The sequence below is a fragment of the Podarcis cretensis genome (genome assembly GCF_951804945.1).
Source record: "Podarcis cretensis genome assembly, chromosome: 5".
Lineage (NCBI taxonomy): Eukaryota > Metazoa > Chordata > Lepidosauria > Squamata > Lacertidae > Podarcis > Podarcis cretensis.
In genome coordinates this window covers 66,841,264-67,407,306 of record NC_137174.1, presented here as the reverse complement: position 1 = coordinate 67,407,306, position 566,043 = coordinate 66,841,264, and the positions used below count along the sequence as shown (strand labels likewise).

Below are 566,043 nucleotides of genomic sequence, written 5' to 3'. Positions count from 1 at the left end.
TAATATACCATGCTGATTCCTGACTGAGATGAGGTGAGTTTGTCCATCACTACGTAGCACATATAAACATGGGAGCTCATGCCTCATGGCAATTCCTCCAGTGGAGACACGCATGACAGTTTTGTCCAATTGCAATTCCGTTGATTTAGGTATGAGCTCTTTTTGGAGAAAGGGTAGTCAGACTCAACCCCTTTCTTGCCATTTGGGATGAAATTTCACGCCTGGGGTACATTGATCAATGGCTACTAGCCATGATGGCGATGTTCTACCTCCACTGTCAGAGGCTGTCAGCCTCTGAATTCCAGTTGCTGGGAATCACAGATAGAAAGACTGCTTTTGCACCCGTCTCACTTGCTGGCTTCCCATAGGCATCTGGTTAGCCAACGGTAACAGCAGGATGTTGGGCTACATGTTTTTTGTCCTGATCTAGCAGGCTCTTCTTACATTCATACAGCTGTTTCTTCTGAGAAGTAGTTGATTCTGATTTTATGTACCAAATATTTTCTCACTTCAGTCTTTGCCCCCCAAAAGTTGGAATTAAATATTTCCAGGAAGTGCTGTACAGCAGTTAGTACATTACATACAATCACCATGCCCAAGAACCATCACTTGACTCCCACAATTTTCTGGGTTAATAGAGTTGCAGGCTGATTTTTCCCCCTGTAGGTGATTCACATTGAAACGAGAGCTAAATTTCAACTAGATTACACTAGAATCCCAGAAGTGGCTTTTATGTTGTGTGAAAGCTCAAATATAATGCGAAAATTAACAGGGAAATGTTAGGGAAACAGAATAAACTGCCTTGTGAAAGAAGCCAAAGTATTATTTTATTATATATATATATATATATATATATATATATATATATATATTTCACTCTTGACTTTTGGCTGGTCCTCCTTCCTGGTTCGCCCTTTGGTCCTGATTTGCTCTTCAGTCCTGGCTTGCCTCATGGCTCCAGGCTCACCGCAGACTGGTGCCAGCAGCCCAGCCCTGGCACATCCCAAGGGGACAGGGAAGATCCCACGAGACGGCACTGATGTACAAATAGGAACAACTTTCTCTTCTGCTGACATGGAGATATCTGAGTCAAACTTTAGACAAGCTGTATTGTTTGACTAGAGGAAAGATAATTGTAGCTTATGCTAAAGGCCACAGGGAACTGGAAGGATTGAGGTTGGAAACACAAATATAAACAGGAGTGCTTTTAGAGCAGAGGAATTCTTGGCCATGAGAATAGTTCCACTGAAACAACACAAAAAATATCAACCAGGGAAAAGAACCAATTTTGAAGCCTATTGTACGCAAGGATCAGCAATCCTCTTCCGATGACCTTCTGTCTGCTTCCATCAAAAACCTTATGAGATGACATTTTATCATGTATATATATAGGACCCCCATCTTCAGGCTATGGGATTTGCCACTGCAATAACAAGAAAAATTCTTAAGAACCAAAAATGTTATGGAATGCCAATGAAGCAAATATAGCATTTTACTAGTTTCACAAAGCACTTGAGGCTGCCTGACTTACTCTGAGGAAAAGCCAGTATTTCAGCTGGCTAGGCAACAGCCACACAGCACAGTGATGAATGTCATGCTGATGGAAGGATCTCCATTCCTGAAACTAACAGACCATGGAATTACTATCCAACCTCACAACCATCCTATAAACTGGGAGGGGGGCTAGCCCATAGTTCAGAGGCATGGATCAGTTGAAGTTACCCCCCTCCCCATTTTCTAAATAAATGCTGAGTTTTCAAGGCTATTTCACCAAAATGGGACTATTGAAAAACAAGAAAGAGATACAGCAACGACATATTCATGTGAGCCCCAAGGTTTGCTGATGTGGGTGGGGGGACATCTTCAAGGGGTGGAATCTAAAGGGGCAGAGGTTCTCAAAAACATCCCAGTGAGGACTGAACATGATCAGTGCACAGAGAAAATTGAGCTCACATCTGCACAAAATTTTCACTCTTATACTACTTTACCAGTCATGCCTTTCCCAAAGGAATCACGGGAACTGTAGTTTAAGGGTGCTGACCTCACAGAGCCACACTTCCTAGCATCCTTAACGCACTAAAATTCTCAGGATTTCCCACAACCATTAAAGTGGCATAAGAGTGCTTTAAAGAGAGTCCTGGGAGCAGTGGCGTAGCGTGGGGGGTGCAGGGGGGGCCGGCCGCACCGGACACAACATCTGGGGGTTAGGGTTAGGGGGTGCAAATCCACGGGTTAGGGGGCGCAAATTACTTGCCTTGCCCCGGGTGCTGACAACCCACGCTACGCCACTGCCTGGGAGACCTGCTGGCCGTTTCCTACCTGGCCTGGGAGGACAGGGCCTTGATTGACTCCAGGTACAAAAAGCTGAGGCAGCTGAACAGAATTTTGGGCTAGGCATTAACTGTTTTTAATTGGTGTGGGCTTGTTGTTGTTGTTGCTGCTTTTTATTGAGGGACGAAAGATGTTTCTGGGAGGAGAGCAAGTGAGGAGAACTGCCCCCACACAATCACAGTATAAAGAAATGCAAGTTGGTTCAAAAAAATATCTTAATTTCACACACTTGTGGGATCTGAACTAGTGGTGAGTGACCATTTTATCTTTTACATATCTTATGGCCTTTTTTGCATGTTATGGCAAGCTATAGTCATTCTGTATAAATTATGGTTTACCACAACAAGCAGTGTGCTGGTGAGGGCTGTTCCATTGCACCTGCTGCCAGGCTGGCTTAGCATTATGCATAAACCAGCAGTCCTGGTTTGCTTCCCTCAACCAAACCACAAGTAGTTAGCCAAGAACGTTGGATTCTGCTTGTGGTTTGTTTGGGAGATAAACCACCAGGCCTGGTTCACACAAAATGCTAAGTCAGGCACTCCGTGGTTTGTTTTGTGGCTAAGCAAATGGAGGAGCAAGACAGGCATGACTGAATGGTATCTACCAGCACCCCGCACGTTGTCAATAAACTACAGTTTATACCAGACTATAGCTTACTGTGATGTGCAAACCAGGCCACTGCATCTCAATGGCTCTCTGGAAGCAACAAAGGATGAGTAAACCTCCTCAGAATTCTGCCTACATTTTCTCTCTTACATTATTATACTGCCCATCTGAATTATTGAGAAGGTCACCAGAATCGATGTGATAGTTCCACCTACTGCTTATAATTCTCTACAACATCACCATGAGGCCACAACATAAAATGTTTTGTTTTCAATGCATAATTGTCCTCTAGAGTAGAAATTGATTCAAGTGGCTGTTAGTATGATTACAAAATCAAACCAATTCCCTTGAAACCTAGTGACTGTGCACTTAACAATATTGACTATCTACATTTAATGGTGTAAAAGGAGCTATGTGGCCAATAACCTCTGGAAAAAATCACCATGGAACCAGAATTTAATTGCCTAATGATTTCTATTATATTTATGAAACTTCAATGCAGTAATCGAAGGAGTCATCATATAGGGAACATTTCTGAACACTGGTGACCTAAGTCTTTAATTTTAATTTATCTCAACTGAACACTGTAGAAGTAGAATTTAATTGTCTAATGATTTTCACTGTGTTCATGATAATTTAATGTGGCAGTCTTAGGATTCGTATTATAGGAGAACGTCCCTGAACAAAAAAAGGACACCTAGTTGTTTTATTTGTTATGGAGGGTTTTGCCAAACCCAGTTCTGCAGCCCAAACAACACTTCTGCTGTAATATTGTTACATATATTTTCCATCTTACTACACTTTTACTGTTCCCACCATCTGAGCTGTTTTTAGGGTTGTGCTGCAAAACGAATGTATAGTTTCTGTGTCCAGGCTTCCATGCCCTTTGATTGAGATACTCCTCACCCATGATGAAAATTGAAGGGTGCACCAGCCCATTGTACAGGAAGAATCTATATGCATGGCAAACACCAAACCCAAGATCTACCGGTATATCTCAATAGTATCACCTTAACCAGTATATGCCCACTCCAATGCCTTGATCTGTGGAGCAACACTTTTACCAGTGCCACATAATATTTGTCCTGCCACTGTGAAAAATCAATCTTTTAGCATGACAGCATCTATTCTCCGAACTCAAAATGTTCTGTTTAGATAAGCCTACCCAGACATTATTACTTATTGCCCGTTGATTGATTATAAATGTTATATTGATTTTAAATATCATGGGTTATATATCCAGCAAAGTCAACCTATTTGCATAATGATTTTGGCTTGTGCAACAAAAATTCTCCCCTCTCTCTCCTCAGCCTGCATGCCCTTTAGTTCTGTTCTGAGTCCCCCACCCCCCAATTCCCCAGAGCAGATTCTGACTTTATATATCAAACGTTTTCTTGCTTCAGCCTTTGTCCGGGGGGGGGGGGGGGGTTACAGGGAGCACAGAGAGAAAAATTTAATAAATAAGGGCGTGGGAAGTTCCATTGTGCATGTGAAAGTCTTTGTGCAGACAAGACAACTTCATTAAGTACAATCCAACATAATGCATTTTAATATTTTATTGTGTTTTCAAGCCAGCTTGGGAACAAATATGTGTTGATGCAGGGCTGTAGTCTGGTGAAACTGTTGCAGTGTCAGGCTAGAACCTGGGAGACCAGGGTTTGAATCCCCAACCAGCCTTGAAGCTGACTGAGTGACCTTGGGCCAGTCACTGCCTCACAGCCTAACCTACCTCACAGGGTTCTTGTGAGGATGAAATGCACATCACCTTGTGCTCCTTGGAGAAATGGGTGGGATATAAATGCAAGAAATAAATAAGCTTAATAAAGTGACTACAAGTAACTACGTAGTAGCATTTTTTGAAACAACAACAACACTTAATGGACATAACTGGTGGAAGTTAATTGTTAAAGGATTGGGGGAGGGAGTTAATATATATTTTAGCCTTGGGAAGCAGTCATTTAAAAATCAACAAATGCCTTGTGAAATATTTTTCAAATGATAAAGAAAAATGTTTTCAATTATATTTCAGTCATTAAATAATTTCAAATGATTTGTCACTGCCCTAGGTGCCTTTTTGCTTGGACATTAAAATGTTTAAATAAAAAACTCCTGTGCCACCCACTCAAATTCCAACATGACTGAAATGTCCTGGGGATGTTGCATGGGAGTCAGCTCCCTGTGATTTTAACTGTGAGGAACAAAGTATACAGGCAAATATTTTTCACTGGAGACTGAGAGCAATTCACATTGTAAAGACCTGCATTAAACATGGGAGGTCTGGCATTACGTTTTTTTCTCAGATCCCTGTGCAAAAAAATAAAAACAAAAGTTTCACTGCACTCACCATATCCCCTAGCAAACTCTTAACACATAATCCCCTCTCCATCGTTCAACAAGGGTGGCCTTGATAGGATCTAAAAGAATTTCAAGGTGTGTGCTGTGGGTTTGCATCTAAGAAAATAGAAAACAGATTGTCTTGCCACTGACTCCAGGTTCCCCTGCTTCAGTCCTGAATGTTGTATTGTGCAACTTAACGATTTCTCATCTGCTGGTTTCAATCAAGTACAGATTGTATTTGAATATGACTCTGACTAGCAGTCCTCACTTGATGTGCTGCGCATCAAATCTCAATTATTTTAATATTAGAACCTGCCTTCAATCCTATGATTGATAGTGGAATAAGCATTTTGAAGCTCGAAATCATGCAAGCATGTGGCTGTTCAAATTTAGTACTACTGCTCAACTCTGGTCTGTCCAAATCCTTGCAGAATTCAGGAAGGGAAAGGCTGGCATGTGATGGCTTTACATATTGGTAATTTAAACACATCTGTTTCATACTACATATAAATATATTAGCAAGCGCCCAAATAAATGCACGACTAGATCCACACAACTAAGGCAGCTATGGGCTTGTGTTTCTTGGATAGCAGGTCTATCATGGAAGTTTTAGAGCAGTGCTACTCAAAATGGTGGTCAATGGACTGGTGCTGGTCCACAAGCCATTGGCTACAAAGATGCTCACTATCAGACAAGAGCAGAACAGTAACAGGAAACTTCTGGCTCCATCTTGTGATTTAATATAGTGACATTATCCACATAGCATTCCTACACTGCATTGCAAATTACCAAATTTTTTGCTCCATAAGACACACCTAGTTTTTAGAGGAGGAAAGGGGGAAAGCCCCGTTTTGAGGGGGATCAGCTCACAGTTGTGCAGCTTCTTTTGCAAAAGGGAAAAGCCTTGTTTCTTTAGGAAAGGAAAGGGAGCCATTTCTACAGTTTCCAGACAGATAATCTAACCAGCCAGTCACATGTCACTGGGGAAACAAACAGCCTCCGTCTGCAGAACATTCAGCAATGGAGGCCTGGGCAAGGGGGCGGGGCCAGAAAGGGAGCCAGCAATCGACAACACATTCGCTCCAAAAGATGCACAGACATTTCCCCTTACTGTTTAGGAGGAAAAAAGTGTGTCTTATGGAGTGAAAAATACGGTACTTTTGAACTTGCGAGGAGTTCCAAAAACGGTTTGTGATATAAAACAGGAAAGCAGGAGCAAGCATTTTAAATCTCAGGGGCGTGACAGTTGGGATGCCAGCCATTTTACAAGACAGAATTTGTCAATAAAGAAGGTTCTGCAACATGAGGTGCTCTGTGCTAGAGATGCGAGCATCTGTGACCCACCCACCCAGTGTTGTTGGATTCCAGCTCCCATCAGCCCCAGCAGACATGGGCACTGGTTAGGGATGGTGGGAGCAAAGAAGTCCAGCAACACCTGGAGGGAAACAACTTCTACATGGGCACTTGATACTTGCTAATAAGTTGCTATTTTGTGTTGCACTAACCTTTCAATTGTCTACTACTGTGGATTAACTACCCAGAAGAATTCTTAGTTAAAAAGTGTACGCTGCTCCATTTTGAAATAAAACTAATTGTGCCAAATTTCAGTCCCCAAATAATATCTTGATAATAGTGATAGAAAAAACCTCAATTTGTTTTTTAATTATGTATTTATTTAACAAAATTGATATACTGCTTGACTGTAAGAAAACCTCGATTTACAAAATCATAAAACAAAACATCAAAATTCTCCATAAAAGCCTGTTAAAAAAATCAAAGGATGATTAAAATTAGCAGTAGACACTGTTCAACTATTTTCCTCCCTTGTCTGAAACCTTAGACCCATTTCTACTCCTAAAACTTGACTCCTCATCCTTACCCTGTTGCTATCTAGATGCAAGTCCTGCCTCCTTTCTTTTTAATGTATTAAAGAGGCATTTGGGGAAAACAATCCACTCTCAGCTTACTGTGTGCGCGTGAACTTCTGTAACGGGCTTTGATTTCACCCCTGCCTGAAATACACACCCTTAGCTGTTGAACTGTCTCTGTGGGCCTTCCTTGCATAGCTAGGAAAGTTTACTGCAGCAGCAGGAGGAGGAGAGAATGTGAGCAGCTTGCACCAAATGGGCCAGATTACTTTTTATAAGGTTTTCTTCCCAAGACTCTCAACTGTTGTTCTGAAAGGAACGGAAGACTTTATGAAGCAAGAATTTTGAGTGTGAAGGGCTCTAAGGAGCGGGACGCTGTTTTTCTTTCTTTCATGTTTATTTGCATGGAAACAAGGATATCTTCGCATAAGGAAAATAAAGTCCTTTCAGTAACAAGTGGGATTTGCAACGAAAATGGTTCTACTGTGGAATGTTCCTGCTCAGGATTCCAGTTACTCTCTTCCATTCACCCTCCCCTTGTTTTCTGTTTAATAATAATTTAATAATATTTTTATTATTTATACACTGCCCTTCCTCCCCCCAACCCACAAAGCCCTCCAAGGCCTCCTTTGGTACTTTGGCAAACCTTGGAAGTTCCTATAAGTCTGCCGCTCCTTTCCTCTCATGGTGGTGCCATTTTGGCTATACAGTGGTACCTTGGTTTGTGAACTTAATCCGTTCCGGAAGTCCGTTCTTAAACCAAAGTGTTCTGAAACCAAGGCGTCTTTTCCCATAGCGGCGGGGGACTCGATTTACAAATGGAACACACTTCAACAGGAAGCGAAACTACTTCTTATTCCAAGGCAAAGTTCACAAACCAAAACAACTACTTCTGTGTTTACAGCATTCTTAATCCCAGTTGTTCATAAACTAAACTGTTCTTAAACCAAGGTACCACTGTATAAGCATTGTCACTCACACTCTGAACATTGGACATAGAGGGAATGAACATGATGCTGAAACCAGTAGTGAACCAACAACAGCAAATAGTTGGATTCTTAACAAAAGGACATTGGGGGGTGGGACATGGAAGAAATTTACAGAACAAATTAAGGTGGGGCAAAAGCAAACAGACCTATTTAGAAAAGGAGGCATTCCCATCAGAGTAAAAAAAAATGCAACACATTGATACTGAGGGAGACTTTTCTTCCAACATCTAAGGACTTAGCTACATTAGTAAAGAAAAAAAAACCACATTTTATATGTGTTATAACACTGTGACACCAGATGACGCTGTGGAGTCCTGTCTTTTGCCAACTTTTTTTGATGTGTCTAGATCCAGCCTTAGTGGAACCTAGGAATGAAAGCCAAGTGCTAAGAAAGGTGTAGAGGGATTTTTGACCTATCTTAACTGGTCATCTCAATCACCATCTCTACAAGCAAACCAGTTTTGATCTGAATTGAGAGAAAAACAACAACCTTGCTATATTTTAAGCTTGTAATGTGTGCACAACCTTTCCCCCTCACATCAATTCCATTACCACACCATTCCATGGCGAAGAAAACAAATGAGCACCCAAATCTGTGGAAACAAAGCATGTTATTCTGAAACAGCAAATTTGCAATTCAGTAATATATTCTGGGGACGCGGGTGGCGCTGTAGGTAAAAGCCTCAGCACCTAGGGCTTGCCGATCGAAAGGTCGGCGGTTCGAATCCCCGCGGCGGGGTGCGCTCCCGTCGTTCGGTCCCAGCGCTTGCCAACCTAGCAGTTTGAAAGCAACCCCCGGGTGCAAGTAGATAAATAGGGACCGCTTACCAGCGGGAAGGTAAGCGGCGTTTCCGTGTGCGGCTCTGGCTCGCCAGAGCAGCGATGTCACGCTGGCCACGTGACCCGGAAGTGTCTCCGGACAGCGCTGGCCCCCGGCCTCTTGAGTGAGATGGGCGCACAACCCCAGAGTCTGTCAAGACTGGCCCGTACGGGCAGGGGTACCTTTACCTTAATATATTCTGAGTGTAGAATGTCTCTGTTCTTGGCATAGAATATGGACTTTCTTGTTGGAACATATAAACGGCACTCCACACATAGAACTCCACAGAGATCCACTTATTAATGTTCCACACACGTATTGATGCTGACTTTGCCTCTTTCCACAGCTGCATTGAATATCCCATTGCACTGTACATAAGCGACTTAGAAAGCATTAAGAATGATTTAGTTGTCGATGACAGTGTTCTAAATAGTAAAAAAAGCATTTTAATGCTGAATTACTGTGAGAACATACTAGTGCTTTTCCACGCTAGTGGTAATTGCAACATACTGCCCTGATATGTGGGAAACATTCAAACTATTCTTGTAACACCCTGTTACTTCAGCGATACGGCCTCAAGAACAAATATTTCAAGGATGGCAGCTTCAGTCATTACAATGCACAGTAACAATTGCACCACCAATACATCAGCAATGATACTACTGCAAGAGTAAAACTACTACATGTGTGAAAAGAATCTGGTTTTTCAAAAATCAGGACTTGCAGAGAGTGCCAGCTACCCACTGTAGCTCATGAATGACAGCACTAACATTCAAGCCAGCTTTTCTCATATAGTCTAATAATAACAGGAAGCAAAGTCTGTTGGGGAAATATATGAACAAAGATGTGTTGTCAATGTACATGGTACCCTCAGCTTTACCCTTGAACATGTGCAATTAATTTGGTGGTAGCTGGCCAGACTTGCTAGCTGAGATCCACCTTATGGAGGGGGAAAATAAGACAATCTTCTACCCAAAGCTGCCTCATGAGTTTTAAACAGGAGTGTGGGACCTTTGGCTGTCCAGATGTTGCCAGACCACAATTCCCATCACCCCTAATTATTGGCCATGCTGGCTAGAGATTATGGGAGCTGGAGTCCAATAACATCTGGAGGGCCACAAATTCCATATCCCTGGCTTAAGAGATGAATTCAGGATCCCCACCTTGAAATTCAATATGCAGTTAGTTACATTTCTATCCAACTCCTGTGTTATCCTTATACACAATGTCATTCTCACAACTACCCTGTGAAGTAGGTTGGGCTGAGAGATAGTGATTGGCCCAAGGTCACATAGTTGAGCTGCATAGATGAATGATTTGAACCAGGATCTTTTTGCTCCTAATCCAACATACTGACCACCAAACCACATTGGCTCGCCTAACAATGGTCCAAGGTGTTTCTAACTTGTCAGGGAACTGACATCAGAGCCAGAAGTGGAGGCAGGGCTCCCAAGCGATGCCGGAGAAGGGGCAAGCAGGGAGAGAGGGAACTGGGGAAGGAAATCAGCGTAACACCAGGGATAAAGGGGGGCGGTCGGGGGAATCGGAGAGGGGTCTCCAGGACTCTTCGCTGGAGACCAGCGGGGAGAGCACTGGTCCTCCTCTGCCCACACCCACCCTGCGCAGAAGACTTCCACGCAGGGAAAGTAGACGAAGACTTGGCGTCAAAGAGCTTTTGTGCTGGAAGAAGTTTAAGAAACGCCCACTGACGGATTCTGCTAGCAACTGAACAGCCACGAAGTGAAGGGCTGTCCAGGCAGGAAAGATTTGACCAGGCTAACTAGCCAGGCAGGGTAGCAACTCACGCACGAGCAACCCCATACATTCATTACATAACTATAGGTCTAAGAATGCTTGTTTCCAAAGATTTGGCGTAGTGGTTAGTTAGAGTGTTGTCCTAGGCCCTGGGAGACCAGGGTTCAAATCTCCACTTTGCCATGAAGATGACCTTGGCACTGTCACAATCTCTCAGGCCAACCTTCCTTACAGGATTGTTGTGAACAGAAAAAGTGGAGGGCGAGAACCATGTACACCACTTTGGAGGGTAGATGAGATATATGTGTTTGTTCAACAACATAGGGCTTTATTATGAGCTTAATCATGAAAACAAATCAGGCCAAAGTAAAGCAGATTTCTTTTTCAGGTTATCTGGTGCCGCACAGTTGAGACCTAGGGTGTCTAAAATTATTTTTGTTTGACTTTCATAAATTGGTTTACATGGAGACAACCCTCAATCTACTGAACTAGGCTAGCAAGTGTGTTTAGGATTCCAGTATTTAATTGCTAATCATATTCCACCATCCTGGCTCAGCTTGCTCCTCAAATCCCAGAGTATCTAAACTTGTTTCTTCTTCACTTCATTTATAATCATATTACATGGGAACATAGGAAGCTACTATGTGTTGAGTTAGAGCACCGGTCCATCTAGCCCTGTCAGTCCATCATCTACAATGATTGCCAGTGGTTCTCTGGGGTATCAGATGGCAGACATTCCCAGTCCTATCTGGAGTTGCCAGGGATTGAAACTGGGACTTCTCTACGTAAAGTGATCATCCACCTCTGACCTACCTCCCCAAAGGATATTCAACCATTTCAACTCAGTTCACTCTGTTCCTGTTACCTTGTATCATGCAGTCCAGATGTGTGTGCGTGCACGTACATACACACACACAAACCATTATTTTAATGGGTCTTTTTCTGAGAATAACTTGAATATCAGCCATAATTTGGATCTTAGAAAGTGGAAGCATAAATGCATACTCTGAGATAGTGCTGCAGGGAACATTCCAGAAGAGGGCACCAAAGAGTAGTGTCAGGCACAAACATGGTGTCATTTGTCTTGCTTTCTGAGAGTATCCTATGGCCTTGAACAACAACGCTTGGGTAAAAACAAAATGTATATATCCAGAGGCAAAAAAATGAACCACACATGTGTGAGCAAGGAATAAGCTAAATGCCATGTTCTAAGGAAACAGATAATTCTTATCAGAATTCAAGAACACAGAACTGTGTGCACCTGCCCCACCCAAAGGGGGCACATGTAGGGAAGAGGATTGCCTCAGACTTCATTGGGGGTTGTGGTCTCAACCAGCTACATCTCAGAAACTGAAAGAGAAGACATGTTTGAAGGGACTACTGCATATGGCTGTAGGACATCAGAAGTCCCTGAGCTGTTAATCTACTCAAATATCATGGAAAAAGCAAAGTTTTACCTCATCCATGTGGCACAGTGCTCACCAGCTACAGTCCAGCACTCCCTACCCTACCCAATAGAGCCTAGTTCCATTCAGGGGCTTGATGAGCATGTCTAGGTCACTAGGTTTTCTGAAACTATATAAGAACTGAAACTCAGCTATTGAAATTCGCACTTCCCTGAATTTTGCAGGCCCCTTTTCCAGCCATGTAACATTGAGAAAAATGCATACTGTACACTAAGACAAAGTGTGCTTAAGAATCCATACATTTGTAAAAATAACACAAATAAATAAACACAATGCATTATGTTGGGGAAAAATTGCTTTGTAAAGTTGTGTATATTCGGCAAAATCAAATACTAAAATGTATATATCTGGTGAATTTTGCATTAAAATGCTGATGAATTTTTGCGAGGACTGAAAAATTCTCACACTGATCTGGAAATGTGAAGGAATGAACTTAAGGCTGGAAAAATGAGAAAGTGAGAGAAACTGTAACTGACCAATTCCCCCATCCCTACATACATGGGAGATTCCATGGGGAGGGGGGGGAATCCATGTGAGAGAACCAAAATATTCAGAACAGGAATTAATGGCCAGTTTTCGTAGACTGAGTTATACCAAGTTTTGTTATCTCTAAATAATTCTCAGTATTTCAAAAATGCATTGGTAATGCCATATCCTGTAACTTTCTTTTACATACTCAAATATATATTTTGCTTTTCTGTGGAAAACTATGGCTACAACTCTAGGTTGGGACCCTTGCAGGAGCTCACTCACAATATACCATAATACAATTATTTCATGCTATCACTACAATCACAGAGAATTTGAGGATCCATTATCTCCCCACATATTTCAGTGCTTAGTCACAAGGCAAGTTCCCCTCCACACTTGCAGGGGAACAAACGTTAGCTTTTGGAAGACTGAATTCTTCAGCCCCATGTGTTACTGTGACTTTAGATGAGATGCAATCTCTGCAAATGTCCAACTAAGTCTGGAAGCATCACCTATGGATTCTGTAGTCTGTAAGTAATATAAAGGATTCTTAGCTCTTAAGTCGTATGAAACATTGCACAGCGCACTTGCTGAAAGCCAAAGATGTGCAGTTTGTTTAGGAATCTTGCAACTGGAACCATAAATTAAAAATATACAGCTAAGCAGGAAGGTAGGAATTGTAAATGCTATAAATAAAAATGAAAGTAAGTAAAAATAGCATTGAATGCAAAAGTTCTGTCTAATATCAGTGTCTTGTAAATAACATTCGGCTCAATTTTTCAATCAGGGTTTTATTAGATCAGATCTGAGTTTGGGTTCAGACGGGTTAAGTGGCTTGTCAAGGAAACCACTCACATTTCATCCTGCCTCTTTGTCAGGAAGCAAGATGTCCAGGAAAGTCTCCATAAGAAAGATTACCTTTGGAGGAGAGTACTGGAGACTTTTGGGACGCAGGTGGCGCTGTGGGTTAAAGCCTCAGCGCCTAGGACTTGCCGATCGAAAGGTCGGCGGTTCGAATCCCTGCGGCGGGGTGCGCTCCCGCTGCTCGGTCCCAGCGCCTGCCAACCTAGCAGTTCGAAAGCACCTCCGGGTGCAAGTAGATAAATAGGGACCGCTTACCAGCGGGAAGGTAAACGGCGTTTCCGTGTGCGGCTCTGGCTCTGGCTCTGGCTCTGGCCAGAGCAGCGATGTCACGCTGGCCACGTGACCCGGAAGTGTCTCCGGACAGCGCTGGCCCCTGGCCTCTTAAGTGAGATGGGCGCACAACCCCAGAGTCTGTCAAGACTGGCCCGTACGGGCAGGGGTACCTTTACCTTTACCTTTACCTTTACTGGAGACTTTGGTGATTTTTGTACTGATCTGCTTATTTTCAAATACAGTGGTACCTCGGGTTAAGAACTTAATTTGTTCCGGAGGTCCGTACTTAACCTGAAGACCATGCTGCTGCTACATGTGCCATGAGCAGTCGTAGCAGAACACAATAACTCAAAAAAGTTGGCATGAAAGTATAACTCAAAAAAGTTGGCATGAAACTAGTCTGAGAAATCCTGGAATACAGGATCAGAACTAGCAGTATCAACACAACTGGAGGGTGAGCACTGGGAGCATTGCAAGGGGGCAGGAAATGACAATACCAGTTAACAACAACAAAAACTGGATTGGCCCCTGACAAAACTAGTTTAAGCCTATCAGGTTGCCATGACCATCCAAGTCTGTTGAGGCTATCTGACTACACTGGTTACTGGTATATTCCCTCTTTGCCTCCAGGCTGTGGCAAAGCCTAAAGCACAGGGGGGAACCATTTTTCTTCCTGAAGCCTTCAAGGTGATTTGTCGAGGGACACACATCAGCAGTGGGCAATGTCCAATGAAATGGTTCTGCTAGCATTAGGTGTTTTAGCTGCACAGTGGAACTTCCTCGCCCTCTCCTCTCCCTGCACGTTCCCTTGATTGCCCTGAAAATCTGCTCCAGAGGATTGGGGTCACCCAAAGAACAGATTTAGGGGTCACAAAGGGAGAGGAGAGGGTGTTCCATTTTGCAGCTAAAACTCCTTGTGCTAATGCAACAGTTTCAGCAGATAGCGTCCAGTGGGTGCAGTCTAGAGTCTGCAGTGCATGGGGCCAGTTCCTTTCTCTCCTTCTCCCTTCCTTTCTTCACAACAGATTGCCAAGGGAGAGATACATAGCTCTTGCCAAAAGTTGGAACTGATCACTTGCAGCGGGCTCCCCCCGCTCCTTTGCTCTATCTGTTTCAGAATTCCCTCCAATGTTCCTCACCTCCCTCTCCCCTCTCCCCCACCCCTCCCGGCTTCCCCCACCTGCATGAAATTAAGCCAAGGGCCACACACAGGCCTTGGGCCACAGGTTGTGCACCCCTGGCCTAGAGAGAGAACCACATCTCAGTTTCACATGACATAATGGCACGGCAGGGGCACCATGACAACGCCGCAAAGAGAAGGCAGCCCGTATTCTTTAATCCTTTCCTCCAAATATGACATCATGTCTTTACAAGTCCACTTGATTGACATAAGAAGAGAGCTGTAGTCAGCTCAAACAACTTGTAGAATTGCTGCAGTTCTTGTCCAAATTTGTCTCTGGCTTCCAGTGTCCTCTGTCAATGACACTATGGTGAGCCGATACATACAAAACCACAAGGGAAGTGACCACTTTACCTCTGGACATGAATTCTTTACCCAAGTCTTATCCAACAGCTTTTCAGAGAGACAGCCTGGCTCCTGGTTTCCCAGAGGAGCTCACACCCATCTAATACTTAATGGCTTATTATGACTTTTAAAAGCTCTGTTAGACTCACCAAATCCAGCCCATTAACTTGCTGAATTCTCCTCTTCCCAAAGCAGGATGTAGTCTAGCAAATATTTGCATTTAACTGTTCAATTCTTATATGGTTTATTGTGATTTTTAAGGCTGTGTGAGGTTCACCAAAGACAACCCACTAACTCATTGAGGTCTCTTCTTCCCAAAGCAGGAAGCAGTCCTGCAAATATTTGCATTTAACAATTCGAAGCGCAAGCTTTGTCATAATGGCCACAAATGCAACAATTACCGCAAGACCTCCTCAACTCCAATTCTTCTCCCTGCACATCTGGTTGGATCAGCGACTACTGCCTGGAGCATAGGCCATAGCATCATACTCCCCAGGCCATATTTACTACGCAGCAGCATATCAGTATCAGGCTTAACTCTTTCCTTAGAGCTCCTTTGCACTATGTCAGATTTTCCTAACCTTGTGCCTTCCAGATGTTCTGAGCTACAACTCCCATCAGCCCCAACCAGCCTGGCCACTTTTCAGGGATGAGGGGAGTTGCAGGCCTGGAGGACACCAGGTTGGGGATACTTGCTCTATATAGTTGAGTTGGGGCAGGGGTTGGCTGTGTGCTAAGACCCTTCTAATCTGTGGATTCAGCAGATGTTAAAATCAAGCATTCAAATTCACAGAATAGCCAGGCTAGCTTCCTGGTGAGGTAATGGACCATCAAAGTAACAAAGGAAGGAGCTCAGTGTGAGACAGCAAATGGGTGGGGGCTCCATCCCTCAACTCGCGGGTACTTAGAAAGACAAAGTTTCTGAGCATGTTTCCAAGCACAATTCAAAGTGTTGGTGCTGACCTTTAAAGCCCTAAATGGCCTCGGCCCAGTATACCTGAAAGAGCTTCTCCACCCCCATCGTTCAGCCTGGACACTGAGGTCCAGCTTCGAGAGCCTTCTGGGGGTTCCCTCACTGTGAGAAGTGAGGTTACAGGGAACTAGGCAGAGGGCCTTCTCGGTAGTGGCGCCCACCCTGTGGAACGCCCTCCCACCAGATGTCAAGGAAATAAACAACAGACTTTTAGAAGACGTCTGAAGGCAGCCCTGTTTAGGGAAGTTTTTGATGTTTGATGTTTTATCGTGTTTTTAATATTCTATTGGGAGCTGTCCGGAGTGGCTGGGGAAACCCAGCCAGATTGGGGGGGGGTATAAGTAAGTAAGTAAGTAAGAATAATAAAGTCAGAGTTGAGAGGGAAGGAGCTTCATTCAGGCTGTAGGCTGAAGCCTGCGAGGCAGAACAATGCTTGATTCTTGCTTGAATCCAAGGCTGCAGCTGTGGGCAAAGCAAGGCCCTCTTGCGGTGTTAATGCTGTGAACCCCTTCACCATAGGCCCAGGTTGTATATATGTGTAAGTAAACCATATATCATAAAGACACCACCATCTCCCTTGTACCTCATTCCAAAGGAACCACAAACCACGCATATGTGCCTGGAACCCCTGGAATCTCGAACAGCTCAAAGATTGTGGCAGTGCGCAACCATGTTATAGACCTTTACTGAAACAATTTTATGCAAAATATATACAAAGGCTGCTTGGGGGTAGGGTTAAATGATATTTTGTTATTCAAGATGCGTCCTGCAGCTTTGCACATGGTTCTTTTGTGTGTATTGTTTGGGGCAACCAACAGATCTGCCAGGATTACAGTCCAATCCTATACATCCCTCTCCAGAAGCAAGTTTCTTTGTGTTGGGCAGGACTTACTCCCAGGTACAGGATTTTATTATTATTTTATTATTTATTGAATTTATGTTGTTGTTGTTTAGTCGTTTAGTCGTGTCCGACTCTTCGTGACCCCATGGACCAGAGCATGCCAGGCACTCCTGTCTGCCACTGCCTCCCACAGTTTGGTCAGACTCATGTTGGTAGCTTCGAGAACACCATCCAACCATCTCATCCTCTGTCATCCCCTTCTCCTTGTGCCCTCCATCGTTCCCAACATCAGGGTCTTTTCCAGGGAGTCTTCTCTTCTCATGAGATGGCCAAAGTATTGGAGCCTCAGCTTCATGATCTGTCCTTCCAGTGAGCACTCAGGGATTGAATTTATATACCACCCTATACCCAGAGGTCTCAGGGCCTTGGGTTGCAGTCCTGTGCATGCTTCCCAGAGGGGACTTACTAAACATGTATAGGATTGCCCTGTTAAAAGGGTTAAGCTCATATTCAATGGAGTTGCTTCTAATGTGTTCCCCGGTTGATGATCATGATTAAACAAAAAGCCACAAGGGTTGCTTCCAGACTTCTATTGATCATCCTGATTCATTTGCACAATGCTTGCAGGGATGTTAGACAATGGTGGATATTTATTAAGCATTCAAAACAAAAAAAATTCCTTCCAGTAGCACCTTAAAGACCAACTAAGTTAGTTCTTGGTATGAGCTTTCGTGTGCATGCACACTTCTTCAGATACACTGAAACAGAAGTTTCCAGACCCTTCTATATAGTGAGAAGGTGGGGAGGGGTATTACTCAGAAGGGTGGTGGGAATGGGTGATTGGCAGATAGCTGTGATGAGCCTGTTGACGACTCTTAACGACTGCAATAGGTCTTACAGGAAAAAGCAAGGGGTGAGAAGGTGAAAAATGGCTTAGTCATGTATAATGAGATAAGAATCCAAGGTCTTTGTTCAGACCAGGACTCTCCATGGTTTTAAGTTTGGTGATAAGTTGCAATGCAGCAGCTTCTCTTTCCAGTCTATTTCTGAAATTCCTTTGTAGTAAAACAGCTACTTTGAGATCTTGTATAGAATGTCCTGGGAGATTGAAGTGTTCTCCTACTGGTTTCTCTGTCTTGTGATTCCTGATGTCTGATTTATGTCCGTTTATTCTTTGGCGTAAGGTCTGGCCTGTTTGTCCAATATAGAGAGCTGAAGGACACTGTTGGCATTTGATTGCATACACAATGTTAGACGATGAGCAATTAAATAGTCCCGAGATGGTATGTGTGATGTTGTTGGGGCCAGTAATGGTGTTGTCCGGGTGTATGTGGCAGCAAAGTTGGCATCTGGGTTTATTGCAGGCTCTGGTGCCAGTGTCCGTGTTAGGTCTGGTTGTAGTATTATTGTGGGTTAGGAGTTGTTTAAGATTGGGTGGCTGTCTGTAGGCAATGAAAGGTCTTCCTCCCAGAGCTTGAGAAAGAGAACTGTCATTGTCCAGGAGAGGTTGTAGATCTCTGATGATGCGTTGTACTGTTTTAACTTGGGAGCTGTATGTGATGACTAGAGGTGTTCTGTTATTTTCTTTTTTTTTTTTTTTACTTGCTGCAAGACAGACCCAAAAAAGAAAATAACAGAACACCTCTAGTCATCACATACAGCTCCCAAGTTAAAACAGTACAACGCATCATCAGAGATCTACAACCTCTCCTGGACAATGACAGTTCTCTTTCTCAAGCTCTGGGAGGAAGACCTTTCATTGCCTACAGACAGCCACCCAATCTTAAACAACTCCTAACCCACAATAATACTACAACCAGACCTAACACGGACACTGGCACCAGAGCCTGCAATAAACCCAGATGCCAACTTTGCTGCCACATACACCCGGACAACACCATTACTGGCCCCAACAACATCACACATACCATCTCGGGACTATTTAATTGCTCATCGTCTAACATTGTGTATGCAATCAAATGCCAACAGTGTCCTTCAGCTCTCTATATTGGACAAACAGGCCAGACCTTACGCCAAAGAATAAACGGACATAAATCAGACATCAGGAATCACAAGACAGAGAAACCAGTAGGAGAACACTTCAATCTCCCAGGACATTCTATACAAGATCTCAAAGTAGCTGTTTTACTACAAAGGAATTTCAGAAATAGACTGGAAAGAGAAGCTGCTGCATTGCAACTTATCACCAAACTTAAAACCATGGAGAGTCCTGGTCTGAACAAAGACCTTGGATTCTTATCTCATTATACATGACTAAGCCATTTTTCACCTTCTCACCCCTTGCTTTTTCCTGTAAGACCTATTGCAGTCGTTAAGAGTCGTCAACAGGCTCATCACAGCTATCTGCCAATCACCCATTCCCACCACCCTTCTGAGTAATACCCCTCCCCACCTTCTCACTATATAGAAGGGTCTGGAAACTTCTGTTTCAGTGTATCTGAAGAAGTGTGCATGCACACGAAAGCTCATACCAAGAACTAACTTAGTTGGTCTTTAAGGTGCTACTGGAAGGAATTTTTTTTGTTTTGACTATGGCAGACCAACACGGCTACCTATCTGTAACTGGTATTAAGCATTCAGTCTGATTGCCAGCTTCAGATTTGGGTAGCAATTTTCCTGCTCCCCCATCTTCCACCACAGCTTGTATGTAGATACAGCAGTGGCCCTTGCACTCCAGCAAGCCTTGCCAGGAGCAGCTGGTGCCTGTTAGGTAGGGTTGCCATATTTCAAAATGGCCTGCAAAGCTGTTGAGCTTTTTTAAGAAAGACCCACCAAAATTGTTGAGCTATTTTGGGGAAACCTCCCCCCAAAATAGTGATTTTGGAGTTGTTTCTACTGCTTTTTCCATCGCATTGCCATACAGCTGGGCTCCCCTTGACATTTTGCCGATTTGGCAAAAATCTCCCCTGATGCCATTTTTATACCTGAATTTTCCTGATGTGTGGCAAGCCTATTTTAGGGCACCCTAAAAAGTTAGAACCAGAACTCTGAAATTGGGCTCAGAGATACACCAGCAGCCAGTGCAACTGATACAATAATGGTGTTACAGTGCCCAGCTACCTCGCCCCAAAATCAAGACTCTGGGGGCCACATTTGGAACCAGCTGAAGTTTCCAGGCCATTTTATTAGGATCATCACTAAAAAGCACACTGGGGATATTCAAAGAGTTATCCTCACCTACAAGGCCATCTTAAGCATATCTGGCGCCGTGGTGCAAATATCTCTCTGCCCCCCCCCCCCCCGGTTCCCAGAGTTGTCAACCTTTTTTAAGTGGGGTGGGGGGACTTCGGTCCGGCTCATTTACATTGTGTGCTCAGCGCTGCACATAAGTAAGAGGTGCCTGGATTGCAGCCCAGATGGCCTTCCATGCAGCCTCCTTCTAAGGGCCCGGTGCCCCTTACCTGCCCCCGTCCAGGGAGCTCTGCGTGACAGGAGGGCCAGCAAGCAGATCAAGTGGCTTGCCAGCTGTCCCATCCTTGCACGGTGCCAGGATTGCACAGGGCACTTCCATACTCCGCTCGCAGACTCCACAGTGAGGCACACAGGCAGCGACGTGGCCAGAGAGGGGTGGAAGAGACGCTCCCACCCCATCCCACGCCCGCCCCCAGTTACACCTGCCAGACACCCAGGCAGCCCTGGCAGGAGGGGACGCAAAAGGGCTTCCCTGAGCCGGACGCAGAGCACTCCGATGGGCAGCTGAGAGGAGAGGAGTGGGCTGCCCCAGAGTTGGGGAGGGAGCGTGCCATGACTCTCCTTCCTGGACACTCAGCCTGTGGCGTCCTCCGAAATATGGCGCCCTGGTGCCCCGCACCGCTAACGTCTATGGGTAAGACTCCCCTGCTTACCTACCAATAGACTCTCATGCGCTCTCTCTGTAAAGCGATCCACCGAAATCACGCCAAGCAGCATTGCAACAACAATGTTAAAAATGCAGGGGAGGCAGGCGTGATTACGGCAAAGGGAGAGAGGGTAAGGTGGTGTCAAAATCCAGTAGTTATACAGTCTTCATATCAAAGGCAGATTCCAGGCAGTGATACAGTGGAAGAGCATTTTGCTGTTGCAGGCTGCCCGCAGGCTCTAATAATATTTTAAGTATGTTGCCCTTGGTTTTAGTTTCATGGATAATTTTAGAAAGCATATGTCTGGGTCTTTCATTTCCACACTAGCACTGCTGGTAACATGTGTCCAACAATATCTGACTCTTTCCTGGCCAAATTTTCTCATCATCATTACTGACACCCAATACCTTTGCTCAAATGTTGGTTACTACTTTTAGGGACGGGAAACCTACTGTGCTTTGCATGACACCTACAGTTCTTCCAGTGCAAACCGACAAGAATAGAAGCAGGGAGTGTTCATGCAGGATGCATTGCGTACAGTAGGTCTGACTCTTTGCCATTCCCATCCGCAATGAAATACTGTCTCTGATCCTAACAAGCTGGGCTTTCAGGCTGTTGGAAAAGTAAGCTGAAAACTAAACAAATATATGGTCCTCAGAAAAATCTACCCAACGAACCAAAGCTACATGGGATAACGACGAACCCTAGGAGATGTCAAATCCATTGCCAGATTGTCTCATAGCGAGTCCTTCTTAATATTCCCTAATTATTAATCAAGTCATATTTATTTAAACTAGGGGCTTGTTTCCTGTATCCTGCTGTCTATCCTAGAGTGAAGTCATAAGGCTGACATTGACCACACTTCCATGGCAACAGACAGCAGGGCTGTACACAATGGTTATGCTTTCCAGTCCGTAGGAAAGGTGGTTTTGGAAAACAAGCACTCTTTCTTTCTTTCTTTCTTTCTTTCTTTCTTTCTTTCTTTCTTTCTTTCCTAGCAGGCATATCTAATAACTAGGGAGAAAAAGGCAAACATACATGAACATTACAAGGAAAGTTGAGTTCTTGCTTTCGGCAGTTTTGACACATACATTTCTACCTTTGAACTGCCTTTACAAAAATAACACTTATTCAGCTATACTGCAATGTAACCCTTGGATGAATTGGGCCATTTATTTCTAGCACAGATAAGAAAAGTTCAAATATTATTTTAAGAGGTTTTGTCTGGAATGCTCTAGCCCGCTTTAGGTTGCCCATGTTCAAGAAGGAGGGGTTTAAAATGAAACCAAGGCAAAAATGTGCAGCTAAATTCACTGGAGATTTATCCAGTCTTGCAACAACAGATGTACAAACCAATCTTATGCAAGTTTTCACTTCAAAGGAGGTCATGGGACTGTCTCCAAAGTAGGGAGTGGTTTTTCTCCCTGTCATAAAACTAGAACTTGGGATCATTCGGTGAAGCCAAATGCTGTAAGGTTTTGGGAGAGGCAAAAGAAGGTACTTATTCACACAGCACATTGTTAAACTGTGGGATTGGAAGAGGTTATCATGGCCACCAACCTGCGTGCCTTTAAAAGAGGATTTGACAGATTTGTGGAGGATAAGTCTCTCAGTTGCTGCTAACCATGATGGTTGGTTTCTGCCATCACCATTGGATTAGGCTGCATTTTTAAAAATTAGGCTGCATTTTAAAGAGGACATTTTATTTTAATTTTTTTTGTACAGATATTTCCATGCTACTCGTCAAGGGTAAGACCTTCACAAAGCAGCTTAGGATGCATCAAACCAATATAAAAATATTGAAAACAATTAAAACTCAGGGAAAAGAAAACAGATGTCCACTTAAGAGATGGAAACTTTAAAGAGCCCAGAGATACAGAATGCATCATAAAACAGTAACAGAACCAAAAGATGAAAAAGAAAAGCCTTCAATGCAGATGAAATATAAATAAACATGAAGTTAACTTGGGGGGCAGTGACTTCCATAGACAGGATGTCACCAGAGAAAATGCTCTCACACATTGCTCCAAAGGTACCTGAGATGATAAAGGCATATTCACCTGAAGGTTACATCATTTGATCGTGACAGATGGGCAAATTCGCCTGGAAAGAGACGGTCCCTACACATAAAATGTGTGTGAGCAGCACCTTGAAGCAGAATCATAGAATTGAAAGGGACCACAAGGATCATGTAGTTCAGCCTCCTGCAATGCAGGAATCTGTCCCAACATGGGGCTTGAACCCACGACCGTGAGTTTAAGAGTCTCATGCTCTACCGACTGAGCTATTGAACTTGGATATTGATATTGAACTTGGAATGTGCTCATATATTAAGAGCTGGACACGCAGCGTCCACCCTAGATTTATTCTTTGCCTTTTCAGAGTGGGGTTTTTTTTTAAAATAACAACTGTCCATGTGCAGTTCTTCAAGTGAAGAGGCTTAGAATTAAAAACCACCCACAACTGGTTCTAGAGCCCTTTGAGAAAGGACTGAGTGGTCCTGTGGAATGGTTTTGAACTGGAGCACTTGGAAGAGCTTGAACTGATGCCTTAAAAAGGGCTAACTTTCAGAATGGTAGCTGGGTGGTCCGCAAGCTCTGAAAGAAGCTCAGATGCCCCGGCTTCCAGAGCTGCCAGAGTGCTCTGAAACCAGCCAAGGGATTTTCAAAAAGCAGCTGCCGGATTAATACTGCGATATTCCACTTAGTAGTCACCTGTTCTGCAATGCACATATTGCTGCCTGCTGTAAGTGAATGGAAGGATCTTCGGACTTTGGCTCCAGCTGTGAAGCTCAGCGCCCAGTTGGTAATGAAGGGTGCTGGGAATTGTAGCTCTGTGAGAAGCTCTCCTCATCATTCTCAGCACCCTACAGTTCCCAGGATTCTTTGGGGGAAGCCATGATTCTTAAAGTGATATAAGACTGCTTTAAATGTATAGTATTGACTGTAGCCTATTTCATAACAGCTTCCAGGAAGAGCAAACATTGCTCTTCATCTCTATCTAGCTATCTTTCTATCAGTCTGACTTTCTATATATCTATCATTTACTACCTAGGCACATGCAAGCCACCCTTTACACTACTTTTATTAAACTTTTTGGGGAGATATTGGGGAAAGATTATAAACATCACCTCCATAGCAGATGACATTGTGGAGTTGAGGCACTTAACTGACCTCTCAGCAGGTGTGTTGCTGCTTCCTGGGAGGGAGAGGGATGTGGCAGTGGTGCAAAGCTGCAGAGATAGTGCAGGATAGTGCACACCCCGGAAACAGTCTCTTTCAGCTTCTGCCTTCTGGAAGAAGGTACAGGGTTATAAAGACTAGGACTAGCCACCTAAGAAACAGTTTCTATCCAAATGTGATTTTGGTTTTAAATGCAGTGTAAGGTAGTTTCTATGTGAGTATATTGTATTCAATTATGGGGTATCAGAGTTTTTAGGGGCTAACTAGGTTGGGATAGCAGTCTTGTTGGTTTTTGAATGTCTAATCTAGATTTTTTTTTTCAATTTCGTTGTTCTGTATGGGAAAATGAAAATAAAGATTATCTTATTGTATTGTACCGTATCATAAAATACATTGGCAGGAGAACCACCAGATTCGCTCAGCTGGTGCATTTACACCACAAATGTGCATAATCTTATGAAGCTAAATGCAGAGTGGACAGGAAATGATAGCAGCTCTTTTAAAAAAAATGTTTGCCTGTTGTAATTTGGTGAGAATCAAGGAACAGCGGCCAGCATTGGAAAGCCAGCAGGGACTTGAGCAGCAGAACAGAATCGAGGACAAGGGTCATAAGTGGTTCTATCTGTAGTCCCTATGACCCCTGAACATAAAATGCCAATTAAAACCACTTCTGGGACTTGAAGTTGTATTCAACATTAGTCATAATCAAGGGTTTTTTTCCAACTTAGTTCCAGCACCTCTCAGGTGGGCGCTATTGCCATTCTAAGAGAACGAGGGAGCTGTTCGTGGTGAGTTCTGGCATCTCTTTTTCTAGAAAAACAGCTCTGGTCATAGTTGAAGTAGACCCACTGAAATGAATGAACACGACTACTTGTGGGTTCTGAATTTCAGTGGGTCTACCCTAACTTAGATACAACCCAGGGAATGCTCATTGTCAAGAAGGAAAGCTGAGAACAGAATGAAGTTAATTCATCCTGACAATACCAAAGTGAGCAATTGTTAAAGTGTAGCAAAATGACTAGAACTGGAAATATACAATTTTGGGTATGCATTTGCTAAGGGTCAAAGGTTTCATTGGGTGGAATTATATGTAAAGCCAGAAAGCCCATTTTTGTGCAGCTTTGCTGTGCTTTCCCCCAAGATATAAGACACAGGATTTCAGAGATAAACTACTCCCCAGGATGAAATTGGCAGAATGGGATGCAGCAGGCCACCTGCCGTGTAAAAACCAGGTGCATTAGGAAATGCGGGCTTCTCTTTTTCCTGCATAATGAATATTTACCAGGGAATCCATTTCTGTCAGGCTTTTATTACCAGGGAAAATTGGTTTAAACTTCATACCTGACTGAAATCCTGTCTATAGTCTGAGGACATGACAGTGTTAACATTAAGGCACAGATCATGAAAGGGTATGTGAGATTCATGTCTAGGCAGAAAAAAACCTCTATAAGCTATGCCAAATCCTGGGAATTGACTCAGGGGTGAGATCATACACTGAGTTATTCGCATAATAATTGCAGACATCTTGAACATGTGAAATTGCTATTGCTCGTTATCATATGGCTGTTGCTATATTATCTTAGTTTTTGCCTCAAAATCTAACATTTTGGCAACCAGCCATATACCCTAGTTTCATTTCCCACTGTTCTCTTAAGCTCTTTTCTTCATTAAAAACATACTGGAAGGTGTATGTGTGCATCTCTGACACACACACACACACGCCAGGAAGAATGTCATGATAATGGAAGAATTGCCCCCACAAAACTGAGAGATTCTATTAAGAGTTTTATCTGGTCCAGTTTCTCACATGGAAATACATTTTATTGTGTCTATATTTTCTTTTAAAGGTAAAGGTAAAGGGACTCCTGACCATTAGGATGACTCTGGGGTTGCAGTGCTCATCTAGCTTTAGTGGCCAAGGGAGCCGGCGTACAGCTTCCGGGTCATGTGGCCAGCATGACTAAGCCGCTTCTGGCAAACCAAAGCAGCACACAGAAATGCAGTTTACCTTCCCGCCAGAGCGGTATCTATTTATCTACTTGCACTTTGATATGCTTTCGAACTGCTAGGTTGGCAGGAGCAGGGACTGAGCAACGGGAGCTCACCCCCTCGTGGGGATTCGAACCGCTGACATTCTGATTGGCAATCCCTAGGTTCTGTGGTTTAACCTACAGTGCCACCCGCGTCCCACATTTTCTTTTAGTTAGAGATTATTCCACACCCAAGATCTGCAGGGATGTGCAGGGTTTGGAAGATGCTGCTGTCTAGCTGAGATGGCTGAGCCTGCACTAAGCTGAGGCTATACCAGGCATTCTGGGGGTAGGAGTGGGGTAGGGACAGGGTAAGAGGAGACTTAGGCTTTTCCAAACTCACACAACCTAGTAACCCAACAGAAGATATACTGGCAGAAAGAGTGACATGAGTCAGGCTGTATTTTAAAAGCTTATTTTTCCTCAGGCTCAGCCAATAGCAGCCCCACTCAGGAGTGTGGAATTATGGGGCAAGTTACACCAGCATAATTTACCCCAGAGTAAATTATGCAGGCTTTCTATAGTTTGGGCAGCTCCGTTAGTCTGTTCCTCCTCACCTGTATCCACTCTTGATACACTATTTATATATGTCACCTCACTCCTAATTTTTGCAGGTCTTTCTAGGGTCATCAAGTTACATAAAAATGGTTCGTTCTTGAAATCATCCTTCCTTGATTAGTTCTCTTTCTATCCCCCCCCCCCCCAAGTGGAAGTCACACAGGGGACCTAACTAAGCATAGCTTTCTGGGTTAGAGGATATGGGAGTTATATGATTTTAAAATACTTTTCTGGTCCAATACTCCATCATAAGCACTTTGTTTTTCCCTTTCAAAGAGTTGCTTTGTGGGTAGTTTTTAGTCATTATGGCCAACTGAAACCATCATGCCTCTTCCCACATCAGTCACTTTCAGCTGAATTCAGGAGAACTTGTGAAATATTAAATACATTCATCTACTTAACCTCACATTTTACACTGTTGAGCTTGAATCCCATTTCTGATATTCCTGTTTACATTGCAATCCAATTAACCTGCAGTTTAGCAAAGTTTGATTTAATTTTTAAACATTGGACCGAGTCACTTATTATTAGTTTCCAGGCAAACAGCAGAATTTCAAACAGATAATTGGTAATCCACCAATACACTGAGCAATGGTCAATCTGATTAACAAAGTTAACAGGGTTTCTTTAAGATCATTCATACCTGGCATATTATTTTCAAGGGATCAGTTACACAATTTTGCCCAACGCAATTGGGATTTTATGTACGTAAGTCATGTTTGTGCCGCATTTTTTGATTTTGTGGTTTCATGATTTTTTAACAGTTTTATTGTGCAACACTTTGATTTTTTTTTTAATGAGCTTGAGGTTTATAAATACTCTTGTAAATAATAAATATATAATAAACATTTGGATGTGCCATTTCTGCTTGGGACAATTGGGGCCAGAGGGGGTAAAACCTGTACATGCAGCAGACAGGGAGAGCTCTCCTCCACATGAAAGGCCTGCTGTGGGTGGAAGAATCATCCAGTCTGGTCCTCTTGATGTTGGGCTAAAGTTTCTGCAAGATTCCTTTGGAGTTTCTGATTCATAGGAGATGAAGAAGCAGCCGCCATGAAAGTCTACTATGCCCAGCTGTAATGATCTCAAGGGTCATGCTTACAGATAGTGGAATGCGCTTACAAATAATTGTGGCCAGGTTTGCAATCTTCGGCACCAAATATTTAAGTTGGCTTTTAGCCAAGGTAACTTGTACATAACTTTGCATGGCCAGGGCAGGGGACTTGGGAGAAAGGCCGTCCATTCCCAATCTGAAGATGAGGGGGAAAGTGGCAAAACTCTGCATACGTTTCAACTTCCCATTCTTCAGATCTGAATGCAACTGTATCTGCTTAACCTCGGTAGCTGAAGGTCTCTGAGAGAGCTAAGATGAGTCTTGCTGTTTTATCACAAAAGTGTTCTTTGAAGTTTGTCTTTGGTCCGTGCTTCCAGGTGGTTACCTGTGAAATATAGGTAGCTGTAATGGGCTTCAGGGACCAAGAAAGTGTGCAAATAACCTGGCTTTACTATCCCTATCTGGCATTGGGGATTCAGCATCTGCCGCTTTTTGTGTTAAATATTCTGCAAGCACTCAATTTCAAGGTACATGAATGCTGACATCCAGTCCCATGCTTCTAAAATAATGGGAAAGAAATATATTGTTCCACAGTAGCTTCCAATGGCCAAGAGATAAAGAGTTTCCAGTATTGTTTTTTCTACAAAAATATCACCAGTGTTCCTTAGGGAATAACAACATTGCAAGATGCTCCATCATTAAGGTCACAGAGATCAGCACAGACATGTCAAATGTGGAAATTGATGTTGATTATTTACTTAGTCTAGAAATTTTCAGGTTAGACACATAAAGGGTGTGAGACTTTTGAAGTCTACCATGCTTGCAAATGTATGTTGGGCTGCTCCATCAAACAGTGTTTGTATTAAGCTGCTTGCTACCTCTCTATAAACACTTTTGACTGATGTATCAGAAGATCAGACTTGTTACAGAATTATTTTATAAGAACTTCTGCATACAGTGGTACCTCAGGTTAAGAACTTAATTCGTTCCGGAGGTCCGTTCTTAACCTGAAACTGTTCTTAACCTGAGGTACCACTTTAGCTAATGGGGCCTCCCGCTGCCGCCGCGCTGCTGCTGTTTGATTTCTGTTCTCATCCTGAAGCAAAGTTCTTAACCCAAGGTACTATTTCTGGGTTGGCGGAGTCTGTAACCTGAAGCATCTGTATCCTGAAGCGTCTGTAACCCGAGTTACCACTGTATAGGCACTGGGGATCCACACACCACTTTCTAAGTGCACCATTATGAAGAAGAGGCAACAATAGCTACTGTATATGTACTGATGGCTTTGATTCCTAGCACAATCTTGAGCATGTTTCATCAAGTTCAATGAGGCTTGCTTCCAGGGATGTGTGAATTGGATTTGAGCCTCAATTTGGCACTGAACAGAACAAGCTAAAAAGAGTTTGGAAAAACCCTACTGTCTTCTTCAATTGCTTTGAAATAGTGGATGTCAAAAGTATGCATCTTGGAAGAAAAGAAAGTATTTCCCCTCTTCCTACAAGTACATAAGCATAGCTAGTTATTAATATGTGGCATTCCAACTCATGTCTATGTAACACTGTATATTTCATGGTATCTGGAACAAAAGCAACTTGGAAGATGTTGCTCACATCTGCAATTCATCTGCAGTAGCCTTTCCTCTACAATGAAGAACATGAGATAAGGTGCAAATCGACTAGAATTACTGGGTTAGGGCACCTTGTCTGTTCTGGATTGCTTTATCAGGACCAAAAGAATTGTGGGTGAGCTAGTTCTCCTGAAGTTGCCTTGTGCGGGAATGGCAGCTCAGTGGAAGAGCATCTCCTTTGAATGCAAGAGGTCCTAGGTTGACTCCTCAGCATCTCCTGGCAGGGTAGGAAGAGTCCTGTCTGAAATCTTGGAGAATCATGGCCAGTCAGTGTAGAGAATAGCGAGCTAGTTGGACCAATGGTCTGAATCTGTGTAAGGCAACTTCCTATGTACTTCCATAACCTAAGAGTAATGGGTGCATTTCCATTCCCGTCGTCCTTATGGAAGGCCGTACCAGCAAAATCTTATGATGAGGAAATAGACAGCTTCTGAATGACAAGCATGCTAGAGCATAATTAAAGTAGGATAATTACAGATCAGCCACATTTATTTATTTAGAGAATTTATTACCTGCTCTTCAGCATTTGGTCCCATGCTGGGTGACAACAATGTAATTAAATAATGTCAAACAACACAGTTCCAAAACAAAATCAAAACAATTGGATCCATCCAATGCTGCATGGTGCAATGACTTTAACTCGTGACAGAGAGTGTTCCAGTGTCCCCAGACACCCCCAAAATCTTCTCTAGAGGATCCCCCAACCTTTTGGAGCCGATTTTAGGGGTGTGCAGGAGATATGTCCATTATGGAAGTGGAAGCCTGTTGTGCACGTGGAATGACAGCATTGGATACCACTCATGTATTCAGGTCTATTCAGACACAATGGGACTTACTCCTAGCTAAGTACGGTAGATATAGGGCTGCAGCCTGAATCAGGCAGCTGGAAGGGAAATGATGTAAGGGGAAAACACAAACACATCATGGAATGATGCAAGATTCTTAGCACTACTGAGTAGAAGAAGCAAGACGAAAGTTCTGGTGTCTGGAATGGCTTCTTGCGAAAAAATGTTGCATTTCACACAGAAAGTTATCCATCAACGAGGCTTATTCATTTCTATCACTTATGATGTCCCTGAGACTGGAACAACAAGATTGTTGGTAGTAAAAGCTCTGCAGAAAGGACTGGGAATTAATAGCTCCCCCACTCCTTGGTGTTCAAATGTCAGTGGTCATCTCAAGTGGTATCATAAACATGGGCCATTACATCCCAAATCATCATGTGTAAATAAAGTCAAGGTTTGTTCTTCCGCTGAGCACCCTATGAATTAGCCTGGTTTTCTCATGGCTTCCCATCCACAAATTATCAAAAGGTGCCTGCAACCATTCCCTATTCAAATATTGACATTTCCTAAATCATTCTATTGATCTTTCCTGCCAGGTTGGCAGTATGTAAGGGATGCAATGTGCTATTAATTTAATGGATAGTTCTGGTAAATGTCAAGATTTTTAATGGCATATACTATTTTATTAAAAATGCTAATAGCCTCGTGATAACGGAGTACACCAAGTGGGATTTAAGTTAAAAGGGCAACATTGGACCTTTCGTTTGCCCAGCTGCTCTGCTCTGATGCAGAGTCCAAAGACGCAATGCTTGAATAGTAATAAACTGGGTTGTATGTGCTCATGTTTCTAGCTGATGGATCATGTGGAATGCTCCAAAAGGGGCCCAATATGTATTTGGTTAAAGACTTCTGGGACAATGCTAGGGGGGTTATCCTGTGAACAGGATTATCTGTGAAGCAAAAAATGCAAGCTATGAAGGTGGAGGGGAGAATGAAATAAATTTGGATAACATGCTGGCATATTTCAATGCTGTTGTAGCTATAGTTATATTGCATAAGTAATTTTTCCCTGCATGTATGGGGCTGGGATGGGGCAGGAGGTGAGGGGGAGATGTAGAGGGCTGCAGTAAAAGGGCATTTATAGAAAACTCCTCTTGAAATATTTTCTTTCCAATGGCTACATTTCTTAAGTTACAACATGCTTGGTTCAGAGACCTGGACATTCTTCACCATTTTGCCACAATTATGTATCCATAGCTCCAGAAAAACCTCAAGGTCTCCAAGTTTTCTTTAACTCCACTGTTTTCGGAAAATGAGATTGATACTTTTTGAGTTGAAGCTGCTGATTCCTGGCTGATGATGGCCCTCTCCCACTCATTCCAGCAAAGTCACAACAGAATTGGTTAAAACAAGGACTGGTCAACAGCTGATGGATAGGGACCTAGAGGATCTATGGTGGACAATCCTACTAACACTGCCACCATTTGGATTTTGCTTGATTAGTTTTTGAAATATGCAAAAAGGAGAATTCTGGCACTGAAAGGAAAAGGCGTTATCCAATGCAAAGTGGCAAGAAGCTCCATTATGACAATAACTGAGTAGAACAAAGGAATTCCAGCAGCTGCATAAACAACAACAACAACAGAAGAAGAAGAACAATTGGAAGCCTGCAGGCACCCAATTGGTCACTGTGAGGACAGGATCCTGGATTAAATGTGCCATTTACCTGATCCAGCAGGTTCTTCTTATGTTGAATGTATATGTGAAACTAGAAGTCTTCTTAAGTGTCTGGGTTGGGGCTGAATACAGTGGAAACAAAGAGCTAAAGGGCAGGAGGTGACTACCAGGAGAAATAAGTAGAGGAAGAGAGAGAAAAGTACATTTGGAACAAAGACAACACTTCCTAAATTGGTCCCCTTTTCTAAAACACCTGGGAGGCTTGCAATCAACCAAGTTTTACTGCGGAATACTTTCATTAAAGTATACAGCATTATCCCAAAGGATGTGGTTTGTGGACTGCATCCTTAGGCCACAGTTCTTTTGGAATGTGCCATTGCCTTACATTTTCTGATCCTAAGCACACACAGAAAAATCCCCAAGGTTTTAATCTGGAACCCATTTAGTTTTGTGTTCTTTTAATAACACCAATTGGACCTAGTGCTGTCACTGATCCACCACTTGGAGCCTTCCCCTACAGCAGCCCATTAGCAGTGATCTGCCACTTGCATCTTAGAGATGTTTGAGATATTCCACATGCGTTCTGACGATATTCGTAATTAAACAAACATCAGTAACAGGAGCCAATATTCAATTTGATTTACAGAGTATGTAGGAAAGCCTTACTCTTCTTGGCAGGAAGATGATTGTTGGATTAGTCTGTGGTTCATCTACTTAAACATAATCTATGAATTACAATTGCAGGCAAATAGTTCTTTCACCAGAGTATGATGACATCCCAGGGAGTGTTCCAATGGGTCAGGCAAGGGCTCAGACAAAGAAAGCTCAATGTTTTAGCTCGCCTGGTTTCATTACGATGATGGCATTCACTCTCCTGCTCCTAAAATTAATGTTTTGAAATGCAATGCTAAAGACCAGCTTTCTGAAAGACTATTTTAAAGCCTACCTTTCATTCAGTTTTTCAGAATGTGAACAAGAAAAGGCTGAGTGCATCCTTTTTTTGGGGGGGGGGGGTCCCATGGCTAAGCTACACTAACTCTAGTAGGATTCTCCCAAGATAAGAGGCAAAATGGGACTGCTGTGGGAGGTGGGTCATTGAAGAAATAAAGATGAGGTGGGAGAATACATAAAGCTAAAGCATAAAGTCATGTGCACCAGAGCAGAAGCACCAAGAAACATGGGTAAAGGTGGGAGCAAGTGAGGGGGAAAGACCAAGCTGCTAGCTATCAATGAGAGAAATTGAATGAGGAGCTTCCATCTCTAGGAACTAGCCAGGATTTAGACTGGGAAGCTCCTGGGTAGAAGGCAAAGTTTCCAGTGAGCAACTAAACTGGAATTACCTTGGGATAAGGAAGAGTGGACAAAGAGGTCAATTGCCTTATGTAAGGCAAGACTCACCTACTCTGAAATAGGTAGGTAGTCGTGTTGGTCTGCCATAGCCAAAACAAAATTAAAAAAATCCTTCCAGTAGCACCTTAGAGACCAACTGGTAAGTTTGTTATTGGTATGAGCTTTCGTGTACATGCACACTTCTTCAGATACCTGAATCTGAAGAAGGAGTCTGGTATCTGAAGAAGTGTATATGCACACAAAAGCTCATAGCAATAACAAACTTAGTTGGTCTCTAAGGTGCTACTGGAAGGATTTTTTTAAATATTTTGTTTCGACTACTCTGAAATGCAGAAGCATTAGAATATATCTGGTCAGGATGAATGCAGGATGAATGTTCATTGCTGTGTAACTCCCCCACAAACAAAACAGAGTGAATGCTCAGTGAAGAAGAGATAGTATCTAACCTCCATGTAAGCTTTGTGCCAGCAAAGCAGGATGAATGTAAGGACATCTGGATGAGCCCTAGCTCAGTATGTCTGTACCCTAGTACAGTCGTGAACCTGTAGTCCAGATCAGGCCAGCATGGCTGTTTGAAGTGGCCCATTAGCCCCCATCATGAGAGTCATGACAGAGGTAGGACCTAGTGCTTTTTTCCTAATAAAAAAATGTTCAGGGGTACTCTCATTCCATCTGAGACTCAGGAAACACCATGCCAGGAAATGAGGCCACCATCGGAGGTAGCAACAGAACTGACGATTCACTGTGCTGTTCAATGGAACTGACAATTCACCACGCTACAGAAGAAACTAATTTTATTTCTTTATTTATTTCTTTATTTTTAGTTTCTTCTCTTGTTAGATTCACAAAATGTATAGGGGTATGCGTACCCCTGCGTACCCCCAGAAAGAAAGCACTGGTAGGATCTATTGGGGAGCAAGATCTACTGGAGAGCAGGTGGCAACCCTCAGGTTTGCTATCTCTCTCTCTCTCTCTCTCTCTCTCTCTAGTGCTCAGAGAGGTTAAACTTAATGCCCTATAGCATTAAGCTTTTCAGAAAATGAGACTTAAACATGAATTGCTAGGCAGTAGTTGATGAGAGTCTTCTTAATGGTGCTGATGTTGTCTCACATACTTATCCTGAAAGAGCAGGTGATGAAGCATACATCACGGGAGAAAAACTTCATCTTACTTTTATGGAATTGTCCCTGATTTACTGTCACATGTGTGGAAGGATTAGGAGGCCTTTCATCTTGATTTATTCTGTTCTGCTGGCCTGCTGGAAATCTGGCAGAGCTTTGTTAACCTCCATTAGTTCCCTGCCTACAAGGGATGCTTAGGGCTTATAATGTTGCTTTTTTTGTATTTTGGGGGGAAAGCTAAGCCTGCATAAAGGTGGTGTTTGTTGCCTAATTAATACTGCACCCAAGCATAAGATTAAAATGCAAACATTTGAAATCTCTAAGTAATTCAGTTTTAATTGCATTTTTCCAGGTGCCTTTGGCCATCTTCTCTTGAATAGAGAAGAGAACACAATGGCTAAGTTTGGATGATCATACTTTGACTTAATAAACTGAGTTGAGAACAGTTTATTAACCCTTTCTGTGCTCACTTCACTGTGTGCTGGAATGACATTTTGAAGCCTCTTATTAACCATAGCTTCTCCCTTCACCTGAACCCAGAAACTATGGTTAGTAGATTTGGAACAAGCCAGATTCTTAAGCTACAGTTTGAAGTTGGTTTAAGATCCTGGCTTGTTCCAAAAGCCATTAACCATAGTTTCTGGGTTCAGATGAAATGAGAAGCTATGTTTAGAAGCTTACTGGCTTGATGGCTTATGCCACAAAGGGAGAAGGGCCTACATGCATGGGCAAAAACCTTGTTGATGTCTCTGCCTATTAAACAGAGACAATTGTATAAATGCAGCTGATGAATAGTGACACTGGAAAATGATGCGCAAGTTCTGTTCTTGCACATGTAGTAAGTCTGTTGCAGCCTGTATGATAGGATTGCAAGAAGAACCTTAGTCTAACTTACTTGAAATCCAGGTTCCAGATGCAAATGCAGGCTCTTTTTCTGAACTGTTCTGTGGTGTAGTTATGCAAAAAAAAAATTGTTATGAGGAAGTTTGATATTGTGGGCAGAGGGGAGAGAAGCCTCAATAAAGCCAGGAGATTGTAAATGAGACTCTGTGCCAATGTTTTTGGCAGGTCGCTGTCCAATTTACAGTTACAAAGAAGCCAGCTTTCTGTCAAAGTGCGAGCTCTTGCATTCTTCCCACACCCCCTTGCCTTTCTTTTTTAAGGGATGAATTCCTACTTGTCTTTCATACACTTCCCCAAGAGTCTTCCTTTTCACTGAACACCATGTTCAGCATCTAAGCTGTTCTGCTTTTGTTTGTTTTCTGCATTTGGGGAACATTTAACCAGAAAGAATGTTGCTTCTCCATTTCGCAAACACTTCAAAAAGGGGAGAACAGAAGCCTGAATAATTTCAGGAAGGATATAAACTCTCGGCTGGACCACTTTGCATCCAAGACTGGCGAAGTGGAGAAAGAAAAACAAGCCGCAAAGCAAACAAAATACACCCTGGAGTTTCTGTATTTCTATGGCCAAAGAATACTGGATTTCAGTGGCTCTTAGCTATATGAAGAAGCCCCCTGATGAGTACGCACAGCCTCCCTCCTTCTACCACCACTGGAGCTAAATCAAAAGCACACACATACTCTCCCCCCATCCCAATGAAGAGAGAAGCATTTCCTCTGCTGCAGGCTCAAGGGTGCATATGGCATTACCTTTTTCATAGAGACACAGGACACCATAGAAAGGAAATATAAAATCCATGGTTTCCCAGTTTGCAGGTGGAAGGCTATTATTTGTCATTCTGTAAGATCTTTCTCCACTCACATAACATAGTAACAGGAGGATCAGCAGAAGACTTTTAATAAGCTAGGCACAGCAGTGTAGCTGCAAGGAGATTTAATGTGTGCATTGAATAATTGAGAACTGGAATTGGCACACATTTAATCTATGCCTCAATCATTGTCGATCTCATTTAGATAGGAGTTAACATTATACACAAGTGTTTGTTTTATGAACGACAAATATATCTTTGACAACACATAACATAAACCATGGTGTGCTTTTAAAACCCTGCAATAGTACAAATATTGATGATCTAGGGTGTGCAGCCACCCAAGTTCAGGGAGCAAGGGAAAGGATAGTGAAATGAACAGCAAAGATTTGGGCTTACACTTAGTAGATATGAGTTACACTGAGGCTACATCTGCATGTTGTATTTAAAGCACTCTTACATGATTTTAAGTCATGGCTTCCCTCAGAGAAACCTGGGAACTTTTATTTGTTAAGGGTGCTGAGAGTTGTAAGGAAATGCCTATTCCCCTCACAGGGCTATAATTCTCAAACTCTGGGAACTGTGGCTCTGTGAAAAGAATAGGGTTCTCCTAACACCCCTTAGCATCCTTAACTGTTCCCAGGAATCGTTGGGAGAAGCCATTGGTGACACTCAACTAAGTTTTTCTCAGAGTAGGCTTATTGAAATCATGGACCTAACCTAGTCATGTTAATTAATTTCAGTGGGTCTCCTCTGAGGAAAGCTTAGTTAAATACCTGCCCGTGACTGTTAATGTGGTATAATAATGAGTGCAGATGAGGCCTAATTCAGGGCTCTTGGCTAGATTGGGAGGTAGCACTTTCAATCAGTGATCCCACTAAGCAATAATTTATTCCAAAAATATTTAGTCCATTTCTCTGTCACTTCCCTAACCCAAGAAGTCATGTTTTTAAAGTGTATTTGTTGTTCCAGAGTGCTTTAATCCACTTTAATGGTGCAAACCTAAATTTCCACTATGTAACTGAATACCTCCCACAAAGTACTGATAGAGTTTTCCTCACTGTCAGTTCAACTGCTTCCTTTCACATCTCGAACAACAAATCAGTATATGGGTTGGGAGCATAAACTTATAGTGGGTAAGGAATTCTAGCCATTTTTTTCAAAGTAAATAATTAGTGCAATCAGAGCATGCTCCAGTTCCTATAGAAGTGGAAACTCCCCTCCCTTCTCATGACTACCTTCATATGAGGGAAAGGGGGGGGGTGAGCTTCTTACCCTCATTCTTTCATCAAGATCTTGTTGCTGTTCTAGCATCTTGTCCATCACATATTGGGGCTGAACTTGTGCAACAGAGAACAGGCTATACTCAAGCAGGCTTCCCATAGAATTAGAACCTTGATGATATTTGAAAGGCCCAGGCCTCCGGCATCCGATGGGATCGGATGGACATCAGAGCACAGCCAGATTCGGACACTCACTGAGGGAAATCACTGAGCTGAAACACTGAGCGAAATCACTAAACAGAACCCAATTCAGAGCTGACCGTACTGGCTAGAGCACTGAGTTCCATCCATCGCATCAGAACCATGGCTTTACTCGTGACTCTACTGCCATTTGCCCCAGCCTCTGAATAATGGGATTACTACCTCGTTCAGTTCGCCTGCTACCTAAATTTACCCAGGCCTAAATATACCCAAGTACAGAAGGTTCCTTAGCTGTTTTGGACTACACTTCTCAAGCCAGACTGATGATTGGGCAGATGGGGAGTTTTAGTCCAAAGCAGTTGGAGGGCACCAGGTTGGGGAACATTAGATAAGTTGTATGGGGTTTAGAGGTCAATGTTCTTCTTCTCTGAGTATGGAATTGTATTCATACTGAACAAGGATAGTTACCTCCTCTCCCCCTTCACACACACGCCCAATTTCATTTTTTAATGTTTCATTCCATTGGTTATACTGATGTCAAAATATGAATTAATTAGGTCCTCTGCTTTGAACTTTGAATGTTTTTTGTTTTGCTTCATATTCTTAAATTGAGCCACTGAGCTTCTGGGAAATTCAATCTGCTTCTAGTATGGGAGCCAACGAAACCACCAATACCATATGGTAACAGTCAGATGGAGATTGTTATGACATGATCTCATCTTGAATATTTCTTCTTGATGTCTGTGTGTCAGCAAGGAGACAATACAGTAAGGAAAAGAAGGGTGGGGATCATCCAGCATTAACATTCTTTTCTCGTTTTAAACCCTTTCTACTCAGCGGTGCTCCAACATTAAGTGTACCAAGACTTCACTTATGGGAACAAATCTGGAAGACAATGAGTCTACTTTTTTGTATATTTTTATCAGCCTTGGCTGATCAGGGGTAGGGAACCTCAGGCCTAGGGACCAAATGCAGCCCTCAAGCCCTCCCTCTCTTGGCCTCAGAATTCTTCCCAAGCCATGCCCTCTGCTCTCAGGCCGCACCCCTCATTGGCCCTTCTCCACTCTTTTTTTTTTTTTTTAACCTGGCTGATTTTGTTAATGCCTCGTTTGTCTGGATGGGGGACACAGAAGGTTATGTGAGTGTATGTATAAAGTATCCAACTGTACAAAGTTAACATCTGCATTCATTGTTCCACCCACCTTTGTCTCTGGCCCTGTCTACTACTGGCATGTGACCCCTGGAAGTTTCCAGATGGAAATGTGGCCCTTGGGCTGGAAAATGTTCCCGCTCCCTGAAGCAGATGGCAGGAACAGGCTACCTAGACGTAATGGCAGCCATTTTGACCTTTCTCCAGTTAATCTACCCTCCTCTGTCTTTCCCATCTCACCAGTTCTCCCAGTGGTGAACACTCCAGAAGTGCAATGTGTACCCAGCATCCATTTTCTTTCAATGATCTTCCTAGCACAGGGGAACGTGCCAAGCTTGTCCTGCCAGTTTGACCCTGTCTCTTTTTACACTCACATGGTTGAGGTGTCCTTCAGACTACTCCCCCACCCCACCCCCTGCATCCCATTACAATGCAAATACAGCCCGCAAAATAACTTTTATGGATTGGTAGAATAGACAGAAATGCATGTTTGCCTTTGGCGGTAGTATGCTCAAAGGACAGTAGCCTTGCGAGGTTTCCCCTTCCCCTTGAAATGTTATTTATCAATTAATCCAGCGCAGAAATACTTATCATTATATTTTACGTCAGGCAGAGAAATTCCTTTAAATTATTCCCTTCAGTATATAAGAAAAAGTGTTATCAATAACCCAATCCTCAACACATTCATTTATGTAATTCCACTGTGTTGTATCTAACAGTTCTTCTCTGCTCATGGAAAACTCTTTGATCCAGGAGATAATTCTGTTAAGGGAAAGGGGGAGATTTTCCTTGACTTCTTATTCCATCTGCCCTTCCACCAGTCTGTTTCAAAAGGTTGAAGGACCCTTTGGAATAGCAAAGGGAAGCAGGGACTTCAGGAGAAAGGGGAAATTGCAAAAATGCCTCCCACTCTTTTCCATTCCTATGGGCCTCTGCTGGACCAAAGAGATTTCTGTGGGTAGTGAATCACAAATGGATGCAATGCTGTGAGTTCAGTGTTACTGAATTGATGCTACATTCCTATGCGTATTTCTCTTGTAGAAACTTTTTCTTAAAGCAGTGGGATTTTTAAGTAAATATATTTAGGACTGGGATACTGGTGTCTCTAATTTCATTTTCTTCTCCAGCAAACTCTTCCCTGTAGCCTGCTGACTTGAGGTATCAACATTTCCATTACCAGAAGTTCCCAAACTTTTCAACACATTCAGCACACATTCATTCTTTCCCATAAGAACATAGTTTACCAAATGCAATGCTACATGAGTTGGAATTCTTTTTTTTTTATATAAATATTTATTGAGATTTTTTAAGTACAAAATGCAAAAATAATAAACAATATGACATGTATCATAACATATTTTCAAAGCTTCTTTGGACTCCCTCACGTCTCCCGCTCCCACTTACATCATTGTAAACTTTTTCCAGCAATTTATCATCTTGTTTACATTCTTAAGTCTCGTTCATTTAATTTAGTCTAATAATTCTCCAAAAGGTTTATATTTTCCTCAATCTCACTTATCATCCAGATTACATCTAATTTAGTGGTGCTCAATTATTTATGGTCTGGCATCCTTCTTAACATTCAACCAAATTACAGTATTTTTGTAAATAAGTCCTAAACTTCTTCCAGTCTTCTTCAACCCTCTCCTCTCCCAGGTCTCGGATTCTGTCGGTCATCTCAGCCAATTCCATATAGTCTATCAGTTGCATCTGCCATTCTTCCAGTGTGGGTAGATCTCGAGTTTTCCAGTGCTTGGCGATGAGTATCCTTGCTGCTGTTGTTGCATACAGGAAAAAAGTTCTGTCCTTCTTTATCACCCTCTGGCCGACAATACCCAGGAGAAAGGCCTCTGGTTTCTTGGGGAAAGTATACTTAAATACCTTTTTTAACTCATTATATATCATTTCCCAGAAGGCCTTCACTCTAGGGTACGTCCACCAGAGGTGAAAGAATGTTCCTTCATTCCCTTTACATTTCCAGCATTTGTTATCAGACAAATGGTATATTTTGGCAAGTTTAGCTGGGGTCATGTACCATCTATATATCATTTTCATTACATTTTCCTTCAAAGCATTACATGCAGTGAAGTTCAACCCAGTGGTCCACAACCTTTCCCAGTCCTCGAACATGATATTATACCCAATGTCCTGTGCCCACTTTATCATAGCCGATTTAACCATTTCATCTTGTGTGTTCCATTTTAACAGCAAGTTATACATTCTTGAAAGTACCTTAGTCTTAGGTTCTAGCAGTTCTGATTCCAATTTCGATTTCTCCACCTGGAACCCTAACTTTTTATCATTTTTGAAAACTTCTTTAATCTGAGCGTAGTGTAACCAGTCTCGCACTTTATCCTTCATTTTCTCCAAACTCTGCAATTTCCAATTGTCTCCATCTTTTTCTAAAATTTCCCAATATTTTGGCCATTTGGCCTCCATATTGGGTCTTTTTCGGGCCTTAGCTTCCAGAGGTGATAGCCACCTTGGAGTTTTGTTTTCCAATAAGTCTTTATATTTTGTCCAGACATTGAACACTGCTTTTCTGACAATATGGTTTTTAAAGGCCTTATTGATTTTAACCTTATCATACCATAAGTATGCATGCCAACCAAAAGCATTGTTAAAACCTTCCAAATCCAATACATCAGTGTCTTCGAGAAGTAGCCAATCTTTTAGCCAGCAGAAAGCTGTGGCCTCATAATACAACTTTAAGTCCGGCAGGGCAAAGCCCCCTCTCTCTTTCGCATCGGTTAATATCTTAAACTTAATTCTGGGCTTTTTGCCCTGCCAGACAAACTTAGAGATATCTCTCTGCCACTTCCGGAAGCACTCCGTCTTGTCCACAATCTGTAGTGTTTGAAACAAAAACAACATTTTTGGCAATACATTCATCTTAATAGCAGCAATTCGGCCTAACAAAGAAAGTTTCAATTTTGTCCAACTATCTAAGTCTCTCTTAATTTCTGACCAACATTTTTCATAATTATTCTTAAATAGACTCAGATTTTTTGCTGTTATGTTTACCCCTAGGTACTTTACTTTTTTAACCACATTTAATTCTGTCTCTCTCTGAAACCGTTCTGACTCTGTATCTGTCAAATTTTTCCCCAATACCTTGGTTTTCTGTTTGTTTAGTTTAAATCCCGCCACCCGACCAAAGTCTTGGATCAATTGTAGTACTCTTTTCGTACTAGATTCTGGCTCCTGCAGGGTCAAAACTAGGTCATCTGCAAAAGCTTTGAGTTTATATTGTTTCGCTCCGACCTAAATTCCTTCCACCAACCGGTCCCCTCTAATCATATTCAGGAGCACTTCCAGAACCGAAATAAATAGCAAAGGGGAAATAGGGCAGCCTTGTCGTGTTCCTTTTTCAATTTTAAACTCTTCTGTAACCACATTGTTAACTATCAATTTAGCCTTTTGTTCTGAATATATTGCATCAATCCCATTCTCAAAACCCCGTCCCACTCCCATTTCTTTAAAATTTCCCTTCATAAATTTCCAGGAGATATTGTCAAAGGCCTTCTCCGCGTCTATAAAAATTAACACTGCTTTTGTATTTATGTCTGTTTGCAAAAGTTCCAAAATGTCAATAATGTTCCTTGTGTTAGCAAACAAGTGTCTACCTGGGAGAAAGCCCGCCTGGTCCTTATGAATTACCTCGTTTAAAACTTTTTAAAATCTACTTGCCAAAATGTCTGCAAATATTTTGTAATCCACGTTTAAAAGAGAGATGGGACGATAGTTCTTAAGTTGTGTCTTTTCAGCTTCCGATTTTGGTATCAATGTGATGAAGGCTTCTTTCCACGATTCTGGCGCCCTCCTCCCCTCCATAATTTCATTGCTAACCTCCATCAGTGGTTGTATCAGATAGTCTTTTAATGTCTTATAATACTTGGAGGTCAGCCCATCTGGTCCTGGAGATTTGCCCAATTTCATATTCTGAATGGCTTGTTCAATCTCTTGTCGTGTTATTTTACAGTTCAGGATTGATCTATTTTCTTGTGACAATTTTGGTAATCCATTTTTTTTCCAAAAATTGTTTAATCTCAATCTCATCTTGCGGCCCTTGGGTATATAATTTTTTGAAATATCTCTGGAAGCACTTTCTAATATCCACAGGCTTCTGAATGTTTCTTCCTTCAATCTCTAAATTTGTAACTGTATTTAGTTTTTGTCTCCTCTTCAACTGCCAAGCTAGCAGTTTTCCACATTTATTCGCCGATTCAAAAGTTTTTTGTTTCATTAATTTAATCTTCCACTCTATTTCCTGGTTTATCAATTTAGAATATTGTGCTTGATGAAGTTTAATTTCTCTCAGCATCGGCTGTGACTTCGGGTTTGATCTTAGCTTCTTTTCTAATTCTTTAATTTTCTCCAAGATTTTATCTTTCCTCTCATTTTGTGTCCTTTTCTTTACAGCATTCTGTTGTATGAAGAACCCCCTCATCACTGCCTTGCTTGCGTCCCAGATGGTTCTTTTTTCCACCGTAGTGTTCATGTTTATCTCAAAATAATCCTTTAGGGCTTTTTGGGCCTTCTTAATAATCTCCTGATCTCTAAACAAATTGTCATTCATCTTCCATCTAAAGGAGCCGGTTGGTATTAGTGTCATGTCCATCTTTACTGCATTATGGTCGGAGCAGGTCTTTGGGCAGATTTCCACCTTTTTGACCTTGGGTGCCAGACCTCTAGATATCCATATTTGGTCGATTCTTGTCCAAGTCAGTTGGGCTTCAGAGAAAAATGTTCCCCCTCTTCCCAAGGGGTTCTTTGTCCTCCAAATATCAATCAAATCCATATTGTCTGTCATTTCAAAAAAGGTCTTTGGTAGTCTGCCATCTTTTGTAACATTTTGGCTTTGTGACTTATCCATGTTGGTTAATACGACCCCGTTCATATCTCCCATCAAAATGATGTTGTTGTAGTCCAGATAATCCAGCATGGTCTCACGCAACTTCTTGTAAAATTCCGATTTCCCCTCATTTGGCGCATAGATTCCTAATATCAGAAGTTTCTCTCCTTGATGTTGTATCTCAATTGCCAAAATTCTTCCATGTTCGTCTTTAAATAGGAATTTGGGTGACAGGCTCTCTTTTGCATATATGACCACACCTCTCTTCTTTACTCTGTCCGAAGATATAAATTCCTGGCCCAGTCTTTTGTTTATTAACACTTTTCTGTGGAGCCTAGTCACATGTGTTTCTTGCAGGCAAATAATGTCCAATTGTTCTTTTTTTAGTATATGAAATATTTTCCTCCTTTTTTCCGGGATGTTACAGCCATTTATATTCCAGCTCAGAAGTTGCAGAGACATCCTGAAATAATCTGGTTATTTTTCCAGGGGTGGTATCTTATTCACTGGTTCTTCAGGTTCCAAGGGTGCCGGTACCGCTGGTGCTCCAGGCCCAAAGGGTAGTTCAATTCCTTTTTGAAGGTCCTCTCCGTATGTGGTCAGAAATTTGTCTCTATCTTCCAGTGTTCTAATTTTAACCTTCTTCCCTCTGAAGGTGAAGGATAGTCCTTGGCGAAATTCCCACCTAAAGATAATTGAATTGCTCCTAAGCAGTTTAACCAATTCAAGATAGGCAGATCTAAGGTCCAACAGTTGTTTAGGGATATCTTTGTAAATTTCAATTCTTCTATCCAAAATGTCCAGTGACTTTTCGTAATGTAAGCCCAAAATCTTATCCCTTTCCTCCTTTGATCTCAATGTTATCAAACAGTCTCTGGGCTTTTCTTTCTTTACAAGTCTTCCAAGCCTGAAAGCAGACACAATTTTAAAGTCCTTTTCCTCTAAATTCCAGGACTTGGAAAATTCTTTAGTCAGAAGCTCAGCTAAGTTGCCTTCTTCCACTTCTGGTATCGACCTTATCCTTATGTTACTCTCCCGGTTCCGCAGTTCTATCATAGATAGATAGGTCTGATGTTCACCTACTTGTTTGCAGAGTGGTCTTACCTCTTGTTCTAAATTTTCTAATTTTTGACTAGTGTCCTCAGCCAATTTCCGATTTTCTACTGTGGCCTCCGTCAACTGCCCAATTGCCTGTGCGTTCTGTGATACTTGTCCAGTTAATCTATTTAGACATTCTGTGTTTTGATCAATTTTGGCTGTTTGTTCATCGGCTTTCTTGTCCAGAGATTCCACTCTCTTGTCCAGAGATTCCAATTTTTCATAGATTTTCTCTAGAATAGAAGCAGTTGCTCCTGAGGCCATGTCTTCCAATTGTAGCTGTTCAGTTTCTCCCTCTCCTGCCCTTGGCAAAGAAGCAGCTTCTTCCTCTGAAGGCAAAGTAGGTACAGATGATCTACGTGTCTGCGAGACTGAGGTTAAAGTTGTCAAAGTTGCTTGTCTAGTTCTTCCCCTCCTTCTTGCGCCACTCATCCCAGAGTTATCTAAAAGTCAAGGTCAAGCTGAGTTGTTCCCATGAGAAAGCAGCGGCCCAGAGAAAAACAGTCAAACAGGAGGTCGGGGAAAAGGAAAGTGAAATGATGTCACTGCTGTAAGTCCCAAATCCTCTAGGGGGAGCCTGAAGTGTCTTAAGGGAAGAATCCAATTCTAGTAAATTTACTAAAATCAAATTTAATGTCCAAGAACCTTCAATAGCAGGTTTTAATCAGAGTTAGTATTAACAGCCACATTGTTTCAGACAGTGCATACTGGTACTTCAAATGATGTTTCAAAGTAACAAGTCCAAACCCCCTCAGATTGTTGCAAGTTCTAATACACAATAACCAGATCTGCAGAACTGACAGCTCAAGTTGCTCAGGCAGCTCCAGCACCTGGGTTTCTCATTCAGGTTGTAGTTCCAATAGAAGAAAGGTATCACAGTACAAATAAAAATCAGAGAATCAAATGCTTAAAGTCCTTATTTTGTTTAAGGAAAAGTTCAGTGGGTGCTCAGATCAGTTAGGCTAAAGATTCTTTTTACGCCTCCACTCCTCCAGCTCTTTGCTTTGAAGTTCAGTAAACAGCGGAAGACGGACTTCCTGTTTTGCGTCGCTCCGCTTTCAGCCAAATTCAATAATTTAGTCTCAAATTTTTTAAAGTCCTTCTTTACTCACGGGTTGTTACTTTTCCGAATCAAAAGTTCCCAGGAAAAGAGGTCAGCGCTCACCGGCAGCAGCAGCGCGGCTTCACTCCTTAGATTGCGAAACGACTCACAGCGCCGCTACCCCCTCCACGTTCCGGAGCCCCTTACGGGTTCCTTCAGCGTTTCGGGAGCCGCTTCTGGCGCCCGCCGAGTCTCAAGACCACAGGCTCTTGCTGCCTGTGGGTTTCCGATGTGGGTCTCCGCTTCGCCGTAGCGGACGACCCAGATTCCACGGAGCTTCCTCCTCACGAAAGGAAGAGGACCGCCATTGCCATTCGCACCGCCTCCGGAAGTCCCCGCCTCCAGAAGTCCCCGCCTCCGGAATTCTATTAATACGCATCACCAAAACTTTACTGAAATCTACATTAGCTGTACAGCTTAGAAGTAACATGATTTACAAGCAGAAGACAAATGAACTCAAAACCAGTTAATATATGCTAAGATATGCTGCTTTTCCATAGTTTTCTTTAGGCTCCTCCATATGATCTGTTTATCGGACAATCATCCTGGTTTGTTTGCACATAGCTTATGTTGAGGTTCAACCATGTCCAAACTTCACTGAATAGTTATCCTTTCTTCATCTCACATTTTCCTATCAGTTTCTTAACTGCAAAATGCACTTTAAAAAATTAAAATAATAATAAAGTGGACTTTGTGTGTCAGGGTGACAGAGCACTTCAATCTACTTTAAGCACTCAAACCAACTTTTCTGATATGTGCTTGAATGTTGACTGTCTGGAGGCAACCTATGCCTCTGCAAAGAATACACACTTTTCATTTGGTGCATCAGTCATAACTTGCTCTGAGTAGTGGTGTAGTAGAGCCAGAGTTAGTTTGCGGGGGGTGGGGGCACACAGCAGCAGTTTTCAGATCAAGGAAAATTGATGTAGTATGCCAGAGCATGAGAGTATGTGGGTTCTCTTCACTCTGGAAAGTGAATGAGGTGATAACCATCTACAAAGGAGACCTGGTAACTATACCATAGCTTGCAGATACCCACCTCACAATGGTACAAAGGCTTTCTTTGAGATGGTGCCTACCTTGTGGAATGATTTCCTTCTGGAGATCAGGTGGACACCAACAGCTGGGTGCTTCCAACAGCAATTAAGAACAAGCATGCTTCATCACCCAACATACCTCTTCACGCAAGCCAAATTCCAAAATGGTTAACCACAACACCACCCTTTGCCAGTTCATTAATCTATGACTGTTAATTGATCTATGAAACTGGTGTTAAGATGTACTATTGCATCATATACATTCAATGAGCAAAAAACCCCTGCCAGTTTAAGCTCAGAATTAAGGGTCATGTTGGCTCAAATGCCACAAAGCTGGAAAATGTGAAGGTTAGGCTAATGCTTTACCAGATGTAAAGCATGTTGTGCAATGTAAAGGATGTTGTGCAATGTCACAAACCGTGCTTGCTTACAACTTATGGGCCCGCACTGTTCTTTCAGGTGAATCAGGCCCAAATCCAGATGGTGAGGATAATAGCACCTGGAACCAGCAGAGATGGTCCACGTTGTCCTAGTCCTATATTGCTTTATGAAGTATCTGAGTCTTCCTTGCTAGAGATATTCTTCTGTGGGTTGCCTCATGCCTGTTTGTAGCTTATAGTTTTCCACACTTTAACTTACCGTGTCTTGTCAACAGTTGTTCCAGATAGGTTTGAAAACTTTAAGAAATCTCATCAGGCAAATCTCATATGCCATGTTTACAGTTATTAGCCAAATAAATGCTGTTTGAGGCTCCCTAACGTTAGAACCTGGTGTGGTTTTTTTGCTCCTCACCTTAGCTATAGGAGCTCCTATATTAATGGATCAAAACAGCTGCCTGCATTTTTGGACTCTTTGGGAGCGTGGCTAAAGGGGCTGTCATGAAAAAATCCTGTTCTTCAAAATGTCCCACTAAGTTACTATCTCAGAGATTCACAGAATTATATACTGGGGCAGACTCCTGCATCTATCCAGCACCCAGTTTATCAGGGGTGAAAGGCCATGGCTACCTGTCTTGCAAGAAGACAGATAACTTCATTCCAAATGAGATTCTCCCAACTGAGATTATGTGTGTTATGTCCCTATGCGACTTTTAGCTGATCAAGTTTTGATTCCCTGGTAGGATTGGTTCTGCTAGACACAAACTAACTGATTTTATTTTATTTTTTACAGTGCTATTAGAAAATGATGGATGGCCCATAGACTGAGCCTTTGGCCATGGGCAGTGAAATTCCAGGTTTTCACTGAATGAAGATGAGAGCTCCCACAATGAAGACTCCTAGGGAACTGAAAAAGCAAATGTTTTTCTACTAGGTTAGAGAGGATTTCCAACATATGTCAAAACCACCCTTAACAGCTTTATTTGTTGCCACTCTGCTCCTGAAGATTTCCATTCTATTGGAAATGTTGGCACTTTTAATAAAGTATACCCTGTCATCCCAAAGCTCTGTGCTATTGAACACAATGCCAGAGGACCATTTAAAGGAACATCACCACTACAGCTTAGATACTGAAGCCAAGTGACTGGCAACAGCAGCAGCAGAAAGCTCTAAGACCGGTCAGTGCAACCTCACAAAATGGGAGAGGAACAAAACAGGGGCTGAAAAACAGGATAATAAATATTAATGTGTCAGTCACGTGTTGCTGTTTTCCTGCCCAGAGACAGATAGGAAGGACTTTGCCATAGCTATAGTTTAGATTAGGATTGACTGAGTGGTGCAAAGACCCGGCTGCCCAGGGAACAAGTTTGTCAGAAATCCCTCCTCGAGCCTCTGTAAATTCATAGACCCATAAAAGGGGGGAGGGGACAGGAAAGGGTGTGTGGCTCTGAGAGGAGAGGAGATTTTTCAAAAAGTGTCTGACATTCTCCTTGGGAGGGCACTGGCTGGCAGTGAAGGAGCACCAGGGACTGCCAACTCACATGCAACCTCCCACTCACAAGTAGACCAATAACTCCAGGTTTAGAGATGCATACCATGTCATCTCTTTTAGGCCTAGACCCAAAGCTTTTGTGCTGACACTCCTGAGGACCAGTTGTAGCTTTACCCCAACCCTCTCACAGCATCACAGGCTGTCCATCAGCTATCAACCCAGAGGACCCCTCAAGTACATTTCGGAGCACAATTCAAAGTGTTGGTGCTGACCTTTAAAGCACTAAATGGCTTTGGTCCTGTATATCTGAAGGAACATCTCCACCCCCATCATTCAGCCCGGACACTGTGATCCAGTGCCAAGGGCTTTCCGGCGGTTCCCTCACTGTGAGAAGTGAGTTTACAGAGAACCAAGCAGAGGGCCTTCTCTGTAGTGGTGCCTGCCCTGTGAATGCCCTCCCAACAGATGTCAAGGCAATAAGCAACTATCTTACTTTTAAAAGACATCTGAAGGCAGCCCTGTTTAGGGAAGTTTTTTAATGTTTAATGCTGTATGGTGTTTTTAATATCCAGTTGGAAGCTGCCCAGAGTGGCTGGGGAAACCCAGCCAGATGGGCAGGGTATAAATAAATGATGATGATGATGATGATGATGATGATGATGATGATGATTAGTAGTAGTAGTAGTAGTAGTAAAACCCTAGTACTGAACCCAGGGGGCTCTGCCTGCTCTCCAAGATCCCCAACCTATAGGGTTCTGGTTCATTTTCTGAGGACTCAATAGTCTGGCATCAGGTCAGGGCTATGCATGACATCTACATGCAGCATAATAACACTGGGTGCTTTGTAGTGGAAATGGAAATGTTGGCAATGCCAATGCAGGCTCTTTCCCCTCTCCTCAGCTTGGGCTGAACTTAGCCTTGCGTGGTCTAAGGGCCCATCCACACTCCTGTTTCTCCTGTGATTTCTAGGCACAGATCCAAGAGGTTTTTCTTTCATTCTGCAGCTTTCCTCTGGAAAACCTGCCGCTTACCACCAAATCAGAACAGACATCAATTGGGATGAATGGAAAAAAACAGAGGATGAAAGGAGGTGAGGACGAGTGCTAAGTTGCTGTGCCAGTGGGGAAAATGGTGGCAGAGGGGGAGCAGATCCAACCACACTGCAGATGCTGCTCTTTACTTTACTTGCATTTGTTCTTCAAATCAGGAAGGGGCGCAATCAATAAGGTCCGACTAGAAAAAAAGAACCAGCATCTGCTACTGCGGTATCTTTTGTTCACTGCATGCAGTTTTCTCAATATGCTACTGTGAGTTCCACATTTTAAAAATAAACGGAATTGAATGTAATCTCTCGAAGGCCTGCTTGTGCTGTCAGCAGCTAATTAACTTTATCTCTTGCAGCGAGACAGGCAACAACAGGTCTGCATTATAGGCTGGAAACTTAGCCCACTCAATTCCTTGTCAACACTTTGCAAAACCTCACACGAGGCCTGACAACTTTGTCCTTCAATTAATTCAAAAGCAAAGAGCAGGCAGGCTGTGCGTATTGTGCTGGAACTGTTCCTAGGCGAAGGCATAGAGGGCAATAGAAGTGGAGCAAAGACAACCCAATTTTCCACCTTCCAATCTTTCATAACATCTTTAAAAAAACTTATTTTTAGTACTCAATACTCTGTGTTTAATAACAGCTTCACGTTATAAGCAAATAGGGATGCCCAGTGTATATAATATGATACAAACACACACACACAAACCAGAAAAAAATGTCACATTGAAATAAATGAACTAACATAGGAGCTAGTGTTGAACTTTTAAGAACATCCCAGCTGTGGAACCAAATGCATTTCTTAAGAGGCAGTAGTGCATAATATGTGGTGTGATAAGAATCTATAGGATCTTAGCTTCAACTGGCTAATTTATTTTTTTTAATTCTTTTTATTTCTACCATTTTGTCTAGATAATGAATAAGCCAAACAGAAGGTTTGCACATTTCAGTGACTTCTCTGAGATATTGCATAGCTTAGCTATTAGTTTCCCACTGTAAATACCAAACCAATCAGTCTTATCTAGATTGATCTTATAAGTAATTGCAATAGACACAGACACTTCTGGTTGCAAAAGAACTAAGACAATAGCCCTCTTCATGTGTTACTTGAGTGGCAGAGTATCGCACAATGGCAGGGTAGCAGAGCCTCATATTTGGCATTACAGGCCCTGTCTAGGCCAAGGGTAGTAGTCAACTAAGTTTCACTCACTGTAGACCCATTGAAATTAATAGCGCTAACTTAGTCATACCCATTAATTTCAGTGGGTCTACTTGGAGTAAAATGTAGTTGAATACTAGCCCCAGTCTTTATGTCTACCTCCTGAAAGTATCCGAAAATGTCAGTCTGCTCATTTTTGCAGAAGATTAACAGTGCCAATTTCCTGCCAACCTAGCAGTTCAAAAGCACGTCAAAGTGCAAGTAGATAAATAGTTACCGCTCCAGCAGGAAGGTAAATGGCATTTCCGTGCGCTGCTCTGGTTTGCCATGCTGGCCACATGACCCGGAAGCTGTACGTCAGTTCCCTTGGCCAACAAAGCGAGATGAGCGCCGAAACCCCAGAGTCGGTCACGACTGGACCTAACGGTCAGGGGTCCCTTTACCTTTACCTTTAACAGTGCTGCAAACTGGGGTGGGTGTGACTTGCTTCTAGGTAAACATATGGTTGCACTATTAGTTCCAGATTATAGCTTCCTGTGTACTATTGTGCTATCTGTAGCCGACCTTCGCTACACCCCCCCCCCCCGTCTCGCCCAACTTTCAAGCAGTTTTGTCTCTCAAATGTATGCTGGTAGTCAATTCTCTTTTCAAGATATGCATCCTCCTCAACAATCTCTTCTTCTTTTACTCCTGTTCCATTAATGTATCATCTATGGTACAGCCAATGTTTGTATCGGGCAATTGCTTAATTCTTTCCTCTTAACATATTTTCAAATTTTGGTGCTTCTCTCAATTTTCCTCTTTTATTAATTTGATTTATTATTTTGTTTCATTCAGAGTTTTCTATCTTGCCCATCTGGTGGAAAGGCACCACTTAGTGTGGTTTATAAACATTTAAAATTAGTTTTGTAAAACAACATAAAATCCTAAAAACAACAATATTAAACCAATTAATAGCATCTCATTATTGTGATCCCCTGGGTGAGGAACACAGTTCTATACCTCTGCAAGAGAGATGTGTGTTAGATGCAAAGGAAGCACACAAACAAATGCTTAGAGAATAACACTTTATCAGTAAAATTTTATCTGTAAAATTTTCACATATAAACATAGCTGATGCCAAGCTATATAACCAAGCTTGGACACATCACATCTTGTCTCTAAAGAGTTTCTCCCTCTAAAATTAAATATCACCCAACACTCAACTACATTAATTTAGCAGCATTAGCACAATAAATTACATTCAGTTCCAGGGATATTTCATACCCAAAATATATTTTATAGTACTTGAAGTCAAAGACCAAGCACTCTGATGTGATAGATTGCACAGTGTCTTAAAGAAATTAGTTATTCAAAAATTATTGCACATAGAGTCAGAGCATTCCACTATTTTTAATTTAGCAGTATTTGCATAGTTGATTACACTCAGATCCCACAAGGGATTGCCATTGCCTGGGTTTTAGCACTCCACTATATTAATCTAGCTCCCTTTAACTAATTGATCAAACTCTGTATGTCTCCCAGTTCAAAAGTTATTGAACTATATCCAGGGCCAAAGTTTGCACATTTCACATTTTGTAACCGGGAGGGCTTTGAGCCAAATTGCTACAGTCTCAAATTCCTTAAAGCCAAGGCATAACAGATAAAGTTGGAGTGAGGGGATTGAATTGCATACACCTGGAGAGTCCCAAAGAACTACATGGAAAAGAAATATTGTTGAACAAAAGCACAGATCCACATCCACAATGAGGAGGATTCCAATTATTGATTTGCCTCCACCCACAGAACTTGTTCCTAAACGATGTTCAACTCATCACAACTATAAACATTGTATGGTGATCTAATGCAGAGATAATGAAAGAGAAAAATGTCTTTAAGCTCAGCTCAAGGAAGCAAAAAAGGAAGGAAGACAGAAGGAAAGAAAGAAGAGACAGCAACAGTCCATTGGCTCTGTTTCCATCTCTACCCAATGACTGCTGATGTCCTTAATGGTTCTCCCTTTGTAGGATGCTTAGATGCACCAGTGCTGCGGCCATTGGGCACTGAAGGTAAATTGCTTGCATGTGGAAATGCAAGTAAATGTGCAGACTGTAGACTGTTGAACTAAGGAAAAGCACAGTCCTCTGTGACCAAGAGAAGCGAGAAACAAACAAACAAAATTTGTGCAATAACATCACACAATGCACAATTAATTGATGGGATTTGCTGCCACAAAACATAGAGGTAGTTGCTGGACTGGATGGCTTTAGAAGGGGATTAGATGGGGGATCTTAAATTTGTGGCACTCCAAGTGTTGTTGGACTCCAACTCCCACCAAACTCAACTAGCATTACCAATGGTCAAAGATGATGCAAGCTGGGAGTTCAAACACCTTGAAGGCTACAGGTTCTCCATCGCTGGATTACATAAAATCATGGATTTCATATTAGTCATGATCAGAAACTTCCAGGTATAGAGGTGTTGTACCTCTGAATTCCTGTTGCTGAGGGACAAACTGAGCCTGCACGCCCTGCTTCTAGATTTCCCCGAAGCCTCCAGATGGTCTGCACTGGAAACAAGTTCTGGACTAGATGAATGCTTAGTTGGATCCAGCACAACTCTTCTTACGTTCTTAAGCTTCGGATTTCTTGACTAGAGATAGAAGAAGGCACCATTTCCTGTTCCAACCTGTATTCATTGCATGCAGCAGTGCACCATTCTGCTGCAGTTCATCTTTTGCCAAAACCTATGTTGTGCATCTCGCTGTCCACTGTGGGGAAATTCTGTAAATTCTGTTGTCATTACGTTATTCCACCCCACTCATTTCAATGCAGATGGGATGGGGGGAAATGTAATTAATTACTTGTTGTTTGTGGACTGAAAGCAACAGTGAACACTGATCATATTCACTGGATTGGTTTCCATTTGAGACATGGAACAAATAAGCAAACATTGGCAATTTCCATTCCCTCTTCTCCAGCGTCCCTATTCCTGACAGACACGTCCTCCATCTCAGCTAGGAAACCCTGCATTCTGTTTAGCCGGGTAATCAGGTCTGAGCTTGGATAATAGCCTCTTAAATCAACTTGAAGATTCCCACACTGGATAGCTTGCAATCTAGGGAGTACGAAGGCAGCGCTCCAAGGCAATTCACCTCAGCATAACAAGAAAATGTGACCCAAGAGGTGTATATCACATGTACTTCCTTAGTGCAATCCTTGAGCATTTGGAGCAGGGAGTATTATACAACAATGACTTCAGAACCCAATAGCCAAAAGAACAACCTCAAATACCTTGGTTCTCCACAGTGAAAACTGCAAGGATTCAAATGAAACATAACAGAGCCTGCATTTCTATCTGAGCTTATTAGCCATGAAATGAAGTTTCATTGGTAACCAAGAGGTCTGGCAAATGGCTTGAAAGGGGTCTCTCTTTCTGCTACACGCAATGACATTTTCTCGTCACCTTCTCAATATTTCTGCTTTGGTCCTCGGTTAAATGAAAGCCAAAATCTGGCAGTTTACCACCTGCTGCACTGGCAGCTTAATGTACCGTAGAGCGAAGGGAAAGATTTATTCATCCTGAAAGAGTCGCTTGTGGAGTAGCACCCTTCAAAACGGACCACTTTAATTTTTTTTAAAAAGAGATTTAATACTTTTGTGCCTATGTTTAGTGCATGCACACAAAAATTAATATGGTAGCAGGGGTATTCAGGATGCAATCTCTCACAACCGCTCAGAAGAGGGAACCAAATTAATCCAACCATTTAAGTGCTAAAATCTAAGCAAACGAAGAACCCTGAGCAAAATAAAGCAAGGGAAGTTTTATAAACATTATTCTGTTTGCCCAAACTCCTGCCTTTATTTAAAGGAACTTTCGTGTTGCAAGTTGTGGGTATTTAGAGGAGAAATGAGCTGTGAGAATACAAGGCAGTGAAAAAGGTTTACCCCCTTTCTAAAAAGACACTAATTGACAGTGGTCAGGTTTGGAATACCAATAAGGTTGCTTTCTCCTAATGAAAAAGCCAGCAATAGTGTGAAGCAGAGACCCAACAACAACAAATAGTTATTGCTTCAGACACTGTGCTTGCTCCTGCACTAGTTTGAGCTAGAGATAAATGAGTTGCTGAAAAGCATCGTTGAAATGGTTTAGCTACAAAGGGACAAGAAGATCTGAGTGATTTTCCCTAATAGTGCAAGGCAATATTTTGTGTATCCAAATGTATCACCAGTGCATGCGGAATGGTACTTACACACAGATTAAACCATTTTGCATACTACTTACTGAGACACACCAGTTTTTTTAAAAGCCCAAATCTCATTAACTCAGAATATCTTAATGCTCAGATCTTTTTTGCAGAAAGGGTCCAAATAACACAGAACTATACCTACATTTCTATCTGAGCTTATTAGCCATGAAATTACAGTCTGACCGGGGACTAATGAGTCTTGCAAAATAGACTCTTATTTCAAAATATAAGTGGCTTGTACTTTTCACTTTCCCCACATTCATCAAGCACGCTATAAAGGGCTGTATCCAATGCTGGTGCAATAGACTTCTGTGCACACAATGCAGTTCTGTCCCCTTTACCCCACTTCCCGGCACATCCTCAAAATGAGCTCCAGAGAGTTGGGGGAGCCTCCCAAGCAGATTTTGGGGGGAGGCACAAGAGGAGAGGAATGAGAAATTCCATTGGGCCAGTGGAACTCTGCTGACATATCTATGGATACAATGCCAAATAAAAAATAATAATTTACATGAAATGGGGCATCCTCAGCAAACTGGTTTAATATACCAATTTACAGTGGTACCTCAGGTTAAGAACTTAATTCATTCTGAAGGTCCATTCTTAACCTGGAACCGTTCTTAACCTGAGGTAGCACTTTAGCTAATGGGGCCTCCTGTTGCCGCCACGGCGCAATTTCTGTTCTCATCCTGAGGTAAAGTTCTTAACCCGAGGTACTATTTTTGGGTTAGAGGAGTCTGTAACCTGAAGCGTCTGTAACCTGAGGTACCACTGTATGTTCAAATCAGTTCACAAGAAAAGTTAGCAAATTTCCAATATATAAGTACAAGAGAAGTATTTATCTTTTGATGGCTAATGTACATTACTTCACATTAGTAAGCTCATGCACTTTACAGTTAGTTTATGTTTTTCCATACAATAAGGACATTTTGTCAAAAAATATCCTTATTTAGCTAACACGCTTTGTCAGTATCTAATCCAAATCACTAAGAAATCGGTATCAGAAAAGACGTCCATATTGAAATGGGACAATTTAAGCCAATGACATTCAGCGTGTATCAAAGCAGCATTACACTGAGGCAATAAAACCATACAAATGTGGATCTCAATCAACATGAGAGCAGGAGAAAACATGTTCACAGGAAAATATGCTTTTCTGTCACCTGCACACACCCACACACCCACATACATGGTCCATGAGAAAGAAGTTGTCCAGTACTCAAAAACTGTGACTGTACCAGTGACCATGAGTCATTTTCCTCTTTTTCAGGTGATGGGGCTGGGGACTCCCAACCAGAAGAGGAAGGTCATGTAGGGCTAGCCCTGAAAATACTGCTAGTGGATGAGATTGTGGGGCTACTGTCTCTTCAGCCTGAGGATGTGGCTATGCCATCCTCAGACCTGGAGGACTCCACTGCAGATGACCCAATGAGATCTGAGGCTCCCACATTTTGTTGCAGTAGAAGAATATTGGAGAGGGCTGGGCCCTTTTAATTAAATAAGTACCTGCCAGCTTTCAAGGGCTAACCATCAGGATGAATCAGCTGCTGCTACTACATAAATGGTTTTAAATGTTTTAATCACTTTTAATTTGCAGCACTTTAAATGGTGGTTGTTGTTTTTTATAATATTATATTATTTCATTATTTTATTTTTGCTTGGGGTGGGACAAGCACTGAGTCAGCACTATTGTTCCTTGTTTTGTTTTGTTTTGTTTTGTTCTGTTTTGTTTTATTATTATTATTATTCTGTTAAATTATTATATAGTTTGTATTTTGCCTTTTAAGGGGAAGGGTCATGGCTGCCTGGGAGTGGGCCTCAGCCAATAGATTGGGTGGGGCAGGTTCCACAGGGGGAGATGCATTGGGACACCCGATCTCAGTGATCACGGGCAGGAGGAGGAGTTATGCTAAGACCAGACCATGTCATTACTGAGGAGGCAGGTTTAGTCATTGTTTGAGGACTATCCCTGCCTCCAGGTCTGGTCCTGACCGGAAGGATACAGTAATCAGCAAGGGAAACCCACATGACCTGAAAGTGTTGCTGTGCAATGCCAGGTCAATGATGAATAAAACCACTGCCATCCACGACCTGATTGTGGATGGAGGATTTGACCTGGCATGTGTGACAGAGACCTGGTTGGATGAGGCAGATGGGCCTGTCCTTGCCGCTGCCTGCCCACCAGGTTTCTCTTACGCACAGCAACCCAGGTCATGTGGGCAGGAAGGGGGGGTTGCAGTGATTTTTAGGAAGTCATTAGTCTGCACCAGGCGTCCTATTGGGAAGACCCAGTTTTCTGAGTGCATGTTCTGGAAGTTGGGCAATAGGGGCAGTACAGGATTCCTACTGGTGTACCGACCTCCCCGCTGCACCAAGGATTCCCTGCCCGAGCTGCTTCAGGTCGTGGCGGATATGCTCCTGGAGACACCTAGCTTGGTTGTCCTGGGGGATTTTAACATCCATGCCGACACAACCTTACAAGGGGCCGCTCGGGACTTCGTGGAAAGCATGGCCTCCATGGGGCTGTCCCTGAATAAGTCTGGCCCAACTCATAGCCACGGACATGCCTTAGACTTGGTGTTTACCTCTACGGATGTTGGTGATCTGACATTAACTAAAAGCGAAACAAAAGAAGTGCCATGGTCAGATCACTTCCTGGTGCAACTGGACTTCTCCGCAACCCTTCCCCTCCGCAGGGAGGTGGGACCGATTCGGATGGTCCGCCCCCGCCACTTAATGGATCCAATTGGCTTCCAGAGAGTGGTAGGGGATGCTTTATCCCAAGTTGATGGCCTTTCAGCTGATTCCCTGGTGGCACGCTGGAATGCGGAGTTAACCAGGGCTATTGACTGTCTGGCTCCGAAGCGCCCTCTCCGATTGCATGGAGCCCGGACAGCCCCGTGGTTTTCCCCGGAGCTGAGGGTGATGAAACAATCGTTGAGACGGCTAGAGCGCCGGTGGCAGAAAACTCATTCTGAATCAGACCGGACACGGGTTAGAGCTCAACGTCGAGCCTACCAAGTGGCAATGGCGACGGCGAAGAGGGCCTTCTTCGCCGCCTCCATTGCATCTGCAGAAAACAGCAGCAGGAGACTTTTTCAGGTGGTTCGCAGTTTATCGGAACCACCTGCACCACCGGGGCCTGGTAGGGATCTCCTGCAATGCTTTTGCAAAGTTTTTTGCAGATAAAATCGCTCAGATTCAGAAGGAGGTAGACTCCACAGTGGGAGCAGGGCCAGGGCGGGAGAGTGCTAGAGTTCTGTCTGGTCCTGTTATATGGGATCAATTCCAATCTGTTACCTCCGAGGATGTGGACAGGCTGCTTGGACGAGTGAAACCGACCACCTGTCTCCTTGATCCTTGCCCATCCTGGCTGATAAAAGCGAGCCGGGAAGGGCTGGGCGATGGGCTTTGCCTTCCCAGACCCGCTGAAAGAGGCGGTCATTAAACCGCTTCTTAAAAAAACATCTTTAGACCCGGCCAATTTGGCCAACTATCGCCCAGTCTCAAATCTGCCATTCTTGGGCAAGGTGATTGAGCGGGTGGTTGCTGAACAACTCCAAGCACGCCTGGAGGAAACGGACCATTTGGATCCCTTCCAATCAGGATTCAGGCCTCACCATGGGACTGAAACTGCCTTGGTCGCGCTGGTTGATGATCTCCGGCGGGCTAGGGACAAAGGTGAGAGCTGTTTCCTAGTTCTGCTGGATCTCTCAGCGGCCTTTGACACCATCGACCATAACATCCTTCTGGACCGTCTAGAGGGGCTGGGAGCTGGGGGCACTGTTATACAGTGGTTTCGCTCCTTCCTCCTGGGCCGTGTTCAGAAAGTGGTGGTGGGGGATGAGTGTTCAGACCCTTGGGCCCTCACTTGTGGGGTACCTCAGGGTTCCGTCCTCTCCCCCATGCTTTTTAACATCTATATGAAGCTGCTGGGAGAGATCATCAGGGGGTTTGGACTGGGTGTTCATCAGTATGCAGATGACACCCAGCTCTACCTCTCCTTTAAATCAGAACCAGTGAAGGCGGTGAAGGTCCTGTGTGAGTGCCTGGAGGCGGTTGGAGGTTGGATGGCGTCTAACAGATTGAGGTTGAATCCTGACAAGACAGAAGTACTGTTTTTGGGGGACAGGAGGCGGGCAGGTGTGGAGGATTCCCTGGTCCTGAATGGCGTAACTGTGTCCCTGAAGGACCAGGTGCGCAGCCTGGGAGTCATTTTGGACTCACAGCTGTCCATGGAGGCGCAGGTTAACTCTGTGTCCAGGGCAGCTGTCTACCAGCTCCACCTGGTACGCAGGCTAAGACCCTACCTCCCCACGGACTGTCTCGCCAGAGTGGTGCATGCTCTGGTTATCTCACGCTTGGACTACTGCAACGCGCTCTACGTGGGGCTACCTTTGAAGGTGACCCGGAAACTGCAATTAATCCAGAATGCGGCAGCTAGACTGGTGACTGGGAGTGGCCGCCGGGACCACATAACACCGGTTCTGAGAGATCTGCACTGGCTCCCAGTACGTTTCCGAGCACGATTCAAAGTGTTGGTGCTGACCTTTAAAGCCCTAAACGGCCTCGGTCCTGTATACCTGAAGGAGCATCTCCACCCCCATCGTTCAGCCCGGACACTGAGATCCAGCGCCGAGGGCCTTCTGGCGGTTCCCTCATTGCGAGAAGTGAGGCTACAGGGAACCAGACAGAAGGCCTTCTCGGTAGTGGCGCCCGCCCTGTGGAATGCCCTCCCATCAGATGTCAAAGAGATAAAGAATTACCTGACATTCAGAAGACATCTTAAGGCAGCCCTGTTCAGGGAAGTTTTTAATATGTAATGCTGTACTGTTTTTAACACTGATTGGGAGCCGCCCAGAGTGGCTGGGGAAACTCAGCCAGATGGGCGGGGTATAAATAATAAATTATTATTATTATTATTATTATTATTATTATTATTATTATTATTATATTATTATAAGACTTGTAAAGCAAGAAACTCTGTGTTCCTAGAGCACAGTCTGAGCCTTGCATCCAGCCTGAGCCCTGCTCCACCTTGCCCCCAGTCTGTCTGAACCCTGCTTTGCCTTGTACCAAGCTGAACAATATAACACAACACAATGGCCAATAACAATGGCACTAAACATTATTTATAGAGTAATACAAATGATCAGAAATTTCAACCAAAGTCTCTAAATCCTCTTCACCAGTTGCAGTAGAATAATTCAAAAGTTTGATATATACATAATCTGTCACCAAATATCACCAGAACAGAGTTTCCGGATAACCAATCTGTTTCGTTCAATGCTTCATCAGCCAATCTTGATCAATTCTTCATCAGCCAGGCTTGTAAGAATTAATATGAGAAGGATGCAGTTCAATTTCTTAACAAGCCAATCTTAGGTAAAGGGTCCCCTGACCATTAGGTCCAGTCGTGGCTGACTCTGGGGTTGCGGCGCTCATCTCACTTTATTGGTACAGCATCTGGGTCATGTGGCCAGCATGACTAAGCCACTTCTGGTGAACCAGAGCAGCGCATGGAAACGCCGTTTACCTTCCCGCCGGAGCGGTACCTATTTATCTACTTGCACTTGACGTGCTTTCAAATTGCTAGGTGGGCAGGATCAGGGACCGAGTAATGGGAGCTCACCCCATCATGGGGATTCGAACCGCCAACCTTCTGATCAGCAAGTCCTAGGCTCTGTGGTTTAACCCACAGCGCCACCTGCGTCCCCAAGCCAATCTTACATGTAAGCAAATATAAACACTGTAGAAAATATGCTCTGGATTAGTGTTCATATGATACTGCAGAACAGGCTCAGCAACTCATCTCTCACCTGGACCACGTTACCTGCTAGCACTCAGCCTCTCACCTAGGACCATAGGAGCCAACTCCTAGAAGCCGAGGTTCCTTCAGCCCCCCCCCCCAAAAGAAATTTGAGGGAGCTGCCTCCCCAAAGTTGATGGGCATTGCCATTCAAATGGTGTGTGTGTGTGCTGTGTCATGTGATTATGCAGGGTGGGGCTTACCTGCCCCCACCCAATACTTTTCCTCAAGTTGGCATCCCTGCCTAGGACATCCTCCATACTAGACTCCTCTCCCTTTCATCAGATAATCCCAAAACCTACACCACCAGTTCTTCCCAGGCAGGGCTCCGTCCCCTCAGACCAGACGGAAATAAACCAGACAGAGAAGCATGAACCCATATCTTGCAGAACTCATACCTAGATGGCTTTCCCCACTTGCTGTGCATTCCCTAATTTTTATTTTGCTTCCATGTTTCTATCTTGGGTCTTACTGACAGCAGACATTGATTAAGTCAGGACTATTTTAATTAATTAATCAGTTAAATCCAAAGTCCAGCAGTCCTGTGCAATAAATATTATTTTACTTTCTGTTTCAAAGATCTGCAAGGTGGGTTGAGCTTTGGCAAGTAAAATGGCAATTTATAGTTGTGAATATCCAGCTTGGAAAAGCTGGTCATTGTCCATCAGTGCAATCTGGGCTAATAAAAAAATGAATATGTCTATATGTGGGGCACTAATGAGATTAGCCCTGATTTCATCCAGGGACAAGGAAGGAGCACAAATAGACTCCAGAACAGAGCTAGCCAATGTGATTCCCTCCAAATGTTGCTGCACTCCAGCTCCCATCAATGCCAGCAAGCATAGATGATGGTCAGGGATGATGGGAGTGGAATTCAATAATATCTGGAGGGCAACACATTTGCTAGTCCTGCGCCAGAACAGTGTGGTTACAGGATTGTGGTCTCTTGTGCCTGAAACTGCCTATCTGTTCTTTTCCACCTGCCAACTTTCTCTCTCTCTCTCTCTCTCTGTCTCTCTCTCTCTCTCTCTCTTGTTTCTCTGCATGATCTCACAGTCCTCCCTCCTAACTCCTCTGCCTCATTCTGTGTTTATTTACCCATCCTAGTACAGAATGGAATTTCATAGGGGCAAGAAAGGACAATAAACCACACCGCTGCCGTCTTAGACCTTTGCTCCAGGTCTCTTTGACTGCCCCTCCTTCAACATCTTTCAAATATTCTTTTGCCAACAAAATAAAAACAAAGTCGAAGGAATTTTGTTCATTTCCCCACCACCACCTGGAGTTTTGGAGAAGGTTCTCTCTTTCAGTCCCTTTGAGCTGCGTGCCACATGGCAAGTCTTGGGTCAGCTGATCACATGGGTGACAACCGGCCTATAAAAATATATTCATGGGGAGTAGAATGTAATCTTTGACCTGAAACCCATACACTCTTTCCCTCCCCTGTTGTGACAAATTCATTTTAATTTTTTTTTGCCAAGCAAAGAAGTGTTTTCCATCAAGGAGAAAACAAGCAAAATCACAGCAGCAAAGAGCCAAGGTTGGCTAGTTTAGCCTTGCAAGAAATAACTCTGCATGAATTTACACCCCGTAGCTCAAAAAAATAACATACTTTGAATAGCAGTCCTATACATGCCTACTCAGCAGTAAACTCCACTGAATTCAATTGGATTTATTCCCAGGTACGTGTGTACAGGATTGTGTCCTTAAATATCTGGGAGAAGAGAGATATGGTAAGCAAGGAAATGACTAAAACACAACATGAGCCATTGTCATGCAACGTTGTTACAGAGGCGCCAGATTGCGAGGCTGATGAGGGGGAAAGTTGTGCACATTACATCATGAGCGCAGCAATGTCAGAAATCAGGAAGAACTGGGGTGGAGCCCAACGTGGCAGCTGCACAGTTTCAATGGCTGATCACTTCTCCTCCTCCTGGCAACACCACCAGCAAGAAGCTGCTTTGACTCCTCTTCCCCTCCACAGTAGCAAGAAGAAGAGAAGGAGCTGGCCACTAGACCGCACCATGCTTGGCTCCATGCTTCACCTCCGTGCTGTTAGGACATTGTTGGGGCTCAGCCCTATCCCCCCCCAAATGGTGGGGGCTAAAAGGGCTCACCCCCCAGGAGCTGGCGCCCCTTCATTGTAATAACAACTGGGAGCAGCACAAAGTAATTTGCTGCATGAGGCAGAGGACCAGTTGTTGACTACAGATGCAAAAAGACATTGTTTCCCATTCCATTGTCTTATGTGTCACATGCTGCATTGTTTCTATTCCAACGCAGTTCATCTTCTGCCAAAAGCTATGTTATTTGTCTTGCTTTCTGCTTTGCTGAAATTGCATAAAGTATGTAATTAATTACATAACTTAAGTAAGCTAGTCATTATGTCATTCCAGCCCAGTCATTTCAATGCAAAGGAAAAGCAAACAATGAGTGAAAGAAACAACAAAAACATAGAGTCATACCTCATGTTACGTTTGCTTCATGATACGTTTTTTCAGGTTGCGTCCCGTGGTGACCCAAAAGTACCGGAAAGGGTTACTTCCGGGTTTCACTGCTCGCGCATGCGCACAAGTGCTAAATCACACTTCGTGCATGCGCACAAGTGCCAAATCGTGCTGCGCATCTGCGCAGATATGGCACTTCAGGTTGCAGGCTTTTCATGTTGCGAACGGGCCTCCGGAACGGATCCCTTTCACAACCAGAGGTACCACTGTACTGAAAACATTTCCAGTACAGATGCAGACTGGGAAAGGTGTATCCTTAAAAGAATTGTTGGGAGACAAGAGCCTTCCGTGGGCACTGTGGAAGCTGCTGTAAGTGTTCCTCTTGCCAATAAATATCAGATGTGTGCCTTCAAACCCAGGAGCTTTTCTCGTTCTTTTGCTGGCACGAGCTCCATTCTGCACAGTCAGTCAGTCCATTCATGCCAGCAAAGCATGCGGAACTTCAAGAATATGCTAGTGAGACATTGTCCATAAATAGTGGATGGAAATTGGAAGTTTATGCAGTTAAGCTATACAACAATTGCCCTCTGGGTCAAAGCACTGGGCATATTTATTTATTACATTTATATCCTGCTGAGGATCTCAAGGGCAAATGCATGGTTCCCCCTTGCCCAAACACAGACATAGACATATTTTATCCACATAACAACTCTCTGAGGTGGAGGGGTTTGCCTAAGCTTACCTGGTGAGTTTCAAGGCTGGATGGAGATTTGAACCTGGATTTCCTCAGTCCAAATCTGGAACTCTAACCACTACCCAACACTTGCTCTTGTTGAATTGCAGACTGAAATACTGATGGATTGGGTTTCCATCTGGCATTCTGCCTTCCCCTCGTGTTTGGGACCCATTTGGTCTCATGCCAGAGACTGGACTTGCCCTGGGTGTGGATGGGCCTTCCTCAGCTCCATCACAGGATCCCAATTTATTGCCCCTAGACTGAACCTGACTCAGGGGTCCTCCTGGCTATAATAGGAGGATGCTTAGCAACAGTGACCCAACTGATGGAGAGCTAGCGTAGTAGTGGCTCTGCCCCACCCAGTAAATTGCTCTTGATATCTGCAGGTAGAGGATACTGTTCACAGGACAGGAGCTGCAGAGCCGTTTGCCATTAGTATTCCTTAGAGTTCTGTGATTTGACAGAATGCAAGTCGTTCAACCAAAATGTGAACGCAACAAAGAGCTGATACAAGGGTGGAATTCATTTGCATCCTATGCAGAGTAGACCCATTGAAATTTATGAACTTAAGTTAGTCACGCCTATTAACTTCAATAGTTCTTCTCGACATCGGTCTGGCTTTGAATACCACCCTGGGTATTTATCTATTTGCACCACCAGTGCAAGAAGATAAATAGGTACCGCTACAGCAGGAAGATATACGGCGTTTCCATGTGCTCTGGCACTCATCACAGTCCTCCATGTGCCAGTAGCGGTTTTGTCATGCTGGTCACATGACCTGGAAAACTAACTGTGGACAAACACCAACTCCCTTGGCCTGAAAAGCAAGATGAGCACCGCAACCCCATAGTCACCTTTGACTGGACTTAACCATCCAGGAGTCCTTTACCTTTGTCGTCTTCTTTTTTTAACCACCCTGGGCTACCTTTAACACAGATTCGTTTTCCATCGTTCAAAGAATTCTGGGCACTGAAGTTTATTTAGTGTTTCTGGGAATTGTAACTCTGTGAGGGCTAAACTACACTGCCCAGAATTCTTTGAGGGGGGAAATGTGCTTTAAAGGTATAGCATCTATGCAATCTGAGTCTTTTACAGCTGTGCTGTGGTCACTTATGCATCTGTTTGGGAGTAACAAGCCCAGGCAGCATGTCAAATCCTGTTAAACTCCCAAACAACTGTTGCTATCTTAGAAAACAACACAATAGAAGGATGTTTATTTCTTATACTATGTAGAGTTGTCTATGAGCATGCATGGATGTGTGCCAGGAAGCAACATACTTAATAGTAACACACATATACCTACAGTTTCAGAGGCAGCATGTCAATTTCAGTTTCTCATTCCTCCACTTTTCTTTCTCATGAAAACCCACCAGCATTTTAATGTGAATTTCTCTTAATATATACATTTTATGCTATTTCCCTAATATTTTTTGCAAGCAATTTCCCCCAGTAAAAGGCATTTTTGTACAGTATCTTATTCTTGCTAATATAAAAATTTCAACACATGCTTTCCCCAAATACACACACATTTTGGTTGGGGGAAACAGCACTGTGAAATACCAGAAGTGCAAATTTTGCAGGATAGCTGCGTTTCGGTTCCTGTATCATTTGTGCGAATTAGGGGGTTTTGCATGAAAATCTGAAGCAAAGCAGCCGTTCCCCCCAATTTCTACTTCTGATTCCTAGCTGCTAGAGAGCAACAACTAGAAGGCCTATTTGCCTTCCACTCTGCTTGTGAGCTTCCCAGATTCATCTCGCTGACCACTCTGGGAAACAGGATGCAGGAATACCTGGACCTTTGGTCTGATCTAGTAGGGACCTTATGTATGTACACATTTCCCTTCCACCAGACCTGCAGCTAGGAGTTCAGGTGCAGCAGTAATAACCTACCCATCTCCACCACACCACTATCCTTTACAAAAAGGTGTCTTGTCATCCGGCTAGGATTGAGAAAGCCTCAAGAAAGCTGGGCTCATTTTGGCAAACTGCTGTTCAATGGGTGGAGAAGGGAGAGTCCAAACCCTACTGGGTTCATGCATGACCGTACTTTTCCATGTATAAGACTAGTTTCTTTTATTCAAAAATCATGTTAAAAATTGGGGGTCGTCTTATACATGGGTAGTGCATTGTGGGGACGTGGGATTGGTTGCTGCCGCAAGTCAGATATTGTTATTGGTGGCTGCGGCAAGGGCTGGTGTTGACTGGCTGTCGCTGTGGCAATTGCGCATGCGATTTGCGGTTTTTGTCGACGAGGGGACAGTCTTGCATGTGAGCGATTGCTGGCAATCCCCCCCCCAAAAAAGCTCAGCAACTATGGGTAATCCTCCCCCCACAAAGCTGAACAACTATGGGCAATCTCTCCCCCCCCCCCATTTTCTTAATTTTTAGTCCCCCAAAATAGTGTGTGTCTTATACATGGGGGTGTGTTATACACGGAAAAATACAGTAAGTAAGAAGTTCATGGCTCTTTGGATCCTGGAGGTATTCTTTTCATGAAGTTCACCTAGAAGTGAACTCAAAACTTTCACAAATGACTCATAGGTCTTAATATAGTACCCAAGGTCTGTTTTATTTGTTGCAATTCAAAGAAGTATTCTGCTTTTTTTTTATTAAAAAAAGCAGATTTATCTGTAACATTGTCATGCTCTGCTGATGGGACTTATCTGCACATGTGCAACATTCTTCTTTTGGGGATGGTGGTGGGAACCTCTAACTGAACTACCCTCCTCGTTCCTTGCTTAGCTTTTAAAGATTTGCCTGTTCTGGTCTTCTGCCAAGATGCCTTTTATCAGTTTTACATTCAAAGCCTTTTTCTCTGAAAAATTATTCTTTGGATCCCCTGGTTCCTCCGTGTCAATTTGCTCTCTCGGGTTTGCTTTCTACCTTATTTAACTTTGAAGTTATTTCTTTGATTTGCCTCCTCTAGGGAAGAAATTTTATGTCTGATCATATCCCTATCAATTAGAATTTTAAACATCTCATTCATCAGATGTTCTCTCTTCCCCCCTCCTCTTCCCCTGAGAACAAAGAGGAGGCTACTGGAACTGTTAGGTTTAAGAAGTTCCTTCCCAGAACTAAACACACACACACACACACACACACACACACACACACACACACCTCACTCAAACTGGGGGTAAAACCCCAAGAGCAAACCACTTGCTTATTGAGCAATCACCCTTGGAATGAACACTTTGCTCCAAATGAGAGCCAGCCTATCATGGTACAGTCATACCTCGGGTTACAGATGCTTCAGGTTGTGTTTTTTTGGTTACGGACCGCCGAAACCCAGAAGTACCGGAATGGGTTAATTCTGGGTTTTGCCAGTCGTGCATGCGCCGAAGCACCGAATCACAACCCGTGGTTGCAAATGCTACAGGTTGCAAACGTGCATCCCACATGGATCACGTTTGCAACCCGAGTGCCCACTGTATCACACATACCTGCACCTGCCAGCAGGGGCGGAGGAAGGGGGGCAGTGGGGCTGGGCTGCCCCGGGTGTCACCACTGAGGAGTGCCTGGCGGCTCTCGCCGCAGGGCCTGCAGTGTGCCCGAGCCACGTGTCTCTCCTGGGAGTGACGCAGTGGCTTGGGTGCCCGCAGGCTCCTCGCTGCCCCAAACAGTCCACCCAGCTGAGCGGGAGGAGGCAGGCCGACTCCTCGGAGGCCCTGCGGAGCATCCTGCCCTGACTCGTCCCGCCCCGTAGGCAGCTGGCCCAGCCCCTGGGCTCAGGGCACGCGCGCCACCCCAGGCGCCTGTTCGGCTTGCTCTGCCGCTGCCTGCCAGGAGAATGAACGCTTTGTGAGATACAGCTCTGTGTGAGCCGGTTTATGTCAGGACTGGCTCATGCCAGTGTCCCTGGGAATCTCAGTAACACTAGGACTCGTGGACATGCCATTAAACTGAATGCTGGGAGATGTGGGATGCATAAAAGAAAGTACCTTTTTGCGCAGAACATGGTTAAACTGTGGAACTCGCTCCCACAGGGGCCAGTGGTGCTCACCAGCTTGAGAAAAACACAAAACACTGGCTTAAAAAGAGGATTGGACAGATTCATGCAGATAACGCTATTGGTGGCTACTGGAAGAAGAAGAGTTTGGATTTGATATCCCGCCTTTCACTCCCTTTAAGGAGTCTCAAAGCGGCTAACATTCTCCTTTCCCTTCCTCCCCCACAACAAACACTCTGTGAGGTGAGTGGGGCTGAGAGACTTCAAAGAAGTGTGACTAGCCCAAGGTCACCCAGCAGCTGCATATGGAGGAGCGGAGATGCGAACCCGGTTCCCCAGATTACGAGACTACTGCTCTTAACCACTACACCACACTGGCTCTCCAGCCCTCGACTAGCCATGAGGGCTATGTTCTGCCTCCATGGTCAGGGATTGCAATGCTTCTGAACACCAGTAGCTGGAAACCATGGGATGGGAGAGTGTTCTTGTGCTTGTGAGTTTCCCATGGGCATCTGGTTGGCCATTGCGAAAACAGGATGCTGAATTAGGTAGGCCACCAGCCTGATCTAGAAAGCTCTGCTTAGGTTCTTCATAGCATTCTAGCTACCCTCTCCACTGCACTGGTCTTAAAAGCTTGCATGTTATGCCCTGCTCCTCTAATAAAAAATTGTGGCCTGTTTATTCCCAGCTGTTAGTGCTCACCCCTTTATTGCCTTTTCCCTGGAAGCCCAGTTAATTTGATTTTCCACAAGTATCCCCTGTTCCCAAGCAAATCCCACTGTACATTAAAATATCTGCTCAGATTCCTGGTGTATTATTTCACAAGGCTCAATCTGAAACTGGATTGAATTACTGTATCGTGCTCTACATCTTAAAACCATCCAGAAACTGTTGCTAGTGTAGAATGATGTAGCTAAGCTGCTGACCGAGGCTAGGTTTCTAGAGCATGCTTCTCTTTTCCATCAATTCCGTCAATTCTACTGGCTATTGGCACATTCCCAGATGTGATTCAAAGTGAGGGTTATTGCCTTTCACTCCCTAAATGATTGATTCCTGGTGGCATCGGATATAGAAGATTATTCTTCCGATATCCTGGTTCTAAGGTCATCTGAAATATGTTATTGGTGCAAACGCATGAAAGTTCCTTTGTTGCAGCAATCACTTGTAGAACTCCATACTATAGGGTGTTCATACTGCCCTATCTTTATTTATTTATCAGATTTATATCACACCCTTCCTCACAGAGGAGACCAGGTGATGCACAAGTGATAAAACAATAAAAACATCTTTAAAACAATTTCAGTACAGGGGCAGACTGGGAAAGATCTCAACTTAAAAGGTTTGTGGAAAGAGGAAGGAAATGGCATCTGTCTAATATTCAAGCGGAGGGAATATCTGAAATTTCTTTCCTTTATAAGAATCTATATAATTTGTTGTGGTTTTATCCACCACTTTTGTTGGAATCTGTTGGGGTGGAGCGATTGTTGGTGAGAAGCTTGTTTCTGTAAGCTGCCTAACTGTGATGCATGCATGTTCTTAACAATTAAATTGTTCTCTTTAGGTGAACAATCCACCATCTTCCTCAGCAGGTTGATCCAATGGGTATTTGTTACTTTTCTTTTTGAAATTGGTCCTTCTTTCTGTTTCCAATATGTTCAGTAGTGAAAGGCTTACACATGCAAGGGTCTGTTTGCTATCCTGAGTGATTACTTCAGAACAGAAAATGACTACTTCATGTAAGAGACACAGGTGTCTTTCACATGTTTCAAGTAAAAAAGAAAAAATAAGAACACTCTAACCCAAAAATCCTTTGGCTCTTTTGCATTCCTGTTGAAAATTCAGTTAACAACTTTGGCTCAAGTCCATATGTCAAATTTGTAGCCGGAAGCCAATCTTTTTAAGAGACAAGATTTAAATCCTCAAAGAAAGGATTTATAATGAAAACAGTGACACGCCCCTCAAGTACAACATTGCCAGCATAGGCTGATGCCGCTTAGAAAATGAAAAAATAGCTGTATATGGGACAGTGTATGTTAATTACTCTTAAACCAGTTAGTATATTATGCCTGGCAAAACATTGAGAATTCTTGCTTTTCTCTTAGAAGATAATGGTGTTTTAGGGTTCTCTCTCTCTCTCTCTCTTTCTCTTTAAAGGGAGGGGGAGTAGGAATAGAAATTAAACAAAGAAAAGATTAGACACTATAATGATTTCATGGTTTAAGATCCCTTTGCAAGAAACAACCTAATTAAATTTCTGACATCATCAGTTTTGTTAGTAAATAGTAACCATGGATGCAGAGAAGACTTGCATCTCATTACACCCTGCATAGGGTTTCAGGGCTGGAGATGTTAGTCCTGGCATGGAAAGCTGGGAACAAAGGGAACAGGATGGGGCACAGATTTTTCCTCCCTGAGCCAAAATATGGTACTGTTAAGCATAGCTGTAAATCATTAAGTGAAGTACTGCACAATATATTTCTTTAGTCATAGTAAATGACACTGAGACATGGGCAAAAGCCAGTTGAAGAGAAAGGAAGAAGTATTCTTACAAGAATCCTACCCAGAAAGATACCATTCTGAATATTCAGTAATATCTAAAATGCAAGTGTCTCCAGACTTGGTGTGATTTATGAATCTGCACATTATTATTTTTCTCCCAAATCTCAGTAACAGCCCAATCCAGCTGTGCATATAATATTGTACACCTGTTGGAAAGTGTAAAAAACCCTTTCCAGATCTATTTGGTTAACCGCTAAGAGCAAGGCAGGGTTTGGAAAATGTGGATTAGCATGCAGGTGGCAGATACGAGGAGATGAGAAACAGAGTTCCTTGCATTTCTCGAGGCAATGCCCCAGACTAGTCTCTGCTGCTCATTCACCGCTCTTCGTCTCCACTCCTTACATTCTGTGCAAATGCAATGCCTTTGCCTATTTGTTCCTTTGTTATTTTGCCTGTTTGGTTAAAAAGTGGAAATGAAGCCTGGAAAGGGAAGATGACAAATAGCACAAATGTGCTCAGGGGGACATAATGCTTGCCTGCCCCAAAATGGCATGCTCTTCCGGGAACCATTGCTAGTGTTATGCCCATGCCCTGAAGGTCCCACCTTCGGGAACAAGACATTTCTCCTGTAGGTTAAGAGCAGTAGAAGAGGAGAAACCCACTTTCCACTATGGCAAGGACCCACCTGCATGGGACATTGGCAGTTTAAACATAAGCTGTCCCAATCAAGTTGTAATTGGTTTTGATCATTTAAAGGTTTCGTTTTATGCTTTTGCAAACCGCTTAGAGGTTTTTCGTACGATCAAGCAGTATATAAATTTTGTTAAAATGAATAAACATGTGGAAAGACTAATAATAATAATAAGCAAAGGTGTTCTGCAGGTAAGGAAAGCAGAGCTCTCCTGAATCCCCACAGCCCCTTTCCCCAAAAAGTTTTATCTCCAGCCAGGGGTGTATAGTGGAGGCTGACTGTACAGCTCCTGGACTCCCTCTGCCCCCAGCAGAAGTGATGATTTCATCTGCCTAAATGCCAGGGTGATTGATTGACTTTCCTTTCTGTGGCAAGTGAATGAGGTGATAATGAGGCTTTCCTGTTTGTGACAGATTGGCATAAAGGAATTCAGAGAATGATTGAAAGAATCAAGCAGAGGCTGGATGCATCTTCCTCTGATGGGGTTTCTACTATGCTCTAGAGAAGCTTAAGTGGCGATACTTCTTTGCTTCTCTGTTGATGGTGGAGCTTCTCCAGTCGAAGCCAACAGTCAGGCTGCGCTGGGAAGAGGGACACACTTGCCCAGCCCACACCCCCTTCAGCATGATGAATCTCTGTGTTTGTACATGCTAATATTTGCAAAACCCTTGCTGAACTGCTTTGTGATTTGATTTATATTTACTGTACTATTATTAGGGACGCAGGTGGCACTGTGGGTTAAAGCCTCAGCGCCTAGGGCTTGCCGATCAAAAGGTCGGCGGTTCGAATCCCTGCGGCGGGGTGCGCTCCCGCTGCTCGGTCCCAGCGCCTGCCAACCTAGCAGTTCGAAAGCACCTCCGGGTGCAAGTAGATAAATAGGGACCGCTTACCGGCGGGAAGGTAAACGGCGTTTCCGTGTGCGGCTCTGGCTCGCCAGAGCAGCGATGTCACGCTGGCCACGTGACCCGGAAGTGTCTCCGGACAGCGCTGGCCCCTGGCCTCTTAAGTGAGATGGGCGCACAACCCCAGAGTCTGTCAAGACTGGCCCGTACGGGCAGGGGTACCTTTACCTTTTACCTTACTATTATTCACCAGGTTCGTGATTTGCTTTGATGTTTATCCCTTCTCTGGAATTTATTTTAATGAAGTGGGCTAATCACCTTCCAAAACAACTACTCTATTCCAAACGTAAAAATGGAAAGCATAATGTTGGCAGTCAACAAAAGAAGTTTAAAGGCTGTCTCAAGGCAAATCTTAAAAAATGTAGTATAAACACCAGCAATTGGGAAACACTGGCCTGCGAGCGCTCCAACTGGAAAACTGCCTTTACCAAAGGTCTCATGGACTTTGAAGAAGCTTGAACCCAGGACAAAAGAGGAAGAGGAAGTGCTAAGAGGAAGACACACTTGGCAAACCCTCACCATAATCAACTCCCACCCAGAAACCTATGTCCCTACTATGAAAGGACGTGTGGATCCAGAACTGGCCTCCACAGTCACTTACAGACTCACTGTTAAAACCGTGTTTATGGAAGACAATCTTACTCGGCTACAGGTGATCACTAAAGAAGAAGAAGAGAAGAAATAAATTGCCCCCTATGCTGGCACAATTCCTGCACTGCAGTGGGTTGGACTAGATGATTCTTGGGATCTCATCCAAATTTACGATTCTATGACTCTCCTAAATTCATATTATGGTAGACATTTCTTGGATCCCCATCATGTGTCTGGTTCAGCATACGATCCCGGATCATGAGTACTGTGTAAGCATAAGACTTTCCCGGTGAGAAATCATGTGGCAACCCCATAAATAACCGTCAGCAATATCTATAGGAGTCCAAAAAGTCATACATTATAGAATCAATGCAGAAACCCTTTTAAATTGTAGTCCACCAGTAAAATCTCTGTGGTGTGTATTTGATTAATATTTCTGTTTAATATATTAGAGTCATTAGTTTTCCCCATGAATCAAGACAGTGATAATATTTGAAAGGTAAGATATGATTTAAAATAAGAGGTATCAAAATTGTACTCGTAAGACAATTTTTAATATATTTGTTTCGCTAGGGCTTGGGGGCAGGGAAGGAGATACATCTCTTAATGTGAATACGCCAGGGAAGCAGAGGAGGATAAACTGAAACTTACTATCAGTTGGTGCCTAATAGACACTGATATGTATGTTCTGGTGACATCTTAAGTGTGAAGTGTTTAATAGTAAATGTGTACCTATGGCATATTAATTTTGCTGTGGTTGTTATGTGTTATGTGTTCTATAGAAGGAGAGAGAGTGTGGCACATAGAGTGGTGCAGACTTCTCCAGATATTTTCGATTTCCTCTCCCATCATCCTTGACCCCATTGGTCATGCTGGCTGATAGGAGTCAAAGTCCCACACCTGTTCTTCCTCTCTGCCAGTGGTTATTCCTTTAAAAATACATTTTTAGGGTCCGTTCAACATTGCTGAAATGCTTAATTATTTAAAGAAAATTACCACCCCACTTTTCAGTCCCCCACAAAGGCTACCAAAGATGGCTTCCAGAATAGAAACACAAAAAATAAATCACTGAAATGGTAGCATGAAAGGAGCATAAAACAACTCAATCAGTTTTTTAAAAATGTTGGCACTGCAGATTTAAAACAGATTGAAAGATTGGGGAAATAATACGGATACCCCCCTCCCCCCGTCTAGTTTATGGCCTGGACAATCCACTAAGGCATTCTAAACATATTCCCTTAATTAATTGACTTGTTTATTAAACATTTATTTCATAAGGATTCTTCATTTTCATGAAAGGATTACATGTAGGCTTAATGGGGGTGTTGCATTATCCCGCTGTCAGCATAAACAATTACTTTTATAGAGAACCCTCAGAATATATATTTTTATGATCATTGTCTGCTTGGGAAAACTGCATATGTTTAATAGAGAAAATGTTATTTGGTATCTAGTCCCCATTGATAGGCACTTTAATACAGCCTTCGATCAAAAAGATGAACAAATACTTTCAGACAGACCCTGGGATTACAGTTAATCATCCTCTCTACATTGGCTGCACTTACGTCTCTGCTGGGAAGAGCATAATTTTAGGAGAATCTCCCATTTAGAAGGTGGGATTCACTTAATGTGGGGTGCATCAGCTAAATCCTTGCACAAGGACTTCTATTTGTGCAGTGGGACTCCCGGGGGAGGGCGGGTGAACCCACAGAACAGCATGGAGGGGGGGAGAGAGAAGATGGATTGTTCCATCTGGCAAGCTGAAAAGCTTGTGTAGATTGAATAATTGGAAAAGCCTGCCGTTGAATTCTACCCATAGTCGTCGTCGTCCCCCACCCAAACCAACTGCTAATTAATAAAAGTAAACCTGCAGTTGACGCAGTATTTGGAAAGGAAAATAACAAATCTCCTTTCACAGAAGATGACGACAATGCTCTTAATGGGGCATTGAAGGGTCCCTTCAAAGTAATAAAAAACTGAGGTTTGTTTTGTTCCTAGCCAAACTGGATCCTGTTCCCCACACCCATGGTGACACTACAAGGGGGTCTGAGCCTCCCCATATGTCAGAGCTCCAAACTTTTCCCTCTCTTACTCAATTTGCTACATTTCTCTGTGCTCCTGGCCCCTCGAAGCCATGATAGCAACGTGGTCTTGGGACGCAGGTGTATATTTGTGTGTATGGTTCTTTTCACTAAAATATTCACTCACAAAACTGTTTTACAATACTTTATCAATAGTTCAAAATACACCTTAGTGGCTTCAGGGCAAAGATATGATCATGGGCAAAGATCTTGGTGTCCCCTCTCCCCAGGCTATCACCTACAAACAAAAAACACAGGTGTTATTTCCTTCTTTTCAGTTTTCCAATGCGCATGCTTGTGCATGCAGACATGCTATACCCGCCCTGCCCCTGTGGCAAATTTATTATTTTTCCAGAATATGTAAAATACAAGAGGATAAAACTCCAGTTGTTTCTGTGGCTGGTTTCCCCCCAAGTGGCATAATGTCTACGCTTGGCTATATGTGAGCCAGAGGTAGGTAGGGACCTGACACTGGGAAGGGTTGTGAAAGTACATGAGAGAGAGAATGGTCTTAGATAACGGCTAGATGTATCATAAGTAGGACTATCCAGAATCTTGGCCTTTGATAAAGAATCAGCAACCTCTTTTCCTTCAGATGAATGAAATTCAGAAGCATGTATGAGTCATCCTTTTTAAGTATATCAACTTTCTTTCCATTGCCAGAAAAATATGGCTAACTGCACTGCATTTTCCCTAGTGTTCTTGAAATAAAGTTATATTCATAAATTCTGTCAAAGAAAGAGACACGCAGGCAATGGGATATACCAGGCAATTGAACAGGAATTGAGATGTCTATATAAGAAATATGTTACTGCTCTTTCCAAATGGCAAGGGGGGAGGGAGGCAAGTTCCCCTTTGTAGCTGCGGTTTCAGGAAATAACTTCTCTTGTCTTCGGGATTATAATGAAATTGTGTCAGGTTAATGTTGGAGACCATAACAAATGACCATCTTGCATATCAACAAAGCAGGGCCAATACTCTTTTTTAAAAAAAATGTCAACGTGCCACAGCTCTAATTTTTACTCTTCATTCAACTATCAGAGGAAAGTTGTTTCCTGTTTCTTAGCCCATCTGCAGTGCTGAAAGACACTGATCTGTGTCCCAGTATATCCATACTTGCATGCCTTTTATACAACCAAGAGAGGGACATGGGTGGCACTGTGGTCTAAACCACCGGGCCTCTTGGCTTGCCGATCGTAAGGTCAGCAGTTCAAATCCCCACGATGGGGTGATCTCCTGTTGCTCTGTCCCAGCTCCTGCCAACCTAGCAATTCAAAAGTGCAAGTAGACAAATAGGTACCATTGCAGTGGGAAGGTAAATGGTGTTTCCATGCGCTCTGGCTTCTGTCACAGTATTCCGTTGTGCCAGAGGCAGTTTAGTCATGCTGGCTACATGACTGGGAAAAACTGTCTGTGGACAAACGCCGGCTTCCTTGGCCTGTAAGTAGAGACAAGCACTTCACCCCATAGTCGAATTCGACTGGACTTAACCATCCAGGGGTTTAAAGGCAATTCTAAAAAAATGTAGTATAAACACCAACAACTGGGAAACACTGGCCTGTGAGTGCTCCAGTTGGAGAACAGCATCTACCAAAGGTGTCATGGACTTTGAAGACACTCAAACTCAGAATGCAAGGGAGAAACATGCTAAGAGGAAGGCACACTTGGCAAATCCACACCGTGATCAACTCCCACCCGGGAACCAATGTCCCCACTGTGGAAGGACGTGTGGGTTCAGAATTGGCCTCCACAGTCACTCACGGACTCATTGTTAAAATCTGTGTTTATGGAAGACAATCTTACTCGGCTACGAGTGATCACCAAAGAAGACCTTTACCTTATACAACCAAGATACTAGATGTTAATTTCTTTCAGTGCAAACAAATTCTAAGTTAAGTTTGTTGGTGTTCTAACACAGTGTCAGAGAGCCTCACACATTAGTGGTGAATAGTTTAATTTTATTTTACTTACTTTTACAAAACAAAAACTGCCCTTCTGGGCACAAAACCCACAAGCCGGTATACAGACGATAACAAGATAAACCTAAGAACCACCCAATTAAAACTACACTGCGCCCCCTTAAACTGTGCAATAACAATTAGTCAAAGCACATCAAATCCTCAAAATTGGATTAAAACTTAAAATGTCTTAAGAGTTCTCTTAAAACCCAACACTGATAGTCTGCCAGTCTGTCAGTCTGTCTCTCATTGCACTGCATTGTGATATAATGTCTTGTGTTTGTACCCGATCCTAGCATGAAAGCTCAGTGTGAGTTAATAGCAAAATCCAAAACATATACATCATTGTTTTCAGAATTTAAACATGCACACTAAGTGCAGGATAGCAAGATCAACATACTCCCAGTAGAAATACCCAATGCCAACCCAACATTTTTAAAATCAACAACCACACCTTAAACCATTTCAAACTTCTCCCTTATCTGTTACATATGGAGGGAAGATCCCACCCAAGTTACTTCATATTCCTCTTCTTGGCCTGAGAAGAAGAGTTTGGTACCAGAGGGATAAGGCTTCATATGAGCTTCAGAACTTGTTGGACCAAACTGTTGATTTGGAGTTGTCTACCTGCCTGACTTGGTCACCTCTTCATGCCTTGTGACATGACAGGCCATTAAGCATAGCACAAGCCATACACCATTCTGAACATGGCCACTATAGCTTCTGATGCCCTTCTACAGCAGATTCCCATATGAGGAGAGCATGAGAAAGGACCACAACAGATTTGAGATGGTGTTCAGCTGCTTTTGGGGTAATCCTAGTCCTGATTGGTCAAATACAGGCATGCCCAACTTTGAAGAGACTGTGATCTACTCCCACTATTAAAAAAATGGCAGTGATCTACCAAAGTGATCTACCAAAGTTGTTGAGCTTTTTTGAGGGAGCCACGGTTGTTGAGTTTGAGGTGGGGACAGGATCCCACAATTGGGTGCAATCGACCAAGGACCCACCACTATCGGCCAGTAAATCGCGATCGACCTGTTGGACATCCCTGATCTTATATTTTTGACTGGTTTGTTCGCTGCCTCTGCCATTTGTCGAAAATGCTAATTTCCCCCATAACATTATATTTCAAAAACATCTGTGCATTTCACATATTAGTCTTGTAATTTTCAGCCATACACAAATCTTCTAAGTGTTTTTCAAATAGAACCTGAATCTGAAAAAAAAAACATTGAACAGTTTGATCTCAGTCGGTAGAGCATGAGACTTTTAATCTCAGGGTTGTGGGTTGGAGCCCCATATTGGGCAAAAGATTCTTGCACTGCAGGGGGTTGGACTGGATGACCCTTGTGATCCCTCCCAGCTATACAATTCGATAATTCTATTAACTAAACACTGACCGCCCTGCCTGCTACCCAGCTGCTTTTAGGGTCAGTGCCTACTCTCTCCCCAGACTCCTTAACCCTTATCAGCAAAAATAATTAGATACAGAAATTATCAACTACCGTATTTTTCTGTGTATAAGACTAGGTTTCTTTCCTAAAAAATAATGTCGAAAATTAGGGGGTGTCTTATGCACAGTGCCATCTCCCCCCATTTTCTTAAATCTGAGTCCCCAGAATTGGGGGGCGTCTTATACATTTCCGTCTTATAGGCGGAAAAATACGGTAGTTCCTTATTCTGTCCATACAGGTTTGCTATGCATGATTATTATTTTTTAAACCATATTTTTTATTAAAGATTTCTTGGCTTACAAAAGTATGTGCAATGTCTATTTTTTCAAGTTACATTTTTCTACAGATCAGTTTCATTTTTTGAGACATTAGTGTTACCTTAGGAAGAAAAGGTGGGTGGGGTCGGGGTCGGGTGGCAATGCTTCTATTCTACTTAATGTATGTGTGGGGTTTTGTGTCATCGTCGCTTGTGCAGGTTCTCTTTCCCATTCGCTTGTGTCCCTTTGGTGGTGAGAGAGGTTGGGGTTGGCCTAGGGTGTGGTTGTCTGTTTGTGATTGGCTGTGGGTGAACTTTGTTTTCATGTGTGAGTGGGGTGGGTGGGTGTTTTCGAATCAGGTTAGCCATCTTGATTCGTGTGCTGTTGGCGGATTCTTGCCGTTGTCTCGCTGGGCTGTATATGTGATACAGGGGAGCTGCTATGCATAATTATGAACAGACTAGCAACAAAGAAGGGTTTCTGTTTTATTTTATATATTTTTGCACCTTTGATATGGTAAAGACTTGATTTGAGCAGAGGGAGAATTTGGCAAGTAGCTCTGAGGGTCCTTCTGGATTAGCATTATTTGGAAGCTGAGTATTTTCCTTCTCCTAGGCTGAAACACATACACACAGATTTATTTATTTAAAAAGTGAGTGGACAAGCAGCAGCAGAGCTATCCCACACACCAAGGCTAATTGCCCTCTCTGTTATGCACAGATGCAATATTGTGCTAAAAGGAGACTTAAGGGAGTATCATGAAAAGGCGGAGAATGCAGCTGTGACTTTCCTTGGCTGGATTTATGGAAAGGCTTTTGGTTACATGTGTGTGCCTCTATTTGGGCGGGAGGGGGGGAGCACACACATACAAAGACAGTGAATTTTGCTTTTATTTTCTCTATCCAATCAAAAACAGTACTGCATTGTTCTTATCCTCTCCCCTCCCCGCCCCCCATAGAACCAGAGTGAATTTTCCAAAATATAGTTCAGAGTTTGGGGAAAGGATTGATCTAAATAAATGCTTAGGATCTCTTCCCCACCCCCCAAATTCGTTTAATCTAGAAAAAAATACGTTTTATTGCATAAATTCCTCTGATATTGTAAGCCTCTTTGAGGCTGGTTTCCCAAGGAAAAAGTGGACACAAATAAACTGTGACAATGGTGAGGAAGTAACCATATTTTTCCATTAATAATATTCAAATTTCAATGTGTGGGTTTTTCACAACAAATCTTGAACCCTACAGATACATTTTGTACTGCAGTAATAAACTGCTAATCCTCACCTATGACCTCTGTAAAGCTGTTGACCTTCTGACTAACACTGCAAGCTAAGGAGGAATGATAAACAACTGGGACAGTATAATTAAGACAAAACCAGGATTCATCATGTGGGAGAATGACATTAACATAAACCATCCCATGGTAACAAGAGCTATTTGAAAATCCAGTAGCATCACTTAGAAGTACAGCAGGCAATTAGTTTTAATTAAGTTCAAATTCTGACACATGGTTTTAAAATCCTTCTTTTTCAGTGCCCCCATAAACAAAAAACAAAAAATAGATCATTTTGTTCTGCCAAGCAAAAAACAATGACACAGTTCTTGCCACAACTCTTAAACTGCCTCTGTAAACAACAACCCACAAAAATAATTTGAATGTGTGAATTTGTTTGAATGCAGCAGACATTACACTAGCATAAATATTCCCTCAAACAAAATTACAAGCCAAACCTGTCTCATTTCATCTTTGGAAAGATACACAGATGAGGTATTTCTTGGGTGGAGGGGGGTGGAGGGGAATAATCACTCTTGCAAAAATGTGCACTTCAAAGAACTATCTCAGACCGTATAGAACAGTAATCATTTATGCATTTAAAGCGAGGGCCTTTAGCTTGGTGGTAGAGAGCGTGCTTCCTGATTCAACCCTAATATCTGTGGGTAGGGTAGCAAAAGTCTTCAACAAGTGTTGGATATATGTTTTCTTCTCTCCTTGAATGCACCAGAAGAAGTGGAAGACCTGCCTTGTATTTCTTTGCAGAGAATCTGCCATACAGTAGCTCCTGGATAAAAAAGACAATTGCCGCTGAGTATAGCCATTTATAGGGACGTGGGTGGCACTGTGGGTTAAACCACAGAGCCTAGGGCTTGCTGATTAGAAGGTCGCAGTTCAAATCTCCGTGACGGGGTGAGCTCCCGTTGCTCAGTCTCTGCTCCTGCCAACCTAGCAGTTCGAAATCACGTCAAAGTGCAAGTAGATAAATAGATACCGCTCCGACGGGAAGGTAAACGGCGTTTCCGTGTACTGCTCTGGTTCACCAGAAGCAGCTTAGTCATGCTGGCCACATGACCTGGAAGCTGTCTGCGGACAAACGCTGGCTCCCTCGGCCTACAGAGCGAGATGAGCACACAACCCCAGAGTCGTCCGCAAATGGACCTAACGGTCAGGGGTCCCTTTACCTTTACCTTTATCACCATCTATATTTCAGCTTTCGTCTTCTTCTCCTTCTTCTCCTTCTTCTCCTTCTTCTGCGCTAACCTGTCGCCGAGTAAGATTGTCTTCCATAAACACGGTTTTAAGAATGAGTCCATTAGTGACTGTGGATGTCAATTCTGGACCCGCACGTCCTTCCACAGTGGGGACATTGGTTCCTGGGTGGGAGTTGACCACGGTGTGCATTTGCCAAGCGTGCCTTCCTCCTAGCACATTTCTCCCTCGCGTCCTGAGTTCGAGTGTCTTCAAAGCCCATGACACCTTTGGTAAAGGCTGGTCTCCAACTGAAGCACTCACAGGTCAGTGTTTCCCAATTGTTGGTGTTTATACTACATTTTTTTTTAGATTTGCCTTGATACAGTCTTTAAACCTGTTTTGTTGACCACCAGCATTACGCTTTCGATTTTTAAGTTCGGAACAGAGTAGTTGCTTTGGAAGATGATCATCAGGCACCCGCACAACATGACCAGTCCAACGAAGTTGATGTTGAAGAATCATTGCTTCAACACTGGTGATCTTTGCTTCTTCCAGTACACTGATATTAGTTCGCCTGTCTTCAGCTTTATCTCTCACCAACACTAGCTATTCATTTTAGAGTTGGTTGATATGGAGGAATTGGCAGGGGAAGCTAGTCACAGCCCGCAGATAAGACATCATCACCTGCTAATCTTTGGAGATCAAGTTACTGTTAAGGGCAAAGCCAAGAGCTAGTGGGAGGGGGGGGGAATAACACCAAGAGTGACTTCCCACATGCTGTTTTGGGCTTTACACTTATCAAAGTTTCCCCTGACTTTCCACTACTAAAGAAAATAGTGATGGAGCAAAGAGCCCAATTCTGTCCCATTTCAGTCTTACTGGCACTGAGTCAGAGGTCAATTCCATTCCTTTATGAGTGGATGGCTGGAGGGGGGAGAGGAGGAGGAGGAGGAAGAGAAGCATGAAAAACCCACATTCAAATTGCACACACTTTTAAAGTGTTTTTCAACACATTCATCCATGAAATACACATTATGTGCACACCTTTTCTGTAAAATATGCTCATTGATGTGCATGTTCTGCCCACCAGAACTACACTGAAAAATCATAGACGTATACAATCCGATTGAGAGTTGGGTTCTGATCTGCAAGCAGGTTCAAGAGTGTTGGATTGGGTTGATCTGCTGTGAAAAGTGGACCAGATTAATTCCTCCCCCACCTATATCTGAAAACAGCATCTATGAAGAAGCATACCATGTCTATTTTTGATAATATGCCTTCCTGCACTTAGGTTTTCACTGGTGCTAAATGTGTGTGTGCTTAAAAACCACAAAACCTTTGCTTATGTGTCTCTCTGTATGTGGCAAGGAACACATCAAACAACCAAATAGAATGTTGAAAGTTACTTTTACAATACAGTCTTATGCATGCTACTCAGAAGAAAGCCCTACTGAGTTTAATAGCCATTATTTCCAGGTAACTGTATGCAGAAGTGTAACTTTCTAATGCCATCCTATGCATATTTACTCAGAAATAAGTCCTAATGTGTTGCATGGTACTTACTTCCAGGAAACTGTTCTTAGACTGTGTAGACATACATTTAAAGCACTTGACTTCTCCCAAAGAATCCTGGGAACTTGTTTCTTTAAGGATGCCTGAAATTGTAGCTCTGTGAGGGGTAAACTATTGTTCTCAGAATTATTTGGGAGGAATAATGTACTTTAAATGTATTGTGCATACTGTGTACACAGCCTCAGTCTGGCAAAGCAATTTTAAATACAGTTGATATTCAGACAATTTTAGAGATGTTAGATAGACCAGTGTTTCCCAACCTTGGGCCTCCAGCTGTTTTTGAACTACAATTCCCATCATCCGTGACCACTGGTCTTGCTAGCTAGGGATGATGGGAGCTGTAGTCCAAAAACAGCTGGAGGCCCAAGGTTGGGAAACACTGAGATAGACAATATTCAAGTTTCGTGTAAGAAATGGCTAGCCAATTCATGACAAAGACATTCCCATATTTAATGGGAAATCTTCCAGGGATTTATTTAATATTTGAGATGACTGACCAATTTCCATTCAACAGCTTGAAGATGCTTATTTAATATTGGGAAAGATTAATGGGAAGTCTGGAAATGATGACAAGCTGAGAGAAAAGGCAGCTTCCAAAACCAGCACTCTTTACACCTCTTGGTACTGCATTTCACTTAATACAAACTAATGGGCAGTTGGGGAAAACTCTTGAAGTGATTCAAGAACCAGGTGAGACATTTGGTGGAGGTCCTTAGCCAGATGCTTCATTAGCAGTCTTCCAGGCTCAGCTGAAGAAAGGAGCTCAGTACGCAAAAAGTAGAAGAATGTATAAGTTGGAGAAGAGAGAGTGTATGTAAACCAGGGTTTCCCAAATTGGATCTCCAGCTCTTTTTGGACTACAGCTCCCATCATCCCTAGCTAACAGGACCAGTGGTCAGAGGTGATGGGAATTGTAGTCCAAAAACAGCTGGAGATCCAAGTTTGGGAAACCCTGGCGGAGATTGATATGTGCCAGTAGCAGGGAAAGAAGGAAGTAGAGAAGCCACTTGTGAGTCATGAAGAAAGATGTTGTCCTGCAAATGTTATCAACTGGCTTTTTCTTCCATGTTGCTAAAGGGACAGTGTCCTTTACCTGCCCAAGGGAAAGTTAAAGTTGTTCAGCAGAATCCCTGATTTCGACCTTGTGTGGAAATGAATGAGGTTTCAACCCCAACAATGAGTTTCAAAGCTTCACTGCGGAAGAGTCTGAAAACTAGTTACATATAAACATTACTAAATTATGAAATAACAAAGCAATGCATCACACTCATGTAGCAGGCAGTGTGGTCCATTCCTTTAAGTCATTTAACGCAGTCTGGAACTTCTCTCTCTCTCTCTTTTATGCTGGGAGCTCCTTCTCCCAACATGCTGAGCTGGTGAACTCTCTGCTGGGTTCCCACAACACAGAAATGTGGATTTCTCAGGTATGAGCTTCCTGCTGACGATAGCTGCTTGGGTTTACTGTATTAGCTATGGTAAAAGCTCCTGTTTCATGTAAACTTCTTTTTACAAGAATTATAAATGCAGTGCATTCAAACACAGCATTTTATGTATATTAAACTTTAATATAGTCAGCTAGCTTAGGGGTGGGCAACATTGGCCACACCCAGCTCTGTTCTCCAATTCAGCTGACCATATCACCAAAAAAGAGGAAACACATAACAAAAATTGAAGTCAAAACAGGAAACCGATTTGCATAAAACTTGCATGGGCTACACATGTAGGTTCAAATAATTTCTATAATTTAAATAGCAATGCACTGCTTCTCACAAACTGACTTGTGTTGATTTGCAACTTCAAAGTTCCTCCTCTTATTTCTCCAGTTTTGCCAACTCTTCCTTTTTAGGGTTCTTTACCTTTAAATCAGGTTGTAAAGTGGGAAATATGGCTCCCCTAAGAGGAAGGACCAGGCCTGGGTTAGAGATTCTATGATTCTATAGGAGTGCTCTGATGGTGTTTCCTGCTTGGCAGGGGGTTGGACTCGATGGCCCTTGTGGTCTCTTCCAACTCTATGATTCTATGAGAGACAGGTCAGAACTTTATTACTTCCTACATAGGCAATAGGGTAGCCTGGTGAAAAAGAGGACAGGTCTCCTGCACCTTTAACAGTGGTGAAGAAAAAGTCATTTTAGCAGGTTTAGCTTGTCACCTAATGAGCAGGGACTTATGTGTTAACTCAGTTGCAGGTGCCCGCATGGGAAACAACTGAAGAAAACAGATTGCAGGAACTATGATAGCAGGCTGGCCTCTATCTTCAAAGACCTCTTAGCATCTTAGACAGTTATTATTATACTGCATTACCAGGTATGTTTTTAAAATATTGTTATTACTATTGCTACCATTTATATTAGTTGCTTTTTTCATAAAGGTGAATTTACTGTGCTGTTCTAAAAGTTCAAGGGTTTTTCCCCCCAATCTGAAAAAAAGGGTAGAATTCAAAGTTGCACTGTTGCAAATGTTGTCTGCACAAACGTATCGGCTTTCTAGACAGAATGGTTCCCCTCCCACCATGCTGTTCTAGAGATTCTCCTATCCCAACAAACCTTTTTTTTTGGGGGGGGGACCTCTGTGTGTGGTTTCTTCAGGCATGTCATGTTAGGTGAATCATGTCCATACTGGGTCATTTGCCGAGAGAGAGAGGAAAAATTAAGCCAACTCCATCCATATTAACCATGGACAAGCCCAAAATACACAGCAAAAGTACCAACCAACCAAAAACAGAACTGCAGGGGTGGGGAGAGAGGAAAGAAGAACCAGCACTTGGAATATGCCATTTTCTGTAGCCCAGATGTGGACCACAGATGAGAAGTCTTCACTCCAATATGCTTTCCTGGTTGCCTTGTTAGTAGCCAGCCAGCAACAAGTCAATTAATGGAAGGCCAAGGCTAGACTATGAACAGATCTCAGAGCCAAACCGTGGCAGCTGCACCACCCCTTAGCTTCCTCCATCTGCTGCCTCCCCACACTCCTGCGTATCAGACACAATAAGGTGCCTCCACCATGTTCAATACTGAGGAACTTTGTTTTAATGCTACACTAAGGTTACCAGTCACGGGTGGCGCTGTTGGTTAAACCACAGAGCCTAGGACTTGCCAATCAGAAGGTTGGCGGTTCGAATCCCCACGACGGGATGAGCTCCCGTTGCTTGGTCCCTGCTCCTGCCAACCTAGCAGTTCAAAAGCACGTCAAAGTGCAAGTAGATAAATAGGTACCGCTCCAACGGGAAGGTAAACGGTGTTTCCGTGCACTGCTCTGGTTTCACCAGAAGCGGCTTAGTCATGCTGGCCACATGACCTGGAAGCTGTACGCCGGCTCCCTTGGCCAATAAAGCAAGATGAGTGCCGCAATCCCAGAGTCGGTTATGACTGGACCTAATGCTCAGGGGTCCCTTTACCCCTTTACCTTTAAGGTTACCAGATTTTTTTTCAAATAATCCAGGGACACTTTTTTTAGAAAAGAGAAAAAAGTTATTATTAAGAAGTAATCTCTTCTGTGGTCTCCTCTGTCGCGCAGCCTTCCTCTGGGCCCTGGCCTGCTCTCTTGGAGTGCTAACTGCCATGGAGTTGGCTTGGGCCAGGCCTGGGCTCAGCCGCATGTCCTTGCCTTCCTGTTGCTCTCCTACGTCTCTTTCTCAGCGGCGGCAGCAGTCGTGCAGCAAGATCGGGGCTCCCCTTTTTTCTCTCCTTCCTCTTTCTCTCTCTTCCTTCTCCTTCTCCTCTCCTCCTTCTCCCTGCATTAGCTCCAGGGTTTTCCTGGTCCCGGGGCACCGCTGGGCAGTCGGCCAGGTGATCTCACTCCCGGCTTGATTTGGGTCACGGGGGGGGTACATGTGTGTGTGTGTCAGTAGTTCCCCCAGTTGACGTGCTGGGTGTCCCCAGTTCCCCCTCAGCAGTGGCAGTGGCAGTTTCAGCAGCCTGCAGTCAGCCTGGTAGAGCTGTTGGCTCTGGCTGACTTCGAATGCACTGCTCGCTGCCGTGATGCCCACCATTTTGCCTTGCCGGACGTCCCCATATGATGTGTCTTGTGGCGTTGAACCAATCACACAACATTATTTCCCTACTAATAAATCTACAACACTATAACTCCAGGCACATTAAATGAAATCCGGGGACATTCCGGGGACGGATTTTGTCCAGGAACAAATTTGTAAATCCGGGGACTGTCCCCGGGAAACGGGGACATCTGGTAACCATATGCTACACCCTCTATTCTATTGAAAGTGTTGCAAATGAGTATGAATCCCTCCTGTTTAAGATAGCAAGTGGCTGTGGATTTTGGTCATTTCAGGGAGTGGATGGTTGCACATCAGATGGAGAGGGCAAGCCTGAAAAGAGTGCAGCTGCTGAGATGGCTGGAAATGTTAATTGGAGGTTGCGAGCATCACTGGTGAATTGTAATATATTAATGGACTTGGAGAAAACACTGTAGATGTAACAAATGAATAAACTTCAAAGGTGATTATCAAGCCAGTAGCAGGAGGAATGGATGAGGTATATGTAGCTTGCTAGGAACACTTTAGCCTCTGTTGTGAATATTGGGGTTGCTGAATCCAAACAAACTAGTTGACAGAGCTATAATTTCTGCCAGCAATAGATCTAAACTGGATTTTTGTGCTTTAGAAGCCACAGCATATGTGATGGGCTTTCTGGTGCATGAGGCATTTTGGCTACATTGTGGCACTCATGCACAGATCTACTGCACTAGTGCACTTCAGGCACTTTTAGAGACAATCGATGAAGATGATGCACAGCCCATTCCAAATTAAAACTCTGGATTTTTCTGTTTCCTGGTAAAAGCAAAAATGTTCCAGTTTTCTGTTCAGACAAAAATGCAAAAAAATCTCTAGCCCTTCAAGTATACACTGCCAACATTTCAAATTGACTGCAGTGTGAGAAATCAATTTCCAGACCAATGCAATTTAAAACTGTATTTACCTTCAGAGATGGTGATAGCATAGCAAGGTACTTGGGCATGTTCCAGAGGTTAACCCTTTGCATGCCATTTTGTCAGAAACTCTGGCTTTCAGATGCCTGAAACGCATAATGATGTTGATGTGACAAATATGTCTCTCCACGTGTGCCTTACAGCAGAAGTGGCCTGGATTTTGTTTTAAACTGGTTATAATATTGTGTTTTTAATTATTGTAACCTGCCCTGGGACCTTAAGCAACTCGCATTGGCAAGCATTGCTAATGGTTAGGCGGATTGGAGTTGTAATCTGACCACATCTCCACCCCTATGTTAGAAGGAACACAGACTGGCCAGCTAAGATGTGTAGACATGCCTGCTTTTTGTATGGCAAACGTGTTTGTGGACATATAGTGAATGAAGCAATGCAAGAAGCAAAAGGCTCACTAAATTAAATAAGAGAACCGGCCATTGACTATTAACGATAACTAGCTGAATGGTGTTTCTAGAATAAAGTACCCTTTAAAGCAAGTCATTATTCATTAAGTGAATTATTCAGCAGACCCATGCATCCTGCTAGCTCTCCTCTGACAGAATTCCAATTGAAATTAGTGCACACTGTCTGAATAAAGTATGTAGGAATGGGAAGTATTCCCAATGAAGTTACTGTGTACATGTTGCAAATAAGAGCTATAGTTTGGCTTGTACTCAGTGTAATTGAGCCAAACTGGGAGTTACAGGCAGCATATGCTTAACATTTCCACCCTTTTAAAGGTTGTGATCAGTGGTGAATGAGTGGAGAATGCCCCCCTTATACTTTCCATAATTACTACTACTACTACTACTACTACTAGTACTACTACAGTGGTACCTCGGGTTACAGACTCCGCTAACCCAGAAATAATACCTCAGATTAAGAACTTTGCTTCAGGATGAGAACAGAAATCATGCTCAGGCAGCGCAGCAGCAGGAGGAGGCCCCATTAGCTAAAGTGTTGCTTCAGGTTAAGAACAGTTTCAGGTTAAGAATGGACCTCCAAAACGAATTAAGTCCTTAACCCAAGGTAGCACTGTATCTCAAATTCAACTACTTCTAGCTGTTTTTCTCTGTAGGGTAGAAATCACATGCAACTCTCCCTTGGGGGAGAGGATGATTTTGAATAGATAAATGGCAAAGAAAGGGTCAGAAAAAGGAGGTTGACCCCCTTCTCTTTGTTATTGATGTATTTGTTGCATCTTCTGTGACCAGGCTATAATAGAAAACATAATAAAACATAATTTAAAGAAGAAAAGAATCTCTGTTTCCCCTGCTTTATAATCTGGATTATAACCCATTGAGGTTTTCTTTCTTTCTTTCTTTCTTTCTTTCTTTCTTTCTTTCTTTCTTTCTTTCTTTCTTTCTTTCTTTCTTTCACTACCATGCATCTATTTGTAATGTATAGTTTGCTTCATCCTATTTGTCCTAATTCAGAATTGGCTCTACTTCCCTTCCCCCTGCTCTGTCCCTGCTCCTCCCTTGCCCTGCAGTTCATAGAAATGTCCAATTGGAAGGGACCATGAGCGTCATCTAGCCTAATTCCTTGCAAGCTGACGTGGTGTGATCACTGCTTGTTATGTTAAAGTCACAAATATTCTTTATATTCCCCTGTTCACCTTTTGTATTCCCTATAGTGTTTCAGTGGCCTGATTTGCACATAACTCTAAGCATGGTTAATATTAACCATGGTTAAAGCTGAGGCATCTGGCAGATGATCACTTAAACCTTAAACCTGAAAACAAAAACAACTATTTCAAAAACATGACTACGTCAAACAATCACCAACACTTGGTTGTTAATGCTAGGTTTACAGATATCTCCCTGCTGTGAATACAAACACAACCTTGGCCCACCCTGTCTGTCAGCATCAGCTGCAGGAATAAAGATCTGGATCGATCCCAGATTCTGTGCAAATATTGGGATTTTGAATTCAAAAGTTTTCAACCCATCAGTACTCACTTTCACAGTTGTTAGACTTATTGGTGCAACAATAACAAATAGATCCCAGATGTTGTCAGGTTTGCATTTGATCAGTGGATTTTAGAGTTTAGAATTAGCACTGGAAGTCCCAGTCCCACATTTTGGAAAGTGAGCAGCATAAATAAAAGCAGCTGAAAAGTTGATTTAAAAAGGAGAAGCAGTTGGGTATATGCTGGGGTGTGGACAGACCGACCTTCAATTTGACACCCTGAAACCTGAGGGGTGTGTCAGAGGGGCATCGCCTTGCTGCCAAGGCACAAATACCTTAAAAATAAAACAAATAGTGCTCTGAAGCCAATATTCATTTACTTGTTTTTCTAACATAGCTGTTTTCATGAAAACAAAGAACTAAGGTACTTTCTTCCCTACCCAGATTTTGTTTTATTTGACTAAAATGAGTAAAAAGAAGACTAAAATTTTAATGTAAGCATGGCACTTAAATAGTAGTTCCATATATATATATTACTGCTAGTCTTTAAAGAAAAAATGCAGATAGTTTTGATTGCAGTTATGGGGATTTTCAAAGGTAAAATTGGCTGCAGGTGGGCACTTCATTGCTGTTTGAGGTCCGAACATATTGAATCTTAAACGTTTTAAAAATCAGATCTAATGACAGATGAAATTGACAAAGCCAGGTGTCTTTTATTTTTTATTTTTTTAAGACCACAAGTATGCAGGACTCCATAAAACCTAGTCTCTGTTGTACTGTTGCTTTGGTTTCTTCAAAAGAGCTATTTCAACAAATGTAGAAAACCACCTGATGCTGCATTTCTGGTTTTTTGTTCTCTGTTTGCTAAGCTCCTTTCCTGATTTCTACCCTCACCCATGAACACCACTGCTCTCTTGTAGCCACCTGACACTAAAAATCCTAGGCCATTATTGTGCTTGAGGAAGGCCAGTCTTGTGAAATCCCACATGGAGGGGGGCAACCAGCAGAGGGCCCTTCTTGGCGCATGCTAACATGGCACACACCCATTTCCAACCCAGCAAAACACTGCATTTTCAAAATATAAAATCTCAAATCTTTTCATATTGCTCATACAAATACCTCCATTGATGACAGGCAGCCAATAGATAAAATTCAATGCAAGGCTTGTTAACGTCTCATTGAACTTAAATTACGATGCCCTGTTATGCCCCATACAATATTGTCATACAATGCAATACAAATTAAGTATTAGAAGCAATAAAAATGCAATTAAAAGTCAACACAAACATTTAATAGGATGGATGTGCCAGCTCCTATTTTCAACCACAAACCCGCAGATATGCTGTGGACCATTTGAATGAAGCTCACAGACCACTGGTGGTCAACACCCCAGGTCTACAATCTCTGTCATTAGATATAGACTGGTTCTATGTACTAACTTGTTTTCTCCTCGTTTTCAGATAATATTTTCAAATGCCTATTTATTAAAGTTCTATAGGAGGCTACAAAGTTCAAACAATAACTAGAAAAATAGGGTGCCAAGTAGAAGACAGGGCTCCTTCCCCTTTAACAGTTGGAAGAGGAATTTTTTCAACAGGTGTGGCTCACCTCACAAGCTACACCTGTTGAAAATATCCCCTATTCTTGTTTATATTCCAAAAATGCACATATGCTGTATATATTCTAAAAATATTGGTGACATGCCTTTTTTTAATTACTTTTCTTGTCTGTTTAGCCCTAGATACATTTTACAACCTGTTTTACACTTGAGCAGCTAATCCAATTATGTTTGCAAAACTCCTCCTGCATTCCAGCACAAGATGGTTATAAACTGCAGACTTGGGAAGGAACTGCCCCACTCCCTGTTTCTTGTCTCTTCTCCCCCACCTTTTTGTTTTACATCCTACCAGATGTTAGAAGCTGGATCAGTATTCTGGAACAATTTCAATTGTCTTAGTAAGGGCATCACCTTATTCTGGATTTTGGAGCTCTTCCTCCTCCCCACCCACTAAAGTGACTAGCATGACAGCCTATGCCAGAGTTCCTCAACTTCGGCCCTCCAGATGTTTTGAAACTACAATTCCCATCATCCCTGACCACTGGTCCTGCTAGCTAGGGATCATGGGAGTTGTAGGCCAAAAACATCTGGAGGGCCGAGGTTGAGGAAGCCTGGCCTATGCTATTAGAGATGCAGGAGGTCTGTCTTCCCCTTACACCTAGCTATTCTAATAACTAACAGAAGAAGAAATTACCAAGTACCAAAAATACATATCATGTAGCACTTTTAGGTTAAAATCCTATATGTGTATCAGGGAGTAGTTTGCAGTGAACTCTATGGGACTTACTGCTGAGTACATACCCTCCAACATTTCTCCAATGAAAATAGGGACGTCTCATTCCATAATGATAATTTTACTATTTATAACCCCACACATCTTACTAGGTTTCCCCAACCACTCTGGGCAGCTTCCAACATATATAAAAACATAATAAAATAAACATTTTTTAAAAAAACTTCCCTATGCAGGATTGCCTTCAGATGGCTTGTGGGTCGGATAACTCCATACCCTCCAACATTTCTCCAGTGAAAATAGGGACATCCTAAGGAAAAGCGGGACATTCTGGGAACAAATCAGAAAGCAGGATGGCTTCTCTAAATCAGGGCTGTCCCTGGAAAATAGGGACGCTTGAAGTGTCTGTGAGTAGTCATGCCCAGGACTGCACCATTAAAGCCACTTTCAGTGCCCTCTCTAGATAATCGTATATGGCATCCCTTTTAAAGTATGATTAGCAGCTCTGAGCTTATTGAGGGCCACATTTAAATAACAGTTAACTACTCTTTTTTTTTTTTTTTTTTTTTGCAAAATGTTAAGAATGTAAAGCCAGCTGAATCATGAAGGCTTAATAAAAGTGCAGATAACTTATTTGGCCACTGTAAATACTTGACTGGTGGTGTTAATGACTATAAATAGGAGTCACTCAATCATGTGCTTTATTGGTGTATCATTTTAGGCGCAGGACTGTGTTTTATAACTAGAGGCTTATAGACAACCTCACACTACAACCGGTACAGAAATAGATTTCATGGCCAGCAGGACTTAATTATGATGTTTCACTTGGTGGGAACTGACAATAAATGCACTACAAGGTTTACATGACTGAGAGGAACTGACATTACTAATATTCCTTTGCTACTACAGGTGGTAGTTATTTCTTGGAGACAATGGATTTTTTATATATATATATAAAAGCAGTCATCTTACACTGTTGATGTTTTGCCAGGAAATTGATTGGCCTGTGTGTTTCGAGAAGCTGAAGGCATCTAATGGGCAGATGTATCAACATGGGCCAAGAAAGGGTGGTCATGTATCTTACCTGAGAGTGGGCAGCCCTGTATTTGAAGGAACCCTCTCCTTGAGCCTTCCCCAGATGTTCTGCAATACAGCATTTATCACCTCTACCCACTAAATATTATCCAGAGGGAGGTGTTTCTTGTGACAGGGCTCCTTTTGTAATAGCAGCGGTGCATGTCCTTCCCTCCCCACTTTGCTGCTCTTGTTGCCACAGGAAGTGGAACCGGCCATCGTTTTGTGTCCTTCACAATGTCGCAGTCATTCTGAGACACTGTGACAGCCACCACAAAACAATGGTGGGTAATATTTGGCCACATGGTTCTCCCTTTTGTGGGTTGTGGAAGGTAAACTATCCTGGGATTTTGATTTGATGAAAGGTGGTTTCAAAGTTGAACAAATAAATAAAGAGTAAAAAATAATAATCAGGAAACCCTGGAGGAATTTTGGCCTTTACCAGCTGTTTCTGGTGGGAGGGCAAAAATTCTTCCACTGATGGCAAATACCCTGGTGCTAAGCATCAGTAAACATTACTGGGATGAGAGACAGATCAGATAAGGCTGTTTCTACAGGAGTTTGCTGTGCACACTGAACTTATGATATGAGCTATTTTGTTTGTCTTTCTGTTTCTTCTCTCAGATATCTTTCCAGAAGCCTCTCATAGCTCCAACACCAGCAGTAGCATGGCTTCATACAGAGACTTAGTGTTTGCTTATTTTTCACCTCTCAGAGTTTGAACCAAGAAATAGCAGCCGAGCCCTTTGAACATTGGAATTACCTAGCCAATAGTTTTATTATGAAATCCCAGAACATGCTCACTACGTGGCCTTCTCATGTCCAGGGCAACAAGAGAGACAGTCAAACCTATTCTCTGCTTATCAGTACTGCTTCCCTGAGGCACATTTGCATTTATACAAAGAGTTTTCAATCACAGCTGAGTTTACATAGACAAGCTGGGGAGCATAGAATTTGCAGACAGAGATAGAATTGTTCAAAAATCAGAACATCACTACGGCTTATAGAGCTGTGTTCCCATAGCCTTGCAGCAGCATGCTGAAATTAGGGCATGCAATGGATTCTCTGAGTCTGGAGGTGAAAATTGACCTGGTCATGAATCATTTCCAGGGTGGCTCTACAGTTGGGTGGAGTGAGTTGGCTGCCTCAGGTGGCAAATGCTGGAAGGGGTGGTGAGTTATCAGAAACAGAGCTGTGTGCTTTATTCAAGCTGTCCCATGCCACCTAAACTAGCTTGGTGTCCTTGAAGAATGCTGTCCCATCACCAGTGGTGGAGCATATGCCCGCGCTGCCCAGGGTGGGCACACTGCTGAAGGGAGCGGGGGCGTAGGGCATGGAGGGAGCCACGCGCACCCACCGATCCTGCTTCCTTCCTCTCCCCTTCCCTTTGCCCTCCATTATTTACTTGCCTGCCTCCTTCCCATCCTCTTCTCTGCCTGCCTGCCTGCCTGCCTGCCTGGCTTTTTGTATGTGGAATGGGAGGGGGTGCCATTCTCCCTGTTCAGGCAGCCCTGTTCAGGGAAGTTTTTAACGTGTGATATTTTACTGTATTTTTGGTTTCTATGGAAGCCACCCAGAGTGGCTGGGGGGGCCCAGCCAGATGGGCGGGGTATAAATAATAAATTATTATTATTATTATTATTATTATTATTATTATTATTATTATTTCACCTCAGGCAGTGAAATGCATTAGGTTGGCCCTGCTTGTCTCCCCCTAACTGGTCACAACCAATTCTACAATTCTATGATTCTCTGCTACATTCTTGTTTACATTCTTAAAAAAAAAAAGTATATTGTATATATTCTAAAAATATTGATGAGATGCACCCCCTTTTTAATACCTTTTTGGTCCATTTAGCCCTAGATACATTTTACAACCTGTTTTACACTTGAGCAGCTAATCCAATTATGTTTGCAAAACTCCTCCTGCATTCCAGCACAAGATGGTTATAAACTGCAGACTTGGGAAGGAACTGCCCCACTCCCTGCTTCTTGTCTCTTCTTCCCCACCTTTTTGTTTTACATCCTACCAGATGTTAGAAGCTGAATCAGTATTCTGGAACATTTTCACTGGTCTTAGTAAGGGCATCACCTTATTCTGGATTTTGAAGCTCTTCCTCCACCCACTAAATGGACTAGCATGACAGCCTGTGCTTTTTGTTTATTATCTGTAGACCATGGCATGGTTATGTTCAAGAAAGACCATGGAAATTGCTGTTTCTTAGGACTATTTCTGATTCTGAACAATTCTAGCATAATTTCATCAGGGTCAGATGCTGTGCTGGCTAGGGCTGATGGGAGTTGTAGTCCAACAGCATCTGAGGGGCACCAGGTTGGTGGTGGCTGCTTTGTTGTTAAAAAGCAGCTGTTTTGCTGCTTTCTGGTACTGTACTGAAAATAATGACAGGAGCTGAGCCCTGCTTCAAATTAAGCTCTGCATATGATTGGTGTGCACTGAAGTTTTTTCTTCCTCCATCCCGCCCCCTGCCCGTCTTAATAGATGCACATATGGCAGAAATTCAACATGTGAAGCTTTTTTCATCACTACTTCAGCTCAGGAAAAGATACACCTGTTGAATTATGCCTCTTGAGCAGCTGTTAAAAGGCACATGATCTTTGCTAAAAATAAAAAGGTGGCAACCCTAATGGAGTGTTTGGGTGTGTGCATAAGGCAGCAATATTACGCCTGCTGATGTGGGGGTAAGTTCCAGAGAATACAGTGAGTCATATTTCTGAGTAAGCATGGAAATGTAGGATTTTTCAGAGTTAGAAGGGACCTTGTCCAGCTCCCTGCTCAGCGCATGAATCTTGCAACATGGAAGATGCAGCTACTACTTATGATCAGAGTTAGCATGCCTCTGAATACCAGTAACTGGAGAACAATGGGGAGGGGAGAAACTTTTGCTCTCCTGTCCTGTTGTGGGCTTCCCATAGGCATCTGCTTGTCACCAAGGGAAACGCGATTCTGGATTAAATAGGGCGTTGGTCTGATCTAGCTGCCCTGTCAGTTATTCTGTTCGGAAGTGCAGTTGCATGGAAGCATTTGCTTTCTTCAGCGATGTCTCCCTGAAGAACGTGTCTCGTGGACACGGACTTAATAATCTGCCAGGTTTGTTTTCATTCTTTCTTGCTTTCTTTGACAACAGCTTTCCTTACATATATTGACATCACTGGAGCTTTTCCAGGCACGGAGAGAAAGGATCTCTTTTGCAAATCAAGCTGCTGTTACAACCCACAGAAGCCGGTGTGACACCCAAGCCGTTTCAAAGCCGAAGACGGCACACGTGCATAAACTTGACGCAACCTCCCACGGCGTGATTTAGGTATTTTCTTCGAAAAGTCACGCATGTGCACGTAACTGGGTCGCACTTTTCAAAAATCGGATCCCCCGCGGTATATAATTTGATGCTGGGACTTCCGTTCACGGGCTACGGCTCACAGCTAGTGCCAAGCAAAGGCTGTCCCGCAGTCCTTGGAAAAGTTCCCTGGCACCCAACTATATAAACCTCTCTCCCCCCCCCCGCACCCCACCCCTGCGTTACAGCAGAGTGTTGTTCCTCGGCGACTTTGCACGCACGGGATCTTGCCGCGTCAGTGTGCGGCTTTAAAGGAGATTTCCTCAAGGTTTTTTTCCCCCTCTCTCTCCTTAAAGTGGGGATTATTTATTTATTTAAAGGAGCCTAATTATAGCAACAAGCCAATGAGCGAGATCTGCCTCTCCCCCTTTTCACAGACATACCCTACTGTGCGAGGAGGGCTGGGCCGCCAGGACCACAACCACCTCCCGCCAGACGCGTTCATTGGCGGTAGAGCCGCTTGGAGGACGAAGAGGAGGAGGAGGGCACGTTTCGAACGCTAGCGTTTTCCCCGGGCTGGACCGCCTTTGCGAGCGTTCCACGGTTCGAACGCCGAGTGGGGAAAGGAAAGGGAAACCCCCACGTTCGCAGGCTCTCAACGTTCGGAGGCTGGAACGTTGCCGCTCTCCGCGTTCGGCAGGCAGCGTGCAGCGCACCGTCTCCAGCGGGGCTCCTTCCTTTTAAATCTCACTCCACCGCCCACCCGCCTCCCTCAACTCGCAACTTTGCCCAGTGCAACTTTGCTCATAGCTTGCTCGGCGGCGGCGGTGCCACCCATTTCCACCCGATTCCTTTTCTCCCCACACCGCGCGCGTCCACCCAGTGTTGGTTCCGATTGACTTTTTCTGGGGACGTGCTGGGCGTCCCTGGCTTATCTCCGTCCCTGGTGGGGAATGTGGAAATGGCCGGTGACAGGAGCCCTGGGGTCTTCTTGTGCCGGCGACGCTTCGGGCTCCTGCTGCTGGCGACGGCGGCGGCCGGGCTGTGCGGCGGGGTCTCCGGAGTCAAGAATCCCAGCTGCCACGAAGTGAGGACGGCGTTTCAGATCCGCCAGATCGGCCCCCTCAAGCTGGTGCCCGATGTTCCCACAGCCGGTCAGTAGCCACACATGCACCCCGTTCTCTCCCCCTTTAGACCAGCGGTCTCCCAAGGCTTCCCCGTGGGGGTGGGGGTTGTGACGCGCTTAACCCCGGTTCCTTGCCCTGCTTAGGGCACCTGGGAATGGTTTACAAGAGCCGCCTTTTGACAGAGCAGGGCGGCTCGGAAAGAGGTGCTAGAGCGAGTGGGGGAAGCCGAAGGAGTTGAAATGAACGCGGCGGCAGCTGAAGGAGCGGTCAATGGGCCGTGGGCAGAATGGCCCCCGGGGCTGCTCCAAGCGTCTACTGCAACTTGGTTTGCTCAGGCAGAGCTGTTGCCCGGACCCATTGCTTAGAGAGGAGGTCGTAGCATTTCCCTGGAAATTCTTCTGATTCCCCCCACTTTGACCCTGGAGGTTGTGGGTGGTGGGGACTGGGGGCTCTTGGTGACCCGTCTGTTGGGCGCACACCCCTCCAACACAATCCTCGTACTGATAAGAACATGAGGGCAAGCAGGTGGACAGAGGTGGCTGGCTGATTGCTGGTGGGAGGGGCAGGATTGAGAGCTGTGGCACGGCAGAGAGAGAGAGACTGAGAGAGTGAGAGTGCAGGTGTGTGTCTCCAAGAACCTTGAGAACTGTAGTTTGTATGGGTGTTGGGAATTATAGCACAGTGGGGGGTCAGCTACAGTTCCCATGATTTTTGGATGGGTGGGTGGATGTGCTTTAAATGTAGGGTATGCACACAACCCAGGGGTAAAGGTAAAGGACCCCTGACAGTTAAGTCCAGTCGCGAACGACTCTGGGGTTGCGGTGCTCATCTCGCTTTACTGGCTGAGGGAGCCGACGTTTGTCCACAGACAGTTTTCCCGGGTCATGTGGCCAGCATGACTAAGCCACTTCTGGCGAAACCAGAGCATCATTTGGAAACGCCATTTACTTTCCCGCTGGAGTGGTATCTATTTATCTACTTGCACTTGACGTGTTTTTGAACTGCTAGGTTGGCAGGAGCAGGGACCGAGCAATGGGAGCTCACCCCATCACGGGGATTTAAACCGCCGACCTTCCGATCGGCAAGCCCTAGGCTCAGTGGTTTAGAGTCCAGTGTTTCCCAACCTTGGGTCTCCAGCTGTTTTTGGACTACAGTTCCCATCATCCCTGACCACTGGTCTTGCTAGCTAGGGATGATGGGAGTTGTAGTCCAAAAACAGCTGCAGACCCAAGGTTGGAAATACTGGTTTAGACCACAGCACCACTCGCATCTGTACAAGAGAGTAAAAGCAGGGAATTTGTGCAATGTGCCTCATTTTTTGCTTGTTTAATTCTGGGTGTTTGTGTGCAGTGGTGGGGTTTGGATACCACAAGTTGAGTCCTCACCGCTGTGCTACCAAGTGGAGGCAGTGACTCACTCACTTACTCTGGATGACCCTGCTAGGCTCCATCCTTCCCACCCCGTTGCCCAAGGAGAGAGAAAGTTCTAAGTTAAGCCTCCAAGGGAGACAGCAGGCTGGTGAAAAGAAGTAGTGCATTGCTGCTCTTTGCAACCATCATTTGCCCTGTCTTCTCCACTGTGCTGCTCCTGCATGGTTGGATGAGGCAAGCAATGGCTTCAAGAACTAACTGCCACCTGCCTCCCTCTCTGGGAGCCTCTTACCTGCTTCCTTGTTAGTGGCAGCCTGCTAGGGAAGGTTGTGCACTGGTGAGTGGACAGGAGAACCAGGCAGATGTTTCTTGCATGAGGACCCAACTTCTCGCTTGCTGTGGCAGGTGGGCAGGGGTTAGGCCTGCCTGTGCCACCTTAGAGAGAGGGTGACCCAGTGGGCGTGAGGCTTTTCATCGAATTGGAAGGAGCCCAAAGAGCCATTTAACTCAACTCCCCAGCAATGTATCAGTCCAGCCCTACCCAGAGAAATGAGTGGAGACAGTAGCTGCTCCTGCAAGGCCTACACCTCCCCACCATGGATCCTGGAAGAGAGAGGGTAAGTGGGCCAAGGCTGGGCCCAGTGCCACTTCTTCTGGCTCACCTGCATTTCCTGACCGGGGTGGCAGAGCTTCCAAAGTGAGTTGGTGGGTGAATGATTGCAGCCAGAGATGAATGCTCCATGCAGCCACCACTCACTTTTGTCTACTTTGGAGTCGGGGCAGAGGAGTGGCCGTTCCATTGCACCACTTTCCTTTTAAGTCTGAATGAGATGGGATGGTTTGTGTGGCACAGAGCGGACCCTGCCAAGCCTTTTGGGGGCTGCTAGCTTTCAGACCGGCTGGTCCATCCAGTGGCCCCTTCTGTGGCTCTGTGCCATGGGCTGCTGCCCCAAATGTGCAGGCCAACAAAGCCTTCATTGGTGCTTCAGCTGAGATTCCTACATCGCAGGGGGTTGGACTAGATGACCCTCGGGTCCCTTCCAGCTCTATAATTCCATGAACGCTGCCTGTTCAGAGCAGCACCCTGGAAATGCTGGCTTGCTGTTGTATTGAGTTCTAAATGTACAGCAACACAGGGCTTCCCTGTATTTGGCCCTATGGGAATGTAGGCAAGGCTTAGGCAGGAAACCCCCAATCCCCTTAGCTGCTGTGTTGTATAAGGCTACCGGGGAGCACAATTTGGCTAAAATGTGTGTGTTGGGCGGAGGATGTTGTAGGGCATGCTGTGTTGTAGGGCATGCTGATTTCATTAAAACCGGCCCCCCCGCACTTCCCTCCAATAATTTGAGTATTGTCCAGAACTCACAGAAATGAAAAATAGTCTTCCTGTAAATCAGGTTAATGGGAGGGAGGGTGACTCAAGCCAGAGGCACAATAGCAGTCTAACTGAATATGTACCCCGTCTGTCTGCTCCCTGTTCTGTACTTCCTAGGAACTTAATATAGCTCCTATTGTAGCCAAGCACTGCGCTGGTCAGTCTCTGTGCCCAGAGCCAGGTTATTAGCAAATCTCTTCACCAGGCATAGAAAAAGGAATCTATTGCAGCCGCAAATTAGATTGCCGGGATCATTTGGTCCAAGAAAAGAGAGAGAGAGAGAGAGAGAGAGAGAGAGAGAGAGAGAATATCTCTCCTAACAGGCAGTTTAGAAACTGCAGATGCAAAAGATCTCTAGGTGCAAGCCTACCAAGTTCTTGGAGCTACGCCAAGAAAGAATTTAACCCAGACCACTTTGTTGCAAGACTCATGCAAAGTGGAAAAAATTTTATAGCATCAGTTTTAGTTCGGTCACAGGTGGACCACAATAAAGCACATTTTGCAGGGAAGTCAAAAGGAAACTTTTCTTGTAATTAAAAGTAGCAGCTCTGCCTTTCACTACAGTAATTGTCTGTACATATATCAAACATATATTAGTGGGACGCAGGTGGCGCTGTGGGTTAAAGCCTCAGCGCCTAGGGCTTGCCGATCGAAAGGTCGGCGGTTCGAATCCCTGTGGCGGGGTGCACTCCCACTGCTCGGTCCCAGCGCCTGCCAACCTAGCAGTTCGAAAGCACCTCCGGGTGCAAGTAGATAAATAGGGACCGCTTACTAGCGGGAAGGTAAATGGCATTTCCGTGTGCGGCTCTGGCTCTGGCTCTGGCCAGAGCAGCGATGTCACGCTGGCCACGTGACCCGGAAGTGTCTCCGGACAGCGCTGGCCCCTGGCCTCTTAAGTGAGATGGGCGCACAACCCCAGAGTCTGTCAAGACTGGCCCGTACGGGCAGGGGTACCTTTACCTTTACCTTTATATCAAACACAGCTTTTGCTGAAATTGATACTGCGTCATGTACTATTCATTAGTGTATTATTCCCTCTCTTCTTAAATTTATTTTATGGGAGTGGAATCTGAAGACAGGAATGGCCTCCCCCATTCCATCCCAAAGTTTCTTATATGAAAGAACTTTTTAATACTTCAATTAACAGTGACCCTGGGGAAGTTTTGCTTCCCTCCCCTGGCCCCCTTCATATCGCAGGTGTTGCTTTCTTCAGCAGAGACTGGACAATATGTTGCATGGTACTTTATTCCACCAATGCAAAGGGGTAGTCAGCTTACTGTAGGATTGCACTGTTCCTGGACATGAGATAGGTGGTAGTTTTGGGGTCACTCTCGCATAAATATGGTGCAGAAAGCATGAACTGGACTAGATGCAGCCCAATGCAGAAGCGAGGGGGATGGAGATAGCTTCTAAATATGTGTGCATGGCACACTCACTCTCACACATGCATGCACAGTCCCTCACAGAATGGTGGGACATGGTTTCCAGAGTGAGAGAATAGGACTGCATGGTAAAGCTATCTATGCCACCCAAGTTCCATTGTTTTCAATTAAGCTTTCTCCCAGGTGAGTGAGTATAGGATTGCAGCCCTACTGTCATATCCTTTTCGTTTTGTAGGATTGCATAAGCCCTTCATGCTCGAGTACTTCTGTGCAGTGCTCAAAATCTTTTAAATGGTCTGATAGTGACTAGAGGGGAAGGGGAATGCTCTTCACTGAGATGTCATAAGTACTATCCAATAGGTACCTGTGACACTCCTGCAACCAACTTTTTATGCTGGGCTCACTAGTGGGGTCATGGAAGGCTGCCTTTTCTCAAAATGTTATTGTCCGAATGTTCATAAGATGTATTCTCCACCCCACCCAAATTGCTCTAGTTCAGGAAGTCATTAAGGTGTTCGACACATGATTAAAATACTCACTTTGCCTCTTCTACTCTGAAGCATCTGTTGCTTGCTATTGTCTTGGGCTGGATATATTGACTTGAGCAGACCATTTGTCTTCTGTGGCAACTTCTTACCTAAGAGCCTTGAAATTTAGTGACAATTAGATATTTATTCTGATAGAATTGTGGAAACGTTTCTGTCTTCTCAAGCATGTTGAGGGGGAGGCAACCAGAGCAAAGGGGCAAATTTGCAGTCTGTTGCTGTTAATGTTATGTGTGCTGAGACTCTTTTAGCTGCACTGTTTTAGTGTTGTTAGCCGCCCTGAGCCCGGCTTCGGCTGGGGAGGGCGGGATATAGATAAAATTATTTATTATTATTATTATTATTATTATTATTATTATTATTATTATTATTCTGATCAGCGCCTGTACACCTGTGCCTTGGATAATGTCAACCAACACACTGTGGTGCTGTAATGAGACTTCTACTTCAGCTTGCTGGAAGTTGATGTCCTGATATCCAATATCAAGTTTGCTTGCTGGACTTGTGTGAATCATTATCTCTGAGTCTAACCCTCATGCCAAATGATGCAAGTGATCAATGACTAGATTTCTCCACATTTCAAGTTTTTCAATTTAAAGCAGTCATGACAGGAGGCTTCAAGTTGGATTGAAGTATTTGTATTCGGGGAGTGGTGGTAGTGTTGGGGGCAGGGGATTGTTTTAAGCTTTCCTTCCTTGCGGTATTCCTGAACAAAATTCGACCCTCCCTGGCTGCTATTTGACCCATGGATGGTGGGGAAATACAGGTACCTGTAGCTCTGCGTGGACCTCCTGACAACAGTGAGGTGAATGGTACAGGGAGCAAAGGGTTAAGCCAGGGGTTGGTAAAAATTTTTTGCTGCAGACAGGTCCACTGTCCCTCAGACCTTGTGGCGGACCAGAGAAGGGGCACCGGGAGGGGGGGTGGAGCTGGAAGAAGAGGCGAGGGGGGCAAGTAGTCCTCGCCCCAGCCCCAGCCACTGCACTCACCTTCCCTGGGGCTGCCACCATCACCACCCTCACCGCTGCTGCTGCTTCTCGTAGATAGGCAGAGCAAGCTCGTTCGCTCCGCTCTCTGGCCCACAGGAGCACCAGGGTGGCAGCAGCGATGGCGGAGGGAAGATGAGTGGTGCGAAAGGGCTGGCTCCGGAGAAGGGCTGCTTAAAATGGCGCTCAGCCAGCTCAGCCTAGCCCCCTTCCTCCTCTAGGCAGGGCGGGGAGAAACCAGGAAGAGGGGGGCGGAATGGAATGGCGCAGGGAGGGAAATGGCACAGCCTGAACGAACAGAATCCCCACGCCGATCCACGGACAGTCCGCGGGGTGGATCCTGAAGACTATTGGGCCTGATCCAGCCTGCGGACCTTAGTTTGCCGATTCCTGGGTTAAGGAGAGAACCCTATCACTGCTTCAAAGTTTTGTTGGTTTTTTTTTTTTTAAGAAAAGACACTGTGAGATGCAATTGTGTCTCTCCCGTGTAATTTTGGTCTTTTCCTTTAAAAGGCTGAAATAGTGCTTTGTGCTCCTTGGAGAGAATAAGATACATTAAGCACAGTGCTGGAAACATGAGGTGGACATCTTGAGGGGAGTGCTAATGCATATCTTTGACCTCTTGTTCTGCCTCCATCTCTCCAGTAAATACAAAAATTGTGGCTTTGTACATCCTTTTTCCTTTTGTTGATCTTGCTGGACAAGATGCAACTGAGAGCCCCAAAAACCAATTAATGTTAGTCTTTTTTGTTCCCTAATGCAACCTCTTTCATTGTGTTATATTGGTCTTCTATTTGCATGTTGTCTGTTTTGTGCTTGCCTATGTTGAACAACAAGTGTCACCACCCAAAGTCTTATTTTTTTTAAAAAGTTTTTATTTACACATTTCAAGTTTATATAGTTCATTAATTTTACAATCAATTTAACATTTCAGAGTTTGACTTCCTTCCCCCTCTTTTTGTTGTTCCTTCAAAAAAATTTTTAAAAATATCTTCTGCATATCCCAATTCATTAATATGGTCATTTCATTATGTACTTTAAATATATACTCTTATGAAACTGCAGGTTATTACAATAATCCTGCCAATGTTTTTATCTGTTTGCAATTTATCTGTGTATATATTCATTAAGCCATTTCCATTCTTTTATAAAATGTTTGTTATCTTGATTTCTTATTCTTCTGGTAAGTTTCGCCGTTTCTGCATATGCCATAAGTTTTTGTATCCATTCTTCCTTTGCTGGGACTTCTGCTTCTTTCCACCCAAAGTCTTGGCATTTTTGTTTTCTTTTTTTCTTTCATAAAATGTATACACTGCTTGATTGTGAAAAACAAAAAACACACTTCAAAACAGTTTACAAAAATATAGCACAATAAAATCCAGAGGAATTTTACAACCCTACCTTAAAACATACAAAATATAAAATACTAAAACAGATTAAAATTACCCCAGCATCTGGGTAGGCTCATCTAAACAATGATGCTTTTAACGGGCGCTGAAAAGAGTAAAGTGAAAGTGCCGGCTTGAGCTCAAAAGGCAGGGAGTTACAAAGTGTAGGTACTGCCACACTAAATGACCAATTTCTTTCAGATGCCAGAATGGGTATTATGCGGCAGCTGAAGTAGCGCCAATTCTGCCGATCAAAGTGGTCAAGTGAGCACATGGTGGGGTAAAGTAATCTCATGAACTGGTCCCCAGTTGTTGAGGGCTTTATATACAAATAGTAACACCTTGAACCTGGCCCAGTGGCAAATCGACAACCAGGGCAGACCTCTAAGCACAGGTGTTATATGCTGACAAGGCCTCACACCTGTCAGCAATCACGCTGCAGCATTCTGCACTAACTGCAGCTTCCGGATCAAGTGCAAAGGAAGGCCTACATAGAGTTCATTGCAGTAATCCAGTCTTAAAGTAACCAACACAGACCAGGCTTTCCCGATCCAGGAACGGGCATAGTTGCCAAACCAGTCACAGTTGATAAAAGGCACTTCTGGCCACTGAGGCTACCTGACCAATTTCTCATTGCATTTTAAGCTACTAATATGTACATAGCATAACTTCCATTGAACTGAGTGGGCTTACTTCTGAGCAGACACGCATAGGATTGCACTTTTAGTGTTTTTGTCAAAGTGTCTCATAGGGATTCTTAAATGCTGTAATAAAAAGTATGCAGGGCTAGAATGCTGCTTTTATAGTATGTCTTGAGTTATTTTTCCTTTCCCCCACTTTTTTTGTCTTGTTTCTGGCAGCATTGTTGTAGGCATTTAGTTTATATATTAGCCCTTTTATGATGCCAATCATGTCTCAGCCCGGGAATACGTGATGACACAATGCCTTTGAGCATACGCAGAGTGCATATGCCGGACAGACATCAGCCAGCCCCACAAGCTCGGGGGACAGCAAGGAGGCGCAGTGCCGCCATCCCGCTGTTCCTCGACCTGGTTCGGTTTCCCCGACCTGGTTTTGGGGGGGAATTAAAGAAAAAAAAATTCCCCTTTATTCCCCCCCCCCAAAAAAAACTAGGTGCATCCTATGGGATGGAGCGTAATGTGGGACGAAAAATACGGTACTTCTCTCTACCTCCCACTGCTCCCTGACTTAAGAAGTTGGCCGTTTGTCCCTCAAAACATGATACTGTAACTGCCCTTGATTGCATTATCTACTTCTGTTGCCAAGCCCATGTTGCTTCTCCTTAACTTTGCAGCACAACAAATACACAGCCTTTCCTCTCTGCCTCTTCTGCAAAAACTCTGGTTCATGCCCTCTTCATCTCTTGCCCTGACTACTGCGTGATGCCCCCCCCCCATCTTTCTCTAGCTTTCTGCTGTCAAAACCATACACCTCTCTGATAACTCTGACCATATGACACCTCTCTTGAAATCTCTGTTCTCACTTCTCATCTCCTAATGCATCCAGCACTCCTTGTCCTTCCTTTCAAAGGCCTCTGAAACCATGTCATATTTATCTGTTCTCATATCCCAGTACATTTCTCTGCTGACCTCCACTCCTTCAGCTCTTCCCTCCTCAGCTGTCCAAAGGACTCTGACCTTTTGTGGCTCCTTTGGCTTGGCCCTACCCGCTAGAACACACACACACACACACACACACACACACACACACACACTTGCCTAATGCCGTTTGTGTTACGTGCTTCCAATCCCTCTTTAAAACCCACATTTTCCATGGAGCCTTTTATTGTCCAGAGGTGACTAACTGGGACCCTGCAGATGTTGCTGGACTGTAACTCCTACCATCTCTGGCTATTGACCATGCTGGCTGGGGGAAGGGCCATAGGGTATCAGCTTCAGGGGCAATAAGTACCAAATTGAATCCTTAGTGCCTCCAGTTGTAAGACAGAGTCCTGTACTCCTTCCGATGAGTTCAGTAACATCTGCAGGACCAGAGGAGTGCCACCCTAAAATAATAATAATAATAATAATAATAATAATAATAATAATAATAATAATAATAATTTATTATTTATACCCCGCCCATCTGGCTGAGTTTCCCCAGCCACTCTGGGCGGCTTCCAATCAAGTGTTAAAAAAATTACAGCATTACATATTAAAAACTTCCCTAAACAGGGCTGCCTTCAGATGTCTTTTAAAGAGAAGATAGCTGCTTATTTCCTTCATATCTGAAGGGAGGGCATTCCACTGGGTGGGCGCCACTACCAAGAAGGCCCTCTGCCTGGTTCCCAGTAACCTCACTTCTCGCAATGAGGGAACCGCCAGAAGGCCCTCGGCGCTGGATCTCAGTGTGCAGGCTGAATGATGGGGGTGGAGACGCTCCTTCAGGTATACAGGGCCAAGGCCGTTTAGGGCTTTAAAGGTCAGCACCAACACTTTGAATTGTGCTCGGAAACGTACTGGGAGCCAATGCAGATCTCTCAGGACCGGTGTATGTGGTCCCGGCGGCCACTCCCAGTCACCAGGGTTTCAGCCTGCATACCAGGTGGAGCTGGGAGACAGCCGCCCTGGACACATAATTAACCTGCACCTCCATGGACAGCTGTGAGTCCAAAATGTCATAGTGCCTCCAATATGTACTTACACCTGTGCAAATGCATAGACAGCAAATGTGGCTTCCCTATTTACTCTCACCCCCCAAAAATCCCCATTTCTCTTTTTGTCTCCTCTGTGTCACATTATAGTCTTTTGGGCAGAAACATGTCCTCTTGTGCTCTGTAAAGCCTGTTGGTGGCACTACATGAATTGATGGTGATGATCACAGTTGCTGTTTTCAGTCTCCAAAAATTAATGTGCAAAAAGAAGTCTTTCTTTCTTTCCCCCCCAAATGGAGACCAAGATGTGTGCTGCTTCCTTTGGCAGATGAATATCAGTCAGGAGCCAGCTTTCCTACTCGCTTCTCTTCCTGTCTGCCACTTCACAATTCTTTTGGATGGCGCTCATGAAATAAGTCCCCATATGCTCCAGACCCCCCAGCATAAAAGGACCCACCTACTGTGGCTTTCTGTTTTGCAGAAGCTGGAGAGACAGCAGAACTCTGAATTACGCTAGGCTTTTAAAAACCACTATAGAGTGTCACGTTTTTCTTGTGGTTACAGAAACAAAGGAACTCTTAGTAGGTTATTGGAGGTGGGGAGGGGAGAATCCATTTGTTTCTGTTTTGCTGCACTGCTCCAAATATTGTAGACAAAACACTGGAAAATAAGGGCTGTGTTCTGAAGGCAGAGGTGGGAGTGTGCTTGCTAAGCCTCCCTTAACCTGGTCTCCCTAACTCTATTTTTTAAAAATAATAATAATAATAATAATCAGGCATTGTCCCTTATTATGGATGCGCTTATGGCTGAGTCCGCCATGTACCACAGTGGTCAGCCTTTATGGCTGTGGTGGAATTTGGAACCTGTTTGAGGGTTATCTGTGATGGTGGCTGGATTAGTGCTCTGTGAAGTTTGTGGTGTGAAGCATGGGCTGAATTAGGGTAGCCAGGTGAAAAAGCAGGTCAAATATATGCACCTTTAATAGCTGTGTCGAAGAAGGAATGCCATCAGGCATAGCTGGCATGACAAGCTAGACGTGCTCGGATTTCCTCTTCTGCACAACTTATCTGGTTCACAAGCTACTGTTCTTTGTTCACCTTTTTGCACACAAAAACCCGATTCTGCTCTGCGGGTATTTGATCTTCCACCCTTTTCTGGGTACAGCCATGGTGCAAGCGGGAACCTATCCGTGAACCTTTTCAGCAGTTATGGTTGGCCAGTCTTCCATGGTATACAAAATGTTGAGGCTTTCCAGAGGAATCTTGTTTTCTTCCTGCCTCGTTAGAGGCATGCTAGCTCCCTTGAAAATAACAAGCTTCTTTCCCAGAAAACAACAAATAGCTACAGATGTGAAAAGTTAATATGCTTTTAAACTTTGGCTGACATGCTCTTTAATTAAGGATAGGAAGGAATGTACAAAAAGGTGATACTGATCCTCAGCACTGCGCATTAAGTGTTTCCCAGGCTCTTAATATTTGTTAGGCAGCCGTGCCTTTTATCCTATGCCTTCTTAATTGAGTATGAAACCCTTTCTGTAAGTTTTTAATTTGGTGTTGGTAGTGGGGTTTCCCCCTTGCTATGAAGCATGTATGAATCTTATATTGATAGACCAGGTCAAGAAACTGATGGAAACTTCCCTGCCTTTGGCCTGATCTAGCAGGGTCTTCCTTACATTTTTAAGCAGTTTCTCAAATCCCAATAGGAGTCTTCAGGAGTATATATGAATTTTATCTTGATGGGCTGCATAAAGAAATCAAAAGTATATATTGATTAAAACATGAAAGCGCCTGCATCTTCCTAACTGCACCTACGGATTTATTAAAGGTTCAATGTGATAGGTGCCTGTATGCTTTTTCATCTGTGGGGTGGATGTGGGATTTTGTCTGTGGGGAGAGGAAGAGCTAAGTAGTTCCACCACTGCCAATAGAAGCAGTCAGCGGCAGCTTTTGTTTTTTTTGGTGTGTTTTTTAAAAGATGCATGTGGGATGACTGGCACGCATCTGCCTTGTAACATTTAGGTTGGCCCTCAGTCAAGAAATGATGGGAAGACAACTGAAGGACATAATGACAAGGCCACGCCATTAACTTAGCAACAAATGTGGTACACAAACTTCCTATTGATTTCACAAGAGTTTAAACGGGGCCCATTGTTTTCAAACTGAAAGCTCATGCTGTAAACATTTCCCTGCAAATATGGCAACATTAATATGCTCACGCAGCAAGAAGCTTGTTGCGAGGAGAAATTGAGGGTGGGTAAAATAGAAAACAGTACGCACAGTTCTTCCCTCCCACAGCAATGCGGGTGGGGGTGGGGAATAGCAGAGAAGTAAAAGGGAATAAATCTTATGACAAATGAAGGTGCTCAGTAGGGGGTGAAATGATGTTATAAGAATCAGAGAATCTGCAGAAAATAGAGCACTGCCTTGGAAAAATCTGATATGCATATTTGCAGGCCTGCCTGGAACTTGTCTTGTGCTAATCTTTTTTTGTTTTTAAATTATTTTTTAATATCTCAAAGCTGTGTAGAGTCAGGAGCCAGATCTTCAGCTGGAATAAGCCAATTATGTCTAATAACCTTCACATTCTTTCCTTTGGAGAGATGAGGATATTGGACTGTATAATGCACCTACTGTATTCTGATGCTTGGAGAAGGGTGGCCAGAATGTGAAATGTTGCAGGTCCATTTATTTGGAAATGTTCTGTTCTTATTGATAACATTCTTAATAAGATGCATATTCATCTATATAAAAGCAAAGGTGAGGGAACCTGTGGTCTTTCAGATGTTGTTGAACTCCAACTCAGTCCCAGTCAGCATTGCAAGTGGTTGTGGGCAATTGGAGTAGCAATACAATAACATCTGGAGGGCCACAGGTTCCCCTCCCTGATAGGTCCAAATGGTCCCATGTGATCTTGATCCTATGGAGCTACAGAATTGCCTCTCTCTCAAAATGTGCCTAGTTATGCTGAGAGCATATTAAGGGCCTGTGGCTCTGGGCTAGAAGTTGGTGAGGATGCAAATGGCAGCTGTTTTTAAGGGTGTCTGGGCAAACGAATGTTATGTATTCCAAATGCCTTTGATGTAAATTAAAATGAAGGTTAGTTTAACATTCAGTTTTCCAGATCTCAGGAACTGGCTTGAAGGTTCGGGGTTTAGACACATTCTTGGAATCTCCAGGTAGTGGCAGATTTTGGGCTCTCAAATTTCCATGGTACCCTGTGTGACTTTACAATTGGCACCCCTGCCTCTTGTGCTCCATTCAATACCATTGTTGTGGTGCCCCCTTTGGTGCCAGCACCCAGTGCAGCCAAACAGGTCACACAAACCCAAGACTGCCTCTGCTCCCGAGTAGAATCTCGAGTTGAAGAGCATGAATCAAGGAGATGGGCTTTGCCATTCACTCTATGCTTTATCCATGTTCATCAGGGCACCAAGCACAGTCAGCATGTTTTTCTGATTGGCCAGCGCCACTCTGCTCCCTTCTTCCAGTCTCCACCCTCTGGTTCCACTACATAACATGCCTTAGCTTTCAGACTGAATATTATACAATGTCTATCTTTCTCCAGGAGAAGGGCAACCGCTGGGTACAACACTCTGTTTACTGTATCTTGGGGTCTGAGCATTCAGAGCAGGCCTGGCCCAAGCTATTAGGCAGAGTGAGACAACCAGCTCAAGAAGCAGAGACCGGAGGTAGAGGGCCCCCAAGCCATTCTCTTCCCTTGAAGAAATGTGTGCAATATGGCCCTTAAGCTTACCAGCTTCCCTCCAGCTGCTGGAGAACAAGATTCTGTCCACAGAATCCAATTGCCAGTCCAGTCACCTTCTGTATGTGGAATGGAGAGGGGGAGTCATCTTGTCTGCCTCAGGCTTGGGTTCAGAAGCATTCAGGTCTAGCAACTGCATCACAATTCAGGAACCACGGGTTTAAAATCCCTGTGTTTTCAGGATTACAGGTTCAAAATGCCTGCTCCACTCTGAAACTCTCTGGGTGGTGCTGATTTATGATACAATATGATAATCTTTATTGTCATTGTCCCATACAGAACAACGAAATTGACATTCAAAAACCAACAAGCCTGCTATCCCAGCTATCTCAGCCTGGTTAACCCCCTAAAAACTCTGATACCCCATAATTAAATACAATATACTTAAATGAGGCTCTTGGGTGATGTGCCTCACAGGATATTTATGAGGCTAAAATGGCTGTTGGGAGGAAATAAATTCTCAGTTCAGAATGCTTACCTTTGTGTTAAACACAGTGTACCAAGTGAGCAATATTTTTCCAACCGATATGTTAGAAAGTTCATTTTTTATCAGTTTTTTTTAATGTAGGTGCCTTGCATTAACATCTGGACAGCACATTTGCAAATCTAACTTTGCTGGCTGATAAATGAGAGTGTGAGTTAATTGCAGTCTGTGCACCACAGATAGTTCAGATCTGATGATTTAGCTACGTAAACTGAGGTCATTAATAAACAATAGGGTATATTTTATATTATGATGCTACTTCTTATTTATAGATTTTTTTCCCCCCTGTTGGATTCAGAAATTGAATGGCTCATACTGTTGCCTGTGCTTAACTCAAAACTCCTGTGGAGAAGGGAAGTCTTTTGTCTTGGGAAGCTGGATCTCCTATTTGTTCTGTTCTGTTGGTGCAGAAGTTGTTGTGGGCCATATGTTTGTATTCCCCACCCCACCCCGGTAGTGCACTAATACGAATATGGTGAGTGAAAATTGGTTTTTGCAGGGAAGGTATAATTAACATGTAGCAATACTGATATGCTGGGGTGACATGGATTTTATTGATATGTCCAGAGCCTGGACACAATACTTGGTGGGTGAGATTATTTACTCAGATGCTATAAAGGCTGGATAAAGACTTTTTAAAAGAAAGCCCCAGGGTACCACTTGCAGATAAGGCAAGAGACAACAGCAGGAGTTCTGGGAGGATAGCATGATAATTTTTTAAGCGAATCTTCAAAGAAATGGCACAATTTTTTTCAGTCACTTAGAAAGCTTCTAAATTATGACTTATTTTTATTTTAAAAATCAACTCCCCCCCCCCACAGCACATGTATCCATAGCATAGTACACAAAGCCTTTTGAATTAAGATACCTTGAATTACGGTAACTGATACAAATCATCCTAAATTTCAGTTTATCTAATATTTGTCGTCATCTCCCCTATTGTAACTTCCTCCTTGTATTATCTCTGAGCTGCGCTGGATTTTGGCTGAGCAGACTCTCTGTGGTTTGTCTATCAAATCTTCTTATTTCTATAGAACGTTTCATATGCTTGATTGTCCTACTTAGCTCTTTTTAAAAATGAAAAGTATATTTTATAGAGATGAGGCACTTTCTCTGCACAGCAGCATTCTGTCAAAGTTATAATTCTGTCATATAGGCCAGATGTGCTGTGCACTTACTTTTGCTATCTCTGGAAAAACCTTTATTCCATCAGGACAAGCGATTAAAACTTTTATCTTCTGAACTATGATTTAAATTCAGGTGTCTCTGACATTTAATCTCGATTGCTCATCAATAAGGCAAGGGCCTTGGAATTCAGGCTTATGTCATGAGTGTATAATGTAAGTCTAGTTGCCCCAAATCTCTTGATTGAAAAATTCATTGAATCTGCTATACTTACCTGGTGAGTCTTGGGTAATGGGATATCTGATCGATTAACACTGCTTGGATGTTCCTCAGCAATAACTGGCCTTTGGTAGATAAATGGCCCAATTCTTGACAGCTACTCTTCAGAACATCACCATGAAACAGAGTTACAGTGGTACCTCAGGTTAAGTACTTAATTCGTTCCGGAGGTCCGTACTTAACATGAAACTGTTCTTAACCTGAAGCACTACTTAAGCTAATGGGGCCTCCTGCTGCTGCCGTACCGCCAGAGCCCGATTTCTGTTCTCATCCTGAAGCAAAGTTCTTAACCTGAAGCACTATTTCTGAGTTAGCGGAGTCTGTAACCTGAAGGGTATGTAACCTGAAGCGTATGTAACCAGAGGTACCACTGTATTCTGAAGGTGCAGGGACTGACTTACCTACAACAACATTGTATACTGTGATATATTTGTCAAGGATTAAGATTTGTGGGGAAAGCCTGAACTTTATGACTGGGATCAAGGTAAAGTTAGTTGCATTTAGTTCCCATGGAAGTTAAGAAAACTAGCCTCATTAATTTCTATGAGATTCAATTCAGCTAATCTGGATCCAACACCTTGCTCTGGAACTGATGGAAGGGTTTCGGGTTTTTAGGACTAAACTATGCATGGTGTTCGAATCCCCACGGTGGGGTGAGCTCCCGTCGTTCGGTCCCAGCTCCTGCCCACCTAGCAGTTCGAAAGCACCCCTAAGTGCAAGTAGATAAATAGGTACCGCTTTATAGCGGGAAGGTAAACGGCGTTTCCATGTGCTGCACTGGTGCTGGCTCGCCAGAGCAGCTTCGTCACGCTGGCCACATGACCCGGAAGTGTCTCCGGACAGCGCTGGCTCCCGGCCTCTTAAGTGAGATGGGCGCACAACCCTAGAGTCGGACACGACTGGCCCGTACGGGCAGGGGTACCTTTACCTTTACCTTTATGCATGGTGTGGAGACAGTGAACTCACTGATAGGTTTTACTGATGGCCTTCTCATTTTCATTGGCTGATGATTGATTCTTTCACTTGAAAACAAATCCTCCAAAGGCTGCTAGACTGTCACCAAAATTTCATGAAAGTCAACTGTTTACCTATGAGGTTACAAGGAATGTTTTTCTAGTACAATGGTACCGTGGCTCTTGAACTTAATCCATTCCGGGAGTCTGTTCGACTCCTGAAACTGTTCAAAAACCAAGGCACTGCTTCTGATTGGCTGCAGGAGCTTCCTGCAGTCAAGTGGAAGCCATGTTGGACGTTCGGCTTCCTAAAAACGTTCGCAAACCAGAACACTTACTCACTTTTTTCCGGGTTTGCGGTGTTTGGGAGCTGATTTGTTCGGGAGCCAAGCTGTTTGAGAACCAAGGTACCACTGTAAGTGGCAACAATAATCATCCTAATTAGATCATTCTGTAAAGCACTTTATAGTTATTATCCTTTTTTAAAACGTAATTTGATTCTCAAGTTCTGTGAAACCTTAAGGAAATTTGTCAATCTCTTCTTGGTGTGCTAATTTTTAAGTCGGGGTTAAGAGTCAATAGACTCTTTTGCTTTAATAAGCAATCACTTCCGCTCTGCTCCTCCCCTGGCACGAGCAGGTAAGCAAACCAGGAAGGGGATGGCATAAGAGTCAAGTGCATACTGTAAATTTAGGTTTGTACAATTCAAGTGGATTAAAGCACTCTGTCACCTTAGTATAACAAATCTATTTTAAGAAAGGATCAGACTTCTTGTGGTTTGGAAAGGGACTGGGAAATATATTGAAAAGTGTGGGATGAGTGAATGATTAATGGGACACTAGACAAGCAAAGCAGGATGAACGCTTTTTGTCATATAATGGCTCCACAAACAAATAGAAACAAATGCTCAACAAAGGCAGGATATAATCTATCTTCCATGTAAGCTTTGTGCAAGCAAATGCAGATGAAGGCTCAGTAAATAGAATGTCTGGAGGAGCCCTTACTGTTACATCTCAACCTGTGATCATGTTTTGCTTCTCTCTACCAAGCCAGGCTCACTAGCCAGCCTTAAACTATGGCTTGTTGTTGGTTTACACATGTTGGTTTGTTAGGGCAAAACAAATAGCAACTCTGTGTTCAGAAGCAATGCTAAGATATCTTCTTCCTGTCTTGTTTTACTAGTTCAGACCATGGGAGGAGCAGAGCTGGAGCAGTAGCACAACGTGCATTAGTACGCAGTTCATGCATGATATGGTTTACTAAGCTAAAGTTCTTGTCTTATGCAAATATGGCTACTTTCTACAAAGCCACTACAGGAAGGACTCACATGATGATGGAAGGTTACCAGGGTGGCCTGGCAAAGTCAAGGGAGTGGAAGAATTTAGAGATATTTACCAAGTGAATTTTAATACATGCCATTGTTTTCTGCTCCCAGAATAGTAGCTTTGAGGTGTGTGTGTGTGTGTGTGTGTATACACATATACACACATATACATATATACACATATACATAGAGGAGTATTTAGATCTGGAAAATTGCCTGGGGGAAAAAAATAAATCCTATTTCCTAGTGCCATTTCTTTGACCGAAATTAGTCCTTGGTGGCTACTTTTTATGTTTTGCTTTTTAACCTTTAGGAGACCTGATCACAGATCCCTCACCTCACAAGTCAGTTTTGGCTCTGAGTGTCCGGAAAGACATGATGCTATCTTAGCACCAGATGTTTAGAGAATCTGTATAGCAGCAGCCCAGCGCTTGATCATCGTTACAACACTTGACTGGGCTGCATACGAACCATACATTTAAAGCACATCGAAAGTATCCCCCCAAACTCAGGGAAATGTATTTTGTTAAGGATGCTGGGAATTGTAAGACGTAAACTACAGCTTCCAGGATTATTTGATAGGAGGAATGTGCTTTCAATGTATGGTGCGTACACAGCCTGCATTACCAAATCTGCACCGTAAAGTACAGGTGCTGCTAAATTCCTGTTTAAGCAACCCTACCTTTCATTGCTGTCTATCAGGATTTGCCTACCCTAGTCTTTCTCTGGTCTTTTGACTACAACATTCTTAGAATCAAAGTATTCACTCTGGTTTTTCCTCCATACTGGAGGAAAGTATATAGGACTTATTCCTAGTGCGGAGATTTCTCCTCTGTCTTCTTCTGAACATAAGTCTCCAACCTGGGACTATCTGTCTACTTTAATGGCTTCTCTTGTGTGCTGTCCATTTTTATACATTTGCATGGATAGAATTACCAGCAACAGATGGAGACCTCCAGGTCCCTGTCTTCATGTTTCAGCAAAATAACGCAGGGCCAGTGATTCATGAGCAATGGATGGGGCAGGTGAGTAGGAGCAGATTCTGCTCAGAATTTTAAATAGAAGCAGAAATGAAACAAAGTAAACCAGAACGAAACATTTTCTTTTACTACTTAGACCAACAAAAGCATCTTATGTGAAAAATGAAGAACGTGAATATTTACTAGTAGATTAACATTATAATTACGAACCTGAGAGAGTGGGTTTGCATTACATTCAGCTGAAAATAATTCATTGTCACCACACCTTAAGCCCTCATCTTAAGCAGTTGCCAATGAATTAATAAATTGTGGAAGAGGACTGAGGGAGGAGGGCTGAGGTTTTGAACAAGACATAGGTGAGATACCCTGAAACCTGGTGGGCATATAAACAGCTGAACATCTGCCAGGAGAAACTGGGAATGGAATGAAAGGGAGGACAACTAGGTTCACACCAGCAACTCCTGCCCATCTGTAAGTACTCTTCTGCCACTGTGGAAGTTTCCCTGATTCCACAAATTTGAGGGCTGAGGAGTGAGATTTTGACCCAAATGTGGGCAAGATATATCAGGACCTCGCCTATAAAAGTTGAGGAGCCCCCAAGGTGCAGAGACCTCCATTGCCACCACTAGAGGAACTTTGGCAGGCCCCTTTGGCAACTAGCAAAGCAGTGACTCGGCTTAGCTAAGAGGCTGGAAGGAGCAGCTGTACTCTATAAGGAAAATTAAGAAAAAAGACAAATTGCAACACAGTTTGAGCGCTAGGTAGCTAAATGAATTGAGCCATATATAGTAATATGTTTATGATAAGAACACACAGGCAGGATTGCTTGGCTTAATTTGGCAACTGAACCAATTATCGTGAAACTAATTCAAAACTGAATCAAGTGAAGAATTAAATCGTGATTATTGAAGAAATACATAAGTTGATTTACCTAATGAATTTTGGCAATGTAATGACTTGTAAGAACTTTGATTGGAATAAATTATGTTGATGGGGATACAAATTATAATTGGATTGAACTGAAATGGATGGTGGGTGGATTTGAAGGATGAACTATCTAATAAATGCATATGATGCAGAAAATTTAATGACTATGAGATATTTGAGAATTAATTGAGATAGTGGTAGCAAAAGTTCAAGCATAAGGTAGAGATAAGTACTGTGGGTGAGAGTGTCCTAATAAGAAAAATATACCTGGTTTATAAGAGAAAAGTGCTTACAATAATAACACACACATATATGATATGTATGAAGCCCCTAAATGTGAATGGAGTATCAGGGAAAACGAATTAAAATAACAGAATATAGGTCCTTGGAACGCTAAAGGGCAAGAAAGAGAAGTTCCAAATGGGGTCACCAGAGACAAATGGGGTCACAATAGACAATAATCATAAGCTGTACACAAAAGAAGTGACCCTTCTGGAAGAAAGAGTATAAGAAGGACAAAATTTAAAGGACAGAAAATTAGAAATTTGGATTGCTGTTAAAGATAAAACTCAGAATGTTTTTATATCTGAATTGGATTAAAAAAGGGAAATCATATTAAAATATAAGAACAATTAGAAGTGATGGCTAATAAAACTTTAGGGTGGGAGAAAAAGGTGGAATAATTGACAATAGAATAGAAACATACATTAATAAAATGGCAAATATGGAAAAAGCACAAACAGAATTAGAAAATATACCTAGAGAATCATAAACAAGGAATATAGAGTATTAGAGATAGATGTAGAAATGAATACAGCTAAGTATGAGGAAATAACCCATGAACTAAGAAAGAATAATTTGCAATTTTGAGGGCTTCTAGAGGGGATCAGGATAGATAGTTTTGTGACATCGTTAGAAGAGCACCTGTCAAATTATATTCAATTGGATAGATAGAGTACCACTGATACAGAAGCTTCCTTCCAAGTTATAGAGAACACTTGGAAGAAGAGTATAGCCCCTGCTTGTTTGGAATGGATTGAAAAAACTTGGTCTATTGTCACTGTGGTCAAATTAACATACAGTGGAACCTCGTTGAGCATCTGGGATCCGTTCCGGAGCCCTGTACGCGGTACTATAGGAGAGTGCAACTAAATATGTCAAACAGATTTCTGAATAAATGAGAAGGCTTTTTTAGGGATGTTTTGGGACAAGTGTAACTATCATATTCAGCCTTTTTTATTTGCTGTAGTTTGTTGTATGAGATATGTATTAATCTAGTCTAAGATTAAAATAAAACAAGTTGCAGAAGAGAAAAACCAGTAACTCTTTCATCTAGCAGCAACTGGTGATCTTAGGCTCAGATCAAGTAGGTATTTTGTTGCCTATTACTAGAGCACTTATCTGGAAAACCTGTGACTGTGGCAGGTTGCAAGGATAAGATTACAGTGCTTTGTTCCAGATGATAAAGGGCAGCTTTGAAGAGATGGATCCTTAGAACTATTTTTAAGTTGTATATCAGGGAAGCAATCCAAAGGGTTATGCACCTTTAGAGTACTTTTTAAAAAAAGAAGAAAAGCTAAGCACTTCTGTCCAATACAGGGGAGGCAATTGGACTCCACAACAAAGTTTTGGGATAAACAATATCATTGTCACAATAAGATCCAATGGTTCTGATCATGTTTTGCCGGAATGGGGAACCTGTGTGCGTTCCAGGTGTTGCTGGCCCTTCTTCACTGACAATTGGCCATTCTGGCTGGGGCTGATGGGAGTTGGAGAAACATCTGGAGTGCCACACATTTCCCACCCCATTCATATTGGCTATGAATGTTGCTTTACTGAAGATCTTAGTGATAGAACGATATGGGTTTTGCATGCTGTTTTTAGTCTTCCTTCCTGGATTTATTTTCCTACAGTTGTGCTTCATGGATAAACATACATCTGTCGAAGATAACTGGAAATGCTATTTATCCAGAAATTCCTATCTTCTCCTTTCCGCTTGCTGTGGTACAATAAGACTCTCTGGCTCTTTGGTAACATAATGGATTTTTATTCAAAGTCAGTGCTAATAAGGCATTGCTTTGATGGTTGCACTGTAAATTAGTAAAGTTAATTGAAAATAGGAGGAACTTTTTATTATTAATCATTTAGAACTGGCATAAGATCATGGTGGTGCAAAGCCACGGGTAAAATGTATCAATGCTTTATTTTTGAAAATGATCCTTTCCAAGATAAGTTATGAACAAATATACAGAATTCAGTTTTATCCAGTTGCTCTTATTTCATGAATGTATGAAAGAGAGCAGAGGAGGCTAATTTTCAGACTGAAGTCCTGATTCCCCCTCACTCCCAAAGATCCCACCAGTTTCGGTGATGATGACAAAATGGGTGAGGGGGAATAGACAGGATACTGGGTTCAGTAGAGCCCAGACCTTGATGGAGATGCAAGTAGTGCCCTCTCTGGCCACCAGAGGAATCTGATGAGTGGAGAAGGGATGAGAAGTCTCCTCAGCTGATTTGTATGGATCAACCAAGAGAGGGGAGCTGTGCCCTTCGTGTGTGTGTGTGTGTGTGTGTGTGTTTGTTTGCGGGTGCCTGAGAAAATATGGGGTGGCCACACCTACCACCAGCATGCAACCCTTGGAGGATGGCCATGGGTGAGTGTGGTTCTTGGGCCACACTCCAAGAACCACACTCACCCTGCTACTCCTGATAAAGAGCTATGTGGTGGTTAATGCTTTGGTACATTTATTATATCAGTTTTCAGCCTAGTGTGTGGCTTTATAGGGGCAAAACAAAATTAAAATTGACTTGTCAACAGCCAAATCTCTGGTGGTAAAAAGAATTTGTGCCCAGTTCCTCAGTCTTTCTGTTTCTGTGTGATAGTGGTCTGCTTTCCTGCTCAAGTTCAGTTATGGAAAACTGAATTTTGATCTAAGGAATGTGAGTTCAGACCTTATCTCTGCCCTGCATCCAAGATTATGGACAGGGACTATATCACGGGACCAGCTGCCTTCAAGCAGCATGGAAGCTGCTTCCCATGTTGAACTAGTCATATCTAATGGGAATTCATCGTGTGGGTGGGTTGATTGAAATTCTAACTTATCATACACAGTTGCCAGCCCTGTATAATAATTTATAAAAGATAGAATGCATGAAGCAACCCTGTGTAGAGCACAGGGTGGATATGTGTCACACTTTATGGAGCCCAGTCCTGTAACTGAAGGGACAAAAGTGGCTTTGACATTTCCCATCAACAGCACCTGGACAGGGGACTGAGCAAATCCTGGCCACAGCCCTCCTCCACTATGATGAGATGTATTGTATTTCTATTTAAATTATAGTAATTATTGTGTTTCCTCTTTGGTGATCTGCAACTGGTCCAGGTCTCAAAGACTGCATATGCTCTTTCAAACCATTTAATTCCCAGAACATGGACCTACGTTCATTCCATATTTCTCTCCCAAGAATTGATTTTCAAAGGATCTCCACATGGCACTAGAAAGGATAGCAAACTCCACACCTCCCAAGGAACGGTACTGATGTGGAATATTCCCATATCAAACCACTCCTGCCTCTTCACAACTTTCCCCTGGTCCTAAGTGCTTAAGATCCCAAAGCAAGGTGGGCTACAGATGTGGGACATAATATTGATTTAAACTTAATGGGAACAGCTATGGACGAACACCCTGAAATTCATGGCATGCTATACTTTAAAGGAAAATCATCTGAAGATGGTTCACAGGTGGTACTCAACACCAAATACGTTGGCAAAGATGTTGAAATCGCAGAGTGATAAATGCTGGAAGTGTGGAAAAAAACACAGTAGGAACATTTTACCATATGTGGTGGTCCTGCAGTGTGATGAAAGAATACAGTGGTACCTCGGGTTACAGACACTTCAAGTTACAGACTCCACTAACCCAGAAGTAGTACCTTGGGTTAAGAACTTTGTTTCAGGATGAGAACAGAAATTGTGCAGCGGCGGCACGGAGGCAGTGGGAGGCCCCATTAGTTAAAGCGGTACCTCAGGTTAAGAACAGTTTCAGGTTAAGAGCGAACCTCTGGAACAAATTAAGTTCTTAACCCGAGGTCCCACTGTATTGGGAAACAATTTATAATGAGCTTAAAAAAACGTTTAAAAGATCTTTCCCTAAAAGCCCAGAGATATTCCTCCTGAATGCCACTACCGCTGCTCAGATTTTACTGGTACAAAGTGGAAAGTGGATGCTGTTTCAACAAAAGATGAGCAGCATCATAAATTGTTGGAATATGTGGAATTAGTAGCTATGACTAATAGAAATAGAGATGACAGAAAACTTAAGGGAGAATGGAAGTTACATATAGAATATATGAAAAATCATAACAAGATAATTAACCTAGCAGGATGTGAGCAGTTCAGCAGTGTACGTTATAACAAGAGGTAAAAAGAGGAAGAATGGAAAAAATTAGAGAAACAAGAAGATGTGGTTAGGAAGGGATTAGATCAGAAATCATGGAAGGAGTCGAAGGGAAGTACATAAGCAGATTTATTTGTTTGGTTTTGATTGTATTAGTATACCTGCTCTGAGACCCCACAGCTAATTCTCCCCTGGCCTCCTCGCTGGCCCAAGTAGGACTAATTCAGCCAGCCAGCCCTGGCGATAATCTAATGCTTATTAGATGGATTTCCGCTAAATTGATTTCTGAACTTTGAATTTTATTGTTATTCATGTTTTTATACTGTATTTTATGCTGCTTTTACAATTAAGTGTTTTGAATTTGTTGTTAGCTGCCCTGAGTCTGGTTTTTGAACCGGGAAGGGTGGAGTATAAATTATTATTATTATTATTATTATTATTATTATTATTATTATTATTATTATATGTAGAAGGTATTATGTATGTAGTTTATCAGCAGAGAACGTGTAATAGAAAAGCAAAGAAATAAATGATAATAAAAAGATCCCAAAGCAAAGGCATAAGAAGCTCCTTGTGCAAGTACACCTTAACACCTGGATGCTGATGTCACCCCTTCTGGCATCAGGCAACAAAGTAAAGCACAGATTCTTCAAGGTGAAAGTGACGACATGTTCTAATCACTGTCTGTCTTTAACATTGTTTGGACAGCTTCCAAAAGGAATCCCGATGTTCTCTCCATGCATTGAAGCGAATGGTCAGCTACGAAACCCCACACCCGCACATCAGCACAGTGCTAATCCAGATATTACAGCCCACCCTCTCCTCATCTCAGTGTTTCATTCTATTTGTGAGTGAAGCTATGTATCTTAAAATGGTGCCAAGGGTTAGAAATAGGACCTCTGTGACTTGCTCTTGGATGGCTTTAGCTGCCTAGGTAGCATGTCACATGGAATTGTTCTGCTGTAAGCCTTTGCTGGTTCTCTTTAGAAGCTGGAAGAGTTTGCTAGCTTTGGTTGTTAAAGCATGAGGGAAAAGAAAGGTAGGACAAGTTAATTTTATAGTCATTCCAACTCTGGATGGAGGTGAACAGCCTTTGCTACCATCCCCACGAGCCCTGCCTGTCTAACTCACCTTTCTGTTTTCCATGATGCCCGACCAGATGTCTCTAGGAAGCCTCATAAGCAAGGCATGAAGACAATAACCCTCTCTTGCTGTTATTCCCTGGTGATTGGTATTCAGAGACAAGTTGTTTCTGATCCTGGAGATAGCATGTATCCATAATGACTGGTAGCCATTGATCTACTTATTCTCCATGACTGTAATCCCATTGTAAAGCCATCTAAACTAGTGGCTGTCACTGCAACTTGTCGCAGTAAATACCACAAGTTAACTATGTGCTGTGTACTTCCTTCTGTTGGTCCTGAATCTTCTGCCAGTCAGTTTTATTGTGGGTTATAGAGGTAATATGACTGTGAGAAGTAACACCAGGTTTCCACAACAGTAGATTTTTATTCATTTAAAGAGGTTTCAACTTATCAGAAGTCACGTGTGCTACCAGTCAAACTTTCACAAGTTTTACTGAAATGCAAGAGAGCCTGGTTTAGTTTTGTGGTAAACGCAGGAGTTCTTTGAGGACATCACATGCCATTAACCTTTGTGTTGTATAACACCAACCAGCGAGTGAGCATTTATCAAATAATATCTGGCCAAGCAGCAACACTGCAAACTTGGTTTATATGTAGCACAAGTGCTTCCCATCTGGCACATCTAAGTTAAATAAAAATGGCATCTATTTTGCTGCTTCTGGGAGGAGATCACTTTTCAGTGGTGGTGCCAAATTAATTTTATTTAGTCTATTTAGATGTTTCTTTGTTTTTCCTGTGGAAAATTCACAGAGCAGATTACCCAGCCAGACTTGTGGTAAAGCTACAATACAATGATATGCCATGTCTCTTTGCAGATGACAGTGGTAGAATTATTTTTCCAAATTCTAATTTAAGATTTTCGGAGATACATGCGATGTACTTTGGTTACTCCAGTAATGCCTCAGTCAGACACCTACCTAAAGGAATGGTCAGACTTTGGTTTGGTCTTATGTATTTTTATTAATATTTCCCCCCTGGCTCCTGTCCCAACTCCTTTTGTACAATTTTGTTCCACAAATGTATTTTGAGAATCCATTTTGCTTATTCTTTTGGGAGAATACAAGTAAAAGTCTTTCCTTGGAGTCCAGAATCTATCAAAGACTTGACAGAAAGTAAGAGATAATTTCTAAATTGGACCGTATTGGTTGGTCATGGTAGCTTTGTTCAGAAAATGACTTAAGCCGGATAGTTCAGCATATCTCTAAACATTAGTGTTTAAATGTATTCATTATACTAACAAGAGCCCTATTCATGCAGGGTATAGTCTCCCCATTCATTATGCATGCATAATTCCCATTAATGCTGGTGGGGCTAAGTGTGCATACCAAAGCAAGAAGAAAGCTTGTGTTTACACACCCATGTTTGCACTAAGTGCACTTTCTAAAGTCCACCCAAGAAGCCGATCAAATTTCCTTATTTTTAGTCCATTTCCATGGGAACAAATGGTGATGCATGATAAATTTTGACCTGCATAAACAGAGCTATTGGCTGTGGCAGTCAAAACATTTCAATATGACTGAACATCCCATTCCTTTTCAACATCCCACTCCCTTCAGGAATTTGTGTATTTTTAGGATTTAGGAGGCTGGAGGTTATCCAATCACACAAGCTATGCTAACAATAGCATTGTACTGTCAACCTTTAAACATACCATTCCAGATTGGTATTGCTCAATTCAGATATGATATCTATAGGTGCTGCCGCTTCCCTGTGTTGTGAAGAGTTAGCAAACATATTTCTGGCTTCATGGTGAAAACTGCTGCAAGTGCTGTTTGTGTGATGAAACTTACCTCTTCATATATGTTTAATTCCTCTTCACCTGGAGCATCCACATAGGCCAGCCTTAGCCCAGTTGCTGGTGTGGATGTATTTACTATGACAACAAATTAGAAAGAACATTCTATGTGTTTTAGAGAACTACAGTGGAGATAATTCATCCCAAGGCTGATATCCAGATGATGCTCATTCCCTGTAGGATGGAGCTGGGGACAAGATCTCACCATAAGCACATAAGCAAAGCCCTGCTGAGTCAGATGTAGGGATGGAAAGAAATTTGGTTAGGATTTTAATGCTAGCTGGTTCGCACTTTCTGACGCAATAAACGATTTTTTTTTTTAAAAAAAACAGCTATTCTTAGAAATTGACACTTCTCCAGGTTTTGTGCTGCAATTTTCCAACCAAACAACATGCAAAAATATTAGGGGGTAAGGTGCTTAAAAAGGCATATGTTGGAGAAAATATAAAATGCATTATATTAGGGGAAATTGCTTGCAAAAATGCGAATTTTAGGAGAAATTTACACTGAAACACTGACACATTTTCATGAGGACTTTTTAAAATTACAGACTGATGCAGAAGTGTGCAATACTGAACTTAAGACAGGGAAAATGAGAAATTTGACAACTGACCAATTAGCCCACCACACGTCAGACTAGTGTTTGTGTATGTGTGTAATCCTGATATGAAAATATTATTTCATCAAGACTGGGCTATTTATTTTGTGGGGGGGGGGCATCATAGTGTATAGAGGTGAGGGTGGACACAGATGAAGAAACTATACATTCCAGCAAAACTGCACCATTAACAGCTTGAGATTTTGGCTTGAAATAAGTAGGCAGGGCAAAAGGGGGTGGGGGCTGCACAAACCAGGTGGTGACTTGGGGGGAACAGTCAAATTGGTTGAGAAGATTAGGGAGAGTTTCTGAGTGGGTGGTGGTGCAGCATACTTTGTACAGTGGTACCTCGGGTTACATACGCTTCAGGTTACATAAAAAGGTAAAGGGACCCCAGACCATTAGGTCCAGTCGTGGCCGACTCTGAGGTTGTGCCGCTCATCTCACTTTACTGGCCGAGGGAGCCGGCATACAGCTTCCGGGTCATGTGGCCAGCATGACTAAGCCGCTTCTGGCGAACCAGAGCAGCGCATGGAAACACCTTTTACCTTCCCGCCGGAGCGGTACCTATTTTTCTACTTGCACTTTGACGTGCTTTCGAACTGCTAGGTTGCCAGGAGCAGGGACTGAGCAACGGGAGCTCACCCCGTCATGGGGATTCGAACCACCGACCTTCTGCTCAGCAAGCCCTAGGCTCTGTGGTTTAACCCACAGCGCCACCCACGTCCCTCAGGTTACATACGCTTCAGGTAACAACCTCCGCTAACCCAGAAATAGTACCTCGGGTTAAAAACTTTGCTTCAGGATGAGAACAGAAATCGTGCTCCAGCGGTGTGGCGGCAGCAGGAGATCCCATTAGCTAAAGTGGTGCTTCAGGTTAAGAACAGTTTCAGGTTAAGAATGGACCTCCAGAACGAATCACGGTAAGTACTTAACCCGAGGTACCACTGTATAGTCAATGGATCTGCTCTCATTAGCTGTCATTACTCTCCCTGTTGAATGTCCTGATCATAGCATCATTTTGGGGCATTCTGGGGAAAACATTAGTAACCTCTACTTCCCCGCAGAATGCTTCCAGGGTGAGGCTACATCCACATGCATTCTGGGGAACAGCAGCCACCAAGAGAGTACAACAGTGTCCATTGAAGTTTGTCTGTCCAACTTACTTAACCCCCACCCTCCAATTTCTCCAGTGGAAAACTAGGAGAAGTTTAGATACATTCCTATCTATATATTGCACAGAGGTATTGCATATAAAAGTGTAAAGTTGTTATGTGTTAGGTCTAAATTCAGATACTAGAGTCCTGACTGTTTTATAGACCACTAACACAGGGACAATTTAAAGGCTGGTGCTTGTATGTGCCAAAATACAGCCAGGTTATGGAACTCTTCAGCACTGATGTCATGACTTTGTAGACCTTCATGGGATTTATGGCCTGCTTCTGTTGTAAAGGTTAGAAAAGAAATAGTGTTTGCCTAGGAATCTTGCGCATTTCAGAAGATAAAGTGCTATGACACTATCCAAGGCCAGCAGTTTTGTTGATATCATTTAGTTTTCTCTCAAATCATCCAACCTCATACAAAAATGCACAGGGGCCTTGACAGGGTTATTTTGCTGCTGAAAGGGCTCATTCTTTTCTTATCTTTTGCCACCCTTCCATGTAGCTTCCAGTTGGGTTTGCCCTGTGAATAGCCCTTCCTTTTTGTTTTCTGTAAACCTGACGCAGGATGTGCAAGTATCTGTGTGAAATGCAAGCTGGGTTTTTTGTTATTTTTTTTGGGGGGGGGGTTGTAATTACTCGGGGCTTATCCTCACTTCTGGCACAGTCCGTGCTTTAAATCTGAGAGCCCTCCCCTTTTTTTTGCTCTGGAGCTTTCCCCACGGAAACCCGCTCTTTAAAGCTCAATGAAAGCAAACAGAAATCTGTGGAAACCCAAATTGATGTTTGCTCCAGCTGAGTGCTAAGGAGCAGGTTTTCATGGGGAAAGATCCAGAGTAAAAACAACAACAACATGCTTGCTTTTGAGCTCGGACTCATGCATGGAAACCGTGGGGTGAAAGGTAAGTGTGGATAAACCCTCAATCTGACCTCCTCCAATTGAGCACATCTTCATATCCACCAACATTTAGGGTCCTAAAAACCAGGACATGAGTCTTCCCTCCTGTGTGGGTCATGTGAACTACATGAGATCACTGAGTCCTAAAAATGCTCTTTTTCTTGGCTGGGCTTGCACGGCACCCAGAAACCATGAGTTTGGGGGCACTGCATGAGATCACTGCCTCCCCTAAGTGGTTTTTTTCAGGGTGGAAAACACTTTGGGGGGGGGGGAGATCTCAGCATGAAATCATGGTGCCCAAAATGGCCACTGTGCTCTTGTAACAAGATGTCCTTAAAATGCAATCCCAAGGCCCACTGATGTCAGGATTGCCATTGAGCGATCCATTACGTGTACGTAGACACACAGAGCCAGCCAAGGCCTTTGCAACGGTCCTTTTATTCTATATAATATAAATTTCAACAAAGAGCTAACTTAAAAATCAATTGAGAGTGTGACCTCATTCCTATACAGAATAGCTTTCTATGAAGGGCATCATAACAATCTTCATTTTTAGCCTCCTTAGCCATGAATAAAACAAGGCACTTCTTTTGTGCAGGGGAAACCAAGTCAATGAGAACATGATCAGTCCTGCCTGGAAGCTGCTGAAGACCTCAATAAATTGTGGCCTTAAGCTCAAACACTTGCTGTGAGACTATAAAGCTACACAGCAGCAGCAAGCAGAGTTGAGTGTGCTAATCTCTTTTCTCTTTTCCTACTCCTGCCTTCTCCATCACTTGCTTTGACATGGAAAGAGGCTGTGTGAAGCAGGGTACCTACTTGTGAAGGGCAACAATGTTATTTAGAACCTGAATTACGCTGGGTTTACAGTGGGGGCACTTTCATGAGTAAAGGTGGCCCCCATTTTACATAGTCGCCCACCGTGAATTGGATAGGAATGCAGTGGGCAGAACTTCACACGCTCATTCACACTCTGCGAAGATCTTTCAAATAGGGCTATAGCTACTCAGCCCTGAAGGCAATATGTTATGCAACTGAGACATGGTATCCAGGAATACTTCTTGGGCTAATCCCTGAGTGAAATTTATAGCTTTCTTTGTCATTACAACTAATCTGTGGATGGCAATGGGCGGTTTTCATAGCTGGAAACACGATGTAGGACGGGATTGATTTTAGTCCAATTCATTAAATACCATTTTCATTTCTTTATTTTAAAATATTTTCAGCCCACCTTTCTGAAGAGTGCTTGGCCATCCATGGTGTTTTAGTGTTGTATTTACAAAATATCAATGGAACAAAATAACCCTGAAACCTTAATTCTCCTGCTAAGGTAAAAACCAATAAACTTAACTCAGCCAGCCAGATAAATCACTTTTCACACCATGAGCAACCTGCAGCCAAAGCCAGAGGACGTGAATCAATAATAGGCTCGTAGGAAATGCCTTTAAAGCTTTCTGAAAAGCTGGAAAGCATGGCAGCCTGCTGCAGATCTGCTCGGAGGGAATGCTTTACGTTTTCCTTTACCTGAAGTCATCACAGAAGGGCCATCTCCTCCCTTGCAGCCACCATTCTCACTGATCTAGGAGCTGGACAAACAAGGAGGCCTTTTGTTGCATATCCCAGTGTGCAGGCAGGCTGATATGGGTGCAGGGGGTCCATCAAACAGCTTAGGCTGAAACCATTTTAAGGCTTAAATGAGGCCACTTCTCCATGAGTACAGCTGGTGTGTCTCAGGGCAATTCCCATCATTTCTGTAGTAGCCTGAACTTACCACTGTGAGCAGTAGAAACCAGTTAACATTCTCCTCTAGAGTCTGTGGATTTCTGTGTTTTGGTTAAAAGAGGAAAATTTTAGGTTCTGGTAAAATAGGAGAATTCCCTGGATACCTAGATCCAGGTTTGGGGCAAGCACTCTTTGGTGACAAAACTCCAGCAGAGACTTAAAATCGCAAAATATGCAGCAAAGTAAAACATGGAAATATATAGGCTGTTAGACCTATACCCTCTTGCTTCCAAAGTTCCCTGCTTCCCTTAGAATAGGAAATGTACCGTATATATTTATTTCAAACAATAACCAGTTGAAGTATAGGGGGGAAAACCCACAAGTTCAGTATGTTAAAAAATGGCTTACTTACAAACTCTTCAAAGATCAGATTCATGTGCTTTTCCATACAGCAGCAAGAAAAGTCTGGCAGTATAATTTAGGTTCCAAAATGGTAATTTTTTCTAAATGATTCATATAGAAACACAAAGATGGCTTGCTTAAGCCATGTGGTCTAAGTCTGGACATCCAGCTGAGACTTCCTTACTGGTAGGGTTCACATGGAGAACAAAGAATTTGGTGACCCTTTCTTCCAAGGTGAAGAGGAGTGACCTAGCTAAACCTGGCAGGACAGTTTACTCTATGGTCTTAACCCCTTCATGCTTTAATTAGGGTTAAGCATGTTGGTTATATGAGGCTTGATAGCCCACAAAATCCTTATTAATAAATGTGTCTCTGGGAAAACTCTGGGAGCATCCTATGCAGACAAAATGTATCACATGAATTAGCTCTTAAATACTGATGCATAAGGAGGGGCAAAAGAAGGAATCGTGTTGTAGGCAAAACTGCACAAGAAACCCAAGCAAAATCTCTGCTGTTGACAAAGGAAACAACTGTATTTTTGCAGCATTAAAATATTGTTTCTTTAATTTACTTGGCACAGCTAGTACTACAGGGACTACAACAAGACGACAACAAGAATATTGACAAATCAATGGAAGTGTCAAATTCCAGCCTAGCTTCTTGCTAAATCAGACAAAAATGTGACTCAAGAGAAGCAGAACCGCCTACATTTCCCATGGAAGCATAATAAATCTCCATCCTTGATAATTTTTAAGGGCAACCCTAAAGCAGTGGGATTCAGTTTCATCTCCCCAGCGGAGGGAAACATACTGATTCTGGAACGACATACTGTGGAATTTCTGGATGGCAGCAAAGATATGGAGCTAGTCTATACGGATGGCTGAGCATATGGCACAACTGAAACCTTAATTTGTTTGTAAATTTTGTAGCCTCCAAATACGACAGAGCCAGGCTCAATCCCCAGCCGCTCGATAGAATCCCTCTGGGGCAGAATTGTACATCTGGCTCTCTTAGGTGCATATATTGTTCTACCGCTGGCATCTTCAGTTAGAAATATGATATTGTATGGCATTGTTGGGAAAGACTTTTGCCTAAGACGGTAGAAAGCCACAATGTTGTTGTTTAATCGTGTCCGACTCTTCATGACCCCATGGACCAGAGCACGCCAGGCACTCCTGTTTTCCACTGCCTCCCGCAGTTTGGTCAAACTCATGCTGGTAGCTTTGAAAACACTGCCCAACCATCTCGTCCTCTGTCGTCCCCTTCTCCTTGTGCCCTCCATCTTTCCCAACATCAGGGTCTTTTCCATTGAGTCTTCTCTTCTCATGAGGCGGCCAAAGTATTGGAGTCTCAGCTTCAGGATCTGTCCTTCCAGTGAGCACTCAGGGCTGATTTCCTTCAGAATGGATAGGTTTGATCTTCTTGCAGTCCACGGGACTCTCAAGAGTCTCCTCCAGCACCATAATTCAAAAGCATCAATTGTTCGGCAATCAGCCTTCTTTATGGTCCAGCTCTCACTTCCATACATCACTACTGGGAGAACCATAGCTTTAAATATACGGACCTTTGTTGGCAAAGTGATGTCTCTGCTTTTTAAGATGCTGTGTAGGTTTGTCATTGCTTTTCTCCCCAGAAGCAGGTGTCTTTTAATTTTGTGGCTGCTGGCATAAGGCAGGAGTGGTGAATCTCCAACCCTCCTGTTAACATTTACTCTTCCATGTACCCACTCATGCAAAATTTAGACAGTAAGATCATTGGAGCAGAGATCTGTCTCACAGTATTTTCTGAATGTCTCAATGCACATGGAACTTAGTTGTGTAAATATTTACAATATCTCCTTGTATCATTGCTTGTTGTCATGGGCTTTGAAGACACTCGAACTCAGGACACAAGGGAGAAACATGCAAAGAGGAAGGCACGCTTGGCAAATTCACACCGTGATCACCTCCTGCCTGGAAACCAATGTCCCCACTGTGGAAGGACTTGTGGATCCAGAATTGGCCTCCACAGTCACTTACGGACTCATTGTTAAAACCGTGTTTATGGAAGACAATCTTACTCGGCTACGAGTGATCACCAAAGAAAGAAGAAGAAGAAAGTACTCAAGGAGAAGGGGAAAAACCCTTCCCTCTTCTTTCTAACCTTTTAAATCTTACAATGTTAACATATTCCCCTTCATTCAACTCTTTCTAGGCTAAGCATACCCACTTCTTACATTCTTTCTCTGTGTGATTTGCTGTCGAACTTTTAGCATCTCCGTAACTTTCCAGCTGAATCCTTTCTATCAGAGTTTGAGAAGGATGTAAGTTGGAAATGAAAATAAATGCATACCAGTAGCACTGAGTGATCTTTCAAAGTCTTACTTATGTAATGTTAACTGTGGCTACAGCTGAAACTTGGCCTTGGGCCATGACATCATATTGTTGACTCATGTTCAGTTTACTATCCATTAGAATTTCCTAAACACTTATAGGGAATGCTACAGTATACCCAGATATATTTTTCTTTTTTCTTTCTTTTCTTTTTTCAAAGATCTTTATTGAAACTTAACATATAAACATAATAACCAAAATTCCCAATGATTCCCTCACATAAAATATAATATCTAAATTACAACAGCTGCATAATTATACACTTAATTTTAAAACCCACCACCCACCCTCTACTTCCCTCCACAGCAATTCAACTTCTTTATATTTCTTTCTACCTTTTTTCCCTTGCATTCTATAATAAATTATTTTTGTTAAATTCTGATTTTTCCTTCTTTCTTTGTTATCGCTGTTTTGTTATCGTTTACATTTTTAATCTAAGCCTATTAGCATGTTATATTTAGAACAATATTTTGACATATAATCTTCAAAATACTTCCACTCCATTCTTAACTTTTGATTTTGCCAATTCTATATACTCACTTAATTTACAAACCAGTTAACGCCAGATATATTTTTCTTGTTTAAGAAACGCTTCACTTTCTTCTCTGCTAGCTCCTGTTTTTTGCCCATTGCAGCTGAGAGGAGGGAGTTGTTAAAGGAGGCCCAACATTTTTCTGAGTGTGCAGTCCTAGTGGCAGCCTCCCCACCTTATGCCTGAACTGCTGAAATGGATCTCCTGCTCCATGGTTCCCCTTCCTGCTGCTTCTCCTAGGTCCTGGATACAGTAGGTCCGAGTTGGGAAGGCGCGGAGTCACCATTGCTTACCATTATCCCACCATGCCCAGGAAGAGCTGATAAAGGATCTTGACTGAAACCATAGAGAGCTGTAACCAGTCAGCACAGAGAATACTGCACTAGCTTAAATGCAGTGCTTTTTTCTGGGGGGGGGGGGATGCAGGGGTACGCATACCCCTAAACATTTTGTTAATCTAAGTTTGGCCTCATTGAGGGGCAGTGTTTCAATATGAGTAGGAAAATGAGAGTACACCTAAACATTTTTTATGGAAAAAAAGTACCACTTAAATTATTTCAGTTTCATTTACACACTTTCCTGTGTTCTTCCTCCTCCTTGAAAGGGCCATGAGGCCTTGGTTCTTTTTCTGTTACAGGGCATAAGGCTTCACCATGTGTGCTTATAATTATCCAGTAAACTTTAACTTGATTTCCTGGGGAATTCTTGTTGTCTGTCTGATCTGCGACTATTGGGGAATAGAATTATTTATAACTCTGAAGTTCCACTATGATTTTTTATGTGGTGTGACTCAAAGATTGTAATATCATTTTTCAGTGGTATTTCCAATAAAATTGTATTATTATTTTTTAAAAAAATACTGCATGCATTAGGTTGGGGTTTTTTTTAAAAAAAAAATTCAAACAAGTTCCATATTGAGTGGCTTTGCATCCCAGCTGTGGCTGACTTTGGTTATCTGACTTCAACATCGTTGTGTGTTTTGAGATTCTGTGTGGAATCCGTTGCCTCATGAAATGAGTGTCTGCCTGAGGGAAGATTACTATTGTCAAGTTTCTTCTTCAGGTTAGCAGGACTGCTATTTGGATAGTTTCATTGGGCCCTATAAAGGGGGCATTCAAGAAGGTGGGTCATTAAATGGCACTGACCCATCAGCCTGGGAAGCTGGCGTGCAGATGCACCCTCTGAAATCTGGTACGCATTTCTCTGGTGCTGCAATGCAGTGTGCCCTTAAGTTGCCACACTGTCTGAGCTCTTACTCTCTCTCCCCCCCCCCCGCCATGCCTATTTGATGGGGGTATGCTTTGCATTAAGATCAGCTAGCGTGAATTTTTTTTAATGCTCTCTTTAGAGTTATTTAAGATTTTGGGACTGTACAAAGCTGCATTAACTATTCTCAGCAGCCAAAGTTGAGTACCAAAACCTAGATTAGGGTGGTGTGGGTTTCTTTTTTTGGTAATTAAAAGATTCCATCCCAAAACTAGTATTGAGAAAAATGAAATTTCTGAGCTCACAGTATGATGCTCATACCAACATAAAGGCTTCCTAGTGAGACTGCGACTTGCTTTATATTTTGCTTTAAATACTTTGTGTTCTGCATGGTGTTCTTTTGGCTTTCAGAGGATTTGTGCTGTTTCTATTTAGGAACAATCTTTGCAGCTTTTTGGCCCTGGAGCTGCAGACATTCTCTTCAACCGTCTGTCTGTTTGTTCAGAAAACTAATGGGGCAAAGAATCTTGGCCACCAATGGCTGCTAAGGTCTCTGTGGCTGTTTCTTCTGTTTTGCTATGAAGATGAATCATTTTCCTGAAGATAAATATTTTCATCAAACCCAGTGTATGATTTGTAGGTAATAACACCTGCAGAAATCCCAAGCCAAAATTATAGAATGGGCATAGACAGGGGGTTTGAATATAAGCTTTTAACCGGGGACATATAGTGATTTCTGAAGCAGGAAAATATATATCATTAACCCTGCTCATATCATATGTGGATATGGATTTAAGATTCTGTGCCAGAAATAGGCCTCTTTTGTCAAGCTAGTAACTTCACTTATGAAAAAAGTAACATAGATAGAAACCTAGGAGCCAACTCCTAGTTGCTGAGGTCCTTTTGGCCCCCCAATAAAATAATTGACCCCCCCAAAAAAGTTTATGGGCATTGCCATTCAAATGGTGTGTGCGCATCATGTATTGTGATCAATTATGCAGAGTTGGGCTTATATGCCCCCCCCCAATATTTTATTCAAGTTGGTACCACTGGGCAGAAAAAGAACTAGGCTCTAAACTGCAGCAATTGTTGGTAGGATTTCTTCCTAGGCTTCTGTTTTGAAGAAGAATGAACAGACTGAACAGCTCCCAGGTATACATATTTGTAAGATGTGGTGCTAAGTATTCAGGCGAAACTAGTGAGCTGATCCCATTCTTCTCAGACATGCAGATGCAGCCTCTGGTGTTTCTGCAAAAGTGGCAGTCCTTGACTTGACTGTAGCACATTTTGGCTGTGTGGAGGTTATTGTGCCACTGTACTAAGGGGCAGGCAGCTCATTCTGTCCATTCACCCCTTCTGTAGGCCAGTTCACAACTCCTGTATCTGTCTGTCTTTCTGTCTATCTATCTATTTATCTATCTATCATCTAATTAATTTTTTAACATATCATTTTCAACAGTAATTAAACATACTTTTACATCTTATTCAATTTTTTTGACTTCCATCAATCCTGTCTGAAAAATTTCCAATCCAATCTCTTAGCATGCATTTCTTATCTGCCCTATTGCATTTCAAACTCATAACCAATATCTCTATTTTTTTCTGCTTTGTAACACTTCATATATTTCTCCTTACAAAACTTCTTGTAATCCTACTAGTGTAATTTGTTGATTACAGTTGCTTTTCAAAAAAATTCACAACTCCTGTATCTTCAAAGGCATTCCAAAAGCCATGGAAATTGGGTTAATTTCAGTGCATACGAAAGTCAACAGAGGCTGAGTTTGCCAGGCCTGAAATTATGTGTACAACTCACATGCACACACTCAACACATGTTGCAGACCAATTAATACACAGCTCAAAGGACTATTGCTTTTGCCTTGATAGTAAAGAGGACACACAGGGAGCTTCAGGATGCTTGCTATTTTCAGGAGGGATTCAGTAGCATCCCAACAAAGTGTGGAATAACGGTTTCTTGATACAGCATCATCTAGCCTCCTCTCCTCTAAGCAAACCACAATGAAAGCTGATTAAATTGCCAAAGTAATCTAATCTTATTGCAAGCAAAGCAGGATGGATGCTCGATCAACAGGTTGTTGGGATGCACCCACAAATGATGTGCCTGAATTAGGGTCCTTTTTGAACAGAGGCTGCAGTACATGTAATTCTGGATATGATGGCGTTTCCTTAATTTAGTTGATGCAGTCAGACGCTGAGCCCTTGAAGTGTACAGAAAGGCTGGACATTTTACTTCTTATGAGCTGCATCACTTTGCTTGTTAGAAATATCTTTGGCGCTGTTTGTTGATGCTCTCACTGAGGATGTTTGTTTTTAATTTACTCTTTTCTTGCAACAGATTCCAACTTACAGATCTGCCAGCACAAAGTGCAAACATGTTGCACTAGAAAGATGGAAGAAAGCTATCAAGCAGCAGTTCGGAGAGAAAGGATGGAGAACATCCAGACTCTAAATTTTGAACTGAAATATATGATTGTCGGTCACATCACAGCTTTTCAAGGTAGGAATATTAAGAAAACTGTGAAGCAACTTCTTCCCTGTGCCAATAAATGCATAAGAACATGCTTGCTGGCTCGACCGATGGACCATCTAGTCAGGCAGCCACCTTCCAGTCACAGCCAGCCACATGTTTCTAGGAAGCTTACAATCAGGGTATGAAAGCAACACTGTGATGCTGTGTCTATATAATAACTAATATTAGAGTAATATGTGTTAAATGTAGGTAAGTATAATACAGTCATAGCTTGGTTCTTGAATGCCTTGGTACTCGTACGTTTTGGCTCCCGAACGCCAAAAACCCAGAAGTAAGTGTTCCAGTTTTCGAACGTTTTTCGGAAACCGAATGTCCAACATGGCTTCTGTTTGAGTGCAGGAATCTCCTGCAGCCAATCGGAAGCTGCACCTTGGTTTTCAAATGTTTCGGAAGTTGAACGGACTTCCAAAACATTCTTGCAAAATTCAAGAACCAAGGTATGTGTGTCCTTGGGATGTTAGACATGAGTGGCGATTGGGTAAAATTTTGAAAAGGAGTTTGAATACTGGTGGGAGACAGTTGAGAGGGTCAGTTGAGAGTTATGAGCCATTGGGGTTGGGGAAAGAATGTGTTTGGACGGTGGCAGGGTTAGCTGGATAGAGTAGGGTCAGCATTGTTCTTAGTCATTGTTTATATGAACCAAAGTAACTAAGAAGAAAGTGCAAAACTAAAGCCATATGTTTCTGTACTCTGAGTGATAATACAGTGGTACCTTGGTTCTCAAACTTAATCTGTTCCGGAAGTCCGTTCTAAAACCAAAGCGTTCCAAAACCAAGGCACACTTGCCCATAGAAAGTAATGCAAAATGGATTAATCCATTCCAGACTTTTAAAAACAACCCCTAAAAGAGACATTTAACATGAATTTTACTATCTAACGAGACCATTGATCCATGAAATAAAAGCAATAATCAATGTACTGTACTATAAAATAAATAAGGCAGTATTGTAGATGATAAAAATTAAAATTAGTTTTTTTTCTTACCTGCACTGATGATAGTCATTGTTTGGATGGGGGGCTTTTATCCATTTCCGCAGTCACACAATCAATCAATCAATCAATCAATCAGTAGCTGAACTGGGTTCCACACAGCCACAAAAACAAATTAACCAAAAAAGCCTCAAAAATGCAAAATAAATAGCAAAAACAAAAGCACCAAACTTAATCCGTTCCGGAAGTCCGTTTGACTTGTGAAATGTTTGAAAACCAAGGCGCAGCTTCTGTTTGGTGCAGGCGCCCCAGAAACAATAGTCGACAGCCGCATCAGCCGTTCAGCTTCTGAAAAGCATTCGAAAACTAAAACACTTACTTCCAGGTTTTTGGCGTTTGAGAATCAAGGTACCACTGTAAAACCTTTTATTATTTCTACTTTAATATATTGTTATGATATGATATGATATGATATGATATGATATGATATGATATATAATATGATATGATATATGATATATGATATATGATATATGATATATGATATATGATATATGATATGATATGATGATATGATATGATGATATGATATGATATGATATAATATGATTAATATAATATAATATAATATAATATAATATAATATAATATAATAATATAGTAATGTTATACCGTGCACACATGCCTCCTGGCTGGCTACAATTGCGGTGGGAAGATATTCAGGTACATAGTATCTGTAGTGGCAGCAGAACCAATGGGAGTTTAGAGAAATCTACCAGAAACCTGGCTCAGGGCAGTATACCTTATAGAAATAGAAGGTGGTAGAGGCAAGTTGTGGTGAATATGAGGGTGGTGCCAGGAACTTAATTCCCATTCAGTTTACCTGGCAGTTATGGAAACTTTTTTCAGGTGTAGTTCCAAGATTTATCAACTGCTTCAGTTAACTTCACTAAACCAAACCAAATTATTGCAAGCACTGGCATTATGACACATGCCGGACTGTTGATTTTTGGACAGAAGTGCATCCAGATATGAGCTGCACCAATCTGCCCAAAACAGGAGGCGTGGGAAGCAGGATCTTAGAGAACCATTTTCAAGGAGTCATTCCTTTTAATGTGCTCTCGTACTCATTGCCTATTGACATTAGGCACACACCTTCACTTTACTGTTTTGGGTACCTGATGAGCTAAAATCATGTCTGTTTCATCAAGCCTATCCAGACGCATGATAATAGTTTTAAGTATTTTGTTTTTAAATGTTTTGTTTGTGTTATCTTGGTTTTTAATGATGGTTATATATATATATATTGTGTGTGTTCATTTTAGCCATTTTTAAAAAAATAATTGGATTTGTACACCTCTTTTTCTACATAAACTAATAGGGCATCATTGCTCACCTCCCCCCCTCCGGCCCGATTTGCGCAAATATGTGTTCTAATATTTCCTTACCAATACTGGAAATTAAGAAATGCTGGTGTGAAGCTATGTAAGGAAGACGGACATGATTGAGGCAACAGCTCCCTCTGTCCTGTTTTTCTCCAGCGTTAATAGTATATTTTATCATGGAATTTCTATTTGGATGGCAGAAATGTGCTTTTGCTGTTGGATACTGTGACAGGAGAAAGGGTGGGGGAGCAATTTGTTCTATTTCACAGTCTTGAAGGAAAAGGCCTTAGTATCCCACACGGTTTTGAAAATCTGGCACCAAGTCACATTTGAGCCCTCTGCTGTGCCGAAGGGGAAATATGGAGCCATTGTTGAATGACAGTGAGTTATTCAAGTGATCTTTCAGCATCATTATAGAATAAAGCAAAGGTCAGAATAGATTAACCTGTCAGGCCCTGAGGTCAGCCAAGCCGCTTTATTGCTTGACTGAGTGAAATCAGTCATTAGACATTTCAAAGTAGCTTGGATTTACAAGCGTTTTCCAGAAATGGCTACCTAAATTATTGTATTGTGAGTGGTTATAAACTTGCTTTGTCCACCTTAGGTGAGAACACGCCAGAATTTTCAGCTTTGGCCTCTTAAAAGCCTCAAAGGCTCATTTGTTCGTTTGGGTTTGTGTGAGGTTTCAAAAGGCTCTCTAAATCTTTTCTTCAGATGACACTGTATAAACATTCTGTTGCTCAAGCAGGGGCGCCTTTCGGATTTTTTTATCCTGAAATAGTTTTCCCTGCATTGAGTTTGGTTTATTGTTGCATGGTATCATTATAAAACATTAAAGGCTGCATGCCTCAGACTGGTCAGAGGACATAAGCTTCATTCACTTTTTTCATTAGACTTCTGCTGCTTGGAACCATTGAAGAATGGGCTGAATATCAAATCAGTCAATTCGAAATCTGAACAATATGCAATATTTTCAGGAAGAAATGAGCCACTCTTTGATTTCTTTCTTTTCTTTTTGGCTTCTAACATTCTATAGATACAAATATTCTCATTAAAAGTAATGTTCTACTGCAGCACTTTTTAAAAACGAAACAAAACCTGCCAAATTTGTGCAGTGTTGTTTTATGGTCTTCAGTTGGATAATATATCACTTTATAAAATGCAGCCTGGTAGATTTATTTCTTTATATAGAAATTTTCTGTCCCACCCAGCACACCATTCAAGAATTAAAAATCACCGTTTCCTAAAATGCAGCCAGGAGTTCAGTACCTGCCCCATACCTGATGCCACATATGATTTTGTGGTTTAGGGGAAATGGCCTTGTGGACTGAGTGGAGAGGCCTGGCAGGCAGAATTTAGCCCGTGGATAGTGGTTCTCTAACCCTGCCTTAAAAACTCAAATAATCATAGTACCCCAAAGACCATCTTAAAAAGCATGACTGTGAATTTAAATACAAGCAACAACAAAGCCCTGTTGTCCACCAGGCAAGCCTGGTCTGATCTGGTCAAGCGAGAGTGAGCAGTGGGACTGGCTCATCCAAAGACATGGCAAGAGATCTGCAACAGGAAGACACAACCACTGGGTGCCAAGGGGAATATGATAGTTTCAGTGGATACTTCCCACCCATTTGATGTCAGTCCAACAAAGTCCAGGCCAGAATATCTTTGGACAGAGGCAGCTCCTTGATTTATTTTTTTAATGATTTGGAAAGTGACAGTTCCTTTAGCGATGAACTGTGTGCTCTTGGCAACTTGTGTTTTGTGTCCTTGATGCATGTTGTTATTAACTTCCTTGGGCCGTGTACTCACCATACATTTAAAGCATGTGACTTCTCCCAAAGGAGCACAGGAACTATAGTTTCTTAAGGGTGAGCTACAGTTCCCAGGATCCTTTGTGCTTTAAATGTATTGTGTATATGTGGTTCAAGCACAAGGAGATTAAATGAGCTGGCTAAAGAGCCCAATAATGAAATCTCTCAATGGGTTAAATGGTCAAAACAATCTGCCCTGTGTAAGATAGCTAAGCCTGCACAGTGTGCATCCAAAAATAAAGCTGAAACATTGCCCAAGATTACAGAATTCTGAAGGCAAGCATTAATTTGACATTGGGATTTCCACTGGTGCATAACCTTGGCTTAATTTGGCTGCTGCTTTTGAATCCAATCTGAGCTCTGTGCTCAGCATCTTGAGAATTCCATTTTAAATAAACAAAGAAGTGGATATCCTCCTCTCTGTGGGATGGCTCAATCCTGTGTAATTAATCGTGGTGGACCAATAGGTTGATTCTTGCAATGCTTTTCTGTCCTGCTGAAGTGAATGAAAGGTACTGCTCTAAGGACTGTGCTGTAAGAGTGTTAATTGAAAGACTTGCGTACCGGCTTAAAAACCTTAAAGGAAAGTGCAATTGCCAGCCGACCTCTATTAAAATAGTTTGACATAATACTTTTCTTAGAAAAACGCGGACTTACAAACACCTTTTTTAATACTTTCACCTATAAGGACTTAGTTTTTAAGCTATATTTTGGAGGTTATTTCAATAGTCTTGCCATTAGGGCTGAAATGGGATAATTTTAACAGCTGCCAGATTCGCATATAATGATTAGTATATAAGGCTACATTAAATTCATCACATCTGCACATAGATATTGTTGTTCTTGGCACCCTGCCCATTTCATACATGTGGTTAGGCTTAGTGCTGCCGCCGAATTCTCTGTTTTAATAAAAAGATTTGCAATATTAGCAAACCATTGCTGGGGCACACACTTAATAAATCAGTTGCATTCTAAAAATATTTTTAGTTTTGACTTGCTTTGACTAGTTGCTGTGTCAACTGCCTTTAACAGTGAAGGGTGCTCTGCTTGCTGATGTACACCTCTTGATACAGGCAAGAGGACTTATGCCAGCAACAACATTCCTCCCATCTATTTGGGTTTGTTATCAATATCATCGAAACAGCAGTTGTATATTACTAGCAACGGCAGCCTATCTAGCAGGTTTTTTCTTAATAATAATAAAAAAATACAGTATTCCCCCAGTTCAGAAACTCCAAGTCATTGCAAGGTGAGCAAAACCACCCTGTGAGCTTTCAGCTTTCAGCTCAGCTTGCGATGGCTCATTGCCAGCCCCCCATCCTTCTCTGCTCCCAGTTTCCCTCCCCTTCTTCCCTTCCAGTCACCAAGTCACAAAGGAGGGGGGTGGGGTGGGAACAGCAGCAGGAAAGGCTGGTGAAATTTGTCCTAAATTCCAATGCTTCTCATCTGCAATGAAGAGGCAGGAGCATACCGGGAGGCTCAATTGTCAAGGGAAGAGCTGAAATGTGACAAGTGGTGCTGTTTTTTTAAAAAAGAAAACTCTGATTCCAAGTTTCTTTAAAGTCTTTAATGGGAAACATAGATTTTCACTGGGAAGTCCTGCTCCTATAAGTGGCACCACTTCACAATGCCAGAGGTGCATGTTAATATTGTCAGAACTCGAGTCAAAAGAAGAACCCGTATTCCTTTTTGCTTAAGGGATGCTATTTCATTTATTCAGTTTGGGAGTCCCCTCTAGTTTCCACTCACTTGCCTGATTGCCTTGGATAGGATTTATGAAGGGAAGGACTCTTCCTTATAATAATTTGTGGATTATTATTATTATTATTACTACTACTACTACTTATTTGCCACTACTTGTTTGACACAAGGCATTTATGAACTGCTCTTTCTGCCTCCTCTTCAGCTGAAAAGCCTTCTGCTCCTTTAAGAGCAATTGTGCCTTAGCTGTGTAGAATGAACGCGGCTTTTCTTGTACAGTCATATCTTGGATCCCGGACACCTTGGTACTCGGACGTTTTGGCTCCAGCAAACCCGGAAGTGAGTGGTTTGCGAACGTTCTTTGGAGCTTCCTGCAGCCAATCAGAAGCTGCGCTTTGGTTTCTGAACATTTTGGAAGTCGAACGGACTTCCAAGGTTAGGGTTAGGGCAGCATTGGGCGACACTGCACCAACCTCACGGGTGGCACCTGACTGAAACATGCCCCTCAGTCCCGCTTGCTGTCTTCCCTCCTGAGGGAAATTCCCAAGAACAAAGTAAATCTCTATTCTTGATGGGTTCAAATGGCACACATGTGAGCGGCAAAGCTTTACTCTCACACTTACACCGTTGATATTTCTTCCCATTGAAACAAACAATTTGTAAGTGTGAGAGTAAAGCTTTGCCGCTCACAGAAACTAAAGAGAAGTCTTCCCTCCAAACGCTTTGAATGAAGTGGTAACAGGTGCTGCGTGCAAAACGAGAGAGAGAGAGAGAGAGGGGGAGGGAGCTGGCTCTACTCCTGTCATTTTTACGCTGAGGGTAATTTAAGGTAATGAGAATCCAAATACTGGTAATTTATTCATTCTGCTGCCGTTTTCTCTAGGGATATGCAGGACATGGTTCTTTGAAACCTATCCCAGGCTTCAGTTGGTGAATTAACAGGTATTAGGGGATGTGAAGAAATGGTTTGTTTTAAACTCAACTGTTTGAGACAAATTGGATTTTGATTTGATTTGGAGCATTTCTCTTCTGGTTCATTTGTTCTTAAAGGACAGAGGAATTATAAGCTTCCTAGTGATGATGATTGAACTGGTGTGGTATGAAACACACAATGCCTGAAACAATTTCTGAGCTTCTTGCAAGCCTAAGCCAGACCCTACTTATAATTCTGGATTTTTCTTCTTTCCTATTTGGTGGAGTAAAGAGCGATGTAGCCCTGTCACAGAATCCTTGTCATTTCTCTGACAAGCAAGGAAATGAATTGTTGGCACTGCTTGCTAGTGCTTCATATTGTTCTGATTCCTCCACACAGTCCTCCAGATTGCACCAAGAGGAGCAGATGGAGTGTGTGTCTGTGTGTGAATGCACACTTCACTCTAACAATTGAAGGAATTCCACTGGTGAATGATTCCTGACAGTATCCTAGTCTGTCATTGGCCAGCCATGACTTCAAATGAGTGCCAGCAAACAGGCGTCCCTCTATTCAGAAGGCTGAGATGTTGTAGTTCACGGCATAAACAGACTTGTCAGGTAGGAAAATAAATCAATATATTAAAAAAGCAAAAGTATGAGTAACCAGAGATTCCCTGCTTGCCTCTTCAGTAGATCACATTGTATTCCACCCCACACAATATCCTTCTACTAGAATTGCTACGTACTGATATCGTGAGCCCACAGCATATGACGGCTGTCCCTTACCACAAACATTATAATTGCTGAATGTTTCTTAGTTTTAAAAGCAATTTTGTCAACACTATTTCTGCTTCCCCAGGAATGGTCTAGCTAAGTGGTTTTTCCACTGACCACACGTTCACAGCACTTTGGTTTAACAATCAAGCCCTTTTCACAGGGAACTCGGAGAATTGTAGTTCTGTGAGGGAAATAGGGGTCTCCTATCAAAGCTCAACACCCTTAACAAATGTTTCCCAGAATTATTTGGGGGAAAACTAATGGTTTCTCATCATCCTGGGGAAAATGGACAAGTGGGGTGCCAAAGGGTTCTGTTCTGGGCCCATTGTTATTCAGTGTTTTTATAAACGACTTGGATGAAGGAATTGAGGGGGATGTTCATCAGAACTGCAGATGACACTAAACTGGGAGGGATTGCTAATGCCAGAGAAGACAGAATCATGATTCAAGATGACCTTAACACATTGGAGAACTGGGCCCAAACTAACAAAATGAATTTCAGTGGGGACAAATGTAAGATACTACACTTAGGCAGGAAGAACCAGATGCACAAATATAAGATGGGGGGGACACTTGGCTTACTAGCACTACATGTGAAAAGGATCAAGGGGATTCAGACATAAGCAGGGTTTGTTCTTATGAATCAAGGAAAGCCTGGACAAAATAAGTTTTTACAATACATCTGAAGCTGTTTTACGTACAACAGGGTGGAGAGCATTCCATAATAAAGGAGGAAAAGCAGAAAATATCCATTTTGGGGGTCACCTTCCTGTGATATTCTGTAGGGTGCAGTTCCATGAGTAGAATTTTGTCAGATAATCTAAGTGATCTTAAAGGTTTATACAGAGGCAGGTAACCTCATCCCGATTATGCTCGTACAAACAACTTCAGAAAAATGTCTGGGATATACAGGGGAAGGTTTGATTAGCAATGTTGATTTGCAGTGACGTGCTGAAAGCCACACAGGCTTTGATTGAAAGTATCCATCCCAGTTTGTAGTTAATTACAAAATGAGGTTCAAGCACAGTCCTGTGAATGGATTCAATCCAAAATCAATGAGCTATTTAAAAGCCGAGAGATCTCAGCTGTGGTTTCTATTACTTGCTGTGTGATGATTGAGAGGTAAAACTGCTGTTTCAAAATAGGTTGTCATGATTCCTAAATGCTAGGTCTCTCGCTCAGAGAATTGGTTACAGCCTGCCTTTTCGCATGTGTAATCCTACTAAGTATAGCTCTTCTCCATATTGACTTATTGAGCATAAGTCTGGCCTGTGGCCTTTGGCACAAATGCTTCCTCACATAGAGATTGCAATTGCTGAGCCCTCTCCAGCTTAATTTTGAATTAGCTTAGTCTCTATAAATTTTCTCAGGGAGCATTTAGGGAAAAGTTGAGTGTCCTTTAAAGTTGATACTTGTCCACGGATGTGCCTTGCTTTATTGGCCCTTGTGCCACCTTTGCTGTGAGGCTTGGAAATTCAACTGCCACTCCTCTTCTAAAGTAAAAAAACACACATTGGAACAGACAAAGCTTGAGATATGGGTGGGGGACAACTGCCACAAAATCCTATGCAAGACTGTTTTTTCCTTGGAAGGCCCATAGCTCAGTCCCAGAGCAGATGATTTGCATGCAGATGGTCTGCAGTTCAATCCCTGCTATCTCTAGATAGTGCTGGACTCCTGTCTGAAACTCTAGAGAGTTGCTGCGAAACAGTGTAAACCAGGTGTGGCCAATGGAGCACCCTTCAGATTTTGCTGAACCCCCTTCAGCCCCAGCCAACATTGACAATATTTAGGAATGGTGGCATTTGTGGTCCCAACAACAATGGAAGAGAATCGTATCCATTACTCCTGATGCAGAACCCAGCTCGGTGGACAACTGGTATGGCTCTGTATAAAGCAACTACCTGTTTCTAATTGAGAAAACAGTGGTACCTCAGGTTACAAACACCTCGGGTTACAGACTCTGCTAACCCGGAAGTAGTACCTCGGGTTAAGAACTTTACCTCAGGATGAGAACAGAAATCACGTGCCAGCGGTGTGGTGGCAGCAGGAAGCCCCATTAGCTACAGTGGTACCTCAGGTTAAGAACAGGTTAAGAACGGACCTCCGGAAAGAATTAAATTCATAACCAGAGGTACCACTGTATTGACCCCCAAAAGGAGAAGTAATTAATATATCAAATGTGGAAAAAGACTAATAATATCTTCATGTGTTGCCTGGATGTTTATTTTGAACTTTTGTTTCCCTGAAATATTGAAACGGGAGTGTAGAAGATTATTATAAATGAACCATAACTGAGAGAGGTGGATTGAGCTGTGTTGTGACGTTCTGAAGCAGATGTTGAAAATGGACTTACATCTGGCTTGGAAGCTCAGTGTGATTAGCAGGCTTCTAGAAAGACTGTGTTTGTGCCCTAAGGGTGCTTGCAGGTGTGGAATCCAGGAGCAAAAATGTTGGCAGCCTATGCGTATTTCTGCAGTTGTGTTAGATACTATGCTTGAAGATAAAAAAAATTAATTAGTGAATTACTTGTCAGCAACTTACTAAAAATGTTTTGGTTTTTTAGGTATCTAATTTTAAACCAAGCATCTAAGCTGCATTCAGTTCTCCTTTTACTTTATTATACCCTTCAGTATCTCTTTCCAATGTTGGAAAAGACTCCGGTGGGTTCTCCTAGCACCTGGAGACTGGAGATTGGGGAGCAGGCAAAGGGTGAAGAAGCTTCCAAGATGATTTGTCTTTCCACCTGAGGAGCATGACCCAGGGAAGAATTGTCTCGTCTGCTTCTTCTTTTTCATCCATCTCTTTCTTACTCTACTCTGGGATGGAGAGGGTTAAGGTTTGGTTATGTGGGAAGGATATCTAGGATATACTAAAACTTCATTCCAGTGAACTGATACATCAGTTTAATGAATCACGTTAGGAAATAATGTAATTCTGATATACTGGGCAATATCACTAAAGGGAAAGAGTGGAGGGCTCTTGCAATAAATGAGTTTCTCTAGAATCTTTGTAGAATTTGGCAGACCTGTTACAATTCCTTAGACTGAAGTCTATCATTTTGCTTTTTTGTTTATATTTGCTTGTTTGTCGACTCCTGCATATTGTTATGGGTGTGCATAATACATAGGAAGTTTATATATAAAACCAAACTCTGATTAGAATAAAAGACACCATCCAGGCAAAACTAGCCACTTTAAACTCTCATTCACTGGTCTGTGCATGCTTAATTCTGCCACTGAAATCCATTTTTGAACTGCTTAACTTTGGTTTAGTTGTGCCCAAGCTTTTAAAGGAGCAGTAAACTGAATTAGCTTAAAATAAAATAAAAAACCTCAGCTCTTATTACAGTATTCCCCAACCACATTAATTATTTTTTTTAAAAAAAAAATCTGATTGTTTTAGTTTCATTATCTTATCATCCCTACTATAAATCCTTGTTGGTATAACTCCAAACAATGCATTTGGACACTTATGCTTTGCTAGTATTCCCTAAACTCTGTATTTTGATGGAACAAGCTTGATCTATCTCTGTAAATTAAACCCTTTACTTCAGCTGCCTATCAAATTGGGGTTTTTTGTCTAGCTTTTCCTGAAGTTCTGACCTCTTTAATATCTTCAACATGTAGAAATAAAGAGAATTCTTAAGATACGCCAAGCAGCATTAGTAAATGTTAGTATTCCTTTATGAACAAATGGCCTGTTAAGCTTCTGCTTCGGTCTGCAACCTGAGCACACTTGACCTCGGAACGCCTAAAATGATATCAGCTATCCTCCTGGCTATGCAAATAAGATTATTTTGGGGTTGCTATGAAATGCAGTTCATTGACAGAAGGCTCATGTGCGGTTTGCCGAGGTTTAAATTAAGAATGACCTTTCCATATTAATCAGGATAGAAATCCTTGATCCAAAAGTCAAGCAGTGTGCTCCATCTCTTCATATTGCTCTACTGAGCTTACTACGGGTGTTTCCCCAAGTTCCTATACTAGGGATTAGAGGGGAGGGGAAGCAGTAGTTTTAAGATGCAGAAATAACAGATTTAGCTCTGTTGCTGGTAGCACTTTGTAATTGCAAAATGTTATTGTGGTCGCAGGCCTATCAAAAGCATGGACTTCAATTTCACGACAATTTCCTGTTGTTAATATTGTTTCATTTTACAATCAGTCTCTAAAACAAAATACACAAATTAAGAGCTAGAGCTGTCTATACTTTGAGTAAGGTAGATTACTGCAAGATAGATTACTGAAAGTATGTTGGCCATGGAAGCCACAGATTCTTCAGAGCTTATAGCACCATGGAAATCACACCATGTTTTACAGAAGTTGCAAACATGTAAATATAAAGTGATCATCTAATTACATCATAAGGCAAGATGTGGTATTTTTGAACAGACATTCCTGCATGTTTTCGTTTGTTTTGAGAAAAACCCAAATAGTCCTGTGGCTCAGATGAGACTGGTAACACTGGGAGAGGAGCTTCAACCCTTTCCTGTGACATTTTCCTGATTTAAATCACCCTCTCCTGTTACCAGCTTCGCTACACATATACTCATGAATTAATATTTTACGTGTGTTCAAAGAACTGACCCTTCGGGGAACTTTACTGGAGACCATTGTGTGCCACAGAGGTTACTGCAGTGGACAAGAAAGAAAGAAAGAAAGAAAGAAAGAAAGAAAGAAAATTTCCTCATATACTTGAATCACACAATGCACTATGATTTAAGGTATTGATTTGCACAAAATAGTTGGCAATGAGTAAAATAGCTTTGCAGGTTGATGCAGCAACACAGAAACAAAATGGAGCAGGATGGTTAGTTCAGTGACAGATTTAGGGTGGCACAACCGGTTTGGTTGCACTGGGCATGGAGTCTTGGAGGTGCCACAACTATTGTGTCAAATGGAAGGCAAGAGGCGTGTGCGTCAAATTTTGGTGTCACAGAAATCTGAAACCCCAAGGTTAGTTGCTGCATGTTCCTTCATGAGCATATGTCAGTGTTTCCCCAATGGGTCTTCTGTTACCATTTGTGCATTCCAGCTTCCCAGTTTTTCAAAGGCACTCAGTTGCTCCCAGGGTCCATACACATTGCATTATCTGCAGTGTCATGGACTTGGCTGAAAAAATATGTATGGGAAAGGCACTGCCAATGTAGAAATTGATAGAAAAGAAGGCCACTAAGATGAGTTGCTATCCCTATCCTTCATACAGTACAATTCAGTTTGATTTCACAAAAATGGGTCCATTACAACATGCTTCTCCCTTAACAGTGTTCTGTTCCTAGACTTTTGTGTTTTTAAAATAAAAAAACAACTGAAGAGGCAGCCCAAATATTCACATAATTGTAGACTCATTTTATACTCCAGGGACTTTATCATCTTTAAGATGCTAAACAACTTCCTAGAGATGAAAGCCTGACTTCCACAATTTTGTGAAGCAGATATGTGGCATAAATCATGCTCAAAGGGGGCATTATATGATCACTGGCTTTCCTAAGTGACCACATTGCAAACCTAATATGGATTCTTAAATGTGAAAGAAGACCTCATTAAATCGTAATTGCATTCATCTAATTGGTTATAACTCTGTGGATGCCATCCCATTATTTCCCAGTTACATAGTTCACTGCAAGCTGCCTGCTGGCCAGTCCATTTCATCTGTGGTTGAGTCGCATCACTTAACTTGTCAAACTACCTATTTTGGCTGACTGGCAGAATTCTAAAGAGCGATTTTTAGTTGAGTCTTCCTTGCCACAAAAATAAAAAGAATTTATGCAAACTAAAAATAAGAAAGTGCTCTTTATGCAGACGTAGTAGCCCAATATTAACGGGCTATAGCTCAGCAGAAGAGCACAAGATCTCAAGTTCCCCAGCACTCCTGATAGGGCTGGAAGAAAATCCTGTTAGATGAAAAGCTAGAGAGCTTTGCTGGCAATTGTGAGCTAGATGACCAATGAGGTTTTTTTTTTTAAGGTATCTTGAAAGTTTTCAACCTTCCCAAATTTCTCTCCCCCCCCCCCATTTTTACTGATTACTGAAACCCATTTTGTTTCTCTTAAAATTTCTTGGATTGTTTGTCCATGTTAGAACATCCAATTTTGCTTCAAAAATTGCTTTAGGTGAAACTTGCTATGGCAGTTAAGGGATGCATGAACCCACCATGAATAATGGTGGCTTGTCTGCAGCATTTGAAGCCATGGGCTCCTTCAGCCACTTAAGCTTAGTATATTTTCCACAAAGGAAGATTTCATATTTCTTTTAACAGATATTGGTACCTCAGCAAAAGGGGAAAAAAAAGAAGAAGAAAAAGAGGCACAATAGAAACAAAACTTTATAAAATATATGCCATTTGTAAAAATAGATAAAGTATACTTAAGGTATACCCTCAAGTGTATTATTGACCTTGTCTTCACATCCAACAGAAAGATGGATAATTGGTAAATTTGGTTAGGACTTTATTATTTTCATGAAATTGCAGCCTGTCCCCTCCAGCCATTTCTAGATGCACCATTTAATGCAGAAGATTATTGTTGTTGTTGGCTAGCTCAATAAAAGTAGCCATAGGTAATGAACTAAGCATTGAAGGGCTGGTGTGGGTGGATGCCATTACTTCTCACTTCACTGACACAATTTAATATGTTGCAAAATAAATAGATGAATGTGTTTGTCAGGCTTTTACAACCTCCTCCTCCCCCACCCTCACATTTAGTTCTAATGTAGAAGCTTGAGGGTTTTTTTTTTTAAAAAAAAAAGCAAAGCCAAAAAAATTTCTTTCTTTTAATACTTCTTTTTTGGAAAATTAAGCAGAGAATTTAATTATCTTTCCACCTCTGCTTTACAGACACAAAGTTATGGGATTTCTTTAAGGTAAATGGGGAATAGAAAACATTTCACTGGAAATATTGGACGCAAAAGAAAGGCACAGGTTTTGCCTGCCTTCCAGCTGTGAAATAACTGACATAGGTCACATTGACATCACATATTTAAAGCATGTTACACCACTTTAAAAGGCATGGCTTTCCCCAAAGAATCCTGGGAGCCATAGTTTAAGGGTGCTAGGGATTCTCACTATGAAGGTTCTCTGTGCTGGTGGTGTAGTTCATCACAATACAATAAAAAGTACAAACTAATCTAAAGCAAGGACGCAGGTGGCGCTGTGGGTTAAAGCCTCAGCGCCTAGGGCTTGCCGATCGAAAGGTCGGCGGTTCGAATCCCTGCGGCGGGGTGCGCTCCCGCTGCTCGGTCCCAGCGCCTGCCAACCTAGCAGTTCGAAAGCACCTCCGGGTGCAAGTAAATAGGGACCGCTTACCAGCGGGAAGGTAAACGGCGTTTCCGTGTGCTGTGCTGGCTCGCCAGATGCAGCTTTGTCACGCTGGCCACGTGACCCAGAAGTGTCTCCGGACAGCGCTGGCCCCCGGCCTCTTAAGTGAGATGGGCGCACAACCCCAGAGTCTGTCAAGACTGGCCCGTACGGGCAGGGGTACCTTTACCTTTACCTTTAATCTAAAGCAATAAACTAAAGAAAGAAGAGACAGAAACAGAAACCACAAAATCCTCTCTTACCACTAATCTAAACTTACATCCCCTACAGAGGAAGGTGTGTCCCCTTCCAGCTCTCACATGGGCTCATATCTGTTCACATTCTTCTAACAAGTCTCAGTACCTTTAATAAACTGCAGTTCCCAAGATTCTTTGGGGGGAGCTATGGCTGTTAAAGGATTATATGATCTATGAAGAGCTCAGATGCTTTCATATTCTCATTCATACATTTTCTTTGTTTTGTCCCCCCCCCAAAAAAAAGCAGAAATGTTTTCACACACACAAACACACACAGTGCCGAAAGATGCTTGCAACATTTCAAACACTACTAAAACAGTTTCATAACATTGCAAAACAATAACATCATAATAATAATTTCATAATGACATTACAAAACAAAAATATAATACTGTAACATACAAAAACCACAATTCAATACTATAAGTGTAACACGATTACTTAAGCAACATGCAGCATCCATTCACATTAGACCTACAAACACCCCTTCTATGATGATGCTCACGTGCTGCTCATCCAGCAACGTCTCATTCTCCACACTTTTATTTCACAGAATTGTGGGAAATCATTGTTGGAAACTGGCCATTATTCATTCTGCCAGGTTATGTAATAGGGCAGAGAGATGTTCTGCAGGAGTGGGTACCTGAGGCCTTAAGATGCTGCTGGGTTGCAGCTCCCATCACCACAGGTCATTGACCAGGCTTGCTATAGTCCAACAAAATCTGGAGAATCAGAGGTTTTTTGTCCCTGATGTAAGGGAGCCCTTATAAACTTCCAATTATTGTCTTAAGATATGTGGAACTGTTTAGTGGCTACACTTCAACTTTACAAGTTGCATTCTGCATACTTGTAACAAAAAAATTTAACATAATGGCTACCGATAAAACAATCCAAATGTCTTGACCCAGAAGGAAGGTGTGTAATATCAGCGAAGCTTCTTCCTGCATTAGCAGGCACAGAACTGAGTTGAACATTTTGGAGAATAAGAAAACCTCTTGAGATTATCCTGCTTTCTAAAACCCCATCAGCCCTATTTAAGTGTGCTCCTCATGAGTGGATCAGGGGGGAACAAGAGTAGCAAGCTTCACCCTCCTGTGTTTCAATCCCTGCCACCCTCCATAAGTTGGAGGGCGAAGCCTGGAGCATGGATCCTCATAGAGTCCTGCGAAACCCTGCTTCTAAATCAGGGCTGGGGGGACCTTTGGCCCTCTAGAAGTTGCTGTACTGCAACTCCCAACATCCCATAGTGTGCTTGCTAGAGCTGATGGGTGTTGTAGTTCATCAACCTTTGGGAGGGCCAAAGGTTCCCCACATCTGTTCTAAATCACATGGGGGATATCCCCAAGGAGAAGAGGTTCCCCATTTCAGATTTCAGCCATTGCTTCGAGCCTTTTTTGAAGATGAGGGACCATAGATCTGCTACTTGGTGGAGGAAGTCCAAGAGCTAGTCAGTTACTTTTTTGGCAGGATTACTTCCTTGGCTGCAGCTGGTGTAAGAACTGATGAGAAAGAAAATGGCATTTTTGTTGTTTAGTCGTGTCCGACTCTTCATGACCCCATGGACCAGATCACGCCAGGCACTTCTGTCTTCCACTGCCTCCCGCAGTTTGGTCAAACTTATGTTGGTAGCTTCGAGAACACTGCCATCCCGCCTCTGTCGTCCCCTTCTTCTTGTGCTCTCAATCTTTCCCAGCATCAGGGTCTTTTCCAGGGACTCTTCTCATGAGGTGGCCAAAGTAGTGAAGCCTCAGCTTCAGGATCTGTCCTTCCAGTGAGCACTCAGGGCTGATTTCCTTCAGAATGGATAGGTTTGAGCTTCTTGCAGTCCACAGGATATAAAGCTTAATTTGGGACAGGAATACCACGGAGTGAGCAAGATTCCTAGAAAAACTCAAAGCCTTGAATATATTCAAGATTAAGTTGGAAAATAAATAAGATCATTTGTTGTGGGGGGTGGGTGGGTTATAGCTCATAATGACTATAGGAGTGTTAAAAATGTTGATATTTAAATCATAACCTTATAAAAAATTGTTAGCAGAAAGCTTGCTTTCTTGCATCACATTAAACATTTTTAGCAATAATTACTGCAGGGACATCCATGGCTCCTCCCAGCTATAGTTAAATGGCACCCCTGCCAAATAATAAGATTATTTTATATACTTCCCAACAATAAGCTAGAAGAACTTTAAGTTAATGAATTGTACTGCTTCAATTTATTTGATTACATAATTAGACAAAAGTGTCTGAGTATAATTCCATGTTTTCGTTTAAAGTGCTCTTACCTTGCTCTTCAGCCAAAGGAGGTTTCAAGAGAGGCTTATAAAGATCAGTGATAAGACAAAACAAAATGTTTATTAGTGTGAACCTGAAAGAGAATTACCTTAAAACAATACTCCAGTGGCACTTAACTCTACATTAGTTGATTTTTGGGGCTGGAACATGCATTGTTGGAAGTGCAACAGAATTTAATACATATTTTATGTTGTGAACCACCCTGTTTTCGTAATATGAAGGGCAGCATACATATTTAATAAATAATAAAAACAATATCTTTTGAATTCATTAAAAATGCATTCTGGACAGAAGTATTTAATATACAAATAAGTGCAGACTGTGATATTTCAAGAAATTCTAAAATAGTTCTTTTAATACTTCTCTTTTGCCAATTAACACTACAGGTTCTTTAAAGGCTCTTTGGTACTCAATATATGAGGGAAAGTATATTTTTATTTGAACAGAATAGGAAAACCTCCTCAAACAGCAACAAAAAAACGCCTCAAACAGTAAACCTTCATACACAGTAATAAAAACCCTCTGAGGGCCTTCTGGCAGATCGCTCCCTGCGAAAAGTGAGGTTACAGGGAACCAGGCAGAGGGCCTTCTCTGTAGTGGTGCCCGCCCTGTGGAATGCCCTCCCATCAGATGTCAAGGAAATAAGCAACTACCTGACTTTTAGAAAACATTTGAAGGCAGCCCTGTTTAGGGAAGTTTTTAATGTTTTATCGCTTTATTATTAATAATAATATTCTGTTGGGAGTTGCCCAGAGTGGCAGGGCATAAATAAATTATTATTATTATTATTATTATTATTAGCCACTAATTTAGATGGCTTTAAAGGGAAGACAGGGGAGGGTAAGACAATTGCATACAATATGAAAGCAAGAGATATTGGCTGGGCACAGGCATTATGAACTTCTTCTTTTTCTTCTTCTTCTTCTTCTTCTTCTTCTTCTTCTTCTTCTTCCATTAAAAAAATAAAATAAAATGTTATGGCATTGATTTATACATTCACCAATTCACCTCCAGGGATCTTCTATATTGTTTTGCACAGGAGAATAGGTGTTTGCATGCATGTAAGCATTTTCTGGGTATTGTTTCTGCATCTGCACAAAATGGCACAAAACAAGCACAAAACTTTGGCATCAGTTCAAAGGGGATCAGACAATGTTGGATTTGGGGGTGTTAACTTGTAACTCCAGTTTGCTGTGTGAATTATTCAGTTTGGGGTGCGACACAAAATGTGGGATTCACATAAAACAAGCAGAAAACTTTGGTATCAGTTTGAAGGGGATCCAAAATGTCGGGCTTACACGTTAATGAACCTGGTGCAGAAACTTCAGCATTTTCAGAAAATCTTATACTTTCTGGTACTCCTGGTGCTTTGCATAGAGTTGGTTTATTCCTTTCTCATATAAGTTGACATGAACATCAGTAGAATGATGCTTCTTGCTCTGCTTCTGTTCGTGGTTTTGGAACCCTTAATGGCTCCAATTGAAGCAAATAATGAAACCAACAGAAGACAGATAGATAACAGACAGCAAAGCAGCTTTGAAGGCTGTTGTTTAATGTGCTTTTCATCTCTGATGAGGGCCATTATTTTAGCACTGATGGAACCTATAAAGACATTGCCATGAACTGAAAGTATAATAAATGTTTAAAACCAGAAAGCCCAACCAGTTCCCATTTGGGACTGTAGTTTGGAAATAAAAGAGTAGGGCATTTATCTTGTTGAGTAAAGCAGATCAGAAATGCAAGCCCTGACCTGGTCTGGGTGTGGATTGACAATAAGGGGAAACAAGTATTTGTCTTTCCTTGGGACAAAGGGAAGAAGTGCTTCATGTTGTCTGTATCTTGTTCATCCTGCACATTAAAAATAGGGAGCAGGCTGCAACTGTTCTGACAATCTTACCCATTAAGAGGTTTCATTATTCTGATATTTGATTCACACATTTAAGCTACAGATGCTTGGGCTGTATACACACCATACCTTTAAAGCACAGAACTTCCAGTGAAGAATCCTGCAAACTGTAGCTTGCCCTTTAAGGGCTACAATTCCCAGCACCTTAACAAACTATGGTTCCTAGGATTTTTCGGGTGAAATCATGTGCTTTTAAATGTGCTTTCAGCATATGGTGTCTCCTCTATATGAGCAATTCAAGATACGTGCTTGAATGATGAAACATGGGTCTGCAACAATTTTTTCAGTGGCAGTTTTCTCCATTGTAGCAATCATAGTACTTTCTGTTAACAATGTCCAGGATTCATCAGGCCTTACACAGTGGTAAGACTTAAATCAGTGTACATCAACTGAAGTAAGTGAGGTTAACTGTTCTTGACCCTGTTTTGAACTGTAACTAGTCTCTGTGGCAATTCCTAAAGACACCCTCCTCCACCTGCCCCCTTCATCACCATTGTTGCCATCACTGTGTTGAGCATAGACTCTGCAGTGGGAACAATCTTCATGAATGTTTAGGATAACCAGCTTCATGTAACCTGCATGCTTGAGTCTAATTAATTCATGAATACCATAGAGTAAGCTGTCCTGCCAGGCTGAGCTATGTCCACTTCACCTCACCTTGTGAGGAATTAGGTAATCAAACACTAGACCAGAGGGACCAATGATTCCCCCCCCCCAGCATTACAAAATAACTTTAAGAAATTTGAGGTAGAACTTTTTAAACGTCTACTGGTTTGGCCTTTCTTTTTTTAAACGATGCATCTTTGGGCTGCCAAATGGAACAAGATGCTAAATGTCAAGTGTGTGAATCACAGTTAGTTCAACTCCAAATATGACAATATGCTAGAGAAGCCTCTTCCTGGCAATTTGCCATTTTGCCCACAAAAACTAGATTCCCAAGGAGGATTATTTCCACAGACATGGGGGCTGAAGAAATTAAAGGCACATTGACGTTAAATGGCAAATGCAGCACAATTTACTGCCTCTTTTAAATTCATCCATACTTTTGTAAGTTTACAAATTTTTATTTACATAAAATTATCAAATGCAGATGACAGAAGCAAAAATACAGTGGTACCTTGGTTAAAGAACAGTCCGGTTTAAGAACGGTTTGGTTTACAAACTCCGCAAAACCGGAAATTGTGTCTTGGTTTGAGAACTTTACCTTGGTCCAAGAATGGAATCCAAACGGTGGAAGGGCACCGGCAGCAGGAGGCCTTATTAGGAGAAGCGTGCCTCAGTTTATGAAGGGTTTTGGTTTAAGATCGGACTTTTGGAATGGATTAAGTTCGTAAACGGAGGTACCACTGTAAAAAAACAACAACTTGAGCCAGACTGGATCAGTCAGTCTGAGTTTTTGATGCTATCTACTTTAGTTTGGGACGTGGGTGGTGCTGTGGGTTAAACCACAGAGCCTAGGGCTTGCCGATCAGAAGGTCGGCGGTTTGAATCCCCGCGACAGGGTGAGCGCCCGTTGCTCGGTCCCTGCTCCTGCCCACCTAGCAGTTCAAAAGCACATCAAAGTGCAAGTAGATAAATAGGTACTGCTCCGGTGGGAGGGTAAACAGCGTTTCCATGCACTGCTCTGGTTCACCAGAAGCGGCTTAGTCATGCTGGCCACATGACCCGGAAGCTGTAAAGCGAGATGAGCGCCACAACCCCAGAGTCGTCCACGACTGGACCTAATGGTCAGGGGTCCCTTTACCTTTACCTTACTTTAGTTTACCCTTTCATTTTACATCACAACTAACAATCGTTGAGTAACAATTTCTCTTGATCTTGTCAGTTTCCAGTATTGACCCAGCTCACATATACTGCTGAGCCCAACTGTGGCGTTGTGCAGATGAGAAAAGGTGCAGGTTCTTAAAGTGAAGGTTGCAGCTGCTGCACTCCTTTCCTGCTGCTTCAGCATTCTGCAGAGCTATGCCATGGTTTAGCCTGGCATTACAGTGGTACCTCAGGTTAAGTACTTAATTTGTTCCGGAGGTCCATTCTTAACCTGAAACTGTTCTTAACCTGAAGCACCACTTTAGCTAATGGGGCCTCCCGCTGCTGCTGCGCTGCCAGAGCACAATTTTTGTTCTCATCTTGAAGCAAAGCTTTTAACCCGAGGTACTATTTCTGGGTTAGCGGAGTCTGTAACCTGAAGCGTATGTAACCTGAAGCATATGTAACCCGAGGTACCACTGTATATCCAAACCTGAGCTCATGGTTTGTCTTACTTCAGACAAACTACAAGCTGTATCCAAGGTTTTTTCTTCGTTTATTCATTGTGCTTTGGGCGAGATGAACAATGAACCTGAGTTTAGCCCAGATAATGCAGAAGCAGTAGGACCAAGGCAACTCACATTTTCACAAAGCTACGGTTTGGTTTATTGTTATATGTGAAATGGGCCATGGTATAAACAGAATCTACAAAACTCTGCTTTGTCTCAATGTTACCAGCACAAAGATAATTATAATAGGTAAATTTGTTATGTTAATTTTTGATGTCTTTGGCCATTTTGTGACAGTACTAGTATATAATGATGGAAGTTGAGAGGTTCTCCATACTTCCAACAACGAAATCCAAGCTGCTGTTAGCATATGATACAAGACCCTCTCACCATATGGTCTCTTCTTACTTTTTCTTTCAAACATCCCCAAGAGTATAGTTAGAGGATTGACTTGAATTTCATATCCTATAAGATATTTAGCACATAGTTAAATATCTCTTCAATAATCCTTAACATACCTACCACCCCACTATATGTGAGCAAATGTATCCCTAGCACTTCCATGTCTCTGGCAAATAGTCAAAGTGTTTGCAACTTTTATTCTGGGTATCATATACAACAGGCACGTCCACCTTCCAAGAGACTGCAATCTACTTCCACTATAAAAAAAACCTGGCAGTGTTCTACTCATTGAATTGACCAGAGTTGTTGAGCTTTTTTGTGGGGAGGATGAGCCAAAGTTGTTGAGGGTTTTTTTGGGGGGGGGATCAGGGTCCTGTGATCGACCAGGGGCACCCCAAGATTGACTGGTGGATCACAATCGACCTGTTGGACATCCCTGATATACAACACCTGTGTTTGTGTTTACCAAATTCTTTAGAGGCTACATCTATTATATGTCTAGTACATTATTTACATATGTATGGCCATTGATACTTTATAGATCAACACATTCTGCCTACTGAGGTTCATACATGCAGGTCCCGCTATTGGAATGCTCATTATCTGAAATCTCACTTATCTGAACACAAAGAATTTTACCTACGGTAAACCTCGCTACAAAAAGGTCTGATTCAAATATCTGAACAGCCGGAGTTTGCCCACTTTCTTCCTTGTTTATGTTTTGCTGGTTGGCAACAGCCATTTCAGGCAGAAACCATGGAGGGAAGGAGATTGAATGAATTGGTTTTTCATATGTTTGGCTTTTGCTGTTTGGCTGCATCAGTTTCAGACAGAAAGCATGGAGAAAGAAAGCATAGGGAATAATGCATAATGGGCGGATGATTTCCCATTATGTTGGGAAAGTGGGACCTGCATGTAATCTTAACCTGGAGCACTTGCACAGGTAGAATTTTGAGGATCTAAAGACTTTATTTATTTATTTATTTATTTATTTATTTTCTTTACAAGTGCAGCATTCACCACACAATTCCAGGGGGGTAGGTTACACATAAAATCAACTCAATGCGAAATATGAAAAGTCAGATTACCGTAAACATTACCCAAAATATAAATGTATAGCTGCTGATATAACCAGTAACAATGGGCATTTCTGAACATTGACCAAAGGCCTTTCAGTTGGTAGCAATAGGTGAACGATGTTGGTGTCAGATGCATCTCATAAAGGTGGTTTTTCCAAAGGTATGGGGCCACCACTGAGAAAGCCCTATCCCTTGCCATTGCACCACATACTTGCCCTGGTAATGGGAAATCCCAATGTGTCGGTGCTTGTTACATTTTATTTAGTAAGGAAGATAAAATGTTAAGAAAAATTAAGCAAAAGCAACTTTAAATTAGTTTGGGAATGCCAACTTTATACTTCTCTTATCTTCTTTTTTTCTTCTCACTCCTGTATCTTAATATCAGGTACAGATGATATTCAGTGGTCAGAAGATCAGCATGATGGTTATCTGCTCGGAAAAAAAGCTTCATCTGCTGGTGTTATTTTTTCAGTAAAAAGGTTTTCCATTTTCTTTCAAAAAGAATTCCAACCTATAAAGAAAAGAAAGGAGAAACTACTTATCTAAGTCTGATGATAGTTATCAGTTCAAAATTAGGTAGTGAATGTCAAAGATAAAAGAGGTTTAGAAATGGGTAGACTTGAAAGAAGTCAGAAATTGCAAGGGTTGTTCCTAAAACCCATCATTTTTTAGTAGAGTAGATTATTATACTTTGTTGTGAATTGGGAGCATTTTGATTAAGTTTTATGGAGTTACACCTCATGGAAGTTAGAGAAGAGTGAAGCAGATAATAATTTATTCCTGGAAGGCTGACATAAATCTTAACTTAAGACTCCTAGCTGTAGCTAAACCTGTTAATTTCCTTGCCATCACTTGCAGCAGTAGATGGTTTTATCTAACTTTATAATCTGTCTGAACAAAATAGTCCTTGGGCCATACAGTTTATCAGAATGCTCTTCTGTGGGTTTTAAAGAAAAAGTTTGTTCTAAAGCTTTATGCCTTTTCATTTGCATTCATTTTCAATCCTGTTTTGTATTTTTTAAATACTTAAACGGTAATGTTTTTGTCTGGCCAATATGCCATGCGCTAAGAGATACAGGTCTAGTGGTTAGAGCAGGGGTCTGCAAACTTTTCCGCCAGTGGGCCGGATTGCCTATGCACGAGAGCACCTGTGTGCATGTGCACACACCCGCCACTCTTTCCCTGCTGGCTTTTGGAGCCATGGGCGGGGGGAGGAGGTGGCTGTGGCTTCCTACTGGAAGCTGTGGCTGCATCCCGGAAGTCAGTCCCCACGCAGAGCTAAACCCAAATGCTGCGCCGGTTTAGCTCCGTGTGGGGACTGACCAAGCAGGTCTTTAATGACCCCCTTGGGCCTTATCCGACCCACAGGTCATAGTTTGCCGACCCCTGGGTTAGACCAGGATCCAAGAGACACTGGGAGGATCTAGACACATCAAAAAAGTGTCTCAGGAAAATACATGGTAAACCTCAAAGTGGGAAATCATGTTGGCAAAAGACAAAGCTCCACAGTGTCATCTGGTGTCACAGTGCTATAACACATATAAAATGCTTTTTCTTTACTAATGTAGTTGAGTCCTCAGGTTGCAATTCCTCATCTTTCAGCCTGACCTAGTCCACAGGTTTTATGTGTCACTATAAAGGATCAAATGAGGGTGGGTAAAAAATTTCTTTTGGGAGAAAAGCGATGACAAACCTAGACAGCATCTTGAAAAGCAAAGACATCACCTTGCCAACAAAGGTCCATATAGTTAAAGCTATGGTTTTCCCAGTAGTGATGTATGGAAGTGACAGCTGGACCATAAAGAAGGCTGATCACCAAAAAATTGATGCTTTTGAATTATGGTGCTGGAGGAGACTCTTGAGAGTCCCATGGACTGCAAGAAGATCAAACCTTTCCATTCTGAAGGAAATCAGCCCTGAGTGCTCACTGGAAGGACAGATCCTGAAGCTGAGACTCCAATACTTTGGCCGCCTCATGAGAAGAGAAGACTCAATGGAAAAGACCCTGATGTTGGGAAAGATGGAGGGCACAAGGAGAAGGGGACAGCAGAGGACGAGATGGTTGGACAGTGTTCTCGAAGCTACCAGCATGAGTTTGACCAAACTGCGGGAGGCAGTGGAAGACAGAAGTGCCTGGTGTGCTCTGGTCCATGGGGTCACGAAGAGTCGGACACGACTAAACGACTAAACAACAACAACAAACAAATCACTCAGGCCACCTTGAGCTCCTTGGAAGAAAGGAAAGTGAACAAATACTGAGTCATTATGCAGTGCTGCCTCAACGTCTGTGGCAGCTTAGGTGGGATTACACTTACAAATATTAATGAGCAAGTTTACTTTAGTTGCAATGATAATTATTCAAAACAGTACAGCAGACCACAGAAGAGAGAAATGCATAAGAAACTAATTTAAGACATTAACTCTGCTATAGTGCCTGAACTCAGAGAAAAGTAGTCAATATCTTCAGTCCAGTTACTATATACTTAATAATTTTATTTTTATGCCGCTTTTCCACAGTTTAAGTCATGCTCAAGGTGGCTTACTACATAAAGAAAATAAATAACTACAGCATAAGTAAAAAGGTAAAGGGACCCCTGACCATTAGGTCCAGCCGTGGCCGACTCCGGGGTTGCGGTGCTCATCTCGCTTTATTGGCCGAGGGAGCTGGCGTACAGCCTCCAGGTCATGTGGCCAGCATGACTAAGCCGCTTCTGGCGAACCAGAGCAGCGCACGGAAACGCCGTTTACCTTCCTGCTGTTGCAGTACCTATTTATCTACTTGCACTTTGACATGCTTTCGAACTGCTAGGTTGGCAGGAGCAGGGACCGAGCAACGGGAGCTCACCCCATCGCGGGGATTCGAACCGCCAACCTTCTGATCAGCAAGTCCTAGGCTCTGTGGTTTAACCCACACTGCCACCCGCGTCCCTTGTCACAGCATAAGTAGTCATAGGCAATAAATAAGACATTTAAAATACACAACCAAACTGAACAATTTCCACATAAATCGCAAGATCTAAAATAAAGATACTAGAAACCTACAGCAAAAACCACAACAAAGCCTCCCCAATACCCCGAACCCAAGTGTCCATTCAGCAGCCCCAGCTTTTGTAGCTGGAGTCAGTCAGAGCTCCACCCTTCCAGGCCAGTTCCAAAAGGCCTGCAAGGCAGGGAGCAGGTCTTCCAGGACTCACAGTCAATATACTTTAATCCACTACCAAGCCAGATACTTCAGAGTTTCTTCTTTGCAAATGGCTTTAGTCCCAAGGCAATGGTTCATCTACAGCCAATTTTACAATTAGAAAACTATAATCTTTGAGAATTCTTAGAGAACAGATGAGGTCCCTGTGGACTGGAGGTCTGCAAATGTTGTTCCTATCTTCAAAAAGTGGGGAAACGATGTCTCAGGTATCTATTGGCTGGTCACCTTGACATCTATACCAGAAAGGTCCTAGAACAGATAATTAAACAGTTGGTCTGTGAGCACCTTGAAAAGGATGATCAGGTCTATGTTGTGCCAGGAAGTGGGGAGGAGCAGTTCTTCCCCCCCCCATTGCAGTCCTGATAAAAGTCCCTCTGAAACTACTTTCAGCCCTAGGAGGAAATAACCATTGGTGTTACGTTGTGCGTTGACATAGCAGACGACACAGCGATTTCTCCAAAGCAGCTCTTTATTTTGTAAGCTGGAACAGAACTAACTGAGGAGCTCAGTCAGCCTGCTTATATAGAGCTCCAGAACAATGTAACTGTTGCAACGTTCTAAAACTATCCAATCACTGAATGTCACTTTTCGATCCTTCATTTGCATACAAAACTATCCAATCACTGAACGTCACTTTTCGATCCTTCATTTGCATAACTATCTACAGTATCCCCCTGCTGGCCCAGCGTGAGAACTTCAGTACATAACCATTGGGATTATTTCGGCAAGCGGCTGGTCTCAGAAGGTAGTGATGTTGCTCCAGCCCTTGTCATGAACTTCATCTTTGCCACATTCATTTTCTCTTATCCACATGCCCGATGATTGAAATTAAGTTTCAGAAATGGCCTTTCGGGGGGGGGGGGTTGCGTGAAAACCTTTTGCCGTTATTTGCACATGGTTTATCTTGGTTATGACTTAAAATCTAGAGTGTGGCTACTGATCTGTGCTCTTGCTAATGAAATTATATCTGTATTTGCTTAAATGTTTGTGTCTTACACTGTAAATGTCGAGGCCCCTGCTGGAATGCTGATTCTGACCTTTTTTCATAGGATGCAGATTTCCAGCATTTGGAGGGAGTCATGCAGGTTTCCTCCCTGTGCTCACTGCGGAGGTGTAATCAAGATGAGCAACAGGTAGCTTTATATGGCTGCTCAAACTCTTAAAAAAATCCTTGCTCAATATATCTGCGATTGACGTGAATAAAGCTTGCATTAACTTTCCCTAGAGAGAAAACCAGTTTGGAACCTGGCAGTACTAGTATCTTAAGTTGCCTTTCTTCCCAACTTTCCCCCTTGTTCCTCGCCTTTAAACATAGGCCTTTAACATTTCAACTGGCACAGCTTTCTCCAGGAAGAATATTCAGTACTTTGGAATTTTTGCCTATAATTCAGTTATTAAAGACCCGGCACATTTGATCATCTCACCAGACTGAAAGAATTCTTTAACAAATCATGTCAACACCATCACAAAAAGGGAATATATAGACGAAAATGTGGCCTGTGGAGGTGGACATCTTTTCCCCACCAAAAATGCCTGTGGAAATGATGCTACTTGATGACATGGCATTTTTCTCAGGAGCATACAGTCCAGGAGAGCATCTGGAGCAGTTCTGCTGCCATGTCAAGGAACGGCAAGGCTTTTTTATAGCTACAAAAAGAAAGCAACAACCTCAGCCACCTTGTAAGGTATCAGGATGTAGAGGAAAGGGATGGAAGTGGGAAGAAATTTGGTATAGCGATGGTTGCTGTTATTATTTTTTTTTAAAAAAATAAACCACTCTTCATCTAAATGGGTTCCTGGACCGTGTACAATAATAAAAATAGAATAGACAAGAGTAACACTAGTGGCTAAGAAGGGACATGGGTGGCGCTGTGGTCTAAACCACTGAGCCTCATGGGCTTGCCAATCAGAAGGTCGGTGGTTCGAATCCCTGTGATGGGGTGAGCTCCTGTTGCTCGGTCCCAGCTCCTGCCAACATAGCAGTTCGAAAGCACGTCAAAGTGCAAGTAGATAAATAGGTACTGCTCCGGCAGGAAGGTAAACGGCGTTTCCGTGTGCTGCTCTGGTTTCGCCAGAAGCGGCTTAGTCATGCTGGCCACATGACTTGGAAAAACTGTCTGCGGACAAACATTGGCTCCCACAGCCAGTAAAGCGAGATGAGCGCCGCAACCCCAGAGTTGTCTGAGACTGGATTTAACTGTCAGGGGTCCTTTACCTTTATCTTTACCTTTAGTGGCTAAGAAGCTGTAAAGGAAGAGTTAAATCTTTCCCCTGCCATAAACTTAATAGGAGACCTTAGGCAAGCTCCTCTTTCTCTGACTCAGTCCTCCTGCCTGCAGTATGGGAGATAATTTGACTGTACCTTACAGAGTTGTAAGGATTATAACTAGATTATGCATATAAATCACTTTGAACACTAGAAAGTCCTGCAAACATCTTTGTCTTTATAGCTCTTGCTGTTATTAAAAGTTTCATCCAATACTGAACATTTGTCATCTTGGCTCCTGTCACTTGATTTGTCTAGATCCATTTTATCAACTTCTTGGTTGCAACAGTTACACTTATACACACCATTAAATATTTCATAATGAGTAATTTAATAATTTTTTTGTTCTTTAAATTGTGACTTGTACAGAATAAATGTGCTGTTGCTTATTTAAAAGTTACTATATACCACTTAAAATCTCTTAAGTGGTAATGTTAAAAGTACACAGTATATTTATAAATGATTACCATGTAACAGCTCTCCCTTTAAACTTCTTAAGTTCATCAGTATGTTCCATGTGCCGAGTAGGACTTAATAGTGCATTTGTCAAGAACTTCAGCCTTTCTCTAAGTAATTGTTCAGAACTGTTGGACATCCCTTTTTTTTTTTTTTTACTTTTGCTTTGATATGAATTGGTAGAGTTGGTACTGTCTTTAACAGCCTATGGTAAAGGTTCTTGGTCTTTAACTGTAGACTGATCTGTACTCACTAAGGGGTGATTAGCCTTATCTCTATCCTTGCCATTAAAGCCTTCAGGCTACTATATGAAAATCAGAGGAGCTGACCAGGGAGGTTTTCTCCCCTTCTGTTCAATTGCCCTTGAACCAGTATTGGATTCACTGAACTCTCCTCTCGAACCCTTTTATTTCCTGCTAAAATCATTCTGTTTCCTCCCTCTATGGAGAACAACACTTACTGCAGTAATATCTCAGTTTGAAAGGTTTCCATTATTATGCCAGAATTACAGATTAATATAATTAAAGAATCTAGCTAGGTCATTGCTGGCAGCACTCGGGAGGAAATCAGTGTCTCGTTGCAGTTTGGAACTTGAAAGTTCATTATCCTTTACAGTAATGAGAGGCAAATATCATTTAGCAGCTCATTACCAAGATAAATACAACATGCGACTGCATATTTTAATGCACCTTCAAAATCCAAATGTAAAATGTCAGAAGTTACGGAAATTCTCATTTTAAGGGGATGCCATTTGTAGATACGAAACCCTAATTACTAATTTTCTGACCAGTCTTATTACTTATTTAAGCCCATCCATATTAGATACTTCCATCTACTCTGACTCCATCGCCATTGTTCTGTAGTGAATATCTCTTTTTTATTATTTTTTTATCTCTCACTAAAGAAACCTCTTACAGACTTTATCATCATAACAACAGTGTGATCATTTCAGAGCCTGCCTTTATTTACTCTCGTTTTACTGGGACTATTCCTGAGACTTTAGCTGCATCCTGACACCACTTCCCAAAAATTTAGAAAGTGAAGCTTTCTCTGGCATGATAAACAGGTGGAAAAACCTTCAGCTTGCTTGATTTCTGCATGCCTGGTCTGTTATTAAAGGCAGATGAGTGGAGCTGTAGGCACCACTGGCAGTTCTGTTCCTGGAGTCAATAGCAGCTGCAGGAGGGGAGAGATGCAGACCAGGACGGTGGAGAGCAAAGGGTTAAATTCCACCCTCCCCAGTAATACTGGTTCTGATCAATGACCCACACAATTTATTTGTGAAGGTGGGGGGATGCATAATTGCCAACTGAATGCTTAATGCAAAGTGTAGCATAGCCCTCAGTGTATTTAAGTAGGTCCATCTTATTTAAATTTGTATTTAAAACACAGAATGAGATAGCATGGAACGACATGGGCAGTTGCTTTGCAGTGAATGCTTAAAAAAATACCCTCATCAGTTCTCAAAGCCAGCCCTGCAGTTTCACATGAACTGGGCACGACTGTAGCCTTGGCTTCCCTGCATTTCCACATGGTTTCAGGAGAAAGGGGAGCACGCGGCTAACTATTCATTCAGAATTTCTGCACTGCTTTTCCAAATGCAGTGCCAAGTAGAATTACAGATAGAATAAGATTAAAAACAGCCCATGGAATATACATAGGAAAACTTTTTTCTTTTTTAAGCCATAGAGTTGGCTCTCTGGTCTCGCATGGGGAACTTTTAAGCAACAACCAGACAGTAAAAAGTTATAGAATACCACACACAGAAAGACAAGTAGGGATGGAGGACAGATCCCTCATATGTGACATGAAACAGATTTCATTTATGGTGACAAAAAAAGATTTTACAGTTTATTTTAAGTTTATTGTTTGGTTCAGCGAATTTGATGTGCAGTAAAACAGAAAACTTAATATATATTGGAATGCAAAAAGAAAAAATTGTGACAGGGCTAATTAGCCACATACCTTACTTTAGAATCTTTATCCTAGTACTAATAATATTGCGGGTGAAAGAAAGTGTGTGTGTGGTGCTTGCACTAAGGAGTTACAGCTTACTAAAATACCCCATTCAGAAATGTTTTTTCACTTAGTTGTAGATAAAAATGCCCCACTACCGGCCCTGTTAAGTATTCATCCAATTAATAACTCCCATTCAGAGTGAGGGTAGGTAGCATTGCCCTTACCCTCAATTGGCCTTGTGACATCCTCATATAGGTAAATCTTTATTGGCTAGGTAGAGTTGCGAAGAAGCATATTTGGGTGTGGCCAAAGCTTCATTTCTTTAATAATAATAATAATAATAATAATAATAATAATAATAATTTATTATTTATACCCAGCCCATCTGGCTGGGTTTCCCCCAGCCACTCTGGGCGGCTTCCAACAAAACACTAAAATACAATAACCTTTTAAACATTAAAAGCTTCCCTAAACAGGGCTGCCTTCAGATGTCTTCTAAAAGTTTGGTAGTTATTTTTCTCTTTGACATCTGGTGGGAAGGCATTCCACAAGGCGGGTGCCACTACCAAGAAAGCCCTCTGCCTGGTTCCCTGTAACTTGGCTTCCTGCACTCTGGGCGGCTTCCAACAAAGATGAAAAATACACTAAAATGTCACATATTAAAAACTTCCCTGAACAGGGCTGCCTTCAGATGTCTTCTGAATGTCAGGTAGTTGTTTATCGCTTTGACATCTGATGGGAGGGCGTTCCACAGGGCGGGCGCCACTACCGAGAAGGCCCTCTGCCTGGTTCCCTGTAACTTGGCCTCTCGCAGTGAGGGAACTGCCAGAAGGCCCTTGGTGCTGGACCTCAGTGTCTGGGCAGAACAATGGAGGTGGAGACGCTCATTCAGGTATACTGGACCGAGGCCGTTTAGGGCTTTAAAGGTCAGCACCAACACTTTGAATTGTGCTTGGAAACGTGCTGGGAGCCAGTGTAGGTCTTTCAAGACCGGTGTTATATGGTCTCGGTGGCCTCTCCCAGTCACCAGTCTAGCTGCCACATTCTGGATTAATTGTAGTTTCCAGGTCACCTTCAAAGGTAGCCCCACGTAGAGCGCATTGCAGTAGTCCAAACGAGAGATAACTAGAGCATGCAGCACTCTGGCGAGACAGTTTGTGGGCAGGTAGGGTCTCAGCCTGCGTACCAGATGGAGCTGATAAACAGCTGCCCTGGACACAGAATTGACCTGCGCCTCCATGGACAGCTGTGAATCCAGAATGACTCCCAGGCTGCGCACCTGGTCCTTCAGGGGCACAGTTACCCCATTCAGGACCAGGGAGTCCTCCACACCTGCCCGTCTCCTGTCCCCGCAAAACAGTACTTCTGTCTTGTCAGGATTCAACCTCAGTCTGTTTTGGCTTTGTGATGCTGTCCAAATGTCAGATCAAATCAGCTGTATGTTGATGTCATCCACTGTTAATGCTAGATGTGATCAGGCCACTCCTGGGGTTCCAGGGCCTCATCACTAGTGTCTTCTGTCAGCCATGGCTGTGTTTCCTTTATTTTAATTTTTCTCTTATTTTAATTTTAGGAGAAATTTGCACTAAAATGCTAATGAATTCTTATGAGTACTTGAAAAATGATAACAATTTTCTACATTGCCACAGAATGATGTGGAAATGTTGAGAACAGAGCTAGTCAGAAGTAAACAAACCTATTTTACATGGGACTTACTCAGTAAGCTTGCATAGGATTGCTACAGTTGTTGGCTTCCGTATGTCTCGGGAAACCATGGGTGATAATGGGAGAGTGAACCTTAAGTTGGTGTTCCTAGAAACATAGTACTGTATGCGGTGGTTGGACCTACATTTTTGGAGCCCTGAAACTTGAACTGTTGTGGGGGTCCCTTCGCATCCAAAAATGAGATCTAGGTAGCCACTGTTATCTTCTTCAGTGATGTTTACAACAAGCTTTATTACATCAGTGCTACTGATTCTCAGACTTTGGGATTGTTGAAAGATATACAACGAAAAGTTGATGAATTTGAGTTGTGCGACTCAAATTGGGTTCTACAGACCCATTTTTTTAAAAAAGCAACATGAACTAAAGTCGCTTCTGGGGCCCCTCTGGGATTAGAGACCCTGACGTCTAAGGTTCATTAGTTCTATATTATTGATGCTTTTGAGTTATGGTGCTGGAGGAGACTCTTGAGAGTCCCATGGACTGCAAGAAGATCAAACCTATCCATTCTTAAGGAAATCAGCTCTGAGTGCTCACTGAAAGGACAGATCCTGAAGCTGAGACTCCAATACTTTGGCCACCTCATGAGAAGAGAAGACTCCCTGGAAAAGACTCTAATGTTGGGAAAGATGGAGGGCCCAAGGCGAAGGGGACGGCAGAGGACGAGATGGTTGGACAGTGTTCTCGAAGCTACCAGCATGAGTTTGACCAAACTGCGGGAAGCAGTGGAAGACAGGAGTGCCTGGCGTGCTCTGGTCCATGGGGTCACGAAGAGGCGGACACAACTAAATGACTAAACAACAACAACAACAACAACAACAACAACAACAAGTTCTATATTAGATCCAGGCCTGACTGCATGGAGTTGGAAGGACCCCATGGCTCATCTATTCCCTTGCAGTGCACGAATAACTGCTATTCAACAAAGTTATACTCAGAGCAGGCCTATTAAAATGAATGAATCTAACTTAGTAACGTCCATTAATATAAGTGGGCCTACTCTTGAGCAAAACCTGAATACTACCCTTGCAGCATATCTGCTGAATTAAGTAGGACTTGGCTCAGGTAAGCGGGTATAAGATTGCAGCCCCAGAGATGTTTCGCTTTCTGAGAACCGCAAACCTATGTTGAAGACCAGGGCTCTAAATTATGGAAGCTGGTGTATGGGAAATACATACACGTTCAAGTCTTAATGACCCATATGGCTCATTGTCATAATAATGAAAAGCTTTACGTTATAAAAAGTTACAATGAGGGAGAGGACATATCTACCGTGATCCCTGAGCAAAAGCGTAGGTGTGATTAAATGCAGCCCAAGTTTCATAACTCTCAGAGCTGTGGGACTAGCAAGTCATGCTTGGCTGTGAGAGATTCATGGCTTCCAACATGATTAAGTTATGGGTCAGCAAATCAGTAATTATAGATGAATTGTTTAAAGACGTTGATAAACAGGCTCTGTCAGTTCTTCCTGCATGTGCTACTTCTCAAATGGGAGCAAGTACTGCTAGATTAATGGGCCGTTCCTTACGTGGAAAGGTGTTTGAGGCTTAGCAGAGATTATCAGCCACCGTGTACAATTGCATTTGGGAAGGGCACTGTCATTAAAATGATGACTTCTACCGTTGTCGCTTATTTTATCGATCCGGGCACGAGAAGGAAACATCCGTTCCTCATGCAGACATGAACATTTTTAGATAGCAAGACTTGGCATGCATTTTTCATGGTTCGAGACTGACTGTGTTTAACAGCTTTTCTCAACTTGTTCCGGTTGCAAAAGAGCCATAACGAACAGTTCATTAATCACTCGTTTTAAACACAGCTGCCATTTCTCACCTGTGTATTCTCTTTTCAGAATTAGCAGAGATGACATTCATTGAAAATCCAACATAGGGGGTGTGGGGAACCTATTTTTTTTTTTTTTTGCTTGAGAGATGCATTCTGTTCTGGGCAATCCTCTGGGGACCGCATGCCAGTGGTGGGAGGGGCCAGAGGTAAAAGCAACAGATGTTGCTAACAGGAGGCTAATTTCCTCTCAGATCTTTCTCTATTCTGTATGTAAGTATGCACAAGGCATTATTAGAGTTCCAGGGCACATTCCAGTTAGGCAAAAAACAAACAAACAAACAAACAAACAAAAACCACCTCAAGGAGAGTGCAAGGTGGGTTCAGTTCTCTGTGTGAGGAGAGTTTCATTTCTCTGATGAAAATAGGGATGTCCTATTCAATAATAATAATAATAATAATAAATTATTATTATTTTTATTATTTATACCCCACCCATCTGACTGGGTTGCCCTAGCCACTCTGGGTAGCTTCCAACATGTATAAAAACAGAATAAAACATTAAACATTAAAAAAATTCCCCATACAGGGCTGCCTTCAGATGACTTCAAAAAAGTTGTATACATGGCTCGAGGGCCACATAACTCCATATCCTCCAACATTTTTTCGATGAAAATAGGGACGTCCTAAGGAAAAGCGGGCCGTTCTGGGACCAAATCAGAAACTGGGATGGCTTCTGTAAATCCAGTACTATCCCTTGAAAATAGGGACACTAAGAGGGTCTGTGCATAATCTGCTACAAATATGAAAGACCATGTCTAGTCTAAGTCATCCAGTGAGCTTAATGGCTGAGGGAGGATTTGAACCTTCATCTCCCAGATCCAGACCTCTACACTACCCTGGCTTTGGGCTCATGGAGCAGACCAATTATCCCCAGCAATGTGAGCTTCTCTTAGTAGGTTTTAGCTGACACAGAATTCAGCGCCGACTTAGATGCCTCATAATTCTTTTTGAATTCTTTTGCAGCCTATGTCTCCTTTGGAAGTTACAGTTCCATACTCCTGGCAGTTAGCCCCAAAATGGCCTGGGGCACACAGGTGTGTAACAACAACTTAAAGTTCAGGTGTGAGGCACACATCTGTCAAAGTGCTGCAGACTTTCTCCAGAGTTCACACACCTTATGCTTGTGTCTGATCTTTTGCGAAGTATGTCTACATACACGCAGACACACAGATCTGTGGGACTTTGTCTCTGATTTCCAATAAGCTAGAGGCTAGCCTGATTCACGTAGGAACCGTGAACCACCAACTTAAAGGAACAGAACTTCAGTTTCCAAGAAATTATGTGTAGGATCAAACAAGATAGGATTTAATGCTAATGCTACAACATTTGCACAACTTAATCCTGCACTCCGTGGCTTGCCATATAATTGCACTGGCTCTCTTCACAAACATTGAATTAGCATCACCGTTTAGAGTGCACTTCATATGGTAGCTTTCCAAAAGTGCACTTCAAGTATTTGAACAGTAGGAAAAATAGTGTTTTCTCCCTTTATGAAAGGGCATAGTGTTATATGCTCAATATTTCATTTCTGAGTAGAGGCACGACATGGAAATGATCAGAACAGCAGGAAAAAGTCTAGGGAAAATGTAAAAGGGTATGAAGACATAAGAATGCATTGGAACTGTGTGGCATTTGTGCTCGGCCCCAGTAGTTGCTATTACTGAATCTATATTTCTTCAAGATCTTCAATATGTTCCAGCCCTTTATCACCCCTTCTCTTTTTTATGTAAAAAATTCTGTCCTTGTAGCTGTTCACAGATTTTTTGTCTTCAGTGATTTTCGGTTTAGGCTGGTTGTTCTGCTTGCTTCTTCCCCCTCATTTCTTGAATCAATTATATATTTTGACGTCTTCTCTGAGCCTATCTGATTTACTGCAATATATTCACAAAAGGCCAAGTTTTGAAGCAGCATTTGGAAAAAGAAGACAAGAAGAAGTGGTAGATTCTCAAAACAAACAAGATGCTGTTCAATTCCGATTCCTATTTGCTTCCTCATAGGAATTTATTGAATTTCTATCTTGCCCTTCCTTCTGAAGGAGCCCAAGGCGTTATGCTAGCATTTTATTATTCTGAGTTGTTAGCATTGCCATTCATTTTTCTGGTTTTCAGTTGGTTCCTCAAAGTCTCTAGAAGCTAAATCTCTATGTGTGGTGAGTAGATGGATTTTATTTCTAGTATAGAAGCATGAATGTGAAGGTTCCTGTCAGTCTCCATGCTGGTGAGGATCCCTTTGAGCTGTTGATAACACGAATACAGAATATGACAGACAATGGGAACTAGACATGTTTATGAAGGATAAGCCTGTCAATGGCTACACCCAATAAATACATCCAATCTTTTACTCTGGAGTCATGATGTGACATGGCAAAAACTGGAAGGGGAATATGCAATGAGGCAAGAGCCTGAATGTGTGGTGTATACTAGCCATGTTGGGAACGAGGATGCTAGACTATTGGTCTGACATTCACAGAATGGCTTTTACATTAAGAGCCTTTACTAATTTGTAATAGGTATGGGGGCTTGATGAGAGTCTTTGGTATGGGAAAATGCTCCCTGTTTGTAGCTCTATGTAATCTAATGGACACTTTTATTTAACCTGCCTCTTGTCTTACCATGAATTGGTCCCTGGATTACGCTGACATTTTTTTCCTGGCACTACAGACTAATATGGTTTCTTGTACTTCTTGTTCCTTCGATTAGATTTTTGATCTGATCCTCCCCTCCTGAGTTGCCATGCACTCAGCCAAACCCAGCAAGAATTAAATGAAAAGGAAACTGAGTTCTGAAGCCCTGTGCAGTATATATCTTGAGGGTGTCCTCCCAGGTCTGTATTCACTTAGTGCAAACAGTTGAACAAAATAATCCACAGAAGAAAGGACACACACACACACACACACACACACACACACACTCTTCAGGTTTTTTAGGGTGAAAGATTTCCCAGATTTGAGCAATCCATATGCTCCTGTGGCGTTGCACAGCAAGTACTGTAAGGTGAATTACGGGTGTCTGTAGAACTCCTGCAGTCTAAGAGGTCTGTAGTGCTGTGTGAATGATGTTAAAACACTGGCTGTTTTATGCAGTATATATTTATGAAGCAGGCCCACTCATTTAGTCAACCTGTCACTGTCAAAATTAAAAGAGGTGCTGATATTATAGCACCTTCTGCTGCATTTGTGAATGGCGTAGCCCAGCTTGCTTGGTTAATCCAGTCTGTTCTAATAATTAATAGAAAAGATTATGCCACCAGCTTAGACCAACAATGTCTAAGCTGGTTGCTTTTGTCAACTTTGACCACTTCTTCTCCTGCTGGGAGCCCTGCTGCCTAATCCCAACTTCATGTGTACTGACATCACTTATGTGTTTCTTTATAAAAAATATTTATAGACTGTGGGTTTGCAAGGCGGTGTCCAACAAATTTTCAAGTACAATAAAACATGAAATACCATGCAAACAGTGCAGAATAACCATAAAGATGATAGGCTCATTTTGGGAATAGTTTTAAAAACTACCTAGGCCTGGCAGGATAAAAAAAAAAAAGTCACCAAGAGATGCCTGAAATTCATAGCAAGGATGCCTGCTGAATCTCTGATGGACGAATATTCCACAGCATGGGATGAGCAATGTTAAATGCTCAACTTCTAGGTGAATCCATTTGGGCTTCTGAAACCTCCAGAATTCAGCCTTTCTCAACCTGTGGGTCCTCAGATGTTGTTGGACTACAACTTCCATCACCCCTCGCTAGCAAGGCCAGAGCTCAGGGATGATGGGAGTTGTAGTCCAACAACATATGGGGACCTACAAGTTGAGAACTGCTGCTACAGGTGGTTTTATTCTTTGGTTTGGGATGATGAAGATGATGAAGAAGATGCTTTTGAATCCACCCATCTGACTGGGTTGCCCCAGCCACTCTAGGCTGTTGGGATATAAGGGGACTCATTGATAAGGGGAAACAGACCTGCCACACACTTGGAGTGGAGCCTGAAAATAGCCAGACTTGGCATGCAGAAGCTTCACTCCCTGTCATCTCCTGTTAAAAGAAGCAGCTAATGCGAGAGACCTTTACTGGAGATCCCAGAGGGCAGCTGCCATTCTGTGTACGAGACTGTGTGAGACTGGGAAAATATTCCAGCCTCTTGCAAGGCAACTTTGTATGCCCCTATGGTAACTCAGCAGAGCCAATCCACACCATACACCTGAAGCATAATGATGCCACCTTAAGCAGTCATGGTTTCCACAAATATTTCTGGGAGCTGTAGTTTGTTAAGGGCACTGGGAGTTCTTGGGAGGTCCCTCTCCCTATGTCCCTCATGGAGCCACAAATGCCAGAGTTCTCCATGAAGAGGGATTGATTGTTAGATCACTCCAGGAATTGTAGCTCTGGGAGCTATCTAGAGGTCTCTGAACAACTCACAGCGCCCTTAACAAACTACAGCTGCCAGAATACTTTGGAGGAAGCCATGACTGTTTGAAGTGGGATCACAGTGCTTTTACTCTATGGTGTGAATGTGGTCACTGTGTCATAATTATAATGGTAGCCATTGGTGTCTTATGTTATTCTCTGTCATTTTAGTTTAGGCTGTGCTCCTTTTGTACTGACATTTTAATGGGTTTTAGAAATGTATATTTGTGTATTTTAATATGTTGCACACTTAACCAGGTGATGAAGAGCAGCGTAGAAGCAGATAAGTAAGAAAATGAAGTGTTACATCATCCCATTACTGGGGCCTAGCTGAATGATGGTTTCTTTCACAGGCAGGGGATTAAGATTAGTGAACAACTGTGTCCTGAAAGCCAAATGGAGTCATAAAAAATACATCCACAACTCAATGTAGAGATCTGAGTGATTAGTATTAAAATCAAGTGAATGATAGTAAAATCTGACACATGTGCTTTTTATGATTGGGTTTCATCTTTAATGCCTTAAGAGGCAAGGAGTGCTGTAGTGTATGGGGGTGGGGGATGGTGAGGTGTGTGATCTATGTGCTGGCAGATGTGAGCATGCTCAGAATAATTTAACGTACTGATAAGACCTTGGGCTGAGGATGAAACCTGCATGAGTTAGAAAAAGACCTTGATGTCTGTAATACACTCTGCTTTATTTGCACTTTGAGTGTATTGAGTACATTGTAACTCGTACTCTAATTAATACATGTCTTTTAGCTGCTTTGCTACACAACTACTTCTAAGGAGCTGTTTAATGCATACCATAAACCCTCCTTGCATTTCTCTTTGATGGAGATTTGCAGCATGCAGACAAATTAACTTTAAGCCTTTTGTGCTTCTCTGTTTGGGACTTGGAGATTTTTTCCTCCCTACCCAGAAGTCTATCTTCTACATCTCTGCCAACTTTTTTCACATTTCTAAGAGACAGTTGGGTTTAATTTGTCACAATATAGGGAGAGTTACCATTGTCTTTATTATTTTATTTTGGAAGCAGTATTGAAGATTATAATCTTCAGTTTCTCTGTGAGAGGTTTTATTAATTTAGGGCAGCTTACAGTTTACTTGTGAAGAAAAGAAGAAATGAATACTTCGTATGCATTTCAGATATAGTTTATTACACTGCTATCTCATGCAAGGCATAGAAGCACCGGCAATCAATTACTGCAAGAACTTTCAGTACAGTGGTACCTCAGGTTAAGAACTTAATTCGTTCTGGAGGTCTATTCTTAACCTGAAACTGTTCTTAACCTGAGGTTCCACTTTAGCTAAAGGGGCCTGCCACTGCGCCACTGCCGCATGATTTCTGTTCTCATCCTGAAGCAAAGTTCTTAACCTGAGGTACTATTTCTGGGCTAGCGGAGTCTGGAACCTGAAGCATCTGTAACCTGAAGCGTCTGTACCACTGTAATTACCTTTGTTCCTTAGTTCCCTCCCCTCCACTGATCATATAATTGCTTTCCTGTCTGTCTTGGGACCACACGAGACATTGCCTTCCATTGCTTAATAATATTTTGTCCACCGCAAGGGTGGTGCCCCCATTTCAGCTGTGAGGTGGGCTCAGTGTCCCACTTACTGCTTTCAATTGCATCAACGTTTGGTGCTTAGCCCTTGTTGTTTGATGTGAAGCCATCACATGGGGTCTCTTGGGTTTCCAGAGATGTGGCCTCTGGCATGTTGAGTAGGCTATGCTGCTTGTCTATAGAGGGTTGAAGTGGTAGGTGGACAAAGTGGACAAAGCACTCAAGAGGGACATAAATATGGCTTTATATTGCTTTTTCAGAAATAATAAAGGTGCTTCTCTCTCAATAATAATAGTAATAATTTATTTATATCCCACCCATCCGGCTGGGTTTCCTCAGCCACTCTGGGCAGCTCCCAACAGATTAAAAACAGAATAAAATATCAAACATTAAAAACGTCTGCCTTCAGATGTCTTCTAAAAGTCAGATCGTTGTTTATTTCCTTGACATTTGATGGAAGGACATTCCACAGGGAGGGTGCAACCACCAAGAAGGCCTTCTGCCTGGTTCCCTGTAACCTCACACTTCGCAGGGAGGGAACCACCAGAAGGCCCTCAGTGCTGGATCTCAGTGTCCGGGCTGAATGATGGGGGTGGAGACACTCCTTCAGGTATATTGGGCCGAGGCCATTTAGGGCTTTAAAGGTCAGCACCAACACTTTGAATTGTGCTTGGAAACGTATTGGGAGCTTGAGCTTTTGAAACACACACACACACACAAACACACACACCCCAACAACAACAACTTGGAGGTATTACAAGAAATATTATGTCCATGTTCAAAGAGCATCTTAAAAAGCAGAGACATCACCTCGCCAACAAAGGTCCGTATAGTTAAAGCTATGGTTTTCCCAGTAGTGATGTATGGAAGTGAGAGCTGGACCAAAAAGAAGGCTGATGGCCAAAAAATTGATGCTTTTGAATTATGGTGCTGGAGGAGACTCTTGAGAGCCCCATGGACTGCACGAATATCAAACCTATCCATTCTTAAGGAAATCAGTCCTGAGTGCTCACTGGAAGCACAGATCCTGAAGCTGAGGCTCCAATACTTTGGCCACCTCATGAGAAGAGAAGACTCCCTGGAAAAGACCCTGATGTTGGGAAAGATTGAGGGCACAAGGAGAAGGGGACGACAGAGGAAGAGATGGTTGGACAGTGTTCTCGAAGCTACCAGCATGAGTGTGACCAAACTGCAGGAGGCAGTGGAAGATAGGAGTGCCTGGCGTGGGGTCACGAAGAGTCGGACACAACTAAACGATTAAACAACAAAAAAGTACCCCTGGGTGGTTAAGTCCAGTCAAACTTGACTATGGGTTGCGATGCTCATCTCACTTCAGGCCAAGAGAGCCAGTGTTTGTCCACAGACAGCTTTCCATGTCATGTGGCCAGCATGACTGAACAGCTTCTGGCAGAACAGGACACCGTGATGTGTGCCAGAGCCCACAGACACGCCGTTTACCTTCCCACCGCAGTGGTACATATTTATCTACTTGCACTGGCATGCTTTCAAACTGCTAGGTTGGCAGGAGCAGGGACAGAGCAATGGGAGCTCACCCCGTCACGGAGACTTGAACCGCTGACCTTCCGATTGCCAAGAGGCTCAGTCATTTATACCACAGCAAAGCAGCCCTTGCCCTGTGGAACATTCTCCCCACTGAAGATTTTCCTGTATCAGAGAAGTGCTTCCAACATGTATGGGTGCTTTTTAAGACTGTATCAAATAAAGCATTTTGAATCCTCCTTTTTTATATACAGAAGGACTTGAAATAATTGCCTCTTGTGAAGGCACCCATTAAAACAAAGTCCACAATTTCAGTGTGTTTCTAACTGAGGTTAGAAAGCACTTCTCTTTGCTTTCTTGCCTGTTTTGCATTGTGGCATGGTTCCCAAATTCATGTTTAATTTGTGTTATTGACACATAGGGGCTGATCTGTGCTGTTGAAGGATAAAGGCTAACTGTGCTGTAATCCTAAGCATACTTACTGGAAAGTAATTTCCATTGAAATAAATGGATCCTACACCTGAGGTAATAATTCAGGACTGAAGGACCAGACACTACTGGCGTAAGCAATCAGCATCTTTCTTACACACTTTTATTTAGAAGAGATTGATTATTAAGCAAACATTGCTGGGTTACAAGAGTATTTGATTTTCAGAGGTGATGTGAATGGTTGTTGATGAAAATAAATAAGTGGAGGAAAATTGGGTGCTAGATTTAACCGTGAAGCTTTGCTCTGTGTTTATCTGTGTGTGCCTTTGCTAGCTTGAATGAGATTGTAGTGAAAATGAAGTATCAAGCTGTTGTTATGTAGATTCCCCCTTAAACACTTACTGCTGGGATTATTGTTTGCTTTTACTAATAAAGTGTATAACATGCCTTATGTTGTCTTATGTTGCAGCTTTTGTTTTTGTTCTTTTGCCTTATGTTGCAGCTAAAGATTGCCCTCTGGAGTGTTGCAGCTTAGTATAACTGCCGCTCTTTTTCTTCCTATAAAATTATGAAAACCCTTCACATCTCTTTTACCTACAGTAGATCTGTTGTATTTCAATATGAGTCTGATAGTCAAACCATACCTCCCCAGTCATCTCTGAACAGAAAATGGTGAAGAGTTACTCATACCAGAATTGTGTTTTAATTGAAAATATTGGACATTAAAGGGGGGGGGAATGGAGAGACATAATTTTTGTAGTAGAGATTGCTCTAGACCTTGATGACATGAGCGATGAAATAGGCAAGGCAAAGCAACAGAAAGAAACTGGAAGGTGGAGTAGCATGAGGACTGGACTGAAATACAAGACCAGATTGATTCAGAGCTTGGCTGAGACAGGCCCAGAGAGGCCTCTGAAAACAAGGAACAGGGGGATATACTGATATTTTCTTCTGACAAGATCAGCTGTAGGGATAATCCATTGACTTATTCAGAAAGCCTCTGGTACTGAGAGCCATGGAGGATTGGTAACTGCATTTTGGTCCAGATAACCTGATTCTTTCTAGGTTAGTACCGTATTTTTTGCCCTATAGGATGCACTTTTTGTGACGAAACTGTGATAAGATCTTAATTGGCACTGGCTGGCTAATTACTTTATGGCCCCAATTAGCCCCAGCATAATGCGGTCCGGCACGCTTCCCAGCCAAGCTGCTCTCAGACCTTCTTCTCCTCCGGTTTCGCCTTGCAGAGTAAAAACACAGCGGATCAAAACCGTTGCAGTCTGCTTCAGATCCAAACACACCAAGCACTGTGTATGTCCAAATTCATCAGTTCTTTATTGCAGCAAATATTTACAGCTCAGCATTTCTCAGATTCTCCTGGACTGCTAGCATTCATGGCGTCCTTCTCTCTCAGAGACACAGAGAGAACAACAAGTAGAGCTCCTCCCTCCTTCCAATCACGTCAGAATGGGAGGCACACTCAGAACAAAATTAACCCAGTAAGTTCTGAACCCCAACACCCCCTCTTGTCGAGCATTCTGACAAGACCTGTGGATGTACCTTAGCAAACCTCTGTGAGATCAATCCCTTCCCCAATGCCTTGCGCCCTCTCCTGGCGTTCCTGTCAGGCATCTGTGGAACATCCTCACAACTCTCAGATTCGCACTGTGCGAAACTTACCCACGCACCTGTGGCCTGATACCTTTCAGGTGGAATTCCCTTCGTTGTGCGACTGGACCTCCTGGGCACAAACTCAGGCACTTCCTCTGACTCACTGTGGTCAGCAGGTGTGCCCTTTGCATCCTGGGATTCCCCCTCTGACTTAACGCGTCTTCGAACCCTTGGAATTACCCTCACAGGAGAACTAGGCTCACTCTTGGGCTCTCTTTTTACAACTTGTGGAGATGCCCCATCCTGCTCCTGACTTTGGTCAGTGAGCTGATCGTCATCAGCAGACTCAGCCCCTGGCTCTCCTTCCTCCTCATCAGAACCTTCCTGCTCTGAATCAGAAAGACATTCTGAAAGAATATCGCGTCTGGCAGGGGTCTTTGACCTTTCCTCCTGCTTACAGAACTCAGCGTGTTTACTGATCAGCAGCTTACTCTGATCACCTGACGGGTACGCAAACCTCCATGCACGAGCCGTTGGCTCATACCCACAGAAGATCATTTTCTGGAACTTGGGTTCACCTGGCCCTCGCAAAGCTTCAGGCACCGGCAGCGAGGCCGTTGATCCGAACTCACGGAGGAAGTGAACCTGTGGTTTCCTCCCGTGAAGCATGAAAAACGGTGTGTCTCCTACCACTGAATTGTAGGACCGATTCCAGGTGAAGCTCACATATTTAACTGCCTCCATCCAAAACTTTGGAGGTAACCCAGAATCTGACAGCATCACCTGTGCAGCCTTAACCAGAGCCTCACTTCTTAGCTCTGCCACCCCCCTCTGTTGAGGAGAAGTAACTGTGTGACTTATCCCTTTCTTGTGGAAGAACTTCTGCAAAGCAGACCCAGTAAACTGTGAACCTCTGTCACTAGCAATTTCCCTGACTCTGGTGGAGAACCTTAGTTCCACCTCCTCAATCCAACGTCTAATCAGCTGTGCTGTATCTTCCTTGGATTTGAGACCATGTGTCCAGGTGTTCTGCGAAAAATCATCCTGCAGTGTCAGCAGAAACCTGGCCCCTCCCAAACTTGGTTCCTTCATGGGACCCAACAGATCTATGTGCACAAGATCAAAAGGTTTTGTGGTTACCCTCTCCACCCTGGGGTAACTGCACCCTCTTACCCTTGCCTGTCTGCAAGCCTGACAATCTAGGACTCTTGCACATTCCTCAATTCTACAGCCTTTGGAAACCTCAGGTAGCACCTGTAGTTCTTCAAGACAAGCATGAGCTGTCTTCTTATGCCACGCACAAGAACATGAAACATGAGTGGGAACTGTAGCACGCAGGGCTTGTGCTTTCTCAACCTTCCCCTCACCCTCCAGAGACGTTTTAAGAATGAAGAGATCATTCTGCCCCTTTGCAACTCTGACCAGTTGCTTCCCTCCTTTGGAGATTGTACAAACATCGTGTTCAAAGCAAACCTTAAACCCCTTTTTCAACAAATAAGGCACAGATAAAATACAGTGTTGCACTCCTGGCACAATGCAAACTTCCATCTGCTCCTGCAAAACAGAAAAAAATACATTTGCAATGTTAGTCACATTTTTCTTTTCCCCACTTGCAAACTGAACAGTTTTTCCAGCCGGAATTGCCTTGCAATTCCACATCTCGACTGCAGGGGTCTCTGAGATCAGGTTGCAGTTAGCTCCTGAGTCGATTAAAAAACGAAAATTAGTGTGTCTCTCAGAGTTGTTCTCAAACAAAACCATACTGGCAGCCAGCTGATAAGCTTCCTCTTCGCGTTTAGCACGTCCGCTCTGCTCAGCTCCACGTCTGGCTGCCTTGCCAGACTGGTTGCCATGGAAACCTGGCTGGTTCCCGTGGGAAGTGACCTTGGCAACATCCTGCCTTGCCTCTCTGCTCCGGTGGGGGCAGTTGCGACGCAGATGTTCAGTCGAATTACAGATGTAACAACGACGAACGGAAAAAGCCTGGACCGTGTATTCCGCTGGCTTGGCTCCGCCCTTACACCCAGAGCCCCCGGTGCCAGCTTTGCCCTCTCTGTGGCGGCGCTCTTCTTCATCTGATAAGCGTCCTGTGACGTAATTCAAAGTCAGCGTTTGGGGATCCATCGATTCCAGAGTTAGACACAGATTATCATAACTCTTGTCCAGAGAGCTGAGCAAAATGTACACTTTCAGCTCCTCTGAGAAGTTGACTTGTAACAGTCTCAGCTGGTTAAACACAGCCAGCATATCAGTTACATGCTTCCTGATGCTATCCCCAGGACGTAACTTCATCTCAAACAAGCGTCTGGTGGTGTGTATTTTTGCCCCAGCCGTGGTTCTGTGGTGCACCCTTTCCAACGCTTGGTAGGCCTCACATGCATTCTCCAGCCCCTCTACCAAAGGCAGCTGTGAGCCATCCACACTAAGCACAATAGCTCCCAGGGCTTTGTGGTTTTTTCTCTGTGAAGCACGAGCATCTGCAATTTCTGCAGCTGAAGCTCCTGCCGCTGGTGTGGGTAGTGGAGGTCCCTGAACAGCCTCCCACAGCCCCTTCGCTACCAGCCATGCCTTCAGCCTTCTGCTCCACTCTTGCCAATTTTTTCCGTCCAATTTTTCAAACGGGACTACAAATGACTCATGGCTGTCTGCCATTTTCTCCTCTTCCCCGGGGCCCCAGCTGTACTCACGTTTCACCAGTCAGCCCTCCGGCACCCGATTCTTCAGCTGCTCTCTGCTCTTAGCAACTCTTGCCTCTCTGCAGCAGGCAGAACACAGAACGCAGACCTCCGCTTCGTCTAGCGTCCTCCCAGCTCTTCAAAGCTGACTTCAAAGCTCACCGGCAGACTCTCAGCAACAGTTTTATTAGCGGTAATTAGGTCTCCCATAACCTGTGACGAAACTGTGATAAGATCTTAATTGGCACTGGCTGGCTAATTACTTTATGGCCCCAATTAGCCCCAGCATAATGCGGTCCGGCACGCTTCCCAGCCAAGCTGCTCTCAGACCTTCTTCTCCTCCGGTTTCGCCTTGCAGAGTAAAAACACAGCGGATCAAAACCGTTGCAGTCTGCTTCAGATCCAAACACACCAAGCACTGTGTATGTCCAAATTCATCAGTTCTTTATTGCAGCAAATATTTACAGCTCAGCATTTCTCAGATTCTCCTGGACTGCTAGCATTCATGGCGTCCTTCTCTCTCAGAGACACAGAGAGAACAACAAGTAGAGCTCCTCCCTCCTTCCAATCACGTCAGAATGGGAGGCACACTCAGAACAAAATTAACCCAGTAAGTTCTGAACCCCAACACTTTTTCCCCTCCAAAAATGAAGGGGAAATCTGTGTGCGTCCTATGGGGCGAATGCAGGCTTTCACTGAAGCTTGGAGAGCGAGAGGGGTTGGTGCGCACCGACCCCTCTCGCTCTCCAGGCTTAAGCAAGCTATGAGCAAGCCTGGAGAGCCCGGGGGAGTTACCGCAGTGCTCCCTAGGCTGCGGATAGCAGCCTGCTGCCTGGTACGCGGGGCACCCTGAAGCAGAGCGCCTCGCCGCCGGGCAGATATCCGCATCGGGATAGCGGATCAGGCAGCCCCACAAGCTCGGGAGACAGTGGGGAGGTGCATCGCTGCCATCCCGCTCTTCCTCGATCTGGTTTTGATTCCCCGACCTGGTTTTTTTTTTTTTGGGGGGGGGAAATAAAGGAAAACATTTTTTCCTTTATTTCCCCCCCAAAAAACTAGGTGCATCATATGGGCCGGTGCGTCCTATGGGACGAAAAATACGGTACTTTATGGGTATAGTAGATTATTCTTTGTTCAGTAAAAGAGAGTAAGGAAATCTATGAATCCCCAAAAAAATTCTTTCCAGCTACATTAAAATAGCATATATATATATATTTTAAAAGTGGCAGCTCTTAATTATATGCAGCATTGGTGGAATCCTTCACAGCCTGAGGACATCCACACTGTGCTCATTTATACACAGAGCTCACTTACATGCAGGAAATCACACAGTAGTTCCCACCTGTAGAATTTAACGTACGTGTGTGTGTGTGTGTGTGTGTGTGTGTGTATTCATGCAAATTTTGTTTGTATAAGTGATTTTAAAACTTCCTGTTGCTTCTTCCCAAGAAATACAGACCTGTTGCAGACCTGTTGCAAACCACTTGCAAAGGGTTAATGGCTTTGTGATTGTTTAGTGTGAGTGCTTGTAAAAGCTTATAGTGAGCAGTGAAAAAGCGCCTGTTATTTCCCCCTCCCTCCCCCTCCCACATTTCAATAGCTTACACTGGTCAACAACAAATTTGTTGTCTGCATTTTTTCAGCTGATTTAGGACGAATCTGATGTGCTCAATCCAAAAATCACATTGGTTTTGCTCAATCAGGTCAAGTTTTTGAGCTATGGCCACATATCGGTTTTTTACGTTTTTGTTCACATGTACGCTTGTGTGGAGCATTTTAGAAGAAGTTGGTGGGGGTAAAATGCCATGTTGATTAATTGTTTTGATTGGAAATGATTATTTTAATGACAAGAAGTATTCAGGTCCGATAGTTCTGTGTGATTATGTTGAAAAGGGAACAGTTTGAAGTCATAAAACCTCGAAATCTTCCATAAATTGGTGCTCAGCATTACACGAAGAAGGACTGGCTTGTGCGGGAGGAATTGGTGCCTTGCAGAAAAAGGAACGTCATCAACGACCCTCTGGTGGACAGAGACAAAATACTCTTCCCACCGCTGCACATCAAGCTCGGCTTAATCAAGCAGTTCACCAAGGCTGTGGACAAGGATGGTGACTGCTTCACTTACTTGTGCCAGGCTTTTCCAGGATTGACCATGGAGAAGTTGAAAGCTGGCATCTTTGACGGTCCTCAGATCCATCAGCTCATCAGAGATCCAGAGTTCGGAAACTCAGTGAACGAAGTGGAACTGGAAGCGTGGAAGGCATTTGTTCTGATAGTGAAGAACTTTCTTGGCAACAATAAGGCCAGAAGCTATGCAGAACTTGTCAACAACATGCTGACTGCTTTCAGAAACCTGGGATCCAATATGAGCGTCAAGATGCACTACCTATTTTCACATATGGAGTGGTTTCCTGAGAACCTGGGTTCAATGAGTGACGAGCAGGGGGAGAGATTCCATCAGGACATGAAAGAGATGGAGACCAGGTATCAGGGTCGCTGGGATGCAGTCATGATGGCTGACTACTGTTGGACTCTGAAGAGATACCTCCCTGCCACTGAGCATTCCAGGAGTTCCAAGAAATGGAAGTTCAAGCCCCGAAGTTTGAAAAATGGTGAAGCAACATGCAATTTACCTGTACTTACCTTTATCAATGTCCACCATTCAGTTTACAGTAATCAATGTTTCTATCAGATAATCAATATATGTTGTTGGAAAAACATTTTTTTCTCTTAAAAACATATTTAGGATGATATGTGTTGACAAAAATCAGCTGATAATGCCACAAAAATGTAATCGATTTTGTCACAAGATCTGATTTTTTTAAAATCAACATAGCACAAAAACCTGACCTGATGGAGAGAAACGGATGCCATTTCCTGATTCAGCAGTGCAAAAATACCCTAAATCAGTTGTAGAAATCCAGACAACATTCAAAAAGTAAAAAATTGTTGCCCAGTGTTATGCATGTGGCTCTCATATAGGAATTCCGTATTGGAGCTCAATATCATGTTCACATGCTCAAGAGTGCTAAGGGCCTCTCTAGAATTCAAAAGGTAGTGACACAGAATCGCCCCATCACAGAGTGTGCAGTGAATAGCTACAGGGTCTCAAAGCCTCTTGATTTCCAAATAACTAAGCAGTTGAAGTTACTTCCTGACCCAATTACAATGTTCAACCTCAAACCTTCTATGCACAGTCCTTCTGCTCCCTATTTTTGTGCAGTATACATGCAGATGCTTAGCTGCTGCACCGTGGAGCTAATTTTGTTATTTGTGGGCTGCTTTAAGCTATTTGAAGAAGGTGGAATCGTGCTAGCAACTTGGTATAAATATATCCCTATGAGCAAGGAACAAGACTGTAACCTTGCAATTTGGATAGGGCATGGTTGACATACCCTAACCCCCACCCAAAAAAGAAATGGGAAGAGGTATCCATACTCTTCTCAGCCAAGTGGTGCCATAAAAGTCTATCATAGGAGTCGACTCCATAGCACACAACATCAAAGAAGAATATTGTGTTTCATCTTTATACTAGATGTGCTCGTATTGCTGATTTGTGAGTTGAATGGGAGGGTTTGTACAGTATTCTATTTTTATTATTTTCGGAACTGCTGTTGTGTAAGTCATCCTGAGTGTTGCTCATAAAGCAGCTTAAACACATTTAAAATAAAATAAAGTATTAGGAGAGTTAGGGGTTTTTTACAGACTGGGCTAAAGTAATGAAAAGCAGGTAGTTGATTACTGACTGAGTAGCTTTTCAATAGGAATTTAGAACAATCCAGACCATTCTTTGTTCTGTAGATATACCGTAACTATGCAGCGACGTGGGTGGCGCTGTGGCTTAAACCACTGAGCCTAGGCTTGCCGATCAGGAGGTCGGCAGTTTGAATCCCCGCGACAGGGTGAGCTCCCGTTGCTCGGTCCCTGCTCCTGCCAACCTAGCAGTTCGAAAGCATGTCAAAGTGCAAGTAGATAAATAGGTACCGCTCCGGCTTGAAGGTAAACGTCGTTTCCGTGCACTGCTCTGGTTTGCCAAAAGCGGCTTAGTCATGCTGGCCACATGACCCAGAAGCTGACCCAGAAGCTCGCTTCGGCAGCACATATACTAAAACAGAAGCTGTACGCTGGCTCCCTCGGCCAATAAAGCAAGATTAGTGCTGCAACCCCAGAGTCGTCCGCGACTGGACTGGTCAGGGGTCCCTTTACCTTTACCTTTATGCAGGGAACATATATGGGATTGGGAACGGAATTCATTTGGTCCACTTTTCACAGCGGGCTGACCCAAACTGATACCCAAGTAGATGTGATACCCAGTTCTCTGCATTTTTGGTGTTCTGCACCATTTATATAAAAGATGCACATGAATGTGCTTTTACTGGAGAATGAATTAAAAAGTGTGCATTTGTACATGAAACATGCCCACAGACAATGGAATGGAACAGAACAACTCATGGCTGAGTGCTAGTGAGAGCTAAATAGGATGATTTCAGTCGCTCAACCCAGCCAAGCATGTATCACCTTCTCTCCCCCCCCCCACGCAACCCCCCCCCATTAATATAAGCGAGACCTATGCCAACCCAGCTGACTCTTCTAGTTTGGGAACAGATTAATCAACAAATTCCCTATTTTTTGTTACAAGTATCAGCAGATTAATTTAGGTATTGATTAATGTTTCCTGTGGGGTAGATGCTTCCACAGACTCCCAACCAGGGGTGCCAGCTTGAATAAAATATTGGAGGAGGCAGGTAAGCCCAGCCCCATATAATCGATCACAAGATGCAGTGCACATATGCCATTTGAGTGACAATGTACATAAACTTTGCGGTGGGGTGGGGGCTCAAATGTTTTATTGGGAAGGCAAAGGGACCTCGGCCTTTAGGAGGTGGCTCCTATGCTTCCAACATTGTTGTATCCTTAAATATATCTCCAAGAATATAATGGTGAATTATGATCATAATCACAATGATAATTTATTATTTATACCTCATTCATCTAGCTGGGTTTCCCCAGCCCCTCTGGGCGTCTCCCAACAGAAAATTAAAAGCACAATAAAACGTCAAACGTTAAAAACTTCCCTAAACGGGGCTGCCTTCAGGTGTCTTCTAAAAGTCAGGTAGTTGTTTATTTCCTTGACATCTGATGGGAGGACGTTCCACAGGGCGGGCGCCACTACCAAGAAGGCCCTCTGCCTGGTTCATGCCACTTCTGCAGCTGAAACTAACCTGGGATAGATCCAGCACTGCTATTCTACTGGCATAGCAGACTTTGGCTTTCGCAACAGAACTTCCCTGTCTTCTCCTCCCCGCTGCAGTTTTCATGCAAAAGAAGAGCAGCTACTAAATTAAAAAGAAATTATTTCTTGCCACATACAATATATAACAAACAAAGAACATTTTTTCATACCCTTCACCTAGATACAATCATCAAATTACCTATTCATATTACATATCCGTCATTATAAGACTTTCTTTCTGTCTCAAAACATTGAAAACCCAGCTTTTGTTTGTGTGAGTAATAAGTTCTTTCTACTGCCCTCAATAAAGAGAGTTCCAATTGCCACAAAGGTATCTTGTTGTTCTCTTCCTCCCTTTTAGTTCTCAGATTATTAGTTTTTGCTATCAAGGGAGATATCCAAACTTTCCCCATCCATTCATATTTTGCTGGTACAATGCAAAGACATAAATTTCATGAACAGAATAGCCTCTTATTTATTTATTGTTTAATGTATATAAGCAGCCCATCAGTATTTCCTGTGCAATCTACAAATAAGTAGGGATGGGTGAATCAATTAATTAATTTTGGTTTCTTTCAGTTTCTTATTTCCCCCCTATATAAATCTGCTTCTCCACACTTCCATATGAGTTTGCATTGCAGCAGGAACGAGTCTTTTAAGTGTGAAGTTTTCTTAATATGCATATTCTTGTCTACAATCTTCCCTATTAAACACAATTTTGCAAATAATTTCCCCTAATACCATGCATATCACTTTTAGTAATAAATGTGTTTGTATGCATAATTTACCCCAGAATAAGTGTTTTTGCATACATGACTTGGTTGGAGAACTGCATTGTCAGATTCAGAGAGAGGTGTGAATATTAAAGGATGGCAGCGTCTCAGTTTGCAGATGGTCTTGGAAGCTGTGAATTAGGTAGATTTGTCTTTAAATGTGAACTGAGTCAAATTTAGCTCCCAACCCTACAAACAAGTCAATAGTAAAACACAATAAATAATAATTAAAACCAAAATCTGTAAAAAGAGGGCAGGGACTTTTTTGCCGCAGAGATGACATAAAACAGTTTATCTTTCTGAGGAGGGTATTTCATAGCTAAGGTGCCACTACCGAAAAGGTTCTCTATGTTGTAGTGTGGAATATGTGAGGGGAATATGATGTTCTCCCCCCCCCCCATAATGTTTATTGAGTTTCTTACACATATAACACATACTGTAAAACAAATGAAACAAAAATAAAAAAGAACAAGAAATAAATAAAAAATACAGCAAATAACAACAAAAATATAAACAATACAAATTGATTAATTAGTTAAACTTCCAACATCATAAACATATTGCTTGAATTCCTCTAATCCTTCCCATCTGAATTTCCTTGTAATTGGATGTAGCAGTTTTCCAATATCATTATTCAAAACCAATATTCTAATTGTAATCAAATTTATTAACTTTTCTTAACATTATAGATCTCATTTATTTAATTAAGGGGAATATGATGTTCTTTCCCAACATTCTGGCTTCTGAAAAACAATGTATGGATACTGTGACACTCTGATTCTTAGTTATGAAGATTATTGAACAAACCTGAGGAACGTACTATCCTTCAGCTGAATCTGCTTTGCGAGGCTTTTGGGGGTAAATAGAAATGGTCAGTCTAGCAAGTTGTAGGTTATTCATCATCTGAATACGACTCTTCTCCACTGCTGGGTTTGTAATGCAGTGTTATATGCACTTGACCCTGAACTTGCACAAGCAGAGCAGACTTGCCACAGCTATGGAATATACCCAGAGAGTAATGTTGGCAGGTCTGGGTTTGCTTTCTCAGGTGTGTTCCAGTTATATGCATTACAACATCCAAATGGAGCGTAGCAGGGCTGTCTCGTTAAATATCTGTTGGGGTGAGGAATTTTGGATGATATTATACCAGCATGAACATTGCGCTGAAAATAATGGAGAAAACCAGACACGCACATTTTGTGAAGCTCTTAAAAATGCTGATCCGCTCTAAAACCAAATTAATTAAGGCAAATTAATGGTTTTTTGCCAGTGTTTTCCCAAGTCACTTATAGGTAAAGGTAAAGGTACCCCTGCCCGTACGGGCCAGTCGTGTCCAACTCTAGGGTTGTGCGCCCATCTCACTCAAGAGGCCGGGGGCCAGCGCTGTCTGAAGACACTTCCAGGTCACGTGGCCAGCGTGACGAAGCTGCTCTGGCAAGCCAGCACTTATCTTTACTGTTTATTCACTTATCCCAATGGAACATGCTTCCAACTAAATACACCAAGTGTTACAACTGTAGAAGTCAACTGGACTATTAAAGTGTTTGAAGCTGGAGGTTTCCACCTTCTTGTAGTCACAAGGGTTAGATAGCAAAAGTGTATATTGAAGCAATATATGTAAATGCATTAAGGGAGCAATCCAAACCCAAGAGCTACTGGGATGAGTGGAGTTTGGAATAGGCAGGCTTCTGGCTGAGTCTTCTGCTGTTTTCCCTCTGCCAGACTTGGAAAGGTTCAGTTGGCAGTAGTCTGTCTCTACAGTAATGGAGTTTGGTGATAAGCTAAACCAGCATCGTTTACCCTGGCATAAGTTTGCTGGCCTCCTCTGGTTTGGCATGCACTGAAGGGTCAAGCTTCAATAAGGAGGACAACAGTGGATGTTGACTGAGAGTGATTAATGCTTTATTGAACACTAACACATTGCTGATCAGAGAGACTTCTACAGTACCTGTGTTTTCCTGCAGCTACATACCTATATCCTGGTATAATTGCCCTTGTTTCTTTGGCTCATTTGTTTATTCAGCCCATTTCCCTGCTTTGCTTCAAGTACATGTACTTGTTGACATGTATCTTTAAGGGAAATTAATCAAAATAATGTGTTGTTGTTTTCTTTTTAAACAAGCCTGATATTTTTGGACTATATCCAGATGTATTCAAGCCCATTGAATCACTGCCCATTCATCATAACTCCTGTGAAGAGCATGAAGGTAGGGATAGTCAGTGCATGAAGGACAGAACAGGATCATGCCTGATTGTTTTGCTCACAGCCCCACACCTTGACCGAACCTTCTGCACAGTTTACATGCCTACAATCTGCGTTCACCTGTGTGTGTGTGTGAGTGTGCTCTCTCTCTCTCTCTTTGTGCTGTTTCTACCCTGCAAAATGTTTGTATATTCATAGACCTCATGTGAAAGCCCCAATCAATGTGCTGAGGTCTGTCTAGATCAGTTTGTAGTGTGGGTCCAGTGGGTGTGATCCTTCTAGGCTGTGATTACAGTGGCTTTTCAGAAAGTGTGCTACTCTTTCGATTAAGGGTTTTCTATAAAGCCTATATTCAGAACCGACCTGATGATGAACAAAGCTGGAGCAGAGTATAATGATGAAACCATTTTCCCGCCTTGGGTGTCTGCCTCTGTGTGGCATATGTAAAAATGAAATCCAGTCCAGAGTGAAGGGTGAGATAATGGACACGGTGCCATTTTGACTACTGTTGCTGCTGCTTCAGGTGAAAAAAAGGAGTCTCAATGCTGGCTCCACCTGCAAGAGTGCTGGAGACTTAGAAATTTCTCTGAATCACACTGTTATAATTCTTAGCAAGCCAAAGCAGGAAATAATGAAGAACATATATTTTTGATTGATTTAGAGCTAAAAGGCTTGTGTGTGCTTCTCTTTTGTGTGATTGCTGTGACCAGTAACAGTTTACCTACCCATTCCTAGGTACATAGTTCTCAAATCTCCCTGGACTGTATCCAACATTCTTTGAATGAGGGTGTGTTTCAGTGTTGCACAACAGAGAAATACAACACAACAGTTACAAGTAGACAAAACTCATCGTGTAGCAGACCATGCAATCTACTAGCCACCTGCTTCTGCATTCTCTTACCCAGTAACATTTTGCTGGTGCAAAACAATTCATACCTGCAGTATGTGAAGTATTTTCCATTCACTTGCCTTTATAGTTGTGCTTACTAGGTGATTCTTGTAGCCTCTCATTTATGGCATTGCATATGAGGCTGCCTTTGAAAACAGTCTGGAAATGGCAGTTAAGGCACAGAGTAGTGGCTGGGACTGAGCAGATTATGTCAGTACTTTATCATGCGCAGTGGCTCCTAGTCAGTTCCTGAGCCCAATTTTGACAGAGGATCCTTGAGTTTACCTTAACAAGAACAGGTATCAAAAAGCACAGGTTAGACATAGATGGCAGCATGCTATTTGGCACAACTGTTTTGACCTATTCTCATTTTTGTAACAATTGGATTAGATTTCCAAATGTTATGCTTGCTTTTAACCTAAACAGCAGCAAGAGAGAGTTCATTTTCTCAAGTGCACTGTAAGCCAGATAAAAAAAATATCCCATTCTTGTTGAGGTTTCCATTCACTTATATCAGTGGTTGGATCAGGGCCTTGCTTGGAATAAAAAACAATGGAAACAGAATGAACAAATCCCTGGTGGTGGTGGAAATCTTTTAATGGTGTTGGTTTGGCCTGCTACAAAGCAAGCAATGGGAAGGAAAGGGTGGTATGTTGAAACTACAGTCGTACCTTGGATCTCAAAAGCTCCTGCAGCCAATCAGAAGCCACACTTCGGTTTCTGAACGTTTTGGAAGTCGAACGGACTTCCGGAACGGATTCCGTTTGACTTCCAAGGTATGACTGTAGTGGCCTTGAAAGTGTCAGGAATACAGTTCCTATTAGCCCACTCTGAACCACAAGAGACAACACTGAGCCTTTTTGGCCTACTATTTTGATGAAATTAGAAACATAGCAACCGTGGAAATTGCCCCATTCAGTACTTGGCTGACACAGTGAGTGATGATCCTTTCCCTCTCCATGCAGTTGGGAGGTGGAATCTTGGCATACTGGGCACTTGGTGTTTTGCTTTCCAAGCCAGCTGGCAGTCCTGAGTTAGACGGCTCTCAATTCTGGGGGGGCCCACAGAATTGCCTTATTGCTGCTCTCTACAGAAAAGATGGGATTCTTCAGATTTTGCTTGTTGATAAATGTGCACTTACTCCCCTTTTTTATAAGCTGTTGAGAGTTTTATAGAAAAAAGAATAACTGTCGTCCTCGGCCACATTTGTTTTCCCCGCCCCCCAATTCTCAGACAGATTTCAAAAGTATCTGGATATTGTGCATTGACAAAATAAACAGAACACAGAGAGGGAGGCCTTATTAAGTTCAGAGCCTTCTTTTGTTATTACTTTTCCTCTTAGAGTTTGGGAACGGGTCAGTGATGGACCACCTAACCAATTCAGCTGGAAATCATGAAATGGTTCATGACCTCCTGGAACAAGCTTATTACTTTCCTTACTGCCAGTTGAACTCTATAATCAAAGGGTCAAGCAGTGTGTCTCCAGAGACTTTCATCTGCTTGCTGCTCTGTTAATGAAAAGGTTCCCAGAAGTCTTTAGAAAGCCTTGCATCTCCGCAAGATCATATTCCTCTATTGCTATATCTTGATGGGACCGGGGGGCGGGGAGAGAGAGAGAGAATAAAATAATTCCTTTTTCAAACTCAACCCATGCCTTTCCCCTTTCCTAATAGCTTGCAACCCACTTGAGACATGTAAATGAAATACTTTGCCCCCAAGTTACTGCCAACTGGAGAATGTCACTCTGCCAGAAAATAATATGAATATGTAATGCAGATTCATGACAGAGGCCGGCTTGGCACGAATTAGGCAGTCCTATGGCACTGCATTGGAGAAGCATTCTTCATCCCTGTTGCTCCTGTTACCCACATGCAACTGTAACAAAACATAGCCCTCTGCATCCATCGTTACTGCCATTCTGTGAAGTGGGCAGCGGAGAGCAGTTTGTAGTGCATCTGGAAAACCCAATGATCTCTCTCCTAGCTCAAATGTGTGTGATCTGCAATCTGTTTTCAGCTGCAACATTCTGCCAACATTAAATGCCCCCTGCACAACAGTGGCATCTGTTCCACACTGCTATTAATATCTGGCAGCGTGTGTAGTTGTCCTTCCTTCCTTCTTTCTTTCTTTCTTTCTTTCTTTCTTTCTTTCTTTTCCTTTATCCGCAGCTTTTAGTTGCCCGAAGGTAGCACAAGCAAATTTTTGGCATCTGGGATTTTCTGCTTTGGGTACTTGGAGCATTTCCCATCATGATATTTGTTCACGACGGAGTGAATGTGTTGTACTTCATTCATGTGTTGCCTGTGTCTTTTGCCCACAAATGGCTGAGTCAAATCAATCTCCACTCCTGTTTTCTGAAGACGCAGTTAAAACTGTACTTGCTCATATCCAGAAATGGCTTAATAAAGCTTGTATACTGTGTTGGTGAAATACTGCCATCACTTATACCTTATTAAATCTTACTGATTTCAAAGAGAACTGCATTAGCTACTGGATATGGGATTACAGTAAATATGCATTGGGGGAGGGAGGGGTATCCAGTTATGATAAACCGCCTTTGCTGGAAAAAAAAATGCCACCTTGATCAATTTACAATGCCATCTTGATTGACTGAGATTGTGTGTACATGGATGCATTAATATATTGCATATTTTGTATTTTATTCTCAAGGGTTCACTGCCTGGAGAACTCTTGCTGAAGGATGGTCTCCAAATATAATAAATAATAATAAATATTGGTTCATTTATTCATTCAAACTTCCACTTATCAGGATTCCCATTCAAAATTAGGGGGAAATGGTTCTCTAGGAAAGCAGGAAGATTTGCAAAATGTCATTTTTTCCAATTTGTTCTCTATACAAAGTATAGCATGCCATGTGCAATATTGAAATGTGCTCGTATCTCCATTCTCACTCTGTCTAGAAGAGGGATGAACATTCATTAGCACTGAGAATTTGTTATCCTCAAGTCTCCTGGAGTGTGCAATTATATGTCATTTTAAATAAATGTTTGGATTTTTTTAAAGTCTGAAATCTGCAATATGCATTATGCATGTAAGCTTTAATATACAGGAAATTGTTGGGAGATTTGCTAACATACTCATGGGAAAACAGGCATTGTTGTGGGGAAAATCCTGAAGATCTTTCATCATATATTAGTGGTTTAGAAGCTGTTTGTATATACAAAACTTTATCTATCTATCTATCTATCTATCTATCTATCATCTGTCTATCTAGACTTCAAGACAAGTGGGCATAGGGTTAGATCCTGCGAATAAAATGCTGTGTCCACTTACCTGAGAGTAAGTCCCATTGAACTCAGAGACTTACTTACGCCATTTTCGAGTTTCACATGCAGTGGTACCTTGGTTTAAGAACAGCTTAGTTTATGAACAACTTGGATTAAGAACGCTGCAAACCCGGAAGTAGGTGTTTTGGTTTGTGAACTTTGCCTTGGAAGCAGAACATGTTCCGCTTCCTGTTGAGTGTGTTCCATTTGTAAATTGAGTCCCCCGTTGCTATGGGAAAGCACGCCTTGGTTTAAGAATGCTCTGGTTTAAGAATGGACTTCCGGAATGGATTAAGTTCATAAACCAAGGTACCACTGTACTGTGTGCTCCATATTTACTATGAATACAGAAAAATCCTGTAAAATTTGGACATAGTAAAAGTCAGGGTCATTTCACTCACAGTTCTAGTGTCACCCATATATGTAAGAAGAAAATGTAATAAACATAGCTGAGTTTTATTTATGCCAGTGCCCCACCATATGTAGAGCACACAAGCATAGGCCTTATGATCATGTGATCAGTCCCTGCCAATAAAGTCATGGTCATATTTGCATGGGCAGAGTCTATGCTTGTGTGAACATCCATGTCATGCACTCTATGAGTTGTGTCCCTTTGTTGGGTAGGGGCTTTTCAGAGGGAGAAGAGAAGTATCTAATGCTTCACAGGGTTATGTTTCTTGTAGTAAGATGGTCAGGATGCAACATTTGACTGCTGTGGAACAAGACTAGTAAGAGAGGCAGTTTCATTCAGAGACTGATGACACTGATGGAAACAAGGAACTAGGGGGGAAATGTTGAGTCAGCAAACAGAACAATAGAACATAAAGGCAAAGTAAGGAGTTGTGCATTCAACTAACCTTTACTTAGACCTTTTGAAATTAATGTCCACAGTCACAGATTAATGCTGAAATGGAACGAAGTAAAAGTGACATGGACCACATCCCAACCTCACACATTCATGTACAGGCACCATTTATAAAGCAGGCTAGAGTGTTGTATTTTGAGATCAGAACCTAAGAACAGCCTGCTGGATCAGCCTAGAGTTCAGCATCCTGTGCCCATAGGAAGCCTGCAAGCGGGACCTGAGGTCAAGAGCCCTCTCCTGTCCTTCAGTTCAATAGCCTTATCCTCCATGAATTTGTCTAATCCTCTTCTAAAGCAATCCAAGCTGGTGACCATCACTGCCTCCTGTTGAGAGCAAGTTCCATAGTTTAACCTTACACTATGTAAGACTGGCTTTATTTTATCTGTTCAATGAATTCAGCTTCATGGGATATCCATGTGTTCTAGTGTTATGAAGGATGGAGAAAACTTATCTCCATCCACTTTCTCCATGTCATGCATTCTTTTATACACTTCTATCAGGTCACCTGGGATGAGGGTGGCGCTGTGGGTTAAACCACATAGCCTAGGACTTGCCGATCAGAAGGTCGGCAGTTCGAATCCCCGCGATGGGGTGAGCTCCCGCTGCTCAGTCAGTCCCTGCTTCTGTCAACCTAGCAGTTCAAAAGCACGTCAAAGTGCAAGTAGATAAATAGGTACCGCTCTGGCGGGAAAGTAAACTGTTTTCGTGAGCTGCTCTGACTTCTCCAGAAGCGGCTTAGTCATGCTGGCCAAATGACCTGGAAGCTGTATGCCGGCTCCCTCGGCCAATAAAGCGAGATGAGCGCTGCAACCCCAGAGTTGGCCACGACTGGACCTAATGGTCAGGGGTCCCTTTACCTTTACCTATCAGGTCACCTCTTACTTGACTTCTCTCTAAACTAAAATACCCCAAATGCTGCAACCTTTCCACATCATGTAGACGTTGCACACATGAGGACTACAATTTTCTTTAGCAATGTGCACATTAGAGTTAAACACGCACACACTCTTTTCTGAAATGGGTTCTTTCTTTCTTTCTTTCTTTCTTTCTTTCTTTCTTTCTTTCTGAAACTGCATGCGAATACCCAGTTTCCTGTATACTGTTAAACACTGGAACGCAGCATGCTGTCATCATGTATTCTAAAGTAACTACTTGTAAAAAGTTGTGTGTGTCCCGAAAGATCCAGATTTCTCAGTGGTTAATGAGGGATCGAGGTACATTAGCATCACTGACACCTTGCCATTCTGACATTTATGGCAGCCTATGCTAGCTGGTGAAGAATTGTCATAGTAACATACAGCAAATGAGGCAATTGTTTTGTAGCATATCCCAGTGATGATGCCATATTTATAATCTCATTGTTTTTACATGTTGTATTATAGCAAGAGCAGCATTAATGTTTTAACTCCCTTAACATGCTAAAACCCAGCGCTGCCAACTTGAAATTCCTTGCTGAGCTTTTTGGCAGCATTTCTGAAATGTTCTTAAAAGTGCATTGTTGCAGTTAGACTGTGCTCTCTACAGTCTCAATGTTAAAATTGTCTGAAGGTTCGCTTGCAGGGAGGTATGTTTATATGAATGGATGCCAGTAGATGCTGGGAACCAAAGCAAGGTTTGATAATACAGCAACCCATTTTAACTTCAGACATGTTTTCTATAGTGGCACATTATTCTTTGGGCGCACAATGCAATGTGGAACATTTACCCATACATCTGTATGTGTCTATGATGCTTCCACAGAGCGAAGGGTTTTGAGAAATGAGTGTTTTACATTTTCTCTGGTTTTAAATTGTTTTTATATGTTTTTTGGGGGGAGGGGTCAAATAGCTTTGATGGGGTTTTTATTTACTGTAAAAAGAGACTGATAAATACAGTAGATAGCTAAATGTATAATATCCTGCTGGATATCCTGTACTCATACTGGGACAAGTGTTTGGTGTGCACAGAACCAATGAATTATTTTTTAATTTCTATTTACCGGTATGGTGCCCTTCAGAATATTTACCCCACCACCATTTACAGTGTAACTGAAAACAAAACAATAACAATTGATGCAGTAAACCAATTAAAAATTATAAGCAACAGCATTTGGCATGGTATTTTGTTTTGTTTTTAAATGCAGTTGAAGCAGCAAAGTAAGAACTTTCCTTCTATTGTTTTAAGACATAGGATTCCCCCAATACTATTTCAAAGTAAGAAATCATTAAAATTCCTAAGGGGATTTTAAAGAAGGTCTTAATTTGATGGCTAAAAGATGATGAAGTGGATGCCAGCCAAGCCCCTTTTGCAAAAGAGTGGGGTGAAATTCACTCATTTGTCCCCACCAACATAGGGAACAATCCTAAGGTTAGATCTTCTAGAATGAGTGGGTTTAAGATCCAGCAGATCTGTTAATCAGGCTGCTCCATTATATTTTTGCCAGGCTGCCCCTTCTGTTTCATCGCATTCCTGTTTCCCTTATGCACTGCTAGCTTCCTAGTGATGTGCACCAGTCACAGGCTTCACAAAACGTTACAAAACAACTTGAGCTGTTTGGGATCCACTGTCTTTCTGATTGGGCTTGTTATTCAGGACCGCATTATATCTCTTAAGTCCAAAGGCCTGTTTCTCACCTCCTATTGACTATAGCGGGAAATCAGAAAACAGAAATGGATGAAATTTGAAGGCAACAGAGCTCTTCTGGGACCAGCCAAACTGTAGGATTTATTTGGTGCAGGGAACCTTGACATATTTTTCTAACTTTTAAATTTTTTCACTGAATTGGATACAATTTCCAGGTTGAATTGGTTGGCCCCTCTGAAGGGGGGTGCTATTTTTCTAGAAAAAGAGCTGCTGGAACTCACCATGAACACCTCCCTCATTGTCGTAGAACGGCAATGGCGTCCAGATGAGAGGTGCTAGCACTGAGCTCCAGTGAGTTCCAGCTGAATCCCCTTCGGTGCAAATTTGCCCTGTTGTTCCTTAATCTTTAAATACATTTGTTTTTCACTTCTCCATCAATGTCCAAAACCCAAATCAGCTGAAAATACTGTCCTACCTCTAAGAATTTTATGCACAGCAGGGTCATCTGGATGCATGGAAATTTCATTTCCTGAAACTTCAAATTCAGTCTACATTCGCAATCCCTCTAGAAGAGAAGTTTCTGCCTGTTGCAGAAGTTATATACTAACACAGCCTTTGCCAACTTGGTGCCCTAAAGATGTTTTTACAACTTCCATCAGCCCGGGCCTGCACGTGGAACCACAGCCAGCTAGCAAACGCTGCACTAACACCACTTTTTTCCTTCTCTCTCTCTCTCTCTCTCTCTCATCAATAGAAGAAACCTTGCATGCCATAGATTGAGCCACATCTGGACTCCAGCCTTTTTTCTGCTCTTACAAATTTGCTTTACTCTAAGCTGCTCACTTTTACAAGAATAAACATTGCTATCCAATTACAGTATATGAAATAATATACAATTATGCTGAAACACAGTATAGAGAATAATAAACAGAATCAGTTATTTGTTTATATAACCTACCATAGCCAGCATATGTAGCTGCAGAAACACTGGAAGATAAAAGTAGAACAGGAACAAAGAATTTTTTAAACCACCAGTATATGTTCAATTTAGTAACTAAATTCAGGTTGCCCCCAAATGCACACTGAAAGCTCGGTGTTTTCTCCATGACATGCTCTTTTCCCATCTGCTGAGAGTTTTCTGAAATGCGGGGCAGCCAGTCATTTGTGAGGCTATTCCATGTGGTTTGGTTTTTAAACACATAGAGTACTTCTAAGTTGATGGCTTGGTTCAGGTAATTGTTTGAGGATTCATAAGCCACTGTTTAAAACAGCAGGAATGGGCATCAGGACTAGGAGCAGAAGGGGATTTAGGGAAGCATGAATTGTTTGGTTGCACTGGGCACGGAGTCTCAGGGGCGTTGTAGGGGGCACCACAACTATGATGTAGAATGGAAGAGGTAGGGGGGCAGTGAATTTTGGCGTCGCAGATGGTATTGCTGAAATTTGAGACCCCAAGGTCCGCCACTTGTGGTTCGGGGACCCTGCCCCCACGCTTGTGGATAAGAAAGACACATGGACACAGTATTTAAGGTTAATGCGCTAGAAAAGGCCACAACTTTATTGATTACAGCATGTGAGAGGTATTGGCTTAGGCATTGGAAAAAAACACAAAGTTCGACCACCCCTCAGGGAGGGGTGAGTCTAACAAGGGTTAACCACCAGTAGGGGGAGCCTGTTGATAGAAATACAACTGTAAGCTCTCCCCTGATGTCACCGGGGGTCGTGCCATGGCCCCCAGCCACAGCAGGGCATCGGACAGGATCCACGACCGCCAGATTCCTTTAACGGAATACTCATAAAGGAAGGCGATTGCCACCCCCTGCCCTTCCATACACCAACAACATATTCCAGTGCCTAACTGCCACTTCTGAGAACTCTTTCCCCTCCTCTTGGCTCACTGCTTGCTGGCTTGGGCATAAAGATCCTGCCTTGTACTTAGCCAGAGTTCCCAGTTACAGCTGATCTGGGTAGATCAGGAAACCAATAAACCACATTGAGATCAAGCCCTCCTGGCAGGGCATGCAGGAGAGGGAAGGTGTTTGCCCAGGGCTCCCGAGGCCTGAAACTGGGTACTGCCAGCATTTTGAAGACATTACTTTTTAAGTAAGTCATTTTACTGCTCTGTAGATTAAGTGCTAGTCCTGGCTCGCTTGGTTTTAAATGCTGTTTTAAATGTTTTTAACACTGGTTTTAGTGTTTTGTTTAATGCTGGTTTTAGTATTTCTTCATGCTATCTTTAGTGTTGTGGTGCTGATGTTTTTAAAATAGATATTACAGGTTTTTAAAAATATGTTTTGTTGGCTGCTCTGAGCATCTCCACCAGAGGGGGAAAGCAGGCTATAAATTTAACTATAGATAAATAAAAACCAATGGTGCTTGATTATTTCTTTGGTGCAAGTCTTTCTATTTTATATATGCAGGCTATTACTTAACTTTAAAAACCATTCTGCTCAATATTTTTTTATCTCTAGAAAATGTGAATTCTTTTTTCTGCTGTCGTAATTCTTGAAATTATTTTAAATATTCAATAACATGCTAACTTTTCCAGGGCAAATAATATAGAGCGACACTCTCAGGTAATCCTATCATTTGCAAAAATTTCTGTGGCATGCAATCGTCTGCAGTAAAGACCCCCCAAATTCAGTGCTTTTTTCTGGTGGGATGCAGGGGTACGCATACTCCTAAATATTTTGTGAATCTAAGTTTGGCCTCATTGAGGGGCAGTATTTCAATATGAGTAGGAAAATGGGAATACCCCTAAACATTTTTTTTAGAAAAAAGCACTGCCCAAATTAATGGTTCTTTGAACATGTGCACATGTGAATAGAGGCACAAGCATATCTGGTAACAAATTTTTGTGCTGAGGTGTTTCCCATCACACCATACATACTTAATATTGAGAAAAATGAGAAATTTAGAGAAGTTCCTTTATGACATCTTCCCTGATTTTTACCTAGAAAGCTGGGGTGGCTGGCTAAAGAAAGTCTCTGATTTGTGTACTTGCTGACTTTGTTTTTTAAGGAGAATTCTTCCTTTTGCCTTAAAAAGAAAAAGCCTTGTGCAATAATTTCTTTTTTTTAAAAAAACTTCACTTAAAAGCAATACAAATGAACACCTGCCAGGTGCAGAGTAGTCCCCACTGTGGAAGGATGTGTGGATCCAGAATTGGCCTCCACAGTTACTTATGGACATTCTTATTCTTATTTGAACTTCTATGCCACTCTATACCCGCAGGTTTCAGGGCAGTTCACAGGATAAAATCAGAATATAAAACCACAAAATACATAACCAGATATGAACACCAACAACCCAATAATCCCCCCAACAAATTTTAATTTTTTTCCTGTTTATTCTAATAACTTCTTTATTCAAAATTAAAACAAAACATATTATCCAGAAACATATCATCCTTATTTCCCCCCCATTTTTCCTCCCTCCCCCTCCTTCCCCCCACAGAACCCACCCACCCCCACCCCCGACTTCCCTCAGTTCCAGTCTTCGATTTCTCTAAAAATGCTGTTTTCTGCATGTTACAAAGTTGTATAGATCCTCAAACCATTTAGCTGAATATTATCAATAAAAAGTTTGTGAATGTTTATTCAAAGCCAGCCAAGGAGTCCAGTTCGCTTTGTTGCATCCCATTCATCTTTAAAGTCACAGATATCCTTGTCGCGTAGCTTGTTTGTCAGTTTTGCCAGTTCTGCATAGTCCATCAATTTTTCTTGCCATGATTCTTTAGTTGGGGTTTCTTCAGTCTTCCATCCTTGTGCTATTAAAACTCTCGCGGCTATTGTCTCATCCATGAAGACGTTTTTCAGCTTTTTTGGCAGATCTTTCCCTACAATCCCTAACAAAAATGCTTCAGGTTTTTAAACAAATGTTAAATGGAATATTTTCTTCAATTTGTCTTATATCATTTCCCAAAATTTTTAAATTACCTTACAATCCCATCACATATGATAAAATGTCCCCTCCTCCACCCAACACATTTTAAAAGGGCATAGGATGTAGGTTAAAGACGTGAGCCCCTGCCCTGTGCCAGGTGGAGAGAGGCAGTGGCAGGGCTCTCAGGCTTTCAGCAGGGTGGTACTTGCTTGGCAGCAGAAGCAGTCCTTATGAAACCTGTCAGGCCACGCCCTGGGCCAGGTGGAGAGAGGCAGGAGCAGGACACATCGTTAAGACCATGTTCATGAAAGACAATCTTACTCGGCCACGAGTGATCGCCAAAGAAGAAGAGATAGCCTCCCCACCAAAATGTAAAAAGGTAAAGGTAAAGGACCCCTGACAGTTAAGTCCAGTCGTGAACGACTCTGGGGTTGCGGCGCTCATCTCGCTTTACTGGCTGAGGGAGCCGACATTTGTCCACAGACAGTTTTTCTGGGTCATGTGGCCAGCATGACTACACCGCTTCTGGCAAAACCAGAGCAGCGCACGGAAACGCCGTTTACCTTCCCACCGGAGCAGTACCTATTTATCTACTTGCACTTTGACGTGCTTTCAAACTGCTAGGTTGGCAGGAGCAGGGACCGAGCAATGGGAGCTCACCCCGTCATGGAGATTCAGACCGCTGACCTTCCGATCGGCAGGCCCTAGGCTCTGTGGTTTAGACCACAGTGCCACCCGCGTCCCTCCACCAAAGTGTACTTACAGGATAATCCAGCCAAGGATGTCATGGGGTTTTGGAGGACAGGCACCCAATACGTATTACTTGCAGATACACTTTGCACATCTTGAAAGTAAGGTAAGGGCAATAACAACTCCAGACGCCAACCATTACCATTTCACCAAACAAATTTCTTTTGGTAATTGTAATGCAGTTTCTTATTCCATGAATTGAAAATGGGCTGGAAAAAATGGGAGAAAAATTCAACACTGGACTAGGAGGAAGGAGGGGGGCTAGTTCTCTGGCAATTGCTTGCTTCTCCCCTCCTGCCTTAGGACACTCTCACAGCAATTTTGCAGGGTCAATTTCCTTCCCGAAAGAGACTAATGGGGACTTTCAGTGACTTTGTAATACAACTGTTTACTTACAGATGCACGATGGTTCAGGTATTTGAAGGGTGCCAAAAGAGGCACATGGTGGAGAATCGTAGTCCCACACACTCCTGGAAGTCCAAGTCAGCCAGTCATAAGTTTCACTGACCTTTTTGTTCCCTAGCATTACTATGCCTGAGAATGTTTTGACATGGACGAGCCCACACTCATTCACATCTCTGCTGAACCACAGAGCTCACTGCCTTGGTGCCAGCACTAGATTTAGATTCCTGACACTTACACAGTCAATTGACTTTGATGCAGCAGCAGGCTGGAATTAGACACAAAATTGGCTTCATCAAATGGGAAATATTTTATACTAGTCCTGGATTCATTCAGCTGATAAAGGTCTGAGAAGTATGGTTTTGGTAATGACACTGGGGATAGAGAGGCACAAACTAAGGCTAAAATCACTAAATCAAACCTGTTATGGGAAACCCCAGCCTTCTCGTCATATATTATTAATATTGCCGTCTCACAACACATTTGCGAGTGGCCACCACAATTATAAAAGGCTGTACAGAGAGACTGCTACAGAAACACATCAAGTTGGTAAGACAATTTGTTTCTTTAATTTGTGGTTCTATGTGCTCAGTTGGCAATATGTCCCACTCAAGGCCCAGGGCCTTGTCTTCAAGTAAATACACAGAGGACTGGACTTCCTAAGGACTCTATGCTCTTTAGGTACCATGTCCCAAACACTGCTCATCTTCCATGAGAAAACATTCTTTATGTATTTCATTCTATGTTTTTATGTGATATGTGTTTGGATAAATAAACACCCCACCTTTCAATTTTAGTAATATAAATTCGGAAGGCAAGGATACAGAGAAAAGTAAAGTAGAATACAAAAAGAAAAAGCTGTAAAATGCAATAGCAGAATTATAAAACAAGCCAAACAAGATGAAACAAGATAAAGCAGCAATAAAATCCAACAACGTAAAAAAACTTTGATGTGGCTATTAAACATCCTTGTTCTTTTGGTTTAAAAGTTCAGGAGAAAAGAATTGCTTTGATCCACCACCTTTCTAAAGTATCAAACCTTTCTGGGGAAGAAGGTGTTACCTGTGAGGGGCAGCACCACAGAAGAGGCTGTCTCCTCACTTGCTACCCACATTACTTTTCAAATAGGAATAGATTTCTTCAGGTCAGTTTTTCATGCTAACCGAAAGATCTTTCCAAACTTGCAGTTCTCCAAATTTTGTGATGTGGTTCTGTAAATAAGTATGTGTAAAGAGAGAGAGAGAGAACATATATTAGGAGGAAGTATGCCTGACACCATGGATGTGAGTAAAAACAATGTTCAAAAATGCATTATGCCTAGCTTGGAGGCTAGCATGCCCTCAACTCTCCCACGTTGATGATGGTGGGCCACAGTATCAGTCCATATTGTAGTGGGCCCAAGCTTGGCTTCCAGCATATGAGCTGAGTGGCCACATAGTTATGTGGTCCATTGTACCATTCCTGCCCTAAGCCATGCTGAACTGTGAATGCTGTAACCCATAAAGGTGAGGTCATTTAAACCCATTTCCAGTGTTCAAGGGATTCTCGTGTCCCCAACTTCCTGCCTTATCTTGTGAGCACAACCAGAGCATGGACAACTATAGCCAGAGTGTATCTCTCAAAAGAAACAGAAGGACACACACCAACCAACTGTATTTCTCTCATTAATCAAAAACAAAAACAAGGCAAGTGCAGTTGTAATTCCATAGCATATTTCATTCAGTTGTGTGTGAAGGACCATGAAGTACCATATTGCCACTAAATCAAAATGTCAACAGTGCCAAGTGTTTCTTTAATGGTCCTACTTTGCCAAGCTCAGATCTCTATTTTTTTTTCTGGTGAACCACTCTGGTAGACCAAGAGTTTGGAAAGACACCTAGTTCTGAGCATTTTCATTCAAGCCGTTCTGCCCAGTTCTTTAAAACAACCTTGTGCTGCCAGCTAGTTCCATGCAACTGCACCATACAGTAGGGTCTGCTAATGTTAAAGAGTATTATAATAGTAAGCTATAAGAACAAGAGAGGATTGTGAAAATAAAATCCTGCTTTGTTTTAAATCTGTTGCTGTCAGCAGTCACAAAGCTGGAAAGAATGTAGTCTTGAGGTTTTATGGGAAATGAAAATGTTTAATAAATACATACATTATTTCTTTTCTTTTTCTGTTTTCTTTTCAGTAATTAATATAGTCTTTGGGCATTGCATCTTCTTTCAAAGTCACTGTGTAGTCTGAGATTTAAAATATCAGGGTGCTTTCTCTGTTTTCTTTTTTGCCCTGATACTGCTTTTACATTTGGGACATATTTGTTCTTTCTATAGCTAAATTTAAAGATTGAAGAATAACATGCCAATTTTCATATTACCAGCATGATAAGTATATAATAACATGCACATATTTAAACTCATGCACAGTGTGTATCCACACACACACACACACACACACACACACACATATATTCACATTTTCCTTCTCTGTAAGAGCATAGAGATGCATATTCACATGCTCACATTCTCTCTAAGAAAAAGGCCAATGAAGAAACAAAGAGCACATGTTTGTTTTCACAGTCTCTAACATTGTTAGTGCTGCTAACCAGAGAGTATATTACTGGTCCAGCTAGGAAGACGGTATTGTATCAGATCCCAGTTTCAGGGTCTGAAAAGACACTAAACTACAGGTGCTGAGTTGCACCTGGGATTGAGTATTCTGTCTCTTCACCTGCCCTCCCATAATCCAGGACACCTGTATTTCTGAAATTCAAAGGTAGAAACCTAATTAAAACCACCACTTCCCACTTCAGAGGACATTCCTTAAATATATAGTGTTTTCTTCTTCTTTTAGCATACTGTACTTTAAGTTGCAATCCTGTGCCCACCTACCTAGGTAGACAGGTGTAGGTTTCTTTATCACTGTTACCCACTCTCCTTTTTAAGTCTGAGCTAGTGTGATTTTAATCCCATCAAACTGTGACTCTCTTTTTCTATGTGGCTGCACATATCACTGCAGTTCCCTTTCCTTCAGCAGATACTGAGTTTCCTGGCTACTGTGATTACCCATGTTATTTGCCATTGTATTCTTGGAAAATACTTTTCACTCAGCATGCTTGGGAAAACCCACCCCGCATCTAAAAAGCTACATCTTCCTACAGACTTTGTATCATGAAGCTACTCTTTTCACGCAGACCAGGGGTGGGGAATCTGTTTCCCTCCAGGTGTTGTTGGACTTCAACTTCTGTCAGACGTAGCCATCAAGGGCCGCAGTCAAGGATGCTGAGAGTTATGTTCCAGCAGCATCTGGGATGTGACATGCTCCCAACCCCTGATGCAAACAGAGCCAAGATCTACTTTCTCCACTGAAGCATGGTTTTCCCTTTTCTTTGCATACATCATATGGAAGTCATATGTAGACTTTATGATAACACTTTCTTCCTGACCCAGGGGCCCTTTCTCTTATCTTCCACTACACTTTCCCAGGGCTGTGGATATTATAAAGTTGGGTTTCTGAAATGCTGAGCATCTGGTTCTGATTTGCACAGGTGTAAAGCAAGTGGAGTTAGGTAACGGAAAACCTAAAATTGAAACACACGCCTAGTTTTATCCCCTTTTAGGGCAAAATAAATCTCGCTTCAATCCATTTACATCCTAGCTGAGGCAAGGACTCTGACGCAGAGGCTCCCCCTTCCTATTCTATCTTAATGACTCCATCCCTTGAGAATGTGATGTTTTGTGCTAAAGTATTCTGAATAATCTGAATAAGCATGCTATGTGGGAGACAAGTATGTAATTTGGGGGTAATCTTTTCTGCGTCATGCATTAGGCATTGTTTCAGTTTTATTGTCTGCTAATGTGGGAAGTCAGCTGAGTTCCCCAAGGTACAAACTCATTATCTGCTCAGCATGGAGGTTCCCTCTACCTCCAATGCATAGTCAAAGAGAGTGTGGAATCTTGTAATGACTTGGCTCATCTCCAGAAGCTCATTTTAAAAGACCAGCAGTTGAGACATGAAGTTTCCAGAGGTGAGCTGTGTTTGATCAGCTGTGTTTGGGCATCACAGACGCAACATCAGCTGCGATGTCAAGCATGCTGTGAGCACATGATAAAATGTTTAAACAGGATTATCTCCTTGGAGGATGACTTTGACCTGTTTTCATGAAATATTCAGCAGTGTGAATGTATATTTTAAAAATTCAAAGGCTTGGCTAAGGCTTTAAAGCCGCTTATATTTATATTACATTCCAAAAGGAAAAAGTTGTGCACCTCTGCTAATTTCTCCCATTATTATTATTATTATAGTGGACGCTCGGGTTGCGCACGTGATTAGTGTGGGATGCACGTTCGCAACCCGCAGCTGCACGTCTGCGCACGCGCGGGTTGAGATTTGGCACTTCTGCGCAAGCGCGACCGCCGAAACCTGGAAGTAATCTGTTCTGGTACTTCTGGGTTTCAGCGTAACCCGATAAAACACAACCTGAAGCATCTGTAACCTGAGTTATGACTGTATTATTATTATTATTATTATTATTATTATTATTATTATTTTAAACATTTTGTTTGCCCAAGGCAACCTGAAGCAACTTACAATCAACCAAACAAAAACCCATTAGATAAATTAAAAACAAGCAGGGTGGGGGAATACATTAGAAACACCCCACTCACTACTAAAACGCCACAGATGGTTTTGCCTGGTGCCTACGTATATACAGTGGTACCTCGGGTTACATACACTTCAGGTTACAGACGCTTCAGGTTACAGACTCCACTAACCCAGAAATAGTACCTTGGGTTAAAAACTTTGCTTCAGGATGAGAACAGAAATCGTGCTCTGGTGGCGCGGCGGCAGCTGGAGGCCCCATTAGCTAAAGTAGTGCTTCAGGTTAAGAACAGTTTCAGGTTAAGAACGGACCTCCAGAACGAATTAAGTACTTAACCCGAGATGGCGAGCTTCCCTGGGGAGAGCATTCCACAGATGGGGAGCCACTGCAGAGAAGGCCTGTTCTCCTGCTGCCTCCCTCTGCACCTTTCATGGAGGGGGCATATGAAAAAGGGCCTTAGATTTCAGGGTCCAGGTTGGCTCCTATGGAGAGAGGTGATCATTGAGGTACTGTGGCCCTGAGCTGTTTTCAGTTAAAGAGACAGCCAAATGATTCAAATGAAAACAAATTAGACTCAAGGTCCAAAAGTCTCCCAAATTTTGTTGTATTTTGTTGTGAGTGGATCTCTGATGTGTTGCAAAACATTTTATTTGTATTAGTTTCCAGTGGAAACAGTTGCAAGATAATATCTATAAAATAGCATCGTCTGATGGCATATGGTAGATCAAACTTGCTGGGTTTGGCGGTCAGTGCCTGGAGGGAAGATCACCTGGCCGCGTTATGTATGTATACTGTACAAACAGTTTGAGCAAGCTTAATTTGGGAGTGTACTCAAGGGAACTTCAGTGACAAGATAGATACTAAAGAACTGGAGACAAAGCACAATAGACCATGTAGGCACTGGGCGTCCCACATGCATGGTATTATCTCCTGCCTAATATTTGTTCACGGTGCTGGTTTTGGGTGCTGGTTTGGGTGTTGGTAAACCCCTGTACAGCTTGATACTGTGATACCTAAAAGAACGTCTCACCTCTTATATACGCAGTCAATCATTGCACTCTGCAATTGGGGGCCTCCTGCAGATACCATCTTATCAGGAAATCATTTTCACACAATGTAGGAATTGAGCATTTTATGTTGTGGTCCCTGCCCTTTGGAATTCCCTCCCCCTGAATATCAGACACATGCAATCTCTGTTGTCATTTTGGCACCTACTGAAGACCTTCCTTTTACAACAAGCCTTTTAAGTTGAGATCCTTCCCAGTCCGCATCTGCACTGCAGTGGTTTTTAGATTATTATTATTTTATTGCTTGTGTGTTTTCCAGCCTGGGCTCCTTTGGGAAGGAGGACACGATATAAATTTAATAAATAATAAATAAAATAATTGATTTTTTTCTCCCCCCCCCTCAAGACTCTTCTAAAATTTCCTCTTGGTTATTCATTGTTTCTTGATTCTCTTTTCATAGCTCAAAAGTTGACAATTCACATTTTCTTCCCTTCCCTTCCCTTCCAACTTTCTTTCATCTTACCTAAACTATGTGTCTGTGGGCAGGGTTTTGCCTTTGGTTTCCTTTTGTTTTTGAAGAACACCAAGGAGGTTTCATGTTGTTATAGCTACTTGGCTGCAATCCACCTTTCTTGTGGTGAGGAAAGTCATTTGCTGTAAAGATAAGATTCCTTTCATGGAAAAGTGTATTTCCAGAAGAGCTGTTTGATTTCCAGTGTGTAGTTTATATATAACTTAGCCAATAGCAGCAGGAAATACACACACAAATGCAGAATAAAATTTATGTAGCTTATTTTGACCGTTCAAAATAAATATTAGTAATCCTTATAAAATCATTTACATTATCTCAGCATCAGCCTTATTATCTCAATAGTGTAGATGGGGGATTGAGACCAAAAGATCTCAATCATTGCTTAGTCATTTGGTGACACAAGCAAGATTTTAATCTGAGACTTCTTGTTTCATCACATCATATAATGTTCTGTCTAAGGCTGAAGAAGAAATTTGATTCAGTTCACATTTGAAGGTGAATTTACTGAATCTGCAGTTTTCATAACAATTCACAAACCAAAGCATAACCAATCACACTTCTCTGAATTTCACAGTTCTCCAGCTAAAAAAGACAAACCACAAGCTGATGTTGAGAACTGAATTTAAGATTGGAAAAACAAGAAACTGAGAGAAACCAAAATCAACATGTTCACTCATCCTTCGCTATGACTAAGGTGTTGCACTGAGAGAAGCCAGGACTATCAGTTGTTGGAATGTGTACATTTTGAGTCGGCCATGGGGCACAGTGTGTCTAATAATTAAAAATCCAGGGGGCACATCTTAGGGCCTTCCAATTAAAAGAAATGCACAGTTTAGTCACTTTATACATGTGATTTTTCCGTTCTTCAATGGCTGTAAAGGTTTCTACATTTGCCAGCAAAAGCTGACACCCTCTGTTTCTAACTAGGTTGATTGTTGGTTTGATAAATTGCTTATCAAGGTTTCTGGGAGGTATATTGAAAGTGCATCATAATAAAACTCCAAAACAAGATGACAAGTTGCCTCCTTTGTACAAATCAGAGCGGAATTCTTTTGTGTGTGACAGAAGTTATTCATCTGCACATAGCACCATTATACCTAATTAGAGGGATGGAAATATCATTCCAGTAATTTGATTGTCTGAAACTATTTCTTGGTGCCTTGTAACTATGGAAAAAACAGAATGCCTTTAGGACTACAGATGGTGAATATGTGGCTGTTCTCATTTTTCTTATTACAAACAAATAGGGGGTGCTTTCTGAAGTATGTACACATGCTTAAGAGTAAATCTTGTCTTCTCCAAAACATGTTGCAATTTCATTTCAGTTCCCTCAATTTATAGTTAGAAGAATAGAAACTATTTCCTCTGATGGCACAAAACAATATGTAACATGGCTGAAAATTTCTGCTTGTTGATATTTTCCTTTCACTTTTGCCTCATAATGTGATCTTTGGATGAAGGGTGGTATACAAATTTAATAAATAAAATAATAATTGTGATAATAATCTTTTAATAGGAGAAAGAAGTATGTGATGGGAGGTTCCCACAGATAGCAACAAAGATCCTCAGAGAATAATCCTTACTTAAAAAATAAATACCTTTAATTGGACCAACCAATACTGTATGTCCCAAATATTAATAATGGGCCTATGAATGTTGTTTGTATTAATTCTAACAATGCAAACAACATTTGCATTAAATTAATTCACTGCCTCATCACTGCTCCATATGAGCTTTGCCACACTGAGCTCTTTTCTTTTTTCACCTTCCACACAAATAAAGTTGTAAGATGGGGAGATTTTACAAGAGAGAATTCATAGAAGTACTATTGGAAAACCCTTTCAGTGGTCCTGGAATTCTCTTTTGTTAAGGAGATAACTAGCTAAATAGCTAGAAAATTGATTTCTGATTTAATGCAGTCCACTCATTTTAGCTCCATCGAAGTGAGCTTTCCTGTACACTACTTACAGAAACTGTAAGTATGTGGTATACAGATTGTCAGGGGAAACAAATAAATTGAAATATTTGAGCAGAGGCATACTTTTCTCACTCACTGACTCTGGGTGCTGCAGAGACATAGTAACTATCACTCCAAGTCTTTCTTTTTTTTTTGCAAAAATTTTATTAGTTTTTACAATATCAATGACAAACAAAAACATAAAACAAACAAAACATAACAGACATAAATCATAACCTTATTGAAAATAACAGTTATTTACTTTGTAAAACGACTTCCTTGTTTCCCCTTAGTTGAATTTTATTGCATATCCTTATAACGGTTTTCCAAATCCCAATTTTAATACGCTTTAAATTAAACATTAACATCTTTAAATCTTCTCCTTCTTGTATTAAACATATTATTTTATCAGTTAACATAGATACAATCCTAAGCCCTTTAAGTATCTGGACGCTATTTCCAGTTATTTTAGCTTAACAAGTCTTTAACTCCAAGTCTTTCTGTGACAGTTCACACATACAGTCATAAATTGATTTACCTACGTACATGTGTAAACCATTCGTTGCACTGGTATCCTCCCATTTCTTCCACGTGTTCCTAACCATTTCTTTATTTAGGATCATCCTTATTTAAGTTCTGTGGGTTGAAATAATGCCTGGCGTTGACAGTCTGAAGGTGCAGAATTAGTTGTAACATAGAATGTGATGCTTTCTTTGTATCTGTCAAAAAACAAACAAACCCATGTCTCTATTAAGTATATTTGAAAATGACAGCTGGAAGATGAATGTGATAGTTAGTCAAGTCAAGTCAAGTTTTATTGCGGCAAAAGCCAGTGACACAGAACACCACAAGATCAAACAAAAGGAAATCAACAACAGTATCAAGAAAAGAAAAAAAAATTACACAAGGGAACTTCGCAGTGTGCCATTCAACAAAAGAGATTTACGCTTCCTGATTGCTAAAGTGCAAAATTTGGCCACCTCATATGATATTGAGCTTGAGGAATCTTCCAGAAGGTATTTTTGTAGAATTTCGGGGGAGGATTCCAAATAATGTTGAAGGGGTATAAATTTTGATTAAAGCGGCAAAATAAGTTGAACTCGTTCTTCACTATAGAATTCGCAAAATAGAAGGATGTGAGTGACAGATTCTACCTTATTAGACATACAGGGGCAGAGACGCGCATGCATTGGTACCCGCGTAAATTTGCCGTACAGCACTGCTGAGGGCATTGTCTCAAAGCGGGCTCTGGAGAAAGCCCATCTATAAGCTTCGTTAGTGATATTAGTTAAGTAAGGGGCAGCTGCAAAATTAGACCAAGCTTTTAAACATCTATACGTCTCCGGGAGTAGGGCGTCTTCTTGTTGTAATTCGACATTGTAGAGTCTCTGAGTGATAATTACTTTTGCCTTGTTCAGAGTTCCAATAAGAAGATTTTCAGGGTTTAGGCCAATTTGTTTGATCTTGTTAGTTATTTGCATAAGCCAAGGAGGATAGGGAACTGCGGCCAGGAAGTAAGGTAACAGTCCCTTAGGATTGTAATGGATTTTCAGCCAGAGGGATATTGCTTGCTCCCAGACTTTTAATTCCACTCTGGGCAGTCCTGCCTCTTGCCTTAAGACTGCATTAGGTGTACACTTTGGGGTAGCAAATAATGATCTTAAGAATTTTGATTGTACTGTTTCAAGGGTCTTAAGGTTGGTAGAAGGGCTAATTTGAGAGCCATACAGGAGTTGGGCTAAAGATTTTGCCTGGAAAACTTTAAGGGCCATCGGGAGGAAGCCAGCTCCTTTCCTTCTGAATAGTCTAAGGATGGCATTTGCACTTCTTCCTGCTGATATAGCTGATGTGGTCAGGTGTGTTGACAATTTGGCATTATAAGAGAAAGTAATGCCTAGGTATTGGAAGATCTTAGTCTGTTCAATGGCGTTTCCCTTTACGCTCCAATTATCTTTCCTGAAGGAGCGGTTAAAATGTACAATTTTGGTTTTGGCAAAGTTAATTGTTAACAGCTCAGTGTTACATTGGTCACTAAACTTTCCTAAGGCACGTTTCAAGCCCACTTTGGTTTGAGAGAGAAGAACAGCGTCATCCGCATACATTAAAACTGGTACTTTTCTGCCGTTAGAGAACACGGGGGGATGGGTTTCAATTTCACGGCAACATGTGACCAGGGAGTTAACATAGATGTTAAATAAAAATGGGGCTAATAGGCATCCTTGTCTGACTCCTCTTTGGACTGGGATTTCTCTAGAGAGTCTGCCGTCCTGTTGAATGTGATAGTTATATATGATGGAGTGCTCAGACTTTGGTGGATTTTATTTTTATTTTATTGACATATTTGCCTTAAATGATTAGCTAGCTTTCCTCCCCTGTCAAATAAAATGTTTTTGGACTTCACTTAGACTGGGGAAAAAATTAAATAGAGATGTCTTGGCAAATACCAACTGTTTTATTGGAGCAGAGCGGTGTTGTTAACGATATTACAGTTATCACAATGTCAGTCTTTCCATTATAAACCCCATTTTCAGAATTTTACAGCTTGGTTGTAAAAGCCTGTCTGAAGTTGAAAATGGGCAAGCCAAGGCTCTCTGTGGGAATGGAGTTTTTTGAATCTGTGTTTTTCTGGAGGTTCTTGGGGTTCTTTTTGGTAGAGCTCTTTGGATTTTGGGACCATTCAACATTGAACTGTTGAACCATCTTGAAAAACCAGTTGAAATCATTGGGATCTCTGCCTTTGAGTGCAATAATGTGAAACTACCCGAGTAATAATATACTAAGTGCATAATTTTATAATCCATGTTGTTGATCTGGAGCCAATTTTTCTCTTCACCTTTTTAAGGTTTCTTTTTTCTTCTTCTTGCAGCGGCCTTTGAGTCCTTGCTTCGCTTTGCTGAGAACCATACGACTTCTCTGTTTGAGACTGTCTACAGATCCATGTCAAAGGAAGCAGCAGAGCCTGTCAAAGAGCTCTTTACAGACATCTCTCTCTACCTCTTGGGCGCTCAGACCACAGTGGAAAGTGTCCTTTTCCGGTTCTTCGACAGCCTCTTCCCTTTGGTTTACAGCCGCCTAATCAACCCAGGCATGGCTAGTCTGTCAGAGGAGTATACAGAGTGCCTGCGGCTAACACGGCAAGATATAAATCCATTTGGACTCTGTTCTAAAGAAGCAGTTACAAAGTTGGAAAAGTCTCTTTGGGCAAGCAGGACATTCAATCAGGCCCTGGGTATAGGCATTGAAGTACTGAACGCTACTGAACATGCCACGTTGACAAAGGAATGCAGCAGAGCCCTAGTGAAGATGCAGTATTGCCCACATTGCCAAGGTCTGACTCTGATCAGACCCTGTGAAGGATATTGTCTCAATGTCATGAGGGGCTGTTTTGCCAGCATATCTGAACTGGACTCTCAGTGGAGGGAATATATCTATACCCTGGAGTATCTCACTAACGAAATGGCTGGATCGCATGATCTAGAAGCGGCACTTTTGGGTATCCGGAATTCAATCAATGACGCCATCTTGCATGCCCAGCTGAATGGACCCCACCTGTCTGCAACTGTAAGTATTGTGTTCAGATTTGTTTTCAACTTCCTGCTGCTACTTTTAACCTTTGGTGTGTGTATTGTCTCTAACTATTGTTTACTACTGCTTGTACAAATATCAGTTGTTGAGGGGGCCTTCTTCCTTTTTCCTTTCTCACATGCTTATCGATATTAGGCAACTGATAAAAAGCTCACAAGGAGGAATCTTTCAAAAGGAAATGAAGAGACTTCTTGAGGAGGAGTATGTGTAAATCAGAATGTTAGTAGTCATTATAGTAAAGGTAAAGGGACCCCTGACCATTAGGTCCAGTCGTGACCGACTCTGGGGTTGTGGCGCTCATCTCGCTTTATTGGCCGAGGGAGCCGGCGTTTGTCCGCAGACAGCTTCCAGGTCATGTGGCCAGCATGACTAAGCTGCTTCTGGCGAACCAGAGCAGCACACGGAAACGCCGTTTACCTTCCCGCTATAAAGCGGTACCTATTTATCTACTTGCACTTTGACGTGCTTTCGAACTGCTAGGTTGGCAGGAGCTGGGACTGAACAACGGGCGCTCACCCTGTCACGGGGATTCGAACCACCGACCTTCTGATCGGCAAGTCCTAGGCTCTGTGGTTTAACCCACAGCGCCACCCACGTCCCACAGCAGTAGTCATTATAGTTCCACAGAAAAAACTGGAGTTCAGTGAGATAATCAAGGAAGGCCTAGATTTGATTGATGGATCATATATATTTTTAATACCGCTTTTCATTTACAAAATAAATACCCCCCCCCACACACACACTACACACACATACACAAATATAAAATATATTTTACAATACTAAAAACACAAACATAATGGCAGACAAAAATATTAACCCCCTATAATCACATCCTAATGACCTCATGAACAATAGTTTAAGAAAAAGTCAACCATCAACAATAAAGTGAATAGTAAAATATCAAGTGACCATGAGCAGCAGGATATTAATCAATGAGCTTGATGTTAAGTGCGTGATTATGTAATTGTCGAGCTCTCTCTTTTGCTTCTAGTGTTTCACTGTGATGGAGAATGACAAATACAATAATATTTCTTCTAGCAATTAGTAGTAGCTTTTGTATATTAAATGTTAAGATATTTTGCATTTCCTTCAGTATATGTAAAAAGGCGCTTACAATGAGATATTGGTAATATAACATTCTTCATCCAAAGTTCACAGGGAGGTTTACAATATAAAAACATGCAATATACAAAGTTATTTATTTGCTAAATTGTTTTTACGGCAGATGAATAGATAAAATGTGTGCTGACAGCTCTAATAGAAACTCATATCTAGCACCAGTCACTACTTTACTTAAAGTAGATCCCTTGGGTTGCATCCAAGGTGTTCTCCCATCAGCACAAGGGCTTCTCCTTGTGTAATGAAACTATTTTTCTCTCTCCTCTTCCTGTGCATCCTTTGTGCCCTTCCCAAATCTGCTCCAGACTGTTTTGGGAAACCCAGAACAGATTTGGGGTGTGTAAAGGGAGGAGAAAGGGGGGAAGTTCCATCACAGAAGCAGAAGCCCTTGCACTAACAGGACAAATTTGTTGAATTGTTGAATTTGTTGAATTTACTTCCAGAACTTTCCATTGGCACACTGAGGGATTGTTCCATGCGTGATTCACCTCCCCCTCCCCCCACCATTTAAGACATTTGCACAAAGTTTTTTAGGTGAAACACTTTCTTTTAATTCCAGCTATCAATATTTCAGAAACTCAGTTTTGGAAATGAGAATAGCACTCAAAATAGAAAATGTACTTTTGCTCTATGGAATATTTTTACCTGAGGAATAAGACTGTTCCAGTGCAATATTCATTTTTTCCCCCACCATGCTCTTGTTGTTTTTAAAACCACATTGCCAATATATAATACATGAGCCCAAAAACCGAAAAGTCCTATTTGAAAGATTGAAGTATAGGTCAGAAATTATAGGAGGCAGCTGGCTATTCTTACATGAAGCGCAGCATGACTGTCAACATAGCAACATGGCAACTGGACTCAAAACAAGGATCAGGCTAATCTGGAAGAATGCAAAGAAAAATAAATCACATGGCTTTGGACAGGGTAATTTCATTGCATAACTTTGGTTATTCTGTTGGTTTGGGGTATGGAAAAGACTCAAAGGGATAGAGAAAGAAATTAAGATGGAAACTGCCGTTGGTCTACCTGGATGATATTTTACTATAGACAATATTCTACTATAGACTTGCAGCTGAAAGAACAACGATAGAAGTAAGAGAATCATAGAGTTGGAAGGAACCCCGAGGGTCATCTAGTCTAACCCCCTGCAATGCAAGAATCCTGCCCTGGGAGGACTCAAACCACGAACCTTCTGGTTAACAGCCAGACACAGTGACTTTTGCACCACTTGACATGTCAAATGTAACTATTTCCTAGTTCTGAGAGAGAGCCTATTTATTTCATAATATCTATACACTGCTTCATTGTTTCTTTTCATAAAAAAAACCCTCACTGTAGTTTGCAAAGAGTATACTACAGATACTACCAATATGTATTTATTTAGTGTATTATTATCCTACCTTTCTTCCAAAGAAGTCACGGTATCATACATGGTTCTTCTGTATATGTGAGGCGGCCGCAGCTGAATGGTTGAGGCCATGGTCACTCAGCGTTCTTTGTGGCTGAGTGAGGATCTGAAGCTGGGTATCACAAATCCTAGTCTGGCACTCCAGCCGCCACACTATAATAGACTGAGATTTAATCTTATTTTAAAAGCCTCAGCCCCAACTGCAGCTGGCTCAAAGTTGGCCCACAAGGTGGAAACTAAAAATATTGCCTACCTCTGATCTAATGGGTTAGGGGCGGACTGAGCCCCGAACAAATTTTAAATTATCCTAGTTAGCTTCAGTTAACTGTTAACTTTGATTCATGACACACAAAATGAAGTTCTCTCTCTCTCTCTCTCTCTCTCACACACACACACACGGTTAAACTTTGGCAATCTCTGCCACCAGATGTGGCGTTGATCACCAACACAGATGAGTTTAAAACAAACTCACAGTTAAGAATGCTATCATTGGATATTGATGGCTATATTCTCCAGGGACATCAATTGTTCAGGAGCAACACTGTGCAAGTACTGTTCACCTCACAGCCTGCTGTGGGCTTCCCAGACCCTTCTGGTTGGCCATTGTAGGAATCCCAGTGCTGGAACAGATAGGTCTTGGGTTTGATCCTGTAGGGCACTTCTTAATACTCATAACTTAGTGCATTAGACCCAATGTTTATGTTATCTGTTGGACTCAGGGCTCACCCACTCATGTCCACTGCTGTACACAAAGATCCAAGGTCAGAATTTGATACAGCCCTCTGAATTAATACTTTAGAAAAGCATTAGCCTGGGATAGCACAGATGATAGAGCATGAGACTCATAATCTCAGGGTCGTGGGTTCAAGCATTGCAGGGTGTTGGACTAGATGACCCTCTTGGTCCCTTTCAATTCTACAATCTATAAATCTGCAATTCATTTCTAACCGAGGCTGCTTTGCAGTGATGAGTCAAAAGCTAAATTCAGCTCATGATGGTGGCTTCATCTAGCTAGCCAAGAAGCTTGTCACATTCTGAGAGCTCACAGGAGCAAGGAGAGGCAGCCTTTTTCCTATGCCATGGCTTGGAGAGTATGCCTTGAACAGCTCGTCACTGTGACCAAATAATTTTACAGCTTTTAGCTGGCAGAATCCAAGACATAATCTGTCTGGTTCTGAAAAAACTGGTACTCACAGAATAGAATAGTTGGTTTAACATTCAAGTTAAATTAAGAGATGAGCAGATCTGTCCATTTAAGCCATTTCCCCATGTCTTTACACATAATTCCCTTCTATTCAGTTTCAGCATTTTTTTTAAAAAAATATATTTTAAAATATATTATCTTTCAGAAGTATTTTAATTTATTTCCATTCCTGCTTCAGGAATTGTGTGCCTTTCTTCCATGAAATCCACTTTTGCAACCAACTGTGCACCTGGTATAATTCAACAAGAAATATGGTAGTTATGGAAAATATCTTCAAATAAAGAAAACAACCCAGGCTGGTAGCTTTCATTTACCCTGAGGCAGCTTTCATTAACAGCCGTGCTCACTTTTTAGGAAACAGTTAACATTTTTGAAATAGCTAGGCAAAGGCTATGCATTAACATAAAGAATTCATTTTTTGCTAATTGAGAACTTGGCAGTGAATAATGGAAAGTTGGCTATTTTTACTTTGTTGGGGAAAAAGGTTAAGTAAAGCATTTACTGTACTTAGCAGAAGTGCTCACCACACTTGCAGGCAAAGGGGGGAAAAGGGGAGACGCGCTTTATGTTGAACTGCAGAAATATCTTTCCCATTGAAGTCAAGGGAGATTGTTTTAATACCTGCTTGTGGTATGTGTGAAAGGTTGCCATTAAGATATTAAACCACTCTTGGGCTCAGTGCATTTCTTTAGTGTGCCGTGCCATTTGTTCAATGACACTGGCTTCTACCCAACTACTTCAGCTAATGTAGGTCCTCTACAGTCTGCAGCCTCAGCAATCACAGCCATTATTTTATGTTTCGTCGGCTAGAATCTTAATTTGTGTGTCCTACTGGAAGAAATCCCCCATGCTCTGTGGTGCCAGATAGGTTGACTTAGCTTGTTGACCCTTGCCATCACTTTTTGAGACTTTTGCTTCTCTTCCTCTGTGCTATGGAGTTATAGTGTCTCACCTCGTTTTTTTATTCTGCGGCAGTACACACCTTAGTCCACCTTTTTTCATTTGTTCTATTGTTTTATTATCTTGCCCTTTCCCAAAGGCTCAGGAATGGATGACAATTCCCCCCCCCCACTAAACTAATAAGACCATTTTCGCATTTCAAAGTGCATTTGAGCCCTTCTCATGTAAGCTGTGGCATGTGTAAAAATGTTGATAATGTGGGAAATAATGTAAAAAAGAAAAACTAGTTCGTGTCTTCTGACCAGTTCGCATTATTGTCTGATTTAAGCACAAATCAAGGCAATGTCTGAAGAACAAGAATCTCTCTATCACTCTCCACCCCCCTCCACCACAAACAACACCCACTATATAAAATATTTCCAGCTGCCTTTTAGTTGAATAGCAAGCTGCACTCCAATAAAGTGTGTGGAACGACCAGCTGTTTGGGGTGGAGGGATCTGAGGACAGACAAACCAAGTATGAGACAAGGGAATGTAAGAAGACTCGATCCCTTTAGACAAGTCGTTGCAGTGGAAAGGAGAGAGGCATTCACTTTGAAATAGAAAATAGGGAGTCACAGGCCCAGAGGAAAGAGTGTAGCAAATGCTCAGGGTCTGGCTTCAGGTTTCTCTACCACCTAATAGGAGATGTTCTTGAAATGATTGCTTTAACCAGGCAAACAATGATAATCCAAAACAATCTTGGAATTCTGCGATGGGCTATGAAGAACAGGCAATGTTTTGGGGGGCCATATGGCAGTAGCGGGTGAGGCCAGAGGTAAAATTAGGTGGGGCAACAGGGGAAACTCTTACCTTTCTACATTGCAGCCTCCTGAGAATCAGACATTTCTCCACACATCCCTCTCCATCCAGGCCTTATCACAGTTCAAGGATACATTCCAGCCAAGCAGAAGTTCTCAGAGAGGGCATGGAGCAGGAGAGTTGCCACCTGAGGAGAGTCTTGAGAGCCAAGTAGGGTAGCCTAGAGGGCTTTGTTGATCTTAAGGATGAAGCTATGGATGAAGCTGCTGTACCTTGGCTTGTACAAAGAAGGCTGTACGGGGTTACATTTTGGGAATACCAACAACTAGCTGGGATGTTCCATGCTAGTTCGGTCTTCAGGGACAACTTTGTCTACAATGTCTGACAGTGGTCTGACCTCAAGATTATGAACACCTGAGTAAAGCATGGCAGTTATGGGCATAGCTGTCAAACTTCCCTTTTTTTTGCGGGAAATTCCCTTATTCCAGCGCCGTTTCCCGATGCTTCCTGCTGCTATCCCGGATTGTTAGATATCCCGTAGACTGTCCCTGGGACAGGTGAGGATGCTGATCCCTTATTTTCGAGGCTGCTACTCCCTTATTTTCAAATCTGAAAGCTGACAGCTATGGATATGGGTCCAGCAAGAAAGACAGTTGTTGCCTCTCCTGATTCAGTCACGAGACAGTGACTAATTTCTAGGCAGAGGAACAAGGAAAGAATCAGCGAGAGTGTAGTTCATGGGACAGAGTTTGTGTCTGTAGATGGGCTTCATATCCCTGCTCAGCCTCTAGTTCACTGGGCCGCCATTGGCAATTCATTGCTTCACTTCAGTCTATAATAACAATGATTTAGCTCACAGAGTTTGAATGAAGATTGACAGGTATTTTACAGGTTAAAACCACTAGAGATGGGATTAAGAAGGAAAGCAAAGTAGGAGCTGAATGGGCAGAATGAACACAGTACTTGTGGGGCCCACTGTAGGAATTCCAGTGATCCACTTTTTCCAAAAAAGCAGAACCTCCCTAGATATAGATGCTATGTTATCATTCCTTGGCATTTCTTTTGCTTTGCTTTTCAAGTGGTAAATTTACTGCTGTTAACATTTTTGTGTTGACAGACTTGGAGACAAGTTTTCCAGCCTAGCTGATGGTCACGAAACACTGACTCCAAATAACAGCATTGTTTGTTTGCTTCCTTAAATCCTACATAAGCAAGTTTATATATAGACGGCATTACTTCTGTTTTAATGGAGTCATTAGTTCTTCCACCCATCCAAATTGAATGTTCTCAGAAAGGGTTTCAGACCGATTTCTTTACAGCTGTAATCCCAGAATTCTTTGTGGTTGACATAATTATGTCATCAGCCTCAGCAATCTAGCTGCTCTATTCCCAGTAGATGTATAAACATTCTTCAGCATTGGACAGAGTCAGTTGTAAAGCTTTTGAACTGTGTAGAGCAAAACCAAAAGGAGATGGCCGTGGAGGAGAGCGAGTGGTAGCTCCACTTAAGAGTATTCTGCTCCTGAGTCAAGCTAGCATGCAGTCTCTCTCTTTGACTTTGCCTATACACCTTAAATCCATGCTGGTTCACTCCAGGTCCTGCTTAGAGACTACATTTACACGGAATAAAAATAAATTGGATTAAAGGGGGGGGGGGGAGTCTCCAACAGCTCATCAGGCCTAACTCAAACTCCCCAAAGTTAGCTCAATATCATTCAAAGGTATCATTCAGAGGGTATTCTTGATGATCTCGGCCCTGGATTTTAGGAGATTGTGACAGGACACATAGAAGCATTTGATCTCTATTGCATGTTAATCTTAAAACTTTTGGGGCTTTAAAGTCAAAACTTTCAATTCTGCATGGAAGACAAGGGAGCTTACAGATGCTGGAGCACTGATGTAATATTCTCCATCTGGTTTTGTTTTGTTTTTTAATTTTTTGATTGTTCTCTTCCCTGTCTAGGGAGGGAAGAAGAGTCCATTTTAAATGGAATTATACATGGAATTTGACAGTTCTAATTGAATTGAGCTTCGCTCGCACTTGAGTTTTTTAAATTAAACACTCACTTATGTCTGAGGCAATCATGCACTGTCATCAAAATTATACACGTGTAAATTATATGTATAATTGGTGTAAAAGAATCAAGACATGTTCTGTCCTATCTGCATCATAATCTTCTTTCTATGTACATAAAAATGCAAGGCTGTCATCACTCCTGGATGATTTGCAGTGCCACATCACAATCCCGGAACTGCATAAAGTAAGGTTGAGGTAGGGGAGAGAAAATGGAGAAACGTTTATGGCATGGGAGTAAGAAGAGAGAAACACTGAGAGGGGGAAAGTAGTGTTTTAAAACAATAGCAGACGTAAAGTAGGGATGGAAGTAACTGAGAGGAAACCAATTGCAGACATTTGAGTAAAGTACCGTCATACAATGGGATGTTTATTTCTCTTACACAAAGCAGATGAATAATAGAATTGCATTTATTTTATCATGGTATTTCTAAAATGCTAGAATGGGTGTCACTGGTCAGAATTAGGGATGTGCATTAGATTGGGTCAGCTTGCTGTGGCTGGGTGGGGCTGTCCTAGTCAGAACATCTGAGTCTCAATAAGAAACTCATGATAATTATTATTATTATTATTATTATTATTATTTATTTGTACCCCGCCCATCTGGCTGGGTTTACCCCACCACTCTGGGCGGCTTCCAACAAAGATGAAAAATACACTAAAATGTCACATATTAAAAACTTCCCTGAACAGGGCTGCCTTCAGATGTCTTCTGAATGTCAGGTAGTTGTTTATCGCTTTGACATCTGATGGGAGGGCGTTCCACAGGGCGGGCGCCACTACCGAGAAGGCCCTCTGCCTGGTTCCCTGTAACTTGGCCTCTCGCAGTGAGGGAACCGCCAGAAGGCCCTCGGAGCTGGACCTCAGTGTCCGGGCAGAACGATGGGGGTGGAGACGCTCCTTCAGGTATACTGGACCGAGGCCGTTTAGGGCTTTAAAGGTCAGCACCAACACTTTGAATTGTGCTTGGAAACGTACTGGGAGCCAATGTAGGTCTTTCAAGACCAGTGTTATATGGTCTTGGCGGCTGCTCCCAGTCACCAGTCTAGCTGCCGCATTCTGGATTAGTTGTAGTTTCCGGGTCACCTTCAAAGGTAGCCCCACGTAGAGCGCATTGCAGTAGTCCAAGCGGGAGATAACCAGAGCATGCACCACTCTGGCGAGACAGTCTGCAGGCAGATAGGGTCTCAGCCTACGTACCAGATGAAGCTGGTAAACAGCTGCCCTGGATACAGATTTGACCTGTGCCTCCATGGACAGCTGTGAGTCCAAAATGACTCCCAGGCTGCGCACCTGGTCCTTCAGGGGCACAGTTACCCCATTCAGGACCAGGGAATCCTCCACACCTGCCCGCCTCCTGTCCCCCAAAAACAGTACTTCTGTCTTGTCAGGATTCAACCTCAATCTGTTAGCCACCATCCATCCTCCAACCGCCTCCAGACACTCACACAGGACCTTCACCGCCTTCACTGGTTCTGATTTAAAAGAGAGGTAGAGCTGGGTATCATCCGCATACTGATGAACACCCAGCCCAAACCTCCTGATGGTCTCTCCCAGTGGCTGCATGTAAATGTTGAAAAGCATGGGGGAGAGGACAGAACCCTGAGGCACCCCACAAGTGAAAGCCCAGGGGTCTGAACACCCACCACTTTCTGAACACGGCCCAGGAGGAAGGAGCAGAACCACTGTATGACAGTGCCCCCAGCTCCCAGCCCCTCAAGACGGTCCAGAAGGATGTTATGGTCGATGGTATCAAACGCTGCTGAGAGATCCAGCAGAACTAGGAAACAGCTCTCACCTTTGTCCCTAGCCCGCCGGAGATCATCAACCAGTGCGACCAAGGCAGTTTCAGTTCCATGATGAGGCCTGAATCCTGACTGGAAGGGATCCAAATGGTCCGCTTCTTCCAGGCGTGCCTGGAGTTGTTCAGCAACCACTCGCTCAATCACCTTGCCCAAGAATGGAAGATTTGAGACTGGGCGATAATTGGCCATCGTGGCCGCATCTAAAGATGGTTTTTTAAGAAGCGGTTTAATAACCGCCTCTTTCAGCGGGTCTGGGAAGGCTCCCTCACGGAGGGAAGCATTCACCACCCCACGAAGCCCATCGCCCAGTTCTTCCCGGCTAGCTTTTATAAGCCAGGATGGGCAAGGATCCAGGAGACAGGTGGTTGGCTTCACTCGTCCAAGCAGCCTGTCCACATCCTCGGAGGTAACAGATTGGAATTGATCCCACACAATTTGACTAGACAGGACTCTAGCACTCTCCCGCCCTGGCCCTGCTCCCACGGTGGAGTCTACTTCTTCCCGAATCTGAGCGATTTTATCTGCAAAAAACTTTGCAAAATCATTGCAGGAGATCATGTGGCCCGTACTGGGCCCAGATGTCGCAGGTGGTTCCGCTAAATTGTGAACCACCTGAAAAAGTCTCCTGCTGCTGTTTTCTGCAGATGCAATAGAGGTGGCGAAGAAAGTCTTCTTCACCGTTGCTATTGCCACTTGGTAGGCTCGACGTTGAGCTCTAACCTGTGTCTGGTCAGATTCGGAATGAGTTATCCGCCACCGGCGCTCTAGCCGTCTCAACGATTGTTTCATTGCCCTCAGATCCGTGGAAAACCACGGGGCTGTCCGGGCTCCATGCAATCCCTCGATCTCAAAGTTATCAAGCAATCTCTGGGCTTATCTTTCTTTGCAAATCTTCCAAGTCTGAAAGCCGATACAATTTTAAAATCCTTTTCTTCCTGTATAGACCAGAACTTGGAAAATTCTTTGGTCAGGAACTCAGCTAGGTTTTCTTCTTCAGCTTCTGGTATTGACCTTAATCTTAAATTATTTTCCCGGTTCCGCAGTTCTATCATAGACAAATACATCTGATGTTCTCCAACTTGTTTACATAATGGTTTTACCTCTTGTTCTAATTTTTCAACTTTTTGACTGGTAGCCTCAGCCAATTTACGATTCTCTTCAGAGGCCTCAGTTAACTGCCCAATTGCTTGTATGTTCTGTGCCACCTGTCCAGTTATTCTGTTTAGACAAGCTGTATTTTGATCAATTTTAGCTGTTTGTTCATCCGCTTTCTTGTCCAGAGATTCTACTCTTTTATCCAAGGATTCCAATTTTTCATAAATTTTCTCTAGAATTGAAGCAGTTGCTCCTGAGGCCATATCTTCCAACTGTAACTGCTCAGTTTCTTCTTCTTCCCCTGCCAACGGCAGAGTAGATACAATTTCTTCCTCCCCTGCTACCGGCAGAGTAGGTACAGATGATCTACGTGTCTGTAATGCTGAGGTTAAAGTTGTTTGTCTAGTTCTTACTCCCTTTTTTCTTGTGCCACTCATTCCAACTTTATCTAACAGTCAAGGTCAAGCTGAGTTGTTCCCATGAGAATTCCACAGCCCAAGAGTAAACAATCGTATAGGAGGAAAGGAAAGAGAAAGTAGAATAATGTCACTGCTGTAAGTCCAGAATCCTCTAGAGGGAGCTTGCAATGTCTTGAGAGAAGAAGTCAAATCAAATAAAATCAATAAAGTCAAATTTAATGTCCATAGACCTTCAGTAGCTAATGCTTAGCAGAGTTAGAATTGACAGCAAAACATTGTTTCTGACAAGTGTCAACTGGTGTTTCAAAGTAGCAAGTCTTAAAATGCTCTAAATGTTGCAAGTCCAAATCCACAATAGCCAAGTCTGCAAACTGACAGTTTTACTGTTCAGGCAGCTCAAGTACCTGGGCTTCTCAGTCAAAATCTATAGTTCCCATAGCAGAAGATTATCACAGTCCAAGTAAAGGTTAAATCCAGTAATTAATTTAAATCTTTACTTTGTCTCAAAGCAGCTTCAGTGGGTGCTCAAATCAGATGGTTTAAAAAACCTCTACAGTGGCTCCACTCCTCCAGCTCTTTTTGCTTTGAAATTTAAATAGCAGCGGAAGACGGACTTCCTTTTAACATCTCTCCGCTTTCAGCCAAATTTCCATTAATTTAGACTCCAGTTTTAAAAAGTCCTGCCTTACTCACGGGTTGTTGCTTTTCAGTTCCGAACGTTTCAAGGAAAAAAGGTCAGCGCTCACCAGCAGCAGCTGCGCGGCTTCACTCTGCAGAGTAGCGATCGACTCACAGTGCCGCAACCCCCTCCACGATCCGAGGCTCCTTACGGGGTCTCTTCAACGTTTTGAGGGTCGCTCCTGGTGCCCGCCGAGTCCCAGGACCACAGGCTCTTGCTGCCTGTGGGTTTCAGACGCGGGTCTCCGCTTCGCCGTAGCGGAAGACCCGATCTCCACAGAGCTCCCTTTCACTAAAGGAAAAGGACCGCCATTGCCGTTCGCGCTGCCTCCGGAAGTCTTAAGACAATGCTTTTAATCATCTAAATGAACTGTCACTAAAACTGACTAGGATTTCTGACATTAAACATAATATTCTGTATATTCATTTGATTTGGGGTTATTGATGTTAAGGATATGTGTACCTAACCATTGCTTTAAGATATTCAGAAATCACTCTGAGGGAAACTGACTGGGATTACACTCACTATCTTGGATGAAAGATTGGCAAATCATTATATTCATGGGGAATGAGGTTATCAATGGCTGCTAGCCATGGTGGCTGTGCTCTGCCTCCACTGTTGGAGCCTATAATGTTCCTGAATATCAGCTGCTCAACGCCACTGGAGGGTAGAGTGCTCTTGGGCTTGCATTTGGCTTCCTGGTTTCCCACAGACATCTGGTTGGCCACTGTGGGAACAGGATGCTAAACTAGATGGGCCTTGGCCTGATCTAGTAGTCTCTTCTTAGGTTCTTCTTTCCACTCTATGTCACTTTTGCACATGTTACATGCATTCTGTCCATTTTCACACTCTGTCTCCCAATGTGTTAAATCCTCACGACTGCAGAAAAGCGCTGTTTAAGTATATATGATTAAAATACTTTCTGTCAAAATACACTTTTCAAAGTGTCTTTTGATTTATTTATGTTTGGGAAGATACGATCTGTGCATTAGTCTGGGAGGTAAGGATGACCTCACTTAGAATTGCAAAGATAAAGTTCTTCAAGCATCCCTATCTCTTGCCCAGCTCATAACTTCCATATGTTCTAGAGGTGTGCTGAAATGGCCTATCAAAACCCACCCAATTTGAAAGAATTTGGTGTGTGTGTGACTTTGGATTACATTTCTCCAGGAGGAGTAGAAGTTCTCCCAACAGTTTCTCAGGGCTGGGGCTCACTATTAGGAATGGCAGTTGCTCTTTCTTTCTTTCCTAAGCCCCCACCATCCCCATCCACTGAAACTGTGGCTGAAACTGTGTTGGCGGACTGGCCACAATTTCCCACAATCCTCTAGTTGGGAAATGGCAGCTGCTGCCGCCACTCTCCCAAAAGTTGGACAATATTTGGAGAAGAATTTGCAAAGTAGCATTTTCTATGGTGAGGTGAGAAAAATCTAAGTAATATTCTCAGAAAATTGTCTTCCAGCTAATTTTAGCTCAGCTCTAATTAGTCCAGGCAAAGATCTGAATAGAGCCTATACTCATACCAGTTGTATGGTGTATATGCAGAAGTTATAGCCATATATAGAAGACCCTGCAAAAAACAAAGTCCTCAGTGATCCTTACAGGCGCCACACATGTTATGCTTATATAGTTGAATGTATCTCGGCCCTGACTCCGCCTTCAGTTAAATTCATAAAGTCTGAGAGCAGGGCATTCCAATTCCCTCCTCCATGAATTCACTGAAAGACTAGCCTCCAAGAAAGTCCCATTATCCCTTCAAGATTTCCATGTTCATTTGTTCAGAGGCTTCATTATAGCTTGGCTCTGCCGATCAGCTCTGGACAGAAAGTAAATTACACCCTTGCAGAGTGGGATTAAGATGACTTTGCGAGAATGAAAGCCAAGCCATAAGTATTGATCTTGACAAATATACAAAATAAAAATTAATTGCACTGGAGACGTCTGCTATACTTTGGCATCTGACGGGCTAGCAATTCAAAATTATCAATAATATATTGCATCCAATTACAGCAGGGAGAAATAATATAGTAGATGGACTTTTCAGTCATTTTATTAAAATATGTTAATTTTAAGAAGTGGTATGAATAGTAATTCTTTGCTTGGATTTCTTGAAGCTTAAGGAGATACAGTACTCAAAATTAAGTAAGATATTAAGTAAGATAGATTATATTTATTATGCAATGCAGAGTGTCTTTTTTAATGAAATATTATACTATTATAAATCAGTGCATTTTTCTTTATAAAAACTCAGCTGCTGGTATTCATATCTTGATAAAAGTGTCATGGGTGCCAGCACAAAATGGCTACCATGGAAAGAAAAGAAAGACTACCATCACACAAAAAAAGCACAGATGATAATATTTCTCCCTATCTTTATCCTCTAATATTCTTCGTACCTGACAGTAGCGTTAGCAGACAGCAGAAGAGGACTGCAGGAATCAAGTCAAAACCATAACAAGGCCTTCTTCCAGGTCCTACCATTGCCACCAATGAAGATAACTGGATGTGAGAACAAAATGCTTGCATAACCAAATGAATGTAGGGATGGTCAGCATTAGGAGGCCTGGTGCAGTTTTGTGAGTCAGCAGGAGCAATCTCACCTCTGCCATGATTCTGAACTCCTTATGTCAGGGATGTGGACCTTTTGTTCTTCCAGGTGGCATTGGGTCATTACTATCAGTCCTGATACACAACATCTGGAGAAGAAGAGGTCCCATCCCTTTTCTAGGTTCTTCTTTCCTTTCCCTTTCAAAGGAGCTGCTTCAGAAGGTTGCCTTCTTTTGAGGTGTGCCAAGAAATGTTGGTTAGGCATCTATCAGCATTTTTAAAAAAGTATACGTCAACAATCCTAAATAGGGGAAGCCAGCATAAATTATTCCAGTTTAAGTTAAGATAGCGTAAATTACTCCAGATACAAACTCCATTCAGGAGGAGGGTTACAGCTATCTGAACCAGCCTAAGCCTGGCTGAAGGAAAACAAGCCTTTAGAATAAATGTTTCACCACCCTTTTTGCCGCCTTAACTTACACTGGGTTGCTGGGTCACGTGACTGAGCTGAATGGGCTTGAGACCCAGCCTAAGTCCTAAGCTTGAGCTTGACAAATGTAGATATCCACCAAACCTGTCTGAGACTGATCAGTAGTTCAGCTTTATTTATTTAGCACAGAGGTAGGTAACCTGTGGCATTCCAGGTGTTGTTCAGCAATATCTCCCATCAGCCAGCATGGCCATTATGACAATTAATTAGGATAATAAGAGTTGTGGTCCAGCAATGTCTGAAGAGCTACAGGTTAGTCACCCCCTTTTTAGCACTTAAAGATGCATGGGCATCTACACAACAACCCTATGATATAGATTTGGTTAACATTTATTTGCCCAAGACCACCAAAAAATGGTTTATGCCAGTGGTGTCCAAACTTTTTTCAAAGAGGGCCAGATTTGATGAAGTGAAGGGTCATGAGGGCCGACCAAAGGATTGAAGTTGTTGAGGTGTTTTTTTTAGGATTTTACCCCTGCCACAGGGGCCGGATTAGGCCCCCCAAAACAGACTTTGGACATGCCTGGTTTATGACTGAGCAAGGACTTAAGCAGGCTTTCCTCCATGTGAATCAAGGACCCTGTCCACTGCCCTGCACATCTTTCCCAGAAACAAGGTAATCTGAGTTTTTCAGAGTCTCAGTTCTGACTAGGATGGTAATTCAGGTGGTTTCTTGAGAGCACCTAGAATCGAAGATGCAATTCCAAGAGCAAAATTGCATTGTCAGTTGCTACATCCTGAGGTGAATAGCTCGAGAACTTGGAAATTTCAGACAGGTCATACAACCTTAGACTAATGTGTAGCAAATCTTCCAAATCTGAAACGGAAATAGCCACCCTGTGAAGAACGTAACTTTGTTTAGAGTGAATTTACAGTACTTGCCAGCTGGTAATGAACAGCTTTATTAAGTGGGCCGAACAGCGTTGTAAAGTACTCCTGGACACTTTGGGAGAACGCTGAGAACAAAGCTTAGTCGCTTCTTTCCCCGAAGCTCACACAGTTCAGATAATCACCATGTGCTGTCAGCAAGTAGTGTAGTAGCCAATCACTCTTGAGGTGCTACAAATAAAATAGCGCAATCCATCATGAATTTGCAGCTAGAGAAAATAATAGTTTTAATGAATTATATGCTAGCAATGGAACTCCAGCATGCATTCTCCTTGGAGTGTTTCAGTTGCATTCTTTGGCCATGTGCCATTTTTTCCCTTGGCTAGCCCTGCGCTGAGAAAATCCAGGGATGTTGGTCGAAGGCTTGCTGCAGGGCCAGTCCATTAAAGATACTTTTCCTCCTGCCGATGGGGATTCCCAGCATGCACTGGAAATCGTCTTGGCTGGTAAACTATTACCTTCTGGCTCCATTCAGGACACAGGAAGCAGTGTTGCCCTTGGACCTTAAGTCACTTGATTGTCAAAATAAATATTCCCCAAAACAAAAAGACCTATATCACATGGGTGGCTGAGTGCTTCCTTCCTGGTGCTCTTACCTGATGATTTAGCACCAGGTTTCCCAGGAACATGTAGTGCACTACCCACCCCCCCATCCCTTTCCAGCCTGCCAAGTGGCAAACGAAATGCAAACAGAAAGTTTAGAGTATCTAATGGATTCTGCGTAGGGGATTTTTGCTGTGGCTTGCTATAGTGTCTCCCAGCTGCTGCATAATTATGTCTGAATAAATTTTTATCTGATGTTTAAAAGTGTTTTGATTCTATTTAGAGAATGTATTTTGTGTCGTTAATTTGTTTTCTGTTGATTTTACATTATAACCAATGCTGGGCTTGTTTACAATGAATGGTGGGCCCAAAAATAGAAGGAAATAATATAAATAACACACACCAGTGTTTGTTCTACTTGGAGTAGACCCATTGAAGTCAACGGACCATTGTTTTTAGTAGGTCTACTCTGAGTATGGCCTAGTTGGCTGTAAGCCAGTGAATTTCAGTTGGCACTTCTGTCTGTTGCAGCAAATTGTTGGTCTCATAAATTAACAAGGCATCAAACAATGAATTTAGAGTGTTGCTGGGTTAGGGTCCAGTCCCTGATGAAAAATGCAGCCCCAGCATATTGGCAGCTAGACTGCTTGTTATTCATTGTAAGGCGCCTAGCTATGGGAGTGTTAGATGTTTGACAGCATTGAATAGATTCTAGTCAGCCATACAAACTGCCTCCAGTCAAGTGGAAAAGACCATAAAATTGTTTTAGCAACAGCTAATTCTCTTGCTGCTTTTGGACCTTCTTAACTCCTTGGTTGCCAATGTTTATATTTGCTGCTCAATATACCAAATATGTTGTTGCTTATATTGTGGAGCACACTTAAATGAACTTGTCAAATGAAGCGAAACTGGTTTTAAAGCTGACCTCCCCGAATGATATATCTGTCGGTTCAGTCTTCCTTATTCTGTGCTTCTAGCACGGTGGTAACCAGCACTGATTCCTCCACATGTTTTGGACTACAACTCCCATCATCCTCGGTCAATGGCTTGAGGATGGGGCTGAAAGGAGTTATATTCCAAAACATCTGGAAGGCGTCATGTTCACTTGCCCCATTCTAGCACCAATGTAACGTGGAGTAATTTTTGTGTGTATGAGGAGTGTGTGCTTGTTTTAGAACTAAATCGGAAACTAAACGAATGAGCCCAATTCATTTCAGTTTGCTACCTGCCATGGGAATGTCAAACACAAGGGTCAGCAACCTTTTTCAGCCATGGGCCAGTTCACCGTCCCTCAGACCATGTGGTGGGCTGGACTATATTTTTAGGGGGGAAAGAACGAATTCCTATGCCCCACAAATAACCCAGAGATGCATTTTAAATAAAACACACACATTCTACTCATGTAAAAACTCGCTGATTCCCAGACCATCCGCAGGCCGGATTGAGAAGGCGATTGGGCTGCATCTGGCCCACGGGCCTTAGGTTGCCTACTCCTGGTCAAACGGCTTCCAATGTAGCAAATTGTTACAATCAAGATCCCATGTTCTCTCATCCGAAGGAAACAACTTTGTAGCGCTGCCCCTGGAACCTCTCACCAGTTGGGAAGCAAGAAACGCATAACACTATGTTATTCTGGATATCATAGGCAGATAATAGAAGTGGAGATAATTGAAGAAAGCGATTTGTCTCCTTCATTATGCAGATACCGTCTTGTCGTTTAAAAACCATTGGTAGGTTTCTAAAGCAAGTCATTTCTGTTTCTGCTGCGTCCTGTGTAGCTTTAAACATTTTGAGAAGTGGTCTCCTGCCACTTCCCTGGAGAAGCTATTATGCAAGATAATAGAGTTCTCTGTCACTCTTGATAAAGCTTTCTGTACATGAACCATCTTCTGCACCCCGTATTTGTTCTCTTATTATCTCTGCTTATCTTTTCCCATCTGACCTCTTTCACCTGCCTCTTCAACCTTTCACCGTAGCTGCTGACAATTCCATCACCTCATCACCTCCTCTCTGTCACCTCCTTGTTTTCTGATTACATCCAGAGTGTGTGACAAACCCTGTATAACATCCCTATAACACCCATATTTTATAGCCACTGCTGTTTAAGGATATCTTTGGCCTGGAATTGCTCAGCTCCTGGGCCTGTCCTAGGGGTGGGAAAAATTAGGTTTGGTTCATGCTCCTGCTCCTCCTCTGGCTTGTACTAATTTATTACGTAGGGCAATTAACACACAATGTTAAAAACAATGTGAAACAACTTACAATCACAAAAATAGTGTGGGTCCTAAAAATATACATCTCAAGTTTCAAAAGCCAGGACTAAAAGGTGCGTCTTCAGCATTCATTAAAAACTGCATAACGAAGTTGCCAGATGCATCTCTGTGAGGAGGGAATTTACAGTGCTCTGGCAGAGCTGCTTTTAATTTATGGGAAAAAATAAAGTAGAATGCTGGAGATTGGGCTTCCTTTGATGGAAATGCAGAGTTAATTCACTTCACCAGAATACAGCCCACTTCTAAAACCTCTGTTGTCTATAGACTCAAGGTGTTGGAAGCACAAATGGACACATACCATTGCCAATTTTCATTGTGTATGTGTGTCTTTTTCCTACCTTGTTGTGGTGCCATTTGCAGTCACACAGGAAGTATGACTATTGGAATTGTGAGCCACTCACAGTTTCTCGATGTTGTGTAATGTATGAAGCCTCTTAAATGGCAGAGGTCCATTTAAATCCCTTATCAGCCACCACTATATATAGGGAGAAAGTGCAGTAAATCTGTCCTCAAGTTGCGTGGATAATGTCAGCTCAAGGTTTAGCTTTCATCTTGTTTCAGATCTTAAGGGCAGGGAGCTATGATTGGGAATCTCAATCGAAACAGTCTATGAATAGAGAACAAAATGTATTTGTTCACACAAAGAATTTCAAACATGCTTCATGGTCTATCAAGAAGCTTTAGAAAGATACAGATCAATAATGAAACTACCCCAAACCCTTAGACAATTTTGAAGTACATTTCTATATATATATTTAATTCATTTGAGTTTCAAGCTACTATCTGCAATGTTCTCCATGAAAAACATTTTGTGTAACTTATGTACATTTCAAGCTGTGACTATCCAATTTCTGAGTCAGAAATTCTCCCTATTCTCTTCAGTATTTGTATAGAGTTCAAACAAAACTATATAATGGTTTCTGACTTGTTCCATGTGCACAAAGAAGAGCAGGGGATATAGGAAAAATATCACTAGAGGTGCCAGTTATTTTTGTTCCTCTGCCACAGTGAGTTTTTTTCTAAATGTGCTGCCTTCCTCTTCCTGATTTGAATTCTGCTGTTCTATATTTGTACAGCCTTTTAAAGGTCTACCTAGAAAAACTCAGATTTTATCACATTTGTGGTGCAGCAATTAGTTTTCAATCATGACTTTAACACTTATTAATTAGTTGTGTCCTTTAGTCCTAAATTAGCACTTTACTGAGCGGGAGTATCCTATGGCTGTGTACCTATCATACATTGAAAACACATGCAAAACACATCCCTTCCCAGCAAGAATCCTGAGAATTGTAGTCTGTTAAGGGTGCCGAGAACTTTATCTCTGCAAGTGGGAAATTACAGTTTCCAGGATTCTTGGGGGGAGGGGGTTACTTTAAATCTATGCTGTGTACACAGCCCATCTTTACTTTTGTGACTATACCAGTCAAGTGCTGTAAACAAAGTGCAAACAAGGAGGGCCAGTGTAATGTTTCTGGGTCCAAGAATAGGTACCAGGAATGAGGAATTGTTTGATAGAAAGAGCATCCAAGACCCTGAAATTAAAGGACTAAGGAGCTACCCAGGGCAAACCCTCAAATTGCCAAGTCCTTGATACTAAGGAAGTGTCAACAAGTTACAAGCTCTACCATTATAGCCAGCACCAAGGGGCAGCATGGTCAGGCACCTACCAAGGACCCACATGTCAGAAGTAGGCCCACGAACGAGAGCCCCCTGGACCTGCTGTTGCTCTGTCACTCGGCCGCAGATCTTCCCCATGGCAGCAGAGGTGCAAAACGAGTGGCCTGTGCAAGGCTAATGCCCCTGGCAAAGGTCTTGTTCCTCTTGGGGGAGTGTGCAACTCCCATCATCCCTGACCATTGGCCATCTATGTTGGAGCTGCTGGGAACTGTATTCCAGCGACATCTAGAGAACATCACATTGGCTACCCCAGCCCCATTTGTGTAATAGGAAGGCAAGACTTCCATATGAAGCTAGGGCTCATCCTCAGTGCAAATTGTGAACAAACAAACAAACAAACAAAAAACCATTGATATAAGTAAAAAAAACTAACTTGCTCCTTTCCCCTTATGGGGTAACTCAAGAGCCCATATAGAGTCCTTTTGTAGCTTCTCTATCAGTAGGAGAAAATAACAGAGACCAACCAGAGAATATTGAGAAGCAAAGCAGCTACTAAGCCTGATCTTTATTAACTGTTGCAACAGGGTGCTCCCCCACACGCAGGAGAGAGGAGGAGGATCCAGAGCCATGTGTACAAGCCCTTATATAGACATTTTAAATTTCCCCTCCCTGGAGTCCAAGACCACCCCCAAAAACATCATGCATACATCACAGAAGGGGTGTAGCCCAAGACACCCCCCCCCCAGATACATCACACTTGTTTTTACTCTGTCTGCCAGGTTACCTGTTAATGGTCACTTGACTGGATTACCTGCGGAGCCTGGCCATTCTTTTGTAATGATAATACTTAATTCCTGAGCCAGGTCACAGGCTCACCCTATTCACACCTTAAATGTGACCTTAAGGCAGGATTTGTGAGGACGGGGACAATGGGGAGGTTTTTGCATTTCCTTCGACCTTGTGGAGAAATATTTGAGGTGACTGAAAGAGTCAAAATAGCTTTAGAACTTTTCCTGTGGGCTTTGGACATGTGGTTTATATATTTATATATATAGACCTAAAAATTCTTATAACAACATCGTGTACAGATTGGTACTTGTGGACATCTACAGTTGCAGCATGATGACCTGCTATGGCAGCAGAGGAAATGGAGTATATTTTTGAAGAGATTCTTATGACAAATATCTTTTCCAGATTTGACAAAGTATAGATGTTCATTTTCCCAAGAGCTTTTTTATTTTTAGTCATTCTTTTCTGTTGGCCTTGCAGGATCCATTTCTGATGAATGCCTGTATCCATCAGGTCTTGCTTTCTTTTGTCATATTTGCTTCTTCCTTAGGGCTTGAATATTATGCTACTAATGGGATAACTAGGGAGCTTCAAAATCCAGCATACTAGTTCATCCTGAAAAAATTAGGAGACAGGTAGCAGAGTTTTAATAAAGTTTTAATAAAGTGGTCTTATTCACATTGCACATTTAAATCACTCTCATACCACTTTAAGAGTCATGGCTTCTTTCAAGAAATCCTGGAAATTATAGTTTGTTAAGGGTTTGGGAAATGTAGCTCTGTGACAGGTCTCCTAACAGCTCTGAGTTTATTAGCTCTCATCCAGCCCACCACTGCATTCCCCGCCTTTTCACCTTTTTAGAATAACATTTTGAGTGTTGGATTAAGGGTGAAACTAGACAGTACATGGGAGATATGTGAATTGTTCCTCAGGTTTGTTTTTTTAAAAAAATGAAAAAGCAGATTCTGAGGCAGCAGTCAGAAGTGGAGAAAGACAGGTGGGCAGGTTCAAAATTGCCTCCCCTGAACTACTTCCCCAGCTGGGAAAAGCTATAGGGGTCTTGCCATTTTCACCACCAAGTAGCTGGAGCCCGTGGAAGGGGGGAATTTGGGGCAGACAAATGGCAGAGAGGGTGAAGTATCCTGCCTCCTAATCTTTCTGACTGCAACCTCCACAGCTGCTTTTTATTTTAAACACACACACACACCTGGAGACTGATTCATGCACCTCCCATGTACCCTCTAGTTTGGCCCTAAAGTTTAATTCTCTTTTTAAGAAAAACAATTCTATGAATACTTCATTCAGGCAGTATGATATTTCACGTACTAGACTACCTGAAACACTCCTGCCTTAGTACGATAAGGGTCTTTAGTAGAATAGAGGCCCCCAAAGACCTGAAGATATACGATCTATATAGAAATACTGTTGCGTATGTCCCTTGCTGCTTCTAAAATTTGAACAGTCTGCTTACTCATTTGGACGTGAGAAATCCATTGTTTCTTAGGATTATGTCTTCTGGGACCTTGGATTCATTTACGACATTGGGGAATTTATTGCCCATGCAGGATTTCCAAAGCTGCCTTTATTCTCTTTAGCTTCTTTTAAAACTCAGTTTCGGGATTTATTTATAAACCTCCGTACCTGTTATTTTGAAAGTGTGAGGAACTCCTTACTGTGGAGGGAGGGAAAAGAAGGCGTAAACAGCTAACAAGGGATGCATGAAAGCTGTCAAATATAATATAATATATCATATCAAATATCATATGGAAGATGGAGCAAGTTTGTTTTACCCTGCTTTGAAGGGTAGGACCAAACCAATGGCTTCAAGTTAAAAGAAAGGAGATTCCCATTAAACACTACAAAAAACTTTCTTACAGTAGGAGCTGTTTGACAGTGGAATGGACTCGCTTGGAGTAGACTGCTTCAAAAGCAGGGAGGAAAGTTAAGTGTGGATAAGACCTTATTGACATGGAAAGCATCATCATCATCATCATCATCATCATCATCTATTATTTATACCCCGCCCATCTGGCTAGGTTTCCTCAGCCACTCTGGGTGGCCCCCAACAAAATATTAAAAACATGGTAAATCATCAAACTTTAAAAACTTCCCTAAACAGGGCTGCCTTCAGATGTCTTCTGAACGTCAGGTAGTTGTTTATTTCCTTCACATCTGATGGGAGGGCGTTCCACAGGGCGGGTACGACTACTGAGAAGGCCCTCTGCCTGGGTAGGAGTGCCGCACAAACTCAACTGTGTCTTCTACAACTCCCACTCATTCTGATGGGGCTTGCAGAGAAAAATTCGCTACTGATAGTTTTTCAGCCGTGCTTTGCATTCCTTCCCAGGTCCTTCTGCTGTTATTAATTACTGACATTTCGTATGCTCGTTCTCTTGGTATTGCCTTTGGCTGTGTTCCTGCTCATGAGCACTGGGGATCTGTCAGATAGCTTGCAATATTCATGCTTTGTTTTCACTTGCTTGGGACTTTTTATACATGTAGGTCTGATAAACATAAGACTACTGTTGTTGTTGCTGCTGCTGTTGAATAAACACACACACACACGGCCATTTAACACGATAGTCTCTCCCTCCCCCCCTTCCACCCCAGTGCTTTCGATGAGCCAATCCAGCATGTCACCATGAGTATAATGGATATCATGAATTGTCCCCCCCCCCAAAAGGTAATGTGAGAAACTAGTCTGCCCTGAGTGACCTTCTATAAAATGATGAATCATCTACTCCCACTGAAATAATTGAGGTGAATTACCTAAATGGAACTAAGAAAAAGGCTCAGTGATGTAGCTTTATTGACTTCATTGACTGTGCTGTTGTAGTCCCATTGACTCTTACACTAGTATTTGTGTTCTTTGATTTGCACATTAGGCTCCAGATGTACAGAAGCATATTGTTTTGGAAATGTTTTAAGATGACAAAAACTGGCAAAATATCTGAAAGGAAGCCTACTACCCACACCACATACCCAAGTCAAGGTGCTTTTTGAAGAAACTCAAACAAAATGTTTGAAAAACGAGTTCCTTGAATACGTCATGCCTCTGAGGAGATATGAGCTTGTTTATTTCACACTTAAGACACTTTTGCTAATTTTTCCAAAACAGGCCTTGTTTCCTTTCTGTTTGCACTTTCAAGTTTGCTTCGTCTATTTATATTAGAGTGGTGCACAAGTTGCCCCTCAAGGTCCTTCACGCTTCTGTGAGGACAGCAGATTTCTCCATGGGGAGGAGAACTTCTCCAGCAGTTAATGAGGGATGAGACTCACCAGCAGCAATGGTAGTAGACAGCTTCTTTCTTCCCCTCCCCTCCCCAAGGTGGTGTTTTGTTTGAGGGCTTTTGCTGGAGCACTGATGCCTGCACCCTGACCACAATTTTGCATCCTCCAGTACCCCAGGCCTAGTGTCATTCCAGGGTACTATCCCTCTCTCCCTCTCCCTCTCTCTCTCTCTCTCTCTCTCTCTCTCTCTGTGTGTGTGTGTGTGTGTGTGTGAAGAGGCAGAAATGGTGGCTGCTGCTGCTGCTGCAAAAAAAAAAAGATAGAGAATATTAGAAAAAAATTAGGCATAATGACCATCTTTTGGGGAGGTGAGAAAAAGGAAGAATCTCAAAAAAAAATCAGAAAAAAAATCTTCTGAGAAATTTTGGGTCATCTCTGATTTATATATACATTATCTTGGATAGTTGTGTAATGTGGCAAAGAAAGGTGGAAGGTCACATAACCAGCCTTCAAAATATTTTTATTCCTATGGCTTTACCCATCTCAGCATTTTTTCTAAGCTATAGAAAATGATAATTCTTATTTCTCAGTGCAATATTAGGTTTTGTTTAGCAACAATGGTAGAATATTTACTTTGGGTTTTACCATTCCACTAAACATTTCATTATGTATTGATAGGCCCTGTCTCATGTGCTCAGGGCAGATGGCAACAATCTTGTCAGCTTTATCCCCCAAAGGGCTTCACAATCTAAAAGCACAGTTATTCCAAAATTTAAAAAGCTATAATAATCATTCATGCTCATCAGGTGTCCCTAAGAAGCCTGGACATCTCTAACACATTTCTTGTTCTCTTAGTGGAATGGTGTTCAGGATGGAAGACATGTAGTATTTTCCTATATTTTTTATATTACTCTTCTACATCCATTCCCCACCCCCTGAGAATGCAAGTTGTCATCACACCATTCCATTTTAACACAATGTTCTTCATAAAGCTTTATGGTTGGATCAGAACAAGGCGCCGAGGTCTGCCAAGAGAATACTTTTGCCAGCATCAAGTTTATAGAAGCGTGATGCCCATCTGTAATCAGGATTACACTCCTGGACAGAAATTGCAATGGGACCTAAGGGAGAAACTGAAGCTTGTAAATTCAAAAACATAGCTCACTAAAGGGTACCGTTACTCTATTTATAAACATGCGGGATTTATGACCTCACTTGATCTACAATTGGGAGCTCATAAATCCAAGATGCATAACAGTGAAGATTTTCTTGAGATGGTTTTTGCATAATTGCCACTATCATGTGCCATTTGGATCTGATAAGCCTGAAAAGGCAACACAGTGCACAGTCTGGTCAGAAATGGGCAGTGTTTAGACTGTAGCCAGAGGAAGACTCTTCTTGGTTGTTGTTTTGCTTTCCACGCTAGAGAGCAGATTCAAACATTTGGAACTGCTTTAGCATTTTGCTTTGGGGCCAAGGTGGATGGAAATGAGTGGCCATATTTTGCAAGTCTTTGATGTATGCCTCCCGCTGTTGTTGTGTTAATGACAAGTCTTTGTCTTGCTCTCCGCTGGGCTGTGGTGAGGTTCCCAGATATTCAGATGCTCAACTAAACTGAAAAGCAGAAAATGAGGAACATCCCATGTTAACTTCTTGGAAAGATGCTTGCCAACACTGAGTGAAACTAATAGGAAAACATGGTCCAGTGAATTTGATAATAAAATGCTACAGCCTCCTTGTTTGCTCGAGAAATTTCTGCATTCAAAACATTCCTGTTCCAGTGTATGTGTCAGGCAAGGGCTGCTGTGACTGTTATGGAGGAGGAAATGGGAGCCCATATCTGAGGGATCAGAAGATACCATACCTTTCTGTGTATTAGATGATGTCCCCCCCCCAAAAAAAAATAATGTTAAAAAATGATCAGTGCATATTGGTGATGTGGGATTGGTTGGTTCCGCTAGTGGTGCTACTGGTGGCTGCGACAAGGGCTGGTGTCTATTTGCTGTTGCTGCATCAATGGGGTGATTAGCGGCTTATGGCGGTGAGGGAACAGCTGATAGGTGGTTTTTTGGGTGTGTGCACGGTAGCACAGGTTAGAAGGGTGAGCAATTTTCGCAGCAATATCCCCCCTAAAAAAAGCTCAACCATCCCTCACAAAAATGCTGAACAACTCTGGGCAATCTTCCCCCATTTCCTTAAGTTTGAGTTCCCAAAAATAGGGGTGCGTCTTATACATGGGGGTCTGTTATACATGGAAAAATACGGTAGGTTTGAAAAAGTTCATGCCTAGATTCAAACAATTGCACAACTCGAAAACAAGTCCAAAATCCCAGTGAAGAAGCACAATCTCTTAGAAATACCTTCAGGAGACCTGCTTTGGGCAGTCATGTTCTGATACTTCAAAGCGCCATTTTGTCAATCCTAGTGAAACAGGCACAATCCCACTGGCCTGGGGCTCATCGCTTGTCTAGAAAGCGCAGGTCGAAGAGTTTTCTGCTTGTTCCGTACTTTCTAGCCACTGGCCTGATATGCTTCCCACTTGCCTTGCCACTTTCCCTGGGAAAACCGGCTCTTTACCACTGGATCGTAGCAAATGTAAATGTGTGGAAAGCCCAACTTGACGTTTGGTTTGATTCAGTGGTAAAGAGCAGTTTTTCCTGGGGGAAGCAGAGAGACAAATGCAAGTGTGAATGAGCCTTCAGTGTCAAACACATTCAGTGTCAAACACATTCAGTTGAATTCATAGCCTCTAGCTATATATGTGCTTTTTCATACGCAAAAGGAAGCATCCTGGCATGATCTGGATTGGGACTACAGCGTGTGTGGAGAGTAGAATTTTAATCCATCTTTAAACCTAGCCGATTCTCCACTTATGGCAATTGCAGGCACCAGGGGAAGCTCTTTTTTTACTATCAGTAACTGTGGAGGGAGGAGATTTCCAGGGGTTCTCGACTATAGGCCAACTGTGGGGTCAGGAATTTGAGTCAGCTATTGAGCAATGCAGAAATGTCCATTTCAGGGCAAATATTGAATAAAAAAGGGTGACTACTGTTGTTAAAATAACGCTGGCACAATTATTCAGCTGCTCCGTTGTGCTTGCTTTAAGATTTGGCCTTATAGCAGTTTTCTTTCATTGTTCTCATAAGGAAGCATTTCAGGTAATTTGTGCAATCCCTACAGTCTATCTTCGTGTGCCATAAATTCCTGAAATGGGGTAGTGATATATGGGCTGAAGGAAGATTCTGTACAGGCACGGAACAAAGGAATGTTTAAATTTGGAGCTGTCATCCAAGAAACTATAAATGTACCACTCAGATGTTTCAGGTTTTTGTTAAAAACAAAAAGGTTGAAGAAAAGAAACTTGTTTTGTTTTCAAAAGGACACATTATGCTGCTGATCTCCCCCCACCCCACCCACTGTTAAAATATTGAGCTGGGGGTGTAAGGAGGCAGCATTTTCTAGTCTGATCTGTATTCTTTCTAATCAGTGCTGCTTCTGCTCTGCTGCAGTTTGGTTTCTGCCAAATACCATGACATTTAGCTTGCTGTCCACTATTTAACATGTTACATCACTTGTGCCACCATTTACATAACTTACGTATTTTACATTCATTTCGGTGTAAATGAAATGTTAAGATAATGTGGAAAAAATTCAGTAGGTATCAATTGTTGACTGAAAAGGCAGTGATATGAATGAAGACCGGTCATAGTCATTTGACTGATTTCTGTTCCAGACCACAGCAATTTCTGCTTCCTTTCCCATTTTTGTTGGGATTCTCTGACCCCCCTAATTATAGGGTGTCAGAGCATATTCTAGTCAGTCAGGTTATTTAGATATTTCCAGCACTGGAAATCAATTGTAAGCATCTTCCTCATCTCTGAATCTAATAAAGTCAACTCTCTCCTTCTTCAAATCTTGCTCACATCTTCCAAGGTTCACCTGGAGCCCACTTCTACATAGCACTATCCCATTCTTGGTCTAAAGAGACAACCTGCATATGTCCAGCTGAATGTGGTTCAGTTCCCTCCTCAGACCTTCTGCTCAATGTGTGAAAGTCTGGAGGTGGAGCCAGAAGACTGAGGGGGTGGGGCCAACTTGCACAGCCCTGCTTTCCCTCTGTGCATTCTTTTAATTACAGTGGTACCTCGGCTTAAGAATTTAATTTGTTCTGGAGGTCCGTTCTTAACCTGAAACTGTTCTTAACCTGAGGTACCACTTTAGCTAATGGGGCCTCCCGCTGTGGCTGCGCCGCCGCCACACGATTTCTGTTCTCATCCTGAAGCAAAGTTCTTAACCTGAGGTACTATTTCTGGGTTAGTGGAGTCTGTAACCTGAAGCGTATGTAACCCGAAGTACCACTGTAATTTCTGAAGAGAGCTTTAGTGGCTCAGAGTTGTCTCTGCTTTTTGAATAGCAAGGATTGTTACTGGTGAAAACACTGTCTGTCTATAACCACTGCATAACTCCTAGGCTCCAACACAGCTAAATGGCATTTTAGGGAGCCAACACAGCTAAATGGCATTTTAAAAAATGCACTCCAAACTTATTGGGCAATATAAGTCTTGCTTGGGTGGAATTGGCTCTGACAATGTCATTTTGAGATGTTAGACAATCCAGTTGGCTTTACTGGATGCCACTAACAGCTACTGTAAATGGTCTGGTATTGAATCAAATTCACTGAATGCCAGTCTAGTTAGAATAAGCCAAAACAAAATAGCTCCAAAGCAGCATTTTTTCCCAATGAAAAGGTTTGTCATGCATGTTCTTCCAACAGCTGTTTTTATTTTAGGTTTCATTTCAAATACATTCAATTAAATGCAATGCTCAGATTCATCATCAAAGGTCACCAGAAATCCACAGATTTCCCCCCAAAAAAGATCATTATCAAGTTCTGAGCAATTGTGTGTTTTATTACTTTCATATTTTACATTTCTGAGTTTTCATTTGCTACCCCAAAGGCAATTCAGACTTAAAAAATAACAAGGCTTGGCATGTTTTACATTTACTCTTCTTTTCAATTATTACAAGGATTCTATATTAAAATATTTTTTAGGGTTTTAAAAAATATTGCTACCATTGCAGTATATATGCTGAGGGAAAATATACTTTGCCTACCCAAGAGCCCTTACATTTTGGCCTTAGGCACCCATGACTGCAACCCAAGCATACTTACATGGGCTGGGAGTAAGTTCATGGAAACTCATCAAAACTTATTTTGAGTATATATGGCCAGGATCAGGGTGTATGGCTGCCATTTACCAGAGCCACTGGACATTATGCTCCTTTTAAACCCAGTCTGAAAGAATTTGTGGAAATTTCAGACATTTTCAGCTTCCATCAGGCCCAGCCAGCATGGCCAATGGTAATGGATAATGGGAGTTGTAGTCCAACCACATTTGAAAGTCTTTTCACCTGTGTTTAAAACTTTCAGTGATTCTTTTTAAAGGGACCATAATACCTCAAGGACCAGCTCTCCCCATGTGAACCAACATGGACACTGCAATCATCTTCTGAGGCCCTCCTTCGTGTGCCTCCTCCTCAAGAGGTACGGAGGGTGGCAACATGAGAATGGGCCTTCTCTGCAGTGGCTCCCCATCTGTGGAATGCTCTCCCCAGGAAAGTTCACTTGGTGTCTTCATTATACACCTTCAGATGCCAAGCAAAAACGTTCCTTTTTAACCAAGCCTTTGATTGATTTGATTGACATTCTATGCCCTTTTAAAATGTGGGGGTGGGGGGAGGTTATTGGGTTGTTGTTGTTTTTATTTTGATTATCTATTTTGTGGTTTTATATTCTGCTTTTGTTCTGTGAACTGTCTTGAGACCTTTATGTATAGGGCGGTACATAAATTCAATGAATGAATGAATGAATGAATGAATGAATGAATGAAATAATAAAAAATGATACAGCTGCCATCAAGAAATATTCCCTGGGTGACCTGCAAATGAAACAGTGTTAAAATATACAATATATAATAATTAAAACAAACAATTAAAACAAACAATAAAAGACAGAATTTTCTTATAACAGAGAAAGCATAAAAACAAACCAGATTTGAAAAATCAGGGTGAATAAAAAGGTTTTCAGCCAAGTGAGGAAGATCTGCTTTGGCAGACACCCATCTCACTTTACTTTGCAGAAGCACCTGCAACAGCAGCGCAAAAGAGCATCTTAAGTGTTCAGGGAGCACAATAGGAAACCAGATGACACTCCTTGTGACCTGGTCCTAAGCTGTTAATGTTTCCCTTCTAGGTTAAAACAAGCACTTTATATTTGATGCAGCGACAGACTTTGAGCCAGTGCAGCTAACGTTCTGGCATAGTATGTAAAGGTAAAGGTAAAGGTACCCCTGCCCGTACGGGCCAGTCTTGACAGACTCTGGGGTTGTGCGCCCATCTCACTTAAGTGGCCAGCGCTGTCCGGAGACACTTCCGGGTCACGTGGCCAGCGTGACATCGCTGCTCTGGCCAGAGCCAGAGCCAGAGCCAGAGCCGCACACGGAAACGCCGTTTACCTTCCCGCTGGTAAGCGGTCCCTATTTATCTACTTGCACCCGGAGGTGCTTTCGAACTGCTAGGTTGGCAGGCGCTGGGACCGAGCAGCGGGAGCGCACCCCGCCGCAGGGATTCGAACCGCCGACCTTTCGATCGGCAAGCCCTAGGTGCTGAGGCTTTAACCCACAGCGCCACCTGCGTCCCTTGGCATAGTATGTAGGGTTGCCATATTTCAAAAAGTGAAAATCCGGACACAAAAGGGTTTTGGGGGTGGGGGGCAAAGTTGGGCAAAGTTTCTGAACTAAGCACAAACCATTTTTAAAGGCAGGCCCATGTGCAACTGGTTTTGCTTATCTGCACTTCATTTTTATGTAGGATTTTTGTGGGGCTGTAGGAAAATGAGAAACATAATAATGGCCTGTGAAGACAAATCAGAGTTGCTTTCTGTGTGATGTGGAATAGCCAAAACAGATAGTGTAAGATAGTGTAAGTTGACACTTGTACCCAAATTTTCTACAACTGCTCATTGCTGGTATCTCACTTCTGGTCAGTGAACTAGCTAAAAGCTTTGTTGAAGAGCTTTAGATTCAGAACTACTTTACCCCCTCTCTGTCACTCTCCCTTATTCATTTTTTAAAGCAGATAACTCTCTTTGGGGCAGTGGTGGAAGGTATACACTGAAAAACATTCCACTGAAAGTTAATATTATCAGAAAGGATGACCTGAAGCTCTCTGAAAACAAATTTAACTCACAGAATCCTGTGGTTTCTTCAGTCCTTTCTTTAGTAACTTCTTAGCGACCTTTTGCCTATCTGAGAGACATCATATTGTGGGATAACTTCTAGATGCTTACACTTTGCTTTAAAGGTTCCATGTTGGAAGGCGGGCAGCGTACAAAGGATTGTAATACAATATTCATTCTCTTTCTGTCTCTTTTTTTTTTTATAAAAAAAGAAAAGGCTCCTTTCTGCAGCTCAAAGAAAAGGAAGTGTCATTTGTTGGACAGAGCTGCCCCTCTCATGCCAAAATGAAAGTCAAGTTATTTTATGTGATTTGTGCAGTCACACAACAGTCTCACCTACCCTGGGCATGAGATGATCACTTGTGATTATCTCATGACAAACAGAAATGGACTGCAGTAGTTGAAAATGTCACAGCCACACTGTCTACTTCCTGAACAAGCCAAGAATTCCATGCCCATTTCTGGAAGGTCAGACATCTTCATAGATCCAACAGGCTACAGATTGTTGTGACACTCTTAAAATGCATCGGTCTGTTATTGTGGGCATGAAATGAATATACATATCATTTATTTGCAGTAGGAAAGTTTCCAGGAATATTCTTAATACATACCGTATGTATCAGAGGCACTAGATAACAGGACAGGAAAAACCTACAACCTATCAACTTAGGTTGTAATGCTGGGGGTTTTAAGACTATTTGTGATGGGCATATAAAAGATGGGTAGTTAAATATCTATTCAGCTCTAGAACTTTCACATGAGTTGTGATTTTGTTCAGTTTCAAGTAATCAATAATTCCTTGAGTCTTGGAAATAAAATTCCATGGAATCCTTTCGAGGGATGTTCTGACATTATCCAAATCACATTTTCCTCCCTCAAGTTTGGAGTTCTGAATTACCTGGCCTTATTTCTAAAGTAGAGTCAAATGCATTAGAAATCTTGATTATTTCCTTTAAAACAATAAAAATCCAATTTTTGTTCATGTTCCTTTTGTTGCTGCTTTCATTTCAGCCATATATATGTTTGCAGAACAATACTTTTTGTGAAGCATTTTATTGATTTACATGCGCAGTTGTGTGTATAGATAAGAAAACCACATAAAACAAATCTTGTGGTTTGTACATATGGTTGCATCAATATTTTATTTTAGATTTTGGTATTGTTTTACCAACCTGTAGTAGTGCAGGGATGCGTCAGTAGAACACCTCACACAAAGAAGCTTGATAGAATAATAAGCACAATGATATCAAACACTTAAAACACATGTGCTCTAATAATCTGGATAGGAAATGGATTCAAATAATGTCAAGCAACTGGAAGCTGTGCTGAGGAGTTCTTGTTTCAGAAATTCGTTTGAAACTAGAAATCCTAGCTGTTCTTCCCATGTCCATAGAATCACATGAGGGAAACCAGAGACACACTACCCATCTCTACCACTTCTGTTGTTTCCCTGTTGCTTGGTCCTACTGCCTTTGGTCATGACCTCAGAGTCCAGCAGTAACTTGAACACAGAGGCTGAGGTACTGATTGAGGAGGCACTGGGCCTGAGCCAGCAAGAGTCAAGCATATTCACCTCTAAGAGGCTCACACTCCATGGAGCTGAGACACAAACATAGGCAGCTTGCCCAGCACAAGCTCATTCTAGACTCAAGACTAAAAATGTAAGCCTCCACGCTGTTCAGCAAGTGGGTGGAGCCGGTGACATGTGGTCAGGCTTAGGGACTATAAAACAGCTCAGTTGAGAAGTAGCACTAGTCGGAACAAGTTGTTGTTGACTTCCTGAGCTCTGTCCAGAGTCCTGAAAGACCCACTACCAAACTCCCTTGTCTCCTGTCATCCTAATCTTGATAAAACCCTGGCTGTCTGTTTCTTACCTGTCCTTCCCTTTTTGTTCCAGGCTGTTTGCTGGATTTGTGCCCTCCCAACTTCGCCTTTCACACATGGGAGGGCAAACATCTGGAGCAAGAAGCCTGTATACTTGTAGAGGCTCTCCACACAATATAGAGCTGATATCACACAGAGCTTTAAATCATGTGGTGCTGCCTCCATGAGTACAACATTCTCCCCACTGCAGAAGGTTGTCTTCCAGTTCATGGAAGGTAGCAGGGCGGAGAGAGCTAGCCAGGATATCCCTGTTCTCCCTCTCATCCCACCAGGAGAAACATGCCTGTCTAAGGCTATATGGAAGCTGGAAAGTGAAGCCCACAGATCAGTAAAGGATCAGAATGGAGACAATCTTCTCTTAGTGCTGCTATTGCAGAATGAGAATATTTAAGATTCATGATCTAATCACTCTTGGTTCTTGTTAAGTTAATTTATATAGTGAACTATATTATAGTAATGTAATTCAGATAACAGCATATTATGCTTGTGCATTTGTGTAAGTGCATCAGCATAGGAATGCATGATTCATTCTAGTGGTAGATTGCTTTTTAGTATTAATTCAAGCAAAGAGCCAGTATTTCCAGCTGGTAAAAAATTAAATTATCCTGGAATTTATGCTAGTTGAGACTCTTTGCATACATAGAGTAATCTGTAGAAGCAACTGATGGTGGGGGTTAGGGAGTCAGGAACAGGTAATACCAGTTTCTAAATATATTATATATTTATTTAGGAAATGTCTACTTCACCCCTCTTTTTTGCCAACCCCAATGTGGGTTACAAACATATGAAATCAAATATGCAAAGCATGTCTCAATAATATGCTAAACACCGAGCAGATAGACACCAGTAATATAACCCAGGTAAAAACTGAATGCTGTGGGATGGTTCCATAAAAATTATTTCAGTCACAGAAAGCTTTGGAAAATAAATGGGCTTCAAGCTGCTGCCATAAAGATGCCACAGTTGGTACCAGCTAGACTTCCAAGAAGAGAGCATTCTATATTCAGGGTGCCACAACAGACAAAGCCTGTTCTGCATCAGCACATAATATACCAACTCTGTACACAGAATGTTGAGAAGAGTTTGACTACTTTCTGAGTTTGGATGCAGCACTAAGCCAAGCCATGGCTTAGCTCCCAGTAGTGTGCCAGCAGCACAAGCATAGTGGCTGAACCCTCACACTTCCTAATTCATGCCACTGAGGCCTCACACTGACTCAGCAGTGGCTCACACAGTGAGGCAGAGGCAGGTGTGAGCACAATTCAAAGTGTTGGTGCTGATCTTTAAAGCCCTAAATGGCCTCGGCCAAGTATACCCAAAGGACCATCTCCACTCCTATTGTTCAATGTGGACACTGTGATCCAGAGCCAAGGGCCTTCTGGTGGTTCCCTTACTGCGAGAAGCCAAGATACAGGGAACCAGGCATGTTGCCTTCTTGGGAGTGGTGCCCACCCTGTGGAATGCCCTCCCATCAGATGTCAAAGAAATAAACAACTACCTGACCTTTAGAAAACATCTGAAGGCAGCCCTGTTTAGGGAAGTTTTTAATGACCGATGTTTTAATGTATTTTTAATCTTTTGTTGGAAGCCGCCCGGAGTGGCTGGGGAAACGCAGCCAGATTTTTTTTGGGGTATATATAAATAATAAATTATTATGATATTATTATTATGGCAATAACCAGCAGCAGCAACATTGCTGTCACAAATGGGGAAGGCAACAGCAGGTTCAGAGCTGGGCAGACACTCCAGGGGCATCTTTGCATAGCCATATTTAATTGTCTGTGTGATGACTCGCTTGTTCCTAGTGGGGAAAGTACCTTTTTATTTTTAAAAAGTTGTCATGCCAAATCATTACTTGACTATTGCTTGAAGTATTTAAAAAGTGCAGAATACTTTCACAAGTCATTGGAGGCTGAAATCTAGCATAAGATAATTTAATTATTGAAAAAAATGGAGATTTTCATCTGCAACAGTAGAAATGCTACCTAAAATATTCCTATTAGTACTAACCAGCCTTCCAGTAGAGAGTGACAGGGGACAGAGTTGAAAGGTGTGGACAGCAGAAGGTTTCAAAGGGTATATGTATTTCAGAAATAGTAAGAAATCTACAGTTTAAGAATATAAGCTGCATTGACTGGGAAATTCAATCAAAATGAAGTAGTTTTCAATTCACATGGGAACTGAATGGTGTTTAAAAGCTTTATGTGATGACTTGTGATGGTTTTGTTTGCATGCATATTTAGAGAGTGGGGAGGGAGGGATGGCATTTTATGGCATGATGACAGGAAGGGACAGATTGCCTGCATTCATAGTCCACAAGTTCTTCAGAAGAAAAGAGAAGGTGTCATCTTTCTTGTTTCCTAAATGCTGACCTTTGGGTCAAATCAATAAGTTATTGCAGTTAACATAGACAGGCACACTGCTACTGAATACCATATATGCCATCAACTGAGCACCTAATGTGTACATAAATGCAGTTAAAACGTCTCAGATTTTTCTAAATTGGGCTGTAGTTTACTCAAGCGGTAAGTCAGTGTCTTGTGAAGATAAGGACTTAATCCTAAGGGAGTATTTTCATCTTCACCCATGCCACAGATAATAAAATATTGTTATAAAATAATAAAACACAATAAAAAATAGGTGCATATGAATAAAAATGCATTTAAATTAGTGTTAGGGTAAAAATAATATTATCATTGTCACCTCTCTGTCTGCTTCTGAAGCAGCCTCATGACAATGGGTGTGAGTCATAGGCAAATTACACGCTTAGATACTTAGGTTTTCAAATGGGCAAATTGGGAATAAGCCATTTGCTGGACATGTTGAGGACTGATAAGTATAGCTAGCATGTGATTTCTTGGCTGGCCAATTAAGCTTTCCTGTTGTTTGAATGAGGTACCTGCCAGTTTAGGCAAGCTATCAAGTAACAGAGAGATACTGAGTTAGTTCAGGCATAACTATTTTGGTCTAATGCAAGCATTGTGCTTCCACAACCCCTCCCTCCTCTTGTATGCCATAACAGACAACTTCTAGGATTTGCAAAGCCATTTCTTTCCATAGCAAATGAACGGGGAAGCTGTGGTTTAATCTTGGTTTACAAACCAGGATACGAAAACCAATTCTGATCCTGGTTTCGTATTCTGGCTCAAAGTCACGAGAGAAAAACTCAGCTCAACTGACCTTGTAAATTGGTCTGTGTCTGCTGGGGGAAGTGTTGAGGCAGTGAGTAAGGCAAAAAAATCTTGTTATGTGGGATAGAGTAGTGTACAACCAGACAGAGTCATAATACCAACAGAGGTTAATATTTTATTGACCTCTCATCCAACTTCACAGCTTCAAAATACCGTGTTGCGAAATTAAATGATTCACAGAAGAATGTGCCAAGTAAAATATGTGGGATGTATTAATTTCAGTATTTTTACCCCAGCCTTCCGTTAAAATCTTCAAGCAGCAAACATACATTTGTACATTTTTATAATAAGGAAACAAAAATAATCACAGTCACATTAAAACATCATTTAAAAAAGTTAAATCAGACTGTAGGGATCAAAATCCCATTTGGAAAACAATACCCACAAATGCCTGCCAAAAAAATAAAAATGTTTTGGCTGACTTCTCCCTGTATAGGGAAAAGCTATAGATTTTAAAACCTTTTTAAATTAAAGAGCTTTGGTTGTGCATGCTTTCTATTAGCCATGTTTAGATTAATTACTATTTTACTCAGTATTGTGAAGACTATTCTCATGTTTCTTTATGTGTGTTTTACAAGAGGACATGACTTAGAAAGAAAGAAAAAAGCTTCAGCCATACTTTGATAATATTTTTTTTTATTCCAGCTAAGAGAACATGAGCTCCCAGCACATCTCTGGCCTAATATAATTAATTTCCAAAATGGAAATTGAATTAAAATGGAAATCTTTTAAATTGATTTCTTCTTATGCTATCTTTCTAAAGAGTTACCTAATATTTTTGAGAGCTTTTAAAAGGATTTATTGGATTGATTCCCAATAGATTCCCCTTTTATTTACCGGACTATGGTAATTATACCCTTAGGCACAAACCTTTTCTGATTGTCAATATCCAAAGCCAAACATCACTGCTAACAAGGTAGGAGTTGACAGTCAAGAATGATTAGTACTTGATCTTAAGGGTATCTTTGTGCAGATAGCCATTATCCTTTTAAGCATCTTCAGGTCACACAAAGCAATGAGTCAGTTCAAAAGATCATATTGCCACATTGCTGGGATTTATTTATTTTTTAATACACCACGCCTGGAATTACATTGAATATTTGCAAAATGTCTGCAATAATTTAAAATAACTTTTCAACTCTCTGCAAGCTAGATTCGCCCCTGAAAAATGTCTCCCTTTCAGAAATCGGAGAGGTCTCTGAACAGAGAGTAAAGGATCTGGAGATTTAGGGAGATAAGAGATTTCCAGTTTTAGAAGGAGATGATTCCCCCCCCCCCTCTGTATTTGATTATAGACATATTAAATATGATCTGAATCTGTTGGGTCTCTCAAGCTGTGAGAATTCAAAGGACAAATGAGGGGATCTTTTTTCTCCTTTTTGGTGTGAAGCTGTTGAAATGCTGAGTATTTGTAATAACTGCACAATGCTTCATGTATGTAAACTTCTTGAATTAAGAAAGACAGGCGTACCGCTGAGACTGATAGGCTACACTTACCAGTTATCAACCAGCTATTGGTATGGAAAACAAAATAGCCAAGGAAAATATATGGTGCTGTCAAACAATATTCCATGATAGGAATTAATGCTGCATTCACCTTTAGACTTCACCATTAGTTATCACTTTTATTATTCATACATTGCACTCACTTTATTTATTTGAAATATTTCCATACCATTATTCATTTAAATTAGGGACACAGGTGGCGCTGTGGGTTAAAGCCTCAGCGCCTAGGACTTGCAGATTGAAAGGTCGGCGGTTTGAATCCCTGCGGCGGGGCGCGCTCCCGCTGCTCAGTCCCAGCGCCTGCCAACCTAGCAGTTCGAAAGCACCTCCGGGTGCAAGTAGATAAATAGGGACCGCTTACCAGCGGGAAGGTAAACGGCGTTTCCGTGTGTGGCTCTGGCTCGCCAGATGCAGCTTTGTCACGCTGGCCACGTGACCCGGAAGTGTCTCCGGACAGCGCTGGCCCCTGGCCTCTTAAGTGAGATGGGCGCACAACCCCAGAGTCTGTCAAGACTGGCCCGTACGGGCAGGGGTACCTTTACCTTTTATTCATTTAAATTGGGGGAGGGACCTCTTTAATCATGGTTTTAAACCCTAAAGAAATACATGGTTGGTGACTTCCCCCCGCCCACTGCTGACCACATGTTTAATTAGTGTTTAAAACGTTGATTAAACATGCAGTCTGGAGGGGGGAGAAGGAAACAATGCAGGTGAGAGTTGCTGTTTTTGCCTCTTTTTTGCCCCACCCCATGCCAGTTTTAACGTTAAAAACTAGAGTACTTTTAAGGCCCCAATTCAAGTTGTGGCCTGGATTGGTTCAGGTCTTCCCAGGTCCGATTGGGTCCAATACGAGATGTTAAATCAGGTCCCATATCTGAGGAACTACCACAAATCAGATGGGGTGTGTATTCACAACTCTAGAATTCACATCTCTATGGGTGCCAAATTATTGATAATTATTACACAAAAAATGGGTCGGTAGTATATCATTTCAGCAACACACTGCAAAATGTACAGCTGCAAGCTTTAATTAATAGGTCAGCCACCTAAAACTCTCATTCTGTTTGTTTCAGCTAATGTTTCTGCAACCCTTAATTATATGTTATTTGGAAGATAAGGCCGAGGAATAGGGAACCTATGGCCTTCCAGATCAGCCCTGGCCAGTTGCCAGGGATGGTGAGAGTTGTCCATCACCATAATCTCTAAGAAATTTTTGAGTATTTCTTTTTGGACTTCTTTTCTGCTTCATACCTCCTTATAACATTACCATTATTATTGTGAAAGTTAGAAGAAGAAGAAAACAGCACACTGAAGTGTTTATAATAAATAATTTATGGACTAGTCATGTGTGTTTCAAGGAATCACATGCAATTCAACTAAAAAAGCAGAAGTAAACAAATTAGTATGTAGCAATAGAGCTTGGCTAAGCTTTCATTGTAATCATTTGTGTTACTGATCATTTCCATTCGGTTCATGTTGTGCAATGTATTCATTGGGGTTGTCATTGGCCTTTAGTTTTAGAATTGCTGCATTGTTTATTCCTTTTTTTAATTTTAACTGAATTGCAGGTGCCTTCCATCCTTTCAGCTAGATATAATCATTGCAGGCACTGAATACTTTTTGTTTTATTTTGCCTTCCACACAATTTTCCATTTCTCTCCAAGCAGTTTTTTCAGTACTTCTTCAAACCTTGGGGGTCCCCTGAAATTCCTGATTTTTGATACATGGTACATATGATGATGTTTATCCATTTTCATTCTTAGCACAACTGGCAGGGCTTCTAAAGCCGTGCCACTGCAACATCAAAACCACTTTTTTAAAAAGAGGACCTCCTCCAGCCCACATGGCTGATATCTCAAAACTCTAGGTGATGGATATGAAAGGATTGCTCTTGCAAGCCAGAACATAACGCTCAATGTGGGGCTACCTTTGAAGGTGACCCAGAAACTACAACTAATCCAGAATGTGGTAGCTAGACTGGTGACTGGGAGCGGCCGCCAAGACAACATAACACTGGTCCTGAGAGATCTGCATTGGCTCCCAGTATGTTTCCGGGCACAATTCGAAGTGTTGGTACTGACCTTTAAAGCCCTAAATGGCCTCAGCCCAGTATACCTGAAGGAGTTTCTTCACCCCCATCATTCTGCCTGGACACTGAGGTCCAGCTGCGAGGGCCTTCTGGTGGTTCCCTCATTGCGAGAAGTGAGGTTACAGGGAACCAGGCAGAGGGCCTTCTTGGTAGTGGTGCCTGCCCTCCCATCAGATGTCAAGGAAATAAGCAACTATCTGACTTTTAGAAGACATTTGAAGGCAGCCCTGTTTAGGGAAGTTTTTAATATTTGTTGAATTATTGTATTTTAATGTTTTGGTGGAAGCTGCCCAGAGTAGCTGTGGAAACCCAGCCAGATGGACGGGGTATAAATAAATAAATAAATTAACAACAACAACAACAACAACAATAGTTGTTGTTGTTGTTGTTGTTACATAGTTTGTTATAATACTTCTCTACTTCAACTTCCTATTTTGATAGTAAATTTTAATAGCTTATTAAGTTTCAGAAGTATTCTGGAAATATAAGCATGCTCCTTTACAGTGAATTGGAATGATTTCGTCACTGCTGTACTATCTGTATTCAACCCTTTAGGGCAGGCATAGGCAAACTCGGCCCTCCAGATGTTTTGGGACTACAACTCCCATCATCCCTAGCTAACAGGACCAGTGGTCTGGGATGATGGGAATTGTAGTCTCAAAACATCTGGAGGGCCGAGTTTGCCTATGCCTGCTTTAGGGTCATTTCACACCCTGGCTACATGCAGGAGCTGGTCCTACAACTCACACAAACCCCTCTCTGATACATGTGTTGCGCAATCTGATGGAAATGCATTCATTGCCTCTTGCAATTCCTACATTGCACATGCCCCATGCAAGTGCTTGTTTTTTTGTTGCAGACAAACCACAGGTGGATGTGTGTTCTCATATGGACAACACATAGAGATAATGCATGTAAATACGCAATTGAACAAATGCATGGCTATCCTGATACTCCATCTCCATCCCATGGTCCTTCTCATGTAGGTTCTCCACCGTTGGAGCTTTGATGCTAAGCATGCCTGCTAGTTCTTATCGTGTAATCATTTTCTCTCCCTCCGTTTTATTGCAGGTAGATAAAGTGTGTGGACAGCCTGAAGAAAAAGGAGTGAGAACTTTACCAGACAACATAGTTCAAGCAAAGGAAGTAACTGAGACACAGGCTCTGACAATGACACACTCAAATACTCTAAGCAGTAAAAGGAGGTAACCCTGATGCAACAATTTTTCCTCATAAATTTGAAACTGGAGTTTTCCCAAAATGCACCATTTTTAAAAAATGAAAAAAACTTATGAAACCAGAATTGGGCTTTCCAATACTCACTTCCATTACATATTCACTAAGCATGTTTATATGAAACTGGTCCTATTTAGAAATCTAGATTTAAATGCTTCAATTTTGCACACGGGGAACTTGTAGTTCAAAACATATGGAGGGCTACAACTCCCATGATCCCTAACCATGGACCATACTGGCTGTGACTGATGGAAATTGGAGGCCAACAACTTCTGGAGAGCTATAGGTTCCACACTCGTGGTATTAGTAAATATTATGTACTTTGGAAGCGGGTTGCGCTGTGGTCTAAACCACTGAGCCTAGGGCTTGCCGATCAGAAGGTCGGCAGTTCGAATCCCCGGGATGAGGTGAGCTCCCATTGCTCTGCCTAGTTCCTGCCAACCTAGGAGTTTGAAAGCATGTCGAAGTGCAAGTAGATAAATAGGTACTGCTCCGGCGGGAAGGTAAATGGCGTTTCCGTGCACTGCTCTGTTTCGCCAGAAGTGACTTAGTCATGCTGGCCACATGACCCAGAAGCTGTACGCAGACAAACGCCAGCTCCCTCAGCCAGTAAAGGGAGATGAGCGCTGCAACCCCAGAGTTGTCCACGACTGGACTTAACGGTCAGGGGTCCCTTTACCTTTACCTTGTGTACTTGCTTACTGTCACAACCTAACTGAAGAGAAAGAGCAGGTTATGTTTTGCCCTGTAGCGGTATATGGCCAAATTTTAACATCATAGCTGGTGAGCAAGAAGCATTTACCCATATGCCATTGTTGGGATGGATCCAATGATTCCTAGAGCTGAGTTCTGCTGTCTTGTCCACTAATGGAAAGAGTTGATTAATTGAGACATAAGGCAGATTCTCTGGTCCCCTATTATGTTTTTTTGTTATTCCATAACAGGTTAATTTAACCCATAAGAGAATCCAGAAGTAGTCATATGAATTTTCTGAGCAGAGCAATATAATCTGCACCAAAACGCCTTATTTGTCTCTAGCGTTCAAGCAGATAAAAGAATACCTGAATACACAATAAATTGTTCTTCAGCTGTTTGGAGGAAATAATATATCCATTACCAGTATACCAGTTAAAGCCCATGTGAGCAGCCTTACTTCATTCTAACTCTGAATCAGACCCATCTGAGTTAATAATGTGCAGAAATTCAGGTGTTAATTTGTAGCTTATTAGACCAATACACTCCAACCAACTTCAGATACCTTAACAAGCAACATGATGTTCTTTATTGCAAAGTTTCTGTAAGTAGTTCCCTTTTGATGCAAGGAACTCTTGTGAATGTTCATTTGCAAGTTCAAGATCTAGAGTAACATAAAGTAGTTGAGCAGCTACAAATTCCATTTGGGGCTGAAGTCAGCCGACGCTGTAGGCAGTCCTAATGACTAACTGGTGACCAGCATACAGCTATAGAATAAAATATTAGAACAGCCTTCTTTTTCTACCAAGATTGTGATGTAATCTGTTCCAGATTGGTAAGCATTTCTTCCTTCCACCCCATTCCCCCCCCCACTCTGTTTCCTGTAGCTGATGTTTGCTCAAAGTAATGGTGTTCTGTTTTATCGCCATCTAAATTTATTTTCCTCTTCCCATATCTTTTGAACTTTGTGAAACTTGTTTCTCTGTGGATGACGCTGGCATGACTAAAGCTTGCTCAAAAACTGCATGGTATTTCAGTTCTTCTTATCTCTGCATGTACATGCGATGCTATGCCTATTCAGCAGATGTTAGTGGTATTCTTTTGTTTTTCTTTACCAAACACAACTCAGAAATGAACGGACCCTGGAAATACAATTTTCTTTAAACTTGGAAGTCTCAAAATGAGCAGTACTGAAACATTTTAGGATCGCAGGAGCAGTCGCTCATACAAGGAGCCTACATATAGATGGTATTGGCTATCCTATCTGGGATCCACATTAATAAATTCTGCTACTAAACACAGTCTGTAAATGCACTTTGTTTAAAAGCAGAGCCGTTGGCACTTTAATTGGAGAAGGAAACAGCTGAGGTAATATGATGTCAAGATTTTACTGTATTTCTACTACCTGTTGTGGGTGTTTGTAATAGTCTAGTGTATGTCCTTATATTCTTTAAGTTTAAAATAGAGCACATTTCATAAGATTTCCCATAGGACCTTCTGAGTTAAAATATGTCAGTGATCTAAAGTTTCAGGAAGGTTCTTGTAACTCAAATGAAGCCCTTAAGAGCCAGTGTGGTGTAGTGGTTAAGAGCGGTAGACTCATAATCTGGTGAACCAGGTTCGCTTCCCCACTCCTTCACATGCAGCTGCTGGGTGACCTTGGGCCAGTCACACTTCTCTGAAGTCTCTCAGCCCCACTCACCTCACAGAGTGTTTGTTGTGAGGGAGGAAGGGGGAAGGAGAATGTTAGCCGCTTTGAGACTCCTTAGGGTAGTGATAAAGCAGGATATCGAATCCAAACTCCTTTATAGGGATTTCATAGGAATATAAGGGACATATACAAACATTGGTCAATCTGCTTCAGTATTGTCTACAGAGATGGGTAGGGGTTCTCCAAGGTTTCAGACAGAGATATTTTCTCCAAAAATTCACCTGGGTACACCTGGGAATGAACCCGGGACCTTTTGCATACAAAGCAGGTTCTCTTCCACTGAGCTACATCACTTCGCAAAGGATGTAAACTAAAACAAGCAGATATGGATTTATTTAGTCTCTTAACCCTACCCTTCCAATATCCCTGAAGGGGCAATGATCTTTTCTTTGTTTCTTTTCCCTGTGGAAATAAGTGTTTTGTTCCCCTGAGAAGGAATGCTTTTCCATCTCAAGCACTTTCACATGTGCTTCTTCTCATCTACAAATCATTTGTCCTGCTCTGTTCTCACATGTATGCAATAACTTTTCTTAATGTGACATTTGGAGATAAATTCAGGAGATTTATTTTCAGCATTTTGAACCTTCATTTTGTAATAGTATCCATTTAAAAAAAAAAAAGAATAAATTTCTTTTAACATGTTTTAGAGTAAAGTTCAAATCCTCAAGCATAGAGCACAATCTACCCAGAACTAAACTGTGAGTGGACTGTGCCTTTATTATTATATTTTAATATATAGGTTGAAGCATATTTTATTTGCTGGAGCATATTTTATTTGCTGGAGCATATTTTTTTATTTGCATTTGTGCTTCTCTAGTTTAATCCTGTGCATGTTCTTGATTATCTTTTCTTTCAAATAATTTATTACTTTTTGTTTCTCATTTCTTTTTCTTTCTTTGCCTGAATTCCTGCTTCCCCACTCCTCCTCCCTGCCTTCTGACTATTCTCCCTGGCCCACTCCAGTTCTCTGCCTCTGAAAGCTTCAAAGAATGACAAATCCAGAAGTTTGAAAAAAATGGCCCGGTAAGAATGAAAAGAAGCTGACATGTTTTTGTCTCTTCATTTTAAATGAGCTGTCCAAACCTCAAGGCTCTTGCTTTCATTTTAAGAGTACAAGGTTTTGTTCAGCATTACCATAAAATGCCTCTAATATTAATTTCTTAACTCAAATGCAACCATCTAGAAGGACCGTGTTATTAAGAGGGGGGAAATACTGAAACTTTTGGCTCAGATATCATTTTAAAATAAGGTGTCTACTGTTTAAAGACATACCAGAAAATGTTCTCCTTGCTCTATTTTATAGACAATGGGTAACATAGACAATGAAATTTGAATACTTCTTAGCTTCTGAAGTTTCAATCATATTTTTCAGTCAAGCCTTTTTGTTTCTATACTGAAAATTTATATATCACTCTCCAAAACAAAGTATGCATTTCAATTTTGTGTTCAGTATTAAAAGGGAGTTTATACATTCCTATCCTAACATGCAGACTTTTCACTACTAAAATCTCACTTTTGCTCGCCACTCCTAAGCTAGAATTGGCCTTTTATCTGTATCTGGAGAAAATGCAATAATTGCACTTGTGTGCATGATCCAACTCCTCCTCCTATGTGTCCAGTAGTTCTTGCACCTGGACCTGTAGGGAGGGAGAGTGGCTCAGGATGAGGTCAGTGGTATGGAAATCCTCTTGCAGCTATGGTGAGTTTGAGGCACACAGAGACTGGATCATCCTCTGTATGCTAAGAATGCTATTGTCTCCATGGTAAGGGCTAGGTGTCTGGAAAATACCTAGGACTTTGTGTTCTGGAAATAGTCAGTTACATAATAATATTTAAAACTGTTAGACCAGGTGTGATGGTTTGGTGAGCCCTTTGCAATAAATCCCCCTGCTCCATCAGAGTTGTATTTACAGTTTTTATTGTACACTATTTACAAGGTACAGAGCATCGCTTCAAGCGTCCGAATCGTCCCTAGCAGATCCCCGGAGTGGGAACTTCCTGCTCCTCCTCCAGCAAAGCAGCTTGGACAATCCCAAATGTCTGCATTGTTCTCTGCGTTTTAACCCCCTCCTATCCTGGGCTGATGGAACTGGTGTTCCTTCTCCCTCCATGCCTGAGCTGGTAGAGGGGTGTTGCTGTTCTCTAACATCAGGTAGACTTGCCTCCACCTGAGTGGCCTCCCCTTCCGCTCCACCCCTCTCTCAGTCCTGCCTCTTCTACTGGCTCCCCGTTCTCCCCCTCCTCCAACTCTGGAGCCTTCCCTGCTGGCTCTGTGACACCAGGTCAATGGCCCATTTAGTCCAGCATCCTGTTCTCACAGTGGCCAAGAGGACTCTTTCCTCCTGAAGTTTCCAGCAACTGTTACTCAGTTGTTTCTCTCCTTGATGTTAGAATTAAAATCAGGGTTTCTCAAACTTGGGTCTCCAACTGTTTTTGGACTACAATCCCCGTCATCCTTGACCACTGGTCCTGCTAGCTAGGGATGTAATCCCAAAACAGCTGGAGATCCAAGTTTGGGACACCATAATTTAAATGAAGGAAGTACTAGGATGCCTGAATTTTTGATAGGTGGTATCTTATACAAATCTAGACTAGACTCTACTCTTAGAATTTCATTGGATGGCTCTTCAGCAGAAATATGATCCATTCCAAAGGCAAAAACCTTGCTGTAACCACCACCTGGGTCTTTTCTGTGTTCTCCAGGACACACTTGAAAATGGGGAAGGTTTGGTTTGGAACTTGGTGACTGAGGAAATTGACTTGAAGCAGGAACTTTTCAATGGGGAAAGTGGTAGGGAAGGGAAGGCATCATGTTCTCCTCTGCTTTGCCACTTCTCTCTTTTACACACATACCAAGATGCTATTCATACAAGAATGACCCTTTGGGATTTCAGTACATGTGTTTGCTCATGTATTGCTAACTCAGTAGAATAGTTAGAGCTGGGCAGAAGTTTAAGAATGAACATCGGATTAAGATTACGAAGTTGCCTAGAATGTTAAATGTGCTCCTGTTGGTGTTGCATTGCAAATGTTATGTTTTTCATTTCTAGGGAATTCATCAACTACATGAAACGATCCAGAACAATCTATGCCTCTTTAACTGAAAGACTCTGTGATGGTGATCTTGTGATGAAAGACAGTTCGACTTGCTGGAATGGAGAGGATGTTGTAGAAAGGTAACTGTTCTTTCTCTGAGTGGACACGATGGAGGGAATTTGTTTCCTAATACTGATTGTTTCTTACTGGACTGGGACAAAACCCAGTTCTGTGATCTACACAGAATTGGGTGGTTGAATGTCAGCAACATTCAACCTGCACTTCCCCAATGTAGAGTCAGCCCTGATTTATTTATTTTTAAAGCAAGAACCCAGGGCAGATGGACCCTGCTGAGTGACAGGGCCTCAACCAGCTGCTCACTCAGATGCTTGGTGCTCTTCTGGAGGAGCAAGCATGATACCCCAGGCCTTATCCCTAGTTGAGAGGTCATGCTGTGTCTGTACTGGCACTGAGTAGGACAAAACAACCTGGATGATTACTGTGTCTTGAAAGTTCATGCTGAATCTGTTCTTGACTTGGTGTGATTCCAAATCTGCACCAACACAATAAAATAAGCCACATAAATGTAGCAAACACTATGCGACCTTCACAACTTTTGCAAAGATCATCTCTGTCCCTGATGGCATCGCAGCGGGGAAAGCTTTTGAGTCTTCGTACTTGGCACTCTCTATGTGTGCTTTCTTGCTGTGTGTTCTGTTTACAGATCCTTAAGGAATTCTTTGCAGGCTTGTTTGCTGCAGATTCGTTTATTGTTCTTTTCACCTTAGCAGGAAGCTTCATCTCACCAAGAGAAAAGTCTCTTTCATGAAAAGTGATTTGGCTGGGGGAGAGTGAGATGGGATGCATTTCGCTGAGGCATTTTGATTAAAAACAAATGATTAAAGGTGGCACAATTGATTCTTTTGTACAGTAAGCTACCTTCCAGCCATGCAAAAGTCAGAGGTTTATGCAAAAACATATGCCTCCATCCAGGCAAGGGAGAGTCCAAGGACCTGTTCTGTCTGAGCAAAAGCTCTCAAGGATGGTGCAGAGCAGGGTTTGTGAGTTGTAGCCTAGGGAGATGGGGTATGGCACGTGGAGAGTCCTATGAGGAGGGGTGTAATGGGGGGCCCAGGGGCACAATTTTGAGGGGGTACAAAAGCAGGGATCCACATTCCACCTTGCCTACTGCCAAGGGTCTCTGGACCCCAGAACCTGGTCTGGCCATGTTGCCATGCCCCTGACCCCGTTGCTGAATGTCCACCCAACCAGCATTGAGGAGATTCAGCCGCCATGGGCTGCAGTGGCCATCCAGGCTCTTTCCTGCATGGGTGGGTGGGCAGGCGGCACAGCAGGCCCCATGAACCCTCTGTATGCATTTGCCCAGCAGCGTGGGTGGCAAGGGCTAAGCTAATACAGTGGGTTCTGTTCACACTCCACACCCTGCCCTGCCAGGCAAACACCCCGGGCACCAGCAAACAACGCTATGCTGCTGCCCATGAGCCAGATAGTAAGGGTTTGATGACACAATTGGCCCCAGACTTGGGGTTTCTCACCTCTGCTGTAAAGATGCTGACTGGATAACAGGATTGTACTATAAATTACACGATTGTGCTCTAAATTATCCTGGATCAGCCCATTATCTCCTGTGAAACATCTGGAGGGAATGCTGCTAGAGGATCTGTGAAGAGTTGCTTTTAGGGTTCAAGGTTATCAAATACCGCTGCTTTAGTGTTGTCAGCTATCCAAGTAGCACTAAAGTGACACCTAGTGAAAAAGCACTGAAAACAATATACTCAGCATGTTTCAGGCAAAGCCAACACTGAAAAAAATGAGGGGGATAGGACTGTATAAAGAGCCCATATAGATTGAATCTGACCCAAGGGGTATCTAGTCCACCATTCTTTCTCCAATAATGTCCAGTCTGGGCCAAGCTATGCGTGACCTTAGCTATGTAGTACTGCATTTGAGTGCAGGGTCTTATTTTCACAAATTAGCAGCACTGAGCTACTGATCTGGATTGGGGCCCTAACCTGAGAACTAGAGGGATTTGGCATCTTTTAGAACATGTTCTGCACAGTGAGTGCTTAATCAAAGCTTGCAACGTGAGGACCCTTTGCTCCCTTAAAAAAACATCAGTTTTCTGCATTCTCTGTGGAGGGTTTGGTAGCATTTGGTAGATGTAATTCTGAATCCAATACAGTGGTACCTCTGGTTAAGAACTTAATTTGTTCTAGAGGTCTGTTCTTAACCTGAAACTGTTCTTAACCTGAGGTACCACTTTAGCTAATGGGGCCTCCCGCTGTTCTCACCCTGAAGCAAAGTTCTTAACCTGAGGTACTATTTCTGGGTTAGCGGAGTCTGTAACCTGAAGCGTTTGTAACCCAAGGTACCACTGTAGTGAATCAGAAAGTAGATCATCCATGTTAATCCGGTTGGATGAGTTGCTTGTGAACTCAGCCCTGAGATTCCTCAAGCATGCACACTGGCAAGGGTCCTGGTTTTAATTTCCCTACCCCTTCTTGCATTTCAAGAAGTTGTCTGCAAGGTGAGTAATATTTATTTATGGCATCCACTAATTGATACTTAGCTCTTTAGGAAAAACAAATGCAGACTTTATAAATAATGCACCACATAAACATGACATTAAATATTACGATAGAATATTTATAAATAATAAAAATATGTCAGTCATTAAATAGGGTGGTTTAAGTTTTGCAGAACAAATTCGTGTATTGAATTAGAATTTTGTATTAAATCAGGAGTGGCAGCTGCTACTGTGAAAGAAGCAGCTGGGAGACTGGTTTTGAAGCCATAATAATAGTAATAATTTAAAAGAAAAATACAGAGTTTATGGGAAGGAACGTTTGTATTTCAACCTTTTCCACTCTAAATGTTTAGATCTTGTTACCTTAAGCAGGAGAGCTTAATGTAGTGTTGTGGCTTAGAGTAGGCTTTGATTTAAATCTTATTTTCACCATAAACTCAACCCGTGTTCAGTGCATGGTTGGGTTCCCTCTTCTGAGTTTTTCTCTGTTGTATATGACCTCCAGATGTGCTAGGAAGAGGCACTTAGGGGGAGCATAGTTTCCCAGGTCCAATCAGTCAGTGCAATACAGACACTGGCAAATATTTTTGAATGAACTTTGATGACAGCACAATAGAGATGCCCAATTGCTTTTGCATGGCCCATACTTTACGTGGGAAGGGTATGTGAATGCTTAGGAGCTGAATCATCTTAAAACTACTTTTGAATAACATGAAAACAATAGCTTGGGTTTGTGAGATTTTATTTTTTTAAGAGCTGATTAAGTTTGATGTCAAAATCAAAGGGAGGAGTGCAGCTGTAGGAATTATTGTGGTTTCCTTGAGCCTACAGCATACATTACCTCAGAAACCAAGACACAGTGGATTGTAAGGGGGGGGGGAGAGGAACATGGAATGTATTTTGAATGTTTCTAGTTTGCCATGGTCATCAAAATGTTTTCAAAGTAAACAGCACATTAAAAACCAAGCACAATCTTGCTGGGATGAAGCAATTTTAAAATGCATCCTATAGTCTTCCTCTCTTACAAATAGTTATTGGTCATCTGAAAAGCAAAATTTGCACAGCTAGCGAATATCTTCCAAAGAAGGCACACAAATGCAGAAAATTCCCCCCTTTAAAGAAATAAAATATAAAACCTAATGGAATACGTTAACATTGACTGGGACGAAAAGCACCCCAGTGACAAAAAATGGATACATTGATTGGGATATTGTTTTGTCCCAAACTTTTTTGGGGTTTCAAAAAGAAAACTGGGCACTTAAATATGCATCATGAGTTCTTTTTGTGCAGGAAAATGTTTACTCCGTATGTCACATTGGAAGGCAGGATGTAAATCTAATAAATTATTGTGCTGTGAGGTAGTCTGTTTCTGGCACCATGCAAACATTTATGCTTGTGCAAAACCCATCCAAAGCAAATATAAGAAGGGGATGGCTGCTCTAGGTCTGGGTTTTTGACACATATATCAGCATAGCTGTCAACGTTTCCCCTTTTTAAGGGAAATTCCCTTATTCTGAATAGGATTCCTCGCAAGAAAAGGGAAAAGTTGACATCTATGTATATCAGCACAGAACCTCAGTCAGGTTTAAGGGTTCCTGCTACATGGAGCAAAATATCAAGTTATAAATGGTGAAATGAATGGGGAGAAATTCAAGTGTGTTTGCCATGTGATTTAATAACAGATACAGTCATACCTCGGGTTGAAGTAGCTTCAAGTTAAGTATTTTCGGGTTGTGCTCTGTGGTGACCCGAAAGTAACGGAGCGCATTACTTCCGGGTTTCGCCGCTCGCACATGTGCAGACGCTCAAAATGATGTCATTTGCGGAAGTGGCGAAACGCGACCCGAGCATGTGCAGACGCGCAGTCACGTCTTACGTTTACTTCAGGATGCAAACGGGGCTCCAGAACGGATCCCGTTCGTATCCAGAGGTACCGCTGGATAGGTGTTTCCCCTGTACTCTGAATTCCAGCTCCCCACAATAGATCCTAAGAACAATTTCCCTGCACTGCATCCCATTTTTTCCTCAATGGCCCTTTTTCAGGATGAATGTGGGCAGGTACAACCCACCTTTGCTATTTCTGCCAGTTGCCTGCTGCAACTCAGAAGCTGAGTCATGACGGCAAAAGCCTCATTAGCTAATTGAAGCCAAGGAACGGCTTTAGCTGTTGAAAGGGCACCCAGATCTAAATTAAAAACCTGACTACAGTTACATTTTATGCCTGCACAACCCAAACAACAGCACTAGACTTATCTCGGCTCAATGAAATGAGAAAGCTACCCTGGTGACTGGCATTGGTGAATTGAATGAAACAGCAATGAATTGAAGGAAACAGGGCCAATGCCAACAAGATGTTTAATTCCAAATAAACCCTGCAAAGGATGAAAGAACAAAAGAAGAGGTTTGTTCTTTAATCATCACTCTGTAGAGGATATGGGGAGAACAGCAGCCTGCTGAGCCTTTCCTTTGCTGTAGTGCAATGCCACCTAGCAGCTTCTGTGGATTATTCAGCTATCTGGGGCTCAGTCAGCTGTATGCTACGAGGGCATGTAAACCCTGGCAGTGATTCCTCCTGTTCACCCATGTTACATTCTTAATCCACAAGTGTAGTTGCCAAGCCCCTGGGAGTTGTATGTGTAAGGGTGTGATATGCATGGTGTTCACAGTCTGAAATGACTGTTTTTCATGCAGAAATACTGTTGTCTTGATGTGCAAATAGGCTCCACATCAGTGTGCTGGTTCTCTTCAGGCAGCTGCCAGGGCCCTCAACTGATACCTTCCCTGGGTGTCCCTTAAAATAAAAACCCTCAACAGCTGAATCTGGGAGACAGCATTTTCATTCGTGCAAAATGCTCCTGATGCAATGTGTTCCAGGGCATTGTGGGAAATTTAAACGGTGGCTCGCAGCTGCCCATCACTCTGCTGCTTCCACCCACCACTGACAGGAAGTTCATCAAGGCCCACCAATGGAGAAGGAAGTCCAACCCAAGGACGCTTTCCCAAGGACCCTCCATACCTGGAGCAAAGAGAAGGGGGGTCACCTCAGAGACTCATCTGTGTGTGGGAAACTGACTTTCAGATTGTGAGTAAATGTGCAGAGCTTCTCGATCTGCTTAATAATAATAATAATAATAATAATATATTATTTGTACCCCGCCCATCTGGCTGGGTTTCCCCAGCCACTCTGGGCGGCTTCCAACAAAGATGAAAAGTACACTTAAATGTCACACATTAAAAACTTCCCTGAACAGGGCTGCCTTCAGATGTCTTCTGAATGTCAGGTAGTTGTTTATCGCTTTGACATCTGATGGGAGGGCGTTCCACAGGGCGGGCGCCACTACCGAGAAGGCCCTCTGCCTGGTTCCCTGTAACTTGGCCTCTCGCAGTGAGGGAACCGCCAGAAGGCCCTCGGAGCTGGACCTCAGTGTCCGGGCAGAACGATGGGGGAGGAGACGCTCCTTCAGGTATACTGGACCAAGGCCGTTTAGGGCTTTAAAGGTCAGCACCAACACTTTGAATTGTGCTCGGAAACGCACTGGGAGCCAATGTAGGTCTTTCAAGACCGGTGTTATATGGTCTCGGCGGCCGCTCCCAGTCATCAGTCTAGCTGCCGCGTTCTGGATTAGTTGTACTTTCCGGGTCACCTTCAAAGGTAGCCCCACGTAGAGCGCATTGCAGTAGTCCAAGCGGGAGATAACCAGAGCATGCACCACTCTGGCGAGACAGTCCGCAGACAGATAGGGTCTCAGCCTATGTACCAGATGAAGCTGGTAAACAGCTGCCCTGGATACAGATTTGACCTGTGCCTCCATGGACAGCTGTGAGTCCAAAATGACTCCCAGGCTGCGCACCTGGTCCTTCAGGGGCACAGTTACCCCATTCAGGACCAGGGAATCCTCCACACCTGCCCGCCTCCTGTCCCCCAAAAACAGTACTTCTGTCTTGTCAGGATTCAACCTCAATCTGTTAGCCGCCACCACCACTTTCTGAACACGGCCCAGGAGGAAGGAGCAGAACCACTGTATGACAGTGCCCCCAACTCCCAGCCCCTCAAGACGGTCTAGAAGGATGTTATGGTCGATGGTATCAAACGCCGCTGAGAGATCCAGCAGAACTAGGAAACAGCTCTCACCTCTGTCCCTAGCCCGCCGGAGATCATCAACCAGTGCGACCAAGGCAGTACTGGGCACCGATGTCGCAGGTGGTTCTGCTAAATTGTGAACCACCTGAAAAAGTCTCCTGCTGCTGTTTTCTGCAGATGCAATAGAGGCGGCGAAGAAAGTCTTCTTCACTGTCGCTATCGCCACTTGGTAGGCTCGACGTTGAGCTCTAACCTGTGTCCGGTCAGATTCGGAATGAGTTATCCGCCACTGGCGCTCTAGCCGTCTCAACGATTGTTTCATTGCCCTCAGATCCATGGAAAACCACGGGGCTGCCCGGGCTCCATGAAGTCGGAGAGGGCGCTTCGGAGCCAAACAGTCAATAGCCCTGGTTAACTCCACATTCCAGCGGGCCACCAGGGAATCGGCTGAAAGGCCATCAACATGGGATAAAGCATCCCCTACCACTCTCTGGAAACCATTTGGATCCATTAAGTGGCGGGGGTGGACCATCCGAATCGGTCCCACCTCCCTGCAGAGGGGATGGGTCGCAGAGAAGTCCAGTTGCACCAGGAAGTGATCTGACCATGGCACTTCTTTTGTTTCGCTTTTACTTAGTGTCAGATCACCAACATCCATAGAGGTAAACATCAGGTCCAAGGCATGTCCGCGGCTATGGGTTGGGCCAGACTTATTCAGGGACAGCCCCATGGAGGCCATGCTTTCCACGAAGTCCCGAGCAGCCCCTTGTAAGGTCGTGTCGGCATGGATGTTAAAATCCCCTAGGACAACCAAGCTAGGTGTCTCCAGGAGAACATCCGCCACAACCTGAAGCAGCTCGGGCAGGGAATCCTTGGTGCAGCGGGGAGGTTGGTACACCAAAAGGAATCCTGTACTGCCCCTATTGCCCAGCTTCCAGAACATGCACTCGGAAAATTGGGTCTTCCCAATAGGACGCCTGGTGCAAACTAATGACTTCCTAAAAATCACTGCAACCCCCCCTCCCCGCCCACATGACCTGGGTTGCTGTGCATAAGAGAAACCTGGTGGACAAGCAGCGGCAAGGACAGGCCCATCTGCTTCATCCAACCAAGTCTCTGTTACACATGCCAGGTCAAGTCCTCCATCCATGATCAAGTCATGGATGGCAGTGGTCTTATGAATCATTGACCTGGCATTGCACAGCAACACTTTCAGGTCATGTGGGTATCCCTTGCTGATTCTAGTATCCATCCGGTCAGGACCAGACCCAGAAGCAGGGATAGTCTTCAGACAATGACTAAACCTGCCTCCTCTGTAATGACATGGTCTGGTCTTAGCGTAACTCCTCCTCCTACCCGTGATCACTGAGATCGGTTGTCCCAGTGCAATCCCCCCCCCCCTGTGGAACATGCCCCAGCCATTTTGTTGGCTGGGACCTACTCCCCGGCAGCCCTGGCCCCTCCCCTTAAGAACAAAATAACACCTAAAAAAAAAAAAACCCAATAAAACAATACAAACAAAAAACAGTAAAAATTACAAAACGATACAATCAAATAAATTCCCAGGCCCAATAAACATCCATCCCACCCCCACCCCCCACATACAAAAAATGCAAAAGAAATTTTTTAAAAACATTTTAAAAGCACTCAGCACCCCTCCAGCAGTAACAGCAACTGTCCTAGTGAGGCCCCTCAGGCCCTGCCCTGGGCCAGGTGGTAAGTGGCAGGAAGGAGCAGGGCCCTCAGACACTCACACAGGAGAGTCCTCCTGGGCAGCAGAGCACAGCAGTCCTTATGGGGCTTCAGGCCCCGCCCCAGGCCAGATGGTGAGTGGCAGGAAGGAGCAGGGCCCTCAGGCACTCACACAGGAGAGTCCTCCTGGGCAGCAGAGCGCAGCAGTCCCTGTGAGGCTTCAAGCCCTGCCCTGGGCCAGGTGGTATGTGGCAGGAAGGAGCAGGGCCCTCAGGCACTCACACAGGAGAGTCCTTCTGGGCAGCAGAGCGCAGCAGTCCCTGTGAGGCTTCAGGCCCCTCCCTGGGCCAGGTAGATGGTAAGCGGCAAGAGCAGGGCCCCCAGACACCCACACAGGAGAGTCCTTTATTGAATTTGAGTACAGGAATCTGAGTACCTGCCAAGATAGTTAAGGGTTGCATTCAGATGGTACTTCATTCTGTCTTCCTGACATTTCCTTACCTGTGAATTTTTGCAATTTATGTGATCTTTTCGTAGTTTGGTCTCATTTCCATGTTAATTATTTCCAGCGGGGGGAATCTATTTGCAATCCTGTTGTGGGATTTTTTCATTGCAATGTCATGCAATGGAATTTGTGGCAGCGGTGGTGTAGCATGGCAAGGCCAGAGGGGCAGTGGCCCCAGGCGCAAAATTCTGAGAGCGGTGCAACCAGGCACCTCCACAACAGGCTCCCTCATCAAGGCTGTATGGCTGAGCTCCTGCCACCTTCTGGAGATGTGGAACTGTGCAGGACTGGATTAACCATTAAGCAAAATAAGCACAGGGATGGAAGGGGGGCATCACAGAAATTAGAAAAAGGAGGGGGAAAAATCCAAATAGTAATAAAGTGGTAGTATGCAAAAATAAACATTTCCCATTGTACTGTAGGTTTCATTTCATTTCAAAAAATAATGCTTTTACGGTTTCTTCTTGTTTATGTTTTGAATTAGATATATATGGTAAGTGCTTAGGACCTCTAAAGGTCTTAATCTAGCCCTGGAACTGTGGCTAATTTTAAATGGTAGAAATGGTACAGTGGTACCTCGGGTTAAGAACTTAATTCGTTCCGGAGGTCCGTTCTTAACCTGAGGTACCACGTTAGCTAATGGGGCCTCCCGTGCCGCCGCCACATGATTTCTGTTCTCATCCTGAAGTAAAGTTCTTAACATGAGGTACTATTTCTGGGTTAGCGGAGTCTGTAACCTGAAGCGTCTGTAACCCAAGGTACCACTGTATATGCGAGGGTACTGCCACATAGTGGCATAGTGTAGGTTGCTGGTTTCGAGGTGCAAGTACTCACCATGAAGTTGTTACAGTAAGTGCCACAATTTTAACATTTATTTTTGGGGGGGAAGGTGCTTGTTCCGTGTAGCCCTAAGTATCCACAGAAAAAAAGCACTGCATCCGGGCATGGATATCCTCAGGTCTTTAGAGCTATTTTTCTGTCAGCTTTGCCACCTGGGCTCTGCGATAATGCATAATTCTCTTTCCCTCCCCTCCCCTTCAGTCTCATCTCTCCTTTGAGCAAGTTCTGTTGCCAGTTGTGATGTTGTTACTAGCCCACAAGGAAATTGCTTTGGGTGAGCAAGCTGCTCAAGTGTTGCTGATCGCAATTTAACAGCTGTGCGATCTGCCTGTGGTTGGGCTTCTTTCGGCACTTGTATTTTGCCTGAAACTTTTTGTCTTTGAGAATATTTGTTGAATCCCACCTCCCTTTGTATTATTATAAGCACCTATGTTCATGTTTAGTTCAAAATGGTTATTTGTGATTCTGTTTGCATCTTATTTGTGATTCTCTTCGTATCGTATTAAATGGCAATCTCTTTTGGGAAATTTTGCTCGTCTACTGCTGAACATAAACACTGGGAAGATACGTTACCTTCATGCTTGCATTTTAAAAAACTTAGGAAATGTGTTCATCTAGCTCAGTATTGTGTTGGGCAGGTGCTTTTCCTATCACTTTCTGCCTGATTCTTTGAACTGCAGATTCCAAGAACTTCTGCATGTAGAATTTGTGTACTACTGCTAAGCTATGGTCTCTCCTCATATGCCCACCTAGCATTTTGCCTTTTTTATCAGCCATAATATTTGAAAGGTGATCAGTTTTTAAAGAAACATATTGCACTGAGATTTGCATATGTTTGGGGTGCAGCAAGACCTTTGCACTATTTATCACAAATAGTTAAATGGATGGTGAAAGTTTCTCTGAATATTTCCTGTGCTGGGCTGTGAGCTGTACATGACATTTATTTTGGGGAGCTGGGGTGGGGAATCATACCTCACTTTTCTCTATCAATAATTCTCAAAGCAACTTACAGGCAAATCATAAAATGCAAAGATACAATTCAGGTTGCAATAAAAATAGTTCAGACTACAAAAAACAAATTCCATATATTAAAACCAAGAGCAAGATAAAGCATTTCAATATTAAAAAAAACCCCAAACCCTGATGAGTTTGATTAAATGAAAAGGTCTTAGCAGCTCAGCAACTTGAGGAACCTTCCTAGAAGAGAAAAGGCTTTGTCTGTTTGCAAATAATTCAGATACACATCTGGCATAAAAGAAAACATTTTTGATACTTGAAACCAATTGATCTATTTTTGGAGGCCTGTTTTCTAATGCCTGCATGCTTTTCCTGTAATGCTGGGGTGATATTTTGAGTGTTCTGCTGCCCCCCTCCCTCTTCAGACATTGCGCTGGAGCTGGTGTTGTGTTATTGCTGGCACGGGGAAGTCGGAGAGAGATAATCACAGTACTTAACCTCTTCCAGAAGCATTGACAGGTGCCTTTAAAAAGAGCCAGCTTCAAACTTCGATGCTTTGGGGAGGGGGTGAATGGTTGCACATTTCAGTCAGGCAGTGTTCTTCCAAGTGTGCTCCTAGGGTTCCTTGGAGGCTTATCAAGGGTTTCTCAATGAGAGCAGAAACAGCGGACAAACTTCCCTGGAAGACAGTTTGTCAATTATTACCGCAATTGCCCTGTAATGTGCAGCTATTAGAGGGAGTTCAGCGTTTCCAAGGACCTGCTCTCAGGGTGGAACTGCACATTTTGAATTCTTCTGCAAATCTTTTCATTTTTGTGTGCTGTTGAGCACTGGAGAAATTAAAATTTAAAAGGAAGGCCTGGGAGGTGCATGCAGAGGGGCTTCTAAGCTCTCCCCCCACACACACTGTTTTTCTGCTTAAAATATCCTCCCCTTCCATCTGTTTTGACTGTCACTGCTGAAAAGATATGGGTGCCTGTGTCTTCTTCCCAGCAGGGGTAAAAGAAGGTGGCCTTTTTAGCAGGAAATCAGCAGAAGGGGGAAATAAGCATTTCTTCCCTCTTCCATCCATCATCTTAGCATTGTACATCCTTCAAAAGAGTTGTTAAAAAGGATAATGCACAATGGCACGTTATGGCAAGGTTTTGATTATTCAAGCTTCATCAGCCCAGAAACAAGCTCTTCTTGCCCCACCACCTCCCAGCAAAGCTCTCTTAGATAGTAGTCAATACTTGTTTCCTGGCTGCATGCCTAAAAAGGACTAACTTTTTATTTCATAGCTGAATTACGGGGAGTTCAGGACAGACAAAAAGAAGGATTTATTCACACCTCACATAGTTTACCCATGGATGTGATGGCCATCAGGTTAGGTGGTGTTAGAAGGAGATTATACAGATTCCTTGAGGATTATTCTTTATTAAATTTCTATGCCAACCTTCATCCAAAGATCACAGGACAGTTTGCAATCTAAAATCACAGAAATACATCCCATAATAACAAGTAAAAAGAGTGCTCCCCAGTTTAAAAAGCCATAGATGGTTTCAAGTGAGGTCTAATAGGGGAAATGGTGGCTTGAGCTCAGTGGTAGAACATGAAAAAGGTTTCAGGTGCAAACTCTGGCATCTCCAGGAGAGAAACCCCGGACAGCAGCTACCAGTCAGTGATGAATGATGAATTTCTTGGACCAATGCTCTGACTCAGTATATGACAGCTTCACATGTTCCTATTGAGAGGTCCGAAGGGTGGCAACACGAGAACGGGCCTTCTCTGCAGTGGCTCCCCATCTGTGGAATGCTCTCCTCTGGGAAGTTCGCCTGGCACCTTCATTATATACCTTTAGGTGCTAGGCAAAAAGTTCCTTTTTAACCAGGCCTTTGATTGATCTGATTTATATCCTATGCCCTTTTAAAATGTTTTTTTTTTGGGGGGGGGGCTATTGGGTTGTTGTTTTTATTTTTATTAGGTATTTTGTGGTTTTACATCTTGGTTTAATTCTGTGAACCGCCCTGAGACATTACCCCCCCCCCCGGTATAGGATGGTATATAAATTCAAACAACAACAACAACAACATCTTTTGCAGCCCACAGGGGTTGTGGGGTGAAAGTTTGTGTGCTCCTTGACATTTAAATTTAAAGGCGCTCCCTCTGAGATATCTGAAAATTACTACAACACGGCAAAACATTATCAAGGTGCTATGAGAAGTTGGCTCATGGTATGCCTTGTGCTTTAGTGACTCCTTCATTCCCACTCCCAATGGTACCCCAGTGGTACAAGCCATGCATATTCCTATGAGCTTTCTGCTGGTGCTAGAGTCTGAATATCTGATTGCAGCTAAAATTAAAAGCCACTTTTGGATAAATATGGCCCTGTCAGGTTTCAGGAATCTGTTCTTGCTCCTAAAGAGCAAAGGAAAGAAAATATTCCCTCTGTGCAGACGTGGCTGGATGAGGCATGACTTGTGTAATGAACATGAATAAGCTTGCATTTTTCAAACATCAACTTGATGACTATGCATCTACAAATATATTTCATGGAATATAAAAACCATTTCTTCTCTGCTGTAAGAATGCAAACCAGTTAATACCGTTCATGTTTGTCATTTTTTAAAACTGTAAGTCATAGATACAAAACACAAATGGTTCATCGGCTGTTCAATATTTTGAGAAGTAGTTTGTTCTGTATACATTTGGACACCTCTAAAGATATCATCACCAAACTTGGCATGAGGGTAACCAAAGTGTGTGGAGGAAGGGGCTCTTCATTGACATGTGAACACAGGCTGCCATTCTGATTCAAGATGGTGGACAAAATGTGACTGGATTCACTTCACCTGTTTTATGACATGAGCTCAGCTGCCTCTTGAAATAAATGTGGCACAAGGATTCCTAAGGTGGGGCAGCAGGCTTTGTCACCATTTGGACACCAGGTGCCATTTTGAATCAAAATGGTGGACTGGAATATGACTTCAGCATGCCTTTGTCCTTTTTTTTTTTTTTTTTTGGTGTTAAGTTTAGCCTCCTCTCAAAATATCAGCACCAAACTTAGCATGAAGGTTTCTGAGGTGGGGGCAGTGGTATTTGCCAATGTTTGGATGCCAGATACCATTTTGAATCAAGATGGCAGACTAAAATGTGACTTTGGCATGACTTTGCCAGGTTTTTTGGCATGAGTTTGGTCTCCACTTGAGATATCATCACCAAATCTGGCATGAGGAGTTCTGAAGAGGGACATGCAGTCTTCTTTGATAACAAAGCATTAACAAATAAAAACAACACTTCTAATACAAAATAAACATACAGTAAAAATATGATAAATGAATAAAAAAAATATAAAATATCAAAATCACAAAATTCCAAGTGATTGTATATGTTAGGAATAACAATTAACCATGCAGCAAGAAACTAAAAACATTCTAACAGGTGTCTGACAGATCTAGCTGCCCACCTTGAGTGGTACTGGTCCAGCACCAGCAGCAGACTCTGCTGGGACGCTTGGTCCCTAGCTACACTTGGCCTGTGCTGGCCCTAGCTACAAGCATGTAGTTAAGTACTGTGTGTTTTAGCAGTCCAGGACGCAGTCTCATATGTTGAAATGCCAGCTAAAATATCACCAACTTCTATATATGATTCAGAGCCCTAGTCCCTTGTATGTTGCTAGTTTCTTCTTTCATAAGTAGAAATGCAAGATGGATTCTTGCCTCCCAGGACTTCAGTGAGAATATAAGGTGGTGGTGCTTTTTTATTAAAAAAATACCTTTTTTCAATATCAGGCAAGTACGGTACATACATACTTCCCCTTCCAACTTTAAACCAGGCATCCTCTTAATTTCCAAGCAGGCTGCATTAGCTTGTTTCATATGGCGGCCACACATTGTGATTTGGCAAAAGACCCAAAACTTTCTTATCGCCTGCAGAGGCAAATGATTGAAAACAGACTTGTAGAAGGTACAAAGAGATGTCTATCTTATAGATGCAATTTTCCTATCACCTCCTCATAGGCTGATGTGAATTATTTCATGGGTCTGTACGCCTACTTTTTATTATTGACTATGAGCTTAGTTTGAAATCTATTCAAATGTAAAATAAAAAGGGCATTTTTTTTTTTAAAAAAAAGGTTTCTACCATATCTGAATCCAGAGGTTTTTAGGAATGGGACCTTTCCCCTCCAAAAAATAATTACCATGTGTGTGTGTGTGTCAGTCTGGGGATCACTGCACATGAGGGGGGTTAACCCTTCTATCTCCATCTGCCTCCCAATCACTTCTGCACAGAAATTAGGAGCAAGGGGTAGAAATAGTCCTTATCTCATGAATGTGATATTTCCTCCCTAAACCTAATTGCCATGTGGCAGGTGCGGAGAAGGGAAGCCATAGGCAGTGGTGGACTGTGGGTGAGAAACAATATAAATATCAAATGCATAAATAAACCCTAGTGAGACGCTCAAGAATACAAGCATAAGCCAGCCACTATGAGTGATCCTCAAGGTTTATTTTGTACAAATGGATGAAGGGTGATTAAGAATCTGTAACTAACTAAATAAAACCAATGGCATCCTTAGTCCAAGTTTTATTACTATACTGCCTGAGTTTCTTTGTAGACTTCCAACTGTGTGCCTTTCCAATGTCAGGTGTGTGTGAAATTCATATTAAATATGCAAAGATTTATGGTTAGCTGCAAATGTGGTGCTGAAGTGTTCATTCAAAGGAGGAATTAGGGACGTATGTCAGTTATGTGCCTTGAAAGGACTGCTGGATTTCAGGACACTGATCCCTTAAAGCAGCACTCAGCGCAGTGCTCAGCTGCACAGTCAAATGCCTATGAAGAAAGTATAGCCGATTTTGTTTTGAATTAGCTGTATTATACTTCAAACGTCTTTGCAAGGCATCTGAAGCCAAAATACACATGCAAACTGCAACTGAGTTCAGAATTCAGCACAACTTGGCCTGACCATGGCAGTGCTGTGCAAATTGACATATTTATGATGACTTTTCTACCTCCCCATTTGAAGCTATAAAGTGCAGGGGTTCCTATTTACACAGATCAGCCTCATCACATCGTAAGTGGCCATGACCTCACACAATGCTCCTACTGGCCACGGACGAAGTCATGGTTGCTTGCAACACAATGAAGCTGTTCCAGGCAGCAAGAGCCTCTAAACATTACATCAGGATGTGGAAAACTGACCACAGGTAAGCCATGTTTCCTGGCATCCAAATCTTGAGAGCCATATATGTAGCAACACTAAATACAGTATAGGATTTACTAGTAGGCCGGTCTGAGAATCTGTTTGTTTCTGGCAATGTGTATCTTCACCATGAACTGAAAGAATAGCAATTTATTTGCAAAATTGCTGTTAAATATAGAACAGCAATTCATTACAAAAAGAAAGAAAGAAAGAAAAAAGAAAATGACTTGTCAGACACATCTTTCCAGCAACTTCATAATAAAAAGCTTTCATGAATTCTTGAGTACAAAAGACTTTTCTTTTTTCCTGCATTATGTTGCATATGAAAGATGCTATTTTAGACTTGTCTAAATCAAAATGCCTAATTTAAACTTCTGCTGTATGACTTCAGCATGTAATAATACACAGTAACAGAAATTTGAGCAAGGAATGCCTAGATAAAAATTAGTTAGAATGATTGGAAACCATTTAAATCTTTTGTTAATTTTAATTAGTGCTATTTTTCTAGCAAAAGAGGTGCCGGAACTCACAGGAACGCCTTCCTTTCTCTTTTGTAATGGCAATGGCATCCACCTGAGAGGTGCTGGAACTGAGCTGGAACTGAGTCCTGGCGAGTTCTGGCTAGAAAAAAGCCCTAATTTTAATTACAAGAATATGGATTATTACTATTATTATACTCTTCTTCCAAAAGAGCCCAGGGTGGCAGACACGTCCACAATTAAAAATAAATAAATCTAGAAGAGTTGAAACATTTTAAAAACAGTTACAAACATTATTTCATCCAGATATTAAGATGTACGTTCAGAACTTATAATATGAACAGCATATTTTGCTTTGTAGTAGAATAATAGAATTATAGAGTTTGAAGAGACCCCGGGGTCATCTGGTCCAAAATTTTCAATGCAGGAATCTCAACTTAAGCATCATTGACAGGTGCCAATCACAAAATCTGCTTAAATACCTCCAATGAATGAGAGTCCTCAACCTTCTGCAAGAATAGCTCTTACCATCAGAAAGTTCTTCCAGACTTTTACCATATTTTCCCATGTATAAGGTGATGGGTTTTGTTTTCAAAAATTGGGGGTCATATTACACACAGATGGTTAAAAGAAACACTACATGTGTAGGAAGCCCAAGGCAGTGTGGCAGTCCACTTCTGTCAACCAGTGCGCGGACTCCTGGCAACCGTTACATGAGGAGCACCACTGATGTTTTAATACATAGTAGGGGGATGCAGGGCAGGACTGTGGCTGTAGGGCGGTGGGGGCTTCAGGGTGCTGGATGATCTCCCCCCAAAGGCTCAGATCCTGCTTGTGGGTTTCCCATAGGCATCTGGTTGGCCATGGCGAGACCAGGATTCTGGACTCGATGGATCATTGGCCTGATCTAGAAAGCTGTTCTTTTGTTCATATGTTAACCTAAAGACTAGAAGTTTAGCACTGATGATAGAAAACACCATTACATGGCATCTGTGAATCGCCCTGAGATCTTTTGATGAAGAGCCGTATATGAATTCAATAGAAAAGAGTGGGCATTGGAGCCCACACACTGCATGTATGAAAGCAACATTGAGTGATCCTTAGGACCACACTAGATGGACATTAAGTGTGTGAAAGCAATCCACAAGCATATTCTGAAAAATTTAAATAGTAGCCATGCAATAGGATGGGGGCCTGAGGAGCAACAGAAACCAATTGTGGAAAGGGAGAATGGACGGTAGGTCTTACATTGTACCAAACACCCAAGGAAATTATGCCACCTCAGCTGCTATTTTCATTATTGGGGCGCCGTTGGTGCTGGTGCTGTATGGGCCCTAGGGCTGGTATTTACATTTTTTAAAACAAGGGAAGCTGCCTTATGCTGAGTCCGACCATTGGCCCATTTAGCTCAGCATTGCGTGGTAACCCACCTAGTTGTTGGAGTAAAGGCACTAGACACCGGTATTTTAGATTAATGGGCTAAAAATGGCCACAACTTTATTGGTTACAGAATGTGAGTGGTATTGGCTTAGGCATTGGAACCAAACTGACTATATCTGACTCCTGCCCACCTGCAGAAAGTCTCAGAAGGGTTAACCACCAGTAGGGGGAGCCCTGTTGATGCACATCAACTACGAACTCCCCCAGGGTCACCGCTAGGGGTCGTGCCATGGCCCTATCCCTTGTCTGGGCTTTGGACAGGGCCACACATGCCTGGATTCCTTCAACAAAATACCCTTGAAATAGGAGGGGCAGGTGATGGCCACTACCTCCCCTCGCCTCCAGCTGAATATCCCAATGCCTAACCGCCAAACCTTGTGATGATTTGCTATGAGGTAGGCGAAAAACCAAGTTGTTGTTGTTTAGTCGTTTAGCCGTGTCCGACTCTTCGTGACCCCATGGACCAGAGCACGCCAGGCACTCCTGTCTTCCACTGCCTCCCGCAGTTTGGTCAAACTCATGCTGGTAGCTTCGACAACACTGTCCAACCATCTCGTCCTCTGTCGCCCCCTTCTCCTTGTGCCCTCAATCTTTCAAAAAGCCAAGTGGCTAGTGCCAATTTGCGAAGTGGGGAAAAATTCCTGCGAGGCCCCTTCAACAGGCAACCAACTGAGGTCCATAGCAAGGTCAAAGGATTAAGAGCCAAATTATAGGGAGGGAGGGTGGGAGAACTGTGCAAGGGGGAACCAAAAGGGGCTGAGTTTTCGCCACGAGCAGCTTAAATGGTGGATTGGTTGACCCAAGGAGTGATGCAGCCAGGGACCCCCCTTGATGCAGAGGCCAGCCCTGCCCCCCCCCCCCGCACGGGGCAGGCTCATGTCCACCCTGCAACTTCATTTCCCTGGGGAAGGGAAATGACTTTGTCAACAGTAACTTTCAACATCTTCTCAGGGTTTCAGACAGGAAGTCCTTCTCAGCCCTACCTAGAGATGCCAGGAATTGAACCTGGAACATTTAGCATTCACAGGCCTTTCCCATAACCTGTTGCTGCTACCTGAAGGTATTTCATTTTATTTATTATTATTATTTTGGATTTCAGCTTAGCATACCTAGGCCCTAACTCTGATGCCAAGCCGACAGGCATTCTTAGCCTTTGTTTCATAAGCTTCTGTCATTGCCAGAATGGCCCTGACCATTGTAAGGACACTTTGAGCTTCTGACAATAAATTGGTGAATCACTTGAGACGTTGATAATATTTCTCCTACATACCATTCTTTTTTATGTAGGAAAAAGAGAAACTATGACTTTTTATGCCTATGTTCGAAGCATGTGCAATGATTTCCAGCCATTTCTATGCACTCTTTGGAATGCCTCTTGCATTCATACGATTGATGTCATGTGCAGTTTGGCACTTAGAAGTACGTGATTGCAGAAATGCCTTTGATGAGCAAGATAGCCCATAGAAAATGATTAAAGGCAAAGATTAATGGCTGGTGTAAAGAGCTGTTTCCACTTTTACTGTTATAGTTAATTTCTGCGGATATTAGATCTTCGAATACAAATGCATTTTTAACTGTCACTAATTTATTTCCTTTGAATCTTTAGGGAAGTCTGACTTATTCCACCAACATTGTAACACATAATGTGATCTTTCGCTGCTCTCCCCACATTGGAACTTATAGCTGCAGATGTACATCTTAACAGTCTGCTCTAAAACTTTTGGAAGTTATTTTCTTTGGCAAACCTACTTTTCAGAGTTTAGCTGCGTTTAATTAGGCTCCAGTTGCTCAAATGACAATGGAGCACAATATTTCTGTCATTCCTCCTGCCATGCAAATCTATAGTTGATTTTTATTCTAAAAAAGGGACCCAAAATATTTGCTCTTGCTGGCAACATTTGGCTTGTATTACTGGAAGAGAAATTCTTCAACTCTTTCCACTTTTTACTCCCCTTCTCGCATAGATTTACTTCCTGTGGGAACTGTTGAGTGTAGATCATGAATATCTGGTTAAAATAATAGACAGTGGCTTCCTTCACTGAAATGAAACTCACATTAAAATATGAAGTATGTTATTTACAATGGTGATAAGACATAAATGGTTGAGAGACTGTTGCACCAATTCATTTTCCTTTAAATTGTTTAAATTGACGGTTACCATGGTTTCAGTCTACTTGACATTGCTTCCTTGTGTGGGGATAAACCCCTATTTGTCTTGTCTTCCTCCCCCCTCACACACATCTACTTTGAAATATGTATTGTTGTGTAAATCCAAATCCAAATGGACAAATGAATTTGAATTTCAAAGGAATTTCAGTACTGGCATTTTAAAAATAAACCCAAAAGGAGGAAAGCATGTCAGTTAGTAGAAGTGAACTAACAAAGATCAATGGCACATCAAAATTCCTCAGATATTTTTACAATGGTGGGTCTGCTCTACATACCAGCTCATAGGTAGTTATTTCAACTCCGTTTGGAAATAATTTCTGACTTCAGTATAACAGTATGAGAATTGAAATGAAATAAACTACTCATCCAAATTATTCTGTGCTTTTCGTGTACTTGGTAAAGCATTTATCCGATCAGCTTAGCCATTCCACTGCACGCATAATTGCTGTTATTGACATATTTACCACAGTCTACTTGGAGACGTGCTTAGTGTTTTCTTGTTTGCATGCAATTTAGGTGTTTGTTTGTGGCTTCACAGTCAGTTTGTATTAAACAGGGCCATTTGTTTTGGGAAAGATCTTTTGATGATTCATCTAACACGGAGATGGCTCATGTATAAAACCAAACCATGGCTGAGTGTTATGGTAATGTCCTCTCTGCCTCCTTCTTCCCCATGCACTCCAGTTCAGTCAGTTCCTAAGTTTGGTCAAACCATAGTTGGTTGTTCCATCTGAATTGGCAGACTTTGGCAGTTTCATAACAGTTTTCATTGTATAAAATCATCATTAGCATTGAAGAATGAGGTGTATGGAGGGAGAGAGTGATCACTCATAGAGCCTGTAATCAAAGCCTGGCCTGCGCTATTGACTGGGTTAGGAAGCTTCTCATAACTGATACTCTGATAGGCCAAAGAGCTTCACATCTTCTTGCCCACCAGCTTGCAGTAGTGACACTGCACTTTCCCACTGGGCTCTAGAACCTTAAAAAGCTCTTTTGGGCTGTTTGTTTGGACATCCTTGTTGAATCCGCTTGCTGGCCACTGCTGAAGAAGCAGGGTGTGTCAGAAGATGCTTTACACCGCAGGCCCTCAAGTGCTCCCAGTAGCCACATAAAGTTGTAAGGGGTGGGAGCTGTTGATATCCCCTGCCTAGGGCAGCAGCAACATTGCATCTATAGCTTGGACACTTGGTGAACTGGAAAGAGGACTTTGAAGAACATCTCAAACCCCCCCCCCCCCCCCCGGAACTTATTTTGCTATCACTTCCTTTGAGGGAAAGAGCAATATGCATCTGGTTTTCCAAAGACAGAGGAGAAAAAGAGGACAATACTGTCCTCCTATGTTGTAACTGAGAACTGATTTGGATAGCCATTATAGTTGAAATGTAGCCTACAAGTGCTGTTGAATGAATGGATAGTTCAACTCCTGTGGGCTTCAGTGGTCAGGAGGGTTAATGAACATGCAGATCTCTTACTCTTAGCCTTGCTGTCTCCACTGCTGAACAGAATACTGTATCCTGGCTACTCAAGCAGTGCACCACATATTTAAGGATCTAGAACGGGCAGTGGGAATGGTGCCCCTACAGCAAGGAAATCCCTGGAAACTGATGGAGCTAGTCTGTAGTGCATTTGAGTGCAGTGAGATACCTATCCTTGCCTCTCCGGTGACAAGTAAATTGGCAAAGGTTGTAGCCTGGTAATGTTCTTGTACCTTGTAGCTTCTGCGTAAATGAAGGGAGAGCAATCTGCTACTGAGAATTACTCTTATAGATGTATAAGATGAGAGCCAGTGTGGTGTAGTGGTTAAGAGCGGTAGACTCATAATCTGGTGAACTGGGTTTGCATCTCCGCTCCTTCATATGCAGCTGCTGGGTGACCTTGGAATAGTCACACTTCTTTGAAGTCTCTCACCTCACTCACCTCACAGAGTGTTTGTTGTGGGGGAGGAAGGGAAAGGAGAATGTTAGCCACTTTGAGACTCCTTCAGGTAGTGATAAAGCGGTATATCAAATCCAAACTCTTTATAAAATCTTCTGGCACCAAGTACCGTATTTTTCCGTGTATTAGACGAGGTTTTTTTGACTAAAAAATCATGTCAAAAAAACTAGCATCATCCAATACACAGGTAGCCAGCCGGTTGGTGGGAGCGCAACTTCCCCTGATGCTCCAGCAAGCGGGAAACGATCTAGGGAGTATTTTCTCCCCGCAGCTGCATGGGGGGGGGAGGGAAGCTGCGCGCTGCCAGCCAGCTGGCTGGCTGGAGCGCAACTTCCCTCGATGCCGCTGTACGCGGAAAACACTCCCTAGATCATATCCCGCACACAGCAGCATTGGGGTAAGTTGCGCTCCAGCCAACCAGCTGGCTGGTTTCTCCCAATGCCGCTGCGCATGGCAAACACTCCCTAGATTGTTTCCTGCACGCAGCGGCACTGGGGGAAGTTGTGCTCCACCAACCATCTGGCTGGTGGGAATACAAGTTCCCCCGATGCCACTGCATGCGGGAAATGATCTAGGGAGTGTTTCCTGGCCGCAGCTGCGTAGAGGAAGAAGCTTAAAAACTTTGGGCCATCTCCCCTCATTTTCTTAAAAATTGGGGGGGGGGGGTTAGATGGAAAAGTACAGTGTACCTGAAGACAGCATTACAGAACATGCTTGCTAAGGAAGGTGGTACAGTTTTGTGTGAGGTAGCACAAGCCACTCTCGGCTCAGCCATGACTGTAGGTCCCATCTTTGAGCATCATCTGCCTGGAATAGCCACAGAGATTCTAAGGGGAAGGCTTAATTTGTTTGATACACTGCTCCAGTAGTGGGCTATAAACTATGCATTTGTGACTGCAGTCTGACATGGACAGAGATATGTAGGTCTCTTAGGATAAATTAGATGTTGCAATATCATGCAGGCAGTGGGAAGCATATATAGTAAGTCCTGTTCCTTGGTACAGCTGTAAGCATTCCTGAAAAATTGATAGCAGATGGCTACACGAGTGTGTATGTGGTTCTATTGACAGATATGTCCCTGAGTGGCTTAAGTCATTTTAAAAGAGCATGTCTGTTCTGATCCTAAGTTGGTCGTCTATGGTTTCCTTCTGATCCCTATCCCTTTTTCCTTACAGTGAGTCTGCTATGTCTCACTTTGAATTCTTCAGAGAGCTATATTTTAAGGCGATAGAGCAAAGTATTCCAGGTCCAGCATAATGGAAATACCATCCAAATACCTGATCACTTAATTATTTCAGACCCATAAATTGTTCCTTTTTTAATGTATAGGAAATGTGCAGGCATTGTCAGCAGCCGTGGGATTTCTTTGAATACCAAGTTTTGGGACTGGGTTATTTTTACCTCGCTATAGTGCCAGATGAGAGGACAGGATTTTCTAGATCTGATTTGTTTATGCATAGTGATATCATTTGTTACAATTGCTTGTTACAGAAATTAAAGTCTCTGAGAAATGTATAAAGTCTCTTGACTAAACTTTGCACATTCTATGGTCATTATGCACAATCTAACAGACCTTGTGAAATGTGCATGTATCAACTGAACTTTGTACTTTCTCCAGTCATCATATTTGGCTGATTTTTGTACATTCTATAGTCGGTATGCACAGTCTCCATGAAACATGCTTCCCCCACCCCATTTCTTGTTCAGACGTGTGCAATTTGTGCTCCCTGAGCTGCTTTTGGCCCGCTGTCTAATCTTACACAAACCACGGTATCCCCTCTCACTGATCAACTAAGCAGCAGGAAAAAGAGGAGTCCAGATGAAAGGTTGATTTTTTCCCCCAGCCTTCTTTTCACCTCTCAGCTGTTCCCCAGTGAGCAGAGCAGCATACTGCAGCGAGAGGAACAATGTAAACCTTAAGAGTGACCTGCCTGGTATGGGAGAGAGAATTGTAAGCAGTAACATCAGAAGGAAAGGAAATGCAGAAATCTCCAGGGAGGATCACCTGACTTTGACTTTGCGGCCTTTCCAGCCCAGAGCAAAGCTTCCTCTTCTTTTTACTTTTCCATTTTTTAAACTTTTAATTGTGATGAGATCTTTGCTGCTAGCTTTCTCCTCTGGTTTCATTTCATTCATTGCATATCTTACTGTTCTGTTTTATTTGTGTAGAGAATGCTGAAAGGTCAGCCTAAAAATGCACTGGATAAATAAGCAAACGTACTTTGGGCCTGGTCCAGCCAGAGTTGACCACAGTTAAGTCTCATTGTGTATGTGCTCCTTCCCATGGACTTTCAAAAGCTGTTTTCTGCTCCCATCTTCATAACTGTAATTCAGTTATCCCTATAGAAGTAGGAATAATCATTTGCCCTGGTTCAGAGTTCTGTGTGATCTTGATGCACACACAAAGTTCGCAGCAAATTCAATTATCCTGCTTTGTTTCGGTGGAGAGAGCTACATGCACTCAAAAAGGGTTATGCATATAGATGTACTCCTCAGTTAAAATGAATGATTGGAATAGGGTGTTTTTAAAAAAAAAAAAAAAACTTACTAGAATTCTCAAACAATGACATGTAACATGGATGCTAGTGACTGATATTTTTAAATGCATCGTCCATTAAAATATTTAAAATATTCTGAATCCTACATTTTATACTTCATCCTGTATTATATTGTTTTAAATGGAGACATAACTGATTTTGAGTGACTCAAATTTCTAGACACTGGAAGTCACTGCTCCAGATGGCAAAATGTTTCTCTCTCTTCTCTCTCTCTCTCTCCCCCCTAATCCCCATTTTTGAACTGTGCCAACAGTTGTAATGCAATTATCTTAGCCCTTATTAAGGATTACACATCTCATTTGGTTACTAAAATGAAGTTTTGTGTAGCTGGAATCAGCATGTTCCAACTGAATTAGTTCACCAGCTTATTAGAAAGGGAAAATAATAATGACATATTATGTTTTTATTTCATTCCTTCAATCAACTGTAAGAAAAGTCCTGTTTGAACATGAGAAATTCAAAAGTAATAGACCATTAAATTGACTAAAACTTCATTCATTACTGGAATCTGATCTGGGACAGATCAAGTTTCTTAGCAGAAGGGTATTCCCTTTCCAGCCTCATTCCTTCATAAGTTATGGCAAGCTGAACATAAATCTCTTCATATGTTCCACCCAACAGGTGCATGTTGCAGTTGAAGCATGTATAATATTATTTCCATAAAGTGCAAACTATCTTTGCTGCATTTCATACTGCCTTTCTGAATCCTTGTCGATGGAATAAAGGCAACTGATACCAATGTAACTGCATTGACACTTGTTTTGTTCTTGAATTTTTGAGGAGAACAGGTTCAGTCTTAATAAAGTGTCCAGTGACTGTAGGCCACAGCTTGGAAAATGAAAGACAGAAGTAAAAGCTCAAAAGGAATGTGAGGGCTAACTGCAATAATTCTGTCATTGTGTGAGGTTATAGCACTTTTTGGGTTTCTTTTATTGATGGTAAACAAGGAAACGATCTTATAACATGGAATCCTATACTAATTGAACTGATACTACAAAAAGGGACAAACCACAATAGGGAAAAATAAGCTGTGTCCCAAAACCTGCCCTTCAATTTCTGAAAGTTTTCTTCACTTGTGAAAGAGGTTTCCATTTTTCTGCCTCATCTGCAGGGCATTGTAAAATGTCTCTGTAATTCCAGTGAGTGCAGAATTATCACTGCAAAGTAGTTGTCGGTTGGTGGGTGCTTTTCTTTCCTTTAAATTTATCTTCAAGCTCTGCTGCGTCCCTGACTTCTTGAGCATCCTGCTCTGAAGAGTCCTCATGGGAGGAGTAGCCACATGATTTCGTTCCCTGGGTTTCAGCTGAAGTATGGGGCGCTGGTAGTACTTCAGCTATTGACGATCGAAGATTGGTGTGCTCACTTTGTTTTCTGCACTGATCTCTTTATAAGTAAAGAGGCTTTACTTAGAGAAATAATAACAAGCAGCTGTCAGATATGAGGTAGCCTCCCTGCCTGCCTGCACTTCCTGCGAAGGACACTCTAGGATGTAATGGAGTTTTCAGGAGATACAGACACCCGGGGAGGCTGCAGAGGGCAGACCATTTGAGAGATGATTTGCAGTATGAAAGAAAGGGCACTCAAATATACCCCTTGGTCACCTCAAATGTAGGAAGCAGAGCAGAAGAACCTGCATCCTGCCCCTGAGAATTGGCCTGAATGTTTTCCCCTTTGACAAATGCAATTGGCTGGGCCTGTCATTAATGTTTGGGGGGATGCAGATGCTTTGGGGGGTGCAAGTAAATTTTCAGCGCAGCAGCAGTAGAAATGATGGCTCCAATTTAGAGATACTCATTCACCCAAAGTGATGTGCAACAAGATGATGTGCTCTTGAGTGATGCTGCCTTTGTGGAAAACCACTCGCAGTGGAACCAATTAGGGTATGTACGATGCGTAGGCAAACTAAGGCTCTGGGGCTGGATCCGGCCCAATTGCCCTAAATCCGGCCCACAGATGGTCTGGGAATCAGCGTGTTTTTACATGAGTAGAATGTGTCCTTTTATTTAAAATGCATCTCTGGGTTATTTGTGGGGCCTGCCTGGTGTTTTTACATGAGTAGAATGTGTGCTTTTATTTAAAATGAATCTCTGGGTTATTTGTGGGGCATAGGAATTTGTTCATTTTTTCCCCCTTCAAAATATAGTCTGGCCCCCCATAAGGTCTGAGGGACAGTGGACCGGCCCCCTGCTGAAAAAGTTTGCTGATCCCTGTAAACATTCCCACCTTCAGTTAGATATGAGTGAGGTGTCACTAAATTTGTGATGCATACGGATGCTAAGAACTGTATCGTGCTCGCTGGATGCAATATATGGAAAAAGTCCTCTGTATGGCCACACATAGGCACCTCTGGGGAACCACATCAGTGCCTGTGCATCTCAGTCAGCATACCCATGCCCAGTGGCATCCAGTGCATGGCTGGCATATACAGAAAGAAGGAAAATTTTGCATCTTTGGATCTTCCCATTTGGCTGCAGCTGGGTCACAGTACACAGGCCTGTACAGATAAAATGCCTTGTAAGAGACATTGGCTGATCTTATATAGGGAGCTTAGGAGCAAAGTCTGAGAGCGAACGGTTTCTGCCCACCCCCCTTCTCTTTGAACAAGCTGCTTCTGAAAGTTTCAAAAGCAATGTGTCTCCTGGAGGGGAAATCACGTTGCATATTTGCTTAAAGGAACTTTCTGAATCACTTCCCGAGCGCTTGCGAGTCCCTAGACAGACCTTTGGTCTGATTCGGCAAACCTATTCTGTTCTTCCTTTTGTGCAGCAATAGACAATGGATATTACAGCAGAGGACTTGTATAAATGGCAGAATTGTTATCTGCTAAATGCTCGGATTTCAAAGGTGCAAGCTAGTAGCTTAGGGAAGTGATGACGGGGTTTGATGCATCTGTTTGCTTGAATGCACTTTGGATTTTAAAAGCATCCTTAGCTCAGTTTCTTTCATCGATGTTTGTGACTGTCCTGAAGCTGAGAATATGCTGCCTGATAGCTCTTTGCCTCACAGCTGAAAACCCCCTTTGTGCTAACACATAAGAAAAGAGCACCATAATTCTATTGTTAAATTGTTGGCTAGCAGAATCACATTCTCAAAGGCAGGGGTATTAGGAGTTCCAGCTGGGATTCTGCTGTGCGATTTTTTTTAAGGAACCCTGCTGGTCCTTTCCCACTCTATAAATGCTGATGGCAAGGAGGAAGCCAGGCACAGAGTAATTAAGCTGCACTGCACCCAGCGACACAAGAACAGCACAGATGTTTGCCATTCTGTTCCATCTCATCTCTGTCGATTTGTAATAGATCGTTTCACTCAAAGAGGCCTTGCAAACATTTCCATTATTTTTTATTTAACAGTGACACCTGTGAGGGAGATGTAGCTTATAATTCAGTGAATCATGGGATAAAAGAACAAGCACTTAGGATTTTTTTTGGGGGGGGCAGAAACTGTGGAAAATCCCACCTTGTGCATTAAGAATTAAACCTCGCCCTTCCCCGAAGAGGGTGTTTACTACAAATTTAGATGTGGTGTGCAAATCACAAAAAGATGGCATAGATTTTGTTCAAATGTGCTAGCAGTTCAAAAGCACATCAAAGTGCAAGTAGATAAATAGGTACTGATCTGGCGGGAAGGTAAATGGCGTTTCCGTGCGCTGCTCTGGTTCGCCAGAAGCGGCTTAGTCATGCTGGCCACATGACCTGGAAGCTGTACATCGGCTCCCTCAGCCAGTAAAGTGAGATGAGCGCCGCAACCCCAGAGTCGGCCACGAGTGGACCTAATGGTCAGGGGTCCCTTTACCTTTACCTAGGACTAGGTTTTGATCCTTTCAGGGAATTGATCCTTTCAGGGAAACAGTGTTGCATTAAAAGGCACAATACTTTTCTTTCTTTACACATATCCTACTGCATCAGAAGTGGCCTATCTAGTCCAGAATCCTGTTCTCACCATGGCCAACTGGATGCGTATTGTGGATATTAATATTGCACAGCCTGAAGCAATTGGATGCATAAAAACTGACTCCTTTTGAAATAAAAAAATGTCCAGAACCATAAATATAATCAAAGCTTTACTAACTAGAACGTCTTCAAAACAAAACAAATCAGTGATGTATCCAAACAGTTGGGAACAAAAGACAGAAGCAACTCCCCTCAAAATGGTGATTTGCAATTGAATACCTTAATCATGTGGCCTAAGGTTAAACACTCATGTGAAAGAGCAGAGAACACCAACGGGTTTAGGCCAACCCAACCAGCAGTAGCCCTGCTCCTGAACAGCATTTGAATCTGGCATATTTTACGACAGCTTAACTCAGGCTGACGTAATTTACATTGTACCTTTAATGTCTCACCTGGTTTGGCCCTCTGCTGCATCACCTTGCCTTAAATCACTAAAATTTGCTATTCTGCATCCCCCCCCCTTCCCTATGTCTGTAAAATGTGACTTAACGGTATTTACATCATGGGTGTAATGTGAGGCATGCCCAGTGGGAATTTGTCAAGTGATAGTCATATGAGCTTTGTCATTAAAACCATTTGTTGAAGACATCTGGCTAACATTCATGAGTTCTTGGCACTGGGCCATCTGTAAAAGAAACTGGACTCTGAGACATTTGGTGGGACACTGCCACTATCGCAAGAATAGCTTTTCTTTCATTTTATACTAGATTACAATTTCCTTTATTTTCTTCTGAATGATAAAATCTCTCCCCTCCTTTAAAATTCAGCAAAAACACTTTTTTCTCAGTGTCCATTTTTTAAAGCAAAAAAATAAAATAAAAAATCATGGGTTTGCTGTAAATAACTTTTATAGAGCAACAGATGGGATACTTTTCAGATTTTAGATACTTCTAGTCAGTGGAAATTGTTTGCCGTTACAGCAGATTAAAGACACTGTGAAGTCTTTAAGTGTGCGTGTGTGTGTGTAATTATGGGGTAGTATTTTATTAACACACCTGAATACTGCAGGGTTAAGCCTTTTAATAAAAGGATGCTGCAGGCAATATCCCATTTCATCAAAAAATCTTTTATGCATGATATGTTGCTAATAATGTGCCGGTTCCCAAAAGAAAAGTAATTTCTGTAACTCTAAGAAGGAAGCGAGTGAGATCTGACAAGGGGAGAAATCAGCAAGCCTCATGCTACTAATGAGTACTCCCTTCAGATATTCCGGCTAGATGGGGAAATGAAGTTTCCAAACTGATAATGACACACAATCTGAGGTACAACTGCAGGGACAGATTTGACAAGCACAAAAACAGGAAAAGTGAAAAATTGTTTTTCGCAAAAATACACTTTCTCTCTCACACACAAAAACCCCTGAACATACTTTTCCTTGTTGCTGAAGCTAAACTGTGCTGTTTTCTTACAGTTCTTGTACAAAACTAAAAGCAACTGGAACATTTTGTTTAAATGGTTTTATAGAATGCACAAATTTTGCACAAGGAAATGGGTCTGCACTGATATCTGGAGAGGCTACAAGACTGAATGTAAATGAAGTTCTGCTTCCAGTCTTATGTCAGCCGTGATATAAACTCACTAGGACACCTTAAGGAAGCTGGTATTCTCTTGGCTTCTGCCTTTCCTTCCTGCATTATGGGGGTGATAGTAGTAGTGTAAGCAATACTGGGGATTAAGTGACTTGAGTACTTAAAATGTGTTGCATCATTTCTTTCTTTCGCGGTGGCATCTGCAGTTCTTTAGGGTGACTGCATCAGGCATACATGGAAACCTGTTTTGCTTTTCATTTTGTCATGGTTTCCATATGCTTAGTACAGTGGTACCTCAGGTTAAGTACTTAATTCATTCTGGAGGTCCGTTCTTAACCTGAAACTGTTCTTAACCTAAAGCACCACTTTAGCTAATGGGGCCTCCTGCTGCTGCCGTGCCGCCGGAGCACGATTTCTGTTCTCATCCTGAAGCAAAGTTCTTAACCTGAAGCACTATTTCTGGGTTAGCGGAGTCTGTAACCTGAAGTGTATGTAACCTGAAGCGTATGTAACCCGAGGAACCACTGTATGTGAAAGTAAGTTTTATACACACACATTTATTGATTATTGATTTGCAGAAATGTCTGTACTACTAACATTGTGAAAAATATTGTAAAAATAACACCAACAATACAATTTACAATACAAGTATAAAATACATCACCAATCAGTAGATCAACTTAACACATTAACATAACTGGATCACCCCTCAGAGAAAACCTATGTGTGCATGTTGGTGTGTTGTGTATAGGTTATTCCTTGTGTTTTATTACAGCGTCCTAACAGCATAGGAGTGGCCAAACTCAGTTTCTGTGAATATGCATATAGAAAAGATACTGTGTTCATTCAAACTTGCATATGCATATTCCCAGTATTTGGGACATGGGTGGCACTGTGGTCTAAACCACTGAGCCTCTTGAGCTTGCCAATCAGAAGGTCTGCAGTTTGTATCTGTGCAAAAGGGTGAGTTCCCATTGCTCTGTCCCAAAAGAATGAGTGAATAAATGAAACTTTGTTTGCATCAACCATCGGCCAGAGCAAAAAAAAAAAAAATATCGCGATACACACAGAACAAAATTAAAAGTCTCTCCTCTGCTCTGTCCCAGCTTCTGCCAACCTAGCAGTTCGAAAGCACACCAGTGCAAGTAGATAAATAGGTACCACTATGGCGGGAAAGTAAATGGCATTTCTGTGCACTCTGGCACTCGTCACGGTGTCCCATTGCACCAGTAGCTGTATCTGCTCTCTTGTAACTTGAATCCATTGCTTTGGGTCCTACCCTTCAGAGTAGGAGAAACAAGCTTAGTCCATTTTTATGTGCATCAAAATTGTCGCCTTTGCAGTTCAACATTCCAGTACATGTTCTGAATTGGAATGGGTTTTCTCGACTTCCGGTCGGCGCCAGCGTTTAATGGCGGTCCGAGCCTCGAGCTCCGAGGCAGGACTGCTTCGCTAGTTCGGGTCTTACCCGCTACGGCGAGCGGGGGACCCCTAAAATCACAGGCGCGGAGCCTGTGAACAAAGGAGATTCGGTGGGCACCTTTTGCGCCCCCCGGCACTGTGAAGGAGCCTTTTTAAAGGCTTCTGAGCGGCATCGGGGTAAGCGCGGTGCTGAGAGTCGTCACCCAGCTAGCGGAGTGAAGCCGCGTCGCCATGAACGGAGAGCGCCGATTCCTTCCTGTAACTGGAAATTGACTACAACACCCGTGAGTAAGACTGGAAATTGACGGGACTTTAAAATAAGAAATTTGGCTGAAAACGGGAAAGGCATAAATTAAGGAAGTCTGCCTCCCCGGAGCTGCAGGAGAAACAAAGCAACGAAAAATCAAGCTGCATTTGAAGGGAACCTTTCTTTTTTTTTAAGCTGTCAAACTGACATCGGACTAAATCTCCCCCCCGAAAGGCAGGAGAAGGGGGGAAGGGATTGGGACATTGTTAATCTGCTGGAAAACGATTGGGAAAATAAGACCTTCCACTGTCAACCCCCCCCCAGGACGGGCTGCCCAAACAAGACACCGGGATATGAACTGTCAAACTCTTTAAAGTGGGGGCTTGTTTGTAACAAAGTTACTGGACCTTAGATTTACCCTGTTGCATTTTGGTTACATAGAAGACAGAGACTTTATGGTTTGGACTCTGGAAATTACTGGCTACTGTTATACTTTCTTGCTTCTTTGTCTTTTCTCCTTGCCATTTGGATACAATTGAATGCTCCCTCTAGAGGGTCTTAAGTGAAAGTGTTGCATTTGGAAAAGTAACAGTGGGATTTTCCACTTGGAAACTAACTCTGTGAAAACGACCTTGAGGATATGAGTGGCCCTACAGAAGAGATAGTAACAAGGCTTAAAGCAAAACAATCCCAGAAGAAAAGGGGCTCCATATCAGGAACTGCACCAGCTGCACAGGAAAAAACAGCAGCTTCTATGGATCCTATGACACAGGCACTCCTTAAAATAAATCAATCTCTGGAAGCACTGACAAAGCTATCGACAGAGAACTCCAAAAAATTAACAGAGTTGACAACAAGACTAGATGTTAATACAGCCAGTGTAAAGTCTAATACAGATTCTATAAATAGATTAATCCAGGAGAGCTCTGAAACACAAAAGATTGCAGAAAGTGCAAAAACTACGGCTGAGGAGACAAGGGAAAAGTTTGGGCCTATTATTAAAAAAGTGAATGAGCATGATGCAGCCCTCTCTTTATTGGAACTTCAGAGGAAAGAGAAGAATTTAAAACTTAGACTGGTTCCTGAAGGGGAAGGGGACAACCTTGTGGAATTCCTTACAGAGAACTTTATAGCTTTTTGGCAAGAGGAATGGGCGGAAGATGATGAATTTGAGATAACAACAGCCTTCCGGCTGGGCAGGAGGCAAGACAAGAAACCAAGGGATTGTCTAATTACACTGAGATCAAAAGAAGAAAGAGATAAAATATTGAACTTGCATTATCAAAAAGCACTGGTGATCCAAAACTGTCAAATACAGATTTTTAAGGACATTCCCAAATATATTTTAGAGGTGAGGACCTACTACAAAAGCCTAGCAGACCTGTTGAAGAAAAATACCATACCATTCAGATGGGAGTTCCCACAAGGACTGTCCTTTAACTTTAAAGGAAGAAAGATTAAAATAAAAACAATTCAGGACAAAGAACAATTTCTGGAGAGATATCTGGAGGATTTGCAGAAAGGAACTGCAGAGGAGAAAGAATCACCTGATATAGCAAACTTATCATTTGGACTTTTACCACCACCATCGGAGGAAGAACAGAAGCTTGGAGCAGTTGGAGGAACAGCTACTTAAACACAAAATGTCTCTGCAACTTCTTAGTTGGAACTGTAATGGCTTGAACCTCCCTCGGAAAAGACGACAAGTTTTTCACATTTTGAAGAGAGAACAATTAGATATAATATGTTTGCAAGAAACCCATATTGCCAGGATACACAGGAAATTATTGATAAATAAGAGACTTGGTCAAGAATTTATCTCATCAGACAAAGTGAAGAAAAGAGGAGTGGTGATCTATGCAAAGGAAAAATTGGCCCCAAAATTGATATTTAAAGATGAACAAGGAAGATACCTGGCAATTGAAATACAAATTCAAGGAGAAAAGATTTTGATTGTTGGAGTATATGCCCCAAACGAGGGGAAGGCCGAATTCTTTAAGAAGTTGCATGAGACACTAGTTGATTTTATAGACTATAAAATCGTAATGATGGGAGATATGAATGGAGTTGTCTCAACAAACATGGATAAAGCACAGAGACAAGTGATCTCAAAAGAAGGGAGACTACCAAATATCTTTTTTGAAATGACTGAAACTATGGACTTGATTGATATTTGGAGAACAAGGAATCCTCTAGAGAGAGAGGGAACTTTCTTCTCTGAGGCAAAAATGACATGGACAAGAATAGACCAAATTTGGATTTCTAGCAGCCTGGCGTCAAGAACAAAAAAAGTAGAAATATGCCCAAAAACTTGCTCCGACCATAATGCGATGAAGATGGAGATGAAACTAACAACAACTGGATCCTTTAGATGGAGAATGAATGACACCCTATTTAAGGATGAAGAGATCCACAAGAAGGCCCTTAAAACATTAAAAGATTACTTTGAGATTAACAGGAAAACAGATGTGGAAAAGAGAATAATTTGGGATGCAAGCAAAGCCGTGATGAGAGGTTTCTTAATTCAACAGAACTCTATAAAGAGGAAGCAACAAAATGAGAGGAAGGAAAAGATCCTAGAAAAAATAAAAGAAGGAGAGAAGAAATTGAGGTCCAAACCAAAGTCCCATGAGATTTTGAAAGAAATAAAGTTTTATCAGATGCAGTACATGGAGCTCATGAACCAACAAATAGAATGGAAGATAAAGCAAATGAGACAAAGAACTTTCGAATCAGCGGACAAATGCGGGAAACTTCTGTCATGGCAATTGAAAAAAAGGCAGAAAATGAACACTGTAACAAGTCTAGAAATGGATGGAAAAATTATCCACAAACCTAATGAGATAAACAATTGTTTTCAAAGTTTTTTTAAGAAATTGTATGCACAAGGGCCAATTAATGAACAAGAAATAGAAGAATTCATCAGAAAATACGGCTTACCAAAAATTCCAGAACAAAGTAAAAGGATCTTAAATGAGGAAATAACAGAACAAGAAATAGAGGGTGCCATCCAAAATATGAAATTGGGAAAATCACCAGGACCAGACGGCCTTACGGCTAAATACTACAAAATGCTGAAAGAATGGTTGATACAACCATTGAAGGAAGTTTGCAATGAAATCCTGAAGGGGAAAAAGGCACCTGAATCGTGGAAAGAGGCTTTCATCTCACTTATACCGAAGACAGAAACTGAAAAGAACCAGGTTAGAAACTACCGCCCTATATCTTTACTCAGTGTGGATTACAAAATTTTTGCAGACATTTTGGCAAAAAGATTGAAAAGAGTGTTGATAGAGGAGATTCATAAGGACCAAACAGGCTTTCTCCCAGGGAGATATATGTCAGACAATGTGAGGAACATTATAGACATTTTGGAGTTGCTAGATGTTGACATTAACAGGAAAGCAGTTCTGATTTTTGTGGACGCGGAGAAAGCCTTTGACAATATCTGCTGGACTTTTATGAAAAAGAATCTCCAAGGGATGGGGGTAGGCCAAGGTTTTGAAAACGGTATAGGTGCAATATATTCCCAACAAAAGGCCAAGTTAATTGTAAACAATGTGGTTACAGAAGAAATACCCATAGAAAAAGGTACACGGCAGGGATGCCCAATATCCCCTTTGCTTTTTATATCAGTCCTGGAGGTTTTGTTAAACATGATTAGAAAGGACCAGTTGGTTAAAGGAGTTCAGGTCGGAGTTAGACATTACAAGTTAAGAGCATTTGCAGATGACCTAGTATTGACCTTGCAACAGCCAGACACTAGTACTAAAAGAGTATTAGAACTAATTGAAATATTTGGTCGAGTAGCAGGTTTTAAATTGAACAAACAAAAAACGAAAGTGTTGGAAAAAAACTTAACAATGGAAGAAAGAGAGAGTTTTCAGAATGAAACAGGCCTGGAAATAACAAAAAGGGTAAAATACCTGGGGTTAAACTTAACATCCAAGAATGTGAATTTATTTAAGGATAATTATGAAAAAAGTTGGGCAGAGGTAAAGAAGGATCTGGAAATATGGTCAAGGTTGAAACTTTCCTTGTTAGGCCGAATTGCTACTATTAAGATGAATGTATTGCCTAGAATGCTGTTTTTATTCCAGACGTTGCAGATTTTGGACAAGATGGATTGTTTCAAGAAGTGGCAGAAAGACATATCAAAATTTGTCTGGCAGGGCAAAAAGCCCAGAATTAAATTTAAGATTTTAACTGATGCAAAGGATAGAGGGGGGTTTGCCCTGCCGGACTTAAGACTTTATTATGAATCGGCAGCTTTCTGCTGGTTGAAACACTGGCTACTTCTTGAGAACACTGACATTTTGGACCTGGAAGGGTACGACAATAGCTTTGGTTGGCATGCATACTTATGGTATGACAAGGTAAAGGTGTACAAAAGTTTTAAAAACCATATTGTGAGGAAAGCATTGTATAACGTTTGGATTAGATACAAAGATTTGTTGGAAAGCAAAACCCCTAGGTGGGTGTCACCGATGGAAGCTAGGGAAGTAAAAAAGCTTAATATGGACTCTAAATGGCCAAAATATCATGAAATTTTAGAATACGATGGGGAAAGGGTGAAACTTCAGAGTTATGAGAAACTAAAACCTAAGGTTCGAGATTGGTTGCATTACTATCAGATAAATGAGACGTTTAAACAGGACAGGAAAATAGGATTTCAGAAAGAGAAGTCAAAATTAGAAACAGAATTGTTGGAACCCAATACTAAGAATTTATCAAGAATGTATAACTTGCTGTTAAAATGGAATACACAGGATGAAACGGTGAAATCAGCTATGATTAAATGGGCACAAGACATAGGTCATGATATTATGTTTGCTGACTGGGAACAGTTATGGACCACCGGTATTAAATTTACTGCATGTAATGCTTTAAAAGAAAATATTATGAAAATGATCTACCGGTGGTACATGACCCCAGTCAAGCTTGCAAAAATTTATCATTTGCCTAATAATAAGTGTTGGAAATGTAATGAGACTGAAGGCACTTTCTACCACCTTTGGTGGACCTGCCCAAAGGTTAAAGCTTCCTGGGAAATGATCTATAATGAAATTAAGAAGGTTCTTAAGTGGACTTTTCCTAAGAAACCAGAGGCTTTCCTCTTGGGTATGGTGGGCCAAATGGTGTTAAGGAAGGATAGGACATTCTTTATGTATGCCACTACAGCAGCAAGAATTCTACTGGCAAAGTATTGGAAGACGCAAGAACTACCTACTCTGGAAGAATGGCAAACAAAGGTGATTGACTTTATGGGACTGGCCGAGATGACGGGCAGAATCCGTGACCAGGGGAAAGAGACAGTGGAAGAGGACTGGAAGAAATTTAAAATATATCTTAAAAATAATTGTAAAATTGAGGAATGTTAAGATGTCAGGGGGTAAGAGGTAAAGAATTGCAGCAGTAATTAAAAAAAACTAAAGGAATCTTTATGAAAGGGAATTAAGATAATGGACCTAAGGGTTGCTAAAGAACTATTAAACAAGGATGCAGGGATGGGGAGGTATGGGGAAGTCAAAAGAAAGAAGGGTATGAAATGATGAGAATGAAATTATACTGTTTTGTATTGTTTTTGTTATCTATCTGAAAAATGAATAAAAATTATTAAAAAAAAAAAAAAAATGGAATGGGTTTTCTCATTTTCACATAAAACCTGTGATTTTCAGCCAAACCTCATCCCCCTGTCTCATTTTATTAGGTAGTAAAACTGAAATGCATCTTGAGATAATTTTGTTATTCTTCTGACTGTTTGTATTGGCATCTTCTCTAATGATGGACAGCACCACTGAGAGTTTAATAAGCTCACCAGTTCCAGAATTTTGCTATAATAAAAATAAAAATAAAAACAGGTGCACAAGAGGATAGCTGTGGAGACGGGCAGAACTTATGTTTACCTTGCATAAAAAGGCTTTTTTTCTCCTTGATTTTTAATGACTTAATCCTTAATGGTGTGGAATCATTTTTTAACTCAGTGAGCTCTCTCAGGAAATGGCTGAGCTTTTCTTGACCACTGTCTGCAAATTCTCTGGAAAAGCTCAGAGAGACAGAGTCTGTTGTAGTTCAAGACAACCAGGGTTTGACCGTCTGCTCTATTCATGACATTATGACATGGGCTTTATGAACTCTAAATTGTGTAGAACCAATGTAGTGTAACCTGCCAGAGTAAAAATAGCCAGTGTGACTCCCTCCTGGTGTTATTGGACTGACCAATGGCAAGTGGGCTTAAGGGTAGGCACACCCAGGGGGTGGAGCTGACTGAGTCCCTACAAAAACTTTGCTCGTGTTTGCTTCTTAGTGATAAAAGGAGTGCTTGTCCCTCATTGAAACCCTAGTCTCTCATTCCAGATTTGGGGAAGGAATTGGTAGCTGGGATTATATTCTGGTGCGAGGAAGAACCTCTTTCTTCTTTACTCTCGTGAGTCCCAGTGCACATATAATCACTGTCAATCAAAAGTGATAATGCTCAATAATGCTGGATACTGTAAACAAACAAGTAAAATTGGATGTGCCAAATATTTTTTGGACTTGGGCAGCAAGAATTAGCAGCTTGATGCAAGCATTGCAAAAGGAAAAACGCTTTCACTGCAAGGAGTGACATTATGACTTGTGGGTTTCAAATTAATTTTCACCTTCTCTGCCCACAATTTTTCCTCTGGACAAGGAAGTGAATGTTGCACCTTTGTAAAACATATAATAATAGCTTCCATAGTGGTGTTTATGTTGTATGTGTGATCATGGCTACAGTAGGACAGTTTTAGCAGCACAGTGAAAAGTATTACATTTGCTTCTGGGTGTAACCCATAATGACCTAAATAGTGAATATCCACATTGTCCTTCAGTCATAGTAGCATTTAAGAAATTTTAGATTAGGTATCGGTCCTTTGTCAAAATCTTGCCCCTTGAATTTTTGCCCTTCTCACCCCAAAGTCAGGCAGTATATGTGAGGAGTGGTGGTTGTGCCCATGTGATTTGCCAGCAGCCCTCTTTGTGAAATGATGGACAAGCACTGGTTTGCTTCCTATGATCCTGTGTTACCCATCCATTAATTTAGTTTCCAAAGTGCTTTGTGCCCACATTCATTTCATTAAGAAACAAGATGCCCCGTCATTATATCTTTTCCTGTCAGTAATTGCTGAGATATGTATGTTTGTTTATTGTATTTTGCCTGGCAAATATCCTGCTACAGAAATGTGCACTTTGAGATACATGCCCTGAACTCTATTTTGAATGTGCAGATTCTCTCTGTAGGAATGTAGATTGGGTTTAACATTTTAAAATAATGTGTCACCCTGGCTTTTTAATTTCCTCTTGCAACATGAATTGTTTCAGACTCCTCAAATTACTCTGGTCCTTATCTTTCAAATCCATTTGTATGTTTGGAGTGATCATTGATTAAATATAATTAACTCTCCATCTCTCGTGTGCAAGAGTCATGTCCTATAGCCTTCAGCTCCCTCTTGAAATTATCACTGACCTGTTTCCCCTTCATATATAAAGTCTTCTCTTGACTGTCATTTCCTGTAAAAGGAAATATGTAGTCTAGAAATTGTTCCACCAGGGGTTAGAGCTCATTGCGTATTCCTCAGCAGCAGCAACTTGCTTCAGAATCCACAGGCAGACCTCATTTGAACATCTACTTCATTAAACAGCGAAGCTGGCATTCTAGGCCTCTGGTATGTTAGGAAAGGGAGATGCCTTCCAAGCAGAGCTTCTGTTTGGCAGACTTGGAATAAATCTCTGTTTTCCTTCATTCAGATACATTCCACCCTTTTCTCTAAGGCATGGGTAGGCAAACTAAGGCCCGGGGGCTGGATCCGGCCCAATCACCTTCTAAATCCGGCCCGCGGACGGTCCGGGAATCAGCGTGTTTTTACATGAGTAGAATGTGTCCTTTTATTTAAAATGCATCTCTGGGTTATTTGTGGGACCTGCCTGGTGTTTTTACAGGAGTAGAGTGTGTGCTTTTATTTAAAATGCATCTCTGGGTTGTTTGTGGGGCTTAGGAATTCGTTGTTTCGCCCCCAAAAATATAGTCCGGCTCCCCATAAGGTCTGAGGGACAGTGGACCGGGCCCCTGCTGAAAAAGTTTTCTGACCCCTGCTCTAAGGAGTGGGTGGGCAAAGGGGAGCCAGAGGGCCAGTGTGACTAGTGACATAGCCTCCAAGTGTCCCGATTTTACAGGGACAGTCCTGGAATTATGAAAACCACCCCGGCTTCTGATTTGATCCTGGAATGTCCCTGTTTTCCCTGCCAGTGCTGCTGCTGTCAAGCTCAGGGAGGAGGATGAGGCGGCGCTTGTCCCAAGCAACGGTATCAGGAAGGGAGCATCCCCTCACCTCTCCATGGGCTCTCCCTTAGGCAGCTCATAGCGGCTGCTGGAGAGTGGGTGAGCAGGAAGAAAGGCTGCTGCCACCGAGGACCAGCCCCATGTGAAGCACCAGCTCTGAGGGGCAGGCAAGTGGCTGAAATACAGAGCCTCAGCTCTGCTAAGCAGCACATTGCAGTCTTCAGTGACTGCTGTGATGTCAGGCAAGCACAAATGACCTGATAGAACATAATAACACATATAAAGGTGACTGACAGCAGCAGGGTGCGAGGGACTTGTTGGTGGAGTCAGACAGAAAGAGTTGGTTGAGAAAAGGAGAGAGAATGATCCAGTTGAGAGAGTGAGTGTGTGAATGAGATGGGGGGGAAGGCCAGGAGTTCTGTTAGCTGTTAAAAAATGGGGGGGGGGTCAATATTCTAAGATATGCAGCTGAGTAAATAGAAGGAGAATCCTATTCTCTATGGATGGTAGCAGCAGATTCTTTGTGGGATATTAAGGGAAGTCTGGACCAAATAGTGAAGATGGGGTGGAAGGAAGTCTGCTTCTACATTCGTATCCCTCAAGTACATAGGCCTATTGATTTCTGCAAAGAGGAATGTTGAAGCCCTGTGCCTCATTTCATCATGTCCATGGGTACGACAGCAAATCACAATTAGGCGAGTCAATGCATATTTGTTTAGTATGGAAAACGTATTGTGAAATTTATGTACTGGATTATACCACTCTGTAAAAATGGCTCAGTACTTGAAAGCTCTTCATAGGTTGGGTTGACTATCATTTCCTTATTGTGTGCCCCTCCCCCATATTTTTCTTGGGGAGGGTGCACTCTTGTAGGTTACAGCAGCCAGTACACATGCTGATTTCATTATTTACTTTTAAATTTAGCTGTTGCATGCCTTGTTTGTATTTCTTTTCTTAGTGACATGAAAAATAAACAGACTTGGTTGCTACATATTTATCTAAATATGTAATTTACTATATCTGTAATTTAGTTGGTACATTTTTGTTAGAGGTACATTTCTTAATTATTAGATAATTAACTTTTTGCTTATGGTCCATATCCAACTATATTTGGAATACGATTTAGTTCAGTTACACTAAAAAAACCAATGCTTAATGATATACATGTTTAAAAGCTTGTTGAAAAAAACAAATCAGAAGGATATTTTTGGAACAGTTTATTGCTTTACTCATTTATATGAGACCATCATGTGGAAACCCTGGTTTATCTTGCATGAGTGAGTCATCATTCCTATATAACTGAACATGTTAAAACCAGAAATGACAAACTTTCAGGTTCAACAAGTGTGAAATGTTCTTTTCGCTTAAACTTGTTTGCTTTCACACACTAGTGAGTTGTATCCAATTAAGTCATGTTCATTGTAGACCCTGACTTAGGATGCAATCCTAACTCTAGATCTGTAGGGATGAGTGAATTAGGATGTGGCAGATCTCTGGTTCGGTTGACATAAATCCCCAACCTCAGTTTAGCTGAAGATGTGCTGATAATCCCCCAGCAATGGTCCAGCCTGTGAGCTGAGCCTGGCAGAACTTAACCTCACATAAACCCTCTTTTCATTGGTCAGATTCAGAGCTCAGAAAATGCAACTTTCATTTTTTAGACAGTGTCCATGGTCTATTACTCATCTATTCTCAGTGCTTTTCCTCTAGAAAGGTGCAAGTACTCACCATGAAGTTGTTACAGTAAGTTCCATATTTTTAACCAGTACTTTTCTTCTAGGTAAAAAGGGTTCTGGTACTGTGTACCCCTGAGTACCCCCAGAAAACAAAACACTGCCTATATAGATTGTTCTCTCTTCTTGAGGAATTGAGTCTACCTCTTCCCCTGATCAGGAGTTTAGTGAGAGGGAAGGGATTTAACCCTTTGCCCCCACACAATGGTCCCAATAACCCCTCCAGCAACAACAACTGTGGGGCTGAGGAATTTAATTGTATTTAATTATGGGGTATCAGAGTTTTTTAGGGGGCTAACCAGACTGGGATAGCTGAGATAGCAGGCTTGTTGGTTTCTGAATGTCTGATGTAGATTTTCAATTTCATTGTTCTGTATGGGACAATGACAATAAGATTATTGTATCGTATGTGGAACTAAATACAGAACATTATTTGGGTTTCTTAGCAGTCTGGAAGTTGCTATTCTACTCCCAGTTTAAAGCAGAACAGCTATGATTCAATGTTGCTAAAAAAGAAAAAGAAACCCCATAGATAATCTGGATGCATGAGATAAACTGGACAAATGATTTTTGTGGTGTTCCATATTTTCATGTATTGTAGAATAATAATTGTGCAATGTGGAGATGATCAGAGTCTAGTAGTGCAATTTTTTTTTTTTTTTATTAATTTTCCGCACATAAAATGAAGAACAATGTAACACAGTATTACTTCATAATCATCGGTTCATACTTTGACTTCCCCATACCTCCCAATCCCTGCATCCTTGTTTAAAATTCTTTAGCAACCCTTAAGTCCATTGTCTTAGTTCTTTTTCAAAAATATTTCTTAAGTTTTTTTTGTTTACTGCTGCAATTCTTTACTTCTTACCCCCTGACATCTTAACATTCCTCAATTTTACAATTATTTTTAAGATATATCTTGAAGTTCTTCCAGTCCTCTTCCACTGTCTCTTTCCCCTGGTCCCGGATTCTGCCCGTCATCTCAGCCATTATAAAAAAAATAAAAAAAAAAAAACAGAGTCTAGTAGTGCAGTTAAAATCCTGGAAACACTAAGAAGAAAATGTACCAAAAGCAAGGTTTAACTAGGCTTTTTCTGTAATAAAAGGGATCATATTGAGAAGCTAATCAACAGTGACAGAGCCATTCCGAGAGGGACTCTTAATCCAAGTGCTATATGACGACTTTGAAACAATCCCAGAATATTTTTGGCTGTCAGCTTCACCCCTCTCTTTGCCAATCATCAGATTTCTTTTGGAGACATTTAATTCCAAACACAACTCATTGGCTTGGCTGTTCTCTTTGAAGTATGAGAAAATCCTCAATTGTAAGTTTTAAAATGCATTCAAATGCACACATTGCTGTTAAACATGAACGAGTATCCTCGGGTCTCAAGTTTGTTTTGGCAGTGTTTGGGACTTAGATATAATTTTGTTGTCAAGTATTTGCCATTTTCTATGAAAAAAATAAAATGAGATCTCTCAGAAAATTAAAGCACTCTTGTTTTGTTTACATAAACTAGGCAACTTACATAAAACATTGGCCCATAAAGGAAAAACAAATCCACATTAGGGCCATACCTTTATTGGACTTTAAAATGTCACAAATTAGGGTATAAGCTTTGAGTTTCCCATCAGATTAGATAATTAAAAGTGCATAGATGAGGAGGAGAGCGGAAAAACAGTTGTTGGTCAACCCATCTGGATCTTGTAAGAGTCTTAAGGCTGAGAGTAGGAAAAGGAAACTCTTTTTCTGTAGCAGTTAGATGTATCTCCTATCTCTGGAGTGGCTAATCTGTGACTCTCCAGATGTTAGTGCACTTCAGCTCCCATCACCCTTGATCATGAGGAAAGGGTACAGCATTTGGGACTTTTTAGTTTACAGAAAAGGCTCTTATTTATTTATTTATTTATTTATTTATTTAATAAATAAATAAATAAATAAATAAATAAATAAATAAATAAATAAATAAATAAATATTCTTTATACCCCACCCATCTGGCCAGGCCTCCCCATTCACTCTGGGCAACTTCCAACAGGATATTAAAAACACAATAAAACATCAAACATTAAAAACTTCCCTAAACAGGGCTGCCTGAGAAGTTGATAAAATTATGCATAGCATGGTGAAAGTTCTAACACTAGAACTTGTAAGCAACCAATGAAGTGGAATGTTGGAAGATTTAGGATGGGTAAAAAAGTGCTTATTGATGCAGCACACATTTAAACTATGGCATATGCTCCCACAGTAGGCAGCGATGGCCACCAACACCATCATCATCAATTAGTTATATGCAACCCATCTGACTGGGTTATCTCAGCCACTCTGGGCAGCTTCCAACAAATTAAAACAAACACAGTAAAATATCAGACATTAAAAAATTCTGTTTACAAGGCTGCCTTCAGATATCTTCTAAAAGTTGTATAGCTCTTTATTTCCTTGACATCTGATGGGAGTGCATTCTACAGGATGGGTGCCACTTCCAAGATGGCCCTCTGCCTGGTTTCCTGTAACATCTCGCAGTGAGGGAACCACCAAAAGGCCTTCAGAACTGGATCTTGGATGGCTTTAGAAGAGGATTAGACAAATTCATGGAGGATAAGCCTATCAATGGCTACTAATTGCTTTGGCTATATTCTGCCTCTGCTATCAGAGGCATCATGCCTCTGCACACCAGTTTCTGGGAATCCCAGGTGAGCAGAGTGCTATTGCATTCCCGTTCTACTTACAGGCTTCTCGTGGCCCTCTAGTTAGCCTCTGTGAGAACAAGATGCTGGACTAGATGGGCCATTAGCCTAATCCAGGAGGCTCAGCTTATGCTCTTACTGGTCATGTTGGCTGGAGCTGATGGGAGTCTAACAGTATTTGAGGGTCACAGTTGAGCCACTCTTGTTCTACAAGAACAGAAGAAGAGCCTTCCTAGATCAGACCAAAGGGACATTGAGTTCTGCCTGCTATTTTACACAGTGACTAACCAGATGGTCCCAGGAAGCCCATGAGCTGAGCAAATAACTCTCGTCTCCCTGGCAGAATCCTGGCTCGGAGCGTGAAGGCAGTTCATCTTTGTCGATTATTGTTTCTTCAAGAGCTCTGGCAGCCCACTGAGAGGGAGAGTAGATTAAGTGCCTGTCTGAAGAATAATTATAATCTTCTACTATTTTTCCCCTTGAACGCTTGATTAGTTAAAGTTTGCTATAATTATTGGATTTGGATGGGATCTCAGATAGGGGAAGGTTTTCAAATGTTAGGAAGTGCAGTGACCAGAGAAAGACCATCAGTTCCTTTGCGGTGTATGCTTGGCAAAGTTCGCATTTGGAGATTCCTAAGTGAAAAATAAAGTAAGGTTATTTGAAGGAGAGGCATTATGCATGAGAACTTCACAAGGGGTTGTAACCAGCGCTTTTCTTCTAGAAAAAAGGTGCTGGTACTGCTTACTCTTGAGTATCCCCAGGAAAAAAAAATAGCGAAGGTTGTAACTCCATGGCAGAGCATAAGCACTGCCTGCAGAAACTTCCAAGCTCAACTCCCAGTATAGCATGTTCTCCTTCATGGAGAGCACGTGTTGCGGTGGGGGCCACCAGGACACTCCAAAGTTGGGGGCGGGCTAATTAATCGTTGGCCACTGATGCGATTGGAGCTTCCCTTGTTGTTGGGAAGAAGTTAATGTTGTCATTTGTTGATTGACAGCCAGAAATGCTAAAACACCTTGCACGAGGCTAGGGCTTCCTCTTTTCGCCTGTGCATCGGATTGCCCGTCCCCCCCTCCCTAGAATTAGGGTTGTTTGCTTTGACCTTGCTATGCCTGTCATGGGGTCGTCTGCTCTTGGGGCAGGGGCCCGACAGGAATTTTGTCCATCTGGCTGATTGGCTGGGGCCATTTGGTTTTTGCCTACTGCGTAGCAAATCGTCACAACTTGTAAGGTTGCAGTTAGGCATTGGTTTATGGTTTGGTTGGTTGAGGGGCATGGATTGGCTGTGCTTGCCCCTCTAATGCTGCTGCTGCAAGGGATTCCGTTAAAGGAATACAGGGGCTCACTATTGCTTGTCCACTCTGTCAAGGGGGCTCGGGCCATAGCAATGAGCTCCTGGTTGCATTTGGGGAGGGCTGAGGGCAGGTTCCCTGCTCCATTGCTACCCCCAAGTGTATTCCCCTTTTCTGACTTTCGCATCATGCAGAATGTCACTCTGTCCCTCATGGTGGGGGCAGATAGTCGCAACCAATGCCTAAGCAATCACTCACATTTTTGTATTTTAATAAAGTTGTGGCCAAAATTATTCCAAAAACCTTAAACAAAAATTCTGTGTGATGTGTGAGTTATTGGGGTGGCCCTGGGGACCTCGACACGCAACTCCATTTAGCAGGCTCTCAGCAGCAACTTATAGGAAAGACCTCTACCTGCAAAGAAACTGCCAGTCAGTGGACAAACAATCTGACCTGGTAACAGAAACCTTCTCAAGGAAGGCAACTTTATAAACAGGGCTTTGCCTGAAATTCCACTGACCATGTAGCATTTTCCTTCAATATACTGAGTAATGTAGGAGATGCTGCTGATGTAACTGACCCTCAGCCTGCCAGCAGGCCTTGGATGAATCTGAAAATGATGGTGATTAATTGTTTATTACCTACCCTTTCCCATACGGATCCAGGTTGGGTTGCAACAACTTAAAAATGCAATATTCAAACCAGTTAAGACATTTCCATTCAAGAGAGTAGGGTGGGTCCTAAAATATATCTCTCATGTGCCAGGGACAGGTACTGAGGTATTTTGCCAGAAATTGGTTAGCCACATGTGGGCATTCTGGAAAGAGCTGACATCCTTGGGACAGCAATATGTAGGAGTACTGTGGGCAAAAGTGCACCAGCAGTAGTTAATAATAATAATAATAATAATAATAATAATAATAATTGTTAACATTGCACATCTGGGTAGACTTGTCTAAGAAAGAAGTCACAAAAACAATACAGTGGTACCTCGGGTTAAGTACTTAATTCATTCCGGAGGTCTGTACTTAACCTGAAACCATTCTTAACCTGAAGCACCACTTTAGCTAATGGGGCCTCCTGCTGCCGCCACACCGCCGAAGCCCGATTTCTGTTCTTATCCTGAAGCAAAGTTCTTAAACTGAAGCACTATTTCTGGCTTAGTGGAGTGTGTAACCTGAAGCGTATGTAACCTGAGGTACCACTGTATAGTGAAGATGTCTTTTTAATATAAGTGGTCAGGATACTTTAGTCTGCTGCCAGTCTGAAGAATCAATGCCTTCCTAATGGAAGAAGCATTATGTGGCACTTGCAAAAGTTCCACAGACAGAAGCATTAAGTCAGCATACATGGGGTGCAGTGCTTCTTCAAGTCAACTGGTCCCAAGTTTAAAAGTGTCATTGAAGTTTAAGGAGCTAATAAAGACCATCAGGTGCCTTCGATGCTTTTGTTCAGCTTCCTACCAACCTCAGGGCATGAACTTGCTACTCAGAGAGTTAGCCATGACACCTTTGCACTATTTCCTTCATATACGCATACACTGGTACCTCAGGTGGTACTTAATTCGTTCTGGAGGTCCGTACTCAACCTGAAACTGTTCTTAACCTGAAGCAGCACTTTAGCTAGTGGGGTCTTCTGCCACCTCGTCATTGCCGCAAAATTTCTGTTCTCATCCTGAAGCAAAGTACTTAACCCGAGGTAATATTTCTGGGTTAGCGGAGTCTGTAACCTGAAGCATCTGTAACCTGAAGCGTATGTAACCTGAGGTACCACTGTACTTCAATTTAGGGAAACTGACACATGAAGGAGATTTGAATAGAGAAGAGAGGCCTGGATGCCAAACCAATGCCAGTTGTACCTCATCTTTGTATTTGCTGCTCAGCTAAGTGATTCTACCTTTACTCAGGACACCTTCATACAAATTGCCTGTTTAGCACCAGGCTGTTAAATTAACTAAAATTGTGTTTTTTATTTCTAGAATACAGCGTGACCATCAATTCCTGAGTACTTTGGGTGCATGAATTCATTCTAGATCAAAGCATGGCCATTAATCTTCTATCAGCAATTCTCAATTAAATGTGTTAATAGTAAGTAGAACCAATAAGCCGGAAAAGAACACATTATGATCAGCCTTATCTTTATTACTGATTGTACAATGGCCTGTGGCCCAATTCTTTCTTCATTTGTTCCATTGTAAATCAGGATTCATTCATCTGGAGTCAATTAAGTTAGTCAGGTAAAGAAGTAAAAACGTTGATATATACATTATAGAAGGGAGAATACAGCACGTGGAGCTACTTCCTCAGCTTGTGGAAAGCTCCCATTTTTAGTAAAGAAGCAATTTTTTCTCATAATTTCATAACTATCTGCAGATGTTATTGTCTGCATTATTATTATTATTATTAGTAGTAGTAGTAGTATAGTTTGTTTATTCTTATAGTTGCATATACTCTATTAGATAATATTTGTGACCAACACTAATGATGTCCATCCAATTGTACAGTGGAAATCAGATTGCACAATAGAGATTCTGGTTTCTCTGTTCTATTCTCTGGCCCCACACATACCCCCTAAATCTTAGAGAGGAAAAACAAAGCATGAATGAACAATATAAAATATATATCATTAGCATCAGTGGTTTTGACTAGAAAAAGCTGATGACCAGAATATAATAGTTTCAAAGAGCCTGTTTAAACATGGACAACATAAATTTGTCTGGTTGTTATTACTATAAGTTAAGACACTGCTTTTCAATTAGAGGAAGGGAGCTGTAACTGGGAGTATACAACAGGGACCTACAAAAACTTGCCATTGAAATCACCGCTACAGAATCTCATTTTCTCCCCCATTTGTTTCCTCTCTCAAGTATTGCTGAATTTGTGAAGAGTGCTGAAACAGAAAAAGGCAGAACAAACACAGTTTGGAACTGAAATAATCCCCACCGCCAAATTTGTATCCCAGACGGATCCCATGTAGTCCTGCGATAAAGAAGCTACATTTCTGGTGTCAAATGCCTTGACCAGCCCTGCCCTCTGGGCCTGGGCACACAGCATGAACATCTGCAGGGAGGTGGCTTTCATACGAACTGAAACCCTGCACCATTGGAGTGCTGGATTACATGAAATCCTTCCTGCTAGTGCTGTCAACCTGAAGAAGTTTGCGCCATAGGCCCTGAAACTAGTTGTTGTTGTTTAGTCGTTTAGTCATGTCCAACTCTTCGTGACCCCATGGACCAGAGCACGCCAGGCACTCCTGTCTTCCACTGCCTCCTGCAGTTTGGTCAAACTCATGCTGGTAGCTTCGAGAACACTATCCAACCATCTTGTCCTCTGTCATCCCCTTCTCCTTGTGCCCTCAATCTTTCCCAACATCAGGGTCTTTTCCAGGGAGTCTTCTCTTCTCATGAGGTGGCCAAAGTATTGGAGCCTCAGCTTCACAATGTGTCCTTCCAGTGAGCACTCAGGGCTGATTTCCTTCAGAATGGATAGGTTTGATCTTGCAGTCCATGGGACTCTCAAGAGTCTCCTCCAGCACCATAATTCAAAAGCATCAATTCTTCGGCGATCAGCCTTCTTTATGGTCCAGTTCTCACATTTCATGTGATCTCTGCACCTTCTCTGCTGTTGCTCTATATGGGTTCTGTAATGCCTGAATAGGTGTAATTTGGGTAAGGGGGGGGTAATCATAAAAATTTGAAAAAGAAAAAAAGAAATTTCATGGGTATGTTTCTCCTTTCTTCCAACTGGAAAATCAGCATCGCAAGACTTGGTCTCACATTTTAAGTTCCCATTTGCATTTACTGTATAGAGAAAATGCAACATTACATTGTTACATATAAATTAGGATGGCTTAGCTTATGTCAGGGGTGGGGGACCTTTTTCAGCTCAAGGGCTGTATTTCCTTGTGGTCAACTCTCTAGGAACAACATGCCAGCAGTGGTGTTCCAAGCAAACCTGGCCTACAAGTTCTGGCCTACAAGTGCCATCATCCCTTATCGTTCACCATACAGAAGTCTGAGGCTGGTGGGATTGGAATCCACCAACATCTAAAGGGCACTGTCCCGAACCTGTGGCCTGCCTGGCAGCAAGTCATTATGTCAAATCCAAAGTCCAGGTCTAGGAGTCAAGCCATACCAGTAAAGAGCAAAATACAGAGGTCAGGAAACACAGTCCAGGGTCAATCTGAGTAGCCAAGTCAGAAGTCCAGCAGTCAGAATACAGTCCAAAGTCAAACCAAAAGGACAGTAGTGTAGAGGTGCAGGAACATCCAAGCCATGGTCCATCAACATGGCCATTTGAGCTCTGCTGCCCTTTTATACTTTGCATGCTGATTACGGCATCTGGGCTTGACAAGGCACACGACCCTCACCTGTCCCAAGCCTACTCCAGCTGAGGAATCACACCCCTCCTCCCAGAGCTAGTGAACCCTACCTGTGGGCCCTTGCCTGCCTCAGCCTCCCAGAGTGCCATTCCCGCTGCTCCCATGGCCTCAGAGCCTGCTGTGTTTGGGGGTTCAGGTCCCCCTCTGGTGATGGGTCCTGCTGCCCTGGTTCCTGTGCACTGAACCCTGTCCCTTCCTCCTCCTCCTTCACCCTGTGATTATTTCTTTCCCCATGCCTTGTTTGCCCTGGTGTGTCCCATTCCTGGCTACACCTCTCGCCGGTATCCTCTTGCTCTTCCCTGTTGTTCTGCCAGTTCATGACAGGCACCAGGTCTGTGGAGTACATTGATATAGTCTTCCTTTTGTCATGGGTTTATTTCTTGCAGCAAAACATGGATTGTTAGTGGGATTTTTTATTATTGAAATCAAGAATTCACCAGGACTTACCTTGAAGTTTGAATTTTTCCTGTGTTTACTCCATAGCATTTAAAATCTGATTGTTACCACAGAATATCATTCAGCTAAACGAATAAAATGTGGGTGATTCAATTAATTTCCAAGCCTGCTCACACATCTTATCAAAAATTTTAAATATTATTTTCTGTGCGCAAGAGAGAAACTGAATAATGACATTTCAACACTGTGGATCTGCTGACTCTATGAAAGGCACAGGTCCCTGCTTGGACAATTACCAAGTAAAAAAGCCACAGAGGATGAAACTAATTATCTTTATTCTTTTCTGACAATGATTAATTCATAGTTATACAGATGCTACACAACATTAAACTACAATAATTTCTGTCTCCAGCTGTGGAGCTAGGAAGAGGTGCAAGGCTGGCAGAGAGTAAATTGGTTCATAAAAAAGTGGGACTTGGTTGCACTGAAAAAATCACCTGGATGAGAATCTCTGGGAATGGCACCTCCAAGATGCTTTAGATGGGATGCTGCACTGCTGCGTTTGCATTTTGGAATAAAATGCAACATGTGTACCAATAGTGACATGCTCATTATGATGCATCACCTTTCAAAGGGTTGTATGCAGCTAAATCTTAGTAGGCTCAGAAATGTATAAACTTAAGTTGGTTGTGTTGGTTGACTTTAGTGGGTCTACTCTGAGTATTTCCCACTTTTCTGGAGTGAAGTGGGCGGGGGGGGGGGGAGAGGAAGGATTTTCTTTCAATTGCTAAAGAAAACAGTGAGGAAGCCTCTCCAAGCAAATTCCACCAGTATCTCCCCTCCTCCATTTTTAATAAAACCTTGGCTGTGCCCTCAGGAAAGGAGGGGAATGCTTATTCTCCCTTTGATGGATTGTCTTTTAGGGATTTGTTCATGAGTGAGATTGCGTTATGAGCCAACAGATCAGTTGGTAGCAGGCATCCACCTTATCACGGCCTGCAATTGTTAGCAGAGCAAAGCTCATAACTGAAGGAAACAATAAGAGAGAATGCTAAATAAGAGGAACAGTGGCAAATCTTTTTCAGGTTATCATCTCTTTTGTATGGTGTTTCTTCAGATTAGAAATAGCCCAGCACCCTCCAGCAAGGCATTAAGGGAGCTTCATCCTACCTTTAATGAGTATACCAGGGAGTTGTCTACATGCACTTAATAAATTCTCATTTCTAGCCCTTAACAAACCAACTCTTTCCCTCCATCGGCACAGGCCTGTCAATTTAATCATGTGGTTGACAAGTACCGTAGTTGTTCAGATAATTTTTTTTCTCTTTGCTTTACTCTCATATATCCCCATAGCAAAAAATCAATAGTGTCTCCCCGCCGCTGCCCCCGATCCACCCACTCTGTACTGAACGCTTGAGTCAGGGGCCAAATGGAGCAGGGAGAAACCGCTGGGATTTGCTTTGCAGTGGCTTCCTCAGTATATTTTCCCACTCCACCCTGTAATGAAAAACTGCCTCTTTCTTCCCAAAGTATCGGCAAATACTTATCTCCCAGCAGCAGCAGCAGTTAAAACTTTGTCTCAGGAGTTTGTATGCTTACAGGAACTTCATTCTGTGGCTTGAAGGAATCCTTAACCTTGCTAGCCAACCTGGCAGTGACTGATCATCACTTGCTCTGCTCACAGGCCAAGATGCAGCTGAGTTTGTCAGACGTCTTTTCCCACCTTCACCGCATGCTAACTATCAAACTGATAAATTAAGGTGTTGAATGACTGCCTTGCTATGCAGTCGAAGCTTGAAGCAGGAGGACTCATCCAGCCCACATGATTCCATGCTCTAGGGCAGTTTATCTGAGGTCTGAGGTCAGAGTCTGGTTTTTGGCATTATCGTGTAAGTCTGACTCCACCCACCACTGCCGTATAATCCTTGAGAGATTTTCCCCATGGGAATGCAACACTCAAGTACATTGAAGGGGGGATATTCCCACTCCTGCTGTAGTATTAAAATTGTACAAATATTTTACAGATTACAGTTGTACCTTGGATCTCAAATGCCTTGGCTCCCGAACAAATTGGCTCCCGAACAATTGAAACCCGGAAGTGAGTGTTCTGGTTTTCGAACTATTTTTGGAAGCTGAACATTCAACAGGTCTTCCGTGGCTTCTTGCAGCCAATCAGAAGCCGTGCTTTGGTTTCTGAACATTTTGGAAGTCAAACGGACTTCCAGAATGGATTCCGTTTGACTTCCAAGGTACGCCTGTACACGAATTGTAGCTGGACAGTCAGAATTCTGCTTGCTTCAACGAACTAGAATATAGAATCCCTGCATTTGTATTGCCATCAGCAAAAACCCAATGTTACCATCTCCACCAAATACAAGTTATATTTCTTTCTTTTTCTGCTGTAAAGTCCTCATTTCCTGAGAAGGAAATACAGATTCTTTGGCCATGTTTGCTTCCATAGTGCATCAGCATTACAGCCTTATCATTGCACTATTTTCTTCTATCTGTTTAAAGAAAAAGTCACTGGATATTTTGCTAGCTAAATTACATTTGCTTGCCTTTGTTTTGGAGTGGCTAACATCCAAAAGGCACAGACAGTATTTCTCTTCAATGGGGGGAATAGACATTTGTGAGGCCCTGTCTGACCTATCAGTGAATGGCAATTTCTTGAGAAGACATGTGCCGTATTGAAATAGACATTGGAGGTACCACACTAGTGAGAAATAACTGTGAAATTAATCACTAGTTGAATTCTTGCATGTGGAGCACAACTGTTTACTTGCCTCTGCCCTTCAGACTGAATTACCACTGAAAAGAAAATGGTTCGGGTGTGGGCACGTCTATGGAAAGATGTGGAGAGTGAAGATTTGAATGCATTCCTGTAAAAAAAAAAAAAGGTAAATGTAAAGGACCCCTGGACTGTTAAGTCCAGTCAAAGGCGATTATGGGGTTGCAGCGCTCATCTCGCTTTCAGGCCGAGGGAGCTGGTGTTTGTCCACGGACAGCTTTCTGGGCCATGTCGCCAGCGTGACTAAACCATTACTGGCGCAACAGAACACCGTGATGGAAGCTGGAGTGCACAGAAACACCACTTACCTTCCTTCCACAGCAGTACCTATTTCATAGAATCATAGAATCATAGAATCATAGAATCATAGAATCATAGAGTTGGAAGAGACCACAAGGGCCATCGAGTCCAACCCCCTGCCAAGCAGGAAACACCATCAGAGCACTCCTGACATATGGTTGTCAAGCCTCTGCTTAAAGACCTCCAAAGAAGGAGACTCCACCACACTCCTTGGCAGCAAATTCCACTGTCGAACAGCTCTTACTGTCAGGAAGTTCTTCCTAATGTTTAGGTGGAATCTTTTTTCTTGTAGTTTGGAACCATTGCTTCGTGTCCGCTTCTCTGGAGCAGCAGAAAACAACCTTTCTCCCTCCTCTATGTGACATCCTTTTATATATTTGAACATGGCTATCATATCACCCCTTGACCTCCTCTTCTCCAGGCTAAACATGCCCAGCTCCCTTAGCCGTTCCTCATAAGGCATTGTTTCCAGGCCTTTGACCATTTTGGTTGCCCTCCTCTGGACACGTTCCAGTTTGTCAGTGTCCTTCTTGAACTGTGGTGCCCAGAACTGGACACAGTACTCCAGGTGAGGTCTGACCAGAGAAGAATACAGTGGCACTATTACTTCCCTTGTAATCTACTTTCACTGGTATGCTCTTGAACTGCTAGGTAGGCAGGAGCTGGGACAGAGCAACAGTAGCTTACCTCATTGTGCGGATTCGAACCGCTGACCTTCTGATCGGCAAGCCCAAGAGGCTCAGTGGTTTAGACCACAGCGCCACTTCCATTCCTCTACTCAGGGGTAGGCTATGTGCTCGCCTCCAGATGTTGTTGACCTACTGACCATTGGCCATGTTGGCTGGGAATGACGGTAGTTGAAGTCCAACAACACTGCGATGGCACCAGGTTATCTACCTCTGCCTCAGCATGCAAGGAAAGGTTTTCCTCTCTTGTTTTACCTGTTCAGTAGTCCTTCTCCCATCCCACTTCTAGCTGTGACTAAGATTGACTGCAGGTTCATTGATGCACACTTAGCTTTCTCCATGCTCTCTAATGAGCCTGACTTACCCCACACAACTATTCACGCTCCTTTCTGTTTCCAGCATCAAAAAGAATGTCCCCTATGAAAAAGAGACTGTTGATCACACAGTCTCTTCTGAGAAAGCAAATGTAGTGATCATACTGGTTATTAAGCTATTCGGCACTAGGGGGAGCTCGAGGTTCAGCGTAATTCTAAATATTCACAGCAGCGTTTAACAGAAGAGCAATTTATTCAACAAATATTGTTTGTTTAAACTGGTGCATTAGACTCCATTATGCAAGGAGATTTCTGTCTACCACCCCTCGATTAGAATCAGCTACTTTAAATATATATATAGTTTTATTATTGTTTTTCAGACTGCAACAACTGGACTTTTTTGGTGCCTTCCCAGAAATGGCCCTAGATATCTGTTGAGATTTCTTACAATTCAGTTATATTAATGGACATATAAAAGCTTTTTAAAAAAAGTCAATTCAAAATACAGTAACATGATCGTATTGAGAGTATCATCTCAGAATGAGGAGACCAAGAAGAAATCCTCCTATATTTTTTACACAAGTGAGTGAGAGAGATTAGAAAAACGTTTTGCCTTGGATGCATTTTGGAACTGTACCACTTATCTCCTAATGGTGGTCTGCTGTTAATTGTGCTCTTAACAATGGCTGCACCATTACAGAAATTGTAGGAAAACTGAGATGTGAATGAACCCCCTTTGTGATTGGTATGTCAAAGAGTGCATAGAAATGGCAGGAAATTATTTCACGTTCTTTTACAATGGAAATAAAAAGCCATTGTTTATCCCTTTTCTACATTTTTTAAAAAGTATGTCATTTAGTAGAAATACCAATTTATTGGCAAAAGGTCAAAGGATCGTGATAATAGAGCTGTTCCGGCAATGACAGAAGTATATGAAGCGAAGGCTACTAACGCAGGTTGCTTTCGCATCCTAGTTAGGGCCTAGGTGTGCTAAACTGATGTTCGCTGGATGCTGGCCTGACAAATGCTAATCCGATAAAGGCTTATTTCCTGAATTCAGCTCTGTTTTTGTTCTCGTTGTATGAGGACACTTCTGCGAGAGCCACTTAGCTTCTGTGCCCATTCTATCAAGAGGCATGTCCCCTTGCTTTTAAGAACAGGTCTGACCATAAAGTAATGTTTTAAAAAATTTAAAATAAAATAAATTGAAAGCAAATGGTCAGAGGAAATAGCTCAACCAAATACTGTCGCTCTCAAAGTATTGCTTTACTATGTAGTCCTGAATGCCACCGCCACTCTTTCTCATCAAGGCAAGGCTTTAAGGAGAAGGAGAAATACTGTTTGCGGGAGGAAAGGCTGGGTTTATTTTCCGCATCTCAGATCAACTCAGAAAATGAAAGTGAGTTATTTTAGGATGACAATACTGGTTTCATTTATTTTTTTTAAACTGTTTCTGTCTCCAGACTATATTGAGGTGGGATTTAATCACAGACTGGCAGATTCAGATTTTGCATTACAGTTGTTTAGGAAGCCTTGCAGAAGAAACCATTTCCTTTAAGGAAAGTGACAGGAAAATGTACTGGAAAGTGTGAAATAGCACTTGCTTTGATGCTACGTCATCAAACCTCCCTGAAAACAAATCGGAATGAATAAACCAGCTGAATGTGAGTAGAAGTAAACTTGCTCATCTTTATTGCAGAGTGGAGGTTTTGTTTTGCTTTAGCTCAGGCATTGTTGTTGTTTAGTCGTTTAGTTGTGTCCGACTCTTCGTGACCCCATGGACCAGAGCACGCCAGGCACTTCTGTCTTCCACTGCCTCCCGCAGTTTGGTCAGACTCATGTTTGTAGCCTCAAGAACACTGTCCAACCATCTCGTCCTCTGTCGTCCCCTTCTCCTTGTGCCCTCAATCTTTCCCAAAATCAGGGTCTTTCCCAGGGAGTCTTCTCTTCTCATGAGGTGGCCAAAGTATTGGAGCCTCAGCTTCAGGATCTGTCCTTCCATTGAGCACTCAGGGCTGATTTCCTTAAGAATGGAGAGGTTTGATCTTCTTGTAGTCCATGGGACTCTCAAGAGTCTCCTCCAGCACCATAATTCAAAAGCATCAATTCTTCGGCGATCAGCCTTCTTTATGGTCCAGCTCTCACTTCCAGCTCAGGCATAGGCATAGGCAAACTTGGCCCTCCAGATGTTTTGGGACTACAACTCCCATCATCCCTAGCTAGCAGGACCAGTGGGTTAGGGATGATGGGAATAGTAGTCTCAAAACATCTGGAGGGCCAAGTTTGCCTATGCCTGCTTTAGTTTTTTGAGCACAACCAAACCATGCTGTCCTGATTACCCATCCACCCAGTGATATTTTTCTGGAAAAAGAGGTGTTGGAACTCACCATGAACACCTCCCTTGTTCCCTTAGAATGGCAATGGAGCCCACCTTAGAGAACCTAGTTCTGCTGAGTTCCAGTTGAGAAAAAGCCCTGCATCTGCCATCACCAGCCACCATGCAAGGATTTGGGCTTGCTCCTGACTGTCATGAATTACTCCATGCATGCTCAGAAAACATTCACTATGGTTTCTTCTCCTTCTCCACCACCACCCTGGGACTGGTTCCCTTTTGCTAAATAAAATACCATATCTTCATTTCTGTGGTTCCATTTGCCCCTTTCTCTTTATGCTCTGAATACACAAGGTAATTTTAGAAGAGGACCAGTGTAGAAGCAGAAGCCAGTTTTAACCCAAGAGCAAATCCTGAGGATTAATAGTGTTGTGGCGCCTTGGTATGTATTACTTTCTGTAACTAACCTTTCCGCCATCATTCGGCCAAATGCAGAGTTCTGATATTGTCCAGGTAAAAGGGATTGGCTTAACACCCGGACAGGAAGAACCACTATGGGGAGGACTTCAGAGTTTTGCCCTCACTGTGCATTTAAATAATTGTTGATCTCTTGTTGGAGGACTCAGAATGTTTTAGGGCGGTGACATGAAGTCATTTATGTCATCTTGACCATTTTCCATCCTTTGATGCTCAGATATTAGCTCAGTGCTGGCAGTGGGGACCATGACACTATATAGGAGTTTTGAACTGTCCTCTGCAAGTGAAACTATCAGATCTGCAGGGAAGAGAATTTAACTGAAAATAGTAAAATGTTTGTGTGTCCCTGGATCATGTGTGTTTCTGCATAGCATGAACCACTGCTGTGCCCTTGCCTATTTTTTTATTATTATATCCTATTCAATTGGGGGTTGGCAACAGATTTTTAAGACAGCTGTAGGAAGAGCAATGACTCTGACTGCTATTTGTAAAATAAAAATTGGGGGCAGTTATGGCACTCCAGGGCCTAATTATCATTAAATAATGAGAATGCCAATAAAAGACTTTTCATTTCCACTTTTTTACTGTACAGCTGGGAGATTAATTACTGCTGCTTATCAGAGAGAGGGCACTTTGAGTCTTGAGTCCTTAGTGAGAACAATTGAACAGAAGGAAGTCCTGAATGAATTCTCTTTTGTTGGCAAGATTCACCCTAGCAAAGAAGGAACCATTAGGAATTCCTGTCTTCGCCCTGCCACCCAGGGCTGCTTTACACATTATCTTTCCTTTTTTAAAGATTAGATATTCAAAGATTGATGTGCACCTTTAAAGATGTGCTATGTCCACTGGACAAATGCATGTTTTGCAGTGCTGTGCATGAAGGGCACAAGCACATGAGGCGACTTGGATTGCCTACGGTGTCCTGATTTGCTGCTGTATACTATGTGAAAGCAGCTGCATGGTTCACAGATAAGCTGCTTTGCTCCTGCATCGCAGAATGAAGACATGAAGGGTAGGGTAGGACTCGAACCAATGGCTTCGAGTTGCAAGAAAGGAAATTTCAGCTAAACATCAGGAAGAACTTTCTGACAGTATGAGCTGTTCAACAGTGTAACAGGTTCCCCCCCAGGAGGTTGTGGACTCTCCTTTCTTGGAGGTTTTTAAGCAGAGGTTGGATGGCCATCTGTCATGGATGCTTTTGTTGGGAATTCCATTCCACCCTTGCTGCAGATATGTGGGATTGTTACATGCCACATGTCTGTTTACATTCCAGCACAGATTGCTGGAGTCCCATGAGCAGAACATCCGCTCTGTATTGCGTTTGTTTTCTCTCTCTCCAAGAAGAACGACAAGGAGCGAGGCCATGTTTTTCTTTGTCCTGATTTATGTATAATAAATGCGTAGTTTAGTATAGTATCCATGCCTCGAGCCTGATCTGTTGTGTGTTTACTCTGCTGAGTAATGTGTGCTGTTGCATGCGCAGCAGCATGAGTCGCGGACACACATCGCAGGAGGGTGACTAATGGATCTCTGCAGTGGCAAGGCTGAGAAGGGAGATGCTCCAGCTAGGGCCAAGCCAGCTGGCTTTCCATCCCATGGTTCTGACAGCTTTAGCTGAGATTTCTGCATTGCAGGGGGCTGGATTAGATGAACCTTGGAGATCCCTTCAACTCTGCAATTCTATGATTAGGTGTGTTATGTCTTGGTTTGCCTCCAGACTGTCAGTATTTTACAGGAAGGATCCAGTTATATATCATAAAAGTAAGTTTGTGCAATTAAAGTGGATTGAAGTGCTCTATCCCTCTAGCATAACTTGAAAAAAACACAAAAACTTTTTTGTGGCTAGGAAAGTGATGGGGAAAAGTATGGGATAATGGTAGATGGAGGGGAAGATATATAACCCCTAAGCAAACAAAAGAGCATGAATGCTCATAGTCTTACAACCTCCCCACAAACAAATTGGAATGAACGCTCGGTGACTATCACATAAGCTTTGTGCAATCAAATCTGGATAAATGTTCAATAAACAGGAGGAGCCCTAGAAATTACTGGATTGGTAAAGGTTTTCCCACTGGATAAAGAGAGCGAAAGCTTAGGTGCTGTTCAGCTGAAATTTCACCTTGCTTGCACATCTCCTGATTCTGTAGATAATGGTGCCCAAATATTTCTAAACTTAGAGAGGGCTGAATTATGGAGGGGGGGAGCGTATGGCATTACAGTGCTTAGCCTTGTTGCAGACGTTACTTACACTTTTATGAAATTTCGTAAAGACAGTGAGGCTCCGCACAGGTACTGCAGAGATCAGATTGCAGACTCCCAAGTCCTGTGCTTGAAGCACATCGGTGATTTGGCTGGCTGATGGCGATGATGGAAACCTATTTCTCATTGGCTGTAACACAGTTAAAATCTGGATAGATGCCTGATTGTCAAGAGAAGTGTTTCAGTGCAGTATTAACAAAGCGCAGCTCTACGTCTCAGATATTTTGCTTTATTCCATTTCTACAGGAGGCAGGTTTGAACTTGCCAGTCCTTCCCTGTGTAGACAACTTTGATCCCCTACTATGCTTAAGTTTGACACAGAGCTCATATAACCATCTCCAGTTTTCTCATTGTTCTTCACTTTCTCTTTGGATGTGGGCAGCACACTGCTCTTTTCAAAATGGACACTCATCAAAACATTGATTACATTTGTTTCCGCGCGCCCCCACCCCACCCACTACAAGCAGTTTCTTGTATTTACTTCATGAGCTTTCATTAAGGGTTTCCAGAATTCTTTGGAGAAATAAGATTACAGATCCTTGCATTGCTGATTGTCCATGTGTACCTGGAGCCTATTAATTTTTGATAATAATTACATTCATGGCCAGGGCAAAAGCCAACACAGAAACCTCTAATGGATGGAGGCTAAGATGGACAGGATGGAATTCCTGCTCCTTAATGAGAAATGACCTGAAGAATAATGATGCCGCTCTGCATGCTCTGCATTCCCAGTAGGTGAACTTAAAAGCTGACCTCTGGCTACTTAGGGATCTCCAATGAAATCTGTTATTTCTGCTGACTGCAGCTTGACCTGGTGGCTTCAGGCACCCAACATAAGGATTGTCTTGCTGATCAAGCAGACGTCCAGCCAGCTGAGCACATCCAAGAGTGGCCAAATAGATGCACAGGCAGTTCATGGGAGCAGGATGACATACAAAGCGGCCTTATACTGTGTCCGACTAGTGTTCTGTCTAATCCAGTACAGTGGTACCTTGGTTCTCAAATTTAATCCGTTCTGAGAGTCCGTTCGACCTCCGAAACAGTTCAAAAACCAAGATGCGTATTCCGATTGGCTTCAGGAGCTTCCTGCCATGGAAGCTGCATCAGACATTCGGCTTCTGAAAAACATTCACAGACCAGAACACTCACTTCCAGGTTTGTAGCATTTGGGAGCCAAGCCGTTCGACAACCAAGGTACCGCTGTACTGACAACACTGACTGGTTGAGCTCTCCATGATATCAAGCCCTGCCTGGAGATGCCAGGAATTGAACCTGGGACCTTTGCATGCAAAGCATGTGACCTTTTTACCTTTTACCTCTGTCACTAAGCTTACAGTCCTTCCCTAAAAGGACTGAATGTATAACAGTATATTATACCTTATCTGTAGTGTGTAATTTCAACACTTATCCAGCAGGTTTTTTAATATATAAAATGAACCTGTTCCCCTTGTGTCTACTGGGGTTAGGTAGATCAGTCTATTTTTGCTCCATTTCTGCAACCTCTTGCGATTACAGTGGTACCTCGGTGTAATGGTTCTAAGGGGGTTGCTCGTGCGTAAGTTGCCGCCACTCCTGGCTAGGTTGCCTGGTTGAACCCTTTCTCTCTGGACAGCCTTGCACTTGTGGCTGTCTCAGTCGCTGGCAGAATCCGTCAGTGGGCGTTTCTTAAACTTCTTCCAGCAAAGAAGTTCTTTGACGCCAAGTCTCCTCCTACTCTCCCTGCGCGGAAGTCTTCTGCGCAGGGAGGGTGTGGGCAGCGGAGTACCCGTGCTCTCCCCACTGGTCTCCGGTGAAGAGTCCTGGAGCCTTCTCTCCGATTCCCCCATCTGCCCCCCTTCACCCTTGGTGTTACGCTGATTTCTTTCCCCAGCAGATGGGCTGCACCTCTCCCTGCTGGGACCCTCTCCGGCATCGCTCTGGAGCCTTCCCTCCACCTCTGGCTCTGATGGCAGTTCCCTGACACTCGGGTTACAGACGCTTCAGGTTACAGACGCCTCAGGTTACAGACTCCACTAACCCAGAAATAGTACCTCAGGTTAGGAACTTTGCTTCAGGATGAGAACAGAAATCGTGCTCCAGCGGCATGGCGGCAGTGGGAGGCCCCATTAGCTAAAGTGGTGCTTCAGGTTAAGAACAGTTTCAGGTTAAGAACGGACCTCCAGAACGAATCAAGTTCTTAACCCGAGGTACCACTGTATTATTTTTAAACTGTATTTAAATTTATGGAGTTTTAGTTTGCCTTTTACTGTAAAAACAGTGCCTTTTTCTATGCATTTTATCCTAAAATATGCATTTGTGTATACATTCTTATGCATATTTTGGTTCTTTTTTTAAAAAAAGCCAAAAACTGTATCCCAGATTCAAAGATGCCCTAAACCAAACGATAACTGTCTGGACTACATATTAGTCCAGAAAGTGTGAATCAAGCTAGTTAGCTTTAAAATGTGGACCAAATGAAACCCTTGAACATCCTTTATGCTTGTCCTATCAACCTGCTGTAATGGGATCTTCATTTTCTCATAAGAGCTATAAAATCTGCCCCACTAGTATCTCTCTGTCTGAGCATTACATGCTTAATTGCTCAAACATTTTCATCTAAAGGGGAAGCCAGGCTGGTCAATTGCAGAAAAATCAACAGAACATCAAATGCAGAAAAAACCAATAGAACACCTTAACATCTTAAAAAACAAACAAACCAGCAAATGCTTTGACAGTCACTTCATCAGATGCAGACATTTATGTGTCATAAGGCTAAGCAGAATTTAAGCACCACACAATGATACCCTTTTCAGTAGCTTCGAGAAACTTTATAGCATGTTTGGCTGTATGTGTTGGGTGAGCATTTAGAATATTGCAATTAAATTTTATTGTTAAAACTCTGAAGTCAGTTCCACATTTGAATTGCGTACACTCAAATATTGGAATATTTCTGTCAGCTGTGATGCCAAATATGTGGTTTTAAAGGTGTGTGGTTTTTTTGCCTTCCTTTCCCCTTTGTCTTATATTTCTCTGAAAATTAGTTGTGTCGCTTCTTTGAGTTTTGCTCAATATTTTATATGTATATATAAAGCCACCATTTTATACTTGTTTTTTGATACTGCACTGCTTCACTTCAGCCTTTTCCTATGCATACTTCAGTGCTGTTATCTTAGATCCCTAATTATACATATCGCAGGATAGCGGTTTTCAAATTACTGATTCCAGAGCAGTCTCTCCCTTTCCAGTCAATAGCGGTGCCTCCACACACAAAAAGGGGATTTAAGTAGGTGAATCTGCATATGTGTAGGGAAAAGGATGGGTAGTCTTTTTCAGTAACTTTTGAAAGAGCAGGCAGCTTGAAAGAAATTATGCTGTTCTCAAGATCATGGGTAGTCAAACTAAGGCCTGGGGGCCAGATCCGGCCCAATCGCCTTCTAAATCCGGCCCATGGACAGTCTGGGAATCAATGTGTTTTTACATGAGTAGACTGTGTCCTCTTATTTAAAATGCATCTCTGGGTTATTTGTGGGGCATAGGAATTTGTTCTTTTTTCTTTTTTTTCAAAATACAGTCCAGCCCCCCACAAGGTCTGAGGGACAGGGGACTGGCCCCCTGCTGAAAAGGTTTGCTGCCCCCTGCTCTAGATGATCCTAATTCAAACAAAACCACATACTTGGAGTTCATGTTGAAATATAGCTATGCCTCAAATTGCTCTGTTTGTAGGCTTAGTTGTTGCTTTTTAAAGAAATGGCACTGAGGCCATTAATCAAGAGACTTAATAAAACTAATCAAAAGCTTTTGTGATGCAAATCTTAAAATTCTTTTCTTGGAAGTAAGTAGTCAGGCTATTTGTGGAGTAAGGGTTGATATAATAGCCTACTTGAAGGGCAGTGACTGGAAGCTCTTTTACACATGTATTTCATGTGGTAGGGAACTGGGGCTAATAGCAAGTCTCTTGGGCTACAACTCTAATCCCAATTACCTGGGAATAAGCCCCACTGAATTCAACAGAATTTACTTCTGAGAAGACAAAGTTAGGATTTTGCTCTGCTGTATATGAATGAAATTTATTACGGTCCCAGACCAGATTCACATACCGTACTAAGTGAACATAAAACACAATAGAATTATGTCTGAATTAACAATTGAATATGACAGCCATTAGAAATGTGGCTTAGGTCTTAGTCTCTAAAATATTATCTAGAGGCCTTAGTTTATGTAATAGCACAGCTTGTTCCCTGAGTTTTATGGCAACCGCGCAAAATTTGGCCACCCTTAGCATGATCTCTGGATCCCTATCCTCTATGAGGGATTTTAAGCATTGAGGTTCAGACCCACTTGGAATTTTCTGTATAACAGGGGTGATAAAGACTGAGCGTATATCCTCATAAAAATGACATCGTAGCAAGACATGAGAGACGGTTTCTACCTCTATCAGGCCGCAGGGGCAGATTTGCTCCGCATACGGTTTACCCACATATCTGCCATGCAGTAAGGCATATGGCAGCACATTGAATCTAGCGAGGGTGAACGACCATCTACATTTAGATATTTGTAATTTTGACAGATATTTTGCTGGGGTAAAACCTCTCCTGTTGTCTTTGATTGCTGGGTGCTTATTCATCACACTCACGTGACACTGAAATTCTACGTCCCAGATTCATTGGTGAATTGTTGCTCCGGCTTTCCCATAACCTGTGGCTATCAGTGCCTGTGGCGAACAGCCCAAGCCTTTTAGCTTTTCGTTTAATGTAGTTTTCCATTTTGATTGATAGGGATCCAGTAGGGTTAATCTGTGCCATATACACAGGAGCATATGGGTATTTGATGCTTCCACTTGCAATTGGCATGTTCCATCCCAAATGTGAGAAGTGGATTGTGTCTTGACCTTGCTTAGTTCCACTTTGTATATGTCTCCTATGCTGATGGAATCATTAAAAATACATATACAAAGAAAAAAGATGAAATCTGTGTATTTTATTCTAATTTATATTAAATATATATTTGACATTAGCACTCCTGGACCTTCAAGATTAAAGTGGGCATGATCTGTCCTCTCACGCATGCTGCCCTCTGGAGGAATGGAGATATGAGGTGTATATGTGAAGAGGAATGGAAGTTGTACAGTTAATGTGCACAATAACCAGCCATTGTACGCATTCACCAGGCTTCATGGAGAATGTGCACATCCTTCTTTCATGAATAGAAAATTGTATGCATTTCCCAGTCAATATACAGGGGATATATAATATATATGGGAGAAATGTACAGGCTTCCTGTAGCTGATAATGGCGATTATGTTGGCACATGTGAGTGTCTGTCCAAAGGCCCATGGCAAAGGCTGAGGGAGGGGAAAGAGGCTCCATTGATCCCTACGTGGATCTCCTTTCACATGTAGATGGGCATGTGGTTGGGATGTGCCCTAAATAACTAAAATGAGACATAAAAAATCTCAGAACCTGAGCAGAGTAATCCTTTCTAAATCCAGTGGTTCAGAAATGTGTTTGCAATGCTTAATGTTATACTGCATTTTATACCAGTTGTGGGGGAACACAGTTGGAAGAGTCCTGTTGTTTAAGGGCTTCCTCTAGGCATCTGGTTGGCCACTGTAGGAAACAGGATTACAGACTTGTTTGGTCTGATCCAGTAGTTTGTGCTCTTTATGTTCTTTAAATGTTCGCTGCTGTATTGTAATAAGGAAAAGCAACCAATGTCACCGGAGAAAAAATATTATGCAGCATCCACCGTCTCCCATACACACACTTCTATATATGGGATTTGCCCTTTCCCTTTCTTTGCAAAATTTCCACTTTCCCTTCAGCTGTACACAGCTTACCCTTTCCTAAAACTATGTTTAAAAATCTTGTATATTGTGTACAATTATGAACAGATGATCACAGATGATTGAAGGAACCAACTTATCAAATTCACCAACCTGTGCATGCATATTAGGCATCATAAATAATTACAGTGATAATGGAAGGAACAGTGGCAATCAGATTTTTTAAGGGGTGTGTGTGTCAGAGAGAAACAAAGAGTGCAACCCTCCCTGGAATGCATATTATGAAATAGTTTTGATAACCAACTTTAATCATTGCGGTATCAGTATGCTAAATTAATTGTCTGAGAATGACTCTTCCCTTTTACATTGCTAAATTGTAATTCATCTCCTCAAAGTACAAGTGTCTGACAAATAAACTCCCCCTTTGTTGTTGTTTAGTCGTTTAGTCGTGTCCGACTCTTCGTGACCCCATGGACCAGAGCACGCCAGGCACTCCTGTCTTCCACTGCTTCCCGCAGTTTGGTCAAACTCATGCTGGTAGCTTTGAGAACACTGTCCAACCATCTCATCCTCTCTTGTCCCCTTCTCCTTGTGCCCTCCATCTTTCCCAAAATCAGGGTCTTTTCCAGGGAGTCTTCTCTTCTCATGAGGTGGCCAAAGTATTGGAGCCACAGCTTCACGATCTGTCCTTCCAGTGAGCACTCAGGGCTGATTTCCTTAAGAATGGATAGGTTTGATCTTCTTGCAGTCCATGGGACTCTCAAGAGTCTCCTCCAGCACCATAATTCAAAAGCATCAATTCTTTGGCAATCAGCCTTCTTTATGGTTCAGCTCTCACTTCCATATACCACTACTGGGGAAACCATAGCTTTAACTATACGGACCTTTGTTGGCAAGGTGATGTCTCTGCTTTTTAAGATGCTGTCTAGGTTTGTCATGACAAACTCCCCCTTAGGTTCCCTAATATTTCACCTTAGCCAGCTGCTTCTCCCTCTCTCCTTTTTAAAGAATAAAAAGCATTGAATATTCTTCTTTACTTCTTTAACACCAAGCAGGAATAACAAACGTTAGGAATGACCCCTACAAAACAAAGAAAAAGCACTTGATTTTTCTTTCTTCCTTTCAGATTTTGGCTCAGCCAACCACAAGTAATTTATATGAAGACATTCAATATGGCATAACCTAAGTATTTTGCGAAAGGTGGTGCTGATCTAGCAAAAGTTACATAATTAAATTAGGGTGAGATTTGTACCGTCGAATACTGAAAATCCCTCACAGGTTCATTGATTTGGAAAATTAGTGAATCCTCTTCAATAGGCACTTAAGGACATTGCCTCTTATTTAGTTGTGCTTAAAAAGATAAAAAGAAAAAGCCTGTGATTCTGTTTTATGAATATGATGCTCAGATAGATTACTTAACCCATTAAATATTGTGAGAACATTTGGAAGGGGTGATAAAAAAAGGACTCGTTTGCATTGCAGCAGTTTTAAGGAAACACCCATATACAATCTACAGTTAGACATGGGGGAAACAACTGGGTGATAAAGGAGGGGAAGGGGTAAGCAAGGAAAGAAGGCTGTTTCAGTCACATGTTCTTAGGCCTGGGCATGGTCACAACCCAGCGCTGCACACCATGACTGCAGCCCTGGTGGTTCTGTGCACATGATGCAGGTTGGCTCATTAAGGCAGCCTTGGGGAACCTGTGGCTTCCTCATGCTGTCCTCTGGATACTCCAGGTCCACTCTTGTTCTCCAGGCCTCCCTCTGAGGAGAGACAGAGATGTGCCTGCTACAGTGTGGTGTAGTGGCTAAGAGCAGTGGACTTGTACTCTGGTGAACCGGGTTCGATTCCCCGCTCCTCCACATGCAGCTGTTGTGTGACCTTGGGCTAGTCACACTTCTCTGAAGTCTCTCAGCCCCACTCACCTCACAGAGTGTTTGTTGTGGGGGGAGGAAGGGAAAGGAGATTGTTAGCCGCTTTGAGACTCCTTAGGGTAGTGATAAAGCGGGATATCAAATCCAAACTCTGCTGCTGCTGCTACTGCTTCTTCTTCTTCTTCTCCTCCTCCTCCTCCTCCTCCTCCACCTGAGCACTTAGCACCAGCTTTTTCCAGTGTGTGCTCAGTTATGGCCTAAGCAGTCGTTTCTTTTTTATATATATATAAATATTTATTGAGATTTTTTTTAAATACAAAATGCAAAAATGATAAACAATGTAACATGTATCATAACACATTTTTCAAAACTTCTTTGGACTCCCTCACGTCTCCCACTCCCACTTACATCATTGTGAACTTTTTCCAGCAATTTATCATCTTGTTTACATTCTTAAATCTCGTTCAATTAATTTAATCTAATAATTCTCCAAAAGTTTTATATTTTCCTCAATCTCACTTATCGTCAAATTCAAATCTAATTCAATGGTAGGCAGTTATTTATGATCTAGCATCCTTCTTAGCCTTCGACCAAATTACAATACTTTTGTAAATAAATCTTGAATTTCTTCCAGTCTTCTTCAACCCTCTCTTCTCCCAGGTCTCGAATTCTACCAGTCATCTCGGCCAGTTGCATATAGTCCATCAGCTGCATCTGCCACTCTTCCAGTGTGGGTAGATCTTGAGTTTTCCAGCTCTTAGCGATAAGTATCCTTGCTGCCGTTGTTGCATACATAAAAAATGTTCGGTCCTTCTTTAACACCTTCTGGCCGACAATGCCCAGAAGGAAGGCCTCTGGTTTCTTAGTGAAGGTATACTTAAATACCTTTTTCAACTCATTATATATCATTTCCCAGAAGGCCTTCACTCTAGGGCAAGTCCACCAGAGGTGAAAGAATGTTCCTTCATGTTCTTTACATTTCCAACATTTATTATCAGACAAATGGTATATTTTGGCAAGTTTAACTGGGGTCATGTACCATCTATATATCATTTTCATTACATTTTCCTTCAAAGCATTACATGCAGTGAAGTTCAGCCCTGTGGTCCACAACCTTTCCCAATCCTCAAACAAGATATTATGCCCAATATCCTGAGCCCACTTTATCATAACCGATTTAACCATTTCGTCTTGTGTATTCCATTTCAACAGCAAGTTATACATTCTTGATAGTACCTTATTTTTTGGTTCTAACAATTCTGTTTCCAACTTCGATTTCTCCACCTGGAACCCTACCTTTTTGTCATTTTTAAAAACTTCTTTAATCTGAGCGTAATGTAACCAGTCTCGCACTTTATCCTTCATTTTCTCCAAACTCTGCAATTTCCAATTGTCTCCATCTTTTTCTAATATTTCCCAATATTTTGGCCATTTGGCCTCCATATTGGGTCTTTTTCGGGCCTTAGCTTCCAGAGGTGAAAGCCACCTCGGAGTTTTGTTTTCCAATAAGTCTTTGTATTTTATCTAAGCAGTCGTTTCAGGAAGAAGACCTCTGTGGCTCACATTCGGCAAGCAGCTCCTCCTTAACACCTTAATATGACTTTGTGCTGCTTCCACTGAAAGTAGCCTGAGTGTTGGGACCCTGAGAAGGAGGTACGGTACCTGGGCTATGACCCGAAAGCCTATGGTCCTCGTTGAAACTAAGCAGGCTTGAGAATCCCATGTGCACCTCCTTGGGATATATGGAAGAAAGGTGGGATTTAAGTGTGATACATAAATAAATCAAGTGCAAGGTGGAGGAACTTTCCTTGAAATGAACATCTGGGCTTTGTGGAGAGCGACTCGTGTTCGGGTGCCAAGGTATATGGTGAAAGAAGGGTGAGCTATACTGGCTTTTAATAAAATTACTCTTCACCCTGCGTTCTGTGCCCAGGACAATCAGGATTGCAGCCAAGGTAATTCCAAAGAGCCAGGCAGTTATTTTATTTAGACTGCAATTCTTTAGGAGCCCCAGTCAGATTTATTTTTGAGCAGGTTGCGCTGTTAAACTTCACAGAAGCCTGCTCTCCAATGTTTGCTAGAAAATGATGAGTTATGACTATCAATGCCCAACAAATATTATGATTTGCAGCCCTCCCTGGATTAAAACCTATTTATTCTCCATGAATTAAAGGGAGCCAGCATGCCAAGCATTTTTGGTGTGCTCTGTTATCTGATGAATTAATGGCTGCTATGTTTCTGTGCATACAGGCAAGGCTGGCTGTGCGCAGGTCACACTTTCAACCATTTGTTCACCAAACAAGCTGAAATTTATATCTTGTTAATTGGCTCATTATTTCCTTTTCTATTTCTTACCATTTTTCTCTCCCTGGTGTCACAGAAGTTAAGGACACACAATACCTGTCTCAGGTATTTGGTCATAATTAGCAAAAGAGTTGGTCACTGCATGTGGCGAACAGGATCACAACCACCTGATAAATCTTATCAAATGAGTTCATTCAATAAGCACTTAAGGACATTGCCTCTTATTTAGTTGTGCTTAAAAAGATAAAAAGAAAAAGTCTGTGATTCTGTTTTATGAATATGATGCTCAGATAGATTACTTAACCCATTAAATATTGTGAGAACATTTGGAAGGGGTGATAAAAAAGGACTCGTTTGCATTGCAGCAGTTTTAAGGAAACACCCATATACAATCTACAGTTAGACACGGGGGAAACAACTGGGTGATAAAGGAGGGGAAGGGGTAAGCAAGGAAAGAAGGCTGTTTCAGTCACATGTTCTTAGGCCTGGGCATGGTCACAACCCAGCGCTGCACACCATGACTGCAGCCCTGGTGGTTCTGTGCACATGATGCAGGTTGGCTCATTAAGGCAGCCTTGGGGAACCTGTGGCTTCCTCATGCTGTCCTCTGGATACTCCAGGTCCACTCTTGTTCTCCAGGCCTCCCTCTGAGGAGAGACAGAGATGTGGCTGCTACAGTGTGGTGTAGTGGTTAAGAGCAGTGGACTTGTACTCTGGTGAACCGGGTTCGATTCCCCGCTCCTCCACATGCAGCTGTTGTGTGACCTTGGGCTAGTCACACTTCTCTGAAGTCTCTCAGCCCCACTCACCTCACAGAGTGTTTGTTGTGGGGGAGCAAGGGAAAGGAGATTGTTAGCCACTTTGAGACTCCTTTGGGTAGTGATAAAGCGGGATATCAAATCCAAACTCTTCTTCTTCATCCCAGGGGAAAGCCTTTCTGCGAACTGTGGGGTGGCGGAGAGAAGTAGCGTCCAAGGGATGGAAATGTGTGGAGCAATGGAAGGAGGGGGAAAAGCCCCCTGCAAGCAATCATGACTGACATGTATTAATGGTGGTGGACAAGTGGGGCAGAATGGATGGAGGGGGAGGAAGGCACCAACAGAGGGAGATGGGCTGGTGTGATGCTGTCAGCTCCATCTACCTTTGGCTCTGGCCCCACCCATGTTTGTTTCTGGATCTACCCGGCCCCCAACAGATTACCCCTGAGGAAATGTAGCCTTAAATAGGAAAAAAATAGAGTTCCCCTCCCTGCATTAAAGATCTTGCAGTCCTCTCTTGCTGCTCTTGGTGCCGGTATGGTGTAGTGGTTAAGAGCAGTAGATTCGTAATCTGGTGAACCGGGTTTGCGTCTCCGCTCCTCCACATGGAGCTGCTGGGTGACCTTGGGCTAGTCACACTTCTCTGAAGTCTCTCAGCCCCACTCACCTCACAGAGTGTTTGTTGTGGGGGGAGGAAGGGAAAGGAGATTGTTAGCCGCTTTGAGACTCATTATCAAATGAGTTCATTTAATGGAAGAATATAATTTACAATCAAAGCAATTTATAGTGTGCATCAATGAGAGAATTTCTGAGCTGAGGGTTAACGGATGATTTGATTTTCTCTCTCTCTCTCTATATATATATATATATATATGAATCTGCAAATTGTCTTCTAACTAGGGATGTCATAAATGGAAATAGGAGTCGAAATCGCCACAATTTTCATGTCAAGAATGAAACTCACACAAGTGCATATGAGCAGTAATTACTATTGCTGATTTTTTGGTCAATAATATGTAAATAATCATGCAATTTTCTGCTTTGTTTTTGACATTACTGGAGGTTGTACACAGCCATCATGACCAGTAGCCATTGATAGCTTTAGTCTCAATGAACTTCTTTAGCCTACGTTCAAAGCCATCCAAGTTGCAGTGCAAGTTTAACAATGCACTAGGTGAAGAAGTACCTCCTTTTGCCTATACTGAGTATCCCAGTATTCAGCTCTATATAAAAAAATCCAAATAAAAAAGTAGGGCAGTAGCTTTATTAGGATCAATCAAAAAGTAGCAAAATGGTGGGCAAATTTTCAAGTTCTTCAGAAATCTTCAGTCTGACAAGATTCTGAAGAACTAAAAAGCTTTCTTGCTCTTTTTAGTTGTAATAAAAGCATTATCCTACTGTATATTCTGGGTTGTTGGTGTTTTGTTTTTGCAGGGGAGGTGTCTTTAGATAAATGCAGGTTCAGGGTGCTGCATACCTGATTACGGAAACTGTGCTGCTCATTCTTAAGTCTGTTGTTCACACACACACAAAATCAGGATATTAGTCATGACTCCCCTGGAGTTATATGTATTTAGCTTGGTAGACTCTTCCAAAGTGTTTACTGAATCTAAAAAGTAAAGGACGTTTACCTGAATGTTAAGCCTTCCTTTCCTTTTCTATTGCAGTTATACAAGCAGAGTGGTTACCAATGGGATGAAGGCACAAATTAATAACCCAGAATTGAAAGTCAGAGGAATGGACCCACACGTCAGCAACTTAATTGCTAAACTGCAACAATTTAATCAGGTAAGTACTCAAGTTTCACATTCAACCTAAAAGGAAATATGGAATTCAAACTCAAATCTGTAGTATGTACATATTGACAAACCAGGATTCTGCAAAGAATTAAATATGTCCTGGTGTATGTCAGCTGACCAGGCAAGGCTGCATCCAGCCATGGCAAATTCCCACAGTTGCTTATGACCCATAATTCCAGTAGTTTTGCATCTATCTTCTGAGTAGGTTTCTATAAAATTGCACTAAGTTTATAAAGGCTCATTGCCTTAAAAAACAACAACCTGAAATACCTTGCATGAACTACAGCGGGTACCACATTGGAACCTGTGGCACTACAAGTAGCCAGTAAAGTTTTGCTGAAAGTGATTCTTAATTTTCCCAATCCAGAAGAAAAAGATGGTCTGCCAGTAGGTATGCCAAAAACATGATGAATGGGCACCTGCTTAAGTAATTCACTTGAGCTCTGTGGGTTATGCATGGCTGTCTACACAGAACTTCAGCTAGTCAGTGCTGAATATATTATGGCTACATAATACTCTTCCTTCAACCCACTGCTTTGCAAGTCGCATAGATGGTGTCAATCCAAATTAGCCAGTGCTACCTACCACATTTAACAGCAATCGATTTTCATTTAATGTAAGCATATTTTCTTGTCCAATTTGAGGAGACGTGGATAATGGCATCTGCAGAGTTTGTAATGACAGAGTAGCATCTCCTCCCTAATCATTCACCATTAGAGAATAGGTATAACTTGTGACAACTGCTACTGGCTGTAATATTGATTGCGCTGATTAGTGTGGAAAGGAATAGTGTATATCATGCAAAACCATGGCTCAAATTAGCTACTTTTTCTTCCAGTTGTGAGATGTAAGACAGGGTCATCTAGGAGTTCTTCGTGATGACAAAGAACAACATGATTAATTTTGTATGGCCAGGGGAGTGTGGGATAAGCACCAACAACCACCTCACAATGCACAGTAAACCTTTTTTTTAAAAAAAGCAAAAAATGAGTGGAGTTTCCAAGATTGCTTGTAGTATGACATAGGGACGTGTCATACAAGTGGGAATACGTCAGACATCCCATTGGGTCCAAGCCACTGAGTGACCCTTGTGTAACTCTTTGGATTTCGTCTCTTCAGCACTAGTATACTAAGAACTGCACCTTCTCTTCGCAAAACAAAAAAATTCCACAAATGACATGTCATCCTGAGCAATATATCATGGCCGCCAATACTTGTTACCTCCTTGTAGGGGAGATTCTTTCTGTGACTTTCTGTTGACCTTTAAGAGAAAATGATCCTTAAGTGAAGTCCTTCCCCCCAACAGATGGAGATTTGTAGTGGGTAATTGACTGCGTGGATTAAACAGAATGCTTATTATTGCCTTAAGATGATTTGTTGTTAAGTAATATAAATTACTTTGATCATAATTTTAGTGAGATTTCTTCAGAGATCAAAGCATCAAAGAAGTTGTTAAATTTCTCTTTAACGCTTTCAGCATAACATCAAACATGTGTTGCCGTTTTCTTAGGGTGTTTATCTAAGGTTCGATTAATTTATGAATAAAAAGCTAACACTCAGAAGATGATTATGGCTGCAACCCTTATACACATTTACCTGGGAAGGAAGCCCCATTAAACACTTGACATATACTGGCATATACCCCCAGTTTTTGAAGATAGTTCAACAGTTTTGGAAGAACAATATATTCCCCTTTCTTGTGGTTAACGGTTGAATGTGGCATTGGTGTAGCATAGCATGCTAAGAGATTCAGGAACAAACCCTGAAGTCTGTGGTTCAAATCTCACTTCTGCCATGAACTCGCTAGCTGGATTAAAGTGAGCTGCTTTCTCTGTCTCTCTGCCTCAGTCCCCACCCCCATCTGCAAAATGAGAGATAATACTGACTTAACTTTACAGGGCTATAATTAGAAAATCCATGTGAAGCACTTGGAACACGTGAAAGCACTATACATTTTTTTTGTTATCAACATTAGCATTATGAAAGCAAAGTTGCAATGCTATTTATTGGCTGATAGAATTACTATGTATTCAAGTAGGGGGATCCTTAGCTGCTATTTGGACCCTGGAGTGCTCCTAGGCTCTGAACCTTTCTTCAAGGAAACCCTATTCAAAATAGATTGGCTGCTCTCCTAAAGTTGAAGCACTTCTGTCTTGTCTGGATTAAGCTGCATTTTATTGGCCTTCATCCAGCCCATTGTTACCTCTAGGTACTGAATTCAGGAATCACCCATACCACCTGCTCTCTTTCTCTAGAACAGCCCGTGAAATTGAACCTGGTTTTTTATTTACAGTAAGATGGCATAGTTGGGGACCCTATATTTAAGGATTTAATTTGACCAGAGGTTTTCATACCTAAATCACCTCATCACCTTCAAGAATCACTTATCCAAGAACAGTGGAGGAGCCCTTGAGGAACAATTACTTCTGCAGGGCATGGGCCACTACAGACCACTAAAACAAGGCTATATGAAAGCAGTGCAAAGTAAATAAGTCAAGTTCGTGCCAGTCCCTGTCAGAAGTGTGCTTTGCCACGCGCAAAGCAGTTGCCTTTGTTTCATGGCTTGAAGAAGTTTGCATTCAGGATTGTGCTTTCGTTAACCCCCACAAGTGACACAGCCATTTCCACGGCCACTGCAAAGAATAATGTCTGATTGATCACTGTGTCCAGCTAAACCAGTATGTGGCATTTCCAATTACATCAGCAGTTTAGCAGAGTAAGTTCCTCTCTTACCAATTAGGCAGAAAAGATTCCTCCTCTTACTTTATTCCTGGGTGCATTTTAATTAGATCTGTAGGCAGTCTCTCTGCTAACATGCCCTGCAGGCTTCAGTGCCATCAGTCCTGAGATCACTTTGGTTCTTGTTATGATCATGTGCTGCTTCAAACTGAAGTGACTCATTTAAGGAATCTTCAGATACCAAGCTTACATTTGGGTTTCCCTGCATCTCATTTTATTGTATTTTGCTTCCTTAAGAATGATGTATAAACTATACTGGAGAAATCACGCCAAGCTGTGTGTGTATATTCTGAGCCAGTTTATTTTAATTTAGAATAAATAACACAGCCACTCTCACTTTCAGTTGTGCCTTCTAAGATAGTCATGTGTTCCTAGACCATAGCTGTCAACGTTCCCTTTTTTTAAGGGAAATTCCCTTATTCTGAATAGGATTTCTCACGAGAAAAAGGAAAAGTTGACAGCTATGTCCTAGACCACCATTGCACTCCCTAGCTAGGCAGCCTGGGGTTCATTTTACTAAGATTTAAAATATGGGAGAACTTGCATGTGGAGGAAGGATGCTTGAAGAATTTGAACATGGCAAATTCCAATGTGAAGTCACCTGATCCCTCCCTATCAAACTAATGTGTGGGCCAAAATGTCAATATTATTCAGATTTTGCAGTTTTCTACATATTACAGTGCTGTTCTCAACTATTAAAAAAAAAAGGCGAAAATGCATTGTTTCACAATATATTGAGAAATGTTTACTTCACTGTACTTTTTTTGGAAGAAAATTAATTTATAGATCCTGTTTGTGAGAAAATGCATTAAAATGCCTATTTGAATATGAATTTTCATGCAGATTTTTTAAAAGGCAGATTAGTGTGGAAGTAGGATAGAGTGACATGTGTGAAATCAACACAGCAGAAATAGACTGATCATTTCATCCCTAGTGTGAAGATAAGTCCAAAGTCAGGGATAGGAACCTGTGAGTGTCCAGATGTTGTTGGAGTCCCCCTCCCATCAGCCTAAGATGGCAAGACCAGCAGTCAGGGATGATAAGAGCTGGAGTCTAAGAACACACCAAAGGTCCCAGGTCCTCCCTCCCTGCCATAGGAAGTTGTCCTGTTGGACTTAAGTTCAAAATACTGCTCCTTAAAGACAGTGAGAAAATCTATCAAAAACAGAAACAAAATTAGTTGTATACACATCATCAGTTTGTAGCAAGAAGCTAAAACTAAAGCTTTATTCTGTACAACTAGATGTTGTTTATCTGGATAATCTGACTGTTGTGAGGATTTGCCGTGCACTGTCTTGAGTAGAACAGCTTTTGCTGTGACTTTCCTTTCAAGGCGGCCCCAGTTCACCTATCCAGGAGCCAAGACTGCTGCTGCTCAGTCAGTACAGGAAGAAGCAAGGCAGGGAGCAGCTGCTACCACCAGCCCAAGGCCTAATGAAGGGTTCAGAAGCATAAACATGAGAGGTGTGGAAAGGGGCTTCCTGGAGACAGAGGAGCAGAGAACACCTCTTGGCACTTCTACAGGACCTTCTCCCCCTATCTATTGGGAGGCAGAGGGACTCCTAAGAAGTGCCTATCTGGTTTTCCCAACTCTATTGGACTAGGATTTGGGAGGACCTGGCCATTGGGAGTGGCCCCAGGGTATCACAAGACCTGGATCTTCCACTCCTCAAGCTCTGAAGCCTTGGGGAAGAGGGCTATAGGGATGCACCAACTGGGAAATTGTGGTTGTGCTGCCAGGAAAGAGCAGGTGGAGTTAGGGGTCTGATCCTGCATTTATATAGAAAGCTCAAGAAATCATGAATAGCTACACTTTGCTTTTCTGGTCCATCCATCCCCCGGAGATCACAGACCCTGAAGCCTTTAACCTGCCCCTTCTACAATATGGTCCCACACCTATAATTTATCACATTTTCCTTTTACTATAAGCCCCCACTATTTCTTAGAGAATTGAAGCTATGTAGTTTAAAGTCATCTCGTCTTCAATCTCTATGTTAATTACTATGAAATGGGAAATAATTTGTGTGTCTGCCTTCTAGGAAGGTTCCCCATGAACATTTTAGCACTAATTGTAACCAGGGGGATTATTGCCAGTACAGGAATGAAGTCATTTGATTTGTATGCAAGTATGTGACGTGTATTTAGAAGCATTATTACAAAATGAATCACATCTCTCTGAATCTGCACATATATATTGTGCATCATAAAAACGATAAAGAAATCAGGGCTGTTATGTAGCTGAGATTTTTATTCCCATGGATGAAGATAAGGAGCAGCCATCCATCAATTGGCTCACGGGGACCAAAATGTACATGAATTGGAGCGAGGCTGAACAACCCTACTGGTAGATCCCCATGGAGGAGAGAATCTAGGGCAGAGACTCCAGAATGCCCCAAGACCTGTTGGGTACACAGGAACAAGACAGAAGAAGAAGAAGAAGAAGAAGAAGAAGAAGAAGAAGAAGAAGAAGAAGAGGAGGAGGAGTTGTTTGGATTTGATATCCCGCCTTTCACTCCCTTTAAGGAGTCTCAAAGCGGCTAACATTCTCCTTTCCCTTCCTCCCCCACAACAAACACTCTGTGAGGTGAGTGGGGCTGAGAGACTTCAAAGAAGTGTGACTGGCCCAAGGTCACCCAGCAGCTGCATGTGGAGGAGCGGAGATGCGAACCTGGTTCCCCAGATTGCGAGACTACCGCTCTTAACCACTACACCACACTGGCGGACCAGTGTTTGCACTTGCTTTTTCCTTGTCAAACAAAACTGGTGTGCCTCCCTTTGTTATTGCCCCATTGGAGTGTGTTTTTCCCCAGGGACATGTTGGGTAAATGGAAGAGCTATGACAGGCTTGGTCCAACCATCAGGTGGGGTAAAGCTGCCACTCTCAGTTCATTTATTATTTCTTGGCTTGCTCCCTGCCAAACTGCAACATCCCACAAAGGGTCACCTAACCACTTGGGAAATTCTGGATAAAGATGTATATCTTATAATATTTTGCAATACCAGACAGATTTGTCATCAACAGGGAAACAAATCTATAGACACACATGCATGTTTCTTTTCCATGGATGCATTATCTAAAAGCTCTTTAGACTCTAAATTTAACAGCTGGTCTAAAATGTATTTAATGTCTACACCTTCTAGAGCAATCAGTGGAATTTTATGTACCTGAGAATTACAGATGTTCCGTTTGGTTTTTAGGAAAATATAGTAACTTCAGATATAATTAAACTAAGGATTACTAATGTGCTGTTAAAAACAGCAGGAGGGTTTCTGCCAAAGACATAGATCATGTAAAATAATTAAACACAAATGTAACATTCTGAAACAAAAGTTCTGAATCACTATGTAAATTGTACGTCTCTTATTTTTTCGTGCTGGCACATATATAACCCTAAAAGGCCTGGTTGTGATTCATTTGCTGTGTCTCTGGATATGCAGGTGCCATTTCTCTTCCAAGCACTTTCAAGAATTATTTACCCAGATGGGCCATTATATATGTTTTGTTTTGTTTTCATTAGGGAAAATTAATCTTAATAAATCAGAATCATATATTGAGTCATAGTAACAACATGAGCCAAATTGGAAAAAGAGTGCTATTGTTTTCCATTAGAAGTCTCTCTCTCTCTCTCTCTCTCTCTCTCTCTCTCTCTCTCCACACACACAAACACACACATGCATATACAGGCAGTGAGCATTTTAGATGCGTCCAATTGATGTGTGATCCCCGATACGCAGATCCTTTTGGAGTGCATAATGGGGGTGGGGCAAAATAAATGGGGCAGGGTGCTTATACATGCTCCATCAATGCGTGCTGGGGCCAAGAACAAAACCCCTACATAAGGTACAGAAATAAAGCTGAAGGTCATGAAGGTCATTCTGTATTGCCCAGGGATGGGGAACCTGTGGCTATTCAAATGTTTTTGGACTCCAACTCCCATCAGCTCCACCCAGCATGGCAACTGGTCAAGAATGATGGGAGCTGAAGTTCAAAACATCTGCAGGGCACCAGGTTGCAAAAAGCTGATACAGTCCAGGACTTCAGACAGGTTGACAACAACGCACAGAACCATTGTCTGGGCAGAAGCCTGACATAGCAGGGATGTAATAGGTCCTTACCAAACCAGGGTAACCCTAACCATCCAATCAGGCAGTGGGCATTACCTATCAAACAGAGCTATATACAAGCCTCTGTAGTTGCTCACTTTCATGCCCAGTGGTTCAGCTTTGGAAATATGGCCCTCCTTTGTTAGCCAGATGATTTTTGTGGACCATGTCAGGATAGCCAAATATTTAGCTATATTCAGCCCTATCGCTTTTGTGACTGTTTCAAATAAAATTGGTCATCATGCTTTGTCCATTCAGCTATTCTTGAAGAATTATGCTAACTGTAATTGCATTGTACAAAGATACTGGAAGCTGTGAAGCAGTGAGATGCCATTTATATGCATGTAATAAATCATGTATTCTTTTTAGGGGGGAATGACTATGATGTAAGTGCAAAGAAAGGTCAGACAAGCTCCCTGGCTTTTATAGCACAGTCTCTAAAGGAGAAAAAAAAGGTCAGAAGAGCAGGCATCAGAGGAATAATTGATCAGATTCCTTCCATCAAAGCTCCTTGCTTCATCTTTAGATTATGTTTGAAAAACCTGACCATGGAGAGAGAGAGAGAGAGAGAGAGAGAGAGAGAGAGAGAGAGTCAGTCAAGGATGAGTTTTGCATACTTCCTTAAGAAAGGACGGCTCATCTTTAAGGAAAACAGAGGGTGGATATCTTGGTTACTCTAACCCTTTGAATGCATCCTAAGTAGGTCAGGCAGAATCAGCATTTCAGATCTTAAATATTGACCTGTTTTAGTTCTGGCGTTCCTCTAAACCAGCAGTTCTCAACCTGTGGGTCTCCAGATGTTGTTGGACTACAACTCCCATCATCCCTGAGCTCTGGCCTTGCTAGCTAGGGGTGATGGGAGTTGTAGTTTAACAACATCTGGGGACCCACAGGTTGAGAAAGGCTGCTCTAAACATTTACACTACTAAATGTACCTTCTCGACTGTTTTCACCCAGCTTCCCTTCTCCGCAAACAGTGTCTTTTATTTGGGGGCTTCCTCTCCTTCCTAGAATGATCTCAGCCAATATAAGAAAGATAGCCAATCAGGTTTGCTGCGTGAAAATGCCAGTCAGGGGAAGAACAGCCAACTGAAAGTGAGATCAATGCTGCTTACAGAGCATTGCCCTCACTCTAAACCAGCACACACACTTTTGCCCCTTTCCACATTCCTGAAGAAAGGAGGGCCATTTTTTAGCTGTTGCTGGAAGTGCTTGTGGAAAATGCTCCCCATTTCAGCTCATTGCTAATCCAGAATCGAGACAAAAGTATTTTAAAAGCATATATTTCTGCATACTAACTGCAACAACATATTCAATCTACAATCAGCTTGTTTTTCAAGCAAAAGTACTTTGATATCTGTATCTAGTGCAAAGGAGCACATAATGGTTAATAACAAGGAAGCCGTGTGTAGGGAAAGTGAGATGTCCAGAGACCCAGGGAATCCTACTTGCATGTGGTCTGAAACACGGAGGTGGAGAAGCTGCTATGTCAATTGCAGCAGCGAAAGCAACTCTTGAGAAAGTGCTCCTGGAAAATGCAGGTGTATTTTACCCTGGGAATCCTGAAGTCACATACATCAGCTTCATCTGCCAGGTTACAGAACACTGCAGGAGCTCATCCAGGCCCCCAAATTAATATGCAGGTATTCCCACTTTCCTGGTAGCATCAACACCTGCTGTGGGCATGGCTGGTGATATAGTTTGCTCTTGCTTGGAATTTTCCCCGTTTGTAGTTGGTGATACCCAAAACTGCATCTTAAAGTAGCTATGCTTGCTTTTTAAAGTCTTGTTTACTTTCTGCTGCCACCCTCCCCAATTTTAGCCAAGGTTAAAATAGGATTTCATTACATAGAAATGGCTCTAGCTGATGTCCCCGATGAAAGATTGAAAATGTGGATTATATAAATAAGTTCTGAACTGGTCCAGCGTTTATATCCATCACGGTCAGGCAAATGCCGGAGCCCAGGAGGGCAGGTGCCAATCGCAATGACGTCAGCACTCACCTTTTCTTCTCACTCAGTGTGGGTATGCTGTGAAATGCTGGCCAGGCTGCAGTCGCTCACCATCTCCATTTCCTTAGAATAATTCCAGACCTTGCAGCCTTGGTCATCAGTTCACCTTGCAGCACATACACCATCATGTTAAAAAAGAGAAGACAAAAAAGGGGACTCCATACTAATCCTACCTGGCAGGGATGGGCCAAGTTGTCTGGGGCTATAAACACTAATGTTGAGCACCTTGAATTAGAGCTGGAAACAAATTGGATTTTTAAAAGCAACAGAGGCTGGCCTCAGTCAGAGGTTGGGCATTCAGTGTTGCCAGTGCTAGGCTGTGGAGCACTCTTGTAGCAGAGATTCTTCGAGGATCATCACTCATGACTTTCATGTGGCACTTGAATACCTTTCTTTTATGCCGACATGCCTATGCAGCTGTTTAAATTTTTTTCTTGAGCATCCAACCATTTTAATGATCTGCATGCATATACAGTGGTACCTCAGGTTAAGAACTTAATTCGTTCCGGAGGTCTGTTCTTAACCTGAAACTGTTCTTAACCTGAAGCACCACTTTAGCTAATGGGGCCTCCTGCTGCTGCCACCATGCTTCCGGAGCACGATTTCTGTTCTCATCCTGAAGCAAAGTTCTTAACCTGAGGTAATATTTCTGGGTTAGTGGAGTCTGTAACCTGAAGCATATGTAACCTGAAGCGCATGTAACCCGAGGTACCAGTGTGTGTGTGTGTGTGTGTGTGTGTGTGTGTATGCATATATATATATATATATATATATATATATATATATGCACCTGATGTTTTGTGGGAGGGCAGTGTATAAATACTTTTATAAATAAACACCATCTTCTATAAAAATCAGTTAAATTAGATTAGTATGCACCATGCTTAGCAGGAATAGGCGAGGTATGCCATGCGGGTCACATAACAGTTTATTTAACCTGCCTCAAGTCCTGTGCTTCTCCTGTCCTCCTGGATGATAAAGACTGTGGGGGATGCAAAATAGACTCTGTTGTGCACAGTTGATGGAGGCGGCGGCTGATGGATCCTGCGTATCCAGAAATATCGTTGGCCTTTTGTTTTATAACAATTTAATATTACCAAGACATTTCCATGAATCTGAAGCATTCTGCTATGTGAGAGTGTATTCAATATCATTTTGGTATTCTGTTACCCTAATTTGTTTGGTCTTTTATATGTGAAACGTTCCTCAGTGGAATTTGTCAAAAAGGCATATTTATGGGAGTGATCTGGCAGACAAGCAAGGTAATAATTGGATAATATAGAAAAGCATGATTTGTGCTTCACTGCAGTAACGCTGTATTTGATGTGACATTTGAGAAAGATAACCTAATCAAAGCGAATGATAAATGGTAAGTGGCAGAATTTGGCCTTGATGGTGGAATTGTTCATGGATGAAGTCCTAAACATGTAGTTTGCTCCTCTGTGGGGCTTGAGCCTCTTTTTGAAGGTATGGTAATTACGAACAGGGGACCAAATCTCTTTATTATTGCAAAATATCACCTTCCGCGGACACCACGTTATGATGCTTATCAAGTTGTGTCACGTGTGCTTTTGGTATCATTTGAGCAGCTCACAGACTAGCAAATTTGCACACTCTATTGAATGCATCTGAATTCAGATAAAACAGTCCTGCCTTCTGCCTCCCAAATTTATAGTCCACCTGAATATGGGGAAAACAATAAGAGGGGAAATGTCGCTTCATCAGTTTGGGATATGGACCACTTTAGCTTTTCCGTGTACAGTTCCCACTTGCTGCTCTCAGCCCCACCAAGCCCTCCCACTGCAATCCTACCGTAGCTTCATTGGCTCAATGGAGAGCCAGTGTGGTGTAGTAGTTAAGAGCGATAGACTGGTAATCTGGGGAACCAGGTTTGATTCCCCACTCCTCCACATGCAGCTACTGGATGACCTTGGGCTAGTCACACTTCTTTGAAGTCTCTCAGCCTCACTCACCTCACAGGGTGTTTGTTGTAGGGGAGGAAGGGAAAGGAGATTGTTAGCCGCTTTGAGACTCCTTCAGGTAATGATAAAGCGGGATATCAGATCCAAACTCTTCTTCTTCTTCTCAATGGTAGAGCATCTGCTTGCCTGCAGAAGGGCCCACATTCAATCCTTGGCATCTCCAGGTGCGGCTGGGAAAGACTTCTGTCCGAAAACCTGGAATGTCACTGATTGGCAGTGTAGACAGTCCTGAGCTAGATGGATCAATGGTATGACTCAATATAAGGCTGCTTGCTATGTTTTTGCAGTGACGGTGCAAGAGTTTGGAGTAAATGATGGTTAAAGTTCAACCTTGTTCAAAAAGCGTGGTCCCAATTAGATTAGGATCCAGATCCCTTCAAGCTGGGCTTGATGCCTAATGGTGTTCCTGCAAACCCTGCTTCTGCTGCTAGCAAACCCTGCCCCCCCCACCCAGCCCTGCTTTCCCAAGCAAAAGACATGGAAGGGTTGAGGACTTAGGCGCAACAAAGTGAAAGCAGCAAGGTCAAATGTTAAGCTAGCAAGGTCAGAGCTAGCAGAGTGCATGGAGAGTGCTTAAATAAGAGTCATCACGAAAGCCAAGTTGAAAGTATCCCGTGCACAGCCCCATTCACAGAACATGGAAATGAGGGTCATTTTCTGTTGTTATTTGGGGGGAGAGGAGGAAATTATTAAATTTTAGTGAGGGGAATAATAAATTGGAATAATAAAAGATTGTCTCCTTCATCTTCTCCATGGAGCAGAATGAAATGGCATATCCAAAGATGGCTTATCTATGAAATATCCAGTATGGATGATTCCTGCATACTTGTGGGGGGTGGGTGTTGACTTTGTGACTGAAGTGTACATATGTGTGATTTTACATATGGAGATCACATGGGGGTCAGGCACACACTCACTCTGTTCTAGAGAGTGATGCCAATTTATAGTCTGAAGTGGCTTAGAAGAACGGAAGAGGATCTCAGTTGTTTTGTGTGGTTGCAGGATGGGTGGTTGCCAAATCTTTGACTTGGTGGTCTGAATTTCTGAGTATAAGGCAGACTGCGGTTTTGAAAGTTTCTTCTGAGTGTACCTCAAGGCTTTGAAAACATGAAACCTGCATCTCTGTCCATGGTGCTGAGGACTGAATCTTAACAAAAGAGAACACTTTAAAAAGTCTTCCTTCTACTGAACCAGCAATTTTTGAAGCAATAGAATACTCCACAAACATCTAAGAATGCTAATATTAATGGATTTTGGTCAATGAAATATTAATTTCAATTTCATTTTTAAATCTTGCATAGCATAATAAAATAGTTGTAACTGGTGTTTTATTGTAAAACCCTTTTCATGGCTTGTTTTAAAATGTGAAATAGTTTACTTCTCATATGGCTTGATTTTTGGTTAGAATACATCTGTTAGGAGTTATAAGGGTTTTTTTTCTGTATTTGGATTTGACAATAATTGTCCATTGTGTAGTAAACTGAAAAACTACCAAACAGACCCTCAGGTATAGGGCAGTATATAACAACAACAACAACAACAACAACAACAACAACAACAACAACAACAACAACAACAACAACAACAACACAGCTACCATAACCTCTGGATTGGAAAGCCAAGTACTACATAGCTAATAATAATAATAATAATAAGGTATGACCATTTAAATTGTGTATTATTTGAACAGAGCCAGTGCATCCAGCTTATTCTTAAAAGTTTGTTACTTTTAGATATGACAGGTCTTAATTTAGCTCTGTAGACTTCTCATTCATTTCATGGCACAGTCTTAATTTTAAAAATTCAGGAACTATAATAGTGAATGTATATATTGCTTTAAAACAGAGGGTATGCTTTAAACTAAGAGAAGTGATCAAAAACATTTATGTGAAATCTCTAGTGCAACTTTGAAGAATAAGAAAAGCCATCCAGCGTCATACTTTTAGGGCTCCATGAATAGTAACTTTATCAAAGAGTCAAGGAGCCCAAGAAATATAGCTAGAATACTGCAGATAGCCTGGGACTGTAGATTTTAGTGGTACCAAGGCTGATCCCCTGTGTGATGCATTAAATATTAGCCTGAAAACTGTGGGTGTGAATGAAGGCATCAGCATCAGGCAATTCATCAGCCAGCCATAAAACTGATTAATATATGGTGCTGTAAATTTCACATAATGAACTAAAGGGCTCACAGTGTATCCTCCTTTAATATCTGCTATTGTAATAGAGCTGTAAATACCAAACCAAAGTAAATACCAAAATTTAATAGCTCAGGGTTTCTTACCTTGTAAATTGGTCCAGAGAATTGAGTGAAGATAAGTGATGCAGTTATACTTCTGAAGTTAATCAGCTTTGGCCCAGTAGGCTGTCTGGCTGAGAAGAGTCCACCTGGGAACAATGTCTCTTGAAAGGGAGAGTGAGGTGGACATTAAATAATCCAAAGCATATCAGAATCAACTTGGCATATCTGTATTTCTCCCTCTCTTGCTCTCTGGCTTTATATAAACCCTTCTGTGCCCTAGTATGTTGGCAGAGGTTTGCTTTCAGGACAAGGATGCCATGAAACCAAACTTGGGTTCATTTTTTATTTTCTTACTAGGCATAACCAAACTACTTTGTGCCTAACACAGTCAAGGCCAATTCTCTTTACCGATGGGCTATTTATTTTGACTCTGCCAGGATTTGTATCAGATGTATTGTGCGAAACATTAAGATTTATGGTAGCTTCATCTTTATATGAAACACTCCAAGAATCAATTTCTGGGAAAGGAGACACGGTGCACTAATGGAATGTGCCCATCTGCCAGCCCTGAAGTTGTGAACCATCCCCTGTTTACTGACTAGTTTCTAGAAGATGATGCCATAAGCCTTGCTGTGCTACAAATTACAGATATTCAGGGTTTCTGGTGAGTATAAATTAAGAGCTCAGGAGTGTCATTTATATCAGATGTCACATTCAACATTAATTTAATCTTGCACTATTCACTTTATTACCGAACACATCATTAAATTATAAACTGTAAAATTGTATAATTGAGGGTTGAATCACAGAGTTGACATCTGTCTATTGCATATTGTCTATTTGGATGTGATCATTCAGAATTAATCATTCCTCATATATGAAAGGCATTTTAGCCCATTAGAGCCCCCTCTATCAACCTCATAAGACAGTTGTTCTTTCAGGAACAATTTAAAAACATCACAGCTAACAACTGTGCATAGTCTCTATTAATATTACAGTACTAGAAAGCCCCAGGATTAAAGAAGGCCACAAGATTTTTCTGCAACAACCTGTTATACTCCCTGATAGGTTACATCAGATTGATTTTTATCACCCAAATTAAATTTGCAAAAGCTGTTTTCAGAGTAGGGCTCAACTTCACTTGTATTTCACTTCCTAATTTTTAGTCTCTCTCTTTGATATTTTCATATCTGTCATTAGGTTGCCATGCAGCAATGGTTGGGGGGCGGGGCTGAAGGAATTGCAGAATCCAGCCTCCCTGATTCAATACAGCATGAAATACCATTCCTTTGCCTTCTTCCTGTGGGTGACATGCAAGAATCTGTTAGGCATTCCCAGATGGTAAATGTTCTGCATATATCCTGCATATATTCTCATTAGCACCAGTCAAACATCACTAGGATGATATTATGATATTGTTTCTCCACTTATGTCGCCAGGGAAAAGACACCTACACTCTAGTTTGCTACTTTCAAAGAATCAGTGGGTAAGTGGGTTTTAGCAATGGAGATGGAGAGAACTCACATCCTTCTGAAAGTTGTCGGCCATTGGTGTGGTGCAGTTTTCCACATCTTCTGGTGTTTGGGACTATAAATACAATCATCACAAACCAATGCCAGCTGAGGCTGTTATAGTACAAAACATCTAGAGGGGACTAGGTTGGAGAAAGCTGCTGTAGGTGAAGGGGGTAGTCTTGCTAGTGTGCACCATTTTTAAGGGGTAAATGAGGACTCCATTGATGATCAATAAGAGCAAAGAAGCTCTCAGCTTGTTTATAATTGGAATTATTTAAATGTTTGGGGGATTTATGGAGGAACTGTGATGCCTGTACACTGACACAGATAAAGCTTTGATTCTATTCTATGCTGTTCTTGTCCTGCTGTAGCATTTATTAGGTGCCTCTTCCCATGACTATGGCTACTATAACAGACCAGTGCCAATCAGAGTAGAAGGGGTACTTGTCCACTTAGTCATCCTACAAATTGTAAACTACTTTAGAAGGATGTGTGCTTTTATTTCCCCACCCCATGACTTAAAAAAGAAGAAGTTGCCACAGCAAACATTTTGGAGGATATCTGACTTTAATTCTGTGCTGATTGAAAATCAGGGAGCAGGGGTAGCCCAGGTAGTCTGTCTCCAGCCTAATCAATCTCTTGGTGGTGTTGTGCCCTATATTTTGATTCTTGTTCTATCTCCACCTGTGACTCCCCCATTACCCTCACCTGACCAATGATATCCTGCTTCCTTAAATGACTCTAACCATTCTGCTGCCTCCTAATTGGGGAACTGCCTCCATGAATATGTATGTATTGCCACCTCTCCCCCTTCCTTCAAGTCCCTCCTCAAAACCCACCTTTTATCCATAGCCCATATGGTTTATCCCCTTTATCTTCATATTCTCACTTCTTCCCTTCCTCTAGGAGGCAAGGGTTGGTTCATCCTGCCTTTGTGTCTCACGTACACCGATGATGGCTATCCAGTTCAGCAGGTTGGGAGATTCAGGACTGCCAAAATGAAGCACTGCTTTCACACACCTCAAACAATAGAATTTGCTGCCACAAGATTAGTGATGGCCACCAACTTGGTTGGTTTCAACTTGAGATTAGACCCATTCATGGCGGGCCAGGCTTTCCATGGCTGCTAGTTGTGATTACCTCTGTGCTATATTAGTTCTGTGCTACAAGGAGCAGTATGCCTTGAGTATCAGTCACAGGGGTTCATGAGCAGGCAGGTGCTATTGCACTCATGTCCTGCTTGCGAGTTTCCCAAAAGCAACTGGTTAGCCACTGTGAAAACAGTGCTTTGCTTGGATCCAGCAGCACTCTTATGTTCTTATGGTGCTATATAACAACACAATGAGAACAAAATTAATTGATGCATAGCCCTGAGCTCCTTGAAGAAGGACCAGGATAAAAATGTGGTATATACTTAAATAATATTCAAGGTTTGATTGCACCTCCGGCTTTCTGCTCCACTTCTTGCCTTGAGAATTGGTTTAACCTTTCTTTTCAGAAGTTAATGCCTTATTCAGCAATCACAGCTCTGACTGTGTGTACACATTATTATGTTTAAAAAACAAACACTTAGCTAGAACTGGCTTCCTACCTTTTCACCTCTCTCATTCTTTGGTTTTGTCCCTAAAGCGTTTGGAAGGGCAAATATGATTACTGGCATCTGTAAACTGACTGGCATCTGTAAATTTAAATATTAGGTATGCTTTCTTACTAGTGTTAGATGGGTTTTGGAAGCAGGCAGAACACTTGTGAAAAGGCACCGTCTGCTTTCATTCACATAGGGGAGGTGGCAGGAAGTGGACATAGAGCAAAGGAAGAATCTGTGTTCAGATCATGGGCAAGGGCTGTGGCTTGGAAGGGCTGGCATGGTTGGGGGGACACCACTTGCCTCTGTCTAAAGCTTTTCAGTGTACATGACAGCAATCATGTACAAATGGCATCCATATACAATTGTAGAAATGTGATTATCCTTGTTACCCATGCCACAAAGTTTAACCATGCATACTTATTAGATATAGAAACTGCAGAAGCTGCTATACCTAAACATACATACATAATTTTATTTGTATGCTGCCTTTCCACTGTTCAAACCATGCTCAAGGCAGTTGTTGTTGTTGTTGTTTTTAGTCATGTCCGACTCTTCATGACCCCATGGACCAGAGCACACCAGAAAACATGAAAAAATACATAACTACAACATAACAAAAGTAGTCGTAAACACTAAAGTATTAAAGAATGCACATCCAAACTGAACAATTTGCATATAAATCACAACAAAACCTAAAACAAAGACACAAAAAAACAACAACACCCACCCAATGAAAAAGCTGAAACACCCTACCCCCAAGTTGGTTCCGCAGCCTCAGCTTTTGTAGCTGGAGTCAAGTAACGGCTCCACTCTCCCAGGCCAGGTGCGAAAACGTCTGCAAGGCAGAGAGCAGGTCTCCCAGGATTTACAGGTGCGCGTACACAACACACACATGCACTTCAAAACATGAAAGTGATAGTTTTCACAAAAATCGTTAAAACTATCACCACAACTATATATGAATTAGTGGATGGGGGGTGCTAAAGTCTGCTTATAATTAGAGTCCTTGTGACTAAAGACAAAATGAAAGTCATAAAAGAGATTGAGGGGAAAATCTTATAATCAGGCAAATGAAAGTGAGCCATGGCAGAATGAGGGAAGCCTGTAGTTCTTTTCTGCCTTCAGCTGTGATTAATGGGCTTGTAAATTCCCATGACTCTAGGAAAACAAGCAAGCATCTTTGGGGTGTGTGCATCTGATTGCTTTCTCTCTTTTGAATCTACAAAGTTATGATAGCTATCATGTGAGAACAAGCACTTCTTTGGTGCTTTGGCACCTCTGCTTCTGTTTCAGCTCCTGGACGTGGGCCAGGTAACAATATGAGTCAGGTGCATACAGTAAATGAAAAAACAAGAAGCATTCATATTATTGCAAACCTTCAAAAGAGATGTCTCTTTTGAGGCTTGGAAATAATTATTGTACTGGGACAGGCAAAGCAGTTTATATACATCTTTCATTTTAAGTGTAATGGGGATCAACTTGAGGATCTTGATTATCTATGGGAATAAATTCTCTTGAGTGATGAGTACTTACAGTAACAAAGGGATATGAAAATTTCAAGAGTAGTGCCAGGTTGTTGTCCATGGGAGAGATGGCATGTATCGAAAGTGGTACATGTCAAGCAAACAGTGAGAATGGGACATTTTGTCTAGCATGGCCAGGGCTTGGATGAACACCTCCACTGAGTCACAGATGACACCAATGGGAAAGGCTTGACCTACTGGAGAAAATACGAGATCCCCAAGCCCCACATCATCATAGAATGGTAGAGTTGTAAGAGATCCCAGCATGTCGGTTGGCATCGGTCGCTGTGATCAGGCTGAAGAAAGCTTATGAAGCTCCCGAACGATCGACCAGGAGGGAGGGAACATGCCAGTCGGGCATGTGTCTCTGCCAGAGTCCTACTTGAGTGTAGGCTGAACTCCTGACACTGTGGGCAGGGTGCTCCAGGAGGCTAAGGCAGGCTAGGGCCCACAACCCAGCTCCCTAGCTGGCCAGGTGGGGCTTGCTATCTCTAGGAGGAAGGGTGTGATTCCTCAGCTGAAGAAAGCTTGGGACAGGTGAGGGTCACTTGCCTCGTCAAGCCCAGATGCAGCAATCAGCATGCAAAGTATAAAAGGGCAGCAGAACACAGGTGCTGTGTCTGCTCAAGTGCCCATGTTGATGAACCTCAGCCTGGATGCTCCAGGAACTCTGTAGGACTGTGCTGTGCTTCGGTTTGGACTTTGGACATGTGAATTGACCCTGGACTGGGGAGTTGACATGCTGAATGCCAGGTAGGCCTGGGGTTCAGGAGGAAAAGGTTGGCATAAAATAGGAAAATGGAGAAATGTTGGAGGCCAGTCTACATATTGCAACACCAAGGGGAGTTTCCTGAATTGGTTCACTGATTATATAGCACTGTACCAAAAGCAAGCGAACCCCAAATCCTATTATTGCTCAATTCCAGGAACTCTCATAATCTGTCATGCATACAAAGCAGAGTTCCTCATTTTATTGTTGAGGACAGCTGCACACGATCATTCCTATTGTATTCTCTCTTCTTCCTTTCACTGAAGGGGACGTGAAGCTGTTGCTTGTACCAGGAGGCGTGTAACTCCAGAGTCCCATGGAGCTTTTGATCAAGACATTTGCGTAGGCCCACTTTCTTGGTGGCAGCAGTAAATCCATTTGCCTCACTTGAAGGAGTGAAAGTCAGGACTTTAAACATTTCATTTTAGCAAATGCTGTGATGGTAGGGGGTGGACACTGATCTTCTGTCTAGCCAAAAGTATGCAGTGCTCAATAAACTTTGTCTGGGAACATTAATTAGTTGCAACATTTTTGTCTAGGCTTAAAATTCTCACCTCCTGGGCTTTTTTCTCGTTGGAGAAGATTATAACTTGCCATTTATAGAGTGCTTTGCATGTTCAAAGCACTTTGCAGTGATTAATTTTATAATCCGCACAACAGCAGTATGAGGTAGATATGCTGTTGGGCATCAACCCACTTTCTGTGCTACAGCAAGAATCCTCTTCAGAGGAGTAACAATGAACAGCAGATACCAATTAGCTTTCTCTAGGATGTTGCCACAGTGCTTAAATGACTCGAGGCCTGCTCTGGAGCACATTGGATTCCAGAGCAGCTTTTCTGTTAACAGTCAAAAAGGCTTGGAATTATTTTTTCTCCTGCAAAGAGGGCACACTTTGAGTGAGAGAATTACATTTGTCATAAATTCCCATCTTGCGGGATAATCTGTTTGACATTCATATACTCCCCCAGAGGTTATGATTTTAAATTCAAAACCTAAGCGATTTTGTGGTGTTTCCTTTAATCAACATCAGCTTTGTAATAATCATTCCTGGGATGGTTTAATTTTCTCTGATGGACTGATCCTGCTTCCACTATAGTCAATGACACTGACCCCAGTAGTGCATGCCTGAGGTCTGAAACAACGCACCTTTTTAATCAACAGCATTATGATTGATTATAGCCGAGGGAAGCTTGCCTGGCATTTAAGATTGACGTGTTCTGTGCAAAGGGTGGCACTCGCCCTTCAGTTAAAGTAAGGCCATCTATAACCAAAACACTGAAGATTAGAGATGTGCACATTTAAAGAAAGACACACAGAAAAGCAATCCTGGATAGCTATTTGGTGCTATGGTATTTGGAGGTCAAGAATCGGGGACGGCCTTACTATTAGGCAGAATGAGACAGCCACCTCAGGTGTAAGATGCTGTTGGGCATGAAGCAGACTGAGCTGCCTGTCCCTCTGACCTACACTCTCTAAACCAGCTTGCTGTCCTCAGGTGTTGTGGGGGATGCATTGCCAGTGTTAAAGTTTCTTTGTTGGCTTCCCTATGTCGAACTGGGAGAAGAGGCGCCATCCTGGCTTTTGTCCCAGGCAGCAAAATGGCTTCAGCCGGCCCTGTCAATGACATTATTGAAAACCTCGATCTTGAGGAAGGTAGTACTATTTAAATATGATGTATTTTTGGCCTCTATATGTGCCAAACAGAAGCATGCTCTTTTGGCGGACTATGTTCTTCCTTATTGTTTTAAGCTGATAAAAAGTTAAAGGTAAAGGACCCCTGACAGTTAAGTCCAGTCGCTGACGACTCTGGGATTGCGGTGCTCATCTCACTTTACAGGCCGAGGGAGCCGGCGTTTGTCCGCAGACAGTTTTTCTGGGTCATATGGCCAGCATGACTAAGCCACTTCTGGTGAAACCAAAGCAGAGCATGGAAATGCTGTTTACCTTCCCGCTGGAGCGGTACCTATTTATCTACTTGCACTTTTGAGGGGTGCCTTAATAAATGCCTTATTAGGAGAAAGTATTTGTAAAAATGAATATTTTAGTGAGAATAAAATACAAAAATACAGTATATTAGGGAAAATTACTCTAAAAATGTGTACATTAGTCAAAACTGCATATAAACTGTAAAGTGCAGGTGAATTTTCGTGAATTTTCTGTACCCAGTTCCGTATATGCACCAGAACTCTGGTTCACTGTCAAGGATGTGGTAGCTTAGATCTTTGTAGTTAATGACATTATTAAAGCTTGCAAGAGTGTAAGCACCCTCTAGGTCAGGGTGCCTGGTTTGCAAGTATATTCAAGGGCTCAGTATGCTAGCTAATGGTTTCCATCAGAGTTGCACCATCATTCCTTTAGGTTTTCTTTGTCATTACCGCAGTGCTACCTACTCATGATTCACAGTTTGTCATTGGGGGGGGGGGGACCTCCTCCATGTCAGTCAATTTTGTGTGGTTTTTCTTTTAAATGCACCTTTCAAATCAATCAGTTTTTTGAAGCCAGCTGTAATATCCGTAGGGCGTTCTCTCTTCTCTTCAGTTAATATCATCAGTGGTTTGCATTGCTTTGAACTGTGTTACCTTGATAAAAATGTAGCATTTATCATTCTTCCATCACTTTCATGTTCATTTTTCATTTTAAGGTTTTCTTTCCCTTAAATGTTGGACCTTTTTTTTTTTTTTTTTTTGACATCTTGACAGTTTGCTCTCCTTGTTCCCTGAGATGTGAAAAAGGCCCCTCCAGTGCTTGCCTTGTGGGGGGTGCTGTGAAGATTAATTAGTGAATTAGTTAATCAGAATAGCATCTGGAAAGCATAAAGTCCTTATTCTGATCTCGCACACTTGGTTTGCCCAGATTTCAACTCTCTCATAAGCCATATGAAACAAGGGGTGTGCTTTCATATGTGATTCTGAGCTCCTCAGCCTTGACTCCTCACAGTTATATCTATGGAAAGAAATACAATACAGAAGCCTTTATTGCTAGTGAGCTTGTCCTCCTCCCTTTTGAATCACAAGGAGTCACAGCTCTTGTGCTGGTTCCCACACTGCTCTCTTGCTAAGATATAAAGAAGCTACTGTTTTCCTGAATGCAAATATGAACATTACCCATGGGGCGCTTGAGTCCTTGCTGTCATTGATTCTAGATTTCCACAAGAGAAAGGGGCAGATACAATGTATAAGATTTCATCCAGCAACATGCAAATAAATGGGCCCCACTTTCTGAACTTTAATAAAGGGCGCCAAATCACATTGTAGTTAAGCACCCTCTTAACTGTGCTAAGCTTCATAGGTATATGTGGAGAGGCAAAAGAAAATAATTTTGGATTACAGCATAAGAAGAGAGTTTGGTATGGTGGGTGATGATAATAAGAATAAGAATAATTTTATTACAGTGGTACCTCGGGTTGCATACGCTTCAGGTTACATACGCTTCAGGTTACAGACTCCGCTAACCTAGAAATAGTACCTCGGGTTAAGAACTTTGCTTCGGGATGAGAACAGAAATCACGCAGTGGCGGCGCAGTAGCAGCAGGAGGCCCCATTAGCTAAAGTGCTTCAGATTAAGAACAGTTTCAGGTTAAGAACGGACCTCTGGAACGAATTAAGTACGTAACCCAAGGTATTTGTATTTGTCTGTTGCCCCAGCCACCCTGGGCAGCTCCCAACAAAACATTAAAAACACAATAAAACATCGACCACTAAAAACTTCCCTGTATGGTCTGCCTTCAGATGTCTTCTAAAAGTCATATAGTTAAATAATAATAATACATTCACGGTACTCTTACACCTAGTATCTGGGCCATTAAATGCTAATATATTAGTTTGTGGGTAATATATTAACCAGCCTCCAGCATTCTTTAGATGCTGAGATGAGTCTTGAACAGAAGACTCTTCAACCATGTTCCTACTCTTATGCCACTTCAACAGTCCTGGAAACTGTAGTTTAAGGAGGCTGGGAAGTGTAGGTCTGTGACATCAGTCTTAACAGACTACAGTTCCCAGGAATCTTTGGGGGAAGACATGACTGTTCAAGAGTTCTTTAAATGTATGGTATGCATGTAACCACAGACTGGTTCCATTGCTTGCTCAAAGGTTGAGAAGAGAAGCCCGTGATTCTTGATACAATGCTCAATTTTCTCACCTGTGACTCTGCTTTTCACCTCACCTGTAAATACAAGTGGATACGGCATCGAGGTGGTCCCAAAGCAAAGGGCTCCCTGGTGTTCCCTCCCACATCTGATGTTTACCCTGCTACCCATTTTTAGAATGAACCTTTAAAAATTTAATATTTTGTTTTGGGCATGGACTTGCTGACCACCTATCAGCAGCTGGTAGTCGTGACAACATTGGCAGGGGGTCAGTAGCTGTCTTCTGTGGTGAGCCAGTGTGGTGTAGTGCTCAAAAGCAGTAGACTCGTAATCTCCGCTCCTCCACATGCAGCTGCTGGGTGACCTTGGGCTAGTCACACTTCTTTGAAGTCTCTCAGCCCCACTCACTTCACAGAGTGTTTGTTGTGTGGGAGGAAGGGAAAGGAGAATGTTAGCCACTTTGAGACTCCTTAGGGTAGTGATAAAGCGGGATATCAAATCCAAACTCCTCCTCCGCCTCCTCCTCTTCTGTGAGGGAGGGTGTGTAGGCCCTTATCTGTCAACATGAGCAATTTGTAAATGGAATGAATTGGGTTTGTTTGTTTTAAGAACAAATAAGCTTCCCAGGGGTCTAAATAAGAATTGTCTAACATATTAAAAATGTCCTTTTCTGTTTGTATTTATTTACTTACTGCGAACATGATCCTGAAATGTCAACCCCCTTCCCACACCCACACTGTTCCCCCCCCAAGGTCTTAATGCATTAAAAAAAAGAGAGGGAGAGAGAGTCCCTGAACACCAATTAATTTATCTAATTTGCATGAGAAAGTGCAAAGGATGCTTTCCCCCCTCATAATTAGCTATATTTTGCAATTCATTAAAATTCTGCAGCTTTCCACTTATGGAGATCTCTATTCACTATAGGGGAAATAAGTGCCCGGTTGAAAAGGGGGAAAGCATGGAGCATGAGAATGAGAATGAAAAGGGAAGGGTAAGGTTAGGTTAAGATTCTGTTCATTCCTTCTCCATATTTATGAGGGTATATAAATGAATCCTTAATAATGGACATCACTTTTAAGTTTATGTCCTAATGCTGGCACAATGGTTTACCTCATACAGTGTTTCAATGGATGCTGTTATAATCTGTCTTCTCAGATTTTGCCACCTGCCCAGATATAAACATTCCCACTTATAAGGATATTGTGTAATTCAACCTTCCCCTGTCTGGTCCCCTCCAGATGTTTTGGACTAAACTCCCATGTTGGTTAGGATTTGTGGGAATTACAGTCCAAAACAACTGGAGGGACCTTTCCCAGTTTAGGGAAAGGTGATGTCCTCTCCGCCCCGCCCCCCCCCGACCTTGGCAATTGCATTTACTAATTTTCCCTCAACCCTCAGATTTAAGAACTTTGACATTTGAGTTCATGATAACAATGGGCCTTGTTTCTGTTTTAAATACAGTGGTACCTTGGAAGTCAAACGGAATCCATTCCAGAAGTCCGTTCAACTTCCAAAATGGTTCGGAAACCAAGGAGCGACTTCCGATTGGCTGCAGGAAGCTCCTGCAGCCAATTGGAAGCTGCGGAGGTTATGATGGATGTTCGGGTTCCAAAGAACATTCACAAACCAGGACAATCACTTTTGGGTTTGCAGCATTTGGGACCCAAAACATTCGTCTTGCAAGTTGTTCGAGATCCAAGGTACGACTGTACTGGAGTTGGAAGCCTAGTAGCCTTGCTTGGGTAATTTATTAGTCATGAATTCAAGTACAAACTGACCTGTGTGGGTCAGAACCTAAGTCATCTAATTGCTTTTGTACTTCCCAAATGTGCCAACACAGTTATTGGCTCAAAAAACAACAACAACCAAACACAGTTTTTAAAGTGTGTGTTTTGAGATAAAATACATTAAGTATTTAAAAGTGAATATTTGTGTAGAATTTTAAAAAGAAATTTGCAAATGCTAAAATTGGATGAAACAAATTTAAGTGTGAACACATGTGAAACTGACACAGTTTGGAAATAGACTAATAATTCAACTATCCCCAGTACAGTGGTACCTCGGGTTACATATGCTTCAGGTTACATACACTTCAGGTTACAGACTCCGCTAACCCAGAAATATTACCTCGGGTTAAGAACTTTGCTTCAGGATGAGAACAGAAATTGTGCTCCGGCGACGCAGCAGCAGCGGGAGGCCCCATTAGCTAAAGTGGTGCTTCAGGTTAAGAACAGTTTCAGGTTAAGAACAGACCTCTGGAACGAATTAAGTACTTAACTTGAGGTACCACTGTACTTTCTTCCTCAATACATGACAGTTGCATGTATCTGCAAAATGAATACTCAGTCTGGAATATATCAATCTGCTGCCTGCAGACTTTTTTTAAAGAAGCTGACAATATTGCACAGTTTTGCTTTTAAGTTGCTGCTTTGTCAAAGATCTTGTCCCTCAAAACCAGATGCACAAAACATAGCACATTCATTTAGTAACATGCTAAGCCAATTGATCTCTGTCTTGCTTTGTTTGTGCTTTCATAATCAAAGTACCTTCAGCCGAATGCTAAAGCATCATTTTTTGTAATGGGATTCATTAAGCAACAAATGCTGCTGCCCCTAGGAAAAAAACATGGATATTTTCAATACTACATACCATCCAAGACTTTCCTTTCTGTTACTGCTGCTCTTAAATGCCCTTGCCCCAGATGCTTATTTTCCAAAGCTTGCCCTGGGAATAGTTTGTTAAGTATTAGGAGGTGAGTGGCCAAATTTGGAGGGAAATACATGATCTAAGAAGTCCTCCCTTCTCTGGGTGTTTACCAGAGGCTACTTTCAGAGAATCATAGGCTTGAAGGAAGTCTTCTCAGAAAGCTACATCCATGGTAAACAATGCTGTAATATAGCCATTTCATTAATTCATCCATAATTCTCTGCTGTGCTTTTTTAGGGATTCACAACCCACTACCTTAAGAACTTTCCTTAGTCTTGCCTCAAGATCTTTGAGCTCCAAATTTTTTACTTTGAATTGATTTCGGAATATGTGGTGCACCCCAACTTTTGCTAAATGTTAGTGGTTTTTCTGGAGAAAATATATATATATATATATATATATATATATATATATATATATATATATAAAATATAAAAAACCATGAAGCCCACAAGCCATCTTGCCCCTGTCCCCTCCCCAACATAAGTTATTAACCACTTTAGTACAGTGGTTCTGTTTAATTTGAGCTTCATCATTTGTCTGGCTAGTAGAAATTAATCAAAGAACTCAAGGTCAAAGGAATATTAACTTCCTAGAATAAATTGGAAGTACAATATTACATGCATAAATAACGGACTTTTAGCAAGTTCAGGTCATGATCATAGAGACATTTATTGTTGCATAGCTGACTTTGTGCATAGATAATTTCCTGAAGACATAGAATTTAGGGCATAGCTCCCTATTTATAATGTGCAACACCAAGATATAATTTGGGATACAATGGAAATATGTGTTGTGCCCTATATTTTCAGAGGTAGTTTGTAATATCCCCTATTTGCTTCTCTGAGCCTCAAGAAGCAAATTTATTTGGTGCTCAACAGTTAGCTATATCATGAAATATTAAGAAGATATTGACTCACATTGAGAAGAACAAGAAGATATATTGACTATAAAGCTAAATGCTGCCAGGAGCAAAACCAAGATTAGCACCTGCTGCAAGAAATGACATATTAACCTCTGAAATCCAAGATATTTATTGTTAGCTTTGTCCCCCAAGAAGGGCAAACGGTCAGTGGAATCATAGAATTGGAGGGTTGGAGGGAACCCTGAGGATCATCTAGTAGTTTAATTGTTACAGCAGGAGGGGGAGAAAGCTATGCCTGTTCACCAGTTGGACTCATCTCTGCCTCCCTCCTCTCCTGCTTCAGTTTCTGTTCCTGATTCTGGACTTCTCTCTGCAACAGACTCCCCCTGCTCACTAAGCCCTGTTGCCTCTTCAGCTTCTGACACCCCCCTTCTCCCTCTGACCACTCATCATTGTCTCGCCTCCAATCCTCTAGCACTGAGCCCTCTTCCCTTAGGGCCATGATGGCCATCCCTGACCACTGGTCCTGCTAGCTAGGGATGATAGGAGTTGTAGTCCCCAAACAGCTGGAGGGCCAAGTTTGGCCATCACTGCCTTAGGGGTTCCCCAGCTGGTTCCTCCCACCATTCCTCTGCATCCAACCAATCTGTGATACCTGACTTCTGCATTTCAGGTGGCACATAACCTCATAAATTGCTGGCCCTCTCTCCTGGGTTGGCCTCTGAGCCCTGCCGGTCTCTGACACCTGTGTACCAACCTGCTCCTGCAACTCCAGCCTTGTACTAGGTTCACACAACAAAGCCCATTCAATCCCAGGGTTATATTGGCCTGTTTGACATAACGAGTGTCTGGTTTACAGAGGGCAACATTCCATTCTGAGGAGTCAGTAACTGTAGTCTATATCTTTTATGGATTCCAGTTTTCTGTTGCTTAAAGTGCAAAGCCCATCATCCACCCCCTCACTCCAATTTCTATTCACAGCCTAATCCTCATTAAGTGTTCTAATTTGGTCTTGGGGATTTTTTCCCAGTTTTTGATCAATCTGCCTAGCAGTGGTGTCAGCTTTAAATTCTCACCTTCCTGGCCTGTCTGATGGTTAGGTAGTTAGTTTCAAATCACACTTTTTAAATACAATAATGGAATTTTCATAGGCTTACTTTGGTGGCTTTTCACAATCCCTACCTCAAGCCACTTCCAAATACTTGTAAAATATTGATTAGCTAAATCCCCACACTCGTTAACTCCTTTTTGTCCAATCCTCATAGGTTATGTGTTAAAATTAAGGGGCATAAGAATTCTTACTAGTTTCCATTTCCTTTTTCTCTTCCTTTCTCCTAATAACTGCAGAAAAGATAGTTTCATTGCAAACTTGGAAGGACCTGGCAAAGCCCAATTTTGAAATGGCACAACCAATTTGAAATGTCTTGAATAAAGATATTGAGGAGATGGATGGCTGCAGCATATATGTGCTTTGTTCCATTACTCATAATGGCACAATAAAGTGTGTGCCCTATTTGCTTTTATGAATTTCAAGTGATCTGATTCATTAATGGTGGCGAACCTATTTTATCTAGGACCCCATTTTCAATTAATGAGTACAAATGCTCATTTGGGGGAATGAGCACCAATCCACTAGTTTCAAATATTTCCTTTCCCAAGCAAAACCACTCCTTGTCCCACTGTGTGTATAACAGCTTCTTTGAATCTGGGCTAGGTCTTTCAATAGGTTTCACTCCAGAAAGACTGTTGCATGCCACACTGAACCTAAGCTTTCCTTGTCTAAACAATGCTAGCCCTAATGTTGAAAGGTTGGCCATCCTTGAAGTAATATATTCACAAATTTTGAAGACGCAGAATCATCTTGTTTCCCTATCTGCAAAATGAAGACAAAGCTCTGCTGATGAAGCAGTGGCTGAAAAAGCCTGGAAGGAGTGGTGGGAGGCACCAGCTGGGGAAGCCCCAAGAGAACCTCCAGGGGAAGAAGGCTCAGAGCCAGGGTACTGGTGGTGGGATGGCGATGAGTGGTCAGAGGGAGAAGAGGGGGTAGATGTGGAGGAGGAGGAGGTGTTGAAAGCTGAAGAGGCAACAGAGATTTGTGAGCAGGAAGAAGATGGGGCAGAGAGCAGTCTTCATTCAGAGGTGGGCCAGGAAACAGAAAGGAGTCATGTTACTTGAAAAATCCAGGGAGTCCTCCCCTCCTGCTGTGACCAACTTCCCTTCCCCTGATCTCCTAGAACACATAGAGAAATGAAAAGAACAGAGGAAGGATTGGTTGCACACAGACACAGTCTCTGATTGCTTGTGGGGAAAATCTGGAGAGGAGGGGAATTGGGCCGCTGTTGGAAGCACAGCTGTCAACTTTTCCCTTTTCATTCAAGGAATCCTATTCGGAATAAGGGAATTTCCCTTAAAAAAAGGGAAACGTTGACAGCTATGGTTGGAAGGTACAGCTGCTTCATTCCTACTAGGAAGAGTTGCTGGGTTCACTATGCCTGCACTGTTTTGGTTTCTTTGAATAATGAGTTAACTTCACTGACACCAGTGGGGTTTTTTATTGCTGACCTTCCCCTGATTCTGGCTCCTGACAGCATGGCTCACCTCTCATTTAGGCACACATGGATTGTGAGGAACAAATAAAAAGCTTTTGTGAATTCCTTTCCCACTGCTTTCAGAATGAGACACAGGCCCGTGGCAATAAATATGAATGGCAAGTTATTGCCCCACTCTGCGCTCTCTGCCAAATTTTGTGAGCTTAGAACTGCGTCACTTATTAATAAGTACAGGAGTTAATGCATGTTTTTCAAAACCTTTTTTTAAAAAAGTTGTCATATTTGTGAAAAATGTCATTACTGCTTTTGAAATTTTGATGTCAAACATGGCATTTTTGACTCCCAAGAATGGCAAACGCTTTGTTTAGTACTTTCAAGTTGACATTCTGTAATTTAGCTTCTACTGTGAATGCTAAATTAAGGAAGACTGCCGTTTTCTAAGCCAATACATTCTCTCATAAGGTATTGAAACAGTGGATGCTGCAAATCTAAATGACTCCAATTGACCCATCTTTATTGCTGTGAAATTGCAATGTGCTTTGCAGCAATATTTCTTTTATTGAAATGGAATATCTTCTAGGAAGGGATTCCAGCACCTCTACCCACCAAAAATCTTTCCAATGAATTATGATCTATAGTAAAAACAAGTAAAAAGCTGTAAAAGAAGAAAGGTACTAAATTACATTTACAGCCGAATCCTAAACAAGTTTACTTTAGGGCCGCACTTCTGTGCATTCCTATCCATATCCACTAAAACAAGTAATTCCTGTTGGGGTCAATGGTCCTTAGTCCCAGGTAGTCTGTAATACAGGAGTGAGGAACTGAATCCACCAGTATTAGTTTCTCAACATGCACAGTGGAAATATCAGGTTCTATCTGTCTGGCATTAACCCGGAAGTAACTGCAAGAGTGGCTAAGTTTTTGTCAATAGTATCTCTTAGAGTGGTGAATGGCACTATTTAGCTGAAAGAAGCTAATGGAAATCCAAGTTATTACATAGTTTACATGGCTGTTTATTTGTATATATTTAAAAATGTTATATATGAATGTTTTATGATGGCCTGTACTTGTGATGCCTAATAAAGGTTTGGTGAAGTATACGTTTTTCAACATGCATTACCTTGAGCACCTAATGTTCAATACTCCATGACATCCTGTCATGGAAAACTTAAAATGGTGGCAGGTTTGACCTGGTCAAGTACTTGGCTCCATACAAAAGCTCTCAGGTGCCACTGGGTAAGCCTACTGGATGAAGCTCCCATTCGGTGGCTGGGTGCTGATAATGTTTCTGATTGCATCCTGGGTACTCTTCCCACGCAATATAAAATTTGTGAATTTTCAGGGGGGTTTTCTGTGACACATACAGTCATTCTCCTGGGGGCTGAAAAATCATATGGTCCTCATATAAGCATTTTCCACCTTGGACTCCCATTGTGAATACCTCTTCTCTCTCTCTCTCTCTCTCTCTCTCTCTCTCTCTCTCTCTGTGTGTGTGTGTGTGTGTGTGTTTGTGTGTGTGTGTGTGTATTTGTGTCTTTGTCTTTGTCTGACCTTAAATCTAGACTCTAACTGGGCCTTTTCCAGCCATATTAGACCTGGCCAAATGCTTAGTTCAAAGAGAGGCAAGATGGATCCCACAGGATTATTGGGCAGAGAAAGAAATATATTCTTGCCTATCATATTCCCCTGTTCCTCAGCATGGAAATGAATAAACAGACCGCATGAAGTAATGTAATAATATTGCCTCTTCCTTTAGCACAAGCAGGATGCCAAAAGTGAAAAAAGGAGAAAAACAGATATCTATAACCCATTTCCCTAAACTGTTCCATAAGAGAGAGACGGGTGATATCTGCACTGGCAAATAACATCTCCTTTATAGTACCATATAAATATATATTTTTAACAATGACAGAGTCTTTCCTTGATCCGTTTGCCAATATTTTAGTATTGCTACTATACTTCATAAGCATAAATTGGGTTTTATATATTTGAATTACTTGAGGGAAGATCTGCGCCTGCTGCAGAGAGTCTTATTTCTCAAGTCGGCAACATTGATTTGATTTTTCTTCCTCTTTGCAGAAATTTCTATGTCTTGATAATAGGCTGATATAGCATGACTAACCAACCAGTGCATAAGCCCTGAAATGGAATTAAGCAGAAGGAATGATGGGAAAGTGGTGGTGAAAATATCCTAGGATTGTGAGACTCACAGCCCAGTCCTCTGTAGGCAGATATTTGTAAGTGCCTTTCACGAGGGATGTTGGGAGAATCGAACCAACAGATTCTCCACTAGTTATGCCATAAGATCCATGTAGGGCTTCTACAAGAGTCCTTTTCATATAGTGAGAATGGTGTAGGCTGGATGTGTGTAACAGGGAGAAGGATTAAATCCACTGTCTCCACTCCTGTCCTACATGCAGTCAGTCACTTCAAATGAAGAGAACCTTAATGTGCATGCATTAGGGATGCTTCCAAAATTCTCCTCAACAAAATTTCTCTCTCGAAAGTGGAGTTCTGTATCAGGCCCCATTTGGAGTATATGTTTAGGAGACCCCATTCCCCTCAGGGAGCTACAATTCAGAATGTTTTTGACCATCAAAAACTTCTTTGCAGGTTAATCTGGAAATTGTAGCTCTCTGTAGGGTCTCCTAATCATTCCCAGCAACAAACCACATTTCCCAGGATTCCTTGGGGGAGCCAGGACTCTTTAAAGTGGTATGATACAGTGGTACCTCGGGTTACGGACACTTCAGGTTACAGACTCCGCTAACCCAGAAATAGTACCTTGGGTTAAGAACTTTGCTTCAGAATGAGAACAGAAATCGCGCAGCAGCGGCACAGTGGCAGCAGGAGGCCCCATTAGCTAAAGTGGTACCTCAGGTTAAGAACAGTTTCAGGTTAAGAATGGACCTCCAGAATGAATTAAGTTCCTAACCTGAGGTACCACTGTCCTGCTTTAAATGTATAGAGCAGATGGGACCTGATTTAATTAATGTGTTAGAAACCATTCACTATAATATGTTCAAACCCTCTTGTCCCGGTGAGCAACCTGTTTGTTCAATTCTGCACCAGCTGATGTTTCTGAACCATCTTCAGAGGTAGCCTCCCCACACCCCAAACTCTTGGTTGGCTTCACAAATCATCAAAAGATAGCCTAATCATGTCTATGTGACATTGTCATAGAGGCAAATTAGACTGAGGGCAATGTTTCTGTCTCTCCCCCCAGCATCTTGTGAGTAAATAAAAAAAGTTAATGGGTTTCATGTTGGGTGTGAGAGACTTCAGCCCCTCCCTAAGAGGAACAGAAATAAGCAAGATTCTACATAATATACCAGTTTATGTGAATGACTCTTAATATTGTTGAGTTCTATCAATCAGGGCACATAAAAATGAATGTAGATTGTAACATGCCAACACACACAAAAAAGCTGACTATTACTTTTATGATTTATAAGTTAGGAATGTTTGTTTATAAGTATTGATCACTGTTTCCAAAAAGACTTTATCTCTGCTTATCTGACTTGCCCACTGCCTGCACTTCAAAATGTCTTTTGTTCCGCATCTTATTAGACATTGCTTCATTATACCAGCCGAGCAGGCTGAGATGTGCAAGCCATAATGAAATTTTTGCTTTATTCCAACTGCGCCCTGAGTTCTGATGAAGTTTGCTCAGGGAAAACCTCACAAAGAGTTAAAACGTAAGCATTCAACAGCTATGCGGGGAAGCTCTTGAAATATTTAAAACTTAGAGCTGTATGGCAGCTGGTGAAATATCTCGCTGTAAAGCATGTTTAATATTTAGAGACCCTCGGCAGCTTGCTAAATAACTTCATATTATGGCTGTGGGCACGCGCTCAAAACCTTCATCAGCAGCAGAGGGCTGCACACATGCTGCTATGTGCAACAGTCTCTGTGAATTTGCTTGCCAAACATATAATTGACAGTCATGGTGGATAGCACCAATGGCTGGGGGCAGGGCCAGCCCTACCATTAGACAGGGGGGACAACCCATCAGGAGGCAGATGCCAGGGGACAACAGCAATAGCCCCCTGCTAGTCCTACTGAGCCCACCTTGCCATTCCCTTCTGTTGCCACACAGTCTCTCCTTTCACCCTAAACCAACCTGCTGCACTATCCCATCACCACAGTTCAGTCCAGATGGCTTCTGTTTGTGGAATGGGGAATCTGTCTGTGGAATCTTGTCCTTTGCCTCAGACAGCAAACTCTCTTGGACTGGCCCTGCTTGGAGTGTGAGGAGGTTGAATAATAATAATAATAATAATAATAATAATAATAATAAATTTTTATTTATACCCCGCCCTTCCCAGTTCAAAAAACGGGCTCAGGGAGGCTAACAACATATTTAAAACACTTAATTATAAAAGCAGTATAAAATACAGCATAAAAACACAAATAACAATAAAATTCAAAAATCAATTTAGGGGAAAGAAGCATTAGATAATCCCCAGGGCTAGCTGGCTGAATTGGTTCTACTTGGGCCAGTGAGGAGACCAGAGGAGAATTAGCTGTGGGATTTCAGAGCGGGTGATCTTCATAAAAGGGGAGGGGGAGGGAAGGGAAGGGAAATAAAAGATCAGCCTAAATTCAAATTAAAGGCCAGGCAGAATAGCTCTGTCTTACAGGCCCGACGGAAGGAGGTTAAATCCTGAAGGGCCCTAGTCTCATGGGACAGAGCATTCCACCAGGTCGGAGCCATCACTGAAAAGGCCCTGGCCTTGGTGGATGTTAGTCTGACTTCCTTAGGGCCTGGGACCTCTAAACTATGGTTGTTCATGGGCCTTAAGGTCCTCTGCAGGGCATACCAGGAGAGGCAGTCCCATAGATACGAGGCCCCTAAGCCACAAAGAAGAAGGAGGAGGGTTGTGGATTCAGTCTCCCTACCTCTTCTCAGCTCATAGTCAGCACTGCCAAATCTAATTGAACTGACTGTAAGAAATACTTGGACCTGAGCCAGCAGGATTGGTGCCAAACTCAAAGGAGACCCTTGTGCAGTGCTTCCAATGAGCCCCACTGGTGGACAGGCAGGGCTGACACTTCTGAATGTGAGGCAAGCTTGACAGCCAGCTGTGGTGGTTGCCTGCCAATAAATTAAGCAGAATGCTATGTCCCAGCCCATAGATCTAGAAAACCTGTATATCTATAGACTGGTACATTGCTTTGAGGGTAAATGAAAATAGAGGGTATGCACTGTAGAAGAGAGCTGAACTTTACCCTCATTCAAAAGGAGGAGCAGCACACTGCTGTGGTGAATGATTGGGTCAGGATGATGAGCCAATACTCAATTTACCTGATCGCTGGTGCCAGGCCTGTGATCCAGAATATGAGGACTACGGTACTTTTTGTAGAGCACTCATTGTCTCAGAAACTGTAATCTTGTTAGAGATCCAATACAAAATTAGTCAAATGGAACGATTATTTGAACATCGCTTTTCTAAAAATTATTTTTCTGATTAGTCTCTTGCTTTCCAGGTCAACCCCTCTGGTTGCTTAGAGAAGAGTAAAGTCTCTTTTACTATGACATCTTCCCCCCTGTTAGGGATGTGAGAACGATCTGTTTAAAACATTCTTGCTTCCCCAAGGAATTTCTACTCACCCTCTCACAATGTGAAAAATAAAGGCACTTTAATTACCAACTCTTGTAGAGTGCAAAAGTGGTCATATGGCTCATTAACCTAGTTTTCGATGTTGTAATAAATATCAGGCCAATATATATCAGTAACTGGTGAAGTTTAACAGTGTGCTTTTGTTTTGGAGAAGGCCAGAGGGTAATCACTTCTTCTGGAGCTTTTAATTCAAAGATGTTGCTTTGTTTCCTTCACAAAGCCTGGAGACACAAACAGGAAAAGCACTGGTGGCCTTAAGGAAACACCTCATGTTTATATCTCACCAAATGGAGATGCAACATATTCAGAATTAATGCACCAGGTGGTGGGGGTTTGTGCAAAATGGATCTGGGGCACATTGGAACCAAGATGAATGCCATAGAAACAAAATGAAGGTTCTAGCATAAATCAATTTGCCTCGATAAAGAGCAGGAAATCTGTATACACAAAGGTTCCCTCCTCCCTTTTCCATACATTTGCACTGTAAGTGTGGATACTAAAGGGAGCAACCACTCCGAGGGTGAGGATCAAGCAAATAAATCAACAATAGTTGCTGGTGATGACTTTCCCATTCTTAACCGTACAAAAAGAGGAACTGGAAAATCACACCTGAGTTTCTTTTATTCGTCCTTGCATGTATTATTGAAACACAGTCAGTTAACCAGGGGTTCCCTTCATTATTCCTGAGATGCATTGCACATTATCTTGTACTTTGAATTTCATGCAGGGAGGACATGATATTACTAGTATAAATCAAAAGGTGGTTGCTTTTCTTTGGAAAGATATGCTGTGTTCAATAAGCTTTGTGCCTGAAAGATTATGTATGGGGTGGGCTCTCCCCCACAATAAGGATGAAATATAGCCCCTGTTCGTTCCATAGTAGTTCTCTTTTTTTTGCATAGGCACTGCAAAGCTAAACAGGTTTACTCCAACAGTAAGCTCTGCTGGGTTTAGTGGGACTTAGTTGATTGATCGTTAATTTAATTTCTATACCACTTAATACAGTGGTACCTCGGGTTAAGTACTTAATTCGTTCCGGAGGCCCGTTCTTAACCTGAAACTGTTCTTAACCTGACGCACCACTTTAGCTAATGGGGCCTCCTGCTGCTGCCGTGCCGCCGGAGCACGATTTCTGTTCTCATCCTGAAGCAAAGTTCTTAACCTGAAGCACTATTTCTGGGTTAGCGGAGTCTGTGACTTGAAGCGTATGTAACCCGAGCTACCACTGTATATTAAAAATATCTCTAAGCAGTGTAGAAGAACTGAAGCAACAACAGACAATTTAAAACACAATATTACAACAAAACATGGCAACATTTTTTAAAAAATACCTGAATACAAAGTTACTAATATATAAAAATCAGTATCAGGTGATTTTCCTTATGACACACCCTCCCTGACAGTCTCCAGTTCTCACCCAGGGTCGAAACAAACTCTCAGCTCATCCACAAAATTCTCACAACAAGAAGAGTTCCTGGAAATAGTGGACGCCATCCTAGCCTCTCATTCTAGAATTGCTTTTTATGGGCAGGCCCAAGGAGGCTGGTACATACTTAATAATCCTAAATCAGGGATATTTTAGATGTCTTGTATTAGTTATCACCACCGTGGAAAATGGCATGTCTCCTGCACAGAACAGAGCAACGTTTTGCGTACAGCTTTGAGTTGTGCCTGCTAAGAGCACAAGATAAACTTCCACTGATACTCGGGGAAGTGGATTTTGTGTGCCCTTGATGAAATGAGACCATGTTTAAGGTTATGTAAAAGTCAAAGAAGAGTTAAAAAGAAGGCATAGCATTAGCATACGTAATTCTGACACGAGTGTGGAAGGTATTGCCAAGACAGTCTCCAGCGATAAGGCCAGGGCACAGAGTGCTGGTGGAATGGCTTATACTTAAAGGGTGCTGGCTACGTCTGTATCGGCACACTTGATCATTTGTCTAAGCCATATTGATTTTTCTCCTTTCTGCTTGAAGGGGCTCATTTCCAAAAGCTGCAAATAAGCTAATTAACCTAGAGGGCTGGCTTCAGGTTCTTTGGGAAAGGGAAACTTTTAAGTCTAGTAGCTAGTGGAATTATTCATTCAGCAATGGGGAAAATACTGATCATATCTTATTGGTGCTTGGGAGAATTTTATTTTGTGTCCTTTGTTGCTGTGCAAGTTGCCTTTTCAGCCACTACTCGCCATAATTTGTCATATACTTGAACACAGGTCAGCAGTGGAGACTTAAATAATAATAATAGTAATAATAATAATAATAAATTATTATTTATACCCCGCCCATCTGGCTGAGTTTCCCCAGCCACTCTGGGTGGCCCCCAATCGAATGTTAAAAACAATACAGCATTAAATATTAAAAACTTCCCTAAACAGGGCTGCCTGTTTATTTATAAGTGATGGACAGGTTTCAGGAGAAATCCTGACACAAACAGAGCTCTTTGAATGCAGAAAAAAATGCTCAGACTGTTCCTAACACCACAGAAAAACTAAGCCACACCTTGAAAACAATTATTATTCTAACCCAATTTATTTTCTGTTCCTGATCAGTGTAGTCACTGGTAGGGAACTTGAAGCCCAGGGGCCAGATGTAGCTCTTCAGGCCTCTCTGGCCCTGGTAACTCTCATCTCTCCAGACTATACCCCTCACTGGCCCTGCTTTTACCCCTCGCAAGTCTTTTTTGCCTTGCTGGAGTGTCAAATGGAGGACAGAGTATGTGAATGTGTAAATGCCCGATTCAGCAGTAAAGATTGCATTTTCCCCAGAAAAGCAGCGGGGCAAATGGAAAACTTCTCAGATCTGTGCCTCAAAAACATAGGACAAGCAAGAAGTAAAGATTGCATTTTCCCCAGAAAAGCAGCGGGGCAAATGGAAAACTTCTCAGATCTGTGCCTCAAAAACATAGGACAAGCAAGAAACCTCTTGGACCTGTGATTTCTAGGCAGGGCTGTCTTTAGCATATGTGCCGCTGGGGTGCAAAGATCCGCCCAGAGTGCCCAAAGTTGTTCAGCTTTTTTTAGGGGCACAAGTCTAAGCTGTTCAGCTTTTAAGGAGGGGGGAAGCAAAATCCACTAACTATAAATAAAAAAAGTGGCAGCAATAGCTCCGCCTTCCATTTTTGCGATCATGCGAAAATGAAACATACCACTATGGGGCGGCACCAGATACATTGGTTCTGCAGCACTTCCGCAAAAAAGAACGGATCTTAAAGCCGATCGCGGTTAAGAGCTTAGGCGGCTTCAGCAGCGGGCACCTGACGCCCCCCAGAATTTGACACCCGGCTGCCCCGCACCCTGGGTAAAGATGGCCCTGTTTCTAGGCATGGTGCAAGCTGAGGTGTGGACGAGCCCTCACTGTCTCTGCACAAGAAATGTCCCATTTACAAAAACAACTGAGAACATAATAATAATAATAATAATAATAATAATAATAATAATTTATTATTTATATTCCATCCATCTGGCTGGGATTCCCCAGCCACTCTGGGTGGCTTCCAACAAAATATTAAAATACCATAATACATCAAACATTAAAAGCTTCCCTAAACAGGGCTGCCTTCAGATGTCTTCTAAATGTCTGGTAGTTGTTGTTCTCTTTGACATCTGGTGGGAGGTCATTCCACAGGGAGGGTGCCACTACCGAGAAGGCCCTCTGCCTGGTTCCCTGTAACTTGGCTTCTCGCAGTGAGGGAACTGCCAGAAGGCCCTCAGCGCTGGACCTCAGTGTCCAGGTAGAACAATAGGAGTGGAGACGCTCCTTCAGATATAATGGGCATAGCCCCCAAATTTCAGCTCAGCAGTATGTTCTTATTTGTGGTGGTATTAATATTGTCCACATGATCATATTGTCTCACGCCCTATTTCCCACTTAATCCTTACCACCAGTTTGGAGAGACAATTTGGCAGGTATGTGAGTGCAGAAGATTGTTCTCACTAATAACCAGAAATGGGGTACTGGCATTGCACCATCATTCCTCTGCTGATGTTTAAGCCTTGTATAACTACTTGCTGAAAATAGTTTGGAACAGTGAAAGAAGGTTACTGCCTGTGGTCTGAAGCCACATGACACCCTTCAATGATCAAAGGTGTGAAAATGTTCTATGAAGATTTTGAGCTTGCACTGGAAATGTGTTGCCCAAATGTACAGTGTTAACAAGATCCCTGGAATGAAGCAAAGGGGTATATTTGTAGACAGCATGTTGGTTTATTTTATGGAGACATCAGTTTGCCGATTGAAAAGCGCCCTTGTTTCTATGCATAGTATAATTTTAATCTGAAGAGCTAACGTCGCAAATAAGAATTAAAATATGCCTCGAAGTGTTGCTAAAATGTGTGTACAGATCATAAGAAGAACAACTGAATTAGAGTAGAACTGTAATTGTGAGAAACCAGCATTACATCTCAACAGAGATGTGGAAGGTTTCTATTAGAGTTACTAAATATGTCTTTCCCAGAATACTTACCAGAACCGCATCCTTTTTTTCTTCTTTTCAAATTAGCAGACATTTATTTCTATTCCATGTGTCTCAGCACAGATGCCAAACAGCTGCAAAAGTTCAATCAAATACGGTGGGGGGGTAGTATGGGGTATTCTAAATTAAATACTTATCAGAAGTTTTAAAATATTCAGTGCAGGTTTGAAAAAGAACATTAGCTGTCACCTTGCATTGCCCTTTCCATCATGTCTGTCAAAAAACAGGAAGATAGGTAAGCTTAGCAACCTGAAACATCTTGTTGTGAAGGCAATGATATATGGATGATCCTCCAGAATCTAGTTTTAAGGCTGCAAGTAGCTTTTACTTCAGCTAGCAGTGTTGCCTAGGGTATGTCCAGGAGCATTGAATTCAACCCTGCACTGGGATCGCCATTGGATTAACATTTGGCAGTAGTTACATGATTTTAACATTTTTCATCCCAATTGTGTAGGGAAAGACGATTGGGCAGTGCTGCACAATCATTATTTATTTCAGAATTAAACAATGCTTATGGGTACGCAGTGTGCTTAGTTACATGTAAATGTGATCCGATGTGCATAAAATTATATGTTAAAATTAAAATGGTAAGATGCTCCATAACATGCACAATAATAAAAAATAGTTGAGACTAGGTAGTCCTGTGAGTTGTTTCCATGACTCATTCATAAACAACATCTGAATAGGAAGCCTAGAAATTTGAGCAGGCAGAAGGCAAGTGCTGTAGGCCCTGTAGAAATTTTTAGTTATTTATTTATATTTTAAGAATTAATAGAAAATATCAATGCAACAATTACAATACAATAAAACCACACAAAAATCAAAATGGTAATGCAGCTTTGTGCACTATTGAGTCATGTAGCTATCAGACAATTCAAACAAGGGAAATACGTGTAATAAAAGATTAATACATACATTTAATTCCAAAGGTGAATAACTTCACAATAAAGGACAGTGCACCCAGCTTACTTCTAATGCACTGCAGTTATTTTTAAAAAGAGTACTTAATCTGAACCAAAGATGGCCATTTTGGGGAGTCTAGCAAAACAAAACACCATTGCCAATGAAAACAAGCAGGCACGATGTAGAGATGCAGTTCACTTGGACTGCTGTGTTCTGCTAGAATAATGTTTACGCCGATACTTCCCTATCGGCAGATTTCTGTGTTCTGATTACTGTAAGGAACACAACAGAAGAGAAGAACAACTTAACCTATCACACACTATTACTTCAAGTATCCATTAACATATCTCTGCCTCTCTCTTTAACATTCAGTCTTCATCCTTTCATTTCCTCTTCTTAAACATTTAAGTATCAGCAGTGCCAACATCTGACACAAGCCAAAATATTACTGCTTTACAAGACGTAGAGCAGCTCATCAGTAAAACACATGCCTTGCTGAACACCTTTCCAAATAGATCTGAGAGGAACAACAGATTGCGGCAATTAAAAGAGTCTCTCAAGCACTTCAGACCACAGGTACCTCAGCTGTGCATTTCATATTAATCCAAACCTTCCAAATGATAAAACTTGACACCAGAAGGTCTTTTATTAAGGTTCCACATTATCAGCTTCCCTAGCAAAATAAAAAATAAAAATAGAATAGAATACATAACACGCATGTGCATCTTAGTATAATTCCTCTAGAAGAAAAGCTGTCATATTAGAGCAGCAAGAAAACCCTGAGGTACATAATGAGCAGAATTAGTCTGTGCATACACTGATTCATTAACTGCTGTATAGACAATGTAATATCTGTTTAATCTGCCTATCTCTCCGTGTATCCATATATTGAATGATGAAGTAACTGGAGCACTCCAATAGGGAAATGACAGCAAGTGACATTTTTATTTTAATATATGGTCTTGAAGCAGGCAAACAGGATTTGCTTGAAACCCTGTGCCATCACTGTAGCCCCTCATGCTGAGAGAAACATCCCCCCCCCCACAATAATTTCCAAGTCCCCGCTGCTGTTTATGAACTCATTTGGGCAACTTGTAAAATCCAGGTTGCATATATATGCAGATCTGAGTCTTGAGACAAGTCCAAGCAGATCCAGAGCCAGAAAAATAGGCGCAGTGTTGATTGAATTCACTGAATCAAATGTGTGATGTAGGTTCAAAAGAGCTAGAGGAAAGAGGGGAGAAAGAAAATGGTGGGGCGAAAGAACCAGATGGAGCCAGAAAGCCGGTAGGTTGTCTTGGAACACTGGGCAAGGATGAAAGTTGGCATGCTTGGCTAGAGGCCTAACTATTTTTCAGGAATGGAGTAGAAAATATGTAGGATAACCTCCCAGTACATTTTAAATAAGCCAGTGCTTCCACCGCCTGCCACTTCTGTTTTTATCGCAGTGTCTGATTCAATGTTATGTAAAGGGCAAATGTCACATTTTTAGGCATTAAGATTAATTAAATGATGCAAATGCTAAGTGGCCTACAGTGGTGCAAAATTTCAGGATGGGCAGCTTCCAAGTATCAAGATGACATTTGTTGATGGTTTGCAAAGCAGACCTCTTAAAGAAGGCTCATGATGTTGGCATGGGCCCTCCCTGAATCCATGTGCTGCATGGAGAGGTATTGAGCTAACTTGAAATTTGATTCAGTTCACATTTCAGGCGAACCTATGTAATTCACACTTTCTGAAACCATGAAGCAGAATACAGCCATGCTTTGAAAGTTGCATTTCTCTGTATTTTGAAATGGAGCTCTCAGCCATGTGACTTTTCCTTTTTGTTATGGGTATCCCTAGATTTGCTCCCCCTGGGTATATATGTAAATAGTAGTACAACCAGGAGATTCCTTACCCTATCAAAGTCTAGTGTGTTGCTGCCAACTGGAACAGAGAATAGGAGGACTGGACAATGCTAAACAGAGCTTCTGGAGGTTCAAGTGTTCAGTAACTGCTCAGACGGTTCAGCAAGCAGTAATAATTGTCCTCCACATGATTTTATCCATGCAAGGCCTAGCATAGGGATTAAACTAATTTATGCACTGGGAATTTGTCCGGTAGACAAATATTTCTAGTGTTTGTCTCATGTGTAGGGTGAGGTTGGCAGTTTACACACCATCACCATTTGAACAAATTGATTGGTAGAAGGACTCAAATGTTTGAACTACTTCTCACTCAATACTACATGGAACAGTGCATGGGAATAAGCATCCATTTGCCCTGAAAATATATCCAAGATTGCCTTGTAAATAGCCTTGAGACAAATGTAAATGGCAATCCATAAATAAACCAATATTAGAGTGAAGAAAATGATTAAGTCATTGTTCTTCATGGTAACTCCTTTTTAAAAAAATTAATAAAAAATCTTATTGCTAATGTAATAATGTTTAAAAGTTAATTCCAATAACATTCATGCATTTTATTCTTTTGATAGCCAGGGCAGCAAGAATTATTCTAGGTTCCTTAATTAAACCTGAAGAATGAAAGGGAAAGTGTGTGAGAGTGTCCTTCCTATCCTTGTTTGTTTGCTTTTACAACATTTAATTAGCATAAGAATACAATATCTGCAGTGAGTGTTGGTTTTTTGTAATTGTTATGTGCTTCAGTAACCTTATGGAACACGCTCTTAATGTAGTAGCAATGCATATGCAGTGATGCAATGACCATGCTGCTCCCACTGCCTCGGCCTCCATCCATAGTGCAGGTAAATGCAAAGGCTGGATCTGTTGCGTGTCGAGCTCCCCCAAGCCATCCCCAAATAAATCACAATTCACATAGAATTTTTGTTTAAGGTTTTTGGCATAATTTTGGCCACAACTTTATTTAAGTACATAAATGTGAGTGGTTGCTTAGGCATTGGTTCCGACTATCTGTCCCCGCCCCGGGACAGAACTGACATTCGCACGCCTGAGATAGTCAGAAAGGGAAAACATGTTGGGGAGAAAGATGGAGCTGGGAATCAGACCCTCACCTCTTCCCGCGTGCTCCCAGGGGCTTGCGCAGCCCAGGCCCCAACCAGGCATTCGGACGAAAGGATGGCAAGCCCCTGGATTCCTTTAACGAAATGCCCTTGCAGCAGCAGCAGCATTGGATGGGCAAGCACCCCCTCCACCAACCAATTTTTTAACCAATGCCTAACCACAACCTTACAAGTTATGACAATTTGCTACGCAGTAGGCAAAAACCAAATGGCACCAGCCAAATGGACAAAATTCCTACCAGGCCCCTGCCCCAAAAGCAGGCGACAGGCATAGCAAGGTCAACGCAAGAGCCCTAAATTAGGGAAGGTGGGCGGGTGATCCGATGCACACAGCAAAAGAGCACAGTCAGTGCTGCGTGCCCTGAATATAAAACCTTTGGTCCATCCCACTAATTGGCAGCATCAAAATTTCCCCAGTAACCCAAACAGCCCAATCACTGCAGATGGCCATCTAAACGACCCACTCAGCAACAGAGGGGTGGCTTCCCAGACCCCACCGCAACACGTGCTCTGCATGAAGGTGAACACGCTTTGGAAAAACCATCTCATAATAGGCCCAAGAAATCCAGTGTTCCACTGACCCTGGGGAAACAGGTGGAAACAAGGCAGAAATGCTTTCTTCATACATATGAGGGTGAAACACATTTATTCCCCCAGGAGCCCAAACTAATCACGAGTCGCTGTGGCATTTCCCTGTAGCTAAGCAAAGTCCTATAATGTAGTTGGAGACGGGAAACCAAAATGGTTGAACTCGCTATCCTGTACCTCCCCTTACCTGAGAGAAAGTCCCAGTGAAATCAGTGAGTCTTGTGTCTGGGTCAACATGCATAGAATTGCACTTGTCAGGCATGTATCCATAGCGACACATATGTTTTAACACACCTGTGTTCTTAGCATGTTGTAGAATAGAGATCCGTGCTGAAGCCTATCACTTGCAGGCAGGGCCGGATTTACATATAAGCAAAACAAGCTATAGCTTAGGGCCCCACTCTCGGGGGGGGGGCAAAAAATTAAAGGGGGGAAAACTGGATATACGTTTCCAAAATATAAGATAAAAAATAAATAAAATACAACCTACATACAGCAACTGTGTTTTGTGGTGTGTAAGCTCCTATGATGTAAGTAATGGGCCCCGTCTGCTAGTCTACTCCCTAAAATATCACTGGTTTGCTCATTTCTATATATAGGGTGCCTACATTCTGCCTGGACTGGTTGCATGGCAACATGTGCAAATGGCTTTAGATACCTATAAAGTCCATAAATTACCACATACAGTAGCATATATTCAACACAAAAAACAGTGACAATTCGTTGTTGACAAGGGACAGCTGGACATATAAAGGGCCCCATTACATTCAGTAGCTTAGGACCTCACCAAACCTAAATCCGCCCCTGCTTGCAGGAGAACAATAGAAATATGAAGTACTGTTTTTAAAATATTAACACATAATCTCTGTGTGCCGTCTCTTTCTTGGTATTTAATGAGTAGCTGTGAGAGAATCGCCTGAGGCTAAATCAAGGCAGCCTAACATACAAGTGGATCATTAATATTTCTGACAAGCTAACTGCATAGAAGTCTTCATCTTGTTTGCATAAATGATCCTTTGTTTTAACAAATAATTGTGATTTCCCATACAAGCTGTGTATCCATCTGTAGTGTTCGCGTATAATGTGATATTTGTGGATATTTAAATAAATGGGATAAATAATGTAAATTTGTTTTAATTGCAGTGATGATTAAGACTGCATTATTTCTCCATTTTAATAAACTGCTTATTTTAAAAAATCATTCCAACAGCAACCTATCATACTTTCCCCACAAACACAGCTATTTCATAGAACTGAACATGTTTTGTTGTTGTTGTTGTTGTTCCTACTAGAGTAAGGTTGTCTTGGGGGGGAAATTGCAGGATAGCTGTGCCTGCACTGAATGTGCTCATACTGACTAATTTTTCTGCTTACAATAATATATCCCTGCATATTAGCTAGATATTAAACTTTCATCTACATATTAAGTATATAGCATGATAATTTTGTACAATCAGGCATTTTTAGTACCAGTAAAATGTGGCAATAGGTAAACATGCACAATTTAGATGTGTGTTTACAGTTGCAGACTTTATATACTATATATATTTTTATATCTATCTATCATCTATCTATCTGTCTATCTATCTATCTATCATCTATCTATCTATCATCTATCTATCTATCTATCTATCTATCTATCTATCTATCATCTATCTATCTATCATCTATCTATCATCTATCTATCCTGGTCGAAGAATGCATACTTTGTGTGCATAATGGCACAGCTTCAATCTCCAGCATTTTAGGCTACCATTGTAACCCTACTTACTTACTTCTGATTAACCATGGTTGGGATTGTGCTGTTAAAGGACCTCTGGCAGCAGGGCTGGGATATACATGTGCATAATGGTTTGGATCCTTTGCCAGGCATAATGCACAGTACTTGGCTATATGGACCAACAATATTACTCACTAATACTAGGGATGGAGGAGAAATTTTATTCAGTTTGCTTTTAGAGGTGAACTGACCTAGTTGTCACTTTCTGAAACAATTCATAATCTGAAACCCAGCCATCCTTCAAATTTCATACTTCTCCATATTTCTCAGTGCACTTTTCCAGAGAAACCATGGGTGCAAAAAAGCATGTACTGGGCTGCAGTGTGCATAAGAATGCATGCATTTATGAACACAACATACAAAAATGCATTTTATTAGGGTAAATAGCTTTGCAAAAAATGTATCTAATAGGCACAATTGCATACAAACATATGTATATTAGGATAAACTCACTGGTGAATTTTGGCAAGGATTTTAAAAAATACCCACACAAACTGATGTGGAAACATGGAAAACTGAATTTAAGACTGGAAGGATGGGAAACTGAGAGAAACCAGAATGGACAGATTCACCCACCCCCCACTCACTCTAAGGCTCGTAGACAGTTTCACAAGCAACAGCCCCTCCTCTCTATTCACTTTGATTTGGGAGATGCCTTGACTGTACATTCTTTGGCTCTGAAGAGGGTGTGGGTAGGCACTTCCGCAGCAAAGACAAATGCACACATTTGGTGCCTCTGGGTGCTAAAAATGCTTGATTTGGTAAATCTGTGTTGCTCTTTTGTGCAATCCCACCATGCAAATAGGGCCAGGGGCCCTGCTGGGCTCGCCCTGATTGGTACATTCAGTAAGGGTTTTGTACACTTCTATCTGACAAGATGTCTGAAAAGAGGCATCTATACACATATAGCTGAATGCACATAGGTTCCCCTTTTCATATGTCCCACTGAAAGCACAGATACCAGTGGTAATAATAATAATGATATAATTTATTATTTGTACCCCACCCATCTGGCTGGGTCTCCCCAGCCACTCTGGGTGGCTTCCAACAAAGATTAAAAATACATTAAAATGTCACACATTAAAAACTTCCCTGAACAGGGCTGCCTTCAGATGTCTTCTAAATATCAGGTAGTTGTTCCTTTCTAAAATGTATAATCAATTACTAGATTGGGACACCAAGGATGAAGAAGTGAAGGAAGTTATGATCAAATGGGCCACAGACCTCGGATATAATCTAGAATTTGATAGGTGGGTGAAACTCTGGAACAAAGATATGAAATTTACAGCATGTGTTGGACTCCGAGAAAATTTACAAAAAATGATGTACAGGTGGTATATAACCCCTGTGAAATTGGAAAAAATGTACAAGACCGGGGACAAAACTTGCTGGAAATGCAAATTAAAAGAAGGCGATTTCTTTCACATGTGGTGGGCCTGTAGAGAAGTGAATAGGTTTTGGGGACATATTTATGATGAACTAAAAAAAATATTGAAATACACTTTCCCTAAGAAACCTGAAGCTTTCCTCTTAGGAATGGTAGGGGAGGAGATAAGACGAGAAGACCAAACCATGTTCCAATATGCAACGGCAGCGGCCAGGCTACTTTTAGCGCAAAACTGGAAGACTCCAAATATTCCAACTATTAGAGAATGGCAATCCAAATTATTCGAGTATATAGAGCTAGCAAGGATGACACAGAAGATCAGGCACCAGAAAAACACTAAATTTATTACGGATTGGAATAAATTCTTTACATATATAGAAAAAAATATAGGAAATATTAAAATTACAGTAGGTATAATATAAAGCCTGAGAGGTATTGATACAGATGGTAAAAACAAACTGCAGAGAAATAAGGTTAAAATAGAGCTCAAACCGTGATGGAGGGAAGTCCTTAATGTAATGTTGTAAATGGATATATGTATGGGTTTATCGGTGTGTTTTGTCTTTTCTTTTTCTTTTTTGTTTGTTTGTTTGTTGTTTTTCGTTTTGGTTGGTTGATATGTGTGCGTTGGTTTATATGTGTGTGTTGTTTTGTTTTTCAACTTGTATTGAAAATCAATAAAAATTAAATAAAAAAAAAAAATATCAGGTAGTTGTTTATCTCTTTAACATCTGATGGGAGGGCGTTCCACAGGGCGGGCGCCACTATCAAGAAGGCCCTCTGCCTGGTTCCCTGTAGCTTTGCTTCTCGCAGTGAGGGAACCACCAGAAGGCCCTTGGCACTGGACCTCAGCGTCAGGGCAGAAAGATGGGGGTGGAGACGCTCCTTCAGGTATACTGTGCCGAGGCCGTTTAAGGCTTTAAAGGTCAACACCAACACTTTGAATTGTGCTCGGAAACGTAGAATTCAATGCCCATAGGGTGTGGCCCCAACAGCTGTGGTCTGTCCCTTCCATGGGCATGAGGAAGGTGTGAATGAAAGGGGATTCTGCAACCATTGAATCATGTTATAGTTGCCTTCTCATTTTCTCTTTTCTCAGTTTGCACAAAAACTGTTATGTCAACTGCAGCACCATTTCCATTATCAGGGACGTTCAGTTGGACCTCCAACCACCTTGACAGATGTTGCAGTGCTCTGTTGGTTTCTGCATTATACTCTTCATGTTATATTCCTCATACATGAGCTGTAAAAAGAAAGGAAAAAGCCAATCATAATGTACACATCAACCCTGTTTCACTGATAAATTGTGTAGAAACAGGATAGAGTTATACCTATACAGTGGTACCTCGGGTTAAGAACTTAATTTGTTCTGAAGGTCCGTTCTTAACCTGAAACTGTTCTTAACCTGAGGTACCATTTTAGCTAATGGGGCCTCCCACTGCCGCTGCGCCACCACCGTGTGATTTCTGTTCTCATCCTGAAGCAAAGTTCTTAACCCAAGTACTATTTCTGTAGTCTGTAACCTGAAGTGTCTGTAATCCGACGTATATATGCAACTCAAACCTACAGTAGCCAAATAAACTAGGTAGTTTGGGATTTATTTTTTTCAGACCAAGACCAAAGAAGTTAGCTCAGTGCTAATTTGTTTGATCATATTCTTTAAATTTAATTTATGTTCCCACTATTGGAGGGTTCAAGTAAAGTCATCCATTTTCTTAGTAGCTTTGCATATAACTATGTATGTGATTTTACTAATTTGACACTGCCTGAGACCTTGCTGTTATAAATGGCAAGAATGTTCTCCAGCCTTCATGGAGAAATGTCAAACTTTTCATGTTGTCATGAGAATAATCCAAACTAATGCAGAGCTTGGAAACAAATAATTATCTGACAACATGAAACAGAATTAACATGCACTAGAGCATGTCATGAGCATTTCCTTCAGCAAACAAGCAAGGTAATTGCTGTCGGAGTACAAAGCAGAAAAAAAGGGTTTTGTTCACTTCTATCTGACAATTTGGGGGGAGCACTGTTTATTCGCTTAACCCATCAGAACATGCTTCCTCAAAATGGTGCCATTCAAGGGCTGATGGAGTGAGACAAGCTTCCGGATTGCAGACACGTCTCATTTCACACTTCCTAGGTCGGATCAAACAGAATGTTCTTGCCCTGTTATTACTAGCCTCAAAGCTGGCAGGTGCGAATGTTTAAGCAGGACAGTTCTATCACAGGTTCATGCTGATCAGTCATTAATTCCACAAATTTATCTCGGAAAGAGTTTGCCCTCATATCTGCACAGCCCTGCTGAAAACCACACTGTGTAAAAAGTTTTCTGATGAATTTGGTAAGAGTATAAGAAGTGATTAGTAGCTTAATGGCTTGCAGTTTGATGTTTATTGTTTCAGTGATTTGTTGTGATTAGGTTCACCGAAGATGAAGCAACGTATAAATTTTCAAAATAAGTAACAGTCCTGCTATATTGGACCAAAGGTCTTCCAGGAAGTAACAACTGGGCAGGGAAACAACCATCTTCCTCATTGTATACCCCCAGTCTCTGATACTCACAGATATACTGCATGTCACCATGGAGACTATTCCACTATATTCTTCAGAGGGAGAGTACCATCACTTATGTAGCCAACATCATACCACCTGTGCACCAGAGGGGGAGGTAGCAGCATACCTAGGGAAACCATGAGATTTGCAGAGGTGCAAAAGAAAAAAACCACACAACCCACCCCTAAGGTGTAATGAGAACATATATATGACAGTGAACTGCTGGCTGATTGTTGCAGATGGACAAATCTTTCAGTGCTGGTGTATCTCAGTTACAATTTTTTCCCCATTTTGAGTTTGGTTAACTAGATTTCCACATTGGTTGGTGATTGTTATTTTTGTATAAAAAACCTTCCTGTAAATTTGTCAGCATTTCTCCAAATATGTACATTTTGGAATGCGTTTTTGCAGAATACGTGAATTTTTGCAAGTGGTTTTCCCCATAATGCATTTAGTGGACTGCCGTGGGTGTCCATTTTGTATTGCTTTTTCAGCTGTTATTTCTTGTGCTATTTTGAAACTGTTTCATTATATTTTGTATATCACCCTGAGTCATATGTGGAAGACAATAACAATCTTTTGTGTACACTTTTCACTAATATATGTGTTTTTATGCACACTTCTCCATAATATTCACATTGTTGTACATAATTTCTTGCAGTACAAAATTTGGAAAAGTGTGAATTAGAGAATGGGTGCATTTTGGTTTCTATACTGTTTCAGGAATGTGAATTGTGCTGATTTGCACTCAGGTGCCAAAGAAACAAATTTTTTTCTCTATCCCTACTGATTTATTAGTATTCCAAGCCCATCTTTGCTTGATCCAAAGTGAACAAACACAAAACATTCATTGGTGCCCAAAGCTACCATCTCTTCCCTTTTCTCCTCTGAAAGACCCCACGCAATTTCCCTGGGCAGGAGGAGGTGGAGTTGATAGTAAAAAAAAAAAAAAAAAACCAAAAAACCCAGACCTGCTGGTGAAGGGTGAGTAATAAAGATAAAAATTAAAAATACAATAAAGATGATTTAATTTTGATAATATTGCCCATCATTCCAGGAAGGCATCCATTTAAAATAGCCATGTGCTATATAGAAATCCAGGCTAAAACACAGCTTTAGGAATCCTGTAGGCACTAAAGCTAGCATAGATGACTAGCTTTTGTTTGATCCCTTGCTTCTAAAATATCTTCACATTATAGGTACAGAACCTGTGAAGTAAAAGACTTGAAAGTCTGAAAGATGATGAAAAGATTAACAGCCAGAACAAATGCATGTTTACTCAAATGTAAGTCCCTGCAGAGTTCAGTGGGCCTTACTTCTTGGCAAGCATGCCTTGATTGCAGCCTTAAACCATGAAATGATAAAAAGAATTAGATGAGGAATGGCATGAATGGTTTTTAGAACAATGCATGCCATGAGCTTTACTGAGAATACCGAAACTATTCAAAGTACAATTTTATTTAAAAATTGAAAAAAGATATCCAAACGTATTAAGAGAATGTTATTTAACTGTATTAGAAGGCTATTGAAATTAATGTCAAGAAACTATTAGCATGTCAGGGTAGCAGCTATAACTCAGTGGTAGAGCACAGACTTGGCATATAGAAAGCCCGATTTAATCCCTAGCATATCCAGTGTTTTGAAAAGATGATATGCTTGAAATCCAGGCAGCCACTGCTGGTCAGAGTACTTGTACTGTACTGTATACCAGGTCGAAAGACAAATGATACAGACAAATTGGCTAAGGTTGCTTCCTATGTGTCTCTAAGCAAAGATCACACTTTTAAGTCATTTGCATAAGGACGCTTTCTTGCATCATTTGTGCAAAAGTCAGCAGTGGCATTTGCTCATCCCATTAGACGCCAATACATAATTTGCTACGGCATATTAAAAAAGGAAATTAACTGCCAAAGTCTTGCTGAAAGATCATGCTTTTGGTTAGTAAATGATCCATGCCAAATGTCTTTCTGGCCTTCAGGAAAGCATCAGCAAGTGAGAGCCAGGATTCCACTCTCAATCTTTGTAGATGATTAAAGTGGGGGGAAGCAGGACAGTTCTGGATGTTTCTGTTGTTTTGCAGTGCTTGCCTACTGGGGGGATTTGAATGCAAAGGTTTGCTGAAGGTTACCACAACAATCAAGTGAAGAGGCATTTTGGAAAGCAATTGCCATACAGAATTCAGGCCTCTATATTCCAAGCACGCACTATTAGTCAGCTTTATTTGAATGGGATCCTTGTAAGACAAGTGTGGCATAGTGGAAAGCATATCAGACAAGGCTGTGGAGAGCTGGGTTCAGGAATTGATGATGGATTACTTTTATTACTATGAATCTTCTCTGTAAGGGTCATTAATGTTGTTACACGGTATAGTTCTGGCTTGCTAGAATAAATCTAACACTATATGAGGGGGGAAGGAGTAAATTAGAGTAAATTTCTTGAGCTATACAATTCTGTTCATATTTATATTTATCTACTGCATATCAGATTGTGTGTTTCTATCCAGCCCCATATATCAACTCAATTTTGGCTTGATCAGTAAAGTTTCACTTCTGTCTCCTTGTTACACTAGAAAAGAGACACACTTAGGTTGTTGTCATGGTCCCTGTTTCTAACAGTGTAGGGTTAAGAAACTGAAGCTGTGGTCTCTGGGTGTAATCCTGTATCCTTTCTCAGAAGGACAGACAATAAACTAGCCCTTAAGGTATGCTGGCAAACTCCCGGATCTTCTTCCATATCATTGTTCTTCATTTCCAGTCCTACAGTGTTGTTTGGTATACCCTCTCAGAGTTCTCCTAAATGATGGGTGTGTTGTGTTCCGCGCACAGTCATACACAGCAAGGCCCGAGACAGCAAGTAGGGAACCGTATCCTGTCTTCAAGATACCACACGGGCTAGAATTGCATTGGATGCCTTTCCTAGCATCTCATTTGCACTTACAGTGTGGTGCAGTGGTTAAGAGCAGTAGACTTGTAATTTGGTGAACCGGGTTCAATTCCCCACTCCTCCACATGCAGCTGCTGGGTGACCTTGGGCCAGTCACACTTCTCCGAAGTCTCTCAGCCCCACTCACCTCACAGAGTGTTTGTTGTGGGGGAGGAAGGGAAAGGAGATTGTTAGCCGCTTTGAGACTCCTTAGGATAGTGATAAAGCGGGATATCAAATCCAAACTCTTCTTCTTCCTCTTCTTACAGCTCTTGATCCAACAGAGGAATTAGCATATGGAACCTTTTACCAAATGGTTTTGTTCTTGCAAAGCTTAACTTGCTTATCCCTTTTGCCAGTAACCTTTCAGAAATCTCAGTAGACAAAGTGAAACATTTTGAACTCTGCAGGTGAAGGTGATCAGAGCAAAAGGAAGTTACAGGTTGGGAGGTAAAATCTGTATGTGGTAGTACAGTTGATCTTTTCAAACTAAACAGGCAGGCTAGGAGAATTTCCATACAGTATGAGATGGTTATTAGAATTAACGCAATACCAGCACTACAAAACAGGTTGAAGAGGTGGGACAAAACTGGTTTTCTTCTCCTGAAAAGAGTGCAGTAAAAAAATTGCAGAAGAAAAGCAGCTGTACTCAGTTATTACGCGATGCACACAAATGTCTAAGTGAAGCCCATTCAAATTGCCAGACTTATGTGGAATGACATGAAAATATGTCCTATTGAATTCAGTAGGGAGCATAGTCAGAATCAGGCTCTTGCCATGGCCAGAAATGAGCCGTAAGTGCTGAATAACTCTTAACAGGATTTTCTGCCTTTCACAGAGAGTAAATACGACTTCTTTCAGTGGCAAGCAGTCATATAAGCCTGTATTTAATTATGCATTGACTCCGTAAAACATAAGCATTTATTCAACAGGAAGGCCGTAGAAAGCTGACTGTGTCTAGTTATCTTACAGCCAAAACACAACAGAAATCTGAGACAATGAAGCAATCCTTCATCCTGTATAAAAAGACTTTTAAAAGCAAGCTCGTTCTACCATGTCGGAATGACATCAGGCTTTCAGATAATGAATAATAGTAATGATGAACATCAAGCTGCTTGTTTAAAAATAAAATTGAACTACAATTGGGTATTGTCATGTTGACACAAATCATGTCTCTGATGCCCATCTGTAAAAAGTGTGACACCGTGAACTTTTTGCAATAGGGCTGAATAATTACCCTGTGTTTCTCCAAAAGAAAGGAGCATTTGTTGATGATGCATGCTTTTGTTGCCTCCCATGAAAGATTGTGATGAATCACTGAATGGTGTGTAATGTAAGTATATGTCAACATACTCAGTATGCGTCTAGTCTTACCACCTACCTCCTCCATTGTTTGAATGCTGTAAGCATAAGAAAGCAATTGTCCATTTCTTGCAGTGTTCACCATTGTCCAGTCTTCAGGGAAACAGCTAGTGGGTCACCTCAGAAGTAATAATAAAAAAAATGAACAGTGGGAGGGGGAGTAGTTAGTGACTACACAGTCTCTTTTGATGAAAAAAGGGGGAGGAGATGTTATGGGGAAAACTGATAATCCTTTCTAATTCCTGCTATACACCCCGTAACTAGAACAGCTACACAATACTGACGTTTCAAACCATTCAAAATGAAAGCAGCCCAAGCAAAATGATGATTGTTGTAAATGATCATACAAAGGGAAGCTGAAGTTTTGAGACTAAAGGTAGAGAAAAAACCCTCAAAATTTTCAGTGATATTTATGCTTTTCATCCCACTTGCGCTAGTGGAGGCCTTGAAAAGCAAACAACAGCTTCAGAAAGGCTTGTCAGAACTATAGAATAGGAAGAGCTAAATTCTCCCTCCCTACCTGCCGTGGTCCCAATACAGTGGTACCTTGGGTTACATACCCTTCAGGTTACAGACTCCGCTAACCCAGAAATATTACCTCGGGTTAAGAACTTTGCTTCAGGATGAGAACATAAATCGTGCAGCAGCAGCGCAGTGCCAGCAGGAGGCCCCATTAGCTAAAATGCTGCTTCAGGTTAAGAACAGTTTCAGGTTAAGGACGGACCTCCAGAACGAATTAAGTTCTTAACCCGAGGTACCACTGTACTTCTCTCTGGTGATATTTGCATAACAAAAAAAAAAAAAAGGTTATACTGATTGCAAATATGTTGATTGTATTGTGGCCCTCTGGATGATTGTATTGTAGAGTTGAGAGGGACTCCAAGGGTCAGTGTTGAACTCCATCGCTCATCAGCACCAACATTGGGCTATATTGCCTGGGAACTATAGTCTAACAACGTCTGGAGCAGCACTAGTTCCTCACCCTGTCCCAAGGAAAATACCCAGAAGTCTTTCTTTGCAACCCGATCTTCATTTCCTCTGCCTCCAGCTTAAGGAGGGAGGTCTCGGCAAACAAAAGAACCAAAAAAAAAAAAAAAAAAGAGGACTACTGTGGTCCCATCAGTAACATTTCAGCACTCCGAAAGTCAGCCTGCCTCTACTACTACCCCTCCTCCTTAACAGAATTTTTGTGTATATGGTGCATCCTGCAGCAGTGCAGGAACCTCGAGACTTTAGGGTCCAGAATCCCTACTTGGGGAAAACAAGTACAAATCAACATATGTGGCAGTTTTCCCATAAGCCTTTGACCTCAAGATGGTGGTTCAGTAAGCTGTGTGTCCTGTAAAAAGGACCAAAAGGAAGTACATATAGTGTATGTTTAGACTCCAGAATTCGGTTTTATGTGATGGCCAGCAACTTGAACGGCTTTAAAAGAATGGAGAATAAGGTTGCTAATGCCTACTAGTAGTGATGGTTGTATTACCTCCAGGATCCAAGGCAGTATGTCTCTGGATACCAGTTGCTGGGGAACGCAAGCAGGAAGAGTGCTCTTCCGCTCCCATAGGAATCTGGTTGTCTGTTATGGGACCAGGATACTGGAACGGATAGGTTTTTGTTATGATCCAGTAGGGTCCTTATTCTGTTCTTATGAGCCACATCTATAGCTAGCCTTATCCCTGGGGGTTTTCACTGAACATTCATTGTGTCATATTCCAGCTCCTAGCCGATGCAATTACTGACTGCAGGAAAGTGGGGAAAGGAAGTGGCTGAAAAATGACAGCCCCCTGACAACCTAACATCAGAGAAGCTGCAAGTGAAAGATGCTGTAAAGTGAAAGATTGACGTTGGAGAGGGAAGGAGATATCACTGAGCCACATGTGCGTTCCAGGACCTCAAATGCCCAGGGTCTCATTTATGAGCTCTTCAGTAACGTCCCACCTTCCATTCAGTGACTCTGTGCTGTTTGATATGGGCTGATATGAAATTGCAAGAACGTGGCTTCCAATGGGGAAATGGGCCAATGAAATAAGGAACCCCCCAGCACCTTTCCTTTGAAGACTGTAGAAAATAATTAAAACGATAGCCAACATTTTATTTTACGTTTTAGGGGGCGACGGAGAAAACAAACTTAAAGTCGGAAAGAATGGCTATCAGGGACGGCGGCAGTGGGAATGGAATGAATGAAGAGGTGGGATCCAGCGGAGAATGTGATGATGAGGACGGATGTCAAGGATCTGGTGAGAGGAGCCTCACGAAAGGTAGGTCCAATAGTTTTGCATAGATTCACTAAGCTGTGTTTGACTTTTATCTCAGCCAGGTACTGCACTAACCCTTGGATAGGTAACCTGTAGCCAGTGGCGTAGCGTGGGGGGTGCAGGGGGGGCCGGCCGCACCGGGCACAACATCTGGGGGTTAGGGAAATCCACGGGTTAGGGGGCGCAAATCCATGGGTTAGGGGGCGCAAATTACTTGCCTTGCCCCGGGTGCTGATAACCCACCCTACGCCACTGCCTGTAGCCTTCCAGATGTTGCTAAGACTCCAACATGACCAATGGGTGGGTGGTGTAGTGCAGCAACATCTGGAAAGCCGCAGGCTTCCCATTTCTGTGCAAAACAATGATTTGATGCTATGGGAACGAACCTAGTCTCCTCCTGGACTCCCTGCCACCACTACTGCCCGATCTTCTTATGTGGCCTTCAAAAACATTTTTCTTCCCATTTTAGCAGCTTCTTGTGTTGTGTGGGCCAGCTATTGTTGCTTAACATTAGCTGTGAGATTCAAAACAAGCCAACTTCAAACCACGGGCTGTGAATCGGGCGTGCTGGAAGTAGTTTGGGCATGGCAGGAAGGCATGACGCTTCCAAACTGCTTCTTTCAGCCGCACGAATGGTAAGCACGCATGCCCAGGAGGAAGCTAGGCTCCTTCACGTGGCACTAAGCCATGGTTCAGTGTGAAGTCTAACCACAACCACTGTGACTTAAGCCTTTCTTGGATAGTACCGTGGCTCCACAAATTTTAAAATAACAACTGCTAGTTCTTTTGACTTGAACATAGTTGAAATAAGCAAGCATAGTACTTGAAACAAAGTTTTGCCATTTGATTATGGTATTTTACTAAAGGTGTATTGCGTGTCTGCTCATCCACAGTTCATTGTCTTCTCTGGTGTTTCTGTAAAGGAATGGTGACTTGTTTGTGGGGCAGGGCATGTGTTATGGATAATGTTGATGGAGTAAATGTCTAAGCCTAAGGCAGTGTGCTGCTTTATAGGATAGGAGCTATGTTTCATCCGTGATTATAGGTTCTTCGCCTTAGGCCACACTGCAGTGGTGACTTCTAATTTAAAGCCATTATTTCTACGTTAATGTGCATTCTAGAAAACCCTGTGCAATGTTTTCCTTCCTGTGTTTTCCAGCCGGGATTTTAGACTTGTTAAGTGCTTTAAGTAACATGTTTTCTCTTCAAAGCGGTGCAAATTAAACAGCAGCCAGGTGCTACTAAGTATTTTTTAATTGACTATTAAACTATTTAAATGCTATAGCTGTGCCAAAATCTACCAAGGCTCTATTGTCTCTCAGACACTCAGTAATGTAAAATGAAAAGCATTGAAAACTTCTCCAATAGTTGGCTCATCTACACAATATGTGAAATCTGCATTCCCCCCTCCCCCTGATATTGCCACAGATGGAAGTGAGAAAGGGAGAAAAATGTTTTTTCATAACTAGTGATGAAATAATTTGGTAGAAACCATATATTCCAAAAATATAGTTCATATAAAGAGTTGCACATGCTTTATATTTATAGCATTAACAGCAGCAATTCCACCTTGAAAAAATTATAATGGTATTTTGTAATTAACTCTAAAGTAGTGTTATGTGTTTAGGCCGCTAGCTGTAAATCTGTTTTGCATATTCCGATGCAATTAAGAGAGTGGGAGTCATCTAATTAAAGGGCTCCTTTGCTTTTACAGTAGTATGATTTTTCAGAATCCTAGTAATTTCAATCCATTGTCAGTTTTGTATAATGCTGTAAACCTTGGTCTATTTAAATTGGTACCATAGTGTGGATGTGTGTATTTCACAGCTTGAGACATACCCAGAATAATTGTTCCATTTATATTGTTAGCACTAGTTTGAGCTTTCTGTCTGCCCTCTCTTAGCAGCCACCCTAATCTAATGCAGAATTTGGTGCGACAGTGCTAGCACATAGAATGTTTGTTCGCGATTGGCCACCCCCAAATTGCCATGGCTATCTGAATAGGGTTAACTGGAAAGGAAGGTCAATTGTTTACAAAGACGTGGGGGATGGAATCAAATTGCTTGGATTCGTTTTAGAGGGGGCATTTATTTTAGTTGCTGGGAATGAAAAGCTTTTGCAGTCATGCGCCTTTGAGGGTGATAGAGGGCTTCCTCTCCTCTCTCTGCTGGTTCCAGCTTCTCCTGGTTCTGGAAGCAAATGTCATGGCTCCAGATACTGGAAGTGGAGGAAAGCACCTGCACCACAGTGCAAAAGCTCCAATCACTGTGACTTTAAGAATTGAAGGGAACGTGGTGGGGGAGGGGAGAAGTTACCTGCCCCCCTCACAAGCAGTGGCATTACAAAGATAAAAAGAGGAGGACTTGTCACCATTGCTGCCCCTAAGATAGGCAGTCTCACCTGATTTGGCGAGATGGTGTGCCCTCTACTTCCAAAATTCCCCTCATTTGGGGGGTGGGGGTTGGGGGCAGAGTAAATAGTACCCAGATGTTGAGGGGAAGAGGAAAAGGAGAACGATTCATTACGTGCATATGCTATGTTCAGTTATCAAAAAGTGATAATTCCTCGAGAACAGTCATACCTTGGGTTACAGATTCTTCAGGTTATGCGTTTTCAGGATACGGACATGTTGAAACCTGGAAGTACCGGAACGGGTTACTTCCGGGTTTTGGCGCTTGCGCATGCGCGGAAGTGCTAAATCGCCCTTTGTGCGTGCACAGAAGCGCCGAATCGCAGCCCGCATGTGCGCAGATGTGGCACTGCGGGTTGCAGACGCTGCGGGTTGCGAACGTGCCTCCCACACGGATCACATTCGCAACCCGAGCGTCCACTGTATCTTACAATTAAGCTTCTCCAAGCAATTCAGTGTGATATGAGACACTTCCCCTTAAATAATAGCCAGCATTTAAAGTAGCGCGTGCTAAAGCATCAAGAGGATGAGTTCCTTTCATTGTTTGGATCCTGTGTAGCTTTCTCTACAGTGGATAAAATATTTAGTAGTCAATGAGCAAATATTCCAAGCATATTATAGAAAGAAATGAGTACTGCATTGCTTTCAACGGAACATATTGAATGACTACCCTTTTGGGTAGCTGGAAATTATTTTTTACCATTTCTTTTATGCTTCTGCTACTTAACTGCCCTCTCTTTTTGGGGGGGGGGGGGATTGGCCACCTGGTTCCACCACGTTGGTCTACATGGTGACACCACCATGGATTGACAAGTTTTCAGAGTAAAGGAAAGGATTCTGCAGAATCCGAGACCTGGGAGAAGAACTGGTGGAGGAAGACTGGAAGAAATTTAAGGACTATCTACAAAAATATTGTAAATTGTATGAATGTTAAGAAAGATGTAAGATTAGCAAAAACATGGCTTCAACAAACTAGTTATAAAGAATATAAATTTAAATTTAATTGGAAGACGAAAAGATAAATTTTGGATAAGTAACATTTTATGATTAAGTTTTAATAAGAGTATGTTAAATTCCAAAGTTTGAGATATTAATATTGGAAAATTATATTATATGAATTAAACCAAGTTAATAATTTGCTGGTGAAATTTATGAGTTTAGAAAGCAGGAACAAGGGTTGTGAGGAAGTCCAAAGATGAATATGAAATGTGGATATTGGAAAAGATTGTGTTATTATCTATGTATTTTATTGTTAAACTAAAATTTAATAAATATTATAAAAAAAAAGGAAAGGGATGAATACAGGACAAAAAGTCCAGCGTTGCCCATGGCGTAGCGGGGAGCAGCCTGGGGCGGAGAGAGAAGAGTCATGGCAATGCTGCTGCCTGCCCTTCTCAGGTGTGGTGCACCGGCCACAGCAGCACTGCACGCCTGTCCCAGGTAGAGCTAGCCTACAGTTTGCACCTGATTTTATGGGGGGATGACCAAGAGAGAAAGTGAACTGCCGGAGATGTTTTCAGACCTTCAAGACGCGCAAGCAAAACTGTAAAATAATAAGCAAACCCAGGCAGATATACTCTGTAATGGAATTAGTTTGGTATGGAAAGCACAACCTATGCAGGTTCTCACAGTCCTGGCCAATGTCATCATTGAATTGGGCTGGACTGGGCAGTTGCCGGAGCTCAGGTGTCTTGAATAGCCACCATTTATTACTGCAGTCTTCATCTTCCTTGATTTTACACACATGCAGGAGAGTCTTCGACCTCCTATTCACCATAGTGACAGAAATATTTTGTGTGAACCATGACCAGAAGCTTCATAAACATTTGAAATGAGAGGAGAGGAGTGCAACCTGGAAAAAATAGCCATTTCCCTAGAAACCCAGCATCCTAATGTTTTAAGGCTAGCTTCAGTATTGCAGTGGTAATGGAAAGCACTAGTTACATTCTTGAGGGCATTGTTTTCATGTTCACATCTCCAGGGTCAAAGTGGGACCAGCAAGGTTGATTCACTGACAGCCTCTTAATCAGTGGCCCACAAATCCAGTTTTACCATCAAACTGCTTCCAAAATTAATGGACAGGTCAGCAAATGTTCATGCTTCTGGCAAACTCCACCTACGGAGCATTTTTCTTAAAACCACGAAACTTCAACGTATTATTAACTGCGTTCCTTAAACTCTTCCATTAAAAGTTGTTTTTTAAAAAAAAATCCAGTGTTTTGTTTAGTATAATTGCAAATAAGCATTTTTATAGCAAAAGCTATTATTAGCTCTTAAAAAACCCATTTAAATATTTAAGCACAATGTATTTAATTACATCTACAGACCCACATGAGCGTATTCAATACGAATCCACCTAGCAGAGCTAAACATATTCTCAAATATTCCACAATTTGTCAAGCTTTTCAGGCAGTAAATATTTAAATGTTTAGTAATAGTCCTGCCGAGCCAAATCTGGGGCCCCGTTTCCTGGATATATTCGCTCTCTGTGAAATGTGCCTCCTTTCGCCACCTGAGGTAAAGCGGCGGAACTGCTGCCGCTGTCACTCCATTCTGCCATCCTGAGTCCCATCACATTTCCACCAGCTACTTAAGTGTGTTCTCCTCCATGGAGAGCACGTGTTGCAGTGGGGTCTAACAAGACATCCCACTTTTGCTGGGCGGGTAAAGATATCTGACCGCCGTTGCGATTGGGCTTCTCTTGTCGTTGGGGAGAATTTGATGTTGCCATTTTGTGACTGACAGCCAGAAGATTTATATTCCTTGCATGCAGCGTTGAGCTTCCTCTTTTCACTGTGCGCATCGGATCACCCGCCCACCCTCCCTATATTTAGGGTTGTTCGCATTGACCTTGCTTGGCCTGTCATGGGGTCGTCTGCTTTTGGGGCAGGGACCTGGTAGGAATTTTGTCCATTTGGCTGATTGGGTGGATCCATTTGGTTTTTGCCTACTGCGTAGCAAATCGTCACAGCTTGTAAGGTTGCGGTTAGGCACAAGTCCCACAGGACTTCACCGAACCTGTGGCAAAGATGCCACTAGCGCTTGGGAAATCTCACATGACATTTTGAAAGACTGAGGCGGAGGTCCCTATGAGGCCCTCTTCCCATTTAGCCTGGTCTCGTAATCCTAGCAGCTGCTGCTGAGTCTGGTCAGCCAGCCAGGCCTAGTGGGAAGCGAGCAGCCCCTGCAGTCCTACCTACCAGGACAATTGCCACTGCTTCCTTTCCCTGTGTGTAGCTGCTTCACTTCAGACAAAAGACAAACGGACCCGCTAGTGACGTTTTACAACCCAGCCATTGGTTTCAGCTAAAATGAAATGTTGTGGTTCGTTTGGAGTTCTTTGTCAAGCTGGAAGATCTGAGGATTTTCAAGGGAGTCAGAAAGAAAAGTGTAGTGACATTTGCTCTGGGGATTCTGCACATTCCCCTCCTTTCTCATACTTACAAGTCAGAAATGTGGGGACTAGATGAATCGTTTTTATCTATAAATAAAAACAAGGATTAAAAGCTGCCTTGCATGCATGTAATTGCCAAGAAGGAAAGAAGTGGCACCTGTGACAGGTTGTGTAGTGTGAAGAGCTCCTCTACAGGATTCAACCCTACAAGCCAGGCCCTTTTTCAGGATATTGCCTTTCACTCCCTTTCCCAGTTTTCTGTCCTGTCCCTGCAGCAGTCTGTGCTGAGTATGTTTAACCCTTACTTTGTGGTTTTGTGTTTTCTTCCCCATTAGAGTTTTTAAAAAATGTATTACTGCAACCCCCACCTATCTTACTTCCTGCGCATACATGGTACTATTTCATCTCCAGAAGGACTTACATGCAGAGAGTGAGCTTGCTATAAGTATATATTATTTCCCCCTCTGATAGGCAGATGATTTAATATATATTTTAATGACATCTCCCTGCTTGATTTCTATCACATCTCAACAGCTGTTCAGAACTAATGTATTTCTCTCATTGAGCACAAATGCTATCACTAGGCGCCGTTTTCACATGTCAAGAACCTTTTAGCCCTCATTATGTTCTTATCTGCTAACATTTCTATGCTGCTGCTCAACACCAATGTGCTGTATAAATTGCCATCTTAATCAGTCTTCCTGCCCCATGTGTCGCATTCTCAGGTTGCGCTAAAGCTTCCATGTATCTAAATATGTAATTGTACAGCTGGTGATATTATTTTTTAAGCGATGATTATTTCATCAATATTCCAAGGGTAGAACGTCTGCTGGCAACATGCCAGGGGTACTAGATCTTCATCTCCGCAGGTCTCCCACCTCCTAGCAGATTACCATACTACTGAATTTTCTCAATATTTTTCCTCTCTGCTCCTGTCATTTGAATTCTTCACATCCCACATCATTCTGAATGTACAGCCTCTCCCCCCCTCCCCCGTATCCTGAGTTTCATGAGGTGTTTTGTTTCCGATTCCATCTTTACAATCCTTACAAATGATTTCAGTGTTGTACCACTGTAAATGGTTCATTCTGTTCAGGAAGAGCTTAATGGCCTACTTTAGCTTAAAACGTCCTTGACATCCAACTTATTTGGTGCCTTAGGTTCTTGCATGGAAGGATTACTGTCTGTCCCAGCTACAGCTTAATCAAGACCCATTATCAACACAGTGGGCTGACTTTCTTCACAGTTTATGGGAAATCAAATGGCTTAGCAGAGCTGCTGAGGATGGCGCACAAATGAAAGCGGGGAAGGAAATGACAGAAACAAAATGACAAAACGGCGTATCGTACCCAGTCCATTGCAGCATTAACGAAGGGATGCCATGCTAGGGATGGGAGATAAAATTGGTTTTGTTAGCCTTTCAACGTGAAACTACCTAATTTGTGCTTTACAAAACTATACATGAGCTAAAACACAGCTATCCTTCATAATTCAGCTTTATATTTGGAGGAATAAAAATGTGGATTTTAGAGAAATCGTGTCATTTCTGACAATGAAGAAATGTGGAGTACTGAACTTGAGATTGGGAAAATGAGAAACTGAATTAAACCAAAATGGACAGATTTGCCCAGACCTATGTTACACTATTGTGGCTGATACCCAAATCTAACTTGCACAATGCGCTCTGTTTCTTGACTCTACATAGGGCTCTACATAGACAGCTTGCAGTAGGCCCGTTCAGAATGGGGGGGGCAGTGGGGTACCCTTGCAGCAGGCCTCGGAGGGCTAAGCTAGTTGGGGAGGGGGCCTGCTAGGGACAAACTGCTTCTTTGTTTGAGTTTATAACTTTATTCTGAAAAGTGGGTGCAGGTGGCACTGTGGTCTAAACCACTGAGGCACTTGGGCTTGCTGATCAGAAGGTCAGCAGTTTGAACCCCAGTGATGGAATGAGCACCCCTTGCTCTGTCCCAGCTCCTGCCAACCTAGCAGTTCGAAAGCACACCAGTGCAAGTAGATAAATAGGTTGCGGAAAGGTAAAGGGTGTTTCCGTGCGCTCTGGTTTCTGTCACGGTGTTCCATTGTGCCAGAAGTGGTTTAGTCATGCTGGCCACATGACCTGGAAAGCTATCTGCAGACAAACGCTGGCTCCCTCAGCCTGAAAGCAAAATGAGCGCCCCAACCCCATAGTCACTTTTGACTGGACTTAGTCATCCAGGGGTCCTTTAGCCTTACCTTTTACCTTATTCTAACAAGATTCCACCACCCCGGGCTTTAGACAAGCTGCATGGGCCTGGCTTGCAGTCTAACTTCTCAATCTCTGATGTAGATGTTGCAACACAAGCAGCGGCAACAGCTACTACCACAGCATCCCTCATGAATCCAGTAGACGTATCTATTACTTGGTAGCACCCAAGCTTTAGAGTGCTCTGTCAGGTCTGAGTCACTATGCTTGCATCATGAGGTAGAGAATCCATCTTGCAGGAAGGTGTCCTCGCATCACACATGTGAGAGATGTCTGAGTTCATATACAATGGTTTGATCCTTGTACACTGCAGTAATAGTGCATACCAGCAGATGTCTCCAGATGTTGTTGGACTACAACAGTGATGGCCAAACTTGGCCCGCCAGCTGTTTTAGGACTACAACTCCCATCATCCCTAGCTGACAGGACCAGTGGTCAGGGATGATGGGAATTATAGTCCCAAAACAGCTGGAGGGGCGATTTTGGCCATCACTGGACTACAACTCCTATAATCCCTGATAGGAGTCAGTGAATCATTGTCAGTGCTGACTGAGGCTGATGAATGACACATCCACAGTTGGAGTGCTACAGGTTCCCCATCCCTGCTCTAGAAGTATTAGTTGCTTCAACTGTTGCTGGCACCTTGCTAGTCCTGTGGCATCTCCAGCTCTGGCTTCCATGGCAGCTATTGCCCACACAGATAGGAAGATGTGGAACACAGGAGCTCTTGAACACAAGGCTGCCATTGTGCTGAAAGTAAGCAGTTCTGGCTTTGGTCAGTGCCTGGATGGGTTGCTGCCTGAGAAACACATGTTTACCATCTTGGGTTCTGTGATAGAAAAAGGCAGGAAATATAGGGAGGATTAATAATCAACATGTTTTAAAGATTTATTTTCGTCACTGCAGCAAATGTTTTTCATCCTTTATGCAGTGCTAGGTACATAACTATAGTGATAGGTGATTTTAGTATTTTAAAACAGTAGCTTGTAAGCTTTATAAATGGATGCTTGCTCATTTCTGAGTCCTGGATTCTACCCCCCTGCCAGCCTACATACATTTGCAGAATAAAAAAGTTACTTTCTCATAGAGCTTTGTATAGAACAGTAGAGAACAGTACCAATGAGGCATGGAAATTTAATAGAAGTCAATAAGCAAAAGATGTGAAATTCAAACTCAATATTAAAATAATCTAACAAACCATAAACAGCCAAATTCCCTCTTGGCATGAATCAATTATCTCTGAGTCCACTGAATTATTTTGCAGAAGTCACAACAAAAAGCCTTCCATTTTCTGCTTGGAAAAATATTGCCATCAGTGGTTTGTCATGGGAAAATGAAAACTTGCAATGAAAATTCTGGTACTATATTGAGAAATGGAAACATTTCAGTTTGGATCAACATTCCTTCATGGCAGTGAAATGAACTGTTCAAAATAATGCCACCATCATACTTTTCAGAGTTATTTTTAATTCAGAAAGATTTAATTTTGCTTAGGTGGCTGTCAAGTTCAAAATTCATAGAAGATCATTGCCATGGCAAGTTTATCTTAAAGCTAAAAGGCAAACTAAAACTATCATTCTCAAAAGGTAAATCAAAACCTGTGGGGGAATTACACCTGTCTTAACCCGCCAGCATTCTGTTAGCCAGTTTGATGGAGCATCAGAGATGTCGAAGGGTGGAAAATTGAACCTGTTCTCTTCTCCCTGCAACCACTGAAGTTAATAGACAATATTAAGTAATTTCAGTGGGTTTACTCTAAGTTGGCCATAACCCCAACTTAGAAGTCTCTCATTGTCAGCTGATACGAAAATATGTCAGTGGAATAGCACAGCTCCTTGCATCTTTTGAATCTCCTTCAAGATGCGGCTCTGGGGATGAGGCTGCCATAGTAAGTTCCTGTGTGTCAATATTTACCGCTACACCACTACCTTTGTCATAAACAAAACTCCCCAATGAACATAGTTAGGGTGGGTCTATGAGTCTCCAGTCTCGAAAGCTGAAACTGCTTTCATCTGACTGGGCCTTCAGAATTCAATTCCATCGTAATTGATTTGAGACATGTAACACCGGCGCGTCTTCACTGTTCATTTGCCCCAGTCCTCTGAACTATTTTGTTGCTGTTTCCTGAGTTTGTTCCTGTTGGCCAGTAAAACTGAAATCATGTGGGAATCATGTGGGGACATAAAAAAGCCTGCAGGGAAGACACTTTGATTGAATTACATCTCAAAACTGAAGATAAATTCTTTCTTTGTTATACCCAAGTGCCCAGTGTCAACTCTACAGTTTGTTCATCTTCCAAATGGATATATCCCTGAAGTATACAATCTGTTTTTCATTTCAGGTAAATAAATTCCCGTTTCCTGATGTTGTGCTTCCTGAAAGTGTAGCATATTTTTCTTGAGCAAGGCACATGGGGGAAGGGTGGGTTGTGGGGTTAAAAAAAAAGAACCAAGCAAATATTACCTGGTTAGCTTTTCTACGCAGAATGAAATGTGTACCCCTAGATTTGGGCTTTAAAAACAAATGAATATAGAATGCTTTCAACTGTGAGAACTGTAAATGCAATAGAAATTTCTACTTTTGAACAGTGTAGGGTATTATTTCTTGCAGCTCTTCCATCTTAAGCATGTATTTGAAGTTTTGTCCAGGTGTTTTCAGTGATACAATAACTTTGTGGCATGAATGTTAAGCAATGATGTTCTTGGAAGCATACACAAGTAATAATTGATCCTTAATTCCCTTCCAATTAGTTCCTTAAAAAACCATTAAGCACTCTAAAAAAAAAGGAGTTTAGCCCCCTTTTCACAGAATTGCTCTTCTCAGTTGGCAGATAAGGAGGGTTATATCAGATATTGATAAATCATTTAATTTGTAAGCTGAAAGTAGCTGAATTGAAGCCAATTGATTCACAGGGAGGCAAAAAAAACTCACAGCCTGTATTTTGCTTTCCATGTTCTGGATCTTCACTCTTGAAAATAGAACTTTGGAGGACTTCTCTGTGGATAATAATTGTTTGCTGCATGTATCCAGGAGAACCCACCCAAAGTACATGGAGGTAATGTTAAAAAGTCTATGGCTTCCCAACAGCAAATACTTTCATGGCCCTTAGAATTCTATGGTTGCCCCCACCCTCACAAAAAAAGAAAGATCTCCCTGACCTGCCTATGCCTTCTGTGATAACAGAATTTCTAAACCAATCACAGGCAGGGGGGAATACTCTGCCCAACCCCACATGCAAACAAAGCAGATCAGTTATTGAGCAATATGTATAGCTCATGAGCTGTGAAGTGCTAATTTTGTGTAAATCTCTGTTTATCACTTTTCAGAAGGCTAGCTTTTTACAGAATCATGGCATCAACATGCCAAAAATTGCTATTATTGTGCGAATTTATTTTCGCCAGCCAAGTAAGGTTTTGTTTTCACATTGTTTTTCAGTACATGAATATTTAAGTCTATTTTGCATAGTACGTTGTGAGAAAGCTGGCTGTGATAAGGTCAGTGGGGATTTAGCTTTTAATTTTAACAGAAAGATGTTTTATCCCAGTAATTTCAGTACCAGGCTTCTCAATACACTTCTGTGGTGTTCAGCTTTGCGTTGCGATTAGTGGGCATCACCATAGCAAACATTGGTATGAATGGTAATTTTAAGCCATTACTCTTGTGTGAGCAAGTGAAATGAACCTCTTACTATAATAGTCCATGTTCATTGTTTTACAGGCATGATTTGCTGCTTATATCTGTAAGGCTGGTTTTATTATTTGTCAGAGATAGGCAAAATGGCCACCTTAGGAAGCAAATGCTAGGGGGTGGGGAGGAAATGGCAGCAAGGTGTTGGAGGAGAGTGCTGTGTGTCTGCCCTACACTCTATAAGGTAGCCTGCGGACCTCAGGTGCAATGGAGGATGCATTGTTGAACTAAGATGTCACTGTTGGCCCAGTCATTTAGAAATCACATGAAGTAGGAAGATCACCATCTGGTCCTTTGCTCAAGGTGGTAAAATGTCTTGAGCTGGCCGCATGTTCTTATACTTGAGATAACAGCTGTTGAAATTATCTGAAGTATGTGGCCTCAGACCAGAATCTTTGATGCTTTGAACATTAGGACACTGACCACAAACTGTTGTGCTGTACACATTCCCTTCTTTTCCTTGGCATCAACAAAAGCAGCTCAAGTCTGACCAAACCCAGTTATACCTGAGTTCCTTGCAATGCACTGGCGGAGGAAGGTGAGTGTGGTGGGTGTGATCCACCCCGAGTGTCGTCCCTGAGGGGGGTAACATCACTGCGCCGCCCCCCTGGGACGCCCAACACAGGTGGTGCACCCCTGGGATGCTCACCTGACCCCCACTGTCACCTAGCTCCCACGGGTGCCTAGCCCCGCCCCCACCACTCTAGGTACTGGAGCAGCTAGCTCTGCCACTGTTGCAATGCTGCCATTTTAGTTGATCTTAGGCCTAAGGATGAGCCAATTATCTTCATCCCACTCCTTTATTGTTAACATGAGTTTGCTTTTCCCTGCATTCCATTCTAATGGTGACAAAAATTTTGGGAACATCCCTAGTAAGTGCACCTCCCTCAGGAAGCGATGGAGTTTTTTTAAGCAGAGGTTGGATGACCATCTGTTATGGATGCTTTACTTGAGATTCCTGCACTGCAGGGGGTTAGACTAGATGACCCTTGGGTCCCCTCCAACTCTAATGTTCTGTTACGCAGCTCATTGCTGGCATGTGGAATATAATATCTGTGGCTCCCACAAAAGGCACCTACTCCAGCTGCTCTGTGGGCTCGTAGCGGTAGTAGGTGTTGCACAGAAACTCAAGATGCCTGGATTTTGCAGAGTTTCAGACACTTGCCTGCATGGTTTTTTGTGGAATCCCACCCTTGGTCTCTTTAAAAACTTGTATCACATTTTATGCTGTATCTTTATGGCATGCACGATAAACAAATTGAGTTTGCAGCATAGTTTAAAGATGAGCTGTTAGCCACAGAAAAGGCACACAATCAGGAAACTATACTGTTACGACGTTTTGGTCGGTTGCCAGAAACAGCTAGAATATTTTTATTGCACATCATAAAAAAATAATAATAAAGGTGAGGATAGAAAACTCATATAATCTACCCCAAAGCCTGTGTCTTTTTACAACAGCCTTGCAGATAAGAGGAAAAACAATCAAGTAGCCCACACCTCTCAAATAAAATGTCATTGATCTATAAATCCCTTCCTACTAACAAAGGCATTTTACTCCTGGCCTAGACACCACTACTTCCTTGGCAGAACCTACAATTTATCTGTAACCAGAACCCAGCAAAAGGGCTGAGACTTTTAGTTTTCCTGCCCATGCTCCAGGAGATGCCCTCTGGGGCTTGTATCCCAGTTACAGAAGAATGTGAGCCTTCACAAAAAATACTCTCCAATAAGGGCAGGGTGGCACATGCAGCACAGTCCAAACAAACCAAGGTCAAGAAACAGAATTGGTCTAGATCCAAGTGTTAAAGGTAAAGGTAAAGGTACCCCTGCCCGTACGGGCCAGTCTTGACAGACTCTGGGGTTGTGCGCCCATCTCACTTAAGAGGCCAGGGGCCAGCGCTGTCCGGAGACACTTCCGGGTCACGTGGCCAGCGTGACATCGCTGCTCTGGCGAGCCAGAGCCGCACACGGAAACGCCGTTTACCTTCCCGCTGGTAAGCGGTCCCTATTTATCTACTTGCACCCGGAGGTGCTTTCGAACTGCTAGGTTGGCAGGCGCTGGGACCGAGCAGCGGGAGCGCACCCCGCCGCAGGGATTCGAACCGCCGACCTTTCGATCGGCAAGCCCTAGGCGCTGAGGCTTTAACCCACAGCGCCACCTGCGTCCCAATCCAAGTGTTACCCTGAGACAAAGTCAGGCAACAGCCCAAGGTCATTATCGCTGGGAGTTCAGGCAAGGTACAACACAACAAGGCAAGGAAATGAGAATCGGGGACTTGCAGCCAGGGACCTGTGGGATGCCTGGTTCATTCTCTCAAGGTCAAAGCTAAGAAAACTACCAAAAAATCTGGGAGCCCACATTTTCCTGTCCTCTGCCATTCTTACATGGCCCAAGACATTTTGCTACCTTGGGCAAAGGGACAGATGACACCTGACACATTCCATGTACAAAAGCTAACTGGATTTGGCAGTTGAATCTTACTTCCACAATGGTGACAACTTAGCATCCCCCACTACAACATTTTCTCTCCCGGCAGCCCCCTCGAATAGAGGCATGGTTGTTTTTCAGTCCTGCACTTGATGCAAAACTGAGATTGGTCTAGTGGGAGATGCCACGCTGGATGCTAAAGATGAGTCATCTCAGCTCACATAGGAGTGAAAGAGTCGGTGTGTTTTAGTACACAGAGTACAGTCATCTGAGCTTCACAGCCCAATCATTCCTTTAAAGTGGGTTAGCAAACTTGCCATGCCATTTTAATTTTTTGTTTTTCAATAAAAACTTGTGTAGTACTTTGTACTCGCGGTGACTTACTTTTATAAACTGCAGCTCAGTAGCAAGACTTATTTTGCAAAATGTGTAAAGAAAAATATTGCAAGCGATAAAAAGTGCTTATTGGCAAAGATAAACATTAAAATGTGTGCAAATGAATACATAGACATGTTTCAGGGGGGAAATCAATGCACAGATTACATCAAATGAAGGTTTGTAAGAAATATGCAAATAACAAATTGGTGGGATAAATTTCTCCAAGGGATTATGCAAACACTGAATGTGCTTACAGTGCAACCTCACTTCCTTTAAAATTCAACTTGTGATGAATGGGTGCATATAATATTTGAATAGTAATTTGAAATTAATATTATTCTTACCTTATAAAGCATTTTTGAGGGGGGGAGGAAAGAGAGAATTGAACTAGTGCAAATGTACTCAGTATGCATGAAATTTCTATTTAGTCTGGAAAATTTCAAAGAGACAGATAATAACCATTTGCTGGAATTGTAATTACTGTCACCATTTGTAAAGCATTTATGTAAAGTACTAAACTATTGGCTAACCATGTGCAAACTCTCTGCATCTTGTTAAATAGCAAATCATAAAATTAAAAATTCCCCACACAGTGCTGGTAAAAGAAGCTAGCTTAAAAGACTACTATATTTACTTATGGATGGTTCTGCTGCTATTTGTAACATGTATTATGGCTGTGGTTGAACGATATGCCATTTCTCTTCACAACAACCTTGTGAGATCTCTGGGCCTAATTCACATTAGTGTTTAAAACCTTAAATAACTTAAGCCCCCAATAAATGAAAGACTGTTATCATCAGATGCTGAAGATGCATCTCTATAGCCTGGTCTTCGACACCTGAGATGTGTTTCAGTATTTTTAAAAAATATTGTATTTTTTATTTGTTGTGTCCTACCTGGGGCCTCATAGTGAAGGGTGAGTGAGAAATATAATAAATAGTAGCAGTAGCAGTAGTAGTAGTAGTAATATGCCAAGAGCTGCTCTCTGTGTTGTGCTTACACCAAGGGTACACTAATTTCACAGTCACCTGAGTGAAGCTAAAGAAATCATGAAGTTTCAGGGCATCTGCAGAGTTCCAGCACCTCAGGAACAGAAGAGGTAACTGTTCTATGGGAAAACCCATGGAACTGGCTACTGCCAATGTGGTAGGGTAATCTAAACATTAGTTAATAGACACTTGTCTGATATAAAATATTCTAGGCCCAGTTTTGGCACAGAAACTGCTTTTGTCGCCCTGTATGATGACCTCTGTCAGGAAAGAAACAGGAGAAATGTGTCCCTGTTAATTTTTTCCTCAACCTCTCAGCAGCTTTCAATATCGTCAACCATCATATCCTTCTGGCTGTCCAAGTTGGGGTTGGGTTGCACCCCTTTGCAGTAGTTCCAGTCCTACTTGGATGGTCATTTCCAGAGGGCAATACTTTTTGGCCCTGTGGAGCCTTCAATGTGGGTTTCATCAGGGCTGAGTTTTATCCCCTCAGCTGTTTAACATCCACATGAAACCACTGAGTGAGGTCATCTGGAGTTTTGAAGTAAGTTGTCGGCAATATGCTGATGACACACAGCTCTAATTCTCCATTATATCTGCAGGTGTGGCAGTGGATGAGACATTGTCTTGCCTCAGTAATGGTCTGGATGAGAGCCAACAAACTGAAGCTCACTCCAGATAAGACTGAGACACTTAAGGGCCAGCTTGTTCAGTGGGGCAAAACGGTTTGAGCATATAACTCTGATCCTGGCCTGACTGCACTGGTTGCCAATCAGTTTCTGGGCCCAATTCAAAGTGCTGGTTTTGACCTATAAAGCCTCAGGACCACAATACCTCAAGGGCCACCTATCTCCATATTTACTGACCCAGACCCTGCAATCATCATCTGAGGCCCTTCTTCATGAGAAGTCTGGAGGGCAGTGACATGAGAACAGGCTTTTTCTGTGGTGGCTCCCTATTTGTGGAATGCTCTCCCTTGGGAGGCTTGCCTGGTACCTTCATTACATTTCTTTAGGTGCTAAGTAAAAATGTTTCTATATAACCAGACCTTTGGCTTATTAAATGATCTGTGGACTTGTAAATGTGATTGTGGATTATTAGTAGGTTTGTTTTTTGTAACGTTTTTCGAGTTCTCGTTTTTTATTTTTATGTTGTAAACTGCCCTGTGATTTTCAGATGAAGGGCAATATACAAATTTAATTAATAATAATAATAATAATAATAATAATAATAATAATAATAATATGATTACTCTTGAGCTCAGATACAAGGTGCAGTAACAACAGAAGATATCACGCTGCCTGTTAATGTTTTCCATTAAAGTCTCAGGATGCAAGGTCTTTAGTCTTCTGAAGTGTTAAGATGTAGACACTTAAGGAGATTTATACTGAAAAGAAATTAGAGAAATTTGGCAGTGCTAATGCTGTTAAATACCCCACATCAGCTGTGTGACTGCTAGCTTCTTAAGTAATATTCAGCAAGGAAAAATACTAATGGATGAGCCAGAGAGGCACTCCCACCTTGCTTCTAAAATTACATTTTGACATTAATATTATTAAAGATTGATTCATTAGCCTGAAGTACTGCAGGCACCTTTTAGGAAAGGTACATTACAGTTCTTCTACATATGGATTGACATCTCAGCTCTAAACACATTTATTTAGAAGTATGCCCCATTGATTGCCGCAGATGCTTTTTGCCATAAGAGTGTGTTTAGGATTACAACATAAATACTTTTGCATATTTCCATTTTTATCTTTTGAAAGAAATGTAAACACATGTCAATTAAAGCAGTACAAACTTGCAAAATTGTAGCATTTTATTGAACTTTTTGTTTGCCTCTGTGCATTAAAACATTTGAAGAAATACAGTTACGAATCAGAACAGATATATTAAAACAGGCAATAGTGTTTCTTTTGTAAAATTAATAAAAGTACATATATTTACACAAAGCTATAACATTAACATCTGCCATTTCATAATGTAGTATAGATTCTACGTTAGTCAATAAGACCTTCTGTTTTAATACACTAGTAGGTTTCCTGGATGTTATTGCTATTATGATATTGGACATTTGTTAATTTAAAGCCTTCTTTCAGGGGCTCAGCCTGGGTTTCAACATACTCTTTATACCTGTGAATTTTGATACTATGAAGAATAGTGACTTTGCAAAAGCCATTCAGGCTACTGTCATTATGGAAAGTGCATTGTTAATACTTAAGGAGTTCTATATAAACTGGTTTCCCATAATAATTTGCAGCATTTCTGTTGCAATTTGTAGCCCCAGTTCAAATATGCAAGTGTTGTTGCTTTCTGTACTTATTTTTCAGTTGGCACCAGCTTGGCTGCAGGAGTTGTATGATCTCAGCCAGTCAGGGATCAAATAGTAAAGATGATGGTGTAATGGTCAAGTCAAGAAAGTAGTATTAGGGGAATGCTCTTCGACACCCTAGCAGCTACGCTATGGGGTTACACAGGGGACGACTTTGTCTCCAATGCTATTTAACATCTATATGAAGCCACTGGGAGTGATCATTAGGAGTTTTGGAACATGGCGCCATCAGTATGCTGATGACACACAGCTCTCCTTTTCCATAACATCTGAATCAATCTGTGCTGTCAATCTATGCAGTGTAACTGATGTGCTCTCTCTTGTCCTGTCAGGTTGGAGTCCAAAGTGATAGTATTCTCTCACAGCAGCAACAGAACTCTCTTATGCTCAAAGGTGTGAGCAAGTCTAGCCTGCAAGCTTTTACACAGGTGTCATGGAGTACCACATGACTATTGTTGTCAAGGATTGTCACTTGATAGTTTGGCTGGTTTCATTGTACTTTACTCCTTTGATTGGCAGTAGGTGATACCAGCATACAAAGCAGAAACCCCACCTGACACTTTTAAGATCTAGCTTCAAGAGCTTCTGTGGGGCTGAGTTCTTGCTGACAGCAGCCTAACACCCATTTTTTCCCCTTTAAAGCAGGGTTGAGATGGGGCAGGACAAGCTAGGGATCGAAATGAATAATAGGCTATATTTCACCACAGACAACTCTATATTTACACCCTGCTGCTCTACCTTCCAAATGTCAGGTGTCATCAATATATCTGAGATGTCCTCTTCTTGCTGTCCTCTTTGTCTCTTCAAGAGTTTCCATCTTTTTGATTATTTCAAACTTGCATCAGCAACATACCAAATTCTCTAGTCAGCAGCACTTCCTTCCAACTCCACCATTTTCTCCTGACCCAACTCACAATATTCCTAAACCTGCCGAAGGCCCCAGAGTACAGCACCATCATAAGGAACTGATTATTGCAGCAAATTTAAATTGATGCAAGTTTAATCTGTCTAGTACAAATGAGATTTTCCTACAACTTTCCTTTTATTGTAGTAATTTAAGTTAATGAAGATGAATGGAAGTGGAGTGAAATGGCCTCCCAAAAGTGTGGGGAAGGGATATGGAAATACCCAATTGTTGCAAATATTTAATGGATGAGAGTGAAATTAGTCAGGTGTATAGTGTGCTGATCTATACCAATCAGACAGATGTCTGTCCATAATAAGACCCAAACTAGAAAACCTTTGGTGCATGAATTTAGCACTAGAGCACTTCCATTAACTATGGGGAAGATTAATCATAGGAACTTGAAACCTCCATGACTCCAATCATCCATGGTGCCACTTTAAGAAATGAGGACTTCCACCCACTGTTAATTGGAGCTCCTCCTTCCTTTTCACTCAATTTAATCTCTAGCTTGGCTACCGGGGTCCCCACTACTCCACTGCAACCTCTTGTGGCTCCTTATTTAAAAATGTTTAATACATTGGATCTGATTAAACAGTACAGCAAATGCCCAATTTGTTTTTCAATTTAGCACAAGCAGAAAACAGGAAGAGCAAAGACAACCCCTTGTTTGAGGTTTTGTTATGGCCTTCCTGTTGTTTGCCATTCAATTAGGGGGGCAAATCTCTTTTTAATGGCCTTTGCTGCAGCATATATGTTGTAACAATAGATGTCCCTAAGTAGAGCCTGTTTTTCTTCCTCCTTTATATGGCAGCAAGATAGCGAAATAGCAGCATAATAAAGAACAGAACATCTGCTGCTGCAAAAAAATGGCAGCTCTCTCGGTTGAATAGAACTTAGGGCCTCTCTGTAGAGTCACTCACATTTTCCAGTGACAATAACATAGTATCTCATCTGTACATAAGGCAAGCAGGGAGAGTTCTGTTTATCACATTCTCTTAAGCTTGCTAGACAGAAAGGACTAGACAAGTCAACCCCTTCGAAAGAACTAGAAAACACATGAACATGTGGGGAAGAGTCATAGATCATGCATGCAGGAGGTTCAAGGTTCAATCCCTTGCATCTCTTTGTAGGGCTGGGAGAAATCCCAGGCAGTGTAGACAATACAGTTTTCATAAGGGGACCACCAAACTGTGCCGAATAAATCAAGGAAATTGCTGCAAAGCGGCGGGGTCTGGAGCCAACCAATTAAACGACGTGGCCCAGGGAGAGAGGGAAAAATAGTAGAAGTGAACAGCTGGCTTCGCAAATGGTATAAACAGGAACGGTTTGGATTCTTAGATCACGGACTGCAGTTTCCTGAAGATGGACTTCTGGCAAGCAATGGGCTGCACCTCACAATGGTTGGGAGGAATGTTTTTGCCAAAAATCTCAGAAACCTCATCAGGAGGGCTTTAAACTGACTAATTTGGGGGAGGGAGACAGTGCTCCTGAAGGTAGGAGTCTATCAATTGATGAAGATGATCATCCAAATGTCATAGACCAAATGGAGCAAACAGCATGCAGACCTAGTGGTGGGAGGAAAAAATCCTTAAATAAGAGACACGGGGGAATGATTAATGGACTTCAATGTCTGTACACTAATGCACAAAGCATGGGAAATAAACAAGATGAGCTTGAGCTCTTGGTACAGCAAACTAAATATGACATAATAGGCATCACTGAAACCTGGTGGGATAAGTCCCACGATTGGAATGTAATAATGGAGGGATACAATCTATTTCAGAGAAACAGACCAGACAAGAAAGAAGGAGGAGTGGCGTTATATGTCAGGGATGTGTATACCTGTGAAGAGATCCAAGATTTAGAACCTCAAAGCCAAAGTGAGAGCATTTGGGTCAAAATTAAGGGAGAGAAGAATAACAGTGACCTCATTGTGGGAGTTTACTATAGATCCCCAAGCCAAACGGAGGATATAGATGATGCCTTCCTGGAACAGATGGCCAAGCATGCAAAAGGAAGGGAGATAGTAGTAATGGGGGACTTCAATTACCCGGATATTTCTTGGATGTCAAACTCAGCCAAGAGCGTAAGGTCAAACAGATTCCTCACTGGCCTTGCAGACAACTTCATTGTCCAGAAAGTGGGAGAAGCAACAAGAGGAACAGCCATTTTAGATCTGGTCCTAACCAATGTTGATGACCTGGTTAGTGGGGTAGAAGTGGAAGGATCATTAGGCGCAAGTGATCATGCTCTTCTGAAGTTTACTATACAGCGGAAAGGAGCAGCCAAGCATACTAGGACTCAATTTCTTGACTTTAAGAAAGCCGACTTCATAAAACTTAGGGAAGTGCTGGGTGAGATCCCATGGACAGTAATACTAAAAGGAAAGGGAGTTCATGATGGCTGGGAGTTTGTTAAGAGGGAGATAGTAAAAGCACAACTTCAGGCAATACCAATGAGACGGAAACATGGAAGGTGCCTAAAGAAGCCAGGGTGGCTATCTAAAGAACTTTTAACTGAGTTAAGATAAAAAAGGATGTGCACAAAAAATGGAAAAGGGGGGAAACCACCAAAGAGGAATTCAAACAAATAGCCAGCACGTGTAGACACAAAGTCAGAAAAGCTAAAGCACAGAATGAACTCAGGCTTGCTAGAGAGGTTAAAAGCAACAAAAAAGGCTTTTATGGGTATGTTTGTAGCAAAAGGAAGAACAAAGAAACAGTGGGGTCACTCAGAGAAGAAGATGGTGAAATGCAAACAGGGGACACAGAAAGGGCTGAACTCCTCAATACCTTCTTTGCCTCAGTCTTCTCCGATAAAGAAAACAATGCCCGACCTGAAGAATTTGGAGCAAATGATTCAGCAGAGGAAACACAGCCCAGAATAACTAAGGAGATAGTACAAGAATACTTGGCTAGTTTAGATGTATTCAAGTCTCCAGGGCCAGATGAACTGCATCCAAGAGTATTAAAAGAACTGGCAGATGTGATCTCAGAACCACTGGCAGTCATCTTTGAGAATTCCTGGAGAACAGGCGAAGTCCCGGCAGACTGGAGGAGGGCAAATGTTGCCCCTATTTTCAAAAAGGGGAAAAGAGAGGACCCAAATAATTACCGCCCAGTCAGTCTGACATCAATACCAGGGAAGATTCTGGAGCAGATCATTAAGCAAACAGTCTGTGAGCACCTAGAAAGGAATACTGTGATCACCAATAGTCAGCATGGATTTCTGAAAAATAAGTCATGTCAGACAAACCTGATCTCGTTTTTGACAGAATTACAAGCCTGGTAGATGAAGGGAACGCAATGGATGTAGCCTACCTTGATTTCAGCAAGGCATTTGACAAGGTGCCCCATGATATTCTTGTAAAGAAGCTGGTAAAATGCGGTCTTGACTATGCTACCACTCAGTGGATTTGTAACTGGCTGACTGACCGAACCCAAAGGGTGCTCATCAATGGTTCCTCTTCATCCTGGAGAAGAGTGACTAGTGGGGTGCCACAGGGTTCTGTCTTGGGCCCGGTCTTATTCAACATCTTTATCAACGACTTGGATGATGGACTCAAGGGCATCCTGATCAAATTTGCAGATGACACCAAACTGGGAGGGGTGGCTAACACCCCAGAGGACAGGATCACACTTCAAAACGACCTTGACAGATTAGAGAACTGGGCCAAAACAAACAAGATGAATTTTAACAGGGAGAAATGTAAAGTATTACACTTGGGCAAAAAAAATGAGAGGCACAAATACAAGATGGGTGACACCTGGCTTGAGAGCAGTACATGTGAAAAGGATCTAGGAGTCTTGGTTGACCACAAACTTGACATGAGCCAACAGTGTGACGCGGCAGCTAAAAAAGCCAATGCAATTCTGGGCTGCATCAATAGGAGTATAGCATCTAGATCAAGGGAAGTAATAGTGCCACTGTATTCTGCTCTGGTCAGACCTCACCTGGAGTACTGTGTCCAGTTCTGGGCACCACAGTTCAAGAAGGACACTGACAAACTGGAACATGTCCAGAGGAGGGCAACCAAAATGGTCAAAGGCCTGGAAACAATGCCTTATGAGGAACGGCTAAGGGAGCTGGGCATGTTTAGCCTGGAGAAGAGGAGGTTAAGGGGTGATATGATAGCCATGTTAAAATATATAAAAGGATGTCACATAGAGGAGGGAGAAAGGTTGTTTCCTGCTGCTCCAGAGAAGCGGACACGGAGCAATGGTTCCAAACTACAAGAAAGAAGATTCCACCTAAACATTAGGAAGAACTTCCTGACAGTAAGAGCTGTTCGACAGTGGAATTTGCTGCCAAGGAGTGTGGTGGAGTCTCCTTCTTTGGAGGTCTTTAAGCAGAGGCTTGACAACCATATGTCAGGAGTGCTCTGATGGTGTTTCCTGCTTGGCAGGGGGTTGGACTCGATGGCCCTTATGGTCTCTTCCAACTCTATGATTCTATGATTCTATGAAATATAAATTCCCAGGTTATATATTGCACTACTCACACAAGTGGGTCTCTTGCACAGTGGAAGAGCATCTGCTTTGCATACAGAAGGTCCCAGCCTCAATCTCTAGCACAGGCATAGGCAAACTTGGCCCTCCAGATGTTTTGAGACTACAATTCCCATCATCCCTGACCACTGGTCCTGTTAGCTAGGGATGATGGGTGTTGTAGTCCCAAAACATCTGGAGGGCCAGGTTTGCCTATGCCTGCTCTAGCATCTCTTGGTAGAGCTGAGAGAAACTCCATCCCAGAGCGCCATTGCCACCCACTGTAGAGAATACTGAGCTAGACTGACCAATTGGCCTGTCAATTTCTTGTGTTCCTAGATCCTGCTAAACAAAAGGACCATGAAATGGTGTGGTATTTCTGCCTTTGCTCAGTGAGAGCTCCTTTGCTGAAGCTGTACAGCAAGGACCATGCACGCTCCATCTTAAAAAAAAAAAAAAAGTTCCTTAAATAAATGTTGCAGATACTAGGGGAAGGTTGTGTTGCTCTTCACTAACTGCTTCACACATACACTGAACCCTCCAGAGCCAGGTCACTCTTACAACTCCTAGTGTGTGTCAGTTTCCCAAGATACAAAGTATTATACTTTGCTGAGAAAATGTGATCACCCCGGAACACAATTTTCTTCATCAATCCAATCTTGAAGTGCAATCTCAAGGGGCAAGTGGACAACGATGCACAACAAAATAGAAGCAAATACAGATTTCTTATGTAGTGAATGGATTGTAGAGAGAGGTCTTATATGTGCCCTTTACAGTGTGTTCTCATTATTTAAATACCCTTGCTGACCCAGTGACTATTCACATACTATGAACTCAGCTGCATGACACTTTTATGTTCAGTATACCCATTTCTGAGTGCCAAGTTTTATCGTATCTGAAGTCACTTTCTAAAGCAATGCATTTTCCTGGCTCCATGTTGCATTTTAGGAAAACTGGGCAGATTTCCAAAGGAACAATAATGCACTGGTTCACCTTGACTTACAGGGAAACTTAACCAGCTTCAGGGTTTTCTCTGCATTTTAATACTTTTTATAAGGTGCTCATTGGAAGCTTTTTGTGGCCTTTGAATTGCCCATTCTCCCTTTGGCTAGCACATGAAGGGATATTGAAGGTTGGCATGTCTGAGCTCTCTGTCTGGCAGCCCCTACAAATGTTTATATTCCATATTCAGACATGGTGCCTGAATAGGACCAGTGAGATTACTGTGATGTGCTAACTTTGAGTATATATCTGGGAGAGGCAAGGTTGTGAATGCAGCCTCAACATCATAAATGTTTCTTTCATGTCTTTATCAAATACTGTTGACACCCATTGGTGCTTTACTGCATCACCTGCAAACAGGATGGGTTTGATCCATTTTTTAGCACTATTTTAAGGGGAAAGATTGGGAAATGTCTACTCTCTCTGAGACTTCAGAATGCCAAATGGGCTCTGGGTTCCCATATATTGAGTCACACTACTGACCTCTCTAGCCCAGTTTTGCCTACTTGGAATGACAGAGCCTTTCCAATATGCCAGTGAGAACCTGCTCAGTCCCTACCTTTGTTAACTGAGCTTCTTTCAAATGGGAACGAGCTGGAAATGTTTTGCAAGCATAACATGTGTTCTTTCATATTTCTGGGCTACTATTCACATGTATTCAGCCCACTACTTTGAACTATAGTAGGAGTGTGTATCCAGAGAAAGAGAGAGATCCCCCCTGTCATGTCTTGAATATTTTTCGAAACTGGGTTCTCCAAATCTTCAGTTTGAATGTCTCAGTTTGTTGTTTGACTGTCCAATCCTCCTTGCAATTTAGCTCTACACCAGAGTACTTTCAGCTCTGGCAAAGACCTAAGAGGGGATATGAGGACTTTCAGGGGATGGGAGAAAGTCTCGTCATTTTCAGGCAGGTGTGGGCTTAGCTTTAAAGATGAGGGGGCCAAGTTGTTCTATTTTACAAGGAAAACAAAATATTTTCCACCCCTTCCAGTGGTAGTGAAGATTTCCTGCCACGGAGGATGCAGTGTTCCCTTTTAAGTTGAAACAGAATGCCCCATGAGCTCAACTGTATGTCAGGAGGAAAATGGCCGATTACACTGGCCAGTGGCAATGACAGCACTTTCAGCACTTGAATGTCTCATGCAGCATGAATGCCAAGGAAAACAGCTTGAGTAAGGCAGATCTTCCCCTTACAGAAAACAGAAAAAGATCACCAGTGTTGAAGCATTGTTTCCTCAACATCAACTTCATTGGACTGGTCATGTTGTCCCGATGCCTGATGATTGTCTTCCAAAGCAACTACTCTATTCTGAACTTAAAAATGGAAAGCGTAATGCTGGTGGTCAACAAAAGAGGTTTAAAGACTGTCTCAAGACAAATATAAAAAAATGTACTATAAACACTGACAACTGGGAAACACTGGCCTGCAAGCGCTCCAGTTGGAGAACAGCCTTTACCAAAGGTGTCACGGGCTTTGAAGACACTTGAACTCAGGACGCAAGGGAGAAATGTGCTAGGAGGAAGGCACACTTGGCAAATCCACACCGTGATCAACTCCTGCCCAGAAACCAATGTCCCCACTGTGGAAGGACGTGTGGATCCAGAATTGGCCTCCATAGTCACTTACAGACTCATTGTTAAAACCGTATTTATGGAAGACAATCTTACTTGGCTACGAATGATCACCAAAGAAGAAGGGAAGAAGGACAGAAAACTAGTCCAGAACAGTTTCTTCCAACGAGGATGGAAGCATCTACAAAATAGGCACAGCACTCACTGCCTTCTGATAGGTGCTATACCTGCTATGTTATTAAAGGGAGATCTCTAGGGAAAGGAAGGGGGAATGTTTTTGCCTTCTTTTATCTTCCAAGGCACTTTCACCCACTGAACCCTTCTGATAGTTCTCCAAGGCAGTGAGAGGATGGTGCTTTGTCCTTGCTCCCTCAGAGACTTTCCCTAACAGACTGTATACTGGGTTGTACACCTGATGAGGGAAGGTTTTGACCCACTGAGGGTCAAAAAACAACAGCATAAAAACAGCAGCGCATCATTCTGTTTCTGAATAAGAGACCTTCAGATGGTGTGGTGGGACTAGCACATTGCCTGTGTTGCAGCTCTTTGAATTAGTATGAGAGTGGACTGTTTTTTTAACTTCCCCTTAGCTGATTAGAACATGACAGTAGAGAATTGCAGAAGCTTTACTGATTCACACTGACATTTTGGTGGAGCAGAATGAGTTCATTCTGTTGAAACCTCACATTCTTTCACCTGTCCCTCAATATATGCCACTGCTTTGTAATTTAAAACGGCTGCAGGCCTGCAGTTTCAAGAGTAAGCCCCTCATGAATACACATATATTTACCGTCTAAGGTGTGAACCTCATTTTTTGAGTTAAACGTATGAAATAAACAGTGTGTTCACTTCTCATTTTTCATTTTTGTGCTATTGCTTTTCAAGCCAACCTTGCGTTATCTTCAGGCTGTTTTGAATTACCACCTTATGTGCTCTGAAGATGCTTCACTATTTTATGGCACTTTTTTGCTTTGAAGCAGCAAAGCGGAATATTCCTAAGGTTCCAATTGCCTTCTGAATAATGAAATTATGAAGGGTAGAAAAAGAAATAATCATAATATACGGGGGGGGGGTACATTTGATAAAGTCCCATCAAATTAGCCTTAGCAGCATTTCCTAATTTTGGAGATGCCCCATGATTCAGTGAACTCTGCAAACTGCCGTTCTCGTAATGTTTTAACTAGACCTGTGCCAAATATTCATTCACAAACATTTTGGGGACTAAAAGGGGACTATTAGGGACTTTCAATGAAGGCAATTGTTGGAAGGCTCACAAAAGACAAAAGGAAGTATCTCTTCACTCAGCACATAGTTAAACTTTGGAATACAGTCCCATAAGATGTAGAGATAGCCACCAAGTTTGATGGCTTGGAATGAGGATTAGACAACTTCAAGGAGGATAAGACTATCATGGGCTACTAGCCAAAATGGCTATATTCTGACTCCACTGTCAGAGGCAGTATGCTTCTGAATTCCAGTTGCTGGGGAATCATAAGTAGAGAGATCACTGTTGCTTGTGGGCTTTCCCATAGGCATCTGGTGGGCTACTGTGAGTTCTGGTTGATGGATTAGTTGGGCCATTAGTCTGAACCAGCAGGGTTCTTATGTCCCACCTCTCTTGTGTTTCCAAAAATGTTTCCAATCTCCCCAAATCATTCTGTGCCGCTTTTCACTTCTGTTTGTTAGTGTTCACAGTAGTTTTCCTCCCTCTCCTCTGTGCTTCAGCACCATTTTCCCATCTTCATTACTTCCCTGAACTCGCACAGCCAGTTATGTAATGAACATGATGTCACATACCACAAAGCCAATCAGATTCTGACTCCCCGTGTGCTTTTGTGCAGGAGAGTGCTTTGCCCCTCCTTCATGGAGGAAGAAACATCATCCTACTTCATGCAACATGACCAATGGGAGGGCAGCATGGATAAGTTACTTTGGATGATCATGTCTTACTTTTTCAGCCCAGCCACCCAACTTCTGACAAGAAAAAATTAGATGGCAGAATCTTTTTTATGATTTCATTTCCATAATTGGTCATTGGAAGGCTCTTGGAACTGGTCCAGAGTGTGGCTTCCTTAATTAACATCCATCCATCTTTCAAACCATTTCACCTTCTAAGTAACGAATAAATATTGCTATGTACAACATATAAATGAATAATTGGGGGGAATGGAGCACTGCTTACCATGCAATCTCCCCTCCTCCCCACCAGACTGATGCCACAACACAGAAACTTATTTGAATAAGTCCCCTATTCATTCAAATCAGAATCTGCAGCAAGGCAATAGCAAACAATGACAAGTATGGCCACTACTGGACTAATCTACTTTGCCTCAATCTGACTCAAGGTACTGACCCAACAGAGTGGATCAACATCTGTCATAAACACCCTCCCATAAAGCCAGGCCAAGAAATCTGTGCATGCCCTATCTATAACTTCTGGTCAGCATTCAACTAATGGATTTTCTGGGCCAAAGTGTGCTCCCATTCTCTCAAGCCAGCCAGGAATAAGAGGGAGGCTGAGTTAGCACTCATTCACCCCACAAATAACTCAAGCAGTTCACCAAATCATCTTCATTTCACATCTGTGGCCCATACTGCCCACCCTAAAGAGACAAAGTAACATCACCCACAATCGAAAATAACAACAGTGAGTAGTAAATGAAAAGGGTCAATTTAGGGGCACCCAAAAAATTCCCCCTTGGCACCTGCCTCAGCCTTCACTATCAACCTAGGATGGTGGTTGAGTAGCTGCACTGAGGAAAAGGCTCTGAGAAATAGGTGGGGCCACCCAGTGTCAAGATACTGTTGGTTTCCCTTGCACACGCTCCATTCTGTTCTTGTGCGGGACAGTGGGGGAAGAATGTAAAGAAAACTGTGAAGGTAACCTTAATAAACTAGTGTATGTGTGGATGCCAACACAATCCTGCCACTTTGTAGCATGACTTCAATTCACAGTAATGTCTGCAGTGAAACCCAGGCTTTGCAGACAGGGACTTGGGACCAAACTACCAAGGTCTTATGCCACATCGGTTTTGCCTTACAAATTACATTTTGGTAACATAACATAATAGGGATGTGAGTGGTGCTGTGGTCTAAGCCACTGAGACTAGAGCTTGCTGATCGGAAGGTCGACGGTTCGAATCCCTGTGACGGGGTGAGCTCCCGTTGCTCGGCCCCCGCTACTGCCAAACTAGCAGTTCAAAAGCACGTCAAAGTGCAAGTAGATAAGGTACCATTCCGGTGGGAAGGTAAACGGCGTTTCTGTGCGCTGCTCTGGTTTCGGTGTTCCGTTGCCCCAGAAGCAGCTTAGTGATGCTGGCCACATAACCCAGAAAAACTGCCTGCGGACAAACACCGGCTCCCTCGGCCTTTAAAGCGAGATGAGTGCCACAACCCCAGAGTTGTCTGCGACTGGACTTAACTGTCAGGGGTCCTTTACCTTTTAATCTGAAGTTAGAACTGCCTGCTGTCAAAAGGTGTCTGTGGATGATGAGCAAAGAATGCAAGCTTAACTTGAAGTGAAAGATGGGAAAATGTTCTTTAGTACCTTATTAAGAGGCAATAACGCTGCATAAGTGTTATCCTCCATGCAATCATTTGGAGGAAGAGAACAGTGCTGTACTTGCTGACCGCACCCCTGCCATCATATACACTGCTGGTTCCTTTACCTTTACCACTTTAACATAACATTTGCCAAAGTATATGAGAAAAGCAGAGGGAAATTCTGGGATGACAGTAGGTGTCATTCCATCTGGGAAGTGTGCAGGTCCTCTAGTTAGGATTTCATGCCCTTGCTTCCTATACTTCCATCACTGTTTCTTACTGGTCCAGACATAGGTAGTTACCTAGCATGATGCCAGCTTAGCTGCTACTCTCCTTGAATCGGGGACAGAATCGGGGACAGTTACTCCTTATCATTAAATGATAGGAAATCTCATGTGGCCTCTGGAAAGTTAGATTCCTTCTTCTAAGCTGCAGATTTCTGAGACAAAGAATCCATCATAACAGCCTTCACCTCTTTGGAACATCAGGCTGGAAAGTAGGCAGAAGGATTTGAAATATGTAGTTACTGAGAGCATTAATACCTTTCACAAAAAAAAGTATGGCTCCACTCAAATGAGCTGTCTGGGACAAATAAGAAATTCGATATTGTCAGGTAAAATAAATGGAAGCGAAGCAAAGATGTCCCTTGCAGGCACCACCGTTAACGTCAGCCAAGGCTATTAATCTTTGTGCTTCAAGGCATAAATGGATCTACAAGTGGAGTAACTTGCTCTCATGGGATAATACAATGTGATTGGTTTAGGACAGCCTTGTAATCAGCGATACGTCCTCTTGGATGGAAAAAGTAGCAGTTGCTCCTGAGCAAGTAAGTGGTGGATGGCAGCAATGGCGGCCCCATTGTAAGGGCATAGATGCTGGCTGAAAACAGACATGGCAAGGAAATCAGGACTTGCAGAACAGCAAGACAGCCTTATAATTGGGGGTGGGAGGGAGAGTTTTTTAGTCTGCTTTTCATAACAACTGGCTCCGACTCTCCCAAAGCTGCTTGCAGATCAGAATGAAACTCCCAGTCTGATGGCTCACTTCTCTGGATTTTGCATTTTTGTGTATAAAAGTACACATAAAATACATATTTTATATAAATGATGCATGCAAAATGTGTATTTTGCTGGTGAATACACTGAAAATTCCTATTTTTATTATTTTAAAGCACGCACGAAATGCATACAATGGGACTGAATGAAATGGAATGGCATGTGATGGTATGCAATGGGATGGAGCAGACCTATGACTGAGTAGCAGCAAGACCAGACAGGGGTGGAATTAGATGCTCAGCCAATCCATAATTACATTGCTAGGTCCAGATAGGTAAACAGAAGAAGCACAAAAATCCTTTCAGGTGTCCCTGCAAAGCTGATGTTGTAGCATGCTGCAAAAATGAGTAATATAAATAAACAGAAATTATTTTCAGCCCAAATGAAGCACTACTTACCGATAAATAATCTGCTGTGCGATATGCAATATTGCCTTAAAACTTTTCGTCACTTGTGAGATAAGGCATAAAGAGTATGTGAGCAGAAGATTTCCACTCTCTTCCTCACTTTGCATTTGCCTCCTATCTATAACTGTTGGTTCTTTTTCCAGTTAAATCTCTGCTGATGGGACAGATCCATCATAACAGTGTTTATTTCAAGGATGAGATGTACTCACGCAGTGCAACCAATTTCTGCAGCGGAGATGGGGAGCTTGTGACTCTCTAGAAGATGTTGCTGGACTATAACTCCTATCATCCCTGACCTTTGCTGGCTGTGGCCGATGGGAGCTGGAGTCCAGGAACATGCAAGTGGACAACAAATTCTGCACCACTGTTCTACAGTCTCTGAAGTCCCCATGCACTTGTGATGGCCCCTTGCAGCCTCCCCCCTTGGATACTGTGAATAATTGCAGTACCTACACAGGTTTCAGTCCCTTCCTTTTCTGGACATGTTTCCCACACCTCCACTTGTATGCTGTTACCCTAACAGTATGGAAAGAAGCCCTCAAGATATACCTTTAAATTAATGCAGTGGAAGAAACCATGATAAGATTTGACAGGTGACAAGGAAGCCAATAAAATTATTATGGAACACTCTGAAAGATTTTGGCAATCCATTTAGACTTGGATGTTGTGTGCTTTTATTTCTGTGTTCAGTTTTATTCTCTTTCCTGTTTTGTTTTGCATCACGTGAGTTTACTGTAATGTCTTATTTAAAGTTATATGGATTTATGCTTTTGTTCTGCATTTATGTATTGATTATTATTTATTTGTTGCTCATTTGACATGTTGCCAACTGCTTTGGGCACAATCTCATGGGAAAGTGGCATGCAAATAAATGGATAGTGTTGATAATGACTTGCTTGAAGGTGTTCAGCACATACTGTAAACAGGAAAGCCTATCTATAAATTACTCTAAGACTGAGATTATGATTTTTGGCAAACACAGTCCTAGATGCTTAGATCAGCAAGCTATAGAACAAACTCACTCATTTAGATACATGTGAAATCCTCTCTTGGAAGTGTCATATGGAGCAGTGGAAGTCAAAACACAGAAAACCATTGGGGCATTGGTGGATTTCTATTACAATAAGGAGGGCAGCTGATTGAACCTGCCATGAAGATATTTGCTGGCGAAGTATTTACTCAAATGTTCTGTGGTGTTGAAATCTGGGATTTGAACTTCATTAAAGTTCAGAAACTGCAGAATGATTTGTTTATGTTTTTGAAGCTATAGTTTCTACCATCAATAATAATAATAATAATAATAATAATAATAATAATTTATTATTTATACCCCGCCCATCTGGCTGGGCCTCCCCAGCCACTCTGGGCGGCTTCCATAGAAACCAAAAATACGGTAAAATATCACACGTTAAAAACTTCCCTGAACAGGGCTGCCTTAAGATGTCTTCTGAATGTCAGGTAGTTGTTTATCGCTTTGACATCTGCTGGAAGGGCGTTCCACAGGGCGGGTGCCGCTACTGAGAAGGCCCTCTGCCTGGTTCCCTGTAGCTTTGCTTCTCGCAAAGCTAGCATCTCTTCTTCATACAGAATCTGGGTAGTCAACAATTAAGACAAAAGTGGACTGAGCTCAGTTTAAAGTATATTTTTAAAATTGCTACTAAGCCTATTGAACATTTTCCTGTGCTGTGCTATATGGAATTGGGCCATAACCAACTCTGGAAAGCAGCTTGTCAGTATGTATTAAACTATTATTATTTTCCAGAACTGAGCTCTGCGTTGCCCTTGAATAAGTGTCAACTAAGGGATTGACTCTTCTTGATAGAATCCAGAAAGGACCTACAACTAATTAGAAACACCAACTCTTCCTTTGGTATCCACACTTGAGAACAGAGCATCTTAGAGCTCGTTATCTGACCAAACTCTCACCAGTTTCCTTCAGAAATGACTTTATTGAGCTGCATTTCCAAGTGATGCCAACTGCAGTCTTGGGTGGCCACTACAACAAGGTCCCATACAAAGACAGACTTGGTATTTGTGGTCAACCTCAGGTGGAAGACATCACTCATTATCTGTTAGCCTGCCCCTTGTCCAAGAGATCACTTTCTAAAACCTTTGTTCACGCAAGCAAGCAGGCACACCCTGGCAGAAATGTTTTGGTTTCTTTTGAATGACAATAATAGCTTTGTAGCACACACAGTAGCCCTCTATGCACTGGCTGCAAAAAAAACCAAAACAACAACAACCAGGAAAATTGAGTTAGGTAAAATTGCTATAAATTGTTGTGATTCACAGGTTTAATCTGAAATCAAGCTGAATTTGAGTTTGTTGGTGTCTTTGGTGTCTCTCTCTTACATCATAAATGTTGGCAAATTGGAGTTTTTAAAGGCAAATAGTATTAGAACTGGAGCCGTCAGAGTTGCATAAGGAAACTTGGGAAAGTTTTCCTTTTTTAGATTATGGATTTTTATGTTACGGGTGTATGTTCTGTATTATTTTATTAATACTATAGCCTAATACAAATTTGTCATGGTCTTTGGCTAGAACAATAAAGTCATAAAGTTGAGAATGACTTGCACCATGACAAACAGGTAAAGGAAAATCAAGCCACAAACATCAAGTGTTTACTGCACTCCTTCCTGATAGATGTTCAAGCATAAATCTAACCTCACCTGAGATTTTGATTGCACTTGTCTGTAGCTTGGTATGCCAACTGATGCTATCGTTGAAGTGGCATATCATGGAGGAGGACAGATTAATACTCTGTTTCTTTGACATTGTAGATTACATTAGGAAAATGTTCTAGTGAATGCAAACTTCAGATCATTTATACCTTTAAGGTAGTTTGATATCAGCTGGGCCACAAGAACAGGATTTGACACAGCAGCTTTGAAATAGCTTATTATAAAATATCCTGTGGACCACAGTGAGCGTCTTCTTAATAGATATCTGTTCACAAGAGCTCTGCATGGATTCAGTCACTGGGAAGAATCAGTCCTAAACCTTCAAGATGGTTTCCAGATAGCAAAATAACCTTTGGCTTCTGATAGAAGGTTCCTCCTATTGTTATTTTGCTGACATCCTGGAGAGTTGTGGATAATGTGACACAGTTATATCTTGCTGTTGTGTCATCTTTTATTTGTATCCACTGAAACCACAGTTTTGAAACCGAGGCTAAATAATTTGCAGGCTTCGCTTTAAAGAAGGTTTATTTTTTTAAAAACAAAACCAAAAAAAACTTCTCTTTTTGTAGGAGTTGTATAAAACCTTACAGGCTTATGCAAATATCTGTTTAATGGAACTACCCAATTTCTAAATTCAACTGAAAACAAATGTGATCGCTGCTTTTAATCAGGTTGGGATGTGACACTATAATTTCTATCTTTTTCTGTTTTGATGAGCATGTTTTTAGCACCTGTGAATATTTTACTTTGGGCTTTACTCCTTGTTTAATGCAGCATATGCACTTTTCTTTTGATTCAAAGGATTGTTTGAGATAATTGTATGGCTGCCATATGTATGCTGCTTTGAATTGATTCATATGACGGCTGCCGCCACTGTCCTTTCTGCAATGATTTGATGTGTGAGTTGGGTGATTTGCTACATAGCACACTCACTTAACAATATGGTCCTTTACTGTCACATAAGTTGTATTTGGGCATTCTACTCATTGACAGAATTATAGGACTTAGAATTGTAGAATTGGAAGGGACTTAGTCAAACTCCCTACAATGCAGGAATCACAGCAAAGGAATCACTGACAGATGGTCACCCAACTTTTGTTTAAAAACCTCCAATGAAGATGAGTCCATCATCCTCGGAGGTGGTCTGTTCCACTCTCAAACAGCTCTTACCATCAGAAAGTTCTTCCTAATGTTTGGTTGGAATCTCCTTACATGGGATTTGAACCCATTGGTTTGCATTCTGCCATCTGGAGCAGCAGGAAGATAGGAGAAAACAAATTGCTCCTTATGAATGCCTCGGCCCAGTATACCTGAAGGAACGCCTCTACCCCCACCGTTCAGCCTGGACACTGAGGTCCAGCTCCAAGGGCCTTCTGGCTGTTCCCTCACTGTGAGAAGTGAGGTTACAGGGAACCAGGCAGAGGGCCTTCTCAGTAGTGGCACCGGCCCTGTGGAACACCCTCCCATCAGATGTCAAGGAAATAAACAACTATCTGACTTTTAGAAGACATCTGAAAGCAGCCCTGTTTAGGGAAGTTTTTAATCGTTAATCTTTTATCGTGTTTTAAATATTATGTTGGGAGCCGCCCAAATTGGCTGGGTAACCCGGCTAGATGGGCAGGGTATAAGTAAATTATTATTATTATTATTATTATTATTATTATTATTATTATTATTATTATCATCATCATCATCATCATCATCATCATCATCATCCCTTATTTTGGAACAAGTATATAACTATGTTGCGTTTTGAAAGCCATTTGTATTTCTATAATGTAGATTTTTACCACAGCTAAGGCATCTAGAATCCTGATAAAGGCCTTGTAAGACAAGGGTCATACTTTTATCATCTGTCCTACAATTCTACTGAACAAAATTGATTAGTGCCTGATTATTCTCAGGTGTAATTCTCAAACCACATGTCTCTTGGGTTCTTTCAATTAATTCTTCAACCTCTCTACTTCGAGCTACTGGCTTCTGTGAGATTGTTCTGGACCAGATGGTTTGTGGTTGGCTAAGATTACCAAATGGAGAGACTTTCACAGGGATGTGAACAGTGTAATCATAGGGAATAGGTACCAGAGGTAGATTTAGGACAGCACAAGCTGTGGGAGGGGCACTGGGCACACAACTGAGGTGGGCAGCTTCTCAAAGCCTGGTAGGCACTTGCCTGGCTTCAGGAAGGAGGTGTGAGGGTCCTAGAGTCCTCCTGCCTCCTTCCCAAAGTCTGGCACCTTATTTACCCTACTGAAGCTGGCACTGCAAGTTTCACATGACTTATATTGTATTTTTACGCTGTGAACCATTCTGAGATCTTCAGATGAAGGGTAGTATACTACCACTACTACTACTACTACTACTAATAATAATAATAATAATATGTAGCTCCTGAAACTGACTCTGCTTTCATTTAGTTTTCTTTTTTTACTATATGAAGTCCTGAAGACACGACAGTCAACACTATTGATCCTTACATATGCATTATTATTATTTATTCAACTTATATCCCACCCTTTCTCCCAAAGGAACTCCAGGGAAGGTGTAGGGGAAAACGTGTTGTTCTCTTGCAAGTAACACATGTCAGAGTTATTTAAAAGCTTTGGTTGCTCACCTACAAAGATAATGTATTTCAAGAGCATTTTTGTTGCTTAGCTCTGGAATTACAATCTACAGGTTAGGAGGCATACTGCTTTTAAACAAGCAAAGAACCAAGAAGGCAACATAGTGTGAGAGAAATTATAGATATGCCCCCATGTAGACAGCTGTAAAGCACTAAAAGCCTTGTTCCATTTTGTGCGTGCACAGTTTTTTTTAAAGAGCTGCCTTGGTTGAGCTAGTCAAGAGTAAAAGCTTCTTGATGTATATAACAAAAATTCCAGTGAACAAAAACATACTATTTCTAGGTGGTACTTACTGTATATTTCAAGTTGCATTGTGGACTGATTTAATGTCATAAAATACTGCCTCTATAGTACCTGCAGTTATAATAAGTAAAATAATACTCATTTGGCCACACTGGCACATTCTTTTGGGTTTTTTTGAGTACATGTGTTTTTAAATATTATTTTAAACCTTGCAGTCCATAAAGGTGTGTTATGCATCCATCCCCACAACTCATGTAGGATTGATTTGAGCACTCCAGATGCATCTGTTGTGTTTGTGTGAACATGTCTGTGTGAGCTGAGAGAATCTTACATGCAAACCTCATCTTGTGCAGATGAAACTGGTGTCCCCTTTAATTTGATTCCTCTCCCCCTTGTAAACCTCATTCTTCTGCAGCCTTCTTAGCTACGAAGTCCCGCAGGGGCTTTTGGATGAAAGAAAGTTTTGATCCCAGTGGCAAGTGCCCACCTCTGTCACAGCTAAGAATGTGGAGTTGCCTGCAACTAAGAGTAGACCCAATGAAATCAATGGACCTAAGTTAGTCATGGCCATTAATTTCAGTGGATCCACTCTGAATAAAACGAACCTTGGCTACATCCCATGGCATTGATTTACATCCTTCACTTTTGGGAGATATATTGGGCTCTCTGTTTTCTGTCTTGGAATACATATACAGAAAGTTTGAGGTGCATTTCACCATTTACTGTTGTGTTGTGCTGGGTATTGCATAAGTTTTCACTATTCTCCCAGACCACTACATATCCATCTAGCTTTTTCAGGCTGGACTAACCGAATGTGTGGACTTGTAAAACATCATTTTGTCATGGACTACAATAGTGTGGAAGTAGACTAGCTAGCTACTGCATGAAACATGACTAGGTGAATAAGTACCACTTTCCCCCATCACACAAGTACAGTGGTACCTCAGGTTAAGTACTTAATTTGTTCCGGAGGTCCATTCTTAACCCGAAACTGTTCTTAACCTGAAGCACTACTTTAGCTAATGGGGCGTCCTGCTGCCGCCGCGCCGTTGGAGCACGATTTCTGTTCTCATCCTGAAGCAAAGTTCTTAACCTGAGGTACTATTTCTGGGTTAGCAGAGTCTGTACCCTGAAGCATATGTAAGCCGAGGTACCACTGTACCTGTAACATACAAAAGTCTACATTATACAGTCATACCTCGGGTTAAATACGCTTCGAGTTGAGCGCATTCGAGTTGCGCTCCTCGGCAACCCGGAAGTAACAGAGCGTGTTACTTCCGGGTTTCACCACTTGCGCATGCGCAGACGCTCAAAATGACGTCACGTGCATTTACAGAAGCGGCGAAAAGCGACGCACGCATGCGCAGACGTGTCGTCGCTAGTTACATTTATCTCTAGATGCGAACGGGGCTCCGGAATGGATCCCGTTCGTATCTAGAGGTACCGCTATACCATAGGCAGTCTGTCTGTCCAAATGGTTCTTTGACATAATCTGTCATGAAGAATGTGAGAGGGATCTGTCACTCTGTTGAACAGCAGGGTTGATTCAACTGATCTGGCTGCCTAGATGAGTGCCACCTTCTTCCTTCACTGCTTCATGTGCATCCCTTCCAAAGATGCATGATCAATGGAAGAGGATGACCATCTCAGACAGGCGCGTGCAGAGGGGAGCGGGTTACAGCTGGGTACACTTTCCCCAGGTTTCGGAGGGCTAAGGCAACTGGGGGGCTGCTGCTAGGGACCGGCTACTTTTTTCTTTGAGTTTCTAACTTTATTCTAACAAGATTCCCACCTTAGTCCTCAGACAAGCCCTGTGCAGGCCTGATCCTTCACTATAGCTGCACTTCCCTGCTAGACCCTCCAAACAAGATGATCTCTCTTATTAAACTTGATGCTATTTCATTGGAACAAGCAGACACAGAAACATAAACCTAGATCCAATCAGAACAATCCGCATAAGAAAGCCAATGTGTATCCTGCAACGAATACACAGACAGACAGACAGACACACGTGTGTGCGCACCAATGTTGCAGGTGGAATTCCGACAGGTGGATTCCTGCATCTAGGGATCAAGATCGCACATCTCTTTCTGAGTGATAGATCAGAACCAGAGGGCAGCACCCCACTTTAATAGGGTGGAAAGTGTGGCCAACTGTCTATTGGACAGTGATTCTATGCTGCTATGAATGGGTGTCTTTGGACTGGAGCCAATATACACACACACGTATATCTTCAATAAGCTATCCTCCACATTGTTTGCATGAAAATGAGGCCTTTGGCGACAGCTCATTATTATTTCCATTCATAAAGGGATGTAATTCATAGTGTTCCGTTTCACAGTGGTAAAACCATTGAATTAAAGGGCTTGCATTTGCATTTTACAGACCTTTGCAGAGAGGATTTGCAATAGCCTAAATTAAGACATCGTATTCATGCCTTAAGTGGGGGAAGATCAGACAATTCACAAGGGGCAAGGCCCACACAGAGTATGTTTTATTTATGTGCTATCAGGCATGCTGAGCAAAAGAGATGATTTCTGCCCACCCCCTTTGCACTGCTAGGGCAGCCCATTTTAGTGCTGCAGGGGAATTCTGAGACCAAACACTACAAGGTAAAAAGATGAGGAAATTTGTGATGCAACTGAATGTTGCAGATCGGAGTTTGGTTGGTTCTCTATAAGGTACAGTTTTGCTGCAACAGTCTAACACACAGCTACCCACCTCAGAGGTGGTCTTAGGGTGGCATGCCCAGTGTATGTTGCATTGAAGGTGCAGTCGAAACAGTGCCATAGAATGGAGCTGGTGAGGCAAGTGGCACAGAATTTTAGCATCACACAAGGTGCCACTGAAATTTGAGAGCCCAAAGTCCACCACTGCCTACCTCTGGAATGGATAGCAAGGATACATCCTTGTTTTTTTAAATATAATATTTATTAAATTTTAATTTAACAATAAAGTACATAGATAATAACACAATCTTTTCCAATATCCACATTTCATATTCATCTTTGGACTTCCTCACAACCCTTGTTCCTGCTTTCTAAACTCATAAATTTTACCAGCAAATTATTAACTTGGTTTAATTCATATAATATAATTTTCCAATATTAATATCTCAAATTTTGGGATTTAACATACTCTTATTAAAACTTAATCATAAAATGTTACTTATCCAAAATTTATCTTTTCGTCTTCCAATTAAATTTAAATTTATATTCTTTATAACTAGTTTGTTGAAGCCATGTTTTTGCTAATCTTACATCTTTCTTAACATTCATACAATTTACAATATTTTTGTAGATAGTCCTTAAATTTCTTCCAGTCTTCCTCCACCAGTTCTTCTCCCAGGTCTCGGATTCTGCCAGTCATCTCCGCCAGTTCCATATAGTCTATCAGTTGCATCTGCCATTCTTCCAGTGTGGGTAATTCTTGAGTTTTCCAGCTTTTTGCGATGAGTATCCTTGCTGCTGTTGTAGCATACATAAAAAAGATTTGATCCTTCTTTTGCACACTCTGACCAACAATGCCTAAGAGAAAGGCCTTTAAGGTATACTTAAATACCTTTTTCAGTTCATTATAAATCATTTCCCAGAAAACCTTCACTCTAGGGCAAGTCCACCAGAGGTGAAAGAATGTTCCTTCAGCTTCTTTACATTTCCAACACTTATTGTCTGACAGGTGATATATTTTTGCTAGCTTGACTGGGGTCATGTACCACCTGTATATCATTTTCATAATGTTTTCTTTCAAGGCATTACATGCCGTAAACTTCATACCGGTGGTCCATAACTTTTCCCAGTCAGCAAACATGATGTTATAGCCAATGTCCTGTGCCCACTTTATCATAGCTGATTTAACCATTTCAAGCAAGGATGCATCCTTGGCTTCCAGTCTTTCATACTTTTAATTTTGGTCTTAATTAGTTATATGAGTAGATTTGCATTTGGGGAACTCAGAATGCAATCTTCCCTGGTTTAAAAACAAACAACCCTTGTTCCTGAGTTTTACTGCCCTGCCCTGCCCTGCCCTGCCTTTTGCACTGCTGAACAGCATGTTGACACCTGATGGAAGGGGCTTTGTGCATTCTTAGATTGCATGAATGTGCTTGCGCAATATTCACACAAAGCAGAAGGTGGGTTGCTGAGATACACAAGTACCACATACCCTGTGGTTCCAGCCCAGTCATGTTCCCAGAATCATAAAAATGCAAGAATATAAAATCGTTAGAGAACTTTGTTATGCAACAGCATGCAAATGTCACATATACATGGATTTTAAAAAAGAATCCTCCTTGATCAGATGAAAGGTTCGTCTAGTCCAGCAGCTCAGTTCATACAGCAACCATCCAGATTACCCCAGAAAGTCCACAAACAGGATGGAAGGCTTCTTTGCTGTTACTCCTGAGCATCAACTATTACAACCATTAGCCTACAGACTGATTACATTGTGGAATTATTGTTGGGAGGGTTTTGCCCTGATAAGGAAAGGCTGCTGGAATTCTCTGAGGTTCCTAAAGGATTATGGCTTGCTTCAGAGTTTGCATACACTTTCAAACACATTTTAGACGCTACTGCTCAAGGGTTGTGCCCTCTTTCTCCTCCTTCTCCCTGTTCTGCTTTAATTTTGATCTTATAATCCTAGGCAAAGCAAGTTCTCACTGTTTTTCTGGCACAATATTTCAGTATTGCCTTAAGTAGAGGTTTTATCTTTTTAAAGAAGGAGTTGTCTAAGTAAAAGCTGGTGAGTGAAAAGGAAGAATGTACATGAGTTTAACGATGATTTATTACTGAAATATAATGAAACAGCAGGAAGGGCAAACCTAACTCACACTCCTCATTTAAATCATTCAAATGCTGCCTCTATTTGACTGTCTAGAGTGGAGAAGCCTGAGGCAATTGTCACTTCTACCACACCCAAACATGACCTAGCTGGCAAAAAGTGTGTTACATGGAAAGTACAACCATCCCACCCTTTTCTTAAGCAGTTGGAGCTAATGTATGCTGCATGTATATTAAGGGAAGCATGCTTGCTGTTTTCTCACCTCAGGCAATGGAAAGTTAGTGCCTCTGAAATTGAAGGCATAACTTTACTTTTGTTTTCTGTGGAAATCAATTTTCTAGCTCAAAAAACGTTTAAATCATTATTATGGGCTTGTAGCCAATGCCGGGATGAACAAAGCCGTCAATTCTGTTACTCTCAATTTCTCTGTTTTCACTCCTATATGCATTGTTAAGCACACCTTTCCAATAATACACACATACACATCATCACACACATTATTTGGTTGAAGAAGTGTATTGCATAATTCAGAGAAGTGTGAATTTCAAAGGATAGCTGAGTTTTCAGGCTGCATATCCTTCCATGAAGTGTAAATTACGTAGAGTCACATGTAAATGCCAAGTGAACTGGATTTCTCCCCCATACCTAAGACAGGTGTCCACTCACATAACAGAACTTCCCCCTTCGTCTCCTTCCCCCCCCCCCCCCAATCTGTTCCAAATGGTCTCTCAACCCTCTGGAGTAGATTTCGGGGGTGCATAGAGGAGGAAAGGAAGTTCTACTCTTCTTCCTTATGTACACTGTTGGGTACATCCTAGTAGTAGTAACGCTAGTACTAGCAGTATGCTGGACATCAGTAGAACCATGTGCACCATGGAGTAAGCTACACTGAACACATCAGGACATATGTGTGATGGGATAATGAGCTGCTTGTGCGTAAAAGCTGAATCCCTCAGAGCTTTGCAAAGGTTTCAAAGCTCTGCCTTTACGGGAGCCCTCAAAGCATGACTCCCTCAATCGCTGGCAGAATCTGTCAGTGGGTGTTTCCGGAATTTGCGCCAACATAAGAGCTCCTTAACGGACACTCTTCTTTGGGATTCTCGGCGTGACAGCTTCCTGCGAGGGGTGGGTATACCCAGAGGAGGTCCTGAGACCTCCCCGCTGTTCTCACTGGAAGTCTCCTGGAGCCATCCCTCCGACTGAGTTTCTCCATGAACTCTCTCTCTCCCCCTGCTGGTTCCTTCCTCTGCATCCGAGGGTCTCCTAGCCTCCGTGAGCCCCTCCAACACCTGACTCTCCGATGGCAGTTCCCTGACAATATGCATAATGGAATATGCAGAAATGCATGGTGTTGCCCTCACACCTTCAAAGAAAACTCAAGAGACAAATGTTTTCCTGAAATGCACATGTTGGGCCTCAGTGTCACCAGGCACAATGTACTGGGAAGTCCCAAATGGGTCCCATTTATCCAGTAATGCCTCGGTATACCTAATGTTTCTCTTCCCAACTTCCTCACCTGCCCAGACTCATGGCCCGAAGAACAACCAAGTCGTACCACTTCCAACTGTCAATCTAATTATATCAAGCAATGTGAAATTGGCCAATGAAGAGAAAATTCTACTCAGTCCCTTCTAGCAGGCAACTAGCAAAAGCCCACACTGCATATAGGTAGGAAGGATGGGTACAGCAAAAGCATAAGGTTGAGCTCAGAAAGGAGCTGGCTTATAGAGCCACACCTACCCAACTCCCAGTGGGCCATCAGAACGCACTTGGTCTTCTCAACCCCCTGGCTTTAAGAGCCACTCTCACAACTCCTTTTTGAGAAAGGTGGTGGGAGCCAACATGCCCCTGCTATAAGTGGGGGTGGGTTATATTATTAATCCCTCGTTTGAATGCATGGGGTTTGGGTCTAACTATCCAGTTAGTCGTATCACGTGTGATCAACAAAGATGGAAATGCAGAGTATGTTCCACCAATCTATCTCTCCATCTCTCTTTTTAACTATAAGAGATCTGATTCACTGTGATTTGTGCTGGTTTTCCAAAAGTACCACCTGAAAGAGTCAGTTGGCGTTACAGCATATGGAAACAAAACATGGTCATATGTGTGGTAATCATGCACTTTGAAGAACAGGTTGACTTGGGGGTCTCATTTGAATTTAACCACAATAAAGTTACTAAAATAATGGAAACGTCCTTGAGATAATGTAGGACAGTCTAAAGAAATGCATTTATATAACAGTGCTTCATCAAAGGGAGTTGACAGCACAGTATAAATGGAAGGTTTACATATTCAAACTGCAATAAAAGGTCATGTGACAGCAAACAAACAGGGCAGCTCTTTAAAAAAAGAGTTGATGTGCATTGAATCTTTTCAGCGATCTATTATTGCTCAGGAATCCTGGTAATATACAATACACTGGGAAAGTAAGTCATCACCCAGTTTCAGTTCTTTATACAGTGGTACCTCAGGTTACATATGCTTCAGGTTACATACGCTTCAGTTTACATACTCTGCTAACCCAGAAATAGTGCTTCAGGTTAAGAACTTTGCTTCAGGTTGAGAACAGAAATTGTGCTCCGGTGGCGCGGCAGCAGCAGGAGGCCCCATTAGCTAAAGTGGTGCTTCAGGTTAAGAACAGTTTCAGGTTAAGTACAGACCTCCAGAACAAATTAAGTACTTAACCCAAGGTACCACTGTATTCCATTTCATAGTCTACTGTGGGCTTGTGATTATGTTGAAATAAAGGGTTCTGGGCAAATCGTTTCTTCTTGATATGGATTGCAACTGCTGAGCTCACTGGGGAAAATGAGCATATAATTTCCATGCTATTTTAAATCGTACCAGAGCTAAGTGGAATTAATATAGTTCATTTATTTTGCAACACATTGATTAACTGGCAATTAGAAGTTGACATCTAATTCTCTTTTATGAAGCAACAAAGGTGAATTTACCTCTCTTGCTAAGCTTTCATAGTGAGCCAATGTCTGCCTTGGCATAGGTTGCCAAGACCATGTTGCCTCCTAGTGCTGAATTTGGCGCTGGGAGCTCATAAAAGAAAAATCTACGAATAGAGCTCTGACATCCTGGTTTATGATGCAGCCTCTGGATGAAATGTAGCTTCCTTATTATGAGGAAATAACCCAGTTGAAATTTGGTGACATTTAAAAGTGGTACAGACACAGATCGTGATGAGTTTGGCATCCCCATTCACTTCCACAAACAGCAGCTGAATCCCATAGTCTTTGTGGAAGATGAAGCTCAAATCTTCATGGCACTCCAGAGGAGAGAACCATTTTTTCCAAAAAGACTGAACTACTGAGTAGCATCATAGTGTGTCTTTTTTTGTCAAAACTGATAATTGGCTCTTACACTACTATATTGCTGGATTCTGTGGATAGGCTACATTACAGCTGCAATATAATGAGGACGCATTTCACTGGGAAGTTCTGCAAGAGCCCCATTGCTCTTGCACAGCTCGTATTCATTCCTTTCAACAAAGCTTCAGCAGTAACGTTTCTTGCTCTATGTTTTTAAGCAGTCATGAAGCTGAAAATACTCAGCTGAAAGCATCCTGGCTTTCGATATTCTGGGGAGCCAGATGGCTGCCTTTCTACTCAAGGAACTGTACAATCATAAAGTATCTATTGGGGTCGAGAAGGCCCATCCTAATTTGGTGGTGCATATATTGGCTGCACCATCTACACAAGAATGAGGATATTCTCTTGTCCTGGAAAGCACTCTTGCATAAATCTGAAGTGCACCTAATTACAACCAACAAGAAATGCACTGGATGAGAGGAAGGTAATGGATACCAGAATGTCTCTCAAGGCAGCTGTTAGGGTTTCTTTCAGTTAATGGCATTTTGCTGTTCTTCTCCCTGAGTGCTTTAGGATGCTATTTATTTTTCTAGGTTAGTGGGTAGGAACCATGCAAACAGCATATAAATAAGAAGGCTTTCGTCATTTGGATGTCATTGTTTTTTCAGGTCCACATTTGGATTTTTCCTTAAACAGGGACTGTTTCTCAAATTGTGCATGTACAGGGAGAGACCCAACAAGAGTTATAAAAGAAATCAAACTTTCAGCGTAAAAGTTGTTTGAAAATGAAGAAGCTTTTCCAGCTGTTATATTGCATCTAGTTCCCTAATATTTATTTCAAATGACATAAAAAGGTGCATTTTATATGCATTCAGGAGAAAAGAATGCATTTTACTACTTGCGTATGCAATGAATAATTTAACTTGTACATATAATTCAAATCAAAACAATTGCAGGAGCCATTTGAAGGGAAGATGTGAAATTTAATCTAGAAATAACACGAATATCAAAATTCCAGTCTTGATTCCCGATGCTAATTTTCAAAGCATATTTAATCCTGTTCTTGAATGCGTTACACAACAATTGTCCCCCATGGCATTGTGCACTGTGGCAGCCCCTCTGTATTAATGTTGAGAATGCAAAACAATATTTTAGATTTTTAATACATGATGGGCACTTTTCCAACAGAGATTTCTGTGTGCATATAATCTACATAATTAAGCAGTTGTGGGATTTTTCCTTACATTAATAAATTCTCAAACAGTTTAATTATTGGATTGGTTCATTTTGGGAAGGCACCATTGCAGAATGATTTTCATGTGTAGTCCAGGCTTCCCTTCTCCCTATATAAAATAATAATTTGTTCTATCAGGTGTTCTTCTGATCAACTGTATTGTTATTATTAGTCTCCACCGTTGAAACCAAACCCACAGCTCTTCCTTCCCTTTCACTCAAATTTAACTGGTGACAAGAGAAACAAAATGTTCCAGAATGCTACAGAATTTTGCCTCAGCAGAGATTCAAGTGTCATGTCCATGTTGCTGCCAAAATTTGCCAGTATTACTATTTTACCTGCTACTGAGAGCAGTTTCAGATTTCATTTGAGTGTATTAGGGACCTTGAGCAGAAGGAAGGAGATGTTAGAGGTTGTGAAGAATAAGCTGGAGACCTAACAGAGCTGCCCTTTAAGAATCCCTAAGCCTGTTGAGAGAGTAGCTTCTTCATTTTAGAGAAACTGTCAGTGCACATACCTTTTTACCAAATCCACAGGATGAGGTTTCCTTTGTTATATCTGTCTGGCAGGAAAGGAAGAGAATCCTCTCAGTTTAACACATTTTTATTTTGTTTTCCCTAAGATGAAACACGATAACTGTCATTTCTGTGCATGCATGTTGAATGTAGTCAACCCAGCAGGGTCCAAGTTTCATTAGATGGAAATTAGTGGTGTTGGATTTTTCTCTGAAATTCTCCTCTTCCAGACACCCATGAAGACTCTTGCTGCTTTGCATGAAAGTTTTGGGAACTTTGCTTGCTAGCTGCTCATTATGGGCTTGGTAAAGGTACCCCTGCCCGTACGGGCCAGTCGTGTCCGACTCTAGGGTTGTGCGCCCATCTCACTTAAGAGGCCGGGGGCCAGCGCTGTCCGGAGACACTTCCGGGTCACGTGGCCAGCGTGACGAAGCTGCTCTGGCGAGCCAGCACCAGCGCAGCACACGGAAACGCCGTTTACCTTCCCGCTATAAAGCGGTACCTATTTATCTACTTGCACTTACGGGTGCTTTCGAACTGCTAGGTGGGCAGGAGCTGGGACCGAAAGACGGGAGCTCATCCTGCCGTGGGGATTCGAACCACCGACCATGCGATCGGCAAGCCCTAGGCGCTGAGGTTTTACCCACAGCGCCACCGCGTCCATGGGCTTGGTAGAAATACCTTTATTTTTCATCTTGCACCTTGTTTGATTGCTCTCTGGTCTCTCCTTTTTTTTTTAACTTAATAAAGTATTTCTAGATTGGATATTAGTAATTGGCTGCCTGCTTTAAGAACCCAAAAAGTAATCTTCCACTTGCCCAAGTTGCTTTGTTTTACCCTACATCCATTGGCCTAAAGCAGTGGCAGGGAATTTCAGGCCGGGAGACTGAATATGCATTCAAGCACTCTTTATCTGACCCTTGGAATTCTCCCCAAGGCACAGCCCTCACTGACACCTCAATGACCCTGCATTTGGCAGGCTGGGATATGTCCCTTGAGCCTCTTGATTGTTTCGATGAAGAGGGTTGTGTGAGTGTGTCTAGAAACCAACCTACTGTATACTTTGGCCTCTAGCTCCCACCAGCAGGTGGCCCTCAGAAAATTGCCTAGAAGGAAATGTGGCCCATGGATTGAAAAAGGCTCCCCACCCTTGAACTGGGAGCAGGGAGGTAAGGGAAGCATGGGCTGAATCTTGTAGAGTGGCATCTGTGGAGTTTTTGATGACAGTGGACAGGGGTAGTGGATGCTCCTGCAAGTTTGGGCTTCTGGGTAAGAGTAGATTGTAGGATTGGGAAGGAATTTGGTCTGCTTTTTGCAGGAGCTGATCTAATCCTATGCTCCCAAATGTGCCTGTGGGTTGGAACACAACGCCTAGTAAGACTGGAATGCAACTTCACCAGATTTTAAAATGCAGTTTCAGTGAATAATAATAATAATAATAATAATAATAATAATAATAATAATTTATTGTTTATACCCCGTCCATCTGGCTGGGTTTCTCCAGCCACTCTGGGTGCCTTCCAACAAAATATTAAAAATACAATAAAACATCAGACATTTAAAACTTACCTAAACAGGGCTGCCTTCAGATGCCTTCTAAAAGTCAAATAGCTGTTTATTTCCTTGACATCTGATGGGAAGGGCTTCCACAGGGCGGGCACCACAACCGAGAAGGCTCTCTGCCTGGTTCCCTGTAGCTTTGCTTCTCACAGTGAGGGAACCGCGAGAAGGCCCTCGGAGCTGGACCTCAGTGTCTGGGCTGAACGATGGGGGTGGAGATGCTCCTGCAGGTATACTAGGCCAAAAATGTAAATGTTATGCATTAAAGATGTGCGCACAATCCATATTTTACATTCAAATATGTTGAAAAACATTGAAAAGTCTGTTTATAAAGTCAAAAGTGCATAACAAATGCACAGAATTTAAATGTGGACTTTTCCTGTGTTCTTTCTAAAAGAATCCACACAATGGAACAGATGAGTAGCAGCAGGACTGTACTGTAATTGCATTAGACTGCTCAGTAGATAGGAAAGTGGTAGCAGAGTTTAAAAGACAAAGAGCATGGCAAGCACTTACCTTTGCAGAGTTGTTGTGTGCAAACTTCACAGAACTGGATACGGTTCAATGGAACTTTATTGAGGATGAAGTAGTTTTAAGCATGCTTGACACCAAGGATGAAAAACTAGGAAAGAGGCCGAGGGGTGAAAGAGAAGGAAGAAAGAAGAAGGTGGGCAGAGGAAGAGACAAAAGACTCAAAAGTAGGTGAGCTCTGTGGAGTAGGTTGCATAATCAGAACAAACAAGACCAGACAGTGGAGCATCAAAGGCTTTGTAGTGGTAGTGAGTTGAGGGGATGAAGAACTCGCCATTTGTAACAAATGTACAAGGAAAGAGCCTATCAAAAAGGCTCAAAGGAAAATCCATCATGCTTTCAGAAAACATTTAATAATCAAATTGCAACCTTTTTTCTGGCATTGCTGGGCTGTACCATAATATGATGGAACTTTAGAGAAGACTTAAATTGAGTATTCTGCAACAGACCTACTTTCTTTATTTGTAATTCGATATACAAAGATTCTACCCAGGGAAACGGTAAGGATCCAAAAGAAATAAGCCAGGCTTTCATGGACTTTCATCAAAAACCATGTGTCTCATCCTCTTTGTAAGCCAACAGTGACTGGGGAGTTCATGAACGGTATCAAACCGCTGCACTTGGATGGTAAAGAAATACATGAACAATCCAGTCACAAAAGTGGAAGCTGAGCTTTCTCTAAGAGAGAGCTAGTAAGGGCAGCTCCCCTGGAAAGGACCAGAGCTGGTGTAAATTCTGTAGCCACTATAAGCAGCTGGACCCTTTGATCCTAGAAGACTTTACGAGCCAGATCCCCGCTGTAACAATTAATTCATAAAGCTGACAAGCGTAATAGACCTGCAGGGGTTAGGCTGGTGTCCTTCATTAATGCTCGCAGCAGGTGTGTGGGCAGAATTCTGGCAAAGACACTACAAAAAATGCTTCAGAAAATGTTTGATTCTGACCAGGTGGGCTTTGTCAGGGGAGAAGTACTGCACCACAGTGTTAACCAAGGAAAAAAAACGTTAATATGCTTCTTCCTTGGTGAACACAGCCTCCATCTTCTATTTCTGAATCAAAAATTAATTCAGTGGGTGGTTCTGTAGGGATGTTCCACAGAAACTATTGCCAACTGAGGCCCAACTCACTTCAAGAATTCGGAACCAGAGTGTATAAAACAGAAGTTTAATACTTAAAACAGTCCTAGGTGGGCCTCTATAGTCATATATGTTTCCCTATAAACCTACTACATATATACATACATACACACACACGCAAGTTTCCAGCAAACATAAAGCTCTAACCCTTGGTGAGTTACTAGGGAAAGTATCTGATGGCCAGTTGTATGTGGTGTGTAGGATTTCTTTAGGGCTTTCATTTAAAGCTTCATGTGTGACCTCTGATGAACAACCAGATAGAAAAGGCCATTATATTTGAGTTCCAGCTGTTTTTCAGCCCTCTTCACTCCAATGACTCATCGGGTTTTCTAATTAAATTATTAGACTGTTAATTCATTATTCTCTGGGTTAGAAATATTTCCAGTATGGGCCCGCACAGACACTTGAATTCTAATTTGTTTGAAGTCTAATAAAGAAAGGCTAAGCTTTTTAGTCAATTATTCCACTGCCTCATGTGACTGGTTATAAGAATGCTAGACCCATGCTGATAATTCTATTTCTAGTCAAACAAGGGCAGTGAGAAGTGAAGAGCACATATGAAATGCTGATTAGAAGGGCAGCCGCGGTCATTTCTCTCTTCCATGGCTATGATCATTTACAAAACTCCTTACGTCACCTCCCTGTTGGTCCACATCAGTTTCTACGATCTTAAAGCTCTTCACTTCTCCATCTCCCATACTGCAATTCTCCACTGCTGTTCCTTTGTGCCTCCTTTGGTTTCCTCCACTCTGCAGAAGATCATTGTCTGCTGTCAACTTTTCTTTTCTTTTAACCTTTCCTACTCTGATCTTCATGGTCCTCCTTATACCTAGAAGAGCCTTGTATTCTTTGTTCCTCCAGCCACTTCCTCTTTTTCTTTCATGGCTTTCCTTATATCTTTAATAATGTCTGCCTTGCGCCATCGTATGCTCACCTTACGTCCTTTCCTACTGCAGAGTTAGCCGGCATGAAGGCTTCCAAATGTTGCTGAACTACAATTCCCATCATCCTTGGCTGTTGTCAGCGCCATTGTCAGGGACTGAATGGACCCTGAGGAGTGGTGGCTGGATACAGATGAGCGGGCACTGGGTGAAGCGGGGGTTGGAGACTGACTTGGAAGAAAGGATCAGTGAACTGGGGGCAGTGGCGGAGCTAGCTGCTCCTGCATCCGAAGCGGCGGGGCGGGGCGATCCGCTCACGGGGCGAGCAGGGCAATCCTTGGAGGGGATCCGATCATGGCACGGTGGTGTGATCCTCCCAGGGGGTCCGATTGCAGCACAGTGGTGCGATCCCACAGGGAGGGCAATTGCAGTGAGGTGGGGCAATCCTCCCAGCAGGGCGCCGATCGCAGCATGGCAGTGTGATCCGCCCAGGGGGGGATTTTGTCACACCCCCTCTGGGATGGCGCCTGGTTCGGACTGCCCCACCACACACCCCTTTGTACACCCCTGACTGGGGGAACCTTTAGCCCCTGGGAGATGAGAGGCAGAAGCAAAGAAGCTGCAGATTTGGGGAGGGTGTTTCCACTCCTGCACCTACCTCTCCTGCTCCACTGTCTCTCAGTAGGGGAGATATATAAGCCAGGGTTGAGAGCAGGGCCTCTCTGTTGCGACAACTGCCTCGTCAGTTGATGGTGTTGATGGGGGTTGTAGTCCAATGACTTAATAAAGGCACTACACAATGAAGGTAACCCCCAAGAAACCAGCCCCAGTCCTCATTGCCAGTTGCTGAATATTCTTCCATTCCTGGCCATCTTGGGTCAACGCTTGATAGCTCTTCCCCCCTGTGATGAGCCATGCAGCAGCCAGACACCATTTGCCAATAGAAGGGCTTATATGCATGTACATACATATAACTACATATAGACTTCATCCATGATACATGGATTGTGTCCACCAGAAAATGAAGTAAATTTGCATGGCATTTGCATAGATTTTGTGTCGCATTCAAATTCCTATTATCTTTGGCAGGAAGGATAGAGGGCCAAAAAATAAATGAGGGGCTACCACAATGCATAAGTTTCCCCATAATAATATTTTTATACTAGAAAAGGCTTAACCAGTTGAATTCCTGCCTGCTTAAAGGGACAACAGACCTGGTCTCCCCCAGCACCAACTCTAGATCATGAGTTGTAAACCAGTGTTGTCACTATAGATCTTACATCAGTTGATCCTGGGCTGACAATACTATAGTCAGTGCAAGACGCAATTTCAGATGGCGTTGGCAGGTGGGGGGAGGGGCAGAGCAGTCAGAAGAGATTTAAGATTCACAGCAACTAAGGTTCAGTTATCCATGCTTGGATGAATTGTTTCTAAAGCAAGCAATGCGTTCTAAGAACATTTGTTGTGATTATTTATTATTTATACCTCATAATAACTACAGCAATGGCATTGGCACAGGTCAAACAGCCACCCTTTTCTTTTTCTCTTTCTTTTATTTGAACATAAAGGATGTCAGCCTTTGAAATGAATATACCCATTTAAGTATTTATAGCCACAGCAACAACAACCCCCATCCCAAGAATCACCTTATTTTTAGCCCATGGATAGGAAAGCAATTAATCTCCTCCAACCACCACCCATGTTATTGCTGCAATAATCCCAACCTACAGTCCCAACCAACAATTTCCCCCTTTAAAAAACAACAAAACACTACAAATTGTTGGATAACAATATTGGAGTGCACTATAGGTTTTCATGTCCTGCTCTACCTCTCCCTGCCCACCCTACAAATGTTAGTATAACAGCACTAGACTACTTAGATGTAACCTGCAGTTTCTCGTCCACGAGGCTGCCGCCCTGCAATACAATGTTAATGTTATATTAATTCTTAATGTGCACATACTCAGAAGAAAAATAGCATTATTATTTTTTGCATAAAATTATACCGGCACTGTAAAGAGCCTATCTTTGTAGCTACCTTTTGCTTTTGGGTGGGCAACCTACCACCCAGCCACAACTACACTAACACCCTCCTTTTCTCAATTATCACTCAACAATCACTCCCCTGCTAGGGAAGACCAAAAAACAAAAAAGTAAAATGAAGCAGGAAGCTCTTTCAAAATGAATCTACAGAGAAAACTCAAGAGTAAAACCAGCTTGAAATGTCTCAGTTGCCTGGAGAAGGTACCTCCTGGGTCATTTTGAAACCATTTGAGGGGTGGTCTTTCCTTGGGTTTGTATGACTCTTGACAGTTGTCATTCACAGGTGTGACGTCACTCACGTGGCTAACAACTCTTACAGGTGCTTTGAATAGTGCCTGCATATTTTGTGTCCTTACTTTCATTCTAAAGGATCTAGAGTCTTGACAGAATAGAAAACTCATCGTCTGGACCCTTCTGGTTCTGAATCTAATACAGCAGCACCCTTTTAACTGTCGCCTGGTTTTACATAGCCCTGCAACTCCTCTCATGCCTTCTTAAAATCCCTGGTAAGGTAAAGGGACCCCTGACCACTAGGTCCAGTCGTGGCTGACTCTGGGGTTGCGGCGCCGTTTACCTTCCCGCCGGAGCAGTACCTATTTATCTACTTGCACTTTGACATGCTTTCAAACTGCTAGGTTGGCAGGAGCAGGGACTGAGCAACGGGAGCTCATCCCGTCACGGGGATTCAAACCACCGACCTTCTGATCGGCAAGTCCTAGGCTCTGTGGTTTAACCCACAGCGCCACCCAGGTCCCTAAATCCCTGGTAGTAACTAGCAGTTAGGGATTAGAGGATGCTCTCTTTTCTGTTTCACTATTGTTTCATGAGTTGAATTTGCCATATGTTCGGCTCTGATGGCTTTCCAATTTAATCTGGAGAATTTCTACCACAATTTGCTACAATTATCACACACACTCACCTCTTTTAATGCCGTCAGCAAACCAAGTGCTACTTCTGTTACAGGTGCTCCTGAATCCACGCTCTCTAAAATAATTCCATTAGTTTGCTGAATACAATTGTAAAAATGAAATGAAATGTCATATAGGTAAATGATCCCTCGCTGCAGAGGCTGAAAAACAATCCTTAAAAAAAATGATCTGGGACTCAGATTAAATTATAATGAGACATGAGAGATTAATAAAGTGAATTTCTATCTTAGGCACCCCCAGACAAGAAAGGCGCACGCCTGATAGTCCCCAGGTCTGTGCCCTGTGGAACAGTGGGACTATGCCCCTCCAGCTTTTGTACCCTTATCTGATGTGTGTGTGTGCACAACCTGAGGCCATCTCTGCTGCTTCCCTCTTCAAGCCCCTTCTGGTTGTAGGAGACAGTGGGGCAGGGATGGTGAGGAATAGTCTGGCCTATCCCTCATCTGAACAACAACTTCCTCCAATGTGCTCTGTGCATCCATCTCTGTCTCTGATGGCTATGATCATAACCCTGGCCCCTTTCTCACAAAACCCCATAAATCACTGGCCTCCTCTTCTGGAACTATCCCCTGGTCTCCTGCCTCTGCCACACACTCATCCATAGCTGTCAACCTTCCCTTTTTTTGTGGGAAATTCCCTTATTCCAGCGCTGTTTCCTGCTGCTTCCCGCTGCTATCCCGGATTGTTAGATATCCCATAGACTGCCCCCGGGACAGATGAGGCTGCTGGTCCCTTATTTTTGAGGCTGCTGATCACTTATTTTCAAATCTGAAAGTTGACAGCTATGCACTCATCAGAGCACTGCCAGTCCCTGGCAATCTTATGGGACTACTCTGAAGTTGTGTAGGACTATTTAGGGGAATTTTAGTCTCTGGTAAGGGTTTGAAGGCAGCAACCAAAGGTGCAGCTTTCTATATGCGGTTGTCTGTATTTCATGTTGAATGGTTTGCATGATAGGTACCTAAAATCCTTTGGTTTATCTATCTGTATTTGCATTATGATATGTCTACCAGCATTCATATAGGTGGCATGCTTTTAACAGATTTCAAAGATTTCCATGAAAATCTATCCAGAGCAAAAGGCGAATATATTCTAGGAAATACCATGTGCTTTATTTTCAATTTTTGTCTCTATTGCGCACTACTTGAACAACTCAATAGTTTGAGACTTATGGTTCTTCCCAACAGCTGATTCATTCTGCCAGAGAGGAGATTTCCTAGGAATAAAAGAACTGCCCAGTCACTTAATTTCAAGATAGATATAGCTCTTCTATGCAGTCATTTCAGATACTTATGCTTCCTAGTTATTCATCCATCTTCATTCCTATTAAATACCTACTAGTCTCCAGTTAGCCAATGTCAGCAATGGTGATTTGCAAGTACAACATAACAAAAGATGGAGTGCGGAAAAATTAGATTTGTCTATAAAATTTTAATTAAGCAATGGAATGCATGGCAAATACTGTGGTTTCAACTGTGCCAAATCCTTATCTGAAAATTCTGGTAGCATGACAAAATTCATTACACTTCATGAATCTGCCAGATATTAAATTGGTACAGACTCATATGCTTACCATCAGGTCTTATTATTTGATTTGCTGCATTATCATGCTGGTTTTTTATTTTTGTGTGCGATACTTTCAGTATCCTTGCAACATTTTTGAACCAAACATCTTTATTTTTGCAATATTTAGTGACAAGTAAAAAATGCAAGACCTGGCTAACCCATAGTCTTCCAGATGTTGTTGGACTGCAACTCCAGTCGTTCCCAACCAGCATGGCCAGGAAGGGTCAGGGATAATTTGGTCTGGATTAAATCATCTGGAGAGTCATAGGTTAGCCACCCCAGAACTCAATACATTTTTTTCCCCTTAGCATGTATGCTAGGAAAGCTGTCTTGCTTTACTGTATGATTTTGTTTGGGTTAATTGGCATAAAGAAGGCATAAAGAAGGCAAATTGTGAATCGCCCCTAATCAGTGATGTTGTGATTGTTAACTGTTATTCATGAGTTACATTTGAGCATGAATAATATTAGCAGGCAGGTATCTCTAACACACTGGGAAGCAAAAATACATCAATATGTGTTTCATAAATGCCAGCGTGTAATGATAGGAACTGTTACAATTTACTGAATCATTAAGGCTTCTATTTAGTAAATTGGTTACTATCAGAGATAATGCTTAATGCAAAAGAGTACGTCAGTGAGCATTCTCAAGTTGCTCTTTTAGGGCAACAGTCCGAGTGACTATTAATACCTTAGAATGTCCTTTTTATTGTGTCTTTATAATTATTGGTTTTCTGTAAATATAAAATTGTGCCTTAGCCTTCCAAAGAATGAAATATCATGCTGGATTCTTCATCATATTTTTCACATCAGATAGTGGTGGCAGAGGTGGCATGTGTTACATGTTGTTGTTGTTTAGTCGTTTAGTCGTGTCCGACTCTTCGTGACCCCATGGACCAGAGCATGCCAGGCACTCCTGTCTTCCACTGCTTCCCGCAGTTTGGTCAAACTCATGCTGGTAGCGTCCAGAACACTGTCCAACCATCTTGCCCTCCATCGTCCCCTTCTCCTTGCGCCCTCCATCTTTCCCAACATCAGGGTCTTCTCCAGGGAGTCCTCTCTTCTCATGAGGTGGCCAAAGTATTGGAGTCTCAGCTTCATGATCTGTCCTTCCAGTGAGCACTCAGGGCTGATTTCCTTCAGAATGGATAGGTTTGATCTTCTTGCAGTCCATGGGACTCTCAAGAGTCTCCTCCAGCACCATAATTCAAAAGCATCAATTCTTCGGCAATCAGCCTTCTTTATGGTCCAGCTCTCACTTCCATACATCACTACTGGGAAAACCATAGCTTTAACTATACGGACCTTTGTTGGCAAGGTGATGCCTCTGCTTTTTGAGATGCTTTCTAGGTTTGTCATTGCTTTTCTCCCAAGAAGCAGGCGTCTTTACATAGGGAGATTTAAAGTTGAATTCTAGTTGAAAACTGAACATAAATAAAAAGGGATAAAAACCCAGGAGAAGAACTTGCTCCTATTGCTTACGTTCGAAGAATGTATGTAGATCATAGCAACTGACACATTTCTGTCTGGCAATTTCCAGACACAACCTCACTGTCAGCACCTCTAAAGTTCATAAAGTTGTAGCAAGAAGTACCTTTTCTGGTAGTTTTTCCTCTATTGTTAATATTTGTTTTGTTCCCTGAACTAATCCTGTTCCGAATCCCACCTGTATATTTTATTGAAATTTTTGCCCCTTGAAAGAAGCAGACGTTTTTCCTGTCTCTTTCTTGGAAAATGGATAATCTTGCTGAAATTCAAGGTTGCTCACTTACATTAATGTGACAAGATCACTAAAGGGTGCTGGGAGGTTGCTTTTAACTCCTCTTTTTTTAATTTAAAAAAATCATAATATTTTCTAGCGATCTACAACTCCCCCAACCATTTCATTTCTTGGAATACGCTACATCATGAATTTACATCATTACTTTGTATATTAGATTACATCATTCTTACCTCCCAGGGGTATTCCAGGAAACAACCTTCCCAGGGAAAGCTGCAGAGGACCAGAGAGCAGTGTGAATATTATTATTTTTGAAGTTCAAGGCAAGAACACACACAGCCCTTGGCCACCTTGTAACACAAATTATTAAAGTTAGTGATTGACCTTAAAATTTCACCAGAAAATCTTGTTTATCTTCTCCACTTCTTAGGGTGATTGCTTTTGCACCTCTTCCCTGGAAATAGCAAAGAAACACACAAACAAACCCTGCAGCTGAAATCACTGGAACAGCTGTACCTAAAACATATGTCAAGTTCTGACATATTTTCATATCTGTCACAGTCATTCATAACAAAGCTTGCCATGAATTAAGGAAACCACTGTGTTGCTTTGCCAAATGGGTTTATTAAATGGCAGCAGGATTTCAAGTTGTTTAGCAACTTAAGTCATCTCCACTGTTGTTCACCTTCCCAGTGGAGGTCAAAGGACTTGTGAACATTATTGCACTCTTTCTGACCCCACCAAACCACAAACATCTTTATCCCCCTTGCTGGCAGTGTTCCTCTGTCCCTGAAGTATAGAGACATTAGTCTGAAACCTTGTTCTTTGTTGTTGTTGTTGTTTAGGCATTTAGTCGTGTCCGACTCTTCGTGACCCCATGGACCAGAGCACGCCAGGCACTCCTGTCTTCCACTGCCTCCCGCAGTTTGGTCAGACTCACGTTTGTAGCTTTGAGAACCATCTCGTCCTCTGTCGTCCCCTTCTTCTTGTGCCCTCCATCTTTCCCAACATCAGGGTCTTTTCAAGGGAGTCTTCTCTTCTCATGAGGTGGCCAAAGTATTGGAGCCTCAGCTTCACGATCTGTCCTTCCAGTGAGTACTCAGGGCTGATTTCCTTAAGAATGGATACGTTTGATCTTCTTGCAGTCCATGGAACTCTCAAGAGTCTCCTCCAGCAGCATAATTCAAAAGCATCAATTCTTCGGCAATCAGCCTTCTTTATGGTCCAGCTCTTACTTCCATACATCACTACTGGGAAAATCATGGCTTTAACTATACGGACCTTTGTTGACAAGGTGATGTCTCTGCTTTTTAAGATGCTGTCTAGGTTTGCCATCGCCTTTCTTCCAAGGAGCAGGCATCTTCTAATTTCGTGACTGCTGTACACCATCTGCAGAGATCATGGAGCCCAAGAAAGTAAAATCTCTCACTGCCTCCATTTCTTCCCCTTCTATTTGCCAGGAGGTGATGGGACCAGTGGCCATGATCTTTGTTTTTTTGATGTTGAGCTTCAGACCATATTTTGCACTCTCCTCTTTCACCTTCATTAAAAGGTCCTTTAATTCCTCCTCACTTTCTGCCATCAAGGTTGTGTCATCTGCATATCTGAGGTTGTTGATATTTGTTCCGGCAATCTTAATTCCGGCTTGGAATTCATCCAGCCCAGCCTTTCGCATGATGAGATCTGCATATAAGTTAAATAAGCAGGGAGACAATATGCAGCCTTACCATACTCCTTTCCCAATTTTGAACCAGTCAGTTGTTCTATATCCAGTTCTAACTGTAGCTTCTTGTCCCACATAGAGATTTCTCAGGAGACAGATGAAGTGATCAGGCACTCCCATTTCTTTAAGAACTTGCCATAGTTTGCTGTGGTCCACACAGTCAAAGGCTTTTGCATAGTCAATGAAGCAGAAGTAGATGTCTTTCTGGAACTCTCTAGCTTTCTCCATAATCCAGCGCATGTTTGCAATTTGGTCTCTGGTTCCTCTGCCCCTTCGAAATCCAGCTTGCACTTCTGGGATTTCTCGGTCCACATACTGCTTAAGCCTGCCTTATAGAATTTTAAGCATAACCTTGCTAGCGTGTGAAATGAGTGCAATTGTGCGGTAGTTGGAGCATTCTTTGGCACTGCCCTTCTTTGGGATTGGGATGTAGACTGATCTTCTCCAATCCTCTGGCTACTGTTGAGTTTTCCAAATTTGCTGGCATATTGAGTGTAGCACCTTAACAGCATCATCTTTTAAAATTTTAAATAGTTCAGCTGGAATATCATCGCTTCCACTGGCCTTGTTATTAGCAGTGCTTTCTAAGGCCCATTTGACTTCACTCTCCAGGATGTCTGGCTCAAGGTCAGCAACCACACTACCTGGGGTATACGAGACATCCATTTCTTTCTGGTATAGTTCCTCTGTGTATTCTTGCCACCTCTTCTTGATGTCTTCTGCTTCTGTTAGGTCCTTTCCACTTTTGTCTTTTATTATGGTAATCTTTGTACGAAATGTTCCTTTCATATCTCCAATTTTCTTGAACAGATCTCTGGTTTTTCCCATTCTATTGTTTTCCTCTATTTCTTTGCATTGCTCGTTTAAGAAGGCCTTCTTGTCTCTCCTTGCTATTTTTTGGAAATCTGCATTCAATTTCCTGTATCTTTCTTCTTCTTTTTTTGAATTATATTTTTATTGGTTTACAAATACAAAAAAAGAAAAGAAAATTGTACATTCAAACTTCTTAATTACCTCTTAATTCCATTTTTTTGACTTCCCTCAATTTGTCTGAACTTCCTTCATTTTATAACTTTTAACACAATCCTACTGATTGTTATTTATTCTGGTAGCTTCAATTTCATTGTTTATACTTATTATTAGATTTTCACATCACAGAGCTTCCTTAAAACTTACAAACGTAATCTGGTTATCACTTAGTTTTTGCAAATATTGAATAAACTTCTCCCAATCTTCTGTAAATCTTTGATCTCGTCGATTCCGAATCCTTCCTGTCATTCTGTCCAATTCCGCATAGTCCATCATTTTGGCTCTCCAATCTTCTATCGTAGGCAGCTTCTCTTGTTTCCATTTCTGGGCCAACAATATTCTTGCTGCAGTCACTGCATATAAAAATAACTTCTTCTCTTTCTTGTTTATCTCATTCCCTGTAATACCTAGTAAAAACGCTTCTGGTTTCTTAGTAAATGTATATTTCAACATTTTCTTCAATTCATTATAAATCATTTCCCAGAAGCATTTTACCTTCTTACACTCCCACCACATATGAAAGAAAGTGCCTTCCTTTTCTTTACATTTCCAACATTTGTTACTTATCTTATACATTTTTGCTAACTTTACGGGGGTTATATACAATCGATACATCATCTTCATAACATTTTCTTTTATAGCAGTAAATGCAGTGAATCTTAAACTATCTTTCCAAAGTCTTTCCCATTCCTCCATTTGTATATTATGTCCTATATCTTTGGCCCAATCAATCATCACAGATTTTACCTCCTCATCCTTCGTATACCATTCCAGCAATATCTTATACATTTTTGCTAGATCTTACAGTCATTATTTAATATGTCAGTCTGAAATTTGGATTCTTTATCAGCAAAGCCCCTTTCATTTAAATCTTTTCTGAACATCTCATTAATTTGGAAAAAAAAATGCAGCCAGTCATTCACATGATTCTTGACTTCTTCAAATGGTCTCATTTTCCATTTTCCTTCACTTTTACATATTAATTTCTCATATGTTACCCAACCCCCTGTCATATTGACTTTCTTCACGCTCATCGCTTCCAGCGGTGATAACCAATAAGGTGTTTTTTGTTCCAACAGATTTTTGTATCTTTCCCATACTTCAATCAAGGACCTTCTTATAATATGATTTTCAAAACCTTTGTAGACCCGTTTCTTATCGTACCACAAGTAAGCGTGCCACCCAAATCTATTATCAAAACCTTCTAAGTCTAACACATCCGTATCTTGTAATTTTATCCATTCCTTTAACCAACAGAGGCAAGATGCTTCATAATATAATTTCAGGTCTGGCAGGGCGAAGCCTCCTCTTTCTTTTTATCCTCGGCTTCTTACCCTGCCAGATATACCTTGAAATTTCTCTTTGCCAGTTTTTAAAAATTGCTGCCCCCCTGATTACTGGAACTGTTTGGAATAGAAATAACATCTTTCATTTTTATCGTTGTAACACATTCATTTTTATCGTTGTAATTCTTCCCCAAAAGGAAAGTTTCATTTTGGGGAAGAATTACAACGATAAAAATGAATGTGTTACAACGATAAATGTCCCTTTTAATTTTATTCCATGTTGGAACATAATTGTTCTGAAACAAGTCAATACTCCTGGGGGTTAACCAAACCCCTAAATATTTTACTTTCTTAACCACTTCTATCTCAGTTTGCTGCTGTAATCTATTAACTAACTCCTGATCAATATTTTTAGTAATTGCTTTAGTTTTTTTCTTATTCAACATAAATCCTGCCAATTGTCCAAACTTATCAATTTCTTTCAATACTTCCGATACTGTTTTCATAGGATCTTCCAAGGTTAATACCAAATCATCTGCGAAAGCTTTAACCTTATATTCTTTTCTGCCCACCTTTACCCCTTTAATTTGCTCATTACTCCTGATTGCCCTTAAAAACACTTCTAAGACTGTGATGAACAACAATGGTGATAAAGGACATCCCTGTTTTGTGCCCTTGGTTATCTTTATATTTTCCGTCGTCACATTCTTAACTATCAGTTTAGCTCTTTGGTCCATGTATATAGCCTTAATACCATTTAAAAACATTTGCCCTATTCCCATCATTTCAAAATTTTTTAACATAAATTCCCAAGAGATATTGTCAAAAGCCTTCTCAGCGTCAACAAATATTAACATAGCCTGTTTGTCATTTTTAACATTCAGATATTCCATCACATTAATTATATTTCTAATGTTATCCTTCATTTGTCTGCCCGGCAGGAAACCTGCCTGGTCTTTATGTATTAACTCCTTCAAAACTTTCTTCAATGTGTTTGCTAATATGTTTGCAAATAACTTATAATCACTGTTCAAAAGTGAGATCGGTCTGAAATTTTTAACTTGACTTAAATCAGAATCTTGCTTGGGAATTAAAGTAATGTACGCTTCTTTCCATGTCTCTGGTATTTCTCTATTTGCTAGAATGTTATTCATAACTTCTTTCAAAGGTACAAGTAGGATGTCCCTTAATTCTTTGTAATTTCCTACACTAATTTCCTGTATCTTTCACTATCTCCCTCGCATTTTGCTTGCCTTCTCTTCCCCGCTATTTGTAAGGCCTCGTTGGACAGCCACTTTGCTTTCTTGCATTTCCTTTTCATTGGGATGGTTTTAGTTGCTGCCTCCTGTATAATGTTACGAGCCTCCATCCATAGTTCTTCAGGCACTCTGTCCACCAAATCTAAATCCTTAAACCTGTTCCTCACTTCCACTGTGTATTCATAAGGGATTTGACTTAGATTGTATCTTACCGGCCCAGTGGTTTTTCCTACTTTCTTCAGTTTAAGCTTGAATTTTGCTATAAGAAGCTGATGATCTGAGCCACAGTCAGCTCCAGGTCTTGTTTTTGCTGACTGTATAGAGCTTCTCCATCTTTGGCTGCAGAGAATATAATCAATCTGATTTCGATGCTGCCCATCTGGTGATGTCCATGTGTAGAGTCGTCTCTTGTGTTGTTGGAAAAGCGTGTTTGTGATGACCAGCTTGTTCTCTTGACAGAACTCTATTAGCCTTTGCCCTGCTTCGTTTTGATCTCCAAGGCCAAACTTGCCAGTTGTTCCTTTTATCTCTTGACTCCCTACTTTAGCATTCCAATCCCCTATAATGAGAATAACATCCTTCTTTGGTGTCATTTCTATAAGGTGTTGTAAGTCTTCATAGAATTGGTCAATTTCAGCTTCTTCAGCACCAGTGGTTGGTACATAAACTTGGATTACTGTGATGTTGAAAGGTCTGCCTTGGATTCGTATCGAGATCATTCTATCATTTTTGAGATTGCATCCCATTACAGCCTTCACCACTCTTTTGTTGACTATGAGCGCCACTCCATTTCTTTTACGGGATTCTTGCCCACAGTAGTAGATATGATGGTCATCCGAACTGAATTCGCCCATTCCTGTCCATTTTAGTTCACTGATGCCCAGGATGTCAATATTTATTCTTGCCATCCCATTTTTGACCACAGCCAACTTACCCAGGTTCATGGTTCTTACATTCCAGGTTCCTATGCAATATTTTTCTTTACAGCATTGGACTTTCCTTTCACTTCCAGGCATATCCGCAACTGAGCGTCCTTTCGGCTTTGGCCCAGCCGCTTCATCAGCTCTGGATCTACTTGTACTTGTCCTCTGCTCTTCCTCAGTAGCATGTTGGACGCCTTCCGACCTAAGGGGCTCATCTTCCAGCGTCACAACTTTTATATGCCTGTTCTTTTTGTCCATGGAGTTTTCTTGGCAGGGATACTGGAGTGGCTTGCCAGTTCCTGCTCCAGGTGGATCACGTTTGGCCAAAACTCTCCACTATGACCTGTCCATCTTGGGTGGCCCTGCACGGCATAGCTCATAGCTTCTCTGAGTTATTCAAGCCCCTTCACAATGGCAAGGCAGTGATCCATGAAGTGATCCACCTTGTTCTACTCCACTGTAATTTCAATGCCTTCTGTATTTCCCATGCCCTTTTGCTGCTTCCACCTGGAAAGTCCCCAGCAATTCTATTATCTTACAGTCAAATCCAGGAAAAATAATTGCTAACATTAAAAATGCTGCTGTTCCTCCTTATCTTAAAGTCACTTCTTCATCATTTCAAATATTGCAGTACGGCATGCATATTTCGTATCTGGTATTGCTTCCTTTCTAACAAAATACATTTGGCATCAAAGGCAAAGTGAAGCGGAATCACAGTAGCATGAAACAGCAACAAACACACCTAGCTGAGCTCTGACTTGTATCACTGGAGGAAAAGTCTGGTCTTCTGCTTGGCAAGTGAGATATTTCATTTGATATTTGCTATTTGTATGATGGCTTTCTAAGAGAAAATCAAACTCAAATCAAAAATCAAAATCATCTTAGCAAAAATAAATAAATAAATCACACAACATTAAAACAAGTGCAGTAAATATGCTAGCAGTAAAAACAGTATAATTTTAAAAAGTTAGCAACAGAGACTCAAATATCAACATCAGTTCTTACTTTAAAAAAAAAAAAGTGTGCCAGAAATTGCAGCTAATAAAAGATTACTGATTAGTACCCCACTTACATTATTTCCCAAAATAATAATCTCCATGTCAAATGTCAGTTCATACTGTGAAATATATATATTTATATAGTGGATTCTATTAATGTAAAATATGTATATACAGGTTCAATGCTTCCATATATAATTTTGAACTAAGAACGTGACTGGAAGAACGTGACTGTCAATACATACCTCTTTATGGAAAAATGTCCTAGGCTAAACACTTTAATAGTTCTACCACTACCTTATTTTGTTTCATTGTGCAATGCGCCCTTACTTGTGATATATTTTGTTTATTCACAAAGTAGTTTAATAACATGTTTCTCAAAATACCTTCTTTTATTCAGTCTCAGAACTAAATGAATAGCTTTGCATGATCAAGTTTACAACTGTATCATGTTTTATTGGTGATTTTTAATACATTTTTCTTTTGTCTTATTTGATCATTATTTACATTGATTGTGTTGTGTCTTAATGCAAACTGTTTCCTTTGCCCTTGATGATCCGTTGTCACCAGTACTATTTTTTACTGTATTGGGGGAAAGTTCCAGCTGCTAGAAATCTGCCCTCTGTCTATCTTACGCCTCCAACCATTTGGACTACTTAAGTTATTAAAGGAGTTAGATATCAATTATAAAAGCACAATTCTCTCTGCTGTTAAAGGTGAGGTGGCTGACTCACATTTCACCATTACAATAAGAAATTGACTTGTGTTTGTAATGTGCAGTGGTAGCGTCAGTTGCATTGAGGCCATGTGTAGACAGGGAACTCCATCACTCTACCGCGCACAAGGTATTGGTGAAGCTGGAACTAACCATAGGATAGGATACCATACCATATCAACATGGTGTGTATTAAGTTGTGGGTGAACATATCAGATGACACAGCGATTCTTCAAACAGCTCTTGTTTATTCACAGGCCAGAACAGAACTGAACTGAAGGGTTCTGTCAGCCTGCTTATTTAGAGCTCCAGTACAACGTAACTGTAACAATTTTCTGAAACTATCCAATCACTGAACGTCACTTTCGATCCCTTATTTGCATAACTATCTGCAGTATCCCCCTGCTGCCCCAGGGTGAGAACTTCAGTACATAACAGTGTGCCTTAATAATATGTCTGTTAGGGGTGTGGCCTTAACAGCTGTAATTCCCCTACATTTTGAAACCTGAGTGAACATGGAAAGCCTTTACTATATCCTAAGCATGGTGGCGATGGCGGTGTTAATTTAGTATTTATTTAATGTGATGCGTCTCTAGGAAGCTTTCTTACTGTCCTTTGACAGTGCCTGCATCTTTGGCACCACAATGTCTTCTGATCTCTGCACCGTCACAGAAAACTCAGTAGTGGTGAGAGGAAGGGAATATGGGAGCGGTATACAGAAATGCTCATGCAACGGGTCTGCCTTGTAGTTCTGTTTATAAAACAAGTATTGCATTAGTGGTGTTTTGCTGGCAAAAAAATAACGTTGTGGTTATTTTAAGTCTGATATTGAAAGCTATTATTACTGTGCGAAGAGGGCTTTGTCCTCCTTTCCTTCCTACATACTTGGAATCACTGCCCTATTCTTTCAAGAACTGAAGTGTGTGAGTGTGAGTGTGTGTGTGTGTGTGTGTGTGTGTAGTACAAAATGTCTGTAGCTGCTCAATCTGTTTATTTCACATGCAAGGAGGGAATATCACACATTGTGACTAAGTGGCATTTAAGACGTCAAGAAGAGTTAGCTTCTGCATTTCTTAACAGGCAGCTCCGGCGATGAGGAGTCACCCTGGAATTTTCCTTCTTGTTTCTTTTGCACAAAGGCCCACCTGCCACAAAATGTGGAATTGGGATTTAATTTAAATGATCCTTTTTTAACATGGCTTAAAAAAAAAACACACCACAAAATGCTGTGGAAAAGCCTTTGTCACTTCTCGCAGTGCTGTACTGGGGTGGGGTGGAATCTGTGCTGCTGGCATCAGGAGAAGGTTATTATTGGCATCTCCTGCCCATTCAAAGACGACATGCAGCCTATGTTCTCATGAGAACTATAATCAGGCTTCTCCTCACCCCCTGAAGGCGCCAATCAATACCTGCGTATCTCTTCTCGGTTGCCTGCTACACAGGGTATTGGCATCTCCTCTCATAGAGCACGCTCATTAAGCAGATGTGTCTGTCTCCTTGATCAGACTTCCTGTCACACTGCGTTCTGTGACCTGGCTAATCCCTTGTATTCAGTATTTCCTGTGAGGGGAATAGGCCTGCAGTAGCAGTCAGTATCAGGCCTGCAGTGCTTGTGCGCTTGAAAGTATATCCACTCAGGTGATCATGGCGAACAACAGAGCTGTAGTAATATCATCGCTACCATAGGCATCCTTCATGCACGGCGCGTACTCACGGAGAAGGAGGCGGCTCACCCCACCCAGCAGATATCCTTCCTTTGATGCAGACATTTGCCTGGAAAGATCCAACATCTGAGCAGCTGCTCACACGTAAGGCTTTCTGTTTGCAGACATCCAATGCATCATGCCCAATTCAAAGTGCTGCTTTTAAGCTATACAGTGGTGCCCCGCAAGACAAATGCCTCGCAAGACGAATGCCTCGCAAGACAAAAAACTCGCTAGACGAAAGAGTTTTCCGTCTTTTGAGGTGCTTCGCAAGACGAATTTCCCTATGGGCTTGCTTCGCAAGACGAAACGTCTTGCGAGTTCTTGCGAGTTTTTTCCCTTCCCCCCCTTTTTCTAAGCCGCTAATAGCCGCTAAACCGCTAATAGCCGTGCTTCGCAAGACGAAAAAACCGCAAGACGAAGAGACTCGCGGAACGGATTAATTTCGTCTTGCGAGGCACCACTGTAAAGCCTTAAACGACTCAGGACCGCAGTACCTCAAGGACCGCCTCTTTCCATATGAACCTTCCCAGACCCTGAGATCATCTTCTGAGCCCCTTCTTCATGTGCCTCTTCCTCGAGAGGTCCGGAGGGTGGCAACACGAGAACAGGCCTTCTCTGCAGTGACTCCCCATCTGTGGAATGCTCTCCCCAGAGAAGTCCACCTTCATTATACAGCCCTGACCATTAGGTCCAGTCGCTGACTCTAGTTGCGGTGCTCATTTCGCTTTATTGGCCGAGGGAGCCGGCGTACTGCTTCCGGGTCATGTGGCCAGCATGACTAAGCCACTTCTGGTGAACCAGAGCAGCACATGGAAATGCCGTTTACCTTCCCACCAGAGCGGTACCTATTTATCTACTTGCACTCTGACCTTTAGTCACCTTTAGTGACCTTTAGTCACCAGGAAAAATCTTCCTTTTTAACCAGGCATTTGGTTGATCTGATTGACACCCTTTTAAGTTTTTTGAGGGTGCTATTGGGTTGTTGTCTTTATTTTTATTATGTATTTTGTGGTTTTATATCTTGATTTTATCCTGTGAGCCGCCCTGAGACCCTGGGGTAACGGGTGGTATATAAATTCAGTAAGTAAGATAAAATAAATCATAGCTGTCCAGGGGTGGTGCTAATGTCATGTACAAGGTTGGAGGCAGAAGAAAAGAAGAAGGAGGAGGAGGAGGAGGAGGAGGGGGGAGGAGTTTGGATTTGATATCCTGCTTTATCACTACCCGAAGGAGTCTCAAAGCGGCTAACGTTCTCCTTTCCCTTCCTCCCCCACAACAAACACTCTGTGAAGTGAGTGGGGCTGAGAGACTTCAGAGAAGTGTGACTGGCCCAAGGTCACCCAGCAGCTGCATGTGGAGGAGCGGAGACACGAACCTGGTTCACCAGATTACGCGACTACCGCTCTTAACCACTACACCACACAAACAGCCTTGCTGTCTCTTTCTCCACAAGTAGGTTTCGGTGGATGCAGAAAAGCTGAACGGACCTTTGGTGGGAATACTACAGTGCAGTTATTAGCCATGATTGCCTGCACAAATCTGCATGAGAGCCCAAAAGCACAGCTGAACAGATCGTGGAGGCTTATTTTGCACACAGGAAATGCTCGATACAAGGGGTGAGCAAGGTCTGGTTCCCACTGGGCCATTCTGTGGCAAATGGGATTGCAGGCAGTGTGCACAGGTTGCAGCTCTGCCACCGTTTGAATGTCAAAAGAAAGCAGGGAAATTAACACTTGGCTAACTCATCACCAATAATGATAAGCATACACCCCTCAGATGTTGACTATTATGATAATGTAGGCTCCAGTTACCTACATGTTTGGTGTGAATATTAGCTTTTAAAGGTTGTATCCAGTGAGGTGACTTAGCTGGCACCTGACAATAAGCCTTCAAGCAGCAGAATGAGGAGAGAAGCCATTTTCAGTTATTCCTCCTCTCACTTGCTGCCCCACCCCACCCGTTTCCCCTAAACCTACTCTGAAGGGTTTCCCAATCCTCTGGAGCAGATTTATGAGGGTGGGAGGCTTAGGGTGGAAGAAGGAAGAATCATGGGCAATTACTTCCTTGCATCAGCAGAGTTGGAGACAACCATTGGAGACAACCCATCAATGTCTTTCAACCAGGGCTCCATGGAACCCTTGGGTTTTATGAACTCCCCCCTCCCCCAGGATTCCGTGAAGTTTTGTAATAATGAAATAGATTTCTTACTACCAATATTCCTTACGATTTTTACTTTGTACATCTTCGAGGGGTGGCATTTTAAAGGTAAAGGTACCCCTGCCCGTACGGGCCAGTCTTGACAGACTCTGGGGTTGTGCGCCCATCTCACTTAAGAGGCCAGGGGCCAGCGCTGTCCGGAGACACTTCCGGGTCACGTGGCCAGCGTGACATCGCTGCTCTGGCGAGCCAGAGCCGCACACGGAAACGCCGTTTACCTTCCCACTGGTAAGCGGTCCCTATTTATCTACTTGCACCCGGAGGTGCTTTCGAACTGCTAGGTTGGCAGGCGCTGTAGCAGCGGGAGCGCACCCCGCCGCAGGGATTCGAACCGCCGACCTTTCGATCGGCAAGTCCTAGGCGCTGAGGCTTTAACCCACAGCGCCACCTGCGTCCCATGGGGTGGCATTTTATAATTGTTAAATAAACAACAGGGGGCGACAGTAAAAGGAGGTTGGGGTTTTGCAGGATGTCACAGCAGGATACAGTTGTTCCTCAACCCTGGAAAGAGTTGAATATCACTGGTCTAGACCATCCAGATACTGTAGCCACAGACTGGCCACCAAGGTAGTTTGCCTCTAGACTTTGCAGCCCCTTTTCAAGACAAGAAATCTGGGTTTACTGGATGTGCAAGTGTGAAGTAGGGTTGTGGGAGTGCTTTTCTTCTAGAAAAAAAAAGGTGCCAGTACTGCGTACCCTTGAGGATGCGCAGAAAAAAAGCACTGGGTTGTGGTAGCAAGCACATTGACCTAGTCTACACGTATTCAGCAGACTGTGACAACAGGCCCCATGCTTTGGGCACATGACTCTGCAGGGTTTTCTATCACCTAGACAAGCCTATACATGACAGCTTTTGTCCATGTGAGAGGTCAGTCACATCAGTCAGAAGTTGAACCAGTGGGAATGGAAATGGAATTAGAGACGCAGTCAAATGTTGTATTCTTCCCATCAGCCATTGTAAGCCTACATATTGCCTCTTGTAAATCAGCCTTAATACCACTTCCTTTTTTTTTATAATAATATTTATTCAGAGTTTTAAGAGTTACAAAAAGGAAAAAGAACAATACAAAACACAAAAAGGAAAATACAACAACGAAAAAACAAAGAGATAAAAAAGAAAAATACATTCACTTAAAAAATAAAAAGAACTGATTAAACCTTTACATAACTTTCTTCCTTTACTTGTTTCCTTGACCTCCTCTCTCCTCCCAATTTTGTATTCCAATTTAAATCGTTATTTCAGCAAATCCTTCCAACCTTATTTTCATTTAAGTAATTTAATATAATATATTGTAATTTGACGTCTTCTCTTTCGTCAATTTCATCAACTCATTTTTACTTAGTCCTTTATGTCATTTCTACCAAAACCACCTAATTTTCTTTTTCCAACATCTTTCTAACAATCCTTAATTTTACAATATTTTTGAAGATATACTTTAAATTTTTTCCAATCTTCTTCCACCGACTCTTCTCCTTGGTCCCGGATTCTGCCAGTCATCTCAGCCAATTCCATATAGTCCATCACTGCCTTAATACCACTTCCCAACCATTTTAGTTCTAGTGCAGACTTGACTGTGACATAGGCTAGTACTGCACATGCTGCTGCCTTCTCTAATAGCACTGTGTGCTACTATGTTTTGCCAGTCTCTCTGCCCATGCATGTGTCTGTCACACTCATGCTTTTTATGTGCGCTTCCCATAGGCTTTGGGTTGGCCACTGTGGCTGCACTAGGTAGGCATTTGGTAGGATGCGGCAGGACTTCTCACACATTCTCCTCATGTGCTGCATCTCATTTTCCTTTCCAACCTAGAGAAAAACTCCTTAGGGAAATGATTCATAAAACAACACAGTGTTACTAGAAATCACCTAACAAGGTAATTACAAATAGGAGCAGCAACATCACTACATGCTCTCTTCCTAATAGATCATTAGCATGTCCAGAGCAGAGCCCCATCGTGAGTGTGGGTAGGGAAGCTGCTTTTCGTGACCAGTTGTTTCTTGTTAAATTCCCTGGATTGGGAAATTGCCCAGTAATTTTGCTCTTCATAATTCTGTGTAATGGTCTAAACCAGTGGTTCCCAATTAACAAAGTACTGCGGACCCCCTGTTTTCAAAAGCCAAGCCATGGACCTCCTAATTTGCAAAATTTTGCTATCTCTATGGTAGCTTTTGTTATGTGAATGGGGCCATGGATCCCCAGGGTGGATTACACAGAGCCCCTGGGGTCCGCAGACAACCAGCTGAGAACTACTGGTCTAAACACTAGGAATAAAATGAGGCGGGGGCTGTTCCATATTCCTAAAACTATTAAGGTAAAGGTAAAGGTACCCCTGCCCGTACAGGGGTACTATTATGTGTACCCTAAGTTACGAAAGCAATTTTGGCCAAATCTTTCCCTCTTGTCTCCCCAGCCTGAGACTCTGAAAGAGCTTGTCACATTGGACCTTCCCATAATCACAGTAACTCATGAGCTCCAAAACATTGTGGGTAATTAATTGGAAGGAAGCAGTACCTGAAAACAGCAGGTGGCTCGCTGCCTACACCTATTTCTAATATTAGTTTAACACCAGTGTGTTTGTAAACGGTAAACAAATTCTGGTTAGATAAAAAACAGAGCAAACACCAACTGCTCACATACTCGGAGCCATCAGATAATATTTATTTGTTATTTCGGATATATTCATTAGTGAAAGGTATCATTTGACTACACAAAGGAATCAAGCCCGTCTACTGCAACTTCAGCCTCTGAGCATGGAGGGATCCCCCAAAGGACACAACAGAGTTCTGTTTTCCCATTCTTGGTGTATATTCACAGATATAACCCAAATCATTCCTGTGAATGGGAGGCCTGTGCAGGCCACCTATACCTCATGCCTATTTAGCTTGCCACTTCTAGCTAGGCCACAGAAAATGGGAGACACATAGGATTCCTGCCTACCTTTAACGCCTGATTTCCTGAGTGGGCTTGCCAGGACAGGAGGGGGTAGGCTGGGCTCTACTTCACTGGATCAAACCCAAATTAAATAGCACAGCTACCAAATGGTTACATCTGGAGCTCTTTTGGAAATACAATTGATTGACTTAAGTGGGGCTAGCCTGTTTGTTTGTATGGCAACACTGTATTTGCATATTGCTGTTTTTTTTTTTGGCTTCCACTGCTTACAGACTTAAAGTAAATGTAATTTTCTAATAAATATTAATATGCATTTTAAAGAATATCTTTCTTCCCAATGTGAAGCTCATCTTCTTTTCATCACAGTGTGCTTATGATCTGAGCCAGCTCTGGTTGTTTTAATAATCATTTTTTATGATTCCTCAAGGCATACTGAACAGCAGAGATATGTCACTAGAGTCCTATATTAATACGCTTCCATAGTAATGATTAATTTAACGTCATGGAGATTATAAGAATTAAAAACACATAATCAATCATAAGAGGTTTATTGCACTGGTTGATGTATACAATCTATTAACCGGTCTTTTTGTTTTAATTGGATATTATTTCTAATGTTTCTTGAAGGCATTCTTATTAATGGGTACAGTCAAAACCTCAGGAAGTCAAGTTGGAAAGCTCATGATAAAATTTAGCATAAATGTTTCCTACATTTTACTAGCCCCTAAAAACCCACAACACAACACATAAAAGATTAGCTTGTTTGTTCAAAAATGGTGCTAGAATTGGCTTTTAGTCTGGGTTATACCAGAAAAAGCAGAATATTGATGTACAATTGAGACTGTGCATTCTAGAAATTTAGGAATTGTCTTCAGTCTTATATTCATGGTAGCGGACTGGAAAACATTCCTGTTGGACTCCAGGGTTTCCATCAGGTCTGCAGTTGACATTTCAAACAGGAATGGTGCTAATTGACAATAAAAGTGTTTGCTTCCTCCTGGTGAGGAAGGCTGAAGCTTAGGTGAGAGCTGCTGTTTTAGCAATGAAGTAGATCAAACCAGGAGCTTATATAGGTGCTGGAGACTCCACCCCTTCCTGCTTTAATTCATGCAAATGTCTCCATATCCTTCCCCCAGCAGCCCCATGGTCAGCTGACTGAGCATTTCAAGACTGGCTCTGAAGCTCCAGCCTGGGTTGCTATCTCCTCTGCTCCTGTGAGATGTGTGGGGCTTAGAGCCCACCAGGAACCCAAGCAGCTGTTGTGGCGATATTCAGTTCTGCAGCGGGGGGTGTCCAGATTCAGTGGCTCTTAGGATCATTGATAGTGTTGAGATCTGCTGGAGAGTCCTGATTACCTTGCTGCTCACCTGAGATGGTCTGGGCAGGGCTGAACCCTAACAAAAACTATGTGAAACCATAACCTTTGAGTGGGGGGTCTGCATACCGGTGGTCACTCACAATAGGTTTATCTGCTAAACCTTAGGAATGTAGCAAAAGCAATGATTTCATATTTGTTTGTTGTGTTGTGTTGTGTTTAGAGGATGAGGACAGGGGGAATGATCACATAACGTGGGTGAGTGTGCTTTTAAGTGGTAATTTTTTTAGTAAAATAATTAAAATCCTGAAAGGTACTGAAATGATTTCTAATACAAACAGGATCAGCAATAGCTTTTAAAGGATTGCTAAAGGACCAAAATGTGATTTAAACTGTAATAGATATTGATTTCTATATTAGTGTTTCTGCTCCTTGTATTGCATATCTGCTGCCATTTGCTAAAACAAGAATGACATTTTTCATGGTATTGACTGTAAAGTGAGCTGAATTGCAGTAGTCCTCTACTCTGGTTTAGATCTTGAAAATAATTTTATGCAAACAATAATGGTTAAGGTTCATAAGGCTGCATTCTCTGGGCTTTCAAATGATATACCAAGTATTCAAGAAATGTAGACAAAAAGACTGCAAAGAGCCTAATGAGCTATATCTTTGTGGGTATGAATTTCCCAGAAACAATATTAGCAAGTATTCCTTAACAATAATGCAAGTTACCAAAGCAGTCATCACAGGATGACAATAGGAATGGCAGTGAGATTCAGATTTAATGCAAACCTACCCAATTTACGGGACGCGGGAGGCGCTGTGGGTTAAACCACAGAGCCTAGGACTTGCTGATCAGAAGGTCGGCGGTTCGAATCCCGGCAACGGGGTGAGCTCCCATTGCTCGGTCGCCCTGCTCCTGCCAACCTAGCAGTTCAAAAGCACGTCAAAGTGCAAGTAGATAAATAGGTACCACTCCAGAGGGAAGGTAAACGGCGTTTCCGTGCGCTGCTCTGGTTCGCCATGCTGGTTCGCCATGCTTAGTCATGCTGGCCACATGACCCGGAAGCTGTCTGCGGACAAACGCCGGCTCCCTCGGACAATAAAGCTAGATGAGCGCCGCCACCCCAGAGTCGGTCATGACTGGACCTAATGGTCAGGGCTCCCTTTACCTTTACCTTACCCAATTTACACTTCCCAAAACAGTATGCCAACAAAAAACAACAACTATCCTTTGAAATCTGCACTTCTCTAAATTTTGTGATGCGGAAATCTTAACAATAAAAATGTGTAGCTTATGGGAAAGTGTGCATAATATTAGGGAAGACTGTTTGCAAAAATGTGTATAGGAGCTCAAAACGGGGTGGGACCCAGCTTCAGGCATGTTTGCAGAAAACTGACTATCTGACTTCTTTCAATCTGGTTTCAAAGCAGGCTTGGCTGCCCTGGTTGATTACTTTTGTTGGGAGTAATATAAGTGATTCCATTGAATTAAATGGAGAGACCTGCTCACATTGTAGTTTTGGGTGTGCTTTGGAATACTGTACTTGTATTCTGAGAAGGAATGCATCACATTATAGGTAGTTATCCCCATACGTTTTGTGATGGCTTTTTAAAAAGGATATGGGGAAAAAACATGATATGAAAAATAGGGGGAGATGGGATGGGGCTTGTGAGCTTCATAAAGATCTCCCCTACATGTTCCTCCTTTATCCCAACCCTGGTGGTGATGAATCTGAATCACAAGCAGTTCTGCAAACAATCACCAGCATTCTCCGAATGAAGAGAGGCTCAACAGTAGTGATGTCTTGTGCTTCAATTCATGCTCTCCTGCTATCTCAGCCGCCATTGTTCACTTGATTGCAGCTGACCTTCACCCTACCCAATCTCCATCTCCTCCTTACCATTACAATTGTAAAATTAGCCCGTTATATATTCTGATAAACAAATGGGTAGGTCATACAAACCACAGTCCCTTGTCCTTTAGTCATGGACTCAGCCGTTAAACCCAGATGCACTCTGCTTTTCTGCGGCTGTGCATATTAAAGATGTCTATGTTTCCAAAGAGCTTTATTGAAGCTCAACGTCCCCCCAAATGGCCTTGCGTTTTCATGTCAGAAGCTGTTATTTTTGAGCATGCCTGTGGGGTTAAAGGGGAGAGAATTAGAAGTTTGAGACAGTGTTTGTTTAAATTCCTGATGAATTATACAAAGTCTGCATGTTTATCAGAAGACTTGTCATTTTGGTAAGACAGAATGATGGGAACAAACACATTTAGTGAAGAATCCCACGTCAAAAGGAATGCAATTAATCTTCACTAAACCATTCTCTCATGTGTTTTTTACCAGAATGAGACAAACACGCTGTATAGGCCTTTAACAATTGTAGAGACAAGGACAGTGCTAGGAATCCAAGATAACTTTTCCTTATCAGAAGGCTTTTCAAGTAACTGTAGATTATTTTGCGCCACGCCGTGCAGTTAAATGTCAAAGGATACATTTAGACAAAAGGTAACTGATACAGAAACGATTATTGGGGTCTTCAGCAGAATCTTTTGAAATGAGGCTGTATTTCTACTCTAATTTAGGTCACATAAATAGTTCTGCCTTCCCCTGTATACTTGTCTGCTTAAGCTATGTGTGTAGCCTTCTAAAAACCAAAGCAATAGCAAAGGCAATCTGTTGAGCCATGTACTGTGTATGTTGTCCAGCTTATCGGTAAATTTCAAAACAAATGATACAGTCCAATAATTTGTTCTTCCAAGTTTATAATGCTGGTGACGTTTACAAAAAGATAACTTCCCCTGCTACTGCTTTCATGTTCAGACAGTAAAAACAGGGGAAATGTTTATTTGCATTATTCAATTTAAAATATCAAAACAGGGGACTGTTTAGTAGTCCTCAAAACTGACTTGAGAACCCATGAGAATATGCACACTGTAATCCGAAGTTGGGACATGGGTGGCCTAAACCACTGAGCCTAGGGCTTGCCGATTGGAAGGTCAGCGGTTCGAATCCCTGCGATGGGGTAAGCTCCCATCACTTGGTCCTAGCTCCTGCCAACCTAGCAGTTCGAAAGCACGTCAAACTGCAAGTAGATAAATAGGTACTGCCCCGGTGGTAAGTTAAACAGAGTTTAACTGCTCTGGTTTTGCCAGAAGCAGCTTAGTCATGCTGGCCATATGACCCAGAAAAACTGTCTGCGGACAAACGCTGGCTCCCTCAGCCAGTAAAGCAAGATGAGCGCCGCAACCCCAGAGTCGTCTGTGACTGGACTTAACTGGACTTAACTATCAGGGGTCCTTTACCTTTTCCTTTTAAATCTGAAGTTACAACTGCCTGCTGTCAAAAGGTGTCTGTGGATGATGAGCAAAGAATGCAAGCTTAACTTGAAGTGAAAAATGGGGAAATGTTCTTTAGTACCTAATTAAGAGGCAATAACGCTGCATAAGTGTTATCCTCCATGCAATCATCTGGAGGAAGAGAACAGCGCTGTATTTGCTGACCCCACCCCTGCCATCATCTACACTGCTGGTTCCACAGCTGTTCATGCACTGGGAGAAGGACTGCAAGAGGGATCCTGCTCTATATTCATTAAAGGTAAAGGTAAAGGTACCCCTGCCCGTACGGGCCAGTCTTGACAGACTCTGGGGTTGTGCGCCCATCTCACTTAAGAGGCCAGGGGCCAGCGCTGTCCGGAGACACTTCCGGGTCACGTGGCCAGCGTGACATCGCTGCTCTAGCCAGAGCCAGAGCCAGAGCCGCACACGGAAACGCCGTTTACCTTCCCGCTGGTAAGCGGTCCCTATTTATCTACTTGCACCCGGAGGTGCTTTCGAACTGCTAGGTTGGCAGGCGCTGGGAACAAGTGATGGTCTATATTTGGCTATATTTGGCTATATTCATTACAGGGTTCTAAACTTTAGAATCTAAATCATGGGGGAAGCTTATATGTGTAGAGAAGTCTCCCTTCTTTTCCCAGCATATGGATGCCAGGGTGTATAGAGGACCTGATCACAAAGGTGATAATGGCCAAATATGACTAATTTAAATGAGTGGGTAGACAAAAGCAAGAATCTCTGCATTCTTCCCCAAAGCGGTTTAACCATTTTTTGTTTCCATCCACCCTGTAAAGTTTATTTCCAAAAGTCATCTCCACTGCTTTATGTTTACTTCTTCTTTGAAATGTTATGCAACAGTCAGATACATGAGACTTCTGGCTTATTGAGATATCTCTGTTTTTCGACAGATAAGATATTTAAGCTGGCAGGTCTCATGTGTACTAAATATAGGAACAACACATTCTTAAACAAAGTAAATATGGTAAGCCTGCAATTTAACATGCATTTAACCTGTGCACATTCAACTTTACATGTGTGGCAATAATTAATTAATTAATTAATAGTGGAGGGATGGTGTTCTGGGGAAAATGACATTGGCAATCCCCCTCACCATTGAACCCAATGGGTTTTGACTATATGTGATTTTGGCTTTTTACATGAATCCCAGAACGTAGCCCCCACATAAGTTGTGAGCTTGCTGTATAGCAATAGCAAAACACATATTGGGTACCACCCAGAAGTCTAAGAGGTTGTCATGCCCAGGGGCCCTGTTGCTGATCTTATTCAAATTCTCAGTTGCACAAGGGTATACCTTCAGCAGTAATGAAGAAATAGGTTTAAAAGAGGAGGCATCACAAAGCTATGGGGAGCCCTGGGGTCCCCTGGTGTAGGTTATGGTGGCATCAGACACTGACCCTGACACTCCTCCAGGACCTAGTCACACAGAGCCTGTTGAGGTGGAACCCAACAAGGCAGAACTTCCTGGGCCAGAAGCCCCTACAGACGACCCCAATTCTTTCTCTCATTGACCTTGCAAGCTCATACTCACACATAGTAAAAGTGAGAAGACATAACTAAACAGTGCTGGAATGAAAAGCTTCAATCACAAGGCCTGCACTTTAAACATCTTATCCCCAGAAAGTGATCCAGGCTTTGATTACACACGCATCCAGGACTCGTCTAATTTTCTACAGAAACAGGAGTCATATATAATCTGCTTTCATTTCCAATTTCCCATTTGTGCCTAATGCAGCACACAGAACAATCTAGTGGGCAGTCTACTCTTCAACAGCAACACACTCAGATCATGATTACCATTCATTTAGCTCAGCAGATTACAAATGAAAAGTACAAATTATGGCATACCATCTCTCTCTCCTATTTGAAAAGACCTCATTCTCTCTTGACTGAAAAGGGAGGGCAATCATGAGAAAGTTAGCTTTTTGACACTCTTTACCATCTCTAATATATACTTTGAGGGTTTGGAGGAGCAGGTGTTTTACAAACACAGCTGTAGTTTTGGTAGGGTATGTTCTATTTCAGGACGCGGGTGGCACTGTGGTCTAAACCACTGAGCCTCTTGGGCTTGCCGATCGAAAGGTTGGTGGTTTGAATCCCTGTGTTGGGGTGAGCTCCCGTTGCTCAGTCCCAGCTCCTGCCAACCTAGCAGTTCAAAAGCATGTCCAAAAGTGCAAGTAGATTAATAGATACTGCTCCGGTGGGAAGGTAAACGGCGTTTCTGTGCACTGCTCTGGTTTTGGTGTTCTGTTGCACCAGAAGCGGCTTAGTCATGCTGGCCACATGACCTGGAAAGCTGTCTGCGGACAAATGCCGGCTCCCTCAGCCTGTAAAGCGAGATGAGCTCCACAACCCCATAGTCGTCTGCGACTGGACTTAACTTTCAGGGGTCCTTTAACCTTTTTTATGTTCTATTTAGGGGTTAATATCAGGGCTGGTCAACTGAGGCAAGGAGAAGTGACTGCTTCAGGTGGCAGGATGCATAGGGGCAGCATTTCTGACCTCCAAGGAATGCATTGCTTACTGCTGCTGCCATGGTGGCAGCAACAGCTGTGTCACACTCCTTGGAAGCCTGATGCACCACCTCCTCAGCAGCCCTCGCCCAATGCCAAATCCACAACAGCTTCTCGGTGAATAGGAGGTTCTCCTGGTCTCCTCCCACCCCAGGGAGGACATGGTCGTGCACCCACCCAGCATGATTCAGAGTGGGCTGCTTTCCCCCCTGCAAAAGGCTTTGCTTCGGGTGGCCCTGTGGGTTAAACAACAGAGTTTAGGACTTGCCGATCAGAAGGTCGGCGGTTCAAATCCCCGTGATGGGGTGAGCTCCCGTTGCTCGGTCCCTGCTCCTGCCAACCTAGCAGTTTGAAAGCATGTCAAAGTGCAACCGTGCGCTGCTCTGGTCATGCTGGCCACATGACCCGGAAGCTGTACGCCGGCTCCCTCGGCCAATAAAGCGAGATGAGCGCCACAACCCCAGAGTCGGCCACGACTGGACCTAATGGTCAGGGGTCCCTTTAAGGTTGATTGGATCTCCTTGTTCCCAGTGTAGATCTTCACACACCCCTTCTTCCCTGTTTGGGGGGCAGGAGCCATTTTGTGGTTTTGTGCCACTTATATGTGTTCCAGTGCTCAGGTGAACAATCACTTTGGGTTAGCAGTGCAGCCAGGAACTAACGCAACCGAACAGCGGCAGCCTCTATGATAAGGAAAGCTCCAAACTGGGCCTAATAAATCAAGAAAATTGCTGCTGCCATACATCAATTCCCAGGTTGTATATTACACGACTCACACAAGTGGGCCTCTTGCATGAGCTTCACGAAAGAGAAAATAAGGAGGGGAATATAAGATGTGAGTTGGCTGGTAGGACCAGTTCACGGGATCAGAAACTGCCTGGCTTTCCTTTCGGGTAGAGTTTCCTGATTCAAGTATCTTTACAACAGCTCAAAGTTGATGGGCATTGCCATTCAAATAGCGTGCACCCACCACATCTTGTGATTGATTAAGTGGGGCAGGGCCAACGTATTGCTCTGATTTTCCTTGTTTTCCTTGACAACAAGAGACTTGTTGTCTGGGCAGCCAGGACCTCCATACACACTGTCCAGGCTTGTGCCCCAAGTAGGTCACTTTGGTGCTGCCAATGCAATGGTTTGACTTCACCCCTGGAGGTGTACTCCATTGTTTCTCATGACGTTAAGCCAACATGCTTATGGAGATGCAGGCCTGGACTATTCAAGGAATAGCCTTGTTATGATGTGTGTTTGTGCATGGTGGGTGCATTCCCTGTGTATTTTGCTCCTTTCATTTCCCCCCAGATATATATATATATATATATATATATATATAGTATACCAGAAAAGCAAAGGAGCCGACTGAGCTATTTTAATAAAATCAAACTCTCATTGCTGCAATAAATAATGAATGTCACAGTGGGGCTCATCAGCTACAGCTGTAGCTCTGTTTGCCGTTTCATTTTCTCTATTGATGTAGTATTGATGCTAATGCTATTTCCCGTTTACGGATCATGCCTGTACTGTTTTGGTAATCGGCAATTAGCAAAGTGTACCTCGTGTTCTCTGACTGCAACACGAATCACGTCCCTTTAATCTCCAGGGTGTAGCGACGGAATTATTGCTACTTCTAATGTGAATCATTGTTCCGTTTAAAATGAAAAGGAGCTACAGAGGGAACAATTGGTGTCGGGGCAAAACACTGATAAGTTCATTCCAAATGAATACTACTCATCCAACCTGGTTTGCTCTAGAGAGAAACTGTAGATAAAGGGCAAAATATAATCCCTGTTATCAAATGGTAATTATATTCACAAGTACCTGCCTGTTCTCGTTGTCAGCAATTACAGGACAATGCATAATATAGTAGAAGCAATATCACAGTCTCTAAAGGCACAAGAAATTCAACCTCCTGTTTCTTTGGGTGGAGATACAGGTGGTGATGTTCTGCAACCTTTCTCTAGCTACAAAACGTGACTGGACATCCACACTATTGATGGGGATATTAGGTCCCTTTGGAAGCAGGTAAAACATCAGGACACTGGTCCTCAAACTCTTTGCCCCATGGAGCACTTGAAAATTGCTCAGGATCTCGATGGACCACAATATTTTTTCTGTATGTTGTAGCCATTTTAAAGCACTATGTAGGTGCCGCATGTTTTTTAATTGCATGTCTACAGCCATGCTGTGGACCACCTGGATAAAACTTGTGGACCATCTGTGGTCTCCTGCATTAGGAATAATAATATTAAGCGATAAAACCTGAGGAATTAATACAGTTGGGCTGAGCAGCCAATTCTATCCAGGTTTGGCTTCAATGATACACAGATATAAGTCCACTCTATCCCATTCTGTCCTGTTGCTTCCAGTGCTGTACCATTCCATCTCACTGTATGCACACAAAGCATGGCAAAGAATGTGGTGTGGATAGAAAAGAACAGATCTACTGTTAACCATTATAAGAACATAAACTGTCCCTGTATAATCAAATATAGATTCACAGTAGCCCCTGGTGTTTCATTCCATCAGCTGCTGACCAATCATTATTAATAGTGATCCCCCCTTCTGTAATACCCTCTGAGAGCCCTGTAGATAGGTGGGGGAGAAATATAAATGCACTGAAAGTGCTGACTAGTGTGGCATTCCCTCCCCTTATAATGGCAGGGCACACTAAAGAGTAACAATCTGCCTCCAGACCCAGGCTCTTTCATCCAGATGTACAAGGGCCATGTCTACACCATATATTTAAAGTACTTCCTCCAAAGAATTCCTGGGAACTGTAATTTCTTAGGGTATTGAGAGTTGTTAAAAGGTAAAGGTAAAGGTACCCCTGACCCTTAGGTCCAGTCGCAGACGACTCTGGGGTTGCGGTGCTCATCTCGCTTTACTGGCCAGTGTTTGTCCGCAGACAGCTTCTGGGTCATGTGGCCAGCATGATTAAGCCGCTTCTGGTGAACCAGAGCAGCACACAGAAATGCTTTTTACCTTCCTGCCAGTGCGGTACCTATTTATCTACTTGCACTTTGACATGCTTTCGAACTGGCAGGAGCTGGGACTGAACAACGGGAGCTCACCCCGTCGCAGGGATTCGAACTGCTGACGTTCCGATTGGCAAGCCCTAGGCTCAGTGGTATAGACCGCAGCGCCACCCACATCCCACATTGAGAGTTGTTAGGAGATTCCTATTCCATTCACAGAGCTACAGTTCCCATATTTCCATGGTAAGGGGGATTGGTTCTTAAACCACTCTGGGAATCGTAGCTTTATAAGAGGAATAGGGGTCCCCTAATAACGCTCAGCATGCTTCACAAACTACAGCTCCCAGGATTTTTTTGCCTGGTGGGGGGAGAGTCATAACTGTTAAAGTGGTATAATAGTGCTTTAAATGTTTGGTTTGGATGTGACCCGGACCAGTGATGGGACTTTTGATTCTAGCAGGCAGAAGTAACTTTATCCTGCCTTGTCTCCTGGGCTGCCTGGGTTGTTACACAACAAGAGCAAGGGAGATGACAAGTATGTGAAAGGAGGGGCTTCAGTGTGAACATGCCCTGCTGAAATATGGCAGTCCCAATTTAAACTAGGCATGTGGAAGCTACATTGGGCCTTGCAGCTCACCTGTACCACTGTCATGCTATTCTTGGTAATATCATTACCCTCAAACGAAAACATCCCCTAATTGTGAGAAAGAGGGTTTAGAAATTCAGAGCAGGGCTCCCATAGACACTAAGAAGGACTTTCCTTAGTAGTAAATGGTGCTATTTCCTGTAAGTGGTTATGGGATCTGACTACTTCTCCTCTCTTCATCACGTTGTGAGTTTCCATGCTCCCCTTGGGAGCACCTGAGGGGGCAGGGAATCTCACATTGCAGCTGTGTTGCATCATACAGATTGTGTTGCCATGGGACACAGTGGAGGCTGCTAAGTTGGGATGCTTGTTGTAAGGATGGGGTTGAAAGGGCCAAATATATTTTTAAAAAAGAGTTCCCAGAAACCCTTCTTTGGTGTGTCTAGATCCGTGGTTCCCAACATGGGGCACACGCCCCACAGCGGGACAATTTGATTTTTAAGAGGGGCAATTCGAGAATGAGTTATTAACAGTGAGTGGCATTTTAGGGTAGGGTTCCTCCACATGAATAGAGTTTGCTTTTTGAATAATAAGAATTATATGTCACTGGGGGGGTGTATCAGGATTTTAGGGATGCTTAGGTGGAGCATGGCCAAAATAAGGTTGGGAACCATTGGTTCCCAAGCCTATCTTAACTATCCAATGCAGCACAAGTTCCTCAGAGGGACTTCTCTGCCCATTGTGTCCTGATCTGCAACAGGCTGTAACATATTGCATTAATGTCCCTTCTGTTTTGTTTCGTTTTTATCATGAACATTCATAATTTATTTGCCAGCAGTTTGTGTGTTCCCTGATGGGCTGCAGAAACCTCTCTCATGTGCTTCCAGTTATGGGATGGAGCCCAGGACAAGCAGTAGAGCATTCTACATTCTACCATGAATGTCCAGGGAAGACCTACCCCAGAGAGCCACTGCTAGCCAGTCTACGGAAGCGGCTGGGGCAATGATCTGACTTAGTACAAGGCAGCTTCATATAGGAAGTTATGCATGCAAATCCTAGTCACCAGCTGTGAAAATAAGGTGTGCCACTGCCCTAAAGAGTGACGCAATGCCATATGTACATTTCTTTGGCTCCTTGTGGAGAGATGCTGTGGCTTGGCCTCATCACTGAAATGAGCCTTTGAGGCACCATCTGTTATTGAATATACCGTTCAAAAGGGAACATGTGCCTAATAACATGGAAAAGTAGTTGCATAATAGCCAGTCTCACTCGGTTCTGGACAGCAGGAGCAAAATAGCATGTTCTAGCTTAGACTAAGCTACTGAACAGGCGTAGAAATGGCATGCCATTCCGTGCTTTTAAAGACTTATAGTTAACAACAACAAAAACAACAACAGCAACCATTAAATCAGGATCATAAAGTTTTACAAATTGTTTTCAGCTGGATCTCGCTGTGCTTTTTATACTAATTGAAATTAATGGGACTCCTTCCTCCAGGCACATTGTTTAATTACAGGGCTGGGCCCAAGACGTTTTGTTGCCTGAGGTAGAGCATCAAAAGCCCTCACCCCAGTTGAAGGTATGCAGTTCTCAAGGCCAGATGAGCTATTTTGGCACCTGAGGCAGAAAATCTCACAAACACTTCTCCCCCTTCCTGGTGCTTGAAATACAACAACATACTAAATGGCTAGCATATTAAATAACTTTAAAATATCAGAAGCATGGTCCACAGTAACTCAAGAGCAGGGTTTTCAGTGTGGCTGCCCCGTTCTGTAGAACAACATCCCTGTCAATATGACAGGCTCCCGCTATCTGCATTTTCCAGAAACAACTTGAAGACACCTTGGTTTTGACAAGCTTTTCCAGCTTGATGAAAAGGTCTCTGCCTGAGGTATAAAAACCAATACAGTGGTACCTCAGCTTGCATACGCTTCAGGTTACATACGCTTCAGGTTACAGACTCCGCTAACCCAGAAATAGTGCTTGAGGTTAAGAACTTTGCTTGAGGATGAGAACAGAAATCGTGCTCCGGCGGCGCAACAACAGCAGGAGGCCCCATTAGCTAAAGTGGTGCATCAAGTTAAGAACAGTTTCAGGTTAAGAACAGACCTCCGGAATGAATTAAGTCCTTAACCTGAGGTAGTAAAGGGTAAAGGGACCCCTGACCATTAGGTCCAGTCGTGACCGACTCTGGGGTTGCGGCGCTCATCTTGCTTTATTGGCCGAGGGAGCCGGCGTACAGCTTCCGGGTCATGTGGCCAGCATGACAAAGCCGCTTCTGGCGAACCAGAGCAGTGCACGGAAACGCCATTTACCTTCCCACCGGAGCGGTACCTATTTATCTACTTGCACTTTGACGTGCTTTCAAACTGCTAGGTTGGCAGAAGCTGGGACCGAGCAACAGGAGCTCCCCCCGTCGCGGGGATTTGAACCGCCAACCTTCTGATCGGCAAGCCCTAGGCTCTGTGGTTTAACCCAGAGCGCCACCCACATCCCGTTAACCTGAGGTACCACTGTACAAAATAAACCCCTGTCTTAAGTTAATTTTTTGTACTGTTTTAAACATTATTTTTCACTGTTTTATACTATGTTTGTAAATCATGTGGCACATGTAAAAGGTGGTTCATGCATTTAAGATTAATTTCTTCAGAAAGAACTTCCAAGAGCAATAAGTGGATAACAGACCCAGTGCATATCTGAGCAGGCTTTGCGTTGATTAGTCATCTAAATGTGTTTGAGCAGGGCTTAAGAAACAAAGGCATTCCTACAAAGATGTGGATCATGGCCTTCTTCCCACTCTCTATTGGTTGCACCTGTATCCAGACAAGTGCCTTGTTGGAGCCTGGTCAGATTGTGAGGGTAACAGACTGGAACTTTGAACAAGGTGCTAATATCACTGTGTTAAAAAAAGAATATTATGATTGTACAAAGACAAAAGGAAACTGATTTGCACAGATAACCCAAACCCACAGTCACAACTGATGTGGTGAATACTGACCTTTTTTGGGGGTGGGGGAGGGAATCTCTGCAACACTCATTCCATCTGAAGCTTACTTAACTGCTGTGCCTTAGAACGTGCCCAAATAGAATTAGAGACTCTAGTTGGGGCACACAATTTTTCTCCAGTGTTTCATTCTGACTTTATTGCTCGCTTTGGTTTTATTTTCTGACAGGCCTTTTAAAAAAATGATCTAAACACAAGCACCATTAAAAGAAATAAATTTCAGTAGCTATAAAACAAGCTTACATTTTTAATCGCAGCAGCTTAAATGCTGTTACCAGGACATAATTATAAACAATCCATATGCTAAAGGCAGTTTATGTAAACTAAGGCTCATATATATTAACTTAATCAGCTAGATGTAGATCTTGAAACTAAGCAAACTTACCTGGGAAGCACTGAAGCTTGTTTAAGGTCAGAGCATTAGATTTTATTTACAGCATTTGCCAAAAACACATCATTAAATGTAAAAAGACAACCATGCCTGGCATTTAAGTTACTAATGTCCCCAGACTTCCCTAATGTCAATTTTCCTCCTCCCCATTGCAAGGAAGGTTAGGGGAAAGTGTGTGTGTGTGTGGGTGGGGGAGATTTCAAGGAATGAATTATCAGGCAAAGATTTGAAAATAAATCTGCTAATATCATCATGTTGTTATATGTTGCTAGCGATACTTTTTCCAATGGTGGGCGCGCGCACACACACACACACACACATATATACATATACAGTAGTACCTCTAGATGCGAACTGGATCCGTTCCGGAGCCCTGTTCCCATCTAGAAGCAAACGTAACTAGCGACGGCACATCTACGCACGCATCGCTTTTCGCCACTTCTGCGCATGTGCCTGAAGGCATTTTGAGCGTCTGCGCATGCGCAAGCGGCAAAACCCAGAAGTAACGCGCTCCGTTACTTCCACGTTGCCGCAGAGCGCAACTCAAACACACTCAACCCAAAGCGCATTCAACACGAGGTATGACTGTGTGTGTGTGTGTGTGTGTACACACACACACAGTGGTACCTCGGGTTAAGTACTTAATTCATTCTGGAGGTCCGTACTTAACCTGAAACTGTTCTTAACCTGAAGCACCACTTTAGCTAATGGGGCCTCCCGCTGCTGCTGCGACACCGGAGAACAATTTCTGTTCTCATCCTGAAGCAAAGTTCTTAACCTGAAGTACTATTTCTGGGTTAGCAGAGTGTGTAACCTGAAGCGTATGTAACCCGAGGTACCACTGTATATATATGAATATTCAAGTAATGTATTGTGCCCCAGAGCTCAATACTCTGTAAGGAATGTGTTGGTTCCATCATCTGTTTCACTTTCACATATGTTAAATGAGCTAAGGTCAATGATAATATTTATCTTTTGGTCCTATTTCAGTAGTAGAACATCTGCCTTGCATGCAGAAGGGCCCAAGTTCAGTCCCTAGCAGCTCCAAGTATGGCCGGGAGAGACTCCTGTCAGAAGTTCTGGAAAGGTCCTGTCAGTCAGTGTAGAAAATACTGAGCTAAATGGACCAGTGGTCTGACTCAGTATAAGGAAGCTTCCCCCTTTCCTGATTTGTCTATTTAATGTGGAACACAAGCTGGGCCATGCCACATTTATGTTCTATAAAGTAACTAGCACATTTGTGACACTATGTTAATACAGCAAAAGCATATCCTTTACCTGCCTCCCCAGAAGCCCCACTGACTTCAATGGAAATTACACCCAGTTAAGTGTATAAGATTGCAGCCTTAATTACCTCACTTCATCTTTTTACCTCTGCCTTTTCTTGCTTATTGTTTTTTAAAGGAATTAAAAGCAAACCTTTGCTTTCAATTACACATGGCTTCAAGGAACATTCAAAGTTATTCAGAGCATCTCAAACCAGGTTAAAAGGAGTCACATCTCTGATCGTGTAATACAGACTTCCTGCAAAGTCTGGAAATTTTCTCATGGGTATCAAAAGCAAACCCAAAATAACTCCCCCCATCTGTTTTAATTTTGCAGACTCCCTTCAGAACTGTGAACTAAATTGTCCTTTCAGCGTTACCTAGGGTAAATCTAGGAATATTTCCTACAAGCTTGTGGCAGAGACATGTCAGTGCAATTTGGCTTGATGGTAAATGGTAAAAACTTTCTGGCCAAAGAAAAAAGTGCTTAATTGTAGCAAGTAATCTCCTAGCAAATTAACCTAGATTCAAAGTGACGTTCCTGGCATCTGTTATTCTGCAGCAGAGGAAGGAATTTCTAGAGAAAAGGAGAAAAATAAAAATAAACGACTAAAGGAAAAGATATATATGCCCCTGAGAAGACAACAGATGACTAATGCCCTTGTCTGACATTGCAAATTTGTTTCTGCGAGTTCTTCAGAAAGAAAATCACTAACACCACAAGGTCCAAATGTCACATACTTCCTGTGATTGTGGCGTGTTGTAACTTCTAGCCAGAAAAATCTTAATTTTACTATAATGTTAGCAACTGGACACTCTGATAACACCTTTTCGAATTTGTTTAGCACTACTAGAAGCTGGGGAAGACGCGGGTGGTGCTGTGGGTTAAACCACTGTGCTGCCTGGGCTTGCTGATTGAAAGGCCGGCTGTTTGAATCCCCTCGACAGGGTGAGCTCCCGTTGCTCAGTCCCTGCTCCTGCCAACCTAGCAGTTCGAAAGCACGCCCAAAAAGTGCAAGTAGATAAATAGGTACCGCTCCGGTGGGAAGGTAAACTGCATTTCCATGTGCTGCTCTGGTTTCCCCAGAAGCGGCTTAGTCATGCTGGCCACATGACCCGGAAAAACCATCTGCGGAAGCGGACAAACACAGGCTCCCTCGGCCTGTAAAGCGAGATTAGCGCTGCAACCCCAGAGTCACTCGCGACCAGACTTAATTGTCAGGGGTCCCTTTACTTTTACCTTACTAGAAGGTGGAGGAGGCAGGTGGAGCATTTTACAAACATTGACTGCTACTTTATGGAGTAGTTCGTGATGCCTGTAGAGCCATCACTGCTACATTTGATAAAAGGCACTCTCATATTTACATATGTATTACATTTATATATTCCCAAAGTGGTCAAGATGGTGTACATGGTTCTTTCTGTCCTCATTTTATCCTCACAACAACCCAGTGAGGTCAATTGAGCTGAGAGATGGTGACTGGTCCAAGTTTGCCCCCTAAACTTCATGGCTGAGTGGGGATTAGACTCTATCCACAACACCCCACTGGCTATACAGGAAACTGTAATCTGGATTGGATTCCCATAGTAGGAACAAATGTTTAATATAAGAAGTGGAAACATTAGTCATTTTATGCCATTTTCCTCACTGAGAAGCATAGGTGTTTCTGTACATTTCCCCCCCTGCTGTTACTGAGTTATTACGAGTTAACCGTTGGAAATGTCAGCGAGTAGCGGCTGCAGCTGCGTTGCTTTTCCGTCAGGGGATGCTTAGGTGAGAAAGTCTGTTATGCAGAGATTAAAGAGAAAAATATTTCCTGCAAATACAGAGCAGCTGATATTGGCTGCACCATCCCCCAGGGAAGTTTTCAGAGCTGGAAGACTCTGGGCCAGCTGACTTGGAAACACAAATTCCCTCTCCCTCTCTCTGAGAGTAGCTTCACACATTGCACTTCCTTACATGGAATGCACTTCCATGGAAGCAGGAAACCTACAGTACAATCTGCACACGTAGATCACCACCGCCCATGACCCCATTTCCATACCGCAAAATACACTCCAGCATAGCTATTGTACATAATTAGCTGGATATGAATTGCAGGTTATCATTACACAGAAGTAACTGTATAGTAGAGCAGTATGAAGCAGTGATCAATGGATAGTGGCAATGATGAAGAAGACAAAGAGGCATGATTCCAAATTAACACACACACACACACACACACCTTAGAGCAATACTAGAAGAAATCAGGGCCAAAACATAGTACAGTGGTACCTCAAGTTAAGAACTTAATTCGTTCTGGAGGTCCGTTCTTAGCCTGAAACTGTTCTTAACCTGAAGCACCACTTTAGCTAATGGGGCCTCCCACTGCCGCCGCGCCGCTGCTGCATGATTTCTGTTCTCATCCTGAAGCAAAGTTCTTAACCCGAGGTACTACTTCTGAGTTAGCGGAGTCCGTAACCTGAAGCATCTGTAACCCGAGGTACCACTGTACACATTATTTCAGTTGTTTCGGATAAAAGCACTGTAGAAAGACTGAAACTAAATACTGTATTGGCCCAAATATAAGATGCACCCACAAATAAGCTGCACCTTTAAAAGTCAAGGCTTATTTGCGGGTGCTGTCCACCTCCCACCTCTACCGTCCCGAATGGGGGCTTTGCTGGTGGCCTCCCCCCCCTTCCCCCTTTGTTTTGACAGCTCAGGGGAGACTTGGGAGTAACGCGGGTGGTACGCCATTGCCTGCACTCCTAGGCTGCTTCCAGGGGGGGAGCCACACCACTTTACCGACAGCCTCCCCCCTTCCTTGACAGCTCGGGGGAGGCTTGGGAGTCACGGGCGGGTGGTGCACCATGGTCCCGCACCCCAAATGGCCCTCCTGGGCAGCTGTTTCATCAGCGATACCGTAAGGTCACGAATATAAGCCACAATTTAATTTTCCACAATCAGAATTGGGGGTGGGAGTGAGGCTTATATTCGGTCCAATACAGTAACTGGACAGTGCCTCCATTTTGCCTTGCCAGGGGTAATAAGGATTGGGGCCATGCATAAAGAAGGGATTAAACCCATATCCCCAACTGTGCAGGTGCTATAAAAGTCACATCCATGCACACCCTGAGCTGCTGTTTCCATGGAAGAGAGGCTACAACTTGCCCCAAATGACAGCTTTACTCCTAGGCTTAAGAAGGGGGTGGGGTAATTTCCATTGAGTCCACATTGTGTGGAGAAATGGTTAGAATACATCCCTCTCTGTGTATCATGACTCTGATCCTGATTACATGCCCCTTCCCACCATGGCTACAATTGAGAGAGAAAAGCATATACATGGAATACATTCGATTTCATTATTGTCTAGCCAGGCCTTCAGTCTTCCCTGACCAGAGGTAAAATGCTGTGGCATGCAGAATACCCCAAGTTCAGTCTGTAGGAATAACGAGGACAATGGGAGGTTGGATGCAGGTGAGCTGTTCAGGAGCAAGCTGACAAGCATGCTCCAAGCAATCTGCCAGCTAGCTCTGTCAAGGCTCCTTTTATTAGCAGAAGTCAACAATTGGAAACAGTACAGTGGTACCTCAGGTTAAGTACTTAATTCGTTCCGGAGGTCCGTACTTAACCTGAAACTGTTCTTAACCTGAAGCACCACTTTAGCTAATGGGGCCTCCTACTGCTGCTGCGCCGCCGGAGCACGATTTCTGTTCTCATCCTGAAGCAAAGTTCTTAACCTCAAGCACTATTTCTGGGTTAGCGGAGTCTGTAACCTGAAGCGTATGTAACCTGAAGCGTATGTAACCTGAGGTACCACTGTAGTGAAACCACTCTGAACATGACGTATTTCCATCTAAGCACATTTCTAGCATTAGCAAATACACATGTCAGCAGGTGTTTCCCTAAAATGTTCCCCAATACTTGGTTACGTCTGCATCCCCGGTCATGTTCCAGCCAAGCATTATGTCTAGTAAACAAATCTGTGAGAGGACAAACGGTCAGGGGAAAACCCCTGTTTTCTAGCCAAGAAGGCAAAAGGTCAGGGAGAGCAGGCACAACGCTCCTTGACATACTGTTGCATGTCTGGTGCGAGGTTTGCCTTCGCAAAGCAGAGCCTTACCTCCACACAGTCTCTAGCCATCTCCAGGTATGGCTTCTAAAGACTTGCATCTGAAACCCTGGAGAACCACTTCCAGGCAGTGTAGACGATACTGAGCTGGAAAGGTCTGATAGAGACGCCTTATGGAGACAGAAGGCCGTTTTCTGTGTTTCTGCATTCCTGTTATAATGCCTTGTGCTGTGTCCAAACATTAATCCCAATAGCCTTACTTTGTTGTTTACTCGTGACTGGCAGTGGCTTGCCATCATCTTAGGCAGAAGGTCTTTTATGGCTGTGCTCCTTGAAAGCAGGTACTGAGCTAAAGCCCTTCCTTTGCAATATTGCAGGCTGTGCTACTTCTGGCCACTCCCTAGGCAGGCTGGGTGCTGCCTCAGAGGGATATTCTCATATACTGCTGTTAGTAATAATACCTTCCCTAACACCTTTTGCTTTTGCTTTTTGGCTTGTTTTGACACCTATCTTGATGGTATGATTCTCTCTGATGTAACTGATTAGTGGTATTCCTGTACTCCTAGCACAATTATCCTTCTTGTTTCATCTGGGACAAAATAATTTAAATGAATAAGATCCAGAAGCAGGAGCTGCATTCTAATCCATTTACGTTTCACTTCTCACATTAAAGAACCAGTAAAGATGTTCCTAGTACAATAGCTGTGAAGATAAGAGACAAATGGAAGGTATAAAACGTTTTATCTTTGTCATTCACACTGATATAGAAGTCGCAGTTAGCAGTGAGAAATAACTTCTTTTTTTGCTTAGGGTTTTTTGTTTTTTTTACAGATGCACAAAGCCATATATGAGAGTTAGTCCAAATAGAATGCCTAGTCTTCTGTAGTGCATTCAGCATTTTCCTGGCCTGGTGTATGGGAACCTAGGCATGCAACCACACTTGCAAAGGAATAATCGGGCTCAGCCCACCTGTCAGAGTATCTCTCAGGGGCTGCATCCTGTTTCCCAGTCCAGTCAGCTGTTTGTCCTCTGCCTCTTAGGCCAGCCCTAGTTCGTCCCTCATCCTAGTACCTCCAGGTGTTGGACTACAACTCTCATCATCCCTGGTCCTTGACCACGCTGGCTGCGGCTGGTGGGAATTATAGTCCAACAACATTGGTGAGCACCAGGTTGGGGAAGGAAGTCCTATAATTTTCCATCCAACTCAAACACTGTGTGCAATTGTTCTTACATCTAGTTAGGACCTAACTGTCCAAATCAAAAGACCTAGCTAATGAATAATCGCCCAACACAGGAGCAGGAAATTACAACAAAAAGCACTTCCAAGGCCAATCATCAAGTGCAAGCCCCCCAGAAATTGCTGCTGAGGTCTCAGGAGGAGACAGCTTAAAAACTATCACCAATAATTAGGACAGTTCAATGCAAAGTTAAGTGGTTTGTCTCTATTCTTTTAGCTATAAACTAAACTGTTTAATTCCTGTAAACCCAGGATACATTTTAAAAGTATAAATGGAAGGCCATACTACCAAAAGGTGTGTTAATATAAGAAATGGTCTAGTAAGTTTTTAAATCCCAATAATGCATTTCTTACAATCAGATTGGGATCAAGAATATTTTATCTCTTCCATTTTAAACTCAAAATGCCATGCAGAAAATGGCAAGACACGTATGGCTATAATAGCCAACAATTTGAGTTTAAACCAATTATCTCTAGTCCATATGGATTAGTTCACACCCTCACTTAATTCTTTTTCTGGCATACAATTTTTCTAACCTGACTATGATGTCTAAAAACCGGACAATTTATTGTACTTTCTATGAATAATCTACATTTTACAAAGTCCCTTAATAGATATTGACATAATTTGTCTTTTCAGAGGTCAATTGATGCTCTCCGTATAATAAAGCACAAGGAAACAACTTTCATTCTTTTTTTCCTGTCAATACCAGGAGAATTAATCTTAACATAATAGCAACTAACTGCCTCAATTCCATGGGGTGGGCTTAATGAGGATACTTTACCTGTTGTTTTGACATCCACAGAGTGGGTGAAGAACATTCCCTTCATTTTCTTGCACAGAGCTGCTTCTCTAAATAAAGATTTCTTAGAGCTATATCTTTTTTTTTTTTAATGATATTTATTAAAGTTTCGAATAGACACATATAAACACAAACAACAATAAAAATATACATAAACCAACAAACAAATCGAAAACAAGTATACATTCAAACCTTTTTTTCTAAACCTAATTTCACCGACCTCCTCACACCTCCCCCTTCTGTATTCTAATCTCATTTATCTTATCAGCAAATCCATTCCCATATTTCCCATAGTTTTTAATAATTCTATTCTTTTCCCTTATCTTAGAGCTATATCACACATCCAAAGATAACCCCAAATTGGGAGTGAGGACTGATCTAACAAAACGGCCAAGTCTTTCTTTTACAACTTTTACTATCAACCTAGTAACTGAGCAACAGTTTATTTGCTCATATCCATAATGCATGCAGGCCCACTCTTAACAATTCATTAGTTTGCTCTGCTCTCAGCCAAATTTGGTTTCCTGCCTTATCAGTCGATCAGTCTGGAAGGACTGAGAAAGCTGCATCTCTTTTATCATGCCAGACAGCTTGGCATACCTATAAGAGAGCAGCCTTGACAGCAAAGTTCATCAGGCTTGGAAAGTCTTAGATATCAAATTGCCTCTTCCCTCACCTTTCTCTGAGGCTAATAAAACACCAGTTTGCTCAATGAATCATGAAACTAATAAAATGTCTTCCTTCATTTTGAGTGAGCTATTAAAATAAGCATGTGTTTTATGACACTTTTTCCAGGTGGCTACACCCAGTATCTCCAGACTTGCTAATCATACAACATACCTACTTCTGCTCATACTTCTATGACCCTAGAGATGGGGAACCTGTGGCTGTCCATGTGTTGTTGCAACTCCACCCCAACCAGCAAAGAAAAAACTCAGGGATTATGGGAGTTGCAGTCCAACTCCTTGAGGACCACATCCTTATGCTAGCTACAACCACAAATATCACTTCTAATTTGTCCATTTCTGTTTGTTTTAAAAGTCTTAGAAGGTATATAATTGCCCATGGGTGGCTCCAGCTTTAAGTGGGTCACTAGACAAGAGACTACCACAGGTTTGGGGGATTATTTTCTATAGTATACTGGGAAGAGCCCCACGTTGTAGCAAAGAGAGCAGGGTGTGAATTGTTGTCCTTGAGGTGCTGCCCCTGAGCATTCTGCTCATTAGGGAATGAGAGTTTACGTAGAAGCCTTTTCAGTTATCTAGGTGCTTCTGGGATGAGCTTGCATTTACCCAATGACTCCACATAACCCTACAGCAGGGGTAAGGAACCTGCAGCCTTTTAGACACTGCCATTAGCCATGCTGGTTGGGGCTGATGGGAACAGCAAGGCCACAGGTTCCACTTCCTACTCTACAGAGAAGAGCTTGTGCTCATCCTCTCCTGGGAAGTGTCTTCTCCTGACACCAGGCTTGTTATTTAAGTTTAATTAATTGATTAATTTTAAAATATTTTAGGCTGCTTTTATGGGCAGTGAGAGACTCACTAGAGCAGATGTTGTGGAGAATTCAGCTATGCCATTAGTCTCTTTAGCAGTTCATAGCAGCTAATTTCTGCAACATAAATTCCAGGGTTGTATTAATGTGGCATTCCTAGGGGTAGAATAGACTTCAGAGCGTATGGAACTTTACCCCCAAGTTCACAAGCCAGCTAACTTTTCTTTTTTGTTCCATGTATTTGGTGAGTAATCTGCATTTTTCAAAGTCTCTTAATAGATATTTGCATAATTTATGTCTTGAGTTGTCCGTTCATGCACTGTGCATAATAAAACACAAGGGCAGCACCCAACACAGCAGATTGTCAGGTCTTGTAAAGTTTGTTATGGCTTTTCTCTATCTAATACATGGGAATTAGTAATCAATCACTGATTGAATTTAAAGATATTAAAGGCACAGCGTCATCTTCTATCTCAAAACAATGTTAGGAGAAACATCATTCTATACTTACATTTCCTAACAAACCATTTTGGGTGCAATCACATCAACTTTGCATCCACAAACAATCTCTAAACCAAAACCAAACCTGAAGTGGGTCATTGAATTTAGGATTGAAGCCTAACTCTGATTTGCTTCTGTGGGATTTAGGCACTTAACATCTCCCTTTGCGTACAGAGCTGGGGGGAAATTTGCTGTTGTCAGTGTCATACCTCAAGACTTTAGCCATGAGCCTAGAATTGCAGAAAGCCTTGTCCCCAAATATTATGATGTCTTCACTGCCACAACCCAACGACAATTTTGTTATACTGGCCTCATTCACACATAGCAGTATGGCTGACCGTGGTTTACCATCATGAACAAGCAAGCATGTTGGTGCAATGGGGGACAGTCTGCTAGCACATTTGAAAAGCTAAGCGGGGCCCCAGTGTGATTTCAAATTGGAAGGGGGACCGCGTGTTGATATTTCTGCATCGCAAGGGGTTGAACTAGATGACCCTTGGGATGCCTTCCAGTTCTACAATTCTATGATTCTAAGCTGCCCTCCTGGTTGGACCATAAGCTGTAGAACCTGAGATATGAGGGGAAATGTGCAGGCACTATTCTCGTTCCTTTTCTGTTAAATTAGCCTGTTTCCAGCTTTCAGTGTCATAGCAATGACTGACATTCATGAGAGAAGATCTAGCCAATTAGATAAAGAGAAGGCTGGAGTGAAATAACCATTATGTAGACTCTTGGTTTGGTGTTAGGCCTTTTCTGCTTGATGAAGTGATTGACGCCCCATTAAAAAAAACAACAATTTAGGTAGTCAGGATTTCAGAGCAGCTGTGATTGGGGATTACTGTTGTAAAAATAAAATAAAAAGTAGACATAAGATAGACATTCATGATCTTTATAACTCAGGTCTTCTTTCACAGGAGGGGGCGTTCTTCTGAGTTCATAAAAAAATCAAAAATTACTCTGCTAATGCCAATGCAGATAAAGTCCATCATTATTTTACCATATTGTAGGGGGCAGGACTATGGTTAAGAGAATGTGGGTTATGGCAGCCCTACAAAGTAGCCCAGTGTGCTATGCCCATTTTGCTGAAGGGAAATAGTGTATTTCCCTTCTAGTGTAGTCCACTGTTGTTAACCTGGCCATTTTTAGGAGCTTTGTTTTGGAACAAGGAGCAGGAAGGGGGTTGTGAAGCTCATGGAAGGACCAATGCAATTAATTGAGGGCTGGAGGAGGCGAAAGGAGTCAGGAAAACAACTGAAGGTTTCAGAGGTGAGAAGAAAGATGGCAGGTCCACCCATAGAACCAGCAGAGAGGTAGATAGGTTTCTCAGAGGCCTGGTCTACCCTCCACACTTTAGTGTTTCCCCAAATGAGTTTTTCCCCTCACACACCTGTCATGGACACAACTAAACATTGTTCAAGAACACCAACTTGTTCAGCATAGCAGTGTATTGCATGCAGGTTTATTCTGTGAAGCATTCTGAAAGTTTATTTTTCATTCTTGCTTGTTTACCTCCATTACATCTGTGTCAATGTGGGTATTCTTCATCCGGCTGGATGAGATAAGCGTTCATTGGTTTCACAGCATGCTATTAATAAGATAATGTTTCTAACCAGTTTGGTGTGTCTACATGAAATGCTCTCTTTTCAATACAGATATTCAACAGACTGATGGTGCTAATCAAGCCTGCCGTCAATAACTGTCAACTGTGATAGAGCTAAGGTTCTGGTTGGCTGGATAAATCTGTCAACATGAAATGGGGGGGGGGGGTATGTACGCTGAATATTTGCCAAACCAATGCCTGAGAAAAACTGCAGCTAAATGTCTTGTGCCGGAGCCTTCTCGATTCTGCTTGATGCTTTCTTTTCACTCGTTTATCTCAAGCACTGAAATGGGTAATGCAAAAATATTATCCTCCTGAAGTTTTCTTTGATCATTTCATATCCCTGTCTCTGAAGGTGACCACAATCCATACTTAGGGAGCAAGCTCTTATTTTGACTTAATGGTTAATATTTCTGCCATCTCATTTAACAGATACAATAGAGAGTTCAGATGTGGTGTTTCCCCCATGTAAATCCTTAATATAAATGTGGTCTAGAAAGCTGAAGAACATAAGAGCCGTGCTGGATCAGACCAAAGGTCCATGCAGTCTAGCATGTTTCTTCCCAGAAACTCCAGCGGGTGCAGAATGCCGTGGCGAGGCTCCTTACGGGGTCCTTGCCGCGGGATCACATTCATCCAGTGCTTTACCAACTGCACTGACTCCCAGCCGAGTACAGGTTCAGGTTTAAGGTGCTGGTTTTGACCTTTAAAGCCCTATGCAGCCTAGGACCCACATACCTACGGGACCGCCTCTCCTGGTATGCCCTGCGGAGGACCTTAAGATCCACAAATGACAACATTTTGGAGGTCCCAGGTCGCAAGGTGGTTAGATTAGTCTCAACTAGGGCCTTTTCAGTACTGGCCCTGACTTGGTGGAACGCTCTGTCATAAGAGACTAGGGCCCTGTGGGACTTGACATCTTTCCACAGGGCCTGCAAGACACAGCTGTTGCACCTAGCCTTTGGTTTGGACTCGGTCTGACCCTTATGTTTCCCTCCCTTTATGGTTTTGATCTATGGGCTACTTTTAAAATGAGGCTGCATTTTAAATTGCACTTTAACCTGTATTTTAAAGTGGGTTTTTTTCCTATTACGTTTTCACTGTAATTTTACTGGTGTTAGCCACCCTGAGCCCGGCTCTGGCCGGGGAGGGCGGGGTATAAATAAAAATGTATTATTATTATTATTATTATTATTATTATTATTATTCCCACAGTAGCCAAACAGATGCTTCTATAAAGGCCTCCAGGAAGGCATGAAGGTGGCAGCCCCCGATCCTGCCCCCTCACAGCCGGCTGCCAATAATAGATAGACAAGAAGTTTTTACCAATGTATTTTATTCAATGTTCACAGAGAGAGAGGCTTAGAGATGTTGCCTCTCGTTAATAGCGTTGCTCCAAGTATGCTCCTCCCCCCCTTCCCTTCTCAGCCGTCAACAGCCCCACCTACCCCCTTACAGTGTCTGCTTAGGGACAATTGCCTCTGAGCTCTCTGCTCTCCTACTTTCATTGCTTGCCAGGTCCTGGGAGAAGGGGGGTCTGGAATGCTCTCTAGTGATGACGTGTCAGCCAGCTGCTCCTGCTCTGCTTCTCCCATTATCTCCCAGATTTGCCCCTCTTCTATCTCTGAGCTGTGACCCGCTGCAAACCACCTTTGTAAATCTATACTGTCCTCCTCGGGAAGGATCAGGAGGGGGAGGCGGCCCCCACCATTCATCCTCCGATGTCCAATCCCTGACCCCTCATGATATAGATTCTCTAGGTGATGTACAATAAGTTAAATCAAATAATTTAAAAATTTATCATTAATACAGATTCGCACTAAAAGTCAAAGGAGAATGATAGAGTAAAACATGGTCCTAAACAACTCATTTTACACATGTGAAGAGATAAAGCAACCCTGGAAATCCAACCAACCCTCAAAATGGACTGATCCCTCCTTCTCCCTGATCCCTATACATAGCTAGGTGCATATGGGAAGAGGTATTCCTTCAGGTACCCAGATACCAAGCCATAAAAGGCTTTATTGGGCCCAGAAGGAAACTGGAAGCCAGTGAAAGTGACAAAGGACCCATGTAATATGTTCATAATGCCTGTCCCCAGCCAAGACCTCTTGCCATCGTATTGTATGCAATTGTCTTAGCCTCCCCCCTCTGCCCTTTAAAGCCATCTAAATTCGTGGCCAATACCACATGGCGGTGAATTCTGTCAATAACTCTTTTTCTGTCTTGAGTCTAGTGTCATTCAATTATATAAGGTGACTCCAAGTTCTAATTTTCAGAGCTTGTTGTAAGCATCTGACCTGCCACATATGGAAACATAATACTAGACTAGTTAACCCTGGGCCTGGCTGAGCAGCAAATATGATATCCTTTACCACAAAAACCTACATTGTCAATTATGCGCAAGATTTGATGTTCTCTGTGCTTCTTTGCGGCTTTTTTTAAGCTAGAAGAGTTCAATGATCCTGAAAGTTTGTTTATTTTTTTGTGACAGAATATGTTTCACAAATAATTGGCACTTGGAGTCTCTTCAGAACTGTATTTAACTGAAATGATAACCATGAAAAGTTTATAAATGAGGTTAAACTTGCTGACCCTTCTTTTCCTCTACGATTATTATCTGCAAGGGATTAATTTATGTCAAATATAAATTTTGGTCTCTCACCCTCAAATACCGAAGAACACAGGAGACGAAATTGAGTGAAGCAGGGTGTCTTCCCCAGTCAAAACCGTCTCCATAAGATGACCTATTGCATTATGCAACAAAAAATCAAGGGGAAAATGTGTTCATAGCAAACACCCAAGTGCATTTCACCCCACTTCAGCTGAAGGGAAGCCTGTTATTTTGGCCCAGAGCTAATGAGATCATCTGGATGAAGTCAACAGCCGTAGCATTTTAAATTATTACTAATATTTTTCCTTCTTAATTGCAGCTCCTAGCTGTGGAGTGATATTTAGCAGATGTCTCCAGTGCTCTGCCTGCAATCACTTCTAAGAACTCAGAGTGGCAGGGATACCTGGCCTTTGAAGCTAGTAGCAGGCATTTCTGTGTAGCCACAGAAGCCACTCCTGCATTCCTGGCATCCTGCAAATGCTCGTTAAATTTAATGGACTTTCTGAGTGGCCAAGTGCACTCTAGATTAGGGTCATTGCCTTTCCTTCTGAAGAACAGAATTTTGAGCCTTAACTAGGGATTGCAGCAATGCTGGGAGTTTGTTTATATTGCTATCTTTAATTGCTTCCTTGGTTACAATGAAATTTACATTACAGGGACTAGAAACTTTATGTTTTACGAGGACTCCCAAGTTGTGTGTCAAGTTTTGCCGTAACACCTACTGGTTTACAATATATACTCTTATGTTTGTGCAAGATACACCATGCAGGCTTTACAAATCTAAAATCCAAAACTTTAGGTAACCTGTGTTATAAACAGAAAAACAGATGTTTCAACACACCCTAAACCTGCATTCTTTCTTCTGGACCCGTTCATTTTAGGATGTTCTTCAAACAGGCTTTGTACAATACAAATAGAAACTCTGAATGTGTGTGTCTGTGTGTGTGTCTGTGTGTGTGTGTGTGTGTGCGCGCGCGCGTGTGCATGCCTAGTTTGGCATATTATCTGCCTCTTGGTTGTGGCTTCCAATTATTTGTTCCAAAAGAAATAAACTGGCGTTTTTATCACACAACAGTTATCTATGTTGGTTTGCTTTCTTTTCTTTGCTCGCCTCCCCGCCCGCCGGCAATAGGATTTTATTGTTCCTCATGAAAATCACCATCCTTTGCTCTAGCAGTTGTATATCAGTGGAAACATTAAAAAAAAACAACAGGCAGGCTGTCTTGCAATGCCACCTCAAAGAAGATATAATATTCAGCATAGGCATACAATGAAACTCCTTTCAGTTATGTCAAATGAGAGGAAAATACAGCATTGTAAATGAGGCATAAGTTCTGTACACTGCTTTCCTGAAGACAACTGACCCCATTCTTTTGTATTTGTAGTTTTATTTGTACAGCTAACAACTGCAGTAACTGGGGATAGCAGAGGCCCTGTACAGTGGTACCTCGGGTTACATACGCTTCAGGTTACAGACTCTGCTAACCCAGAAATAGTGCTTAGAACTTTGCTTCAGGATGAGAACAGAAATTGTGCTCTGGCGGCGCAGCGGCAGCAGGAGGCCCCATTAGCTAAAGTGGTGCTTCAGGTTAAGAACAGTTTCAGGTTAAGAACAGACCTCTGGAACAAATTAAGTACTTAACCTGAGGTACCACTGTACAGTCATACCTCATGTTACGTCCACTTCATGTTACGTTCTTTCAGGTTACGTCCCGCGGCGACCCGGAAGTACCAGAAAGGGTTACTTCCAGGTTTCGCCGCTCGCGCATGCGCAGAAGTGCAAAAAGATGTCATGTGCAAAAGCGGCGAATCGCAACCCGCGTGTGTGCAGACGCGCCACTGCGGGTTGCGCTCTTTTCATGTTTCGAACGGGCCTCCGGAACAGATCCCGTTTGCAAGCAGAGGTACCATTGTATTGCAAAGGCAGAGAACCTTTTTCAGTTTGAGGGCCACATTTTCTTACTGATAACTGTTTGATGAACCACATGCCAGTGTGGTAGGCTGGGCCAGAGGCACAAGAAGGGAGAGCAGGGAATGCAATCTTGTACATTAGGCTGTAATCCACCCACGCAAAAGTCAGAGGTTCTTTCTACACACATACACATTTTTCCATCCAGCCACACAAAAGCACTCAGAGAAGAGTGTAGCCTGAGGAGAGTCACAGGAGTCAGGTAGAGAGGGCTGAACAACATCGTTTCGGCCCTCGAACCCGAGGTTCCCCACTCCTGCTATATTGGGGAGGTGACATCAGAAGAGAGCGGGGAGAGAAGTTCAAAATCATTAGGTGTCAAAGGGTGGGATATTCCTGTTGCTGAAGATGCTGTACCAAATTGAAATCAGTTTGGGCAGAAACAGTGCTTTTTTCCTGGGAGAACGCAGGGGTATGCATACCCCTAAACATTATGTGAATCTAAGTTTGGCCTCATTGAGGGGCAGTATTTCAATATGAGTAGGAAAATGAGAGTATCCCTAAACATTTTTTTTAGGAAAAAAGCACTTGGCAGAGCTAAATATGGGAAGTTTCTAGTTACCAGAGCTTCAATCATTGGCAGTGGAGTCTCATGTGTGTCTACTCAAAACTAAGCCCTATTGAGTTCAATGGGACTTATTCCCAAGGCAGTGTGGGATAATAGACCTTTTTTCACCCCAAAAGCAGTATTCCCTTCTGGGCCACCTAAACCGGAGTCACATGCTAGCGGCAGGCAGAGCCATCCCTGTTGTAGATTTTCTTTCCATCTTATTTTATGTATACCGTTTAAGTTAAAGCGTGTTCTCCTTCATGGAGAGCACGTGTTGTGGTGGGGCCTAGCAAGTCACCCCTCTGTTGCTGGGCGGGTAAGATTAGATGGCCACGTTTGCGATTGGGCTCCTCTATGTTGTTGGGGAGATTTTAATGTTGCTATTCCTGATTGGCAGCCTATTAGCTTTATATTCCCTGCGCGCAGCGTTGAGCTTCCTCTTTTCGCAGCGCGCATAGGATCACCCGCCCACCCTCCCTATATTTAGGGTTGTTTGCATTGACCTTCCTATGCCTGTCATGGGGTTGTCTGCTTTTGGGGCAGGGGCCTGGTAGGCAAATTTTGTCCATTTGGCTGATTGGCTGTTGCCATTTGGTTTTTGCCTACTGCGTAGCAAATCGTCACAACTTGTAAGGTTGCGGTTACGCACTGGTTAATTTTTGCTTGGTGGAAGGGATGTGGTTGGCTGTGCCTGCCCCTCCAATGTTGCTGCTGCAAGGGTATTTCATTAAAGGAATCCAGGGGCTTGCCATGCTCTTGCCCGAACCCCTGTCAAGGGGCTCGGGCCACGCAATAGCCCTTGGGAGCATTTGGGGAGAGGTGAGGGCCTGGCACCCAGCTCCATTTTCTCCCCAAATTGTTTTCCCTTTCTGACTTTCGCAGGCGTGTGGATGTCAGTCTGTCCCTGGGCGGGGACAGATAGTCGTAACCAATGCCTAAGCAACCGCTCACATTTTTTTGTATTTTAATAAAGTTGTGGTCAAAATTATGCCAAAAACCTTAAACTAAGATTCTGCGTGAATTGTGTTTTGTTTGAGGGTGGCTTGGGGACCTCGACACACAATGTTACTTCCCCTTTCTCCTCCGACAAAATAATGTTGGCATTTAAGCTATGCTGCGGTTTGGGGGTGTAAAAATTGTGTGATTATTTTTTAAAATAAACAAAATTGTTTATTAAAAGAAATGTTAGAGAAACAAAGCTTTGGGTTAGTTTTCAAGGGGAGCCCAAGGAATAGGACTTGATTTTCTTTGTGAGGAAATTATCAATCTAGAGCCATCATTGCAGCTCACACAACATTTGTTTAAAAGGGAAGTGTGATTATGGGTTTTTTAGGCAGCTGCTCTTCTTTTCGTGATTTCAAAGAAACGTCACAGTTGCTGTAATCTGGCAAATGAAAAGAATAAGCATAGCCCTCTGTTCCCGTTAATGAAGAATGAACCATTTTGACTCCGTTTTTTTATACTTTGGGGAAATCTAATATTCTCCCTAGAACTGGGGAAAGTCATGGCTAATATTTAACAAAAGAAATTCTAACTCATATATTAATGTTCACTAAAGCTGCCATATGCAGAGTGATATTCCCTTTTATTTCTTGAACACTTTTGCTTGACATTAATGTTTAGAAATGTGAAGGTGCTATCTGCTCCTGGATTATCCGGATGGGAGTTTGAGCCAGTAAGAATAAGCAAAAGGTTGACAGCCCCTAAGCAAGCAGTGAACTTAGCCCGTGGGCCAAGAGAATGGGGAATGTAGACTTTGCACATTCTGGTGCAGACTGACCCAATCTGCAGCTCATGCACTAATGTGATCATTGGAACGTAGCAAAGCAGTTCAACTTTTTTTAAAAAAGGAAAAGCATTCAAATGCCTTTTAAAATGTGCATTTTGAGGGGAAATGTAGTATTAAAAAAAAGTGTGATTATTTACATTTTTTTATTTAAAAATATTAATCAGGAAATAGGATGGAGCAGAGTGAACACATGTAGAAATGGCACAGCAGAAATTAACTGATTCATCTATCCCTAGATTTTATTTGCCTTAGCAGTGGGAGCTCTCATTCATTCCAGTCCATATTTATGTATTTATTATATTTATATCTTGCTCTTTCCATATGTTGGTAAAAAATGAGTAACTAGTACAGAAGCAAGCCTTGGGACTGTCCTGTTTTTAATTTTAGAGACAAAAAGTGCTGGCAACCAGCAGAAGCAGCATCCAAAGCAGGCTTATTAATCATGCATTCTACTGCATGAATAAATATCAATTGACTACCTCAACCAGTTCTTTGGCAGAAAAGAATTCATTAGGACCCCAGATCTGCATTATGAATTCTACAGGCATGACAGTTTGAGGGTTCTCTAATTTCCACTTTCATTCTAAGAGGCATAATCTTTCATTTCTCTCATTTGTCTGCTACAGCCACATTTGAAAATAATTAGTATTGGTCATGATGTCAGGATAATGCATCATTTGGAAATTGTTTGGTGCTCTTGGAAAACTGCACATTTCATGGTTATTACCTTGTTTTGAGGGCTCCTTGTTTTGGATATGTAAAAGCAATTTCAGCTAGTGATACCAAAGGTGATAAAAATGTAATAACAGTAGTGCAGCATCTACTGTAATTTAAGAGCCTGTTCCACCAGGTTGCACTTTTCTTTAATTTTCTCACAAAGCTGTCAACCAAAACAGTCTCTTTGATCAGACGGGAGCTCATCAACTTACTGAATATCACTATAAACATGCTTACATTTTCCTCGAGATGGATGCCATATGACTTTTTATTCTCCTTGTGATAACTTGCCAAGGCCGAAGCTCAAACTCATGCAGTCTGATCCTATGCATGCTTAAAGGTAAAGGTAAAGGTACCCCTGCCCGTATGGGCCAGTCTTGACAGACTCTGGGGTTGTGCGCCCATCTCACTCAAGAGGCCGAGGGCCAGCGCTGTCCGGAGACACTTCCGGGTCACGTGGCCAGCGTGACATCGCTGCTCTGGCGAGCCAGAGCCGCACACGGAAACGCCGTTTACCTTCCCGCCAGTAAGCGGTCCCTATTTATCTACTTGCACCCGGGGGTGCTTTCGAACTGCTAGGTTGGCAGGCGCTGGGACCGAGCAGCGGGAGCGCACCCCGCCGCGGGGATTCGAACTGCTGACCTTTTGATCGGCAAGCCCTAGGCACTGAGGCTTTTACCCACAGCGCCACCCGCGTCCCTTATGCATGCTTACTTGGAAGTAATTTCCCACTGTATTCAGTGGGCCTACTCCCAAGTAAGTGTGCACAGACTGCAGCCTTAGAGACCTACACTTTAGTCTTAAATGCACTTAAGTTGAAAATAAGCCACTATGAAATCAATTCATTGTGTTTCCCAGGAAATAAGTTTGGGAATAACATATTCACAAGCCACTTACTCCATAAATGTCCTGCTAAAACTCATTGTTGTGACAGCTGTGATTATATAGTTCAGGGTAGGGCAGATTTTAAACAAGTGAGATCTACTTTGCTTTTAGCCAGAAGTCGAAGATCCCATAATAGGAACTAGGTGTGAAACATATATATTTGGATTGAAATAATTAGAGAATTAATAGAATTATAGTGTTGGGTACCACCTTTGTGGCTTAGGGACCTCATATTTAAGGGACCGCCTCTCCTGGTATGCCCCGCAGAGGACCTTAAGGTCCATGAATAATAATCATAGTTTAGAGGTCCCGGGCCCTAAGGAAGTCAGATTATCCTCCACCAGGGCCAGGGACTTCTCAGTGATGGCTCCGACCTGGTGGAATGCTCTGTCCCATGAGACCAGGGCCCTGCAGGATTTAACTTCCTTCTACAGGGCCTGTAAGACAGAGCTATTCCACCCGGCTTTCAGTTTGAACTTAGCCTGATCTTTTATTCCCCTTCTTTCCCTCCCTCTCCCCTTTTTATGAAGATTACCCGCTCTGCGATCCCACAGCTAATTCTCCCCTGGTCTCCTCGCTCGCCCAAATAGGACTAATTTAGCCAGCTAGCTCTGGTGATCATCTAATGTTTATTGGATGGATTTCCCCCCTAAATTGATTTTTGAATTTTTTGAATTTATTGTTATTCACGTTTTATACTGTATTTTATGCTGTTTTTTGTTGCATCAATTAAGTGTTTTAAATTTGTTGTTAGCTGCCCTGAGCCCGGTATTTTGAACTGGGAAGGGCGAGGTATAAATAAAAAATTATTATCATTATCATTATCATATAGTCCAACCCAGGAAAATGCAGCTATTCCATACGGGGATTGAACCTGCAACCTTGGTGTTAATCAGCACCATGCTCTAACCAACTGAGCTATTCAGCTCAGAAATTTGTTTGAAGTACTAAAACTGAGTCCACAGACCTTCCACCCTGTTTCAGTGGTGCAATTTAAGAAGGTAATTTTGTTGCCATTGTTACTCCATTAGCAGAAAGAAACCCTTTCCAATCTATTGCAAATCACCCAGATATCTGACTTCTGACCACAGATAGTTATGTGACTTTTGAAGGAAATATTTGAAAACGCTAACAGGCTTGAGTATTTTGCAATTCATATGAGGATGCAAAGACCAGAAAAGGTGACAGATTTCAAGTTCTCTAATATTTGTGCCCTTATATGTTTAAACCACTGCGCCGCTTGGACTTGCCGATCGGAAGGTCGGCGGTTTGAGGCCCTGCGATGGGGTGAGCTCCCGTTGCTCAGTCCCAGCTCCTGCCAACCTAGCAGTTTGAAAGCATGCAGTGCAAGTCGATAAATAGGTACCACTCCGGCGGGAAGGGAAACGGCGTTTCCGTGTGCTGCTCTGGCATCGCCATAAGCAGCTTAGTCATGCTGGCCACATGACCCGGAAAAACTGTCTGCGGAAGCAGACAAACGCTGGCTTCCCTTGCCTGTAAAGCAAGATGAGCGCCGCAACCCCAGAGTCATTTGTGACTGGACTTAACTATCGGGGGTACCTTTACCTTTACGTTTTATGCACTATTTATGCTTTGCTGCTCTCCTCAACGTCTTCATGTCCTGGCCCATTAGTCTGGCCCAGTCTCTTTTGTGTTACTCAAGTGAACATAGGAAATTGCCTCATACTGACTTGGTCACTATTGTCTGCACTTACTGAAATAGACTGTCTAGGATCTCAGGCATGAGTTTTTCCCAGTCCTACTTGGAGATGCTGGGGATTGCACCTGGAACTTTCTGTCTGCAGGGGGGGGGGGATGTACTCTACCACTCAGGCATGCCAGCTGGAGAGGCCGAGGCTCTTTGCCCACCCCCACCCCCGGTTCTCAGTATTGAGCAGTGATGTGGCACGCACTACATCAGTGGCACATGCTACATCATCACATTGCACGACGTGATGCATGTCATCCAACATTGGCCTCCTCAATAGCGGAGGCAAGCCTGTGCTCCTGCTTCCGCTGAATTACAGGCCCATCACAAATCATGAAGTGCTCGCACAGGCCTTCGCTATCTCAGTTTTCGGTTGGGAAAAAGTGTCCCGACATGAAAATTATGTGTCGTGTCCAAACCTCAGAGGCAAAACTTGGATGTGGTGTTTTGTTTCCTTCTAAACCACTTCAGCCAGTGAATGTTTGAGTTGGCTCAAGGCGCCTGTAATTAGTCTCTGCTTGCTTGTATTCCAAACAAAATTGGATTCTCTCTTCAAACCCCACAGGGCCAGTCTGTTTGTCTAGCATAATGATCCATCACTCCTTATGTATATGAACACCTCAGTTGTCAGCTAAGTGCACATATGCTGCATAAGGAATAGAGATCATAAGTCATGGTGACCTTTCTTCTCTAGGAACACAAGGTTTAGTGATACTAGTCACAGTTGCGCCTTCTTAGTTGAACTATCAGGCAATGAAAGAGCATTTTAATGTTATTCCAAGAAAGTCTTTTAATTCTGGCATGCAAAAGATAGATCAGGTCTTCTCTTGAGTGATAACTATTCTTCCTGTTAACTCTGGCAGACCACACTTGATTGCTGCCATCCAGCATGGGCTATGTTCATGCAGGAAAAGACTTCTGTGCATGTATGTCCCTGACTGAATTGGCAGCTAGATCTTCATCCAGCAGATGTACATCAGCATCTCAAGTAACATCTCTGGTTATGGGTGTACATGTGTTTCTGAACTGCAACAAAGATTAGAGTGAGCAATGCTCATCTCTTGGGTTGCACTGAACAGTACATTGTTGATTTATTAGTAGTATTTTAACCCACCTACTAGCCCCAAAGGAGCACTCAAGGCAGCTTATAAATTACATAAAGAACAATAATGTTAGCATAAAACACATATCGATAAATAAAATACATAAAACTAGACCAACAGACCTACTAAAAGATCGCAGTAGGATTGAGACAGCCTTCAGAGAAGACCTTCAAATGCCTTCTGAAATATTCATTCATTCAGCTAAAATAATGCTCATGTTGACAGCTAATCAAATGAAACGTTGACACCAACTACATAAAAACAATGAGAATACTTCCTTGGTGGGCCTGTTTAGGCAAGGGGTTCTGCAATGAGGCTGCTGCTACTCCCAATTCCCTGTTTCTTGTCATCATATTCAAGTTATGACTTCAGCATACCAGGAGATTCATGTGGGATAATATGATCCCTGAAGTACCCTTGAGCTGGTCAGTTTCAGCTGAGCTGGGCTGTGTGTGAATTCTAGAAATGGGATACTAGGATCTCAATTCCAATTTGGATACTTTTATATTATTTCTATTGTTATGGTCCACAGATTTCTCATCCCTAGACGCTGTGGAGGGGTAAAATCTTTCAGTTACCCATCATTTACATATTTGTTCTTCACTAGCTGCGGCAGATGTTCTTCTTCATCCTTAACACATATCCAGCGTATTCCCACCTTACTTTATGATTGACTTTTAAGATTAGGAACTGCTGGAGTTTTTTATGAATCTCAGCATTTGTGGAAGAATTAATTCCGTGTGATCCCTAGATCCTGAGGCATTTGCTTTTGAATGTGGTTAGGTGAGCTTCTGTAACCTTGGCACAGTTTCCTCTATATTAAACTTTTGATGAAGTCTTTCCTTTGACTTTATATATTTAATAATTGGCTGTGCTTAAGATAACATCTTGACTGTCCTTAGTACTTTGACAGTATCTCTAGGTGATGAGAGAACCACATGCTTTGTGTAATCCTGAGTCAGAAAAGTTTTCTGATACCAGATATCTCTCTAAACACTTGTCTTTATAAAGGAGATGCCGAGCTTTATTATGTAGTATATTACAAAATGCTAAGACTGCAATACCAAATTTTATTTGGAAATGTCTTTATTTGTTCTGAAATTATTTGCCAATGCTTTTAAATGTATTAACTGACTAGCAAAAGGTCCATAAGGGGAGGTATATAGAAGCACCCTAAGGGGATTCAACATGTTTCTGTAAACTCTGAGTACACAGGCAGATTAAAAACCAGTTGATTCCCCCTTAGTGAAGGTCACACACCCCTCAAGAGGACAGGTGTTGCCCTCCTTTCCACAACTGTCTTCCTCTTTCCTGGGTCATACCTCAGGGAGGTTAGAGGTCCAAGACTAGAAACATATATGTGTGACTGCAGACCACCAGTTACAGGTAAGGAACCTGGGTTTTTGTCCAAACCATTACAGAAACCTTGGATGCACGCGGTCTCATGTTTCCTACGCAATTTGAGGATAAAATTGCTCATAAATGCTGTGACCCAGATACTGCTAGATGTTTGTGCCTATGTCCTGGCTACTGGATGATTTTCAGTTGTTGAAATGTGAGGGTATGGACAGGCAGCAGATTCCTGTGGAGCAGGAATCTTATCGTATATAAGATTTGGGTGGGTGGGTGTGGGTGTGTTCAGGTGAGACTTCAACCTTTTACAATTCCTGCATGAAATGACTCAATCCACACCACTCAATCTAATGTATATATTGGAGCTTAGCTATCAGTCAGATTTGGAATTTCTTTTGCAACACAGTTCTCATTACTTTAATATCCAAGTATGCATTTAAAGTTGTCTTTTAACAGAAAAAAATGCATTTAAACATGTATTTTTAAAACACATGTTAAATTTAAAATACCTATTTTCTGAAGATATTTTAGAATTGCAGATTAAAGCATAAATGAAATGGAATTATGGGTGAAGACATGTAAAAGTGAGAGGAACTAGAAATAAATAGATTTGCTCATCCCTATGGTGGGGTCTGAAATTGTTGCTTGTTCTCTCTTCCCCACATTCTCACATACATTGACATAGATTTGCTAAATTCATTCTTGCCACTGAGACTGCATTATAGCCAAAGATAGCATTTACAAGTTACGTCTAATTGCATGGGGAGTGTCTAAGATTCAGTATTGCATTCTCCCAGGTATTTGCTCTTGGTACGTCCAATATTTAAGAGGAAGCTCCTTCTCTTCTTTCATCTCAGAGATAATTCCCATCAAGAATGAATAAAACATTGCACAGCCTCTGTACTGAGGTTTCTCCAACGAAAGGATGGCCCTGGCTGATTACAATACTTTATCAAACACCATGTATTTAATTTTTAAAGAGAAATTTACAAAATGCCCTGTTTGCACATCTAACCTTCTAACTTTTTGATTCTAAATAGCCATGCATACCATCCTGTGGAATAATCTTTGCTATGAAACCACAGTGAATGAGAAAATTAATGTTGAAGTCCTTTCCTTAGAAAGGTTAAAGACAGATTTTCCTAATGTATTATTTAATGCTTGTTATGTAGTGCATTAAGCAGTCAGTGCTGAGGGGGAGGCTTTTAAAAGCCAAAAGCCCTTTTGTTGATAGCATTCAATCTTACCTCAGATGTTTTGGTTAAGTCAATATACGGAAAATAAATGAATTAATACATTCCAACCTGGCCAATTTATAGAGGCCAATCAAGTTACAATGCTGGATATAGCCAAGTGAAAGTGGGGGATAGATTTGACTTGGTGAGGTCTTTATTTAATCAGCTGGCTCAAGAGAGCTGAAGTCAGCAGGCCAAGATGATATAAGAGGCAATGGAGAAATTGTGCCTTTACCGCAGTCGAAAGGGAGAATGACAATGATGGAAAGAGGGCCCAGGTGCTGTCAGAAAACCACCTCTTCTCATGATTTATTCTTAATAATTCCCTCTATTACTGATATTCAGGCAGGAGCGCCAATATGTATCCAAAATGGCACAGCAAATGCATGGGGGTGGGGTGAAATCAACAGGCTCAGGCCAAGGTTTGCACAAGTACAAGGTACCGCATATTTACATGAAATCACGTACATTTGAAACACCATCTAAAAAGTCTGCAAACACCCTCTAAACCACTGGAAACCCTTGAGAAAACCTTTAAAAACCCGGACTCAAGGCAGTAGAAACATAAGATGATTGGACCCCACGGAACTTGAAGCACGGGAAGCCCCAACAAAAATTTATAATTTGGCAAAATATTTGGACTTTATGACATGTATTTGTATAATTTGGAATATTTAATGTGATTTGATTGGATTGTTTAAATGGAAAACTTAATAAAAATTATTATAAAAAAGAGAAAACCTTTAAAAAACCAGTAGCAGTTACCAGACACCAAACTCTGCCTAACTCCACCACAATCGCTCCCTCCAGACATCCTTCCTCAAAGTCCCAACTCCCCACAGGCCTCAATGGTCAGAGTTGTTAGGGGCTGTTTTCATGCCTTTTTTTCCCTTTCAGGGCTCTTTCTAGGCCCTTCTTGCCATTTCTAAAATCACTTCTGGGTTCAGCACAATGCATGTTTGCACAGCAAACGCATCAATTGGGCGTGTGTAAATTGATTGCTGCCTGTACAAAAAAATGTTTAGCACAAACCCAGGGGCAGGATGGGGAGACTCTGAAGCAATCCAAAGAGGACTGAACATCCCCAATGGTCACAGAATGCCAACTAACATATTGGGGGACTAGAAAACCAGAGGGGAGAGAGCATGAAACATAATGGATGAAATGCATGGGAAAGGTAGAAAGTACACTCCACAATGCAGTAATTTGTTTCAGGTTCCATTCATTTACTTTAAGGGCAGCCAAAAGGATGTCTGTTTCAGTGTTCTCATATTTCTTTTCCCGTAAATAGCTCCTGCCCGCTCTGTTTTTTTGTTTTTGTTTTTTGCTGCCCCCATCCCTTTGTGTAAGCCCCAGCACAGGATATCAAAGAAAAGGCACTGAGTCTGGAACTGTATTTTCAACAATGACACGATGGGATGGCAGTTGTCCTTTCCTCTTATGCAGCCATTACCTGCAGCCAACCTTAAGTACATACTCAAAGCCATTAGTCTCCCCAAATGAATGTTGATGTTATGATGAAGCTGAGGGGAATACACAGCATCTTTTTCGTGATTTGTGTTGCGGAGAGATTGTGTTTTCAAATAGAATCAACTCATTCTTATGATGCAGGGAGAGTTTACTGATAGTTCTCCAAAGCCACTGGCCTGCAGACAGTGATCTCAGATTACATTTCCATTTCTGGAATCTATGCCACCTAACAAGCTTGTTCTTCCAGGAATCTACTGTATTTCTAAAATCCAAAGACATGGTTTTTAGCTGTATAATAGAGCTGATACTTCTTCTTTTTTAATGGCATGTTTATGAAGCAGTTTAGGAAGCAGTTTCAGGTAGCAATTGTTGGTTGTCATTATTGCAGTGGTGCCTGGGTGTTTTGTGTACAAACGCAAAGCAAAGTTTGTCTCTGGCTCAGTGAAAATATGTTGATAAAATGGGAATTCCAGCTAAAGCACAAAAGAACTTTCCTCTTAACACTGAAAATTCTCTAGAAGTGCATATCCTGTGGGAAATACATCTTCTAGCTTATTGTCTTATTAGGTCCAGTATGTGACCAAACTAACAAATAAGGATGTGTAAAGGACACTTTGCTGTGCTTTACATCTTTGCAGTTGTAGTGTGTAATCAGCTTATACAGAACCACCACTTACATATCATTCTGTATAATAGGGATGTCAATAGCTTTATCTGTACTCTTCAACAGAACTGGAAGTAAAAGCTGTACCAATATTACAATGGCTGAACTGTTCTTTTTCTCTCAGAGTGCTGGAATCAGTATGGTGTAGTGGTTATAGAATACCAGGCTAGGAATACCATTCATGAAGCTTACTAGGTGATCTTGGGCCAATCACTATTAGGGATGGGTGGATCAATCTATTTCTGAACCAATGTCTTTTTCACATGTGTTCCATTCCTAAGTCCATCTGGTACCATTTTCATATACATCTGTGTTTCTCTCCCCCACCCCACCCCAAAAAATCTGCATAAAACTTTGCATTAAAATATACATTTAAATACTATTTTTGAACATATTTGTGAATTTCTAAATGTAACTTATCTGAATAAAAATGCATTTGTAAGCACGTTGATTTTCTTTGACCCAATAATATCACAAAAATTGGAGAAGTGAACAATAATTACTTTCTGTTCCACATTAGTCCAGCGGGGGTGAATCAGGTCAGTTCATTTCAGAATTTGCAAAGAGCAGTTTCTTCAAGCTTTGTTAGTCACTAACCCTAAGCCTAGCCTGCCCCCATAGGACTGTTTTGAGGATGAAATGAGGGAAGAGCCATGTATGCTACATGAGCTCTTTGCAAGAACCATGGAAAAGACATGTATACATAAATAAACATTCCTTGGTGATCAACATGATTTGGCAATATTTGAATCACTTTTCAAAATCATCCAATGATAGTGTGCATAGTAAATTCTTACTGTACATTGGAACTGGTTTTCCATCTAAGCTTTTCCTGAAGGATTCTGATATCATCACCCTAAGTTTCTACTGAAAATTTCGCACAGGCTTGTTTGACAAAATCTGTCTGGTTATCAAAGCTTGACCCCAGCTCTGTGGCAGAGCTGTCACTTTGTCACACTACATAACGTTTCCCTGAATGTCAGTCATATCATTTCAAATCTCATCCCCAGGAGCACCAACTAAGTGTCAGATTCAGACCAAGGAAACGTCATATAAGAATCCACTGCCTTATTTGTCAGAGCTGATTTAAAAAATAAATACGGTAAATGAAACAATCAGACAAAGCAAAGTTTGAATTTCACGAAAGTGCCACATGCAAAGTGGACATCCTGCAATATTTGCAAAATGTGCAAATTATTATTATTAGGCATTGATTTAAAAGATGGCTGATTTATGGCTTTAGACTTTGGAAATCATGACTGTCAGATTTATATTCAGAACTACAAATGATTTTTCAGTTATACTTTGAACTTGCTTCAAAGTTGTAGAAAGCTTGGTTTCTTACTTCTAAGTAAAGAGGATTGGCACTTGAATTAGCTGAAAGCAAACTTCTGAAATTATTCAGATTTAACTGTCAAAGATGAATGTTCAAATATTTACAGGTGTGGAAAAGCTTTATTAACATTAGCAAATGAGATTATTGTCATTAAGCTTTGGCTGAACAGTTGATGAATACTCTCTGACAAATAATCTCCCAAATGTAAGGTTTTTAGCTATTCTTTTTTCCATGAGTCAACTTTGGACATGAGTCCTGCAGACAACTACATTAGCTACACGATCTTACTCTAAATAAAACTGGCTTAATGACTGACTACAATCCAGAAATCAGTGCATATTTTGCCTCTGCCTTTAATAGGGTGTGGTTGCACTCCATGGAACTTCAGCTATCAAATCAAGCAAGATAACCTTAGACAGAACATAGATCTCTTGGATCACAGACCTGACAGTCTTGTCTTGCACAAAGCTCAGAAGCTGAGCTTTGAAAGTTCATTTCAAAATGTAACCAGGTCTGATTCAAGTTAAATATTTCAAAAAAGGAACTAATTCCAGTTCACATTTATCCCTTTATGAAAACAAACTTGCTTGATTCATGTTCATCCAAATGATCCTCAACCACAACAAAAATCAACATTCAGAATGTTACAAGCTGCTGAGCTGATGTATATAATATACTTAAGAAGACCAGGAAAAGATAAACATGTGCACACAGTGGAATGGAAACTGTTTGATTAATTTCCCCAGTAATTATGATATTTCCACTTAAAGGCCTAAAGAGGTTAAAGAGTAAAAACTTGAGATGAACTAGTTATTCAGAATACTACCCCAAAATGAAAATGACAATTGCCTGGCAATCATGGGAAATACTTTCAAGTTTTGTTCAGATACTTTTGAACTAATTCAGTGAATTGAACCAAACTAGTTCATGCCAAGCACTGTTCAGAAGTTTGTCCTCATGTGTTAAGAACCTATGAAGACTTGTGCTAGATCAGACCATAGGCCTTTCTAATCAAGCATTTCACTTCCTGCAGCCACTAACCAAGTGCCTATGAGACTCTTACAAGCAGGGCATAATAATAATAATAATAATAATAATAATAATAATAATAATATTTATTTTTACCCCTCCCTCCCCGGCCAAAGCCAGGCTCAGGTCAGCTAACACCAATAAAATCACAGTAAAAACAATAGGGGGGAAAAAGAGGAGGGAACCAATTTAAAATACAGGTTAAAATGCAATTTAAAATGCAGTCTCATTTTAAACTGATAAAACAAGACCATAAGGGGAGGGAAACATAAGGGTCAGACTGAGTCCAAACCAAAGGCCAGGCAGAACAGCTCTGTCTTGCAGGCCCTATGAAAAGATGCCAAGTCCCGCAGGGCCCTAGTCTCTTGTGACAGAGCATTCCACCAAGTCGGGGCCAGTACTGAAAAGGCCCTGGCCCTAGTTGAGACCAATCTAACCACCTTGCGACCTGGGACCTCCAAAATGTTGTCATTTGTGGACCTTAAGGTCCTCTGCGGGGCATACCAGGAGAGGCGGTCCCATAGGTACGTGGTTCTAGGCATGAGTTGAACCGCACTCTCTCCACCTGAGACTCTCAGCAACTGCCATTCAGAGGCATGCTGCCTGAACTGTGAAAGTGGAACATAGCCATTGATAGACTTTTTTGTTGTTGTTACTTGTGTTTATATCCCACCCTTTGAGGAGCTCAAAGGGGTTATCTCCCTTCCCCATTTCATCCTCACAACTACCCTGTGAGGTAGGTTAGACTAAGATTGTGGCTGGCCCAAGGTCAGCCAGTGAGCTTCATGACTGAGTAGAGATTTGCACCCTGTTTTCCAAGGTCCTAGTCTAACACTAAAAATGCAATTCTAAGAACGCTTGTTAGGAAATAAATTCCCTGGAGTCTAGCGAGACTTGCTTTTCAGTGCACATGTTTAAGATTCTGCTGAATGCCTTATTTCTAACTCATTGGGCTTCATTTTGCATTTGACATTTTGTGTCAAGTAAGAAACTAACATTGCCTTTTTTTATTCTATTGTGTTTACCTCCTTAAGATGTTCTTGGAGCTGGTCCAGAAGACAGGAATGAACCGAAGCCAACTGTGAGAAAGGTGGACACCACAACCACAGCTTCTGTAAAATCATCCCCTAAACATAAAGTGGACAGCAATATGGGAAGCAGAGCTTCAAGTTCCTTGCTCGTTATTATTACAGCCCTTGCAGTTTTGTGGCACTCTTTGTTGTAGCTGCATTATGCGGCATTAACTGTGCAGTTTCTGCTCACTGTCATTTATACCTACAGCCTTATCCAAGTAAAAACCAAGTTTAATGGCTCTCTCAATGGTGCACTCTAGCATTATGTGGTATGTTAGTGTAAGTACTAAACATTAGTTTGGGACTGGTTAACAGCAAGCGTCTCCGTAGCTGTTGGTATCTGGAGATGGCTCTTGATAACATCTCATCTACTCAAGATGTAAAAAAAAAAAAAAAATAAAAGGATGAAGACGGGAAACCTGAGTAGATTAAGTTATTGTGGCAGACACAATTAAGAATGTTAAAGTTGTAAATGAATATGTTGGCAACCCCCCCCTCCCCATTTTTTTTTACTCATTGAGTAATGGACAGGCTGCCTATTTGTTTGATCTTTTTTGTGAGTTTCACTGCATATTTGGTTTTCAGGTATAGGTCAATAACACAGTATATCTTTTGGGATCAGCCACTATATATTATAAGCAAAGTACAGCGTGATCTACCAGTTGGATGAAATTCTGAGGCGATCAGGAAAATCATAGCATGTTCAAATCTCTTATTTTCTTTCGTAATGTTTAGGATGTAGAAAGCAATATAAGAACCATATGCTGTGTTTAATGTATCAGTATAGCTGCCTTAACTGTTAGCAACACGTAGAGACACTTCTCAAGTTATTTTGAAACATATAGAAGTGTTTCACTGCCCATGCACTTCATTACCATATGCTTAAGACTTGACTGTGTTGTGAATATCTGACAAACGTGAAAGGGAGAGGAGCAGCACTTGATTGCTGAGACGTAAACAGTCACTTATTTAAATTCCTCTACAGTTCCTGTATGGTGTAGCCATAGAGATAACAAAAGCCCTGGTCCACAGATCCTCACATGGTGCTACATAGCTATCAGAAGAGAGGTGGGAAACCTGTGGCCCTACAGATGCTATGGCTCTACAGCTCTCATCAGCCCCAACCATCATGGCCGAAGGTCAGGAATGATGGGAGCTGTAGCCCCGCAACATCTAGAGTGTGACAGGTTCCCCTTCCCTTTGTTAGAGGGAGCAGGAAGGGAATCAATCCCTAAATGCCCATCGCAAACAGCTGGTCAGCATTGCTAAAGATGGCAGAGCCAACCACTGCCAGTTTTGTTAGTTTGTGCATGAGCTCAGTCCCTCTTCTCTGAGTAACCACATCATCTTACTCGTGTGGGGCATGATCCAGCAGAGGACTGGCGCATGAGTCGCTCTTGCTGAATTGGAGCAAATGTTTCCATCTAGCCACCAGAAGTTATTACCTTTTATCTCAAAAGAGATATTGATGCTCTACAGAGCTATGAAAAACAGTGTGTCCCATAGTTTTCCGTTTAATTACAATTAATGTTTTATTGTGCTATGATAGAAAATAATATGAAAGAAACATCAACCTAGAATAATAAATACATTATTTTCTGCTTGTTCTCTAATACATGTTTTCTTTTTTCTTTTTGTTATTGTAATGAGGGCTTTTCAGTTACAAAATGAAACTGATGTGTTTGACAGCTTGACAAGATGTTACAATACCACCATTAGATGAGAGAGGGCAAATACATGTATTTTTGACAACTCTTTTTACAGTGCCATTGAAAATCTATACAATACAAGCTGAGTCGAATTAACAATTGTAACCGTCACTTTTGCCTCTGATTTATATTTACTAAACAAAGCCAGTCGTTCGCATAACTGAATAGTAGTTTTCATAACACAGAATATTACAATGTACAGTTTTATAAGATATAATGTAAAATATTGCCTTTGATTTGTGTGTGATATATGTGTGTAAAAACATTTACTTCAGCAGTTTGATTTGCTTATGCTCAGTCTAGCGCACCAATTCTTGAAAACATATGTGTTTAGGGTCAAAGGGTAAGACACAGCTAGATAACTGTTCCTTGTAGGCACTGCAGGCTTGATATCCTCACGGAATTGTTTTCCTTCAGGGGCTTCCCCATTCAGTGGCACATTCTTTGCACATATTTCTCATGTGCATAACAGTCCATATATGCAGAGGATACAAAGGCCTTTGCATCATGGAATGGTGCTTTTAAATGCATATTGATCCCTTATCTTCATGTAAGGTCATGTCCCAACCAAAGCAAGCACTCTTTGTCCCATTCATGTCAATGGAAGAGTTAAGCATGTACTTAATAAAAAGTAGTATAATAATTTTATTATTTATATGCCACCCATCTGACTGGATTGCTTCAGCCACTCCGGACAACTTAAGTCTCTTTCATTAATGATATTCAGCACATGGACGGGATGAGAGAACAAGAGGTGTTATAGTTTCCTAGTTCATACTACAGAATTCTAATCAGTAATTCACACAACAAAATATTATATGAGACACACCTGTGCTCACAATTAAGCTTTTGCATTTAAGCACCACGTGCGAGAAAAGGAACCATGTAAGAGCAAATATCAACACTCTCCTCTATGAGACTTGTATCAGATTTCGGACAGAAATACTTCATTTCCAGACTTTAAAAAGAATAAACTGATTTTGAATTATTTGTTATTATTATGTCCAAAAGTTTACAGTTGTTTCAAATTCACACAAGAAAACTGGCATTATGCAAGGAATATATTTGCATGTAAACACCATTCTTTGGAGACTGAAGCAAGCACAGTATTTTCCCCAAGATATTAAGATGGTTCATGTAGAAATAGAATTCATACACTGGAGGACTGAAGCAAATAGTCTTCTGTGGTTTTAACTGAGCATTGGCCTTCAATGACCACAGCATCAAGCTCTACCACAAACTGATGCTGCCTGTTTCCTTTTACGTACAAAACAAAGTTTACTGGGATTTTCCCTGTTCAGGAAAGCAAATGGGGCTTGGCACACATTTTAGAGCTACTGGTTCATGGCTGTGTCCCTTTAATTCAGACATGCACCCTGAGTGATAGCCAGCTAACTCATACTCAGAGTATATTCACTGAAATCAATGGACTTCAGTAACTTAATGTACTCTGAGTATGCCCAATATGGGATTTCACCCACTGAATCTAACTAAAATTCACTAGTTATGTCATGAAATACACAAAAATTTCATTAGTGAACAACTATCAATCATTTTGTCTCCAGGCAGAATGTATTGAAACAATCAGAGTGATGTAGCTTATATTTTATCATTTCATTTCATCCCCTTTCCTCCCCTTTTTGTGCTGTTAAACAATAATTTGCAATTACACTATTTGCACCTAATATATGCTGCCATGCAAGAAGTCATTTGTTGCATGGTATAAGCAATTAACATTTGTTCACTTCGTCTGTTACAAGAGGATGTGCAATTTGTCCACTGTGCCCTTTTTGTGCACCTAATTAAAGCCATTTTGAAATACTCTCCAGGTAATGAACACTGAATTTGGTAGGGCGAGGGGGAGGAACCGATTTCTAATGTTATGATTTTTTTGCAATTGTACTCTTGTAAAATGTTTCCCAGCTAGAATCCTGTTCCCACTTGGCAGGCTTTTGAAATGGTCTGTGTTGGGTATCTCTCTTCAACAATAAGTCCAGAATACCTCATTTACATTGTAATGTGATGTGCTCCTATCTTTCAAATGTTACTGTATGAAGAACTGAACAATTTCTCTGCTCACTGAGGCAGAAAAGGTGATGGTGTCAAAGCATCGAGGATTTCCTGCTGAGCCTGTGAAAACTGGGCCACACTGTTTTAGAAAACCATTTGAATTGAATTTAAAAGTGTGTATATATCTTACATATAAAGATGTTCCTGTGCACAGCCTTAACTGATGCCAACATCATAATCTCTGCTGATAGATATTAGAACTGAATACAGCTAACAAATAATATCTGTATTGCTTGTGTTCTGAACCTTTCACCCAAAACCCAGTTTCAAGGATTAAGTTCACCAATGTGCTCCACTGCCTTTTGGAAAGATATACACATATATGGCGTAAGACCAGAAACCTCCAAGGCCAAGATTGTCTTATCTCACACCCTGGAAGTATCCTGGGAAGAAAGGCACATCCCGGTTTTTTGCAAGATAACAGCAATCTTTTTGGTTGCCATGATCTTGCAGAACTTTGAGGCGCCGTGCCGAAAAAAGTACGTTTGGGGGTGGGAACTGCAGCCATGCTCTCATGATAAAAAAAAAACCTGGAATATTGCATCCTGGATTTGGGCTTTAAAGTTCTGGAAGGTATGCCATCTCATCTTGGGGCTTGGGTAACTGCCACTTGTTCTGCTATACTCATTCCTGAGTGCCTCTGTGCTCCAGAGATCCATGTGTACAGCAGTGGGGCTGCCCACACTTTGCTGCATTCAAGATCTCCCCATGGAACAAACCTTGCTAACTGGGAGGAGGGTCGTGTGATGGAATCACAAAACTACACCAAACATTCAGGCCTGAATGGAGAGACTAAGGTTTTCTTTCCCAGTGGGTTTTTAAAAATTTATTTGCAAGAACCAAGCTGAAAGGGCGGCTCTTCTACAGAAATCTATATCACTGCACATAAATTGCTCTTGCTGGGTTAATACAGAAACTCCTCACCAGCATTTTGACTTGGTTTCTCTTTTTTTATGTAATGCCTGTGACATCTATGTAGGATTGCAGCATTAAGTATAGCTCTTGCTAATCATTTCTATGCTGGCCTGGCTTAGCATCTTTCCTTTCAGTGTGGATTCCTCTGGATTTAAGTCCATCATACTTACTGTCCTACTTTTACAATTAGGACTATCGCCTTTCCCATATTGCAAGTGTCAAAATTTGCACCTGCATGAAGCCCACACACAGGGCTCTTCCATACCATTCTGTATCATGGTATTTATTTTGGGTGCGTGGTTGTCACACACTAAACGGTGAGTTTCAATGCCTTCTCTAAAGAGCTTTCTCCTTGTCTACTTTGTACCAGTTTGGATTGGGAGTTCGACAACGGTTTAGTACCAGCCACCACCACACCTGCTTTACTAGAGGCAGAGAGTGGCAGATGACTTGCTCAGAACTTAGGCAGAAAGAATGATTAACTAGCAGCATGCAGGGGGCGAGTATAATTCAAGGACATAAAGCAGGAATAGACTGACAATTCTAAGTCTTACTCCGTAAAATCCAGTACATCCACTGATGGCAATGGAAAAATGTGTCGAACTGCCACCTGTGAAACTAGTTAATAAAGGCAAACATAACCTCTAAAAAGTGTAGCACACCAATGTTCAAAAAGCATTATGAAGATAAGTGCCCATGATAAGTTCATGTTCATTGGCCTACTGTCAGAAATGTAAATAGCCAGTCATCTTTTATATCCATGCAGTGCTCTTGAACCCTTCCTATACAGATCTGTGGAACTAAAAGCCTGTAACTACATGCAGGATTGTAGCCCAGAGGTATATTATTATTCCTGGCTTTTCTGATTTTTGAAACAACGCTTTATAGAAGATTTGGCCATTTGAAGATTTTTACATTAATTTAATTGCTGATTGTTTTTGCACCAAAAGGGATTTCTTAATCCAGCACCGTGTTCAAATATTGTCGTAATAATGAATAAAACTCATCAACATTTTCTGGTATGTTTTGCGTGTGGGATCTGACTTTTCAAAACAGTCAAGAGCCGTTGCCATAGGTAATGTCGAGGGAGGAGACAACAAAAAAAATGCAATAGTGTGATATTTGTAAGTTACACCTATTTCTGTATGATAACAAATAATAAAAAATAATCAGAAAATATAACTGCGGCTGGAGGTTTTGTATGTTTATTAAGGAATTTCATATAGATTGTTTCTTGATAAATGTGTACAGGAATGCAACTTGAACTAGTTAATCTTAAAAGTCCCACACAGAACTGTTAACAAGGGCTCCCATAAATTTCCAGACCTAAGGAAAAAGATTACTTCCCTTCCCCATATTACCTACTTATATGCCTTCTTTTCAGAATGTGGAATAAGATGGAGGGCTATTGGGTGTACTAGGACTGGAGCATCCCTGTTTCAACACTTTACCCTGTCAGAAAGCCGACAGTATCACCTTGAGTGAGTCACTGTCTCTCAACCTAGCCTACCTCACAGGGTTACTAAGAGGATAACATGGGGCAAAGTAACATGAATGTTACTTTGACCTGCTTGGAGGAAAAGTGGGATAGATATAAATTCAATACTGATAAATAAAGAATAATAAAACTCCAGCCTACCTGGTCTTGATTTTGAACTGAGGAAGCGGGAAGGGCCAGACTGGAACCATGAAAAAACCAACCTAAAAATCAAAGAATAAAGTATCCGGGTCACAACTGGGATATTCAGGCCTACAAGTATTGGACCTTACCTTGTAGGTACTTCAGAAACCGATGAAACTTTGATTTAAAAAACAGTTGTATTTGGGGGAACAGCTTAACGGTTTTTACGAAAAGATTCTCCCACATTGGATATACCGGATAGATTTTGACCCAAAACTTATGAAAATTTGGATCAACTAGGTGTTCATAAATTAGCATTCTTCTTCTTTGAGTCTCACTGTGTGTGTGTGTGTGTGTGTGTGTGTGTGTGTGTGTGTGTGTGTGTATACACACACACAAGCTTTTTGTTATTTTAAATAGTGGTACTAGAATAAACCTCATTACTGAAACATGTATCCAACTGCTAAGGTTTCCCCACACACACAATGGCTGATCTTTAGTTAAATGTGAAACACTCAGCTCACTGCCTATGCAGAATAGACTCTGTGGACTAGCTGGACCTGAGAGATTATATGACCTAATTCAAAATGTATTGGCATACAGTTTCTCCCCTGCTGAGGGAGGAAGAATGCTTGTTCTACAAACTGCTATTTCGGAACGACATTTTTAAACTGAAGGCTCGGCATTTATCCCCTAATTAAATGGCTGTCACAATCATTGGAACCGTTTCTCTTGGAAATTTAGATTCCCTTAGATCTATTCCCACCTGCTTTGCTATCTGAAGAGTTGTGGTTTATTTATTTATATTCCACATTAGGAACTTGATTTTAATAACTCTGGAGGGGCTTTATCTCCTGCTCCTAGTAATGGACGACATGGTGGCAAGATGGAAGGGAGGTTGTTTGCACCACACCAAACTCAATTGACTCCTCTCGCCTTCCGTCTAAGCAGCAGGGACTCAGCTGCTGAGAGGTCAAGTGAGCACTGCCACCCAACCACAGCCCCTGCCACTGCCTGCTCCTGTATTTTCCCCATTGACTATGGATATTTGTTTCTTTGTAAAAAAAATTCCTTCCAGTAGCACCTTAAAGACCAACTAAGTCAGTTCTTGGTATGAGCTTTCGTGTGCATGCACACTTCTTCAGATACACATGTGTATCTGAAGAAGTGTGCATGCACACGAAAGCTCATACCAAGAACTGACTTAGTTGGTCTTTAAGGTGCTACTGGAAGGAATTTTTTTTGTTTTGACTATGGCAGACCAACACGGCTACCTATCTGTAACTGTTTCTTTGTAGGCACTTAAAAGGATGCAGAAAGGCAGGATGCCATGTTTTCTTTGGATTTCGCTTTCTGGTGACAAAACACTGTGCTCCCTTGTGTAAACAGTGATACAGATAGGGATAAATGAATCCGACCAGCTCCATTTTACCCAGTTTTTCAATCTTAAGACTAATTTGCCACATTTCCACATCAACTTCGATTTTAATTTTATTATTTTAAAAAAAATTCTCATGAAAATTGAACAGCCATTTAAAGTGCATATTTCCCAAGAGACATATTTTGTATGCATTTCTCTCTACATATACACTTCTTACTCTAATATAATATAATATAAAGAAGGCTGATCGCTGAAGAATTGATGCTTTTGAATTATGGTGCTGGAGGACACTCTTGAGAGTCCCATGGATTGCAAGAAGATCAAACCTATCCATTCTGAAGGAAATCAGGCCTGAGTGCTCACTGGAAGGACAGATCGTGAAGCTGAGGCTCCAATACTTGGGCCACCTGATGAGAAGAGAAGACTCCCTGGAAAAGACCCTGATGCTGGAGAAGGGGACGGCAGAGGACGAGATGGTTGGACAGTGTTATCGAAGCTACCGGCATGAGTTTGACCAAACTGCAGGAGGCAGTGTAAGACAGGAGTGCCTGGCGTGCTCTGGTCCATGGGGTCACAAAGAGTCGGACACGACTAAATGACTAAACAACAACAAAATATAAATATTCCCCTAACAATAACATAACGTTATGGGTCCATAACATATGCTATTTTCACAGGTAGACACATTTTCATACACATTTTCCCCTCATCTATACATTTTTGTACACATTAGTTTGGTTGGAGAACAGCAACACTAAACTCGGGGAAGTGCAAATGTCAAACAAGCAGCTGCATTTCGGTTCACATGGCTGGGAGTGTGGATTGGGGATTACTCACTCTTACAGTCCGCAATTTAAAGCTCTGTGTCTGAGTCCTAATTTTTTTCCCTTTGCTCCGGAGCTTTCCTTGCAAAACCCCACTCTTTAAAGCTCAGTTGGAGCAAATGTCAATCTGCGGAAAATCCAAATTGACATTTGCTCTGATTCAGTTTTAGGCAGTGGGGTTTTGCAGGGAAAACTCACGGCAAAAAAATAAAACATGCTCCAATATTACAGTGCAGACCTCTGCCTGGAAAGAGCAGGGCAAAGGCTAAGATTCGATATAAGCCCTTAGGTGATTTCACATTGAAATGTGCCCTATATTTCTTCCTGATCCCAATTCCTGGGGTGGAGTCAAGAGCTTTGATACCTCACCTTCCTGAGGTTGGAAACCTGTGACTGCAAAACACATGTTTGATTGTGATTCAGCAGCTATCAAGTAAACAGGACCCTGAGACATAATGGCATTCCAAGTGATGCTGATACACAGACACAGAAAAGGTTCTGACTGGCTTCCAATGTTACAAGTGAGTCATGTCTACAGGTAGATGCACGTGGTCAACCACACACTTTGTAACTGGAATGTAGATGGACCCATTTGGTCTCATCCAGCAGGGCTTTTCTTATACTCCATCCCTACACACAGTTTTCGCTCATGGTTGAAGCATTCATTTTCACACAAAGTTTGCTTCTTTAAAAGTATATTCACAAATATGTAGCCGAAACTTTTTTATGTATTTCTTTCCAGAATTTATATGTCACCTAATGCTGCAGTTTCTAAGTGATGCTTTTTATTGAGTTAATAGTGTGTGTGTGTGTGTGTTTGTTTGTTTGTGTGTGTGTGTGTGTTATTTATAAAACTCAATAAAATTGTAAATTATTTTTTTAAAAAACAGCTGCGTTAGAAAACCCACTGCTCACATGATTGATGACCTGGAAAGCAAAAATTATTTATTATCCTATCAAAGGATCCAAAGAAACAGGGGTGCTGCTTTCCTGAGAGGAAAAACTACTGCTGCTGTATTTGCATTTATTGGCTCTTTAGAAACGAAACCATCCAAACAACCAGCATTCCAAACCACAACATGTCAGCTTTCCTCTTGTGCCTTTATTTTTATAGAGACAGCAGCTAGGTGGCAGGTTTCATTTTTCCAATACCAAGGCGAGGGCACACTGCCCTTTGCCAACTGCCGGGCATATTCCCTACCAATTCTCCCGCGGCCTTCTCTTTCTGTCTGGTTTTTTAGGAGTAAGTATGTGAGTGAGTGAGTGAGTGAGTGAGTGAGTGAGTGAGTGAGTAAGAAAGTAAGCTGTTGTTGTTTAGTTGTGTCCAACTCTTTGTGACCCCATGGACCAGAGCACGCCAGGCACTCCTGTCTTCCACTGCCTCCTGCAGTTTGGTCAAACTCATGTTAGTAGCTTTGAGAACACTGTCCAACCATCTTGTCCTCTGTCGTCCCCTTCTCCTTGTGCCCTCCAACTTTCCCAACATCAGGGTCTTTTCCAGGGAGTCTTCTCTTCCCATGAGATGGCCAAAGTATTGGAGCCTCAGCTTCACGATGTGTCCTTCCAGTGAGCACTCAGGGCTGATTTCCTTCAGAATGGATAGGTTGGATCTTCTTGCAGTCCATGGGACTCTCAAGAATCTCCTCCAGCATCATAATTCAAAAGCATCAATTCTTCAACGATCAGCCTTCTTTATGGTCCAGCTCTCACTTCCATACATCACTACGTAAGTAAGTAAGTAAGTAAGTAAGTAAGTAAGTAAGTAAGTAAAATATGATTGTTACTTGCTTATTGCCATCTCTGAACTACCCAGTCAGGAATAAACTTCTTAGCCAGTGATGAGGAGGATAACCTGGTCTATTGGTTTCCTAAAGCGGCAGTCTTGTACTCCAACTGGGAGTAAGTCTCAGTAAGCTTCTGGGTCATGGGTTCAAGCAAAAGATTCCTGCCTGCATTGCAGGGAGTTGGTTCCTTCCCTCATGGTTCCTTCTAACTCTACAAATCTACAATCTCTATGAGTCTATATTCTTCTTTCTCAGCTGGATTTCTACAGAATGACCAAAGGTTATTCAAAACCAGTTAGAAAAAATGATGAGAGCCTCATGAGAGATATCTGTGTGGGTGTATTCAGAGGTTTTATTGTAGGGAAAACAAACGTATAATAGAGGGGAGATATTGTCAATGATAGCTGTTGATTAGTGTTTCGGATTCATGTCTAAGCTGTCCGCCTCTCCCCTTCTTCTGTAAATCAAGCATAAACTGTGGCTAGGAGCAACAACAAAAGGATCATGCCACACACCGGCAAAAAGAAATAAATTCAATTGCCTCAGCAATCAGGTGGAGATTTGAGCCTTATGAAGCTATTGACAAACAATCTGTGTTTTTCTGTACAGTTAAAAAAAAGAAAGCTCTGACCTACTCGAAAGTGAGCATTATCTTTCTGAATGGAGGGTATTCGTGTCAAATGGGAAGTCTGTGGTTCCTGGAACAAGCAGCTATTATGAATGATGATTCATTGATCAATGAAAGAATAGGAAGCACAGCTCTCCAGTTAACGAATGGGTGGTTTCTTGCTGCCTAAAATGTAATAGGAGGGGATATCCCTTTTGTAGCTACTGCAAATGAGCCACAAAGTACACACACGACTCTAGCAAGAGGGAACCCCCTTAGCTATGGCGTCTATTAGGAAGAGATCACACAGAGAGATCTTTCAAAATGATTTCTCCAGTGTAATAATATGTCGCCAGAATTGCAGCAACGGCAAAGAAAAGTCTAGAAGGTTTATTTTAAAAGCAGTCCTGTGTGGAGAAGGAACAGTTCTGCCTATACGTTTTTGTGCTAATCTCACATTTGTCACCAAAAGGGTTAAAAGGGCAGGTTTCTGACCAGCCAACCCCAAATAATGCAGTTTTCTGTCTCTACTGCTCTGGGACTAACTGAGATCAGCTGGGCAAGAGGAAGATTAGCGGGTCCTTTGCTACATATAGTCTGAGTGAGAAAGGCTAACTAAAGAGTATTACAGGAAGCGTGTCAAGCAAATGAAAGGAATTGAGGCTTGTGCACAAATGGACTATTTTAGGGGCAGATTTAGCTAGACATTTATTCTCAGCCTAGATTGGGGATGGTTGAAGGCAACAAGCAGTACAGAAGCAGCTCAGAAGTCACAGACTGCACTTTTTGCAAGCCATTGCTATTTAACTTCAACTCCAACTTTCCAAAGTTTTACATCTATGTGATTGTTATAATTTCAGCTATTAGGTGACTCTTGTCAAACATCTTTAAGTGCAGTTTTGGCATTGGTTCACCAAAGAGAAACTCTACTCCAGGGTTATATCTAGTTATCTCCCGCTTGGACTACTGCAATGCGCTCTACGTGGGGCTACCTTTGAAGGTGACTTGGAAACTGCAATTAATCCAGAATGCGGCAGCTAGACTGGTGACTGGGAGTGGCCGCCAAAACCATATAACACAGGTCCTGAAAGATCTTCATTGGATCCCAGTACGTTTCCGAGAACAATTCAAAGTGTTGGTGCTGACCTTTAAAGCCCTAAACGGCCTCGGTCCTGTATACCTGAAGGAGCGTCTCCACCCCCATCATTCAGCCTGGACACTGAGGTCCAGCACCGAGGGGCTTCTGGCAGATCCCTCGCTGCGAGAAGTGAGGTTACAGGGAACCAGGCAGAGGGCCTTCTTGGTAGTGGCACCTGCCCTGTGGAACGCCCTCCCAGCAGATGTTGAGGCAATAAAAAACTATTTTAAAAGACAACTGAAGGCGGTCCTGTTTAGGGAAGTTTTTAATGTCTGATGCTGTATTGTTTTTAATATTCAGTTGGAAGCTGCCCAGAGTGGCTGGGGAAACCCAGTCAGATGGGCGGGGTAGAAATAATAAATTATTATTATTACTATTATTATGCCAACATTACGTTGATCTGCAATTCTTGTCATCCCAAGTCCAACAACACTGGAGGGCCACAGGTTCCCGAACCCTCCTTTTTTTCGGGGTGTGAGAGAATGTGGTGGTAGGAGCAAATTAGCAAGGGCAACTAGGCATCCTTGGAATGTATGATATAGTAAGAATGCTTCTGAACATATTAACTGATTTTACCTCACCACAGGCTAACCACAGCTTCCCCCCTACCTAATGCCACCACATATCTGAGATGTGAGGGGGGCCAGGCTTCCATATGAGTTAGAAAGCCTCTCATGCTGAGTGTTGAACCTTGACTATTGTATGCCTGTAATATAAGTGATTTATTTTACATGGTTATATACAGCTCCCTGGCAGGGCACCTAACACAGGCCTGCAAAGGATCTCTTTCACAGATGAGAGGAAATGGAGCGGCCGGAGTATAATTAAGGAGAATGTGCACAGTTTATTAGCTGCACTCCAAAACAGACTGAGCTCTGGGGCCTCTCTACTTAAAAAGGATTCTACCTCACAGCAGAAGATAAGAGAGCCGATGAGTATAGTGTCCCAATCAAGGGAATTAATAGTACCACTTTATTCTGCCTTGGTCTGACCACACCTGGAATACTGTGTCCAATTCTGGACTCAGGCACCATGGCACCCACAGAGGTCTGTGTTAGTGTTATTTTACCTTCTGGATTTAAACTCTGCCTTTTAGAAATTTAGAAGTTTATGAAAAATATGTATTAGGGACAGATCTGATGAATAATCCAAGTATGTAATGATTCAGTTAAGAAACCGAAGAAGGCAAGAATATTTAAATAAATTAATCAATTTATTATTGATTACATTTTTCAATGATATTTGAATGAGGTGAAATGTGATGAATTCATGATTTAATTGTTTTGTGAGAAAGTAATTTTATTTTTATGTTTCTATTGTTTATTGGTAAGCATTTTGTTAAAAAAAATGTAAATAATATCAGTAACCAAAACAAGAAGAAAATAATCATCGCCTTCTGTTAGAAGGATGGATATCAGTTGCTTGGATTTATAATTATATTGCTTCTTTAGTTTTCCATTTGAATATGGGGGAATAGCTGACCCTGAAGCAGGCGGCTATTTCACTAGAACTTAGGCTTCCTTCATCAGTGACAATAAAGAGAGCGCAGTGGTCCTGAGCATCTGCTTCAAGCAAACTAGTTGCATCCTAAAGAGGAAACACAGTATTGTGCACTGAAGCAGACAGCAGTATCCTCACAGCATTTTCCTATAGGTTTGTCTAAGGTCCATATAATATGACAAAGACATAAGAGCCATCTGGCCCCATGAACCTATAGAACCCTCCCTGTTTATTTCCACCTGTCAATCACTGATAATTGCTCCTGTCAATTGCTCTTTATTTCCTTCTGCCTTATTTTATTACAGATTGATTATTGAAAGAACTTCCCACTGATTCTTAACTATCATCACAGCCATTTTATTGTAATATTAACTCATCTAGATTTTCCATTAGACTGTGTAATTTTTTGCTCAGCTTGCTTTCGGCTCCTGTGTGAAGAGCGTATAAAACAAAAGATGGCTCATTTTATTTTATTTACAGTAGCTTTTGCCCCCAGCTGCTGTGAAATCACAGGTTCCCATTCAAGATTACTACAATGCTTTGATTCACTGTTTACCTGCATTTCACTTGGCCAAAAGAAATGCTTTCATACTTATTCTCCTGGGGCTGTATGCTAAATCACCTGGATCCCAATAGAAATAAATGCTGTGTCAAGAATCTTAGAATCATAGAATCATAGAGTTGGAAGAGACCACAAGGGCCATCGAGTCCAACCCCCTGCCAAGCAGGAAACACCATCAGAGCACTCCTGACATATGGTTGTCAAGCCTCTGCTTAAAGACCTCCAAAGAAGGAGATTCCACCACACTCCTTGGCAGCAAATTCCACTGTCAAACAGCTCTTACTGTCAGGAAGTTCTTCCTAATGTTTAGGTGGAATCTTTTTTCTTGTAGTTTGGAACCATTGCTCCGTGTCCGCTTCTCTGGAGCAGCAGAAAACAACCTTTTCCCCTCCTCTATGTGACATCCTTTTATATATTTGAACATGGCTATCATATCACCCCTTAACCTCCTCTTCTCCAGGCTAAACATGCCAAGCTCCCTTAGCCGTTCTTCATAAGGCATCGTTTCCAGGCCTTTGACCATTTTGGTTGCCCTCCTCTGGACCCGTTCCAGTTTGTCAGTGTCCTTCTTGAACTGTGGTGCCCATCTTAGCACAATTACTTCCATTACTTCCCTGGCCGAGACCTACTGGTGAAGCTCAACAGGAATCCAGGCAGGAGAACAGGGCTACAGGCTGTTCATGGTGAAACTGGGTCAAGTCAGACTGGGTATTAAACACAGGGAACCCAAGAACAGAAAACAATGATCATGGGGAATTTAGTCCAAACTAGCCCATACATTTGAGCCTAGGTCTCAAATGTTCTAGTCACACTGGATCAGAGTATCTCATTCATAGTGACAGCCTCTAATCTAATTCAGAGCACAGGTCTGTGTACATTATCTCATACAATTTCCAGAATAGTGGTTGTATTTCTCTTTTGCAGCAAAACCAAGGAATCTAGTGGTATCTTAAAGACCAACAGTAATCTACTTCGTCAGGTGCATGGTGTTCTCAAAACTTTCTTTTCGGGAGGGTGTGCGCACACACACACAAACTGGGGGGGGGGTCTAGAAGGTGAGGTTGGAAGGAAACAAGATGCAGAAAAGTACAGTAATAATTACATCCTGAACGGTGGTAATTCACAAAACAGTTCTTGAGGAAACAGGCATCCAGGCACTGGTGAGGCAATTAACACATACAGCATCCTAAAAATTCTTTGTCTCAGCTCAGTCCATACACGAAAGCACTGAAACACTTGATATACTATAATCCAGCAGTTTCATACTGAAGCCTTCCTTTGAAGTGCCTTTGTTCTAGGGTAGCAGCTTTATAATACTTTGCAGTGTGTCCTGGAAGGTTGAAATTTTCCCCCACTGGATTTCGGATGTTGCCATTTTTATGTCAGATCCATGTCCATTTATTCTTTTGGGTAGAGACCGGCCTTTTTCTCCTATATAGGATGCAGAAGGGCACTGCTGGCAGACAATTACATTTATCACATTGATGGATGAGCAGGTGAACTGAATCCCTGATGTAGAGGATGACATTATTAGGTCCTGTAATAGTGTTGGCCAGTTCCTTTGTCCAGATCTCTATTATGTGGTCTGTTATTACTGGTGAGTGTTTTAGGCCGTGGGTGCTGTCTGTAAGCAAGTACAGGCCTGTGACCCAAATCCTGTGAAAAGTTGAGCTGAAGATCATTGATGATAATATATTTGAGTAGTTCCAGCAAGGAGCCGTAAGTGACAAGTGGTGGCCAGTCATTTTCTCTTCTAAAGTAAATTGTTCCTGCAAATCAATCTAGCCCTGATTATCTGTTGTTGATGCTTTCATTTCATTGGGTGGGCATTGTAGTTTGGGGAATGCCAGGCATGCTGAGGAATGCCTTACGTTTTTAAGCTGTGAATCTCTATTCAATGAATCTGAAGTCTGAACAGATGCAGATGTCTCATAGGCCTCAGCTGTCATGTGTTCTGGGCGGAAACTGGAAACTTGTCAGTAAATGTAGTGGTCTGTAGTTTTTTTCTGCATAACGTGGTTCATGATATAGTTGCACGAATGTGTCCAAGTGAACCTCTTGCATGGATTGGTCTAGGCTCAAGTTCATGGTGGGTGAAAATGATTGAAGTACTGTTGAAACTCCTCAAATATCTCCTGTCCATAACTCTAGATGATAAATATGTCATCAATGTATCTCAAGCTGAGGAGAGGCTTTTGGAGACAGGAGCTGAGAAAGCATTGCTCTGTGTCAGCCATGAAGATGTTGGCATATTTTGGAACCATGCGCAAGTGTTCAAGACAGAGCAGTTGATCTGAAGATGCAAGTTATACCCATGTCTGAAGTAACTGTGGGTAACTACAAAGTGGCAGACTTTGGTAGCCAGGTCTGCTATTCCTAGTGGCTTGCAGTCCATCTTTGTGGCAAATGTTGGCATAAAAGGCCTCATTAGGATGGGGTTTTCTGGGAGATTGTCAATAAATTGTAATCTGAAACTAGAAGACACCACCCTATTTTTCTTGGATGCTGACATACTATTAGGACTATCACTCCTGATGGGCCTAGCTCCTATTTTTCCCTTCTACTAAACTCCGATCTTTCTTACCAGCTATTCATGAAAGCAGTATGAGAAAATGACAAAAACAATTAGGATACTGCATACGTCAGGCTGTATTAGGTGTTCCTTTTAATGCTTCTGTGACTCAGTGAGCTCTTGTGGATGCAGATCCTGTCTTCTTGTATTGTTTAACGCTAAATCTCTTGTCAGGTTCTGTTACATTCCCTTTCTGTGTACAACCCACACAGAATCTGAGTCTTCAATGTTCCCACTCTGCGCAGCTGGGCTGGATGCTAAATCATCCAGTTTTGCTTTTAGTTTAGGAGATCAGTAGCTTGAAAGTCACTTTGTTCAGCTGAGAAGCAGGTTAGGAATTCCAGTAAACTAACAAATGTATAATAATGATTAATGTTAACTATCACATAATTAGGAAGCATTTGTTTTACATGTGTAGTATTTTTCCCCTTTAAAGTTTGGGATCTCTTTGGTTTTCCAGTGTCAGTTATGGATAGAAACTGGAAATGTTCAGAGTGCATCCATTCTACTCATGCCCCAAACTGGAGATCCCTGTGTCTACCACAATAGGACAGGGGAATCAAAACTGCACGAATTTGGGGGATGCTGAGTGTCTTGCAATTGTGAACATTGAATTCAAATGTGAAAATTTGTTAATTGTGGCAAATCTAACAAATCTCAGGTTTTAAATAGCAAGTTTAAGTGGAAGCCTATTGTGACTGAGCCATAGGCAGCTGTCAGAGATGAACCAACAACAACCAAAGCGAGAAAAGCCGTGTGGCTCATGTAAGATCCTAGTCTACAAATCCCTGCATCCACAGTCATTCCTGTCAAGAAGGGCCCAATGGACAGCCTGCCTGGGTGAGAGTGCCAGTCGCAAAAAAAACCCCAGCTTTGCACCCTGGAAGATATTCCAAGTTGAAGTTCTGGCAGTTCCCTAAATGGGGCACTAACATAGAGAACTAAATGCCCCTGGTTTTAGTTCTAGCAGTTGGACATAGTAGCTATGTTATGGTAATGGACAGAAAAATAAAATGCCTGTAGAACGTTTTCTCTGATCAGCCATGGATTTCATTTGGGAAACCTTCAACAAGTCACTTTCACAGCAACACCCACAGCAAAACCCAGGAGGTGATGTTGTTATTGTTTAGTTGTTTAGTCGTGTCCGACTCTTCGTGACCCCATGGACCAGAGCACGCCAGGCACTCCTGTCTTCCACTGCCTCCCGCGGCTTGGTCAAACCCATGTTAGTAGCTTCGAGAGCACTGTCCAACCATCTCGTCCTCTGTCATCCCCTTCTCTTTGTGCCCTCCATCTTTCCCAACATCAGGGTCTTTTCCAGGGAGTCTTCTCTTCTCATGAGGTGGCCAAAGTATTGGAGCCTCAGCTTCACGATGTGTCCTTCCAGTGAGCACTCAGGCCTGATTTCCTTAAGAATGGATAGGTTTGATCTTCTTGCAGTCCATGGGACTCTCAAGAGTCTCCTCCAGCACCATAATTCAAAAGCATCAATTCTTCAGCGATCAGCCTTCTTTATGGTCCAGCTCTCACTTCCATACATCACTACTGGGAAAACGATAGCTTTAACTATACGGACCTTTGTTGGCAAGGTGATGTCTCTGCTTTTTAAGATGCTGCCTAGGTTTGTCATTGCTTTTCTCCCAAGAAGCAGGCCTCTTTTAATTTCGTGGCTGCTGTCACCATCTGCAGTGATCATGAAGCCCAAGAAAGTAAAATCTCTCACTGCCTCCATTTTTTCCCGTTCTATTTGCCAGGAGGTGATGGGCCCAGTGGCCATGATCTTCGTTTTTTGGATGTTGAGCTTCAGACCATATTTTGTGCTCTCCTCTTTCACCCTCATTAAAAGGTTCTTTAATTCCTCCTCACTTTCTGCCATCAATGTTGTGTCATCTGCATATCTGAGGTTGTTGATATTTCTTCTGGCAATCTTAATTCAGGCTTGGGATTCATATAGCCCAGCTTTTGCATGATGAATTCTGCATATAAGTTAAATAAGCAGGGAGACAATATACAGCCTTGTCGTACTCCTTTCCCAATTTTGAACCAATCATGTTTTCCATATCCAGTTCCATATCCAGGTGATATTACAAGACCACAACTCACATAAACCCTGAGCATTGGCTGGGCTGATGGGTGTTGGGAGTTCAACAGCAACCGGAAGACTGTTTTGCATTTGCAACAACCCTGTGGGAAGGTTAACCTAAGGGATAGTGACTGGTGGCTACCATCACAAACTGAGTTTCAAGGTGGATTCAATTTCAATAAATGGATGAGAACAGAAGGAAGAATTTCCTTGCTGAAGATATTTATACCTGCCCTTCTTCATTAAATCAGACTGACTTTGCTCTTAAGTCATTCTTCAAGAATGAACGTTTCTATATTATGACCACTTCTTACGCTTTGCATTCACTGTCATGCAAATCACCCCTGTGGTGAAAAACACAGCATAACAAAGGAGCTGTTGATCTCTGTTAGTACTCAGAATTACCAGAATTATTTTCCCCTATGTGAAGGAAAGTATCTCTGGCTGCATGGGAGCATATGTGATTTTTGAACTTGAAAACAGTCAAAAGTGAAAGGGTGGGGCAACCCCTCTTCCTTCACCTCTGTCCATCATTCCTCCACTCAAGCTCTCACTCGCAGGGCTACAATTGGTTACAAATAAACATTATGAGAAGGATAAATGTGGGACTCAGGCATGATTATTTGGATAATGTTCTGGATTCTTGGCATTCCCTTTTCAAAATTGTGAGTAGCTGTAGCTGTCAGTGCTTAACTCATTGCAGATTTTAATGTGGCAGCAGCTTGCTGAAACACTTCCACTGATGAAAAGTGCAGTATGGAAAACAGGTCTTCTTATGTTCTCTAAACAAAATTAGTAGTGATTTATCTCTTTCCTACACAGTTTGTCAGCTGCAATATAACTTTGATTCTGACTTTGTATCCTCTCTTTTAAAACATTTTCTTGGTTACCTCCAGGCCACACATCAACCAGGTTACAGTGTCCACCCATAGATCACTGTAAATGTTACTGTCTTGGCTTTGGAAGAGTGATATTATAGGTGATTTTTGCTGCACTTAAAGCACAAAAACACATTTTTGTGCAAGTATAGGTAATTTTGTCAGATAAAGGGTTAATTAAAGTAGGGTGAAAAACAGACTCTCTCACCTATCTATGCAGATGTTTAGTTTATCATGCTGATTTGTATGCATGTCTAAGACTAGATCACATGAATGCTAATTAGCAATAGGAATAATTTCCCAGACTAGCAAAATGTCATTGACATTGCAAGGATACCAGTTATCAGAAGGGCTACAGGCTCCCTTAACTGTCCCCAGTCAGACACACAAACAGAACTACTAGAGAACGACTAGAGTTTAATGACACTGCGTTCCGTCAGGAACTATTGCACTGAGCTGTGCTAATCTAGAAGTATACCACCTTAATGCAGACAATGGCATTAGCAAAGACTTAGCAAATGACCATTTGTATTTCAGTGCTGGAACGAGAGACCAGGAATATAATAACAAACATCTTAAGTGCTATGCTATTAAAGAAAACAAGTGGGGCGTACAACAAGACATTGCAGTGTGGAGTACTCATGTTCAAGATTCCAGCCCTTTCCAGTAAATCCCATTCCTCCACCATCATCCAGTTTTCCACTATCACCCCAGTAGTCTGACAGCATTATGTGCACACTAAGCATGCTCAGTCCTTACTGGACTGTTTTGGGGTTTTCTCCCTTTAAGTTCCCTCCCCCCCAAAAAATCTTTTCTACTTCTGCAAAACATGAGCTTATTATACAGGGGTGAGGAACCTGTGGCTCTGTAGATGTTGTTGGACTACAACTCCCATCAGCCCTGACCATTTGACCATGCTGGCTGGCACATTTGGGAGTTTGAGTCCAACCACCTCACCAGTGCTGGTGTATAGGGTGCCAACTAGCTTGTATTTAAGTGGGATAGTTGCAGTCAACAACTGGAACACCACTTTGAACAACACCAGAACTGAATGCTTGAAATTAAGCTTCAAATGCTGAAATTTAAAACATTGGGGTTTTTGCTTGGTGGGAAGTCTGTTGAGTCAGCAGCTTTAAGAGGATGTTTCCTGACTAATTAATCATTCTTCCCTGCCACTACACATTCATCTAATGTTTCCTGTCTAAAAGTATAATCCTTACACCCACTGGGTGAGATATGCAGTTTGCAATGGCAGAACATAGTAGCACCAAGGGAAGTAAGGGGTGGGGGAGATGAGGGAGGTGTATAAGATTATAAATGGAGTGGAGATAATATTGATAATACTAGAACCGGGCCCATCTGAAGAAGCTGAATGTGGGAAGATTCAGGGCAAAGTACTTCTTCACAGATTGCACAAACTGTGGCATTTGTCCGCACAAGAGGTTGCAATGGCCACCAATTTGGATGTGTGTGTTGTTGTTGTTGTTGTTGTTGTTGTTGTTGTTGTTGTTGTTGTTGTTGTTGTTTTAAAAAAGATTGCACTTTCTCAGCATTGTTCCTGAGATCTTTCTGGAAGATTTAAGCTTCGGATCTTTAAGCGTTCCTGGAGATTTAAGCTTCGGATCTTTTACCACTTTGGGCTATGGTTCTCTGCCCATACCAGTAGTTCTTCTTCCTTGGCGATCACTCATAGCCGAATAATATTGTCTTCCATATATACGGTTTTAACAGTGAGTCTGTAATTGACTGTGGAGGCCAGTTCTGGATCCACACGTCCTTCCACTGTGGGGACATAGGTTTCTGGGCAGGAGTTTATCATGGTGAGGGTTTGCTAAGCATGCCTTCCTCTTAGCATGTTTCTCCCTTTCGTTCTGAGTTCGAACGTCTTCAAAACCCATGACACCTTTGGTAAAGGCTGTTCTCCAGTTGGAGCGCTTGCAGGCCAATGTTTCCCAGTTGTCGGTTTTCGTACAACATTTTTTAAGATTTGCCTTGAGAGAGTCTTTGAACCTCTTTTATTGACCACCAGCATTACACTTTCCATTTTTAAGTTTGGAGTACTAGTAGTAGTGGTACTGTGTTTGTGTAATATGCACACAGCTATCAATGATACTTTAGACTCATGAAGAACACCATTCCTTTGCAACATGCACCATTCACTGGCAACCACAGACAGTTACAGATAGGTAGCCGTGTTGGTCTGCCATAGTCAAAACAAAAATTGCAGTCATTAAGAGTCGTCAACAGGCTCATCACAGCTATCTGCCAATCACCCATTCCCACCACCCTTCTGAGTAATACCCCTCCCCACCTTCTCACTATATAGAAGGGTCTGGAAACTTCTGTTTCAGTGTATCTGAAGAAGTGTGCATGCACACGAAAGCTCATACCAAGAACTAACTTAGTTGGTCTTTAAGGTGCTACTGGAAGGAATTTTTTTTGTTTTGTTTAAGATGTTATAAATGTTGTTAAATAACATGGTTGCAAAATATTTTAACAGCCTCTTTAAAAGCAATTCACTTCCGCCCCCAGCCCCAAGTGTTCTCTTGGCAGGCTCATGATGGGGATAAGGGATTAGCCTTTAAAAGGCCTCTTTAATGATATGATTTAAAATATAGGCAGTAATCTTTGAATGCCTTGGAGATTACCCCCTTTTGAGTCTATCTTTCATTGGACTCTGTTTGCTTTCCTATTGCACCTCTCAGCTTGGTCTCAGACAGCAGATGACACAATACCTGTGAAGCCAGGTGTCAGATTACTAGTCCCTACTGACAGGTGAAACCCTCAAGGCACTTTTCACAACATCCTTTTCACATGTCAGATGACCATGTGGAGTGAGAGCGGGACAGCACTGGCGTCCCCTCCACATGTTGACCATGCCTACCTGCTAAGAACTTACCTGTGTTATATATATGCCCTAATTCAATTCAATTCCCATTTACCAGCAAGCCCACTTACTTTATACTTTCTGAAATAATAGGAGAACCAAAACAGAACCATGCTGCAAAAGTCACACTTTTCTGAATTTTGCAATGCAGTTCTTTGGCTGAAAAACCCATACAAGTATGCAAATACTGGTATAAAATGCCCATAAAAATAAATATATTAGTAAAAATAACACCCCAAATGCGTTATTTCAGAAGAAACAGCTTTACAAAATGTGTATATTAGGCAAAAATGCATACGTAAGTGTGTATTCGTAGAAATTCACATTAAAATGCTGCTGAATTTTCGTGACTTTAAGTTCACAAACTTAATTTGATATAGGAAAAGTGAGAAACAGAGAGAAATCAGAATGGACAGATTTGCACATTCCTACATGAGTATGGGACGCGGGTGGTGCTGTGAGTTAAACCACAGAGCCTAGGACTTGCCGATCAGAAGGTTGGTGGTTCGAATCCCCGTGACAGGGGATTGCTCGGTCCCTGCTCCTGCCAACCTAGCAGTTCGAAAGCACATCAAAGTGCAAGTAGATAAATAGGTACCGCTCCGACGGGAAGGTAAACAGCGTTTCCATGCGCTGCTCTGGTTCGCCAGAAGCGGCTTAGTCATGCTGGCCACATGACCTGGAAGCTGTATGCCGGCTCCCTTGGCCAATAAAGCAAGATGAATGCCGCAACCCCAGAGTCGGTCACGACTGGACCTAATGGTCAGGGGTCCCTTTACCTTTACCTTTACCTTACATGAGTATAGCTTGTCTGCACATAGTCTCTATGGCAAATGCGGCCTACAAGAAACATAGAAAAGACAGTGGTGTTGTCTCACTCCCCCTCCACACATGCCGACTACACAATTGGAAGAGCATGTGAAAAAGACTCATTAGTTCAATAGTTTTCACCCCACTCCCATTGTCTTGCTAAATTCTGGCACTGATATTTGCAATTTTTATTTGTAGCATTTTAATGAAACTTGTAAACCACTTAGAGATTTTCTTTTTGCTAAAAGTCTTAAGTGGTATATAAATTAAATAAGCAAAAAATCATGATACAGACCATTTTCCTCTGACGAAATTCAGTTTGTTAATATATCAATGTATTGATTGGTATTAGAAAGGGCCTTGCATCACCATTCATGGGAGTGTTACACATCCTCTTTCTCTGCATTTGGAACTGGCTACAGTGCAGTAATAATATAGGCAACTGTTACCCATGTGGAATAGGCCTCACCAACCCACATAGTGTGCTGAAGACAGGGTTTCATGGAAGCAGCAAATGCAGCAGCGATTATGCACAGGCTCTGCCATCAGGAAATATGCAGCAGCCCACCTAAGGCACATTTTGAGGTGCCACGGAAAGTCAGTAAACTTTCACTCATTTAGCTATTCTATAAAGGTAACTCCCCATTTATGTGTGACCACATACACAGATTTCAGCCCCAAAAGGGAAAGGAGCAGAATAGTGCAGGCTTACACACACCCCACCAATGTGTGTGGTGCGTCAGAATGCGACCCCTGTGCTGTACCCTTAGCCCATCTCCCTCTGAAATACTATGGCTTCCCTTATGCTGGTTGACACTTCCTAGTAACTGAAACACTGGTTAATTTACCTCCTAAAATGATATGACATATAGCAGGCATTTATTGCATTAAAGACCCAGTTGTTCAACAACTAGTCATGACTATACAGTGGTAACTCGGGTTAAGAACTTAATTCATTCTGGAGGTCCGTTCTTAACCTGAAACTGTTCTTAACCTGAAGTACCACTTTAGCTAATGGGGTCTCCCGCTGCCGCCACGCCATTTCTGTTCTTATCCTGAAGCAAAGTTCTTAACCCAAGGTACTATTTCTGTGTTAGCGGAGTCTGTAACCTGAAGCGTCTGTAACCCGAGGTACCACTGTACTAGAAATGTCGGTCAACCCCATGATGCGCTGAAGTACAAAACTGAGGCAGAACAAAGTTGATTCTTGTACCTTCTGTCACTGAGCCGCGTTTGACTGCAAGGTGCTTTCTGCAATTAATCATTTAATCATTAACCTCAACAGCATCTTCTCAGTGTGCAATCAAAGTGGCTTACTGCCTGAGCAAAACCCATTAATGCATTTTAACATTAAAGTACTGCAAGAGCCCTCTCATCGTGTCAGAAAAAGAGACAAATGTGGAAATTGAGCATGGTTACCTATGACTGAGTTTCTTTCCTGATGTTATCACCTGGATTAGGGCACAGAGTTATGTCTAAACCAGGTATAGGGAGCCTTAGGCCTGGAGGTCCTTTGTAGCCTTCCAGGCCTCTCTGCTTCGCCTTCAGGACTCTTTCCCAGTCATATACCCTGCTGAACCACACGCCCCACCAGCCCTGCTTTTCACCGTCCTTGAGTAGTTTTGCTTGGCTGGAATGTGTTCTTGGACTCTGATAATGCTTCTTATCTCCCTGGATGTGAAATATTTGTTTATTCAATAGAACGTCTATGCTACTTAATTGTAAATGAAACCTCCAAGCAGGGGTTTTATAGAGGGGGTGTGAGAGTGTGACAAAACTAGCCTACTCTACAAGACCCCTAGACAGACCCACTTTTGTTTCTGGCTCTGCTCAACACTGACATGTGGCACCCAGAAGATCGTCTAGAAAGGAATCTGTTCCTTGAGCTGAACAAGGTTCCCTGTATGTGGCTTAAGTGTTTCATCTCTGGAATGGAACACATTAATAATTGCTTACAATGCATGTAATGTTTGTAATCTGCCACTAGGTGTCACTGCAGTGGCTCCCTAAGTGAAAAACAATCTAGTGAAAAAGGAAAGCATTAGTTCATAGAACTAACAAAATAAGAGACACTTAGGCTATCTTTTGTTCACTCTGAAGGTCTTCTAACATGGTCAGAATATTTTAGATCTTCCTCAGTGGGTTGTTTGTTCATTCATTGCAATGAAGTTGGGATGGTTGACTTTTGCCATAAATGAATAATCAACTGACCACTGAGGAGAGACAGAACCTGCCTATTAGAAGATCTTCATTGGGGGTGGGGACTGCTTCAGAATGTAACAGTAAACAATGTGGACTAAAAATCACAAATTAGGTCTATGTGGAAAAGGAAGATGAAGATCTTATGAAAAACTGTTCCTGTTTACTGAATTTTGTAATAGATAATTACAAGTGATTATAACAGCTAGAAATGATTATAGTTTGAACACAGATTTTCTGGGGTTTTTCAGATTTAGGAAGCATGCATATGATAATAAAAAAGTGTGTTAGAGGATTTTTCAACCATACAGCTTTAATAACAAACTCTGAAAGAGTGCAAATAATCAGTGTTCTTATTCACATGTTTAAACTTTGATGAACCACCTCTTTGTTTGGGTATGCCTCCCAGCAAACATTTTTTGGGACTCTAAAGTGCCAGTTTAGTTAAAAAAAATTATTCCCCCAGACTCTTGCCAGGCTGTTCCACCAAGTCAGCCATGTTGCAGATGGGGGGAGGGGAGATTATGGGTAGAGTTGCTGAGTCAGTGTTCATAAGTGAGATTTATCTGTGTGAAGGATGCACAAAAGCTTCTGTGACACCTTCTTCTTCATGCTGCTTCCTGCATTTCTGTTTTGTACCTAAAGCACCGAACCAAGAACACAGAATTCTTTTGCAAAAACAACCCCTGTCAGTAAAAAAAAAGAAAGAAACCAGCTTCACTCATCTGATCTTTAACACCGTGAAGGAAAGGAATACATGTTCAATTATCACCTGTGAAAAGTAACGCCCACTCCCATTTCTCTTTCACAGAGCAATTGGTAGCATAAGGCAGTGTCAAGCCATGTAGAACACAAAAGGATTGAATGTTTTCTAATTAGCAAGCTCTAAAATGAGATTGTGAGGTGAGAATAGAGTAAAAGATAGAAAAAACGCTGGACAGAAACAGGGGAAGCCAAGGACTGACTTACTATGCCTTCATGGAAAGATGCTTTCAAGTTTTTCAGGTCTAGGGCCCACAGACAATTAAAGCCTACAAGATGGAACCCACTTGCCCTTTTCTATGCCCATCTTTTTCTCACTAGGTAAAATGACAAACAGGGCTCCTGTAGCTTTGACATTTGCGCAGAAGAGGAAATTTTGCTAGTTGCAGCTTGTAATGCTGAAATCCCTGCATCTGCACAGTTATTAAGACCAAATGAGTTCCTTGCTCTTTTGCATTTGGTTTCTCTCTGTGTTGTAATTCTTCTTTCATTTCTTTTTTTGGTATATCAACATTCTTCTTGGGGGTGGGAGTGGGAAACCCCTAACTTAGCCCAATGGTGGTGAGGTTAGTGGTGCAACACACCCCTGTTGGTGGGAGACCCACTTTTGCTTGCAACCCACCTGTTGAAGACCAATGCTTTGTAGCAAATGGTTCTTCACTAGGCATACTACATGGGATTTGGTGAATTTTTGAAGATACAATTACATTCATGATTTTGGTGAGTATCACACCTAAAATCTTTCCTAAGCTACATGCTCTGTGACTCTACAGGTTAGGTTGCAGAAAAGCGAACAGCCTCATGCTGCTAAGCACACGAAATCAATGGGTTTAAGCACACCAAGGATTGTGTACAAGGTATGTTCCATGCATAGTTGTAAAAAAATGTTACTTATTATCAGTGCTTTTTTCTGGGGGGACGCTGGGGTATGCATACCCCTAAACCTTTTGTGAATCTTTGTACTTTTGTCCATTTACTGTATTTATTTTTCCTGATTTGAACTATAAAACGGTGATTTTCTTGAGTCAATATGAGAGCAACTCTAAACAATTTTTTTTAGAAAAAAAGCACTGCTTATTATGAGTTGTGTGATACACGGACAAGTACTACTTTTTCTAGTTCTTGACCTATTGCCAAGCAGTTTCATAAGATTATCTGTGTTTCATTAATGTATGCGAAGGAATAACAGATGAATTCTGAATTGGAAAAGAGGGAGAATCAGCCATCACTGCTGACTGTGTGAATAAGCCTATCTCTTTTTAGATGTTTCATTTATTCAACTATTCTCACCTTCTTTGGCACATATGACAACACAACTTTAACTACAAATAATAAATCATCACAATCATAGGCCCACTATACCTACATTCTTTCCATGCCAAGCATCCTAAACTCATCGACCTTGGATTTCAAGATAGCCACATTAAGTGTCATATAAGCTATTATTCTGTCTAGTTTCTTGCAGGGCTGCCAAACGGCGGGAACAGGGGGTACAGATGTACCAGGCCACCTAAAAAGAAAGTTACCAACCAAAATGTGCAAATAACTTCTATGCAATTTCTATGAAATGAGCCAGTGTGGTTGTTCCCACCTTGTAGTGTTTTTAGCCAATCTTGTCTTCCTGTGCCATTGTAGTGAGAGATCAGCCTGCTCCCTCCAGATCAGTGTCAGACCTCGGGTTATTGCTCAGGGCAGTGGTCTGGATCTTAATCAACTATGCATGGCAATGACTTAAGATCTCCCTATGTGTTCCATTTAATTCCCATTTGTATTTTGGCATACAGTATGTACTTCTGTATGTGTATGTATATGTGAGGGAATTTAACCATGTGAACCAATCCAAAGCCAGCCGGATACTTAAATCTGTGCAATTTTGAATTTTCTTGGTTCTGTACATCAGTGCTAAGGAAGTAGCCACACAGAGAACGATGCTGGACTACAGAATGTAACCCAACCACTCTTGTCTCTAATGTGTGATTTCTGTTCCTTACTGTCAGCATTCACATTCCGAGTTATGGAAACGTTCAGATCTGCAAAGATCAACACAGCAGCTCACGTTTTTGGATCAGGGTATGGTACCTGTGTTATAGTGGGCTGGACTACACTGTGTGGTCTTCCAAGAATTGTGGGACCATTTCAGAAACTGCAGAAAGCTTTGTACTTGGAGAAAGATGCAACATTCAGCATAGAAGATGGCGGGAGGGGACTGTATATTTTTACTTTTTTTAAAATGGAAAGGATGCAATTTAACTTTTTTTGGTATCTTAAAATGTGATTATTTAATCATAATTTATTGGTAATATGCTTGCCTAAACAATTCCCAACCCCTATCTTCCTTTGCAAAATATACAATTCAGTAAAGAAAACACCCACCACTTTCCTGTAAGCCATTCAAACCACAGACAAATATCTTCCTGGGTGGCATGTGATGACTTTACTTTTCTTCTCCTCAAGAACATCAATCACTGTGCATTTCTCTGCAGAGCTGGATGTCTACTGGTTTGATATTTTGCTTCTATCCACATTTGTACAACTGCTCTGAGAATACTAGACTCCTCTGAGTGCTGTTCTGTCCCATTTTGCCCACCACTAAGAGAATTATAATAATTAAACATTATTAAATCCCAGTGGGTGTATGTTTGACTTTCACTTAAATCACTTGCATTTATGTAGCAAAGGGCAACGAATTGAAATGTTAGCTTTGAATGGGCTCTATACTCAAAGGACTCTCTGAAGGACTATGAACAATAACATTTGCCAGGTGCAGATTGCTGAAGGCGTGCACTTGACTTCTGGAACAAAAGATACATTTTATTATCTCCAAATACAACCAGTGGGTGTTTGTTCTGTAGTTGCTTCCAGTTGTCTTTACCATCTTTGCCTTTTAAAACCAGAGATTGACAGCAGATACTTTGAAATAGTATGTGAATGGGTGTGCCTGTTTGCTTCACAAGGGCCTGTCTATTGGTTTATGGGCTTCTTTGTAAAACTCAGTATTCTGAAGATAAAATGAATACCATATTGCACATATTCAGGAATATTTGCCATTCCTGCTTTCCTCAAGTCTTTCTGGACTTGGTAAGTCTTCCAAGCCATTTCCAAAGCAACTTCAGCATTATGATTCTAAGCATCCCATTGGGGGGGGGGAAAATTGAAGAGAAACACAATAACCTTGTGGACCTGGAGAAGGTTTGTTTTGTTGACAAGGTTTTCATTCCACATTTCATTTAGAGCACAATAAATAGTGGTGGCAAGGAAATCCAGCTATTCTGCTTCCTTTCCTGTGTATGAAATTTGGGAGCGGGAGATGTTCCAACACTTAACAAAGTTAATTTGTCACAGGAACATACTTTAAACCTAGTTAGGTCAATCAATCAATCAATCTAGCTCAGTGTTGTCTAAACTGACTGGTCAATATTCTGAGCATTGTTCGCTCACTGCAAGAAGAGAACTTACAGCACAAAACACGAAGCGCTCTCTCTCTCTCTCTCTCTCTATATATATATACAAAGAGCAAACTGCAATAGGTCTTACAGGAAAAAGCAAGGGGTGAGAAGGTGAAAAATGGCTTTGTCATGTATAATGAGATAAGAATCCGATGTCTTTGTTCAGACCAGGTCTCTCCATGGTTTTATGTTTGGTAATAAGTTGCAATTCAGCAGCTTCTCTTTCCAGTCTATTTCTGAAATTCCTTTGTAATAGAACAGCTACTTTGAGATCTTGTATAGAATGTCCTGGGAGATTGAAGTGTTCTCCTACTGGTTTCTCTGTCTTGTGGTTCCTGATGTCAGATTTATGTCCGTTTATTCTTTGGCGTAAGGTTTGGCCTGTTTGTCCAATATAAAGAGCTGAAGGACACTGTTGGCATTTGATGGCATACACAATGTTAGACGATGAGCAATTAAATAGTCCCAAGATGGTATGTGTGGTGTTGTTGGGGCCAGTAATGGTGTTGTCCGGGTGTATGTGGCAGCAAAGTTGGCATCTGGGTTTATTGCAGGCTCTGGTGCCAGTGTCCGTGTTAAGTCTGGTTGTAGTATTATTGTGGGTTAGGAGTTGTTTAAGATTGGGTGGCTGTCTGTAGGCAATGAAAGGTCTTCCTCCCAGAGCTTGAGAAAGAGAACTGTCATTGTCCAGGAGAGGTTGTAGATCTCTGATGATGCGTTGTACTGTTTTAACTTGGGAGCTGTATGTGATGACTAGAGGTGTTCTGTTATGTATTATCTAGTACATCAACTCTGTAAGGTACAACAGTATTCTTAGATTGTGATTACCTCATACTGGAGATCGAGGGAATTGAATTTGAGAGGAGGAGGAGTTTGGATTTGATTTATCACCACTACCCTAAGGAGTCTCAAAGCGGCTCACAATCTCCTTTCCCTTCCTTCCCCACAACAAACACTCTGTGAGGTGAGTGAGGTTGAGAGACTTCAAAGAAGTGTGACTAGCCCAAGGTCACCCAGCAGCTGCAGGTGGAGGAGTGGGGAAGCGAACTCGGTTCACCAGATGACGAGTCCACCACTCTTAACCACTACACCACGCTGGCCTCGGTGGGTTCACCAAATGCTGCCTAGTGAGTTAATGACAGAGGTGAAATTGGAACCAGGGACTGACTGAATTATAGCACAGTCTCTTTAGTCACTAAACGATACAAGAGATTTGTGGCATCTACTGCAGCTTGCCAATGATACTACTCTCCCAGCAAAAAACTGGAGAGATTGCATTGCCTTCCCAAAGGGTTGCCAAAAAGGGTGCCCAAAGCTGCTGCCCATAAACTGGAGAACAAATTGGGGGTGGGGACCATTTTGCAGTTGTTCTACCCTTTACTTTGTATGTGCATTTAAAAACCTTAGGTGCATACAGTGCTTTTTTCTGGGGGGACGCATACCCCTAAACATTTTGTGAATCTAAGTTTGGCCTCATTGAAGGACAGTATTTCAATATGAGTAGGAAATTGAGAGTAGCCCTAAACATTTTTTTAGAGAAAAAAAGCACTGGGTGCATACATAATATATGTAATGTGTGAAGTGTTCTTGATTGTTGTTTGCCATTCTGGGCACTTTTGGAAGGAAGGGTGGGACAGAAATTACGGTAAATAAAGAAATGGAAAAGAAATGTGTCCTGTGTCAACGCATCACCCAAAGGAGGAAGTGTCTTGCCAACAAAGGGGATGCTTATTTGCATTGAATTAGCATGTGCTAATGTATATGTCTGGATGCAAATTTAGAAATAATTACTATAATTAAAATGGAACTAGAATGCATTTCCCCACAATGGGAAAGAGTGTGACCAGGTGTGCCTGCTCAGCCCAGGTGCTAACTGTGGATGGCCCAGGCTCTCACTTCTTTTATTTTTAGACTGGACAGACTGAAACAGAGGACACCTTCAAACAGGGGACTGTCTTCCATAAAGGACATGTGACTACTCAGCTCTGACAGCATGTTGTAACTAGCTAAAAATCACACCGCAGCATGTTCCTTGTTTTCACAGAAAAAATGGGCTATGCTGTGAAAACACAAAGCTTGAACAAAGCTATTGTGCCATGTGTGCTCATTCCTTTGTACAGATAAAGGTAGCAAACTTCACAGAGGAAGAGTAAACAACAAACAACACACCCTGCTTAGCAGCAGCAATGTTTACTTCTTCTCCACAGCATTTCTCTAATACTTTGAGGTAGCAATTGTCACTAACACAGATAAATGAAAAACCAAAAAAGGTCTGTGCTGAGATATTATTATGAAGGAGAATATAGCAGGGATACAAATGAGCTCTTCCTTGCAGAACTGTGTTCTTAAAATTACACCCTAGTAGCAATCCTGGGTCTTTCCAGCAGGAAAACGACTTTAGTGTGGCGGCAGCCTATTTGAAGACAGACGGGAGATTTAAGGCAAGAGGCGTCTGAGACTCTCTATGCTCCACCTTTCCTGAAATATGTTTATGTGTAAATCTGAAGCCACAAGCGGGGTTAGTATAAACCTCACTTGACATTGCTTCTCCCAAAATGAAAAATCAATTATTCACATCCACAAGTATCCAGTCTTTGTTATATATACACACAACTGAGTCACAGCACTCCCTGGTTATGAGTAAAGATGTTTTAGGGAAAGCTAGCCATGTTTTTCGTTTCAGACACTTCAGATATTGATCCCTCTTTCCTAGGCCTCACAAAATATATTTTGTGCTTCAGTAAGTTTGTGATCTAACCTCTCTGAGTCTGCATTGACGAAAAAGAGCGATTCTACTATTAATGTTGGAAGGGCAGGGAAACTGCCGCAGTGATTTGAAACCACCAAACTGTGTAAATAACATGCCAGGACTGTAAACCGCAAGGCAATAAGTGTATCTACCAAACCCCTTTGTAATCCAAGGACTGTTTGTTTTATAAAACTGTCTGATTCACACATTGGAAGTAAAGGATTATGCTGAACATGCACACAACTTGCCCCAAATATGCCCACAAATGCACTGAGTGAATAACCAAGTGTACATTGCCATGTTTCTAGGAACAGGTTTATGCTTTAAAGCTCTGTGTCCGAACTTCATTTGTTTGTCCTGTTGTTTTTCCTGAAAAAACCTACATTTTACCACTGAAGCAGAGCAAACAGCGACTGGGTTTTTCACGGATTGTCATTTGCGAGTCGAGGTCCCCAAGACACCCCCCCCCAAAGAAAAACACAATTGACACTTAATTTTTGTTTAAGGTTTTTGGCATAATTTTGGCCACAACTTTATTCAAATTACAGCAATGTGAGTGGTTGCTTGGGTAGCACTATAACTGACTGAGATGGGACTGGGAATCATGCCTCACCTCTCCCCAGAATGTTCCCAGGGGCTTGCGTGGCCCTAGCCCCTTGCCAGGGGGTTTCGGACAAAAGCATGGGGAGCCCCTGGGTTCCTTTAACGGAAAACCCTTGAAGCAGCAGCAGCATTTTGGAAGGGCAGGCACAGCCAAATCCATACCCCTCCACCAATCAATTTCAAGACCAATGCCTAACCGCAAACCTTACAAGTTGTGATGATTTGCTATGCAGTAGGCAAAAAACCAAGTGGCACACACTAATCAGCCAAATGGACAAAATTCCTACCGGGCCCCTGCCCCAAAGCAGACGACCCCATGACAGGCATAGCAAGGTGAAGCAAACAGCCTAAAATTAGGGAAGGGAGGGCCGGTGATCCGAAGCACGCAGTGAAAAGAGGAAGTTCGTCACTGCGTGCATTGCATTTAACAAATAGGGCTGTCAATCAATAAATGGCAACATATAAATCTCCCCAGTAACAGCCTGCCCCTGCTTAAAGGATGGCCAAACCATTTGCCTAGCAACAGTGAGGTGTCTCGTCAGCCCCGTCCGCAACCCATGCTCTCCATGAGGGAGAACACACTTTGCTGCAATTCAGTGGTAAAATGCTGGTTTTCCCAGGGAAAGTGCTGGGACACACACACAAACAAAACACATTTGGACATGGAGCTTTAAAGCCTGAACCTCTGCCTAGAAAATGAAGTTTGGATGAGCCCATAGCCTCAGTGAAAGGGCAGCCAGGCGGAAGCAAGTTATGCATCCTTGGAGAGGGACTTCCACAATATTGGCACCACCACCAACCAGGCTCTACTGCTTTATTTCAGACGGCATGGGCACATAGAGCAAGCCCTTTGGAGAGCATCATAATGTGCAGGCAAGCTCATATGATAACCACTTCATATCTGCCTTTGTGCAGTAGCCACTGAGTCCAAATACTAATGATAATGAATTATATTTTTGCCATTTTTTACTTTACTACCTTCTTTGTTATGCTCAGTGAAAACTGCAGTCTAATCTCTCATGATGCATTCACTCAACAAATGCCTCCACTTTAACCACCTTCCAGTCTCATCTTGTTGGTGGCAATTTCCTCATCAAAAGAGTTTGTGTGAACTGAGCCTATCTGTCAATGTGTTGGAGTGCACTATTCACTCCTCTGTTCCCTCAGAAGATATGAGATAATCATTGCCATCATGAAGGTTGATGACAAGTGTTGCCTGCTTGCTGGTCCTTTAAATCTGGTTGTTTGTTGAAGCTGTTTTTACCCAGGACTGGATACGCTCAGTTGGCAAATGCAGTGGCTCAGAGAATAGTGTGAGCAAACCCCCTATTTCACAGGATGTCCTTGTGTTTCAGGGCAAACTAATGTGGAATCATCTGCACGCCATCCACCTAAAGGGCATTTCCTATTAGTAGGTTAGTGGCCCATTTTTCTACAGAATTGCTACTCTCATTCTGTTCTGTCGGAATCTTTCTTTTCAAGGATTTCCTATTGCGGTTATTAATATTGCACATATGGAAGCAATGGGGTGAATAAAAACTAACTCTTTTTGGAATAAAAATGGTCCAGACCAAAAATATGGTTTCAAAGCTTTGCTAACAGAACTTGTTCCAAGACAGACCTATAACAATTAGGATACATCAAATAGTTGCATAAAATCATATCCTTGTCCAAGTATAGACACATCTTCTTTAGTAATATTAAATTACTTCAAACAGACCTAAAATCAAAGTTCTTTCTTTCCACACGCAGACTCCACTAGCCTGCATTCCAACTGGAGGATGTTCTCTCCTTGAGAGAAATCATTAGCACACATTTCTTCTATGGTGGCTTGAGAACAAAGACAATGCCCTCAAAATGGAGATTTGCAACTGAATACCTTACTTGTGTGATCTAAGGTTAAGCACTACGTGAGAGAGCAACAGAGATACATCAACAGTTAATTATCAGCCTGTTAGGCACTCTAAAAGCTCTTACTTAGCTACAATGGACATTTCCATACACATACAGAATCATTTCTCATTTCAATGTACAATTAAGTGATTATTATTAATACTTTCTACCATAGATTGTCCTTCAGAAGGATCTGTGCTTGGTTTACCCACAGGGTGTGATCAAAAATACATTTATAGTTGCAAGGTAACCAGCCTTTCCAGTTGTGGCACCCATTTAGTGGAGATGAGGAAACCACTGACAACTGGGTGCTTTTACAGAAAGCTAAAGACCTTCCTGTTTGCACTGGCATTTCATGACTGTTGTTATTTATGTTCTGGCTCTGTTTGGTTGCTGTCACTGTTGAAATTTATGATTATTTGTATGTTGACAGGTGTGGCCAGCTAGGGGATGCATTATCACTGCAGCTTACTGGGTGATGGAGCAGCAAGTCACTGGGGAAGCCAGCATTGTGCGGGCACATGACTGTGAGTGCCAGATTGGCTCTGCCAGCGCACTCACACAGCACAGACCTCCCTGTTACCTCACTGAGCTCCTTCCTTCCTTCCTGCCATTTATTGATTTTAAAGGTTTTATGTATATTGTGAACTGCTTTGTGAATTTATAAATTTAGAAAAGAAAAGCAGTATATAGGTTTATAGGTAAACTGAGACAAATGGTAGACTGAGAATCAATACGAAAGTAACTGACTAGCAAAGTTCAAGGATAATTGAGTAAAGCTTAAGATACTGCTAGTGTTAGGGGGGACTTCTCTTCTCTCCCCCACCCCCAGTGTTCAAATCAATAACTTTTAACTCGCTATTGCCATGTCACCTGCTAGCATAACTTGTCTGGAGAACTTTCAGATTTCTGTGTTCTGAAGGATGGAGTCCTACATTAGATGCCGTCTGAACTGGAGACTACCACAGTTCCCAGTAACAATGAGATAATATTTCATTTCTATCTCTTATTATGAAGCTGAACTGAAAAATTATGAAGCTTTTTTATATAAGTCTGTGTCGCCTGGGGCTTTCTGGACTACAATATATTCATTACATTGCCCATTTCTGTTAGAGAACATGATAATAGAAATTTGACAAATAGCATTCCGTAGATAATGTGACTCTTACAAATGAAGCAATCATTATTTCTTGCAGATGAATATTTCCCAGAGTTTACAAGACAGTCTGTCAGCTGTGGTCACAATAACAAGAGAGTGGGTATATCGCCAGTGGTTTAACTACTCTGGAGATTTAGTGTGAAGTGGCTTTATGTTGTGGCCCATCATTTCATAAAGGCTTTATGAAGATGTGATGTTTCTGGCAGTAATGCATTGGTGTAGGCTCCTCTCAATGAGAGGGTATAATAGGCTAATATGTGGCAGGCAATGCAACCCTACACTTAGATGTTCCTTTGTGTTCAATGGAGTTTACTCCCAGGTCACTATGCATATGACCACAGTGTTGGAAAAACGCCCCCGGGAAGGGTGCCAACTTCCCAAGACACCAGGGCTTCTCTCCGGTGGTCATTCTCTGGCTGGAATCCTCCCTCAGTCCAGAGAGACCAGTAATAAGCGACCCCTCCCTCCTGAGAGGAGCACACTAAGCTTCTGGCATTCCATCACAGAAGAAAGAGACAGTCCATAGTCTACCTACTACTTTATTAAGACTGTACAAGCAGCTCTTACAAGCATGACTGCTTTCCTGAGCAGCAGAACACGAGAGTTTACGACTCGACTCACACTTCGACTCAGAAGCGAAAGTAACTCTCCGGTTACATGAGAACTGGCAGAGACTTCCGGTCTCACACTCAGAGACATCACATGATGTCAACACAGTAGCAGCCTCTTTGCAGCTGGTGAGATCTGAAATCCCAACACACAGTTCCTCTGCACACTATAGTTGCAGTCCTAAACCCACCTACCTAGGGGTCAGCCTCATTGGATTCAATGGGGTTTACTTCTCAGTAGACATGGTTACAGGCGGGACGCAGGTGGCGCTGTGGGTTAAAGCCTCAGCGCCTAGGGCTTGCCGATCGAAAGGTTGGCGGTTCGAATCCCTGCGGCGGGGTGCGCTCCCGCTGCTCGGTCCCAGCGCCTGCCAACCTAGCAGTTCGAAAGCACCCCCGGGTGCAAGTAGATAAATAGGGACCGCTTACCAGCGGGAAGGTAAACGGCGTTTCCGTGTGCGGCTCTGGCTCGCCAGAGCAGCGATGTCACGCTGGTCACGTGACCCAGAAGTGTCTCCGGACAGCGCTGGCCCCCGGCCTCTTGAGTGAGATGGGCGCACCAACCCCAGAGTCTGTCAAGACTGGCCCATACGGGCAGGGGTACCTTTACCTTTACCTTTAGACATGGTTACAAACTCTCCAAGTGTCCTGATTTTCCAAGGACAGTCCCATAATTATGAGAACCATCCCGGCTTGTGATTTAATCCTGGTATGCCCTTTTTCCCCGACCTGTGCTGCCGCTGTTGAGCTTAAGGAGGAGAATGAGCTGGTGCTTGGTGGCACCGCCATGGACCCCCATTTATGGAGCTCTAATTAGCACTAGGCAGCCACCGTTTCAACTTCCCACAATGCCCTGAAGCAATGCTATGTGGGAAATCCCAATGGTAGATGCCTCGTGCTCATAAGAGGAGTGCTGACACTTACTGCTCCTGCAATGGTAAAACCATCTACCTGACACCATGGAGGAAGAGGAGAGGTTGCCCACATACACTGAGGACATCAAGGCGCCCCACAATGTGGGACACTTCAAACCTGTAGCTGGCCCTGATGTTCACCCACCAGACACCTTCAGGCTCTACCCACAATCCACCAGGTCCTATTGTGACACTGCCTGTTCTGAGCCCGCTCAAGAAGCTAGTACGTTTGCAAGCAACATTTTGCAAATCTAATCCTTGACAACACAAAGGTAAAGGTAAAGGGACCCCTGACCATTAGGTCCAGTTGCAGATGACTCTGGGCTTGCGGCGCTCATCTCACTTACTGGCCAAGGGAGCCATGTGACCAACATGACTAAGCTGCTTCTGGTGAACCACAGCAGCACACAGAAACGCCGTTTACCTTCCCGCTGGAGCGGTATCTATTTATCTACTTGCACTTTGACGTGCTTTTGAATTGCTAGGTTGGCAGGAGCTGGCCACCAAAACTACAACAGATTCATGGAATAGTTTTAGGACCGGCACACCCATGAGGCAAAGTGAGGCGACTACCTCAGGCAGTAGGGTCCACCTGGGGAGGAAGATCGCGATGTCAATATTCCCTGCCCCCCCTCCCAGTTCCTGATGTAGATCTTTCCTGACCCCTTATTCCCTGTTCGGGGGGGGGCAGGGGAGAAACACCATTTTGGAATCTGCCTCAGGTGTCAAAATTTCTTGGTCTAGCCCTGAGTGGTTTTGTATTTGTATGATATGATGCAGCCCAATAAAATAAGAGCCTGGCTACATATTATACTCTTCATGACAATTCAGTGCCCACCATGTGAGAGTTATGAAGAGTCTTTCACCAACAGGCTCAGAAAGCCAAATGGGACAGAAATCACTACTTATACCAATGAAGAAATGGCTAGTTATTTTTCTCTGTACATTGTTTATCTTCCCTTATCACTTCACTTAGTGGATAATTTTCCCTGTTGGTCCCCACTACCACCAATCCCATCCCCGAGAGAGAAGATAAATAAGGGGAGTTATGCAATGAATGGAGAAAGGTAGCCAGTAACTCTTCCTTTCGCTGCATGTTTACTATCCCTTCCAACTTCCTCTGCTTGTTAGTGGGGGGAGCCTGTAGAATTGTCTCATATTGCAGGGAGCTAATCCCTAATGGTAAATGTAACATGTAGCCAGGCTCCTAGGGTCTAAGTTAACATATGCACTAAATTGCTATGGTAGGAATTAAAATCCTCTCTGTTTTTCCTTTTATGAAATGTTGCTTTCAAAAGCACAGCTGTCAGTCCTTCCATCGTTTCCGTTGGGGCAGAAATCATAGCAGCTGCTTCCTGCTAAGCCATGTCAATTATTCACAATAGGCTTCCACTCAAGAAAAGCAAACTGGTCTTATTGATGTATCTCCCTCCCAAGCTTTGCCACAATCTTATAAATGTAATTGACATTTCCATGCATTTTTATTTTCAGTACCCTTTGCTCTGAGCCATTGAGAGAAGAGTGCAATAGTACCAAAAACAATGACACTTAAAAAAAGGTCTTAGAAAAAGAATCCAGTTCCTCCAAACTCTCTTTCTGCTACTGTACAATCTCGCCAAAAAGAAAACAGCAAAGTTTGTCCAGACGCAAAAAGGTTGACACCTCCCTAGTTAGTTCTCTAATGGTGCAGGCAATCCTATAGATGTCTGCTTAGAAGCAAGAACCATTGAGTTCAATAGGCTGTGGCAAAATCAATTAATCAGTTGCACCTTATTGTGCATTTCAACTACCTTCTTTAAAAAGAAGCCTGAACTTGCAAGTGTTCTCCTTGATATATATTTTTATTGTAAGAAATGAGACTAGAATGAAACTCGCTTTTCATTAAAGCCTGCATATTTCATAGGCAGCGGAAGCACTTAAGAGACCTTAGGAAAAGTCTACGATTTTTAAATAGCTAAAAACTCCTCATCGCAATTCACAGGGGTCTTCTTAATAATAAAATAATCCATTTGAAGTATTCTAGATTAGTGCCAGGCCAAGGAAATAAGTTTCCTCTTGGGGGTCATAATGCTTTCAACTTTTAAAAGGATGTAAAGGATGTACACCATAAATGGACAAACAAAGAGTATGATGTGCAGTTATGTGCATTAAGTAGCATGTCCATTTTCTTTCACTAAGGGAGACCTTTTAACATTTTCACTGAAAAATGTTCACTGGAGACATAATTAAAATGATATTTTCACGCCCTCAATAAATATAAATACAAGAAGATAAAAATTATGGGAAAGTTAATATTTTATCACCGCGCTTTACGATATGTTTAAAGTCATTTCTGTTCAGCATTGCTGAGCTATAATTTATTAAATATATAGCTAATATATTGGTTAGGTTGCCAGTTTTCTAGTCCTCCTATGTACACAGTCCAATTCTAATAAATTCTAATAAAGCTTTGAAGGAGCTTGGCTGAATCAACAAAAGCCAAGGCTTATTCCTGTTGATACGGCAGAAACTTGACAGTTCCAACAGCCAACAACGGAAAAGCCATCTCCTGTATTTACCAGTTTCCACTGAGCAATAGATTTGGAATATACAGGTGTTCAGTGCATGAACAAATCACAAGAACTGGGCGTTAACATGTTAGTCACTTTCACAACGCCATTTCTACCACTAAATTATGTTATCTTTCATATTTTTATGGTTGTCATTTATTCACTTCCTAGGCCATTTGGAGTGCCTGGCTATGCTCATAACAAGTTACGATGGAAAAAACATAATTTGCCAAAATGAGGGCAGAAATTGTCATTTTCATTAATGAGGCAATTGGTAAGAAATGAATTAAGACAGTGAAGGCTGGTCCATTTGAACAAATGGGCCGCTACACTGCCAACCTCAGTCTGCCCTCAGCCAGACCCCGCTTATCTGCCTTCCTCCTTACCAACAGCCCAGCAGGTGAACTGGCTGCTTCTTCTTCCTCCTTCTTACTGTTAGTGTTGCCTTTGTACAACTCAACAGGGAGGTCGCTGGGCCCTGGCCTGATCCAGCAATCTCTTCTTGTGCTCTTATATACTCAAAATTCAAAAGGTGTAAGCTTTCGGTTTGCTGGTTTCTCGTGAATGACATTTTGTGTGTGTCTTTAACAGCTTATTAATGTTGCTACTACTAAACAATTGATTTTGTGGCACGTTTTGTAGGATCCTATTCTACCTTTCTGTATTTTTTATAAAACAAAACGATGTGCGCTCACCTGAGCTCCACAGGAGGAAAGCACAATATTAATGCAATTAATAAATAAAACGGAATTAGAACTTTTTGCTGAAACTGCTTCGAAGTTTTCACTATACTCTTTACACATTTCCCTGGAAATATCCTCCTTCGGAAATGAAAAGCCTTTCAAGTGCCAGTAAGCAGATAGCATGGCTTCAAGCCAACAAAACACTCAAGTATGTGCATAAATTTAAGCACACATGTAGCTTCATGGAGATCAATGGGGCTGACTCAAAGCCTACTTGAAGTCACCAGGAGCTTGTAAAATGATGCCCTTACAGTTACTCTCATACTTAGGCCCTGATCCAGCAGAGCACTTATCAGATCAATGATGTCAGGTAGTCAGTCCAGAGAAGTGACGGAAGAGACATGACTGGGGAACAGTAATGATTAGCTGAGTCACACTTCGGAGCAAACAGAACAAGCATGATGTGATGGTAATTACTGCCTGAGTAGAAGAAGAGCAATTTACCCTAACAGAGTCCAGTGACTGAGTGCATCTTGCCTAGGCAGCAGCATCAAGCGTTTGAGTGAAATCCATTATATTTTGTAAACTTTCCCAAAACACGACAAAACATTGGGGTTGAATAAGAATAATAACAAAAGTATACACTTTTTGGGGACGCAGGTGGCGCTGTGGGTTAAAGCCTCAGCACCTAGGGCTTGCCGATCGAAAGGTCGGTGGTTCGAATCCCTGTGGTGGGGTGCGCTCCCGCTGCTCGGTCCCAGCGCCTGCCAACCTAGCAGTTCGAAAGCACCTCCGGGTGCAAGTAGATAAATAGGGACCGCTTACCAGCGGGAAGGTAAACGGCGTTTCCGTGTGCGGCTCTGGCTCTGGCTCTGGCCAGAGCAGCGATGTCACGCTGGCCACGTGACCCGGAAGTGTCTCTGGACAGCGCTGCCCCCTGGCCTCTTAAGTGAGATGGGCGCACAACCCCAGAGTCTGTCAAGACTGGCCCGTACGGGCAGGGGTACCTTTACCTTTACTTTATACACTTTTTGCTGGATGATGCTCACAACACAGAGTAGCTGGCGCAGAGCTTCCACAGAAGAGAGACTTGATCATTACCTTAAAAGGGGAGGGGACCTCAGATTTGGGGCCAAACACAGCCCCCCAGGCTTCTCTGTCTCAGGCCATGTTCCCTTCCCAGCCAAAGACCACCTACACATTTTCCTGGATCTGCTTTGCACCCCCTTGTAGTGTTTTCGCCCTGCTGGGCTGTGTCTTTATACAATGACTCCATGCGGCGACATCCCTGAGGACATTTGGGATGCTTCAGGTGGAGAAATTCTCCTGTTTATGAGCAGAATCCAGCTTGGAGAGTCAACATAAGCTCTATGCCAGGTCAAACTATCTATCCATCTAGACCAATGTTGTCTGCACTGACTGCCAGCCGCTCTCTGGGATCTCAGACAGAGATCTTTCACACCATTTGCTACTGGATTCTTTTAATCAATGGTATCAAGGACTGAACCTGGGCCCTTCTGTGTGCAGATCATGTGCTCTGCTGCCATCCCTGCCCTTTAGCAGCTTTGGAAATGGAATTGTGATATATGTGAAATTAATCGTGTTACTATGCTAGGAAGCGACTGCCCAGGAATTACATCTACAGAGATATGGAATTGCTTCTACAGAACTCGTTTAATTGCTGCCTGACATCCTTTTGGCAAGAGGTGCCCGGGACTGAACCTGCTGTAAGCAAGACCTGGATTCTATTCCTAAACCACAGTCCCCAGGGAGAAGTGCCATGAGCTTTTTTATACGTATTAAAGTCACTAGGGAAATCTTAAGCTACACCATCTCCCCAGCAAAGGATTCAGACTCCTGTTTCCACTGTGAAATGTCCTTCCCATCAAGTTTGGAAGAAAGACATGTGTATCATCAACAAGCTGGTGAGATCAACTTCATGAAAATACCATGAAGTTTGTGGTGAGCCACTGATTATATCACACATGGTACAACATACCATTTTACTGATGAAGAACTGGAGGCATAGCTCGGTTTGGTGTAAAATGCCATGATGGAACTACAAATCCTATAAATAAGCAATATGTTATATGATAGATCCAAGCCACATGGTGCCTTTTTATTGCAGGTTACTCTGTCTGCATGTCTCCTTGAATTAAACAAATTACTTGGTTTGTCACTATCCCATTGACTTTGCTGCCAGCATTTGCTGTTTCCTCACTCAACCACCTTTATCACAGTATTTCACATTGTCCCGGAAGTCAAAATTAACATGTCATTTCAGAATGCCTAGCGGACAAAATGCCTAGCGGCAGAGGACCTCCTATCTTATGGAGTTTTCCTTAGTTATTGGGTACAATCCAATGGAAAGGAAATGCATTAAATCCAGTGCTATTTTCTAGAAAAATAGGTGCTGGAATTCACCATGAATGGTGCCCAGCTGAGAGGTGCCAGAACTGAGTCCTGGTGAGTTCCAGATGAAAAAACCCCTGATTGAATCAAAAATAAACTGATGGGAACAGAGCTGGATCTCCCATGAAACTAATGAAGTTTAAGCTTCAGGGTCCCTAATCCCAGATGGCCTCTAGAAACTTTAGACCATCTTGCTTGAAAAACGTTGGTCTAGTAGACCCAATTTCTTCATTCTATGAGGAATCATGCATGTACATAACATTTCCCTTCTTTGTATCCCCCCACATAACTTGAAAACTGTAAGGCGCAGGGATTTCTTATTCACTTTATTGACTTTAACATGTGAGATAATCCAGCATGGCAATTTTAATCAAAATCTGAGATGTAATGGTTAATTAAATATATAGATATCTGGTGATCTGTTGTGGTGGGTAAAGGTAAAGGGACCCCTGACCATTAGGACCAGTCGTGACCGACTCTGGGGTTGCGGTGCTCATCTCGCTTTATTGGCCGAGGGAGCATGACTAAGCCGCTTCTGGCAAACCAGAGCAGTGCACAGAAACACCGTTTACCTTCCTGCTGGAGCGATGCCTGTTTATCTACTTGCACTTTGACATGCTTTTGAACTGCTAGGTTGGCAGAAGCAGGGACCGAGCAGCGGGAGCTCACCCCGTCTCGGGGATTTGAACTGCCAACCTTCTGATCGGCAAGCCCTAGGCTCTGTGGTTTAACGCACAGCGCCACCTGCATCCCAATCTGTTGTGGAACAACCCCATTAAAGAAGATAACAGTGGTTACCCACTGGTTACCATTACTGGTTGCGAAGGGGTCACCATAACAGTTCAAACTTCAGGGGGGCCCAATGTAGGTCTGTCACTGACTGGAACTAGGAATCTTGCATTTAATTAATTCACCAACAATAACAGACAATTCAAAGGTAAAAAAACAATGCATGCTGCAGCCTTCCCAGAGAGTATCATAGATGCATGTGCATGTGTATGTGTGTACTTACACACACTCTCTCTCTCTCTCCCTCTCTCCCTCTCTCTCTCTCTCTCTCTCTCTCTCTTCCAGATTTCCTGCACATGTAAGATTGCAAGAATAAGGCTTTAAGTCAAACTATCTCCCTGATGTTCTAGGCTTCCCCATGCAAGGAATATTTTTATGTGAGGAAGCATTAAAACATGTAACCCTTCATCTACAGATTCAAGTAATACTATGGCTGTGGATGTTGCTTCTGGCATGCAACTTGATAGATAGGAGATTTCTGTACTATAACCCCTATTCTGGAGAGATCATATAGGGAAAATAAATGTTTTAATCATCCCTGAGATGACCCACTCCCAGAAAACAAGGAAGAGCTTCTGACTATGTTGGGGAACATAATCACATTTATATCTAATTTCTCACAAACTCTGTGAATGTTCTCTGAGGGTTTGACAGTTCTTTGCTCTTATATTCCTGACAATTGGCACGCAATACTGTAATTTGACAGTGAAAATGGTAATTGAATTGAATTTGCTCTATCTTAACAGTCAAAAGAGTAGCTCTCCCTACTGCAAGTATGTTTTTGGGTTCTTGAAAATACTTTCATGAGATGTCATTCACCTATTTAAAACTGTATAACAACAATACTAAATGTCAAAGCATTTCCAAGGACATTTTTTCAGGGTACACAGAAATTAAAGCAGAACTTTTATCAAGTGCATGAATCTCACGTTGCTAAGCCATTAAATGCAATTAATAATCAACATTTTGCCTCTGGGGTTCCATCAGCCAATCAGCAACTGTGTATCTTAACTGAAGTGGTACCAACAAAAGTCAGCAGCATCTTGGGGCATTTTGGGATACCTGTGGATCATTCCTTGCAGCAATAGCTTGAGGTAAAGCTCTAATTAAAAGCTCTTTTCTTTCTTACTGAAAGTTGATATTCTGTGCCTGACCAAACTCTCCTCTGAAACTGACAGCCCAATCCTGTACATGTCTACTCAGAAATAAGTCCTATGGAGTTCAATTAGGAATATTCCCAAGATTATCTTGCAATCCTAGCCACTCTTACCTGGGAGTAAGTACAGCTGAATTCAGTGAGCCATACTATCAAGTAACATCCATAATATTGGGCTGTAGATGGATAATGGCTATCTTTGTTGTTGTTTAGTTGATTAGTCGTGTCTGACTCTTCGTGACCCCATGGACCAGAGCACGCCAGGCACTCCTGTCTTCCACTGCCTCCCGGAGTCTTGTCAAATTCATGTTGGTTGCTTCTATAGCACTATCCAACCATCTCGTCCTCTTTCGCCCCCTTCTCCTTGTGCCCTCAATCTTACCCAACATCAGAGTTTTCCCCAGAGAGTCTTCTCTTCTCATGATGTGATCAAAGTATTAGAGCCTCAGCTTCAGGATCTGTCCTTCCAGTGAGCACTCATGGTTAATTTCCTTCAGAATGGATACGTTTGATCTTTTTGCAGTCCATGGGACTCTTAAGAGTCTCCTCAAGCACCACAATTCAGAAGCATCAATTCTCTGGTGATCAGCCTCCTTTGTGGTCTGGCTCTCACTTCCATACATCACTACTGAGAAAACCATAGCTTTAACTATATGGATCTTTGTTGACAAGGTGATGTCTCTGCTTTTTGAGATGCTGTCTAGGTTTATCATCACTTTTCTCCCATGAAGCAGGCGTGTTTTAATTTCGTGACTGCTGTCAACATCTGCTGTGATCATGGAGCCCAAGAAGGTAAAATCCGTCACTGCCTCCATTTCTTCCCCTTCTGTTTGCCAGGAGGTGATGGGACCAGTGACCATAATTTTAGTTTTTTTGATGTTGAGCTTCAAATGGCTAGGTTTAGGCATACTGAATTAAACTTATGTGCAATATTTATTTTCATTAATTTAAGTTGAATTTACAAAATAATGATATGGTTTAAAGTAGGACTGAGCAAGGAGACCTCAGTTTTACTCGAAGTAAACCCACTGAAATTAATGAGCATGACTAAGTTAGTCCAAGCATGACTAAGTTAGTCTAAGTGCAAATTGAGGGAATGGAGTACCAATAGAGTATTTCTGGTTGTTGGCTGGTGTGCGTATATGCAGAGATAGATATATACAGATACATTTACACACACACACTATATGCTACCTCATTCAGTGCTATTTTTCTAGAAAAATAGGTGTCAAAATTCACCAGGAGTGCCTTCCTTGTTCTCTTATAAAAATGGCAATGGCGCCCACTTAAGAGGTGCCAGAACTGAGTTCCAGTGAGTTCCTGCTGGAAAAAAGCCCTGACCACAATCAAATAAAATTTAATGGAGCTCAAGTTTTATCTGATGGCTTTATAAAGGTCTCCCATAATCAAATTCTACATCAAGCTCTTGAAGCTTATGCCATTTCCATTCATTCCTGTTCCAGCTACTACTGCTGGTCCACAGTTTTACACTTTCCTGGCATAGCTGTCAAGTGTCCCTTATTTGAAGGGACAGTCCCTTATTCCAGCGCCATGTCCCACTGCTGTCCCTTATTGATGGATGTCCCTTAAATGTCCCTTAAATGATGTCCCTTAAATTTCAAAGGAAGCAGCTCCTCTCCCTCCCTCCCTGCTGGCCAGGGAGGAGGGAGGCTCCAACTGTGTTGCTTGGCTGTGTTGCTCACCCAATAAGAAGTCTAAGAACGACTGGGGGGTGGAGCTTGCATGCCTTGTGTGTGGCTAGTTAATGCAAGCTAAGGGGTTTTTTGAATGCTGGACGCCATTTTGTTGCACGTGCTGCTGCAAACTTTGCAATGCAAAGCCAGGCCGGGGAGCCATCTTAAGTTGAGGCTGCATAGGCCTTGTGGTGCATGTGATTCACATTCTATTCAGTTGAACCTCTGGTTACAAAGTTGGTTGGACAGTGTTCTCGAAGCTACCAGCATGTGTTTGACCAGACTGCAGGAGGACAGGAAGACTGGAGTGCCTGGAACAGGTGAGGCTGCAGGTTCCTTATTTTGGCTGCTGGTCCCTTATTTTCAAATCTGTAAGTTGACAGCTATGTTTCCTGGTGCTTACATAGGTAAGCAGCTGGAAAAAACTACAATATAGTAAGGTTCTCTCTAAACTATCGCTTTTCCAAAGTGCAAATCAGATTCTCTGTAAGAGAGAGAGAGAGAATGAATTTGCAATTTCATATTAGTGGACCTGTGCGAATGGACAACAAAAGTCCACTCACTACAATGCAATGTTCAATCTTCGATATTTCCCACAGACTTCTTTCTTTCTTTCTTTCTTTCTTTCTTTCTTTCTTTCTTTCTTTCTGTAGCTTCTTCCACATACTTGGAGAATAGCCATACAGATAATTTTGTAAATGGCTGGAGATAAATTAGTCTAAGTACTCTGTTATCCATCTCTATAGGGCATATGCTAATTTAATTGATAATTATTACATTAACTACTTGGTATTGTGCTTTTTATACATTACCATTTTTTTCCAATGAGTGCGGGTGTCTCCCATACAGTTACTCAGTGTTTAATAAACCCTCTTCTCTCAGATCTGTGGCACCACATCCAAATCCACTTTATTATAGAAATGATACCTTCAAGGCTATTGTCGTCCAGTAATAAGAGCCTTTGTGAATTGGGGGTGTCATCCTATTAGCTTACTTATTAACAATATTAATATAATTATTAATTATATTATTATAATTATATGCTTATAAACATCTTTGGAACAGCAATACATTAAGAAATGTGAGAGTCAGCAATCTACCCAATTGCACCAAGAAGCCCACCAACTGCCCTTGTTGCATGACTAACAGAATATTCTATACACATGGCGGAGGAGAGGGGAAATATGGTAACAAGCTGGCCCAGGACCTCCATATACAGTGGTACCTTGGGTTAAGAACTTAATTCGTTCTGGAGGTCCGTTCTTAACCTGAAACTGTTCTTAACCTGAGGTACCACTTTAGCTAATGGGGACTCCCACTGCCGCCGCGCAATTTCTGTTCTCATCCTGAAGCAAAATTCTTAACCCGAGGTACCATTTTAGGGTTAGCGGAGTCTGTAACCTGAAGCATCTGTAACCTGAAGCGTCTGTAACCCGAGGTACCACTGTATTCATCAGCTCTTCCACACAGCCTGCATACATAAGAACATTGGAAGAGCCTCCTGCATCAGGTCAAAGGCCCATCTAGTCCAGCATCATGCTCTCACTGTGGCCAACCAGATACCCAAAGGAAGCTGCCAAATAGAATCTGACTGCAAGAGGAGTCTCTCCATCTGCAATTCCCACCAACTGGTATTCACAGGCATACTACCTCCAACAGTGGAGGAAGAATATAACCTTATCCTTTTTTATAGCCTCAGTTCACTCACTGGTAGCCTCAGCTTAGCCTCCCTACCTAGGATTTTTATTATTACCATGGTTGGTGGCACTGGCCAGCCAGGTGAGGCACTTGCCAAGGACTCATGTCCTCAGGAGGGACCACAGTGCCCTGGGACAGCCACTATCATGCTGGTACAGAGCGGGGAGAAACTTGTTTGCTTTATCCTCATAATCATCACATCTTAGTCAGATGTCTCTGTCCTTTCAGAGCAATGAAAAAGGGTCAGCCTTCTTATCCTCTTCTTTTTCTGAGAGGCAGCGTGGGACATTTTAAGATATGAAATGCCAAGTCAATGACTGGCATAAAACCAATCCCTTATTTGCAAAAGATGGTTTGTGATTCATTGAGAAGCATTATATCCAAATCCCCTGCTCTCTTTCTATATCCCCACCTTCAAGCTATCGTCGTGCAGCAAGACATGTATCATAACTAGATACTATTCAATTATGGAGCATTTTCTGGGACTTTTATAAGCATCTGCCTGTCAATTATCACAGAGATTAAAGACACTGACACTAATTTGGTACAGAGAAAGAGAGAGGAACTGCTGAAAAGTTACTAGGAGCATATAATTTAGGGAGAAATGGCAAACAAATGAATTCATGTGTTATATCTAACGCTGACAAGCTACAGTAAACCAAATTAATGCTTTTAAAAGTGCATGCCGAGATTGACAGAGAGTGAAACAGTAGACCACCTCTCTCATTAAAGGTAAAGTCGTGTCCGACTCTAGGGTTGTGCGCCCATCTCACTTAAGAGGCCGGGGCCAGCGCTGTCTGGAGACACTTCTGGGTCACGTGGCCAGTGTGATGAAGCTGCTCTGGCGATCCAGCACCAGCACAGCACACGGAAACGCTGTTTACCTTCCCGCTATAAAGCGGTACCTATTTATCTACGTGCACTTAGGGGTGCTTTCGAACTGCTAGGTGGGCAGGAGCTACAGTAAACCAAATTAATGCTTTTAAAAGTGCATGCCGAGATTGACAGAGAGTGAAACAGTAGACCACCTCTCTCATTACAGACCAAGTTAATCTGTGTGACCTTCTGAGGAGACCTCATTGGTTGTTCCACAATCAGAGGAGTTTTACTTGGTGACAGCACGGAAGCAGGCCTTCTCAGTGATATTGCCCACCCACCTGAATGCCTTCCCTCAGGTAATTTGTGTGGCAGAGACAGAAATGGGCTTCAAATGCCTCCTAAAAGCTTCTATGCTTTCTTGAATGCTGATTCTTAACTGTTTATAGTTGTTGTTTCATACACTGCTCAGTTTATTTCTGAGATAAAGTTGTGTTTTGTTTTTATCTAATTTTTAAGACATTTTAGTGAATGTTTTCATGGAAGCTGCTTAGAGCTTTTTGTTAAATTAAGTGGCAATATATATATATATATGGGGACGCGGGTGGCGCTGTGGGTTAAACCACAGAGCCTAGGACTTGCCAATCAGAAGGTCGGTGGTTCGAATCCCCGTGACGGGGTGAGCTCCCGTTGCTCAGTCCCTGCTCCTGCCAACCTAGCAGTTTGAAAGCACGTCAAAGTGCAAGTAGATAAATAGGTACTGCTCCAGCAGGAAGGTAAACGGCATTTCTGTGCGCTGCTCTGGTTCGCCAGAAGCGGATTAGTCATGCTGGCCACATGACCCAGAAGCTGTACGTCGGCTCCCTCGGTCAATAAAGCGAGATGAGCGCCGCAACCCCAGAGTCAGTCACGACTGGACCTAATGGTCAGGGGTCCCTTTACCTTTACATATATCACTAAATAAACTAGAATAACAGTGGTGGGAGGAGAGGGGGAAGTTCTGTTGTGCAAGCATAAATGCTTGCACTAACAGAACAAGTGCAATGACTACCGCACATAATTGATACCATCAGGGTACTGTAAGTCCAGTCACCAGTATGAGGATGCGGGTCGGCTCTGCCTCTCCACCAGTGGGCAATAAGTGCTGTCAATGTTGAAAGCCATGAGTATCTGTTTGGCAAGGATATCCTGACATGCAGCAGCCCACAGATATACATAAGGGTCTTTGGGTCATGGCTCTTGTGGATTTTCATGAATTTGAAATATGTATTAGTACTTGCTAAAAAAAGCTACAAATAAGCAAGCAAATATCTGTTGTATGGCAATTTCACACATGTGGATATAGATAATTAAAAACCTTTTTTAATTGCTTTACCGTTTGACTCTCAGCTTCTGTGTTGTAATCCAATTCCATTTATTTTCATAGAATTTATATTTTAAATTTCAGAAAAGAAAGATGTTCCCATGACTTGAAAGTTCAAGAAAACTCTACTAATCATGGAAAACTCTCCAATTCTCCCTGAGCTTATTGTATAAGATGTGTCCCTTCCTACATGATGAGTGGGAGAAGGGTTCATAAGTCATCGGAGGCATTGACAAGCTTGTGTGATGTAGTGTGGGCAGGATTTGGACAGATTTCTATTTGCATATGTATAAAGAGTTTGGAGAGGAAATGCCTCACTCATTAAACTGTAAGTTCTGGTTCAGGGGAAATGCCTTGAGCAGACTGTAAGAGGATACAGTTATACAGCGGGAATGAGGATAGATTATATTTAACCAGCTCCCAAATCTGTGTCTACTTCACATTCATCATTACAATTTCACACATGTGGATATAGATAAGCTCATGGGTGAACAGGGCTGCTGAATTTTAGAGATGCACTTGTACAATTCACCATTTAGTACAAAACACAATGGATGCCACGTACAATAAACACATCCGAAGAATTAAAGCTCCGTTTTGAAATTGCACTGCTAACAGCCACTGAAAATGTAAGTGAGGAGTTAGCAGAAATGTTCCAGTAAAGTTTAATATTTCATCCAGTTGCTTGAATATTTGTACATGTCTAGATCCTAGGCTCTGTGGGGGGGAAAAACAAACCTCAGCATCAGAATCAAAATGCAGTCCTTGCAGTCTTTGACAGTATTCATATATGTCAGCGAGCGATAAATCATATGTAGCCTGCACTCTGCCATTCAAGGCTTCATATTCATACACAAATCATGCAAGAGAGACTGGCGGATGGCTTCTGGTCCCCAATGCACAGAGGAAAGGAAAGCCAGGGGTATCAATTGATCACACCATAAAAGGACAGCTGCATCCAGAATGTGTATTTCAGAGAGATGGTCTGAAGGCTGAGATGTGTTTGGAATATGCCTAATGCTGTAGCTTGTGCGTGTTTTGATCTAGTCAGAAATGGGGACGCTTGAATAACCACTGTAAAAGAAGCACACCATTGCCTTAAGAAACTGTAGGGTATGTAGGAACAACTTTTGGCTAGATGAGCAGACTGACTCCGGGGAAGACACTTCAGAGTGAAGCACAAGGGACCAGGGCTGGGACAAGGGGATGCGGAACTGATTTTCAGAAAGGCTGTGCAATCCTAAAACTGTCTACTCTGAAGTAAGTCCCAATGCGTTGTATAGAACTTACTCTAAGACAAGTGGATATAGAATTACACCTGCATATCCATTTAAAGCATTTTCATCAACTAAAAACATTCCCCTGATAAATCGGATTTTCCTCCTTTTAAATTCAGTACAGGACATCCAGCTGACACACGATCACCAACACACAGGTCTTTCTGGACTGGAGTGTAGAATGGGGGTGGAATGGGGCAAAACAGAGGGCTGAAGGGGGTGGGATAGAATGGGGTAGGGTTTGCTTATGTATGCTCTGCCAAAGGTGGCACTGTGGTCTAAACCACTGAGCCTCTTAGGCCTGCCGATCGGAATGTCAGCGGTTCAAATTTGCACAGCGGGGTGAGCTCTCATTGCTTGTCCCAGCTTCTGCCAACCTAGCAAGTAGATAATTAGGTACCGCTGTAAGTGGGAAGGTAAAGAGCATTTCCATGCGCTCTGACTTCCGTCATGGTGTTCCATTGTGCCAGAAGCGGTTTAGTCATGCTGGCCACATGACCTGGAAAGCTGTCTGTGGACAAACACTGGCTCCCTTGGCTAGAAAGCGAGATGAGCGCCACACCCCATTGTTGCCTTTGACTGGACTTAACCATCCAGGGGTCCTTTACACCTGGGAGGCGGGAATGGAACTCCTGCATGAAATGGTCACCACCTGTACTAGTACTTACACAAATGCCAGTGCAGTTTACAAATACCATATTGAAAGAGAGGGGGAAATGCCCTTTCTAAAATGATTCTTGCTGAGACTCATGTATGAAATCACTGAAAAACAAAAGGAGCCATATGTGAGTGGAACCGACTTCCACTTGCTCATCCAAAGTTCCCTGGTCTACTAGGGCAAATGGGGCAGTGCCCCACCAACCTCAGGCTGCCCCCACGTACCTGCTTGCCTTCTTACAACCAACCAATCAGGTTTGTGCTGTATGGTGAAGATACACCCTTGGTCTTTGACACTTGAGATACATATTTTTAGAAACCACTCTATTCTTGCGATTACAATTTGTTTTAAGCCTTTTTTAATGTTGCATTTTAAATTGTTCCGATCCGTCCTGGGACCCCTGAGTGATGGGCAGGTAAAAAAAAATTGATGATGATGATGATTGTCTCTCTGCCTTCCACTTCCAAAGGGCACCAGTCACCAGTGCTCTCCAGTAAGTGTGCAGAACTGTTCACACGCACAGGAAGCGTTACAGCTTGAATTTCATGCCAAAAGCAAACCAGTCTGTAAAGGAGGCTAAGAAAGCAAGATCCCATATGGTTAATCAGTGGCGACAATAAGAAACATTTAGAGATGATAGTGGAAGACAAAATCATCTATGACTTTGCAATGCTACTGCAAAGGTCAATGCAATTTTAAGGTCTCCAAAGCAAAAGCATGCCATCATGAAAGTATGGAGTGGATGATAGCCTCTTCCCATTGAACTCTGGGGGGCAGGGGAGTCCATGCACACAACTGTATTCAGCTATGAACATATCAATATCAGAGAAATGAAAACAAATTGAAGAAAGCTGAGAGAACAGAATAGCAATTAGGTGACTGGAAGGATAGAGAAGAGAGGAAAAGTGGTTATAAACATGGCTAAGAGATGATGCAGTGACCTTCTACAGATATCTTATGCCTACAATCTTGGGGGAATGGATTGACTTGCTTAATATTGTACAAGAAATAGGAGACAATGACCTGAAATAGGAGTGAAACCCAGTAAGTTTGTCCTAATTTCCTGTAGGAGGTTTCTCCAAAGAAATGATGGAAATTACATAACTACAATCAAGTTAGGGACAGTACAGATGTTACTACCTCTTCACCTTGCACCCAAGCATTAACAGCAAAGCAGCGTCTAACAGGAATACATTTGTATAGTGTTCTTCATCCCACATGGATTTCTGGGCAACATACCAGTTCTTATCTCAATATACATTGTTGTGGGTGGTGGGTGTTGCTGTGGTCTAAATCACAAAGCCTAGGGCTTGCCAATCAGAAGGTCGGCGGTTCGAATCCCCACGATGGGGTGAGCTCCCATTGCTCGGTCCCTGCTCCTGCCAACCTAGCAGTTTGAAAGCACATCAAAATGCAAGTAGATAAATCACTCCGGCGGGAAGGTAAACGGCATTTCCGTGCGCTGCTCTGGTTCACCAGAAGCAGCTTAGTCATGCTGGCCACATGACCCGGAAGCTGTACGCCGGCTCCCTCGGCCAATAAAGCGAGATGAGCACTGCAACCCCCAGAGTCAGCCATGACTGGACCTAATGGTCAGGGGTCCCTTTACCCTTTACCTTACATTGTTGCTGGCATCCGTCTGTTTTAAGAGATAAAGGAATGTGCCTCCAGGGTTGAAATCAAACTGGTATATTAGCAGCACCAACATAGCTGCTGGGGCCCTGGGTGCCTGAGCACCCACAAAATTCCCCATGAAGGGGCTGGTCCCCCACACATTTTGGTGCCAGGTTCATGCACACTGCATGGCCCCTACAGCCATAGGCACCCCACAATCATGGGGCCAAGCTGGTACCCCTGAGCACTGAAGTGAACTCCCCAGGGTGCAAGCCTGGGCAGCGTGTATGAAGGTCCTGAACTGCCTAGACAACAAGACCCCCTGTGAACATACCCACAACAGACCTCAGGTTTCTGGAATTCAGGGAGGATGGGAATGCCCTAATTAATGAAAAGCGACAACAGCGCACAGTTGATTGGTGAATATATCCCATTAGACAGCAACTTCTAGTAAAGACAGGAATGCCGAGACAGAGTTCAGCTGAAAGTATTTGTGTGTGGATGAATAGGTAGAAAAGCACACATGTAAAAATCAGATCTGTGCAACCTATGTGCATGTAAGGAACTTGCTTATCAGAGAATTTCCTTTTGCCTGGAGCCGGTGAAACGTTTCAATGCATTGCTTCTTTTGAGAAAACCAGCACAATGAGAATAAGGATAATATCAATGTGCTCATTTACATTTACCAAATGCATTACTGAAATCCACAACAGCTGCAAGACAATTCTTTCCTAAACATGTCCGTGCAGGTTTTTATTTAAATCATATTTCAGAAAGAAAGAAAGAAAGAAAGAAAGAAAGAAAGAAAGAAAGAAAGAAAGAAAGCTTTGAACAAATAATTCGGCACCAGTGCACTTCATTGTTCTTGCTTTGCTCGGCATATTTGCAATCAAATACAGGAAGGAGAATACACAGGAGCAAAGGGCACTCAGGTGCTGTGAAAAGAGGGGGCTCTTAAGACACTCTGTGTTTTAATAAATACTTGATATCACCTTCCAAGCGAATGGAGCTATGTTTGGAAGAATCAGAGACCAGATGTTTGGCACTACCTGCTACCTATTTTGGCAGCACGCTCCCCCATATGCACGCATCGCTCCTTTTCACTGACATTGCCCTGCTGATCACATTTAACAAAACATTAGCTTATCAAGCCTCCTTGAAGAAGCTATCCTTTTTTTTTACATCCAATGGAGCCCAGCTTTAGGAACAGGGGAAAGTAATATTGATGGCTCCAATTCTGAAAGGAACAAATGCTTGCTATTTTGGCTTGTCTAACTTTGACAGTGTTTCTTAGCTTTCCCCAACCTTTTAAAGAATTGCTTTGGCTGTGACTTCTGAATTTCTCTACAAAACGTTCTTTAAAGAAAACACACGCACGAACACACCACTTTGAACTATACATTCATTTTTAAAAGAACCTCGGTTAAAGCACCTAGAGCATAATCCCCATGGGTGCGCTCTTACAGATCTATTTATTTCAATGTGGCTTGCATAAGAGAGCTGGAGATTACCAGTACTTTCCCTCGTGAATCAGATGCATCACCTTCCCTTTAGGCCTTTGCCGCTTGAAGCCTCTGTGTGGACAAAGCGTGGCAAGGAATGTGTTAGTGGCTAAGAATATTGGGTGGACAGGGCGAGATTGGATCACTCTCACTCTCTGCTTAAGATACCACATAGGGTTGTTGCAAGGATAGCGCAAAGAGAGCCAGTGTGGTATAGTGGTTAGAGTGCTGGACTAGAACCTGGGAGAGCAGGGTTCAAATCCCCACTCAGCTATGAAGCCCACTGGGTGACTTTGGGCCAGTCATTGCCTCTCGGCCTAACCAACCTCTCAGGGTTATTGTGAGGATTAAATAGGCGTCAGGGAAAACGATGTGAGCCACCTTGAACTCCTTGGAGGAAAAGGTGGGATATAAATGGAAACAAACACAGCATTGGATAATGCTGTTTAACTGCCCTGAGTTCCTCAGAGCATGTTCTCAGAAGGGTGCACTGTGGGGTCGTTGCTGCTCATGTATGCAAGATTTCCACAGCATCCACCCAGTGTCATCCCCACCAAATTGCCAAGTCCAGATTTTCTCCCCATTCAGCCCACATTTACCCTTCCTGTGGAAAATCCATTAGGTTTTTTAAACAAACAAACAAACATACAAACAAACAAACAAACCTGTAGCCAATTATACATTTGCAATATCTGAATGCCCCATCTGCTATATAAAGTCCTGCTTGGAAGATTCACATTTAATTCCTACCTGAACTGCTGATTATTTTGATGTTTTTTTTTTTACCATTCTTTCAGCCACCTTGATAAATGAACTCGCAGCATAGCTACTTCGAGAGTGGAGGCTATTATTTGTATAATGGAATTGCTGAGGGAGCAGAGCCATGAATCAAGGCTTCATTATGCAAACAAGGTACACACGTATAATGAAGACACAGTGCCTGACCCAAAAAAAGCATACTAATCACGGAATCCCTTATTACTATATTACTATTCAGAAAATGTTTATCCTGACCCGCTTGCACAGAAGAACAGCCCTTATTCAGTGGAAGTCAAACACTGGAAATATCTGCCCATTAATTAGTCTAATTAATGCACAGTATATTTATCCTTAAGGGGCTTTGGTATCACATCTGTAATGGTTGTAGTGTTGCTTTCAGGGTGTGGCATACCAACATCATTCCTCAGTTTTTCTCCAGTGCAAATGAGAACATGAGTTATGAGCTTTACACCATCAGAGGTGCTGACCCATCGCATGTCTAAACATGCAATGCAGTATGAGAGTTTGATCATCACTGAAGGATGAAGTCCTCCTAAACAGGTGAGCTGTTGGCATAGGATTTGTGAGCAACACAAAGTGAGCCTAGTTAACCAGGGGTTTGGACTGCAGGTATCTGAGATGCCAAGAAGCTAAACAGGAAAGTTTATTCTCCTTCCTGTTTTTTAGTTTGAAGCATCTTGTGCTAAAAAAAACCAAAGATGCTAATAGAACTGCTTTGATACAAGATCTTCCTCCAGGCATCTTAAGCTGCTGAGGACCCTACCCCAGGCTATCTCAAAGCATATTCTTAGTTAAAAGGGGGAAACGAGAAGTAATGAGCCAGATACAATTGCAGACCCCCCTTTCTTGGAGCCTGCTGACCTTGAAAAGTCTTAAAGCTGTGCTCCCCATGAAAAATAACTTTTCCTTAGTGCTGAGTATGTGCATTGCTCCACAGACAAACAATAAAAGCGCATGCCTTGATCATTTATCCTCCTCTGAGGCCTATAAACCAGAAGCAAATGTAGCAAAGGCAGAAGATTAACAGTGGAAGTGTAACACACCACATTTTTCACAATGTTTGCTCTTCAGGGACAATTAGTAAATGTCACTAATTGCTAGGCATTCGTAAAAAAAAAAAAGCTGCAGTCCCGTCCAACCCTGACTTTGTTTGACTCATAAGCAAATCTCCCAGCAGTAAAATGACAGAGGCAGGATCTTGGGGCACATGATTCAGTAAGAGATAGGATTTAAAGGAATTCACCATTCAGGCTACGCGTATTAAACGACAGTGAAACTTAGGCAGCCTCTGCAAAGACCATACAAAATAATCTCTGCCTGATCCAAGCAGGATTGTCAACTGTCTCACAGGGAATTCTGTTTCCTCAAGGAGAAAAGCAGGCAGGAGGCAAACTGTCCCTCTAAAAACAGAGATGAGGCAACTGCTAAATTCAGCATCTAGGCTTGAATAAGAATGCAAAATGCAGCCAATCTCTCTTTTTCCCACTGGTCTTGGGCTAAAAGCTTAGGACTGCTGCTGAAACATATCTGTTACATATTCAACCATTAAGCACAGAATTATAGAAGGGGCAGCCAACATACCCAGAACATTATATATATTATCAAACAGCGTATAAGATCTGTTATTTAATCCTGCATCCTACATTGACTATGTTAATAATAATAATAATAATAATAATAATAATAATAATAATAATAATTTATTATTTATACCCCGCCCATCTGGCTGGGCCTCCCCAGCCACTCTGGGCGGCTTCCATAGAAAGCAAAAATACAATAAAATATCACACGTTAAAAACTTCCCTGAACAGGGCTGCCTTAAGATGTCTTCTGAATGTCAGGTAGTTGTTTATCGCTTTGACATCTGCTGGAAGGGCGTTCCACAGGGCGGGCGCCACTACCGAGAAGGCCCTCTGCCTGGTTCCCTGTAGTTTTACTTCTCGCAATGAGGGAACCGCCAGAAGGCCCTCGGCGCTGGACCTCAGAGTCCGGGCAGAATGATGGGGGTGGAGACGCTCCTTCAGGTATACTGGACCGAGGCCGTTTAGGGCTTTAAAGGTCAGCACCAACACTTTGAATTGTGCTCGGAAACGTACTGGGAGCCAATGTAGGTCTTTAAAGACCGGTGTTATATGGTCTCGGCGGCTGCCCCCAGTCACCAGTCTAGCTGCCGCATTCTGGATTAGTTGTAGTTTCCGAGTCACCTTCAAAGGTAGCCCCACGTAGAGTGCATTGCAGTAGTCCAAGCGGGAGATAACCAGAGCATGCACCGCTCTGGCGAGACAGTCCGCAGGCAGATAGGGTCTCAGCCTACGTACCAGATGGAGCTGGTAAACAGCTGCCCTGGACACAGATTTGACCTGTGCCTCCATGGACAGCTGTGAGTCCAAAATGACTCCCAGGCTGCGCACCTGGTCCTTCAGGGGCACAGTTACCCCATTCAGGACCAGGGAATTCTCCACACCTGCCCGCCTCCTGTCCCCCAGAAACAGTACTTCTGTCTTGTCAGGATTCAACCTCAATCTGTTAGCTGCCATCCATCCTCCAACCGCCTCCAGACACTCACACAGGACCTTCACCGCCTTCACTGGTTCGGATTTGAAAGAGAGGTAGAGCTGGGTATCATCCGCATACTGATGAACACCCAGCCCAAACCTCCTGATGATCTCTCCCAGCGGCTGCATGTAAATGTTGAAAAGCATGGGGGAGAGGACAGAACCCTGAGGCACCCCACAAGTGAGAGCCCAGGGGTCTGAACACTCATCCCCCACCACCACTTTCTGAACACGTCCCAGGAGGAAGGAGCGGAACCACTGTATGACAGTGCCCCTAGCCCCCAGCCCCTCAAGACGGTCCAAAAGGATGTTATGTTAAAGGTAAAGGGACCCCTGACCATTAGGTCCAGTCGCAGACGACTCTGGGGTTGCGGCACTCATCTCGCTTTATTGGCCGAGGGAGCCGGCGTACAGCTTCCAGGTCATGTGGTCAGCATGACTAAGCCACTTCTGGTGAACCAGAGCAGCGCACAGAAATGCTGTTTACCTTCCCACCAGGGCAGTACCTATTTATCTACTTGCACTTTTGATGTGCTTTCGAACTGCTAGGTTGGCAGGAGCAGGGACCGAGCAACAGGAGCTCACCCTGTCGCGGGGATTCGAACCGCCGACCTTCTGATCAGCAAGTCCTAGGCTCTGTGGTTTAATCCACAGCGCCACCCGCGTCCCTGACATATGTTAGGTCATATTAGGAAAAGTGCCTATGCCATGCAGAAGACTCCTGTATAAAATCATGCAAGCCTTGAACAAATCTTATCCCATTTCGTGACTGCAATGGTGTATTCTCTCAAAAATTGGTGTGGTTGTGGTCGTTATTGTTCAGTCTGTGATTTCATTTCACCCTCTAAAATCCTACTTCTTAGCCAAAACTCCTGGAGTAAACATCCCTTCATATAAAACAAAAAGAAGGTTCACTGAAACTCCAGTGCAAGTGAACATTTCTTTGCATGCAGTTCTCCTGGGCCTTAATGTTCAAAGAGGATATATTTAGGCAAAGGACAGCACTAAATCATTTCAGCTAGAAGATGTTACAGTGACATTCCACCGTGTATCTTTTTAAGATGCAGAGGTGCTTTCATTCAGTGCAACTGATTCCTGGAGGACACATGGCACAACCCACACAGATCCACATACAGTTGTAGCAAAGTGTGGGCTGTGCACAGATTGCAGAGCCTGTGTGGGGAAAGAGCAATGTTAGCATGTAAAAAAATATATGGAAAAAAACCCATAGTGCATCCTCCAGACATTCTTTTCATCATCATCCTTTAGTTACTGCTACCCACTGCTCTGCTTGTGTGCTAAAGCACAGCCCCAGGAGACCAGGAGTCTCCCATGTGAATATAAGACTGAATGGAGGTGGCAGTATGGAGGCTGCTCACCAAGGAAGAATGACGTTGACTAAGATGAACTCACAACTTCGTACGTTCTTGCTTGATCCATTGAAGCAAGGTGGAAAGAAGCCTGCAAGCCCTCTCTTGCACCAGGCAGATTTAGGCTGCGATCTCAGCCAAACTCTCCACATGAGCACCCAGTTTCTCTGACTTTTGGAGGGGGAAAGGGACTCTTCCATTACACTATTGCCGCATTGCCCCCAAGTGAATGTCATGGACCACAGTTCAGTGTTTCTCCTTTCCCAATAGCTTGGCCTGAACTTTAGCTGCGGCGAGTACAGACTCAGCCATCATTATATGCAATATCTAGTTCCAAAACAGTCCCTCCAAGCAGCAATTAGCATGAATGTTGTTGCTGAAAAATGCGCTGCCTGATCCCTCCTGGGAAGAAACAGATGTGTCTATGGATTAACCTTGAGCCAAAACCACCCACAATTTCACACAAACATTTGCCCCACATGCTTCCCTTTCACCATGATTTTTGGTAAGAAGATTCACCTATTGGTTTATATCAGGGGTTGGCAAGGTTTACCTCACCTGGCCCAATTCACTCCCGCGGAGATCACTCCGTGGGCTGGATCAGATTAGCGCAGCGCGGGCGGGCGGGACTTACTGAGCGAGCGGCTCTGTTTGGGGGCAGCTCATGGGCAGTTTAAACAACCCCCATGGGCTGCTTGTGACCCATGCGCTGCAGGTTGCCGACCCCTGGTTTATATTGTCTTCTCTTTTTTTCGACTCCCAATTGCCTTCTGCGGTATCGTCATCCAGTCATATCTGATTGGCTCTGAGGGCTTTCTGGTGGTTCCCTCACCACGAGAAGTGAGGTTGCTAGCCTCCCTGATGTCAATATTTAAGGGGAGGACGTATATCCAGGAAAGAGAAAGAAGAAGAAGCCAATAACCATTGAAAACAATTTCATTGGTTTTGATGGAGGGAGGAGGAATGTGACTAGTTGCACAAAGTTTTTGATGCAAGGGGAATCTCTCCA

The 566,043-nt window shown here is 42.2% G+C and overlaps 1 protein-coding gene across 2 annotated transcripts; it reads left to right on the top strand.

Moving 5' to 3' along the window:
- The first annotated feature begins 96,345 nt into the window (after positions 1-96,345).
- Positions 96,346-510,320, top strand: LOC307216053 (glypican-5-like). Of its 2 annotated transcripts, XM_079975883.1 has the most exons (9): positions 96,346-97,120; positions 135,169-135,330; positions 213,790-214,484; positions 255,374-255,507; positions 258,906-258,965; positions 260,993-261,118; positions 332,826-332,946; positions 388,363-388,513; positions 504,406-510,320. In XM_079975883.1, the coding sequence occupies exons 1-9, from the start codon at positions 96,928-96,930 to the stop codon at positions 504,594-504,596; spliced, it is 1,833 nt and encodes a 610-aa protein (XP_079832009.1). In that variant the 5' UTR covers positions 96,346-96,927; the 3' UTR covers positions 504,597-510,320. The 2 variants fall into 2 exon arrangements, with proteins under 2 accessions (XP_079832009.1, XP_079832010.1); XM_079975884.1 differs by lacking the exon at positions 258,906-258,965 and having other exon boundaries at positions 96,347-97,120.
- Positions 510,321-566,043: the final 55,723 nt, after the last annotated feature.

What these genes read in the sequence shown, in the direction of transcription:
- LOC307216053 (XM_079975883.1), top strand. Translation starts at nt 96,928, where the DNA reads ATGGCCGGTGACAGGAGCCCTGGGGTCTTCTTGTGCCGGCGACGCTTC. An exon ending in GACCCCACCTGTCTGCAACT is followed by an intron (nt 214,485 to 255,373) that starts GTAAGTATTGTG and finishes GTTTTATTGCAG; the next exon opens with GTAGATAAAGTGTGTGGACA. An exon ending in AGTTTGAAAAAAATGGCCCG is followed by an intron (nt 258,966 to 260,992) that starts GTAAGAATGAAA and finishes TTTCATTTCTAG; the next exon opens with GGAATTCATCAACTACATGA.